General features: G+C 42.9%; 4 protein-coding genes, 2 long non-coding RNA genes, 1 other non-coding gene and 2 pseudogenes across 12 annotated transcripts; 6 read left to right on the top strand and 3 right to left on the bottom strand.

The window, feature by feature from the left end:
- Nucleotides 1-37,583: 37,583 nt before the first annotated feature.
- Nucleotides 37,584-238,155, bottom strand: STK10 (serine/threonine kinase 10). Of its 2 annotated transcripts, none has more exons than XM_077137647.1 (19): nucleotides 238,051-238,155; nucleotides 156,531-156,695; nucleotides 118,886-118,934; nucleotides 116,259-116,408; nucleotides 100,035-100,107; nucleotides 98,883-99,077; nucleotides 98,277-98,358; nucleotides 85,936-86,073; nucleotides 83,338-83,886; nucleotides 80,300-80,430; nucleotides 74,844-74,967; nucleotides 74,244-74,423; nucleotides 63,458-63,550; nucleotides 60,127-60,256; nucleotides 58,591-58,715; nucleotides 55,861-56,049; nucleotides 54,665-54,790; nucleotides 52,882-52,995; nucleotides 37,584-40,092 (listed from the first exon to the last, which is right to left on the bottom strand). In XM_077137647.1, the coding sequence occupies exons 1-19, from the start codon at nucleotides 238,054-238,056 to the stop codon at nucleotides 39,952-39,954; spliced, it is 2,760 nt and encodes a 919-aa protein (XP_076993762.1). In that variant the 5' UTR covers nucleotides 238,057-238,155; the 3' UTR covers nucleotides 37,584-39,951. The 2 variants fall into 2 exon arrangements, with proteins under 2 accessions (XP_076993762.1, XP_076993761.1); XM_077137646.1 differs by lacking the exon at nucleotides 238,051-238,155 and adding an exon at nucleotides 179,030-179,456.
- Nucleotides 137,766-150,071, top strand: LOC143664729 (ATM interactor pseudogene; annotated as a pseudogene).
- EFCAB9 (EF-hand calcium binding domain 9) lies at nucleotides 176,612-222,291 on the top strand. The gene is made up of 5 exons (XM_077137652.1): nucleotides 176,612-176,707; nucleotides 202,652-202,910; nucleotides 220,426-220,574; nucleotides 221,175-221,351; nucleotides 222,031-222,291. Exons 2-5 carry the CDS (start codon nucleotides 202,775-202,777, stop codon nucleotides 222,184-222,186), a joined length of 618 nt encoding a protein of 205 aa, XP_076993767.1. The 5' UTR covers nucleotides 176,612-176,707; nucleotides 202,652-202,774; the 3' UTR covers nucleotides 222,187-222,291.
- UBTD2 (ubiquitin domain containing 2) lies at nucleotides 238,051-313,334 on the bottom strand. 4 transcript variants are annotated; one of them, XM_077137650.1, is made up of 4 exons: nucleotides 312,838-312,984; nucleotides 257,721-257,957; nucleotides 239,894-240,178; nucleotides 238,051-238,153 (listed from the first exon to the last, which is right to left on the bottom strand). In XM_077137650.1, exons 1-4 carry the CDS (start codon nucleotides 312,905-312,907, stop codon nucleotides 238,137-238,139), a joined length of 609 nt encoding a protein of 202 aa, XP_076993765.1. In that variant the 5' UTR covers nucleotides 312,908-312,984; the 3' UTR covers nucleotides 238,051-238,136. The 4 variants fall into 4 exon arrangements, with proteins under 4 accessions (XP_076993765.1, XP_076993766.1, XP_076993764.1 ...); XM_077137651.1 differs by lacking the exon at nucleotides 238,051-238,153 and adding an exon at nucleotides 238,709-238,820; XM_077137649.1 differs by lacking the exons at nucleotides 238,051-238,153; nucleotides 312,838-312,984 and adding an exon at nucleotides 313,269-313,334 and having other exon boundaries at nucleotides 239,781-240,178.
- A 26,662-nt stretch (nucleotides 313,335-339,996) lies between these two features.
- On the top strand, nucleotides 339,997-340,684 carry LOC143664608 (uncharacterized). The gene is made up of 2 exons (XR_013166543.1): nucleotides 339,997-340,173; nucleotides 340,472-340,684. It is a non-coding gene; the product is annotated as an uncharacterized LOC143664608 (long non-coding RNA).
- Nucleotides 340,685-388,709: 48,025 nt separating this feature from the next.
- Nucleotides 388,710-493,873, bottom strand: SH3PXD2B (SH3 and PX domains 2B). Of its 2 annotated transcripts, XM_077137653.1 has the most exons (13): nucleotides 493,783-493,873; nucleotides 457,788-457,868; nucleotides 445,909-445,984; nucleotides 439,445-439,521; nucleotides 432,865-432,956; nucleotides 422,297-422,322; nucleotides 418,339-418,473; nucleotides 415,109-415,213; nucleotides 411,063-411,180; nucleotides 407,051-407,277; nucleotides 404,691-404,740; nucleotides 403,709-403,834; nucleotides 388,711-394,820 (listed from the first exon to the last, which is right to left on the bottom strand). In XM_077137653.1, exons 1-13 carry the CDS (start codon nucleotides 493,855-493,857, stop codon nucleotides 393,279-393,281), a joined length of 2,730 nt encoding a protein of 909 aa, XP_076993768.1. In that variant the 5' UTR covers nucleotides 493,858-493,873; the 3' UTR covers nucleotides 388,711-393,278. The 2 variants fall into 2 exon arrangements, with proteins under 2 accessions (XP_076993769.1, XP_076993768.1); XM_077137654.1 differs by lacking the exon at nucleotides 415,109-415,213 and having other exon boundaries at nucleotides 388,710-394,820.
- Nucleotides 395,156-399,998, top strand: LOC143664730 (V-type proton ATPase subunit E 1 pseudogene; annotated as a pseudogene).
- On the top strand, nucleotides 456,236-460,266 carry LOC143664113 (uncharacterized). Its single transcript, XR_013166321.1, has 3 exons — nucleotides 456,236-456,810; nucleotides 457,763-458,102; nucleotides 459,315-460,266. It is a non-coding gene; the product is annotated as an uncharacterized LOC143664113 (long non-coding RNA).
- A 39,112-nt stretch (nucleotides 493,874-532,985) lies between the features above and the next one.
- TRNAK-UUU (transfer RNA lysine (anticodon UUU)) lies at nucleotides 532,986-533,056 on the top strand. Its single transcript has one exon. It is a non-coding gene; the product is annotated as a tRNA-Lys (tRNA).
- The last annotated feature ends 43,660 nt before the right edge of the window (nucleotides 533,057-576,716 follow it).

Here is a 576,716-nt window from a genome sequence, read left to right on the forward strand (position 1 = left end):
GCTGTGGAAATGCCCAAATTAAGGCACATCCAAAGGCTGATGCCATTCAGAAAATCAGTGTTAGGTGGGAAGGCATGTGGCTGGCATCTGCTGGCCCTTGCTCTCTGTTTCATTGCTTCCAGCTTCTAATGCCAGTAGTTTCCTCCCTAAGCATCTGCGGGCCTTTACTTAGCTTCTCCAGGACATGGCTCTGAGTTCTGGCTTGCTTAACATCTGTTGAAGCTGGAGATTTCTTATCTTCGGGTTCTGGCTATTTCTGTGAGTCCTTGCTTAGCATCGGAGCTATGTCTCAATCTCCAAACATCTACATTGGCCCTGAGCTCTCTTCAAAATGTTTCCTCTTTTTTTTAAATTTTGATGCAATTTTATTGATATATATTGTATATTCACATACCACGTAATCATCCAAAGTGTACTATCAATGGTTCACAGTATCATCACATACCTGTGCATTGACCATCACAATTGACATTTTGTGTGCTGTGTGTGTGAAAAATAACCTATACACAAAAAAGCAATCAATTTCAAGGCACACTGCAACAATTAGTTGTAGAACAGATTTCAGAGCTTGGTATGGTTAATAATTTCACAATTTTAGGTTTTTACTATCAGTTGTTCCAAGACACAGGAGACTAAAAAAATATCAATATAATGATTCAACAATCATACTCATTTGTTAAACCCCACCTTCTCTGTATAACCCCACCATTTCCTTTGATCTTTCCTCCACCGTTTAGGGGTATTTGGGCTATGCTCATTTTAACTTTTCCATGTTGGAAGGGGTTATTGATAATATGGGGTAGGAGGATAGAACTGGTTGATGTTCTGGAGAGGCTGGGCCCTCTGCATTTCAGGACTTATCTGGTCCAGGGACCCATCTGGAGGCTGTAGTTTTCCGAAAAGTAACCCTAGTGGTTGGAACCTTTGTAGAATATCATATAACACCCTAGGTGTTCTTTAAGGTTGGCAGGAATGGTTTTGGTTGGGGGTTGGCAAATTATGATAGGTAGCAATGTCTAAAAAATGGTTCCTATTTTAAAGGACTCCAGTAAACTAATCAAGACCCATCTTGAATGGGTGGAGCCACATCTCCATCTAAACAAAAGGTCACACCCACAACTGGGCATGCCACATCACTGTAGAGATGAGCTAATCATAAATTTCCACCCTACAATATTGAATCAGGATGAAAAGAAATGGCTGCCCCCACAAGATTGGATCAGGATTAAAACATGGCTTTTCTGGGGTACAAAATAGCTTCAAATCGGCACACCATCCCTCCACCCTCCCTCCCCAACTCTTTAATTTTGAAACTCAGAGGATGCCAGGTCTGGGTGGAAGGTGCTTTAAGCACAGAACAAAATCCTGAAGTGCCAAGTGCTTGCTACATAGCTTTCGAAAGTTGCCGTTATTATTCTAGAAGGGGTGGATGGGTCTTTGGGGAATGCTTGTTCTTTTCAGGCTCCTTAAGTTTACAGCCATTTTTATATTGATTCCTTTCTCATACCTTCCCACTGTTGTAGCCTGGCTCCAAATGAGCCAAGAAACTCACATAGCCTTCCCTCTCTTTACTCTTCTTTAGTTCTGCCGGTAGAGATTGAGTTTCCTTTTTGAAATACTATTTTCATTTTTGCTAGAATAAAATGGTACATTTATATTAAAAAGGAGTGTGTTGTTTAATATCCACATATTGTGAATTTTCAAGTTCTGCCTTTATCATGGATTTCTAGCTTCATTCCACTGAGGTCATAGAAGATACAATATTTTACGATATCAATGTTTCTCTTTAATTTATTGCGACTTTGTGATCTAACCTATAGTCTATCCTGGAGAATTACCCATGTGCACTAGAGAAGAATGCATATTTTGCCATTGTTGAGTGAAGGGATCTATATGTCTGTCAGGTCTAGTTGGTTTATAGTATCATTCAAATATTCTATCTCCTTACTGATCATCTGTCTAGATGTTCTATCCATTATGAAGATATTGTATTGAAGTCTCCTACTATTAATGTAGAACTATCTATTTCTCCAAAGAAATCTCTCAATATTTGTTTCATATATTTCAGGGATCTGCAGTTAGGTGCATACATATTATAATTATTATGTCTTCCTTTTGAATGGACTCCTTGATCAGTATATAATGTCCTTCTTTGTCCTTTTTAACAATTTGTGACTTAGGTATATTGGTTTAGCTACCCCAGCTCTCTTTTGGTTACTATTTGTGTGGAATATTTTTTTCCATCTGTTTTTCCTTCTTGGATTCCAAAGCAAATACCATGCAATGGGTTGGCTTAAACAACAGGAATTTATTGGCTCGCAGCTTTAAGACTAGAAGTCCAAAAATCAAGGCATAATAAAGGCAATGCTTTTCCCAGAAGACTGTGGCATTCTTGGGCTGGCTACCAGCTATCATTGGTTCTTGGCTTTTCTGTCACACGACGGGCAATACACGTGCTAGCTTCTCCTGATTGTTTGCAATTTTTATATCTTCTTTACATAAATATCTATTCAAATGCCTTTGTCCATTAGGTTGTTTGTCTTCTTCTTGTTGAGCTCTAGGAGTTCATTATATATTCTGGACAATAAATTCTCATCAGATAAATGGTCTTCAACTATTTTCTCCCATTCTGTAGGTTGTCTTAATGTCTTCTGATGCATAAAAGTTTTGAGTTTTGATGTGGTCCAATATATCTATTTTTGCTCTTATCACTCATGCTTTTGGTGGAGAATTTAAGACTCCATTGCCTAATACAAGTATCTGTACCCCAGAAAATCGTGTTGTTAAAGCTCATCCATTCTGTGGGTGTAAACCTATCATAAATAGGCCTTTTGGATGAGGTTACTTCAGCTAAGGCCCAAGGTGGATCTTAATCCTCTTACAGGGGTGCTTTATAAGAGAATGAAATTCAGGAAAAGAGAGAGAAAGCCACAGAAGCAAGAAGCTGAAAGCAACAAAACTCAGAAGAGAAGGGAATAATCAGTAGACACCACCCTGTACTTTGTCATGTGGTACAGGACCCAAGGATCACCAGCAACCAGTCTTTGGAAAAAAAGCATCATCTTCCCACAGCCTCAACTGTATGCTAATGTATTCCTATTGTTAAAAGCCAACCTATTTCATTGCATCTGCTTTCAGCAGCCTAGAAAACTGAAATAGTTTCTCTATGTTTTCTTGTATAGTACTGGCTCCTATATTTAGTTTGTTGTTCCATTTTTATATATGGTATAAGGTAGGGTTCCACTTCCCTTTTTTTCCTTAACTCATAAATAACATACCTCTTACTCCTCCCTCTCACTAACCACTAGTATTTCCATCCACCCAATTTATTTTAACTTTTGCCTCTCCCCATTACTTATTTTTATCCATATTTTTTACTCATCTGTCCATACCCTACATAAAAGGAGCATCAGAGGGCAGGCCATGGTGGCTCAGTAGGCTGAGTTCTTGCCTGCCATGCTGGAGACCCAGGTTCGATTCCCAGTGCCTGTCCATGCAAAAAAAAAAGAAGAAGAAGAAGGAGCATCAGACACAAGATACAAGGTTTTCACCATCACACAGTCACATTGTAAAAGCTATATCATTTGATGTTCTAGTTTGCTAGCGGCCAGAATGTGATATACCAGAAATGGAACAGCTTTTAAAAAGGGAAATTTACTAAGTTGCAAGTTTACAGTTCTAAGACTGGGTAATGTCTCAATTAAAGCAAGTCTAGAAAAACGTCCAAATTAAGGCACCAACAAGAGGTTACCTCCACTCAAGAAAGGCCGATGGAGTTCAGGGTTTCTCTTTCAACTGGAAAGCCATGTGGCAAACATAGCAACGTCTGCTAGCTTTCTCTCCAGGCTTCTTGTGTCACGAAGCTCTCCTGTGGCCATTTTCCTTCATCTCCAAAGGTCTCTAGCTGCATGGACTCTGTGGTTCTCATAGAAAGTTTTCTCCAAAATGTTTCCTCTTTTAAAGGATTCCACTAAACTAATCAAGACCCACGTGGAATAGGTGGAGTCACATCTCCCTCCAATCAAGGGTTAATACAGTCGGGCATGCCACATTTCCATGTGGATAATCTCATCAAGTTTCCAACCTACAGTGCTGAATAGGGATTAAAAGAAACTGCTGCCTCTACAAGGTGGATCAGGATTAAAACATGACTTTTTTTAAGGTATATAATCCCTTCAAACCAGTACCTTCTACAATTGTCTTTAAGAATCAAGGCTACTGGCACATAGAAGAACAGTTTCAGGTACTTCCCTCTAGCTACTCCAATACATCATAAACTAAAAAGGGGTAGCTATATAATGTGTAAGAATAACCTCCAGGATAACCTCTTGATTCTGAAATCTCTCAGCCACTGAAATTTTATTTTGTCTCATTCTCTCCTTCCCCTTTTGGTCAAGAAGCCTTTCTCAACCCCTTGATGCTGGGTCTTGGCTCATCCTGGGAGTTCTGTCCCATGTTTCTAGGGAGATTCACACTCCTAGGAATCATGCCCCACACAGGTGTGAGGGCAGTGAGTTCACTTGCTGCATCAGCTTAGAGAGAGGCCATATCTGAGCAACAAAAGAGGTTCTCTGGGGGTGACTCTTAGGCCTAATTTTAAGTAGATTTAGCTTATCCTTTGCAGGAATACGTTTAAGAGGGTAAACCCCAAAATCTAGGGCTCAGCCTATTGACTTGGTTGTCTCCAAGTCAATTCTGCTTGTGAGAATATCAGAAATTCTCCAAATGAGGAAGTTGAATATTTCCTCCTTTCTCCCCAGAGCCCCAAGGAAACCATGCAAATACTTCTTTATTCACTGCCCAAATTACTCTGGGATATATCAGGACATTATACTAACCTGGACAAACCAATAAAGTCTCACACATTATTCAAGATTCCATGTACTTATGGTGTTCAAAGAAACTGGCCATACAAGTTAAATTAGGAATGCACTACCCAAAATATAAACTTTGCACCAAATAAATATCACTCCCTTTAGTCTCACACAGAAGTTGAAGTTTTAAAATATGGGCAATATCATCCTTTACCCTGTATTCTCTTTTACCTTAGTCTTATCCAGACCAGCTTCATTCATACCTCTACCTGATCCTTTTCCAACTTTTAAAACAGTTCCTATATGGGTACTTCTGACTTTCATAGCTTAAGAGCTTTAACTCTGAGTCTCAGGTGTCACATAAATACCCACGGTTTCTGGAAACCACCAGGTTATAAACAAACAGCTCAGTATCTCAGAATTTAGAAATAACAGTTACAACTCGTGATGTATGTAACTGTTGTTAAGAGCTTACGATCTAGGACTTTTACAATAGGCCTGATTACCTGATAACCCAGTTGGTGAACTCAACTTCAGTTCACCAAGTCTTTATATTATGGTTAGTTCACATGAGTGAGGCATGACAATATTTGTCTTTTTTTTCTGACATGTCATTCAACACACAGCCCTTAAGATTCATTCACCTAGTTGCATGTCTCACAACTTCATTCTTTCTTTTTTTTTACATGGGCAGGCACTGGGAATCGAACCCGGATCCTCGGGCTTGGCAGGCAAATATTCTTACCTGCTGAGCCACCGTGGCCCACCCAATTCATTCCTTCTTGTAGCCACTCAGCCATCCATTGTATGTATTCACCATAGTTCCCCCTTCCATTCCTCAGTGTGGATCACGGACACTGCTGCCAGAAACACCGATGGGCAAATGTCCATTCATGTCCCCACACTCAGTTCCTCCAGGTATACACTAAGCAACAGGGTTTCAGGGTCATATGGCAACCCCATCCCTAGCCTACTGTGGAATCACCACACTGCCCTCCAAGGGGCTGCACCTCTCATTTCCCTACTGTCAGTGAATAGGTACATCTCTTTCTGCGTTTTCTCTAGCACTTATTTCTCTCTGTTCATTTTTAAAAATCTTCTTCTTTTTTTATTTATACAATAACGTACAAGCACATACACTCTTAACAGACAAACATTCCATACGTAGTGTACAATCAATGGCTCACAACATCAGCACACAGCTGTACATTCACCACCATGATCACCCCTAAATCTGTTCACTTTTAAACAGTTTTATTCACACATCGTACAAACCAGCCTAACAGTACAGACACACCTTCACCACTTTACTCTATCTGAAGACATTTTATTTTCCTCCACACAGGATCCATACCCCTTTCCCAATCCCTCTGCCCCACCCGTTGACATTTAGTTTTGGCACCATACCTTTGTTACATGCAGTGGAAGCATATTACAATGCTACTGTTGACTATAGACCCTAGCTTACATTGATTGTACTTTTTCCATATACAGTCTATTTTCAACACTTGTTACAGTTCATGAAAGAACATTTTTAGGTGGTAACTTTTAAAATCAGGAAATTTGAGGGACTCAAGACAATAACATAGGGAGTTCCAGGATCTAGTCTGTCCTCCAGCAACTGTCTGAAACAACCGTCATGCAGACTCCAGAGACTAGAGCACATCGTACACCAGCCGGGCATGACTGGAAGAAGCAGACTGATAAATTGCTATGAGTAGATCTTCCCACACTACCAGGGCTGGTGCCCGTCCTCCACTTGGGCGTCACTCCTGGGTGGAGATAGAAGCCCACGTTACTAGATCAGGGGAAGGGGGATTCAGCAAGGCACCAACTGTGGCTTTTGATTAGCGAACGTGGACGGCTGGATATCAGCTCTGAGCCCAGATAAATGTATAATTCACCCAAGAAAGAAAGAAGCCAGCAGGGTCTGTTTCAACCCTGCTCCCAGCAGTGAGGAAGAGGGCAGATAGAGAGACAGAGGCTTGTCGAGGTGGCAGTCTCGGTTTGCTGAAGGATGACTCTGCCCCAAGAAAAAGTGGCGTCAGCGCTGGGCACTGACTCCAGCTTTTGATTGGCAAACTCTAGGATGCTGGACTCCAGCTCTGAGAACAGCTACATCTTTTATGCCCGTTAAAGAAAGCAGCTGACAGTCTCTGTTTCAGTCCTGTCCCAGGCAGGGGTGGAAGCAGGGTTGACTGAGAGGCACAGTAACTTCTAAGTCAGCAGAGACAGGTTACTGAAGGGCAGCTATTCCTCAAGAAAAGGGGGAGGGCAGGACACAGCATAGGTGGTGGTTGCTATTTGTAAATTCAGATCCGAGGGGTTGGGATGCCAGCAATAGTTTTAACCTACAAAAAGTGGCGGGTAGCCTCTGTCTCAACCAAGTGGGTGGTAGCTGTTATTTAGAGAATTCAGATCCCAAGTGTTTGGATACCAGCAACAGTTTCAACCTGCAAAAGGTGGCAAACAGCTTCAGCGGCTATCCCCCACCTCCACCCCACAAGCTGGGGCAGACAGAGTTAGCTGAGAATTAAAGGCCCAGAATCACCTCGGGGCCATGGGAAGCAGGAGGCTGAAGCTTACCCTCTGCTGCGCAGGACAGGAAAAGCACAGAATCAGGAGATCTCATAGGAAAAATTGTCATCCTGCTAGGTCTCCTCCACAAGGAGCCTTGGTACTGATCTACACCTGCTTTGTGAGTCCTGGACCTCTCTTGTCTAGGAAAAACTGATTTGGGTAAGTTTGCTCCAGGGGGTCATTCTACCAGAATCAGCCCTTCAGGTAAAAGTAGCTAGAGACAATGAAAGGAGTATTTAAAAACATGTAGAAAAAAATAAATAAATAAATAAATAAAAAATAAAAACATGTAGAGGCAAAAACAAAAACAAAACAGAAGAAATCAACATTCCCAGAGGAGGAAGAGGGAAGAAAAAGCTTTTTCCTGGAGGTGAAACAATTGCACAAATAAGGCAATCTCAAAAATCATACCATATATTCAGGTCAAGTTTCAGGCAAATAAGAGCTGGAAAAACTCTGATCAGTTAAACATGAACTACTCTAGAGGTCTAGAATAAGTTGAACCAAGTGTCAAAAAACAGTTATACATTAGAGACACCCAAATCAATAGGCCAAGCCCTTGATCTTGAGGCTTGCTTTTGTGAAGCTTATGAATGTAGTGGAGAAGAATCAAATACCATGGAGGCAAGAAAGTAGTGGTATGGTATATTTTAGATACTGAAAGAGAAAAACTGCCAGCCAAGAAATCTACCTCTGGCAAATCCGTCCTTAAAAAATTATGGAGATTCTGCATTAATGTCAGCATTACCCCAAACAGCAACTGTTAAAAACACTGAAAAAAGAGTGATCAGACTTCAATTAGAGATATGAATGAAGCTGATCTGGCTAGGACTAAGGTAAATCAGACTAAAGGGTAAAGGATGATATTGACAGTATTTTAAAACTTCAACTTCTGTGTGAGACAAAAGAGATGATTATTTTTTCTTTCTTTTCTTTTCTTTTTTTGCATGGGTAGGTGCTGGGAATTGAATCCAGGTCTCCAACGTGGCAGGTGAGAATTCCGTACTGAGCCACCATAACACTGCCAAAGAAATGACTATTTGGTGCAATATTTATATTTGGAAGCACACTATCTAATTTAATTTGTTTAGTCAGCTTATTCAAACATCATGACTTCATGGAACCATGGATATGGAGTGAGATCTTGTTGGTTTTTACAGGTTGGTGTGATGCTGCTATATATTCCAGAGTAATCTGGTCAGAAGATTGAAAAGTATTTGCAAAATCCCCTTGAGGAACTGGGGAAAAAAGATGGAAATATTTAACTTCCCTACCTGGGGAAGAACTAATATGCTTGTAATCATTGGGAACTACCAATTTCATGCGCAAGGCCCTCAATCTTAGGGCTTGCTCTTATGAAACTTATTCCTGAAAAGGAGAAGCTGAGCCTATTTATGGTTATACCTGGGAGTCACCCCCAGAGAACCTCTTTTGTTGCTCAGATGTGGCCTCTCTCTCTCTAAGCCAACTCCGCAGGTGAACTCACTGCCCTCCCCAGGACATGAATCCCAGGGGTGTAAATCATCCTGGCAATGTAGGACATATCCTCTGAGGATGAGCCTGGCTCTGGCATCATGGGATTGTGAAATCATTCTTGACCAAAAGGGGAAAATGGGAAATGAAACAAAATAAAGTTTTAATGGCTACAAAACTTCAAATAGAGTATAGAGTTCATTCTGGAGGTTACTCTTATGCAGTATATAGATGCTCCTTTTCAGTTTGGGGGGCTTTGGTGTAGCTAGAGGAAAATACCTAAAACTGTTGAACTGTAATATAATAACCTTCATTCTTAAGATGACTGAATAACTATAGAGCCTTTAAGCTGAGTTTGTGTGACTGTGAAAACCTTGTGACTGACACTCCCTTTATCCAATGTATGGGCAGATGAGTAAAAAAAAAAAGACAAAGAAATAAATAAATAGTGGGGGGTATGGGATCTTTGGGTTATCCTTTTTTACTTTTATTCTTTTTTTTTGGAGTAATAAAAATGATCAAAACTTGGTTGTGATGATGAATGTACAGCCATATGATGATACTATAAACCACTGATTGTACAATTTGGATGATTATATGGTATGTGAATATACAGTATAGCTCAATAAAATTGCATTAAAAAGGAATTCTGTAGTATGGGAAAAAATGAAGGAGAGTTTAAAATATTCACAGATAGATAGAATCTGAGAGAGTTTGTTAAGAAGACATCTGCTGCTCTAATTTGCTAGCTGCCAGAATGCAATTACCAGAAATGGAATGATTTTTTTAAAAGGGGAGTTTAATAAGTTACAAGTTTACAGTTCTAAGGCCATGAAAATGTCCCAATTAAAGCAAGTCTATAAATGTCCAATCTAAGGCATCCAGGAAAAGATACCTTGGTTCAAGAAGGACGATGAAGTTCAGTGTTCCTCCCTCAAATGGAAAGGACATGGCAAACAGGGTCAGGATTTTTCTCTCATCTGGAAAATCACGTGGCAAACACAGCGTCATCTGCTAGCTTCCTCTCCAGGTCTTGCTTCATGAAGCTCTCCCTGGGGCATTCGTCTTCCTCTTCAAAGGTCTCTGGCTGGTGGGCTCTGCTCATGGCTCTCATCATTCTGTCATCCTTCTCTGCTCTCAGAATCTCCAAAGGTCTCTGGCTGGTGGGCTCTGCTCATGGCTCTCATCATTCTGTCATCCTTCTCTGCTCTCAGAATCTCCAAAGGTCTCTGGCTGGTGGGCTCTGCTCATGGCTCTCATCATTCTGTCATCCTTCTCTGCTCTCAGAATCTCCAAAGGTCTCTGGCTGGTGGGCTCCATGGTTCTCTTGGCCTCGGGGCTCTCTGCTCAGCTCTCATGTGGCTTTCTCATCATTCTCAAAAGGCCTTCTTTCCAAAAATGTCTCCTCTTTTATAGATCCCAGTAAACTAATCAAGACCCATGTAGAATAGGTGGAGACATGTCTCCATCGAATGAAGTCAATACCCGCAATTGATTGAGTCCCATCTCCATGGAGATAACCTAATCGAGTTTCCAATCTATGATACTGAATAGGGATTAGAAGAAACCATTGCTCTCACAAGACTGATCAGGATTAAAATATGGCTTTTCTAGGGTACATAAATCCTTTCAAACTGCCACAGGGAGTTTGGGACCATTATTTCTTCAAATATTTTTCCTGCCTTTTTCTCTTGGTTATCCTTTTGGGACTTCTATGATTTGTATATTCATATACTTAATGGTGTCCCACAGGTCTGTCAGGCTCTGTTCATTTTTCTTCATTCTCCTTTCTTTTTGCTGCTCACACTGGATAATTTCAATTTTCTTTTCTTCAAGTTCTCTGATCCTTTCTTTTGTCTTTTCAAATCTGCTGTTGAATTCCTCTAATAAGTTTTTCATTTAAATTATTGTACTTTTCAGTGCCAGAATTTCTGTTTGGTTCATTTTTATTATTTCAATCTCTTTATTTTGTTCAGACATTATCTATCTATCTATCTATCTATCTATCTATCTATTTATATATATATATATATATTAATGTTGTTTGCCCATGGTTTCCTTTAGCTCACTGGACAGTGGATTCAATGACAGTTCATTTAGTGTCTTTGAATAACAGTTACAAAGTACATGCTGCCTCAGGAATACTTCCTATCAAAACCTTTTTATCCTGTGAATGAGTGAGACTTTCCTGTTTCTTTAATTTTTCTTATTTAGAACCAGCCATTCTGAGTATTATGTTGTTGCAATGCTAGAAATATAATTCTCCCTTTTCGCTAGTATTTCTTATTTCTTGTCATACTGGAACCCTTAGATTGTGGTATTTCCACCATTTTTCTCCCAAGGCAGAAAGGTAAGGGAAAAAAGAAAAATATTAATAATGAAAAAGAAGTATTGCCTCTATAATGCTCTTTTCTTGTTTCTGCCTGAGTGAGGCTGAATTAAAGGACGTGGCTTTCCCGGTGTACACAGCACTTTCGAACTAGCACAGATAACTTACAAGTTTATAGTTCTGAGGCCATGAAAACGTCCTTTATCAAGGCATCATCAGGCAATGCTTTCTCCCTGAAGACTGGCTACCAGAGATCTGGAACTCCTGTCATGTGACCAGTGTCTTCTGGTTCTTATCTCCCAGGTTTTGGTGCTTTCAGCTTCTGGCTGCTTCTCTCTCAACTTCTCTGCATTTTTTTCTCTTGGCGTCTCTGTCTTTTCTCTCTCAGCTTCTCTGTTTTTTGTCTCTTATAAAAGACTCCAGTAAGAGGATTAAGACCCACCTGGGGCAGACTCAACTGAAATAACCTCATCAAAAGGTCCCATGTACAATAGGTTCACACCCACAGAAATGGATTAGTTTTAAGAGCATGCTCTTTTTTTGGGGGGTTGCGTACAGATTCAATCCATCACAATCGTCTTCTTCAACTTATTATTTGAACAATGTGTTTAATAATTAAAATGACAACTCAATCCAAAAGGATTTTTTGGCTAATATTTAGAGCTTAGGCTGATAGAAAATAAAATTATAGAATAACACACAGAAGAGAATTATTTTTAAGCATAAAAATACATTTCTTAGGATAGAATTCTTTGGGGAAAATGGAATGGATATATGAGTTGAGGGAAAACCGGAAAAAATTATATAAAATTCCCATCTCTTAGCAAATATCTTGTTTGTGTATATTTTAAATGGGTATGGTATAAAATTGCTATTAAGATTGCATTGCAAAGATTAGTAGGACAGTTTTATTTTTAATTGTCAATATTTACACTACACCGGATGTTTTATTTTTTTCAACCGTTAAATTTATGCTGCAACATTTGGAGGTCAACTTAAGAAATGAACAACTACATAATGTTTCAAAATTTTGTTTTTGGGTGTGCACAAGTCAAAAAAGGTAAAGATTATTATTCTAGAGCACTATGGTGACAGCACAAAGGGCCTGTGGTACCTCAACGGGCAAGAAGTTCCTAGTCTTGGAATCTGAAGTTTGAAATCTTGGACAAGATTAGACATCTGGCAAAAAAAATCCTTGGCCTAGATATGAAAGAACTGGATTTGGAAAATATTTGCCCTCAATAATAACCAAAGACATTTCAGTTAAAAATAACAAATAGATAGCCAATCCATTTGCACCACTTCTTATCCCTTGAATAGCTCCACTCTACCCATGAGTAGCACTGAAGAAGCTAATCATGTAACTCCAATACACCATTCTGACCACATTTCTCACTATTTTCTCCCACCTTGTATTCTGGCTCTACTTATTTCCTAATCCCACATAGCTCAATGCCTTTATGCTTGCCCGTCCCTCTCTCTTCACCCATGCTGGGAAACACGGAATGGGTACTTGACAGTGGAGTACAAAGTGAGAGGCTGGGCAGTGCAGAATTCAACCTTGGTGTGAACTTTCTTGCCACAGCCTATCTCAGGTCTTCTGGAGACTGCAAGAAGGTTGAATGTTTCCAAGTATTGAGAAACGTATGCAAGTCTGAGGACAGTCTAGTGGAGTACATGCAAAGAGGGATGATTTTATGTAGAGATTTCCTGATGAACTAGATTCTAGCTACTAGAAGGTAGAATTAATAAGGATTGAGGTTTCACATGTTTATCCCATTGAGTTTTGCTTATGTTTTCAGGGGTGGTCCCTTATTGATGACCTTATTCTGTTCCCTCCCACATGAATGGGAGAGTTGCTTCCCTGTCTTCTGTCTTTTTCTCTCTATTAGAGGCAGTTTATAACCACCAGGGACACAGATTTATTAAACATGGAGCAAAATATATGCACAAGTGAATCTTTTCTATATAAGATGTTAAAATGGGACCCTTTCTGTCTGAAGTTTCAGCCCTTACCCCAGTGCTGAAAACAATAGGCACTATTTTAATGTAAAGTATTAGATTAAAGTTTGGAGGACTTGAAAAGAAGGTTGTAAGAAACAAAACAAAACAACAACAGTTCTGCCAGTCTATTAGCCTATCCCCCACTTTGAATGTGTAAAGGAGAGGCTTGGCAGGTGATCAGCAGAGATGAGAGAAGGAGGATTTAGAGACTTCTTCCCTTCCCATAATGCCCAAGTACATTTCCAGGGGGCTTCAGGAAATCAGTCAGAGATATGGATATGTGTCCCCTGAAGTTTGAGATATGCAGGGACTTGTTCCTCATTCATGCCTGAAAAAGTCTGCAGGACAAAGGCAGCAGGCAGAAAAGACCTCTCTTGGGTAGGGCTCATGCTTTTACAGTTCTGAGGGGTAAAGATGCATGTTTTCTGTGGACCAGATGTAGATTCCATAAAAAGATTGTCTTGAAATAGTTGTTGGCAAAGAGGACCATTGGAGGGGCAAGGTGACCTCAACAGGAGAGATTTATGAAGAGTACACCACTGAAAGCCAGAGATTAAGAGGTGAAGGACATTTCAGGCAACCAACCAGAGGAGATCTCTCATATTAAGGAACAGTGGGAACCCTCAAAAACACTGCATTAGAGAAGGTACCAGCATTTGGCATGAAACACTGAGAAGGTGGAAGTGCCGGACTATAACTAGCCCAGTCAAGACGTTTTCTACCTTGTTGCTTGACGCTTTGCATAATTTGGCATTTGTGATATCTGGCTGATATATGCCTAAGAACGATCTTTAGAATGACCTCCAAACTCCATTTTAAATCTCTTAGCCATAGTATTTCTTTTAATGATACCCTGCTATATTATTTTGCTAGTGCTCCTGGAAAACAACATACCAGAAATGGAACAACTTTTAAAACTGCATTTAATAAGTTATAAGTTTGCAGTTCTAGTGCTTAGAAAATGTCCAGACTAACGCACCAAAAAAGGTTACCTTCAACTCAAAAAAGACTGATGCCATCCGGAGCACCTCTGTCAGCTAGGAAGTTATGTGCTGCCATCTGATGGTCCCTTGCTCCTGGGTTCCATTTGCTTTCACCCTCTGTTTCCTGTGAGGGTTCCTCACTTGGCATCTGTGAACCTTCACTTAGCTCCTCCAGGACACAACTCTGTGTTCTGCCTTGCTTAGCATCCCATGGGAAGGCACATGGCGATGTCTGCATATGCTCTGAGCTTTCTCCAAAATCTTTCGTCTTTAAAGAACTCCAGTAAATGAATCAAGACCTACCCTGAATGGGTGGAGTCACATCTCCATCTAGCCAAAAGGCCACACCCAAAATTGGGCATGCCACATCTTCGTGGCGGTAATCTCATCAAAACTCACCACCACAACTGGTAGCGCTACATCTCCACACAGATAATCTAATCAAAAAGCTTTCTGCCCTACAATATAGAATCAGGATTAAAGGACGTGGCTTTTCTGGGGTACATTACACTTTCAAACCAGCACACCTGCCTAACATTGGCTTTTCCAGAACTGGGCCTTAAGGTGAGATTCTGTACGAGTGATTTATTTAGAAGTTTCTTCAAGAGAAATCTGTAAGAGAGTGGGGAAAGCAAGAGAGAAAAAGGGATAGAGTCAGGCAACATTTTTTATTCTTTTATATTTTCATTGAGGAATCTTCACACCCATACAGTCCTACTATATTATACACCCATTGGCTCATATCATCACATAGTTGTGTGTTCATCACCAATCATTTTTAGAACATTTGCACCACTCCAGAAAAAGGAAGAAAAAGAAAAAACTCATATATCTCATGCCCCTTACCCTTCTCTCTCATTGACCACCAGTATTTCAATTTACCCCATTTTTTAATCCTTCATCCCCTCTATTATTTATCTAACTTTTACTCTTTTTTTTCTTTTACTCTTCTTTCCATACCCTAGATAAAAGGAGGATCAGACACAAGGTTTTCACAATCACACAGTCACATTGTAAAAGCTATATAATTATATACTTGTCTTCAAGAATCAATGTTCAGGAGCAGCTAGAAGGAAAAATCTGTGATGATAGTATCAGTTAGTAAACTCTGGGATCTGTCCTGTAACTACTGGTTGAAGGGTGCTTTGATAACTATTGCTCTTTTTTTTCTTCATATATTTGTTATATTATACAATTAAAAAAAGTTAAAAAAAAATCAAGACTACTGGAACCCCAACAGTTTCACATACTTCCCTCTAACCATCCAATACACAATAAACTAAAAAGGGATCTCTACATAATGCATAAGAATAACCTCCAGGATAACATCGTGACTCTGTTTGAAATCTCTCAGCCACTGAAATTTTATTTTGTCTTATTTCTCTCTTTCCTCTTTTGGTCAAGATTTTGTCAATCCAAGGATGCTGGGTCCTGGCTCATCCCTGGGATTCAGGTCCCACATTGCCAAGGAGATTTACACCCCTTGGAGTCATGTCCCACATGGCAGGGAGGACAGTGAATTCACCTGTGGAGTTGGCTTAGAGAGAGAGGTCAGATCTGAGCAACAAAAGAGGTACTCTAGGGGTGACTCTTAGGCATAATTAGAAGTAGGCTTAGCTTCTCCTTTGCAGGAATAAGCTTCACAGGGGCGAGTCTCATTTAGGTCAGGCAAGGTTTTGATCTCTGGCAAAGATAGTGGCTTCTACATGATCCTGCAAGGGTACTATGGAGTGTAAGCTACTCCTCAGAGTTTATCCTGACTTGAGACCAGGGATCTGGGCTTTTATACTCCTACACTTTCCTGCTCTCTGTGCCTTAAGGCAAACAGCTCTTCTCTGAAGGTGATTTTCCAAAAAGACTAGGTGTATTGGGCCATTAGAAACAAAAGCACATAAAATCAGGGGAGGGGATTAAAGAATTCATAAACACATTATGGCCACATTACACATGATTTGCAATGGATGGAGGTGGCCTAAGGGTACATTGACTGATGAACAGAAAGGAGAATCCTGGTGTATACATACATGGAATATTGAGTGGCTCCAGAAAGGAATGAAGTCATGAGGCATGTAGTTAGGTGAATGAATCTTGAGAACATTTTGTTGAGTGAAATAAGCCAGAAACAAAAGGACAAATAATGTATGGTCTCACTAATATAAACTAACTATAATGGCTAAACTCTGAGAATTGAATTTGAGTGCCTAGGTTATCTGGGGATAGTGGGCAGAGATTGGACAATTGATGATTATGGAGTACAGAATATTCAAATAAGTCTCATTGTAAAGGTTCCTAGACTGTAAGCTCCTTATAACATTCACATTTATTCCTGAATTTTAACTGTTATTTCTAAATTCTGAGATGATGTACTCTTTGCGCATAACCTGGAAGTGCCCTGGAACATTGGGTACCTGCGGGACACCTGAGACTCAGAGTTAGAGTTCTGCAGCTCTGAAAGTCAGCATTGCTCCAAACAGGGGGGGAGGGTGCATGAATTGAACCCGGGTCTCCCACATGAAAGGCAAGCATTCTAACCACTAAACTACCCATGCACCCTTCCACATAGCAATTTTTAAAGAAGCTGAAAAAGAGATCAGACTCCAATTAGACATATGAATGAAATGGACATGGCTAGGACTATGGTAAATATGAATACAGGGTAAAGGATACTATTGTCTATAGTTTTAAACTTCAACTTCTGTGTGAGTTCAAAGGAAGAGATGCTCATTTTGTCCAAAATTTAAATTTTCTGAGGCAGACCATCTAATTTGACCTGTCTAATCAGTTTAATTAAACAACCTAATTGTACGGAACCTAGAATAAAGAATGAGATCTTATTATTCTGTACAGGTTAATGTAACACCCAGATACGTTCCAGAGTATTTTGGGCATAAAATGTATAAGAACTTGGAACATGCCCTTGAGGGACTGGGGAAAAACGTGGAACTATTACATTTTCCCCGTGAGCAATTCCTGGTATTCTCTCAGGCATTAGGGACTCCCAATTTAATAAGCCAAGCCCTCAATCTTAAGGCTTGCCCTTATGAAACATATTTCAGCAATGGTGAAGCTAGGCTTGCATATAATTGTATATAAGAGTCACTCCCAAAGAACCTCTTTTGTTGCTCAGATGTGGCCTCTCTCTTTAAGTCAATTCTGTAAATAAATGCACTACCCTTCCCCCTACATGGGACATGACTCCCAAGGATGATCCTGCCCCTGGCATTGTGGGATTTAGAATGCTTTCCTGACCAAAAGGGGGAAAGTAAATGGAATAACATGAAGTTTCCATGGCTAAGAGATTTCAAATGGAGTCAAGAGGTCATTCTGGAGGTTACTCTTATGCAAACTTCAGCCTGATATTACAAATGGCCATGGTATGCCAAGCCCCAACCAACAGTATTCCTGAAAAACCCTAGGGAGTGCCCTGGGCACTATCTAAATCTCTATCAGTTTTTTGTTGGTTAGTTTATTTTTTCAGAAACTTAAGGCCTCCTGATTGATTCTATGCCAGATAAGCCAGGAAGCCCAGAGATACCAGTCTATCCAAGAACATCAGCCAGTTCCATTCCTTTGCCCCATAAGATCAGTACACTTTCCCAGCACAAATAAGTTAAAATAATAATTGCCCAGATATCCCTGATGATTGAGAGAAAGATCAAATGAGAGGGGGGAGGTGTAACTGAGAAATAAGGATTTCACAAACGACTGTGATTACTGACTCATTATATAGATATTTCCCTTTAATGTCTAGTGTTTTAAAGAATCCAGAAGGAAAAACCTGAATTTTTTGAACTGTAGTCCAGTAGCCCTGATCTTTAATAATGATTGTATAACTATATTGCAAAAAAAAAAGTCAGTTGCCCGTGATATATGTACATAGTGTATACATACATATATATATACATATACACATTGATGTATATCTGACAATACTACACTATCTTAGTTAACCCACCTCTATTTTAAGTCTTAAAATTGGGTAGAGTGCAATTCCAATGGTCAATAAGAGGGAGAGGTATGGGGTATGGGAATAATGCAAGTGTTCTAAAAATGACTGTGCTGAGGAATACACAACTATGTGATACTTTGGATGGATTGTATGGTGTGTGAATATATTATCAATAAAATCACCCTTGAGAAACAATTCATAAACCCAGATAAGCAGTGCCTGCTACAAATCATCCCAAGCATTGCTCAGATCTACTTGCATCTTACATTAAGTTTCACCCCATCCTGTCACAGCTTCTTCAAGATTGTGGTTGGTCGCAACTTCTAGGGGAAATTTTAGATGAATGAGGTACAGATCATGCTGCTAGAGCTTGTTCCAAGGCTTAAAGATATTTACCTTCCTCCTTTTTGCATGTTTTAGATTCCCCTCCCCCTAGACTAACACTTCTGCTGTTCTAGGTGGCTTGCCCTGTATGGTGTCTCAGAACTTTGTGCCTGATGGTTCTGAAGTTCTGGATACCCATGTGTGCTGGTTTGAAAGGATGTCCCTAGAAAAGCCATGTTTTAATCAAAATCCCATTTTGTAATGGCAGAGTAATCCCTATTCAATGCTGTATGTAATTAGATCATCTCCTTGGAGATGTAACCAAATCAAGAGTGGTTGTTAAGCTGGATTAGGTGATGACATGTCTCCACCCTTTTGGGTAGGTCTTGATTAGTTTCTGAAGTCCTATAAAAGAGGAAAAATTTTGGAGAATGAGAGATTCAGAGAGAGCAGAACAGAATGACATGGCCATGAGAAGCAGAGTCCATCAGCCAGAGACCTTTAGAGATGAAGAAAAATGCCTTCCGGGGAGCTTCATGAAACAGAAAGCCAGAAAAAGTTAGCAGATGACCCCGTGTTTGCCATGTGCCCTTCCAGATGAGAGAGGAACCCTGACCATGTTCACCATGTGCCCTTCCAGATGAGAAGCTCTGACTGTGTTTGCCATGTGCCCTTCCACTTGAGAAGAAACCCTGAACTTCATCAGCCTTCTTGAACCAAGGTATCTTTCCCTGGATGCCTTAGATTGGACACTTGTTTTAATTGGGACATTTTCTTGGCCTTACAACTGTAAACTAGCAACTTATTAAATTCCCCTCTTTAAAAGCCATTCTGTTTCTGGTATATTGCATCCCGGCAGCTAGCAAACTAGAACACCATGCCAGTATCAAGATGTGATTGCTGTAATAAGCCATTTACAACTACAATCTGGCATGGGAACACAAGGGTCCACTGAGACCAGTAGGGGAAAGGGTACATACAATTCCTCACTTCCCAAACACACTCATAGGGGAATGATACAGAGATCTACCCTAGCTCTTCTTTATAATGATATTTGCATCTACTTGGTCTCTCTCTAAAACCTGCTTCCATCTCTGTCTTATTTCCCTTCTGCCATCTCAGGGTCTATATTAGTTTCCTAGGGCTACCCTAACAAATTACCACCAAACTCTAAACAACAGAAATGTATTCTCTTGAAGTTCTGGAGGTCAGAAATTTGAAATCAAGATGTTGGCAGGGCCATATTTCCTTCAAAAGCTCTAGAGAGAATCCTTCCCTGTTTTTTCTAGCTCCTGGTGTTCCTTGGGTTGTAGCAGAATTGTTTCAGTCTCTACTTCTAGCTTCACATTACCTTCTTCTCTGTATCTGCATCTTACAAGGACCCTCACCTTTGGATTTAGGGCCCAAACTAATCCAAGATGATCTCATTTGGAGATCCTTACCTTACAATCTACAAAGATATTTATGCAAAATAAGGTGATTAGTTTTATTTCCTAGGCCGCTTAAACAAAGAATTTATTTACTTACAATTGAAGCGGGTTAAATGTCCAAATCAAGGTATCATCAAGGTCATGCATTCTTTCCAAAGACAGTTACTGGTGATCCTTGACTCCTTTGCCACATGACAAGGCACATGGCAGCATCTGCTTATCTCTCCCTTCTCTTTGGGGTTTTTTTTGCTTTCAGCCTCTTACTTCTGTGGCTTGCTTTATCTCTCTCTGTATTCATTCCATTTATAAAGGACTCCAGTAAGAGGGTTAATACCCAACCTGAATGAGGTGAGTCACACCTTAACTAGAGTAGCCTTCTCAATTACAATGGATCCTCACCCACAAGAATTGATTAGATTTAAGAATATGTTTTTCTGGGGTACATACAGGTTTAAATCATCACACTCCACCCTCTAGACCTCAAAAAGAGATGTTCTTTCAATATACAAAACACAATCATTTCATCACAATATCCCAAAAGCCTTGAGTCATTTTAGTAACAATGCTTAGTACAAAGTTTCATCAAAATCCGTTATAGGTGTACTCTGTCCTGGGGCACACTTCCACTCTGACTGTGAATGTGGGAAACTTAGAGAACCAATATACAAAGGAGGGACTGTGTGTCACATGGCAATGCATATGACAGCATTTACTGGTCTCTCCTTTCCCTGAGGTCTCATTGATTTCAGCTTCTTGCTTAAGTGGCTCATCTGAATTTCATTCTCTTATAAATGACTCCCTAAGAGGATTAAGACCCACCCTGGACCACTCTTTAGCAACAAAAGAGGCTCTCTGGGGGTGGCTTTTAGGCCTAATTTTTTTTTTTAATATTTTTATTGGTAAATCTTCACACACATATATTCCATACATGGTGTATAATCAATGGCCCACAATATCATCACATAGTTGTTGTAAATTCAACACCATGACCATTTTTAGAGCACTTGCATCACTCCAGAGAAAGAAATAAAAGAAAAAAATCATACATACCTATACTCCTCCCTCTGATTGACCACTAGTATTTCCATCTACTCAATTTATTTTACCCTTTATTCCCTCTATTATTTATTTATTCTTTATCCATTTTTTTTAACTCATCCATCCATACCCTGGATAAAAGGAACATCAGAAACAAGATTTTCTCAATTCTCAATATTGTAAAAATTATATCTTTATACAATTGTCTTCAAGCATCAAAAATTCTGGACTGAGTAAAGGATGATATCATCCATGTTTTAAAACTTCAACTTCTAAAAAAAAAAACTTCAACTTCTGTGTGAGACTATAAAGAGAGATGTTTATTTGATGCAAAATTTATATTTTGGGTAGTACACTTCCTAATTTAACATAACTTGTACGGTCAGTTTAGTTAACACCATAAATACATGGAATCTTGACTAAGGCATAAGATTTGATTGGTTTGTCAAGGTTAGTGTGATGCCCTGATAAATCCCAAAGAGATTTGGACAGTGAATAAGAAAGTATTTGCAAAGTCCCCTTGGGGGAATGGAGAGAAAGGGTGCAATACTCATCTTTCCCATTTGGAGAATTTCTGATATTCTAGCAAGTAGTAGGGATAACTAAATCGATAAGGTGAGCCTTTGATCTTGGAGTTTGCCCCTATGAAATTTATTCCTGCAAAAGATAGGCCAAGTCTACTTAAAATTAGGCCTAACAGTCACCCCCAGAGAACCGCTTTTGTTGCTAAAATGTGGCCTCTTTCTCTAAATTGACACAGCAATTGAACTCACTGCCCTCCTCCTCTACATGGGACATGACTCCCAGGGGTGTAAACCTCCCTGGCAACGTGGGACAGAAATCCCAGGATGAGACAGGACCTGGCATCAAAGGATTGAGAAAAACTTCTTGACCAAAAGGGGGAAGAGAGAAATGAAGTGTCAGTAGCTGAGAGATTTCGAACAGAGTTGAGAAGTTATCCTGGAGGTTATTTTTATGCATTAAATAAATATCCTGTTTTTAGTTTATGGTTTATTGGAGTGGCTGGAAGGAAGTACCTGAAACTATTGAGCTGTGTTCAGTAGCCTTGATTCTTGAAGATGATTGTATAAAGATATAATTTTTACAGTGTGACAATGTGATTGTGAAAACCTTGTGTCTGATGCTCCTTTTATCCAGGGTATGGACAGATGTTTAAAAAATAAACAAATAATGGGGGAACAAAGTTAAATTGGGTAGATGAAAATACTAATGGTCAATGAGAGGGAGAGGGAAGGGTATGGTATGTACGAATTTTTTCTTTTTTATTTCTTTTTCTGGAGTGATACAGATGTTCAAAAATGATCATGGTGATGAATACATAACTATGTGATGCTATTGTGAGCCATTAATTGTACACCATGTATGAAATGTCTGTATGTTAAGAATGTTTGTATGTTTGTATGTTGTTTTATTAGTAAAGGTATTTTTAAAAAAAGAATCAAGGCTTCTAGAACATAACTCAACAGTTTCAGATACTTCCCTCCAGCCACTACACTACACAATAAACTAAAAAGGAATATCTATATAATGCGTAAGAATAACCTCCAGGATAAGCTCTTGACTCCATTTAAAATCTCTCAGCCACTGAAACTTTACTTTACCTCATTTTTATCTTCCCCCTTTTGGTCAAGAAGCATTTCTCAATCTCTTGATGCTGGGTCCCAGCTCATCCCAGGGTTTCTGTTCCATATTGCCAGGGAGATTTTCACCCCTGGGAATCGTGACCCTCATAGTGGGGAGGGCAATGAGTTCACCTGCTGAGTTGGCTTACAGAAAGAGGCAACATCTGAGCAACAAAAGAGGTTCTATGGGGTTGACTCTTAGGCCTAATTTCCAGTTTGCTAGTTGCTGGAATGCAATACACCAGAAACAGAATGGCTTTTAAAAAGGAGAATTTAATAAGTTGCTCGTTTACAGTTCTAGGGCTGTAAAATTGTTCAAATCAAAACAAATCTATATGATTGTCCAATCTAAGGCATCCAGGGAAAGATACCTCGGTTTAAGGAGGCCAATAATGTTCAAGGTTTCTCTCTTGGCTGGAAAAGCACATGAAAAATCTGCGACCTTTCTCTCCTGGCTTCTTGTTTCATGAAGCTCCCTGGGAAGCGTTTTCCTTCTTCATCTCCAATAGTCGCTGGCTGGTGGGCTCTATGCTTCATGGATCTGCAGCATTTTGTCATTCTTCTCTGCTCTCTCAGACTCTCCAAAGGTCACTGACTGGTGGATTTTGTGATTCTCTCAGCCTTGTGTCTCTGTTCGGCTCTTCTGTGGCTTTCTCGTAGTTCTCAAAAGACTTTCTCTCCAAAAAATGTCTCCTTTTTTATAGGATCCCAATAAACTAATCAAGACTCATGTAGAATGGGTGGAGATATGTCTCCACCTGATCAAGCTTAATACCCATATTTGATTGAATCATATCTCTATGGAGATAAGCTAATCAAGGTTCCAACCTATAGTACTGAATAGGGATTAAAAAAAAAACCATTGCTCTCACAAGACTGAGTAGGATTAAAACATGGCTTTTCTAGGGTACACAAATCCTTTCAAATCAGCACATAACCCACGCTGTCAACTTCAGTTCGCCAAGATTTTATATTATAGTCCAGATAGTGAGGCATGATAATATATATCTTTTTGTTCCTGACATTGCATTCGACATACAGTCCTTAAGGTCCATGCACCTAGTTGTATGCTTCCCAAGTCATTCCTTCATGCAGCCACTCAGTTGTCCATTGTATGCTTACACCATAGTCCCTCCCCCCATTTCTCAGTCATTGCATTCTTACACCACCTCCATCCATTGTGAATCATGAACATTGCTGCCATAAACACCAGTGTGCAAATGTCCACTCATGTCCCCACACTCAGTTCCTCCAGGTATATACTGAGCAACGGGGTTTCAGGATCATATGGCATCTCCCCCTATCCTCCTGTGGAACCACCACATTGCCCTACAAGGGGCTGCACCTCTGTTTCCCTACCAACAGTGAATAGGTCCATGTCTTACTCCACATTTTCTCTACCACTTGTTTCTCCCTGTTCATTCTTAAATGGTTTTATTCATGCACCATACAATTCAACCTAAGTATGTAGACATCCTTCACCACCATAATCTATCTGAAGACATTTCCTTTTCTTCTACAAAGAATCCATTCCTCTCCCGCATGCTCCCCATCTATTGACATTTAATTTTGTCATAATGCTTTTGTTACACTCAGTGGAAGTATATTACAATGTTACTGTTGACTATAGAACTTTTTGTTTTGATTGTACTTTCTCCTGTATACCATCCATTTTCAACACCTTGAAATGTTGATGTTAATTTGTTCTCCCTTATGCAAAAATGTCCTTTTATTTGTACATTTAATCACCACTATTGTCCACTCTAGGCATTCCTAAATTATACTGTCTCAGTCTTTATCCTCTATCTTTCTTTCTGGTTTCATATGTACCCCCAGCCCTTCTCCCTCTATCATACTTATATTCAGCTACATTCAGTATTTATATTACTGTGCTACCATCAAGTAGAACTGTGCTATCCATTTCTGAATTTTTATAATCAGTCCTGTTGCACAATCAGTCCTGTTGCACAGTCTGTATTCCTTCAGCACCAATTACCCAATCTTTATTTCTATCTCCTGATAACCTGTGTTCTTAATTTCAGCTCTCAAAGTACACTCATTAATGTTAGTTTAAGTGAGACCATACAGTATTTGTCCTTTTGTTTCTGGCTAATTTCACTCAGTATAATGTCCTCAGGGTTCATCCACATTGTTACATGTTTCAAGACTGTATGCTGTCTTACAGCTGCATAATATTCCATTGTATGTATATATCATGACTTCTTTAGCCACTCATCCATTGGTGGACATTTGGGCTGTTTCCATCTCTTGGCAATTGTAAATAATGCTATAAACAATGGTAGGCAAATGTCTGTTTGTGTCCTTGCCTTCAGTTCCTATGAACATATACCTGGTAATAGGATTGCTGGATCATATGGCAATTCCATACTTAACTTCCTGAGGAACTGCCAAACTATCTTCCAGAGTGGTTGTATCATTTTACATTCCCACCAAAAGTGGATAAATGTGCCTCTTTCTCCACATCCTCTCCAGCACTTATCATTTTCCGCTTTTTTTTTTTTTTGGTAATGGCCATTCTAATGGGTATGAGGTGTTATATCTTGTGATTTTGATTTGCATTTTCCTAGCAGCCAATGAAGTTGAGCATCTTTTCATGTGCTATTTGTATTTCCTCTTCTGAAAAGTGTCTGTTCATATCTTTTGCCCATTTTTTAACTAGGCTGTTTTCTTTTTGTTGTTGAGTTGAAGAATCTCTTGATATATTCTGCATACTAGACCTTTATCTGATACATCATTTCCAAATATTGTCTCCCATTGTGTAGGCTGCCTTTTTTTTTTAATTATCTATTAATTAAAAAAAATTAAGAACAAACAAAAGCATTAACATATCATTCCATTCTACATATATAATCAGTAATTCTCAATATCATCACATAGTTTCTGATATTCATCATTTCTTAGAACATTTGCATCAATTCAGAAAAAGAAATAAAAAGACAACAGAAAAAGAAATAAAACAGTAACAGAGAAAAAAAAAAGATTATACATACCATATCCCTTATGGTATGTATAATACCATAAGGTATTATACATACCTTTCATTTCACTTGCATTTCTAACTAAATTTCATTTCACTTGCATTTCTCTCTAAATTTCATTTCACTTGCATTTCTAACTAAATTTATTTTAACATTTGTTCCCCCTATTCCTTATTTTTATTCCATATGTTCTACTCGACTGTTGACATGGTAGATAAAAGGAGCATCAGACACAAGGTTTTCACAATCACACAGTCACATTGTGAAAGCTACATCATTGTTCAATCATCATCAAGAAACATGGCTACTGGAACACAGCTCTACATTTTCAGGCAGTTCCCTCCAGCCTCTCCACTACATCTTGAATAACAAGGTGATATCTACTTAATGCATAAGAATAACCTCCAGGATAACCTCTCGACTCTGTTTGGAATCTCTCAGCCATTGACACTTTGTCTCATTTTACTCTTCCCCCTTTTGGTCAAGAAGGTTTTCTCAATCCCTTGATGCTGAGTCTCAGCTCACCTTAGGGTTTTTCTCAATCCCTGGATGCTGAGTCTCAGCTCATCCTAGGGTTTTTCTCAATCCCTGGATGCTGAGTCTCAGCTCATTCCAGGATTTCTGTCCCATGTTGCCAGGAAGGTCCACACCCCTGGGAGTCATGTCCCACGTAGACAGGGGGAGGGTGGTGAGTTTTCTTCTTGTGTTGGCTGGAGAGAGAGGGTAGGCTGCCTTTTTACTTTCCTGACAAAGGTCTTTGAGGCTCAAAAGTGTTTAATTTTGAGGAGATCCCATTTATCGATTTCTTTTTTCAATGTTTGTGCTTTGGGTGTAAGGTCTAGAAAACCACCTCCTATTACAAGATTTATAAGATATTTCCCTACATTTTCCTCTGAAAATTTTATGGTCTTAGCTCTAATGTCTAGGTCTTTGATCCATTTTGGGTTAATTTTTGTACAGAGCGTGAGATATGGGGCCTCTTTCATTCTTTTGCATGTGGATATCCTGTTTCCAGGAAGCATTTATTGAAGCGGCTGCTCTGTCCCAGATAGGTTGGCTTGACTGCCTCATCAAAAATCAATTGTCCACAGATGAGAGGGTCTATCTGGACATTCAATTTGATTCCATTGGTCAGTATATCTATCGTTATGCCAGTACCATGCTGTTTTGACCACTGTAGCTATGTAATGTGCATTAAAGTCAAGTAGTATGAGACCTCCCACTTCATTTTTCTTTCTCAAGATATTTTAGCTATTCAGGCCTCCCTGCTCTTCCAAATAAAGTTGGTTATTGGTTTTTCTATTTCTGCAAAGTAAGTTGTGGGATTTCAATTGGTATTGCATTGAATCTATAAATGAATTTATGTAAAATTGACATCTTAACTATACATAGTCTTCCAATCCATGACTTGGTATGCCCTTCCATTTATTTAGGTCTTCCATGACTTCTTTTAGCAATTTCTTGTAGTTTTCTGTGTATAGGTCTTTTGCATCCTTAGTTAAATTTATTCCGAAATATTTGATTATTTTGGTTAAATGGAATTTTTCTTGATTTCCTCCTCAGATTGCTTATTACTAGTGCATAGAAACAGTACTGATTTTGGGGTGTTGATCTTATACCTTGCCACTATGTTGTATTCATTAATTTGCTTTTATAGCTTTACTATATATTTTTCAGGATTTTCAACATATAGTATCATATCATCTGCAAACAGTGAGATTTTTACTTCTTCCTTTCCAACTTGGAAGCCTTTTATTTCTTTTTCTTGTCTAATTGCTCTGGCAATATTTGAGACAGTATCAGAGATTTCCCTGGTGGGTAAAACTTAATAGTTGCATATTTTTTAAAGTATTGGGGCTTTGCCAATACTTAATTGACTGCCCAGTATACTCTGGTACATATCTGGATATTACCTTAAGTAATAAAGAATTACAAGCCCTCATTCCCATTCTTGGCTCCATAAGTTTGAATTGTTGAAATGAGCTATCCAGACAGGTTGAGTTTGATTATATGCTACAGAAAATTTAGATTTTGGACAAAATAAACCCATCTTCCTTCGGTTTCATACAGCAGGTAAAGTTCTAAAATACCAAGTCATATGCCATCCTTACCCTGTATTCTGATTTACCTTAGTTCCAACGTGATTGGCTTTGCTCTTATTTCTAATTGAAGCCTGGTCTCTTTTTCAGTTTCTTTAACAGTTGTTGTATGTAGCAATGCAGGCTTTCAGAGCTGCAGAATGCCAACTCTGAGTCGGAGGTATCGTACAGGTAGCCAAAGTTCCAGGGAGATACCAGGTAATACATTTACAACAATTCAAAATTTAGAAATATCATTAGCAGCTTTGGACTAAATATGCCTGCTATAAGAACTTACAATCCAAGCCCCTATTTTCTTATAAGTGTTTTCTAAAAGAAACCATACAATATTTGCCCTTTTATTTCTAGCTTAATTTGTACCCCATACTGTCCCCAAGGTTCCTTCACCTTGTTCCCTGCCTTGCGACTTCATTCCTTTCTGTAGTTGTACAATATTCCATCATATGTATACACCGCAGTTCGCCATTCTGCTTCTCAGTCAATATATCCTTCAGCCACCTCCATCTATTGTGCATCATATATAATGTCTAAAGGATGACAGGTTTTTTTTTTTTTTAAGCTTCTAAAGAAGCCTTCAGATCTTCACACCTAGACTTCAATTGGTAACTGTCTCTGAGACTTTCATTTTCTCTCTTTAATGATTCAGCAGCATTCAGCAAAAACAAACTAATCTATAGTCCTTTAAATTATTAGTTCCTCTGTGCTGCACAAGCCAATGTAACTCGTTTCCTTTGTATCCAATTCCAACTTACCCCTGATGAATATTTTAGTAATTGCAATGCTACAGCATACCGGGTGCTGAGAGCACTACACTTACCATCAGCAATAAGGGTTATCATTGCCATCTGGCCAGCAAGTAATCAAACTCCAAAATCTCATCTTTAGAATCTATTACCTAAGACCTCCACCAGGTCCAGATGTCTTAAATAGGTTTCTTCAGAAGCAGACTCTGAAATGAGAATTTGTGTGGAGGTAATCTATCATGGAAATGCTTCCAGAAGAAGGGAAATGAGTAGGAGAGGAAAAAACCAAAGGAAGGGTGTGATTTTGAGCAAAGTCCCGAGAAGGGTAACTTGAACCTGATTCCACAGGGGAACTTTGAAATATAAATTATGCTTCAGAGTTCATCCTGAAGTGTTGCAAGGGAGCTGGGCTTTGATACGCCCACACCAGTCAGTCATTAACCGAAGCTAGGTGGATGTAAATCCCCAGGCGCTTTTGACTCTCTGTGTCTATGGACAAAGTGGCTCCATTTGCCCAAGAGCAGATATTTGAAGAGAATCTCAGGTGTGGGCTTTTCAAAGCAAAGGACATAGTACAGGGGTGCAACAAACAAGCGCCACTGAAGAGGAGCTGGGTGGAACACCAGCAGTTTCCACCCCATGCTCCTTGCTCCTGCTCTCCCTTCCTCCCATCTCATCTCTCTAATCCTGGAGGAGAAAGATCTCATCTAGTAATTAGGAAGGAGGAGAAGAGCAAAGTGACAGAAATGGTGAAGAAGCCATGAATAGGCCAGGTTATACTGTAGTAACCATAGTAACCAACAACCCCAAAGTCTTGACTGCTTATCACAATAAAGTTTAATGTTTGTTTATGCCTCATGTCCTGTGTGGACTGGCTGGGGATTCTGTTCCACACGGTCCCTAAGGGCTGAAGTTATTAGAGGAGCCACACACAGCCTACCCATCCACTCGAACAGGAAGGGAGAACTGGACACTCAAGCTCAGGCGTCCTACCCTGCTGCAACACAGATGTGACAATCACTTGTCACTGGGCAGGACAAGTCACGAGGCCTTACTGTAGGGGCACCCGAAACATGGGAGATCAAATAGCAGATTCTGTGAGCGATACCCCAACCATGCCTAAGCTTCTAAATTCAGATCAAGCTTGAGCTGCGTGGGAAAAAGTGTTAAGTCAAACGAGAGTAAAACTTGGTAACTTGACTAGACTGATTAACTTTGGAAGAACTATGAAACCTGCCAGATATTTTATCACCAAGGCATGGGAAAAGACTTTACCTAACACAAAGGGGGTAGGCAATGATGTGAAGGAATAATGTTCCACCTAAAAAGCTGCAAATAACCAGAATGCCCAACAATATGGTACTGGTTTAAGTAGATAACATGTATCTGTACGGTGGTAGGTTATTCTATTCAGCCATTTAAAGCTTTATTGCCAGAGAACTTTGGGTGACATTGTAAAATGCTCATAATATAATGGAAGTGGAAACAACCCAGGATGTAAAACCATAATTGAGAATTCTAATCTCTTGCCCAGATTTTTGTAAAATGCCCTTGTTCTTTCCCTCCCTCCAGTCTGTTTCCTACACTTGTCTACAACATAAAGCTGCTGTGGTACATCACCTTCAGGTTAAAATCCAAATTCTATTCCATGACTTACATACACCTTGCTCTCTGGTCATGCCTAGCTCTCTGTGCTATAAGGACCTTTAAATAGATAGATGCAGCAAAGTTGAGTGACCTCAGAGATGTACGAAAGAGAACTGATTAGCCCTCACAATTCCTAGAAAGGAGAGGGGGTGGCAGGGCCGTCAGTGTCACATGGGGAATCAGGCAGGAGTGTGGGCCCCATCAAGCAGGCGGGGAGCACGGCGACAATGAATGTGGGGACAGTGGACGTGGGGACGGTGCATTTATAATGTCACATGGTTGGAGCCCTAGGGGTTGGTCAAGCACAAGCAGGGATGGGGGAGTTTGTATTTGATATTGGCGTAGGCACAAACCCAGGGAGGATGCAGGGCAGGGAGGGAAAAGCTATTTATAAGCAGGTGGTCAGTGAAGGACCTCAGGGCAGGGACTGAGATGCTGGGGCATTCTGACAGTGCAAATGCCCTTCCATGTTACTAACAACAGAGGTAACAAGGTTGGGCAGGAGTTGCTGAGACAGCAGGATGGTGTGAAAAGCCTCTATTTTATTTTAATACACTACCCTCTTCAACTTCACTTTTCTCAACACCCACCTTATCCCCTAGTGTCAAATTTATATCCCAGCTAGCTATATCCTCTAAGTTCCAGACATTTGTAGGCACATGACATTCCTCCTTGGTTGCCTGCAGGCATCTCAGATTTAATGCATGCAAAATTAATATTTTATTGGAGCTCTCACTAGAAAAATTGAACTTCTGATTCCCTCTCTTCACCACACTGCTTTGTCCCATGCCAATCTTTTTTTATCTCAGTAAATGATGCCTCTATGTACCTGTATTAGTCAGGGTTCTCTAGGGAAATAGAACCAACAGAAGATACTTGTAAATATGAGATTTTATAAAAGTGTCTCGCACAGCTGTGGGAATGCAGGAGTCCAAATTCCAGAAGGCAGGCTGTGAGCTGACAACTCAGATGAAGGTCTTCAATGAATTCCCCAGGAATTCTCTCTTCAGGCTTCTCATTTAAAGTCTTCAACCGACTGAATTAAGTGTCTCTCACTGCTGAAGACACTCCCCTTAGTTGATTGTAGATGTAATCAGTCATAGATGCAATCAACTTACTGACGATTTAAATCCATGAAATGTCCTCACAGCAACAGATAAGTCAATGCTTACTTGACCAGACAACTGGGCACCACTATTTGGCCAGGCTGACACATGAACCTAACCATCACATCACCCACTCAGCAAAGTCAGAAATTTGGCAGTCACCCTTGAGTTGGAGCTCCTTCTTAACTTCAGCTTTGCCTCCTTGGTTCTTCAGGACTTTGTGATATTTCCATTTCTAATTGGCCTATTCTCTGATGACAACTTGGTTTAAATGACTAAGAGGGAGAATCTGGTTGATTTGGATTTTTTCCTACTGGTTTCTCCATGTTCTGAAGAGAGATTCCACTATCTTGTTGGTTGTACAGCTTCTTCAGTCTCTAGCATGTTCCCTGTCCTCATGAAATTGGTAAAGAAAATGAGTGCAAACTTTTTCAAAGTCTCATCATACCAGGCCAAATAAAAACTTATGGACAGGGCGGTGCAATGGTGGCTCAGTGGCCACCATTCTCGCCTGCCATGCCAGAGACCCAGTTCAAGTCCCAGAGCCTGCCCAGGCAAAAAGAAATGTCACGGACAGGTAGAGTTAGGAAATATCAAGCTCCAACTAATTTAATGTGGATGGAGGCTTCTGAGTATGTGTGTCAGTCTGTTGCTGTGCACACATCCAGTGAGGGCTTAACTTCAGCCATTTTTTTTTCACTTTTTGACTTTTCATTTGATTATTTTTTTAGAATAACTTTATTGAGATATAATTGAAATACCCTAAAATTCACCTACAATTCAGCAGGTTTTAGCATATTCAGAAATAAGCAACCTTCGCCACTATCTAATTTTATTTAAAATACTTGGTTCTTTCTAAAACTTTTGTTTTCAGCTCTCTGCTGAAATTTTCACATGTTCTTTATGTCCTTGAACATAGTAACTGTCATGATTTTGAAATCAGAGTTGGCTTACATCAGTATCTGGAGACCCTATGGGCCTGTTTCTTTTCCTTTTTAAATTTTTTTTATTGAGAAATAACCACACACGTACAGTCCAGCCATATTATACAATCAATGGCTCATTCCATGGTTGTGTATTCATCACCATGACCATTTTTAGAACATTTTGATCACTCCAGAAAAAGAAATGAAGAAGAAGAAAAAACTCATACATTCCACACCTCTTATCCCTCCCTCTCATTGACCCACTGTATTTCAATCTACCCAGTTTTCACCCTTTATCTCCTCCTATTATTTATTTATTTATTTTTACTCATCTGCCCACCTCCTGCATAAAAGGAGCATCAGACACAGGTTTTCACAATCACACAGTCATATTGTAAAAAGCTATATAGTTATACAGTCTTCTTCAAGTATCAGGGCTATTGGAACACAGTTCAACAGTTTCAAGTACTTCCCTCCAGCCAGTCCAATACAGTGTAAACTAAAAAAGTATATCCATTTAATGCATAAGAATAACCTCCAGCATAACCTCTCGACTCTGTTTGAAATCTCTCAGCCACTGAAGCTTTATTTTGTCTCATTTCTCTCTTCCCCATTTCAGTTAAGAAGACTTTCTCAATCCCTTGATGCTAGGTTCAGGCTCATCCCCAGGAATCCTGTCCCACGATGCTGGGGAGATTTACACCCCTGGGTTTAGGAGCAAGGGTGAAAACAAGATCTGCAGAATTTGCTGGGAGCAGCTGGTGTCAGGGTAGCAGCAGCAGTAAACTGTGGAGATTGTTATGTAGCACAGTCTGGGAGGAAGAGAATGTTTACCCCGAATGGTTATGTTAAGTATGAAGGAAGAGAGCACTGAAAGATAAGCACTCTGTTCCCTCAGGAAATGCATGCATGCCTTTTGTCACCCTGCAGTATATAGGCAGGATCTGGTTAAGAAGAAAGTTGTCTGTTGTCTGTTATGGCTGATCTTCAGACCCCCTGATCCCATCTGTCTCTTTCTCATCATTCTTTATATCCTTTGTGTTCCAGTCCCGTGAAAGCAACACCTGGGAGTCATGTTCTCTGGAGCAGGGGGGGCAGTGAGTTCACCTGCTGAGTTAGCTTAGCGAGAGATGCCTGTGGGCCTGTTTCTAATGTCCATTGATTTTGCTAGTTTTAGTTCATGTTATTTCGCTGTTTGCTAGTTATTTTTTAATCGTGTGCTGGACGTTTGTAAAACTGTTTGTAGGAATAATTGAAGCCTAAGATGGTGTTCTCTCCCTGCACAGAGGATTTACCCTCTCTCAGCACTCGCATTTCTGGATCACCCTGGTCCCCGTTTCAGAAATTGTGATTATTTGAAGCCCAGCTCCAGTCCCTATAAGGCCTGTTAACATCAGTTTTACTCTTACCCTTGGGGTCCCAGCCCAAAGAGCATGTTCGCCTGGTTCCCCACCTTCCTACCCTTGGCAGACTCTGGGTTCCCATCCCTGTGTTTTCAGCCTGGGAGACTGTCAGAAGCTCAGCTCAACATTTCTGTTACCCACCCTGGGATCAGCAAATGTTTTTGGAGTAAAACACCAAGATTGCCTCCCTTGGCCTCCATCCTTCCTTGAATCTTTACCTAGTGATTCTTTGCTATCTTAGAGTTCTCCTGTGCCTTCCAACAGATATATTTAAAGCTTCTGTTCAGAACTGGGCGGAATGGCCTAGACTGCCATCCCTGGAGGTGGAAGTTCTTTCTACTTGTGAATGAGACTCAGGGAACCCCTCTGGTACCACACAGGGTTACAATTCATCCATTCTGCAGCCTCCAGCCGCCCCCCTGGCTACACTCTAGATTCTAGGTGTTCAGGGGTCAGCTAAGTCTCACTCCTCGCCCTAGTGGAACCTGCAGTAACCCTTCTCCTCCTGAGGCCTCAACCCTTTGTGAGCTAATACTCCCATTCATCACTCTCTCCATCCTCAGCCTCCTGAATTGTTAAGGCCAGGATTTCCACTGTCCTCCCCGATTCCACTCTTTCCCAGCCTTCTCACTGCCCTCAGGGTAAAAGTCCGTCTCACAGAGGGATGGAAGCCATGGTGTATCCATACAATGGACTGCGAGGGATGGAAGCCATGGTGTATCCATACAATGGACTGCGAGGGATGGAAGCCATGGTGTATCCATACAATGGACTACTGAGCAGCGGCAGGAAGGAATGAAGCTGTGAGGCATGCAACTAGGTGAATGAACCTTAAAGACTGTATGTTTAATGAAATGGCAGAAACAAAAAGACAAATATTATCATGCCTCACTCATATGGATTTACATACAATATAAAAATGCGGTGAACCGAAGTGAACCATCGAGAGCATGGGTTATCAGGTTGGGACCTATTGTAAAGGGTCCCAGATCGTAAATGCTTACAGTGTGCACATATATTCAGAAGTTGTAACTGTTACTTCTAAATTCTGAAATACTGAGCTGTTTGTACATAACCTGGTGGTTTCCAGAAACTTCGGGTATTTTTGTGACACCTGAGACTCAGAGTTAGAGCTCTGAAGCTTTGAAAGTCAGCAGTACCCCATACAGGAACTGTTTAAAAAGTTGAAAAACTGATCATACTTCAACTAGAAATATAAATGAAGCTGATGTGGATAGGACTAAGTAAGGTAAATCACAATACAGGGTAAAGGATGATATGGTCCATATTTTAAAAATTCGACTTCTGTGTGAGACAAAGGAGGGATGTTTATTTGGTGGAAAATTTATATTTTTGGTAGTGCATCACCTAATTTTGACTTGTGTGGTCAGTTCAGTTGAACGCCATAAATACATGGAATTTTGAATAGGGCGTGAAATCTTGTTGGTTTGTATAGGTTAGTGTGATGCCCCGATATATTCCAGAGTAATTTGGGCAGAGAATAAAACATTATTTGCAAGGTTTCCTTGGGCACTGGGAAGAAAGAAGGAAATATTCAACTTCCTTATTTGGGGAATTCCTGATATTCTCCCAAGCAGTGGAGACAACTAATTCAATAGGTTGGGCCCTCATTCTTGGGGTTCACCTCTATGAAACTTATTCCTGCAAAAGAAAAGCTAAGCCTAATTATAATTATACCTGAGTCACCTCTGGAAAAAAAAACTGTTGTTGTTCAGGTGTGGCCTCTCTAAGCCAACTTGGCAGGTGAACTCACTTCCCTCCCCCCCGACATGAGAAATGAGACATGACTCCCAGGGGTGTAAATCTCCCTGGCAACGTGGGACAGAACTCCTGGAATGAGCATCAAGGGATTGAGAAAGCTTTCTTGACCAAAAAGGGGAAGAGATAAATGAGACAAAATGAAGTTTCAGTGGCTGAGAGATTTCAGAGTTGAGAGGTTATCCTGGAGGTTATTCTTATGCATTATATAGATATTTCTTTTTGGTTTATGGTGTACTAGAATGGCTGGAGGGAAGTTCCTGAAACTGTTAAGCTGCTTTCCAGTAGCCTTGATTCTTGAAGACGATTGTATAATGATAAAGCTCTTAAAATGTGACTGTGAAAACCTTGTGTCTGATGCTCCTTTTATCCAGGGTATGGACAGATGAATAAAAATAAATAAGGATAGAAAAATAAATAAATAATGGGGGGGGATAAAGGGCAAAAAATTGGGTAGATTGATATACTGGTGGTTAGTGAGAGGGAGGGGTATAGGGTATAGGTGTATGAGTTTTTTCTTTTTATTTCTTTTTCTGGAGTGATGCAACTATTCCAAAAATGGTCATGGTGATGAGTATACAACCATGTAATAATATTGTGAGCCACTGATTGTACACCATATATGGACTGTATGTGTGTGAAGATTTCTCAATTACCAAAAAAAAGTCAATCTTAGCCTGGTTTGCACAGCCTTGCCTGGTCTGGCCCTGTCAATCTATCCAGCCTCATCACCCATAAACTATATCCCAATCTCTGAATGCATGCTTTTTTACACATACTAGTTTCAAAATACAGCATCACTCACCTCCTCTGGGAAGTCTTTCCAGATTTTCCCAGGCTTTGTCAGCCTGAACTGAAACTCTGTTTCCCCATTAGGACTAGCATTTTGAAAGCAGTGTCACTGTCTTAGTCACCTCAGCAGCCCTAGTGCTTGGTACTGAATAGATGCCAATTAATGGGGGTGATCTCATATCCCATGTTCTATGTACCCCCTAACGCATTGTGTTTTTTTGCCACTGTCTCACGAATTCCTTTCCCCCGGAACCCCAGTCATTTTTCCAGCCCTTACTGGGAGGCATGCCAGCTGCTTATTCACCTGCATTCTTCCGACAGTAATCAATGCTGTATCCTCACTGACACGAGTACAGACTCGTGACCCTGTGACTGCAGACCGCCACCTGCTGGTGGGAAATTTTAACGCAGTGACAGCTCAGGGCTAGATACAGAGTAGGGAGGGGTTCTTAGTCTTTTTTTGTGTGCCATGGACTTATTTGGGGTTCCACGAAGAATCTGTTCCTCTCTTCAGAATTCATATTTTCAGATGCACAAAATAAAGCATATAGTAATACAAAGGAAACCAATCATAATGAAATACAGATTCCAGAATATTAGAAAACAATATATATAACCTATATGAATGATACACATCTCTATATAGTGATATCTACATATATACATATATCACATTAAATAACCAGATCTGCTGATAGGTCTAGTGAATGCCATAATTTCAAAGTGGCGATGAGCAAAAACATTAGGAGATGTCTGTACCAACCGCAATGTGATAGGAAATGCCTGTGGATTTCTATGGTAACAGCCACAGGAACTACTGATTTTATGAGTCTGCTCATTGCCTCCATAATCAAAGGAAATGCTTAACTTCCTTGAGAAGTTAGTGAAGCTAGAGACCAAATCTTTTGCCATCCAAGTACAAAGCCCCCCCTGAATTCTACCCATGGGTCCCTCGCCGGGGATTGGGGTGTGTGGACCCCAGGTTAAGAACCCGGAACGGCGTTCTAGAGGCATGGCACACAAACCTGCAAACAAGGCCCGGACTGCGGTGGCTCAGTGTCCGGGCGACTCCTGAGTAGCCTGACCGGGCAGCTGCCCGAGGGAGAGACCCTGTGGCGGAGAGCCTGACCCTGGAGGGTCTAAGCTTGAACCCCAGGCTGCTGATCACCAGTGACGTCTGCCTGACACTTCACCTTGCCCGCTGTCCATTCCCTCATCGATAAAATGGAAATCACAATGTCTTACTCTCAGGGTTGTTTAAAGGATTCAGTAAGTTAATACGTGAAAATTAGTATTTTATGTGAAATCACACTGATGTTAAATGTCTGTAGAAAATATTCACAATACACACACACACACACTCACGCATGCTCAGCCAAGTGCAACTTCTTTTAGAACAGACATCCTAAGGTCTGACTTGTTCAGAAGATAGGACATTGGCAAGAAGCAGGCAAGTGCTGTAAAGTCTGCCCTGCTTTTGTTTTTTTACCCCAAATCCCTAAAGAACACCCCAGAGTTCAAATAGTTTCTCATCTTGTTATTTTATTAGAAGCATATTTACATTCTTTGACGTTAACTTTGCAGAGAGCATTTTACAAAAGTTTGGTATAAAGTTTGGAAACTACATAAAAATAACTTCTATCCTTCATAAAGGGCACATATAAGTTAGTTATATTTACTCTGCTAAAAATGGACTGAAAATAAGAAACAGTTCTGCCTGTGCCGTACAGAGAACACATTAGCACGGGGCACAGGAAATACTGCGTGGCCTTCTGTGCAATGGGCATTGCATCCTGGCCCAAACATGAGGCTGGGAGAGCCGATCACACCCCACCCAGAAAGGCATAAGCAAGCGCTATTAGGGCACAGGAAACACTAAGCAGAGAAGCAGCAAACCTCTGGAGGGGATTCCAGTATGAATGACAAACCAACGAAGTGAATGATCGAAGACTTTTGCATGAACCGTGAAACTGGCATTTCACCTTAGACTCATTCGCACACCCCAGCTGCAAAAGGAAATATTGTAAACAAAACCCAAATCAGCCCTGCTGACCACTCTCCAGTGCTGGCCTTGCTCGGTGGAACTGGGTTTAGGTTTTGTAGTTACACGGCTGCTGGCTCACGTTTCCCCACCCGCCAGGCACCAGAGAATAAAAGGAGACAATTGTTTACCTGGTCTCATTTGCGTGAGGCCTGACAAGTGACCCACTTCGGTCACATACTGACCCAGGCAAGCTGAATGCTCAAGGACCTAAAAGAACCATCGTCCTGGCCACCCCACCAACCCCCAGAGCATATGGGCTGCAGAGTTAAGACTTTGGAACCCCAAGTCCCCAAATCACCTTTACCTGTTAAGTGGCAGCACGTCCCTTTCCAAGGACCCCGTCATGACCAGTGCCCTGAAAGCTGCCAGGGAACTGCTTTAGAAAAGCAAAGTAGTGAACCTTCATCTTTGAGAGGAGAAACAGTATCCAATTCAATATGCCCATATGACTCCTAAAAAACTCATCACTTTTATGTTTCTTTCCTCATCTTCCTTTTATTCTCTTTTTAAAGCAGGTATCTTCTGGAAGAAGCCAGACATTTTATATTTGTTTCAATAGAACAGACAGAAATCCATGTGAAAAAAAGTCCTCTAGGTAAATAAACTGAATGCTGGTATAAGCATGTCCTTTGATTGGGATATGCACATATACTCTGGGGCTGGTCGGCATCAGCATCTTGGCAGGGCCAGCTGAGCAGTCCGAAGGCCCAGGGGTCCACTTAAGATATAGAGAACCTGGGGTGCACGGGTGGTTCAGTGGTAGAATGCTTGCCTTCCATGCAGGAGACCTGGGTATGCTTCCTGGACCATGCATTTCCCCTCCCACCCCCAAGAAAAAAAAAGATAAAGAGAGTTGGACCTCTGCTGTGCTCCTGGCAGAAGTGTCTCCCTGGTGCTTTTTCTTCCTGAAGAGAAGTTCAAGTGATGGCCAGCCTCAGTCTGAAATGTAAGGTCACACTCCTCAACTACGAGGGGCCCAGGCCAAGAGGGGCAAAGCTTTCCTTCATCACTCATGGACAGGGTGGGCAAGCCCGAGAAGGGAGCAGCCTGTACTGGGAGAGGTTTGCATGGTGAAGAATTTATCCCTGAATGGAGGATCCTGGCTGGGGCCACAATGAACCACGGACTGGCAGGTCAGCCTGTGCTTCTGTGCTTCTCTCTACCATCTGCTGCACCTGATGGGCTCAGGAGCCCATGCTCCGGCAGCAAACCCATTCCAAACCACTGGGACACGAGGCCTGGGGGCTGGTCACTGCACGTGTTGGGTAGGGAGGGCACAAGACGGTACAAAACACACAGGGCCAGCAGAAGGAAAGGCTCATGCCTCCCTTCGCCCTCCCCTAAACTGTAGGCACGAGGGCAGCCCCTGGGCAGCTGGCTGCAGGGCAGACTCCATTGGGAACTGCAGTGGTTGTTCGGGGCTGTGATTCTTACCTGGCTTTGCAGGGAATCAATGACAAACCACCTAGAATTACAGTATAGACCAGCCCACGGTGACGTTAGGGGCAGCACTTTGTATTCACAGGAGGGGCCTCAAAGCCACGGAACACCCAATCCTCCTAGACCCTGAACCCGCACCAGCAGCTCAAATCACTTAGAGCTTGATGGGATCTGTGCTCAAAGAGAACCCTGCAGGGTCAGGTGACATAATAATAACCACCCTCCACTCCTGTTCCCCCAAGGAGCAAGCGAAACCTGTGGGGCACCAGATGGGGAGCACAGGGCAAAGGGCTGATTCAAGCTGGCACAGAAGCAAGAGGGAAGGTGGGTCCTGAGTTGCTTGTTCACAGAGAACGGGAGGGCTCCAGAGGCCCGCTGGCCTGCCAGCCGCAGCCCTGGGTGGCTGTTAGGAAGCATCCGCAGAGCTGTAGGGGAAGAACTTGGCGGCCTTGCTCGGGGTGGTGGGGTTCGGGCACTCTGCTTCCTCGCTCAGTTTGAAGAACATCTCCTGCTCCCACTTCTTCTGGTTCAGCTCTTCCTCTAGAGCCTAGGGCGGAGAGAGGACAGATAGAGCAGCGTGTGAGGGCAGATGGAGCACCGAGTGAGGGCGGATGGAGCACCATGTGAGGGCAGATGGAGCACCGAGTGAGGGCGGATGGAGCACCATGTGAGGGCGGACAGAGCACCATGTGAGGGCGGATGGAGCAGCACGTGAGGGCGAATGGAGCACCGTGTGAGGGCAGATGGAGCATTATGTGAGGGTGGATCGAGCATTGTGTAAGGGTGGATGGAGCACCGTGTGAGGGCAGACGGAGCAGTATGTGAGGGTGGACCGACCATTGTGTGAGGGCGAATGGAGCACAGGGTGAGGGTGGATGGAGCACCGTGTGAGGGCAGATGGAGCACCATCTGACCCCACAGGGCACAGGTCTCCCCATCACAAGACCCCCATCAGAACCCCATGACGGGCCTTCTCCTGACATTCCCCTCTCCGACCTTAGTACCGGGAGAACTCTGACTTCCCTGATTCCTTTCCCAGAGCCCAGCACCCAGGAAGTAAGTATTGCTTCCGCCTTCCTCCTGCCACACCTACATAGGAATTTCCTGTGTGCCAAGGGATAGAGTTTGGGAAAATGCCAGTCTAGATGGGGAGGGAAGAGAAATGAATGCACATCTCCCGGAAGGAAAACAGTCAAATGAGTCAAGGAAAACCGAGAAAATGAAGACGGTTTAACAGCGGAGATGTGAGAGTTGCACAGCGGGCCTCATCAAGGCACATCGTGCACAATCACCAGGGAAGTTCTTTTTTTATTTTCTTCCCTCCCCCTTCAAAATACAGGTACCTTTGCCCCATCCCCTGAGAGTCTGGTCCTGAAGATTTGTGGGAGGAATCAGGGGTCTCTATATTATAAAGGCTTAGGAGGTGACTCAAAGGGAAGCATCCAGTTGAGAAGCACTGCAGGAGCCCCCTTTGACATTTCATCTATATAAAATGGCTTCTGCCAGAAAAATGTCTTGAGGGATTTCCAATACTAAGCATTCAGTTAAGAAAGGAAGCTGAGGATAGTGGAGAGAACCCAGGCTTTCAGTCAGACAGACTCTGAGCTTTATTATAACCAATTGTGTGGCTTTTCCTCTAGGAATCTCACTTTCCCCATCTATAAAAGGCACCGTCACTACCTATCTTGCAGGGCTGTTGGGCAAATTGAGTTAAAAAATAATAGGTCGACAGCCCCTTCCAACATGAAAAAGTTACAATGGGCATAGCTCAAATATCCCTAAAGAGTGGAGAAAGATCCAAGGTGATGGTGGAGTTATACAGAGAAAGCAGGGTTTAACAAACGAGTATGATTATGAATCATACTGACATTTCTTTTAGTCTCCCATATCTTAGAGCAGCTAGAAGTAAAAACTCTGAATTGTGGAATTGGAACCCATACCAAACTCTGAAATCTGTTCTACAACTAATTGTAGTGATGTGCTTTGAAATTTATTGCTTTTTTTGTAGACGTATATTATTTTCACAAAAAAGAAAAAACAAACCAACTACAATTTGTTCTAAGTAAGCAGGGCAGGGGATCAGAAGGTCTGTGTAGGAGGACATAAGAGTTAGAAAGTACAAAACTTCCTTTTTAAAAATCCTTCTTCTAACTGTAAGGTTATAAACAGCCTGTTTATATCACTTTCTTAAAGAGAAATAGTAAAACACTGAGTAATTTTCCTTTGGCATTTAATAAAACAATGAATGTAAAAATACTGTGTAAATATGAATTACTCTGTAAAATACCCAAAACTGTTAATGATCTTCTTCAAAATATGCCCCTTCCAAAAGGCTTAAAAAAAGTGTTTCCATATTAAATCAAATTGACCTGCTGAGTCCAGAACAAACAGTAACTATTAAAACTAGCAGTCCCATTTTCATGGGTAAATTAGCTTCAAGAAAAAGCAAGCATTACACCAATATGAAAATATCTCCAAGACATACTCACTCTTTCTTTCTTAAAAATTTTTTTTTTCTAGACAAATACTCCCCTTCTCTATCCACTGGTAACCTCCAATCTATTTTCTGTCTCTGAGAATTTGTTATTTCTGATAATCTCTTATAATAGTCATATATACAATATTTATCATTAGGTGCTTTGGTTACTTCACTGAGCATAATGTTTTCAAGGTTTTTTCATGGTGTAGAATGTCTCATAACTTTATTCTTTTCCAAGAGCTATTAAGTGGAAGAAAAAAAACAAACTGCAAAACAGTGTATATATTGCCTTGTTCTTAAGAAATGTACATGGAAGTATTAAGTAATCACGGAACGTGATGTATACAGCCTACTCTCAAATGTTTTGAAAATAGATTAGACAGTGAGACAGACAGAGAGATGACAAATGTGGCAAAATGTTAAAAGTTGGTGTCTCTGGTTTTTTCTAGGTGGAGTATGTCGGAGCTCTCTGTATGGGATTTTGTATTATTTTTGCAACTGCCCTGTAAGTGTGAAATTATTTTAAAATAAAAAGTTAAAAAGGAAAAAAAAATAACAGGTTACAATTACTGAGCAGTTTCCACATGCCAGGAACTATTGTAAGTGCATGACATATTATTTACTCTTCACCCGATGAGGCAGATGCTGTTATCATCCCTATCTTATAGATAGTGGAACTGAGGCTCAGAGAGATTAGGTCACTTGCCCAGAGTCACTCAATGGTTGAGTCAAGGTGGGAACCAGGGTCTGTCCAAGCCCAGAATTCAAGCCCTGGAACACTACTATGCTCCACCCTCTCTCAGCCAGACTATACCTGCAAAGCCAGGTACATAGGAGGTGTCCCAAAGTGGCTTTCATTAAGAGGCATTTATTTGACCATCAGCCAGGGCCTAGAGAGCTCCTCATTTTCTCTATAGAAGTACCTGTTTTCACAGGATTTGACCAGCATTTTTGTTATGTCTCTCCACTTAAGACTATTCTTTAGATGCCCTGCAATAGTTTCAACAAAGAACTTAATTACCAACCCCAGCCCCACCACCCACCCCGTAAGATCCTATTCCCTCAATGTATGAAATTCTAGCAAGTTCTTTCTGCCTGTATTGAAAGACAGAGAAAGGCCATTTAATCACAATGGCAATTTTTCCAACCTGTTATAAACATCCATGTAAGGGAAGACAAGGTATTTGCAGTCATGCCTCCTTTTATTTGACTCAACTGATTTGAAAGTTATGGCAATTAACACATTCCTGGCTCAAATTCCCTCCTTTATTGGATGTATTATAAAGGTGGTTGTGGCAAGCAAACATTTGCATATAAACAAGATAAAAGCAGGACTGTTTAAGCCTATGTAACATGATTGCAAGAGCCAATGACTCTGCCACGCTTTGCCAACCCCCAACCCACATCATTCCTGTGAGCCCTGAACACCCCCAGGGGTCTATCTGAGACTGGATAAGTTTCACTCATTAAATTCATCTTCTAGAAACCTATAACCCCCAGCTGGTTCCTAGGCCAGGTAAGTCCTGACACCCACAGTTGCCAATCTCTCCAAGAACCTCAACCACTTCTACCCCCCTATCCTACACTATTGACACCCTTTTCAACAGGAAAAAAGTTAGAGTGGGCAAAATATCCCTAAAGATTGGAAGAAGGATCAAATGAGAAGGAGGGGATCTAACAGAGAAGTTACAATTTAACAAATGAGTCTGACTACTGAGTCATTATATTGATATTTCTTTTTTAGTCATTATATTGATATTTCTTTTTAGACTCCAGGGTCTTGGAGCAGCTAGAAAGAAATACCTGAAATGATGGAACTGTAACCCATACCAAGTCTTGAAATCTGTTCTATAAATACTTGTTAAAATGTACTTTGAAATAAAAAAAAAAAAAAGAGCCAATGCTTGTGAGAACAGGCCAGGAGGACTGAATGAGTGAAAAGAGCAGGGTGTGAGGCAATAGGGAGTGCTGGGGACTATGGTGAACTGAAGGGAATGTGCTCTGTCTGAAGGGGGCAGTTTCCTCTAAGCTCCAGCTGATGGCTGCCATGTGGTATGACAGACCTAGTGTTGTCACAGCCCTAGTGCTTTTAAAAGAAACTGGAAATCCAGATTTTTATATAGAATCCAATACTTAGAGATTGGCAAATTTCAAGGAAAATATAAATCACATGCTGTTGGCGAAATATAACATATCTGTAGGCCAATTCCAGCCAATAAGCCCTCAGTTTGTGACCTCGGCTCTAGCAATAATACCAATCTAATAATAACAGCTACCACTTTTGGAGTACGGAGAGGTTTTGGAGTAGAGGTAACGTGCACAAGTCTCCCGGCTAGTAATGGGGAGCTAGGACTTTATCCCACACCTCTCTGACTTCAAAGCCTGGGCTCTTAAACACTGTTCTACACCCATACTTTATTTCTCCATATAATCTTCAAAGGCAGAGAGTCAGCAATCTTTTCTCTGTAAAGGTCCAGAGAGCAAATATTTTTGGCTTTGTGGGTCAAAGAATCTCCGTCATAACTACTCAACACATAAGCAGATATAGATGATATGCAAATGAATGAGTCTAGCTGAGCTCAATAACATTTTGCTTACAAAAACAAGCAGAGGGCAAGCACTTGATCTTGAGACTTGCTCTTATAAAACATATCTGTAACAGAGATGCTAGGCCCACCTATAATCATGCCTAAGAGTTACTTCCAGAGAACCTCTTTTCTTGCCCAGATGTAGCCTCTCTCTCTCCTGAAGCCCAACTCTGTAAGTAAAATTATTACCCTCCCCCCTATGTGGGATGTGACATCCAGGGGTGAAAGTCTCCCTGGCAATGTGGGACATGACTCCCAGGGATGAGCCTGGCCCCGGTATTGTGTGACTGACAGTGCCTACCTGACCAAAAGGGGGCAAAGAAATATAACAAAATAAAGTATCGGTGGCTAAAGAGAGGTCAAACAGAATCGAGAATCTATTCTGGAGGTTACTTTTAGGAAAGTTTCAGCTAGGATTGCTATTTACTATGACTTGCCAAACCCCAACCAAAACCATTCCTGCCAGGGGGTGCAAGGGTGGTTCAGTGGTAGAATGCTCATCTTCCATGCAGGAAACCTGGGTTTGATTCCCAGACTATGCACCTAAGAAAAAACAAAAACAAAAACAACAAAACAAACCATTCCTGCCAACCCTAAAGAATATCCAGGGCTCTGAGACTCTTTAAAAGTTTCACTCTCTAAGTTTATTTTTCAGAAACCTATAACCCTCAGATGGTTCCTGGGCCAGATAAGCCCTGGAATCCAGTTACTAGTCTCTCCAGGAACACCAACCAGTTCCATCCCCCATCTTATAATGCTGACACCCCTTTTCAACATGAAGAAGTTAGAATGGTCATTGTCCAGATATCCCTAAATATTGGGAGAAGAATCAGAGGAGGAGGAGCTGTAACAGAGGAGAGAGAATTCAACAAATGAGCATGACTACTGAATCATTCTGTTACTATTTCTTCAGTTTCCAGTGTCTTAAGAGCAGCTAGAAGGAAATACTTGAAATGGTGAAACTGTAACTCATACGTTGAAATTTATTCTAAAACTACTTGTTAAATGTACTTTGAAATGTATTGCCTTGTTTGTACATATGCTATATTTCACTATAAAAATGCTGAAACAAACAAACAGGCAAAGGGCTGAAGTTTGCCAGCTCTAGTTTTAAGGAAAGAAACAGCATCTACATTTACAGCCCAAAACATGAAGGCTCAGGAAGAAGACACGACTTTCCTGAGGCCACACTGTGTGAACCAAAACCCAAGTAGCACTTCACTTACTCTACCAGATATTCTGTACTTACTTGAAAGAAAAAAATCTGAATTTTTCTAAAAATGCTCCACGAACATGCAATTCTCTCTCCACCCCCATATCCAGGAGGAGCTCGGGGAAAAAGCCAAGTGCAATGCAAACAGCGTAAAAACATATTTCAGAACGAAAATTTTTGTCTCTGGGTCAGTGTTCCAAACAGAAGAATTCTATAAAGAGGTGGCCCCTCCCAGGCAAAATCGACTGCCAGCTCCCCAAACACATTTCAGCATCTCCTCTGAACACACCACCCCTGGAAGCAATCTGGGAGACGAGATAGTTGCTAGAAGCAACCTGATCTTTGATTTTCAAAATCTCTCTGGACATATCAAGGGCATAGACCCTCCAGGTAAGAGAAACAGGTAAATGTTCATTTCCTGATGCCATCATCAACCCAACTGATGTCAGCAAAACATTATTGATCTGAATGCCGAGTATCGGAAGTCCCAGCAGGCTGTGGCTGCAGAAACTGATGACCATGGACCTGTAAACAGGAGGGTGTGGGAGCCTGGCCAGCTTTCAGCCAGAAAGCTCCATTAGCACGGGCTGAGGAGCCTCCATCCAAGGACTTCCAAGGCCATGACATAGCCAAGATGGGCAGCTGCCTCCTGTCCAGATCACAGTTACAGCAAGCAGAACTGGCATACGATGGCAGAACCAACCTCAGGACTCAGGACATGTGGGGCACATGGACAAGGAGAGTTGGGGCAGCTCTGCTCTCAGACAGCTTAAGGAAACGGAAGGAAATGAGTACACCTTTAGCCTGTACCATGGCTGTCAACTTTCTGCACAGCTTAGTACAATATTAATATCCCCACTTGACAGATGACTAACCTGAGGCCCAGAGGTGTAAATGCCTTGTCCAAGGTCCCAAAGCTTGTGGTCAGCAAGAACTTCTCAAGACCATCTAGGGAGGAGATGTAGGAGCTCTCCCCAACAGTATGGTCCCAACCTAGTCCAAGCCACCATTTCTGACCAATATGATTGTAATAGTTTCATTACTGGTCTTTCTCCTTCCACCATTGTCCCTCTAAAGCTCATACTCTATTCAGCAGCCAGAGGGAGCTCCTTTTAAAACATAAGCCAAAGCATATCCCTCCTCTGCTCACAATCTTCCAAAGCTCCCATCTCATGCAGAATAAAAGCCAGACTTTACATTGGTTCCTGCTACCCCTCAGACTTCATCTCTTACCACCCTACCTCACCTCAAAGACAGTCTTGCCTCAGAGCCTCTGCAGTTGCTCTTCCAACTGCTCAGAATGCTGTTCCTCCCGTTATCTGCATGGCTCCCACCCTCTTGTCCTTCAGGACTTTGCTCAGATGCCATCCTCCATGGCCTTCCAGCTACATTGCCTCATGTAGCCCCCCACTCCCAGCCCCAGACTGTCTCTTTTCTGCTGCTTTTCTTCTCCATAGCACACGGCACTTTATCTGATATATCTACTTGTATGTTCTCTGTCCGCCTCCTTTCATAAGAACCTCAGCTCCTGAGGGCAGGGACTTGTCTTTTTTGTTCAGTGCAATATGTCCAGTGCCTAAAACAGTATGGGGCATGTAGTATGTGCTCAAAAAATATTTGTTACATGAATCCATGAATGAATGAGTGAAAAAGGAATAAATGACTAATGATCAAACTAACTACAGAGACCAGTGGCACTACCAGAACAGGGAAGGGAGTTGTCAGATATCAGAGGAGGTACCTACCCAGTCAGCAAGGGGAGGGTTGCCACCCTTGAGTGGCACTTGCCCTGAGTCCTACAGACAAAAAGAAGCTAGTCAAGCAAAGGCTGGAGGGCACAGAATTCCTGTAGAGGGAGCAGCAGCCTAGGCAAAGGCCCAGCAGGGATGAGGGCAACACAGATGGTGGGGAGAGCTATTTGGGAATTGAAGTCTGTTTGGAGCATGAGTGGAAAGAGAGACTTGCAAGAGATGAGGCTAGAACAGTGATTCCCAAAGTGTGGTCCATGGACTCCTGGTGATGCCAAGACACTTTTGGGGGTGGGGGTGGGTGGTCAGCAAGTTCAAAACTATTTTCATAACAATATTAATATGTTGCTTGCCTTTTTCACTGGTTTGGCATCAAAATTAATGGAGGATAAAACTTCTGGAGACTTTGGAAGAATTAAGACAATGGCACTGTGCCAGTTTGAAAGTATTATGTACCCCAGAAAAGTCATATTTTAATCCTGATCCAATCTTGTGGGAGCAGCCATTTCTTTTAATCTTGATTCAACACTACAGGCTGTAAATTTTTGATTAGATTATCTCCATAGAGGCGTGACACACCCAATTATGGGTGTGACCTTTTGATTAGATGGAGATGAGACTCCACCCATTTCAGATGGGTCTTCATTAGTTTACTGGGATCCTTTAAAAGAGGAAACATCTTGGAGAGAGTTAGAAATGACAGAGCTGACACAGAGAGATGATACAGATGCCGACACTTGGAGAACAGAGACACAGATGTTTGGAGATACCTGGAGCCCAGGAGACATTGCCATGAGATGTTAAGCAAGTGTGAACCTGGAGACAGCCAAGGGAAGCGAAGAAATGAAAACCAGCCCTGGAGAAGCAAAGTGAGGAACCCCCACAGGGTCAGAGGCTGAAGGCAATGGAACCCAGGAGCAAGGGACCAACAGATGCCAGCCACGTGACTACCCAGCTGACAGAGGTGCTCCTAACCCATTGGCCTTTCTTGAGTGAAGGTAACCTCTTGTTAGTGCCTTAATTTGGATACTTCCACTTCCTTAGAACTGTAAATTTGTAGCATATTACATTCCTCTTTTTAAAAGCCATTCCAGTTCTGGTATATCGCATTCTGGCAGCCTGGAAACTAGAACAGTACCAAACTGTACAAATATTCTCTCCTGCCATTTAGGCATAGTAGAAAACTAAATATAGATAGATAGACAGACAGACAGACAGGAAGGAAGGAAGGAAGGAAATAAGGGAAAGGGAAAGGAAGAAACATCCTTTATGAAGCAGCACAAATGACTGATTTTATTAAATCTTGAGCCCCAAGGACATATATTTTAATATTACATGTGGTGAAAAGGGAAGCACACGACACTCCCTTCAGCTGAAGTCTAATGGTACAACAGCTGTCCAGAGGAAATGAACTTGTGCAGTTGTTTGAGATGTGAGATGAATTTCATTTTTACTTAAAAGAATGATGGACAGACCATGGATATTTGGCAGACATTTTCTTGAAAATCAATATAGCCTGCCACTTCAAGGGAAACGACTAACAATACTGACTGCCAAAGACAAAATTGAACTTCCAAGCAAAAATTAGAATTTTGGAAACCTTGTGCCCACCCCCATGAGCTTGACAGCTTCTCAGTATTTAGAGATTTTTTTTTAGATGAGACTGGTGACTATACTAATGGATGAGATTTATATTTTAATATGGTATAAAGAAAGGTGCCAATTTTGGGGAGATCGGTATAACTCAGTGAACCAATGTTTTCCAAATGACCAACGTGAGATGTTACAAGATCATGCAGGTATAAAAGAGCCAGTCGAAGTGCAAGACAGACCAGTGGATTTTTAAAAAAATTTTTAAATTTTTTGTGTGGGCAGGTACTGGGAATCGAACCTGGGTCTCTGGCATGACAGGCAGAAACTCTGCCTGCTGAGCCACGGTGGCCCACTCTGGACCAGTGGGTTTTTTAAAAAAATTAATTAATTAATTTATTAAACATAACCACATACAAACACAAACATTCTTACTATATCATTATTCCATTCTTGATATATAATTAATAACTCACAATATCATCACATAGTTATATCTTCATCACCATGATCAGTTCTTAGAACATTTGCATCAATTCAGAAAAAGAAATAAAAAGAAGACAGAAAAAAATTCATACAAACGATACCCTTACCCCTGGACCAGTGGATTTTAATATAAGAATATGAAAAGTTCATTGACATGGTTTCAAGTTTCACACTGCAGCTAACCTTTTAAGAAACTACCACTTGTTGAGTGTAATATATATAAAGAAAAATATCCACAATTATCTGAAAAGGCTATAGAATTACTCCTCCCTTTTCCAAATACGTACCTCTGTGAGACCACATAAACTTCAACTAAAATATCACAACTGACTGAATATTTAAAGAGATATGACAATCTAGCTCTCTTCTTTTTAGAGATTAGATTTGCTAAATGTAAAGCAATGTCCATCTTCTCACTCATTTTTTGTTTCCTTTGCAAAATGTAGTGATTTTTATGAAAATGTGTCATTTGTGTGAACATGTAATGGGTACATTATTTTCTCAGTTTAAATCCTTAATATGGTAAATATCCATAGATAAGACCTACATAGACAAAAGCTCTCTGGGGTTCTCAATAATTTTTTACTGTGTAAATAGGTCCCAAAGCCAAAAGCTGGAGAAACAATGGCCTGGAGAGTTAGCACGGTTGGGTACCAGAGGGCCATGGGGGGAGGGACACTGGTGGTGGGGAGGGCAGCGGAGCAGAAGCCTAGTTAGAAGGTGATTCAGGTCAGCTGGGGGAGACACAATGATGCCCAGTTAGGAAGAAATGGTATCAGTGAGGAGGGGAATGGACAGAACTAGGTGGCTACACGAGGTGGTGGGGAGAGAAGGCAGCTGAGAACGTCACTCAAGTTGGTTGCTTTAACATCCAGGTAAATGGAGGTGCCAAGGCACGGAAGATGGGAGAAGGGGCTGTGGGGGATGAGCTGAGTTTGGGAAATGACTGTGGAGCCAAAGAGACCTTTCTCCAGCATCTAGGAGACTGTTCAAATGGGCTGGATGGAAGGGTGTCCTGGGTGGGAGACTGAGAATTGTGAGGCTCAGTTTGGAGGCTGCGGATAAAGCCGTGGGAACAAGTGAGCTCAGGCAGGGAGCAAATTCAGAGGAAGCAGAGGACTGAGTACAGAGCTCTGGGCTCCAGAATTCATAAGGTGGGCCAGGAAGGAGGCTGCAGAGGGGTCAGCAACAGAGAAGGAAATGAGAGAGCAGGAGGTCAAAGGAGGTGAGGGAGGGAGTGATCGATAGTGTGGTTGCCGCTGGGCAGACAAGTCAGGTAAGTCTAAATGTAGCAATGGATCCAGCCACAGGCTGCTGTTAGTGACCTTGGCAGGAGCAGCTGCAGTGAACTGAAAAAGAAAAAGGTGAAAAAGTGAAATGGCGAGCATGAGCTACTCAAAACGCTTGGTCATGAAGGAGAAGAGAGAAGTAGGGCAATAAGGAAAGACACAGGACCAAAGGAGGACATATGTATATTTTTAATGTGAAAGTATGGTAGGCAGAACTCTAAAAATGACCCCCCATGATCCTCACCCTATAGAATTCTCTTCCCTTTGGGTAGGGCTATAAAACCTGTGACTATAGTGGGGGGACATCACTTGGGTGAGGCTAACCCAATCACACAAAGGCCTTAAAAGAGTTTTCTCCCAGGGGAAAAGAAGTGTAACAAATAAGGTATCAGTGGCTGGGAGACTTCAAATAGAGTGGAGAGGCTACTCTGGAGGTCACTCTTATGCGAGATTCAGTTAGACCTTGCTACCTACCATAATTTGCCAACCCCCAGCCAAAACCATTACAGTCAATTCTAAAGAACACCTAGGGTAATGTATAAGATTATACAAAGGTTCCATGTACTAGGGCAACTTTCCCTAGTGCATGGATCCTTTCCCTAGAAACCTACAACCTCCAGATGGGTTCCTGGACCAGAGAAGTCCTGAAATGTAAAGGGCCCAGCCTCTCCAGAATATCGGCTAGTTCCATCCCCCTATTCCATATTATTGACAGCCCCTTCCAACATGACAAAATTAGAACACGCATAGCCCAAATACCCCTAAAGAGTAGGAGAAAGATCAGTGAAGTTATACAGAGTTATACAGATGTAGGGTTTAACAAACAAGTATAATTGCTGAATCATTATACTGATATTTTTTAGTCTCCAGTATCTTAGAGCAGCTAGCAGGAAAAACCTAAAATGGTGGAATTGTAACCCATACCAAACTCTGAAATCTGTTCTACGACTAATTGTTGCAGTGTGCTTTGAAATTTATTGCTTTTTTTGTATATATGTTATTTTTCACAAAAGAGAAAAAAGTCAACTGTGATGATAAATGCACAGCTGTATGATGATATTGCAAACCACTATTGTACACTTTGGATGATTACATCGTATGTGAATATATAATAAATATCAATTAAAAAATAAATAATTAAAAAGAAAAGGAAAAAGTTTTTCCAGCAAGCAGTGCAGCCGGAGGTCAGAGGAATTCAAAGCATGAGGAAGACCTCCCTGTACCATGACTGTAAAGCTGGAAGGGGCCACGTGACAATGACTGGGGTCAGAGCAGCCCCTGGCTGACAGCCATCAAGGAAACGGGGACCTCAGACCTTCAGCTTGGGATCTGGAATCTGTCAATGACCTGAATAAGCTTGGAAGCAGATTTTCCCCCAGAGCCTCACATCAGAACCAGCCTGGCTGACATGTGATTGGGACCTTGTGAAGCCTTGAGCAGAGAACCCAGAATAGTCCAACCACACCTCTGACCTATAGAGCCACGGCATAAATAAATGGGCATTAGTTTAAGCCCTTAAGTCTAGAGGTAATGTATTATGCAGCAATAGCAAATTATTCCGAAAGTAGCTATCTGGTACTGGATTCTGACTTCTCAGGAATGACTTCCTCTAAGAGAAAATCCTCATCGGCTGGGCTTCTGGCCCTGTAGCATGGCTGACTGTTCCTGACCTCTGAGGTGACCGGGTAGTAGAGTCTTTCAGTCTGTGGGAGGGAGCTAAACAAAGGTGTTCAGACTAGGGCAGCAAGTAGGCTGTTACTGCAGCCGGCAGAAGCCACATGGCATTCAGCCATAAAGGCTTAGAAAGGTCTTCTCCCTGGGGACACATTTTATGGATGCCACAGAAGCAAGAGTCGACCAAAATGAGGAGACCCAAGATGTCCCAGGCAGACACCTGTGGCATGACATGGGGCCAATCCCCACGTCAGTCCAGACACGGTTACCTTTTTGCGTGGCCGAAGCTTGTCCCGCCATTCCTTCAGGGTCTGGCTATGGCTGTCATCCAAGGCTTTCAGCTTCTGCGTTTCATGCTCTACCAGGAGGTGACACTTTTCATTCTAGAACACATTCCAGGCGGAACGGGTGAGAAAATCAGAAGGCAGCGGTGCTGAGGGCTGACACATGCCTCAGGCTACAGCTGGGAAGGCGCCAGCCTCATTCATTACTTCTCCTTCACTTCAAACCCCATTTATATAAAGTGATACACATATAACTACAAATGCACTGAGAACTGCCTGGAGGAACGTTCTAGAATATTCATACTAATAGTGATTATTAAATGCGTGATGGTGTTTGCAGTAATTTGGACTTTTTCTGCGCTGTTTGCATTGTTTGACGTTTTCAAAATGAACATGTGTCATTTTAACAAAATCATAAGACTCTTAACAACAAGCTGGTGCAATTGTGCGTGCTCTGATTCCACTACACAGAGGCAACCACTATGGATATGCAGGTATGTTTCCTATTAAGCTCTGACCTATATATTGCTGCTTTTTAAATACCATTTAGCCCACTCTACATATACTATTCTGAAATCTGCTTTTTTACACACTTAACATAATAAACACTTCTCCAAAGCATTAACATTCTTCATAATCATCATTTTTTGATGTCTAACACTGTGCTGGACATCGGCACGTACACATATCTGCCGGCACTGTGCATCATCTCCCCAGTAAAGATTTCTGGCCAAGAACGAGGACCCACAGATATGGCTGAGGCTGTTCCAACCTCACTGCCCCATCTAAGTTCCCTGCTCCCCATCACTCTGGCACACAGACGTGACAAGTCCCTGTTGAGTCCTTGCAGGGAGCCAGCCTTGAGATTTATAAGGAGTAGGGGAAAGTGTCTTTACCCAGATATTATGGCCTTAGTTGGGTTGGAAGAGTAGAACCCCTTGGAGGATTTTTATTTTGGGCTTCAAGCTAAAGGGAGTTTAGGAATTGGGTTCATCGGGAATGATGCTCATGGCAGGCTGAGTGGCTGTGACCTGCCAGGAGCTGTGCTCCAAACCCTATAGGGGCTCTCAAGTAATCTTATGGCAACCCCTGGAGGCAGGGATGGGGGAACAGATGCAGAAGGCGAGGGACTGGGCATGGAAATCAAAGGGTGGTAAATGGCGAAACCTCTGCCTGACAGGCCTCAATACCTGTGAGGTTTCCTCCGTGGCTTCCTGCTGCATGGTTTCCAGAAGGGTCTGGCAGGCTGGGCAGCTTCCTCAGGTCCACAGAGGTGTGAGGAGACTGCCTCATTTCTCAGGTATGGCAATACCTAGCTCCACCACCAGGGGGTGCCAGGTACAAGCTTCTGGGTCTGGTTGTGGCACAAACCCAGGGAACTGGCAGAGGTCAGAGATCTCTCCTAAAAGCAGTCACCCGGGGGCTCAGTGATACCCTTTTCCAGAGACATAGGGATGACTGAGACATTCATGCCCACTGCCAAGCCCTGGACAAGGCACTTGCAGCTCTATCATCTCATTTAGAAATTCTCACCCCACTCCTACAAAATAGTCATTATTAGCCCACTCCCCATGCCTATTTTATGGATGTAGGAACTACAGCTTGGAAGGATGGTGTAAACTCACAAAGGTTATAGAGCCCAAAGGCTGGAACCAGTCCACCCTGGGCTTGTGTGATGGAAGTCCTTTTCCTGCATGAGGTATCTTCAGCCCCCTGAGAGCTGACTGCCTTGGGGAACTAAAGTAATCCAATAGTGACGGAGGGGTACCTGCAGCTGCTGCAGTTCACTCATGTTGCTCTCACACTGTGCAGCCATGTCCCGTGTCTGGTTCTCATGCTTTTGCTGCTGCTGTAGACGCTCCGATTTTTGCCTCTTCTCCTCTTGCTGGGAAAACTGCAACAGAGAGTGGGTGGGCGCTCAGGGGGCCATGGGCCCAGCTGGGCAGCAGATGGACGTCCCCATCAGAGGGGCTGTTTTGTGTACAGCCCCACTGTCCAGAATCACCAAAGGTTGGATCCCTGTTTGGAGTCCTTACCCTGAGCTGAGACCCAGCCCCTGCTCTGGGGGAGCCTCCAGGCTGGAGGCAGACAGGAACAAATGGCCTGTGCTAGGATAGCCGGATGCAGACACACGACTCACACCAGGGGTAAGAGGTTTACTAGCAGTGGAGGCTACATGTGGAAGGGAATGTAAAAGGGAATGGTGCATGAGAAAGCAAGGAGGTTGCTAAAAGGAACTCTGTTCTAAGTTGATCTTCAGTCCCTGGGTTACAAAATGACCCCTGGCGAAGGAGGGGCCTCGGCAATTAGACTCCAGGAAAGTGGGGCTTAGAGAAGATTTATAGGAAATAGGACAAGAGCAAGAGGCCTAAGCTTAGACCATTCGGTGCCAGTCAAGTTCCCTTCTGGATCAATGTTCTAATAAGCCCCTAGAACAGAACCTGCCTGACAACAGCAATTTCCTTTTTTTTTGTAATATAAATTACCAACGTCCCTTAATGCTTTGGAATATCTGCTTTTACTTGATGGTGCCCAATTCGCGGATTGTTACACTGTTAATAAAACTCTCTTCTTTCTATTTGTAGTAGCAGTAAGCTTCCTCCTTTATTCCCCAGGAGATGGATTCACCCTGAGGCGAATGAGGCTTTAGAGCCGGCTCACTTCTGATTTACAGGCCCCCTTCTCTTAGGTTCCCCCAACGGCATAAAGTTTAGACCCCCAGCAAAAATCTGGTCCACCCCACCTGCCGCGCCTCCGCACCTGCCCCGCCTTCCAATTTACCCCGCCTCCCAACTTGCCCCGCCTCCGCGCCTGCCCCACCTCCCCACCTGCCCCGCTCCGCACCTGCCCGGCCTCCCCCACCTGCCCGGCCTCCGCACCTGCCCGGCCTCCGCACCTGCCCGGCCTCCGCACCTGCCCCGCCTCCGCACCTGCCCGGCTTCCCCACTTGCCCCACCTCCCCACCTGCTTGATCTTCTCGCGCTGCTCGGCGGCGCTGCCCCCGCCGTTGATGTGGAGACTCTTCTTGTACATGGCCATACGCGTCTTGCCCTCGCTCCGCTGGATCTTGGGTAGCCGCGCCCTCTCCTGCTGCTGCCGCACCTTCAGCTGCTCCATCATGCGCTGGTTGTAGCGCTGCATCTGCTCTCGCTCCTGCGGGAAAGCGCCACGCGGGGCTGGGGCCGGCTGTGCACTGGATGCAGCGCGGTGGTCGGAAGCCCGAGGCCCAGCTCCACTCGCGACCCCCGAGGCTCGGCGGAGCCAGGCGCGCGGTATTCTACTGCCACTCGCCCTGCATTTTCTGCTTTGTTCGCATTTGAAGGACGATCGTTAAAACGGATTGAATACCTCCTCATCCAACAGAGGCGACCCTTACCTAGTATCTCAAGGCTAAAATTTACACTAAGGGAACGGTTTGTCATTACTGATGCCGGCTATAAACTCATATATATACGATTAAGCAGATTTTATTTATTTTGAAATTTTTTCCCCTTGTGGAGCTTATTTTTTAAAAAAATTTCAATAATATAAATTTTTGTAATATAACATATATGCAAAGCAAAGAAGGAAAAAAGCAGTAGTTTTCAAAGTACTCTTCAACAAGCAGTCACAGAACAGATCCCAGAGTTTGTCATAGGCTTTATGATCCGCTCAGATTTTTCCTTCTAGCTGCTCCAGAATATAGGAGGCTAGAAGGAATAAATATTTTTTTATCATCACAATCGACTTTTTTTCTTTTTTGTGAAAAATAACATGTACACAAAAAAGTAATAAATTTTAAAACACAGCACAACAATTAAAATTGTAGAACAGATGTCAGAGTTTGACATGGGTTACAATTCCACAATTTCGGTTTTTACTTCTAGTTGCTCTGAGATACTGGAGATGAAAAGAAATGTCGATGTAATAATTCAGCAATGTAATCGTCTGTTAAATCCTACCCTCTCTTATAACTCCATAATCACCTTTCCTCTTTCTATCCCACTCTTTCGGGTATTTGGGCTATGGTCATTCTAACTTTTTCATTTTGGAAGGGTGTATCAATAATATGGAGTAGGGAGATGGAACTAGCTGATGTTCTGGATAGGCTGAGCCCTCCAGGTTTCAGGACTTATCTAGTCCAGGGACCCATCTGGAGGTTTTTAATGCTTTTTTAATTGCAAAATATAACATATATAAAAAAGCAAAGAAAGAAAAAAGCAATGATTTTCAAGCATACTTCAACCAATAGTTACAGATCCCAGAGTTTGTCATGGGCTACCATTCCACAAACTCAGAATTTTCCTTCTAGCTGGTCCAAAACATTGGAATATTAGGAATTAGCAACAGAAGGGCTATTAATATAGCAAACCTATATATAAAAAGTCTTATACATTCAAAGTTTTTTTCCTTCCCCTGACACCTACGTGTATCTCAAAATGCAGCACCGGCATCATCTCCTCCAAGAAGCCTCCCCTGACTTCCTAGCTGGGTTGAGCACCCTTATTGTGAGTCCCCACAGCCCTCAGCACAAGCCCAGCAGAGCTCCTGGCTTAGGAGCTGTAATGAGCCACACCTGCCAGTGTCCAGACCTCAATTTACCCACCACCGTTCCCACTATTGGAATGGAAGCGAGAGAGATGATTACCACAGATGTACAGAGAGCTCTGGCCACACAGAGCAGGGGTCCCTGCCAGGCCTGGGGGGTTAGGGAAGGTTTCCCGACAGAGGGGGCATTTAAGTTGAGACCTAAAAGTACCATAAAGGAATGAATAGAGAAGAGGAAAATAAAGAGAATGGAAAGAAAGAGAGGACAAAAAGAAATAGTGAAAAAGAAAAAGATATGAGACACACAGACACACACACATTGGCGTCAGAGTCAATGAGGCAGCCTGCATCCTGCCATGGCTTCCCTAACTCCTGGCTTCCCTGTTAGAAATAGTGACGGGGTCCAGCTCCAGGCCAAAACCACATGTGTGCTCATTCGGGCCTGACCATAGGCAATCTCAGCTTTGCGTGGCAGGCCTCATGGCAGAAGCTGCTCTCCTCACACCAGACTCGGTGCGCTGCACTTTCCTGGAGGGAGGTGCAGTTACAGACTCAGCCCCTCACCCTGCACCTCTGCATTCCTTCTGCAGACGCCTCCTTACTGGGGAGGGGAAGCCTCAACTCAGGCACTGCCCAGGCTAGCCCACTGAGCTCACCTTCTCGGGGGGCTTGGCTGAGGCACTGCTCTCCTCTCTAACTCAGGACTCTTCCACCCCTGGCCCTGGGCCCTCTCCCTCCTCTGTGTCCCCCCCCCCCCCCCCCCCCCCCCCCCCCCCCCCCCCCCCCGTCCAGAAGGCAGGTCTGTTCTGTGCGGGGCACCTCGGGATCAAAACAGTTCTCCCAGGTCTGCACTGTGCATCCTCTGACCCTCACCCGGTGCCGTTCCCTGGGGGAAAATGGAACACCGGGGACCTGGGGCCTCTCCTTGCCTCCTGCTTGGGCTGTTCCAGTAAGGGAATAAAGTCTTGGCTGTTACTTTCAGTCTAGCTTGCTGTCCTAATTGACTACCCCGCGACCTGGCAGTTTGACAGGTAGGACATCCCTGGGAGGGTCTCACCTGGGAGGTCTCATCGTGGCCATAGACAGTACAAAGAGGTGCCTCATCACAGCCCTCCCAGACTTAGCGGCAGCAGGCCCCGCTGTCCCACCGGGCCCAGGGAGCCGTACCTTCTCGTGCTTGCGCAGCAGCTCGTGCCGCTGCAGGAAGTACTGGTCTTTGAGCTGCTGCTTCACCAGCTGGTGTCTCTCCTGCAGCTGGTGCTCCTCCATCTCCCACAGGGCCGCCTCCCGGCCTGTGGAGGACAGGCCACCTGGTCAGGTGCTGACAGGCCCTCCCCGCACTGGGGGCTCCTCTCCACTAGGCCCCGTCATGCTGCAGCTGATAACTAACCCGCCGAGCACAGAGGAATGGCACACACCTGCTACCTCATTAGACTACTTTGCTCATTGGACCGAGACAACTCCTGGAAGCTTCCTTGAGACCTAAGGGGACAATAGCTCCCAGAGCACGGCACGGCAGAAAGTGTTCATAGCCAGGAGCTCTGCAGAGAAACCCGAGGCCTGGGCTGGAATCCACCTCCTCACTGTGATTTGGGATGCTGAAAATCCTCCCCAGGCCTCAGCTTCCAATTCTGTCAAATGGGCACAAGGCTACCACGCAGGGAGAAATGTCCTTAGGAGCTTTAAGTTTGAGCTTCTTCTTTTTCCATGAGGCAGGTGAAAATGACTCATGGTGAAGAAAACAGGGTGGATCTTGTCACTATTTCCCTGGAGGAACCTGCACGTGCCATCAGAACAATGACATTAACCCCTGTTAATCAACCCTGGTGTGCAGGGTAGGCAGAGAACCCCAAGCCCTGCAAGGTGCACAGATGAGGTTGTGCTTACTCCCCCCCCCACTGCGCTGTTCATTTCATTGTATTCCTGTTCTGTGAACACCGGACTTGATCGAGAGTACATCAGAAAAGTGATTCTGTTTTCCAAGCCAATGGTTCTTGTCAGTGGATATTATGGGATGGACAAATGGCCACCAGGGCTTTCTGAAACATCTGTGCTGTATCTAGAATATCGGAACATGGAGGATCCAATTTTACTGATCCACACCAAATGATGGAGGGTTTACGTTGCCTAACTGCACCGGCCACCAAAGTGCCGAACAGCTTCAAGGTGAAATCTGTATTCAGCTCTACCGCTCCTTAACTGTGCAGCCACAGCCAAAGAATGCTAACTCTCCAAGGCTCAGTTTCCCCATCTATGAAATGGGGATATCGGTGGACCCTGCCTTCGAGGGTCTGGGTGAGGAAAATTGCTGAGATTAAGGTATGTTCGTTGACTGCCCCCTGCCCAGCACAGCAGTTGCTCCCTCTCTGATGCTGTGTGGTGGGCTCTCAGCACTGCCCACCAGCCTGCTAATCCAGCTCACTTATTTACAATTTTCCTCTGCTTTTTTTTTTCTGGCCTCACTGGATTGACTAAATCATCTGGAATTATATCAAAGAGCATTGGGGATAACAGGCATCCTTGCCTCCTTTCTGACTTCAGAAGTTTTTCTAATGGCTCACCATTAAGGCTAATATTTAATATTTAGTCTTTAGGATGGAGAGGACCTAGCCATTTTGTCCCCCTCCCCCTGCGCTTCCCAGGGCTGGGATTGTCTTTGAAGGGATCTGGGGCCCGGGTGCTTGGCCACTCCGGGGCACCTACTGCGGAGGAGGTCCTGCTTCCTCTTGAGACACTCGCGCTCCTTATCGCAGATCTCGTGCCTGTTCTCGGCCGTGAGCTTCTTCATGGTCAGTTCCAGGTCCTCCTTCTGCCTGCTGAGAAAGTCCCGGTCCTGCGGGCGGGGGCAGGACGCAGCTTTACCCGGGGCCCGGGTCGGCGCCTCAGCTCTAGTCTTATTACAGTAGAAAAGTCATCGTCACCGGTAAAGAAAGTTTAGAGAAAGAAAATCTACGGAGAGGAAATTTAAGACACTTAGGGACGCGTCAGCTGACAGACACATGTGGGCCTTATCTGTGGATGGATCCTGATTCAAACCATGTGTTGTAAAAATGTAAATAAATCAAGTGTGACATTCACGAGGCAACTGGAAACCTGAATGGCGACTTGACTGTGAAGATGAACTTATTAAGCAATTGTTGTTAAATTGTTAAAATTTTTAAGTATGTTTATGACATTGCGCTGATTCTCTTTTAGAGATACATACTGAAATGTTTATGGATGAAAGATTACAATGCCTGGGATTTGCTTCAAAATATTATGGTGACAGTGAATAAAAAAGCATTTGCAAAATCCCCTTTGGGGAATGTTGAGAGAGGGGGAAAATTCAACTTCCCCAAGTTGAATTCTTGATATTCTCACAAGCAGTGCAGACAATCATAGCTATAGGCTGAGCCATCAATCTTGGGGTTTGTTCATATGAAACTTAACCCCACAAAGGATAGGTCAAGCCTACTTAGAATTAGGCCTAAGAGTCACCCCAAGAGAACCTCTTTTGTTGCTCAGATGTGGCCTCTCTCTCCAGCCAACACAACAAGCAAACTCACCACCCTCCCCCTGTCTACGTGGGGCACGACTCCCAGGGATGTGGACCTTCCTGGCAATGTGGGACAGAAATCCTATACTGAGCTGGGACTCAGCATCAAGGGATTGAGGAAACCTTCTCAACCAAAAGGGGGAAGAGTGAAATGAGACAAAATAAAGTGTCAATGGCTGAGAGATTCCAGAGTCAAGAGGTTATCCTGGAGGTTATTCTTACGCATTAAGTAGATATCATCTTGTTAGTCAAGATGTAATGGAGAGGCTGGAGGGAACGGCCTGAAAATGTAGAGCTGTGTTCCAGTAGCCATGTTTCTTGAAGATGACTGTATAATGATATAGCTTTCACAATGTGACTGTGTGATTGTGAAAACCTTGTGTCTGATGCTCCTTTTAGCTACCTTATCAACAGACAAGTAAAACATATGGAATAAAGATGAATAATAGGGGGAACAAATGTTAAAATAAATTTAGAGTGAAATGCTGGTGATCGGTGAGGGGAAGGGGGGTATGGTATGCATGAATTTTTTTCTGTTTTCTTTTTATTTTTTTTCTGAATAGATGCAAATGTTCCAAGAAATGATCATGATGATGAATATGCAACTATGTGATGACATTGTGAATATACTGATTATATATGTAGAACAGGAATGATCAAAAGTTACGAATGTTTGTGTTTGTTTGGTGTTTTTTGGTATTTAAAAAAAATTTTAAAATTAATAAAAAAAATTATGGTGAGGAGGGGAAGGAATGAATGACATAGAGTTGATAATGGTATATGGTCACCAGGTGATGGTACATGGAGGTTCATTATACTATTATATTTATCTGTCTGTTTTTAATTTTCTACAATAAAGAGTAAGAAAGAAAGACTAAAATTAAGAAATACAGAAATATATAAGAAAAAAATTAAGTCCCTAATAATCTTATATAATCCAGGGCTAGTCAGCTGTTTGTGGTAGGGGTATGTCAATATCTGTGTGTTACTGGTGTTTCATAAAATATATTTAAACTTCCTTTCCATATTATAATGCAATCTTCGATCGCGGGAGCTATTCCATGGTAGGACAGACCCTAATTTATTTACCAAACAAATAATAGTTTGTCTCTAGGTTTCCACTGTTTTAGATGGCACTGCCCTTGACATTCTGATAGTTCCACGTGTGTTAAATCCCTGTGATTTACTTCCTCAGGATTAGTAAATGAGAAGCAGAAAATGATGTGTACATTTTTGAGGCTCTTGATAAAATGATGATCACCTTCTTAAAGGGTCATCCAATCTGCATACCCCGTTTCCCCCACCCTCACCACCCCTGCACTCTTTTTCTAATTACAGCATCAAGGGACAGGTGTAGGGAAGTATCATGGCATCTGCACAGAGTGTGAGGTCTGGACTCATACTGAGTTAGAATCCTTGGCCTCCCACCATGAGCTCTGCAATGGCAATTTTCTGAGCCTCTGTTTCCTCCTCTGTAAATGGGCAAACAAACAGCACCTTTGAAAGCCATGACTGCTTAATTAGATCATGTACAAAAACGCATTTGTAAGTGTGGACTCTAATATTCTCTGTATTCAGAGGCAGAGGAAGCAGAATGAGCAAAGGCCCTGTAGTGGGAGAAAGGTGCTGACAAAGGACAAAAAGAAGGCTGGGGCAGAGGGCACAGAGACAAGTCTGGAGAGGAAGGCAGGGGCCAGACCATAAGGTCTTGTACGGTAAGGAGGCTGGTTTTTATCTTCTTGACAAAAAGAAGAGCCACCAAAGTGTTTTGAGACCCAGGGCACAAGGGGGAGGGTGACTTGATCAGATCTGCAATTTGTACACACCTGCTGGTGTGAGAGAGAGAATTGCAGGAGCAAGAGAGAGAGAGCAGGGAGAAGAGTGGGAGGCTACTGCAGCCATCCAAGCAAAAGGTGACATGGTTTGAACACGGAGTTGTTGACAGGTTGATAGATCAGGAGATACTTGGGAGATAAAAAATATCAGGTTTCAGAAGGTGCTGAAGGACTGGAGGGATGGGAAGGTGCCAGGAATGACAAGGTTTCTGGCCTGACAACTGAATGGAGGATGGTGCCCCCTCGAGAATAGGACCAGGTCTAGGAGATCTCAGGTTTGATGTCTTTGAGATGCCAAGTGATACCAAATGGGCAGATGGATATATTGGGCTGTCAAGGAGATGAGATGTACAAACAAATGACCCTAAAAGCAGGAGGTACTCAGGGTTTTGTTGGGAGATAAACATAAAGAACCAGGATGTGCAGACAGGAGAGCTCACTTCCAACCAGCCTGACGGCAATCAGGGAAGGCAGCATAGGGGAGGTGGCAACAAAGGGCCATGAAGGATAGGTAGGGTTAAGGCATACAGAAGAAGATATGGGTACTCCAGACAGAGAGGGGGCAGCTTTGAGCTGTTAGGGGCCTGGTCACCATGTAGGGTCTCAAACCTGGGACCTCCTAGCTCCTACTCTCCCAGGTGGTGGGCTCAGGTGGTGAACTTACAAGAAGCTGCTTTTTCTGCGTGTGCTCCTCCAGCTTCTGCTTCAGACTTTCCTTTCGCTGCTGCCGGGGAAGCTTCTCCACCTCATTCTTCACCTGCAGAGAGAGCAGAGAAGCTGGGTCAGGGGACTGCCCCATATTTCCTAAAAGTAAGTCTTTAATTCCAGAACCCCTGGGCCAGGCAGACACAGACAATGGTTCAGCTCTCCAGGCCCTGTCCCTCCACACCTTCCTCCATTTTCTACCAAGCTGCTCTGGCAAGTGGCACATACTGGTCTCCTTCTTTCTGCTGCTGAGTCCAGTTCCCAATTACCCTGGAATGAACAAGGACTATTTTGGGCTGCTTGGTATCCACTCCCCTTCTGGTAGCAGAACCCCAGTTTCCTTTAGAAACATGTTCCTTAATCTTTGGTTCATTACTGCCCCCTTAGAAAGCGCTTTTAGATATTTTTTTCCTGTGTATGCCATCCCCTATGAAATATCAACTCCACAGATACACTGTATGTCTTTTCATGTGCTGTGGCCCTGTAGAAGGACACAGGCCATTGTAATAGCTATGACACAATTCATGCCCAGTGAGACCATATGCTTTAGAGAAACATCTCCCTGGGGTTCAGGTAGGAAGGTACCTTCCAGCTCCATCTCCAGCTCCAAGCTGGGCATATATATATATAATCAAGGCTGGTCAATCTATGTGGCCTCATGATTGGCTCAGAGATGAGCTTGTGATCCTCCCTGGGCCAGCAGGCGCATCAGGATGCTTGCAGGAACTCCACAGATAGGACTCTCTTTCCTCTAGGATTGCTAAGCTAGGAGAAGCTGGGCCAAGAGCTGGAAAGGGCCACCCTCTCATCCCTTGGAGGAGGGCTGCCTGAGATGGAATCAACACAGGGAAGCAATGTTAGGAGATGAGAAAGATGGATCCTGGTGACACTGCTGCCCCCCTGGTTAGATTCAACAAGTTTTCTTTCCTCCTCAAGCCAGTTGAACTTAGGTGTCTGCCTTATAATAGCAACACTGATCAAAACTGGTAGACTGTAATTTTTCTGGTTTTATGGATGGGAGACTTGAGACTCAGAGAGGTAGAGTGACTAATTCTAGGTTGCACAGCTGGTAAGAAGCACAGCCAAAATTCTAAACGAGGCCATCTGACTCTGAAGCTGTGCCCTGCTCACCTTCCTAAGGGACTGAGGGCTGGGGTGGGGGGCACGTTCCAGCAGCCCTCAGTTGCAGGCCTGGTTTCCTGCTTCAGCAGCACTGAACAGCTAGAGCCTCTAAAGTCTGGGCAGGGCCACTGACCCACTCTGAGCTAAGCTTTTGAGCACCTATCCCAGGGGTAGACTGCAGGAGCAGGGAGGTAAGGAAAGAGCTAAGCAGCTCTTTGCCCTTGGTGAGGAGCAGGCCCAGGGCAGTTTTTCATCCTCCTTGGGCTCTCAGACACCTGAAAAGGCATCTATCTATAGGTGAAGTTCAGGCCAGCAGCACCTCTGGGGTGGGGGTGGGGCAGGCAACACACAGGCCCTTAAATTAGGGCTCTGTTCCCATCCCTGCTGGATAATCATGCACTGACTTAGATCAGTGGTTTCTGAATGGGGGTGGTCTGACCCCTTAGGGGACATCTGGCAATGTTGGGAGAAATTTTTGGTTATCACAGCTGCAGGATGGGGTGCTACTGGCGTCCAGCAGATAGAGGTGAGGGACATTGCCGAACATCCTACAATGCACAGGAGAGACCCCACGCCACAAAGGTCTAATCCAGCCCCAAAGTCTGTAGTACCAAGGCCGAGAAACCCTTCAGATGATGTCCTGTGGCCACGTCAGTTTTTAGCAAACAATGACTGAGCCTCAGGTGCTGCAGCGAGCAGCCAGGTGGGCAAAATTTTCTCTCTCCCATTTATTTGTCTTGTGGGAATTCAAGTTCATTCATCCAGGGTCTTGCACAAAGACAGTCAAGCCCTCTTAAGACCAGTGATTAAACTGGGCAATAAAAGTACAAACAGAGCCTCCATCCATGGCATCTTTCTTTTCCTTTCAGACCAACCACTCTAAGAGAAGCTTGTATAAAAATAGTGAGAAAGGACAACAGAGAGTTAGGAATACAGATACTACAAATACTTGCATGTATCTGTTAGTATAGACCAGGCACTGTTCCAGGGGCTTTACATGTAATAACTCACTTAGGTTTCACCACAACCCTCTGGGGTAGTTACTATTAGGAAATGGAGGCACACAAGGGTTAAACAGTAGCAAAGAAGATACAAGCATACTGGGGTCAAGGTCACCCAGCTAACTGGATGGGAAAAGGCCCACTGTTTGCCCCACTGCCCAGAGACTCCTGGGAATGGACAGGGTCCTACACGGTGAGAAAGGAGGTTCCTTTAGGAAAAAGTGACCATGAAAAGACCCATCTTGGGCCTTGGGCGGCAATTTTGATCTAGCATGAAGGGCTACAGGCATGCTGGGCTCCTGGCATTTTATTTAGAAACACAGAGCCCCTCAGGCAGTCCCCTTGGAGGAACACACAACTTCCCAGGGGCCTAACAACCCAAAACATGCACTGACTGATGGAAGGCACGCAGAAGCTGGCTCTAAGTGAGGGGCAAACTACTGCCTGTGATTTAAAAAAAAAAAGAGCATTCCAGAGGAGTTCTTGCATGGTGGGTAAGCTGATATAGCCCATCTCGTTAATTACAATGAAAAACTCTGGATAAGGTACAAAAAGCAACTACCTGAGGACTCTGAAAAGTAAACAAAAGCAGGTGACTATAAAAGGGGGTCGAAACTTGTAAAAGGGACAGGTACAGGGGTTAAGTTCTCCTTTTTTATTTCCTTCCTTTTTGCTCTTGTCCCTTTGCTCCCACGTGGGCCTGTACAGGAGGTGAGCAAAACAGAAGGCTGAAAAAGAAACCACCCCTTTCTGGCCAGAAAACTGGGGGAAGGTACCTGTGCAGGCCAGAGAGTGTGTGGAGAATTCTGGAGAGGAGAGAGAAGGAAAAGAAAAAATTCCTAACTCTCTGTATGAACCTCCACAAGCCTCAGATTCACCCCTGAGCTGTGGATGAGTAAGATCCAAAGCAGTATAGCAGAGGCCTTGAAAGCTTAACTAAGATTGGAACCACCCACAGAAGATAAGTGGTCTGAACCTAACAGGGTTGACTGCTGGCTAAAACCAAAAAAATTCAACATTCTCCAAAAGATTATAACAGGATCCAGAGTTTACAGAATATGACATTGAAAATGTCAAGGACATTATAACATCCACTGGCAAAGGAAAAAAAAAAAGAATCTCATCCATAAAAATTTACACAGAATGTATCATACATCCAAATGTAAAACCTAAAATGGTAAAACTTCTAGAAGAAAACATGTGACCTTAGGTTGGGCAAAGATTTCTTAGAAGTAACACCAAAACACAATTAGGTTGGACAAAGATTTCTTAGATATAACACCAAAGCACAATCACTAAAAGAAGAAAGAAGATAAGCTAGATTTCACCAAAATTAAGAGAGTCTACCCTATGCAAGATATTCTTAGGAGAATAAAAAGATAAGCCACACAGAGAGAGTTCAGATTGAGCCGAGAGGCTACTTTGGAGGTTGCTCTTATGCAAGCTTCAGGTAGACCTTGCTACCTATCATAACCTGCCAACCCCCAACCAGGACCATTCCAGCCAATCCTAAAGAACACCTAGGGCAATATATAAGATTCCACAAGGGTCTCAGGCACCAGATTAACTTTCCAGAAACCTACAACCTCTAGATGGGTCCCTGGTCCAGATAAGTCCTGAAACCTAGTCCATCCTCTCCAGGACATCAGATAGTCCATCTCCCTACCCCATATTAATGACAGACCCTTCCAATATAAAAAATTTAGATTTGCTATAGCCCAAACAACTCCAAAGAGAGGTATGGAAAGATCAAAGGTGATGGTGGAATTAAACATGGAAGATAGGACTTAACAAATGAATATGAATGCTGAATCATTAAATGGATATCTTTCAGTCTCCAATATTTTAGAGCAGCTAGAAGTAAAAACCTAAAATTGTAACCCATGTCAAAGTCTGAAATCTGTTCTACAACTAATTGTGGTGCTGTGCTTTTGAATTTATAGCTTTTTTGTATATATGTTATTGTTCACAAAAAAAGAAGGAAAAAAAAGTCGATTGTGATGATAAAAATGTATTTAAGCCCCGTAGCCTCCTATATTCTGGAGCCGCTAGAAGGAGGAATATGAAAGGATCATATGGTAGCCCATGACAAACGCTGGGATCTGTTCTGTAACTACTTGTTGAAGAGTGCTTTGAAAACTACTACTTTTTTATTTCTTTGCTTTGTATATATGTTATGCTATACAAAAATAAATAAATAAATAAAACAAAAAGATAAGCCACAGACAGGGGGTAAATGTCTGCAAAATAGATCTGAAATGTGGAAGAGAGGAGGTGCCTGGGATATGGGATGCCTAAGGGCATACAGGCTCTTCACCCTTTACCAAAAGCTCTTTCGGCCCTGAACCAAGGCGGAATATCTCATCATTAACAGGACTCCCACCAGCCTGCTGAATTCTGTGGCAGTGTGTGGGCTCTGGTACTTGGGGTTTGTGCAGCCTCCATCTCAGATTTTATACTTTCTCTTTCTGTGGATGTTTGTCATCAAAAAGTTTTCATGGCGCTAAAAAGCTTGATTTTGCTCTCCTAGCTTTTTGAGGAGGCGGCGGCCTCTGCCCGGTCTTCAAGGTGGATGTACCTATTTGCTCTGGGCCCTCGGGCTTGGCTGATGAAGACTGCTGTCTTTAATCTGCGTCCTGGTCGAGCCAGGCACGTTGTAGGCGTGGGTTTACCTTTGGTTTCCAGAACTACCTGTTGCTTCTGTTGGGCTTTTGTTCCTGAATTCATTAAGCACACAGTTTAGAGCTCCTGCTGTTTCCCAGGCCCTGTAGAAGGCAGTGATAAGCAAATCATACACAGCCCCGTCCTCAAATCTGCCACTGCTTAAGCGATTGTCAATATGGAAAAAGTGAAGTGGCTGTGGGGTGTTTGAGAACATCCTGCTGTGCAGAGGGCGTGAAAGGGGAAGCCGTCTCTTCAGCTTCTAGGGAGAGAAGCAAGCTGGGTCTTGCCCTCCTTTTAGGATGGCAGTGGGGTGGTGTGGTTGTGGGGACTCTGAAGTCAGAGAGGCTGGCCTGTGAATCCTCACTCTGAACTCGGGCAAGCGGCTTAAGTAAACTCACTGAGCCTCTGTATCTTTCTCTGTAAAAGCAGGTAATGACAAAATCTACCGTATGAGGCTGTTCTGTAGACCACGTGATGGAGGCAGGCAAAGCACCTGGAACACAGTGAGCACTCAGTATATGGCAGCACTTTCAGTTACTGTTATGACACATTATTATTGTTAATATGAGTTTGCAAAGTGAGGTCTAGGGATTCCAGTTGCAGGAAGCCAGCGAAGGGCTTTGCTTTGAGGTACCCCCAGAGCCCCGGAAGCCCACTGTCCTGCCACTGCCTACTCCACAATCCTGAACCATCATCCTTCTAGGAGCCCAAAGATCACCTCTGCAAGGGCTGTGGGATGCTAGGTGAAGCCCAGGTAGCAATGGGAGGCCTGGACAGGGACCACCTATCCACCACCCTTGGATGACTGGTCAGGAGGCACAAGCAGGACCTAAGGACCATGTGGGGAGAAGTGCGACCCCCAGACGAGAAGCTGCTGAACCACCGACAGATGCATTAGCAGCCCCACACTGTGTCAGACAGGTCTGCAGCATGGACGGTGGAAAGGAAGGGCACGCACAGACGCCATGTGGCTTTTTCCTTTGATTCAGCTCAGAGAAAAGAAGGGCTCACCCCATCTGCTTTCCTTCAACTCACTGACTGTGAGAAAGAATGTCCAGATCCAAATTCAGGCATGGAAAACACATACAGAAATAACAGAGGATAAAATTTCAGATGCCTCAAATTTTCAGGGCTATGGCAATGGTGTGGAATATTTATTGTGCCCTGACCTCCCTGCATTAAAGAGTTACACAGAGGAAAAACCATTCTTAATAAGCTAGCTGACTAGGAGCATATGTATTATTCATTGTCAGTTTCAAATAATTAAATCTCATAAAATGTGTACCTATATATGCATCTATAATAAATATATATACACCCTCATGATTCTATAAGAATGCATTCCTGTTTGGCTACTCAATTCCTATATATAGTCATATTTCACATTCATGGGAAACTTGCTTAACAATTACAGCTTATTTCTTAGATTACCTAAACTTGAAAATAAATTTAACTATTCTTGGAGGAAATCTTTTCAGAATTCTATTTTCCTACCTTCTTAGGCAAAATTCATTAAACATAATTGAACTACTTCTTAAATAGTTTACATCACTACACCACTGGAGAACTGTAGCCCTGGAAGGACCCCTAAGGAAATTTTAGTTGAAAGCCGGATAGTCTTTCCCCATTAGAAAATGTGAAACTCTGATAAATTCACTGACTTTTCTAAAGACATGTGCCAGGACTGGGATCCAGGTTTGCTGACGTGCAGTAGAGTGCAGTGTCCCTGCCTCTCTTTGCAGCTCTTGGCCAGAGCCCTCTGCAGGTACGCTGCTGTCTGCAGGGGTTACTGACCTATGTGAGTCCTTGTGCCCCTTTGCTAAGTCCCCACGTGACTGTACTTTTCTTTGTTCTTTGCCCCCTCCCTCCATTGTAACATGTCTTGCTGTTTTCCATGCCTTTAGCAGAAACCTCCAGATCCTGTTCTAAACGACTGCTTCTAATCTTCTGTCCTGGAAAACTAAATAAGCTCGTAAAGGGAAATCTCTCAGCTAATGAGGCCTTTAAATTGTATGATGCCACGAATGGCGCTGTCACAAGGCATTTTGGCAAACGCCACAGACCAATGCTGAATTAAAGTTATATGTCCTATCCGAGGCAGCCCTTTGATGTGGAACCAGAGATGGTACAAGTGAATTTCTGAGATATTTTATTAGGACTTTTATCTAAGACAGCAATTCTCAACCAGGGGCTATTTTACTTCTAGTCTGGAGACACCTGTGGTTATCACACCAGTGCGGCAGGGGCGGGGGTCATGGCTAGCATCTAGGGGGTAGAAGCCAGGGATGGATGACTCCCACGACAGAGAATTATCTAGTCCCCAAAGTGAAGAATGCCATGTGTCTGAGAAATCTTGATCTAACAGAGACCAGGAAAGCCAAAGAATCTGGGAACAAGATTCAGATGACGAACCTAATTCCATCAAAGAAACATTCAAGAAAGGGAAGAAGAGGCAGTTAAGAGTGCGATCTGGGACTCAGGGTAAGAGTGTATTTAATTTTATAAGGAATTGCCAAACTTTTCCAAAAAGGCTCTATTATTTTACATCCCCACAAGCATGTATGTGAATCCCTGTTGCCCCATATTCTCACCATCCTTGATACTGTTAGTTTTATTGTTTTATTTCTAATAGATGTGTTGTCTCACCTTACCATAGCTTTTTTAAAAATTTATTTTGTATTATCAAACCAAAACAACATACAGACACGAACATTCTTAACATATGAACATTCCATATTTGGTGTGCAATCAATGGCTCACAGTATCATCACATAGTTGTATATTCATCACCATGATTATTTTTTAGAACATTTGCATCACTCCAGAAAAAGAAATAAAAAGAAAAAACTCACACATGCCATAACCCTTACCTCTCCTTCTCATTGACCACTAGTATTTCCATCTATTCAATAGATTCACCATAGCTTTTAATTTGTATTTCTCTAATAACTAATGATATTGAGTACTTTTCCTGCATTTATTTGCTATCTATACATGCAGTATCTGTTCATATCTCTTGCCCATTTTTAAACTGGATGATGTGGTTTTTTAATAACTGAATTTTCATAGTTCTTTTTATATTGTGGCTATAGGTAGTGGGTCAAGGGCATTGGTATCCACTGAGCACTTATTCTGGGGCAGACACTAGATCTGACACTTAACGAACATCTACATGAGGCACTTATGTTTAATGACAGTTTATAAAACAACAGCCGCTGGCCATGGCTTACTGCACTTTAATATCCGGCCCTGTCTACCTGTCTAATTTCATTTTGTGTTCATCTCTCCTTCACTTCCTGTGTGCCAGCCACACTGATATTTTTCAACTCTTTCAATATTCCAGGCACTCCCCATACTTCAGAGCCTTTGCACATGCTTTGTGACCCTCCTGGAACGCTCCTGTCCTGGCAGCCTCTTTTTGGCCTCAGCTTCAATGTCACATACTGAGAGGCCTTTCCAGACCACTCCAAAGCCCTCTGTATTCTCTAGCTTACTAGCCTATTTGCACTTATGACACCTATGCAGCTAGTAGTTATTTTATCTATGATATTTTTCCTGGCTTCCTTAGAGATACACAGTTGCTAGAGAGTAAGAAGCTTGCCTATTTTGTTCATTGCAGAATCCCTGACACCTAGTAAAGTGTCACACAAATAAACACTCAATAACACCGGTGTTAGATAGCTCTCATTTTGACAAAAGCCAACTGGGATTCAGGGAAGCAGCTTGTCCAAGGCCAAATAGCTAGCGATCCTTAGAGCTAAGACTTGAAACCAGGCCTGCCCCCCAAGCCTGGAGGTGGGATGTGTTTGGCATCGGCTTCCTCAAACCCCCAGCCCATGTGTCCATCTTTCAGCACCAGGGTCAGGACTATGTGAGGCGCTCACCAAGGGTACAAAATTTAAGGGGACCCTAAAAACTGTAATATTTAAAAAAATAAAAATTAATACCAAAGATCTATGCTGAACAAAATACCAACATTTTAAGAAAAGATAGGATCCAGGCCTTTACTTGTGCACTTGGCCTCGTAGCCTCCCCCTAATCCTGCCCTGTCGGACTTTAAATCTCTAATATTCTGTTCATCGTGATTTTTTTTTTTGTATTAGTTTTGACTTTTAAATATTGCATTAAAATATTATCTATCCTTATTTTGAGAATACACAGTTTTGATAGTTAATCAAGTGGTATTTAAGATACTGTTAAATATTTAGAATTCAAGTAACTCTGATATCTGTATTTATAGATTTTTTTCCTTCCTTGCTTTAATTTTAAATTGGTTTATGAAACATATTGTACAAACAGGCTTTACGATTACTTTGATTTTTTTCTTTAATATGCCTATGGATAAGCTAATTTAGATATCCATTTTAGGTGGTTAAGATTTCCATATGTTAATTGTAAAAATATTTGTATCTTCACATTTTCCCAAAATCAGGGAAATATTTAGTAACATAGGTCATTACTATAGCAATTGAGATATTTGTAAGAACTCTCTACTTGGTATTTTGAGGACATTCACAGTTTTGACAGCTGATCAAATGGTATCTCAGTTAGTGTTTAATACTTAGAATTTAAGAACTTTGCTATCTGAATTGGTAGATTTTTCCTTGTTGCCTTAATTTTAAATTGGGTTTATGAAACTTACTGTATAAATACAGGCTTTACAATGATTATACGGATACTTTATTTAAATATGCCTATGGTTACGCTAAGATATCCACTGTTGGTGGTTCTAAGTGTATTGCTTGTTTTCTTAAACTAAAAAAAAAGTACCTATCTTTCAAAAATTTTTTAATTAATTAAAAATTTTTTTTTTAAAAATGACAAGAAACACAAACATTCTTAACATATGATCATTCTGTTCTACATATATAATCAGTAATTCACAATATCATCACATAGTTGCATATTCATCATCATGATCATTTCTTAGAATATTTGCATCAATTCAGAAAAAGAAATAAAAAAACAGAAAAAGAAATAAAACGAAAACAGAAAAAAAAATTATACATACCATACCCCTTACCCTTCCCTTTCATTGATCACTAGCATTTCAAACTAAATTTTTCCCCCTATTATTTATTAAAAAATTGTCTATCTTGATTAGTGAGTGATTTGACGGGCCCTTTAATTTCACACCTGAGGAGGTGAGCACCTCATTTGCCTTACCCTCACCTGGCCCTGGCTCCCACGGGGGTGGGCCGGGGGGTGTGCCCGAGGACTCCAGGAAGGACACAATGCCAGGCCCACTATGGTCAAGCCTGGTCGATGGGCTCTCACCGAGTCCACGAGCGCCACGACTCACCTCTGGAAGCTGTTCACAGCGCAAACAGCCTGACTGGCGCCCTGGTCTCCTTCCCGCCTTCTGAGAGCCTGGGAAGCAAAGCCTGGGCCAGCCTCCGGGTTTCTAGCTCGACTGAGGGGGACATGTTTTTGCGGACTCAGAAGCCCTTCCCCAAGGCAGGCTAAGAGACAGCGCCTCCCTCCCCTTGTCTCAGGACCATCTACCTTTTTGCATCTTCCAGCCAGGAGGGGAAAGAGGAAGGGGAGGCGCACGGGTCCAGCTAGGGGACTGCTGGTCTTGGAGAAGAGAGCACGGGGTGTGGAGGACCCACCGGCACCCGCTGGGCCCACAGGCCTTCCAGCTTCCCTGCTCTCCTCCAGCTGGGGTTGGTAAGCTGGGAGGGGAAGGAACTGCCTGAGGCCACGTGGCGAGGGCCTGCCTGTGAGCCAAGTCAACACGGAGAGCCCAAAACAGAGCGCAGAGGATGGAGAAGTGGCCCCTGAAGATGCATCTTGACCATCTGGAGCCTGCATGCCTGGACTTGAGCTTTTCAGTGGCAAGCACTCCCCAAAATACCCTCCTTTCCTAAGATGAGGTTGAGCTGGGGTTTCTACATGTAGAACCAAGAGAATCCTGATACTCCCAGACACCCCTGCCTCCCTCCAGCATGTATTCACCTCCTTCTTCATCAGTTTGAGCTGCTCCTGGAACCTGGCGTAGTCCCGTTCCTGCTCCAGGCGGATCCGCCTGGCCTCATCGCGGCGACGCATGCTGTGGTCTTGCTCCATCTTCTCCACCTGCTGCTTCTGCTGCCGCTCCAAGCTCTCCAGCTCTGTGTCAAAGAACTTCTTCTTGGCCTGAGAGGAATAAAAAGAGAAAAGCAGCAAAGTCACTTTATACCTGGGAAGGGGATGGGGAACAGGATGAGGCAAGGCCAGAGCCTGGGCTCTGACCTAGGTTTGGATCCAGTGTTTGCTGTGTGATATGAGACAAGTCATTCAACCTCTCTGAGTCTCTGTTTCCTCATTTGCAAAAGGCAGACCAGCCTGGCAGGGCTGTTGTCTGGTGATCAATAAAGGTTCTTTCCCCTCTAGAGATTTCCCTGTGTGATTCTGTTTACAAGGCAATGCCTAAATGAGATCATGAAACCAAAAGAACTGGAACTGGGCCATTGTCGCTAATTAATTTCCACTGCATAATCATTCCCACGCTGCAGCTTCCACTTACAGAAAACCTGGAGGCCAGAACCCACAGGGGCCCATCTTTTTCCCACTCACGTTGACTTCTTGTTCAAAACGTTTCTGCATCTGCTCTAGCTGCAGTTCATGCTTGCTGCTCAGCTGGGTCTGGTTCCGATGCTCTTCCTTCTGGAGCAGACGAAGCTCCCGAAGTTCCTGGCGCCTAAAGGGGTAAAGGATGCAGACAGTTCACAGCCAGGAAATGGTTCTGGGAGATCAGAGACCTCAGAGCTAGGAACCCTGAGGGGCGGAGCCAGGAGAGAGTCACAGGAGGCCAGGGCAGTGGCACAGCTATAACTCAGGCTTCATCTGATGTTTATGGATAGACAAAATGTTAAAATCTTAAATATATAAAGAGCATTTATAAATCAAGAAAAAGTGGAACATCTAATAAAAGAGTGGCATGAACATGAGCAGACATGAAACAAAAGGTGAAAAGAAATTTAAAAAAACCTATATGGATATGAAACGCAAGTTAAAAAAAAAGAAAAAATGTTCATTAGCTAAAGAGGCAAGAGTACAGCAGAAATTGATACTTTCATATACTCCAGAGAGATATAAATTGGTACCACATTTCTGGAGGACAGTTTGGCAATATGTTTATGGGCATGGTAGTTCCACTTCTGGATACTGACTCTAAAGAAATATTCACAGATGCACAAAACAACTGAATAAATATGTTCATAAACAAGGTTATTTATAATAGCAAAAAATTGGAAACAAACATCCATCGACATAGGTCTAATTAAATAAATTAAAATATAGCCATATGATGGAATTTACAAAATTTAAAAATCAAGACTTAGAGACATATTTAATTACATGTGGACCCATCTGTTAAAAATACAACTCTGTAGGAACAAATATGGAATGATCTCTAAGTGAAAAAACAAGATGCTTAAGAGTGTGCCTTTTATATTACCCTACCATCTTTGTTAAAAAAAGGCAGTACTCGTTATTCACAGTAGTTATGTCCTTTAAAATCCCAAAATACTAGACCTAGGGCAAATACAGAGTTAGGTTCCCACCAACCTCAGGCCATGACATTTCTGCCAAGTGATCTATACATAACCTTGTTTTATGTGTGTTTCTGCTTAAAGACTCCGTATTCATATATATTGTTGACTCATTAACACTGAACTCACTGCCAACAGCGACTACAACTCACGCCTGAACAAATCTTATCCCACACACGGATTTTCTCTGTAAGGTACATCCCGCCTCCTCTGAGGCTGAGGAACGCTGGTCAGAACTTCAGCCCTACGCCAGGTGCATTTAAACACACCAGAAGAAAGCACGAAAGACGTGCAACATGTGGCACTAAATGACACTTGTGCACAATGTAAGGCCTGGCCCGGTAGCCTCTGGCTGGAAGGCCCCCCACCTGAACTAAAACTAGTGCACATCCGGGCATACAGCTGTTCAAACTCAGCCAAGCAGGACCTGGCCTGACAAACAAAGGACCCTCACTGCACACAGCCCGTAGCTATGCCCACTGCACACGGCCCATAGTTATGCCCCGGCACCAAGGCCCGTAGCTATGCTCCCGGCCCTAAAGCGCACGAAACTCCTAACCTACCACAGGAGGCCCCGTAGGCGTCATCAGCACCCCCACTAGCTAGCCTATATCTAGCCCCACCACCCCCAGGGGGGCGCAACTTCCCCAGCCTGCACCCTGAGCACCTGGACCCGGGAACCTCGCTCCGGGACAATAAACTTTTTTTAAACACGGACTCAGTTCCTCTGATTTTTCAGTCGGCTACCGTTTAAAAACATATCACACAGGATGAGAGCTGAAGCAAGAAGGCCGAGCATTGCTTCATTCACCCGTAGCTGGGAACGCACATTCTGGGTTACTCCAAGTTTTCATCCCTCTGCCCACGTCCACAAATGACCATGAAAGTGTCAAGAATGTTGATTTGGGGCTTACACACAAATTTTAATGAGTAAGCAAATTCACAATCTACGTTAAGAATGAGGATTGACAATATATGTGTGTGCACATGTGTAGGTGTGTTTACTTTCACATTTAAGCACTGAGTATTTCTGGAAGGACACATACACACACAAAATATTAACACAGGGAGGAGAATTGTCTGGCTGGCAGAAAAATAAGGGAGCGAGATTTTTCTCTGTTTACCTTCCTCTGTTTCATCAATTTTGAGCCACGTTATTGTATTACCTGTTCAAAATATAAATACAATAGATATTTGACTTAAAGCACATAGTGTAACTTAATTGTATAACATGTTTATTGCCCATGGGTAGGCAAACACAAAAAACTGTCAAAATAAATCCCAAAGTGTTAACTGTGTTTTTCCCCTGGACCATTCCATTAGAGATCAATGTGTATTATTTACATAATCGGAAAAGAAAAGAAAAATAAATATGAACACTGCGGAGAGAACATGGGCCTCCTGACTGGTACTCAGGGCTCCCTGGTGACTCTGCGGGACAGGCTGACGAGACCTGCGCTTTAGTCTGGTTTCCAGGCTGCACCACGGGAACTCCGCTCTGAACCCAGTGGCCTTCTCCGTGGCCCTTCCCCAAGGCTGCCCTTGAACTTGCCCACATGAGGAGCAGCTGGTCCAGGCAGTGCTTCCGACCACTGAGTGCGGTTAGAGGGACTGACTCTTACTTAGCTCTGTCAACTTTCCAGGTGCGTGCCCTTGGGGAGTCCCTGATCTCTGTGGGCCTCCCTTTCCACATCGGTAAAATGTGGCAAAATAACCGTCTGGTTCTTTGAGGGTTAAGTGAGATGCTCAGGGCAGATGCTCAACACGTGGCCACTGCTGGAGGCTAACAAGGCAGAGGAACAGAGGGGTCACAGGCTGCCTGTGTCTCTGGGGAGGCAGGTTCTGCAGCCACATACAGGGGCTCCGCTCTGCCCCTCTTCTTTTCTGGGAAGTGAGAAGGCTGGGAGTGATTTTAGAGACTGTTAAAGAACTGGAAAGCCTGGTTCATTGTTTTCTAAGGTTTAGAAAACAATTGACAAATGGGCAAGCAAATAAAGGAATACTGAAAGAAGGAGGCGACCAGGTTCTAGTGTGACCTCCCTGACCTGTGAGTTCTCACAAGGGAGGCAGGGTGAGAGAGAGGGCTATTGGGGAGGAACCAGAAGGGGCAGGGGCTCAGACCCAGAAGCCCCCAATGGGGAGACCAATGGACGTTCTGTCACATGGTTCAAAGCCCTGAGGCGGGGCCAGCCCTCCGGAAATGCTGACCTCCAAGTCACCCCGGGCATGGACCAGTGGAGGGGCCGTGCAGCCTGGGGGCCTGGCCGGCTTTACAGAACCCCCGGACCCCAGACCACGGAGAGTGAGCAAATGAGGAAAGCCTTGTTCTTCGTGAGCGCCTCTCGCCTCTTCTCCACCTGGATCAGGTCTCCCCTCTGGAATCTGAGGGTGCACAGCTCCTCTGCCGAGGAGGAGGGGAGGCCCCCTGCCAGGGCCCAAGGGCAGCGATGCTCGATGAGATTCCAGCAACAAATGTGGAACTCCTATCCCTGGACCCTGCACTGCCCAGACGGGAGATGATGGGACCCAGCTCTTGAAGTCTGAAGCTTGAGGAGTTCTAGGTGTCTCCTGTGTGACCAGTAAACCCTCAGGTATAAGCCTGGAATCCATCTGCAAGTGCTCAGTAATTAGATCACCTCTAATTACATCATCTGGGGCCACTGTGCTCATTATCCTAAACTCTGCCCATCTTTTTCTCCAATAAAACTTATCAGAATTACTGAAGTTTGTGGAGACACGTTTTGGGCCGCTAGGCCATCTGCTCTCCTTCTATGCACCTAGTAATAAACTCTCTCTTTGGAAACAAACAAACAGAAAAACCCAAAAAACGTGTCACCCAGCAAGAACAACCCCCACCCTGGCCTCTCCAGCCCTCCCAGAAAAGGACACCAATGTGTGTGTGAGTGTGTGTATGTGAGTGTGTATTTGAGTGTGTGCATGAGTGTGTGCATATGCGTGCATGCACATGAACGCCAGCAACTAACAAAAAGTCTGCCCCTCATCCTCCTAGCTCCCAGTGGGGAAAGACACCCCCAGAGCATCCCAAATGCTTCCCTTTGGCTTTGGGATGTTTGCAGGGTTAAAAATAAGAACGTGCTTGAGGTTCTAGAAAACTGCTCCAAATCAATAATGAAAACACCCTGCAAAAACCCTGGCTCTGCAGGCGCTCCATGGCTCTGTGGCCTCTCTACCTGCCCCCGGCCCATAGATACACCTAGTCAGACCTCACTCTACCCCTCCCCAACTGGGTGTCCTGGGACAAGTCACTTCATGGCCACTCCCTCCCTTGCCCACAGAACTGCTGTGGCCCAAGCCCACAGCCCACCTGTCCTGGATGAGGCCTCCAGCGTCCAGTCTTGGCCCCACCACAGCCCAGACTTGGCCCAGCAGCCATTAGAGCTGGTCGTTCTCCAGCTGTTTTACCCCCTTTCTCCCAGGCCTCCAGGAGCTCCGCCTGCCCAGCCCACTGACCACGCCCCTGCCTCCTCCTTCTGGCCCGTCCACACCACATACTGCATTCCAGCCTCCTCCTTCCCATTCCTTAAATAAGCCAAGTGGCCTGCCTCAGGGGCTCAGCACCTGCAGCGCCCTCTGTCCTCCCTCAGGTCTGCTCATGGCCAGTCCAACCCTACCCCTGCCCTTCAGGCTCAGCTCTGAGAGCTTCAGGCACAGCAGCCTCCCTCCAGCCCAGGCACTCACTGTCCTATCACCCATTACTTCCTCCACAGTGTGTACCATGATGGGAAATCTTGCATACTCTGCTTTGTTGCATTAAACGTAAGTTCTACAAGGGCAATGGACTTATCTGTCTGGGTCACTATCATGACTCCCAATTCCAGCACAATGACTGTTCTGCCATGGGGTCAGTCAATGTTTATGTTTTGAGTGAAGGAACAGATGAATGGGTGGGTGGGTAGCTGGAAGGAGGGAGGGAAAGAGGGAAGGAGGGATGGATGGGTGGATGAATGGAGGGATAGATGGATGGGTGGATGAATGGAGGGATATGAATGGAGGGATAGATGGATGGGTGGATGAATGGAGGGATAGATGGATGTGTGGATGAATGGATGAGTAGCTGGATGAAGGGACGGTTAGAAGGAAGAAAGAGAGGGTGGCTAGATGAAAGAAAGAAGGATGGAAGAAGACAAATGGATGCATAGATGGGTGGAGGTATAGTTGGGTGGGCAGGTGAATGACTAGGCAGATGGGAGGGTGAGAGAGAGGAAGGAAGATGGAAGGGTGGGTGGGTAGCTACAAGGCAGGGGAACAGAAGGATAAAAGGATGGACAGAGGAAGATGATGGGTGGATGGATGGATGGGAGGATTGCAAGATCTCAATCAAAACCAGGTTCCTTTCGTCTCCTTGATCCCCCATTTCATGCTGAAGACAGAAAGATGACCCTCTAAAAGAAGCTTGTACCCACCCTGTTCACTGCAGCCCCACTCCGTCACCACCACCCATGGCCCTTCATGACTTGCCTGAGAAATCTCATCTCCTCGTCCTTCTTCTCGTCCTCGCTGATGATCTTGGAGGTGGTGATGCTCACCTCCACGCCATCCACCACAAACTTACGGGTCCGCTTGAGGGTTTTATTGTGCAGCCTGGAGTCCTGGCCAGGGAAAATCATTAGACAAGCTCAATGTTCCAGTGAGGATGCCACAGCACACAGAGGAGGGGTGGCCCAGAGGTTGACCATCATCCCCCTCTCACCTCTCAACCTGGGCATCTGGGTGTCTGAGTTTAAACCCTCTCCTTTCCCTGAACTCGGCCTTCACCCACAGCCCCAGCACCTCCCCCACTGCGGCTGGCACTGCCCCCCACAGTAGGATGTGCTGTCAGAAGAGCTGGGTTCCAACGCTGGCTCTAGGACCTTGAGCAAGCCCCTATCCTGCCTGAGCCTCGGTTCTGTCACCTGTCAAATGAGGATAATGACGGTACTCAGCCAAAGGGATGGTGCACGTGGGGCACACGGCATCTGCCTTATGCCAAGCACTCGATACTTGGGTATCTGTTTTCTAGCATGCATTATTACAGTGGACCCAATCCCTTGCCTGCCAAACCAAAATCCAAAGAGGCTCCCTGAAACCAAAGCTGTTTCATAACTGATCTGGCCGCCACGCCTGACCTGAATCCCACCAGAAGCCACACCTGCTGAGAACCCCCGTGCCTTTATCTCTCCCCATGCCTGGGCGAGCATTCCAGAGGCGGCTGCCTGCAGGCCTGGACCCTGCAGTCTGAAGACAATCTGGTCCCCTGAGAGCATCCTGAGCTCTGAGAGGGACGAGGGCCTGTAGTGTTGTCTTCAGGCATCCCCCCTTCCGCCCACTGCGAGTGGGCCCTCGGCTGGTGCCCACGGCCCTGCCTGGAGTGACCCATGTGTCCCCAGGCAGTAGGTCCCTGCCCTCTGAGTCTGCTCTGACCCCGCCGCTGTGGCCAGTAGAGAGCAGTCGGTGACGGTGCCTGTTTGCTGAGGGTTCCTGCTGCATCTCACCAGGGGCCCGGGCCGTCCCACCTAACCCTTATCTCCCTGTGATATGTGGCTCACAAGGTGGACCAATCCAGGACTGGTCAAACTCGCAGTGAGATGTGAAGGCTGGAGGAGAGAGTGGAGGGGAAGAAAAGAGGCCTAAGGTGGCCGTCCCAGGGCCTGTGCCTGGTCACTGGGCCTCTGGTCCCCTAGGTAATCTCCTACTGCATGCATGCCAAGGGGCACTGCCACAGCCAGCAGTTCTGTATCAGAACAGCCTGTGTTCCCCGGCTCACTTCCAGTCAGCTGGCAAAGGAATGTTCTCAACAGCCCCCGGACCAGGCACAGACCCTGCTGGCTCCCATCAAAGAAAAAAATTCCTTTTCTTTTTTCCTGCTTAGTATCTTTCTAAGAAGAGAAGGAATGGGACACCTGTCCCTGGGGCAATGCCGTGTCACACACACCCCCCCCCTCAACTGCTGCTGTCTAACCCACTCTCATGATGGAGCTTTCTTTCTGTTCCTGAAGCTAACCACTGGGCTATCTGGCTCCTTCTTCCGCTTTCTCTTCCTTTCATTTAGCAAATATGTTTTTGAGCATCTATTGTGTGTTTTCACTGACAAATTATCAGAGGAAAAAATAGAAAGATTCAGTTCTGTGCTGGTTTGAAATTATTATATACCCTAGAAGAGCCATGTTCTCTCTCTTTTTTTTTTACATGGACAGGTACTGGGAAATGAATCTGGGTCTCTGGCATGGCTCATTCTGTCACTGAGCCACAGAATCCTTCCACTGAGGCATGAGCCATGTTCTTTTAATCTCGATCCAATATTGTAGGGTGGGACTGCTTGATTAGGCTGTTTCTATGGAGATGTGACACGCCTGACTGTGGGTGTGACTTTCTGATTAGATGAAGATGTGACTCTGCCCTTTCAAAGTGGGTCTTAATTAGTTTACTGGAGTCTTTAAGAGAGCTCAGGGAGAGGGAAAGAGGTCAGAACCAACACAGACATAGACGTTTGGAGATGCTTGGAGAGCTGATATAGAAAGTCTCTGGAGCTGGAGGCAACGCAACCCAGGAGGAAAGGACCAGTAGATGCCAGCCATGTGCCTTCCCATCTCTTGGACATCGGCTTTTCTTCAGACTCAAGGGATCTTTCTCTGGATGCCTTAGTTTGGGCATTTTTGTGGGTTCAGAGCTATAAACTTGTAACTTAATAAATCCCCTTTATAAAAGCCAATTCATTTCTGGTATATTGTATTCTAGCAGCTTTAGCAAACCAACACAAGTTCCTTTCCTAAAATGAGCCTTGGTCAGGGGCAGTGGGAGGTAGGAGCTGTAAGGCCCCAGTGTGGCCATGGTCAGATATGTAAAGGTGAGAACATTCTGGGATTTATGAGAGTAGGCAGGGGAAGGAGAGGGAGGCCGTGCCTTCCACTGGGAAGGCAGAATGGCATATGGGGTTCAGAGCACAGAGAGTGGGGTCTCAACAGATCTGAAGCCCAGCTCTCCTTTTACCACCGACATGACCCTGGGCTGGCTCCCAGTTGGGAGCTGGGATGATGAAGGTGCTCCCTGGTATTTGGAAAGCACTCTGTGCAGTGTTCATGTCATGCTGGGCCCCCAGTCAGGATAGTTACTGTCCTCTGCAATGTCACCCACCTCCAGAAAGACCACCAAGCCAGGGAGGAGAGCCTGCGGCCTGCTTCCTCTCACTGAATCTCCCAGTTGGACCCTATGGCTGACCTAGCATGTGAGCCCCAAAAGCCCCAAGTAAGGGAACTGCCACTTCCAGAATTCTCTCTCCCAAATCTTACCAGGGAGTTTAACCAAATGTTGAAATTTAAACCAAAACCAATTGCTTGATGTTACCAAATTCCACACTGAACCCAGATATTCTGGACTATCAATCAAATTAAAGTAAAAAAACAATCCTCATGAACCACTACAAATAAGAGGCAGCTACTAAATGCTTCCTAAAACCAAAACAGAGCGGCAGACCATCCTGCAACCATCCTGCCCAAGTTTCTGGTGCAAGATGCAGTTACCTTGATGGACAGAGAGCCCGACTCTCTGTTCAGGGACAGGTCGGCCGAGAGGGAGGTACCGTAGTCCATGCTCTCGGACGTGGAGAGGCTGCCACAGTCTGAGTCCCTCTTGGAAGGGCCTGAGGCTGCCTGGGCAGGAGGCTCCAAGCTACCGTTGGCCAGCTTCTCGCCACCCAAGGTCTCCAGGGCGCTGCTGTTGGGCCGGCTCTGGCCTGCCTTTTGAGACCTGCTGGCTGCGGGGCTGATGTCCCCACCCTGGCCAATGACCCGCTTCTCCTCAGCAATCTGGATTCTGGCATCCATAGACACTGGCCGGATCTTTCGGAGGGGTGCAGGCACGGCTGGGCCATTCTCATTTCCAAGGACTGTGTCTGGGGGCCTGGTGGTTTTGGGGGATCTGTCCCCAGTTGGCTGGCTGCAGGGCCCATTTATGGTGTCCGGAGGCTGGCTGGGCAGCGGCAGGGTGGAAGGTGATTCCTTGGGAAGTTTGTCATCGTGGAGGCTCGGTTGACTCACCTCAGAAGATTCCTGAATGTGGTTCATCAGAGGCTTGAAAGAAAAAAAAAAAAATTAGTCACAGCCATACTTCTGCAAATCCAAGGCAAAAGTCAGTGATGCAGCAAGTTAGAAAGTCAGAAACCCAGAAGGTGAAGTGGGCTAGAGCCAGTGGAGCAGAGTAGGTATCTCTCTTCAGTAAGCCACAGTCCTCACCACTCCCTATTGCCTACCCAACAAGAAAATTACTGCTTGATTTAAGGAATAGGAATTTTCAATTGCCTCTCATCTTAACTTAATAGCTGTTACTCCTCCTAAGAGTGGAGATGATTATGTCCAGCTGGACAACTCATGCCCCTCCAAAGGGGGAAGCGGCTTCTCTGCTCCACCAGTTGCAAAGATGTGGGGAAATGAGTCCAGATCTTCCAAATTTTCAATATAAGCAGGAAATCTGGAGTTTTACAGGACATTTCCTGACGTTTAGATGAAAACTAATTCATATTTTCAAAAAATCACATAAAAACAAAACCAGTGCTTTGGGTTTTTGGGGGGAGGTGGAGAATACAGGAAACATCACTATTGGGAAATAGAACACTCACCTATGTGGTTAAAATATAAATGTCCAGTTTAATGAATAAAGCTTAATGAATAATGACCTCCAGGTCAGGAGGGGAACTCTGCCGTGCCCCAGGGACCTGAGCCCCGACCCCTCAGCCCAAGCCCCAACCCTGATAGAATCCCTGCCCTGGTATTTATGGTCACTCCCTCCTTGCGTGGCATCTGGGTTTTCTCTCTAAGTACTATAGGCTGGTTTTATTTGTTTGCAAACTTTATATAAATAGAATCACACTGCACGCATTCTTTTGGGTCGCTACTTTTGACCATGAAGTTGGCAGCTACAATCCATCTTCTATTGGCTGCCCAGAGAGATGGTCCTAAAATTCAGGTCTGATCCCCACCCCTAACACCTAGCCCCTGCCTGACCCGTCCAATGGCCCCATTGCCTCATGATGACCGACCTTCTGGCTGCAGAGAGCAAGGCCAGGTGTGACCTGCCCAGCCCCACGGCCCAGCTGCCTCCTTCTGACAGCAGGCCCCACACTGGCTGCCTCTCCCACTTCCACCATGGTTCCCCAACTTCCGCCCACACCCAGCTCTGTCTCCCATCAGCTCACTTCCAAGACTCTGTTTTCCCATCTATAAAATGGAGCGCTGGCTCCTCTCCGCCAGAATTGCTGCAGGGATCGGAAAAGCTGGAGATACAGGGCTGGCAGCGTGCCCAGGGTTCAGCAATGGTTGTTACCACACCAGTTCTGCTCGTCCTCCTCACAACTTTTATTTTCCTGGTGAGGATCTGCACCAGCCTCAGGTTTCTTCCGTGACTGAATTAAACTCGAGAAAGCCGTCTTATCGTGGGTGGCACAAGGATGTGGGGTGTCTGCATCCCCTGGTGGGCAAGTCCACCCCTGCTTCTCTGGATATGATGCAGACAGTGAAAGCCCGCCCCTCCCAAACAGCTGGACCAGAGGGTATTAAAACAACAGCTTCAAGACAGAATCTGGCCCACAGACATATCTTGCCTGGCTCAGATGTTTTTTACAAAGCATTTAAATTAGCTCAGAGCTTCTCAGCGAGTGCTGCAGCTTTAAGAGTCACAAACGTGCCCAGCCCTGGGTCCCCACGGCACTTTAGGACAGCCAGACAGGGGTCTGTGGTGGCCAGAGCCCCTTGGCTGGTCCCTTCTGTCCATCTACAGTCTCATTTATTTATCCCAAAGTTGTGGGGGGAAAATGCTCATGCTGTAGGTGAGTCAGCACGTGGAAAGGCTTTCGGAAGCACTGAATTAGCTGCCAACTGTTAAAAACTGAAATTCCTGAAAAACTGGATTCCTGGATTCTCCTGAAAACTTAGAGGATCTGGCCAGGTGCCCCACTGCCTCACCCTGGTCTGGGGGCCAGTCCTATGTAACCCGCAGAGTGGAAGTCTACAATCTCTGAGCTGGAGAGAAACAGAATGAATCCTTCTGGAGCCTCCCCTGAGCGGCCCTCCCACCCGGGGCGTGGCCTGCCGGGCCCTCCCCAGCCCCATTCCTCCCAGCCTTACAGCGGTGGCGGAGTCCACGGTGTCCTCCTCCTCCCCCTCCTCCCGGCCATCTTCAATCTCCTCCATCACTTCGGCCTTGGCCTCAGCCACCAGCTCCCGCAGAGCCTTGTTACTGGTGATGCTGCTGACAAACGGATGCTGAGGGGGCAAGACACAGCTGGATCAGAGCCACAGTGGGGTTGGGGGGTGGTGGAGGAGGGGGCAGGCAAAGGCTGGGGGAGGTGACCCTTTGGGCAGATAAAGCCGGAGACAGCCCTGAGCGAAATATGGACATGAACTTGGAAAGGGAGGCCCAGAGACAGCAGAGAAAAAGTCCTGTGTGCGGTGGAAAGAATGTGAATCCTGGCTCTGCCGCTCACCAGCTGTGTGACGCTGAGCAAGTCACTTAACCTCTCTGAGTTGCAGGCTCCTCCTCTGTAGTGGAGACAACAGTGCCAAATCCACAGGGAGAGTGTGAGGATTAAACGAGATGATGCACGTGAAAGCATGGAAGTGTTTAGCCAAAGAAGGAGAGCAAACAAATATTTGGGGGTTTGTTTGTGCATTGTTTTATTTTCCTTTTTAAAAGGTTTTAATGAGTTTTCTTTTTCTTTTAAATATACTACATATACATTTTATCGAGGTATCACACACAAAGTTCACAAACCCTAAGGATTCATGTTTTTTATTTATTTATTTTGATGACTTTTTACACATACATACACCTGGTATAACTACCATCCAGCTCAAGACACAGGATGTTTCCATCACCCGCAAAGTTCCCTCATATCCCCTTGCAGTCAATCCCACCCCTCATGGGTGCCTATCCCCAGAGACTGGTTTTGTCTGCTTTTTAACTTCCTATACACCTGATCATCGCAGCATGAAGTCTTTTGTGTTTGTGAGACTCACTTATGATGTGCGAATTGCTCATTTGTTCCTTTTTTATTTCTGTGCAGTACTCCACTAGATATGTCCCGGCACAGTTTGTACATTCATTCTACTGCTGATGGACCTTTGGGCTATCTTCTGTTTTGGGCAACTATAAATAAACCTGCTATAAATATTCTTGTCTTTCAATGGACATATGTGTTTGGTTTTAAGAAAGAAAACACTCACTGCCCTCTCCACTACATGGGACATGACTTCCAGGGCTGAGCCCAGAGCCAGCATCAGGGGACTGAGAAAGTCTTTTTGACCAAAAGGGGGAAGAAAAATGAAACAAAACAAAGTTTCAGTGGCTGAGAGATTTCAAACAGAGTTAAGAGGTCATTCTGGAGGTTATTCTTATGCATTACATAGATATCCTTTTTTCTTTTTTTTAAATTTTTCCAAAGCACATCGCAACAATTAGTTGTAGAACAGATTACCGAGTTTGATAATGGGTTACAATTCCACATTTTAGGTTTTTCCTTTTAGCTGCTCTAAGATACTGGAGACTAAAAGAAAGCAATATAATGACTCAGCAATCATATTCATATGTTAAATCCTAACTTCTCTGTATAACTCCACCATCACCTTTGCTCTTTCTCCCACTCTTTAGGGGTATTTGGGCTATGCCCATTCTAACTTTGTCATGCTGGCAGGGGCTGTCAATAACATGGGATAGGGGGATGGAACTAGTTGATGTTCTGGAAAGGCTGGCCCCTCTGCATTTCAGGACCTATCTGGTCCAAGGACCCATCAGAGGTTAAAGGCTTTTGGACAGATTTAGTTTATGGCGTACTGGAGTGGCTAGAGGGAAGTACCTGAAACTGCCAAACTGTATTCCAGTAGTCTTGATTCTTGAAGATGACTGTATAACTATATAGCTTTTATGTGCAACCCTGTGATTGTGAAAACCTTGTGGCTGACACTCCCTTTATCTGGTGTATGGGTAGATGAGTAATAAAATAAAGACCAAACATAAATAAATAATAGGGAGAGGATAAGGGGCATGGAGTGTTTGGGGTGTTCTTTTTTTAATTTTATTCTTATTTTTATTTTTGGAGTAATGAAAATGTTCAAATATTGATTGTGGTGATGAAGGCACAACTATATGATGCTGCTGTGAACCACTGGTTGTACAGTTTGGTTGATTTGGTATGTGAATGTATCAATAAAATTGCATTTAAAAAAAAGAAAGACAACACAAAACTGGAGACAGGGACATGTTCTATTCCCAGGCTTTTACAGAAATGTCACGTCTCTAAAAGTGAGCGCTCTTTTATGGATGGTACAAAACATCAAAGCTTCTAAGGCCTCCTTAATGTTAAACCAAGTGTGAGTGTGGCTCTGGGGAAAGTGTGTCCTCAGGCATCTTCTCCTGAACCGCCAGGGTGTGAGCCACACTCACCCAGGGCTGTTGGGAAAAGGAATGTTGGGGGCGGGGTGAGGATGTCATTAAGTTGGAATTAGGTGGTTTGAGATTTATAGGAAGACTCTTTGCTATCAGGAAATTTATCAGCAGACGAGAAGTATCAACAAGATTGTGGGGAAGTATTTAAATGGCTAAAGCGGATAAATTGTCCAGCATCTTGAAAACACATTAATCATTCTTATCTGTTTGTTCAAATAACGGTTGGTTTATGGAAGGCCACCAGGCAACGCCCTATTCACAGGTCTGGCTTGTAAGATAAGGCTTTCTCTCCGAGTCCAAGTTATTTTGTACACCTGAAAGCAGTAAACTTTACTTCTATTAAAAAAGCCTCATCATTCAGACTTTCTCAAACCAGCCTGACTTTCTTTCATTTTAAAAGATTTTAAAATTTTTCATTCCCTTTAGTTCTTTCCCACTTTCCCGTATATTAAATGATTCATTCTGCAGTCACATGCTGAGGAGCCCATATGCCAGGTGCTGAAACAAGGCCGAGCCAGGCAGATAAGGTCCCTGCCCTCAGGAGCTTATCATCCAGTGCAAGTGGCAATAATGCAACCAAATGATAAGCAGAATCATTCCAGAAGGTGTTAATGGGACCGCAGGAGCACAGCTCACCACTGAGGGCCACATGTAGGTGGTGCCAGAGGCTTCTCCACCTTAGCCCTGAGTGATATGAAGGAGTCAGTCAGGGGAAGATCTGGGCCCAGAGAATTTCAGGGAGAGGAGGCAGCAAGTACAAAGGCCCTGAGATAGGACTGAGCTTGATGTCCGGGAGGAAGGGCTAGAGGGCAGGGCAGCAGGAACATACGGAATGGAAGGAGAAGAGCCAGGAGAGAAAAGGCCATGGGTGGGGTGTGCATGCAGGGCCCTTGAGCCTTGGTGAGGAGCTGTGATTATTCTATGTATACTGGAGAGAAAAGGCCATGGGGTGGGGTGTGCATGCAGGGCCCTTGGGCTTTGGTGAGGAGCTTCCTAGGTATACTGGAAGCCACCAGAAGGCTGCAGAAGTTAACATTTACAATTACCCTTTAAAGATGTCACTCTGTGGTCCTAAAAGGTCTTGCATGGGGCATTGATAAGGCTTTTCTAATCATGAAAGGTAAGGTAGCATAGGATTTAGTAGTGCTAACTCTAGAGTCTCGAGCCAGGCTATCTAGGAGGAAATTAGTTTCTACCTTCAACTTGGGCAGCCAAACTTCTCTGAGCCTCAGTTTGTTAATCTCTATACTGGGAAGTGTAGTGTGGTTATTCTAAGCATTATAGTAAGTGCTCAAAATATGGTGGTTATCATCATCACCACTATCACCATCATCATCATCACTGCTACCACCAAACCCATCACCCCCACCATCATCACCATCACCCCCCCCACCATCATTATCACCATCAGAGAAGCCTTTAAGAAGCCAGTTTAGAGCTCACAGCCATTCCTATCTCCTCCTGTACCCCCAGAAAGCACAGCATTTTGAAACAGAGGGTGGAAATCAGACCCTGCAGGTACCTAAGCTTCACTGTGCAACCTCACACATGCGAACTTGAGCACAAAGCCCTGGGACATTTTGCTGCAGTTCCTGAAGCAGATGTGGCAGAAACAAATAATGCAGGCACAGACACTGGAAATACCAGGTTTTCATCAGGGCACACCACACATTGACCAAATTAGAGGAGCTTTTCACATGCCAGCAGTCCTGCTTTCTTGAGGCTGAATCATTTGCTCCATTGCCTCCCCTGAGCACTTCAGGGCCCTCAGGGGGTGGAGGGGAAAGCCCTGGGAAGAAAGATTTTGGTGAAAGGGCAGATGACTCGTCTGCAGGGGCAGTTCCCAGGGGATCCCGAGCTCCTTGAATCCTAGGGAGACTGGAATTGGTAGATGGTGCACCCCCTCCCATGGCTTCGATTAGACTCAGAATACTGTTTTTTAAACTGTTCTGGGACACAAAGCAAAGACTGCTTCCCCTGCTCCATCAGCCCCACTGCCTCCAGGAATGCAGTTAGGAGAGAATTTTCCTCCAACTTCTCAACTGCCAAGTCCCATTAAAGAGACAAAACCCTGGTTAAAATGCAAGTAAGTTTCAAAAACAAAAAACAGCAATAACAGAAAAAAAAAAAAGCAAGGAAGGGCACAAGACCTTCCCCAGGTGACCAAATGGACCATGTGCCTGCATGGGAGATAGACTGGCCCAGCAAAGGGGTCCCTAGATAGGTGCTTGGGTGCCCAATGGAAGGCCTGAATTAAAGGAGAACTCAATTGCCTGCTCCTTCAGGAAGAGTGACAGCTGTTCAGTGCCTTCTCTGCTGGGAGCCTTGAGATGCCCCGGCAGGCAGCATCATACAGCTTGCCAACTGGCCCAACTCTTGTGGTCCAAATAGACAACCTTTCCGAGAACTTAAGCCTATCTTTCCTAAGCGGTCTTCCTCAATGAGCTCCGAGTCCAACACTTGGAGACTGGCTTTAGAAAACACCTAATAGGCTTTCAGGTTTTCTTTCCTTCACTCTTCCTTCCGCCTTTCTTCTCCTTCTTTCCTTCTTTCTCTCCTTCATCATTTGTGGAGAGGCAGCTTGCCATAGTGGTTAAGAATACAGACATTGGAACCAGATGTCCAGGATTAGGATCCCAGATACATCACTGACAAGCTGGGTGACTTTGGGCAGCTCCTTAACCTCTCTGTGCTTAGTTTCACCATTGGTTTAATGAAGACCTGAAGAGTACACCCCCTTTGCATGGAGAAAGGATTACATAACAGTTTATTTAGTGAAAATAAGTAAACTAATTTATTAATTTATTTGTTGAAGTCCCACTATGGACCAAACACTGTTCCAGATGTTTGGGACACATCTGCGAACAAAAAAAAAGACAAAGACTGCTACCCTGAGGGAGCTGGCAGGCTACTGGGGGAAACAGGCAATAACTATAAGACACATGCAAATTGCAAAGTATGGAGTGCTACATGTTACGGAGAAATAGAAAGTGGAATGGGGCAAGGGGACTCAGTAGTGTGTGGGTTGCAGCAGGTTTGCAATATTAAATTGGGTGGCTGGGGGAGGCCTCACCGAGAAGCTGACATTTGAGAAGAGTCTTGAAGGAGGGAGTGACTCAGCCATGGAGGTATCTGGAGGAAGAGCATTGCAAGGGAGCAGACAGTCAGTGGAAAGGCCCTGAGGCAGGAATGTGCCAGCCTGTTTGAAGAACAATAAGGAGGTTGGGGTGGCTGGTACAGGGAGGGAGGCAGGACGGGGGAGAGGAGGACAGAAGACTGGGGTGCAGGTGGGTAGATCAGGCAGGACCCCAGAGGCCACTGAGCTTTGCTTTCAGCCCGAGTGAGATGGAAGCTGGTAGAGGGCTTTGGACAGTGGAGGGACATGGGGTGAGTTGTTTTAAAAGGATCCTTCTGGCTGCTGCATGAAGAACAGACGGAAAGAGGGCAGGGAGACCCACGGGGAGGCTGTGGCACAATCCAAGAGGGACGTGATGGTGGCTCAACCGGTGACTGCAATGGGGGGCCGTGAGAAGCGGTCAATTCTAGATGTGTCCTGAAGGCAGAGACGTCAGGGTTTCCTGAGAGAATGGGAGAGGAATCAAGGATGCTTGCAAGGGTCGGGGCTTGAGTCGCTGGAAGGAGTGGTCGAGTTCGGGGTACCGTAAACCAAGACTGGGAAAGTTGCTGGTGGAATTACTGGGGCAATGTTCAGGATCCTCAGTAAGGGACGGGTTAAGTTTGGCTGCCGACTGGACATGGAGTGGAGACAAAAAGTAAACAGCTGGTCCCGGGACAGGCCCGAGCTGGGGTATAAACAGGGGAAGTGGTGTAAACTGGATGAGATCATCGAGGCGAGTGTGGTAGAGGGGAACAGGTACCCCTGTGCGCTGATTAGTTGCAGAGAAGAGGAGCAAGTGAAGGTGGCTGAGAAGGAAAGGAGAGGGAGAAGGAAGGAGAATACGAGAGCGTGGAGACCTGGAAGCCGAGGGCTGACAGTAAGGCTAGAGGGTCTGCTGCAGCTTCTGCTGCTCGTGCAGCCAAGAAGTTAGGATTTAAGAAACGATTATGATTACTGAATTACTATACAGATATTTCTTTTTACGTTCTAGTACATTAGAATAGACAGAGGGAAATAACCTGAAATCTCGGAACTGTAATCCAGCTGCCTTGATCTCTGATAGTGATTGTATAACTATATAGCTTTTGTTTTGGGACTGTAAATATCTTGTGACTGACCCTCATTTGTACCCCCTTATCCTGTTTTTCAACTTCAGACTCTTACGATTACTAAAGACAGCCCCTCACATTTATAAATAAAGGGCCTTCAATCAGCCCAGAACTAACCCACTGCAATTCCAAAGCTATCCTGTTAGACGGAGCTGCATCTAACCAAAATGGGCCTGTCTGACGTGCGCAGTCGCTTAAACTTTAACCTCTACGTCTCCTACACCTCACAACAAAACTATAAATCATGCCCGTCATCATATTAAGGCTGCCACTTTCTTACCTATGTGCTGTGACTAAGCACGCACTCAATCTGCATATGCTCAATAATTAGATCATCGCTAACCTCATCTTGAGCCATTGGGCTCATTATCCTAAAATCTTCCCATCTTTTGATACTACAAAACATCAGATAAGATACGGCAGTTTGGAGAGAGAGGTTTTAAGGCCAATAGGTCATCTGATCTCCTGCTTTGTGCCTAGCAATAAACTCTTTCTGTGTTGGAAACCCCGGTGTCCAGGAATGGGCATTGAAATGCATTGGGCAGAGAACCCACCGCTTTTGATCAGTATTACTGGCGGGTCCAGGAAAACAGGCAGCAAGGCCCGGCCTGCCCTGCCCTGACCGTGATGTTCAATGCGGACGTTGCAGACGGTCTAGATAAGAACAGCTGTGATGGGGTGGGGTGGGTTTAGGAACAAATTCAACAGGTATGCTCTGGGCACCTAAGATGTGAAAGTGTCATCCACTCGCAGCAGCTGTACCTTACTGTCCACATTTTATAGATGAGGAAACCGAGGCAAAGAACAGGAATCACCTGAATTTCAGCGCAGGTCAGCCTATATACAGGGCCTAGGTTATTAACCACCACTTGATACTGTCCTATAGAATATCTGTGTGAGTAAATGAATGAATCTTAGACCAACAGGGACACGAATCAGCTTCCGGAACCAGGCAGATCCCAGGACCAGGGTGTGGGGCCTGAGCAGCTCTGGAGATGGGGTGCTAGGAAGCCCAGATCTGGGTCTACCTGTCACTCAAAGTGACGCGACCTTGAGTGAGTCACTTCCCGCTCCAAGCCTCGGTGCACTCATCCTTAGAGGGTAGTAACGCTCCTAACTCCCCAAACTGAAACATGAAAAGGCTCCCAGAAAAAGCTCACAGCAGCTCATGCCCTAGAAAGTGTTCTATCTTCAGACATCTCTCCTTTCTTCTGTAGCCCTGTTTGTCATACTCTTAAGAATCCTCTGGCAGGACATTGTTTCCAGCTATAGAACGGAAATTCCTGGCTGAGGCTAAGGCTCTGGGGCTGCTGAGCAGGATGGAGGACAGCTGGTCTCTCCCCGTGGAATGTCCTGGAGGCTGGATGTATGAGGGCAGGAGGTGCCTGCTTACAGGAAACAATCGGCTCCAAGCTCAGTGGAGCTTTTGCACCTGACAATGACAGCCGCCTGCCCCAGCTCACTATTCCCCTCCTCCATGCTGCCTGCCCACCAAACACAACACCCAGAAAATAAAGCCTTCCTGTACACTTCAGGCATCTGCTTTCAAATACACTGCAGAGATTTAAAAGGAACGCTCATGACTCCTCACCCCCACCCCAGCAGAAGGCCCCCATTTCACATCCTAGTTTCTTTTCATTTTTAAATAATCCTATTTGATGCATCAAACTGTCACTGAACACAGCACTTAACAGCATCTTCTCATTTAATTCTCACAATGCACCTAAAACGGGGCACTGTTATTCTCATCTCAGAGACACAAGAATCGAGAAACAGCCATTTCTCGATTCTTTTGTGCCAGGTGATAGCCAGGAAGTGGCAGAGCTGGGTTTTGAACCCAGGACTTTCCAACCCCACTCCATACTCTGAACTATCATGTTGCACATCCCGGATGCATGCAGAATTTCCACCATGGCTTGGCACCTGAAATCTTGTAGGTACTCAGGAGATGCCTGCTGACTGTAAAGAAAGAACCGTGCCTGCCAGGGCATCTTCCTGTCCTCCCACTGGGCATTAGGGATGTCACAATAGGACCAGAAGCGGACAGGGGGCTGGCGGCAGCCCCGTTCATCACCCAGGCCTGCTGTCTCCCTCTCCCATCCATAGGGTGGCATGGGGACAGCAAAGGGAAGATCTGAGCACAGTTGGGCAGGAGTGTGTGCAGCTTTCTGACCCCTGCCGCAAATACTTCAACACTCACCCCAACAGCCGCCAGTACGTGGATGCTGACGAGGGGCATCTGCCCTGGTGGAAGGTGGTGCACCAGCCACCTTTGGCCCTTATAAGAAGCTTTCCCATCCTAAGGCTGTATGGCCAGCTCATAAGACACTCGCTGAGCTTTGCCTGTCACCCAGGCTGATCTCTTTGATTCCAGAGGGCATCTCCCAAGACCCTACATCACCCCAGGCGCCCCATCTCACCTGGGGTAAAGCCTAAGTCCTGAGAACCGTTTGCAATGCCCCATGTGACGGGCCCTGTGTGCCGGAAACGGTGTTCACAGTAGGCCTGCCACCATCTTTTGAAAGGTCTTCTACAAGGTTGGCTCTTGGCTGGCAACTGGGACCCTGGAATTTAGAGGGGTTCCCTCCTATTAACTGGCCAAAGCAGCTCACTGCACCTAAACTGTCTCCACAAACAATACGGTTTATATTGAGCACATGCTTTCCTTCCGGGAGCCTGGAATCTGGGTCCATGCCAGGCAGAAGATGCCGATACGATCAGCCCTGCTATGAATAAGATTATGCCCCCCCAAAAAAGACATGTTGAAATCCTAACCCCAGGACCTTAGAACGTGACCTTGCTTGGAAACAGAGCCAGGCAAGTTCAAATGAAGTCACACTGGAGGAGGGTGGGCCCTTAACCCGGTATGACCGGGGTCCTTATGAGAAGGGGAGAGGAGGCCCAGACAGACGCGGGGAGAGAAGGTGGTCATGAGATGAGAAAGGCAGGGACTGAGATAGGCACAACCCAAGGAAGCCCAAGGACTGCCGGCCACCTCCAGAAGCCGGGAGAGTGGTGAGGCACAACTTGTTTCCTACAGACTTCAGAGAGGGCCCGGGCCCTGGTTTCAGACTTGTGACCTCCAGAACTGGGAGATGATACATCTCTGTTGGCCTAAATCATCCAGCTTGTGGCACTGTGTTACGGCAGCCCCGGGAAACTAAGACAGCCCCTGACAAACACCCAGGCTTCTAACCAGCTTCCCCGGCAGACAACAGCTCACGTGTGTTGTCGCAACTTGCTGCTGAAGGAATCAGGTATGTTGTGTGTGACGTCACTGGGAGAGGAGTGCTGAAAGCATGTGCCTGGTTTGCCCCCTGGAAGCACATGCCTTTTCCTTCAGCTGATTTCTCTCTGTATTCTTTCACTGAAATAAATCACAGCCATATGACTACACACTGAGTCCTGTGAGTGCTCCCAGAGTCACCAAACCTGAGCGGGGTCCTGCAGATGATGACACATTCCATATCTCGCCAGCCTCCCTCTCTTACCCTGTACTCCACTGCCCTGGCCTCCTGGTTTTTCCGGGATGTGCCAGACGTGCTCCTCTTCTCAGTCTTGCACTTGCTGTGCCCTTTGCCTCCTCCTCTGGGCCTGCCCAGCTGCATGACAGATACGGCATGCAAGAGTTTGGTTAAATAATGGAACCTTATGGGTTCACGGTGTTAGAGGCCAGAAGTCCAAATCAAGGTGTGTTGTTGAGAGCATGCTTTCTCCCGGGTCGGTAGTGCTCTGTGCTGGCAGAGGGGTTCCGGACAGCATCAGCCTTTCTTGAGTGAAGGTAACTTCACTTAACTTGAGTGAAGGTAACTCCTGTTGGTGCCTTAATTTAGACATGTTCATGGCCTTAGAACTGTAAACCTGCAACTTAATAAAATTCCCCTTTTTAAAAGTCATTCTGTTTCTGGTATATTGCATTCTGGCAGCTTTTACAAACGAAAACACCTTCCATCCTTGAGACCTTTGAGTTCTTAAAAAAGGGGGAATCAATTACTGCTTTATAATCATTGCTTGCTGAGGAGAAAATGTTTCACAAATTTGAGGTAGGGATGGGTGGAGCCAGAAATGAGAAAAGGTAGTCAAGAGGTTGATTCCCCTGCCCATATGTTTGCTTTTGTTGTTGTTGTTACATGCGCAGGCACCAGGAATTGAACATCCAGGTCTCCAGCACGGCAGATGAGAACTCTGCCTGCTGAGCCACCATGGCCTGCCCTGCCCATGTGTTTTACAGGGAGTTTTAATACCTCATGTGGTTTCTGACAATGGTGGTGGTGGTGGAACTTTCCTTGTGCTACGCACTCTACATGAGTAATCTCATTCAGTCTTCATTACCCAATGAGGCAGGTACGATGGTGGTCCGGATTTCACCAACCAGGAAACGCACGCCCAGGCAGGCTAAGTGACATGCTCAAGCTTACCAGCAAGCCCAGCACAGTTGGCCCTGAAGCACCTGCTCCACTGCTTCCCAACGACTGGGCTACAGGCATCATTTGTAAATGAATTACTAGGATAATAATTATTTCAGACCTTGGCTTCTCTTTGTCTGATCAGACCTGGCCTCCAAGACCAACGAAGCTCCAGCTGCTAAAATAAGTGAGGAGAGAGATCCATAATAGCTGCCTTGGTCCCTAACAGTTTTCCCTTCATTCCTTCAACAAACATTTATCTGTTCTAGCTTCAGTTCCCAAGAGGGCTGATGTGATGCTTCCAGGTTATTTTTAATACAGCCCTTTTCATATTTTCTACATACCCCTTCTGCCTGTGCAAGGCTACAGAGGTTTCTGGTCTTTGTACTCAATCATCCCATTAAAAAATATTTAATGAATACCCATATGTGCCAGGTACTCACTGGTACTTGTGGGAACCCATAGTCAAGGCGCTGGTCACTCAAATTTGGACCCACTAGAAGCCAGACTCACTGGCAAAGTCCAAGGCCAAGCCCAAGATCCCAGAACCCAGAGGATTTCTTAAGGCTTGACCTTGGATTAGTGCAGTGAACCCAGATCGGTGCATTGAAACTGAACCAGTGTATTCACCCTGGATCCAGGCACTGAACCTGGATAAGTATATCAACTCTGGACCAGCACATCAGACATGGACCAGTGCATCCACTCTAGACCAGTACATCAACTCTGGACCAGCACATCAGACATGGACCAGTGCATCCACTCTAGACCAGTACATCAACTCTGGACCAGCACATCAGACATGGACCAGTGCATCCACTCTAGACCAGTACATCAACTCTGGACCAGCACATCAGACATGGACCAGTGCATCCACTCTAAACCAGTACATCAACTCTGGATCAGTACATCAAACATGGACCAGTGCATCCACTCTAGACCAGTACATCAACTCTGGACCAGCACATCCAACATGGACCAGTGCATCCACTCTAGACCAGTACATCAACTCTGGACCAGCACATCAGACATGGACCAGTGCATCCAACTGAACCTGTATCAGTACATTGAACTTGGACCAGTGCATCAACCCTGGGCCAGTGCATCAACCTTGGATCAGTGCATCAACCCTGGACCAGTGCATCCACCCTAAATCAGTGCATAAACTCTTGACTGGTACATTGTACCTGAACCAGTGCACTGAACCTTGATCAGTAAATTAAACCTGGACGTGTGTCCAGTGTCACAGGGCTAGGTGAGGAATGCACTCAGTTTCCAGCCCACTGATGAGCTCATCTGTCTTCCACCCTCCAGGACCCTTCTACTTTTAAAGGAAGGGAAGGGTGGAGAGGAGCAGGTAGCCCACCCCCAAAAGAGGGGACCCCACTCACCTCCAGAAGCTGTGCGGCACTCGGCCGGGTCTCTGGGTTCTTATCCAGGGCTATCTTCAGAAAGTCTCGGAACTCCATGGACCTGGTTGTACAGGTGTTGGCGGTGAGCTCCAAGCAGGTGAGAGCTGGGAAAACACTCCCACATCCCAGACTCCACTCTCCCAGGGAGGGGTGCCCTTCCTAAGCATGACCCCCCAAAGGACAGAGAGAAGCTTCACAAGCTAAGACATTACCACTTTCAGGGTCTTCATGATGACCTTCTCTAACCCAAGGATTGTACAGACAGGGAAATGGAAAGCGGAGAGGGTGGGGGCGTGCCTGGGGTGGCACAGTGGGTTACGGCAATGCTGGCATCTAAACCAAAGTCCCCAACTCACTGCCCACATGGCTGCTGGGGCTCAGATTGGACTCTCACTCCCCTGACGGAATCCAGCTCATCGGGGTTACCCCACTTGCTTAGATGGGGATCCCCTGGTGAGAACACAGCGGGAGGGAAAAGGCAAGGAGGGCCCAGCAATCTCAGAAAGGCCAGAGAGCCCTCCCCCATCACCCCCTCCCGGCCCCAGACCCGCTGGCCCTCTGGCCCTGCTGCTTCTCACCACTCACCACTTGGAAGGCGTGAGCAGCGTGGGAGGGTCTGACTTGGCGATCTTGAGCAGGACCCGCATGGGGTTGAGCTCATGGTGTGGGGGCTCGATCTGGGCCATCTCGATCAGAGTGATCCCCAAGGACCAGATGTCGGCTTTGTAGTCGTAAGGGGTGTCCTTCATGGTCTCGCACATCACCACCTCGGGGGCCATCCTGAACCAAGCAAGGCACAACAGCAGGCTCAGAATCAGGGCTCCGCAGGCGCTGCTCGGAGAGCCAGCGTCAAGGACCTCCACGACGTCAGGGGTTGGCAGCATTCCCGAATCGTTTATTTGCATTACATTATATCCCATTGTGTTCCTCGGGGAGCGGCTCCTCACTCAGAAAAATGCCTTCAAAGCAGCTCCACCTCCAAGGCCTGCTGCAGTTCTCAATGACTACCACAAGATGGCAGTAACAATCCAGAATACAGGGTCCTGCGGAGGGGAAGGGTGGGGGGCGGAGGGGATGGAGAGAACACAGCAGCGCAGAGAGGGGTCGGGCGAGAGGAGGAGAAACAGGTAGAAAAGGGCAGAGAGAGAAAGAGTAAGTAATAAGCAAGCAAGGAGCCTACACTCTACAAAGAGAAGATGGAAGTAACGTACATAAAAAATTACAAGAACAAGACAAAACAGAAAGTGTTGGGGTGTGAAATTGAGAGAGGTGCTTTTTTTAAAAAAAAAAAAGCAGCAGTAGTTTTGCAAAAGGATGAAACGCTATGGACCAGAGAAGTAAGAGGGGACTACAAAGAAGGGTGGGAATTGAACTTGTATTGTTCCTCTTTACAATCCCCAGCCCCAGCCCACTGAACAAATACTTGTTGAATGAATGAAGAACTGAACCGTGTCTTAGGGCTTCCAGTTCAGTTATTATTAATGGAGCATTTTCTCTGGGCATCATCTCATTTAATCCCTGCAACAACCCAATAAAGTAGCTGCTATGATGTCCCTATTTTACAGACAAGGAAACTGAGGCATGGGAAAGCTAAGTAACTTGTCTAGGGTCACAGCACTGGTAGGTGAAGTCAGCTGGACTCAAACCCACCAGGCTGTCTCAGGATCCCATGCTCTTTGGGGGTGTGAGGTTTAACCTTCAGTCCACCATTCAATTTCCAGAAACCCTGTGACTCACCAGTAAGGCGTTCCTATGAAGGAATCTCGTTTCTGCAGAGTTTTCAGATTCTTGGCAGACACACCAAAGTCAGCTGCAAGACAAAAATCTCAGATGGAATATTTGATGGACATTCATTCCTCCACCCAAGGCCCTCAGCTAAAAGCCCGTGATTGGAAACTGAGGGTCATACATTCCAAATCCATGAACAGAGGCCGTTTTCAACCTAGCAAGTTAGTGATCATTGAAAATATAATATATGGGTGCATAGGCAGTTCAGTGATTCCTGGACCATGCACACCCCCACCCCTAAAATATATATATATAATACCTACTGCTATAAGGAGGCATGGAGATGAGCAATTCCTACCTACTAATGAGAATGCAAACCAGCAAGAACCTTTAGAAAAGCAGTTTATGGCAATATGTAGGAAGATCTTTAAAATGTCTATGCTTTTTTTTTAAACATTTTTTATTGTGAAACAACATAAAAAAACAATAAATTTCAAAATATATCGTATCAAGTAGTTATAGAATAGATTGCAGAGTTTGATATGGGGGAGCGGTTTACAGTTCCACAATTTCAGGTTTTTCTTTCTAGCTGCTCCAAGACACTGGAGACTAAAAAAATATCAATGTAATGATTCCACAGTCATACTCATTTGTTAAATCCTATCTTTTCTGTCACAACTCCTCCTTCTCCTTTGCTTTTTCTCCCAATCTTTAGGGGTATTTGGGTATGCCCATTCTACCTTCTTCCTGTTGGAAAAGGATGTCAATAATATGGGAGAGGGGGCTGGAACTAGTTGATGTTCCTGGAGCGGCTGGCCCCTCCAGGTTACAGGACTTATCTGGCCTAGAAACCATCTGGAGGTTGTAAGTTTCTGGAATGTAATCAAAATGCATAAAACTTTCATAGACTCTCAGATAGAGTCCTCAATGTTGGTTTTGGTTGGGGGTTGGCAAACCATGGTAAACAGCAGCATCTAACTGAAGCCTGAGTAAGAGCAGCCTCCAGAACAGGCTCTGGGCCATGTGAACCGCTCAGACACTACTGGTATCTTATTTTGTTGCATTTCTTTTCCACCTTTCGGTCAGGCAGGTGTTGTCAATCCCACGACAGGCTGGGGTCAACCCTGGGAGGCATAGCCCACAGTGCCATCCATGTTCTTTTGACCCAGTAATTCCAAATGCAGGAATCTACCCTAATGAAATATTCCTAAATACACTTGCAAAAAATGTATGCATAAATATGTTCCTCGGAGTGCCATTACGATAGGAAAAAATTTAAAAACCACCATAATTTTTACATATAATATATTGTACATCCTGCTTTTTCCAAAACAGATTTAAGATAGTGTATCAAAAAACACACACAGAGATAAATTAGGAGAGGTTAACACCAAACAAAAGCAATGGGTTCTCTGCTCGGTATGCATAACATTCAATGTATAACACTGGAGTTTCAAAGACAGAGAGTGTCTAAGGCAGTCAGGGTTTTGATGGATTCAAACAAGGAGAGATGGAGTTGCTACCATTAAAATAGTAAGCATACACAAGGCTGAGAGTAGGCTAGAATGACCATCACAAAAGTATAAACAAGGCTGAAACTAGTTGGGTTTCAGTAATTGCAGGCATTAACTTCTGCCTATTTTACCATATAGAAAGAAAACATCTATATAATGATTCAGTAATCATAATCCCTTGTCAATTCTTAATTTCTAGGTTACAAGATGAGAAAGATAACGTAAAGCGTGAATCAAATGAAAAGAATAATTAAGAAAAGTGTGATACACCCTCATATCACGGAATACTTTATAGTCATTAAAATTAGTTTTGAAGTATTTTAATAAATGCAAAATATTTTGCAGTTTTGAAGTATATTAATAAATGCAAAATATTTATTTTCTAAGGTTCAGTAGGGACACTGGGGGGATGCCCAGTTGAATATATTATATGGTCAGTAATATAGACAACTCCCATCCCCAGCAAATAAAATGGTAAAAATATATGTTGAACTGACTTGGAAGAAATACACCAAATGGCTTAAATGGTTGGTCTATGGGTGGTTAGACTAGGTGAGGATTTTCCAGCTTTTTTGAATTCCATAAGTTGGCTATGATGAATATGTGTTTTGGTTTGCTAATGCTGGTGGAATGCAATGTATCAGAAATGGATTGGCTTTTACCAAGTGATTTATTAGGTTACAAAGTTACAGTTCTAAGGCCATGAAAATGTCCAAATTAAGGCATCAACAAGAGGACACCTTCACTGAAAAAAGACTGATGGCATCCAAGGTTTCTGTGTCACTTGGGAAGGAACATGGTGATGTCTTTTGGCCCTTGCTCCTGGTTCCCTGCTTTCAGCTTCTGATTCCAATAGCTTCCTCCTCTAAGCATCTGTGGGTCCTTACTGACTTCTCTGGAGCAAACTGTGGATTTCATCTCTAAGCTTAGCATCTCCAAACCTCTGCTCCCTGTGTTAGCTCTTTGAAGGACTCCAGTAAACTAATAAGACCCACCTTGAATGGGCAGGGTCATACTTCCATGGAAATAATATAATCAAAAGGTCCCACCCACAGCAGGTCTGCTCTCACAAGACTGGATCAGAAGAACATAACTTCTCTGGGGTACACAACATTTTCAAACTAGCACAACATGCATATTCTACTTCGCAAGCTGCCAGAATGTGATATATTAGGAATGGAACAACTTTTAAAAAGGGGAATTTATTAAGTTGCAAGTTTACAGCTCTAAAGCTGTGAAAATATCCAAATTGAAGCAAGGCTATAGAAATGTCCAATCTAAGGCATCCAGGAAAAGAAACCTTGGTTCAAGAAGGCCGATGACGTTCAGGTTTCTCTCTCAACGTCCACTGCCTTTCTCTCCAGGGTTCTTGTTTCATGAAGCTTCCCCGGGGGTGTTTTCCTTCTTCATCTCCGAAGGTCTCTGGCTGCATGGGCTCTCATGGTTCTCATGGCTCTCCAGCTTTTTCCAAAATGGTTCCCTCTTTTAAAGGGCTCCAGTAAGTAACCCCACCTTGAATATATGGAGTCACAACTCCATGGAAGCCATCTAATCAAAAGTTACCACCCACAACTGGGTGGGTCACATCTCCATGGGAACAATCAAAAAGCTCCCAATCAGAATATTGAATGAGAATTAAAGGACATGGCTTTTCTGGGGTCCACCACAGATTCAAACCCGCACAATGTATTACGTTCAGGATCAGCAAAAAATAAATACAATTTATCGTTAAACACACACCCAACCCTACCAGCTTTGCTTCACATACCCAGTGCTACAAGAAGAGGCCAGTGCTGCAAAGAGAAATTTTCTCAGTGCTTCTGTCTTTAGGGGAAAAATTTCACCTTGATTAAAAAATAAATTTAGAAGGCAAGGACACCATGAGAGAACCAGTGATGCTTGCTTTGAAGCTAACAGAGCCTAGCTGCAAGACACTGCAAAGTTAAAACTGCTGGCCACTCTGGAAGCACAGGGTCCCGAAACGAGTTGGCTGGGATGGTCAGGCAGGCTGACAGCTTCACTCAGACTCAACATTTCCTGAGTAAGAGAGAACTTCCTGTCTTTGCTCTTCTGGTTCTTTGGTTGCTGCATGTATTCAGTATTCTTCAACTCCATCACTAGTGCCAGACAGGAAGGGATGCAGAGAACACAGTGGGGACAGAAAGGAAACCAAGTCCTTACCCTTAGGTAGTTCAAAGTTTACTGGAGGAAGTAGAGAAGAATTCAAAGGAACAAAATACCTAATCATAACCGTAAAGAGATGGAAAGATGGCAGTGTGGGGCTAGCAGAGTCTACAGGAGGGGACATGACCTCGAGAGAGTACTTGGGGAGGAAGGGCTGGCCAGGGAGATACAGTCAGGGCCTGTGAGCTAGTCATTCATTCAGCAAATATTAACTCAACAGCTATTATGTGCCAGGTGCTGAGAATATAGGAAGGAACCAGACAAAGTCCTCAAACCCAGGGAATAGGGAGTTAATGTTTAATGGGTACAGAGTTTCTGTTTGAGGTGATGGGAAAATCTTGGTCATGGATGGCGGTGGTGGTAGCATAATACTATAAATGCATTTAATACCACTGAATTGTATACTTGAAAGTGGTTAAAATGGAAAATTTTAGGTTGAATACATTACCAGAACAATACTTAGAAAAAATATAAACTATGGACTAAGCTAATCACTTAATAATTTTTAATCCATCAATTGTAACAAAGGCTAATGCAAAGTGTTAACAACAGCTTTTCTTTTTTCCACAATGGGTTTGCCGTCAGAACGCAGGTCTCATGAAAACCATTGCTGTATCTTAAGCCAAAATGGGAATGAGAAAGACTCATTTCAACATTGTCACCAGTGGACAGGGACATTTGGGCAAGTCCACCTGAACTACAAACGTCATGAAATCGACAGAAGAGCCATTGAACAATATGAGAAAGAGGCTGCTGAGATGGGGAAAGGCTCCTTCCAGTATGCCTGGGTCTTGGATTAAACTGAAAGCTGAACGTGAGTGTGGAATCACCATTGATGTCTTCTGGGGACATTCGAGACGGGCAAGTATCAGGTGTCATCACAGATACCGCAGGACACAGGCTTTATCAAAAACATGATTAAGGCACACTCCAGGCTGTGCTGTCCTGACTGTGGCTGCAGGTGATGGTGAATTTGAAGCCGGTGTCCCTAAGAACAGACAGACTCGTGAGCATGCCCTTTGGGATTACACACTGGGTGTGAAACAACTAATCACGGATGTTCACACGCTGGAGTACACTAGGCCACCTCATCTCTCTTTTGACTGGAAGAGAGTTGAGGAAATGATTAAGGAAATCAGCTCCTACATTAAAAATGTTAGTGCCAATCCCGACACAGTAGCACTTGCGCCCATTTCTGGTTGGAAGAGAGACAATGTGCCAGAGCCAAGCCTTAGTCCAAAGATGGAAAGTCACCCGTAAAGATGGCAACGGTGGTGGAACCATGCTGTTGGCAGCTCTGGATCGCATCCTGCCACCTACTCGTCCAGCTGACGAGCCTTTGTGTCAGTCCCTTTGGGATGTCTACAAAATCGGTGGTATTGGTCTGGTTCCTGGGGACTGAGTGGAGACAAGTGGTCTCAAGCCAGGCTGGTGGCCACCTCTGCTCCTGTGAATGTGACAGTCTGTTGAAACGCACCATGAAGCTTTGAGTGAAACTCTCTCTGGGGATAAGTGAGCTTCCGTGTTAAGAATGTTTCTATAATTTCTAATACTCTCACAAGCAGCAGGGACAACCAAATCAATAGGCCGAGCCCTCAATCTTGGAGTTCGCCCCTATGAAACTTATCTCTGCAAAGGACAGGCTAAGCCTACTTAAAATTAGGTTGAAGAGTCACCCCCAGAGAATTAATTTTGTTGCTCAGATGTGGCCTTGCTCTCTAAGCCAACTCAGCATGTGAACTCACTGCCTTCCCTCATACGTGGGACATGACTCCCAGGGGCGTGTATCTTCCTGGCAATGTGGGACAGAAAGCCTGGGATAAGCCAGGACCCGGTATCAAGAGATTGAGAAAGACTTCTTGACTGAAAGGGGGAAGAGAGACATGAGATTAATAAAGTTTCAGTGGCTGAGAGATTTCAAACAGAGTTGAGAGGTTATTCTGGAGGTTATTCTTATGCATTACATAGATATCCCTTTTTAGTTTATGGTGTATTGGAGTGGTTGGAGGGAAGTACCTGGAATGGCTGAGCTGTGTTCGAGTAGCCTTAATTCTTGGAGATGACTGTATAAAGATACAACTTTTAAATGTGACTGTGATTTTGAGAACCTTATGTCTGATGCTGCTTATATCCAGGGTATGAACAGATGAGTAAAAAAATATAGATATAAATAAATAAACAGGGTGACAAACGAGAAAGAGGGGTAAGGTGTATCATATGTATGAGTTTTTTCTTTTTCTTTTTTTTTTCTGGAGTGATGCATATGGTCTAAAAAATGATCATGGTGATGAATACACAACTTTGTGAGCCATTAATTGTGCACTATGTATAGAAAGTATGTGTGTGAAGATTTCTCAATAAAAAAAATGTTTCTATAAAAAGTGTTTGCCGTGACAACGTGGCTGGTGCCAACAGACATGAGCCCCTATGGTAGCAGCTGAAGCATCCTGAGCTGCCAGGCCCCATCAGTGCAGGCTAGGCCCCTGCAGGCTGCCTGCAAGGCTGCTGAGCAGAAGACTGATTGCCATGCAGACAAGAAGCTGGACCACGGCCCAAGATTCTTGAAATCTGATGCTGCTGCCATCGTTGGTATGGCTCCCAGCAAGCCCATGTGAACTGAGAGCTTCTCTGACTCTCTCCCTCTGCGGCATTCTGTTGTTTGTGAGATGAGACAGACTGGTCGTGAGTGCCATCTAGGCAGTGGACAAGAAGCTGCTGGATCTGACTAGGTGGCCAACTCTGCCCAGAAAGCACCAAAGGTGCGATGAATATTCTCCATGACACTTGCCGCCCCAGACTTCATGAGTGGTGGAAGAATGGGCTCAGAACTGTTTGTCTCCACTGGCCATTTATGTTTAATAGTTGTGCTGGTTTGGATCTTCTATGCACCCCAGAAAATACTGTGTTCTTTTTTTTTAATTGTTTTTTTTTATTAATTAAAAGAAAATTAACTAACACAACATTTAGAAATCATTCCAAGACTGTGTTCTTTTAATCGGCTCTTGTAGGTGCAGACTTATTGTGGGTGGGACCTTTTGGTTAGGCTATTTTCATTGAGATGTGACCCAGCCCATTCAAGGTGGATTTTAGTCCCTTACTGGAATCCTTTGTGACGAGAATAAAAGACAGTAAAAGTCCAGAGAGTTTAGAGAAAAATGTCTCAGGAGAAACAAGCAAGGACCCACAGGAGCCGAGGGAGAGAGCCAGTGAAACCAAAACCCAGAAGGACCAGGAGACTTTGCCATATGTCTTTCCACGTGACAGAGGAACCCCAGATGCCAGCAGCCTTTCCTCAGAGAAGGTATCTTCCTTCTGATGCCTTACTTTGGACATTTTTCATGGTCTTAAAATTAAATTTGTAAACTATTAATCCCCACTGAAAAATCCAACCCATTTCTTGTATATTGTATTCTGGCAGCTTTAGCAAATGAAACAGCAGTGGACAAAAAGCTGCTGGAGCTGGCCAGGTCACCAAGTCTGCCCAGAAAGCTCCGAAGGTTCAATGAATATTCTCCATGACCTGTCACCCCAGTGTTCATCAGTGGTGGAAAAATAGTCTCAGAACTGTTTGTTTCAATCGACCAATTAACTTTAATAGTCAAGGGATTGTTTAATAGTAACAACACATTATGAAACCTTCAGAAGAAAAGGGGTATTTTGTGAACCATTTGTTTATTTTGTGCAGCAGTTTTAAGTTATTATTTTTTTAAATGAGTACTTTTTAAAAGGAAAGAACTTGGCCAAAAATCTGTCATGGAATTTTGGGAGCTGTTAAAACAAAGTTTAATGAGAAAACTGTGTCTTCTTTTGAAAGGTCAACCCTGAATTGCTTAAGTGAAAGACTTAAAAGTTGCCCGTAATCTATTTCTGGTGTTCCACCTGCCGAACTATGAGAAGAATTTGACAGTTCAGAGTTGAATAATTTTTTTTAGGGCAGGAATTGACGTGTTGTACGTATTTGTTTGAATCATGGCTAAGGGGAGGGATCATCACTTAAGTTGATTCACAAAGTAAAAAGCTTATGCGAAGCTGGGGCCCTGCATCGTGGGATTGAGAAAGGCTTCTGACCAAAAGGGGGAAAAGAAATGAAAGAAAATAAAGTTTCAGTGGCTGAAAGATTTCAAGGAGTTGAGAAGTCATTCTGGAGGTTATTCTTATGCATTATATAGATACCCTTTTTAGTTTTTAGTGTATTAGAATAGCTAGAATGAAATACCTGAAACTATTGAACTGTACTCCAGGAGTCTTGATTGTTGAAGACAGTGGTATAACTATACAGCTTTTACAGTGTGACTGTGAAAACCTCGTGGCTGACACTCCCTTTATCCAGTGTATGGACATACGAGTAAAAAACTAAGGACAATAAATAAATAAATAATGGGGGGATAAGGGATAGGGGATGTTCTGGGTATTCTCATTTTAATTTTTATTCTCACGTATTTTTTTGAGTAATGAAAATGTTCAAGAATCGGTTGTGGTGATGAGTGCAGAACTGAAGATGATACTGTGAACCACTGATTGCACACTCTGGATGATTATATGGTATGTGGATGTAACTCAATCAAATCGCATTTAAAAAAAAAAACTTATGCAAGTAGGTTATTGGTTGCAAAGCTTGCCTGGAACAGAAAAGTAAAGAGTAACTTGTACTGTTCATAAGCGACCTTAAAAGAAGGCCATGTTCTTTTTTTTTTCAATATTTTTCAAATACAGAATTTGAATTTGTGTAGTTAAAGCAATACTGAATAAATCCGAGAATTAATTTTTGTATCTAGGGTCAAGGGAAAATAAAGGTACTGGAAGCTGAAAAACATGCTTATAATAAGGAAAACTGTGTGGGGGTGATATGGGGAATTCTATACTTTCTGCATGATTTTTCTGTGAACATTTAAATGCTCTAATTTTAGAAAAAAAGTAATTGAAAAAAAGTCCTCATTTCAAGTGGCTTAGAGTCTAGTGGGAATGGCAGGCACTCAATGAACACATTCAAAAACAAGACAATTCCTAGTCGAGTGGGCCAATGATAGGTAAGGCAGGTGGGGAGTTGGGGTGGGGGTGGGGGTGAGAGGAGGCTATTTCAGTCACGAGACCAGGAGCTGGGGAAGTTTCCACAGGCAGCGGAAATGGCCAGCATAGTAAGAGGCCCTGAGTTGGGACTGAGCTGGCTGGAGGCTGCCAACGTGGCTGGAGGGAGGGGGTTAGGAAGAGATAAGGCAGGAGGCAAGCAGGGGCTAGAAGAGTTGTAAACATCTCTGACCCTCACTTTTCCCATCTGTGACATGGGGGAAATGACACAGTAGAGCCATTTCAGAGGGTGGTTGGGAGCACTTGGCTCCAAGCCTGGCTCTTGGCAAAGGCTGGAAAACAGGGGAATGGTGCAATTCCATGGGGCATGTGAGCCAGCCCAGCCTCCATGGGGCAAGGCACACCCTCCTGGAGAGGTCAGGAAAGCTGGTCTCTGCACCCCAGGCAGTGCCAACTGGACAGTGGTTGCTCTATTAGCTGATAAAACCCTGCAGGAGCAGATGAGTGAGCACAGCAGGGGGTCCCTCGGCTCTCTTAAGTGAGATGGGAGGCTGGGCTGAGCCCCTTTCCTGCTGGGTCAGCCTGGGCCCCAGGGGGGCTCCCTCGCAAACACTGACAGCACCTCCCAGGAAACCTTCTGGGAAGAGCAACTGCTCTGCAGACCGGTTCAGAGAGAAGCAGAAGTTCGCCACTCCCTCCCTGCCCCACCCAACCCCATTCCCTGCCCACAGGCCCTGCTAATAGATAGGAAAAGTGAGGGGACAGAAACCACCAACTTTCACGACATGTAGGTGGTCCCGGAGCCCTTCCTGAGGCAAGCCCTGAGCTGGCTTTTTGGATAGCTGCTACTTCCCCTCCCACCCCACAAGATCAGCCCAGCCAGGAGGGTAGAGCTGCCTCTCCCACCGCCTGGGTTCCAGGCAGCCCAAGGGCCACAGCTTTTTCTGGCCATGGGGCAGGGGTGGCTCTGAGCCTGTTAGCTTCCTTCAGGGGGTGTAGGAAGGGTTTCCTTGGCTGGGTGGGCTGCTGTCCTTGGACAATTCAAAAGGCATTTTCATCAGGCAGGCTATTCTTATGAAGAGCCATTTAAAAACAAGAATCAGGGACAATGCCAGTGGGGACACAGGAAATTTCCCTCTACAGACTGTAATGCCATAAGGGCAGAGCCCATTTCTGCTCTGTCCATGCTGTCACCCTGGAGCCTGCATCAGCTAACACACATTTATTGAGTGAATGGATGAATAGCTGAACAAACTTCACTGGAATGCCTTTACTCTATACATGTTTAGAAGAAAAAGAACAAAACCAGTTTTTTGGGTTTTTTTTTGGGGGGGGTGCATGATCCAGGAATCGAACCCAGGTCTCCCGCATGGAAGGCAAGCATTCTACCACTGAACCACCTGTGCACCCTCAAAATCAAGTTTTAAAAAATATGTCTGACAGTATATTTCTGTAATAGAAACACCCTCCCCCAAATACTGCCCCCAAGTAGATTTGTACTCTATATATGGATGGCTATAAAAGCAATATTTGAAAGAGTAAAAAATTGGGAAAAACTTAAATTGTTGCTGGAGTCTAGTTGGTAAGTGGTTTGATAAATTATAGCTCATCCCAGCTATGGAATAAAATGCAGCCCTGAAAAAGAACGAGGTTGCACCTGTATCTATTAACTTGAGGCTGTCCATGACCTGTTGCGGATTGATGAATATTACAGAATGCATAGTATAATTCCAGTTGTAAACCCAGAAAATGCATGTAAACACAGAAAAGGGTACGGAAGCTGGCACATCAGACTGACACTCAACCTCTCCCTGGAAGTGGGATTTTGGCAAAGCATTGGACAAACGGGGCCTTACATTTTTTTCATTGATTTTTGCTTGAGATGCTTTTCTTCTTTAAAATGTTTTAAAATAAAGAGTATGCACTGCTTTTGTGGTTTAAGAAAACTAAATGCCTATGGCAACTCTATTGGCTTTAGTGGGTTTTTTTTTCCCTTTTCTAGGTAAAACCCAGAAGTGGAATGGAAGTGGTGAAAGAAAACCTTGCACCCTGTGGGCAGGAGTGCCAACTGGGGCAGCCAGCCTGAAGGGCACACAGGCCACAAGTGTTTACAGAACCCTTAGCCATGGTACATCCCAACAATTCCACTTCTGAGAACTCCTCTTAACAGTCGGGTCTGATCACAGACAAAGCGCCAAAGGTCCGTGAACACACACTCATCACTGCATTATTTATTGAGGGAACACTCACGAGAAACCTAAACATCCAACTTGTGGGGCTTCATAAAGAAGGTCAATCATGGCTTGTGTATGTGATGGAATACCAAAAAATATTAAATTAATCATGTCTTTGAAGAATATTTATACATATGACATATATATGTACATATACGCATGCACATACTTATAATTTGTATATATTTGCTACTTTAGAAACTGAAATCAGACCAAACATACTATTTTGCAACTGATTTTCCCCCTTCACAGTCTGTATTGTACATCTTTACAAGACAGCTTACATTTCCTACAACTTAATTTCCAACAGCTGAAAAGGGTTCCACTATATGACCACATCACATTAAAAACCTCTACTGGAGTACACTAGGGTCTGATTTTTTGCTAATACAAACATTGTTGCAATGACTATCTCCAAGCATATCTTTGTATATGTGTAAAAATATCATGTATTACATGATCAGAAAATATCATTAATCAGAAAATATCAGTAATCAGGAAATCAATCCCATACACAGTGTAAAATGCACTGCACATTATACACATACCCAGTGAATGTATGAAGATGCACAAGAAATTCTCTCATTTGTCCCCTTCACTGTAGACAACTAGCCAGAAGAATCCAAGGTTGTCCCGGACAATTTCAGGCAAATTAAAGCCAAATCACCATCCAACCGCAGCTCTCTCTCTTCCTTTCCTGGCTTGCCTCAGAATGCTAGGCCTGACAGACAGGTGATCCTCCCCCAGGGGGCTGCCGGTGTCCCGTGACAAGCAGGTGGGCTGGTTGGCAAAACCAATGGGGAGAGAGCAGCTGGCAGCAGTGGGAGCCAGGGATGCTGGACACTGAAAACTGTCCCGCCCAAAATGCCAACAATGCTCCAAAAATAAACGCGAGCCAGGCTCCTCCTGATACAGGTCGGGAAGCTGAGGTCGAGAGACCGCATGGGACCTGCTCTCACTGGAATGGGGAGAGGAGAAAGGAAGGCCTTGTCCCGACCTGCCGTGGAGTCCCAGCGGCCTCCTTGGGCAGGATGACAGCAGCCAGCAGCACAAGGGTCTCTTGGCTCATTAAAGGCGAGCTTCTCAGGAGGACCCAAGTGGCTTCTCTTTATTAATAGGTGGCTCTGCCTTCAGGGGCAAGAGTGTCCTGGAAACAGTAGCTGGCAGGGAAGTGAGAAGATTCTATTGTCATCTTAGACAAAAATTGCTTCATCTTTCTAAGCCTCAGCTTCCTTGTCTGCTAAATGGGATCATAGTATGAGGCAAATGTGAGCCCGGAACAACTAATCGACCACTGGGAGATCTCAATTTTAATTTTCTTTCGACTTTCAGGCAACTGAGAATGTGAGCCCGGAACAACTGATCGACCACTGGGAGATTTCAATTTTAATTTTCTTTCGATTTTCAGGCAACTGAGAAAGCCTTTGTTTTCCCATTCATTCTCCTTCATCTTTGGCCCCCTACTCCCACTGCCTTTGGTTTCCCTCTTCCTTCTCCCCACATGACCCTGCCTTTTTCTGGCACTTTCCCTCAACCTCCACCACAAATACAGTCCTTTGTTCTCGCTTCCCAGCCCTCATCATTTCTGCCTCACTTATCCCCCACCCCCCCTCTGCTGGGCCTATATTATTCCCATCAGCTCTGCCAGTCCACGCTGGGCAACAATTTGTTTTTCTGGCCGGCCCCAAACCCCCCTTACGGAAACCTCCTCTCCCGTCCCAACCACACTGTACCGGAGGGGTGAGGAGGTGGGGGAGAGAAAGGGTCTTCCACATTGTTACATGACCCCACCCTTCTTGTCACAGGCTGGGCCTACCAGAGAACCCCTTGTTACTGAGCCTCAGTTGATTGGCCCAGGGATCAGCACCTGACTCAAGCTGGGCCAATCGGAGCCCTTCATTGGGATTATTGACTCTTGAGACCTGAAACGGTGAGTTCCTGTTCTTTCTGCAGGTGATGGCGGGAAATGTGGAACTTGACCTTTCCCGAAGCTTTGCGAAGAGGACTGTCTGAGTCTAACCAAGAAAGGGGGAGGTGACAAAGATGGAGTCTTGGCAGCATCTGTGTACCAGGTTCTAAGTACCCCTGAGGCCCAGCTGTGTGTACCTCCCTTCCGTCATGTGAGACAGGTGTTTATCCTGCACACCCAGAGGAGTCTGAAAGAGGGTAGCAGTTAAGCAGGTGGGCTCTGGAGCCAGGGGCCTTGATTTGAATCCAGCTGTGTGAATCTTGGTCCCAAATCCCATCTCTTTAAAATGTTATGGGTGATATCTGAGGATTAAAGGAGTTGATGTATACCAAACATTGGCTTGGTGCATGGTAGCTAAAGAGTCAGGACCCTAGTCCTCTGAGCAGGAAGCAGGATTGCTAGGTTGGAGTGGGGGATGAGATGAGGGTGGCTGGTTCCTCCTTGTTGTCTGCCAGGCTTCTCATTGGGGAGCATCTTGGAATTAGGGTTCCTGAGATAATCATAGATGGAAGCAGTCCCGATAATGCCGGAAGCTACTATTGAGTAGCTACTACATTCCAGGCTCTATGCTGCACACTTTGATTTTTAAGCCAGTTCAGAGCTCTGCTTGGAACTTGAAGGACTCCCAAGTTGTGAAATTTGCCTTCTATCTTCAGGGAAGGGTCTCTGGAGACCTTTGGAGTAGGGGGGATGGACCTTCTTGGTAGTGGCTGCTCTGAATCATTCCTCACCCAGGGAAGGAAACTTAGCATTTGCTGAGCTTTACAAATAACAGACTGTGCACCTCTGAGATACTCTGCATGCATTCGCTCATTAAATTGTCATACCAATTCTGTGTGGTGGGACCTGTCACCCCAACTTGGACTTTGAGGTCACTGAGGCTCAAAAAGGTTAAGTGACTTGTCCAGGTTCACTGAGTTGGTAGATCCAGCAGGAAAACACAGATATCCACATCCCATTTAACAGCCCAGCAGCTCAGGGGGGTTGGGGCTCTCCTTTTCCCTTCCTGCACAGAAGGATTCCTGCTGGGCAAAGGAGAATTGCTTCACACCCACTGGGAAATGGAACTTGTGCTTTATTTTGAAACTATCAGATGAAATCTCAAAGGAAGTCTGAAATCCTAGGCAGAAGTAAACATTTAATGCAAGAAAGAGGCAAAATGGCTGGTAACAGAGAAAGATGGAGCCCTAAGCACTTTGTATTTGATTTATTCACCCAAATTAGCCCAAAAGTCCTGTGAGAAGGCACTGTCATTATCTTCATAGTATAGAAGGAAGAGCTGAGGAGGGTTGACTGGTTAAATACATTTCTCCAGATCATTCCGCTTAGATTGGCAGAGCAAGCATTTGAACCAGGCCTGCTGCATCCACATGCCACCCTGCGCTTGGCTCACCCTACTGCTTCTCATTTTAGTCCTCTCTGCTTGGCCTGGGAGAAAGACCTGCTAAAGCAATTCTCAACTGCACCCCTGAGTTGCATAAGGACATGGGAGGTGTCCCCAGGGGCCCAAAACAGTCCCAGGAGGATAGAAAGAGGCAGACAGACTGTCATCCAGTCTCCTAGGCCTCCCCCACTTGACACCAGGCCACACATTCAGGGCCCCAGCGGGGAAGAGGATTTTTCAAAACAGAACAGGCCTCGGCAGGCATCCACACCGCAGCTCCCGGGCCCAATGGTGATTGTGTAAATACAAATATGCACACTCCACTCCCTGTGAGTTTTTCTTCCTCCTTAATTGGCTTCCTGGTTTTCTCAACTGGACCTGCCAAGTCATTTTGAAATCTGATGCACCCATCTGCATCTGTCCTATTCTCTGCTGGGTCTAAGTGTAATTCTGGAGCCTGCTGAGTATGTCAGTGCCCTCCAGATTCTGGGTGTGTGAAGAGGAGAGCAGCCTCACTGGGTATGTCTCAGCCCACAGTCCCTGGGGACCATCCTCATCCCTGTCCATCTCTGGGTTTCCCTGCTCTGTCCAGCCTGTGGGCTGGTCCTAACTTAGGTTTCTGTGTTCTGCCTCTTCCATTTGATAAGTTCTTGAAGACCAAGCTGAAGTTTCCCTTGGATATGCTCAGAGCCTGAACTCAAAGCTCTCCCCGCATCAGCTCCTCTTTGGCTACCTTCCCCTTTGACCAAACCCTCTACCCACAAATGAGGGAGCTGTGGGGCCAGAAGACACAAGTCCCAATTCTGCTACTTCTCCTCCCTCCTGGAATGGTCTTGGGCATCTCATTTCACCTCTCTGAACCTCACTGTTCTCAACTGTAAATTGGATGTGATCCCCACCCCCAGAGTGGCCCTGGAATGACGGTTAAATGAAGTGATGGATAGAGAAGGCCTTGTCCAACATGTGACACCCAGTGGGTACATCCTACACCTGGTATGTGGGCGCTGTTATTTTTGTCATCCCTCCCTCCCCCCACTCCCATTCACCCAAGATGCCATGTTTTCAAACATTTCCAAGCCTCTGCCCATGAGGCTCCCCCTTTCTGGACTGCGCTGCCCGGCCTTGTTTACCTGACACATACGTACCCCACTTTCAAATCTCAGCTCACACTTCCTCTCCCAGGTAGCCTCTTCCAAGTTGCCACCTCCCTCGTCCAGGTGGACAGACCGCCCCTCCGTGTATACTCACAACCCCGGCACACGTGGACCCCAGTGCCCCAATGCTTCCACATGCCCCCCACTAGCCTGGGAATTCTGTGGGGGGAGGGCTGGGGTCTCATTCACCTCCCTGTCCCGCAAGCCCAGTGCAAAGCTCAGCACCCAGCAGACACTTGGTGAAGCAGCGGGAATCACGGCAGGCCCTTCCGGAATGCTCACTGCAGGGCCCACAACGCAGGAGGCACTCCACTTATGCTAACACTCCAAGAGAGGCGGGGATTATCATCTCGGCATTACAGGTAAAGAAACTGAAGGGCAGTGGGACACAGTCACTTATCCAAAGCTTACACTGGGGTTTCCGTACCTTGGCACTATTGACATTTTGGGCCGGACGTTATTTGTTGTGGAGGAGCTGTCCTGGGTACTGCAGGATGCTGCAGAGCATCTCTGTTCCTCCCCCACCACCGCTAAGTGCCAGTGGTATCCCCCACCGCAAGTTGTGAAAACCCAGATCACCTCCAACCAGTTGTCAGATGTCCCTGGGGACCCAGTGGCCCCTCAGTTGAGAACTGCTGAGGCAATGAACACGGCCTTGGCCGAGGGCGGGAGGTGGTGAAGCTCCTCTCTACCCACTGAAGCCCCCAGGCAGGCGCCCTGCGGCTGCACCTTCCCCACCAGGGGCCCTCCTCCCACAGCCTCCCCTTACCCAGCCGGATGTCTCCCTCGAGGGTCATCAGCACGTTGCCAGCTTTCAGATCCCGGTGGATGATCCTCTTACCATGGAGAAAGTGGAGGGCTTCCAGCATCTGGCGGCAAATGACCTGAATCTGGGGCTCGGTGAGACCCCTGTCCAGCTCTAGAAAGAAGACAAGACAGTTAGATGTCGTGGATTCAGCAGACACTCCCTACAGCCAACTGAGTGTCGGGCCCATACCAGGTATGAGAAGTAGCAGAAGCTGCCACCATTGCTGAACACTTCCTGTGTGCCAGGCTGCCCGGGAGCCTTTACGCTTACTGACCCATTCCACCCTAACAACATCCCTTGGAAGCAGGCACGATCGCCACCCCCATTTTACAGTTGGGGAAGTTGAGGCTCAAGAATTTGCTCAGGGTCACACAGGAGAGAAATCAGAGTGCTGAGATTCAAACCAGACAGTCTGGCTGCAGAGCTGTAGTTCATAATGACAGTCCAACTGGGGTTCAGAGATTTGTCTGTCAGCAGGTACAGAGTGGGTGCTTTTGTGTGCCAGGCTCCCCACCTGGGGGACAGATGCAAGGACAGACCTGAGAACGGTGACTAAAGCCTGGAATTGGAGGGAGGTCAGGATAGGTGATGTTATATGGATTGAATCATGTCCTCCACAGAGATAAATTCAAGTCCTGACTCCTGGGGGATATGGATATGAGGCCATCTGAAAATAGGATCTTTGAAGGTATTACCAGTTAAGGTGAGACTAATGAAACTGAATAAGGGTGGGCCTTACTCCAATCTGACAGGAGTCCTTACATGCAGAGGACACTGGACACAGAGAGGACGAAACAGATGGGGAGAGAGACGACTTTGTGATGGAGGCAGAGATTGAGTTGTGATCCATGACAAGCCAGCACCAGAAAGCTACAGTCTTCAGAGAAAGCATCGCCCAGGACACCTTGACTTTGGACATTGAGCCTCCCAAACCATGGGACAATAAACTCCTGTTGTTACGCCAACGAGGCGGAGATACTTGGTATAGCAACCCTGACAAACTAAGTCAGGGAGCAGTTCCCTCTACTTGGGGGAACTGGGAGGGCCTCCTGGAAAAGGACATTCGAGCTGTGTCTGGAAGAAAGGAAAGGGGTTTAAGAGGAGTAAAAGGAGGGACAGGGGCATTCCAGACCAAGGAGCCAGCAGAAGCAAAGACATGGAAGCTAGAAAGAGCTGGTGTTGAAGAAATAGTGAGGTGCCTGGCAGTGGTGGTAGCCAGGAGATGTGGAAAGGTGGAATGGCTGGGGAGGCCAGACAGGCCAGTTGCCCAGGGCCTAGCTGGGGAGAGAAGCTCACTCGGGCTTCCCACATTTCGGCCCCTGCTCCGAGATGGTGGGCTCATCTTCCCAGAGGCAGTGGCACTGAGCTGAGAATGAGCAGATGGGACTGGAAGAAAGAGGATTCCACGTGGGGGAACAGCATATGTAAAGGACCATGGCGTGGCTGCCGGAAAAGGATGAGGGGAAAGAGAGTGGAGGTTAGGGCTGGACACAGCCTGAATCAGCAGGCCGCAGAGAGAAGGCTGAATTTTATTTGAAATACAATGGGCAGTCCGTGAGAGGTTCTGAGCAAAACAGAGACACAAACTGATTTATGTCCTAAAAAAAAAAATCCATCTAGTGGAGTGGAGAGACGGCCAGGGAGTAAAAGCAGGGCCAGCAGAGGCTGTCCCTGGACCGGGAAGGTGGCTGCATCAGGCCACAGGGAGGGGAAGGTGACAAGGAAGGGCTCCCAACCCGATGGGTTAAGGAGGTAGAAATGGTAGAATGTGAGACCATCAGATGTGATGGTGGAAGGGGTTGAGAAGTCAAGGTGACCTTCTTGTGCTCAAGCATCCCACCTGGTCATTCATGATTAGTTATTTTGGCTCCCTGAGACCCATGTGCAGAGGTGGGCTCTGGCCCCCTTCACCTCCCTCCAGCTAGAACAACACTCCAAGGGAGCAGCTAAGAGCAGGAGGGGAGCCAGCCCTTGACGTCCCTGGCTGTAGGACCTTGGGCAGGCTCCTTTACCGCCCAGGTGTCTTCCTGGTCACAGATAAAACCAAGACTCTCTTTCTGATTTTATAAGTGAGGGTTAAATGAAAATACGTCTCTGAAAGCAGCTACCGAATCCCTGGCATCCAGTGGCCACTCACAGAGGAGTGAGGATAACTAATAGGTGTTTTGTTATGGGTCAAGCGCACTGAGGACATCAAGACCCAAAAATATCCCCGCTGAGTTCTTACAGAGGGGTTGGGTATATCCCCTACTTTCCAAAGAACCTCCCTCGATCATCTCATTTTAACCTCCTAACAGAGGTGTAGGGCAAAAGCTAGTTGAACCCATTTTATAGCTGCAGAGGTTTGAGAGGGTCCACGACCAGCTCAACGGCACCGGCTTTCTGGAAGGGAAAGGGTTTGCCTTCCAACAAGGGTCTTGCGTTCTCTCCAAGATCTCCCCTCCCCCGCCATGAAGGACACCCAGCAGTGGGGTGCTCACACAGACCACGGGTGCCACCGGAGTGGGGGAGTGAAGGACGCCGGTGCTAGACACACTGTCCAGGGTGCAGACGGAGGACTCGGGTGTGTCCAATCAAGGAAGACTCACCCAGCATGATAGCATCCACAGCTCCCCCGGGACAGAACTCGATCATGATCTACGGAAGATACAAGGCATAGTTAACAATGAGTGGGGTGTCCACGAGGTGGGAGACCTGCGGGGTCCCCTCCAACTAAGGTGGTGCCCCCCAGTCCTGATGCCCCCTGCTGCGCCATCTCGCGGCCTCTCCCTCCTCTTGCCTCAGGGGGTCTGTCCTTTCGGGCCCCATCCCCCACCCCCACCCCGCAATCTGGCCCCAACCCTCACAAGAGCCTCTAACACCCAGATGAGTTGTGTGGGTGCACCCTTTTGCAGCAAAAGAAAATCCAGGTTGCCATGGAAACCCAATGCTGCAGAGAGCAGCCTTTTAGCCAGAGCCCTGTCCTGTCCCCGGGCTGCCGCACTCTGCACCGCCTGCCAGCTGCCCTCGTTTCCTCCGCTCCCCAGCCAAGAGCCTCAGAGGACACCTCTCCTGGCCCCACAAGCCCGCTAAGGCCTCGTGGATCCCAGCACTCATCTCTTGCCATGCTCCACCTTCCGGAGCCTGGGCCCCTCGCTGGGTGAGAACCTCAGAACCTCAGGGCCTTCAAACTCAGCTCACCTAACGTCCTCAGTTGACAGATGGAGAAACTGAGCCCCAGAGAAGAGCTGTGAATGACCAAAGCCACACAGATCATACAGTGGCAGGTCCTGGTACAGAGGGCAGGTTTCCTCCCTCCTGGGTCATTTGGGCATTCATTCATTCATTCATTCATTCATTCAACCTGCACCTACTCTACACTCAGTAGGTAGCATGCCCTGGGAGAACAACCATACCTGGCCCCTCAAGGGGCTCCAAGGCAAGCCCAGGAGATGGAGAAGGACACCATTATGGCACAAATGCCGTGGGTGCCGACACAGGGCCCTCCTTCCCTGGTTTAACTTCACTTCACTCCTCCTGGCCCACTCTGGGCTCTTATCTATGTGCACAAATGCTTTCTGTTTTTTTCTTAGAGTAGGCTCCAGCTGGGTGGGGAAGGAGGAAAGTCTCCCAAACTTCAAGGCACACTCCCAGAATCCCCTCCCAGCCTCCTGCTCCTGGTCCATGTGTGCTGTAAGGTCCCTCCAGTAAAACTCAGCAGAGGCCCAGACGCTGCCTGGGGGCATTCAAGAATACACCTTACCCCACTAAGCAGGAAAGAAAACCTCAGCCACCTCAGCCCTCCCAGGGGCTTCCTGGTGATGTAAATGTGAAGATGCGGGTAGACGCATGACTTTTTTTTTTTTAATTTATTTTATTTATTAAATGTACCAACATACAAACACAAACATTCTTACTATATGATTATTCCATTCTATGTGTATAATCAGCAATTCACAATATCATCACATAGTTGTATATTCATCATCGTGATCATTTCTTAGAACATTTGCATCAATTCAGAAAAGAAATAAAAAGAAAACAGAAAAAAATTCATACATACCATACCCCTTACTCCTCCCTTTCATTGCTCACTAGCATTTCAATCTACTAAATTTATTATTTTAATATTTGTTCCCCTATTATTTATTTATTTTTTAATCCATATGTTTTACTCATCTGTCCATAAGGTAGATAAAAAAAAGTATCAGACACAAGGTTTTCACACAGTCACATTGCGAAAGCTGTATCATTATACGATTGTCTTCAAGAAACATGGCTACTGGAACACAGCTCTACATTTTCAGGCAGTTCCTTCCAGCCTCTCTGTTACACCTTAACTAAAAAGGTGATATCTATATAATGTGTAAGAATAATCTCTAGGATAACCTTTTGACTCTGCAATCTCTCAGCCGCTGACACTTTACTTTGTCTCATTCTTCTCTTCCCCCTTTCTGTTGAGAAGGTTTTCTCAATCCCTTGGTGCTGAGTCCTAGCTCATTCTAGGATTTCTGTCCCATGTTGCCAGGAAGGTCCACACCCCTGGGAGTCATGTCCCACGTGGAGAGGGGGAGGGCAGTACGTTTGCTTGTCGTGTTGGCTGAGAGAGAGAGGCCACATCTGAGCAACAAAAGAGGTTCTCTTGGGGGGTGACTCTTAGGCCTAATTTTTTTTTCAATCTACTAAATTTATTTTAACATTTGTTCCTATTATTTATTTACTTTTAATCCATATGTTTTGCTTTCTGTCCATAAGGTAGATAAAAGGAGCATCAGACACAAGGTTTTCACAATCACACAGTCACATTGTGAAAGCTAAGTCATTATACAAGCATCTTCAAGAAACACGGCTGCTGGAACACAGCTCTGCATTTTCAGGCAGTTCCCTTCAGCCTCTCTGTTACTCCTTAACTAAAAAACTGTTATCTATCTAATGAGACTTTTGAAGGCAGCCATTCCCAGCTCACCACCTCACTAAGGCTCTGCGGCCTTGAATGAGTCACTTCAACTGTCTGAGCAGTTTCCGCTGCTGCAAAATAAGGCTGAGCTGCCGATTTTTTTGAAGGGCTGGGGTCCTAGCGCTGGGCTATGTTTCGGGGACAAGCTAACGCTTGGATGCAAGAAGGCACCACAAATCAAACGGGGGCTTGAAGCCAGGCCAGGAACACTCGAGGTCCTAGGGACGCCAAGGTTGAAGGCCACATACAGTGGAAGGTGGAGGACCACGGGAAAGAGCTGTGCAAGAGGTGTCCTCCAGCTCGCATGTGGGAGCCCACCCTGGGAGGGAAGGATAGGCCTCTGAGGCTTCTCCAGGCTCTCCAGCCCTGCCTGGCAATCAGAGCAGGAGGCCTGACCCCAGCTTCCCCAAGACTTCTCTCTAACAACACAACGGCCTATTATCCTCCAGTAAGTCATGAGAGACAGTTAATATCTTGCCAATCCAGAACACTGAGGAAGAGGCTCTTCGTCCTTTCATTCAATCACTCATTCATTCACTCACTTTTTTCACCAACTGCTAACCAGCTAGGCTTTGTTCCCAAGGGTTAAGGGAGGAAAAGGAAGTGACAACATAGGCACTTGATTTCTCGAAGCACAGCAGAGTTTCGGCCTCTTAGTAACTCTCAGCTCCACAAAAGAGGACAGACAGAATCCCAAAGCCTATTAAATGCTAGAAAAAAACCCTAGCCACAAGAGGCAATGGTAGAAAAGAAGTAACGTGTCCTTCCTGCCAGGCTGCTTGCTGAGTGAGCTGTCAGGTGAGGCCAACACACACCCATGCCTCAAAGGAACAGGCCCTACACCTGGTGGGCCCAGTCCATAGGCGCTGCTACTATGATTCCTATCTCAAGCTCTGTGGTTGAAATTTTTGTTTTTGTTTTGTTCTTTGAGACTCCCTGAAAGCACCTGTGCTGGTTTGAAATGATGTATGTACCCTAGAAAAGCCATGTTTTAATCCTAATCCCATTTTGTAAAGGCAGCTGTTTCTTCTAATCCCTATTCAGTATTGTATGTTTGAAACTGTAATCAGATCATCTCCCTGCAGATGTGATTTAATCAACAGTGATTGTTAAACTGGATTAGGTGGAGGCGTGTCTCTACCCATTTGGGTGGGTCTTGATTAGTTTCTGGAGTCCTATAAAAGAGGAAACATTTTGGAGAATGAAAGAGATTCGAAGACAGTACAGAATGCTGCAGCAGCACCATGAAGCAAAGAGTCCACAGCCAGTGACCTTTGGAGATGAAGAAGGAAAATGCCTCCTGGGGAACTGCATGAAACAGGAAACCAGGAGAGAAAGCTAGCAGATGACGCTGTATTCACCATGTGCCCTTCCAGATGAGAGAGGCACCCTGACTGTGTTCACCATGTGCCTTCTCACTTGAGAGAGAAGCCCTGAACTTCATCGGCCTTCTTGAACCACAGTATCTTTCCCTGGATGCCTTAGATTGGACATTTCTATAGACTTGTTCTAACTGGGACATTTTCTCGGCCTTAGAACTGTAAATGAGCAACTTACTAAATTCCCTTTTTTAAAAGCCATTCTGTTCCTGGTATATTGCATTCCAGCAGCTAGCAAGCTAGAACAGCACTCTTCCTTCTCCCACTCAGAAAAATGTAAATACAAAGAAACGTTTCCATTGACTCTTGCACGTGCAAGTCCCATCACCAAAAGCAGGTGAGACACCGCTGCTTAGCTTTTCCACCACTCACCATCAGTGTAGCCATGGGCACTGACTTATGCTCTCTGTAAAATGAGATAATACCACATACTTCCTAAAATTACTGTAAGGATTGGATAAATGGCATTCGTGTTTATAGAACAACAGGCCTAGGCCTGATGTATAATGACTACTCAACAGATGTAGACACCTTCCTCTTCTCTAATGGAGTGTATGGGGAAAGGAAAAGGTGGTAGATATTGGGTTCCAGTCCTGGCTCTGCCACTTCATTGGCTCTATGACCATGAGTAAGCTACATAATCTCCCTGAGCCTCCTTGCCCTCATCTGTAAAATGGCACTCACAATCTCCACCTCCGATGTTGGTCAAGATAGCAAATGAGGTTCCCAGTATGAAAGCAGCCAGTAGTCACACCGACTGACAAGCATTTGTTGAATCCCTATCAAATGAAATCACCAGAAAGCTCAGGCTTAGATGGTGTTGTTATTTAAGTTTCCTAAAAAATATATTTCTTCCCGGAACTACAGTTTATCAACATGACCTCAGCTGTTATCAAGAGTTAGCATGAGATGTGGCCAGTCTAGGCGGTGCCTGTGTCTTTCAGTAACACTGTCCCTTACACAACACCCCTTACACAAGGACCGTGACACATCCTTCCAGGGGTCAGTACCAGGAAAGTTCATGCATTCTGAAAATATGGTTGACTTCCCCTTCTGCAGTTCAAGACCCCTTATGGCCCCTTGTACTTTGCTTTTATTACTTTTCTTTTTTTTTGTCTTGGTTACTAGGAAGCTCTGAATTAAGTAACCTTCCATGGCCTTGACTTTATTCTCAAGCCCAAGCTGTCCCTTCCATTACATGGTTCTTACAGGGGTTCATACACAGGTCTCAAGCTTTCACCTTCAGCTTGTCAGTGGGAAGGTTTCAGAGGGATTGGATTATAAACTTCTCAGGACTTTTACAGAAAAACATGGGGTGTAAGTAATAAAATAATAAATCTCATGCCTTAGAAAGTTACTAGAAAGGAGAATGGAAGCACATATGTCAATATGTGTATTTTCCATATTCGATTTGAAGACTTTGGGTTATAAACCATCTTTATTGGCCGGAGCTGCTATGACAAATACTTCACAATGGGTTGGGTTAAACAAGCATTTACTGTCTCAGGCTTTGCAGGCTGGAAATCAGCATGCAGACGGCAGCAAGGCCACCTTTCTCCCAGGGTGAGAAACATTCTGGTGATATCTGTCGTCTGTCCTGCGGCTGGGTCTCTCTTCTCTTGGGCTTCTTCTGATTTCGGGCTTCCACTGACTGGCCGCATCCACAGTTTCCCCTTTTTATAAGGCCTAGTCAGATGGATCAAGACCCATCCTCAATTTGGCCCCACCTTCACCAATATTATTAACCTCTTCAAAAGGTCCTATTTATGAATGGATTCATAGCCTCAGGAATGGATTAGGGTCTGAACATGTCTTTTGTGGGGGACATAATTCAATACCCAATATAATCTTTTAGAAATAAACGTGTTTTTTTTTTTCCCTTGAAATATCTGGTCTAAAATAACTCATGGCTGTACATGCATTATCTGTGACTTCCTCTGATGAAGGCCTTAGCATGCTGTCCCCACAGCTTCCTGGGGTAAAGGGCAGCTCCTCGGGATGGAAGGCTCTTGGGTGCAAAGCTGAAGCCTCTGAGACCTTGTCAACCCCCGAATCTGATGGCTCTGAGTGCCCAGCACTAAATTTTTGAACCTTCTAGCAACCTGCCCATCATGCTTCCTCACGAGGCTAGCAAGCATCTTCGGTCTTGCAGGTAGCTCAGGGTTTTCCCAGTTCTTAGAGAAGCAAGGTGTGATCTGCTTAATCTATCAATAGGTATCAACTGAAGGTCTACCATGGACTCCATGCAGATATCAACTGAGGGTCCACTGCAGGCCTCACATGGCTAAGCCCAGTAGGGGGGCACAAAAGTAGAATCCGGTCAACAAACGCCATCTGAATTCCTAGTCTGTGCCAAACCTGAGGACTTGGGACCCAGGATGTATCAGACAAGTCCCTGCCCCAAGTGTGCCAGGGAAGGCAAATGCAGAAAAGAGTGGGATGGGCACAGCTTGAACTATGTTCCCCCAAAGCTTGTGGACTCAGTGATTCGTCTGGGCTATCCCAGAGGGCTTCCCAGAGGAGATGACATGATCTAGGTGCGTCTTTGAAGGACAAGTTTGCCAGGTGGAGAAGTGCAAGGGTAGTCCAGGCAGAACAAAGCAAATATGAAGGCAGGGAGGCAGGGAAGAGTGTGGATGGGGAAGAAATGCAGAGTGTTCCAGTAGGTTCAGAAAGGTGAGGATCAGATCAGGCTGGAAAGGTGACATGGGACTAGAATCCTTTTAATCTCCAGTATCTTAAAGCACTTAGGAGTAAAAATCTAAAACGGTAGAATTGTAACCCAAGCCAAACTCTGAAATCTGTTCTACAACTAATTGTTGCGACGTCCTTTGAACTGTATTACTTTTTGGTATATATGTTAATTTTTCACAAAAAAGAAAAAAAAAGTTTATTGTGATAAATGCATAGCTATATGATGATACTGTGAACTATGGATTGTGCGCTTTGAATGACTGTGTGGCATGTGAATATATAATATAGATCAATAAAAAAATAAATAATTTTTTAAAATGGGGCTAGAATTTGAGCATCTCAAAGTATGAGCCTTTTCTAGTTGACTGGACCCCAACCCCAGGTTCGGATTCAGTAGGTCTAGTGTGGCGCCTGACAATATGCTTTTCTAACAAGTGCCCAGATGCTGCTACTGGGGGTGCCCGGATCACACTCTGGTGCTGCTGCTGGTGCTAGAACCACTGCTCTACAGGGATTCGCAGAATAGCAAGAGGCCCACGGCACCATGTCTCTCCTCCTAATAAAAATGCAACGTGAGGGTGGGCCATGGTGGCTCAGTGGCAGAGTTCTTGCCTGCCATGCCAGAGACCTAGGTTCGATTCCTGGTGCCTGCCCATGCAAAAACAAAACAAAACAAACAAACAAAAATGCAATGTGAGACTTCAGTAGAGAAATCTTGGGACAAACTGGCAGAGTTAGCATCTCTTTTATGCTCCTCTCTACCCTGAGTTTCATTGTCAGTGTCCCTTTTTCCTCCGTTTTTAACCAATGAGGTAGGGGCTTTGGTAGACTGTGAGTTCATCCTGGTGAGCCTTTTACCAGGCGAGGTTTGAAGGGACTAGGTAGTCTAAAAGAAATTTTAGAGGTTTGTATCACTAAAGATGGTACAGAATCAGTTTCATGAGAATTTTCAAACAAACAAATAAATATAATCATTCAACTATCTTCCAATCTTTAAAAAAAGCTTTGAAGGCATCTTCTTTAAAAAAAGCTTTGAAGGTGCCTGAGTATGTGTCAAGGAGGCTCCTAGGGGCTAGTAAAGATAAGATGAGTAGATATGACACCCAAAGCACAGCAAACAAAAAGAAAAAAAATGATTAAATGGACTTCATCAACACTGAAAACTTTAGTGTGTCAAAGGACCCTATTAAGAAAGTGAAAAGACAACCCACATTACAGGAGAAAATATTTGCATATAATATATCTGATAAGGGACTAGTATCTAGACTATATAAAGAGCTCTTATAATGCAATGATAAAAGATAAAAAAGAAAACAATTTTTAAATGGGCAAAGGCTCTGAATAGCATGTTGCTGAGAAAGATAAATAGCCAATAAGGACATGAAAAGGTGTTCAATGTCATTATTCATTAGGAAAATCTAACCAAATCAAAACCATGAGATGCCACTTTACACCCACTAGGATGGGAAAAATAAAAAAGATGGACAACAAGTGTTGGGGAGAATGTGGAAAAACCGGAACCCTCATATACCACTGGCATGAAGGGAAAATGAGGCAGGCACTTGGCAAAACAGTCTGGCAGTTCCTCAAAATGTTAAAGTTAGAGCTACCATATGACCCAGCAATTCCACAGATATATATCCAAAAGAAGTAAAAACAGATGTCCACACAAAAGCTTGTACATAGCAGCACTATTTACAATAGCCCAAAGGTAGAAACACCCCAAAGCCCATCGACAGATGAACTGAACAAAATGCGGTATATGTATGCAATGGAATATTATTCAGCCATAAAAAGGAATGACATTCTGATATATGTAACAACATCGATGAACCTCGAAATCACTGTGTTAAGTAAAGAAGCCAGACACAAGAGACCACATACTGGATGACTCCATTTATGTGAAATGTCCAGAATATGCAAAGCCATAGAGATAGAAAGCAGATTAGTGGTGCTGGGGGCTAGTGGGTGTGGGGACAGGCACTGGTCCAATTGGAACACTCTGAGAAAGCCTCAGGGGACAGAAGCAGAGGCTCACAGAAACCTGGGCTTTTATAATGTGAGCCAACTTGTCTCCAGCTCAGAAGCTACTGAGAGCTTACCATGTGCCCAGCTCAGACCTAAAGCTCTTTATTCAGGGGCTGTTTGATTCTCACAACAGTCCTGGAAGGTAAATTCTCTTGTTATCCCTATTTTACAGATGAAGGTTGGCAAATTTCTTCTGTAAAAGAACAGATAGTAAATATTTTCAGCTTTGTGAACCACACACTCCGTCTTAAATTCCCAGCTCTGCCATCATAGCACAAAAGCATTCACGGACAATATGTGAATGAATGGGCATGACTGTGTTCCAATAAAATTTTATTTACAAATATATAGGTGGCAGCTTGCGAACCCTGTTTTAAATAAAAAAACTGAAGTTCAGAGAGATTCGCCTAACTTGCTGAGGGTCCCCAACAAATAAGTGAGGGCAGGATTTGAACCCAAGCACTGACTGGAGAGTTCACATTCAATCCTGTGCTCTTACTTCTTCTCTAGCCATCTGGAAGGTCTTACAAAGTGTAAGCCACCATTCCTACTGGCACCAGAACATCTTTAACATGAGCTTTCAATTCAACCTGTAAGGCAGGAATTGCTCCCCATTTGAGAGAAGAGGAAACTGAGGGTCAGAGAGGACCTACAGCTGTGCAGGCAGAGCTGGGCTCTGAATCCAGGTCTGGGTGTGCCACAAGACCAGTGTACCCTCTGTTAAGAAGGCAGGCTGCTTGTGCAATCTCCTGGTTTCCCTCATGACCTCGGCCCATACACACACTCCTACTGGATGGGGGACTGTTGGTACCCATTAGTTGCTGGATTTCTTCTGTGGCTAGAGGCCAAAGGAAACTGAAGAACTACCTCAATTCCCAAATCAGTTTAGGTGAAGCAGCTGTCATGATGCAAATAAGAGTCAGGGCTTTACATTGGCCTCTGCCACCTGCTCTGTGATCCTGGGAAGTAACACCAGATCTTGGGGACTCTGTTTCTTCATCCATCTATTCATTCATCCATCCATCCATCCATTCACTCATCGTAGCAAGAATGTATGGACACCTAACATGAATCAAGTACTCTATTTTAGCCACTTGGAATAGAGCCATGAAAAAGCAGTTCCTGTACGCTGGAGCTGGCAATTATGGGGCTAAACTACTAGTCCCATGTGGCAGGAGGCCTGATGATTCACCGAGACGGCACACAGTGCACCCCAGCTCCAGCCCCAACCCAGCCTCTGCTCCACACAGGCTTGATTCAAGAAGTAGTTCTCTTCCTGATCACCCCAGTTTTCTCAGCCCTCCCTCCTCAGAGGCTCAGGGATGAGCATTATTTTGAGACTGGTTATTATATAAACTTTTGAGCTATGCAAATTCATATAAATGGAATCATCCAATATGTGGTTGTGCTGGCTTGAAACTATGTACCCTAGAAAAGCCATGTTCTTTTAATCCAATCTTATGAGGGCAGACCTATAGTTGGGTGAGACTGTTTGTTTAGATTGTTTCCGTGGAGATGCGACCCTGCCTATTTAAGGTGGGTCTTAAGCTGCTTGCTGGAGTCTTTAAGAGGGACACATTTTGGAGAAACCACAGACTGTTAGAGAGAGACATGCCACCGAAAAGCTAGGAGGGGACCCACAGAGGCTTGGAGACAGAAAATGCCCTAGGAGATGCTAAGCTGAAATGAAATCCAGAGCTTTTTCTTGGAGAAGCTGAGAGGATCCTGGAATCAGAAGCTGAAAGCAACGAACCAGGAGCAAGGACCAGGAGACACCAGCCATGTGCCTTCCCAGCTGACAGAGGTGTTCCAGATGCTGGCAGCCTTTCTTCAGAGTCCAGGTATCATCTTGTTGAGGCCTTAATTCAGACATTTTCATGGCCTCAGAACTGTGAATTTGTAACCTAATCAACCCCTTTGTAAAAAAGCCAATCCATTTCTGGCATATAGCATTCTGGCAGCTTTAGCAAAGCGAAACAATGGTCTTTTGTGTCTGGCTTCTTTCTCTTAGCTTACTATTTCCGAGGTCCATTCATGTGGTCACATATATCAGAACATCATTCATAAAATTTTATGGTTGAATAACATTTCCTTGTATGCATAGAACACATTTTGTTCATCCAGTCATCTATTGATGGACATTTGGATTGTTTCTAGCTTTAGGCTACTGTGATACTGCTTAGGAAGTGAAAGAGCCCAAATTTAAAATCTCCCTTCATGATTGAGCACTGATACCAGGGTGCTGCGGGGCCAGGCTCATTTCTGCTTTTTAAAGTAATACACAGGAAGAAAATCTATTTTGTACAGATGTTTCACTTACTGGTCTCACTCCACGTCCTCAACCTCCCCACAATGTTGGCAATTGGTAGGTATAGCCAGATAAGTTAACCAGGGTGAGCCTCAGTTTCCACATCCATGACAGCTAACATGGATTAGAGTTTACTACATGCCAGCCCCTTTGCCTATCACTTTGCATGGATTATTTGAAAAGTGCTCTGTGAGGTCAGTACCCTAAAAAATTCTTCCATGTCCTGGGAGTTATTGGATAATAGGATAATATATGCCAGGCAGGTCATAGTATCTTACCTGGAGTCTGGTAAATAAATCCTCAATAAATGTTACCAGTTGTTATCAGCATTAGGTGATATGTTCATTCCCATTTTATATATGGGGAAATTGAGGCTCAGAGAGATTAAGGACTTGAATTGGGATCTCTCTGGGTGCTAAGTCTGAGCTCTGTTCTCTCCCTGATGGAAGAGACCTAGATGAAAATCCCCCTCGCCGCCCCCTTCCTCATGCCTCAAGGAGGAAGCAGCAGAAATCTCGAGACAGAGTCCCAGGGTGAGTGGGAGAAAGGGCCCCTCTATCTCCTTATTCAAGCCCTCTATGGGTCCCAGTTGTCAGCACACAAATACCAAGTGAGCTTGCTCACCCTGAGATAGGGAGCTGGGAGGCCTCAGCCCACCTGAGAGCTGGGCTGCGACCACCACAGGGTTTAGGCATTATAAGCTATTTTTGTTTTGCTTTGCTTTGGTTTTTTGTTTTGTTTGTTTGCTTATTTGTTTGTTTGGAAAGTGCACGGGCCGGGAATTGAACCCGGGTCTCCTGCGTGGCAGGTGAGAATTATACTACTGCAGGCCCACACTATCAGCTTTTATAGCCCACAGGCTGCAGGGTCATGGAGAAGAACAGGTCGGCACTGCCACATCCCTGGTCACCGTGAAGAAACAAGCGAGGCACGTTCACACCAGAAAGGAGCAGGGTTGGAGGTAAGGCATCACCACCACCCTCTCATCACCTAAAGCTCTGGACCAGGGGTGCTCTCACCTCCCTGGCCTTCCCACAACTGGGCATGTCACATCTCCGTGGAGATGACCTGATCAAGTTTCCAACCTAGAGTACTGAATCCACAGGATGGGTCAGGCGTAAAACATGGCTTTTCTAGGGTACATAAACCTTTCAAACTGGCACAATAATATACATATTTATGGTCATTATTATTCTCAATAAACTGATTCCTTTATCATTAAAAAAAAAAGAGATAAGCCACAAACAGGAGGTCTAGACAAAGCTCAGATCCACCACTGTCTTCCTTTGGGGTGGGCCTAACCCTTTTTCCGCCTTGCTTTTAGCATGTCATTTCCAGCATTGATATTTTAAGATCAGGGCAAGTGAAGTCACTTTATCATTGAATAAGCAGTTTATATCAGTGAAAGTCCATTCCCATCACCCATGATCCAGAGCCCGCCATACACAATAAGTGTTGAATGAATGAATGAACAAGCAAAAAAATGAATGACTCTGAATGAAACATTTCGGGGGCCTTAGGGTACCCAGAAATGAGGACAAAATAGCCCAAAGTGACAGCTGGATTCTAAAATCAAAACCTAGACAAACCCAAGCCAGTCTCCTTTTTATGCAAAACGAGACAATAGAGATGCTGCTGCCATCACTGAGCACCTACTGCATATCTGGCCCTGTACTTAGTGTTCTACAAGCATCTCTTCACTTAGTCCTGTGAGCAACCCTAGGAGGCAGATACAATATTTATCCCTTTCTTACAGATGGGGAAACTGAGGTTTGGTGGGGAAGTGGCTTGCCCAAAGCCAATGGCTTTGGACAAAGCCCTGGCAGAACCAGGGTTCAAACCTAGGTCCATCTGACGTCAAGAAACAAAACTAGTGGGCTATGTGGCCATGTGCCAGTCCCTTTCCCTCCTGGGCCTGTTTCTTCCTGTGGAAGGAGGAGTCAGTTCTGCCTTCAGCCCCCAGACCTCCCTGCACTGAGATGCCCTGTCTCCAGGGCCCGGGCTGGAGACCCCTCCCAACAGCCTGCCCCAAACACATTCAGTACAGAAGACAGAAGTTTCCGGTCACTCATCAAGGCCTGTAGAAGGAAGCCCATGGACGCAGCCACCTAAACCCACAAAAGTCAACACAAAAACGTCCCCAGCTTATCAGCAGCCTGTCCCTGTAGGTGGAATCCCAGGACCTCTCCACCTCAGAGCTCCAGGCCAAACAATAGGGTTATTGAGTGGGGCAGTCCCACACCCACCAGGCCTCCCAGAAACACTGGACCTTGTTCCTCCACCCCCAGCCCCACCCACCACGTTCACAGAAACCTTGGGGAAGGAATTCTGGCATCTCCTTGAGAGTCCTAAGGTTGCTAAGGGAGCGGGGCAGAGAGGATGACCTCAGGGCTCCTAAGTAGGAGGGGGAGGGTGATCTTGGAGTCCCCGAGTGGGGGGAGGGCAAGGAGAATGACCTTGGGACTCCTAAATAGGGAGGGGAGCACAGAGGATGATCTTGGGCTCCCTTAATGGGAGGTAAGGTAACCCCAGAGTCCCTAAGTTGGTAGGGGGGCAGTGAAGGAGGATGATGTTGGGATCCCTAAGTGTATATGTGGGGGGGAAGAGGATGACCTTGGGGTCTCTAAGGGCATGAGGGGGAGGATAACCTCAGGGTCCCTAAGGGGGTGTGGGCAGTTCTGCCAAGGCAAAAAGGTTAGAACTATGAATAAAGTGAGCCCCTGCTAAGTCTGTCTAGAACATTCTACAGTCCCTTCATCACAATCGCCAGAGTGGGGTCCACTTAGCCCCCCATTTCACAGATGAGGAGACTGAGGTGGCTCCCGATCACATGCGCCTACCAAGTCACACGGTATCTGGGAACTGTAACTGAGGTGATTAAAATGAAGGAAGGCCTAACCGTTTGGGGTACCATCTAGCCCAGAGGTCTGGAGTACTGGCTTCAGGGTCAAAGTTCCCTGAACCTGAGTCTAGATACTGCCACTGGGTGACTGTGGGCCATGCACTTAATCTCTTTGAGCTCCACTTCCTTGTCTGTAAAATGGGGAAAACATTTTCTACCCTGGTGGGAGTCTTGGGAGATTAAATGAGTTGACATGTGTAAAAACAACATGCATGGCACCTGGCACCTAGTAAGAATTGACAAATATTAGTCACTGTCATCATCATCATCATCATCTTCTTCACCATCATCATCATCATCACCATCATCTTCACCATCTTCACCATCATCATCATCACCATCATCTTCACCATCATCATCACCATCATCACCATCACCACTGTCTTCACCATCATCACCATCGTCTTCACCATCGTCATCATCACCGTCTTTACAATCATCATTGTCTTCACCATCATCATCATCACCATCATCTTCACCATCATCACCATCATCTTCACCATCATCATCATCACCACCATCATCATCACCACCATCATCACCATCATCTTCACCATCATCATCACCATTGTCATCATCATCATGATCACCATCATCTTCACCATCATCATCATCATCATCACCATTGTCTTCACCATCATCATCATCATCACCATCATTACCTTCACCATCATCATCACCATCATCACCATTGTCTTCACCATCATCATCACCATCATCTTCACCATCATCATAATCACCATTGTCTTCACCATCATCATCATCATCACTATCATCTTCACCATCATCATCACCATTGTCTTCACCATCATCATTACCACCATCTTCACCATCAGCACTGTCTTCACCATCATCATTACCACCATCCTCACCATCAGCACTGTCTTCACCATCATCTTCACCATCATCATCTTCACCATCATTATAATCACCATTGTCTTCACCATCATCATCATCATCACCATCATCTTCACCATCATCATTACCACCATCCTCACCATCAGCACTGTCTTCACCATCATCATCATCACCATCATCTTCACTATCATCATCATCACCATCATCTTCACCATCATCATCACCATTGTCTTCACCATCATCATCACCATCTTCACCATCATCACTGTCTTCATCATCATCATTACCATCATCTTCACCATCATCACCATCATCTTCACCATCATCACCATTGTCTTCACCATCATCTTCATCATCACCGTCTTCACCATCATCATCACCATCATCTTCACCATCATCATCATCACCATGTCTTTACCATCATCACTGTCTTCACCATCATCACCATCTTCACCATCATCACCATCATCATTATCATCACCACCATCTTCACCATCATCATCATCACCATCATCTTCACCATCATCACCATCTTCACCATCATCATCATCACCATCATCTTCACCATCATCATCATTACCATCATTACCTTCACCATCATCATCATCACCATCACCATTGTCTTCACCATCATCATCATCACCATCATCACCATTGTCTTCACCATCACCATCATCTTCACCATCACCATCATCTTCACCATCATCATCATCTTCATCATCATCATCACCATCGTCTTCACCATCATCATCATCGTCTTCACCATCATCATCATCACCATCATCTTCACCATCATCACCATTGTCTTCACGAGCATCATCATCACCACCGTCTTCACCATCATCATCATCACCATCGTCTTCACCATCATCACTACACACTGCCTTCCAGGAAAGACCAAGGTTGGGAACAGGTCTGGGCATACTCTGGTCAGATGCAAACTGGACTTTCAGCCCCAGCGAAGAACCAAAGGCAGGTCTGGGCCATACAGACATTTTGTACCATTTTGGCCATCTCTCCATCCACCATTCCCTAAAGCCAGCTCTGCCAGGCCTGGTGCCAGACACAGAGATGAATGAGTTGGGGCGATGTCTCTGTCCTGGGGAAAGGAACCCTAGAGGAGGGGGGCAGGAGATTCTATCCCCAAAGCAGGATTCCAGGCAAAACCCCAGCTCAGCCCAGTCTGCCACCCTCAGTTTCACTGCCTACCTGCTCCTGGACAGGGACCACCACAGAGTCAGGGGACAGGTCTCCCACACCCAGGGAAGGAGCTGGATGCAGCCCCTGGCCACATGCTCCTCACCACCAGGTACTGACACAGAATGTTCTGCTGGATGATGTACTCCTGAAGGAGAATGGGGTCACACAGACTATATGTCCTTTTAACTCTTCCCAATGGTGCCCATGGGCCTTGGACCCAGAGAGGAGCATTACAGAGCAGAGTAGAGCAGAGGAGTTTCTGCAGCCAGGCGGACATGGGTAGGAGCTGGGCTGGGAGGCCTGGGACAAGTCACTCTGCCTCTCTGACCCTTGGTCTTCATGCCTCTAAAACAGGGCTGATGACATCTCAGTCTTAAAGAGCTGTGAGGATTCAGGGAGGAAATCATGAAAGGCTACAGCACAGGCTGAGCACCAAAAAAGTTTCCAGCAGAGATTAGATACTCTTTATAATTTATTTTTTGGATTAGATAACAGAAGCATTTTATTATTATTATTATTTGTGGTAACACATACATAATATAAATATGTATTTACCAAATGTATACATTACATTTGGTAAAAACAACAAATGTAATGTAAAATTTTCCATTTTAATCATAGTTAAGTATATAATGTACTGACACTGATTAGTTTCCCAACATGGGGTTCCCATCATCACATCCATTACTAACCCTTTTTCATGACCCCAAAAGAAACTGTACACATTAAGCAATAACTCCCAGTACCTTCTAATTTATTTTCTGGCTCTATGAATTTGCTTATTCTAGGTGTTTCATATAATTGGAATCATAATATTTGTCCTTTTGTGTCTGGATTCTTTCATTTAGCATACTGCTTTCGAGGTCCATCCATGTTGCGGCATGTATTGGAGCTGAATAATATTCCACTGTACGTATAAACCACATGTAATTTTATCCATTCATCTGTTGATGAACATCTGGGTTGCTTCCAACTTTTGGCAATTGTGAATAATGTTGCTATGAATACTAGCGTACAAGTATGTTTGAGTCTAGGTTTTCAATTCCTTTGGGTTATACACCTAGGAGGGGGATAACTGAACCATATGACAATTCTAGGTGTAACTGTTTGGGGAAGACTAGCTGTTCTTATCACTTTGCTCATTCCTCCCTCTCATCTCCACCTCTGCACTAAACCAAGAAGCCTTGAGCTTCTTCACCTGCTTTTCCTCCCTGAGACTTGGGTGTCCCACTATGAAACAGGGATGGCAACGACACCCCTTAAAGGCCCAAGAAGCTCATGCAGAGCTTAAAGTGCTTCACAAAGTGCTATTTTGGAAACATGCATGTTTGCATCCCAATGACTAGGCCCAATCCAGAGGGAGAGCAGGGGTTGGGGGATGCCAGGGGGCTCCGGGAAAATCAGGACCCCTGAGCTGCCTGGGAGGGCTGCCACACACTGTCCAGCTGACCAAAGATCAGGAATTCAGGCGTTTAGAGATGTATGGCCCAGGACAAAATGAGTCATCTCAGGTTGTGAGACCTTCTTGAGATCAGCCCTTCCAAGCTCCTTGCGTTATGATTATGGTTCAGGAAGCAGAGGTCCAGAGAAGGGAAGGTGGCTGCCTAGGGTCACACAGCAAGTTGTCCCAGATCTGGGTAGAACCAGGTCTTCTGACTTTAGTGCTTCTGCCCAACAGAGCAATTTTCCAGATACACATAGCAGTGTTAGCTACTTCTGAGTGTCACATTCTCTTTGAAGTTTTGGCTTTTTATCTTTCCCCATCTCCTCCCAATGCATTCTGAATGAAGATCATTTCTCTGAGTTGTTTATTTCAGCATCTTTTCTTAGTCATGCATCTATAGGTTAACTTTAAACAGTCCTTTGCAATAGTAATTAAATCCATTAATTATCTTTTGGTGCTTTTTTGAAGGTAGTTATGCAATCTCTGCCAGTGCCCAGGGATTGACAGCTTGGCCCAAGATGACAAGCAGTGGAAACCCTGGCAGTTATGTGGCCTTGTGCCAGCACCACCAGGTCACATGTGGACAGAGGGCCCCTTCCACCATGTACTGCTCTGCAACCCTGGAACATGCATTTCCTATTTCCAAAATATTCACTTTCTGACAAGAAGCCACACTCTGCAGGCCTGAGGTCACTCCTTCATGGCGAGCACAGCCCCAGCCAACGTCTTCATCAGAATGTCTGCAAGAGCGTTCTCGGACTGGGCTGCCCCAAAGAGGGCCTTGGAGACCCTGAAAGGCCAGGTGTCTGCCCTTCCAGGGGTAAGCGCTCATCACCCTGCCTCCTTTCGCTTCCTCGGCACATCTACCGTGCACATATTTGATGCCAGGTCCTGTGCCGAGGGCCACAGCAACCAAAAGTAAAGGATACTCAAGAAGTTAAACACAGAATTGTCATATGACCCAGCAATATTCCTAGGTACACACCCAAAGGACCTGAAAACAGAGACTCAAAAAGATATTGTATTCCAATGCTCATAGTGGCATTATTCACCAAAGCTAAAAGGTAGAAACAACCCAAGTGTCCATCGACAGATAAATAGATAAACAGCATGTGGTCTGCCCATTCGATGGAATATTATTCAGCCATGAAAAAGGAATGATGTTTCTGATACATGCTACAACATGGATGAACACTGAGAATATCATGCTGAAAGAAGGCAGACACAAAAAGATACATATTATATGACTCCACTTACATAAAATATCTAAAATGAGCAAATTCATAGAGACAGGAAGTAGATGTCAGGCTTACAGAAAGAAGAAGAGTGGTAGGAATAGGGGTTACTGCTTAATGGGAAGGGAGTTTCTGTTTGGGGTGATGAAAAAGTGTTAGTAATGAATGGATAGCGGTGACGGCAGCACCACGTTGTGAATGTAATTACCGCCACTGAATTTTACATTTTAAAATGACTACTATGGCAAATTTTATGTTTATATACACACAAACATATATATATATACCATATATATTTATTATATATATCTTTATACATACGTTACCGTGATAGAAGTTTACAAAAGCCCTGCTGCCGTGCGGGAGCCACGGAGGCCTCTGAGGCAGCGGCAGCTGAGCCTGCAGCTCTGTGCTTCAGTGCCCCAGCCGTCCCGGGGGCCATGAGGGGAGCCAACGCTGCCTCGGGCCTGTGGGATCCCCCGGGATGGCTGAGGCGCAGCCGGCCGCGGTCCACAGCTCTGGTGCCGCCTGCCCGGGAGGTGATGTAGCCGTGGTGAGGGAGCTGTCCCAGGCTATGCACAGCCGCGTCCTGTGTGCCATGAGCAGCTGCCCAACAGCCCCGCACTCAGCACGCACCTGCCCAACAGCCCCGCGCTCAGCACGCACCTGCCCAACAGCCCTGCGCTCAGCATGCACCTGCTTGCAGGATGGCATAGTAAGTCCAACTATAAGGAAAGACTTGAAAACTGTACTGAATTTCTCCTGTTGTCCAACTGAAGGAGGCCCTAGAGGCCCCGACAGACCATTTTCTCAATTCTCTCTTGTAAAACATCATTTTGTGAAAATGTATGCTGAAAAGAAGCATAAATGTAGCATTTTCTTATGGTCCTGAATGGGATGTGAATAGATGTGCAGAGAGGATTGTGGCAAGACGTTCTGGCGTACCTGTGACTGTCCTCACGCCAGCAGAACTGCCCTGCAGTTACACATCAACTGAGCTGGCCATGAGACCCTGCTCAGCAGGGCCCTCTACCTAGTGAGAAAAGGAAAAGGGAGAACTCGGTGAACAACCAGAAGTTGTTAAAAAGACCACTGAATCGATGCTCAATAAACCAACCTATAGACCAGACGTCCAAGAATAAGAAACATCAGAAATAAAGCCAGTAGCTTCCTCTGAAGACTCCTGAGCTCTAATGCCAGAAAAAGACTCTTACAACACCTCCTCAGAAGTTACTTTACTTTTACCAAAGCCCAAAGTGGCCCAGCCTGTGGCTGATCGCCAGGGCTCTGCCACGGGCACCATTCACTGACTTTTCTTGTCCATAGGAACCCTGGTCCTCGGCCTACATTCAGAGGCTTGCTCTGTTAGGGAGAGCCCGCCTCGCTCAAAAATTGTGAGTGCCATTGCTGCTGAGCCAACTAGCTCAGGTGCTCAGGTGAACTTGAGTAAAAGTCCACCTACTACTTTCCAACAACTAGGGAACACGTATCAGAAGCACAGCATTTCTTCCATCAATGTGCAGACAGATCTGTCTTAAGCCTCACCCAACTTCATGCCTTCTGCACAGTGGGCTTCCCCAGACTCCTCTGTATTGCCTTGTTCTCAAACTGATTTGACCTTTGGTTCTCAAGTTTCACTTCCCATTCGTGTTCATACTCAAACACTGTTACCCAGTTCTAAAGTAACTTCATCTATAGCTGCTTAGACTAATGCTTTTAAAGATGCTTGCTTCCAGTCAGGTGGTGTCTCATGAGATACTCAAACCAGGGGAGTGTAAAGTCACCCAGATGACCCACTGCACATGGGCCAAGCGGTAATGTGTGGAGACATTTTTGAGACCATCCATTCATCATACAATGTTATAGGCAATATTATAAGCAACAGTTTGGTAGCAGAGACTATGACTCATGGTTTGTTCCCTCAGAATGATCCTAAGACTCAATCAAGATACTGAGAAATCTGCACCAATATAAACTTCAGTGTGCAGAACACTATGTTTCGTCACCAAACATGACAGATAACCAGACCCAAACCACAGATTTATTAAGCGAATTAGAAAACATTGTGTCAATGAACCTGCCAGATCAGACATTAGATAACCGCAGTCTTTTGTCTGACACGAACACTAGACCTGACACCCAGCTCCCATCTGGCCCAAGCAAGAATCCTGGGATAGATTTTGATATTGAAAAGTTCTTTTCAGCCTTCAATCTCTAAACTCAAATGGAAGAAAGGGAACTCTGCAATATGAACACTGAACCAGTCTTGGAATCCCTGGACAAAGAGACCCAAACAGACTTTTTTTATTTGCAGATACCTCTGTTCAGTCCTACAGTTGTAGGGGAAATGCTCACTTGTTGGGCCTTGAAATGTTGGATACACAGACACAGACAGACTTAAACTTCTTTTTAGATGGTAGTTCTCATCTGCCTCTGGGCAGTATACTGAAACACTCCAGCTTTTCCATGAGCACTGATTCATCTGACACAGAAACCCAAACAGAAGGGATTTCCACTAAAAACCTACCTGCTCTAGAAAGCAAAGTTCTGTTAAACAGAACAGAAACACAGACCATGAATTCTGGTTTTGAAACCCTGGGTAGTTTTTTTTTGTTTTTTTTTTTAATGATAAAAATCCTTCACATTTATTTTGCATTTACATTTTTTAAATTTTTTTTATTAATTAAAAAAAGAATTAACAAAACAATTAGAAATCATTCCATTCTACATGTACAATCAGTAATTCTTAATAACATCACATAGTTGCATATTCATCATTTCTTAGTACATTTGCATCGATTTAGAAAAAGAAATAAAGACAACAGAATAAGAATTAAAACATTAATAGAAAGAAAAAAAAAAACAAAAAACCTATACCTCACATGCAGCTTCATTCAGTGTTTTAACATAATTGCATTACAATTGGGTAGTATTGTGCTGTCCATTTCTGAGTTTTTATATCCAGTCCCGTTGTACAGTCTGTATCCCTTCAGCTCCAATTACCCCTTCTCTTTTTTTTTTTTTTTTTTACAATTAACGGAAAAAAAAGAAATTAACCCAACATTTAGAAATCATACCATTCTACATATGCAATCAGTAATTCTTAACATCATCACATAGATGCATGATCATCATTTCTTAGTACATTTGCATCGGTTTAGAAAAACTAGCAACATAACCGAAAAAGATATAGAATGTTAATATAGAGACAAAAATAAAAGTAATAATAGTAAAGTCAAAACAAAACAAAACAAAACAAAATAAAAACCTATAGCTCAGATGCAGCTTCATTCAGTGTTTTAACAAGATTACTTTACAATTAGGTATTATTGTGTTGTCCATTTTTGAGTTTTTGTATCTAGTCCTGTTGCACAGTCTGTATCCCTTCAACTCCAATTGCCCATTATCTTACCCTGTTTCTAACTCCTGCTGGACTCTGTTACCAATGACATATTCCAAATTTATTCTCGAATGTCTGTTCACATCAGTGGGACCATACAGTATTTGTCCTTTAGTTTTTGGCTAGACTCAATCAGCATAATGTTCTCTAGGTCCATCCATGTTATTACATGCTTCATAAGTTTATCCTGTCTTAAAGCTGCATAGTATTCCATCGTATGTATATACCACAGTTTGTTTAGCCACTCTTCTGTTGATGGAGATTTCGGCTGTTTCCATCTCTTTGCAATTGTAAATAACGCTGCTATAAACATTGGTGTGCAAATGTCCGTTTGTGTCTTTGCCCTTAAGTCCTTTGAGTAGATACCCAGCAATGGTATTGCTGGGTCGTATGGCAATTCTATATTCAGCTTTTTGAGGAACCGCCAAACTGCCTTCCACAGTGGTTGCACCATTTGACATTCCCACCAACAGTGGATAAGTGTGCCTCTTTCTCCGCATCCTCTCCAGCACTTGTCATTTTCTGTTTTGTTGATAATGGCCATTCTGGTGGGTGTGAGATGATATCTCATTGTGGTTTTGATTTGCATTTCTCTAATGGCCAGGGACATTGAGCATCTCTTCATGTGCCTTTTGGCCATTTGTATTTCCTCTTCTGAGAGGTGTCTGTTCAAGTCTTTTTCCCATTTTGTAATTGGGTTGGCTGTCTTTTTGTTGTTGAGATGAACAATCTCTTTATAAATTCTGGATACTAGACCTTTATCTGATATATCATTTCCAAATATTGTCTCCCATTGTGTAGGCTGTCTTTCTACTTTCTTGATGAAGTTCTTTGATGCACAAAAGTGTTTAATTTTGAGGAGCTCCCATTTATTTATTTCCTTCTTCAGTGTTCTTGCTTTAGGTTTAAGGTCCATAAAACCGCCTCCAGTTGTAAGATCCATAAGATATCTCCCAACATTTTCCTCTAACTGTTTTATGGTCTTAGACCTAATGTTTAGATCTTTGATCCATTTTGAGTTAACTTTTGTATAGGGTGTGAGAGATGGGTCTTCTTTCATTCTTTTGCATATGGATATCCAGTTCTCTAGGCACCATTTATTGAAGAGACTGTTCTGTCCCAGGTGAGTTGGCTTGACTGCCTTATCAAAGATCAAATGTCCATAGATGAGAGGGTCTATATCTGAGCACTCTATTCGATTCCATTGGTCGATATATCTATCTTTATGCCAATACCATACTCTTTTGACCACTGTGGCTTCATAATATGCCTTAAAGTCAGGTAGTGCAAGACCTCCAGCTTCGTTTTTTTTCCTCAAGATGTTTTTAGCAATTCGGGGCACCCTGCCCTTCCAGATAAATTTGCTTATTGGTTTTTCTATTTCTGAAAAATAAGTTGTAGGGATTTTGATTGGTATTGCATTGAATCTGTAAATCAATTTAGGTAGGATTGACATCTTAACTATATTTAGTCTTCCAATCCATGAACACGGTATGCCCTTCCATCTATTTGGTCTTCTGTGATTTCTTTTAACAGTTTTTTGTAGTTTTCTTTGTATAGGTTTTTTGTCTCTTTAGTTAAATTTATTCCTAGGTATTTTATTCTTTTAGTTGCAATTGTAAATGGGATTCGTTTCTTGATTTCCCCCTCAGCTTGTTCATTACTAGTGTATAGAAATGCTACAGATTTTTGAATGTTGATCTTGTAACCTGCTACTTTGCTGTACTCATTTATTAGCTCTAGTAGTTTTGTTGTGGATTTTTCCGGGTTTTCGACGTATAGTATCATATCATCTGCAGACAGTGATAGTTTTACTTCTTCCTTTCCAATTTTGATGCCTTGTATTTCTTTTTCTTGTCTAATTGCTCTGGCTAGAACCTCCAACACAATGTTGAATAATAGTGGTGATAGTGGAAATCCTTGTCTTGTTCCTGATCTTAGGGGGAAAGTTTTCAATTTTTCCCCATTGAGGATGATATTAGCTGTGGGTTTTTCATATATTCCCTCTATCATTTTAAGGAAGTTCCCTTGTATTCCTATCTTTTGAAGTGTTTTCAACAGGAAAGAATGTTGAATCTTGTCAAATGCCTTCTCTGCATCAATTGAGATGATCATGTGATTTTTCTGCTTTGATTTGTTGATATGGTGTATTACATTAATTGATTTTCTTATGTTGAACCATCCTTGCATACCTGGGATGAATCCTACTTGGTCATGATGTATAATTCTTTTAATGTGTTGTTGGATACGATTTGTTAGAATTTTATTGAGGATTTTTGCATCTATATTCATTAGAGAGATTGGTCTGTAGTTTTCTTTTTTTGTAATATCTTTGCCTGGTTTTGGTATGAGGGTGATGTTGGCTTCATAGAATGAATTAGGTAGTTTTCCCTCCACTTCGATTTTTTTGAAGAGTTTGAGGAGAATTGGTATTAATTCTTTCTGGAACGTTTGGTAGAATTCACATGTGAAGCCATCTGGTCCTGGACTTTTCTTTTTAGGAAGCTTTTGAATGACTAATTCAATTTCTTTACTTGTGATTGGTTTGTTGAGGTCATCTATGTCTTCTTGAGTCAAAGTTGGTTGTTCATGTCTTTTCAGGAACCCGTCCATTTCATCTAAATTGCTGTATTTATTAGCGTAAAGTTGTTCATAGTATCCTGTTATTACCTCCTTTATTTCTGTGAGGTCAGTAGTTATGTCTCCTCTTCCATTTCTGATCTTATTTATCTGCATCCTCTCTCTTCTTCTTTTTGTCAATCTTGATAAGGGCCCATCAATCTTATTGATTTTCTCATAGAACCAACTTCTGGTCTTATTGATTCTCTCTATTGTTTTCATGTTTTCAATTTCATTTATTTCTGCTCTGATCTTTGTTATTTCTTTCCTTTTGCTTGCTTTGGGATTAGTTTGCTGTTCTTTCTCCAGTTCTTCCAAGTGGACAGTTAATTCCCGAATTTTTGCCCTCTCTTCTTTTCTGATATAGGCATTTAGGGCAATAAATTTCCCTCTTAGCACTGCCTTTGCTGCATCCCATAAGTTTTGATATGTTGTGTTCTCATTTTCATTTGCCTCGAGGTATTTACTAATTTCTCTTGCAATTTCTTCTTTGACCCACTCGTTGTTTAAGAGTGTGTTGTTGAGCCTCCACGTATTTGTGAATTTTCTGGCATTCCGCCTATTATTGATTTCCAACTTCATTCCTTTATGATCCGAGAAAGTGTTGTGTATGATTTCAATCTTTTTAAATTTGTTAAGACTTGCTTTGTGTCCCAGCATATGGTCTATCTTTGAGAATGATCCATGAGCACTTGAGAAAAAGGTGTATCCTGCTGTTGTGGGATTTAATGTCCTATAAATGTCTGTTAAGTCTAGCTCCTTTATAGTAATATTCAGATTCTCTATTTCTTTATTGATCCTCTGTCTAGATGTTCTGTCCATTGATGAGAGTGGGGAATTTAAGTCTCCAACTATTATGGTATTTGTGTCTATTTCCTTTCTCAGTGTTTGCAGTGTATTCCTCATGTATTTTGGGGCATTCTGGTTCGGTGCGTAAATATTTATGATTGTTATGTCTTCTTGTTTAATTGTTCCTTTTATTAGTATATAGTGTCCTTCTTTGTCTCTTTTAACTGTTTTACATTTGAAGTCTAACTTGTTGGATATTAGTATAGCCACTCCTGCTATTTTCTGGTTGTTATTTGCATGAAATATCTTTTCCCAACCTTTCACTTTCAACCTATGTTTATCTTTGGGTCTAAGATGTGTTTCTTGTAGACAGCATATAGAAGGATCCTGTTTTTTAATCCATTCTGCCATTCTATGTCTTTTGATTGGGGAATTCAGTCCATTAACATTTAGTGTTATTATTGTTTGGATAATATTTTCCTCTACCATTTTGCCTTTTGTATTATATATATCATATCTGACTTTCCTTCTTTCTACACTCTTCTCCATACCTCTCTCTTCTGTCTTTTCGGTTCTGACTCTAGTGCTCCCTTTAGTATTTCTTGCAGAGCTGGTCTCTTGGTCACAAATTCTCTCAGTGACTTTTTGTCTGAGAATGTTTTAATTTCTCCCTCATTTTTGAAGGACAATTTTGTTGGATATAGGAGTCTTGGTTGGCAGTTTTTCTCTTTTAGTAATTTAAATATATCATCCCACTGTCTTCTAGCCTCCATGGTTTCTGCTGAGAAATCTACACATAGTCTTATTGGGTTTCCCTTGTATGTGATGGATTGTTTTTCTCTTGCTGCTTTCAAGATCCTCTCTTTCTCTTTGACCTCTGACATTCTAACTAGTAAGTGTCTTGGAGAACGCCTATTTGGGTCTAATCTCTTTGGGGTGCGCTGCACTTCTTGGATCTGTAATTTTAGGTCTTTCATAAGAGTTGGGAAATTTTCAGTGAAAATTTCTTCCATTAGTTTTTCTCCTCCTTTTCCCTTCTCTTCTCCTTCTGGGACACCCACAACACGTATATTTGTGCGGTTCATATTGTCCTTGAGTTCCCTGATACCCTGTTCAAATTTTTCCATTCTCTTCCCGATAGTTTCTGTTTGTTTTTGGAATTCAGATGTTCCATCCTCCAAATCACTAATTCTATCTTCTGTCTCTTTGAATCTATCATTGTAGGTATCCATTGTTTTTTCTATCTTTTCTACTTTGTCCTTCACTTCCATAAGTTCTGTGATTTGATTTTTCAGTTTTCTATTTCATCTTTATGTTCAGCCCATGTCTTCTTCATGTCCTCCCTCAATTTATCGATTTCGTTTTTAAAGAGGTTTTCCATTTCTGTTCGTATATTCAGCATTAGTTGTCTCAGCTCCTGTATCTCATTTGAACTATTGGTTTGTTCCTTTGTCTGGGCCATATTTTCAATTATTTGAGCGTGATCCGTTATCTTCTGTTGGTGTCTGCGCATTTAGACAGATTTCCCTGGGTATTGGATCCAAAAGTTTGGAAGATTTTTCTGTGAAATCTCTGGTTTCTGTTTTTCTTATCCTGCGCAGTAGGTGGCGCTCGTGGCACACGTTTGTCTGCGGGTCCCACCAGTAAAAGGTGCTGTGGGACCTTTAACTTTGGAAAACTCTCGCCGTCTGGGAGGTTCGCTAGCCGAAGTGGCTTGGAAGGGTTCGAGCCGGCCCGGGGTCCGAATGCGGGGAGGGTTGCTGGCCGCCGCAGCCCAGGAAAGCGCCCGTCTGAATTTCCTAGTCGCCCGGGCGACAAGCGTGGCGGGAGGGCGCCAGCGGCAGCGGCCCGCCCGGGAGCGCGCTCGTTCCCGGGGAGTCACGGGTTTGGAAGGGGCCTCCCCCACCCATCACCATTCTCCGCGGCCTGGGGATTTCCGATCCAATTCTCTCAGTTGGTCCGGGGGGCCGCGCGTGGTGTGGGCGCCAGCCGCCGCGGTTTCAGGGGACCGCCTCTCCAATTCTCCCAGCTGGCCTGGGAAGGGGGAAGGGAGTGACTCTGGCCGCTTGCCGCCCCGCCCGGTGAAGCCCGCGCGCCTCGGCGATCTCACCCGAGCAGCTTCTCTCAGCCAGCCAGCCGTTCCAAGATGGGGTACGCTGTCTTTTTTATCTCTGTTGTGGCTTTGGGCGCTGTTCTGTATCGTTTCTACTCCCCTAGTAGCTGTCCTGGAGAAGAAACTAAGATCCGCACGTCTTACTAAGCCGCCATCTTCTCCGGAACTGGGTAGTTTGTTTTTCACCAGCAATGAAACTCAAACAACCAGAGATGATTTCCTTCTGGCTGATTTGGCCTGGAACATGATGGAACCTCAGTTCAGTTCGGTGGAAACCCAGATGTGTGCAGAACTACACACGGTGTCCACCTTCTAGAAGGGAGGCCCACGTGCAGGTCGGCATTTACAGTTTTCTTCTGGACTTAGAAAATGGGGATCGGGGATAACAGTATTAACTACTGAATGTAGTTGTCTAGATTCTTTGCGGTTCTTTGCCTTTTGTACTTGTAAACATGAAATTTATGTATAAATGTGAGTGTTTTATAAAGTATGGCGCTGATCTAAAAAAAAATAAAAACAGAAAAGTGGAGGCATGAATATGACAGCTGACATTTACTGAAGGTTGTCTATGTACCAAGCCCTGCTCTAAAACTTTTCTATTTTTTAACCAGTATTAGCTCATTTATTTCTACAAATACAACTGCTCAGATCCTCATTCTACAGATGAGAAAACCAAGGCACAGGAGGTGTGGCAAATGCCCAGTTTTCCACGGTTAGTAAAGGGCAAGAGGAATTTTGAACCAACAGTCTTTACAGTTGAAAGCAAAATTCCAAGACCATTTTGAGTCCCCACCACTTACCCTGACCGCACACCTCCTGTACACATGCGTGACTTGGCATACAATTTCTGCAAGTTCACAGATCCCTCAGAAGCCTATTTTTGGACTCCCAAGATCCAGGAATCCTGGTTTAAATGCTCACCTGGTCAGGGTGGCTAATTTATAGGGGTGAAACAGGCTGGGCATATGAAAAAAATGTCTTCTCATATACTTCTCTGGGATCCAACTCCCCTCAGTTTTGACAGAGGCATGGGGTGGCCAATATTTCACTTCCCTCTCAACTCTACAATAAGGGAAACAGTGGTACATGCCAATGAGAGCCCTCAGCCTCGGTACTGGGGATTGTTGTGAGCTGTGAAGTCAGAGGCTACCCGGAGATCACCTCCCCGCCCAAGGGACAACCTCAGATTCTCCAAGAAAAGCTGGAAGGCCAGAATTTTACATAAAATCTTCTGACAATATGGCAGCAATAAATTTTTCCAAACACCATGCACACCAAACAAAACACGTCTGCGGGCCCCACCTGGCCTGGGATCACTAGTTTGCAGTCTCTGCTCCAAGGGGATCATACACTGTTAGGCCCATGGCTCAGCCTGTCTGGTAGGGAGGACACCCTCCCACCCCCAGCAGCAAGAAGTAAATCTCCATGAATGGAGCAGGGGAAACCCATGGTTTTCAACTTGGGGGCGATTCTGTCCCCCAATCCCCAGGGGACATCTGGCAATGTCTAGAGACATTTCTGGTTGGGAAAGGGTAGTAGGAATTGGGGTTGGGGAGGCAGGAGAACCCAGGGATGCTGCTAAACAATCCTCTAAAGTTCAGGCCAATCCCTACAACAGAGAATTATGTCAAAATGCCAATAGTGCCGAAGGCTGAGAAACCCTGATATAGACCAAACTGAACCCAGAAGGTGGAGCTGCTATGCTAGGAGCCACTGCAGGAGTGGGGCTTGGGGGAAGACCAGCCATTCCAAGTTAGGGCAACTGCTGTTTTCTGTTTTCCACAAGAATTTCTATGAAGATTTCAACAGAAGAGGACTTCATGTCTAAATGTTTTAGAAATACTCAGGTATAGACAGTGAGAGTTGAGCGGTGAGCTGGGGGTGGGAGGCAAGACCTCCCTCAAGGTGAGCTGTGGGTCCAAGCTGTCCGTCCCCCACTGAGTGACCTGCCGTCTCTCAGCCTCCCGCCTCATCCCGCCAAAGGACCATCCCCAACCACTGGCCAGGCCACGTGTCACATCCAAGACAGTCCACTCGGCACGGCCCTTGGGGGAGGCCTTGAAATGAGGGGTGAGGGGCGGAAGGGATTGTCTTCCTCGATTCTCACTCATCTCTCCAAGCCCCAGTTGGGTACTAATGTGCTAATGAGTTGGGTGTGTGTGTGTGGGGGGACGGTGTGTGTGTGTGTGGGAGGGTGGGTGGGTGCATGCACCTCTCATTTGTGATAATTTCCCTTTTCATCAGGGAAGAGCAGTGCCCAGGCTGAAACCTTTGACAGGCAATCCAGTATTTAAGATTTAGGATCAAGCCAGTATTTAGCAGAACTGATGAGTTTTCATTTATTTCTATTTACAGCAAGTGGATCCCAGCTTTCCATTTAGGGATAGTGACACAAAGGTTTCTTTGTAATTAAATGTATTTAATGCGTGAAAAGTGAGCCGCCTTAAAAACAGATTAACCATTTAAGGCTGCAGAACCACGAACAAGGTCTGGGACAGGCAGCCCCAGCCAAGTGTGTCTTATAAAGCACATTGTTATTGCCGATATTTAGTTGTGAGAACAAGAAGTTCATACCAAGAGGAAAAAGTCCAGGAAGGCTCCAAGATTAGAGGAGGGCTTTCGGTGCCAAGCGACGGAGTCAGTTCTTTGTTTGATAGTCAGTGGGGAGATTCCTGGGCAGATGAACTTGCTGCAAAAACACCTTTCTGACTAGAGGAAACCCTGTGCCCACTTGTCTAAGGCAGGCCCGGGACAGCGAAGCCTGCTGTGTGCACGTCAGGCTGTTCCTAGCTCTGAGCTGATGCCTTCAGCCAGCCTGATGTCACTTTTCTTCCTGTTTGGGGGTGACACGATCACAGAGAAGGCTTGGAAAGGTTCACTGGGTGGAAGGCAGAGAAGCCATGGATATTCGTTTCCTGGGGCTGCTGTAGTACCATAAACACCATGGTTTAAAACCACACACAGTTATGGCCTTACCACCTGAAATCAGCCTCCCTGGGCTAAAGTCGGGGTGCTGGCAAAGCCAGTACTTTCTGGAGGCTCTATGGGAGAAACTGTTTCTGCTTTTTCCAGCTCTGAGAGGCTACCCACATTCCTTGGCTCATGGCTGCATCACCCCATCCCCTGCTTCTGTTGTCACATCATCTTCTCCCTGGCTCTGCCTCTCTTGCCCTTTCTCTCACAAGGACCCCTAGGATTTTGCTGGGCCTGCTCAGATAATCTGGCACAATGTCCCCATCTCAAGATCTTAACTTACTCACATCTGCAAAGTCCCCCTGGCCCTGGAAGGCGACATACTCACAGGTTCTGGGGGTTAGGCTGTGGATATCTTCAGGGACCGTTATTCTGCCCATGTCACTAGGAGAAAGGGGTTGCTGAGAGGGACTCTGGGAGGTCAGAGAGGGTAGTGGGAAGGAAGAGAAAGAGCCATGGCATTTTCTAATCACCTACTCAACACCAGACACTGCTAGTCATACCCAACCCAGAGGCCTCAGGTAGTCCTTCTGATGATGCTGTTTTTTCATCATCATCCCCATTTTAGAGACGAAGAAATAGAGACTCTGAGGCCTCTATGTGGCACCAATTGATACCAAGGCCCAGGACTGGACCCAGTTCTTCCATTCCAGGGCAGGGAAGAGGAGAACAGACGCATGAGAGAGGCATAAAGAAAGAATCAAAGGGGCTTGGCCAAGGGAGAGGGCAGACCCTGCCCTGCTTCCCATCCCCTACAGTAACATCCAAACTTCCACCTTCTCGACTCAGGCCTATTGTCCTCCTCTCCTCCCCAACCAGCCACACTGGCCTCCCGGCCCTGCGAACGCAGTCAGTGCCCGCTCGCCTCAGGCCTACGTGCTCGCCATGTGCTCTGAGCTTCCTTGGACTGGCTCCTTCCCACACGTCACCTCCTCAGAGAAGCCCTCCTCCCTAAGAACCAGAGGTGGCTCTCCAGTGCCCAGGCCACACCTCCCATTTTGAAACCCATCGCAGTCATTGTCATTAGTTAAATTATGCATTCACGAGTTTACTGTCTCCCTACCAGAATGGAAACTCCATGAGGGCCGGGATGGTGTCTCTCCTGTTCACTGCTTATTTTCTTGTCCCTAGAAGGGACCAGCACAAAGGTGCTCGGCAATGGAAGCTCAAGACCATGGGGCATTCTGGCCTCATTTCATATTACTCTCTGCCTCTCTCCTTTTGACATTACCAGACAAAGCAGCTTTAGTTTGTCCTCCACTGGCTATACTGCTCCTGCCTCAGGGCCTTTGCACCTCCTGTTCGCTGTGCCTGGCTCTTGCTGCCTCCAAATATTTGCAGGACTGGCACCGCCTTGTGTTTTGGGTCCATCTTACCTAAAGCACCTGCCCCTGACCAGGAAGATCTATTATATTTCACAATTTTTCATATTTCACTGTTTTTCTTCCACAAAATTATTATTTGCTGGAGTCCCCTCATTTATTTCTTTATTTGCTTTCTTCATATTTGTTTCTCCCATGAGTTTTTGAGGTCGGTGAGGTCAGGGTCTTTGCCTGCCCTGGTTATTTCTGTATCCCTGTCCTAGGCCAAGGGTTGCAACAAAGGAAGGCATCCACAGGTACATGCTTAAATGAATAAAAAGAATGGTCTGTCAGAGCTGCAGGCTCAAATCCCCTAAGGTTACCCAAGCTTCCAAGAGACAAGGGGCTCAGGTTCTGGGGTGAAGAGACAACAGATCGAGTCCTCAGGATTTACTGGGATCCGTGGACAGGCAGAGGCAGGTCAGCAGTGGGGAACCGCTCCCAATGGGTTTCCCAATGGCTCCCTGCAGAGAAGTGAGCACTCTCCGTCCCCTTCCTGTTGACTAACTGGAGCAGGAGAACCACCTCTGTCAGGGGAAAGGTTCTGTGGGCTGCGGGTCACTCCCTGGCTTCAGGCTCCCCAGGGCAGGGGTGGACCCAAACAGCCTCGGCCGCCCTCCAGGAACCCACCTGCACCTATATTCCTTCCCTTGAGCATCTGTCCAGGACCAGACTGTGGGCGAGGACTCAGGCCCTCGAGTAACACCTGTCTAGCAGTGATCTGAGATGCCAAGCATGGTAATTACTCTAAACCATTACCGGCAGAGAAAACAAATAGGGATGAGAGTGCTGGGAAGGTCTCAGCAGATGGCAGACCAGGAAGGTCTTGAGTACCAGGCTGATAGATTTGGAATATTATTCTGAGGGCACTGGAGAGCCGCAGAAGGGCTTGTCAGAGGGGAGCATGACACAAGTAGGGTCTCTCATCCATGGTCTTTGAGGATACTTTCATGTCTGGCCTTGAGACTAATTGGCTGTGTGACCTTGGGTGAATCCCAGCCCCTCTCTGGTCCACATACTCATGCTTCAGATGAATGGGCTGGCTGCATGACATCCAGGTGTAGCATTCTATAGTTTAGTCAACCCTTCTCTGGTCTGGCTCTAGTGCTGTGATGGAGCCGATCATTACATTTTCAGGAATTTCGTGAGCCGGTGGTTAAATACAACCATTATTAAATATTACATCAGTCTGACAACTTGAAAAATTATATTAAAAACAAATATATGAAAAACTCAAAACTCATCATTTTCCTAATTATTTTACCAGATTTTACTGTTATCTGCTCTTGAGGTTGCTGAAATCTATTGCATCTGACAGCAGAAATACTATAGAATGGTGTGCTACTGCCCTCCTTTTCTTTTGCATTAGGGACATAGTGTGGATTGTTTGAAGTCAATCATAGTGGGGAAATTTGACTCGATGGAAAGTAGCAAATGCTCGAAACCAGGGCTCTTCTTCCCAGTGCACTAACTTTTAAACATTTACCAGCATATCACTCTCTGATGTGCTTGTTCATATGTGCTGGAAAAGAGACCCAGTGCTTGAAAGACTTTCTCAGAGACTAAAATCTGGCTCAAGGTTGGGAGGTGGGGGGCAGTTCTAAAGAAAGGAAAATCCATGAGGTCAGCCACCCAGGGCTTTCTGCATTCTTGCATTTTGGGGGCCTGGCTGTATGTCCAGACTGGCTCTGTTTGCGCTGTCCAGTCCAGCAGCTGCTACCCTCATGAGGCTATTGAGCACTGATATGTGTTTATGGTAACAACTGAGGTACCACATTTACTTTGCTTTCCCAATCTGACATTTTTTTGTTTTATTAATTTTTAATCTTTTTTTAAATACCAGAAAACACCAAATGCAAACATTCTTAACTTTTTGATCATTCCGTTCTACATATATAATCAGTAATTCACAATATCATCACATAGTTGCATATTTATCATGATCATTTCTTAGAATATTTGCATCTATTCAGAAAAAGAAAACAGAAAAGAATTCATACACATCTTACCCCCCACCCCTCCCTCTCATTGATCATAAGCATTTCAATCTAAATTTATTTTAACATTTGTTCCCCCTATTATTTATTTTTATTCCCCATATGTTTTACTTGTCCATTGATAAGGCAGATAAAAGAAGCATCAGACACAAGGTTTTCACAGTCACACAGTCACACTGTGAAAGCTACATCACTATACAATCATCTCCAAGAAACATGGCTACTGGAACACAGCTCTACATTTTCAAGCAGTTCCCTCCAGCCTCTCCATTACATTTTGACTAACAAGGTGATAACTATTTAATGTGTAAGAATAACCTCTAGCATAACTTCTCCACTCTGTTTGGAATCTCTCAGCCATTGACACTTTATTTTGTCTCATTTTGCTCTTCCCCCATTTGGTCAAGAAGGTTTTCTCAATCCCTTGATGCTGAGTCTCAGCTCATTCTAGGATTTCTGTCCCATGTTGCCAGGAAGGTCCACACCCCTGGGAGTCATGTCCCACGTAGACAGGGGGAGGACCACATTTACTTTTAATTAATATAAATTTAAAATTTTATCCTTCAGTTATTCAATTATTGGAAAATCTTCAAATGTTCTCAGAATGACTTGGGAATGTGACTCTGCTTTAAAAGATCAAGTGTAAACTTTCACCTTGGCAATCAAGGCTCTCTGCAACATGGCCTCCACCTAATTCACTGCCCACATCTTTCACAATGCGTGCTACTCCAATCCTACTCTAGCCAGTACCCGAACATGCCATACCTTCCAGGCCTTCATACCTTAGCCCATCCTGGAATTCCTACTTGAAATTCCATCCCATCTTTATCCACTAAATTCCTTCGGAACCAACTGTAGTGCCATCTTCCCTGATCTGACAATGTCTCAAAGCCAAATCCTCAAAAATGAGAAGATGGCATCTTTAAGGACCTCTAAAATAACAAACCCATGCTGTAGGGGTGGCTATAAAACAGGAGGGTGAACAATAATTTTGGGCAGAGCAGCATGCATGGACAAGCATGTACCAGCTAAAGTGACACTTTAGGATCGAAAATTCTGTTTCTAGTTAAACATCCTCATGGCAGTCACAATCCAGTTAAAGCACTGCTCTGCCATTTTCTGTGTGACCTAGGGGCAAGCTACCTAGCCTCTGTGTTTCTAATTTTCTTCTCTCAAATGGGATAAAGCAACAAACCTCATAGAATGAAGATCAAACAATCATAATGCAAGTAAAATGTGTAGTAAGGGGTCTAACTCACAGTAAGCCCTTAGTCAACACTGACCATAGAAACGCTGGCACAGAAAAGTCTGGAAAAATATACTCCAAATGTTATCAGTAGTGATCTCTGGTAGTGAAAATGTGGATAACTGTCATCTTTTTCCATCTTAAAAAAAAAAGCTCTATGTGCACATTTTTCTCTGATGATCCTATATATAATTTTTGTGTAGTTTCTTAAAAGCAGAATAGCCTGCTTTAAAAGGCTTAAAATGGGCGGGCCACGGTGGCTCAGCAGGCAGAGTTTTCGCCTGCCATGCTGGAGACCTGGGTTCAATTCCTATGCCTGCCCGTGCAAAAAAAAGGCTTAAAAGCAGCTTCATGAATTATGACAAAGGAAATGTGTACTCTCGCTGCATTGTCCTTGGCTGTGTGACCACAAGTAAGGGACCTGCTGTCTCTGGGCCTCTATTTCTTCCTCTGGAAAAGCGTGATCACTATCCCTCCCCTGCTTAACCCGCAAGGTTCCTGTAGAGAGCAGAGAAGGAGGACTTTGCAATATGAAGCTGACAGCCAGGTGGTGGTGGTATTAGTCCCTTCACTGCTGTCTACGAGGCTTCCCAAGGAGATGCTCACACAAGCAGAGGAGGGCAGGCCTCCATCTGGGAGGGCTGGGGTGGGGGAGTGGGCAGTCAGGTTCAGTGCACAGAGCTCTGGGCAGGGGTGGGAGGGCCAAGGTCTCACCCCCCTTCAGCCCCCGGCTTTTCTGCTCTGTACTTCCAGTCTGTGAAATGAGAAAGACAAACTTTGAACCGAGGGTTCTAAACTTTCCTTTACTTTTACGCATCAGGATCCTTTTCTCAAATGAAACACAGACATCAGCAGTTCTGTTCCTAAAAATCAGGTGATCTGTGCAAAAACAGCCAACCAGGAGTCTATTTCCCATTATCTTAAGTGGGAAAAATGATAAAACATCACATGTCAACTCTAATCCCCCCTCTTTAATTTCAGAAAATAAAACCACAACATAGTGAAACTCTCTTTATACATGAGAGACTGTCATAGTAGGATGTGTAATCCTTAAAACATCCCTTCCCGGTTGCTAAATAATTATTCAGGTTGTTAACAGGCTGTTGCTGTGCATAGCAACATGACTCTGGAGAGGCTCTCCTGGCTCCAGGGACATCTGCCAGGCTCAGGCCCTGCTGACCCTCAGCTCCCTTTTCAAAATGTCTCCATGTGATTCTCATATTCTTCCAAGCCATCTACAATGAATGTGAGGCTTTTCTGTGCATCATTTTGTTAAAAGTGTTGTACAGAGTTTGGGGGACAAAGGTATATATGTTTTCTACAGGAAACATTAGCTGAAAAAAAAAACTTTAGAGAGCTATTTATGTCCTAGGAGGCTTGGGTTTTATAGAGTGAGAAGCATTCATGCTAGGAGAACACTGATGGAGGTTTGTCCTGTGAAAACCAGGGGGCACCCCAGAATCTTTTTATAGGAGTTGAGGGGTGATACTGAGGTTGGAAAGTGGGGCTTGAAGCTGCGTCAGCATTATGCAATCAAAGGATGAGATTGCTGACAGAAGATGGGAGAATGTTAGAGGGCCCCTTCTTTACTGCTGTTATTGAACCTCTAGGAAGCAGCTGCAGCAGTGGTAGTGGAGAGGCAGTGATAAAATAGCCAGCACTTTAATAAGCTCTTATTTGTTCTAGGTACTGTTCTTTTTTGGGGGTGGGTGGTGGTGGTGGTGGTGCATGGTCCAAGAATAGAATGCGGGTTTCCCACATGGCAGGCAGGTATTCTACCACTGAACCATCCATGCTCCCCACCAGGCACTGTTCTAAGTACTAAACACGAATTAACTCATTTAATTCCCAGAAAAACTCTATGAGCTAGGTGCTGTCATCATCACTGTCTTATAGATGGAGAAACCAAGGCACAGAGACGTTAAGAGCTTATTGGGTGGATTGAATCACGCCCCCAACAAATGACATGTTCATAATCTTAATCCACACTGCTGTGGGTGTGAACCCATTTATAATTAGGACCCTTTGAAGGCATCATCACCAGGTAAGGTGTGGACCCATTTGTGCACGGGGTCCTCTAAAATCCCATTTAGGTGTGGCCCAACCGAATCAGGGTGAGCCTAAATCCGTATTACTGGAGGCCTTACAGAGAGAAGCCAGAAACCAGAGAAAGCCACAAAAGGAAGCCAGAAATGAACCAAAACAGGAATAGCAGAAGCAGAGAGAGAGAGAGAGAGCTCTCTGGGTGATGGGAGGCCCAGGTACAAGGCAAGGGACCCCAAGGAAGGCAGCAAGCCAGCACCAAAGTGCTACAGATGCTGGCGAGAAAGCATGGCCCTGCCGATGCCTTGATTTTGGACCTCTAGCCTCTGAAACCATAAGACAATAAATGCTTGTTGTTTAAGCATTTATTTAAGCACACCACCCACCGTGTGATATTTGTTATAGTGGCCATGGCAAACTAAGACACTTGCCCACAGTCATCCAGCTTGTAAGTATCAGAGCTGGCGTTTGGGTCCAGGTGGCAGAGCTTTGGAGTTCCTGCTCGGAGCCACTGCCCCGATCCCGAAGGCCGAGGAGCCTCTGGGGATAAGACAGAGTGTCAGAACCCCACCGACTTCACCTTCTCCCCACCTCAAAGCAGACGCTGAGGAACCTCGAATTGGAGAGCCTAATTGATGACCAGGCTTGGGGACCTCCAGACCCCCACGCTGAGGGGGCAGAGGGGAGGCAACAGGGTGGCACCCTTACCCACAGCTTCCCGTCATAGAAGTAGGCTCCCAGGAGCTTCACGATGTAGGGGTGGTCGCAGGTGGCCAGTATCTCAATCTCCACAATGTAGTCTTCCAGCTCTTCCTCACTCTTGGTCTCAATCACTTTGGCTGCGGCCAGGGCACCAGTCTCCTTGTTCTTGGCCTGCAAAGCGGAGACACGGAAGGTCAACCAGACACGTCTGCAAGGAAACTGGCCCTCGGAAGCTAGCCTGGAGAGCCAGGCATGAGACAACCGGGTGTGAAAATGGAGGTGTCACGTGCTGGACAAGGCTGGAGAAGTTGAATGAGGAGCGACATGTTCCCGACAAAGGCCAGTGCTGCACATCCTACCAGCACAGGGATACATGCATGACAAACACTGCTCTGTTATGGGAAAAGACAAAGAACTATGCTGCATCCGGACTATGGAATAAAAAAATATAATTGCTCCTAGGCATACATCCTGAAGGACTGAAAGCAGGGTCTCAAACAGATACGTGTACCCCAGTGTTCCCAGCAACACTGTTCACGATAGCCAAAAGATGGAAACAACCCAAGTGCCCATCAACAGACGCATGGATGAGCAGTGGCCTATCTGCACAATGGAGCATCATTCTGTCATAAAACAGACATGAAGTTCTGATGCACGTGACAATGCAAACCTTCAAGACATCATGTTGAATGACATAAGCCAGATACAAAAGAACAAATATTATGCAATTCTACTTATATGAAATAACGAAAAATAGGCAAATTCATAGAGATTGTAAGTAGATTAGAAGTTATCAGGAGCTGGGGGAGGGGTAACAGGAGTTACTGCCTAATGGGTACAGGGTTTCCTTTCCGGGTGATGAGAAAGTTTTGGTAAGGGATGGTGGTGATGGTGGTACAAAATGGTAAATGTAATTAATACTGCTGAAGGATTCACTTAAAAATGGTTAAAATGGTAAGCTTTATGTTATATATATGTATGCTACCACAATACATTTTTTTAAAGCAGATAATCAAGAAAGCATTTCTAAAAGATGGAATTCTTTCATGAGAACATGAATATCTCTTTCACGCAGACAAAACAGCCAGTAATTCACTTAAGAAAAAAAAAGGACAATCTCCACCATATCATTTCCAATCTAACGAAATTAACAATAATAAGAGTAGAATAGCTCTAGAAACACCAACACGGAAAGACCATTGAGTTATTGAGTAAAAACTCAAGTCACTGAACAATAAACGTGGTAGGATATTTCTTGCATAAAAAATGGAAAACTCTACTTTCCTAAATACACACGTGTGTATGTAAAAGCACGGAAAAATCCTGGAAAGATACACCCGCATCCTGACAGCAGACTGGGCTGGACCAGAAGTGGGGAGGGGGAGTTAAAGGGCATTTTCACTGTTTTGCTTTAAAAAAATTTTAATAGGAATGTTTTCATGCATTTATTTGCATCATTTCATATACATTAAAAGCGAAATGAAAAAGGGTTTTAAGGAAGCACACACTGATTACAGAGGGCTTACTTCCTAAATGCATTTCACCTGGCGAAGCAACTGTTTCCTGTTTGATGAAAGAGAGAAACCCGTGTAAAGGCGGCAACTTCCACCCCTCCGGGTGTCCAGGACGTGGGAGTGGAGAACCCACCGTTCCCTGGGATGGTCCCGCGAGCCCGGGGGCGGGGGCGGTCCTGCCTGTGAGAACGGCTCGGGATTCCAGTATGTAAAAGGAACACGTGTCCCTCAACGTGGCCCCCAAAGTGAGCTGCTGCTTCTGGAGCCTTGACACAGCAGGCAACTGAAGCCGGGCTGCGCAGGGCTTACGGAGAACGGGGTCTCCGAGGCAGCACCTTCCTAAGGGCTTTCAGGCTGATACTGGTCACGCTCCACCCACACCTGCCTGACAGGCTGGGACCCGCCTCCACGGGACATGCCCGATGGTGGAATTACTGCCACGTTCGGGGCCCCAGGGATGACAAAGGATTCTCACACTAGGTGTGATCATCACGGGACCTGCACCTCCCCGCTACCCCCACTCGGCAGAGAAGGAAGTCAAGGTTTAAAGGGGAAGGGGGGCAGCGTCCCAGTCCGCACACTCAGCAGCCACATTCTTCCCCCATGAAAGTCCCCTTGGGGCCCCAGGGGAGCATGACGTCAGGATTTGAATCTGAGCCCTCTAACTTCAAAGGTTCTTTCCACTCCGGTACAAAGTCTCCTCCCTGCCATCTCAGAACCGAGCAGCCTCTGAGATTAGATGAGTCGCAGACATGCACTCAGGGGCGCTGCTGGGCTGACCCGGCCCAAGGCACCCACGACACAGGGACAAGGAGACCCTCTGCCTGGCCCCACAGAGTTCATGGTCTATTCGGACAGTCAGACGATGATGAGGCAGCGGGGGTTTCTGACAGGGGGGCTGGGCAGCTGACACCAAAACGCCACAGGGAGCCTTCCAGGAAGGAAGTGATGCTGGGGCGTGATGCAAATGGGCAATTTTTATGTTCATTTCCTTTTTGTAAATTTATTCTCATTTTAGGTAAATGTTTCTGTTAAGTGAGCTGCCACATCTCTAGGGTCCCCCTGCAGTGATAACCAGCAATGTTTACCAAGGGCTCCCCCAGTACTGGGACTGGTCTACACTTCTTCCGTGTGCTAACACCTCTGGCTTCTCAACCGCCCTGCGAAGTAGGTCCCGTTATGGTTTGGGGGACAGATGAGGCTGAGGCAGAGTCACCAAGCAAGTGAGGGGCAGAGCTGGGCAGGGAACGCAGGCCGCCTGGCCCCCGGGTCTGCACACTCAGCAGACACATCCTCCCCCGCCAGCCGAGAGCCTGTGCGGCCTCCCACATCCGGTCAAGTTGCCAAGCTCAGGGAAGGGAATTTCAGGAGGGACCATTCCCTGGGGTCAGTTCTTGTCCCAGAATTCACCCCGTTTACTCAGCCCTACCTCCAGGGGTTCCTCCCACTAAACTCAGTTTCAAAAGCTTGTTCAGAATACCCTAGAAACCCATCAATTTATCAGTCAGGGTCTGCCTGCCTCTCTCTCTCTCTCTTTCTCTCTCCACACACACATTTAACTTATTACGTAACTATTATGATTTTTTTACTGATCCCACCAAAGGAACATCAAAGATAAAGTATCCTTATATACCCCAAAGAATTGAAAGCAGGGTCTCAAGCAGAAAAGTGTACACAGCTTGCAGCAGCAGTATTCACAATAGCCAAATGGTGGAAACAACTCAAGTGTCTACCAACAGATAAGTGGATAAGCAAAACATCATACATACACCCAGTGGAATATTATTCAGCCCTAAAAAGAAATGCAGCTGATCCATGCTGCAATATGGATGAACCTTGAGCACATTATTCTGAGTGAAATAAGCCAGACACAAAGGGACAAATATTGTATGATTCTACGTATATGACACATCCAGAATAAGCAAATGCACAGGGACAGAAAGTAGAATAGAGATTACCAGGGGTGGGGGTGGCAGAAATGGGCAGTAATCGCTTAACAGGTTAGAGATTCTGTTGGGGAAGATGAAAAAGTTTTGGTAATGGATGATGGTGATGGTAGTGCCACACTGTAAAAGTAATTAATGCCACTGAACTGTACTTAAAAATGGTTAAATTGGCAAATTTTATGTTCCATATATGTACCCCAGCAGGAAAAATAAAAGATAAAATAAAGCATCCTTTCACATGTGTACTCCACCCACCTCCTCACAGCTCCTCCTTCTCCTCTCCCAACTCAGAAGAGAAGTTACAGCCCCTCCACTTCTTTAAGGAGAAGGAAGGTGTGAAGGATGGAAGGGGCCAGGGTGAGGGGCGAGGGTAGGTTACCAAGGCAACCATCTTGCCCATGATCTCCCCAGCCACCACCAAGAGCGAGTGGCAAGGCGCAAGAGCTGAGCTGGACAAAGCCCACCCTTTCCCTTTTGCTCCGGAGAGCTGGTGAAGGAGGCTGCATGTCACCTCTTCCTGGTTTTCCTGGATAGGAATGTTCTCGCCTGGAGGCGGGGGAGGTCCAGGCAGACACAGTTTTCCAGGACTACACAAAACCTGCCTTGCTGTGCTACCCTGAAAGGCGGCGTTGAGCACAGGGCCAGGCCTCCAGCCGGGCGCCAGCTTCCCGCCAGTGTCAATACTGAGGAACTCCCACTGCCCAGTGCCAGAAAGGGATTAGTAGAAAACATGGCCCATAAAGTGACTTGGCCAAACTCAAATTCTTTAAAAGCCCAGTTAAGGCAGCGATCCATGACTCGAGGCCGGAGAGGATGTAATAATCGCTGATGATAAAAACAGCTAACAAAGACTGGGCACACACCCTGTGTCAGGGCAGGCCTTCAACTGGATTTCTTCTTTCAACCTCAATCCAGCCCTCAAAGACAGGTGTCATCATTCCCAATTTACAGATTAGGAATCTGAGAGTCAGAGAGGCAAGGCACGTTGGCCTCAGGCCACAAAGCCAGTGGGTTTTGAAGGCTGGATCCAAATGCAAGCCTGTCTGGCTCAGAAAGCCTAAGCTTGAAATCCTTTCCCAAGGGACCTTTCTTGGAGAGTGCCATATTCACCTCCCTTTGCTAAAGATAAGGACAACCAAACCAAAAGCAACCACTCATGTTGTAACCGAGAAATTAAGAATTAACAAATGATTGTGTTTACTGAATTATTATATGGATGTCTTTCTTTCGATATTGTAGAATAGGCAGAATACTTGAAATTATTGAAACTCAAGCAGTCTCAGCCCTGTGTATACTTACTATGGTAATGGTTATTCTAGCTTAGTCTCGGTCCTGTTTATATTAGATATTGTAATGGTAACAACTTCATCTCCCCTTGCTCGAATCTATAAAAACCCTGAATTCCTTAGACTCAGGAAGGCAGATTTCGGGCTCACAGGCCATCTGATCTCCTGCTTCATGCATAGCAATAAACTATTTTTCTCTTTTAAACCTGGGGTGCCATATTGGCTCCTATGTGCATGGGCAGAGAACCCCGTATTTGTTTGGTAACAACCCTGGTAGAGCACTTGGCAGCTGCAGGGCGGCTCAGGCTGGTCCACAAGCCATTAAGGCAGGTGTATCCATTATGCTCATTTCCCAAACGAGGACACTGAGGCTCAGAGAGGTAACAGGACCCACCCAGGACTGCGAGCTGTAGTGGGGTCTCCAGACTCCCAGCCCAGTGTTCTCTTCACTAGCTAGGCTCCAGGAATCCTCACCCGCTCACTCATTATTTACTGAGCCCATATTATATGTGAAGCACTTTCCTAGTGAACTAGACAAACAGCTTTTGTTTAGAGACAGAATATGCACGTGGGACCCATCACCCTCCAGTAACATAATGCACCCTTTCCTGATTCTTCTTCAGGGGAGCCAACCTCCCTCCTTTTCGGGTCCTTGAAGGCAAAGGAGCTGACTCCAACGAATCTAGAAGGGAGTGGTGGGCTCATCCTGGCCAATCAGGCCACTGCATTTTCTCTGGCTACAGTGATTGGCTCAGGGATAGGCAAGTGATCAAGTCAGCCAATAAAACGCAACCTCAATACAGCCGCCTCGCAGACTGCTGACACCGCACAAGTCTTCTTTCGCTGCTGGGTTGGAAGGTGAGGCTGCTGGCCTGGACCTGCCTGCCTCTACTGTGCCTCCAAGTAGGCAGTAGAGTAGAGAGAGGGAGTAAGAGGACACTCTGATCCCCTCAACTGATTTCTACAACTCTGTGAGGGAAGTACTATGAAAAGTCCCATTATACATATAAGAAAACTTGCTCAGAGAGGTTAATTCACTTGCTCAAGGTCACACAGCAGATAAATAACAGGGCTGGGATTTGAATTCGGACTTGTGTGGCTTTAAAGTCCATGTACCTGATGGCTTTCCCAGAAGGTGCTTGTAAAGTCTGCAAAGGCCCAGTCTGGGCCCCTCCTCTATATGGCAGGAGGGTGGGAAAATGATACTCCAGCTCTCTCCATGCTCTATGTGAGGGCGTCTTGGGGAAGGGGGTGGGTCTGGGAAAGCTAAGGGTGGTCTGAGTAGATAGGGCACTCTGGGGCAAGTGGGAGTTCACAAGCAAGGCTGTCATAAAGAACAAGTGGCTGTCTGTGGCCTCTGACGTCCGTCTCTCCCACAAGCCTAGGCGAGGATGGGGTCCAGTGAGGGGTTGGGGGAGCACCGCCTGGCCCTCTACCGCTGGCCGGCAGTGACTAACGCCTCAACCCACACCCTCGAGAGCACACACACAGTGGCTACTTGTGTTTTTTGGCACAGGCACCTCTGTGGGAACAATCCTCCCCCTTGTGCCCACACGCATGCAGGGCCCAGCCCGAGGAGGTGGGGACAATCTCCTGACTGGAGTCCTGCCCCACCCAAGGGGCCCAGTTGGTAGCCAACAGGGAACAGCCCCCAGACCCTCCTCTCTCCTCCCAGCTCCCAGCTGATGTCTGTATCCTTCCCTCCTCCTCCTCCTGGGAAATGGGTGAAAAACACAGAAATTTAGGAATGAGAAAGAACTTTGGCCATTGCCCCTAAACCTGGACTCCCCAATCCTTACTCTGCAGATGAGAAAACTGAGTCCAAAGAGAGGAGGGCAGGCCCAAGGGTTCATCTGTAAAACAGAAGAACAAGAGTAAATGAGGACACAAGGGCCAAAGGGTCTGGAGGGGCCTGTTCAGTGTGGCACTGCCCACTTCCACCTGGGAGCAGATGGAGCTGCCTGGAAGGAATCCTGATGGGGGTGGGGGGAGGGGGAAGGGAGGCACCTGGCTGGCATCCATTCCTCCTTGCGGACTCAAAACTCTGGGTTTCTTTTGGGAACCACCTCTTCCTCACTCCTACTCCAAGGAATTCAAGAGGAGTTGACCCGCTATATCTACAGGCCCACAGCTCAGGCCCTGCCAATCAGCATACTGATGCCCTCAGTCAGTCACTGGCTGGGGTGCATGTGACCCAAACCAGGCCCACGGGGTTATACATGGGTGTTTGGTCAGTCAGTTTTTTGTTTTCTTTTGAATTTTGCTAAGGTTATTGTGAAAGAATTTTTTTCCCCCTCTGGGTTGCTCAACCAGTAGACTGATCTTGTAATCTGTCTTTTCTCATCTTTGGAGAGCCCGCCTGAGATTGAGGCCATGACAGAGGGAAGCAGGGCCCACAAGGAGGAGGGCAGAGTGCTGAAGAGTCTGTGGAGCACTGGAACTAGCCATTCCTGAAAGCAGAACTACCCTTAAACATTTTGGTTACGCAAGCTAGTAAATTCCCTTGTATATGTCTGTCACTTGTCACCAATAGCAGCCTAATATAAAAGGAAATGAGTTCCCTGTTTCTGGGGATGGTTGAGCAGAGAACAGATATTTATGGACGTGCTTTACCATGCAACCATGTTAATGAAGGCCAGTCTCACCACATACAATCTCCCCACAACCTACAAAGGGATGCTGAGGCCTCACAGTGGGCCTGGCTTAGTATTTAAGATCTGGGGAACTTAGGTGGGAAATGTGGCTAAGAGGCCACAGGCCAACAGAAAGCATGGGATTCTTCTAACAAAAGAATTGTCCTCAAAAAAAAAAAAAAAAAGCAGAATCATGTTACACTTATTAAATTAGCAGAAAAACAAAGAATAATGATAACCCCCAGTGCTGGTGACAAGGTGGTAAAATGAAGGTGAGGCCGCTGGCCTGGACTGCCTGCCTCTACTGTGCCTCCAAGGGGAGCCTGACAGTGAAACCGCTCAGAGGCCAGAGAGCAATAGTAAGCAGTAGGGTAGAGAGGGGGAGTAAGTGGACACTCTGATCCCCTCAACTGATTTCTATAACTCTGGGAGGGAAGTACCATGAAAAGTCCCATTTTATATATAAGAAAACCAATTCAATTTAAATTGATTCAACCATTTAGAGATTTAAAAAATATATACACAGGGCAGGCCGCAGTGGCTCAGTGGCAGAGTTCTTGCCTGCCATGAGGGAGACTTGGGTTCGATTCCCAGTGCCTGCCATGTTTAAAAAACAAAACAAAAATATATACATAAAATGTATACACACACATATTTTAAGAGCCTTGAAAACAGTTGACCTTTTAAGCCAATTATCCCTTTATTCCTCGGTATTGAGGACCAGGAAATAATTCAACAGAAACAACAAAAGATATTTGCTAGATGATGGTCCTGTAAGTCTATAATGAAAAAAGGTTAACTTAATACGTTAGTACGTAATCCCTAAAAACGATAAATAGGAAGATAGAGTGATTAGAAAAAAATTTTTAACCATAATAGTAAGGCAGGATAATAAAATTGTAGCTAAGTGATAGCTTTGGGAAACCTGTGTGCATCTACGGACAGAGATGAACATGGCAAGAAGGCAGATGGTTAATAAGGGTTATTTTTACCCCCAACAACTTCTAGCAAATTATCCGCAGGATTCCCAGGGAGGACAGATGGGATGGGTGCAAAGGAAGTTCCAGCACAGAAAGGAACTGCTTCGTCCTGAAGTTTGTCTTAAATGTTTCCACAGATGGGCTCCCTTGACCTCTCAGGACCCACTTGAGCCACTAACCACATGTGGCTGTTTTAAGTAATTGAAATTAAATTATATTTTTAGTTCCTCAGTTGCATTAGCCACATTCCAAGTGCTTAATAACTACATTCAGCTAGTGGCTACCAGACTGAACAGAACAGAGAGAGAGAGCATTTCCTGCACCGCAGGAACTTCTGAGCATCACTGAGCTGTAGGAGTTATATTCCAGCCCTCCCCGACAGAAAATGCCTCCTCACAAAGGTGAGGGACTATCTAAAACACCCTGGTGTCCCAGGAGCAGTCTTAGAAATATCTATTTCTTTGGCTGGGAACGAAAACACGGAGTGGGCTGCGGAACTCACAGGCCATCATTTGCTAATGAGGTCTCCCAGCAACCGGGCTGGGCAGCAGGGCTTGAGGGAGGGCTCCCAGCTGACCTGTCAAATGAATAGCCGAGTTCCGTGGGTCAGTGCCAAAGAATGGAGAAGTCAAGGCTAAAGGTTTCTATTTTTCTCATGCTCTTTCTTTTGGATGGCTGTGCCAGGCATGTGTCAGATAATAGTTCAGGCCACTGGAATCCAGGAGGGGCTTGGTCTGTTTCCCACAGAATATACAGCGGTGGTAGCCCTGCCTGAAACCATTTCATCTTTGCATGGTGACAGCGGTTGCCAATTGCAGGAAAGGCTTCTGACTCTACTAGGGAGAGAGGAAATCTGGCCCCAGAGGGAGCCAGGGTCTCAGCAGAACTGGTTACATACCAGGGAAGGGCCCTGCACGAATTCCAGGTGGGTGGGCTGAGGGCAGCATACATGGGGCCAGGATGGGCAGCCAAGGGGGCTTGGGGTCGGACCTTGCTAACCACCCTGGCTGAGAGGCATGAGTTAGTCCAGAAGAGAAGTCATAAGTACCACAAGCCCTGTTCCAGATGCCATAAACTTGTGGGCCTTGGGGAGAAGGAGAAGCTGAGACCCAGGCAGCAGAGGAAAGGATAGGCTGTGGGTTGTGCTGCACAAGTCCATGAGAAAATGAAGGCCCAGGCAGGGAAAGTGGCTTGTCCAAGGTCACACAGCTAGGAAGCGGCAGTCAGGACTCAAAACTCAGGTCTGGCTCTCTGCCCAGGGCCTTTTTCCCACAGCAGCCCACCCAGGTAAACATCTCCAAGGGTCTTCCACCCAGTGTTCTTGGTGCCAGTCCTTCTTCCCCACTCCTCCCCACTGTCTTCAACCAGAAACACTCTTACGGCAAACCTTCAATGGCTCCCTACTGTGGATGAAATAAAGAAGTCCCTGGCCCAGCATTCACAGCCCTCATGCCTTGCTCCCTGTCACTCCCTCTACCCATTCCGTGCTCCAAACAGCCACTCCACCCACGCACCCCACCTCCAGGCTCCTTCTCCACCTGGAGACCTTCCCCACACCTATATTTAACCAACCCACAAAGTCCATGAAGACTTCCCCAAAGCCCCATCCGCCCTCCTCCCCTACTAGAAGTTTTTCACACCTTAATAGGGATTTCAGCACAGCCTGCTTGATGCCACAATCATCTGTTCTCACAGCTTCTCTCTCTGACCAGGCTGTGAGCTTGGAAAGGCTAAGCCCACGTCTGATTCATCATGGTCTGCTCCACGGAGCCTGGCACAGAGCAGCCCGTGAATGAATGGGAGGGTGGGAAGGTAGGAGAGTGCACGGGTGAGGAGGAGGATGAATCAGCAGGGTGGATGGAAGGATGAGTGGACGGATGGAAGACGGGTGTGTGGCTGGTGGATGGACAGGGATGGATGGGAGGGGGGTGGCTGAGCAGATAGGTGACAGACCGAATGGGAGAGTGGGTGGATGGGTGAACGGGAAAATGAAAGGGTAGATGGCTGTAAGGATGGCTGGGAGAGTGGGTAAGTTGAAGGATGGGTGGGTGGATGTGAGAGAGGGATAAAGGAATGAAAGATATATTTATTCAGAGAACAATCATCAAGCCTTCCTCTTTTCCAAAAGACACTTGAACCAACCTTGTTGCTGGGTTCTAGAACACCAGCTCCTCTCCTCCCCACAATACAACAGCCAGAAGTTTATGTTTACAGTTACCTACCCCATAACAGCCAATGTCCCTACCTTAGCAAATTTAGAAATGGAAAAATCTCTATTGAGCAATCTGTGGAATGGAAATAGCACAGAATCTTAAATTAAAGAATCTAAGTTCAAGTCCTGATTCTACCACTTACCCACTAAGTGCCCTTGGGGAAGCCAGGAAACCAGGCCTTAGTTTCCGAGTGGAAATACAGACAGTTCTTGTGGCACATGAGAAAGTGTATAAAGCCTTGTGTATTTGTCTGTTGACTCCTGGGTACTACTACTCTCTCTTGGGATTGTGTATTTTTGTTTTGCTCTGTTTTCAAAAGTCTAAAACCATGCTTATCTTTTCACCAATGTATCTTATTCTTCTGTCTGGTCATAGAATATACTCAATACTATTTAAAAATAATGGAGGGACGAATGAATTGGTGTTTGTTCCTCTCTGTAAACAGAGATGTGAGCCACTCCACATAAGAGGAGAGAGAAAAGTCCATTTTCTCCCCAACATAACTTAGATTTCTGAATCTCTAGCTTACGTTTTGGAAGATAGCACCTCTTCAACTTGAAGAAGGCAAAGCTTTTTGGCTGGGGACAGGAGGGACACAGTTAATGAGCCCTGCTAAGTGGAGAGAAATCTCTTCCAGATCAATGATGGCCATGCCAAGTTTCAGCCCCGCGACAAATGAGACGGCTGAGTTTCAGAACAAGTGACACTTAAGGATGGCGAAGATTATGGAGCACAAAAGCAGAGGAGCGACATTCCCTCTAAAGACATGCACTCAATACTCTCACCCTTGGGGAGGAGAAGCTTGGCAAGCTCTCCTGGCAGAGCAGGGAAAGGCTGAACCTCCAAAGTCCTCCTGGGTCAGCAAATGAAAATCGGAAACCGGAATGGGACTGGCCCCAAAGATGCCAAGTCGTGGCACTGGCCAAAAACCCCGGCAGCTTGTCCAACTTGGCAAGGGATGTGGGAGACTTCAGCTCTCGACTCTTCAAAAGTGATGGGGAATCCAGTCCATGTATCACTGATAAAGAATAGTGGAAAGATGCAGGTGGGCTCCGCTTCTGTGACGCTGCTGCTCTGAGCTTTCCCAGGCCTCCTCAGACCCCAGAGAGGTGTCTGAATTATGGGGGAGTCTATTGTCAACAAGATGCATCAGGGACCCTGAGCACAGGGGAGGGCCTTCTATGGCCCCCACACCATATTATGGCACCTTTTCAGCTTTATCTCACATATCCTTCATCACAGACTTGGGAGAAGCAGCCTGTTATCAACCGTGTTTTCCAAAAGTCCCAAAGCTCAAAGGGGTTAAGGTAGCCCCGTGTTTTGGTAAACAGTACTTCTGGTGTTTTTTTAAATTATTGTTTTAAAAGTAACACACACGCATCACAAGGAATCTTAAAAACATAATGGCATGAAGAAGAAAATTAAAACCACTGGTAATCCAGAGATAATCACCTTTGGCACTCTGGAGCACGTTCCCCTAGTATTTTACAACATGATTTGCACCTACATTTGGCCATCCTGGCTCTAACACTTCCCAGCTGAATGACCCTGGGTGGGGGCACTTATATGACTTCCCTGTCCCTCAGTTTCCTCATTTGTACAATATAAATGCTAACAGTTCCCGCCTCCTGGGGCTGTTATGAGCCTTTAAAATAGTTAATACCCGAAAAGTGTTTAGAATAGGGCTGGACTCAGTAAGGGCAAGGCAAATATTTGTTCATTATTACTGTCTCTGTCCCAACAAAGATATTCTTCTCTACTTTATAAAATCGGGATTAAACTGCACATATTGATTTGTCATTTTTATTCTCATTTAACAATATGTCATAGATAGCCTTTTGGGTCACAAAGCACTGTTCAATGTCATTTCTAACCACCACTAACTCTTCCATTGGACAGCGGAACCATCATTTATTTGACCCTTTTATGCTTTTGTCTGGCCACTCAGCACTGGGCACATGGAACTGCATCCAGAGCCTAAGGCTTGATTTACATGTTGCAAACCAACCTCCCGATGGCTGAGCCAATTTACACCCTCCCCGGCTACGCCCCACACCAAGCCGGGCTTGGGTCAGTTCTGGCTGTGTGTCCTTGGCACTGATTTCCAGACACTGCAGGTGTGAAGGCACCTTGTGTCCCACCAGTGAGAGGTGCTATTATTCCCATTTTGCAGACCAGGAAACGGAGGCTCAGAGGAATGATGTCACTTGCCCAAGGTCACACAGCAAGGCCAGTGACTGAGTGGGATTTTGGGGGTGAACAGCATCCCCAGGTCAGGACCTCCACGGTGGGGGAGGTGGGGGCGCTTCACCTTTGGGCATGACTTGCGGGCCCACTACGGACAGTCACACAGTCAGGTCAGGGGGCTAGGGGCAGAGGCCAACACTGGCACCCGGAGCTCCAGCTCCTCATTCCCAGAGGTGCACCGCTCACCACTCGTCAGCTCCAGGGGTGGGTTTCTCGTTACCTTAAAGGGAGGAGCAGGGGTGAAGGAGCTCGAGGGAGCAGAAGGAGGCTTGCACCCGCCAAAATGCAAAACAGGGGCAGGAAGACTCTCAGGATTGAAGACAAAGGCGTGCCAGCTCCATGGGGGCCCTGCCTCAGCATGCCAACCACTGCGGAGGGCCGGAGGGCCAGGAATTGGGCCTGGGCTTCCAGACAAGAAAGGGTAGATCTTTCCAGTAAGGAGGGCAAAGGGGAGCAGGGCAAAGGGGAGTAGGGCACCAGCCTGGGTGTCTCCTTCAAGGGCATGGAGGTTGCTCTTCCAGCCGCCTGCGGCACCCTCGGCTACCCTTGACTGACCCTGACCTTGAGCAGGCACAGAGCTGGGGCTTGACATACCCAAGTTCAACATACCCCTGGACCTCACTGCCCTTCCTGGACAGCAAACTCCTTGAAGGCTGGGATGGAACCTTCATCTTCATCAAATTGTGCTTACCTTCCTAAAACAGCAACGTAGCCATATATTTCAGGATGATCCCTAGGGACTTGGCACATCTATCTAGACGCATCCTCCACTGTAATAAGCCAGGGGAGGAGGATCGGGGGCCTGAAGGGAATCTGCCTCCATCCATGCCAGATAATCTAGTCAATCATCAGAAATCATAACAATCACAGTAACAATAGGTCACACTTACTGCTTGCTTCCTCCATGTTAGGCAAGATGCTAAGGGTTTTCTCACATTTCAAACTTCATACAACTCTCTAAGATATGTACTATTTTGATCCTCATTTTACAGCTTCAGAACTAGGCTCAGAGAGGTGAGGTGCTTGGCCAAGGTCACACAGCAGGCAGCGGGGAACTGAGGAGAAAGCTCAGAACTGATTCCGGGCACCTGTACTCATAACCACAGTGTTGAGCCTGCCTAGAGAGAGGGAAGAAGTTGGGTCTATCATTTACTCATTCATTTGTTCATTCGTTCATTCATTCATTCAGCAGATATTAACTGAGAATCTATTATGAGCAGGAGCAGGCCCTATTCCAGGCCCTGGGGACCCTAAAGATGGGTAACTCCCTGCCCTCAGGGACCCTACAAATGCTAAGGAAGACAGAAAGTAAACAAGAAAAAATAAGAGAATCCCAGTTTGTGACAAGAGGTCTAAAGGAAATCAACAGGGAGCTGTTGTTGAGACCAGAGAGGGGTGGTCAGGGCAGGCCTCACAGAGGAGGGAAAGGAACCTCTGCGTCCCAGCCTGCCTCTGCAAAGAGTCAGAGGAAGAGGGAGCTGCAAGTGCAAAGGTCCTGAGAGAGAAAAAGGCTATGCTTCCTTCAATTTCTCTGTGGCCTTGGCCTTCCCCACCACCAAACAGAGACTTACCAGGTTAACTCTTTGGTCACTAGTATACCGACCAACCCCTCCCCAACTCCCCCAACCCCAGTCTCCCCCAAGTCCTACAGTCTCAATTCTGACTCTGTTATAGCCTGTTAGTAAGCTAAACAAGAAGGAAGAGAAAAATAATGCAACAAAGTGGAAAGTAAAGAGAAAGGGGAAGAGGGAAAAGAGTAAGTGGCGTGGAGGGTGAGTACAGGGGAGGGCGGGAGTCTGGGGGAGGAGAAAGGGGAAGGGAGGTGGCTTTTTGGGTACATGTCCTTCCCTGCCCCTTGCACCCTCAGACAAAGTGGTGCCTAAAGCCCAACACCCACCAGGGCCCCAGAAGGGGGCCCCAGGAGCACCCAGCTTCCCCGCCCTGACGCCTGCCCCTTTCCCTCGCCACTTCCTCTGCTAGCCTTGCCTGCCTCTGTCACCACTTCCTCTGCATGAGAGGCCACGATTGCCTTCCCCAGGCTCAAGCCCGCTGAGGCAAGCCTGGGTAAAAGTGACATATTCCTGAACACAGAAAGGCCAAGACAGCAGAGAGATGCTATTTGAAGTGACCCAGACCTTCTCCAAGCTCCTTTGTCTTTCCCTCCATGCCGTGCAGTGGAAAAGGCACAGGGTCCTGGCCAGAGACATTGGATTCAAGTCCTGCCTAGCCATGGACAAGCTGTGTGTCCTTGAGCAAGCCCCTGTACCTCTCTGGGCTGCTGCTTCATCAGACATTGAGCAGGAATACCAACCTCTGCCTTCATGGGGATAACAGAACAATAAATGATGGAGAGATTTTTCAGAACTGAACAAAAGTCATTTCCATGCTCATTTATTTTGCTCACCTGGGAACCCACAGTGCCAGGCATACAGTAGGTGCTCAATAATTATTCTAATGGCTAACATTTATCTGAGCTTATCCAGTGTGCTAGATTAAGTGCATTGCATGGGTTATCTCTTTTCAACCACTGACAATCCTATGAGGTAGTACCATTACTAACATCATTTTTCAGCTAAAGAAACTGAGGCCCAAATAAAGCCATTTCCCTCAAATCATACAGCCTGCAAGGTGTAGAACTAGGCTTGAACTCCAGGAACTCAGCCAGGATCCTGTGCCACCGTTATCTCTGGCAATCATGAGTATTCATTCCCATCTCATCTCTGCTCTCTCTCCTCTCTCCAGCCCTCCCATTCCCACATAAGACATGTCCTTCTAAGGTTGATTGCCTGCCATTCATCGGCCGCCCTCCCTGGGTTCTAACGGGGACCTGCTCTCGCACACTGCCAGCTCCAGCAACCAGGGTGGGACTGCTCTGACCTAGATTTTAGTTATAGTGTCACCTTGAGCCTGGACAGCCAGGAAACCTTGCTCAGGCATCCCCCAATTTGTGGCCTTGGGCAAACTGCTCCCCTCTCTGGTCACAGCCTCTTCTCTTCCCCCATCCAAAGATGCCCCCCCCACACTCTACCACTACATGAAGCTGATCTGGCCAGGCCCTGGCGGCTTGGGCGCACAGAGACATTAGCTGAGGTCAGAACTGTCAAGTCCAATTTCCAGACCATCTTGACTTGGTCCCCAAATACTATTCTAGATCCGCCCATATCCTGGCCAGCCCCCCAGACCAAGCACAGCTCCCAAACCCTCCAAATACAGGGCGTGCAGAGGTAATACAAACGGGTAGAGTGGACTGGTGGGGGCGGGATGGGGTGGGGCAGATAACAATAGGATGGCAGCAAACAGCAGAGGCCAGACCTACCCTGTCCAATGTAGGAGCCACTAGCTACAAGGGCTACTGAGCACTTGAAATGCAGCTAGTCCAAACAGGGAAGCACTATGAGTGTAAAACACACACCAAAGACTTACTATGAAGAAAAAGAATATAAATGATCTCTACATCCATATGGATTACATGCTGAAATGACAATATTTTGGATATCCTGCATTAAATTAGATCTACTACTAATTTCCACCGCTTAGCTTTTCCTTCTTTGTAATGAGGCTACTAGAAAATTTAAAATCCCATATGTGGCTCACATCACATTTCTACAGGACGGCAGGCAGTGGTATTGGCTTATCTGATGTTTGCAAAGACAGGAAGCTAAGCTTTTACGTGAAATCACCTAATTTCAAAATACTGACAATTCAAATTCGGTTCAATCACTGTGGGAGCCCCGCAAACCTGTTGATGGTTCATGGCTCAAGAGCCTCTAGCCAGTCCCCTTGGTCTCACTGCCCAGACCCTCTCCTGGCCCCGACTTCCTTCTCTCCCATCATCCTATGGCCACAGCACCTGCCCAGCCAGGCAAAAGTCCTCGCCTCTCTCTGTCAAGGGACCTGTCTCTGCCCCTCCATTGATGCCACTACAATCCTGTCATCTGGAGTTTGTGCTTTCCCCTTTCCTTCCCCGTGCCTCACTGGAAGTGGCAAGAGAGAACGCTGGCTGATCCTGAGCACATACCAAAGACCACCTGCTAAGCTTTTTGGGTGAGTTGCTCAACTAATTCTCAGAGCAGCTCTGTGGGGTAGATCTGAGTATCAGCCCAATCATACACATGGGGAAACTGAGGCTCAGAAACAAGCCAGTCGCCCAACATGACATAGCCTTTAGCGAGTCAGCCAGGATTTGAACCCTAATCTATCTGGCTGCCTGGCCCAAGTCTTTCATCACACGCCTAGAGCCTCGACAAGCAGTAGGAACACAAATACTGTTTGCTGATCTGAACTAAAGCCCGTTCATCTGTGGGAACACAGATGCTAGGGCACATCTGGCAACGTCTGAGATATTTTTAGTTGTCACAACTGGAGGGCTGAGTGGGTGGGTAGCTGCTACTGGCATCTACCCTGGGTGGAGGCCAGGGATGCTGCTAAACATCCCACACTGCACAGGACGGCCCCACAATCAATAATTATCCAGCCCAAAATGTCAATAGTGCCAAGGTTGAGACTCACTGGGAGGAAGGATGAGCTACAAACACTGAAGTATTTCCATCTTGTCCTGAGTTGTCATGGTAACTGGCCAGGATGGCTCCTGTGTGTCACCTACAGCATCAGTAATAACACACGCTTCTCATTTCCTGAGCACTTCCGGGGTGGGGAGCAGATGCTAAAGGCATCCCCTCCTATTACCTCCATTTCACAGACAAGAGCCTGTGGTTCCAGGAAGCCATCTGCGTGGACTCCAAATGGCAGGCCCAGGATTGGGACCCCAAGCCTACTGACCCCAAGTCGTCACCCCTCAACTACCCTGATCTACTCCCCTCAGCAGCAGGCCCAGGAGCCACCATCCTGGGCTGTTCTGGGGAGTTGTGGGGTGGGAGCGCCTCGGGATCTCCCCTAGTCTGGGTAACCTCGGGTGGCCTAGGAATCTGAGAGGTCTGGGATGGGGCTGGGGACTGAGAAGGCTGATGTTTTTTAGCTCACTTCACCCTGGCTTCTATGGGGCCAGCTGGAGACCTCCTTAGTGGACTAGCACCAAATTCCTGGGTCAGCCCTGCAGGCCCCAGTGCCTCCCAAGGGCCTCCCCAGCCCGGCTCGGGCCACCCTGGTTTTAGAGCCAAGCCAGGAACCCACTTACAATAGCAAGGACTTCAGTTTAAAAATATTTGACTGAGAGGAAATAAGGTTACTGCCTGGGGGCAGAGCTCTTTCCGGAGGAGGAGGGGAGCGCACCAGGAGTGAGGAAGTGGAAACCAGGCAGGAGAGGAGGTGAAAGGAGATGTCCCCTGAGTGGGTACCCCGAGGGGCCAGGGAGGCCCTCAGGCTGCCCCTGAGGCCGGCAGCACTCACACCTCACTTAACCTCTGCTTTGTCTAAAGTCGGGTCCGGGCAGGGGGGTGGGGAGAGGAAAGAGAGCAGGATGTGGAAGGATGGGGGTGACAGTCTCTCTGCAAGGCCAGCACAGGCTGGAAGACAGTGAGGTCTCCGGAAGCAGCCTCCAGAGGGTTCAGGGACCAAGTCTGCATGGGCTTCTGGAGGTCTAACTTTAAAAAAAAATGGTTTAAAATACAGAAAGAACTTTCTGAACTGAGCTGTCCATCAGCGTCGGCTCTTGGGCAGATTAGCGGAAGATTTGAGCATCACCTTAATTTCGCATTTGCTCATGTGCAGTTTTGTTTACAGGGAAACTTGAGGTGAGAAGCTGTATCCAGCTGCAAATGCACACAGCATGCACCTCAAAGGTCTCTCAGCCACCTGTGTGCCACCCAGCTTTGCACCTGGCAGCAAAAGTTTTCCACCCACTTTCTGATAACCCTTCTCCTACCACTTCACGATTAACTCACCTACTGCAGCCCTTCAGGCCTGCAGGTCCACAAACAAACTTCAGGTCTTATTCACAGGAAGGTACCACATTTATTGTAGTATCTGTGCATTTCTTATCCATGTAACATGATAAAACTGTTTGCTGCTGTTTTTATTATGTTCTTCTTCTTCTTTTTTTTTTTTTTAATGTGTTACTGATGGAAGATTTTGAGTGTGGTGCCCCATTTTCCCTGTAAGCCCTCAGGTTTTTATCGCATGATTTGGCATAGCTGGGTGATTCTGAGGAATAGTAGAAATGACTTACATATCCGTAAGATCAGAATAAGGGGGCAGAAAGGTAGAAGTGAGACATCCAGAAAGTACATGTGAAGTATTTAGAATACAGGAAAAGGCCTTCGGAATGAACAGTGGCAAAAAGATATAGATATATATGATTACAATTCCTTTTTTTTTTTAATTTGCCATAACTCCTATAAAATTCTAGAAGGCTAAATGCCAAAATGTTAATAGGAATTAGTGGGACTTAGGGCCTTTCTCTCTCTCTCTCTCTCTCTCTCTATATATATATATATATATATATATATATATACTATTAGGGACTTTCTCTTTATATATATATACATATATATACACACACATACATACTGTTTTGGCACACTCCCCATTTTAAATCTGTGAGTAGATGATGTTTTCAAACTGGCAAAATAATAAACGTTTTAATGATTAAAAACAACATAAGATCAAAACCAAAGCAAATTTCAAGAAGAAAAATAATCACAGCCTGCTAACCCAGATCTTCATTTCTGCACAGAAATGTCAGTGTCTGGCCGGTGAGTATCTGTTTCACCTGGCTGCTGTGACAGCACACATGGCCTACTGAAGACGCTTTTGCCCACTGAACGTGACATGAAATACTTCTCCCATTTCTAGTTCATCTTCAGAATAAAGATGGCTTTTCATGGTAAAAATCTTGAAACCATGTAATGAGCTTTACTTTGTATCTAGAAAGAGACTGGAAATGACTTTCTTTTTTAACAATGTGCATAGGGTAAGAATGGGCTTGACTTTTAACCCCATCCACCTCTTTTTCTCCTGAGGCAGACAGATGAAGGCTTATCAAGGAGAAGAGGGAAGCAGCTCTGTATCTTCAGAAAGCTAATGTTTGGGCTCTGAACTCCTCCATAACTCTCATCAGTCAATCTGGAGTCACAGAGTCTTCTCCTGACAAGAAGGCTTTATAGGCTTGGGAAGTCCTCAAGAAGGGCTTCCCCACCTAGGTGGCCAGAAGAAAACTTCAGAATTCTAGGACAGAGACAGGAGATGGTGCTAGCTATCACTCGCCCACCTCAGAGCCAGCTGCTTCTCCAGGTGCCAGGTCAAACCAGCAGTGCTGGTCTCAGCCATAAGAACAAGATGGAATGTCCAGCCTGTGCTGCCACGGAAACCACACAAGAGGCCCACGATGTGGGCAGGCCTCATGGTTCCTGGTCAGAGGTCCTTCAGGAAAAGCAATGCCTGCTTCAATTTCAGATATAAGGGGCATGGTAAGCAGCACTTTTCCAGGACAGGCAGCCTGGGTGACAAAGGGATCATTAATCCAGGATGGATGTTCCCTAGCAGGAAACTGAGGGAAAAGTGTTAAACGGAAGCCAGAGCATTTGTTCTAGTTCCTTCCCTTCTCTGAGCCTCAGGATCCTCATACACAACCTGAGGTTAGTTTAGCTTGGCGCATCACACACTAAGGTCAGGCAGGTAATATGATAAATGGCCCAGGCTTATCAACCATCACACAGCTCTCTTGGTCTAGCTTTGTTCTTCTTGATTATCAGAAAAGCATGGGTTTGGAGGTGGAGGGAAGACAGCCTTGATGGAGCCTAGCTCACGGCTTTGAAAACTGGACTCAAATTTAAAAGGGCCCATGTCTTAAGGGGACCTAGGAGGAGACAAAATTGCTAAGCACATGAGCAACTTTGTAAGAAACTCCCAGAGTGGCAGGGGAGAAGCCGACGGAAATGACAAGTGAAACGGACCTGGGGACCTCTTGCAAGTGCAAAAGCAAAGTTCTGCATTTAGGTGTGAAAAAAAATGAACCAGAGGAAGCCAGGATAAATTAGGGGAGGGGGAGAGACAGTAGTTTGAAAGCCCCTAATAGAGAAAAAAACATTAGCGAGAACCAATGGCATCACACTAAAAACACCAGCTGAATGTTCTGGAGAAGGCAGAGGATGTAGTGAGCAGAGGAAAGGTTCAGTTGCCTCAGGGTGGCACGTAAGGAGAAGGAGGCTCTATCCTGGGCAGGCAAGGATACGTGGCAGTATGCCCAGGGGGAGCTGTGAGGCCAAGGACTCTTCATGTCACTAGGTAGAAAGGTGCAGCTGTGAAAAGGGTAAAGAAGAGATGTACAGGCTGGAACCCTCAGGTAAAGAAGGACAGTAAATCAAGGCAGCCTGAAGGCCATGAGAGTGACAGTGAGGCCCGCCTCTCCAATCACAGGACCTTTGCTCCTGTGGAGGTTCCGCCCTGTAACAGGAAGTGTTGACTCAGAAGGGAGGTGGTACTGTAACAAAAGAGGTACCCAGATGAAGCTACCCCCACTCTAAGTCTCTAGAGCAGTGCTGCTCAAACATCAATGTGTTTAGGAATCACCTGGGAATCTTATTAAAATGAAGATTCTCATTCAGTAGGTCTAGGGTGAAACCTGGACTTCTGCATTTCTAACAATCTCCCAGATAACACTGATGATGCTGGTCCAGGCACCATACTTGAAGAAACCTAGATCTAGACCACTCTCAAGTCAAAGAGACCAAGTCCTCACCGGGTGGGCTTGGAGAGGATTTTCTGTAGTCCAGTTTCCTGAAAGAGCAATCCTGGGGTCAGAATGTCCTCCAAGCTACAGGATCCCCAGGGGGTGAGGACTGATTTAGGAAGGAAGCATTGTCCAGGAGGTAAACACCAGTTTAACATATGGAATTCTCATAATATAAGGTTTTCCCTAGAGACAGAAGATCCCAGAAAGTCAAGCTGTGGGTGTCTGGTCCCCCCATACAGCCCAGCAACTCAGAATGGAGTTGCAGGAGCAGAAACCAAGCAAAGTCCTGCTGCAAATGTGTCTAGATTTAATCAGTTCTGCCCCACCCCTCCACAAGAGCTCCTGGCCCGCCTGTATTGCTGTAGGGTAGAGGTGACTGTACACTGGGAAGACTCCCCAACTGTGACTCAGATATAGAGTCAAATCTGCTCCCTGCAGCTCAACATTCTTGAGGCTCTGACCTCCAACCACCCCCCCACTCCCATCTCCTACGCAGCCCCAGTCCACCCTTCTCAGCCTTTCTCTCTCTATAGGTCACACCTTGTCCTTCCCCCTCCCTGTCCTTGTTTGGCTCATCTTCAGGTGTGCCTTCTCCCCGACCCAAGCTCCTAATCCCAACGCTCCAAGGCACAGTGAAGCTTCTCTGACTCCATCGCCTCGGTATTTCCACAGATTCTCCGTGGTTTCCTTTAAAAAGCATGTCTCTATTAGTTTTACTGTGGGGTGACCTTCTCGGATGCTGGGGTCCTGTGAGCTACCCTCTGTCTCCCCCTGCGTTGCCCAGCACAGTGCCGGCAGCACGGAAGTTATTCAGAAACTGAGCTCTGAGGGCAGCGGCCGTGCCCAGAGAGGGCGCACAGAAACTCAGCCGGGCTGAGTGAGGTTGCCCACAGAACAAGGGTCACTGGAACTGGACCCCGGGCCCCCGAGTTCAGGGCAGGGGCTTCCCCCTGCACCCTCCCGAGTCGTGAGCGGAGCAGACCATGCTGGATCCCGTTCCTTCCGGAGCCGCTCCACGCGCCCCGGGCGCTCGCCCATCCGCCTCCAGCGCCCTCACCTTGTAAACCTTGCCGAAGGCGCCGTCGCCCAACTCGCCCACGATCTCCCACACCTCGTTGGGGTCCAGGTCCCGGCGGACATGCTCATATTCCCGGGACTTTCTCTTCTCGAAGGTGGACAGACGTAGGATGCGGCGGAAATTGGCGAAAGCCATGGTTGCGGACGCTCGAGCCCGGGCTGGAGCTGGCGCCGGCTCCGGCTGTGCTCGGGCGGCCGCGAGGAGGAGGGGCTGGAGGACGCCGCGGCGCTGGGGGCTCTCCCCAGACCCGCCCTTCCCGCAGCCCGACCCTGGTCAAGTGCACCCTGGGCTGCGCAGCGGTTGGAGCTCCCGGAACCGCGCAGGCGGCCGCGGACCCCGCCCCCGTTCGGTCCGGCCCCTGGGGCCTCCTCCAGAGCACCAAGCACTGGACGCGTTCCCAGGATCCGACCCGGTGCCCGCCCACCGGTCCCGGCTCCACCTGCCGCTCCCCGGCAGGGTCTCCGGACCCCCTAATTGGCCGCGGGATTTCCCCGGCTCCGCCCGTCGCCGCAGGGCACTCTGGAAACTGTAGTCCCCGCGTGCCTCGCGCCCTCGAGCCTCGAGCTGGCTTTTGGAGAGTCTAGGGAACCCCTCGGGACCGTCCCAGATCTGAGAGGCCGGCAGCGCCTCACTGCGCGCAGGGCTCCCAGAACTGTGGTGGGTGACAGAGGAAGCGAATTGGCCTTTCGCGAGCAACCACTGAATGCTGTCAATGCCAACAAGCAAACAGACATTAGCGTAGCTCATTGAATCAGCTCTGTAACTGAAACTGCTCTCCCCCACTTTTCCGACGAGCGCATCGAGGCCGCGGGCGAAAGCACTTTCCCCAAAGTACACAGCCTGGCTAAGGATCCGATGCGGGTTCCACGGCGCGGTGCTGCCTCCTAGTGCGCGAAATGCAGCGCTGTTGCAGCCTCGGTCAATCCTAGGAAGCCCGGGTTTCCAGGCTCCTTTCCTGCTTTCCAGGAACTCCCCTCCCTCCCCGCACCCCACCCCCAATCCTGTCAGGATTACAGTGCTGGGAGAGAGAGCTGCTTTGGCACATATCAGGCTTTATGAAGGAGCTTCAGACATATAAGCATATTAAGTAAAAACGTTTTACTCAATTTTCCCAATTGTTTTTTAAATAGAGAAGGTTTACAGAAAAATCATGCAGAAAACAGAGTTCCAATACCCCCCCACACGCAGTTTTTCCTAATAACAGTAGTGTGGTACTTATGAATTAGATTAAAATATTCCAATAAAATGCTAGCAAGATAATAGAGATGAATAAATCATTTTTAGCAATGTTAACACCTTATGAAAAGAATGAGGCTTTCATTCTTCCTGTTATGTTTCTTTCCCGTTGCATTAATGTCTCTTATCTTTGTTGCTCCCTCTTACTTTTGGGAGAATTTATTTTACTATTCTTTCTAGTTTCTTGAGATGAGTGCTTAACTCATTAATTTCAGCTTTTCTCTTTTTTTCTAATATTCAAATTTAGGACTACACATTTCCCTTTAAATATAGCTTTAGCTGCATTCTGTTTTTGCTACATGGCGTTTTTATCATTTAGTTTTCAGTATTTTCTAATTTCCATAATGATTTCCTCTTGATCCATGGGTTATATAGAAGTACATTTCTAAATGTTCAAACATGAGGCTTTCTAATTATCTTCTGTTACTGATGTCTAGTTTAATTGTATTGTGGCCAGAGAATGTGTACTGTACAATTTCATTTTTTGTACATTTGTCCACACTTGCTTTCTGCCTTAGTATATGTTGAATTTCTGTATATGTTCTGTGCTGATTTGAAAGGATGTATGTCCCCTAGAAAAGCCATGTTTTAATCAAAATCCTATTTTATAAAGGCAGAATAATCCCTGTTCAATACTGTATGTTTGAAACTGTAATCCTTGGAGATGTGATTTAATCAAGAGTGGTTGTTAAACTGGATTAGGTGACGACATGTCTCCACCTATTTGGGTGGATAAGTTTCTGGACTCCTATAAAAAAGGAAACATTTTGGAGAATGAAGGAGGTTCAGAGAGAGCAGAGCAGAATGACATAGCCATGAGAAGCAGAGTCTGCCAGCCAGTGACCTTTGGAGATGAAGAAGGAAAATGCCTCCTAAGGAGCTTCATGAAACAGGAAGCTAGGAGAAGAAGCTGGCAGATGACTCCTGTTCACCGTGTGCCTTTCCAGATGAGAGAGAAACTCTGACTGTGCTCGCCATGTGCCCTTCCACTTGAGAGAGAAACCCTGAACTTCATCGGCCTTCTTGAACCAAGGTATCTTTCCCCGGATGCCTTAGATTGGACGTTTCTATAGACTTGTTTTAATTGGGACATTTTCTCGGCCTTAGAACTGTAAATTAGCAACTTATTAAATTCCCCCTTTTAAAAGCCATTCTACTTCTGGTATATTGCATTCCAGCAGCTAGCAAACTAGAACATGTTCCATAAGTTATTGAAAATATTTATGTTCTACAAGTTGTTGCATGCAGTTTTGTATATGTGTCCATTGGGTCAAATATACATCTTATTCAAATATCCTAACTCTTTATTGGTTTTTCTCTGTTTAATCTATCAATTATTGAGCAATGAGGTGGGAATTATTTGTACTTTCTTTTGGTCTTATATACTTTCTTTTATCTTGTTCCATTCTTTTACTTTTAACCTTATTGTATCATTGGATTTTAGATGTGTTTTTTGTAAACATAGTTTGTTTTTCAACTTCTATAATCATTGCTTTTCACTGGAGTCATTTACATTTAATATAAATGCACATGTATGGGTTAAATATTTCATCTTATTTCTTGCTTTCTATTGGTCACACATTTTCTTCTTTCCTTGCCTTCTTTGGGATTGATGTTGCTGTTGTCATTACACCACTATCGTACTAAATTTAGAACTTTATATTCTATTTCTGTTCTTTTAGTGGTTATTCTAGAAAATATAAATTAATTTATAGAGTTCAAGTATATACTTTTAACTTCCTCCTAAATAATAAACATTTTAATCTCATTTTCCTTGACTCCACCTTATATCATAGTTGTAACATAAATTTTATCTTGTTAAAAACTCCATATGACATTATTATTATTGTTTTACCCCATCAATGTTTATTTGGTTTTATCCACGTATTTTTATCACTTTGTTGTTCTTTATTCCTTCATGCATCTTGCATTTTTCTCTCTGGGATCATTTTCTGAATACTGGAAATTTATCACTTAGAATTTTGGGAAGAAAGGAATGTTGGCAATAACTCTTAGCTGTTTTTAAATTTTTTTTACTTACAATACCTTTATTTCATCTAAACTTTTCTTTTCCTTTTTCTTTTTACTTTAGAAAATTACAAACCTATTTAAAATAATGTACCCATTACTTAGTTTCTATAATTATCATTCACAACAAATTCTGCTCTCTGTACACTACAACTCTCAGGCCTGGATTATTTTGAAGCAACTTCCCATCATATCATTTTATATTGAAAAACAACAACCATCTTCATTATAGTCAGTGTTCCTATTTCTCCAATGTCTTAAGCTTTTTTGTAAGTTGTCTGCTTTTATGTACTTTTTTTAGTAAGTTAATACTTTTTCAATCATATTTTCAGATGCAAAAATGACAGGCAATACACCCATAGTACTGTTTAAAATGCAATGTAACTTTAGAATAAGTGTTAAATAAAATACATTATAAGATCATCATGAACTTTAAAAAGCTACAAATCTGCCTATCTTAATGCCAAACAATATCCAATGGCAATGAACATTCTAATTTCTATATACTAAATTAACAGGAATCTTTGATGAGATTAGAGGCATTTTCCTTTACCAGTCTTTCATTTTGTGTGCTGTTATCAACAAATAACCAAGATTGCTTGCATATGATGAATAAAATCAAAGGTATCAGGGTTTGTTTTTTTAACACAAAAAACTTTTTTGATGAAAATATTTTCTAAAACTGGGTTTGTCTTATTTGGTTCCAAATATGTATTAGAATATCATTATCTGCCTTCATGGGCTATTGTTGAGTTGTATGATTTCTGTATGTATATAGGACATGAAACCTTAATCTCATGTGTGATTTCCAAATATTTTCTCCCACTGAGTTGGCTGCCTCTTCACCTGTTTGACAAAAGTCTTTTGAGATGCAGAAACATTTGATTTTGAGGAGTTCGCATTTACCTATTTTTTCTTTTGTTGCTTGTGCTTTGGGTGTAAAGTTTAGGAAGCTACCTCCTATTGCTACATCTTGAAGATGTTACCTTAAATTTTCTTCTAGGAGCTTTGTGGTACTGGTTCTTATATTTAGGTGTCTGATCCACTTTGAATTAATTTTTATATAGGGTGTAAGGTAAGGGTCCTCCTTCATTCTTTCGGCTATTGATATCAGTTCTCCCATGCCCATGTATTGAAAAGACTTTTTTGTCCCAGTTCAATGGATATGGAAGCCTTGTTGAAGATCAGTTGACCATAGATTTGGTGGTCTATTTCTGCACTCTCGATTCTATTCCATTGCTCAAAACTTCTATCTCTGTGCCAGTAGCATGTTGTTTTGATTACTGTGGCTTTATAATAAGCTTTAAATTCAGAAAGTGTTAATCGTCCCACTTCATTCTTCTTTTTTTTAGGATGCTTTTAGCTATTCAAGGTCTCTTTCCCTTCCAGATGAATTTGATAACTAGCTTTTCCAAGTCTTCAGAGTAGGTTGTTGGAATTTTTATTGGTACTGCATTGAATCTGTAGATCAGTTTGGGTAGAACTGACATCTTAATTATATTTAACCTTTCAATCCATGAGCAGGGAATGTCTTTCCACTTACTTAGATCTTCTTTAATTTCTTTTAGCAATGTTATGTAGTTTTCTGTGTAAAAGTCCTTTATATCTCTGGTTAAGTTCATTCCTAGGGAGTTGATTCTTTTAATTGCTAATTTGAATGGAGTTTTTTCCTTAATTGACTCCTCAGGTCATTGCTTGTATATAGAAACATTACTGGGTTTTGCACATTAATTTTATATCCCACCACCTGCTGAATTTGATTATTAGCTCAAGTAACTTTGTTGTAGACTTCTCAGGATTTTCCAAGTATAGTATCATGTCATCTGCAAATAGTGAAAGTTTTACTTCTTCCCTTCCAATTTGGATGCCCTTTGTTTCTTTTTCCTGCCTGATTGCACTAGCTAAAACTTCTAGTACAATGTTGAATAACAGTGGTGACAGAGGGCATCCTTGTCTCATTCCTGATCTTAGGGGGAAAGCTTTAAGTCTCTCTCCATTGAGTATGATGCTGGCTATGGGTTTTTCATATATTCCCTTTATCATATTGAGAAAGTTACCTTTGATTTCTACCTTTTGAAGTGTTTTTATCATAAAAAGATATTGAATTTTGTTGAATGCTTTTTCAGCATCAATCAAGACGATCATGTGATTTTTCCCTTTCATTTTGTTAATGTGCTATAATACATTAATTGATTTTCTTGTATTGAACCATTCTTGCATTCCTGGTATAAATCCCACTTGGTTGTGGTATATAATTCTTTTAATGTGCTGTTGGATTCTATTTGCTAGTATTTTTTGAGGATTTTTGCATAGATGATCATTAGGGAGATTGGTCTATAGTTTTCGTTTCTTATAGCATGCTTACCCAGTTTTGGTATTGAGTGATGTTAGCTGCATGAAATGAGTTAGGTAGTGTTCCTTTTCCCTCAATTTTTTTGAAAAGTTTGAGCAGGATTGGTGTTAGTTCTTTTTGGAATGTGTGAAGCCATCTGTCACTGGGCTTTTCTCTGTAGGAAGATTTTTGATAACTGATTGAATCTCTTTACTTGGGATTGGTTTGTTGAAATCTTCTATTTCTTCTTAAGTCAGTGTAGCTTGTTCATGTGTTTCCAGGAATTTGTCTATATCATCTAAGTCGTCTAGTTTGTTGGCATGTCACTATTCATAGTATCCTCTTCTGATTTTTTTTTATTTCTTCAGGGTCTCTGGTAATGAATCCTCTCTCGTTTCTGATTTCATTTATTTGTATCTTCTCTCTCTCTCTCTCTCTCTCTCTCAGCCGTCCTAGTGGTCCATTGATTTTCCCAAAGAACCAACTTTTGGTTTTATTGATTATTTCTATTGTTCTCCCATTCATTTAACTGTTTTAATCTTTGTTCTTTCTCTTCTATTTGCTTTGGGGTTAGTTTGCTGTTCTTTCTCACGTTCCTCCAGGTGAGCAGTTAAATCCTCAATTTTGGCTCTTTCTTGTTTTTTAATATAGGCATTTAGGGCAATAAATTTCCCTCTCAGAATAGTCTTTGCTGCATCCCATAAGGTCTATTCTCATTTTCATTCACCTCCACATAGCTATCGATTTCTCTATCAATTTCTTTTTCGACCCATTGGTTGTTTAAGAGTGTGTTATTTAATTTCCATATATTTGTGGATGTTCTCATTCTTTGCTGGTTATTGATTTCCAGCTTCATTCCATTGCGATCAGAGAAAGTGCTTTGAATAATTTCAATGTTTTTAAACTTATAAAGATCAGTTTTGTATCCCAACATATGATCTATTCTGGGGAATGTTTCATGAGTACTAGAGAAGAATGTATATCCAGATGTTTTGGGGTGTAATGACCTATATATATGTCTGTTAGGTCTAATTCATTTATCAAATCATTTAAGTTCTCTATTTCCTGGCTGGTCCTCTGTCTGGTTGTTCTATCTATAGAGAACAGTGGTGTATTGAAGTCTCATACTATTATTGTTGAATGTCTATTGCTCCCTTCAGTTTTACCAATGTTGGTCTCATGTACTTTGGAGCTCCTTAATTGGGAACATAAGCATTTATGATTGCTATTTGTTCTTGGTGAAGTGCCCCTTTTATTAATATAGTGTTCTTCTTTGTCTCTTATGATGCCTTTACATTTGAGTCTATTTTGTCTGATATTAGTATAGCTACTCCTGCTTTCTCTTGGTTTCAGCTTGTGTGGAACATCTTTTTCCATCCTTTCACTTTCCATCTATTTGTATCCCTTTGTTTAAGATGAATCTCTTGTAAGCAGCGTATAGCTGGATTATATTTCTTAACCCATTCTGCCAATCTCTATCTTTTAATCAGTAAGTTTAGTCCGTTAACATTCAAAGTTATTACTGTAAAGTTGTTTCTTGAATCCTCCATCTTATCCTTTGGATTTTGTCAGATCTATATATTCTTTCCCCTCTTTCTCTTTTTACCTGTTAAGTTACCCTTACTAGTACTTTTCAATTCTGTGCCCTCTCCTAGTCTTTTTTTTTTTTTTTTGGCCAGCAAAGCTCCCTTTGGTATTTCTTGTAGGGCCAGTCTCTTGTTGACAAATTCTTTCAGCATTTGTTTGTGTGTGAAAATTTTAATCTTTCCCTCAGGTTTGAAGGACAATTTGGCTGGGAACAGAATCCTTGGCTGAAAGTCTTTCTCTTTCAGGATCTTAAATAGATCACACTGCTGCCTTCTTGCCTCCATTGTCTGTGGAGTAGTCTGAACTCAGTCTTATGTGGTTTCCCTTGTATGAAGTAGATTGTTCTAGTCTTGCCGCTCTCAGAATTTTCTGCTTCTCTTCAACATTTCACAGACTGATTAGTATGTGTCTTGGGGATGCCTATTTGGAATTATTCTATTTGGAGTTCATTGGGCTTCTTTGATTTGTGTATTTCTGTCGTTTATAGGATTGGGAAGTTCACCCATTGTATCCTCAACTAATATTCCTAGCCCTTGTCTCTTCTCCTCTCCTTCTGGGACACCCATGAGTCTTATATTTGTGTTCCTTGTGTCATCCATCATTTCTCTGAGATTCAATATAATTTTTCCATCTTTTTTTCCAGTTGCTCTTTTGTATGTTTAAAATCAGTTGCCCTGTCCTCTAGTTCACTTATTCTTTCTTCTGCCTCCAAATCTGCTGTTGTGTGTCTCTAGTATATTTTTTATTTGGTCTACTGCATGCTTAATCTCTGTGATATCTAATATTTTTCTATTTAGTTTCAAATTCCTCCTTATGCTCTTTTAGTGTCTTTTTTTAACCTCCTTTATGTCATTAGGCATCCCATTGATTTTATTTAGTATAGTTATATGAACATTTTTGATTAGTTGTTCTAAAGCCTATCTCCTCCAGTGTTTTAATTTGGTCATTAGACTGGGTGGGCTGTATCTGTCTGCATCATGATATGCTTAGTGATCTTCTGTTGCCTTCAAGGCATGTAAATATCTTGATAGGGTTACTTTGGAGGTCGATTTCCTTCGGTAGCCTAAAGCTTTGTATTTGTGGGTTGGATGTGGAACAGGATGTGGGGCACAACAGTGCACTGACAGGTTGCAGTGCAGGTATAGGCATGGGTCAGGGATGCTACGTTAGCACTGGTGAGCTTGGAGTGCTGAGCCTGGTATGTGGGGCATGGGGTTGTGGAGGTGCAGTGCAGGGGCCATGGGGGTGGGGTACACCTCGGCAGGCCTTGCAGTACAGGAGTAGGGTGCGGTGACAGACACAGAGGTAGGGCTCAGTGGGAAGTAGGTGGGGGATGATCAAATGCACGGGGGCTGGTGTGCAGGGGATGTGGCTGGGCGTGTGGATCATGGTGGTTGTAGGTGTCAGGGTGTGGGGTAGGTGACACAGAGGTCAGGGCACAGGAGAGCAGGGCGTGGATGTGTTCATCCCAGGTTCAGGGGGCCCGGGATGCAGATGTGCAAGTGTGTAGCAGTGGGGTACAGTTTGTGGGGGTTGCGGGACATGGGTCAGAGGTGGGTAATATCAGGTGGAAGTGTGCACAGGTGTGTGTGCGAGGTTGGGGCAGGAGTGCACATGTCTGTAGGTGGCTATGTAGTATATATGCACATGTGAGCACCTGCCAGGTGTGGGAGCAGGGCGCTTGTGCCATGGGGTGGGGCAAGGGAGTGCACGTGTGAAGGGTAGGGGGTTGGGATGCAGGGGTCAAGAGGTCAGTGCACAAATGTGTGGGCACCCAGCAGGGAGGATGTGGCTGTGAGCATGTGTGGGTCTGTGGGACAGAGGCCTGGTATACATGGGGCTAGAGGGCAGGACCCTGATGTGTGTGCATGTACAGAGCTCAGGGAGAGTGAGTGGGCCAGGGTTGTTGTGTTGGCTGGGGGGCAGGTGTGACCCAGATGCATAGGCCAGTGCTTGCCCAGAGCTGGGGGGCGTGGCAAGGGTGTGCACACGCGCACATCTGGAAGGGCCTTACACTGATGTACACTTGTGCAGAGCTGGGGATGGGGGGGTGGGCAGGGCGGAGTTTCACAACTATATGGGCTGGGGACAAGTGTGGCCCAGGTGAGAAGGGGAGCACCCACAGCCTGGATGCAGGGAGCAGGGAGGAGGAGGGGCTGTTGAGAGGCTGGGCACAGGTGTATGGGTCTCAGGAGGAGTAGGGTGAAACCGTGGGTTTACACAGGAGAGGTGGTCGTGCTGGAGTGGGTGTGGGGACACGAGGTGGGGAGGTTAGGGTGGGGGAGGTTAGGGTGGGAGAGTGTGGAGCCCAGTAGGGGGGTGGGTGATGGGGTTCAGGTGCATTGGGTGTGAGGGGAGTCACAAGGCAGAGGTGGCGCGGGTGAGGGTAGCGCGTTCAAGTGGCTCACTTCCTATTCCTGTCTCCCTGCTCGTGCACTTATGAAGGCTCCAGGCTTCCATTTTGAAAGAGGCACATTAGGCTATTTGCACTAGCTGGATGGTCTTTGGTTCTCTGCATCTCAAGTCTTCAGATTTTGCAATCAGGGCCTCCCTATGTCGTGTAGAAGATCTTCCAGGGTCACTTACACCCTGGAATCTCCGTCCCAAGTGCCTTCCTGTCCTTCCTTAGTTGTTCCTTGAGGCAGGGTGAATTCGACCTATTCTATTCCACCATTTTCCCAGAACTCCCTGATTTTAGGGGCTATTAAAAACACGATGTATTTAAATAAACAGTCAAAGTAGGTGCATATATTGGAATTAGTAAAGATATAAAAGAGTCTTATGTTGCATATTTTTATTGAAGAAATGGTGTTATTCTCCTTTGGGTGGGTGGTGTTCCACAGCCTGGGCTTTGCTGACTGCATCACTGGAGTGTCATTTAACATGTACCTTTGCTGTTCTCTGTAATATTTTAATTTATATTTTTCTTTTTTTTTTTAAAAAAAGTCACAAACATAAAATTAACTATTTAAAAGTATACATTTCAGTTGTGTCAATGTGTGCAACCATTAATTCTATCCAGCACCAAAACATTTCATCACACCACTGAAAACCCCATTCCCATTAAAGTCACCCCCATTTTTCCTTCCCCCTAGATTTTTAAAAAAACTTTTTATTGTATAGTATAGCATATATACAAAGCAAAGAAATAAAAAAGCAATAGTTTTCAAAGCACTCTTCAACAAGTAGTTACAGGACAAATAATCAGACTTCATCATGGGCTACCATATCATTATCTCAGATTTCTCCTTCTAGTTACTCCAGAACATAGAAGGCTAGGAGGCTTAAATATATTTTTCTTATCATCGCAATCAACTCTCTTCTTCTTTTTTTGTGAAAAATAACATATACAAAAAAAGCAACAAATTTCAAAGCACAGCACCACAAATAGTTGTACAACATATTTCAGAGTTTGACATGGCTTATGGTTCCACAATTTTAGGTTTTTACTTCTAGCTGCTCTAAGATACTGAAGACTAAAAGAAATATCAATTTAATGATTCAGCATTCACATTTATTTGTTAAATCCTCTCTTCACTGTATAACTACGTCATTACCTTTGATCTTTCCATATCTCTCTTTAGGGGTGTTTGGGCTATGGCCATTCTAACTTTTTCATATTGGAAATATCTGACACTAATACCGGATAGGGAGATGGAAGTATCTGATGTTCTGAAGAGGATGGTCCCTCTAGGTTTCAGGACTTATATGGACCAGGGACCCATCTGGAGGTTGTAGGTTTCTGGAAAGTTATTCTAGTGCATGGAACCCTTGTGGAATCTTAAATATTGCCCTAGATGTTCTTTAGGATTGGCTAGAATGGTCCTGGTTGGGGTTTGGCAGGTTATGATAGGTAGCAAGGTCTAACTGCAGCTTGTGTAAGAGTGACCTCCAGAGTAGCCTCTTGACTCTATTTGAACTCTCTCAGCCACTGATACTTTATTACACTTCTTTTCCCCCTTTTGGTTAGGATGGAATTGTTGATTCCATGGTGCCAGGGCCAGACTCATCCCTGGGAGTCAACTCCCACATCACAAGGGAGACTTTCACCCCTGGATGTTATGTTCCATGTTGGGGGGAAGACAATAATTTCACTTGCACAGTTGGGCTTAGGGAGACTGAGGCCGCATCTGAGCAACAGAGGTCCTCCAGAAGTAACTCTTAGGCATGCCTATAGGTAGTCTAAGCTCCTCCACTACCTACATAAACTTCACAAGAGTAAGCCTCAGGTTCGAGGGCATGGCCTATTGATTTGGGTGTCCCTAAAGTTTGACACAGTATCAGGGGATTCCCTGATAGTAAGGTTTAATAGTTTCATATTCTTTCTCCCATCCCTCAAGGGACTTTGCCAATACTTTTTGATTATCTGCTTAATATACTCTAGGATGTATTCAAGTATTATAAGAATCTTTACAGGATTAAAGGACCTCTTTTTTATTCTGGTCTCCCTGTTTTTCAGTTGTTCAGATGAGCTATACACATAGGTTGAGTTAGATTATGCACTACAGAAAGTTTCAGCTCCAGACCACATAAAGCTTCCTTCCTTTGGTCTCAAAGAGTACGTGTGGTTCTAAAATACAGACACTGTCTTCTTTACCCCTGGGGTTAAATTACTTCAAACCCAACCTGATTGGCTTCATTCTTATCTCTAAATATCAGGATATATATATATAACAGCCTCTTGAAATCCAGAAATAATAAACACTACTTTGGACTTAATGTGTCTTCTATAAAAGCTTACACTCTAGGCCCCTGTTTTCTTATAAGCATTTTCTAAAGGAGACCATACCATTGTTGTTCTTTTGTTTCTGGCTTATTTTGCCTCACCAAATGTCTCACATGTTCATTCACATCCTTGCATACCTCGTGACTTTTTTCCTTTATGAGGCAGCACAACTTTTGTTCAGAAGTATACACCATCGTTAGCCAATCTACTTCTCAGTCAGTGCATCCTTCAGTCACTTGCACTCATCAGGCATTATGTATAATGCCCAAAGTCCAGAGCCCATCAACACTCTCAATTTTAGAAAATTTCATTGTTTCCAAGAGAAAGATAACCAATAAACACACCCTCACCAAACAGGAAATCTAAAACTCCTTAACTCTTGTCCCTCCCGCCATCATTTACCTCTGCTGTTGCTGTGGTAGTGCTGGTATTTTCCTTTTGAACACAACCCATAGCAAGCAATAGCAGTTTTCCCCCTGTACCCTGAACTTAAACACTCTTTGTACATGAATCATATCTTTGAAGTAATTCTTGCTAGAATGAATTCATATTTCTAGTGTTAATCAGTGGGACACATAGGTCAATAGAACCCCTTTCAATCTTGTTCATCCTCAGTATGGTAATATTACTACTAGACGACCACTTCACTTCTATCTATTCCCTTACATTGGGGTTCCACCTCATTAGCTAACTGCTCACCCATCTCTAGCTTCTATGTATCTCTAAGTTCCCTATATTCTGTATTATAAGTCTCTGTTTTACCTTTACCATGGTCATAAACGTGGAATCATACAGTATCCTTTTGTGTCTGGCTTATTTCACTCAGCATTATGCCCTCAAAGTTCATTCATCTTGTCATGTGTTTCAGGACATCATTTCATCTTACTGCTGCATAATATTCCATTGTATGTATATACCACATTTTGTTGATTCACTCGTCTGCTGATAGGCATTTGGTTTGTTTCCATCTTTTCGGCAACTGCAAATAAAGCTGCTATGAACACCAGTGTGCAAATCTCTGTTTATGTCAGTGCTTTCAGTTCTGGGTATATACCAAGTACTGCTATTGCTGGATCATAGGGCAACTTGATATTTAGTTTCCTAAGGAAGCACCAAACTGTCTTCCATAGTGGTTGTACCATCACACATTCCCACCAGCAGTGCATAAGTGTCCCAATTTCTCCATATCCTCTCCAACATTTATAGTTTCCTGTTTGTTTAATAGCAGCCATTCTTATAGGTGTGAGGTGGTATCTCACTGTAGTCTTAATCTGCATTTCCCTTACAGCCAATGAAAATGAGCATCTCATGTGCTTTTGAGCCATCTGTATTTGCTCTTCAGAAAAATGCCTATTCATATCTTTAGCCCATTTATAATTGGGTTGTTTGTTCTTTTGTTGTTGAGTTGTAACATTTCTTTGTGTATACAGGATATCAAACCTTAGTTCGATATGTGATTTCCAAATATTTTCTCCCATTGGGTTGGCTGCTTCTTTACCTTTTTGACAAAGTCTTTTGAGATGCAGATGCATTTGATTTTGAGGAGTTTCCATTTATCTATTTTTCCTTTCGTTGCTTGTGCTTTGGGTGTAAAGTTTAGGAAGCTACCTCCTATTACTAGGTCTTGAGGATGTTTCCCTACATTTTCTTCTAGAAACCTTATGGTGCTAGTTCTTATATTTAGGTGTTTGATCCACTTTGAGTTAGCTTTTGTGTTAGGTATAAGATAGGGGTCTTCTTTCCTTCTTTTGGCTATAGATATCCAGTTCTTCCATGCCCAATTATTAAAAAGACTATTTTGTGCCAGTTCAGTGGATTTGGGGGCCTTGTCAAAAATCAGTTGATCTTAGATTTGGTGGTTTATTTCTGCACTTTTGATTCAATTCCATTGGTCAATGCTTCTATCTTAAGCCAGTGCCATGTCGTTCCTCCCCCTAAATAAAACAACCACTAATCTGCTTTCTGTTTCTATGGGTTGACCTATTCTGGATATTTCATATAAATGAAATGATACAATATGTGACTTTTGTATTTGGCTTATTTCACTTGCTATAATGTTTCCAAAGTTCATCCATGTTGTAGCATTCATCAGTTCTTCATTCCTTTTTATGTCTGTATGTACATACCATTTTATCTATTCATCTTCTGATGAACATTTGGAGTGTTTCCACCTTTTGGTTATTGTAAATTATGCTACTAGGAACATTCACTTAAAAGTTTTGTTCAGGTACCTATTTTCAATTCTGTGGGGTATATGTATCCTAGAAATAGAAAGGCAGGTTACATGTTAATTCTACTTTAAAATTTTTGAGGAATGTCCCCCTCATTCTTGAAACATAATTTTACTGAGTACATAATTCTAGTTTGGCTGTGATTTAAAAAAAATATATATTGAGATATTATTCCATTATATTTTAGTTTCCATACTGGGGTGAAGTTGGTTGTCAGTTTGACCATCATCCTTTTGAGATAATCTTTCTTCTCTGGCTGCCTTTAAAATCTTCTCTTTGTCATCAGTAGTCTACAGTTTCACTCTGATGTTTATAGGTATGTATTTCTCCTTATTTAAACTGCTTAGGAGCTCAGGCTTCTGAGAGGCAGAGTAGCACAGTGACTGAAACAACAAAACAGTGGTTGTTGCCAAAATACTAGGTTCACATCCTGATTCCACTACTAATTAGCTTTGTAACTTTGGGAACCTTGGTTTCCAAATCTGGGACTCCATTTCCTAATCTGTAAAATAGGAATAATAGTCTCTACCTTGTAGGGCTGTTGTGAAGACTAAATGAGTTAATATACTGATGTATTTAGAATAGTGCCTGGCACAAAGCTATATATCTGTTACTTGATGATAATGATGGTGATGAATCAATCTGTGGATTGATGTCTGTTCTAATTTGCTAGCTGCTGGAATGCAATATACCAGAAACAGAATGGCTTTTAAAAAGGGGAATTTAATAAGTTGCTAATTTACAAGTCTAAGGCCGAGAAAACAAGTCCCAATTAAAACAAGTCTATAGACGTCCAATCCAAGGCATCCAGGGAAAGATACCTTGGTTCAAGAAGGCCAATGAAGTTCAGGGTTTCTCTCTAGTGAGAAGGCACATAGCGAACACAGTCATGGTTTCTCTCTCGGCTGGAAAGGCACATGGCGAACACAGCGTCATCTGCTAGCTTCTTCTCCTGGCTTCCTGTTTCATGAAACTCCCCAGAAGACATTTTTCTTCTTCATCTCCAAAGGTCGCTGGCTGGTGGACTTCTGTTTCTCATGGCTATGTCTTTCTGCTCTGCTCTCTCTAAATCTCTCTCACTCTCCAAAATGTTTCCTTTTTAATAGGACTTCAGAAACTAGACCCACCCAAATGGGTGGAGACATGTCATCACCTAATCCAGCTTAACAACCACTCTTGATTAAATCACATCTCCAGGGAGATGATCTGATTACAGTTTCAAACATACAGAATTGAATAGGGATTATTCTACCTTTATGAAATGGGATTTTGATTAAAACATGGCTTTTCTAGGGCACATACGTCCTTTCAAGCCAGCATAACATCTTTCATTGATTGTGGAAACTGCTCAGCTATTATATAATCACATTTTATACTACTCTTGTTAACTTTTTCATCTCTCTCTGGATCTCCAAGTATATATAGGTTTCTCACTCTATTCTTCATGCTTTTATCCCCCCATATCTTTTCTCTTGTATTCCATCTCAGTTTCCTCTGATCGCTGTACTGGTTCATTTCATTCTTTGTCTAATTTTTTGTTATACCCATTCATTGATTTTTTTTCAATTATTGCATTCTTCATTTCTATAAATGAAATTTTGTTTTTTTCTGGTCTTCTTTCAACTCTTTTAGTTAAATTTTTATAGATTCCTATTCCCTGAAATTATTTTAAAGAAAATCTTTGTTACTTTAAATACAGCAGGTGCACTTTTGCATGCCTCATGACTTCATCCCTTTGTGTAGCAGCACAATATTCGATTATATGTATACACCATTATTCGTCAATCTACTTCTCAGTCAGTGCTTCCTTCAGTCACTTGCTTTCACTAGGCATCATGTATAATGCCCAAAGTCCACAGCCCATCAATGCCCTCAATTTTAGATAATTTCATTATTCCAAAGAGAAAGATAACCAATAAACACACCCTCACCAATTAGGAAATCTAAAACTCCCCTTAACTCTTGTCCCTCCCCCCATTATTTACCCCTGGTTTTTGCTGTGGTACTGATGTTTTCCTGTTAAACATAGCCCTGCTATGTGCATCCCTGAGAGCAGAGGATGCACAGTAGATTGGCGAACGATGGTGTACACATATGATCAATTATTGTGCTGCTACAAAAGGGAATGAAGTCATGAGGCAAAACAAGCCAGAAATGAAAGAACAATTATTGTATGGTTTCTTTTAGAAAATGCTTATTAGAAAATAGGGGCCTAGATTGTAAGCTCTTATAGCAGACACATTTAGTTCTGAGTGGTAATTATTATTTCTGGATTTTGAGAGGCTGTTTTATATATCTATAACCTGGTATTTAGAGATAAGAATCGAGCTGGTCAAGTCAGGATTAAGGTAATTCAGATAAAGGAAGATACTGTCTATATTTGAGAACCACATCTACTCTTTGAGACCAAAGGAAGAAAGGTTTATTTGTCCGGAACCTAAATTTTCAGTAGCACATAATCTACCTCAACTTATCTGGATAGCTCATTTGAACAATCAAAACACAGGGAGCCCAGAATGAAAATGAGGGCCTTTAATCCTGTATAGCTTTATGTAATCCATGGATATATGCTAGACTATATTAAGCAGTTAATCAAAAGTATTGGCAAAGTTCCTTGAGTGATGGGAGAAAAGACATGGAACTATTAAACTTTACCACCAGAGAAACCCCTGAAACTGTGTCAAACATTAGGGACACCCAAATCAGTAGGCCAAGCCCTTGATCTTGAGGCTTACTCTTGTGAAATTTATGTACGTAGAGGAGAAACTTAGCCTACCTATAGGTATGCCTAAGAGTTATTTCTAGAGGACCTCTTTTGTTGCTCAGATGTGGCCTCATTCTCTCGAAGCCCAAGTCTTCAAGTGAAATTATTGTCTTCCCCCCTACATGGGACATGACATCCAGGGGTGAAAGTCTCCCTGGCAGCATGGGAGATGACTCCCAGGGATGAGTCTGGTCCTGGCACCATGGGATCAACAATTCCATTCTGACCAAAAGAGGGGGAAAAGTGTAGCTAAAAAGGTATCAGTGGCTGAGAGAGTTCAAATAGAGTCAAGAGGCTACTCTGGAGGCCACAGTTACGCAACCTTCAGTTACACATTGCTACCTATCATAACTTGCCAAACTCCAGCCAAAACCATTCCAACCAATCCTTAAGAACACCTAGGGCAATATATAAGATTCTACAAAGGTTCCATGCACTAGAGTAACTTTCCAGAAACTTACAACCTTCAGATTGGTCCCTGGACCAGATAAGTCCTGAAATCTAGAGGGGCCAGCCTCTCCAGAACATCAGCTGGTTCCATCTCCCTATCCCATATTACTGACAGCCCCTTCCAATATGAAAAAGGTAGAATGGCTATAGCCCAAATACCTCTAAAGAGTGGATGGAAAGATCAAAGGTGATGGTGGAGTTATACAGGGAAGGTAGGATTTAACAAGCAAATATGATTGCTGAATCATTAAATTGATATTTCTTTTAGTCTCTCGTATCTTAGAGCAGCTAGAAGTAAAAACCTAAAATTATGGAATTGTAACTCATGCCAAACCCTGAAATCTGTTCTACAACTAATTGCTGTGCGGTGCTTTGAAATTTATTACTTTTTTGTATACATGCTATTTTTCACAAAGAAGAAAAAAAAAACTTGGTTGTGATAATTAAAAATATATATATTCCTCCTAGCTCATTTGTCCTGAGGCAGCTAGGATGAAAAGTCTGAGATAATGATATGGTAGCCCATGACAAACTCTGGGATCTGTCCTGTAACTACTTCTTGAAGAGTGCTTTGAAAACTGTTGCTTTTTTCTTTCTTTGCTTTGTATATATATTACATAATTAAAAAAAAGTTAAAAAAGTAGTAAGCAATTTATTTCATAATTGTAGTCTGGTAATTCCAGTATCTTTCGTTTTTACCATTCTGGTTCTGCTGTATGCTGATACTGCTTCTCATCCATTGTGAACTGTTTCCTTGGAACATTAATTCTGGGACTTCACTAATGCCTTAAGTAAAATTGTGATCCTACAGAATTTGCTTTGCTAGGTACCTGGGGATAATATCAGTGCAAATCCACTTCAATTTATATTCCAGGCTTGAGGTTTCTTGGACCATTCACATGATGTGAATCTGGACTGCTCACATGAACAAGGGCTAGCTCTGGTTATGACTTCCCAGGGGTTGTTTTCCCTTGCTGTTCTGCTCAATACCATGGCTAGTTTTCTTGTAGTCTCTTGGTGTAGTGGTAAAGAGGGTTACTTTGGTTTATGCTTACAAACAAGAGTATAGCCCCCTGGGGTCTCAATTCTTTAAATAATTTCCCATTTTAGTGGCCATTAGGCATACTTTTGCTCCCCATGCAATGAAAACAAAAGTTATATCTTTGGGTTCCTGTTTGATTCTTTCTTCGGCTCTTCAATGGTGCAGATGATTTTATCCCTAGAATTGTTACTTGTTTAATAAAGGAATTCATGTATACAACCTAGCCTATCATAGTACTAAAATCAGAATTGCTTTGAAACAGAACATCTTTGAAACCATTTGTCCCTTAATTGGTTGAAGAAACTTCCCCATAAAACCATCTGAGCCAATATATTAATATATTTTATAATATACAATATTTTAAAATTTTATTATACATATATTTATATTTATATATATGTATAATATTAACATTCTTTCTAGCCTCAGATGTTCTGGAGCAGCTAGAAGGAAAACCTAAGATAATGGTATGATAGCCCATAACAAAGTCTGAGATCTGTCCTGTAACTACAAAGAGTGCTTTGAAAACTATTGCTTTTTTCTCTCTTTGTTTTGTAATATGTTGTAAATACAACATATTAAAAAAAGTAAAAAACAAAAACATCTGAGCCAATAACTTGTCTTAGTGTTAGATCATTGACAACCTTTTTTCTCCTTCCTCTAGATCACTGGCTAAGCTGGGATTTTTAATTCATTCTTAAGCAATCTTCCTAGGAAAATATTCTATTCATCTAGATCTATGTTGTCCAATATTATTAGCCACTAGCACAGATGGCTATTAAGCACTTGAAATGTATCTGGTCTGATTTGAGATGTCCCACAATTGTAAAATACACACTGGATTTCCAAGTTATAAAAAAAGAATGGAAAATATATCATGAAAAATATTAACTACAAATTGAAATGATAATATTTTGGATACATTGGGCTAAATAAAGTATATTATTAAAATTAATTTCACTTCTTTTCACTTTTATTTACTTTTTATTTTGAAATAATTTCAAACTTACAGGGGAGTCGCAAAAATAATACAAACTCCATACAGAGAATTCCAACATGTATCTCCCTCCCAAATATTCAAATCCACCAATTTTAATATTTTGCCACTTTTGTCCTTTCTTCCTCCCTCCCTCCCACCCTTTCTCCCTTCCATCTACCTACCTACTTACCTACTACCTATCTGATATCTATATATCTATTTATCTCTCTTTGGAACATTTGAGAGCAAGCTGCACACAACATATTCCTTGAACATACTACTTCCATATACATTTCCTATGAACAAGGAAGGTTCAGTTATATAACCACCTTAAGTAAAATTATCAAATTCAAGAAATTCAACATTGATACAAAGTTTGCACTCTATATTCCAATTTTTTTATGTCCCAATAAAGTCCTTTTGAGCCTTTCCTCCTCCATTCTTAGATTCATCCAGTATCATGTATTGCGTTTGTCATTACCTCTTTAGTTTCCTTCTGTTTTTTAAGTTGTGAAAACATGCATACAACAAAAATCTTCCCAACCCAAACCCTCCCAAGCATACCATTCAGTGCGATTAACCACATTCAGAATGTAGCAGGATATTCACCACCATCCATTACTAGAACTTTCCCTTCACTCCAAATGGAAACCCTATACTCATTTTGCATTAACTCCCCATTGTTCCCACCCCCACTCCTGGTAATGTGTATTCTACTTTCTGTTTCTATGAGTTTGCATATCTCTGTTATTTTCTTTGTGGTTATCATGGGGCTTAAACTTAACATCCTAAGTCTATAACAATCTTGTTTGCTTTGGTATCAAGTTAATTTCAAAAGTATACAACAAAAGCTTATAATCCTCCATCACCCTCACCTTTTTGTAGTTCTTGTAACAATTACGTTTATTCACTATGGATCCAAAACAATTGATTCATGTATAATTTTTACGCATTTGCCTTTTAGATTCTGTAGGAAGTGAAAAGTGGAGTTACAAATCAAAAGTACAATTGTACTGGTATTTATATTTACTGATTTATTATCTTTACTGGAGATATTTATTCCTTCATGTGGCTTCAATCTATGTCTATTGTCCTTTGTTTTAACCTCCAGAAATCCCTGTGGCATTTCTTATAGGGCTGATCTACTGGTGGCAAAGTCTCTGAGCTTTTGTTTTTCTGGGAAGGTCTTAATCACTCTCTCATTTTTGAAAGTCAGTTTTGCCCAATATAGAATTCTTGGTTGGCAATTTTTTGTTTTCAGGACTTAAGATATGTCTTTCCACTGCCTTCTTGCCTCGATGGTTTCTGATAAGAAATTGGCACTTAATCTTATTAAAGGTCTCTTGTTATATGAGACATTGCTTCTCACAGCATTCAGAATTTTATCTTTATTATTGGCATTTGACAGTTTGGTTACAAAAAGGTGCGGTATGGGTCTATTTGGGTTTATCCTGTTTGGAATTCATTGAGTATCTCACATATGTACATTAACGTCTTATGCTAAACTCGGGAATTTTTCAGCCATTATTTCTTCAAATTCTCTCTTTCTTCTTCTGAGACTCCCATAATGTGTAAACTAGTACACTTGATTGTCCCGCAGGTTCCTCAGGCTCTGCTCACTTTTCTTCATTCTTTCCTCTTTGTGCTTCTCAGATTGAATGATTTCAATGATTTTATCTTCAAGTTCACTGATTCTTTCTTCTGCCAGCGAAACCATCTAGGAATTTTTTTACTTTTGTTACTGTGGTCTTCAGTTAAGCTTCATTTCTTTCCATAATTTCCATCTCTTTATTACTATTCTCCTTGTGTTCATTTATTATCTTCCAATTTCTTCGTCCATATTTTTCCTTTAGCTCTTTGAAAATATTTACGACATTTTAAAAAAAGAATTTGTCTGGATTTTTGATCCTCCTCATTGATGATTTATGATGCTTTAAACTTCTCCTCTGTCTGGATCATCATTTCCTGTTTCTTTGTATATTTTGTAATCTTTGATTTTTTATTTTAATATGTGATTGCTGGAATTTAGATTCTGAGGCATCTGTTGCTTAAGTACGTATCTACCTAGTTAATGATGGAGCTTTCCTTGAATGCCAGAAGCTAACAAAAATGAATAAAAGGAGAAAAAGTGAACACCTCCTCCAGTCTTTGAAGATTGACTTTGCAAGTATTCTCCTTCAGAGCTTATCCATACAATGAGATTAGAGAATAGCCACAGGCCAAAGCATAGGGTCTCCTTGGTCCTTTCTGTGTGTGCCGCAAGCATCTTGTCTTGGGAATGCATATATGGCCCTAGGAATTCCATTTACACAGATAAGAATGACTAACCCCTTTCCAAGAAAAGTTTTCCCATGGCCCTAGGCATGGCACTGCCTGCCTTACAGCCAGCAATACCTTACCCCAGGCAGTATGACTTGACTGTTCTCCATAGCTTTCTATAGGAGAGCTCTGTGAGTCACTTTCTGTATGCAAGGCAAATTTTGAAACAGTGAGGCCCTTGGGCCACTACCAAACAGATTGGTCTGGACATACAAGCTTCCAGTATGTGCACAGGCTTATTCTGCTCTCTCCAGAACTGAGACTATAATCTACACTGGGAGCATGGGTTGGCTCTGTACAGGTGAAGGGTAGAAGAGGGACCAGCCAGGACACCAGGAATTTCTACCACTTTTAAGTAGGCTTTTTATTGATTTGGTGGTTGCTCTGTACCTATAGTTCTTTAACTGTTTTCTAGAGCTTTGAAAGAGATATTTCTGCCAATTCTTGCTATTCATTCAAAGCTTCTGTAGGAGGACAGAGCATCTCATTCTATCATCTTGATTGGGGCAGGCCTTTTTCTACCTTTTGTTAAAAATGTGGCTACTGGAAAATTTAAAGTTATATATGTAGATATGCGAATGCTGTATTTTAGGCATGATTTTTCTGTAAACCCACAACATCTAATAAAAAATTTACGTACGTGGCTTACATTTGTAGCTCACCATTATAAAACTAATGGGCAGAGCTAATTTTGGTTTTCAAATTTATTGGTATAGGGTTTTCCATTAGGTTCTTGCACTTATTTTAAGCTCTTACATATCAATAGTTGTTTTCTTTCGCATTCCTAATCTTCAAAATCATTTTCTCTCCTCATTATACTTGTCAAAATTTGTCTGTTTTCATTGGTCTTTTCCTAAAACCAGTTTAACTCTAGATCCAACTACTTTATAGGGAAAACAGAAGAGGAACAAACTAACAGGTTGTGGATACATTTTGCAAAAAAACAGAATGCATCTCATTATATGACAATGTGGATTCTTAAACAGATAAATTGTAAAAAGAGAAAGCAAGAAAGGTGGAATCTAAGGAGATTTAAGACAGTCTAAATAAAATGTGTAGATCTATTTTGGTTCCTGATTTGGACAGTTTGGACAATTCATCTCTAAAAAAAATTGAGAAGCAATTAGGTAAGGTTGAACACCGTCTAGATATTTGATAACACTAAGGAATGGTTGCTTTTTTGGTTATTGTTCTGATGTGATCATGGTAAGTGGCTGTGGTTTTTAAAAAGTCACTCTTTTTGAAATCTGTATTTAAAGATTTACAGATGAGATGTTATGTCTGGGATTTGCTTCACATAATCTGGGAATAGTGATGGTAGTAGAAGAAACAAGATTAGCCCTAATTAGTACATTAAGATTTATACTAATCTTCCTACTTTAGGTTCTTTTATGAATCAATAATAGGTATAAATAAGGTATCCTAGTCATCTACTCATCTTGACCTCAGAGCTATAAATATCATTTGTGAATAAAGTGTTTTCTGTAAAGATTTTCAAGAGTCCATTTGATCTTTAAAAAATATATTTGAAATATTCTGTGTAGATAAAATGCTCTGGTTCACTGATCTGTACTTTGATCTTTAAAAAACTTCCCTTTTCTTTGATTTTATTTTACTCTACTTTTTCTAAGTTTTTTTTAAAATACTTTTTCAATTTTCTGATAGGTGAATTTAGGCTACATATGCTCCTCTGAGAATCACTTAAACCGTGTGGCACAGGTTTTCATATGTAGTATACTCATTCATTTCTAAACAGTCTGTGATTTCAGTTAAGAACTTGTTATATTTTAGTGACAGAGATATAATAAAGTTAACAAGAGATTGAACAATAAATATCTATAGCCAGGCTGTAGATTTGGGAGGAAGCAATGTTAACTTTTTAATTGACTGTTTCTTCTTCTTCTTAGGTGAAAAAAACCTAGGGAGACTATCATTGTCAGTGATACACAGATACTCTATCCAACAATCTGGTTCTGAGGCAGAATTCTGTATTCTATTCCAAGTTGCCAGACTTCAAGTTAAGTACCAAGATGAAACTCAAAGAAGGATCATTTTTGTGGTACCTCTATCTGGACAAAATATACTGCTTATTATCTGTGAGAAATGTGAAGGCCTTGGTGGACTATTTTCATCTTCTCGATGTACACCGCAGGAACACCTTGAATGGTCAGTGCCTTCTGAAATGTTTCCATAACCAGAAACCATTTAGTTAACAAATATTTATTTTATCTTCTAGATGAAGCATAGAGAGAAACTGTTAACTGAGTGTTTAGACTGGTAGCTGTTCATTGAGGAGGATAAAATTACAGGTTCTGGATCAGACTGCCTAGGTTTGAATCCTGAATAATTTCATCCATTATTCCTTGGTGACTTGGAGAACATGTCATCATATTCTCAAGGTTTCCTTTTCCTCATCTGTAAAATGAGATTTCTAATAATGGAGTCAAACTCATATAGATAGCTAAAAATGATAATTAAATGAGACAATGCATTGAAATAGTAAAGTGTCTGGCATACCCTAAGGACATAATAAATGTTCGTTATTGTAATTATTATTCCTGAAGGTTGAGTCCCATTCAGTCATTAACCTTCAGGACCCTCAGCAAGACTTTATTTCTCATCTGTCAAATAAGAGGTTTGGATCACATGATTTGCAAGATCCCTTCTAATTCTTGGTACTGGTCAGTCACCAAAAAATGTTAAAGATCTAGACCCTGTTTGAGTCCACAAACTAATAGAAGACTAATTACAATAACTTCAAATTCTTTAGGTTCTTTTATGAATCAATAATAGGTATAAATAAGGTATCCTAGTCATCTACTCATCTTGACTTTAGAGTTATAAATATCATTTGTGAATAAAGTTTTCAAGAGTCCATTCAATCTTAAAAAAAAAAAAATTAAAATGAGGATACCTTTTTCTTATAATGAGATGCCTCAGGTTTTTTCTTTACAAAGAGATTTATACCAAATCTTCCCAAAAACCCTGTTCTACACAAGGAAACTGCAAGGAACTTATCTGTAAATAGCAAAGCCAAAAATGAAGTGTAGGGCTTTCTGATTCCAAAATCCACACTTAATCTCAGTGAACATTTGCTGAAGAGTCTTATCTCCCCAGTACCTAAATCAGCCCCTTATGATGCAAAGTGAAGTCATGTTCTTGTCTTCTAATCACCAAAGGACTGGATGGGGACCTGCAAGAGGAAAGCTTCCACCTTAAGGTTTGCCTTGCTGGGAGTGGGCCAAAGCTAGCTGGTTTAAAGCAGTATGTACAAATCTGTAATGTATGGTTCTTAAAAATAACTATTCTTGATGTCTATGTGCGTGTGTGTGGCATATAAATTTGAAATGTGACTGTTTAAAGTTTTTTCTAATTTGCGTCTCAACAGTGTTTAGGGCTTTCAGATGCCTTCTTCTAGGGTAAACAGAAAAAGTCCTTATTTTATGTGGTTAATGCTTTGATGTGTCATGTAAGGAGTAGCTTGTAGAAAATGGTGGCACAATTTTAACTTTTTAGTGGCTTGTGACAAATGTTCTGGGCAAGTCCTAATATTTCAAATGCCTTTGGATATTCCTGCTATAAAGGCAACACCTTCTGCATTAGGACTTATTACTCATTTGCCTATTGTGATTAAAATAGTCCATAACTGAGCATGGCTTCCATTTATAAATGTTATAGAAATAGGGAAGAATAATACATTTGTGAATTGTGGTTTTGTTTATGCCTCTTTAGGCAACATTGATCATTTTATTTATGGCTGCTAATACCAGCACATATTCACTGCATCTGGCCTCTTAGTATCTGTGCTGGTTTGAAAGGATGTATGTCCTCTAGAAAAGCCATGTTTTAATCTAAATCCCATTTCATAAAGGCAGAATAATCCCTATTCAATACTGTATATTGAAACTGTAATCAGATCATCTCCCTGGAGATGTGATTTAATCAAGAGTGGTTGTTAAACTGGATTAGGTGATGACATGTCTCCACCCATTTGGGTGGGTCTTGATAAGTTTCTGGAATCCTATAAAAGAGGAAATATTTTGGAGAATGAGAGATTGAGAGAGCAGAGCATAACGACATAGCTATGAGAAGCAGAGTCCACCAGCCAGCAACCTTTGGAGATGAAGAAGGAAAATGTCTCCCGGAGAGCTTCATGAAACAGGAAGCCAAGAGAAGAAGTTAGCAGATAATGCTGTGTTCACCATGTACCCTTCCAGATGGGAGAGGAACCCTGATTGTGTTCACCATGTGCCTTTCTAGATGAGAGAGAAACTCTGACTGTGTTTGCCATGTACCTTCACACTTGAGAGAGAAACCCTGAACTTCATCGGCCTTCTTGAACCAAAGTATCTTTCCCTGGATGCCTTAGATTGGACATTTCTATAGACTTGTTTTAATTGGGACATTTTCTTGGCCTTAGAACTGTAAATTAGAAACTCATTAAATTCCCCTTTTTAAAAGTCATTCCACTTCTGGTATATTGCATTCTGGCAGTTAGCAAACTAGAACAGTATTAATTAAAATCAAATTTTACAAAGTACACTTTTTTGTAATTTAAAAGTAGGTGAGTTATCAGTTGGGTTTGGTTTTGGAGCTGAAAGCTCCAGTCAAGGGAGAACTTTGTGTTTTAAGATTTTCAATGACACAAGGGTTAAGAGAACCACAATTCATTCATTTCTTTATTCTTGTCCCTAACTCTGAATTTTAGGATAAATACACTTGTACTACTGACAGAAAATATTTTGACATTCATACCTGCAACTATAGTGTTAGTTTTAAAATGATTCTGTGTTTAAAGTTTCTGGCTTAAGTATTCAACGGTACAGATTTTTTAATTTGTAAAAATAAAATTTCTTTTAAAAAACAAAACTTGCTCTAGTTTTGTGACCTTGTATACTTTTGAAATAAAGTCAAGAAAGCAGTTTTCTGCCTTGCAAAAAAAAGAAAAAAAGCAATATGTATTACATAGCTACTAAGTCCCACTTCAAAACATTTCTAGTAGTTCTAGCAAATTACATACATGACTATGCATATGGCATGCTGTCTCCAAGTGCATGGAGAAGGAATGCCAAGAGATCATCAGAACCCCCCAGATCATGGTGCTGTGACCATTTGTTCACTGTGCTCTTAGCTGTTTCCAGCTGAAACTCCAAATTTCATAGATAAATTTTAAATATTTAGTGGAGCTACATCTTCTCCAGGTGATAGCTTAAATAGTCAATGAGTAAGTGGAAATCACATACAGAAAAAGTTATATTTGACAATCCCTTAAATTATACATACTTTTGTATATATATGTGTACACTGACATACCAATGTATTAATACATCGGCATGTCTGTTTCTTCCATCTTACACTCACTGAGAAATAAGATTAGTGAGCAGAATGTGGCAAAAACCTTACCTGATCTTTAAATTACAATATTTTTTTCTCTGAATGTATATAATTGAATATGCATTAACTAATGAGCAAAAGATGTGGCTTCATCATGGAAAGAAAGATGCTTTGCAATTGGACTTACATATGAATCCCAACTCTGCCACTTATATGTCAGGAAGACATATACCACTCAAAAGTTTGGTCCACTGACCAGTGGAAATCTGCACCACACAGGAGCTTGTTAGAAATGTAGAATCTCAGTCCACGCTACATCAGATTTCCTGAATCAGAATCAGTATTTTTGGGTAGAGGGCAAAATGGCAGCTTAGTGAGGTGTGGAATTTAGTTCATCCTCCAGAGCAGCTAGTAAATAACCAGAACAGTACAGAACAACTGTTAGGGCTACATCAGTGACCAGACACACATGGTATAGAGCAGTCTGGACCAGGTGGACCAGCTAAGACTCTACACAGAACTGTAAGTCACTCAAGCTGCAGAGGCGAGCACCCTTTCCCTACAGGCCCTGCAGGCTGGTTCCCCAAGGGGAAAGGAAACAGACTTTACCAGCAGCAAGGACTTAGCTCAACCAAGCTTCAACTGAAGAATTAAATAACAAATTCTGACTACTGAAAATAGGAATAAGCACTAAAGATATTAGGAGTTTTTGCCCTGGCAGAGAAGGGGCAGGGCTAATGGGGGAAAAAAGAAGCTTTTTGAGTTGGAGAGCACAAAATACTGCAAAAGGGCTGGAAACCAAGAAAAGGGGATATGTACGAGCATGGTGATACATACAGCCACAAACTAACTTAAGCTCTTGATTGATGGACCCGAGGAGGGGGGTCCAGCTCTGAAAAGGCTTTTTTTTGCTTTTTGCTTTTTTTTTTCCTATTCCTTAATAACTCAATAGATAGAACCAGAAGACTTCTGAGGCTCTAGCAGTGCCCCAGGCAAGGGGAATTAAGCTTGTATGAGAGAAAAAGTAACTAGTCAGGTGAAAGGAGTTGATTTCCTAAAGGATGTTTCTTCCCCAAGAGAAAGTAGGAGCCCAGCACAACTAGAATTCTTCTGTCAAGGAATTCAGGCTTCAGGGACTAAAAAACAAACAATTAATGCCATTATATACCCTCACCTCTCCTTCAACCAAGCCCAGGGCAAAGAGAGTCTGCTAAAATTAAAGGCACCACATCACTTTACGCTGGTGGGAAGCCACAGTCAGACAAACACCACACGCTGGGCAAGATATGAAAAGCACAGAGTCTAAGAGACTTCATAGGAAAGTTGGACAAACTGCTGGGTCTCACCCTTAGGGAAAACTGATGTGCTGATGAATCTTTCCTCCTGAGTGGTGGGCCTATCAGTGGTCTGGGAAAATCTGACTGGAGTCTACAATAGCTGAGAAGATCTTCCTCCTCCTCAAAAATAAATAAATAAATAAAAAATAAAAAGCTCCATATAGGCAGGTCAAGGAAAAAAACAAGAACTGAAAAATTCTGATCAGTTAAACAAAAACTATGCTAGAGGTCTAGAATAAGTGTAACTGAATGTTAAAGAACAGATGGAGAACAAGCCATACACCAAGAAAATCCTAGGTAAAAGAGTGCCTTAGCTAGGTTAACAAAAAAAGAGAGAGAAAAGATGCGAATAAAAAGAATCAGAAATGGAAGAGGAGACATAACCACTGACACCACAGAAATAAAGAAGATAATGACAGGATACTATGAGCACCTATATTCAAATAAACTAGACAACATAGATGAAATGGACAACTTCCTAGAAAGGTATTGTTTAGTTTGCTAACTGCCAGAATGTGATATACCAGAACTACAATGGCTTTTAAAAAGGGGAATTTAATAAGTTGGTAGTTTACAGTTCTAAGGCCAAGAAAATCTCCCAATAAAGCAAGTCTATAAAATGTCCAAATTAAGGCACCAACAAGAAGTTACTTTCACTCAAGAAAGGTCGATGAAGTTCAGGGTTTCTCTCTCAACTGGAAAGGCTTGTGCTGAACATGGCAACGTAACGAGCTTCCTCTCCAGGCCTCTTGCTTCATGAAGCTCCCCAGGGGCATTCTCCTTCTTCATCTCCAAAGGTCAGTGATTGATGGACTCTGTAGTTCTCTCATCATTCTGAAGCTTTCTCCAAAATGTTTCCTCTTTTAAAGTATTTCAGTAAACCAATCCAGACCCACATGGATTGGGAGAAGAGGCATCTCCCTCTATTCAAAAGTTAATACCCTAAATTGGGTAAGTCACACCTCCATGGAGATGATCTAATCAAGTTCTCAGCATACAGCGCTAAATAGGGTTTAAAAGAAATGGTACCTCTCACACGATTGGATTAGGATTAAGGAATGGCCTATTCTAGGGTGCATAATTCTTTCAAACCAGCACAGGCATGAACAATCAACACTGAGTCAGGAAAAAATAGACAACCTCAAAAAATCAGTCACAAGTAAAGAGATTGAATCAGTAATGAAGAAGCTCCCCCAAAAGAAAGTCCAGGACCACATGGCTTCACATGTGAACTCTAACAAATATTCAAGAAAGAATAAGCAACAATCCTGCTCAAATTCTTCAAAAAAATTGAAGAGGGGGGACAGCTACTTAACTTATTCTATGAATCCAACATTACCCTAATGCCCAAAACCGATAAAGATACTACAAGAAAAGAAAATAAAGACCAATCTCTCTAATGAATATAGATGCAAAAATCCCCAACAAAATACTTGCAAATTTTATCCAGCAACACATTAAAAGAATTAAACACCCTGACCAATAAGGACTTACTGCAGGTATGCAAGGACAGTTCAATATAAGAAAACTGATTAATGTAATACACCATATTAAGAAGTCAAATCAGAAACATCACGTGATTATCTTGATTGAGGCAGAAAAGGCATTTGACAAAAATCAACATCCCTTTTTGATGAAAACACTTTAAAGGATAGGAATAGAACTTCATCAACATGGTAAAGGGGATATATGAAAAACCCATAGCTAACATCATCCTCAAAATGGGGAAAGACTGAAAGATTTCCCTCTAAGATCAGGAACAAAACTATGATGCCCACTGTCACCACTGTTATTCAACATTGTGCTGGAAGTTCTAGCCAGAGCAATCAGACAAGAAAAAGAAATGCAAGGAATCAAAATTGGAAATGAAGAAGTAAAACTGTTTGCAGATGATATGTCAAAAATCCTGAAAAATCTACAGCAAAGCTATTACAGCTAATAAATGAGTACAGCAAAGTGGCAGGGTACAAGACCAATACCCCCAAATCAGTAGTGTTTCTATACACTAGTAATGAGCAATCTGAGGAGGAAATCAAGAAAAAAATTCCATTTACAATTGCAACTAAAAAGAATGAAATATTTAGGAATAAATTAACCAAGGATACAAAAGACCTATACACAGAAAACTAAAAGAAATTGCTAAAAGAAATCATAGAAGACCTAAATAAATGGAAGGACATACCATGTTCATGGATTGGAAACCTAAATAACATTAAGATGTCAATTCTATGCAAATTGATTTATAGATTCAATGCAATACCAATCGAAATCCCAAAAACTTACCTTGTAAAAATAGAAAAACCAATAACCAAATTTACTTGAAAGGGAAGGATGCCCTAAATAGCTAAAAATATCTTGAAAAAGAAAAATGAAGTGCGAGATCTCACACTACCTGACTTTAACGTATATTACGATGCTACCGTGGCCAAAACAGCATGATACTGGCATAAAGATAGATATACTGACCACTGGAATTGAATAGAGTATTCTGATATAGACCCTCTCATCAACAGACAATTGATCTTTGATAAGGTGGTCAAGTTAATCCACCTGAGACAGAGCAACCTCCTTAATAAATGTGCTTGGAGAATTGGATATCCATACGTAAAAGAATGAAAGAGGATCCATATCACACACCCTATACAAAAATAACTCAAAATGGATCAAAGACCTAAACATTAGAACTAAGACCATAAAACTTTTAGAAGTAAATGTAGGGTAATATCTTATAAAACTTGTAATAGGATATGGTTTCCTAGACCTTACACCCAAATCATGAGCATTGAAGAAAGACACAGATAAATGGGAACTCCTCAAAATTAAACACTTTTGTACATCAAAGAAATTTATCAAGAAAGTAAAAAGGCAGCCTACACAATGGAAGACAATATTTGGAAACCACAACATATCAGATAAGGGTTTAGTATCCAGAATATATAAAGAGATTCTTCAACTTAACAACAAAAAGACAAACAACCCAATTAAAACATAGCAAAAAACATGAACAGACACTTCTCAGAAGAGGAAATGCTAAAAGGCATATGAAAAAATGTTCAACTTCCCTGGCTATTAGTAAAATGCAAATCAAAACCACAATGCGATATCATCTGACACCTACTAGAATGGCCATTATAAAAAAACTGGAAAATGACAAGTGCTGGAGAAGATGTGGAGAAAAAGGCACACTTATCTACTGTTGGTGGGAATGTAAAATGGTACAACCATTCTGGAAGGCAGTTAGCAATTCCTGAGGATGCCAAGCATTGAATTGTCATATGATCCAGCAATCCCATACTACGTATATATTCAGAGGACCTGAGGGCAAGGAAACAGATGAACATTTGCACACCAATGGTTACAGCAGCATTATTTATGACTGCCAAGAAATGGAAATAGTCCAAACGTCCATCAACGGATGAATGGCTAAACAAGCTGTGGTATATACACAGGACAGAATATTGTGTAGCTGTAAGACAGAATAAAGTCATGATGCATGTAACAGTGTGGATGAACCTTCAGGACATTATGCTGAGAGAAATTAGCCAGAAACGAAAGGACAAATACCATATAGTCTCACTAATATGAACTAACACTAATGAGCAAAGTTGGAGAACTGAAATTAAGAACACAGGTTATCAGAGATAGAAATAGGTTAGAGATTGGGCAATTGGTGCTGAAGGACTATAGATTGTGCATTAGGACTGACAGTAAAAATTCTGAAATGGATAGCATAATATTACCCGATTATAGCACAATAATATGTACAGAATGAAGGTGAGTGTGAGTATGATAGAAGTATAAGGGCTGGGGGCACATATGAAACCAGAAAGAGAGGATAAAGACTAGATGGCATAAATTAGGAATGCCTAGAGTAGACAATGATGGTGATTAAATGGACAAATGAAAAGATCAGTTTTGCATGAGAGAGAACAAATGAATGTCAATATTGCAGGGTGTTGAAAACAGACAGTATATGGTAAAAAGTACAATTAATACAAGCTAGGGTCTATAGTCAACAGTAACATTGTAATATCCTTCCACTGAATATAACAAAGGCAGTACGCTAAAACTAAATGTCAGCAGGCAGGGGCCATAGGGAAGGAAACAAAAGAAATGTTTTCAGATAAATTATGATGGGTAAGGCATGTCTATACATTTAGGTTGGACTGTATAACATGAATAAAACTGTTCAAAAATGAACAGAGAGAAACAATCGCTAGAGAAAATGCAGAGAAAGACATGTACCTATTCACTGTTGGTAGGTAAACTGAGAGGTGCAGCCCCTTGGAGGGCTGTGTGGTGGTTCCAGAGAAGGCTAGGGGTGGGGCGGCCATACAATCATGACACCCCATTGCTCAGTATAAACATGGAACAACTGAGTTTGGAGACAGGAATGGACATTTGCGCACTGATGTCTCTGGCAGCATGTTCGCAATCCATAATGGATGGAGGCAGCCTAAGGATACAATGACCAAAGAATGGAAGGGGGAACTACTGTGTATATGTACAACAGTCTACTGAGTGGCTGTAAGAAGGAATGAAGTTGTAAGGCATGCAAATAGGGGAAAGAAACGTAAGGACTGCATGCTGAATGAAATGTCAAAAACAAAGACAAATATTATCATGCCTCACTAATGTGGATTAACTATAAAAATTCGGTAAACTGAAGTCAAGAGCAGGGGACATCAGGGTCCTATTGTAAAGTGTCCTAGAATTTAAGCTGTTACAGCAGTCACATATATTCACGAGCTGTAACTGTTATTTCTAAATTCTGAGAAGCTGAGCTGTTTGTATATAACCAAGTTGTTCCCAGAAACTTCGTGTATTTATGTGACACCTGAGACTCAGAGTTAGGACTCTGAAGCTAGGAAAGTGAGCACTACACCATACAGGAACTATTTAAAAAGTTGAAGAAAGGATCTGACTTCGAGTAGAGATATGAATGGAGCTGACATGGATAGGACTAAGGTAAATCAGGATACAGGGTAAAGGGTGTTATCGTTCCCATTTTAAATCTTCAATTTCTGTTTGAGGCCAAAGGTAGAGATGTTTATTTGGTGCAAAATTTCTATTTTGGGCAGTAAATAAAGAAGTTTTTGCGAAGTCCCCTTGGGGCACTAGGGAGAAAGGAGGAAATATTCAACTTTCCCATTTGGAGAACTTCTGATATTCTCACAAGCAATGTAGACAACTAAATGAACAGGTCCAGCCCCTAATCTTGGGGTTCACTCCTATGAAACTTATTCCTACAAAGGACAGGCTAAGCCTACTCAAAATTAGGCCTAAGAGTTACCCTCAGGGAACTTCTTTTCTTCCTCAGATCTCTTTCTTTCTTTCTTTTTCTCTGCATATAACTTAGTTCAAAAGTTTTGACCTTTCAGCCATGTAAATATTTTACATGTATATAAAACAAAATTTTAAAAATATTTTTATTAATTAAAAAAAAGAAATTAACACAACATTTAGAAATCATTCCATTCTACATATGCAATCAGTAATTCTTAATATCATCACATAGATGTATGATCATCATTTCTTAGTACATTTGCATCGATTTAGGAAAAGAAATAGCAAAACAACAGAAAGATATAGAATGTTAATATAGAGAAAAAATAACAAAAATAATAATAAAAAATAAAATATATATATATAAAAAAAGGAAAAAGCAAAAAAAACAAAAGACACAAACAAACAAAAACTATAGCTCAGATGCAGCTTCATTCAGTGTTTTAACATATTTACATTACAATTAGGTATTATTGTGCTGTCCATTTTTGAGTTTTTGTATCTAGTCCTGTTGCACAGTCTGTATCCCTTCAGCTCCAATTACCCATTATCTTACCCTGTTTCTAACTCCTGCTGGTCTCTGTTACCAATGACATATTCCAAATTTATTCTCGAATGTCGGTTCACATCAGTGGGACCATACAGTATTTGTCCTTTAGTTTTTGGCTAGACTCACTCAGCATAATGTTCTCTAGGTTCATCCATGTTATTACATGCTTCATAAGTTTATTCTGTCTTAAAGCTGCATAGTATTCCATCGTATGTATATACCACAGTTTGTTTAGCCACTTGTCTGTTGATGGACATTTTGGCTGTTTCCATTGCTTTGCAATTGTAAATAATGCTGTTATAAACATTGGTGTGCAAATGTCCGTTTGTGTCTTTGCCCTTAAGTCCTCTGAGTAGATACCTAGCAATGGTATTGCTGGGTCGTATGGCAATTCTATATTCAATTTTTTGAGGAACCGCCAAACTGCCTTCCACAGTGGTTGCACCATTTGACATTCCCACCAACAGTGGATAAGTGTGCCTCTTTCTCCGCATCCTCTCCAGCACTTGTCATTTTCTGTTTTGTTGATAATGGCCATTCTGGTGGGTGTGAGATGATATCTCATTGTGGTTTTGATTCGCATTTCTTTAATGGTCAGGGACATTGAGCATCTCTTCATGTGCGTTTTGGCCATTTGTATTTCCTCTTCTGAGAGGTGTCTGTTCAAGTCTTTTTCCCATTTTGTAATTGGGTTGGCTGTCTTTTTGTTGTTGAGTTGAACAATCTCTTTATAAATTCTGGATACTAGACCTTTAGTGATATGTCGTTTCCAAATATTGTCTCCCATTGTGTAGGCTGTCTTTCTACTTTCTTGATGAAGTTTTTTGATGCACAAAAGTGTTTAATTTTGAGGAGCTCCCATTTCTTTCTTTCTTTCTTCAGTGCTCTTGCTTTAGGTTTAAGGTCCATAAAACCGCCTCCAATTGTAAGTTTCATAAGATATTTTCCTACATTTTCCTCTAACTGTTTTATGGTTTTAGATCTAATGTTTAGATCTTTGATCCATTTTGAGTTAACTTTTGTATAGGGTGTGAGATACGGGTCCTCTTTCATTCTTTTGCATATGGATATCCAGTTCTCTAGGCACCATTTATTGAAGAGACTGTTCTGTCCCAGGTGAGTTGGCTTGACTGCCTTATCAAAGATCAAATGTCCATAGATAAGAGGGTCTATATCTGAGCACTCTATTCGATTCCATTGGTCGATATATCTATCTTTATGCCAATACCATGCTGTTTTGACCAGTGTGGCTTCATAATATGCCTTAAAGTCAGGCAGTGTGAGACCTCCAGCTTCGTTTTTTTTCCTCAAGATACTTTTAGCAATTCGGGGCACCCTGCCCTTCCAGATAAATTTGCTTATTGGTTTTTCTATTTCTGAAAAATAAGTTGTTGGGATTTTGATTGGTATTGCACTGAATCTGTAAATCAATTTAGGTAGGATTGACATCTTAACTACATTTAGTCTTCCAATCCATGAACATGGTATGCCCTTCCATCTATTTAGGTCTTCTGTGATTTCTTTTAACAGCTTTTTGTAGTTTTCTTTGTATAGGTTTTTTGTCTCTTTAGTTAAATTTATTCCTAAGTATTTTATTCTTTTAGTTGTAATTGTAAATGGATTTCGTTTCTTGATGTCCCCCTCAGCTTGTTCATTGCTCGTGTATAGAAATGCTACAGATTTTTGAATGTTGATCTTGTAACCTGCTACTTTGCTGTACTCATTTATTAGCTCTAGTAGTTTTGTTGTGGATTTTTCCGAGTTTTTGACGTATAGTATCATATCGTCTGCAAACAGTGATAGTTTTACTTCTTCCTTTCCAATTTTGATACCTTGTATTTCTTTTTCTTGTCTAATTGCTCTGGCTAGAACCTCCAACACGATGTTGAATAATAGTGGTGATAATGGACATCCTTGTCTTGTTCCTGATCTTAGGGGGAAAGTTTTCAATTTTTCCCCATTGAGGATGATATTAGCTGTGGGTTTTTAATATATTCCTTCTATCATTTTAAGGAAGTTCCCTTGTATTCCTATCTTTTGAAGTGTTTTCAACAGGAAAGGATGTTGAATCTTGTCAAATGCCTTCTCTGCATCAATTGAGATGATCATGTGATTTTTCTGCTTTGATTTGTTGATATGGTGTATTACATTAATTGATTTTCTTATGTTGAACCATCCTTGCATACCTGGGATGAATCCTACTTGGTTATGATGTATAATTCTTTCAATGTGTTGTTGGATTTGATTTGCTAGAATTTTGTTGAGGATTTTTGCATCTACATTCATTAGAGAGATTGGTCTGTAGTTTTCTTTTTTTGTAATATCTTTGCCTGGTTTTGGTATGAGGGTGATGTTGGCTTCATAGAATGAATTAGGTAGCTTTCCCTCCACTTCGATTTTTTTGAAAAGTTTGAGGAGAGTTGGTACTAATTCTTTCTGGAATGTTTGATAGAATTCACATGTGAAGCCATCTGGTCCTGGACTTTTCTTTTTAGGAAGCTTTTGAATGACTAATTCAATTTCTTTACTTGTGATTGGTTTGTTGAGGTCATCTATGTCTTCTTGAGTCAAAGTTGGTTGTTCATGCCTTTCCAGGAACCCATCCATTTCATCTAAATTGTTGTATGTATTAGCGTAAAGTTGTTCATAGTATCCTGTTATTACGTCCTTTATTTCTGTGAGGTCAGTGGTTATGTCTCCTCTTCCATTTCTGATCTTATTTATTTGCATCCTCTCTCTTCTTTTTGTCAGTCTTGCTAAGGCCCCATCAATCTTATTGATTTTCTCATAGAACCATCTTCTGGTCTTATTGATTTTCTCTATTGTTTTCATGTTTTCAATTTCATTTATTTCTGCTCTAATCTTTGTTATTTCTTTCCCTTGCTTGCTTTGAGGTTAGTTTGCTGTTCTTTCTCCAGTTCTTCCAAGTGGACAGTTAATTCCTGCATTTTTGCCTTTTCTTCTTTTCTGATATAGGCATTTAGGGCAATAAATTTCCCTCTTAGCACTGCCTTTGCTGCATCCCATAGGTTTTGATATGTTGTGTTTTCGTTTTCATTCGCCTCGAGGTATTTACTAATTTCTCTTGCAATTTCTTCCTTGACCCACTCGTTGTTTAAGAGTGTGTTGTTGAGCCTCCACGTATTTGTGAATTTTCTGGCACTCCGCCTATTATTGATTTCCAACTTCATTCCTTTATGATCCGAGAAAGTGTTGTGTATGATTTCAATCTTTTTAAATTTGTTGAGACTTGCTTTGTGACCCACCATATGGTCTATCTTTGAGAATGATCCATGAGCACTTGAGTAAAAGGTGTATCCTGCTGTTGTGGGATGTAATGTCCTATAAATGTCTGTTAAGTCTAGCTCATTTATTGTAATATTCAAATTCTCTATTTCTTTATTGATCCTCTGTCTAGATGTTCTGTCCATTGATGAGAGTGGTGAATTGAAGTCTCCAACTATTATGGTATATGTGTCTATTTCCCTTTTCAGTGTTTGCAGTGTATTCCTCACGTATTTTGGGGTATTCTGGTTCGGTGCATAAATATTTATGATTGTTATGTCTTTTTGTTGAATTGTTCCTTTTATTAGTAGATAGTGTCCTTCTTTGTCTCTTTTAACTGTTTTACATTTGAAGTCTAATTTGTTGGATATTAGTATAGCTACTCCTGCTCTTTTCTGGTTGTTATTTGCATGAAATATCTTTTCTCAACCTTTCACTTTCAACCTATGTTTATCTTTGGGTCTAAGATGTGTTTCCTGTAGACAGCATATAGAAGGATCCTGTTTTTTAATCCATTCTGCCAGTCTATGTCTTTTGATTGGGGAATTCAGTCCATTAACATTTAGTGTTTTAACTGTTTGGGTAGTACTTTCCTCTACCATTTTGCCTTTTGTATTTTATATGTCATATCTGATTTTCCTTCTTTCTACACTCTTCTCCATACTTCTCTCTTCTGTCTTTTCATATCTGACTCTAGTGCTCCCTTTAGTATTTCTTGCAGAGCCGGTCTCTTGGTCACAAATTCTCTCAATGACTTTTTGTCTAAATATATTTTAATTTCTCCCTCATTTTTGAAGGACAATTTTGCTGGATATAGTAGTCTTGGTTGGCGGTTTTTCTCTTTTAGTAATTTAAATATATCATCCCACTGTCTTCTAGCTTCCATGGTTTCTGCTGAGAAATCTACACATAGTCTTATTGGGTTTCCCTTGTATGTGATGGATTGTTTTCCTCTTGCTGCTTTCAAGATCCTCTCTTTCTCTTTGACCTGTGACATTCTAACTAGTAAGTGTCTTGGAGAACGCCTATTTGGGTCTATTCTCTTTGGGGTGTGCTGCACTTCTTGAATCTGTAATTTTAAGTCTTTCATAAGAGTTGGGAAATTATCAGTGATAATTTCTTCCATTAGTTTTTCTCCTCCTTTTCCCTTCTCTTTTCCTTCTGGGACACCCACAACACATATATTTGTGCGCTTCATATTGTCATTCAGTTCCCTGATCCCCTGCTCAAATTTTTCCATTCTTTTCCCTATAGTTTCTGTTTCTTTTTGGAATTCAGATGTTCCATCCTCCAGTTCACTAATTCTAGCTTCTGTCTCTTTAAATCTATCATTGTAGGTATCCATTGTTTTTTCCATCTTTTCTACTTTGTCCTTCACTCCCATAAGTTCTGTGATTTGCTTTTTCAGATTTTCTATTTCTTCTTTTTGTTCAGCCCATGTCTTCTTCATGCCCTCCTTCAATTTATTGATTTGGTTTTTGAAGAGGTTTTCCATTTCTGTTCGTATATTCAGCATTAGTTGTCTCAGCTCCTGTATCTCATTTGAACTATTGGTTTGTTCCTTTGACTGGGCCATATCTTCAATTTTCCGAGCGTGATCTGTTATTTTCTGTTGGCGTCTGGGCATTTAATCAGATTTCCCTGGGTGTGGAACCCAGCAGGTTGAAAGATTTTTCTGTGAAATCTCTGGGCTCTCTCTTATCCTGCCCAGTAGGTGGCACTCGTCTGTCTGAGGGTCCCACCAGTAAAAGATGCTGTGGCTCCTTTAACTTTGGAAAACTCTCGCTGTGGGGGAGGGTCACCAGCCGAAGCGGCCTGGGCGAGTGCCGATCCGGATCTCCTAGCCCGCCTGGGAATCCGCGCGTGAGGGGGGGCGCCGGCCGCCGCGGCTTGGGGGAGTGCCGATCCAAATCTCCCAGCCAGTCTGGGAATCCGCGCGTGGGGGGTGGGCACTGGCCTCTGCGGCTTGGGGGAGTGCCGGTCCAAATCTCCCAGCCGGCCCGGGACGCCAAGCGTGGTGGGGGGGCGCCGGCCGCCGCAGCTTGGGGGAGTGCCTATCCAACATTCCCAGCCGGACCGGGAAGCCATGTGTGTGGAAGGGACCCCGGTCGCTGGTCTCCGCGGCTTGGGGGACCTCCGATCCAATTCTCCCAGCCGGTCCGGGGGGCCGCGCATGGGGGGTGGGCGCCAGCCACCGCGGCTTGAGGAGACCGCCTGTCCAATTCTCCCAGCTGGCCCGGGAAGGAGGGAGGGAGGGACTCCGGCCACCAGCCGCCCCGGCACGGGGAAGCGCACGCCCCTCAGTGATCTACCGCTGCAGATTCTCCCTGCCGGTTTAGCCGTTCCAGAATGGGGTACGCTGTCTTTTTGGTCTCTGTCGTGGCTCCGGGAGCTGTTCTGTACCGTTTCTATTTCTTTAGTAGCTGTTCTGGAGGAGGAACTAAGACCCGCGTGTCTTACTAAGCCGCCATCTTCTCCAGAAGTCCCTCAGATCTTTTTCTAAGCCAACACTGCAAGTGAATTCACTGCCATCCCTACCCCACCCACCCCCCGACATGGGACATGACTCTCCAGGGATGAGCCACGACTTGGCATCAAGGGATTGAGAAAACCTTCTTGACCAAAAGGGGGAAGGGAGAAATAAGACAAAATAAAGTTCCAGTGGCTGAGAGATTTCAAACAGATTCAAAAGGTTATCCTGGAGGTTATTTTTATGCATTATATAGATATCCCTTTTTAGTTCATGGTATATTAGAGTAGCTAGAGAGAAGTACCTGAAACTGTAGAATTGTGTTCCAGTAGCCATGTTTCTTAAAGATGTTTGTGTAATGATATGGTTTTTGCAATGTGACTGTGTGACTGTGAAAACCTTGGGTCTGATGCTCCTTTTATCTACAGTATGGATAGATGAGTAAAAAATATGGATAAAAATAAACAAATAAAGGGGACAAAGTTTAAAATACATTGGCAGTTGGAAATACTAGTGGTCAATGAGAGGGAGGGATAAGGGGTATGGTATGTATGAGTTTTTTCTTTTTTATTTCTTTTTCTGGAGTGATGGAAATGTTCTAAAAAATGATCATTGTGATAAATACACAACTATGGGATTATATTGTGAGCCATGGATGGAATACCATGTATAGAATGTTTGTGTGGTAAAATTCATCAATAAAAATATATTTTTTAAAATCACTATTTTTACAAGATCCTCCAGTGGTCAGTAGGCTCATTATGGATTGTGAAGCACTGATAGAGATTATCAAAGGGATGTGATACCATGTTCCCTGGAGAGTTGTTCAGGTCAATGAGACACATTTAAGTTACTAACATATACTGTGCTCAATAAGGTTAGATCCTTTTCCCGATAGCCAAATGCATTTACTTTACACTTAATGAGGTATAATACTTTTATTATTTTTTATTTCTCTTAAGTTTTAATGACCTCCTTCAAGGGAAAGGCCCAAATAAAATGTCAACTTCTCCAAGTAAGTTTCTTAGTTCTCAGTGAGAATTTAGCTCTCCTTTCCATACACAAGGAGCACTTTGTGTCTGTTTTGTTTGTTAGGTCTTGCTCTGCATTACTTATGCATGCACATCAATCTGCTCCATTGAGCATGTGAGTTGGGGTCAAGAACCATGCCCATCCACAGTTTTGTCCTGCACAGCACCTGGCACAATGCTTTTCCACATAACTCAAGAGCAAGTAAGGTTCGAGAAAGCTGTGAGATTTGCTTGGAATCATGCAAGGCAGAGTAGCGAAGCAAAAACAAAAGCCCTTAATCTCAGGTCCATGAGCTTTCAAAATCAGTGCCATTTATATGGCTTCCCATTGTTTAGCATTTCAGGAATGTTTCAAAATAATCATCTCCATACTTTTCTACCTTAACAGATGTGCTGTTCTTTCACTTCCTTCAACATGTGACTAACTTGAGCCGAACACAGATCATGATTGTGTTTGACATGCTGGACTGGAATGCTATTGGCGAGATAGGTTTTGACCAGTTCTACATGTTGGTTTGCATACTGCTAGCACATGAGGCAAGTAACAAGTGAGGATTTGGAGCAGAGGAGGCAGAACAGTGATAAAGGTAGCACTGAATTTAAAAATGGGGGAGAAGAACTAATTCTGGTTCCAAATGGTATATCCATAACCTGCCCTTCTTTACCTGGTCTATGTGGTGATTCTGTAAGAGAAATCTCAAGTGCCTCTCTCCCTCAATGACTCCTTTTCGTAGAGGAATCTCTGATGTCGGTGATGATGGAGATCAGAAACACTCTCCTTTCAGTTCCCACCATAACTTGTACATACTTTCAGTGGTCTATTTTTCTAATTCTCACCCCTTGAAGACAATAACCTTGTGTGGCACAATGTTTCACAAGTAGATTTTCACTGAATTTAAGGAAATACATTATAGTTCTGTCTAGCAGAATTACTTCAGTGGCAGTAAATTTTCCTTGAATGCAGATGCGAAAGTAGAACTTGAGGCATTGATGGCAGAATCCTTCAACCCTCAGCTTCTGTTATTTTGCCTTTTAGCTCTCTATGCAATAGACTAGTCAACGTAGATTCTTGATATAATACGATTAGAGGATGGCATCAACACCCGTTACATATCTTACATATTTCTCTCAAAACAGAACCATTTGGAACATCAATTTATCTATCGCCATTCCCGGCCTGTCTTTGAGCTACTTGATGTGGATGGGGACATGAAAATTGGCCCAGACAACTTCCAAATGTATAGCTTTCTCTTCAATATTAAAAAACAGGAACTTAAAGAACTCTACCATGACTTCGATATCACAGGTGACCGTGTAAGTGCAGATCCCAAAAGTGTGTAACGGCAGATTCTTTAGCCAAAAGCAGAGGGCAGTGTCCTAATACAGTAGAGATGAGTGAGAAGGAAGGTGTGAAAACCTAATCAAATAAGTATACTGAGTGATGCTAAGAGCAGAAAAAAAATGAAGACATTTGTAGGTTCATGGAAGAGAGGATTGGACAACTAAATGCTACATTATGTAGTATGAATACCAAAATAGAAGTTTAGAGAAGGAAATATATTAACTAACAGTAGTTGGCATTGGGGAAAGGTTTATAAAATCAAGTCTAGAGACTTGAGTAAGTTAAAAGGAAGGAGTTATACGGTGGGAACACATGAGCAAAATCCTAAGAGAAAATGGCTATGATAAAGAAGGTGAATTCTTTTATTTAAACGGGAAGTCCAAGTTGGGGAAATAAATGGGAGCTAAGGTTGAAAAAGATGGATCATATTGTGAATAATCTGGACTTCACACAGATGTAACCCTTGGTTTCCTTAGAGTCTACAATACTTCTCTATTTCTGGGTAATAGATGACAATTAGAAGACTCTTATATTCTAATTACTGAGCATCTTTGAGTTTCCAAGTTTTTAAGTGAGAAATGATTATAAGCTTGCTGTCATGTGAAATAAAGTATCATATCATTTCTAAAATATTCTTCTTTTTTCTCCAAGTGTCTTAATTACAAGGAATTTAAGCTGTTTACTATCTTTTCTATCGACAAACACCAAGAGAAGCAGAAAGCAGAGAAAGAGAAAGAAGAGAGATCTTTGCTCAAAAAGAAACTGTCACAACAGATTCGGATGAGCCATAGAGAGAGCCTCCTTTAAAAAAACAAAACAAAACATAAAAGTAGAGATTAAATGATTAAATTAAAACTGTTACCATGTCTAACAATAAATCTAGAATATCAAAGTGGATATCTTTACAATGACTTTTACATATAAAGGGTCCAAATAAGTGCTCCTTAATCAGTAGCTTCTTAAATTTTAATTATCTACTGATCTCACACAGAACTCACAATAGTATAATGTAAAGTCTACTTTCTCTTTGACAACATGTCCCAATTCTGCTGCAGCTTTTCTTATCAACCCTGTTCAATAGGTCCCTGTGTACTCAAATAATTACCAACACTTGTGGGACCTAAGCAGCTGAAAGGTGAAGATTTCCTGATATCTGTCATCAGTGGTCTATTATTCTCAAAATTCTTTCTATTCTCCCACTTCTTAGGCTAAGACCACCTTGAGAAGAAACTTAAGATTTGCCATTGGTGAAATGCCTCCAACCATAAAGGAAACTGAATTTTAAGGATATGGGGGGGCTATATTCGTCTTAGCAACTATATTATTCTCTGATGACTTAGGTGCTTAACCAACTGTACTTACCTATTAGGGTAAAAGAATTATTACATGCTGAAGTATCATTTTAATTTTTAAATAATCAATTCTTTAAATAATTTTAATTTATCTTGGCACAGGAATCTTGACTCCTCCTTACCTAATGTATCGTGATGTTATTCAGCACTGGTTATGGGATAGGCAGGTGCTTTGGATGCATGACTTTATTTATCCTTATAACCCTGTGAATTAGGTGTTATTATCCTCAAATTACAGATAAAGAAATTGAGGCCTCGAGAGATTAAGAGCCTTAGCCAACAACATATGGCTCACTGGTGGTACAGCCAGGATTCAAATTCAATATAATTAGATACCTAACCTTTCACCTATCCCAATCAGCAGATTTTGTATAGGTTTTAAACTGGTATTTCACCGTATGATGCTCATGACTATATTTCTTTCTACCATAAGTTTCTGAGGAACAAGTTTGGGGGTTGAAATATACCTCATGCAACATAAACCAAGTATTTCTTAAGGGTACATAAGGTAATAATAACTGGTCTTATGGCATTCGGTGAGTTCCAGAGTACCTAATATCACCAGAAATCAAATTTGATTTGAATACTGTTTATCTAAGATTGTCATTCTTATTAAGTCAAAGTTGTAGTAATAGAAGAGTTTGCAATTATGTTAGTTATTACAAATGCCTCTCTTATTCTAGGAGAAATATAATTCTGGTAACACACTTATGAGCATGAGTAATGTGTTTAGCAGCCCAAAAGTCTAAAAGTAACTTCTAGAGAGAAGTTACTTCTCTCTTCCCTAGAGTAGTAACACAAAAATGAATGGAGGCAATCTCTTTAGCAACTGCCTGTAATGCATCACATATTGGTTTAATTCTTATTCAATAATAAAATTGTTTTTCACTCTCTTAAAAAATAAAAACCACACAACTGAATGGAGTTCAGTTCTCTTTGATCTGTTGCTCTCTGGGTTCCATATGGGGATAATGTTATCTGCCTTATGAAACTGTGAAGACTAAAAGATGCAAGGCGTCTGTCACTTAGAACAGTTTTTCCCTTAATCTGTTTGGTGAAGATTAACAGTAGTTGGCATTGGGGAAAGGTTTATAAAGTCAAGTCTAGAGACTTGAGTAAGTTAAAAGGAAGGAGTTATATGGTGGGAACACATGAGCAAAATCCTAAGAGAAAATGGCTATGATAAGGAAGGTGAATTCTTTTATTTGAAGGGGAAGTTCAAGTTGGGACTTTGCTCTGGGGAGAAATTTACCTTATGCCAAACAATTACGGACACCACTACTCTTACACCAAGTACTGCACTGAGACACTGGTATTACTTAACTGGAAAACAACAGCTAGAGATTGAACTTAGTTCCAAAATCCTCTCCAATAAACTCATGTTGGTGTGGGCATCAGTTTCTTTTGGGAACTCAGATGGCTCTGAATACTGATTGCGTTAGGATCTACGCATGGTTTTGGAAGGAGGAACTATGACAAGATTATAGGAATGCTTCTCTCCTGTGTTCCAAGGGGGAATGCTCCTGAGGTATATTAAGGGAAACCATCTTTCCATGAAGATGGTGGAAATGGACAGGCTGAATTCAACCCTGCTCCAAGGAACAGCTAGAAAAGTAACAGAAAAATGATGGGGACAGTGGTTCCAGGCTGTGACTGAACTGAGAGGGTCTTTTACATTTCATAAGGGAGGTTCTGAATGGAGAAGCTGAGGCATAGAGACAGAGAACCAGAGTGGGCTCCACTGGGACTCCATCTGAGACAATAGCTACATCAGCCCTCTACCTTCCACAGCCTGGAGCTCCCTTGGGGAACCTGGAAGCCTGTCCCTGCTCAAAGAGACCATTGAGCTAGTGCACAGAGCCTACAGCACCCCTTTGAATTCAGAGGCGAGGGGCCCTGAGGAACGTATGAAAAGGGAGGCGGGCACCAGGAAGAAAGCCATGTCAAAACTGCCCATGCCTACATAAGCCCCCATGCACCTAGCAACCTGATCCCAGAAACCTGCCCCCCACCCCCACATGCCATAGGATCCCAAACCCCGCCCTCCCACGCCCACCCAGAATCCTACCTACACACATGCAACTGCATCCTATGCCTCATACATGTGCACCCACCCTCTCATGCCCCAACACCCCACGACTTGCCCTGTCTCTGTGTTACTTGCACTGTGCCCTACCACCTCACCCAGTGGCCTGGCTGCACCACACCCCACACCCACCACACCGCCCCCTGCAACCCAGTATCCCACACCCAAGTAGCACCATAACCCTCACCTAGCCCTGCACCATGACCTGCCACTGTGTTCCGCCATGCGCCCCACTCTACCCCGCAGCCCCACACACTTCACCCAGTACCACAACCTGCACCAATGCTCCATGCCATGCCTAGCCAGCAGGCCATTTCCAGCTTCGCTGTGGATAGGGACAACTGACATACCCTGTCCTATAATCCAAGGACATTCCAAGAGGGAGCCTGGGGGCCACCAGCCCCATCAGGTCCTCAAGCAGAATGCTGCTGAGATGTCCACTGCCCACTCCACAGCCCCAGCACGACAGCACTGAGGTTTGTAGATTTCAGCATACACCAGGACCAGTGGACCTGGAAGAACTGGACTGGGTCTCCATCCAGCTCACTGGGCTGCTGTAGTCTCAGAGAGGTAGGCCTGAGGGGAATAGGAAGTCCAAGAGGGCCATCTGTTAAGAAGAAATGGACAGTGCAATCTGGCAAACAGCCTACTGTTTAATTTCAAACAGATCCTTGAGTAAAGTTGCATCCCCTCTGTGGGGTCTGAGCCTTGGTTTGGTGGGGGGTTACTGATGAATCAAGAGCAAAGGACACCTTCGATATAAATCCAAGTAAATACCAAATGTTTGATGAGAGAAATCAAGGGAAATAAACTTGCAAAATAACCCTATCAAGGTAATCAAATGCCTGAAAGCCAAAAGAAAATCATAAAGCATATGAAGATGCAGGCAGATATAATCCAACCAAATGACCAAATTAAAACACCAGAGGTGATACAGACTTTGGAATAACTATTCAAAGATCTTCATACAACTCTCTTAAATAAATTCAATGAGTTGTCTAATGACATGAGGATATAAGAAGACACTAGAAAAGCATAAAGAAGAATTTCACAAAATAAGTAGAAAAATAGCAGATCACAGATGAACGATATTGTAGAACAAATTAAAAATATACCAGAGACACAACAGCAAATTTGAACGGACAGAAGAAAAATAAGCAAACAAGAGGACAGAACAATTGAATTCAAATGCACAAAAGAATAAATGGCAAAAAAGTTGGAAAATTTTGAATTGGATCTCAGAGAGATGATGGGCCCAGGAAGTATATAAATATAAGAACAATCGATGTCCCAAAAGGAGAAGAGAAAAGGGCTATGAAAATCAGTTGAGGAGATAATGGGGAAAAACTTCTCAACCCTACTAAAAGACATAAATACGCAAATCCAAAATGCCCAACAATCCAAAAATAAAATAAATCCAAATAGGCCTACTCTAAGACACAAAGTAATCTGTCTGTCAAATGTTGAAGAGAAGCAGAAAGTCCTGGAAGATGCAAAAGAAAAACAACTCACCACACACACGGGAAACCACATAAGACTGAGTTTGGACTACTCCACAGGCACCATGGAGGTGATTAAGGTAGTGGTATGATACAGTTAAGATACTGAAAGAGAAAGACTTTCAGTTAAGAATTCTGTATCCAGGCAAATAGCACTTCAAAAGTGAGGGAGAGATTAAAATTTTCACAGACAGACAAAGATTGAGAGAATTTGTCAACCAGAGACGGGCCATACAAGAAATATTAAAGGGAGTTCTGTAGGTTGAGAAAAAAAAAGACAGGAGAGGGAGATCTGCATCTGCAGGAGGGCACAAAATTGAAGAGTACCAGTAAGGGCAACTTACAGGGTAAAAAGAGAAAGGTAGAAAAGAACATGTAGATTTGACAAATAAAAACCAAAGGATAAGATGGTAGGTTCAATAAATGCCTTTACATTAATAACTTTGAATGTTAATGAACTAAACTCATCAAATAAAAGATACAGATTGGCAGAAAGGATTAAGAAATATGATCCATCTATATGTTTCCTACAAGAGACTCATCATGTACCCAAAAGAATACAAATAGAATGAAGGTGAAAGGACGGAAAAAGATGTTCCATGCAAGTTGTAACCAAAAGAAAACAGGAGTAGCTGCACTAATAGCAGACAAAATAGACTTTAAACGCACAGATATCATAAGAGACAAGGAAGGATACTACATATTAATAAAAGGGGCAATTCACCAAAAAAACCTACTAACAACCATAAATGTGTATGCTCCCAATCAAGGAGCTCCAAAGTATATGAGGCAAACAATGGCAAAACTGAAGACAGCAACAGATGTTTCAAAAATAATAATGAGAGATCAGGTCCAAAATGGCGGCTTAGTCAGATATGGAATTTAGTTCGTCCTTCAGAGCAGCTAGTAAATAGCCAGGAACAGCACAAAACAACTCTTGGGACCACACCAGTGACCAGACACACAGTGTACACCAGTCTGAACAAGCTGGACCAGCTGCAATCCCACCTAGAACTTTGAGTCCCCATAACCACAGAGGCAGGTGCCCCTCCCCCACAGGTTGCTTCCCAGAGGGGAAAAGAAAGAGACTTTACTAACAGCAAGGGGCTGAGCTAAACCAAGCTCCAATTGTGGAATTAATTAACAAATTCTTACTACTAAATATAGATCCCCAGCTCAGCTGAACCTCGAGTAAAAGCTGAGGATGCTGGTTTTTGCCCCATCAGAGGAAGCAGGGCTTACAGAAAAAGACAAGAAAAACAACAACAACAACAAAAAAAAAACAGTTTTTTATGGATCAGACAGCATAAATACTTGAAAAGGTCTGGGCCCTGAAGGAAAGGAGGGAGCACAAAGGACCTGGAGATACACAGAGAAACATACCAACTTAAGCTCTTGATTGGCAAACCTGAGGAATGGGGATCCTGCTCTGAACAGGACTTTTTTTCTTTTCTTTTGTGCAACTGTGTTTCTATGGCTTGACTGGTCTTTGTATAAAACTGCAAGGCTTCTCAAGCTCCATCTACCCCAGGCAAGGGCGGAATTAAGCTTGTCTGAGAGGCAGAGACCAGTCAGGGTGAAGGAAGAAATTTCCTGAAGGCTGTGCCTTCCCCAGGAGAGGGGTGGGGCCCAGCTCAGATGGAATCCCTCCCTCAAAGAATTCAGACCAGAGGGTCTGGAAAACTGAAATGATCAAAGCCAGTCCACAACCTCTCCTCTGTTTCAACCATGCCCCAGCAGGGAGAGTCTGCTGAAGTTAAAGGTACCACATCACTTTATGCTAGTGGGGCCCACAGGCAGATAAGCCCCACATACTAGGGAGGAGAGAAAAAACACAGAGTCTAGAGGCTTCATAGGAAAGTCTTTCAACCTGCTGGGTCTCATCTTCACGGAATATTGATGCAGGTGACTCTGCCCTCCTGAGAGGAGGCCAGTCTGGTTTGGGAAAATCTGACTGGAGTCTACCATACCTAAGTAGAGCCTCCTAAGGAAAAAAAAAAAGCACCATACAGGCAGGGCAAGAAACAAGAAAACAAGAACTGAAAAATTTTGATCTGTTAAACAAAACCTAAGCTAGAGGTCTAGAATCAGCTGAACTGAATGTCAAAAAACAGATAGTCAACAAAGTCATCCAGAAAGAAAATCCTAGGTAAAAAAGTGAAAACAACCCCCGAATAAACTAATTAAGGAAATTAAATGTCTAGATGGCTGCAAAAAATAACGAATCATACTAGAAAAACTGAAGACATGGCCCAGTTAAAGGAACAAACCAACAATTCAAATGAGATACAGGAATTGAAACAATTAATTCAGGATGTTCAGACAGACATGGAAAATCTCATCAAAAATCAAATCAGTGAATTGAGGAGGGAGGATATAAAGAAAGCAAGGGGCAAACAAAAAGAATAAATCAAAAGTCTGAAAAACCAAATCACAGAACTTATGGGAATGAAAGGCACAGTAGAAGAGATGAAAAAAACAATGGAAACCTACAATGTTAGAGTTCAAGAGGCAGAAGATAGACTAGTGAACTAGAGGATGAGAAATCTGAAATCTGACAAGCGGAAGAAAATGAAGGGAAAAGAATGAGAAAATATGAGCATGGTCTCAGGGAACTGAATGACAACATGAAGCACATGAATATACATGTTGTGGGTTTCCAAGAAGGAGAAGAGAAGGGAAAAGGAGGAGGAAAACAAATGGAGGAAATTATCACCAAAAATTTCCCAACTCTTATGAAAGACTTAAAATTACAGATCCAAGTACTACAGTAAACCCCAAACAGAATAGATTCATATGGACGTACTCCAAGACACTTACTAATCAAATGTCAACTGTCAAAGAGAAAGAAGAATTTTGAAAGCAGCAAAAGAAAAGCAATCCATAACATACTAGGGAAGCCCAATAAGAATGCGTAGAATTCTCAGCAGAAACAATGGAGGCGAGAAGACAGTGGGAGGATATATTTAAGATACTAAAAGAGAAAAACTGCCAACCAAGAATTCTATATCCAGAAAAACTGTCGTTCAAAAATGAGGGGGAAATGAAAACATTTTCAGACACAAAAATCACTGAGAGAATTTGTGATCAAGAGACTGGCTCTGTAAGAAATACTAAAGGGAACACTATAGACATAGGAAAAGACAGCAGAAAGAGGTGTGGAGAAGAGTGTAGAAATGAAGATTATCAGTAAAGATAAAAAGAAGAAAAATTATATATAACATATAAAATCCAAAAGGCAAAATGGTAGAAGAAAGTACTGCCCCTTCAGTAATAATAACACTGAATGTTAATGGATTAAACTCCCCAATCAAAAGACATAGACTGGCAGAATGGATTAAAAAACAGGACCCATCTATACGCTGTCAACAGGAGACACTTTTTAGATCCAAGGATAAACACAGGTTGAAAGTGAAAGGTTGGGAAAAGATATTTCATGCAAAGAACAATCAGAAAAGAGCAGGAGTGGCTATGCCAATATCCAACAAATTAGACTTTAAATGTAAAATGATTAAAAGAGGCAAAGAAGGACACTATGTATTAATAAAAGGAACAATTCAACAAGAAGACATCACAATCATAAATATTTATGCATCGAGCCAGAGTGCTCCAAAATACATGAGGCAAACACTGACAACACTGAAGGGAGAAATAGACACCGCTACCATAATAGTTAGAGACTTCAATTGCCTGTTCTCATCAATGGACAGAACATCTACACAGAGGGTCAATAAAGAAACAGAGAAGTTGAATAATACAATAAATGAGCTAGACTTAACAGACATTTATAGAACATCATATCCCAAAACAGCAGGATACACCTTCTTCTCAAGTGCTCATGGATCATTCTCAAGGACAGACTATATGCTGGGTTACAAAGCAGGTCTCAATACAGAAAGACTGAAATCATACAAAACACTTTCTCAACTCATAAAGGAATGAAGTTGGAAATCAATAATAGGCAGAAGGCCAGAAAATTCACAAATAGATAAGGCTCAACAACACACTCTTAAACAACCTGTGGGTCAAGGAAGAGTTTACAAGAGAAATCAGTAAATATCTCAAGGCAAATGAAAATGAAAACACAGTATATTAAAATTTATGTGATGCAGCAAAGGCACTGCTAAGAGGGAAATTTATTGCCCTAAATGCCTATATCAAAAAAAGAAAAAAAAGCAAAAGTCAAGGAATTAACTGTTCACTTGGAAGAACTAGAGAAAGAACAGCAAACTAACCCCAAAGCAAGCAAAAGGAAAGAAATAAAGAAGATTAGAGCAGAAATAAATGAGAACATGAAAACAATCGAGAAAATTAACAAAACCAGAAGCTGTTTCTATGAGAAAATCACTAAGATTGATGGACCCTGAGCAAGGTTGACAAAAAGAAGAAGAGAACGGATGCGAATAAAATTAAAAATGGAACAGGAGACAAAATCACTGACCCTACAGAAATAAAGGAGATAATGAGAGGATACAATGAACAACTTTATGCTAATAAACTAGACAATGTAGATGAAATGGACAACTTCCTGGAAAGACATGACAACCAACACTGACTCGAGAAGAAATAGACAACCTCAACAAATCAATCACAAGTAAAGAAACTGAATTAGTCATTAAGAAGCTCCCAAAGCAGAAAAGTCCAGGACCAGATGGCTTCATATATGAATTCTAACAAACATTCAAGAACTAATACCAATCCTGCTCAAACTCTTCAAAAAAATTGAAGAGGAGGGAAGGCTACCTAACTCATTCTATGAAGCCAACATCATCCTCATACCAAAGCCAGACAAAGATACTACAAAGCCTAACTCATTCTACGAAGCCAACATCACTCTCATACCAAAGCCAGACAAAAGAAAATTACAGACCAATCTCTCTAATGAATATAAATGCAATCTCAACAAAATTCTTGCAAATCGAATCCAGCAACACATTAAAAGAACTGTACACCATGACCAAGAGGGATTCATCCCAGGTATGCAAGGATGGTTCAACATACAAAAATCAATTAATGTACTACACCATATCAACAAATCAAAACAGAAAAATGACATGATCATCTCGATTGATGCATAAAAGGCATTTTACAAAATTCAATATCCTTTCTTGTTGAAAACACTTCAAAGGATAGGAATAAGGGAACTTCCTCAACATGATAAAGGGGATATATGGAAAACCCACAAGTAACATCATCTTAAATGGGGAAAAACTGAAAACTTTCTCCCTAAGATCAAGAACAAGACAAGGATGTCCACTCTCACCACTGTTATTCAACATTGTGTTGGAAGTTCTAGCCAGAGCAATTAGACAAGAAAAGGAAATATAAGGCATCAAAATCGGAAAGGAAGAAGTAAAACTCTCACTGTTTGCAGATGATATGATACCATCTGTTGAAAACCCAAAAAAATCCACAGCAAAACTACTAGAGCTAATAACTGCAGCACAGTGGCAGGATACAAGACCAACACTCAAAAAATCTGTAGTGTTTCTATTCACTGGTAATGAACAATCTGAGGGGGAAATCAAGAAAGAAAATTCCATTTACAATTGCAACCAAAAGAATAAAATATTTAGGAATAAATTTAACTAAAGATACAAAAGACCTATACAAAGAAAAGTACAAGAAATTGTTAAAAGAAATCATAGAAGACCTAAATAAATGGAAGGGTATACCCTGTTCATGGATTGGAAAACTAAATTTAGTTAAGATGTCAATTCTACCTAAATTGATTTGTAGATTCAATGCAGTACCAATTAAAATTCCAAAAACTTACTTTTCAGAAATAGAAAAACCAATACCAAATTTATCTGGAAGGGCAGGGTGCCCCAAATAGCTAAAAATATCTTGAGAAAGAAAAATGAAGTCGGAGGTCTTACACTACCACTTTAAGGCGTATTACAAAGCTACAGTTGTATGGTACTAACATAAAGATAGATATACTGACCAATGGAATTGAACAGAATGTTCAGATATAGACCCTCTCATCTGTAGACAATTGATCTTTGATAAGGCAGTCAAGCCAACTCACCTGGGACAGAACAGTCTCTTCAATAAATGGTGCCTAGAGAACTGGATATCCACATGCAAAAGAATGAAAGAGCATCCATATCTCATACCCTATACAAAAATGAACTCAAAATGGATCAAAGATCTAAACATTAGATCTAAGACCATAAAACTTTTAGAAGAAAATGTAGGGAAATTCCTTATCAATCCTATAATAGGAGTTGGTTTCCTAGATCTTACACTCAAAGCATGAGCAATGAGGAAATAAATAAATAAATGGGAACTCCTCAAAATTAAACACTTTTGTGTATCAAAGAACTTTGCCAAGAAAATAAAAAGACAGCGTACACAATGGGAGACAATATTTGGAAACAATATATCAGATACAGGTCTAGTATTCAGAATATATCAGGAGATTGTTCAACTCAACAACAAAAAGACAGACAACCCAATTACAAAATGGACAAAAGACCCGAACAGACACTTCTCAGAAGAGGAAATACAAATGGCCAAAAGGCGCAGAAAAAGATGCTCAACTTCCCTGTCTATTAGGGAAATGCAAATCAAAACCAGAATGAGATATCATCTCACACCCACCAAAATGGCCATTATCAATAAAACAGAAAACAACAAGTGCTGGAGAGGATGTGGAGAAAGAGGCACACTTATCCACTGTTGGTGAGAATGTCAAATGATACAACTGCTGTGGAAGGCAGTTTGGCGGTTCCTCAGGAAGCTAAGTACAGAATTGTCATAAGACAAGCTAAGTATAGAATTGCCAATGGCAATACCATTGCTAGGTATCTACTCAGAGGACATGAGGGCAAGGACACAAATGGACATTTGCACACCAATATTTATAGCAGCATTATTTACAAATGCCAAGAGATGGAAACAGCCAAAATGTCCATCAACAGATGAGTGACTAAACAAGTTGTGGTATATACCTACGATGAAAAATTATGCAGCTATAAGACAGAATAAAGTTATGAAGTATGTAACAACATGGATGGACCTTAAGGCATTATGCTGAGTGAGATCAGCCCGAAACAAAAGGACTGATCTCACTGACATGAACTGAATGAACTTGGAGAATTTCAGTTGGTAACAGAGATCATTAGGAGATAGAAATAGGGTAGATACTGGGTAATTCGAGCTGAAGGGATATAGATTGTGCAACAGGACTGATTGCAAAAATTCAGAAATGGATAGCACAATACTACCTAACTATAATACAATGTTAGTACACTGAATGAAGCTGAATGTGAAAATTACAGAGGGAAGAGGCCTGGGGGTACAAATGAAATTAGAAGGAAAGATAGACAATAAAGACTGAGATGGTATAATCTAGGAATGCCTAGACTGTATAATGATAGTGACTAAATATACAAATTTAAAAATGATTTTGCATGAGAAAGAACAAAGGAATGTCAACACTGCAAGGTGGTGAAAATAGATGGTAATTAATATTTTAAAACTTTAACTTTTGTGTGAGACTAAAGCAAGAAATGTTTATTTGATACAAAATTTATATTTTAACTAGTGCATTTCCTAATATAACTTATGTGGACAGCTTAATTGAACACCATAGTACATGGAACCTTGAGTAGGACATGAGATTTTGTAGGTTTGTCCAGAGCAATACCCCGATAAATCCCAGAATGATTTGAACAGTGAATAAAAAAGTATTTGCAAAGTCCCTTTGGGGGAATGGTGAGAAAGGGGGAAAATTCAACTTCCCCAAGTAGAGAATTCTTGATATTCTCACAAGCAGTGGGGACAATCTAAGCAATAGGCTGAGCCCCCAATCTTGAGGTTTATTTACATGAAACTCAATCCTGCAAAGGATAGGCTAAACCTACTTAAAATTAGGCCTAAGAGTCACCTCCAGAGAACCTCTTTTCTTGCTCAGATGTGGCCTCTCTCTCTCAGTCAACATGACAAGCAAACTCTCTGCCCACCCCCCACCCCCACCCCACGTGGGACATGATCCCAAGAGTGTGGACCTCCCTGGCAACATGGGACAGAAATTCTAGAATGAGCTGAGACTCAGCATCAAGGGATTGAGAAAACCTTCTCGACCAAATGGGGGAACAGAGAAATGAGACAAAATAAAGTGTGAACAGCTGAAAGATTCCAAACAGAGTCGAGAGATTATCCTGGATGTTATTCTTACGCATTAAATAGATATCACCTTTTTAGTTAAGGTGTAATGGTGAGGCTAGGGGGAATGGTGCCTGAAAATGTAGAACTGTGTTCCAGTAGCCACGTTTCTTGAAGATGACTGTATAACGATATAGCTTTTGCGATGTGACTGTGTGGTTGTGAAAACCTTGTGTCTGATGCTCCTTTTATCTACCTTATGGACAGATGAGTAAAACATATAGATTAAAAATAAATAAATAATAAGGGGGACAAATGTTAAAATAAATTTAGTAGATTGAAATGCTAGTGATCAAGGAAAGGGAGGGGCAAGGGGTATGATACATGAGATTTTTTTTCTGTTTTTTTTTTATTTCTTTTTCTGAATTGATGCAAATGATCATGATGATGAATATGAAAAAAAATACTTAAGCCCTCTAGCCTCCTATATTCTGGAGCTGCTAGAAGGAAAAATATGAGAGGATTATACGGTAGCCCATGACAAACTCTGGGATCTGTCCTGTAACTACTTGTTGAAGAGGGCTTTGAAAACTATTGCTTTTTTATTTCTTTGCTTTGTATATATGTTATACTATACAATAAAAAAAGTTAAAAGAGAAAAAAAAATACAATAAAGACAGACAGTAGATAATAGGTTGCCAGGGGCTGGAATGGGGTTAGGGTTCAGAGTTTCCATTTAAGATGATGAAAAAGTTAGGGTAATGAATGTTGGTGATGGTAGCACAATTTTGTGAAGATAATGATATCACTGAATTGTACACTTGAAAGTGGTTAAAATGGGACATTCTGAGTTCCATATATGAGACTACAATAAAAACTTAAAAAAAAAAAAGTGAGTCGTTCTAAGATGGAATCTGGAAACTGAGCATTAGCTCTAATGGGTCCAAACCCTAAAATTCAATTATACCAGTAAAGTGATACTACTTCAGGACTAAAAGTACAACAAAAGAAAACACTCTGTAGGTGTTACTTTAGTACTTCTTTTTTCAATCACATTTCGTGGCTTACCGATTTTTTATAAATGTGTTTATAGTTATTCACGTAGATCCTTCTATTTAAGCTTCATTATTTCCACAATGAGTTAATCTGGTGGTTTTTAAGTATACAGTTTAGACTATATACATACAATTCTTGGATGGTAGTAAGACTATATTATTTCTATGTCATAATTACATAGAATTTCTGGGTAAAGAAAGTATATATTTTTGTTAGGTTCAAGGCACCTAAGCACTGGGTAGAGAGGAGCAGTACTTGCAGGATTAGATGAATGGCAGGACTGACTGAAGAGATGAATTACCCTGCTATAGTTCCAGCCCAGAACCAGACAAGTTCCTCTGCAAACTATAAAAGTTACAAAGAAGAAAGAATTTGGGAGGAAGCTAGTTTAGTAAAGTGAAATCATTTCTCTTCCACCAGTCTTTAGTTCTCATTACTGTCATTACCTTAAGCCTCATGCCAAAGACAAACACTAGAAAAGATCAAGTCGACCGGCTGATACTGGCAGTCCCTAGAGACCCAAAAAGAAATCAGAAGAAATTGGCAATAGCAAGGGATGTCACCAGTTGCACTTTTCCTTTCTTCATGAGCAAAAACTCTACATCACAATATCTGAAAATTGGAGGTAACAGAAAGGTATATCTGCTAATTTGTCAAACTAATAAAAAAGAACCCTTTCAAAGAGTACATCATCAAATGAGAAGTTTAAATGTACAGTGTTCCTATTTGGAATGATGGAAATATTTTGGTAACGGATGGTGATAATGGTAGCATAACATTGTGAATGTAATTCACAGCACTGAAATATGTATCTGAATGTGATTAAAAGGGGAAATGTTAGATTGTATCTGTGGTGACAGAATAATTTTTTTTTCAATCCTGTGGAACTACACTACATAGTGAACCCTAAGTCATATAATGAAAAAAGCCACAAAATTCACAGAAAAAAATGTAAACAGTCTTTAAATACACAGCATAATGTTAGACTTCACTCTGGAGAAAAATACAAAGTTAAACCACAAGATAAAGTTTTCATCTATCAGACTGTCAAAGGTCAAAAAGATGGCAAAGGTATAGAGAAATAATATTATAATGCTGTAGTTTGAGTATAAATTGGTAAAATCTATTTGGAGGGCAAATCAGAACCCACTCTAAATACAAGCACTCTTTGATCTAGCAAGCCTCCCTCTAAGTATGCATTCTATAAATATATAAAGACACAAAGATGTATGTATATAAAAGGACATTCATTGCAGTATAAGACTGGAAACAATCTAACTGATTAGAATTAATAATATAAAATAGCTGGTTATTTTACAATTGAATACTACTGCAGCTTTAAGAGGAATGAACCAGCTCTAGATCTACTTATATGAACCAATATCCAAGATTCACCACGTAGAAAAAACCCAATGCGGCAGAATAATACAACTATTTTTGGGAAAAAAGGGGAAGGAATGGGTGTATGTAACTCATATACTCATATATGCTAGAGCAGTGGTTTTCAAAGAAAGGACCTGGGTATAGCAGCAGTAGCAGCATCACTAGGGAACTTAATAGAAAAGCAAATTACTGGGCCCCATCCATATCTACTGAATACTGAAAACTCTGTGGGGGGAGTTCAGCAAAGCGTGTTTTAATAAGACAGGTGATTCTGATACATGCCCAAGCTTGAGAAACACTGTGATAGAGTATCTTTAAGAATAGCCAGCTAAATGGTAAAAGGGAGAAGAAATAGGAGACGAGGGACAGGAGTGGAGGGGAGACTCTCTTTTTACTTTGGTATGTTGGAACTTTTTTTTTTAATCATGCATATGTATCACCAATTTTGAATAAAATTTAAAAAGTTAAAAAGCCTTCCACTCTGATCCAAAATGAGTAATAAATGAGCTCAGTGCTTCCAAAAAAATGAGTTTGGTATATAGTACAATCCTTAAAGAGAATAAACCACCACCTATTTCAGTCCAAGATTTAATTACAGCATTATCTATAAATGATCTTGTGCAACTTGGCACAGCAGAGCCTAAGTCTTGTGATAATGAACTTGTTATTTATTGAGCTGAAGTTTTAAAATGGAGGAAAACCTTCAAACTTTTCACTAGAATGAGGCAGATTACCATTATATAGAAAGTAACAGCAACTAAGAATCCGGAATAAAGACAAAGACAAAGAGAAAAATTGAACTTTTTTTTTAAAAAGCACAAAAATCCTACATACTAAAATTATACACATCAAGTATTGGTCCAATCTTATATCAATCTATTTACAATTAAACAGCACCATAGTTTTCTCACCTATGTTAGTTAAACATGCCCAGAGAATTGTTATTCAAAGTATATGTCCCTTTGCCCTTTAAAAGAAAAGAAAATAAACTCTGAAGAGAGCTCAAACCATCAGCAAACCATAGACTATGGAGAGCATCACTAAATTTACTTAAGAAAAACAGGTGTGAACATTTTTGTTCCCCAGTTGACAAACTTTGAGAGATGCTGTTGTTCAATGTGACCCACAAATGAACAAAGAAATTTTTTAATGACAGGAGTATTAAACTGAAATAACCTCATACCTCCATCTCCAAATATAAAAATTCTCCTTTGGAATTAATGTTGCTGTCTTCTCTTGGATTCAGATTCCATCGTCAGCATATCTAAGTCAGATACCGCCACAATCTTAAAAACGATTGCATAAAAAAAGGAAGTAGTTAAAGCTCTTAGAAACAGGATATGTTACAGTTATAGATATGATATCCAATCAGGCTATAAGAATTTAATACCACTTTAAACATGACATTTAAACTAATTAGCAGTTTAATTTGCCATCAAAATTAATAATGATGCTTTATATCCACATAGCTATGGTAGTATGATATTTCCCAAGTGAGAACATAAGTGCCTTCTTGCCTTCACTCTTCCATCTCATGGATCGTCAGGGGGCACAAGGATCATGTGTTAGTTCCTGCTCACTTATGGAACCAACTTCTAAAATCTCCAAATTAAATATAATCCTTGTCAGCTTTACTACAGTCATAGTTCAGAAGAATTAGGTTATTTCACAGGGTTTTTAAGTCCCCTAACCTCATTTGTGGATGGTTCTTAATTTACCTCTTTGTTAGTAAAGATGAGGGAGGAGAACTGTCATCAACCACGAGTAGTAGTAACAGTGAACTGGAAAGCACTAAGGCATAAAGCAATGTTTCATCATTTGGTCTCACTGCTGATGTTTGATGTCAGTAAACCTTTCACACTTGTAAATTATGAGCTTAAATGTTCTCTAAAAGACCAAAATCAGGCACAATTCTCCCAGGCACAGATAGAATGGGTTTTCCTTATACCCTTCCTGCAAATTGGGAAAGAAGAGATAAATACTTTATTATCCTGTAGTGGGAATAGCTGTACTAGATTCATTATGTTCCCTGACCCAGAACCTATGCATTTGGGGGCAGAGTGGATTAAGAAAACATCCAAGCAGAGCAGAAAGATCAATGAAGGTATTATATAGTAGTGACCTTCTATCCTAACCTTGGATATGATAACAGCTTCGTTATATAGACATTTCAAAATACCTATGCAGCAAGAGGATAAGAGATGTTCCAACTGAGTATCAGTTGACACTCAAAGATCTGACTGCATTGACTAAATTATTGCCTAGTGTTCCAGAAGGGTGCCTGCCACTAACGTGATGGAAGGCACCAACGTGGAGTGTGAACGTAAATAAGGAGCTCAACCAATAGGGATGGGGAAAGCAACAGTGAAACACAATTTGCCAGTCTCTACTCCTTTCTGGCTAAATATTGATTGGGAAATAATTAAAATCAGAACAGAATCAAATCTTAAATATTGCTCTTAGAGTTTTCATTTAAAAAAAAAAAGCTTAAGTTTTGTAACTGCCACTGATGATTTCTGGAAATTGAACAATTTGATTTATTAAAAAAAATTTCTATATTCTAAAGGTTCCAGGTGCTGTTCATCATGGATGCAATGTTCCATTTACAGGTCCAAATCATTTAATTACTGCTATTATATAATTGCTAGGTGTTTTAATATAAATGATTATCTATTTCTTAACTGCCTCTCAAATTAGAAATTGTAATTACATGAGTCTCAAAGCCTGGCTCTTTGTGTTTTATTAATTATTTTTGTTGGTCTCCATCACAGATGGAATTTTTCACTGGTCATTCCTCAGAACTAAATCCATTCACAGGAAATTTAGAGCAGTGAAAATAAATTTCACGCCATAGTGTAGGAAATACCAATAATAAAAAGGAGCAGGAGGGATCAGGACCAGCCAATAATCAGTTCAGTTATCAACTGGTGTTGGGTTTTGCAAAGGTTGGCTCACTATAACCTGTACAACATAGTCCTTTGGGATCTTCAGTTCTTCCAACTTCATTTTGTCGGTGAGAGGCCTACCAGAAAAAAACCAACGTTGACTACTCGGTTCCACTCCTTCTGCTGCATGTAAGCGCCTCTTCATGTGGTATACTGTGTCTGTACTGCGGACCACAAGTTTGATATCTTTACCAGTGGAAAGGCGCAAACGGAGCTGACATTCATATCCAGAATTGAGAGGTGGCTCGGGAATATCCAGAGTCTCTATGTCACTCTTTTCTTCTATCATGTTGATTGGTGGTGCCAAACAATAGACTGGAAGCTGGTATCTGTTTCCCAGTTCATCATAGCACTCTGTAAGTGCACCTTCAGAAAGGAAAAGATTTAAGTAAAAGTTTAACTAAATGAATGCAAAATGCTTAAGCCACTCTTACTACCACGTCGTTGTAGAAAAAATCTATAATGTGAGTATGCCAATCAATGATGGTCATCAAGGCCTAGGCCCAATTATTTGAGTGTTTATCTGATTTTAAATTAACCAATTCTGGCTTCTTACCCCTACCTCTTCTAAGTCATTTCATACCTAACTCACACTTTTATTCAAAGATAATCCAAAGAAGTAAAAGCTCTCAAAATTCAAATTTACAGATATATTAATGCTTAAATTCAAACAAAGGGGAAATTCCAACTGCATTGCCACATCTTTTTAAGATGCCACTGCTACCATGGGGGGAAAAAGGCCAAAAAAAAAAGGATTCCTAAACCTAATTCATCACAACGATGTGATAACTGGATGTCCTAGATTGAAGTACTCTGGCCAGGAGCTCTTAGTTCAAAAAGACCACAAAGTAGAGAAGCTATGACATTTTAATATTTTTGGAAAAGTTAATTTGTTTTGTATTTATTCTGGAGTTTTCTGGTTTGTCTACTCTCTTGCTCAATTAACTTCTGCCTGAATTATAAATATGGTCTAGTTTTAAACAAAAAACTAAACAGGATGAAAATCCAGAGCATGAAGTCAAATGATTCGATTTGATTTTAAAGTTAGGGTTTTATGGGTTATGCACTCCCCAAATTAAATAAAAGTATCAATAAAAATAATTTTGTTTACAATGTAGTCCATTGTCAAATATTCTTCCAGAATTATATATTCCAAACAGATTGGCTCCTCTGTAGTTCAGACCCTTTAGAATAATATACTCCCAAGACTCTACTATTTAATGGCCCCAAATCCTTTTACTAAAGGCAAAACTACTCTTCTTGTAGTGATCTCTATAACATTTTATTTAGCATTTTCATAATAATCGCTAGAAAACAATTCTTTCATTCCACAAAGTCACTGCATAAGCATTTATTAAGAACAGAAAAGTAACTAGAGTTAGTAGAGCCAACAACAAGAAACTATAGAAATGGTGTGGTCTGAGTATGAGGGCATTCCAAGAAAGAGGAATGATATGGAAACAAGAATAAGTACAAGGTAAGCAGGGAACAGCAAGTGGCTTTGCTGAGGTAGAATGCAGAGTTAATGATTTCACATCACTAAACTGTAGCAACAGTGAAACACCTGGAGAATGGTTTAGTACTTTAGACAATACAAAAGGAAAGTACTAGAGCTAGCTAACACAGACATGAGACAATCATTCAACAACTTCTGAGTACCTGCTATATGCCAAGCAATGGTCTAAGTACCAGAGTTAGGCTGGTGAACAAGATAAAGCATGCAGATTATTTCTTACCAAGAGGTAAAGTCTATTATACACACTTTACAGATAAAAAAATTAAAGCAAAGTGAAGTAACTTGTCCAGAGTTAAATATGACAGTGTAAAAATAACTGAATTCCTGAAAAAGTATATATATAACATACAGCTAAGATTGCAGGGCTCAGTTGCCAAAGTTAAAGATACGGTTAATGGAAAGGATTATAAGAGCTTAGCAGGGAAAAAATAGGTGAAAGGCAAACAGAAGAAGGATGAAAAGCCAGAAATGAAATCACAAGGTATGAAAAGCTGATGGTGCCAAATACATTCCAACAACATATCTGCCAAGGATGTTAACCACAGGTCAAGAAGGAAACAGATGATGAGGCCCTGCAGTCAGACAAAAGGACATGGGGATCTGACAGGTCTCAGTGGTATGAGGCTGGCTTATTTAGTGGCAAACAGACATATTACTATTTCTGTCTTATCAACATTTGAGAGGGATGTGAGAGAAATGAGGCAATGGTTAGAAGATGGAGAAGTTCACTTAAATAAATCCAATGTGTTTAAACAAGGTAAGGGATCACTCTAAAAGTTGATAATGTAGGGACTTTTATACCTTGCCAATATCACTTTTACCCATAGTTTGTATCTTTCAACATATAAAAGGTTGTAATGACCACCCATCAGCCACTGAGGGTGCAGTTCATTTAGCAATTTTTGATTAGTTCTAAACAGGCTCCTAGCCAGGTGTGGTGGTTAGATTCAGTTGTCAACTTGGCCAGGTGAAGACACCTAGTTCTGCTGCTGTGAACATGAGCCAATGGTACATGAACCTCATCTGTTGCTCATTACATCTGCAGTCCACTAGGAGGCGTATCTGCTGCAATGCATGATGTTTGATTTAATTGGTTGGTGCTTAAATGAGAGAGCGCAATGTAGCACAGCCCAAGCAGCTCAGCATACATCATCTCAGCACTCACAGCTCAGCCCAGGGCTTTGGAGGTGCAAAAAGAAATCACCCCAGGGAAAGTTGTTGGAACCCAGAGGCCTGGAGAGAAGGCCGGCAGAGACCACCCTGTGCCTTCCCATGTAAGAAAGAACCTCAGTTGAAAGCTGCTTTTCCTCTGAAGAACTAATGAAATAAATTCCCTTTTATTAAAAGCTAATCTGTCTCTGGTGTGTTGCATTCCGGTAGCTAGCAAACTAGAACACCAGGCTTGCTTACATTGCTAACCTAACATCCTCCGTGGAAGGATCCTCTTGCCCTTTTTTTCCTTCTTCTTCCTCTCAAAAACCCACTGTAGGCCTCTAGTCCTAGCATAGATAGATACCCACTAGGATAAATGATGGCAAGGGAGTCATTTCTCCAGGTCAGGAAGCCCTAAAAGCTTCCCACAGCAGGAAAAATGCTGCCAAGTCTCCACCTTCCATTCTGATATCATACATAATTTCCTGAAGTTATTTTTATCTTTTACTTAGATGACTGGACCAGACATTCTGTTTTCCCTGGTCAAATGTTTTCTATGGCTGTTTTTAATTAGAAAAACTATAAACATAAAACTAAATTAGATGCCAAGTAATAAAAATGCCACTAAGTCTAACAGTACTATTCCTAGCAGTCTTTCTGGTTGAAAAGAGAAACATGATTTCAAACATCCAAAGGCCTCACTCCTTAATCCTTTCTGCTTTCACTCCCATAAGATCACCATGTGAGACTTGCTATATGAATAGGCTTATAAAAGTTAAAAAGACATTTAAAAAATTATCCTTAATATGTTCAAGGAGAAAAAGGAAAACACAGAGAAAGAACTAAAGGATATCAGGGAAACAATGAATGGACAATATGAGTATCTCAATTAAGAGACAGAAACTTTAATAAACACCAAACTGAAATCCTGGAATGAAGATCACAATAACTGAAATGAAAAATTCCCTAAGAGGTGTCAACAGTAGACTGGATCTAGCAGAAGAAAGAATCAGTAACTTAAAGACAAGGCAACTGAAATGATTCAGGCTGAGGAACAGGAAGAAAAGAGAAAAACAGTGTGTTGTATACAAAGGAGTCCTAAGATTAAATGCTGATTTCTCATCAAAAACCATGGAAGCAAGAAGGAAGTGGGAAGAAATATTAAGATGTTGAAAGAAAATTGCCAAACAACAAATTTGTATCTGGAAACACTGTCTTTCAAAAATGAAAGAGAGATTAAGACATTCCCAGAAAAACAAAAGTTTAGGGAGTTCACCAACAAAAGGCCTGGCCAACAACCAATGCTAAACCAATTTTTTAGGACTGAAAGGAAAGGACACCAGAGAGTGGATTGGAGTGGCATGAAGAAACAACCTCTGGTAAAGGTTACCATATACATAATTATAAATGCCAGTACTAACATATTATAATTTTTAGTATGTAACGTCACTTTTTACTTTGTAAGGTTCTAAAATGCAAATGCCCAGAAAGTTACGATAAACCTATAGTTTCAGACATATAATGAATAAAGACATAACAAAGAGTTATAGTAACAACTACAACAAAAAGCTGAGGTGACAGAGGGGTATAGGAACAATGGGTATGTATACTATCGAAATTAAGTTGGCACCAAATCAAATGTGATTATTTCAGATTTAGGATGTTAAATTTTAACTCCATGGTAACCACGAAGAAAATACATATAGCAAGAAATGAGAAGGGACTGGGACAAAACAAAAAATTAAATAACTATGTAAGTAAGCAGTAACGGAAGAATTGAAGACTTAAAAGGTATGGCTTATGAAGATTGAACAGCAAAATGGCAGAAGAAAGTAATAAACTATCAATGTTACTTCAAATATAAGTGGATTAAACTCTCCAGTCAAAATATGAAATGGACAAATTTCTAGAAACACACACACTACCTACACTGACTCAAGAGACAGAAGATCTCAACAGACCAATAACAAGCAGAGATTGAATCAGTCATTAAAAAGCTCCCAACAAAGAAAAGCCCAGAAATCTCTGCAGCTGAGTTTTATCCATCATTCCAAGAGGGATTAACCACGAATCTTCTTCAATTCTTCCAAAAATTTGAAGAGAAGGGATCATGATGTTCTGAAGAGGACTACATCACCCTAATACTAAAGACAAATAAAGATACTACAAGAAAAGAAAATTACAGATCACTATCTCTTATGGATATACAACAACATGGAGGAATCTTGAAGACTTCACACTGAGTAATATAAGCCAGACACAAAAGGACAAATAATGTATGATCTCACTTATATGAGATACTTAGAATCAGCAAATTTATAGTCAGAAACTAGAATACAGATTTTAGCAGGGACCAAGGGATGGCTGTGGTGTCGGGGAAAGGAATGCAGAATTAATGCTTCATTAGTGAAGAATTTTTATCTTGGTTGATGGAAAGGGTTTCATAATGCATGGTGGTGATGGCAGCATAACATTATTAAAATGACTGAGAATATTAAATTATATATTTGAATGTGGTTAAAAGGGGAAAGATTAAGTTATACATATATTACCAGAAAAAAAAAAACATTTGACTATACAACCCAAACAGTGAACCCAAATGTAAACTATTGACTATAATTAATAGTACAGTTATAATAATATTCTTTCATCAATTTTAACCAAAATACCACACCAATGCAAAATGTTAATGTGCTGGTTTGAAAGTGTTGTGTACCCCAGAAGAGCCATATCCTTTAATCCTCAGTCAATACTGTAGGGTGGAAAACTTTGATAAGATTGTTTCCATGGAAACTGACCCACTCAATTATGGGTGTGACCTTTTGATTAGATGGAGATGTGACTCTGACCACTCAAAATGGGTCTGATTAGTTTACTGGAGTCCTTTAAAAGGGGAAACATTCTGGAGAAAACAGTTGCTTCAGACTGACAGAGAAAACAGGTGCCTAGAAATGGATGTTTGGAGACACAGAGCTATGCAGATGTTGCCATGTGCCTTTCCACAAGATGCTAAGTAAGCCAGAACCCAGAGTTGTTTCCTGAAGGAGCTAAATGAAGGCCTACAAATGCTTAGAGAAGAAATCACTGGTGTCAAAAGCTGGAAGCAATGGGACTGGGAACAAAAAAGGACCAGCAGACACTGGCCATGTGCCTTACCATGTGACAGACATCGACCTTCCTTGAGTCAAGGTATCTTTCTCTGAATGCCTTAGTTTGGACATTTTTATGTCCTTAGAATTTTTAAACTTATAACTTAATAGATTCTCTTCTTAAAGATCATTCCATTTCTGTTATATAGCATTCCAGCAGCATTTAACAAACTAAAAGTTAATCATAGTAGTTATTTGGGAGCTCTGTACTTTCTGTTTTTTTTTCTGTAAATCTAAAACTTCCCTAATAAAAAGAAATTATTAAAAAAAGGAAGAAAGATAATAATACAAGGGAATTTAGATGATTATCTATGGTCTAAAGAGACTACAGAAAAACACTAATTTTAAAAACTGGAGAAAAATAAATTTATAAACACAGCAACCAAAAGAAAAATATAGATACAAAATTAAGACCTATATCTCAATAGATCATGAAACTTTTTAATATGTGTTTCTAATAAAGAAGGAAACCAAATAGGAGTATGTGTGGGCATCCAGAATATCCCTGGAAATATCCAAAGCTTAAGGAGATCAGCAGTCATATTTTTAAGCAAAAAAAGAGAGGTATCTCATAATGCTCAGGACTACCACATAAAAAATAATTCAATAGAATTCTCGACTGCCATGCAGGAAACCCGAGTTTTATTTCCAGTCCATGCACTTCCCAAACAAAGAAACCAATAAAACAAACAAAAAATTCAACAAAATGTTGCTGCAATAACGGGATATTCACAAAGAAAAAGAATGAAAGGTGACCCCACCATACAGCATACAAAAAAAACAAACAAAAAACTGTCCTTAAAAACACATGAGATGCAATGGACAGCAATGGATGAGACCACTGGATGGAAAACTGACAGGATGTTAAAGAGGAGCGAGAGGGCCTTTGTCACCTAGACCCACTGAGCATTTGCCAACAGTGGGGCTGGACACAGGGCCACAAGAAACACATAGCTTTGCCCATGTAATGTCTGGCAAAAAAAAGAAATATATATATATATATATACATGATAAATAATATGGGGAGATAAAGGATAAAAATTGGGTAGACTGAAACACTGTGGGTCAATGAGTGGGAGGGATAATAGGTATAAGATGTATGAATTCATTTTTTTTCTTTTTATTTCTTCTTCTCGAGTGATGCAAATGTTCTTAAAATGATCGTGGTGAATAACACATAACTATGTGATGGTACTATGAGCCAGTGATTATATAATGTGGTTGGACTGTACATGTGTGGCTATTTCTCAATAAAAACACTTTTAAAAAGAAAAAAAACATGTGAGAAGCTCAAATTATGGTCGATCCATACAACGGAATATTGAGCAGCTTCAAGAAGGAATGAAGTCATGAGGCATGCAATCTGGTAAATGAACCTTGAGGACATTATGTTAAATGAAATAAGTCATAAACAAAAGGACAAAAATTGTAAGGGCTTACTAATATAAACTAATTATAATAAGCAAATACTGAGAATTGAAATCGAGAGCATATGTTATCAGGAGATAGAACAGGTGCAGAGATTGGGCAATTGATGATTAAGGAGTATAGAATGTTCAATAAGTCTTATTCCAAAGGTTCCTAGATTATAAACTCTTATAGCAGTCACATCTATTCCTGTGTTTTAACTGTTATTTCTAAACTCTGAGATGCTGAGCTCTTTCTGTATAATCTAGTAGTTCCTTGGAACTTTGGGTATCTGTGTGACATCTGAGACTCAGAATTAGACTTCTGCAGCTCTGAAAGTCAGCATTACTCCATACAGCAACTGTTAAAGAAGCTAAAAATGAGATCAGACTTCAGTTAGAAATATAAATGAAATTGACTTGGGAAGGACTAACGTAAATCAGAATATGGGGTGATGGATGATACTGACTATAGTTTAAAACTTCAACTTCTATGTGAGACCAAAGGAAGATGTTTACTTGATATAAAATTTATATATTCTGTAGCACAGTACTTAATTTAACCTGTATTGTCAGTTTTACATGCAACCTAGAATAAGGGATGAGATCTTGTTATTTTGTACAGGTTAATGTAATACTCCGATACTTCCCAGACTATTTTGTCCAGAAAATAAAAAAGTATTTTGCAAAGGCCCCTGGAGGAACTGGGGGAAAATGTGGAAATATTAAACTTCCCCATCTCAGGAATATCTGATATTTTTGCAAGCATTAAGGACTATCAATTTGTAAGTCAAGCACTTTATCCAGGGGCCTGCCTTTACAAAAGTGATTCCTGCAAAGGAGAAGCTAAGCCCAGTGTGCCAGTTTGAAGCTATTATAAAACCCAGAAAAGCCATGTCCTCTAATCTTCACTCAATATTGCTGGATGGGATCTTTTTTACTGTTTCCATGGGGATGTGACTCACCCAATTGTGGGTGGTAACTTTTGATTAGATGGTTTCCATGCAGATGTGTCTCCACTCATTCAAGGTGGGGTTGCTTACTAGAGCCCTTTAAGAGTGAACCACTTTGGAAAAATCTTTAGAGTCAACAGAGCCAAATAGCTGGAGATCTTTGGAAATGCAGCAGCAGAACACCCCTGGGGGGTGAGAAACCAGGAGAGAAAGCTAGCAGATGTCACCATGTGCCTTTCCAGCTGACAGAGGTGTTCTGGACCCATTGCCCTTTCTTAAATCAAGGTTATCTTTCCCTGGATGCCTTAGTTTGGACATTTTCACAGCCTTAGAACCATAAACTTTCAACCTAATACATTCCTGTTTTTAAAAGCTGTTCCATTTCTGGTTTATCACAATCTGTCAGCTTTTGCAAATAAAACACCCACTTAAATTATGCTGAAGAGTCACCCCCAGAGAACTTCCTTTGTTGCTCAGATAGAACCTATTTCTCTCTCAGCCAACTGCAAATAAATTCACTACTGTCCCCCAATGTGGGACATGACTTCCAGGGGTGTAAGTCTCCCTTGAAACGTGAGACATGACTCCCTGAGATGAGCCAAAGCCTGGAATCATGGGATTGAGAATGCCTTCTTGACCAAAACAGGAAAAAGAAATTAAACAAAACAAATTTCAGTGACTAAGAGATTTCAAATAAGGTTAAGAGGCCATTCTGGAGGATATTCTTATGCATTACATAGATATTCTTTTTTATTTTTTAGTGCATTAGAATAGCTAAAAGAAAATACCTGAAACTTCTGAACAGTAAATTCAGTAACCTTGATTCCTAAAGACAACTGTATAACTATTTGGCTCTTATAGTGTGACGTTGTGACTAACATTCCTTTTGTCCACTGTATTGGCAGATGAATACTAAAATAAAGATAATAAATAAATAAAGGGGGGGGCGAATAAGGGTTATGGGATGATTTTGTGTGTTCTTTTTTATTTTTATTTATTTTTCTTGAAGTACTGACAATGTTCTAAAATTGACCGTGGTATTGAAGGCACAACTATATGATGATACTGTGAGCTACTGATTGTATACTTTGGATGAATTATTTGATGTGTGAATATACCTCAATAAAATTCCATTAAAAACAAAACAGAGAGGCGGCTTAGGAATGTGCGCGTTTTAGTTCGTCCTCCAGAACAACTACGAAATAACTAGAAACAGTACAGAAAGCACCCGGAGCCACGATAGTGACCGGACACAGAGTGTACCCCAGTCTGGACCAGCTGGACTCGCTGTGAGTCTCCGGAACAGTGAGTTTCCCAAGCCACGGTCGCCGCCGGCCGGCGCCCCTCCCCGACAGGTGGCTTCCCCGAGGGAAAGGAAAGAGACTCTAACAGTAGCAGGGACTGAGTCCAACCAAACACCAATTGTGGCATTAATAAACAAATTCTGATTACTAAAAATAGGCCCCCAGCTAAGGCAAAACTGGTCAAGGCGGAGGTCGCTTAATGGGCTAACTGAAAAAAAATGGAAAGGGGATGAAACAGGTTTTTGTGGCTGTTTCTATGGAGGCTTGGCTGCCTCTGGATTCAGTGGTGGGACTACTCGGGCTGCAACTGCCCCAGGAAGAGGCAGAAACAGACTGCTTTCAGGGCTATCTCCCACGTGTGCCTTCCCCAGGGGAGGGGTGAAGCCCAACTTAGGTGGAATCCCTCTCTCAAGGAATTCAGACCCCAGGGCTTGGCAATTTGAAGCCATTAAAACCAGCCTACACTCTTTCTCCGCCGGCCCGCCGTGCGGCGCCCACACCCCGCAGCAGCCGACCCGCCCGCCCTCCTTCTCCCCTCTCTTTCTCCGACGGCCAGCCGCGCGGCGCCCACGCCCCGCAGCAGCCGACCCGCCCGCCCTCCTTCTCCCCTCTCCTCCCCCTCCTGCTCCGGCTGCTCTCCAACCACCACAGTGCCCTCTTCCCCCGCCTTCACCGGCTCCTCCACCACCAGCCTCTACAGCCTTGCCGCCCTCACCTTTCCTCCTCCAGAACAGCTACTGGGGGAGTGGAGATAATACAGAGCAGCTCCCGGAGCCACGAGGCAGATCAAAGGGACGGCGTACCCCATCCTGGAACGGCTGACTATCTGGGAGAACCAGCTCCGGTGAGATCACCAAGGGGCACGGGCTTTCCTGGGTGGGACGGCAAGCAACCGGAGTCCCTCCCTTCCACCTTCCCAGGTCAGCTGGTAGAATAGGACAGGTGGTCCCCTTAGACCGCGGCGGCTGGTGCCCCCACCACACGAGGCCCCCCGGAACAACTGAGATAGTTGGGTCGGAAATCCCCAGACTGCGGAGAACAGTGACCGGGGGATCCCTTCCAAACACGTGACTCCCCCGTCGGCTGGGAATAGTGCACTCTCCCGGGCTGCGACAGCTGGCGCCCTCCCGCCACGCTTGGTGCCCCGGGCCGACTAGCTAATTCGGCTGGACGCTCTCCCGTGCTGCGGCGGCCGGCGACCCTCCCCGCATTCGGAACCCCAGGCCGGCTGGCATTCTTCCAAGACGCTTCGGCTGCCGAACCTCCCCTACGTCGAGAATTTTCCAGAGTTAAAGGACCCACAGCAACTTTCACTGGTGGAACCCGTAGACAAACGTGCGCCACGAGCGCCACCTACTGGGCAGGATAAGAAAAACAGAACCCAGAGATTGCACAGAAAAATCTTTCAACCTGTGGGGTTGAACACCCAGGGAAATCTGACTAAATGCCCAGACGCCAGCAGAAGATAATGGATCACGCTCAGAAAATTGAACATATGGCCCAGTCAAACGAACAAACCAATAGTTCAAATGAGATACAGGAGCTGAAACAACTAATGCTGAATATACGAACAGAAATGGAAAACCTCTTCAAAAACGAAATCGATAAATTGAGGGAGGACATGAAGAAGACATGGGCTGAACAGAAAGAAGAAATAGAAAAACTGAAAAAACAAATCACAGAACTTATGGAAGTGAAGGATAAAGTAGAAAAGATGGAAAAAACAATGGATACCTACAACGACAGATTTAAAGAAACAGAAGATAGAATTAGTGATTTGGAGGATGAAACATCTGAATTCCAAAAAGAAACAGAAACTATCAGGAAAAGAATGGAAAAATTTGAACAAGGTATCAGGGAACTCAAGGACAATGTGAACCGTACAAATATACGTGTAGTGGGTATCCCAGAAGGAGAAGAGAAGGGAAAAGGAGGAGAAAAACTAATGGAAGAAATTATCACTGAAAATTTCCCAACTCTTATGAAAGACCTAAAATTACAGATCCAAGAAGTGCAGCGCACCCCAAAGAGATTAAACACAAATAGCCGTTCCCCAAGACACTTACTAGTTAGAATGTCAGAAGTCAAAGAGAAAGAGAGGATCTTGAAAGCAGCGAGAGAAAAACAATCCATCACATACAAGGGAAACCCAATAAGACTATGTGTAGATTTCTCAGCAGAAACCATGGAAGCTAGAAGACAGTGGGATGATATATTTAAGTTACTAAAAGAGAAAAACTGCCAGCCAAGACTCCTATATCCAGCAAAATTGTCCTTCAAAAATGAGGGAGAAATTAAAACATTCTCAGACAAAAAGTCACTAAGAGAATTTGTGACCAAGAGACCAGCTCTGCAAGAAATACTAAAGGAAGCACTAGAGTCAGATACAAAAAGACAGAAGAGAGAGACATGGAGAAAAGTGTAGAAAGAAGGAAAGTCAGATATGATATATATAATACAAAAGGCAAAATGGTAGAGGAAAATATTATCCAAACAGTAATAACTCTAAATGTCAATAGACTGAATTCCCCAATTAAAAGACATAGACTGGCAGAATGGATTAAAAAACAGGATCCTTCTATATGCTGTCTACAGGAAACACATCTTAGACCCAAAGATAAATATAGGTTGAAAGTGAAAGGTTGGGAAAAGATATTTCATGCAAATAACAACCAGAAAAGAGCAGGAGTGGCTATACTAATATCCAACAAGTTAGACTTCAAATGTAAAACAGTTAAAAGAGACAAAGAAGGACACTATATACTATTAAAAGGAACAATTAAGCAAGAAGACATAACAATCATAAATATTTACGCACCGAACCAGAATGCCCCAAAATACGTGAGGAATACACTGCAAACACTGAAAAGGGAAATAGACACATATACCATAATAGTTGGAGACTTCAATTCACCACTCTCATCAATGGACAGAACATCTAGACAGAGGATCAATAAAGAAATAGAGAACCTGAATATTACTATAAATAAGCTTGACTTAACAGACATTTATAGGACATTACATCCCACAACAGCAGGATACACCTTTTTTTCAAGTGCTCATGGATCATTCTCAAAGATAGACCATATGCTGGGTCACAAAGCAAGTCTCAACAAATTTAAAAAGATTGAAATCATACACAACACTTTCTCGGATCATAAAGGAATGAAGTTGGAAATCAATAATAGGCGGAGTGCCAGAAAATTCATAAATGTGTGGAGGCTCAACAACACACTCTTAAACAACAAGTGGGTCAAAGAAGAAATTGCAAGAGAAATTAGTAAATACCTAGAGGCAAATGAAAATGAAGACACAACATATCAAAACTTATGGGACGCAGCAAAGGCAGTGCTAAGAGGGAAATTTATTGCCCTAAATACCTTTATCAGAAAAGAAGAAAAGGCAAAAATGCAGGAATTAACTGTCCACTTGGAAGAACTGGAGAAAGAACAGCAAACTAATCCCAAAGCAAGCAAAAGGAAAGAAATAACAAAGATTAGAGCAGAAATAAATGAAATTGAAAACATGAAAACAATAGAGAAAATCAATAAGACCAGAAGTTGGTTCTATGAGAAAATCAACAAGATTGATGGGCCCTTAGCAAGACTGACAAAAAGAAGAAGAGAGAGGATGCAAATAAATAAGATTAGAAATGAAAGAGGAGACATAACTACTGACCTCACAGAAATAAAGGAGGTAATAACAGGATACTATGAACAACTTTACTCTAATAAATACAACAATTTAGAAGAAATGGACAGGTTCCTGGAAAGACATGAACAACCAACTTTGACTCAAGAAGAAATAGACGACCTCAACGAACCAATCACAAGTAAAGAGATTGAATTAGTTATTCAAAAGGTCCCTAAAAAGAAAAGTCCAGGACCAGACGGCTTCACATGTGAATTCTATCAAACATTCCAGAAAGAATTAGTACCTACTCTCCTCAAACTGTTCAACATAATCGAAGTGGAGGGAAAACTACCTAATTCATTCTATGAAGCCAACATCACCCTCATACCAAAACCAGGCAAAGATATTACAAAAAAAGAAAACTACAGACCAATCTCTCTAATGAATACAGATGCAAAAATTCTCAATAAAATTCTAGCAAATCGTATACAACAACACATTAAAAGAATTATACATCATGACCAAGTAGGATTCATCCCAGGTATGCAAGGATGGTTCAACATAAGAAAATCAATTAATGTAATACACCATATCAACAAATCAAAGCAGAAAAATCACATGATCATCTCAATTGATGCAGAGAAGGCATTTGACAAGATTCAACATCCTTTCCTGCTGAAAACATTTCAAAAGATAGGAATACAAGGGAACTTCCTTGAAATGATAGAGGGAATATATGAAAAACCCACAGCTAATATCATCCTCAATGGGGAAAAATTGAAAACTTTCCCCCTAAGATCAGGAACAAGACAAGGATGTCCACTATCACCACTGTTATTCAACATTGTGTTGGAAGTTCTAGCCAGAGCAATTAGACAAGAAAAAGAAATACAAGGCATCAAAATTGGAAAGGAAGAAGTAAAACTATCACTGTTTGCAGACGATATGATACTATATGTAGAAAACCCAGAAAAATCCACAACAAAATTACTAGAGCTAATAAATGAGTACAGCAAAGTAGCAGGCTACAAGATCAGCATTCAAAAATCTGTAGCTTTTCTATACACTAGTAATGAACAAGCTGAGGCGGAAATCAAGAAACGAATCCCATTTACAATCACAACTAAAAGAATAAAATACCTAGGAATAAATTTAACCAAAGAGACAAAAAACCTATATAAAGAAAACTACAAAAAACTGTTAAAAGAAATCACAGAAGACCTAAATAGATGGAAGGGCATACCGTGTTCATGGATTGGAAGACTAAATATAGTTAAGATGTCAATCCTACCTAAATTGATTTACAGATTCAATGCAATACCAATCAAAATCCCAACAACTTATTTTTCAGAAATAGAAAAACCAATAAGCAAATTTATCTGGAAGGGCAGGGTGCCCCAAATTGCTAAAAACATCTTGAGGAAAAAAAACGAAGCTGGAGGTCTCGCGCTGCCTGACTTTAAGGCATATTATGAAGCCACAGTGGTCAAAACAGCATGGTATTGGCATAAAGATAGATATATCGACCAATGGAATCGAATAGAGTGCTCAGATATAGACCCTCTCATCTATGGACATTTGATCTTTGATAAGGCAGTCAAGCCAACTCACCTGGGACAGAACAGTCTCTTCAATAAATGGTGCCTAGAGAACTGGATATCCATATGCAAAAGAATGAAAGAAGACCCATATCTCACACCCTATACAAAAGTTAACTCAAAATGGACCAAAGATCTAAACATTAGGTCTAAGACCATAAAACAGTTAGAGGAAAATGTTGGGAGATATCTTATGGATCTTACAACTGGAGGTGGTTTTATGGACCTTAAACCTAAAGCAAGAGCACTGAAGAAGGAAATAAATAAATGGGAGCTCCTCAAAATTAAACACTTCTGTGCATCAAAGAACTTCATCAAAAAAGTAGAAAGACAGCCTACACAATGGGAGACAATATTTGGAAACAACATATCAGATAAAGGTCTAGTATCCAGAATTTATAAAGAGATTGTTCAACTCAACAACAAAAAGACAGCCAACCCAATTACAAAATGGGAAAAAGACTTAAACAGACACCTACCAGAAGAAGAAATACGGAGAGCCAAGAGGCACATAAAGAGATGCTCAATGTCCCTGGCCATTAGAGAAATGCAAATCAAAACCACAATGAGATATCATCTCACACCCACCAGAATGGCCATTATCAACAAAGCAGAAAATGACAAGTGCTGGAGAGGATGCGGAGAAAGAGGCACACTTATCCACTGTTGGTGGGAATGTCAAAGGGTGCAACCACTGTGGAAGGCAGTTTGGCGGTTCCTCAAAAAGCTGAAGATAGAATTGCCATGACCCAGCAATACCACTGCTAGGTATCTACTCACAGGACTTAAGGGCAAAGACACAAATGGACATTTGCACGCCAATGTTTATAACAGCATTATTTACAATTGCAAGGAGATGGAAACAGCCAAAATGTCCATCAACAGACGAGTGGCTAAACAAACTGTGGTATATACATACGATGGAATATTATGCAGCTCTAAGACAGCATAAACTTATGAAGTATGTAACAACATGGATGGATCTTGAGAACATTATGCTGAGTGAGACTAGCCAAAAACTAAAGGACAAATACTGTATGGTCTCACTGATATGAACCGACATTAGTGAATAAACTTGGAATATGTCGTTGGTAACAGAGACCATCAGGGGATAGAAATAGGGTAAGATAGTGGGTAATTGGAGCTGAAGGGATACAAACTGTGCAACAGGACTGGATACAAAAACTCAGAAATCGACAGCAGAATACTACCTAACAGTAATGTAATTATGTTAAAACACTGAATGAAGCTGCATGTGACAATGATAGAGGGAGAAGGGATGGGGACATAAATGAAATCAGAAAGAAAGATAGATGTTAAATATCGAGATGGTATAATCTAGGAATGCCTAGAGTGTATAATAATAGTGAAATGTACAATGCACAAATTTTAAAAATGTTTTGGCATGAGGAAGAACAAAGGAATGTCATTATTGCTGGATGCTGAAAAATAGATGATAATTAATACTTTAAAATGTCACCTTGTGTGAGACTAAAGCAAAAAATGTTTATTTGTTACAAAATTCAGATTTTGACTAGAGCATTTCCTAATATAACTCATGTAGATAGTTTGATTGAATGTCATAAGTACTTGGAATCTCAGGTAGCACATGAGATTTTGCTGGTTTTTCCAGAGTGATCCCCCGATGAATCCCAGAATGATTTGATCAGTGACTGGAAACGTATTTGCAAGCCCCCTTCGGGGAATGGTAAGAGTGGGGAGAAATTCAACTTCCCCAAGTTGAATTCTTGATATTCTCACAAGCAGTGTGGACAACCAAAGCTATAGGCTGAGCCCTCAGTTTTGGGGTTTGTTCACATGAAACTTAACCCCACAAAGGATAGGTCAAGTCTACTTATAATTTAGGCCTAAGAGTCACCCCCAAGAGAGCCTCTTTTGTTGCTCAGATGTGGCCCCTCTCTCCAGCCAACACGACGAACAGTCTCACCACCCTCCCCCTCTCTGCGTGGGACATGACTCCCAGGGGTGTGGACCTTCCTGGCAACGTGGGACAGAGATCCTGGAATGAGCTGAGACTCAGCATCAAGGGACTGAGAAAAACCCTAGAATGAGCTGAGAATTAACATCAAGGGATTGAGAGAAACTTCTCGACCAAAAGGGGGAAGAGTAAAATAAGACAGAGTGTCAATGGCTGAGAGATTCCAAACAGAGTCAAGAGGTTATCCTGGAGGTTATTCTTACGCATTAAGTAGATATCACCTTGTTGTTCAAGATGTAGTGGAGAGGCTGGAGGGAATTGCCTGAAAATGTAGTGCTGTGTTCCAGTAGCCATGTTTCTTGATGATGATTGAACAATGATATAGCTTTCACAATGAGACTCTGTGAATGTGAAAACCTTATGTCTGATGCTCCCTTTAGCTACTATATCAACAGAAGAGTAGAACATATGGAATAAAAATAAATAATAGGGGGAACAAATGTTAAAATAAATTCAGTTTGAAATAGTGGTAAATGAAAGCGAGGGGTAAGGGGTATGGTATGTATAGTCTTTTTTTTCTCTATTATCATTTTGTTTCTTTTTCTGTTGTCTTTTTATTTCTTTTTCTAAATCGATGCAAATGTACTAAGAATGATGAATATGCAACTATGTGATGATATTAAGAATTACTGATTGTATATGTAGAATGGAATGATATCTAAATGTTTTGTTTGTTAATTTTTTTTATTAATAAAAAAAGTTAAAAAAACAAACAAACAAAAAAAAACATGTGAGGCTCCTAAGTTTAGGCTTGCTCATTTATGCTAAAAATAGCCTCGATGAGAAAGTATAATGATCAAAGGAGCATCTACTGACTCTCCATGGCTTCTAAGATCTAAATTGAGACCACCCACTGGTGCTGTAGGCAATCAAGATACAGAAGCTCCAATAGAGTAGCTGGGGAAAAAGATGGAGAACTAGGTTACGTGGAAACTAGAAAACACAAGGTGTTCAAGTGTTCCTTCTCCTAGATTAATAATTATTAAAATAATAAAAAATCTATAAGCCTACAACATTAACCTGTTGGCCAGCTGAAAGATAAATAAAAAGAAGCAAAGAAGAAAGCTACTCCCAGCTACGTTTTTTTCAAAAGTTAGGGTAACGTATAAGAAGAAAAACAAAAGCTTTCCTTTTGCTTTCTTACTATTAGAAACAAACCCAGTGTGCTCCTTTTGTCTTTGAGGAACATTAAACCTACCATGTGGTAAAGTTATGTTTGCACCATCAATGATTGCTTGTGCCAGTTCATGATCATTGCTCTCAAAAGCATGTGCTGCAGCCTTCAAGGCATCCCAAATCTCTTTGCGACCTTCAAAAGCTGGTGCGGTATCCCAAAATTCATCTCTCTTGCTGCGTAATTGCCCATCTGTCATGGGATAATCACTTTTCCATTTTGGCTTCTCCTTTTTCAAAGGCTGGTTACGGCCTAAAGCAACTGAAAAAGAACAATAAAAGACATTAATACCAAAATTCATAAAAGATGTACCAAAAATGATCAGGTCATCTCTCTTTTGATTCTTTCATCAAAATTATGGCTAGGTGTTTGCCCGTTAGCTAATTTGTTAGTTCTGGAACTTTCCTATTTTAAACTACAAGAACAAATAGAAACATAAGAGAGCTCTATTAAAACTTCCCATGACAAGTTAGTAGCTTTTGTCCACTTAGTATGTCCTGTCCCCCAAGTATGGTTAAAGAAATGACCTAGAGAAAACAGTAATCAGAGTGTTTCATGAGACTATAATGACAAGATATAAAAAATAGTGAAGAGATGCCCAAAATCAGGTGAGATATGTAGGAAAAATCAAGCGGCAATGGCAGTTTGACTCTCAGGACTTTTAGGCAGAAGATGACATGAAATGTAGTAATTTGACTCTCAGGACTTATGGGCATATGAAGCCATGAAATAGGAAATGAGAAATACCCACAAGGAAAAGGCTGCTTTGTGGTGTGCATAAGAAGAAAAGCCTAACCATCAATCCATGATTCCTCTAGCATTCCCCTCTAGAGGACTGTAAAAGCCTTTCTCTGAAACTCAAGCAGACACTAATTTAAAAGGCGAGGGTGGGGGGTAGAGATGGATAGAATCAGTGCTTCACTCTTTGAAGGAACCAGGATAGGAACAGATGATCTCTGATCTTTTTTTCTTTTCTTTTCTTTTTTTTGCATGAGCAGGCACCAGGAATCGAACCGGTCTCCAGCATGGCAGGCCTGCTGAGCCACTGTGGCCTGCCCTGATCTTTTTTAATCAAAAAGCAGAACTTCAATACCCTACTTTAGTTTAAATCCAAGAGAAAAAGAAAAAAGAGCAAGAGTACATTCCTTTTTGCCCTAAGTGGTAGCATCTTTATTACTGAGTGTTACACAGTAGTAGTGTTAGAACAATTCTGATTCAGCTTCTTTGTACTCAGATACTTGCCTGGCATATGATTATTGTCATGGGTCATGTTGACATAGAGCATTCATTCTTATCTATGGCTCTGTAGAGTTGCATGGAGCCATAGATAAGAAATAGTTTGATAGATGGAAGAATAGGTAAAAAGAAAATTGAAGCTTGATGAAAAGAAAAGAGTACTGGGTAAGAGTAGGTGGAAAATAAATGACAGAAAGGTGGGAAGGAGAGAAGGTGTACGTCAAATTTAATGTTCTATATTTAATTGCAGGTAAAAATGCTAATTTAAGAGAAATTACTCTCAAATTACTTCTCAAGGACTTATGAAATTAACCACTGCGTCACGCGGGTCCAAAGCCAAATAAAGTAAGGGCTATGCATAACAGCTAAGACAGTCTGCAGGCAATTTCTACACCCTATGCCAGGTTATATCCGTATGACAGGACCAAACATACAGCAAAGTGTATTTGGTTCAACATTTAGATTAAACCATACTCTTCCCCACTTTGATCACTCTATTTCAATGGCAGCAGACAGCAAGTCTCTTCATTTCTCTCCTCTTCAGGGTAGCACCCCACCATCAGCTGTTTTCCTCTTAAAGTACTCTATGTTTTGACTCACTGCTATTCTTGACCCTCTAACTTATCCTAGTGAAATCCAAACCAGTTAGATTCTAAAAGGGTATGGACAGCACAGTACAGTAGAAAACACTCTATTTAGTAACAGAGCTGGAAATACACAACTTTTTAATCAACAAATATTTACTGAGTGTCTACAAAGGATAACTATTACAGATATGCTCATCAGGCTTGATCCAAACATGAAACACAATCTATACTGATGACTTTTGTTTGTGTCTGTTAAATAAATACCCAAAAAACTGAAGTATATGAAATGAGAAATATTTAAACATTTTAACAAAAATATATAGACTAAGTCTTTTAATAATTTCTGAACAGAAACTGCCTTAGAATTTAGTTTTAATAAATTAATAGATAAAAGAAATCAAACCTGTTCCTTAATTTTAAAAGGAATTGCCTTATGACTGCCATTTTCTTCCTATACATTCATATTTCTAGGAATTTGCTCACTAAATCTTGTTTTGATTTCAGGTGGTATCACAACTGCATTTCTGAAAATGCTTGGGCACAAAACACAGCTCAGCAGCTGTGTTTACACCAAGTCAACCATTTTCAATTTGAAGAAATAAGAAGTGAAACACATATACAAAATTGGATTACATTTCATCCTCATGAATTTTCAGATTTATCTATTCGTGTCATCTTCTGCCTCTTGCTACCAAGCGAGAGATGTTCAGTATCGTTCACAGTATCTGAGACTAAGTACTATGCTCCAACTATGAAAGAACTTAAAGACAAGAAACATTCCTCCTTTATTCCCCAATCTGTTTCTAAAATGTTTTAATTACAAAAAACCAATAATCTTCAATTTTCTTCCATGGATTAACATAAAAGAAACAAACGGTAATAAAGCAATCTAATTTTTAAAAAATAAAGCGCAATTTATGTAATTTCAGAAAATAAGTTCACTGCATAGTTCTTAGGTTGTCCAGGAGTTGATACCCTTCTTTACTGTTTACTACTTTTTCAAAAACTTTTCCCAGACTCACCTTTTCTCAAAAGCCTCTTAATCATATTCATCTACTCTTTATCTTATCTTTCCTTGTAACCTATTAACGCTTCTTCCCACACTGTGACAAATAAAGAGTTCCAACACCTGAAAATCTAAGTAAGGCTTGCTTTTCAGATCTGAATAGCAGATAATCTTAACTATTTTTAATCCATTTTACCAAATGCATTTTGCCAAAAGCTCATTTTGATATTTTACCGATAAGAAACAATGATCTACAAAAATGAAATATGACTGTAATTGTCTGCCTGCTTTTGGTTCCTCTTTGAAAACTCTGATTTAACGCAGGGACACTTCAACTAAAGAAAGGAGAGGTATGAATGAAGATGTTTGCATTGTCAAAAAAAAAAAAAAGAAAGAAAGGAGAGGTGCATAATGCATATATCAAGTAAATATCAACATATGACTTCGGCAATAAAAGCTTTAACAGATTGAACACTGGAAGCATCAGCTTCCTTAATATAACAGCCTGAGGAAAAAACTGAATATTTAAAGAGATCACGATCAAAGACAAAATATCATTTCAAAGACCTCTGGAGAGACCAAAGCAGCAAGTTACAACTGGGATAATGCTCTTTTAATTAGATTGATTACAGAGTCTTGAGATCATGAAGATGGAGGGAAATTTTTTGTCACTAAACGGTTAAGAATAGATCATTAAGAACCCTTCCATAACAGATTGCACTATAAAAGCATACTCACAAAATATTTTATTCTCACAAAATACAGAATGTACTTTATACACACATACATATGTACATATGTTGAAGCAACTGAAGCAACTAACTGCCAAGTAAAAGCATATATGGCAATTAAAATATCTAAAATAAGAACATCAACATGCCAATAGGTCAATACTTTACCCATATCTTCTTTACTGTCTGAGTATTTAGAGATGAAAGAAACCCTAGATTATGCAATCCAGCCTTGTTATTTGACAGATGGGAAACTAAGACCAAAAGAGGAAAAATAAGTTGCTCAATATGAAAAAAAAAGCCAATACTAGCACTAAGATGCCTAGATTCAAAGTCCAGAACTCTGTTTCTATTATACGATTCCAAATCTTACCTGGACTAAGAAAAATGCTGTATTTTACATACCAAATCAAATACAAAGATTCACAATGAAACAGTTGTGTTCAGCTGTTTTCTAGCAGTATCAATACCATCTTTCTTGGGCTTCATTACGGTCAATGGATATTTAGTCTACAACTGAACAAAAGAAAAGCGAACAGCAGTGCCAGCTCCTGAGCCCAATTCAAACCACTATTAAATCATTTCTTTGAAAGACTCATGTTTATCAAAAAAAAAAGAAGCATACTACAAGGAGAAAGAGATTTGGTTTTCTAGTCTATCAACTTCAACTTATCACTACTTATCTATAATGCATAAGGCACAAAAGATCATATGTATCTATGTAGGTAAGCTACATATCCCATTTTAATGCTATTATTTTATAATAAATAAAATGAGAACTTTTACTATGCTCATATCCTAAAGCTTAAGTTAATCAATTAAATCATAATTTTATAGATATATATAAAATTCCTAATGTTGTCCAAGATTTGATAATTCAGAAAAAAAACCAAATCAACAAAATGACCTCATAACTACCTCCTTCAATTTATAAAAAGTCCATTTACCAATGACTTCGACATACAAACAGGCAACAGGAAAACCTATCTGCAACATAATGGGTGACTCTTATTATAAGTGCTACAAAAGCACACAATTAAATCCCACTTCAAAAAAACCAAAATTTTATTGAGAAGGATAAAATAATGTAAAATTGAGACTATGAATATGTGTACTTAACAACAGATCACTTCAACTTTTAAGAACTACATTCAACTCTCAGAGGACTCATTCTACTGGGTGGAGGTGATGGCATTACTGAGAATCACATTCTGTGGAATGCAGGAACCTTTTCTTTAATTCATGGATAGAGCTGAGGGGTACAAGTCAAGATCTATCTATCTCCACTACTATTTATACTGTACTGAAGGTGCTAGCCTGAACAATCAGACATTACAAAACAATGAAAAGTGTAAGAACCAGAAAGGAGGGAGTTAAACTATTTCTAACTGTAAGAAAATCAATGTGAAAATTAAATAAGAAAATTCAAATAGCAGCAAGATATAAAATATGAGCCTTCTTATATACACAAAATAACCAGCTAGAAGACATAATGGATGACAAGGTCCCATTTACAATGGCAACAGAAGAGAGAAAATATTTGGAAGAAACCTAAGAAATATACAACACATATATTAGGAAAATATTCTAAAACTCCTGAAAGACAAAAGGAAACTTGGATAAAATGAAGGTATCTCATGTTCTTGGACTGGATGATTTAATATCATAAAGATTTCTATCCACCCCATGTCATTATCTACAACTAACTTGATTCAAGTAAAATTTTAAAATATTTCCTGAAGTCAAATGACTAGATTACGAAATTCATATAGAAAAACAAAGAAGCAAGAATAATTAAGAAAACCAGCTTGGCACAAGGCTGCCCAAACTCCCAGTGTGGATCCCTGGTCCCAGTTCTAGAGGGACTGGAGTAAGTCAGCACATATTGGGACCATGTATGTATAGAACAATCAGTCAGGTAATGGCCCAAGGAACCTGCCCTGTATATAGAAGGCAGTACACAGAGTTCTCCTACAGAATACAGTCAACTGGCTGCCTAGGGCAAGGGATTGCTGGCTGGGGAACATATAGAGCAATAGCCGGGACTGTGAGGAAACTATTTCCTAGGGAAGAGGAACCATTTGTAGCTATGTAAATGGATGAATTCCATTGGCCACATGCATATGAACGAGGCCAGATTCACACACAGAAAGGATCAGGGAAGCCTCTATGCTTTGGCCTGGAGCTGTTCTATAAACTCTTTATATGGTAAGTCCTAAAGGAGAGCACTTGTGAGGCCAATCTGCAAAGACTGGGAAAGGTGTTTTCTTTTTGTTCCTTCTTTTATTTTTTTTGTTAGCTTTTGGCATTCAAGGAAACTTCAGTCATGACACTGGCCACATATAACTTTAAGATGCATCAGAGTCTAAATTCCAACAATCACACATTAAAATATCAAAACATCCAGGTTTTGGCAAAAGAGCACAAAGCATACAAAGAAATTGTAAGTGATGGCTCAGACAAAAAATTAAAGCATCAGAAACCATCAATGAAGAGGATCAGACCAAGGAACATTCCAGACAAAGACTTATAATAAATGGTCCTAAATATGATAGAAGAGCTAAGGGAAAATATGAACAAAGAACTAAAGGAAATCAAGAAAACCACAGATAAACATAAAGAGAAAAGCAACAGAGAGATGGAAATTATGAAAAGGAACCAAACAGTGCTGCTGAAGACCACAATAATGCAATTAAAAATTTCCTAGAAGTGTTCAATAGCAGATTGGAACTTGCAGAAGAATCAGTAAACCTGAACATAAGACAACTGAAATCATCCAGTCTGAGTAACAGAAAGTAGAAAAAATAAAATGTGAACAGAGCCTACGGAACCTCTGAGACACCATCAAGTATACCAATACACAGCACCGTGGAAGTTCTAGAAAAAGAAGAGAGAGAGAAATGAGCAGAGAGAACATTCAAATAATAGTTGAAAACTTTCTAAACTTAACTCAAGTTATGAATAAACATATTCAAGATGTTCAACAAACCCCAAACAAGATAAACCCAATTGGAACCACAGTGAACCATGTTATAATCAAACTGTCAACTACCAAAGGTAAGGAGAGAATTCTGAAAGCTGCAATAAAGAAGCAACTTATCACATACAAAAATGCCTCAATAAGAGTAACTGAAGATTTCTCATTGGAAACCATGAAGGCAAAAAGGTAGTAGGAAGACTATTATTAAATTGTTGAAAGCAAAAGAAGGCCAAGAATTCTTTTTAACCAAGAATTCTATATATGGTAACGTATTTCAAAAATGAGGGAGAGATTAAAACATTCACAGAAAACAAAAGCTGAGAAACTTCATCGCCACTAGACTGGCCCTACAAGAAATTCTAAAGGGAGTTCTGCAGGTTGGAAGAAAAAGACATGACAAGTGACTCAAGTCACATGAAGAAATAAAGATCTATGGTAAAGACAGACAATGGCATGGGTAAATATAAACACCAGCACTAGCGTAATACCACTTTTTACTTCTTACAGATTCTAAAATGCAAACACATAATAAGTCATGCTAAATCTATGGTTTGGGACACAATGCATAAAGATATAATTTGTAATGAGCATGAAAAAATGTGGGACTGGGGCTGCAGAGGGGTATAGGAATAGAGTATGTGTATACTTCTGAAGTTGCTGGTTTCAAAGCAAGTGATACTTTGTAGATCTAAGATATTAAACTTGAGCCCCATGGTAACCACAAAGACAGTATCAGAGGACATGCAAGATCATAGAGACAGAAGGTAGAGTACAGGTTACCAGGGGTGTGGTGCAGGGGCAATGGGGAGTTAATGCGAAATGATCCAGTTTTGGTTATCCAGGTAACTTTGGAATTGGGGAGGGTTAGTTCTGGGCTGACCCAAGGTCTTTCATTAATAAACATTAGGGGCTGTTTTTAGTGATTTTAAGACACCAAAGTTGAAAAACCAGATAAAATGGGTACAAGTGAGGGTTAGTCACAAGGTCTTTAAAAATTACATGGGTACAAGATAAACTAAATGGACCCACCTGACACGCACAATAACTTAGATTTTAACCTGTAAGTGACTTGTACCGCATTGTAATACTAATTAAGTCATGCCCATCAATATATTACAGCTTCCATTTTCTTACATATGTTCTGTGACTAAGCCTGTAATCAATCTACACATGTTCAATAATTAGATCACTTCTAATTATATCATCTGGGGCCATTGTGCTTGTTATCCTAAAACCTGCCCATCTTTTTTTTTTTTTTTTTTGGCATGGGCAGGCGCCGAGAATCAAACCCAGATCTCCAGCATGGCAGGCGAGAATTCTGCCACTGACCCACTGTTGTACCACCCTACCCATCTTTTAGTACTATAAAACCACCCATCTTTTAGTACTATAAAAGTTGAAACCAGCAACTTTAATATCTTAGATCTACAAAGTATCACTTGCTTTGAAACCAGTACTATAAAACTACTGCAGTTTGGTGAGACAAATTTTGGGGCCAATAGGCTACCTGATCTCCTTTTTACAATCAAGCAATAAGTTCTTTCTCTCGTTGAAACCCTGGTGTCTCAGGAATTGGTCACTGAGCATCACCTTTGTCTGGTAAAAATTTGGAAACTCCCAGAGCAGATGCTACCCAAGGCTCTGGAACTCTTGCAGGAAAAGGGAAGTGTGGTAACAGAGCCTTTTGTGGCCACTGGACTTTAGTCTGTTTCCCTGTTCTGCGGCACTGCAGACCCTTTTGGCATCTTAAAGAGCTTCAAAAAGAGAAACCATTTCCAGTTCCAAGTCCAAACATTTGAATGGGTGAGTGGGTCATCAGTATAAAAATGGACCAAGAGATTTAAAAAAAAAAAAAAAAAATTAAAAAATTAAAAAAAAAAATGGATCAAGAAGTTCGGTGGTTAGAATCACCTAGACCTAGGCTTGAAGGCCTGGGTCTTGCTTCCAGAACAGATCTCTCCTTGCTCTGATCTCTACTCTACATCTTTCTGGCTTTCTGGATATGATTCTGTACAGGTTTTGAGGCCATGACCTGAGTTTGTCTGTTGACTATACCCATGGAAAATAAGTAATCCAACAGTTAACTGGTGTTCAATGAAATTAAGTATGCTTGTTTAACTGTTAACTGGTGTGTTATGTAGGTATATTTAGGGTTTAATAGTTGTTTAATTGATAACTGGTATGTTACATAGAAGTGTTTATGCCAATTTGTTAACTGGTGTGTGCGGTCTAGTTATTAACGGGTGTGTTATTTAAACATATAGGAAGTGTTAAATGTCTTAAAGTTTGTTAGTTAATTGCTTACTGCATTTTTATTGGTCAAGTGTTTCTAACTGGTTACTGATTATGGAAGTTCTTTAAAATTGGAATCTCTGGGCTATATTGAAAAATTGGAAAGATTTTAATTTTGAATTTATGAAAAAAGGGTTATTTCTGCAACACAATCTGGCCTCAATGTTCACAATCAGCAGAGAAATGGTCTGAGAATGGCTCTAAGATTATTCTGCAAAAGAGCAGCAATGATAAATAATGTATAGTCAATTCTTTATTTGTCCCTCTCAAAAGTATTTCTGTTTCTATTTCCTGTGACTAACTTTCTATTTGTGTCTGTCTGCCTGTTCATTGCACATTCTCATAAGTCCAGAAGGTAAAAACAAATTTACAAATGATTCTCAAAGAGCTCTATTCAAATTGCTTAAAGATAAATAAGAACGTTTTAATATAAATTAGTACTCCTGAAGTCCCAGAAGGGGGAAAAAAAAAAAAAAGGGCAGCAGGATTCAAAGCCTTAGTTTTTGTAATTACAGTAAACAAACCTGGATATTAGAAAGAAACTGCCCCTGGAATTCTAAGGCAGCAGAAGGCTGCCAGAGGGCTGCCTCTAGAAAAGGCAAAGACCTTTTCCAATTGTTTGAGCCACAGCTTTAAGTGAAATAGATCTAATAACTGGGAATAATTAAAAGAAGAGCATAGGAACTCTCATATCCCAGTGCCCTCACCTGTAAGGAGAAACTATGACAAGATTTCTAGGAAGGCTTCTCTCCTGTGTTCCAAGGGGGAATGTTCCTGAGATATCTTAAGGGAAACCACGATTCAGGGAAGACGGCAGAATAAGATAGGTCGAGTTCACCCCTGCTCCAAGGGACAGTGAGAGAACTGACAGAAAAATGACCGAGACAGTGATTCCAGGGTGGAAGTGACTTGAGAAGGACTTTCACAACACAGGACCTTGGTTGAAAAAGCTGACGAATTGAGACGCAGAGAACTAAAGACAATCTAGCTAGTGCAAACAGTCTAACCCTCCCCTCTCCACACTGAGGTCCAGAGCCCTCAGGAGTGCACAGATAGGGGGATGGGGTCTAGGAAGTAAGCCAAGTTGCATTCCTTGAATGACTCATACCCATGTGTGTCGCCTGCCTCCCATAATCCACAACCTCCCATCCTGCACCCCACCTACAACACATGACCCACACCCCCCATATGCCAAGCTCCTAAGCCCTGTCCCCCGACACCCAAATCCCCCCTGCAATATAGCCCCACCCTGTGGCTCACCCCCAGCCACCACCCACGCCCTGGGCACATGCACATCCATGCCCCATGCCTTCCATAACTGTACATGTACACCATGGCCACCCCCACAAGAAACAATGTGTGTGCCCAGCCCCCCATGAGCTGCACCTCACCCCTAAATGTATGCCTACATCCGCATGCTGTCCACAATCCCCACAAGTGCTCAAGTGTGCACCTGTGCCACATCCCCCACCCCCCAGCCCTGCGCACATGCACACCTGCCCCCACCCCAGCCCCCAGACCTGTGCATGCACACACTCGGGCTCAAACCCCAGGACCCATGCACATTAGTACTGCACCTCTCCCTACACCCCAAACTCCAAACCCCTGTACCCACAACCCAAACCCTCCAGGCGTACACTGGTACCCTGCCTGCATAGCTGCCTCCTGTGAACTGGCAGTCCTGGGAACAATCTCCCACTTCACCCTGGCTCTGTGTTCCTAGGCTGCACGCTAGCAGTATACTCTGAAACCTGTGCGAGCTGCATCCTGCCCCCACAGCCCACGCACCAATCCCCCAAAGTCAAACAGCCAGTACTGCACATTCCAAGACACCAGAAGAGTACCCCACCAACGCCTACCCCTGCATCTCAATCCACCACTGCACCGCATCTTACAAATATAAAATTTTAGACCACTTAAGGAAATCAACTTCCAAAGTAAAACTACCAAGATAATTACATGCCTCAAAGTCAAAAGAAAATTATGAAGCATATGAGGATGCCAACAGATATAGCCCAGCCTAATGACCAAATTAAAACACCAGAGGAGAGACACTTTGGAAAAACTCATCAAGGATGTTCAGACAAATCTACTAAATAAGTTCAACAGGTGACTAATGACATAAAGAACATTAAGAAGACAGTACAAGAGCATAAAGAAGAGTCTGAAAGGATAAACAGAAGATGGGGCAAGATGGTGGTTTAGTAAGGTATAGAATTTAGTTCATCCTCCAGAGCAGCTAGTAAATAGGCAGGAACAGTACAGAACAACTGCTGTGGCTACATCAGCAATTGGACACACAGCGTACACCAGTCTGGGCAAACTGGACCAGCTGAGACCCCACACAGAATGGTAAGTCCCCCAGGCCATGGAGGCCAATACCCCTCCCCCATGGGCATGACAGCCTAATTCCCAAGGGGAAACAAAACACACTTTTTAGCAGCAAGGGCATAGTTCAACCGAGCTCCAATTGTAGAATTAATTAACAAATTTTGACAACTGAAAACAGAACCTCAACACAGAGAAACCTGGAATAAGCATTAAATGTAGTAGGAGTTTTTGCCCCAGCAGAGAGGGTATGGGGCTAACCAAAAGTAAAAAAACAAAAAAAACAAACGAGGCATTTTCAGTTGGACAGCGCATAATACTGCAAAAGGACTGGACACAGGATTACAGGAAGATAATGGAATAGGAGGTTCATGGGAAGATGGAAGAATAGGATAGGTTGAGTTTACCCCTGCTCCAAGGGAACAGCCAAATTGAGATGGCGATTCCAGGGTGTATGTGGCCCGGAAGGGCCTTCTACATCACATAGGGAGGTCCTGGTTACAAAAACTGAAGAACGGTGAGATGCAGAGAACTGGAGACCATCCAGCTGGTGCAAACAGACTAAAGCATCCCTTTCTAAACAAGAGCCTGGAGCTCTCAGGAGAGTAAAGACAGGAAGACCAGGACTAGGAACGCCCCACCTCTGTGTCTCCTAGTTGGCACTCTGCTCCTGCGCACCAAGGTCTGCCTGAGCTGCACCACATACCCCTGCACCATGCCTCTACAACCCTGCAACCTGCTGAAAAGCACCAGCAGAGCATCTCCAACCTGTGCCTATCCCTGTGGTGAAACACAACACCGCACTGTTGTGCTCCCCCTGAGCCCTGCATCCTGCTCCACATCCATCCCACAAATTCAAAGCTTTAGACTACCAAAGGAAATCAATTTACAAAGTGAACAAATCAAAATATTTATATGCTGCGAAGACAAGACAAAATCACTAAGCATATCAAGACGCAGACACATACATCCCAGTCTAACGACCAAATTAAAACACTGGAGGAGACAGACTTTGGAACAACTAATCAAAGATGTTCATATAACTTTATTAAATAAAATAAATGGGATGGCTAATGGCATAAAGGAGATCAAGAAGACACTAGAGGGTATAAAAAGGAATTTGAAAAAATAAATAGAAAAATAGATATCACAGATACTAAAGATGCTGTAGACAAAATCAAAAGTAGAGACACACAACAGAAGATTTGAAGACACAGAAGAAAGTATAAGTGAACTAGACGGCATGACAACTGATTTTGAACACTCAAAACAGCAAAAAAGGTGGAAAAATTTGAATTGGATCTTAGGGAAATGATGGCTAAAACAAAGTGCACAAATATAAGAATCATCGATGCCCCAGAAGGAGAAGAGAATAGTAAAGGGCTAGGAAGACAAGTTTAGGATATAATATGGGAAAACTTCCCAACCCTTATAAAGGACATAAATATGCAAATCAAAGAAGCCCAACTAACTCCAAATAGAATAAATCCAAATAGGCCTTCCCCAAGACACATACTAATCAGTCTGTCAAATGCTGAAGAGAAGAAGAAAAACCTGAAAACGACAGGAACAAAACAATCTATTACATACAAAGGAAACCACATAAGACTGAGTTTACACTACTCAACTGGTACTATGGAGGTGAGAAGGCAGTGGTGTGATATATTTAAGATCCCGAAAGAGAAAGACTTCCAGACAAGAATTCTGTACGCAACCAAATTGCCCTTCAAAACTGGGGAAGAGATTAAAATTTTCACAGACAAATAAATCCTGAAAGTATTTGTTTGTCAACAAGAGACTGGACCTACAAGAAATAAAAAAGGGAGTTCTGCCAGTTGAAAAAAAAAAAGACAAGAGAGGGAGGTCTGGTGGAGGGCACAGAATTGAAGAGTACCAGTAACGGTAACTTCAAGGATAAAAAGAGATAGAAGGAAAATATACAGATCTGACAAACAAAATCCAAAGGATAAGATGGTAGATTCATGCCGAGAGAACTGGATATCCATATGCAAAAGAATGAAAGAAGACCCATATCTCACACCCTATACAAAAGTTAACTCAAAATGGATCAAAGATCTAAACATTAGGTCTAAGACCATAAAACAGTTAGAGGAAAATGTTGGGAGATATCTTATGAAACTTACAATTGGAGGTGGTTTTATGGACCTTAAACCTAAAGCAAGAGCACTGAAGAAGGAAATAAATAAATGGGAGCTCCTCAAAATTAAACACTTTTGTGCATCAAAGAACTTCATCAAGAAAGTAGAAAGACAGCCTACACAATGGGAGACAATATTTGGAAATGACATATCAGATAAAGGTCTAGTATCTAGAATTTATAAGAGATTGTTCAACTCAACAACAAAAAGACAGCCAATCCAATTACAAAATGGGAAAAAGACTTGAACAGACACCTCTCAGAAGAGGAAATACAAATGGCCAAAAGGCACATGAAGAGATGCTCAATGTCCCTGGCCATTAGAGAAATGCAAATCAAAACCACAATGAGATATCATCTCACACCCACCAGAATGGCCATTATCAACAAAACAGAAAATGACAAGTGCTGGAGAGGATGCGGAGAAAGAGGCACACTTATCCACTGTTGGTGGGAATGTCAAATGGTGCAACCACTGTGGAAGGCAGTTTGGCGGTTCCTCAAAAAGCTGAATATAGAATTGCCATACGACCCAGCAATACCATTGCTGGGAATCTACTCAAAGGACTTAAGGGCAAAGAGACAAACGGACATTTGCACACCAATGTTTATAGCAGCGTTATTTACAATTGCAAAGAGATGGAAACAGCCAAAATGTCCATCAACAGACGAGTGGCTAAACAAACTGTGGTATATACATACGATGGAATATTATGCAGCTTTAAGACAGGATAAACTTATGAAGCATGTAATAACATGGATGGACCTAGAGAACATTATGCTGAGTGAGTCTAGCCAAAAACTAAAGGACAAAAACTGTATGGTCCCACTGATGTGAACCGACATTCGAGAATAAACTTGGAATATGTCATTGGTAACAGAGTCCAGCAGAAATTAGAAACAGGGTAAGATAATGGGCAACTGGAGCTGAAGGGATACAGACTGTGCAACAGGACTAGATACAAAAACTCAAAAATGGACAGCACAATAATACCTAATTGTAAAGTAATCATGTTAAAACACTGAATGAAGCTGCATCTGAGCTATAGGTTTTTGGTTTTTTTTGTTTGTTTTTTGTTTTTTTGTTGTTGTTGTTTTTTTTTGTCTGTCTGGTTGTTTGTCTTTTTTTTTTACTACTGTTATTACTTTTATTTTTTTTCTCTATATTAACATTCTATATCTTTTTCTGTTGTGTTGCTAGTTCTTCTAAACCGATGCAAATGTACTAAGAAACGATGATCATGCATCTATGTGATGATGTTAAGAATTACTGATTGCATATGTAGAATGGTATGATTTCTAAATGTTGGGTTAATTTCTTTTTTTTTCTTTTTTTCCGTTAATAAAAAAAAATAATAAAAAAAAAGATGGTAGATTCAAGAAACACCTTTACAGTAATAACTTTGAATGTTCATGGACTAAACTTACCAATTAAAAGACACAGATGGAAGAATGGATTAAGAAATATAATCCAGCATATGCTGTTTACAAGAGACTCATCTTAGACACAAGGATACAGATTGACTGAAAGTGAAAGGATGGAAAAAGATTTTCCATGCAAGTTGAACCAAAGGAAAGCAGGAGTAGCTATACAAATATAGGACTAAATAGACTTTAAATGTAAAGACATCATAAGAGAAAAGAAGGGCACTACATATTAACAGAAGGGACAATTCACCAAGAAGAAATAACAATCATAAATGCTTATGCTATCTATCAATGAGCTCCAAAGTACAAGACAGATATTGGCAAAGCTGAAGAGAGAGATAGATGTTGCAACAATAATAGTAGGAGACTTCAATACACCACTCTGCTTTATAGCTAGAAGAACCAGATATAATGTCAATAAGGAAATAGAGAAGTTAACTTGATAAATAAATTAGACTTAACAGACATATATAGGTCATTACGCCCCAAAACACCAGGATATACATTCTTCTCCAGTGCTCATGGAACATTCTCCAGGATAGATCATATGCTGGGGCACAAAACAGGTCTTTATAAATTTAAAACATTGAAATTATTCAAAGCACTTTCTCTGATCACAATGGCATGAAGCTGGATCTCAATAACCACCAAAGAACAAGAACTTTCACAATTTATGGAGATTAAATACACATTCTTAAAAAAAACAGTAGGTCAAAGAAGAAATTGCCAGAGAAATCAGTAGCTATCTGGAGATGAATGAAAATGGAAACACAACATATCAGAATTTATGGGATGTAGCAAGGCTGTGCTGAGAGGGAAATTTATTGGCCTAAATGCCTATATTAAAAAACAAGAAAGAGCAAAATATCAGGGACATTTATTGCTCACCTGGAGGAACTTGAGAAAGAACAGCAAACTAAGCCCAAAGCAAATAGATGAGAAATAACAAAGATTAAAGCAGAGTTAAATGAATGGGAGAACAAAAGAACAATAGAAAGAATCTATTCTTTCTATTTTTTGTCTGTTCTCAAAGAACAGACAAAAGTCTGTTCTTTGAGAAAACCAATAAAATTGATGGGTTACTAGCAAGGCTGACAAAGAAAAAAAAGAGAGAGGATACAAATAAACAAAACCAGAAATGGGAAGGAGTATGTTATCACAAACCCTGAAGAAATAAAAGAAATCATAAGAGGATATTATGAACAGCGATACATCAACAAACTAGACAACTTAGATGAAATGAACAAATTCCTGGGAACACATAAACAAACTACACTGACTTAGAAAGAAGTAGCAATCTCAATATAACAATCACAAGTAAAGAGATTCAATCAGTTATCAAAAATCTTCCTACAAAGAAAAGCCCACAGCCAGATGGCTTCACAGGGGAATTTTATCACACATTCCAAAAAGAACTAACACGAGTCCTGATAAAACTTTTCCAAAAAATCGAGGAAAAAGGAACACTAACTCATTTGATGAAGCTAAATATCACTTTAATACCCAAATCAGGTAAAGATGCTATAAGAAAGGAAAACTACAGGCCGATCTCCGTAAGGAACATAGATGCAAAAATTCTCAACAAAATACTACAAAATCGAATCCAACAACACATTAAAAGAATTATACACCACAACCAAGTGGGTTTATACCAGGAACAAAAGGATGGTTCAACACAAGAAAATCAAGTAACATAATACAGCATGTTAACAAATCAAAAAGGAAAAATCACATGATCGTCTCGATTGATGCTGAAAAAGCATTCAACAAAATTCAATAACCTTTTCCGATAGAAACACTTCAAAAGATAGGAATCAAAGGTAACTTCTTCAATATTATAAAGGGCATGTATGAAAAATGGATAGCCAGCATTGTACTCAATGGAGAGAGACTGAAAGCTTTCCCCCTAAGATCAGGAATGAGCAAAGGATGCCCCCTGTCACCACTATTATCCAACATTGTACTAGAAGTTCTAGCTAGAGCAATAAGGCAGGACAAAGAAATAAAAGGCATCCAAAGCAGAAAGGAAGAAGTAAAACTTTCATTATTTGCAGATGACATGATACTATACTTGGAAAATCCTAAGAAATCTACATCAAAACTACTTGAGCTAATAAACTCAGCAAGGTGGTGGGATATAAAATTAGTGTGCAAAAATCAGTAAGGTTTCTAAACACAAGCAACGACCAAACTGAGGGGTCATTTAAGGAAAAAAAATCCCATTCAAAATAACAACTAAAAGAATCAAGTACCTAGGAACGAACTTAACTAGGGACATAAAGGATTTGTACACAAAAAATACGTAACATTGCTGAAATAAATCAAAGAAGATCTAAATTGGTAGAAAGACATTCCCTGCTCATGGATATGAAGGTTAAATATAGTTAAGATGTCAACTCTACCCAAATTGATCTACAGATTCAACACAGTACCAATCAAAATTCCAACTACCTGAATTGAAGACTTGGAAAACTAGTTACCAAATTCATCTGGAAGGGAAAGAGACCCTGAATAGCTAAAAGCATCCTTAAAAAAAGAAGAACAAAGTGGGAGAATTAACACTTCCTAACTTTAAATTTATAAAGTAACAGTGGTCAAAACAGCATGGTACTGGTACAAAGATAGAAGCATTGGCCAATGGAATCTAATTGAGAGCATGGAAATAGACACCAAATCTATGGTCAACTGATTTTTGACAAGGCCCCCAAATCCACTGAACCGGGACATAATAGTCTTTCCAATAAATGGGCATGGGAGGACTTGGATATCATTAGCTAAAAGAATGAAAGAGGACCCTTACCTTACACCCTATACAAAAATTAACTCAAAGGGGATCAAACACCTAAATATAAGAACTAGCACCATAAAGCTCCTAGAAGAAAATGAAGGGAAGCATCTTTAAGACCTAGTAATAAGAAGTAACTTCCTAAACCATACATTCAAAGCATAAGCAACAAAAGAAAAAATAGATAAATGGGAACTCCTCAAAATCAAATGCTTTAGTACCTCAAAAGACTGTCAAAAAGGTGAAGAGGCAGCCAACTCAATGGGAGAAAATATTTGGAGATAAGACATCAGACAAAGGTTTGATACCCTATATACATAAAGAAATCATACAGATCCAGGTTCCAAGGTGACAGGTAGCGAGGTGTGGAAATTAGTTTGTCCTCCAGAGCAGCTAGTATATGGCCAGGAACAGTCACATCAGTGACTGGACACACAGCGTACATCAGTCTGGACAAGCTGGACTGGCTGTGATCACACACAGAACGAGCCATGGAGGCTGGCAGCCCTCCCTCATGGGAAGCGCAGCCTGGTTCCCAGAGGGGAAAGGAAAGAGATTTTACTAGCAGCAGGGGCTGAGCTCAACTAAGCTTCAATTGCGGAATTAATTAACAAATTCTGAAAATAGGCCCCCAGTTCAGACAAACTAAAGGTTCTAGGAGTCTTTGCGCTGGCACAGAGGGGGAAGGGCCAATGCGGGAAAGACAAAATAAAACAAACAAACAAAACAGAGGTTTTCTGGACTGAACCCTCAAAAAAGTGGGGGTGGGCACACAGTGCCTGGCAATACACAGAGCAACCTACCAACTTAAGGTTTTGATTAATAAAACCAAGGAACCTGGGTCTTTTTTTTTTTTTTTTTGCTTTGTTTCTACTACCTAACACCTCATTGCCCCAGGCAAGGGTGGAATTAAGCCTGACTGAGAGACAGTGGCTGGTCAGGTGAAAGGAGTTAATTCCCTGGAGGCTGTGCCTTCCCCAAGAGTGGGATGGGGCCCAGCTTCAGATGGAATCCCTCCTTCAAGAAACTCAGACCCAGGGAATGGAAAACTGAAGCAAGTAAAGCCAGCTTACAACCTCTCCCCTGTCTCAACCACACCCCCAGCAGGAAGAATCTGCTGAAGTTAAAGGCACAGCATCACTTTATGCTGGTGGGAAGCCACAGGCAGACAAGCATCGCATACCAGGAAGGATAGGAAAAATGCAGAGTCCAGAGGCTTCACAGAAAAATCTGTCAAGCTGTTGGCTGTCACCCTCAGGGAAAACTGATGCAGGTTACACTTTTCTCCTGAGAGGAGGCCATACAGTCCGAGAAAATCTCACTGGGGTCTATAATATCTAAGCCGACCCTCCTAAAAAGAAAAAAGCTTCCATATAGGCAGGGCAAGAAACAGAAAAACAAGAACTGAAAAAATCTGATCTGTTAAACAAAACCGATGCTAGAGGTCTAAAAGAAGCTGAACTGAATATCAGAGAACAGTTAGAGACCAAAGCCATCAACAAGAAAATACTAGCTAAAAGAGTGAAAACAATCTCCAGAATAAACTAATTAAAGAAGTCAAATGCCTAGACGCCAGCAAATAAATAAGTCATACTAGGGAAAACTGAAGATATGGCCCAGTCAAAGGAACAAACAATTCAAATGAGATACAGGAGTTGAAACAACTAATTCAGGATGTTCAAACAGACCTGGAAAGTTTCATCAAAAATCAACGAGTTGAGGGAGGATATAAAGAAGGCAATGGGCAAACAAAAAAGAAAAAATAAAAGGACTGAAAAAACAAATCACAGAACTTAAGGGAAAGAAATGAATAGGAGAAGAGATGAAAAAAACAATGGAAACCTACAGCAATAGATCTGAAGAGGCAGAAGACAGGATTAGTGAACTAGAGGACGGGACATGTGAGATCTGACAAGCAAAAGAATATATAGGGTAAAGAATGAAAAAATATGAGCAGGGTCTCAGGGAACTGAATGACAACATGAAGCACACAAATATACGTGTTCTGGGTGTTCCAGAAGGAGAAGAGAAGGGAAAAGGAGGAGAAAGAATAATGGAGGAAATTATTACTGAAAATTTCCCAACTCTTATGAAAGACATAAAATTACAGATCCAAGAAGTACAGCGTACCCCAAAGACAATAAATCCAAATAGACATAATACAAGACACTAACTAATCAGACTGTCAGATGTCAAAGAGAGAGAGAGAATTTTGAAAGCAGCAAGAGAAAAGCAATCCATCACATACAAGGGAAGACCAATAAGACTATAGGTGGATTTCTCAGCAGAAACCATGGAGGTGAGAAGACAGGGGTATGATATATTTAAGATTCTAAAAGAGAAAAACTGCCAACCAAGAATTCTATATCCAGCAAAACTGTCCTTCAAAAATGAGGGAGAAATTAAAACATTTTCAGACAAATAATCACCGAGAAAATCTGTGATCAAGAGACCAGCTCTACAAGAAATACTAAAGGGAATCTAGAGGCAGATAGGAAAAGACAGGAAAGAGAGGTATAGAAAAAGTGTAGAAAATGAAGACTATCAGTAAAGGTAAAAAGAGGAAAAAAATGAGATATGACATATAAAATCCAAAAAGCAAAATGGAAGAAGAAAGTACTGCCATTTACAATAATAACACCAAATGTTAATGGATTAAACTTTCCCAAACAAAAGAAACAGACTGGCAGAATGGATTGAAAAACAGTATCCATCTATATGCTGTCTACAAGAGACTCATTTTAGAGCCAAGGACAAACATAGGGTGAAAGTGAAAGTGTGGGAAAAGGTATTTCATGTAAACCACAATCAGAAAAGAGCAGGAGTAGCTATACCAATATATGACAAATTAAACTTCAAATGTAAGACAATTAAAAGAGTCAAAGAAGGATACTATGTATTAATAAAAGGAACCATTCAACAAGAAGACATAACAATCATAAATATTTATGCACCTAGCCAGAGTGCTCCAAATTACATGAAGCAAACACTGAAAATAAAAATAGACACCTCTACCATAATAGTTGGAGACTTGAATTCTCCACTCTCATCAATGGATAGAAGAACTGGACAAAGGATCAACAAAGAAACAGAGAATTTGATTAACACAATAAACAAACTAGACTTAACAGACATTTATACACCATTACACCCCACAACAGTAAGACACATCTTTTTCTCAAGGGCTCATGGATCATTCTCAAGAATAGACCATATGCTGGGTCATAAAGCAAGTCTCAATGAATTTAAAAAGATTGAAATCATACAAACCACTTTCTCAGATCATAAAGGAATAATTATTGGAAATCAATAATAGGCAGAGGGCCAGAAAATTCACAAATATATGGGGGCTCAACAACACACTCTTAAACAAGCGGGTCAAGGAAAAAATTACAAGAGAAATCAGCAAATATCTCTAGGCAAATGAAAATGAAAACACAATATATCAAAATTCATGGGATGCAGCTGCAGACTTCCAGGAAGATGGCTGAACAGAGTAGCTCCAGATTAGCCCTGCTCCACGGAAAAGTTAGAGAAGGGACAGTAGGGTGACTGAGGCAGCAATTCAGGAGTGCAGCCAACCTGGGAGAGCCTTGTGCACCACATGGGGCAGCCCTGGTTGCAAAGGCGAAGGAACTGAGAAGCAGAAAGCTGGAGCCTGGTGTGCAGCTGGTGGGAGTGCATGGAAGGGAACCCGGGACTAGGAAGTAAGCCAGGCCAAATTCCTTGGGTGCACTACCCTCACCAGTCCAGCCCTGTGACCGGTGACTCACCCTACACCCCAAGCACCTGAACTCTTGTCACCCATTCCCATTCCTCATGCTTCAGGCGCCCCCACCCCACCAGCCCCCAGTCCACATACCTGTGCTCCACCTCCACCCCAAATGCAGCCCAACTCCTCTCTCCTGCACCCCTCCTGAGCACTACCTTCCCCTCCCTGTTCCCTGCAGACTGTTGCCAGCGCATAAAGGCTGCAGGCACTAACCTTCATACCTATGCTACCACTGCCCCCACCACCACCACAAACAGTGTCACACCGCCTCACTCCATCCTGCCTGAGTTCTTTTCATCCGTTTATGGAACTCCCAGGCCCATACATGCACATGGGCCCCCAAACATGTCATTCAGCTCTGGGAAAAACACTTTACAGCAGTCCTAGAACCACACATGCGCACGGCCCTCAGCCACACTTCCCAGTTCTGAGAAAGTGCTGACCTGAACAACCAGGTCACATCTGCCCCTAATCCACAAAGGCATAACGCCAACCTGCTGCCACAGCTCTACACATGTGCACTAAGGGCCCCATGCCTTAGACCAGCGCAAACCAGAATTACGCCCTCTAGACTGGTGCACCCACACAACTACATCCTCTCTGGCCGCTTGGTGCCCACATTCACAAGCATCAGTGTAACGTTCCAAACCTACACCTATACCTGCCCTGAAACAAATCACTGCACTGAGTGCCCCACCCTGTGCCCTGCTCTTTGCTGTACAACCACCCTCAAACACAAGGCCTTAGACTACTGAAAGAAATCAACTTCCAAAGTAAATCAATCAAGATATTTACATGCCACGAAGACAGCAGCAGATCACTAAGCATATCACAATACAGACAGATATAGCCCTGCCTAATGACCAAATTAAAACACCAGAGGAGACACACATGTTGGAACAACTAATCAAAGATATTCATACAACCCAACTTAATAAAATAAGGGGGATAGCAAATGACATAAAGGAGATCAAGAAGACAGTAGAAGAGCATAAAGAGGAATTTGAAAAAAAAATAGAAAAATAGTGGATATCACAGAGATTAAAGACTCTGTTGACCAACTCAATTACAAAACATACTAGAGGCACACAACACCAGATTTGAAGAGACAGAAGAAAGAATAAGTGATAGAGGACAATTAACTTCAAAGACTCAAAACAGTAAATGGCAAAAAGGATGGAAACAATTGAATGGTAACTCAGGGAAATGACAGACAAAACAAAGTGTACAAATATAAGAAGTACTGGTATCCCAGAAGGAGAAGAGAGGAGTAAAGGGCTAGGAAGAGTAGTTGAGGATATAATGGGGGAAATTTTCCCAACCCTCATAAAGGACATAAATATTCAAGTCGAAGCCCAACAAACTTCAAACAGAATAAATTCAAATAGGTCTTCCCCAAGGCACATACTAATCAGTTTGTCAAATGTTAAAGAGAAGCAGAAAATCCTGAAAGTGACAAGAGGAAAACAACCTACTACATACAAGGGAAATCAAATAAGACTGAGTTCAGACTACTCAACTAGCACCCTTGAGGCAAGAAGGCAGTGGCATAATATATTCAAGATTCTGAAAGAGAAAGACTTCCCGCCAAGAATTCTGTACCCAGCCAAACTGTCTTTCAAAACTGAGGGAGAGATTAAAGTTTTCACAGACAAAGAAGTCCTGAAAGAATCTGTCAACAAGAGAATGGCCCTACAAGAAATACCAAAAGGAGTTCTGCCGAGTGAAAAAAAAAAAAAGACAGGAGAGGGAAGTCTGGAGGAGGGTACAGAACTGAAGACTACCACTAAGGGTAATTTAAAGAATACAAAGAGAAAGAGGGAAAAGAATATATAGATCTGAAAAATAAAATAAAAAAGATAAGATTGTGGAATCAAGAAATGCATTTTCACTAATAACTTTGTTAACAGGCTAAATTTACCAATTAAAAGATACAGATTGGCAGAATGGATTAAGAAACATGATCCAGCTACATGCTGCTTACCAGAGACTCATCTTAGACACGAGGATACAAATAGATTGAAAGTGAAAGGATGGAAAAAGATTTTCCAAGCAAGTTATAACCAAAAGAAAGCAGGAGTAGCTATACTAATATTGGACAAAATAGACTTCAAATGTAAAGATATCATAAGAGATAAAGAAGGACACTACATACTAATTAAAGGGTCAATTCACCAAGAAGATGTAACAATCATAAATGTTTATGCTCCCAATCAAGGAGTTCCCTTCAGACACTGGCAAAACTGAAGGGAGCAATAGATGTTTCAACAATTAAAAAAAAAAAAGAAAAGAAAAGAAAATTCATAGAATGAAGCAAAGGCAGTGCTAATAGGGAAATTTATTGCCTTAAATGCCTATTTCAAAAAAGAAAGAGCAAAAATTGAGGAATTAACTGTTCACTTGGAATAACTAGAGAAAGAACAAGAAAGTAACCTCAAAGTAAGCAAAAGGAAAGAAATAACAAAGATTAGAGCAGAAACAAATGAAACTGAGAACATGAAAACAACTGAGAAAATCAACAAAACTAGAAGTTGGTTCTTTTAGAAAACTGATGGACCCTTAGCAAGGGTACAAAAAGAAAAAGAGAGGGTGCAAATAAGTAAAATCAGAAATGGAAGAGGAGACATTACCACTGACCAAACAAATAGAGGAGGTAATGAGAGGACTTCATGCTAATAAACTAGACAAAACTAGACAATGTAGATGAAATCAACAACTTTCTAGAAAGGCATGAACAAACAACACTGACTCAAAAAGAAACAGACGACCTCAACAAACCAATCACAAGTAAAGAGATAGAATTAGTCATCAAGAAGCTCCCAAAAAAGAAAAGTCCAGGACGAGAAGAATTCACATGTGAATTCTACCAGGCATTCAAGAAAGAATTAGTACCAATCCTGCACGGACTTCAAAAAAACTGAAGAGGAGGGAAACCTACCTAATTCATTCTATGAAGTCAACATTACCCCCATACCAAAGTCAGACATAGATATACAAGATAAAAAAATTACAGACCAATCTCTCTAATGAATATTGATGCAAAAATCCTCAACAAAATTCTTGCAAATCAAATGCAGTAGCACATTAAAAGAATTATATACCATGACCAAGTGGGATTTATTTCAGGTATGCAAGGATGGTTCAATGTAAGAAAATCAATTAATGCAATACACCATATCAATAAATCAAAGCAGAAAAACTACATGATCATTTCAATTGATGCAGAAAAGGCAAATATTTGACAAAATTCAACAACCTTTCTTGATGAAAACACTTCAAAGGATAGAAACAGAAGGGAACTTTCTAAACATGATAAATGGAATATATGAAAAACCCACAGCTAACATGATCCTCTATGGGGAAAGACTGAGAGTTTTCCCCCTAAGGTCAGAACAAGATAAGGATATCCACTGTTACCACTGTTACTCAACATTGTGTTGGAAGTTCTAGCCAGAAAAAAAAAACAATAGAAGGCATCAAAATTGGAAAGGAAGGGGTGGGCCACGGTGGCTCAGCAGGCAGAGTTCTTGCCTGCCAGGCCAGAAACCTGGGTTCGATTCCTGGTGCCTGCCCATGGGGAAAAAAAAAAAAAAAATTGGAAAGGAAGTAGTAAAACTCTCACTGTTTGCAGATGATAAGATACTACATGTTGAAAACCCCCCAAAAATCCACAGCAAAGCTATGAGAGCTGATAAATGAGTACAGCAATGCGTCAGGGTGCAAAATCAACACTCAAAATCAGTAGTGTTTCTATACACTACTAATGAGCAATCTAAGGAGAAAATCAAGGAAAAAATTCCATTTACAATTGCAACCAAAAGAATAAAATATTTAGGAATAAATTTAACTAAGGATACAAAAGACCTGTACACAGAAAACTACAAGAATTTGCTAAAGGAAATCACAGAAGACCTAAATAAACGGAAGGGCACACCGTGTTCATGGGCTGGAAGACCAATATAGTTAAGACGCCAATTCTACCTATATTGATTTACAGATTTAATGCAAACCAATTAAAATCCCAAAAACATACTTTTCAGAAATAGAAAAAACAATAACCAGATTTATTTGGAAGGGCAGGGTGCCCTGAATGGCTAAAAATAACTTGAGAAACAAAAATGAAGTCGGAGTTTTCATACTACCTGAGACATATTATAAAACTGCAGTGGTCAAAACAGCATGGTGATGGCATAAAGATAGATATACTGACCACTGGAATCAAACAGTGTTCAGATACAGACCCTCTCATCTATGGACAATTTATCTTTGATAAAGCAGTCAAGCCAAATCACCTGGGTCAGAGTATCTCTTCAATATAGGTGCGTGGAGAACTGGATATCCATATGCAAAAGAATGAGAGAGGATCCATATCACACACCTTATACAAAAATTAACTCAAAATGGATCAAAGACCTAAACATTAGAGCTAGACCATAAAATTTTTAGAAGAAAATGTAGTGAAATATCTCATAAAACTTGTTATAGGAGGTGGATTCCTAGATTTTACACCCAAAGCACGAGCACTGAAGAAAAAAATAGACATATGGGAATTCCTCAAAATTAAACACTTTTGTACATCAAAGAACTATGTCAAGAAAGTAGAAAGTCAGTCTATGCAATGGTAGACAACATTTAGAAACCACGTATCAGATAAGGGTTTAGTAGCCAGAACATATAATAAAGATTTAGCATTCAGAATATATAAAGAGATTCTTCAACTCAACAACAAAAAGACAAAGAACCCAATTAAAAATGGGCAAAAGACATGAACAGATGCTTCTCAGAAGAAGAAATAAAAATGGCTAAAAGACACATGAAAAGATACTCAATTTCACTGGCTATTAGGGAAATGCATATCAAAACCACCATGAGATATCATCTCACACCCACCAGAATGGCCATTATCAACAAAACAGAAAATGACAAGTGCTGGAGAGGATGCGGAGAAAGAGGCACACTTATCCACTGTTGGTGGGAATGTCAAAGGGTGCAACCACTGTGGAAGGCAGTTTGGCGGTTCCTCAAAAAGCTGAATATAGAATTGCCATACGACCCAGCAATACCATTGCTGGGTATCTATTCAAAGGACTTAAGGGCAAAGACACAAACGGACATTTGCACACCAATGTTTATAGCAGCGTTATTTACAATTGCAAAGAGTTGGAAACAGCCAAAATCTCCATCAACAGAAGAGTGGCTAAACAAACTGTGGTATATACATACGATGGAATATTATGCAGCTTTAAGACAAGATAAACTTATGAACCATGTAATAACATGGATGGACCTAGAGAATATTATGCTGAGTGAATCCAGCCAAAAACTAAAGGACAAATACTGTATGGTCCCACTGATGTGAACGGACATTCGAGAATAAACTTGAAATATGTCATTGGTAACAGAGTTCAGCAGGAGTTAGAAACAGGGTAAGACAATGGGTAATTGAAGCTGAAGGGATACAGACTGTGCAACAGGACTAGATACAAAAACTCAAAAATGGACAGCACAATAATACCTAATTGTAAAGTAATCATGTTAAAACACTGAATGAAGCTGCATCTGAGCTATAGGGTTTTTTTGTTTTTGTTTGCTTGTTGGTTTGTTTGTTGTTGTTGTTTTTTACTATTATTACTACTTTTATTTCTTTTCTTTATATTGGCGTTTTATATCTTTTTCTGTTGTGTTGCTAGTTCCTCTAAACCGATGCAAATGTACTGAGAAACGATGATCATCCATCTATGTGATGATGTTAAGAATTGCTGAGTGCATATGTAGAACGATATGATTTCTAAATGTTGTGTTAATTTCTTTTCTTTTTTTTTCTTTCCGTTAATAAAAAAATAAAAAATAAAAAAATTAAAAAAATGGGCAAAAGACATGAACAGATGCTTCTAAGAAATAAAAATGGCTAAAAGACACATGAAAAGATACTCAATTTCACTGGCTATTAGGGAAATGCATATCAAAACCACAATGAGATATCATCTCACACCCAAAAGAATGGCAATTATCAATAAGACAGAAAACGATAAATGCTGGAGAGGATTATGGAGAAAGACGCACACTTAATTCACTGTTGGTGGGAATGTAAAATGGTACAACTGCCATGGAAAGCCATTTGGCAGTTCCTCAGGAAGCTAAGTATATAACTGCTGTATTATCCAGCAATTCCACTGCTACATATCTATGCTAGGGCATGAGGGCATACAGACATTTGCACAACAATGTTTATAGCAACATTATTTATAATTTCCAAGAGATGGAAACAACCCAAAATGTCCATCAACAGATGAGCGGCTAAACAAGCTGTGGTATACACGATGGAAAAATACACAGCTGTAAGACAGAATAAAGTAATGAAGTATGTAACAACATGGATGGATCTTGACGACATTATGCTGAGTGAAATTAGCCAAAAAAGAAAAGGACAAATATCTGATAGTAGCACAATAATGTAAGTATACTCAATGAAGTTCAATGCAAGAATGATAGAGGGAGAAGGGCTGGAGGCACGTATGAAACTAGAAGGAAAGATAGACAATAAAGACTGAGATGGTATAATTTAGGAAAGCCTAGAGTACACAATGATAGTGACTAAATGTACAAATTAAAAAATACTTTTGTATGAGAAAGAACAAAGGAATGTCTGATTGTAGGGTGTTGAAAATAGATGGTCATTCATACTTTAAAACTTCAAATCTGTGTGAGTTTAAAGGGAGAAATGTTTACTTGGTGCAAAATCTGTATTTTGACTACTGCATTTCCGAATTTAACCTCAATGGTCTATTTTAATGGAACACCATAAATACATGGAACCTTGAATACGGAATGAGATTTTGTGGGTTTGCCAGGTTAGTGTGATGTCCTGATAAATCCCAGAGTGATCTGAACAGTGAATAAAGAAATCTTTGCAAAGTCCCCTTGGGGGAGTGGGGAGAAAATTTCCCCATTTGGAAAATTCCAGATCTTCTTGCAAGCACTGGATTCAGCCAAATGAAAAGTTGAACTCTCAATCTTGATGTTCACCCTTACAAAACTTTTTCTGCAAATAACAGACTAAGCCAACCTAAAACAGGCTGAGGAGGGACCCCCATAGAACGTCTTTTGTTGCTCAGGTGTGGCCACTCTCTAAGCCAGCTTAGCAGGTGAACTCATTGCCCTCCCCTCTAGGTGGGACATTACTCTCAGGGGTGTAAATCTCCCTGGCAATTTGGGACAGAACTCCCAAGATGAGCCTGGACCTAGCATCAAGGGATTGAGAAAGCCTTCTTGACCAAAAGGGGGAAGAGAGAAATGAGACAAAATAAAGTTTCAGTGGCTGAGATTTCAGTCAAAAGGTTATCCTGGAAGTTATTTTTATGCATCATACAAATATCCCTTTTTAGTTTATGGTGTATTGGAATGACTACAGGAAAGTACCTGAAACTGTTGAGCTGTGTTCAGTAGCCTTGATTTTTGAAGACAATTGCTACTTGATTCTTGGAGACAATTGTATAAAGACTTTTGCAATGTGACTATGGGATTCTGAAAACCTTGTATATGATGCTCCTTTTATGTGTGGTATGGACAGATGAGTAAAAAAAATATGGATAAAAATAAATAGTAGGGGGGACAAAGGGCAAAATAAATTGGGTAGATGGAATTATTTAGTGGTCAGTGAGAGTAGGGGTAAGAAGTATGGTATGTGTGCTAGTTTGCAAGTTGCCTGAAAGTGATATACCAGAAATGGAACAGTTTTTAAACAGGGGAATTTATTAAGTTGCAAGTTTACAGTTCTAAGGTTGTGAAAATGTCCAAATTAAAGCAAGGTTATAGAAATGTCTAATCTAAGGTATCCAGTGATACTTTAGTTCAAGAAGCCAACGATGTTCAAGTTTTCTCTTTCAACTGGAAAGGCATATGGCGAACATCACAACATCTGCTAGCTTTCTCTCCAGGCTTCTTGTTTCATGAAGCTCGCCAGAGGTATATTCCATTTTCATCTCCAAAGGTCTCTGGCTGCATGGGCTATGTGGTTCCATTCTTCAATCGCTTACCCTTAGGTCACCTCCATTCTTTGTGAATCAGGAACACTGCTGCCAGAAACACCAGTGTGCAAATGTCCATTTGTATCCCCTCACTCAGTTCTTTCAGGTACATAATGAACAACAGGATCATATAGCAAACTGAACCCTACTCTCCTGTGGAACCACCACAGTGCCCTCCAAGGCACTACACCTCTCATTTCCCTACTGACAGTGAATAAGTACATCTCTTTCTCTACATTTTCTCTAGCACTTGTCTCTCTTTGTTGATTTTTAAATACTTTTTGTCACACATCATACGATCCAGCCTAAGTGTAAAGACATGCTTTCACCACCATACTCTATCTGGAGACATTTCCTTTTCTTCCACAAGAATCCATACCCCTTTCCCAGTACCCCCGCCTGCTGACATATAGTTTTGACATAATGCTATTGTTATATTCAGTGGAAGCATATTACAATATGCAATACTGACATTCCTTTGTTCTTCCTCATGCAAAAACATTTTTAATTTGTATATTTAATCACCATCATTGTACACTCTAGGCATTTCTGAATTATACTGACTCAGTCTTTATCCTCTATCTTATCTTCCAGTTTCATACATGTCCCCAGCCCTTATCCCTCTATCATACTCACGTTCAGCTTCGTTCAGTGTTCTTACTGTGCCACAAAGAGATAGAATTGTACTAGCTCCACTAACTTTCATGCACTTCTTTAAGTGAAAAACTGCATTTTGCAGGGTGTTGAAAATAGATGGTATATGGGAAAAAATACAATCAATGTAAGTGAGGGTCCATAGTCAACAGTAACATAGATAGGGTAGAGACTGGGTAATTAGTGCTGAAGAATACAGATTGTGCATCAGGACTGATTAGCCAGGATTCATGGGTCCAGGAATCAGAGGGTAGAAATGGGAATGGCACCACTCACTATCACCCCTAGTGAGCCACTACAAAAATTTTTGCTTCCTATACCTGCAACCTTAAGCTCTGCTGGTCTACAGGTCTTAGTTCCATAAGGAGTGCTCCCACCAGGAGACACAGCAATGATTCCAGTGAACTGGAAATTAAGACTCCCAATTGGTCACTTTGGGTTTCTCATGCCACTGTATCAACAGGTATGAAAGGGGATACTGTTCTGTCTGGAATTATAGATCCTGTCTATCAAGGGGGAATAGAACTGCAACTACACAATGGAGGTAAAGAAGTTTTCCTGGAATACATGAGATTCCCTAGGGTCCGTAAGTATTACCACGTCCTGTGATTAAAGTCAATGGAAAACCGCAACAACTCAATCCAGGCAGGACTACCAATGGCCCAGAAACTTCAGGAATGAAGGTCTGGGTCACCCAATCTGGCAAAGAACCACAGCTAGCTGAAGTGCTTGCTGAAGGTAAAGGGAACATTGAATGCATAGTAGAAAAAGGTAGTAATAAATATGAACTATGACCACATGAGCAGTTACAGAAATGAGGATTGTGACTGTATGACTATTTCCTCCCTGTTTTGTTGAGTATGTTTGCCTTTGTATATAAGCAAATACCTTGTTTTCTTCTTACTATATGACATAAGTTGTATTTTTCATGCTATAGTATTTAAGTCTTAGGGTATGAAGTTTAAGAGTGAATGTTGCCTAAGGACTTGTACCTTATTCTGAAGAGATGTAGTATGTTTCTGTGTACACAGGAGAGTTGAGTATTGTCAGGCAAAACACATGTACGTTATTGTTCTCTTTCGAAATTCACAGGGTGAACTGTGATGGTTAAGTTCTGGTATCAGCTTGGCCAAATAACTATGCCCAGTTGTCTGATCAGGCAAGCACTGGGTTGACCGTTGCTGCAAGGATATTCTGTGGCTGGTTAATAAACTAGAAAGCTGGTGTAATAAGCCATCAGACAGTTGATTGCATCTGTGGCTAATTACATCTGTGATCAACTAAGGCATGTCTCCCACAATAAGATAATCCAAAGAGCTATGAAGGCTTTTAAGGAAGAAGAGAGCCACTTTTACTGTTTTGTTCAGACAGCGAGCCTCTCCTATGGAGTTTGTCCAGATCCTTCATCGGAACCTCCAGCTTCACAGACTGCCCTACAGACGGTGGACTCTTTCATTCCCATGGTTGCATGAGACACCTTTATAAATTTCATATTTAAGGTCTCTCCTGTTGGTTCTGTTTCTCTAGAGAACCCTAACCCAAAGGGTATAGGTGAAAAACTACTATTGCATGATATGGTCTGTATTTAATAGGAAGACATCAACAGCACCACAATAATAACAGGCGTGAAATACTGAGAGAGAAGGACAAGCATCAAGGAGAGTTTTGGATTTTCTATTTGGTGTGGGTGTGTTTATCGGTTACTTTTCACTTTGGAGCAATGAAAATTGTCTAAAATTGAGAGTGTTGATAATTGTACAGCTAAATGAAGATAATATGAGACACAGATTATTGACTTTGGACATTATACTTGATGCCCAAAGGATGAAGGTGACTGAGAAGTAGAATGGTGAACTGTGGTATATACATATGACAGAATATTGTGCAGCTACAGAAAGGAACAATGTCATGAGGCATGCAAGAGGTGAATGAACCTTGAGTACATTATGTTGTGCACGATAAACCAGAAACAAAAGGACAAATATCATATGAGCTCTTTTAGAAGATATTTATAAGAGAATTCAGGCCTAGAATTGTAAGCTCTTATAACAGTAATATTTCTTCTCAACTTTTAAGTGTTATTTTTAGATTCTGAGATCCTTGACTATATATATATGTATGTATGTATGTATGTATGTATACAAAACCTAGTATCTCCTTAGAACTTTAGGTCCTTGTGTGACACCTAAGACTCAGAGCTGGAGTTCTATAGCTGTGAAAATCAGCATTGCTACATACAACAATTGTGTAAAAAAAAAAACTGAAAAATAGATCAGGCTTCAATTAGAGATAAGAACAAAGCTGACATAGTTGGGACTGAGGTAAATGAGAATACTGGGTAAAGGGTGATACTGTCTGTATTTTAGAACTTTACCTACTTTGGTATGAGACCTAAGGAAAAGAGCTTTATCTTATTCAAAACCTAAAGTATCCATAGCACACAATCTCACTCAACCTGTATGGATAACTAACCCAAACACATGGAGTCCAAAGTGGGAATGAGGACTTGTAATTCTGAATAGCTTAAAATATACCCAGATAGATCACAGAGTACGTTGGGCAGATAATTTTAAAGTACTGGCAAAGTCCCTTGAAGGACTGGAGAAAAAACATGGAATTATTAAACTTTTCCACCTGGGAAAGCTTGGATACTCTTTCAAATACTAGGGATTCTCAAGTCAATAGGCCAAGCTTTTGACTTTTGAGGCTTGTTCTTATAAAATTTATTTCTGTAGTGGAGAAGCTAAGCCTACGTATAATTCTGCCTAAGAGTTACTTCCAGAAAACTTCTTTTGTTGCTCAGATGTGTCCTCTCTCTCTCTCTAAACCCAACTTTGCAAGTAAAATCATTACCTTATCCCCTATGCGGGCCATGATGTCCAGGGGTGTGAGTCTTCCTGGCAATGTAGGACATGAATCCCAGGGATGGCCTGGCCCTGGCACCATGGGATCAACAATGCCCTCCTGACCAAAAGGGGGAAAAGAAATATAACAAAATAAGGTATCTGTAGCTAAGAGATTTCAAATAGAGTTGAGAAGCCATCCTGGAGGCTACTCTTATACAAGCTTCAGCTAGATACTGCTAATTGTCAAGGTTTTCCAAACTCCAATCAGCATCATTTCTGTTAAACCTAACACTTAAGTCTCTATCTGTGATGTAACCTAAGTTGTACACAATAAGTTTACTTTTAGAAACCTAAAACATTCAGAGAGTTTGTAGACCAGGTAAGTCCTGAAACTCTCTCCAAGGACATCAACCAGTTCCATCCCCCAATCCCACACTGTCCACACCTCTTTCCAACATGAAAAAAAAAATAGAAATGAGTATAACCCAAATATTCCTAATGACTGGAAGAAGAATCAAAGGAGAAGAAGGAGTTAGAGAACTTAGGAATTAACAAATGGGTGTGACTACTGAATCATCATATTGATATTTAGTTTCCAGTGTCTTGAAGCAGCTAGAAGGAAAAACCTGAAATTGAGGAACTTGAACCCATATCAAACTTTGAAATCTGTTGCTTTTTTGCATATTTGCTATATTTCACAGTAAAAAAAATGTTAAAAAGGGTACACAGGTAGTTCAGTGGTTAGAATGCCTGCCTTTCATGTGGGAGACCTGGGTTTGATTCCCAGACCATGCACCCCCCCCCCCCCAAAAAAAACGGTCTCGATAAAGACTGAGATGGTATAATCTAGGAATGCCTAAAGTGCATAATGATAGTGGCCAAACATACAAATTTAAAAATGTTTTTGCATGACAAAGAACAAAGGAATGTGAATACTGCAGGGTACTGAAAACAGATGGTAATTAATATTTTAAAACGTTAACTTCTGTGTGAGACTAAAGCAAAAAATGTTTATTTGGTACAAAATTTATATTTTGACTAGTGCATTTCCTAATATAACTTATGTGGACAGCTTAATTGAATACCATAGTACATGGAGCCTTGAGTAGGGCATGAGATTTTGTAGGTTTGTCCAGAGTGATGCCCCGATAAATCCCACAGTGATTTGAACAGTGAATAAAAAAGTATCTCCAAAGTCCCCTTGGGGGAATGGTGAGAAAGGGGAAAATTCAACTTCCTCAAGTGGATAATTTTTGATATTCTCTCAGGCAGTGGTGACAACCAAAACAATAGGCCGAGACCCCAATCTTGGGGTTGTACATATGAAACCTAATCCCACAAAGGATAGGCTAAGCCTACTTAAAATTAGGCCTAAGAATCACCCCCAAGAGAATCTCTTTTGTTGCTCAGATATGGCCTCTCTCTCAGCCAACATGACAAGAAAACTCACTGCCTTCCCCTTCTCTAGGTGGGACATGACTTCCAGGGGGGTGGACCTTCCTGGCAATGTGGGACAGAAATTTTTGAATGAGCTGGATCTCAGCATCAAAGGACTGAGAAAACCTTCTCAACCAAAAGGGGGACGAGCAAAATGAGACAAAATAAAGTGTTAATGGCTGAGAGATTCCAAACAGAGTCAAGAGGTTATGCTGGAGATTATTCTTACACATTATATAGATATCACCTTTTTAGTTAAGGCGTAATGGAGAGGCTGGAGAAAACTGCCTGAAAATGTAGAGTTGTGTTCCAGTAGCCATGTTTCTTGAAGATGATTGTATAACGATATAGCTTTCGCAATGTGACTATGTGATTGTGTAAACCCTGTGTCTAATGCTCCTTTTATTCACCTTATCGACAGATGAGTAAAACATAGATTAAAAATAAATAAATAATAGGGGAATAAATGTTAAAATACATTTAGTAGATTGAAATGTTAGTGATCAATGAAAGGGAGAGTTAAGGGGTATGGTATGTGTGGTAGTTAGATTCAGTTGTCAATTTGGCCAGGTGAAGGTACCTAGTTCTGTCGCTGTGGACATGAGCCAATGGTACATGAACCTCATCTGTCGCTCATTACATCTGCAGTCAGCTAAGAGATGTGCCTGCTGCAATGAATGATATTTAACTGGATGGTGCTTAAATGAGCGAGTTCAACGTAGTACAGCCCAAGCAGCTCAGCATACCTCATCTCAGCACTCGTAGCTCAGCCCAGGTCTTTGGAGATTCAGAAAGAAATCACCCCAGGGAAAGTTGCTGGAACCCAGAGGCCTGGAGAGAAGACCAGCAGAGATCACCCTGTGCCTTCCCAAGTAAGAAAGAATCTCAGCTGAAAGTTAGCAGCCTTTCCTCTGAAGAACTAATGAAATAAATCCCCTTTTATTAAAAGCCAGTCTGTCTCTGGTGTGTTGCATTCTGGCAGCTAGCAAACTAGAACAGTATGTATGATTTTTTTTCTGATTTCTCTTTCTGAACTGAAGCAAACGTTCGAAGAAATGATCATGATGATGAATATACAACTATGTGATGATACTGTGAGTTACTGATTATATCAAGAATGGAATAACCGTATGGTAAGAATGTTTGTGTTTGTATATTGTTATGTTTATTAAAAAAGAAAAGTCTCTCCTAGATTTCAAGTTAGTAAAAGCTAAGAAACTCTAATTGTTGTTTAAACAGGGAAAGATTCTATATCGATTACATTCAGTAATCAAAGAGTATTGTCTAACATCTTGTATGCTCCATTGTATAAAGAACCTAAAAATAAATGGTTACTATTCTTTGGGAACTCAAAACTTTTTAGTTCAGATCTATTTGGTGCCTACATAAAAGAACAAAAATATCATTCAAATATCTGCACAGATGTAGACAGAAAAGTACTTCATACAAGGGAAAGAAACCTCACTTCAACCAAGGATTCTAAGAGATACTCAATACCTTATAGCATATAAAAAGTTAATTTAAATGAGGTATAACTATAAGGTAATGTGATTTTCTACCAAATGTCACATCAAAAACCAGTAATATATAATATGTAAGAATTTAGACTGACGTATCCTAGGTGTAGGTACAGGATAATGAGGTATCCTATGGTCAAGGAATACAATGCAGGATATAATGAACCTGCTGGAGACCCAAATTCTCATTATTCAAAAGAGGTCCTGCAATTAAGAAAAAAAAACAAAAGTTATATATCAGCTCATTTATACAAAAAGAATCAGAAGGATAAAGCAGAAACCAATGACTCTAGTTATTTACAGAGGGCTCCTTATAGATGGTGGATGGGAACAGAGTAGAAAGGACGGTAGAGATGTAGAAAGGAATTGGGTTGACACTTCCTTGAGTATACCTTTTTGCCTATTTCTAACTTTTAGAACTATGTTAAAAATTTCACATGCTCACATAAATAAATAAATTCAACAAGGAAGACAGGGGAAATCTCAAAATGAAAAAAAAGAGAGAAACAAAGGTATTTTAAATGAAATGCAACTTACACTGAAGGAGTACAGAACTAAACCAACTTTTGAACACGATAATTTTGATAGTAATTTCACCCTGAGGCTATAGACAAAAAGAACTGTGCTGGTTTGAAAGGAAGTATGCCCCCTTAGAAAAGCCATATTTTAATATAAATCCTATTTCATAAAGGTAGAATAATCCCTATTCAATACTGTATGTTTGAAACTGTAATCAGATCATCTCCCTGGATGATGTGATTTGGTCAGGAGTGGTTGTTAAATTGGATTAGGGGATGACATGTCTCCACCCATTTGGGTGGGTCTTGATTGGTTTATTGGAGTCCTATGAAAGAGGAAATATTTTGGACAATGAGAAATTCAGAGAGAGCAACACTACGAAGCAGAGTCCACCAGCCAGCGACCTTTGAAGAGGGAAAACACCTCCCGGGGAGCTTCAAGAAACTGGAAGCCAGGAGAGAAAGCTAGCAGATGATGACGTATTTGCCATGTACCCGTTCAGCTGAGAGAGAAGCCCTGACTGTGTTCACCATGTGCCTTCTCACTTGAGAGAGAAACCCTGAACTTCATCGGCCTTCTTGAACCAAGGTATCTTTCCCTGGGTGCCTTTGATTGGACATTTCTATAGACTTGTTTTAATTGGGACATTTTCTCAGCCTTAGAACTGTAAACTAGCAACTCATTAAATTCCCCTTTTAAAAAGCCATTCCGTTTCTGGTATATTGCATTCTGGCAGCTAGCAAACTAGAACAAGAACTGTCAACACATATTGAACTACTAGTAGGTTTGTTTGTCACAGTATGAATCAGCAATTCCAAAACTTCTTTACATGCATTCTTGGATTGAGCAAGTAACTAAATAAACCATGAATAATGGGAACCAGGTTTCCCACTGTTAGAGAAAGGAACTATAAATATGGATAGAGGAAGGCTAGAATGAACCCTGTAGTGTTGGACTCATTACTTGTAATATGTAAAAAGATATATAGAACCAGATGTAGATGTATGTTGTACACAAGTATATCTGTCTATTTATCTTCTAGCTCTTTCCACTGACAGGAGCTAGAGGCAATGACACTTGAGTAACATTAAACATACCCAGAGTCTCCACTAAAACGAACCTGAGATCCCTGGCTGATTCCAGGATGGGACAGGTAAAGCATAAGATGAGCCCACAATATCTTATGCCAAAAAACAAGGAAGTATTAAAAAAACAAAACAAAACAAGGACATGTCAAAAAAACACAAAACAAAGGGCCAGCATGGATGGGATCGTACTGGCCAATACTGTACAACTGAAACATCAAAATAAATTACAGTATTAAGAAAGTATATCCCACTGAATAAAACAGAAAACGATGAGTCCCTGCTAATATAAATGAATGAGGTAAACAAAAATCTTTGTTTACATTAAAATACCAATTAACAAATTCAAGAAATGATAGAATTACAAAATCACCATAAAACAATAAAAACTGTTTCAGGCAGGAATCATCAATAGATGCTAAAACTAGTGCCAGTTTGATAATAAACAACGCACTTAGACAAATCTTTCCACAAGATGCATATTATTTGCACAGGGAAAAACAGTAACTTAATAGTAGAGAAACCTGGCAGACATCATAAGTCATCGAAGTTAATACCACCGATAATGGGTCAAACAGGTATTATGTATCTACTCAAATGAAGCACTGAGAAAGACACAATCTTACTTCTACGGCATTCCTGTCAAAATGAGTCATTGATGAATACTCTGCAAACTAAATGGCCTTACTTCTCAATATGTCAAGGTCATAAAAGACAAAGTCTCAGGAATGGTTGTAGGTTAAAGAGATAATGAAACTAAACTCAATGCATGATCCTGGATAATTTTCTTTGAATATTAGTGGAAACCATGGAAAATTTGAAAAAGGTCTGCAGATTAGATATAATTAGATATTAGCATTATACTAATATTCCTTTCCTGACTTTGACAGCTGTATTGGATTTATGTAATAGAATATCCTTATTCTTAGGAAATACACACTAAAGTATTTATGAATAAAGGTGTTTTCTGTCTGTAACTTAATCAAATGGTTCAAGACAATATCTATATTTACACACATGTGCATATACAAAGAAAGAGTATGATAAGGCATATGTGATAAAATATTAACATTTGGGGAAATCTTGGTGGAGGGTTTACAGAAATTCTTTGTACTATCTTGCAATAGTACAAAGAACTTTAGTTTTAAATAAAGGGGAAAAAAACCCAAAAATCCTATGACCCTCTGATTGTCCCTAGGACACAGATGTGGTTTTGGGAGAACTATACTAACCTAGCTCTCACTCGACTCCAAAGACCTAGGACACCATAAGAGCGGTAACTCAGTCTGAGCAGAATTAGACAATTTAATACTTACCTCAATCAACTCAAAATTCTTGAAGAATATGCAATAAGCCTTTAAAGTACAGAACTCCTATAAACATTTACAAGACCCTTCAAGGAAAGTACTAGTGGTTCATCACAAAATGTTATTTTCTTTAGAAAATGCTAACAATAGCTGAGACTGTTTCCTATGGCCAGCTATTGTGTAAACTGCTATATACACATACACCACCCCAGTGAATCCTCACAATAATCCCAAAGGCTAAATAATCTCCATTTTAAGATGAAAAAACTTTTTCTGTTTATTTAGACTCCGCAGATTTTATTTAGATATATTCACACAGCATATATTCTATTCAAAATAAATGTCTCATAGTCGTTATTAGTTGTACAATCATCACTCTCAATTTTAGACAATCTTCATTGCTCCAGAGAAAAACAACAGGTAGACACACCCATACCAAAGAGAAGCCCCTCCCCACCAGCATAACTCTTATCTCCCCCCACTCAGTTATTTACCCCTAGTATTGTTCCGATACTAGTGAGGTATTCCTGTTAAATACAGTCCATAACATGCAGTAGGTAGTTTTGGGAACCTTTTAAGATGAGGAGTATGGGGGGGGGGGGCGGGGAATACGGATGGTAAGGAAGATGACAATAAAGTATCTAATTCATAGGATTGTTACAAGGATTTAATGGAGTAATACTTGTCAAACACTTAGAAGAGTGCCTGGCACTTAAAAAAATATATAAATGCTTGTTAAACAAAAATAAAATATTTCTGAAAGATCACATAGCTAAATGATACAACAGGGATTCAAATACAGACTGACTTCAAGGTTATATTCTTAAACACTATGACTATATTGTCTTTTGGCTTTACTATCTTAATGTTCAACATGTATCTGGACTTTCACTTATCTTCACTAAATGAAAATATATTATCAATTCATCTATATGGTCTTAGGACTCCACAGGGTTTCAAAGGTACGAACCAGTGGCTAGGGTGGCAGAGTGAGTTGGCACTGACCCTAATTGACCAAATGACCCACTGTTGCTCAGACAGGTACACACCATTTACCAAAAGCATATTGGTGCCTCTCCTGAGCCTGCTGCCAAAGCACCAAATGTACTTTCTGAGAGAGACACAAGCATCCATAAGACTCTTTATTTAAGGTGATGTTCCTCTTCAATCTGAAAATTTTCCTTCACTTGATAATTCTAATATTCTTTAAAGATTTGTTAAAATGTGGGCAAACATACTTTAATTGCATTCAACTGTCAAGTACTTCTCCTTTAATACTTTTCAAAGTGCAGTCAAAGCCCTCTTACTTTTAAGAATGGATAACAATCAAAGAGTAGGTGGAACAGAACCACAGAACTTACTGATATTTTAGCTTGTCCAAGACCTCACCACAAAATCCATAAAGCAAAACTGGCACTCAGACATCAAATTCTCTCTCCATCAAGTTATAAATAAAATGATATCTGATGCAAACAAAGTAACCTACAGTTTGATGCAAACAAAGAAATACTACAGATGTATCTTGGATGCCAGTTAATCCTTCTACTCTGCATCTACAGCTGTCATCATAATAGCTTTACTTTGACTTTATTTAACTGCACTGTTTAGAAAAAAATTACTGTCAATAACAGTAAGCAGTACTATATTCTTGTACACTTCTAGCCCTTCATTAGTTAAGTATTCTCTTTGCTCTAGTGTACACTGCATTTCCTCAGATTAAGTCCTGGAATGTTCACCTCTCACATCATTTTCATGTTAACACCAACTGTACTAATTTTAACTCAGAACAGATAGTAAGGTCAATTTTAGAAAAAAATGCTGACAAACCCTCCCAAAATGAAAAGCTAACAATGACAGTACCCTTAAGCAAGGGTAACAATGACATTCTGAGTAAAGGCAAATGGTAGAAGCCATACCGCAGGAAGAGTCATACACGTATAATGACTTCAATAAGCACGTAACATTTCTCTGGACACATAAACCCGTATTTGTTCTGTCTTTCAGTCCCTCTCTACCTTCTTTCATACCCTCTTTCTCTCTCTTTCTTACACATACACATACACAATCTGAAAGGATACATACCAAATGTTTACGTTAAGTTGCAGGATACATGTGATTTAGTTTCTCTTAAAATATGTTTTTTGGATACTTTTTCTGATTTTTCAGAAGAGTTTATAAAAGCTCTAAAAATGACTATAAATATTAAGAAAGGATTATTCCTAAACAAGTTCTCACGTAAAACAGTAAAGAGACTATAAAAATAATGAATATATATAGCATGTAAGAATCAAAAACTTTCTTCTCTTTTACCAAGAAGGCAAAACTGATCTTAGAAGTGCTCCAGTCTGAACTTCTAAGCAGACATTGATTAGCTTAGCAATGTTAGAATAAGCTTTTAGACTATATCAAGAGTAAATGCAGAGACAACATTAATCGATATTTTCCTATTCATTAAAATTGCATAACATTTTCCCCAAGATTGCATTACAAAAAAAAAATGCCAGTGTTTTATCTTTCCTACTCATTATTCAATCAAAACCATTTCTTAGTGACAACTAAGATATTATTCTACATCTTAATTCTTCCTTTACTCTCCCCTCAAGGTTTTATCTAAAAACTTCTTTCCCTCTCTCTCACTGATAAATGGTGACATAAGACTCTTCGTATTCATCCTCGTCCCTAACTGAAAAACCTACCTTTATTACTAATATTTATCATTTATTATTCCCTTCTTTAAAAGCTTAAAAATCTTATTACAGAAAAAGTTATTTTTTCCAGTCATTTGCTTGCCCAATTCAGGTTACCTTGTAATTTCTAGTTAGTATATTTAGTGTTCAGTTGGTACATAGGAAAATAAAATACAAACGTACACAAGAACCTGGTTTCTACCCCATACACAATCCAATGTAGAAAGACAGTCTCCTTTTGGCTTCCAAGAGAACTACATTTCATTCAATAACAGATAAAGTTATTTTTGCCATTTTCAGTGCTCCTATTACAGCTTAAGTGTATTATACAATGTTCATTCCAAAAGTATTGAGTAGCATTTTATTGTTCCCCAGGTTTCTTTTCACCATGACCTACTTGCTATTTGTAGTGGCACATATCTCAACCATTTACTTCAAAATTATGAGAACTTAAAGGGTTTACAGACTGCTCTGAGTCATTTAGGCAGAGAGTATACATGAAACACTGCGACCATCACAAATCCAGAAGATCAAAAACCGAATTCACAGAATTTGCTCAACAAGTCCTGTGTGTTAATTTGTAGCAACACAACAACGATCAAAGGCCCAAAGACTTTTTAATCACTAAAGTTCAAATTATTATTTTCAGCATAGCTGAAATCCAAGGCAGAAATTTATTGGTGACTGCCAGAAAAAGCATAGGCTATGACAAGTGAAAGTTTATATTGTAGGACCACTTCCCCCACAGTTCTAAGTGAGACACTTTAGGAGACAGCTGTTCCTTTTATCAGTTTTAAACAGGAGATGGTTCTAAATGTTCATATGTTGTTACAAATGCAGACATTTCTGGGTTCCAGCCCCACTCGTATTAACTGCTGGATATATCAGTCAGAGAAAACTTTGATGCAGTCTCCTTCAACTCACTCCTTGGGACAATTACCACTTTATAATTTGAGGCAGATATATCTCTCAATATTCCACTAAGGGTGATTTAGGAGCACAGGCCTAGAAAAGCTTTACATTTTCTTCAGATCAGACAAAGCCTTCCTTTCTTGCACCTTAAGGACTGCCAGGAACTTGTTCTCCCTACAATTCAACTGCTCCATTCAAATCAGGATTAAACAAATGGCAATTTTTTAAAAACAAATTTTGTATTGTGAAATATAACATATACAGAAAAGTGATAAATTTCAAAATACAGTTTAACAAGCAGTTGTAAAATAAATTTCAAAGTATGGCATAGGTTACAGTTCTTCAATTTCAAGTATTCTAATATACTAGAGACTAACAAGAAATATCAATACAGTGATTCAGTAGTCACTATCATTTGTTAAAACTTATCTTCTCTGTTACAACTCCTCCCTCTCATTTGATCCTTCTCCCAACCTTCAGGGATATTTGGATGATGACCATTCTAACTTCCTCATACAAACTGAGTTTTAAGCTGAAAATATTCACTCTGGGATAGAAGGCAGAGGTAACAATGAGAAAAATCATAACCAAGTAAAGGGGCACAAAGAGAGAGAAGCAAGAAATTATCACTTTTTTCTATTTGATCCAGTTAGACAATTAAGATCTTTAATTTTTAAGCTTTCTATCTTGCAAAATGCAATATAATTTGCTGATCAAGATTAAAGACAATTACCCACCTCATTTTTTTACTGTCATCTTCTCTTTTTGGAGTATAAGCACAAGAGTCCTTTAAAACCACATTGTATTAACTTTAACTCAATTGTCTTTACTGCCATGAAGAAAAACATACTTCTGCTGCAAGGAAAGAAAAGTCAACCAAAAATCCCTCACCATTTATGGAGAGAATATTGAATTAGAAACCAGAAAACAGAGTTTACAGTCTGAGATATCCTTTCTATTCCCTATTCAGATCAAAACTTTTCTGTGTCTCAGTTTCCTCTCTGTAAAATGGCAATACTAAAAAATAAGCCTTCCTTAAAGTCAAAAAGGACCTGGTAAGAATCAAGAAAATACATGTGAAAGTTCTTTAAAAACTGAAAAGACAACCAAAAAAGGTAGTATTGTAAATAAATAATCATAGCTCTAACATATTAATTATATTTGTGAACTTTCAACTATTACCTTAATGGTTTCAATAATATTAATACATTCAACAAATAATTGTTTTGTACCTATCACTTAGAAGCCACTGTGCTTAGACCCTGTTGTGATATCTACATGTAAGTTCAAGTATGTCACATAGGTATGTTCAATAAATGTTTGTTGTATAAATAAGTCAGAAAGGGAGACTTTAAAAATAACAACACTACAAAAAGTGTGAAAAATGTTACTAAATATCTCAAATAATACAAAGCATATGTTAAATAGCATGTTTATATATCATAAAGTTTAAACTATATATATATATAGTTAAATTCGCATCTTTGGATACATTTACCGACAAAAAGCAATGCTCTTTATAATTTTCATATGGAGAAATGTAATTTAGAAAAAAAAAAAAGATAAAGGACTGATCATTTTGACCTGAAGTGAAGTCGGTCTTTAGTTAAGTACTCAAAAGATACGTTCCAGTCAACTTGTCCCCAGACTCTTGCTCTTCCCCAGCATGCCTAACAATGTTTGCTTTCAAAAGACAATAAGGTTCAGAGAATTCTTAAAGGGTGTCTTCATCAGTCCGTTTACAGTTATTTCAGTATAAGCTGGGCATGAATCCTGCGTTTCTCCTTCATTCAACATAAGCACAAAAGCAGTTCAACAGTGGCATGACACAACTTTACTTGGATGGGTGGGCTAAAAATATAAGTAACCCTCTCTTCATATCAAAAGCAATTCAAATCACCACCAGGCTTTCTAAGGATGGCAGAATAAAATAATATATAAATAAACACTAGACAGATAAGTAGAGAGACCCCAACAAGTAATTTAGATTACTAAACTGACTCCTCCTTTTATCAAATGGGCAATAAGAATCTATACTAGAGGGCAGGCCACGGTGGCTCAGCAGGTAAGAGTGCTTGCTTGCCTGCCATGCCCAAGGACCCGGGGTTCGAATCCTGGTGCCTGCCCATGTAAAAAAAAAAAAAAGAATCTATACTAGAGCAAACTATTGTAACTAAAAATAATGGGCATCTGTACAATTAAGAAACTAGTTAGTAATACAATGATGTCACCAAAAACACAAATGAAATAATTAAAACCAAGTATGAAATCTTTTACTTTCCAAGTGATAAAGTAGTCCACACAACTGTCTATTCATTATTTCACTTATTTATTCATTCAACCAGCAACTACTCTGTATACTAGATACTGCTGATATAATGAAAAACAAATCAAGGTCCTTGCCATCACAGGGCTGACAATACTGTGGAGGAAAATAGGAAATAAACAATTAAAAAATAATTACTAAAAAGTTTTAAAAAAAAACAAACAAAACACTGGGGTGGATATGCTACTTTTAAGAACTATAGTAAAAAGTGCCATACATCAAATGTTTACATTCCAAGTAAAAGGAGTAAGGGTGAAGGCCCCACATTGGGAAGAAGCTAAACCTTATTCACTAAGTGGAAAGAAGAGCTTTCTTTGACATCCCTACATATTTCATCGTAATCTAGCCCATTTTCCACAAGCAATAGATTTTAATAAGCAGGGCAGACACCAGAACTCACTTATCAGGTCCTTCACAGCATATCATACGAAACCTGTCAACACAAGATCTCATCCACCAGACCCTTTTCCACCAGGTACTGTGTGTATGAACTTCCAAAACTTAAACATAAGTTTGCCTTACTTCAGGCAAAAAGCTTTTCTATTTTAGGCCAAGAGAGGAAGGAAAACAGTGAAGCTCATTCAGGAGGTAGGGAGAGGACTTTAACTGCACCAAGGTGCATTTCCATCTTCAAAGGGGCTGAGTGATAAAATTCACATCTTAAAATATGAAACAACCTCACTCACATAGTGAGACATGAAGACAGAAGTTAGAAGTTCTCTGGAAGAGGAAGACTACCCGACATCTAGACAAATGCATATCAATTGGGGCGAGAGGAGGTGAGTAAACAAGTTTCCCAGAATCTGTAGCCTGACTGCAGTTAGATACTATAGGCAAAGTCATTACCCACTGATTCCTTCTCTATTTTTAATGTTTCATCTTTCCTTTGTTTGATCTTAAACAGGTTTCTCAGCACCAAAATTAATTTGCATAGTATTTTGTTCCTCTAAGTTCTGTAAACTTCTTTATTAATATAGCACTAGTCTTTTCGTAATTCTGTGAAATTCTTAACAACTAACACAACGCCTGAAACAGTACACCTTTCCTCAGAGTTAAGAAAAATTGAGATTATGTATCAGGTCAAGACATTTCCTAGACTCTAGTCACATGATTTTTAAACTGGGTTCCAAAGAACCCAAGGGAACAAAACAAACACCTGCTTCAGAATTCCACAAACATGATCCAAATGACTTTGTAAAAAAAAAAAAATATATATATATATATATATATTATTTATTTATTTATTTATTTATTTTTTACATGGGCAGGCACCGGGAATCGAACCCAGGTCCTCTGGCATGGCAGGTGAGCATTCTTGCCTGCTGAGCCACCATGGCCCGCCCATATTTTTATTTTTAAGAGCTGTATTTAAAAGCACCCACACCAAATACCATATTTCAAACAAAGAGCACCACGAAACACATCAGCTTGCGCTACTACGTCAAATTTATTGTGAAGACACTGAAGTTTCTCTTGCCATGTCTACGCATACATGAAACTTAGAAAACTGCTTGTCAAAGTGCTGCTGTTGAGAAAATTGTAGCTTTCGATGGTATCTTTTGTTGATGTAGGCACATACACAGCTACGCGTGTAAAGTTGTACAAGTGAGCACACTACTACAGTACATGGATGTCTAGGCTCAATGAAACATCACAGTGAACTCCGATACATCTGCTCAGTAAGTGCTCTCATCATCACATAGGAACCAAACAACGCTCAGTGAAAATGTAACTGTCATAATACAGCACAACAGAGGATGTTATTGTTCACTTTAAGTTTTGGGTACAGCTGATAGTGTCGGTGATTTAAATCTTTGAAGAAACCTCCTACAGAGCTTTATGAGACTTTTAATCAATTTTATTTTTATTTGTGTGTGTGTGAATCAATGACCCTGTGCAACCAAAATAAAATAAAAGGAAATCAAATGCTGGAAGCTATGTTGGTATTTAATGTAAGTTACACCTAAAAAGAAAATTCAACTATTTAAAAAGTTTGAATCTATGGACCTCATCTGATATGCTCATTTTATGGATAAGAAAAAACTGTAAGAAGTGAGAAAGTGACCTATTTACTTTTAAGGTCACAGATAAAGAGAGGTAGATGTGAAACCAGAACTCCAGTATTCTGATTCCCAGATCTTTTCGTCACAGAATATAGTTATGTTTAACAAAATTCCTCTTCTAGAATTCAGTGAGCCTTCTATTAGGTGGATGTTATTCTCTCCCCAAGACCAATAAAAAAATCAAAGATGTGCACACACAAATGTTAACTAAGTCGAAAGCATTATGAGAGAACCAAGGTAAGATTCCACTTCAGGTTCAATGGAGCTTACTCTCTGAGAAGATAATTTACAAAAACAACTAGGTTAGAAGGCTAAAAAACAGAGAGTACAGGGAGTTAAGTACTATAACAATAGAACTGTGGAAGTTCAGAGGATGGCAGGATTAATTCTGGGTGAAAGAAAGAGAAAAAGGTTCAGAGTTGTTCAACAATGAAAGATTAGCCCAGGGTTGAGAGAGAGCAGAGAAGAACTGAGAAGAGTTTGTATCCACTATAACCTGGGAAATAAAGAATCATACTCTTTTAGAACTAGATCTACCTAATTTCCAGTTTTAAGGAAATACAGAGGAGAGAGGAACACATTACATGACACCACAGGGAATCAATCAGACAAATTCATAATGTGAGACATTCCATAAGATCCTTTCAAAAGTCAATGTAATGGAAAAGTGGTGGGGGTGGGGCTGTTCTAGGAGAACTAAAGTGACAAACACAGTGAGTAAATGCTAACTAGATCATATTTTGAAATTAAAAAAATTTTAAAAAGACATTGTAGGGACAATTGGGGGAATTAAATTATGAACTATGTTGTAGTTAGGTTCAGGTGTCAACTTGGCCAGGTGACTGCGCCTACTTCTGTTGCTGTGGACATGAGCCAATGGTACGTGAATCTCACCTGTTACTCATTACATCTGCAGCCAGCTAAAAGGTGTGCCTGCTGTAATGAATGTTTGATTTAATTGGCTGGTGCTTAAATGAGAGAGCTCAACATAGCACAGTACTCACAGCTCAGCCCAGGCCTTTGGAGATGCAGAAAGAAATCACCCCAGGGAAAGCTATTGGCACCCAGAGGCCTGGAGAGAAGGCCAGCAGAGATCACCCCGAGCCTTCCCATGTAAGAAAGAACCTCAGATGAAAGTTAGCTGCCTTTCCTCTGAAGAACTAATGAAATAAATCCCCTTTTATTAAAAGCCAATCTGTCTCTGGTGTGTTGCATTCCAGCAGCTAGCAAACTAGAACAAACTAGATCTCAGAGGACATTAGGGAATAACAATCTTTTTTAGGCATGATAATGGTATTATGGTTATGCAGAACAACTTTATTTCTAAGAGATGCAGGTTAAAGTATCATGATGTCTGTATCACTTTCAAACAGTTAAGAAAAAAGAAAAATATATATACACAAATACATAAAGCAAATATGACAAAATATTTAATCTAGGTGATGGTTATTGAAGTGCTTGTTGTAGTAGGTTTACAACTTCTCAATGTTTGAAAACTGTAATTTAAGAAGTTTGGAAAAAAGAATTAATTTAATCTTGGTAAAGATTATCTAATCCAATCCCCTCTTTAACAACGGAAGAAACTGAACCAAAGGTAACACAGCTAATGCGGGCCTCTTCTCAAAACAGATTAAAACCCAGGCAGGTCTGCAAAATCTTAGTCCAAACTTTCCAACCGTCACAAAACTGTGACCAAATTAAGAGATGCAGACCGATGTGGGACAAACACATGCATGGAAAAAAGTTAGACATACTTCTCATGCTTACTCTGTGACAGTACCATTAAATTATAAAATAATGGAACTCTTTCAGAGAGAATTTGTATAAAATGATCTTGCAGAAGGCAGCATTACGTGGAATTTCATTTGATCATCAGAAGAACAAAAAAACAAAAAATCTTTTTAAATAACTCAGCTAGTATCACTTATATTGTCTCAACTTTTTCTACTCGTTATGGAAATTTATGACCTTCTGAAATCTTACAAAATACATTAATAACTTCCTATTTCACCAATGCTCTCTACAGGCTTGCCAGTCCCCCAAAATACCATATTCTTTCTTATCTCTGTACAAGTAATTTCCTCTACAAACAGAATGCCTTTCTTCCCTTTCTTCATCTAAATTCTGGTCCCGCTTACCTTTTAAGACCAAACTTCTAATACCATCTCTTCAGTGAAGCTTTCTGACCCTGCTCCCCACAACTCCCCTTAAACTTCCATAATACTTTTTTTAATTGCTGTACAGACTTTTAATATTTTACCTAATTATTTAAGTGTTTGATTTCTCCACTAAACCATAAGCTACCTGACGTCACAAAGCAGGTCTTAGTTATTTCTATAATTATAGTTAGTTTCAAATGCTGGGGAGTTAGAAATAATGGAGGCCTATTTTTTAAAGTTTCAGGAAGAAGCATCTTAATTGACCTAAGAAATAAAGTATGTGGCCTTAGTTAAAGGTCATAGTTTTTCCTAAAACAGATTTATAACAAAATGAACTGGACTATTTGTTACTCTGCCTCTTTGATACTCTTATCACATAGCCCAGAGGCATGGAAACTCTCTTAACTGATGCAAAGTAATAGTCAGACCTTGCCATTTGCTACCTGGCTAAGAGCCAAATATAATAAATGCAAAAATTATCTAACAACTTCCTGTGAGGTTAAGAACTCAATCAGAAATGTCCAAAAAGTCACCAATTCATTACTTACTCAAGTCTTGAGCAAATATTTATCACTAAGAGCTCACATTCAAGTAAGTTCATTTAAAATGACTTTTACACATAAACATTTCCTTTTTCCTAGACATCTAACTTCAATAAAATTTCCATTTCTGAAACTAGAACTACAGTGGAAACTTTTAAAAGTGTTATTGCAAACACGCAAAACTATGACATCACAATACACCATGTACACTCAGCAATATTTCTCTCAGCTCAGTATTTGGATATATTAAAAAATGAACTTGATCCTTGCTGACTGCATATTGAAGTAGCTGATGCACAACGAATACATGCTGATTATTCTTGGCCAACAAACATGCATCTTCTAAGTACATACGCATTAGTAAAGTTTCAACCTATTATTTTTGAACTACCAGTGAATTATGAGGCACCTGCAGGTAGACTAGTACTGCCCAATAAGCAGAAGCAGAAAGCTGGGTAGGAATGACGAGGGGTGGCAGGAAGAAGCAGAAGCAGTGGTCCACCAAATGGAGATAAATTATTCAGGTGGTCTGCAGTATGGAAAAATGAGAGAATCACTAACCCAGCAACTTTATCATCATGCGCAATTAATTTGATCATGTTGCTAATTTGATCATGTTGCCTAACCTAATCCAACCTAATGCTTTCTTGCAACAAGAGTGTGTTTTGCCTAAGAGCCACAAGACATATATAATTAATTCATTAATTTAAAGACAGAAGTTCATTATTATGGTGAGATTAACACTCAATAACTATTCTCAATAGAAGACTCACCTGGTTATATTACTACAAGGTGCTGCCAAAGCAAGAAAATCAGATTTTAAAACAAAATACATCTTACAAAACTTGTTCAAAAGGAAGACAAATATTTTAGACTAGCGGCATCAAAAGTCAGAAGAATGAAGACTCCTATCATTTTCAATGAATTTAGATTTTAAAACAAAATTCATCTGTCAAAACCTGTCCAAAAAGAAGACAAGTGTTTTAGATAAGGGCTATCAAAAGTCAGAACAATGAAGATTCCTATCATTCTCAATGAATTAAAGCTTCCGTCCACAGTATACAGTGCTAATAATTGGTTCCTAAACTGAAAAAATAAACCTCAAAAGGGCTGTTGGTATATTCTGGGAATGGATGTTCACATAGTCAACCTTGTGTTAAGATGTGAGTAACAAATATAGCTGGAATTTCTGCAACCAACACAACTGAATGAAAAGTTGATGAACCAAATTATTTTCTGAAATTATAAATATGGCCAGTTCAAAAATCTATAAGTTTTACAGGCAGAGAATTCTCCTTACATTTCCCAATAACTCAATAAAATTCAGTGTTCTAAGCACCTATTAAGTGTCAGGCCATGGTTAAAAGTGATTTCTCTCATTATCTTTTGTGAAAAACTTATGACTCAATTCTTATTAGTTCTCTTTTCACTTACAGTGAAGTCATTCACTTTTATACCTTCAGTCAACCTCCCACAGGTGACTCCAAAATACACCCCATAATCCTAAACACCTAGGAGTTTTATATGTAAACTTCTGCACCACACTACACGAAGTTTCCACTTGAAAATTCTTCTGTCATCCAAACGTTAGCATACTGAAAGGTGAACTAAGGCTTTCCCCAAATATGCCTCTCTCATTTCCCATACCTGTCAAACCACCTCAATCTTCCTGGTCACCCAAGCTCACGAATAGGGAATTAGCTTTCTTCTCTTTCTCTTCTATATTCTTATACTCAATAAATCACCAACTCATGCCATTTTTTCCTCTTGACGGGTTCCTCACTTGTCTCTTCCGCTTTAAGCAATCATACATTAGACCAGTGCTTCTCAAGCTTTAATGTGCATAAGAATGACGTGAGACTTGTTAAAATGCAGATTCTCATTCAACAGGTCTGGGAAGGGTCTGAAAGGCTGTATTTCTAACATGCTCCAAGGTAATGCCAATGCTGCTGGTCCAGGACTCTAAGCAGCAAAGAGCTAGACTATAAATTCCCTGAGTCCACGGATATTTTATTCTTTGCTGTAATCCCAGTAACTAGAACACAATAGTGACTCAACAAAATATTTACTGAATGAATAAAGAACAATCAGCATTCTATTTCATGATTTCTTTTCATCAGATCATGAGCTCCTCCTCAAAGAGTTCGGGTAGCATCCTACTTACTACCTGTTCAGTCATTCCCTCATTTCCTACACACACTATCTTTCAGCTAAGGCAACCAGCCACCTTATTAACCACTACCCAATGCATGCATTATTTACAACCACTTTCAAGCCTTAGTGCATAAGCATTCCTCCACCTGGTATGTTCTACTAATCTATGAAGAATATAGCTTTTACTGATCACTTTCAAGGAGTTTTCTCTAATTAACCTGCTAAGATCGCTTTATTTTCCTTTATTTCTTCAGAACTTGCAGTTTATGCTATAGTATCATCCGTTTACATAGTGTTTTATAATTGTTTTATGTGTGCACATTGTGTTATGTTTTCCTAAAAAAAGGATTCTGACATGCTACTCATAGAGAGGACCATGATTCCTTTTTTGGGGGACCCACAACAGCAAATACAACATTTGGCATAATGTGAATACTCAATGCCTATTGTTTCTACAGAAAATACAACCATAATCTCTCGATTAAGAAGCTAAGAGGGTATATGAATTACATTTTCCAACTTTTTAAAAACTATTTCATTGCTAATCAACCTCTTAAAAGTCCATTTTTCTATTCACAGTTGAGAAAGTAAATCTTAGTTACGAGATTTGTGAATTACAGGTTACAGACCTATTCTCTTTCACCATCGGTGAAGAACTGGTTTTATATATAAAGAGACATACATACATATATATACATTTTAATGAAGCTAAAAGGAACAGGGAGGGAGAGAGAAAAAAGAGAGGGAAGGAGGGAGGAAAAATAAACCATCATTCTTTAATTATAGCTCTCCCTGGATTCAAGTTCTGACTCTGCCATAAATAAACTATGTGTGCTGAGCAAGTTATTTAATTTCTCTGGGTTTCAATATCTTTAACCATAAAATAGAGATATTACCCACCTCAAAGTTGTGAGGGCTAACTGAGATAACAATGACTTAATACAGTACCTGTTACATAATACATGCTAGATAAATGGTAGCTGTTATTCAAAAACCATTGCTAATCACTGAGTAGGTGGCTTTAAGTCTGCTATAAATGGATATCTAAAAAAACTCAATGATGTTCCCAAGACATTCTGAATGAAAACTTAGGAAATGAATGTCCAGCATTTACTTACTCCCCTGTAAACCTTGGAATTTGTGACCAGCAAAGTCAGTCCTCTTGGGATATCACCAAATGTATATAAGAGACACCCAGAAAGTCAGAGCAAATTTTTGTACATCACCCTTTTCATTAAATAAGTGGAAAAAAAGAGAAAATAAGCTGGTTAACTATATTCAATTATTTTAATTGAACAGGTTTTTCACATATTTTTCTTATTTTAAAAATCATAACAGACCGAATTCCTTAGCAAATGCCATGGTCTAATGCCCCACCTAGAGGTCCTGAGTGCCAACACCAGCATCACAATGCTATCATAATAAGGCAGAGAACCATACAGAATCTGTTGTGTGAAAATGTCAAAACTATCAGAAATCCTAGAAGCATGGATGCTTGGGGAGAGCTGTGAAATAATCTTAAAAACCTCCATGACATACCTTAAAATTAGATATTACAAATGGTCAAAGTAGCTGAAACTCAAAAACGAATTCTAGGCAAGGTATGCCCAATGAAGATACTAGATGATTCCAAAACCATAGGTAATACAAATCTTATAACGTGAATTAAGCCATTTCCATATATTAAGCCATTTCCATATTTTACAGTCTCTTGCAACAATTCCCCCAAATTCTTTTAAGACTAATAAGAACACTTTGCATGAAATATAAACAGTTATTTGCATACATAAAAGATTAGGTCTAGAGAGAAAGTACACTAACTCAACTGACCAAAAACGTTAGATTTTTTTCTTTTTTTTTTAACTAAAGCTGGTTGACATTCAGAAAGGATCAAGCCATTTCTAAAATAAGGTACATGATCAACACACAGGTAAGTATTGTAAAATCTTTACAATTTTAAATGTCATGAAAAGCATGTGAAATTTATATTTCACTCCATGTTGATAAAGGGATTTTCATAATCATATGTCCAAAATAAAATTATTAACCACCATTGTATGTTTGAAAAGTTAAGGATCTGTGCCAACATCCTTATGAAAAAGTCTCTCCCTTCCCAATAGAAACCGACTATAATAATCAAGAATTATTTAACACATTAATCTGAAACACTCACCTGAGCTAATTCCATTAACCCACAATTAACTCCTAACCATCACGACAATAATGGAGAATAAACGCTTTTATAATTAAATTCCAGAAATAATCCTTTTATCCCACACAGTCTCACCTGGCCAGTTACATTAGGGCCATGCCTCTCTTTGAAAGAAAACCAAGAAGGTTTTAGTGGTCTTTTTTCCTAAACTTCACTTGGGAAAACTATAGCATAACTTCCAGTCCCAAGAACTCAATACTGCAAGAACTGCTACTATAGCTATCTTACTGGATACCAGTGGTAATAAATTACCCAAAGCAAAGATATCATCCTTTAAAAGCCCACGTTAACAAAGGTTGACTGGTCTTAAGCCATACTACCGAAAGTCTTAAATAAACTGGTTCAATAACAAGAGGAGAAAACTTTGATTAGAATTTTTAAATTAGTGTGTGGAAAAGCCTTTTTTTTTTTATTAAAACAATACACAGCCTATAATAAGCACTAATATACTTCAGTATCATTAATGACCATTAATGTACGGACAGAGCAAAAGACTATTTAATTCAAGTAATGGCACAATTTATTGCACTACATACTACAACATCGACGGAATCAAAACACCTCTTCTCAACAAATTGCTATTTACAATAAAGTAGAAGTACTTCCCGTGTTAGAAAACTTTAAAAGTACTGATCCTTTAAAAGTATGAACTGACTGTCATGCATTTGTACTTTTATCCTACATATTTTCCTTTACGTAAGACAGACTGGAATTTGACTAGCCCACCCAGACCGTAAACTGGCCCAACACTCCCGTCCTGTAGCAAGAAGCCACGTTTTACTCGGGCAGATCGCTTCCCCACCCCTCCTTAAAATAATGCCTGTGGCCACTTGAGACTTCCCCAGCGGAGCTCCAGAAACTTGAAGGTTTAAATGGCCAAATTGGAACCAACCAGGGCAGCTGTCATCTGAAACTCGGGAAAGCTGAGACCAGCCAACTCTGCAGAACAAGGAAGGGTGCGGAGAGATGTGGCGGGGCCGGCCGGAGAGAATGCATTAGGCTCCCCGCTCCAACCCCCCCATCAATTCGCTTTTCTGCAACCCCAGCGCCGCCATCCTCTTCCTGAATAATTAAACGGGCTGGAGAGTGAGGTGGCCAGAAAAGCAGTTTCTGGCCCGAGTTTCCCCAGCCGAGACGAAGGTAGGTGAAACCCGGGGCTGCATCCCCGGCACGCAGAGGACTTTTCTCCCGGGTTGGAGAGGGACTGGGACAACCCCCGAGGCCGGCAAGCGGCCGGAAGCAGAGCGCGAGCAGTGACGTAGAGGAGGGGGATGACAAAGGGGCGCGGGGGCCCGGCCGCGCGGTCCACGGGCCCAAAGGGGACCGGGACAGGTGGCGGGGCCTGGCCAGGAACAATGGGGGGCCGAGACTGCCCCCTGGTGCTCACCTACCTCCGGTGCCCTCTGAGTTCTCGTTGAGGCTGCCCGAGGAGTCGTGCTGGGCGCCCACACACCCGCCCATGGGGGCCCCCGGCGCCGCGTCCGCCACCTCCGGTCGCTCGTCCAGGCCTGCCGCCGCCTCAGCCTCCTCAGGCACCGCCGCCGCCGCCGCCTAGCTCCGGACAAGCGCGCAGCTCCGCTCGCCGGCCGCGGCCCAGCCTCCGCCCCCCTCGCCGCTCCACCCACCGCCTTGACTCGGCCCCTTCCTCCGCGCCCACTTCTACCTCAGCCTCCCCGCCGCCCGCCCCACAGGCCTGGCCCGCGCACCGCCCTCGCCTCCGACTCGGCCCCGCCAGGCCGGGACTGGTCCATCCCGGGCAGGCCGCAGCGCCCGCCCTGCCCCCTCACCGCCCCGCACACCCACGTCCAGGCGAGCCCCGCACCGACGCCGCGCATCCGCCAGGCCCCATCGGCCCCCGCCCAGCGGCGACGCCCTCCCGCACCCGCCGCCTGGGCCCAGCCCGGCCCGCGCCGAACGGCCCGGGAGAGGCGGGGCCGCGGGAGGCGCGCGCTCTGATTGGCTGCGGGAGGGGCCACGATGGGCGGGGCATGAGGGGGAGCTGGAGGGAAAGAGGCGACTTGGGGGAACCGTCTGGGAAGAGAGGGAGGGAAGAGAGGCGAGAAGAGGGAGAGGGGGAAGACAGGAAGAAGACTGGGAAGGGGAGAAGGGAGAGATGACGGGAAAGGACGAACAAAAGTGAGGGAGGAGAAGTGGGAAGAGGAGAAATCGAGTTTCTGGTTCCTTCTCCAGCGTCTTCATCTTCTCGTCTTTCTGTAGAAGCGGGTCGGGACGGGGACTCAGGGAAGTAATCATCGAAGACTCGCGGGCAGGGACTGGGCGTTTCCCCGAGTAATTGGGAAGGACGGGGAGATTCCAGGCTGAACTTTGAGGTCCCAGTACCTTTTGGATTAGTGTAGAGCTCAGTGGGTTGATAACCTGGAGTCTGGGCTCCATCCACCCCACCTCCAAGCCACCTAAAATCACTGTGCCCTATTATTAGAGGTGGAGAGGGCGGCGGACGTTGTGGTTTCAGACTGGATTCAGATTACACAAGCGAGGCATCCCGTTAGGCAGAGATAAGCCCTGACTGTAGTTGAGGGGGCGTGGGTTTGTTTCATTTTCCCAAGCATGATTATTCAAACAATACTTCCCTAGATTCTGCCTTAAGATACCTTAAATCATCTTTACAACAACGTGGAGTATAAATACATCAAGTACCCTGCTTTTTTAAAAACTAGAATTTAGTATATTGACCCCGCCCTGCATTCTTAGCTGTTACTGTTCTAATCTGAACCAAATTGTTAACGGTCCCTTGAGAATTGTGCCGCTTGTTATGATGCCTTATATTTTTAATCTTCATGCTTAGGCCTCTCTAAAGTTTATAGCTTATTTGTGCCTAGGAGTTGTTTTAACTATCTGCTCCATTTTTGTTTCATACTTTCTTTTTTTAACATCCTGGGTCAGCTTTTGCTTAGCATCAAAAAAAAATTTTTAACTGAAGTACCTAAGAAAGAGACTCTGCAGCTTGGAATTTGCATTTAAATATATTCTCATACACTGCTGGTGGGAGTGTAAATTGGTTCAATCTTTTTTGCAAAGCAATTTGGCAATATGAATCAAGAGCCTTGAATATGTTCATACCCTTTGATTTGGGATTATTCCACCTCTGGGAAACTAGCTCACAGAAATAGTCCAAAATGCAAAGATTTCGGCCCTTGTATGCCTTTGATAATCAGATTAAAATAAGGGTTAAACAAACAGATGCGCAAACAGACACACAAAAGACCGATGCTTACGTTGAAGCACAGAAATATCTTGTGAGAAATAGAAATCTGCTATATCAAACTTATACTGAAGAATTAATATCATCCTCACTTGTGATCACGAACCTTCAAAAAGAGCTTACATACAATTGATGCTTTTATGACTTTCCAGGGGTCGCTCTGAGATTTGGAGTTGTGTCACAATGACTTCTGCCTGAACCTTCTAAGCTGTGTATTCATGTTAGCAGACAGCTGTCACTTCCCTGAAGGAGAGAGGCTGCATGCTGAATATTTTCAAAGAGATTGCTTTGTCCTGAATTTTGTTCTAGAAATTGTAGAAACCATAGTCGACTTCTACGCCGTCTATTAAACACATGGTAGGCAACCAAGTGGAGTGCTTTCTGATGAGCGCTGAGGAATTGGTACTAGGAAGAGAGCACGATCTCACCCATTTCACAGATTCTCAGCTGTAGATGTTCTCTACCCTGACTTGGAAACAAGAGACTTGTTCCTGGGAGGCACAGTAAGGTAGCAGTGAAAGGACGGGTTCTCGTATCAGACTACTTGGGTTGGGATCTGAGTTCCATGGTATATTAGCTTAAATTTCTGTAGAGCTCAGTTTTCTCACCTCTAAAATTGGGCCAATGATTCCAAGCTCTATGGGGGTTCTCTGTTAACTTTCCTCTTTACATCATGTCCAGCAACATCTATCGAAACTTCTCAGAATGGCCCAATCCACTTAAAACCCTCCATAGATCCAGTGCCACCTTTCATGTGTGTATATGCTTCTTTTTGTTGAGGTAGAACATAATCAATTCTACCTCATTTTCGTTAACCCAAAAAAGACACTCATTACCCAATAGCAGTCACTCCTCATTTCCCCCAACATCCCCCTCAACCCTAGGCAACCACTGATCTACTTTCTATCTCTATGTATTTACCTATTCTGGATATTTCATATAAATGAAATCATGTACTATATGGTATTTTATTACTGGCTTCTTTCACTTAGGATAATGTTTTCAAGGTTCATCCACAATCAGTATTTCATTCTTCTTTATAGCTAAAGATTTCATTGAATAGACATACTGTGTTTTGTTAGTCATTCATCAGTTGATAGACATTTGGGTTGTTTCCACTTTGGGACTATTATGAAGAAAGCTGCTATGAAAATTCATGTATAAGGTTTTGTGTAGAAAAATATTTCCAATTGTCTTGCGTAGATACCTAGGAGTGAAATTAAGAGGTGATATGATAACTCTGTTTACCCTTTTGAGAATCAGCCAGAGACTGTTTTCCAAAATAGCCACACTATTTTACATTCTCATCAGCAATGGAGGAGGGTTTGTATTTCTCCATATCCTTGCCAACACATGTTATTGCCCATCTTTTTGGTTATAGTCATCCTAGAGGATGTGAGGTGGCATCTCGTGGTTTTTATTTTGATTTCCCTAATGACTAATGATGTTGGGCAAATTTTCACGTGCTTTTTGGTCATTTTAATTTCTGTTCAGTCCTTTGTCCATTTTTAAAATTGGTTTGTGTTTTTATTATTGACTTTAATCATTTTTATATATTCTAGATGAAAGACCCCGATTAGATATAGGTTTTGCAAATATGTTCTATTATGAGTTGTTCTTTCACTTTCTTGGTAGTGTGCTTTGCAGCACAAGATTTTTTAATTTTTATGAAGTTCATTTTATCTAGTTGTTCTTTTTATCACATGTGCTTTTGAACTCGTATCTAAGAATAATGCAAGGTCCAACATTATTCAACTATTTTTTGAAATGATTATTCTTTCCCCACTGAATTAATGGTATTGGCACCCTTGTCGAAAGTCAGTCAACTATAAATATGAAGGTTTGTTTCTGGACTCTTGATTCTATTTCAGTGTCCTTTATGTCTATCTTTATGCCAGGAACACACAATATTGATTACTCTAGCTTTGTAGTTTTTAAAAAAAATTTTTATTGTATAGTATAACATATATACAAAGCAAAGAAATTAAAAAAGCAGTAGTTTTAAAAGTACTCTTCAACAACCAGTTACAGGATAGATTCCAGAGTTTGTCATGGGCTTCCATATCATCCTCTCAGATTTTTCCCTCTAGCTGCTCCAGAATATAGGATGCTATTGGACTTAAATACTTTTATCATCACAATCAACTTTTTTTTCCTTCTTTTTTTGTGGACAATAACATATATACAAAAACACTATAAATTTCCAAGCACAGCACCACAATTAGCTGTAGAACATATTTCAGACTTTGATGTGGGTTACAATTTCACAATTGTAGGTTTTTACTTCTAACTGCTCTAAAATACTAGAGACTAAAAGAGATATCAATTTGATGATTCAGCATTCATATTCATTTCTTAAGTCCTATCTTCTATGTATAATTTCACCATCACCTTTGATCTTTCCATACCTCTCTTTGGGGTTGTTTGGGCTAAGGCAATTCTAAATTTTTCATATTGGAAGGGTCTGTCACTAATATGGGGCAGGGAGATGGAACTATCTGATGTTCTGGAGAGGCTGGGCTAGGTTTCAGGACTTATTTGGACCAGGGACCCATCTAGAGGTTGCAGGTTTCTGGAAAGTTACTCTAGTGCCTGGAACCCTTGTGGAATCTTATATATGGCCCTAGGTGATCTTTAGGATTGGCTGGAATGGTCCTGGTTGGGGGTTGGCAGGTTATGACAGGTAGCAAGAACTAACTGAAGTTTGCATAAGAGCAACCTCCAGAGTAGCCTCTTGACTCTATTTGAACTCTCTCTGCCACTAATATATTATTAATTACACCTCTTTTCCCCCTTTTAGTCAGGATGGAATTGTTGATCCCACAGTGCCAGGTCTTTATTCATCCCTGGGAGTTATCACCCCCATCGCCAGGGAGAATTTCACCCCTGGATGTCATGTCCCACATAGGGGGGAGGGCAATGATTTCACTTGCAGAGTTGGGCTTAGAGAGACTGAGGCCACAGCCGAGCAACAACAGAGATCCTCCAGAAGTAACTCTTAGGCATGCCTATAGGTAGTCTAAGCTTCTCTGCTACCTACATAAACTTCACAAGAGTAAGCCTCGTGATCGAGGGCATGGCCTATTGATTTGGGTATCTCTAAAGTTTGACACAGTATTAGGGGATTCCCTGATGGTAAAGTTAAATAGTTCCATAGTCTTTCTCCCCTCCCTCAGGGGACTTTACCAATACTTTTTGATTATCTGCTTAATATACTCTAGGATGTTTCCAGGTGTTACAGTAATCTATACAGGATTAAAGGACCTCTTTCTTATTCTGTGCTTCCTGTTTTCAATTGTTCAAATGAGTTATATAGATAGGTTGAATTAGATTATGCACTACAGAAAATTTCAGTTCCAGATCAAATAAACCTTTCTTCCATTGGTCTCAAAGAGTGTGTGTGGTTCTAAAATATAAGCACTGTCTTCCTTACCTCTATGTTCTGAATTACTTAACCCCAACCTGTTCAGCTTCATTCTTATCTCTAAATACCACAGGTTATATATATATAAAACAGCCTCTCAAAATCCAGAAATAATAAGCACCACTCCAGACTTAATGTGTCTGTGCTAAAAGCTTACAATTTAGGCCCCTGTTTTCTTATAAGCATTTTCTAAAGGTGTCCATACCATTGTTGTTTTTCTGTTTCTGGCTTATTTTGTCTCACCAAATGTCCCACATGTTCATTCACATCGTTGCATGCCTCACGACATTGTTCCTTTTTGTAGCAGCACAACATTCATTCATAAGTATATACAATCGTTTGCCAATCTACTTCTCTGCCAGTGCATCCTTCAGGCACCTGCATTCATCGGGCATCATGTAGAGGGCCCAAAGTATATAATCCATCAACATTCTCAATTTTAGATAATTTCATTGTTCCCAAGAGACAGAAAACCAATAAACATACCCTCGCCAAATAGGAAATCTAAACCTCCTCCTAACTCTTGTCCCTCACCCCGTTATTTACCTCTGCTGTTGCTGTGGTAGTGCTGATGGTTTTCTTTCGAACATAGTTCATAGCATGCAATAGCGATTTTCCCCTGTACCCTGGACTTAAACACTATGTAAGAATCATATCTTTGAAGTAATTCTTACGAGAACTCGTTCATATTTCTAGTGTAAGTCAGTGGCACACGTAGGTCTGTACCACCCTTTTCAATCTTGTTCATCTTCAATATGGTAATATTACTTCTAGACCCACTAGAGAATCACCTTCGCTCCTATCTATTCCCTTACATTGGAGTTCAACCTCATTAGCTAACGGTTCACCCATCTCTAGCTTCTATGGATCTCTAAGTCCCCTATATTCTGTATTATAACCTCTGATTATACCTTTATGCTGGCCATAAAAGTGGACTCATACAGTATCTATCCTTTTGTGTCTGGCTAGCTTCACTCAGCATATGTCCCCAAGGCTCATCCATCTTGTCATGTGCATTAGGACATCATTTTGTCTTACTGCTGCATAATATTCCATTGTATGTATATACCACATTTTGTTGATCCACTTGTCTGTTGATGGGCATTTGGTTTGTTTCCATCTTTTGGCGATTGTGAATAATGCTGCTATGAACATCAGTGTGCAAATGTCTGTTGTGTCGTTGCTTTTAGCTCTTCTGGGTATATACCAAGTAGTGCTATTGCTGGGTCATAGGGCAACTTGTAGTAAGTTTGGAAATCAGGAAGTGTAAATTCTCAAACTTTGTTCTTTTCAAGATTGTTTTGACTATTCTGGGCCCCTTATATTCCATGTGAACTTTAGGATCAGCTTGACAATTTCTGAAAAAAAGGCAGCTGGGATTATGATGGGAATGTTTTGAACTGTAGGTCAATTTGGGGAGTATTGCCATCCTAACAATATTAAACCTTCCAATTCAGAAACAGGTTTGTTTCCCACATATTTATGCCTTCTTAAATAACCTCTGTAGTTTTTAGTGTACAACTTTTACTTCTTTCATTAAATTTATTATTGAGTATTTTATTCTTTTTTATTCCATTGTAAATAGACTTGTTAATTTCTTTTTCAGATTGTTTAAGTGATAAAATACAATTGATTTTTTAAAATTTTTTATTTTGAAATAATTTCAATTTCACAGGACAGTTACAAAAATAATACAAAACCCATGCTGAGAACTCCAATATATACTCCACCCAGATAACCAGATTCACCAACTTTTAACATTTTACTACATATGCCATATCTAGCTATCCATCATCTCTGTCCGTCTATCTATCAATCAGTCTATCTCAGTATCTAGATATCTAGCTATAGTAGCTAGATATATTTTCTAAATATTAGTACAATTAAGTTTTGTGTTTTGATCTTGGATCCTGCAATCTTGTGGAACTTCCTTATTAGCTCTAATAGTTTTTGCTTCATGTGTTTTGGAACTCTTTTTTATTATTATTAATTTAATTTTTTTAAATACCAAAAAACACCAAACAAATGCAAACATTCCTATTTTGATGATTCCGTTCTACATATATAATCAGTAATTCACAATATCATCACATAGTTGTATATTCATCATCTTGATCATTTCTTGGAACATTTGCATCTATACAGAAAAAGAAATAAAATGAAAACAGAAAAAAAATTTATACATACGATACCCCTTACCCCTCCCTTTCATTGATTGCTAGCATTTCAGACTATGGAACTCTGTTTTTAGGTGTACATATGTTTTATGTTACATTTCCTGTGCCGCCTTTACTGAGTTAATTCTCCCTGCCTCCAGAGAGAAATGGCAAGGGGGAAGGAGGAAGGAACAAAAAAAAAAAAGGAAGGGAGAATGAGGCAAAGTAGCTGTCAAAGTGTAGTATGAATTTCAGTCACCTAGAGAATTTGTTAAAACTGAATTTTCAGAGTATTTATTCAGCCGGTTGGGGTGGAGCCCAGGAACCACCATGTTTAACCTGCACATCAGGTCTTTGCTTATGCACTTGGGTCCACAGATGGAATTTCAAGGAACATGTGTCTCGGGAAAAACTTGATTCTCCATATCCCCACCCCCAACCGTTTTTTCTTCCTTGGGTCTTGTCCACAGATGACCCCGTGGTCCATCCAATTGCTCAAGCCAAAAGCCTAAGAGTTATCGGTGACTCCTCTATACTCCTCACCGCCTCCCCCCCCCATTTCCAAATCCACTAACATGTCCTCTTCATTCCACTTTTTCTTTCTTTGCTGCCACCAGCACCTCTTACCTCAGCTGCTGCAATAGTCCCCTAACTGGTTGTTCTGCATCCTCTTCTTGTTCCTCCTACAATACAGTCTACACCCAGCAGGCAGCATGTTTTTTTTAAATATACTTCGCTATGCATACTTAAAATGTACACTTATGTAAGTGTAACATATGTATACATATGTAAAACCATAACCAGAATCTAGATGAACATATCCATTGCCTTGTGGCCTTTTGTAATCTCTCCCTCGTGCAACTCCCCAGTCATCCACCTTCAGGCAACCACTGATCTCCCTTTGTCACTATAAATTACTTTGCATTTCCTAAAATTTTATAAAATTTTACAGTATGTTATCTTTTGTGTTTGGCCTCTTTTACTCATCCTAATTACTTAGAGAGGCAACCATGTTGTAGGATACATTCCTTTAATTGCTGGAACATTTCCCATTGGCTATACCAGTTTGTTGATTCACTTCTCATTGGACATTTAGGGTGTTTCCAATTTTGGTGATTACAAGTAAAGCTGCTGTGAACACTCATGCACAACACTATGTATGGGTCCATGCTTTTGTTTCTCTTGGCTAAATATAGTAGAATGAATGGACCATATGGTATTTGTATTTTTTTAAGAAACTTCCAAACTCTTTCCCAAAGTGGTTGTACCATTTACATTCCCACCAGCAGTGATGAAAACTCTAATTCTCCCACATACTCACCAATACTTAATATTAGCCATTTTAATGGATTGCGTAGTGGGAATCTCCTTTTGAAGGTTTTTTTTTCTTGAATTTCCCTAAGATTAAAGACCTTGTGCTTTTTATCATGTACTTGTTTGCCGTTCATATATCTTTAGTGAAGTGTCTGTTCAAATCTTTTGCCCATTTTTAACTGAGTTCATTGTTTTTATTGAATTTTGAGAATTCTTTACGTAATGTGGATAAAGCTCCTTTATCAGGTATATGATTTGCAAATATTGACATCCAGCCTGTAGCTTGTCTTTTATTCTCTTAATAGTGTCTTTTGAAAAGCAGAGATTTTTAAAATTTTATGTTCAATGTAGTACTCTTTTATGGATAGTGCTTTTGGTGTCATATATAAGAAATCTTTGCCAAATCCAAGGTCAGAAAGATTTTTTCCTATACTTTCCTTCTTGATTTTATAGTTTTAGGTTTTATATTTAGGTTTACTATCTATTTGGGATTAGTGTTTTATGCAGTGTGAAGTATGGCCAAAGTTCTTTTTTTTTTCTTGCATATAGATATATAATTGTTCTATGCCATTTTTTTTTTGAAGAGTCTATCCCTTCCCAACTGAACTGCCTCTGTACCTTTGTTAACAAACAATTGGCCATATACATGTGGGTCCATTTCTGGACTCTACCCTGTTCCATTGATCTATTTGTCTATATTGATTCCAATACATTGTCTTGATTACTGTAGTTTCATAATAAGTTGTGAAATCAGGTTACTATAAATCCTTCAACTTTGTTCTTCCTTTACAAGGTCGTGTTGGTTATTCTAGGTTCTTTGTATTTCCATATGAATTTTAGAAAACTCTAATTCTCAGTGAATTTTAGAACACTGTACCCAACAAAAAAAGAATACACCTTCTTCTCAAGTGCATGTGGATCATTTTTCAGGATAGACCATATGTTGGGTCATGAAACAAGTCTCAATAAATTCAAAATATATTGAAATCGTTTGATTTCTGGCCCATGCACATGCCCCCAAAAAGCACACACGTTGTGAACAAAATTCCCTATGATATAGATAACACATATCTGCCTCTGTGTGTATATGTATAAAGATAGAAATACATATATTAGGAGATATATATAGTCTCAGACCACAATGTAATAAAGTTAGAAATCAATAACAGAGAGCAAGGGAAAATTTAAAAATATGTGGAAATTAAACAACACACTCTTAAACAACCAATAGATGAAAGAGAAAATCACAAGCAAAACTAGGAAATAACATGAGGCAAATGAAAATACAATATACCAATACCTATAGGATGTGGCAAAGGCAGTGCGGAGAGGGAAATTATAGCTATAAATTGCTTACATTTAAAAAGAAGAAAAACTTCAAATCAGAGACCTAACCTTAAAACTGGAAGAACTAGGAAAACAAGAGTGAACTAAACCCAAAGGAAGCAGAAAGAAGGAAATAAAGATTAGAGCAGACAAAAATGGAATAGAAGAAAAAAATAGAAGCAACAAAACCAAAAGTTGGTTCTTTGTAAAGATTAATAAAATCAGTAAACCCTTAGCTAGACTGATAGAGGAGATAAAAATAATGAAAATCGTAAATAAAAAGGGTGACATTGCTATAGATCCCACTGAAGCAAAAAGTACTATAAGAGGATATTATGAACAACCAATAAATTAGATAACCTAAATGAAATGGACAAATTCTTAGAAACACACAAACTTGACTCTAGAAGAAACAGAAGATCTCAATAAACTACTTACCAGTAAAGAGATTGAATCAGTCATCAAAAATCTCGCAACAAAGAAAAGCCCAGGATCTGGGATTCCCTGGCTTCACGGGGGAATTCTACTAAACAATCCAAGAAGACTTAATTCCAATTGGATCAGGTCATCTGCAAATGAGAGTTTTACTTCTTTCTTTCCAATTTAGAGGTCAGTTCATATCAGTGAGACCATACAGCATTTGTCCTTTTGTTTCTGGCTAATCTCACTCAGCATAATGCCATAAGGTCCATCCATGTTGTTACATACTTCATAACTTTATTCTGTCTCACAGCTGCATAATATTCCATTGTATGTATATACCACAGTTTGTTTAATCACTTCTCTGTTGATGGACATTTTGGCTGTTTCCATCTCTTTGCAATTGTAAATAATGCTGCTATAAACACTGGTGTGCAAATGTCCATTTGTGTCCTTGCCCTCATGTCCTCTGAGTAGATACTTAGCAATGGTATTGCTGGGTCATATGGCAATTCTATATTTAGCTTTTTGAGGAACCTCCAAACTGCCTTCCACAGTGGTTGTACCATTTGACATTCCCACCAACAGTGGATAAGTGTGCCTCTTTCTCCACATCCTCTCCAGCACTTATCATTTTCTGTTTTATTGATAATGGCCATTCTGGTGGGTGTGAGATGATATCTCATTGTGGTTTTGATTTGCATTTCTCTAATAGCCAGGGAATTTGAGCATCTCTTCATGTGCCTTTTGGCCATTTGTATTTCCTCTTCTGAGAAGTGTCTGTTCAAGTCTTTTGCCCATTTTGTAATTGGGTTGACTGTCTTTTTGTTGTTGAGTTGAACAATCTCTTTATAAATTCTGAATACTAGACCTTTATCTGATATGTCGTTTCCAACTATTGTCTCCCATTGTGTAGGCTGTCTTTTTACTTTCTTGATGAAGTTCTTTGATGCACAAAAGGGTTTAATTTTGAGGAGTTCCCATTTATTTATTTATTTCTTCAATGCTCTTGCTTTGGGTGTAAGGTCTAAAAAACCGCCTTATAAGATTTATGAGATATTTCCCTACATTTTCTTCTAACAGTTTTATGGTCTTAGATCTAATGTTTAGGTCTTTGATCCATTTTGAGTTAACTTCTGTATAGGGTGTGAGATATGGGTCCTCTTTGATTCTTTTGCATATGGATATCCAATTCTCTAGGCACCATTTATTGAAGAGACTGTTCTGTCCCAGGTGAGTTGTCTTGACTGCCTTATCAAAGATCAATTGCCCATAGATGAGAGGGTCTATATCTGAACACACTATTCAATTCCATTGGTCAATATATCTATCTTTCTGGCAGTACCATGCTGTTTTGACCACTGTAGCTTCATAATACGCCTTAAAGTCAGGTAGCATAGTTCACTTATTCTTGCCTCTGCCTCTTCAAATCTGCTGTTGTGTGTCCCTAGTATAGTTTTAATTTGATCCATAGTATCTTTCATTTTAATAAGATCTGCAATTTTTCTGTTTATTCTTTCAGATTCTTCTTTATGCTCTTCTGGTATCTTCTTGATGTCCTTCATGTCATTAGCCAATCCATTAAAGTTATTTAGGAGATTTTATAAACATCTTTGATTAGTTGTTCCAAAGTCTGTGTCTCCTCTGGCTTTTTAATTTGTTCATTTGACTTGGCTATATTTTCTTGCATCTTCATAGTCTTAGGGTTTTTGGTTGCTTTCTAGGCATTTGATTATCTTGATAAGGTTATTTTGAAAGTTGATTTCCCTCACGCATCTAAGATTTTATAGTTGCTTGGGTTTACATGGAAGGTCTTCTTTTGCACTTAGTTTGTCAGTAATTCCCCATCAAGTCAAGTCTGGGTCCTCATACAGGGATGCAACTCTAACTGAAGATTTGTTATAGGCTGGGAAGAAAGGCAGTTTGCCAGAGTGCACTTTCCCTGTCTTCCCAGAAGATTGGGCCCTTGAGCCACTTCTTCCCCTCAGGCCTGCCTCTGCCCTCACTGCAGCAGCCGAGTGGATAGGATCCAGGGATGAAAATCCAGTCAAAACCACAGGTCTCCCTGTGTGCTGAAAGCCGCTGACCCCGGGTTAGGGAGTGGGTACTGTGCACCTTGGCAGAAAATCCACTTGTGGGCACAATGGGTCTGGCGAGTCCCAGGCTCCTATGTGGAATGACCTTGGGCCGTGGGGCAGAGAGTTTCAACTTCCCCTGCCCACAGCCAGCTAGGAAGTGTCTGACATTGCAGTGCAGAAACCTTCTTCATTCCCGCCTCTCCGCCTGTGTGTGCCATGAGTGCTGTGGGCCTCTGTATAGAAAAAATAGAGGTACCAGGACCCAGCATGTCTGTTTCACTGGCTAATTGTCAGATAAGTTCTTCTCTGTGTCCTCCCTTCCTCTCGAGAGGAGGGCCCCCCAGCCTTCCCAAAAACCAGGCATCCACAGCATCCTGCCTCAGGGGTGGAGGGTAGGCACTGCACACTGCAGCAAGGTCTCTGTGGGTGGGTAAATCAAGTCTGCTGTCTTCAGGGTTTCCACATGGAAGCTCCCAGCTGTAGAGCTGAGAGGGAGGATCTCCTTGGCTAGCTGCGGAGGTGGGAGTGCAAGAGTGACCCACTCCTTAGGCACCCACTCCAACCTGTGTGTAGCAGCCTGTCCCAAGTGTAGTCATGATTGAATAACTTCATCCCATCCTCTCTCTTTTAATTTCTCTGCCTTTCCATCCAGATCCTCCCTATATAATGAAGTCCCTCTCTACTCACTCGTACCTTGGAACCACTGTCCTCATCATTCTCTGTCTTTTCTCTCGTTGTTCCATGGTGTAAGCATGAACTTTGCCTATCCTGTTCTATTATCTTCCTGGATGTCCCCAACTGATTGAACAAGGTGGCAGACTACTCAATTTGGAAAGAATAGTCTCTTCAACAAGTGATGCTGGGAAAATTAGAAATTTCAAAAAAAGGAGGAGGATCCCTACCTCACACCTCTACAAATATCAACTCAGAATGGATTAAAGACCTAAATATAAGAGACAGAACTATCAAATTCCTAGAAGAAAGCATAGGGAAGCATCTTCAGGACCTTGTTGTTAGGCAATGATTTCTTAGACTTTACACCAAAAGCACAAGCAACAAAGAAAAAAATTGATAAATGAGACCTCATCAAAATTAAAATTTTTTTTGCCTCAAAAGGCTTTATCCTGGAAGTAAAATGAATTCTACACAGTGGGAAAAAATCTTTAGAAGCCACATATCTAATAAAGGGGTAATACCCAATATAAGTAAAGAAATATTTCAACTTAGCAGCAAAAGGACAAGTGGCCCAATTTTTAAAAATGGGCAAAAGGCTTAAAAAGACATCTTGCCAAAGAAGTTACACAAATGACCAGAAAACACATGAAAAGATGCTCAACATCATTGACCATCGGGGAAGTGCAAGTCAGAACCACAGTGAGATACCATTTCACATCTACTAGAATGGCTGCTGTTTAAAAAAAGAAAACAAGTGTTGGAGAGGATGTGTAGAAACTGGAACCCTCATTCATTGCTAGTGGTAATGAAAAATGGTGCAGCCACTGTGGAAGTAAGTTTGGCAGTTCCTCAGGCAGCTAAGTATAGAACTACCACACAACCCAGCAATCCCACTATTCAGTAGATAACCAAAAGAATAGAAAGCAGAGACTCAAACAGATATTTGCACACTGATGTCCATAGCAGCATTATTCACAATTGCCAAAATATAGGAGCAAAGCGTCCATCAACCAATTAATGAGTAAGCAAAATGTGATATATATATGCAATGGAATATTATTCAACCATAAAAAGGAATGAAGTCCTGATACATCTGACAATATAGATGAACCTGGAAGACATCATGTTGTATGAAATAACCCAGGCACAAAAGGAAAAATATCGTAAGATCCCACTGATTTGAAACAATTAGAATAAGCAAACTCATAGAGTCAGAATCTAGAATATAGGTTACCAGAGGATGGGGTACAGACAGAGAATAGTACATTAAATCTTAAAACATACCAAGTTCCAAGAATCTATAAGCAGATAATCAAAAAGTATTGGCAGGTGTGCCATGGTGGCTCAGTGGCAGAGTTTTCACCTGCCAGCCAAAGACCTGGGTTCAATTCCTGGTGCCTGCCAATGAAAAAAAAAAAAGAGTATTAGCAAAGTTCCTTGAGGAATGGGAGAAAAAATAAGGAATTCTTAAACTTTACCACTGGGGAAATCCCTGATACTCTGTCAAATATTAGGGATAACCCAAATCAATAGGCCAAGCCCTTGATTTTGAGGTTTGCTCTTGTGAAGCTTATGTATGTAGTGGAAAAGCTGAGACTACCTATAGGTGTGTCTAAGAGTCACCTCCGGAGGACCTCTTTTGTTGCTCAGATGTGACCTCTCTCTCTCTAAGCCCAACTCTTTGCCCTCCCCCCTACATAGGACATGGCATTCAGGGATGGAAGTCTCCCTGGCAGCATGGGAAATGACTCCCAGGAATGAGTCTGGCCCTAGCACCATGGGATCAGTGATGCCATCCTGATAAAAAAGGGGGAAAAGAAGTGTAACAAATAAGGCATAAGTGGCTGAGACAGTTCAAATAGAATCGAGAGGCTACTCTGGAAGTTATCCTTACACAAACTTCATTTAGACATTGCTACCTATCATATCTTGCCAAACCCCAACCAAAACCATTCCTGGCAATCCTAAAGAACACCTAGGCAACCTATAAGATTCTACAAAGGTTCCATGCACTAGGGTAACTTTCCAGAAACCTACAACCTCCAGATGGGTCCCTGGCCCAGATAAGTCCTGAAACCTAGAGAGGCCAGGCTCTCCAGAACATCAGCTACTTCCATCTCCTGACCCCTTATTACTGACAGCCCTTCCAACATGAAAAAGGTAGAATGGGCATAGCCCAAATACCCCTAAAGAGTGGGATAGAAAGATCAAAGTTGATGGTGGAATTATACAGAGAAGGTTAGGGTTTAACAAATGTGTATTATTGCTGAATCATTAAATTGATATCTCTTTTAGTCTCCAGTATCTTAGAGCAGCTCGCAGTAAAAACCTAAGATTGTGGAGTTGTAACCCATACCAAACTCTGAAATCTGTTTTACAACTAATTGTTGTGCTGTGCTTTGAAATTTATTGCTTTTTTGCATTTGTGTTATTTTTCACAAAAAAGAAAAAAGTGATAATAAAAAAATATATATATTTCTTCTAGCTTCCAATGTTCTGGAGCAGCTAGAAGGAAAAATCTGAGCTGATGATATGGGAGCTCATGGCAAACTCTGAGATCCATCCTGTAACTATTTTTTGAAGAGTGCCTTGAAAACTATTGCTTTTTTCTTTTTGCTTTGTATATATGTTATATTATACAATTAAAAAGTTTTTTAAAAATGAGGAAGAGATTCAGACATTCCCTGATAAACAAAAGCTGAGGGAGTTCATCCCCACTAGACCTGCCCTACAAGCAGAGGGACTTCTTCAGGCTGAAAGGAAAGGATGGTAGACAATGGTTCAAGGGGACATAAAAAAATAAAGACCTGTGGTATGGTAACCATTTGAGTAATTCTAAATACCGGTATTATTGTAGTGTTTTGTTTAGTATGTAATTCCACTTCTTATATCCTACAAGTGTGGTGGCTTGAAGCGGTTATGTACCTCAGAAAAGGCCATATTCATTTAATTCATTCCTGTGGGTGCAGGCGTCTTGTAAGTGGGACCTTTGGATTAGGTCATTTCCATTGAGATGTGACCCATCCCTTTCAAGGTGAGTCTTAATCCTTTTACTGGAGTCTTTATGAGAGGATAAAGCACATACAGAAGCAGAGATGAAACCAAGAGAAGTTCATAGAGAAAAGCCCCAGGGACGCTAAGACAGGAACTGCAGAAGCTCAGAGAGAGAAAACCACTGAAGCCAGAAGCTGAAAGCAGCAAAGCCTGGGAGTGAAGGACCAGCAGATGCCAGCCATGTCTTCAGAGTCCTTGTAATATCCTGTTGATGCCTCAAGCTGGACATTTTCACAGCCTAAGAACTGTAAAATGTAATAAATCTCCATTGTAAAAGTCGGAAAAATAAAAAAGTACCAGAATCCTATTTGAAATGATGGAAAGGTTTTGGTAATGGATAGTGGTGATGGCAACACAACATTGCAAATGCAATTAACAGCACCAAAATATGGTTAAAGGTGGGGGGAATGTTGGATAGTATATATGGTAACAGAATAAAACATTTTTAAAATCCTACACAGTGAACCCTAAGTTAAACCATGGATTTTAGTACAATTAGTTGAATATGCTATCATCAGTTGTAACAAATGTCCCACACAAATTCAAGGTGTTGGTGGTAGGGCGGTATATGGGAATCCTGTATTTTATGCATGAATGTAGTAGTTAGTTTCAGACGTCAGGTTGGCCAAGTGATAATGCCTGGTTGTACTGTTACTGTGGAATTAAAATATCAGCATGTGAAATTCATCTATGGCTGATAACACCTGTGGTCAGCTAAAAGGCGTGCCTTCTGCAATGGGTGATGTTTAATTCGAATAGCTGGAAGCTTAAAAGGAGAGTCAGAAGAGAGAGAAGGAGCTCAGCACAACTCCAAGTAGCTCAGTACAGCCCAGAACAATGCAGCACAGAGCTCAGAGATGCAGATGTTCAGAGATGTTTGGAGCTGCAGAAAGGAACTGCTCTGGGAAAAGCCATTTGGACCCAGAAGTTAGGAGAGAAGCCCAGCAGACATCACTTTGTGCCTTCCCATGTGTCAGAGGAACTCCGATGAAAGCTACCTGCCTTTCTTCCAAAGAACTATGAATTTGTAACTAAATAAATCCCCTTATTAAAAGCTGATCCGTTTCTGGTATGCTGCATTCCGTCAGCTTTAGCAAACTAAAACAATGCTTGTTCTGTAAAACCACAATTTCTCTAATAAAGAAAAAAAAAGAATGAGGGGAGAAAACACAAATATGCAGGAAAAGAAATGACTAATGGAAAATAGCTATTATTACAGAGGACACTACAGAGTCATACAAGACATCTTTGCACACCTTAATGGAAATAAATTTGAAAACCTAATGAAATAGATAATTTGTTGAGGGAAAAACAGTGTATCAAAATTGACCCCACTGAAGAAAAATGTAAACAAATCAGTTTCAAAGAAGAAATATAGAACATAAAGACGTATCAAAACATCAAACCCAGATGGTCTAACAAGAGAATTCTACTAAATCTTTAAAAACTAGATAGTCCCATGGCCAATCAGTTGTTTCAAAGCAAGGAATGGAAGGTAATAAACCTCTCAATTCTTCCTACGAAGCAGTTAACACTGATACCTTATACGAATATAGACAGTCACACAAGATCAAATTATAGACCAATATCACAATGAAGTCATGTTATCTATAATGAAGTTGGTTGAGGATACGGTATGAAGTAGAAGGAACATGGGGGAGAGTGGCCTTCTCTGAGAATACATTTTGGTATGTTTTTCTTTTGGAAGCATGCAGTTAAAAAAATAAGTCAACAAGAATGAGGAGACAAAATCTACCTAAAACTGAAAGCAAACTAAAACAAATGAACTCAGTGGTACTTCCAGTGAATAACATAACCACATTGAAGGAAAAAAAAAAGAACTAATACAAGTTGCCTTTGAGCACACTAGTTGTGTATATGCCCTTAGTTTTAGCCAGGGTTGAGGTTGAAGGTAAAACTGCAAACAAATCCTGAATTCTATTTTATTAGGCTTGATTTTTGTACTGATATAGGTATAACAATTTAGCAACTATCTTAGATATATTATAGGATTGAGCAAATGAGCATAGCTATGTTACTATCGTGGGAGCCAGGGCTCTCACTGGGGAAGAGGGAGTTTAATGAATTGGGGGAAGGCAAAGAAGAATCCTGCAGAGACTGACTGGTGAGGACATCTGTGTGACATCATGATTTCTATATGTAGGAATCATGTGTGCGTGTATATAAGTTTACCTATTTACATATACATATATTTAACATATATTTGTATGTGCATCTATTGTTATATATATATATGTATGTGTATAACATTATGTGTGTGAGTGCCTAGAAACAATCATTCCCCACTAAAAGGAACCAGGCTTCCTTGTAGAATGGCAGATTTCAGGACCAGAGGAAGTACAAAACAAGATGAGCCTGGAATGCCTTGTTATGGAATAAAATAAGGAAGTACTAAAAAAATGCTTGGGGACATGGCACAAGGACACAGGAATCAGTTTGAATGGGTTCTCAGTGACTAAATCTGGAGCAGTCTGAGCACCAAAATAATTAAGTAATGAATTATAAGCCGTTGAAAAAAATAGGAATGCATGAGTACCCAAAAATAATAAATAGATAAATAAATGGGAGAGAAGGGAGGGCTCTAGCTTCCAAAAAATTGTTGAGTGCTGACTGGTAGGTATGAAGGCATTGTCCGAGTTGGAAAATCATTATTTTTCAACAATCACAATAAAGAAAGGTTGAGACAAAAATCTTCAATTGGTTAAATATATGAAGGAATTTTTTTCTTTCTAAATATTTTTATTGAAAATCTTTCTACACATACATTCTATGGTGTACAATCAATGGCTCACAATATCATCACATAGATGTGTATTCATCACCATGATCATTAGAACATTTCCATTACTTCAGAAAAATAAATAAAAAGAAAGAAGAAAAAACTCATACATCCCATAACCCTTCCCCCTCCCTCTCATTGACCATTAGTACTTCCATCTACCCAATTAATTTTACCCCTTATCCCCCCTTGTATTTATTTATTTTTATCCATATTTTTTATACTCATCTGTCCATACCCTGGATAAAAGGAGTATCAGAATCACACTGTTACATTGTGAAAATTATATCTTTATACAATCATCTATAAGAATCAGGGCTACTGGAACACAGCTCAATGGTTTCAGGTACTTCCCTCCAGCCACTCCAATACACCATAAACTAAAAGGGATATCTATATAATGCATGAGAATAATCTCCAGTATATTTCAACTCTAATGGAAATCTCTCAGCCATTGATATTTTATTTTGTCTCATTTTTCTCTTACCCCTTTAGGTCAGGAAGCCTTTCTCAATTCCTTCATGTGGAGTCCTGGCTCATCCTGGGAGTCCTATCCCACATTGCCTGGGAGATTTATACCCCTGAGAGTCATGTCTCACATAGAGAGTAGGGCAGTGAGTTCATCTGCTAGTTCATCTCTCTAAGTCATCTGTTGACTTAGAGAGAGAGGCCACATCTGAACAACAAAAGAGATTCTCTGGGGGTGAGTCTGAGGTATAATTTTAAATAGGCTTAGCCTATCTTTTGCAAGAATAAGTTTCATAGGGGCAAATCCCAAGATCAATGGCTTCGCCTATTGATTTGGTTGTTCCCACTGCTTACAAGAATATCAGAAGTTCTCCAAATGGGAAGTTGAATACTTCCTCCTTCCCCCCACCCCATTCCCCAAGAGGAATTTGCAAATACTTCTTTATTCACTGTCCAGATTACTCTGGGATATATTGGGGCATCATATTAACCTGGACAAATCAACAAAATCTCATGCCGTATTCAAGATTCCATGTACTTATAGTGTTCAACTAAACTGACCATACAAGTCAAATTAGGTAATGGTCTATCCAAAATATAAAGTTTGCACCAAATAAACATTTGTCCCTTTGGTCTCACATAGAAATTGAAGTTTTAAAATATGGATGATATCATCCTTTACCCTGTATTCTGCTCTACCTTAGACCTATTCAGATCAGCTTCCTTCCTATCTCTACTCGTAGTCTGACCCCTTTTTCAACTTTTTAAACAGTTCCTGTATGGGGTACTGCTGACTTTCATAACTTCAGAGCATCTTACTCTGAGTCTCAGGTATCACATAAATACCCAAGGTTTCTGGGACCACCAGGTTATATACAAGCAGCTCAGTATCTCAGAATTTAGAAAACGGTTACAACTCCTGAATGTATGTGACTGCTGTAAGAGTTTACAATTAGCTCACAATCTGATTTGATGAACTAGATATTTATATTGTCTTAAAATATCTCCCCATAGATTGCTTATTTGTTGCAATGAGAAAAAATATACAGTAGAAAAAAATGGACAATCTTTTCTTGACCAAGTTTTCAAACTTATGTCACCAATGAGGGGCAAATAAATGGACACCATGTGCCTCCAAATGGAATTCCCTGAGAATGCCACAACTGCACTTACATAGTATTCTGACTAGGGAAGCATAGACTGAATATAATCGTGAGGAAGTATCAGTCAACAGAAATGGAGGGACATTCTATAATAAAAAGTGAGTAGGGATGTATTTTTTTTTTTAATGTCAATGTCATAAAAGTTAAAGAAGACCTGAGAAATTTCCAGATTACAAAGAGACATGACAAATAAATATGTGATGCCAGAGTGGATCCTGTATTGGAGGAAAACAGTTCTGTAAAGGACATTGTTGGATCAACAGATGAAACTGGAATATGGACAGTAAACTAGATGAAAAATATTTTATAAATACAAAATTTCTTGATGTTAATAATTGCTCTGTGACCATGAAAGAGAATGTCCTTACTCTTGGGAAAAACATGCTTATGTATTTGGAGCTAAAAGAGCATGATATGGATAACTTTCAAATATTTCTGAAAAATATATACATATATAAAGAGAGCAAATGATGAAGCAAATGAAGCAACATTCTTTTGGTTAAAGCAAGTCACATAGCCAAGTTCAAAGTCAAGACATGAGGAAGGATATTCTGTCCCTAGTGAGGGAAAATGCAAAGTCATGAGCAAAAGATGTGGCTATGGAGAGAGGTGACAAGTTGGGGTCAATCATACAACTACTATAGGTGGCCAACATGAATACTTGGTAGTTATTTAAAATATATATTGGTTAAATTAAGGTAGGCCAAGAAACCAAGTTTTGTAGGGATGAAAATATTTCCCTTTTCTCTGACCTTGCTTTGGAAAGGGCAGTGTTACACTCACAAGCAGCAAAGAGAGAGGCTGGTTCCTCCTGCTGGGCTTACTGAGACCTCATCTCCTCTTGCTGGGGAACCATGACAAGGAGGCTTTCCAAGTTCAAATACCTGGTTTTATCTTTTCATCAGGGGATGAGCACACTGTGGGAAACCACAAGGAATGGATATATATAGTGGAATGTTGTCATACTCATTTTTTATCAGGCAGGATAACTACTGAATCCTTGTCATTTATGCCAGGGCCCCTCTCCTGGTATGGCAGGTGGGACCTTTCAAGAGACCAAACTACATTTCAGAAGGTTGCTTGTTAAGCAAGTAATTTGAGCAAATGGAGTTGGATCTTCCTAAAGAACATTTCTTAACAAGATGTTACAAATCTTGTGCTTTATAAGTTTGCAAATAAGTAGATACTTTTCTCTGGGAATTGGAACCAGTTGTGAAAATCAGAAAAGTCTGTCCCCTGGAAAATGTTGAAGAGATGCTACAGAGCCTTGCCCTCCAATGCAGTTTTCTGGACTCTGTACAGAATTCTCTATTATGACCAGACAATGGGCTCCCTGCAACTGCTGAAAGTTGGTTATATTTTAATCCATGTTTGTGTCTGTTCAGCATTCATTCATCCTTCCTCTAGTAATAGTGACCTGGTCCCCTTTAAGGAACCTCCCACCCATGACTCTTAGTCCATGTGGTTCAGTGGGAGCTAATTCTATCCCCCTCCACACGCACATACTCGAGGGGTGGTCCCGAGACCCGGGCTTGAGCCAACCAGAGCATTCCAAATGGTCTGTTTAAGGATGGGCACGTGACCTGATATAGGCCAATAAAAGAGCTAGATTTTTTTTTTTTTTTAATTCTTGGGAAGAAAGAATCTCTTTTCTTCTGAATCTGAATCTGGGAGAGAGTAAACTTGGAGCACTTGTAGTTCCCATAAGGTGAAAAATTGGGACCACCAAAAGGGAAGAGCCTACCGAAGAGGAAAGTCAACACAGAAAACACAGCTGAGAAGGAAGAGGAAACCCAGCCTTGAAAATCATCTGAGCTGGATCCAGCTATACCTGAATCTACATCCAGGAATTTTCAGCTTCATTAGCCAATAAATTTAAATTTTATTCCCATTAAGCCTGTTTGAGTTGGTTCTCTCAGTTGGGAGTAAGTAGCAGGTTGTATATATCTTTGTCTCCCAAACACTTGGAACAATGCCCTACACACTTGCAAAGAACTTTCCTTGTGTACTAAGTTTAAGGGCTGAAACTTTCCCATGGGCCAGGATAAAGGGCTTTAAGCAGTCAAGGTACATGAATTTTGTGTATCGAGGATATAGGTGGGTAGAGCTTAGAGTTTGCTGCTTTCAAAAGTAGTGGAATACATGAAACCCTTACCTTATAGGCCCACCTAGCTGAACTTGCTCACCCTCTGACTACTGAGGGTGGATTGAGCAATAGCTGAGTTGTATGCTCCCTCTATAGGTAGGTAAAGGATAGAGCTTCTGTTTGACAATTCCTCAGAATGCCTGCCCCTCATGGTAGCTGTCCTGCTCTCAGAAGGAGACTCTTGGGCATCTGCAAAGCAGGCCTGCACACATTCAGAGCAGGCCATAAAGCACATTTCATCCTGCAAGGAAACATCAGGCATTCATTAAAGGAAGACAGTAGCTGTGGGTGATTAAAATCTAATTGACACAGGTATCCTGTGAATAGTTTGAGGACCATTGCCAGAACCCAGGCAAGAGAACCCTGTTAAATGCCTGCAAATTATTTTACTGTTAAAGCACCCAAACTCCCTTCTCTCCCAGAGAATAAGATGGCAGAATTGATCTTTATTTCCTGTTCTTCTATTGTACTCATAGTCTCTCAATTACAATTTGTATTATGATGCGACTGTAGAATTACTTTGTGGTCCCTTTTAGATGCTCACCTCGAGGACAAGGACAGTCTTTCATCTTTGTGTTTCCTGCACTCCCCACACACCTGCACAGGACCTCTTGTTGAACTGAACTGGTGAATCTCATAATCTCTAAGTAGATGAAACTCTCAGTCTCTAAATAAATACCTCCAAAATATTATTGAAGTTACACATACCCCCTGACTCCCTATGTGTATTAGGATTCTTTCTACAGCCGGTGATAGAAATTCAACTCAAACTGACATAAGCAAAAAATAAATATAAAAATAAATTCATGTTTCACCTCAGGCACAGCTAGATCTAGAGTTTCAAACAGTGTCACCCAGACTTTCTCTACATCGTGTGAATCTGCTTTCCTTTTGGTTGGACTTTATTCTCTGGCAAGTTTTGCCTATGAGATGACAAATATGGTCCCTACATGTACAAACTAAATTCTACCAGTTTAGCAAGCCCAGAAGAAAAGAACTGTTCCTCAAAATCTCCAGCAAACATCCCAGGATCCAGTCTCTTTGGCTTGGCTTGAGTCATGTGCCCATTACTGAGCCAACTGCTGCGGCCAGGAGACTGGGTAGCGTTGATTAGCCAGTTCCAAGTCCCCTGCCCATTCTTGGGACAAAGGAATCATATCAGCTTCAAATCACATCGATTGAGGGAGTGGGGAGTGGCTCCCCCCAAAAAAATCAGGGTGATAATACATGAAGAAAGGGAAATAGATTAGGAGCAGCTAAAACTCATAATGTCTGCTCTGTATAAATATTTAACTCATACATATATATCTCTCCTTAATATAGGTAATTACAGGCTAATTGTATACAAGCTAATTTTATGGTGTCAACAATAATGATAATGATAGCTACCACCAACAGAGTGTTTATTATGTGCTAGTGCTGTTCTCATCACTCAACACCTATTCATTGAATCCTTAGCTAGTGCTAGGAGGCAGCTGCTATTACCCTCACTTTACAGGCAAGAATTCACATCTAACTCAAAAGGCTATACTAATGACCACCCTGTCACAGTGTCTCATACAAAGAAAATGCGAATCAGAAGCCTACTAGGGCACCCGTATTTTTCCTTCCCCTCTCACCACCCTACCGGGTGGCCCATTCATACAGCAAACATGGCACTATACTCTGCTGAGCCTTCTACCAGACTCTCAGGAGAAAGCAGAAAGCAACACATGCTGACTACCTGGAGGGCACACAGTGTGGTGGGGAAGACGGACATAAACACACGACCACTCTGCAAAGCAGGAGGTGTTACAGCAACATTCTGTAGAAAGAATTCTCCCTTCTATTTCCTTCAATACAATGGGTTTTAAAAATCTTATCATTCAGTAGTGCTATGAAAAGAGGGTCAAAGAATTTCAATGAATATAAAAATGATTTCTACCATGGACTTCACTGAGCATTATTAGATCCAGAAAAGCATGGTCAAACAGGGGTCCTGTTTGAATTTCACTTGGCAATTATGTAAATACACTTAATGCTTCTCTGTGGCCAGCTCCCAGGGGCCAGGTCCACCCCTTCACATTCCCCCATCCCATTGCCTCTGTTCTGGTTCAATTGCCCGGTCCAGGGACCCCCAAGACCTAAGAAAAGATTAAAATTAATCCCGTATTTTTCAAAGTGTGGGAAAGGTGACTTGGGGTGGTATTTTCATAAGCATGAAATGACACCAAATTACACAGCGTGCAAGTTATTCCCATTTTCACTCCTCTTACGATTCTTTGGTTTAATAAACATAAAAATTTAAGTTTGCTGCTAACGTGTCTTTAACACTTCCTTAACACTAGTTAATCTCTGTTGACATAAAGCGAGGAGGCCTCAAAGTCAGAACTTTTAATGGGTAACTAACCATACCTAGCGGGGACTAAATGACACGGTTTTTCTTTCACTGTATTTACTTTTACGTCCATCTTCTATTTATGGAACATTCTACAGGATTGCCAATTATTGTAGAGATGAAAAGCTTCTTTTCAAAGAGACATACTTAACTTTTTAAAAAAATTTATTAATTAAAAAATAAAGAAACAAAATAAAACAACATACATAATCAGTAATTCACAATATCATCACTTAGTTGCATATTCATCATTTCTTAGAACATTTGCATTAATTCAGAAAGAGAAATAAAAAGACAATAGGAAAAGAAAGAAAATGAACACAGGAAAGAAAAAAAAAAGATTATACTTACCATACCCCTTACCCCTCGCTTTCATTGATCACTAGCATTTCAAACTAAACTTATTTTAGCATTTGTTCCCCCTATTATTTATTTTTATTCCGTATGTTCTACTCCTTTGTTGACAAGGTAGATAAAAGGAGCATCAGACACAAGGTTTTCACAATCACACAGTCACATTGTGACAGCTGTATCATTATTCATTCATCCTCAAGAAACATGGCTACTGGAACACAGCTCTACATTTTCAGGCAGTTCCCTCCAGCCTCTCCATTACATCTTGAATAACAAGGTGATATCTACTTGATGCATAAGAATAACCTCCAGGATAACCTCTAGACTCTGTTTGGAATCTCTCAGCCATTGACACTTTGTCTCATTTCCCTCTTCCCCCTTTTGGTCGAGAAGGTTTTCTCAATCCCTCGATGCTAAGTCTTAGCTCATTCTAGGGTTTTTCTCAATCCCTTGATGCTGAGTCTCCGTTCATTCCAAGATCTCTGTCCCATGTTGCCAGGAGGGTCCACACCCCTGGGAGTCATGTCCCACGTAGAGAGGGGTAGGGTGGTCTGACTGTTCGTTGTGTTGGCTGGAAAGAGAGGCCACATCTGAGCAAAAAAAGAGGCTCTCTTGGGGGTGACTATTAGGCCTAAATTTTAAGTAGACTTGACCTATCCTTTTTGGGGTTAAGTTTCATTGAACAAACCCCAAGACTGGGGGCTCAGCCTATAGCTTTGGTTGTCCACACTGCTTGTGAGAATATCAAGAATTCAACTTGGGGAAGTTGAATTTCTCCCCGTTCTCATCACTCTCTGAAGGGGGCTTTGCAGATACTTTTCTCCTCATTGATCGAATCACTCTGGAATTCATTGGGGCATCACTCTGGACAAACCAGCAAAATCTCATGTCCTACCTGAGATTCCAAGTACTTATGGCATTCAATCAAACTATCTACATAAGTTATATTAGGAAATGCACTAGTCAAAATATAAATTTTGTACCAAATAAACATTTTTTGCTTTAGTTTCACACAGAAGGTGATATTTTAAAATATTAATTACCATCTATTTTCAGTACCCTGCAATAATGACATTCCTTTGTTCTTCCTCATGCAACATACTTAACTTTTGAGTTAATCATTTTAAAATAAAATACTGAATAAATAATGAAACAGGTGGAATGTGGACATAACACTTGAACAAAGTGGTAAAACATTTCGGAAACACGGCCCTCATCTATTTGGATGCTATAATTTTGTCCTTTCTGTCAGCTCTTCATAGCCCCCATCCCCAGGCAGGTTTGTCCTTTCCCACTCTGTGTCCCTCAGACATCTCATGCAGACACTCCCAGGCAACAAACACTGCCCAGAGCAGCACATGGTTATTTGCAGGTCAGTCTTCCTGGTCAGACTATGGACTTCTCAAGCGACTCTTACTCATTTCTCTATACTCAGCTCCCAGCTGCAAGCCTGGCCCAGAGGAGGCTCTGGAAATAAATGTTGGCTGTTCCTGTGTTCTCATGCATGAAGGTGGGGATTTCAGCATTGTCCATACAGGCTCCAGATTCAGTTACCTTGTTCCAAGACAGGTCTGCTCCTTGGAAGTGTCTGTCATGGGTCTGCTGGAGTCAACGCAGATGGCAGAGGCAGGTGTCTGTGAAGGAGCCTCAGCAGAAAGGGCAGCACTGGATTCCTAATCAACGTGAGCGGCAAGGGGAACTCCAGCCCAGTGTGTGTTCTTGGCTGGTGTTACTGATCCAGCATTGGAGGTGAGAGGAGTGGATTGTGCCTCCAGCAGGGACACATGGCCCCCCTAGGCTGAAAGAGAACAATCTTCAAGGAGGGGGAGGGCAGCTCTCTCTTCTCTGCCCATGTTGGAGGAACATCCAGCTTGCAATGACGAGTGATAAGTGCAGAGGTGGGAGCCCTTATCCTGTTCATAGAGCTTGTGTATGTGTGTGGGCAGGGGGAGGCTGGTGGTGGTGGCAGTGATGGTACCTGAATGTTGAACCTTGGTCTTGTATGACTCCCCATTCCTACTTCTGAATATTTGTGTTGCATCTTCAGAATCCAGGAGCTTCCTGTCCTCCACGGCCAACCTCTGCATCTGTACCCCTCAGCTGGGGGACAACATAAAAACTTCCAAGTGTTAAAGAAAGGCAATTAAATACAGGCAAAACTTCATAGAGGTGCCTACTATCATGGGGCCAGAAGAGCTGAAAATTTCAAAAAGCAGGAGGTTCTCCTAAGTCTTTTATAAATAAACCCTCTCTGCCTACATTTATAGCATTAGCATGAGTGGTGTTTGAGGGCCTCTGTCTTCATGAGAATCTTTGTAGAGACAGCTCATCCCCAAGGGCATCTAGTTCTGATTGATGATAAGCACAGTAAGTAGACACACTTGGGAAGAGAAAATCTCCAACTGGCTTCACCTCACTAGCCAGTGGCAGGAATGGTTAACTGCTTGGTTTTTCAAACTTGACTTACTCAGGTTCCCTCAAGATGCTTGGGACCTGGAGCCCATGAAGCCAATGTTTCTTTGAAGTCTGCAGTTTTCTCTTAAAAAATTCAGGTGAGTTTTGTATTCTGCTGTATAACATATCTTTGTTTGCTTTCATATGAAAATGTATAAAATTACTTCCTGGTTAAGTTGCTTAACCCCCTACTCCTAAATTTCTTTCCCCATGCAAGTATTTGGGTATTGTATTAGTTAGGGTTCACTAGAGAAACAGAATCAACAGAGAACACTTGCAAATATAAAATTTATAAGTGTCTCACATGACCGTGGGAATGCAGAGTCCAAAATCTGCAGGGCAGGCTGTGAAGCCGAAAATTCCGATGGAGAGTCTGGACGAACTCCACAGGAGAGGCTCGCCAGCCGAAGCAGGAAGAGAGCCTTTCTTTTCTGAATCCTCCTTAAAAGTCTTCCCATGATTAGATTAAGCATCACTCATTGCAAAAGACACTCCCCTTTGGCTGATTACAAATGGAATCAGCTGTGGATGCAGCTGACGTGATCATGATCTAATTCTATGAAATGTCCTCATTGCAACAGACAGGCCAGCACTTGCCCAATCAAACAAACAGGTACCACCACTTGGCCAAGTTGACACATGAACCTGACCAGGACAGGTACCAAATGTAGTTCCAGGGGCAGGTCTTTATTTAGCTGTAGCTTTGGATTTCTCTGTGTGCCCTCTGCACATGAGCCTCAAGGTTAAAACTGAGTCCCTATGTGATCCTAGAAGGTTCCAGATACCTTCCAGAACCCTCACAGAGCTTCTATCCAGTTTCTGCCACATGTGGAGAGGTACTTTTAGGAAAGAGGGAGGCTTGGTGGCAAAAAGACTTCCAAATGAGAACATCTGTTTTGTTAAGGAGAAGGTTAGAATTAACTAGAAAACTGGTGTTTCTTGGCTTGAGTAGGCAATTTATCCATGAGAATGTTTAAATTTTCCATTTGATTATTTTTTTAAATGCAGTTTTATCGAGATATAGTCACACATACCGTACAAACCATCTGAAGTATACAATCACTGGCTCATAGTACCATCACATAGTTGTACATACACCCCCATGATCAATTTTAGAACATTTTTAGCACTCCAGAAAGAAAAAAAAATAAAAGATAAAAACCAAATACTCCCATACCCCTATTCCCCCTACTTTTAAAAAAAAATTTTTCCCATTTATTTATTTATTTTTAATTTTTTATTAATTAAAAAAAATTACAAGAAAGAAACACAAACATTCCCAACACATACACTCAGCAATTCACAATATCATCACATAGTTGCATATTCATCATCATGATCATTTTCCAGAACATTTGCATCAATTCAGAAAAAGAAATAAAAAGACAACAGAAAAATAAAACGAAAACAGAAAAAAAAAAATTTTACATACCATACCCCTTACCCCTCCCTTTCATTGTTCACTAGCATTTCAAACTAAATTTATTTTAACATTTGTTCCCCCTATTATTTATTTTTATTCCATATGTTCTACTCATCTGTTGACAAGGTAGATAAAAGGAGCATCAGACACAAGGTTTTCACAATCACATGTTCACATTGTGAAAGCTATATCGTTATACAATCATCATCAAGAAACATGGCTACTGGAACAAAGCTCTACATTTTCAGGCAGTTCCCTCCAGGTGCTATCTACTTAATTATTCCCCCTACTTTTGACCCATGGTATTGGTGTGGCACATTTGTTGCTGTTGATGAAAGAATATTAAAATATTACTAAGAATAGTCTGCAGATTGCAAAGGTGACTTTTCCCCATGCAACCCTCTATTATTATCTCCTTGTAATAGTGTCATGCTTTTGTTTCAGTTCATGAAAGAACTTTTTTATATTTATACTGTTAATCATGGACATTGTCCACCACAAGATTCACTGTGTTACATATTCCCATGTTTTAACCTACAACTTTCCTTCTGGTGACATACATGACTCTAAGCTTCCCCTTTCCACCATAGTCACATACCATTCAGCACTGTTAATTATTCTCTAATTATTAGAGAAGTTGTAAGTTTACAGAAAAAATATATGTAAAATTCAGGGTTCCCAAATACTACTCTGTTAATGACACCTTTTCCATTTAGTTTGGTATGTTTGTTACAATGTAATAAATGATGAAAGAACATTTTTATAATTATGCTTTTTTTTTTACATGGGCAGGCACCAGGAATCGTACCCGGGTCCTCTGGCATGGCAGGCAAGCATTCTTGCCTGCTAAGCCACCGTGGCCCACCCTATAATTATACTCTTAACTACAACCCATGGCTTATATTAGGGTTCACTGTGTTGTAGAGTCCTATGTTTTTTGGTGTATTTTGTTGTTGTTATTATTTAAAATTTTTTATTTTTAGTAACATAAATACAACCTAAAGTTTATCCTTTTAACCACAAATATATAATCCCGTGCTGCTAATTACATTCACAATATTGTGCTAATAATCACCGCCATCCATTACCAAAGCCATTTCATCATTGCAAACAGAAACTCTGTACAATTTAAGCATTAAACACCCCATCCCTTAACCTCCACCCTGCCCCTTAATAAACCATATTCTAGTTTCTGACTCTATGAATTTGCTTTTTCTAATTATTTCATCTCAGTGAGATCATACAATCCTTTGTGTCTGGCTTATTTCACTCATGATATCTTCAAAGTTCATCCATGTTGTCACATGCCTCAGAACTATGTTTGGTTTTATGGTTGAATAATATTCTGTTGTGTGCATAAACACATTTTGTTTATCCAGTCTTCTATTGAATTGTGAATAATGATGCTATGAATGTCAGTGTGCAAATATCTGTTTGAGTCCCTGCTTCCAATTCTTTTGGGTATACATCTAGTAGTCGGATTGCCAGGTCATATGGTAGTTCTATACTTAATTTTCTGAGGAACTGCCGAAGTTTTCCCCAAGGCTGTTCAATTTTACATTCCCACCAACAATGAATGAGGGTTCCTATTTCTCCACATCCTCTCCAACACTTGTAATTTTCTGTTGTTGTTTTTTTAAATAGTAGTCATTCCAGTGGGTGTGAAATGGTATCTCGTCGTGGGTTTGATTTGCATTTCCCTATTACCTAATGATGTTGAGCATCTTTTCATGTGCATAGTGGCCATTTGTATATAATCTTTGGAGAAATGTCTATTCAGGTCTTTTGCCCATTTTAAGATTGGTTTGTCTTTTTGTTGTTGAGTTGTAGGATTTCTTTATATATTTTGAATATTAAACAATTATTGGATATGTGATTTGGTAATATTTTCTCCCATTTTGTAGGCAGTCACCTTATTTTCATGATAAAGTCTTTTGAAGTGCGAAAGTTTTTAATTTTGATGAGGATCCATTCATTAATTTTTTCTTTTGTTGCTTGTGCTTTTAGTATAAATTATTTTGGTGTAAAGAAACCATTGCTCAACACAGGGTCCTGAAGATGCTTCCCTATGCTTTTTTCTAGGAGTTTGATAGTTCTCTCTCTTATATTTAGGTCTTTGAGCCATTTTTGAGTTTGTTCTTGTATTATGTGTGAGGTAGGGGTCTACCTTCATTCTTTTATATACGGATATGAAGTTTTCCCAGTACCATTTGTTGAAGAGACTATCTTTCCCAATTGTATGGACTTGGCATCTTTGTTGAATATCGGTTGGCCATAAATGTGAAGGCTGATTTATGAATTTTCAATTCAATTCCATTGGTCTATATGTCTGTCCTTGTGCCAGTATTATATGATGCTGTTTTATTTCCAAAGAGAGAAAAGGTTTATTACTAGGCACACAGTAGGAGAGCAGAGGGCTAATCAGCCCAAAATCTGTCTCCTTGAACTGCAGTAATTCTGATAGTTTTATTAGAGAAAAAAATGTGCAGGGTTTAGGATAATGAGTACAGTGCTGATAGTAATTAGAGGTGATCCAATTATTGAGCATGCGCAGACTAATTAAATGCTCAGTCACGTGAGATATAGATGACTTGTAGGTTAAAGTCTAAGCTATTGTGTATATCAATGGGGTCCACTTTGGTTAGTTCCAGTTTTGATCCAAAGAAAACTTTGGACTTGGGGTGGGTTAGTTCTGGACTGACACAAGATGCTTCCTTAATATACATTAGGGGCTGCCTTTAGTGATTACAAGACTCTAAAGTTGAAAAACTGTATAACTGGGTACAAATGAAGGTTAATCACAAGGTTTTTGCAATCACAGGGGCAGAAGATAAAAGCTATACAAGCATTATCAGATATAAAGGCAGCTGGATTACAGTTTAGAGATTTCAGGTATTTCCATTTGCCTACTTCAATATACCAGAAAGCAAAAAAAGACAAAAAACAAAAACAAAAACAAAAAAACACTATATAATGATTCAGTAATCAAAATTATCCCTTAAATCCTGATTTCTTGGTTGCGGTTAGTTCATTTCTATTTCCTTTTTTTATTGTGAAAAATAACTTATATGCAAAAAAGCAATAAATTTCAAAGCACACCATAACAATCAGTTATAGAACAGATTTCATAGTTTGGTATGGGTTATAGTTCCACAATTTTAAGTTTTTACTTCTGGCTTCTCCAAAACACTATCAATATAATTTAGCACTCATACTCATTTGATAAACCCTGTCTTCTCTGTTTAACTCCATCTTCTCCTTTGATCTTTCTCCCACTCTTTAGGGGTATTTGGACTATGCCCATTCTAGCTTTTTCATGTTGGAAGGGGCTGTCGATAATGTGGAATGGAGGATAGAACTAGTTGGTGTTCTGGAGAGGCTGACCTCTCTGGGTTTTAGGACTTATCTGGCCTAGGAACCCATCTAGAGGTTGTAGGTTTCTGGAAAGTAATCACAGCGTATGGAACCTTTGTAGAATTTCAGGTAAAGTCCTAGGTGCTCTTTAGGTTTTGTAGGAATGGTTTTGGTTGGGGGTTGGCAAATTATGATAAGTAGCAATGTTTAGCCGAAAATTGCATATGAGTAGCCTCCAGAGTAACCCCTTGACTCTATTTCAACTCTCTCAGCCACTGATACCCTACTTGTTGTTCTAGTCTACCAAAGCTGCCAGAATGCAACACACCAGAAATGGATTGACTTTTAATAAAAGGGGATTTATTTAGCTAAAAATGTATAGTTCTTCAGAGGAAAGGCAGCTAACTTTCAACTGAGGTTCTTTCTTACCTGAGAAGGCATGGGGTGATCTCTGCTGGCCTTCTTTCCAGGCCTTTGGGTTCCAACAACTTTCGCTGGGGTGATTCCTTTCCACATCTCCAAAGACCTGGGCTGAGCTGTGAGTGCTGAGATGAGGTATGCTGAGCTGCTTTTGCTGTGCTACATTGAGCTCTCTCATTTAAGCTTCCAGCCAATTAAATCAAACATCATTCATTACAGCAGGCACACGTCCTAGCCGACTGCAGATGTAATCAGCAACAGATGAGGCTCACATGCCATTGGCTCATGTCCACAGCAATAGAACTAGGCACCTTCACCTGGCCAAGTTGACACCTGAACCTAACTACCACACTTGTTATGATTATTTTCTCCCTTTTGGTCAGGAAGGCATTATCGATCCCATGGTGCCAGGTCCAGGTTCATCCCTGGAAGTCATATCCCACGTCGCCAGGGAGACTTTCACCCCTAGATGTCATGTTCCACGTAGCAGTGGTGGTGGTGGGGTAATGATTTTACTTACCGAGTTGGGCTTAGAGTTACCACATCTGAGTTGCAAAAGAGGTTCTTTGGAAGTAACTCTTAGGCATAACTATAGGTAAGCTAAGCTTCTCCACTACAGGAATAAGCTTGCCCTCAAGAGAAAAATACCTGATAAACACACCTTCACCAAAGAGAAAATCCAAACCTCCCCTTAACTCTTGTCCCTCCCCCCCCAATTATTTACCCCTGGTATTGCGATGGTATTGTTGATGTCTTCCTGATGAACACGCCAATAGCATGCAATAGCAGTTTTCTCCCTATACCCCAATATTATACATTTTTGTTCAAGATTCATACCTTTGAAGTAGTTCATGCAAGAACTTATTTATATTTGTAGTGTTAATCAGTGGGACACATGGGTCTATACAACCCCTTTCAATCATGTTCTCCTTCAATATGGTAATATTACTTATAGACCCACTAGAGAACCACCTTCACTTCTATCCATTCCCTTACATTTAAGTTCAACCTAATTAGCTAACCGCTCACCCATCTCTAGTTTCCATGTATCTCTAGGTACCCTATCTTCTGTATTATAAGCCTCTGAGTCTACGTTTACCATGGTCATAAAAACAGTATCTATTCTTTTGTGTTTGGCTTATTTCACTTAGCATTATGTCCTCAAGTTTCATCCATCTTGTCATGTGTGTGGAGGGCCAGGAGCAATTAATCAGGCCCAAGCAGCAGCAATCAATCAGGCCCAAGCAGGGAAAGTCCCCACACCTTTGGGGTGGAATGTCGCTGAGAGTTAAACAATAACCAATGCTAAGAAACTGTGGGAATGGGATAGGTTTTGGCAACGGCTAACGGCATTCTTCTGCTTCTATGAACCGCTTGCTTGCTAGCAACTGCAAAAAAACTGCAGCATGATTTTAACCTTTATAAGCATGCCTTGAAAACCTCTGGGGGCTGCTCTCTGAATCCTCTTTCTTGGAGGTTTCTGAGGCAGTCGCGGCCGGCTAATAAAGACTCCAAATTGGCTCGCAGTTTTGAATTGTGTGGTCTCTCCTTCGGTGCGCCCCACAACAGTGTGCTTCAGGACATCATTTTGTCTTACTACTGCATAATATTCCATCATATGTATATATCACATTTTGTTAATTAACCCGCTTGTAGATGGGGGCTTGGATTGTTTGATCTTTTGGTGACTGTGAATAATGCTGCTATGAAAATCGGGGTACAAATGTCTGTTTGTGTCACTATTTTCAGCTTTTCTGGGTATAAAAACCAAGTAGTGGTTCTGCCAGGTCATAGGGCAATTTGATATTTAGTTTTCTGAGGAACTGCCACACTGTCTTCCATAGTGGCTGTACCATTATACAGTCCCCCCAGCAGTGTATAAGTGTCCCAATTTGTCCACATCCTCTCCAATGTTTGTAGTTTCCTGTTTAATAATGGTCATTCTTCTAGGTGTGAGGTGGTATCTCCTTGTAGTCGTGATCTGCATCTCCCTTATAGCTAATGAAAATGAGCATATCTTCATGTGCTTTTTAGCTGTCCACATTTGCTCTACGAAAAAATGCCTATTCATATTTCTAGCCCATTTTATAATTGAGTTGTTTGTTCTTTTGTTGTTGAGTTGTATGATTTCTTTATGTATACAGGATATCAAATCTTTATCTGATACATGATTTCCAAATATTTTCGCTCATTGAGTTGGCTGCCTCTTCCCCTTTTTGACAGTCTTTTAAAAAATTATTTATTTTTATTGATATTCATTATAAATTCACATGCCAAGTAATCATCCAAAGTGTACAATCAATGATGCACAATATCATCATATAGCTGTGCATTTATCATCACAATTGACATTTTTTTCTTTTTTGGGAAAAAATAGCATATATACAAAAAAAGCAAATTTCAAAGCACATCATAACAATTAGTTGTAGAATCAGTTTTAGAGTTTGGTATGGGTTACAATTCCACAATTTTAGGTGTTTACTTCAAGCTGCTCTGAGATACTGGAGACGATAGAAATATCAATATAATGATTCATCAATTATACTCATTTGTTAAATGCTACCTTCTCTTTATAACTCTACCATTACCTTGACAAAGTCTTTTGAAGCACAAAACCATTTGATTTTGAGTTCCCATTTATCTATTTTTTTTCTTTCATTGCTTGTGCTTTGTATATAAAGTTTAGGAGACTACGTCCTATTTCTAGGTCTTGAAGATGTTTCCCTACATTTTCTTCTAGAAATTTTATGGTACTGGTTCTTATATTTAGGTCTTTGATCCACTTTGAGTTAAGTTTTGTATAGGATGTAAGGTAAGGGTTCACTTTAATTCTTTTGGCTATTGACATCCAATTCTCCCATGCTTGATTATTTTAGTTGGTATTTTGAATGAAATTTTCCCCTTAATTGCTTCCTCAGGTAGGAGTATAAGGAAACATTATTGATTTTTGCACATAAATCTTATATCCCACCACCTTGCTGAATTTGTTTATTAGCTCAAGTAACTTTGTCATAGATTTATCAGGATTTTCCAAGTATAGTATTATGTCATCTGCAAATAATGAAAGTTTTGCTTTCCAATTTGATTGCCTTTGTTTCTTTTTCCTGGGTGATACTTTGTACCTCACCTTTTGGGGCCTATTGGGACTTTAGTCTAGTTACAGGTCCGGAAGAAATGAGGGGTGGTAAGCAATCCCACCTTGAATGGGTGGGGACACAATTCCATGGAAACCATCTAATCAAAATTACCACCCACAATTGAGTAGGTCACATCTACATGAAAACAATAAAAAAGATCCCACCCAGCAATATTGAATGAGGATTAAAGGACATGGCTTTTCTGGGGTAAACCACAGATACAAACTGGTACAGTGGGTATCAGGGTGTGGGGTTCAGGACGCGGAGATCAGGGCGCAGGTGGGGCAGAGCATGGGTGCACACACGTGTTGGGGGTAGGGGATGGTGGTGCTGGGGTGGGGCAGGCAGGACACAGGTGTTGGAGGGTCGGGGTGTGGATGCATACGTGCCCATGTTGTAAGGTGGGTGGGGTCCTGGCGCTGGTGTGCAGATGTGGGGGATGGGGTGCAGGTGTGTGCATGCATGTAACATGTGGGGGTCAGGGAAGGGGTGTGTGGGGCGGAGACTGTGTGGCATGGATGCACATGTGAAAACCTGCAGGGTGGGGGCCAGAGCATGTGAGAAATGCAAGGGTGTGCATGTATGCAGGGCAGGTGGGGTGCAGGGGTGGAGGGGGCAGGTTGCAGATGCATGGGTGTCAGGGCAGTCAGGATGTGGTTGTGCGTGTGTGCAGTCTGGGGGGGGGGCATGGTGGTGGTGTGTGTATGTGCAGAGCTCAGGGGATGGCGGGGTGGGGGTATGCCCCTGTGTGAGCTGGGGAGTGTGTGACATGGATGCCTGGGTGATTGCCTGCAGGAGGTGGGGAAAGATGGGGGGCAAGAGGTGGGGCATGAGTGCGTGGATCCCGGGAAGGGGGGACAGGATGAAAGTTTGCGATTGTGCAGGCAAGGTGTGTGGGACTGGGGTGGGCATGTGTGTGTGCCGAGGGCAAGGGTGTGGGGTAAGGAAGACTGGTCCTGGCCTGGGCGGGGTGGGGTTGCTTGGAACGTAGTGGGGTGGGGGGTGAATTGCGCATTGCGGGAGCTGCGGTGGGGCTCGTGTAGGGGGCATGGGGGTTGGTCGAGGGCCATGGAGTGGGGGTGACACACATGGATGTGACATTCAAGGAACATGGCTTGGCTTACTTCCTAGTCTTTGTCTCCCTGTCCACGCACTCCTGGGGGTTACAGACCTCTATTTGGAAAGAGGCATGTTAGGCTTTTTCCTCGAGCTGTATGGTCTTGGGTTCTCTACATCTAAGTTCCTCAGCTTTTTCAACCAGGGCCCCCCTGTGTAGTGCTGAAGACCCTCTCAGGTCACTTACACCCTGGAATCACTGTCCCAGTCATTTTTCTGTTACTTCTCTAGCTGCTTCTTGGAGCAGGGGTGAACTTGCCTATCCTATTCTGCCATTTACCTGGAAGTCCTATCATGCTGTTTTGATACTTTGTTCTTTTTCAAGATGTCTTTGGCTATCTCGGGACCCTTACTCCTCCATATAAATTTGATGATTGGCTTATTCATTTCTGCAAAGAAGGTTGCTGAGATTTTGATTGGGATTGCATTGTATCTATAAATTATTTTGGATAGAATTGAGATCTTAGCAGTATTTAGTCTTCTAACTCATGAACACAAAATATCCCTTCATTTATTTATTCTTCACTTTCTTTTAGCAATGTTTTGTAGTGTTCTGTGCACACGTCCTTTACATCGTTGGTTAGATTTATTCATAGATATTTGGTTGTTTTAGTTGCTACTGTAAATGGAAATTTTTTTCTTGATTTCTTCTTCAGGTGATTCCATCTTTTCACTTTCAACCTACTTATGACCTTAAATTTAAGATGAGTCTCTTAACAGTGTTTGGTTGGTCATGCCTTTTTATCCATTCTGCCAATATCTGCCTTTTGGAGAGTTTAATCCATTTACAATTAAAGTAATTACTGATAATGCAGGACTTTCTTTCACTGTTTTGCTATTTTGTCTTTGTAAATCTTATGCTTTTTGATCCTCAATTCTTCTGTTAATGCCTGCTGCCATATTTATTATTTCTCTTGCTGTATTGTACGCTTTTGACTCCCTTCCCATTTCTTCCTGAATATATTTTTATGTATTATCTTGTAATTTGTTTCTTGTCATCTTGTAAAATGTTAAAATTTAACATTTTAAATCTATAATAATCATATTTGACTTAATATCAACTTATCTTCAATAGCATACACATACACTGTATGCCCTTCCATCCCTCTGCCATTTTTGCTATAAATTATAATTTGTATATTATTACAAGTTATATACAATCATACATATTGCATGTCCCAAACCATAGACTAATCATTACTTTTAATGTGTTGGTATTTTAGTACTTGTGAAGAGTAATAAGTAGCAGGCTTCCGGGAAGATGGTGGACCTGAGTGGAGTGAATTCGCTCCTGCTCGGTGAAACAAGATAGAAAACAGGGAGAAAATCTCCAGGGCTGCAAGTCCTGGGGTGTGAGTAGTCTAGGAGGGTCTTTAGGCAGTTGTGGCAGGGAGGAAGCTCAGGGAGAGTGAATGGGTTGGGTGACTGGGAGCCCCACCCAGCGGGCTGCAGTGCACCAGGAAGGTGAGATTGGAGGGAACTGACCCTACTCAGCTCCAGCTTGCACAGCTGCCCACTGGGGTAACCTCCCCACATGGTTAGGATGGGCAGCGTCCACAGGGAGCCTGAAGGCCGGTGATCATCCACAACTGGGTGAGCCTCCGGATGGGGGAGTGAACACCTGGTCAGGTGTGGGCATAGCCAGCCTGCAGGTGCAGTGTCTGGTAGGCCCACCAGCACTGCGGACCAGCGGATCAGCTTGCAGGGCCCCTGGCAGAGCAGCCCCCCTACCGAAAACCCTGAGCTCGAGGTGCTCCCTCCAGGAGGGGTGGGACTGAGGGAAAAGTATGGCCATCTGCTGGTTGGAGGCCTTAAGTGCAGGTTGGCTGCACCATACACAGAGGGGAGGGCTTGAGGGAGGAGGAGCCTTACGATGACCATCTGCTGGGAAGAAGAGGCTAGGAGTTCAAGTTGGGTCTTCTGCATGATAGTCAGCCATTCTGCCACTGCAGTACCCCTGCACCCTGGCCTACCTTATATGCAGACCCTTAAGTTGAACTGTAACCCCTACATGAGATCTGGACCTTGATTTGGCAGAGCATAACCAACAAACAAAGTGTAAAAGGAAACATTAAGCAAAAACTAAGTACAAAACTTTAGAAGAGTGAAGGAAACCAACTTGCATAATAACCATATCAAGATAAACAAATGCCCAGAACACAACAGAAAATCACAAAGCACACGAAGATCCAAGCAGAAATGGCCCAGCCAAATGGCCAAATAAAAATTCCAACTACTCAAGGATATTTACAAAGAAATAAAAGATATCAGGAAGATACTACAAGAGCATAAAGAAGAATTTGGGAGGTTAAATAAAAAAATGGCAGCTCTCACAGAAATTAAATATAATATAATATATTAATATATATTTATCATATATTATACATATATTATACATAATTATGCATTAAATATAATATAATATACTAATATCAGACAAAAATAGACTTTAAATGTAAAGATGTCATAAGAGACAAAGAGGGACACTACACATTAATAAAAGGGGCAATTCACTAGGGGAAAATAACAATCATGAATGTGTATGCTCCCAATTAAGGAGCTCCAACGTACATGAGGCACATACTGGAAAAACTGAAAGGAGCTATATACATATCAACAGTAATAGTGAGAGACTTCAAAACATCACTCCCCCTTATAGATAGAACAACCACACAGAGGACAACAAGGAAATAGAGAACCTAGACATAAGATAAATGAGTTAGATCTATAGGCATATGTAGATTATTACATCCCAAAACACCAGGATGCACATTCTTCTCTAGTGCACATGGAACGTTCTCCAGGATAGATCATATACTGGGACATAAACCGAGTCTCTATAAACTTCATAAGATTAACAGTATCCAAAGCACTTTCTCTGATCACAACGGAATAAAGTTGGCAATTAATAAACACCAAAGAACCAGAGCTTGTACAAACACATGGAGATTAAACAACACACTCTTAAATAATCAGTGGGTCAAGGAAGAAATTGCTAGAGAAATCAGTAATTATCTGGGGATGAAAGATAATGAGAATACAACACATCAAAACTTATGGGATGTGGCAAAGGCAGGGCTGAGAGGAAATTTATTGCCCTAAATGCCTATATTAAAAAACAAAAATGAGCAAACCATGAGGATTTAACTGCTCACCTGGAGAATTTAGAGAAAGAACAGCAAACTAACCCCAAAGTAAATAAATGAAGAGAAATAATAAAGACTAAAGCAGAAATAAACAGACTGGAGAACAATAAAAAAGTAGAAAGAATCAACAAAACTAAAAGTTGGTTCTTTGAGAAAATTGATGTCCCCTAGCTAGACTAACAAAGAAGAAAAGAGTGAGGACACAAATAAATAAAATCAGAAATGAGAGGGGGGTTGTTAAGACAGATCTTGAAGAAATTAAACAACTCATAAAAGAATATTATGAACTATATGCCAACAAACTATATAACTGAGATGAAATGGACAAATTCCTAGAAAAAGATGAATTACCGATTGTGCTGGTTTGAAAGGATGTATGTACCCTAGAAAAGCCATGTTTTAATCCTTACCCCATTTTGTAAAGGTAGCCTTTTCTTCTAATCCCTATTGAGTATTGTATGTTTGAAACTGTAATCAGTTCATCGCCCTGGAGATATGATTTAATCAAGAGTGGTTGTTAAGCCGAATTAGCTGGAGGCATGTCTCCACCCATTTGGGTGGGTCTTGATTAGTTTCTGAAGTCCTATAAAAGAGGAAACATTTTGGAAAATGAGAGAGATTCAGAGAGAGCAAAGAACGTTATAGTACCATGAAGCAGAGTCCACCAGCCAGTGGACCTTTGGAGATAAAGAAGGAAAATGCTTCCCAGGGATCTTCATGAAACTGGAAGCCAGGAGAGAAAGCTAGCAGATGATGCCATGTTCACCATGTGCCCTTCCAGCTGAAAGATAAACCCTGATTGTGTTTGCCAATTTGCCTTCTTACTTGAGAGAGAGAGACCCTGAACTTCATTGGCCTTCTTGAACCAAGGTATCTTTCTCTGGATGCCTTTGATTGGACATTTCTATAGACTTGTTTTAATCGGGACATTTTCTTGGCCTTAGAACTGTAAACTAGCAACATATTAAATTCGCCCTTTAAAAAGTCGTTCCATTCCCGATATATTGCATTCTGGCAGCCAGCAAACTAGAACACCTATACTGACTCGAGAAGAAATAGAAGATCTCAACAAACCAATTACTAGTAAAGAGATCCAATCAGTCATCAAGAATCTTCCCACAAAAAAAAAAAAAAACCCAGGACCTGACAGCTTCACAGGAGAATTTTATCAAACTTTTTTAAAAAAACTGTCACCAATCCTGCTCAAATTCTTCCAAACAACTGAAGAAAAAGGAATGCTATCAAGAAATCAGAGGAGATATAAATAGGTGGAAAGACATTCCCTGCTCATGGGTAAGAAGGCTAAATATAGTTAAGATGTCAAATCTCCCCCAATTGATCTACAGATCCAACACAGTACCAATCAAAGTTCCAACAACCTTCTTTGAAGATTTGGAAAAGCTAACTACCATATTTATTTGGAAGGGAAAGAGGCCCTGAATAGCTAAGAGCATCCTAAAAAACAAACAAACAAAAAAGTGTTTTGTTTTGTTTTGTTTTGTGGGAGGATTAACACTTCCTGACTTTAAACCTACTATAAAGCCACAGTGATCAAAACAGCATGGTACGGGCACAAAGATAGAAACATTGACAAGCGGAATCAAATTGAGAGTGCAGAAATAGACCACCAAATCTATGGTCAACTGATTTTTGACAAGGCCCCCTAATCTTGTGAACTGGGACAAAATAGTCTTTTCAATAATTGGGCATGGAAGAACTGGATATCAATAGCTAAAAGAGTGAAAGAGGACCCCTATCATACACCGTACACAGAAATTAACTCAAAGTGGATCAAACACCTAAATATAAGATCCAGCACAATAAAGTTTCTAGAAGAAAATGTAGGGAAACATCTTCAAGATCTGGTAATAGGAGGTAGCTTCCTAAATTTTACACCCAAAGCACAAGCAACAAAAGAAAAGATAGATAAATGGCAACTCCTCAAAATCAAATGCTTCTGCACCTCAAAAGTCTTTGTCAAAAAGGTGAAGAGGCAGCCAACTCAATGGGAGAAAATATTTGGAAATCACATATCAGACAAAAGTCTGATTTCCTGTATATACAAGGAAATCATACAACTCAACAACCAAAGAACAAACAACCCACTTATAAAATGGGCTAATGATATGAATAGGCATTTTTCTGACGAGCAAATACAGATGGCTCTAAAGCACATGAAGAGATACTCATTTTCATTGGCTGTAAGGGAAATGCAGATCAAGACTACAATGAGATACCACCTCACATCTATAAGAATGGCTGCTATTAAACAAACAAGAAACTCTAAATGTTGGAGAGGATGTGGAGAAACTGGGACACTTATGCACTGCTGGTGGGAATGTATAATGGTGCAGCCACTATGGAAGACAGTGTGGCAGTTCCTTAGGAAACTAAATATCGAGTTGCCCTATGATCCAGCAATAGCATTACTTGGTATATACCCAGAAGAGTTGAAAGCATTGACACAAACAGACATTTGCACACCAATGTTCATAGCATTATTCACAGTCACCAAAAGATGGAGACAAACCAAATGCCCATCAACAGATGAGTGGATCAACAAAATGTAGTACATACATACGATGGAATATTATGCAGCAGTAAGGCAAAAATGACATCCTGAAGCACGTGACAAGATGGATGAGACTTGAGGACATAATGTTGAGTCGAGTTACTCAGACATGGACAGATACTGTATGATTCCACTTTTGTGACTGGCATAAAGGTATAATCAGAGGCTTATATTACAGAATATAGGGGACTTAGAGGTACACAGAAGCTAGAGATGGGTTAACTGTTAACTAATGAGGTTGAACTCCAAAGTAAGGGAATAGACGAGTGAAGGATGTTCACTCATGGGCCTATAACTAATATTAACATATTAAGGATGAACAAGATTGAAAGGGGATGTATAGACCTACGTGTCCCACTGATTAATACTTAAAATATGAACTCTTGCAAGAATTACTTCAAAGATATGATTCTTTTATAAAGAGTGTTTAAGTCCAAGGTACAGGGGGAAAAACTGCTATTGGATGCTATGAGCTATGTTCAAAAGAAAACCATCAGCACTACCATAGCAACAGCAGAGGTAAATAACGGGGGGAGGGACAAGAGTTAAGAGGAGGTTTAGATTTCTATTTGGCGAGGGTGTGCTTATTGGTTTTCTTTCTCTTGGGAGAAATGAAACAATCTAAAATTGAGAATGTTGATGGACTGTGGACTTTGGGCCTCTACGTGATGTCCAATGAACGCAGGTGACTAAAGGATGCACTGACAGGGAGGTAGAGTGATGAACACTGGTGTATACTTATGAACGAAATTTGTGCTGCTACAAAAAGGAACAATATTGTGAAGCATGAAATGATGTGAATGAACATGTGGGACATTTGGCGAGACAAAATAAGCCAAAAACAAAAAACAACAATGGTATAGTCACCTTTAGAAAATGCATATAAGAAAACAGGGGCCTAGATTGCAAGTTTTTAGCACAGACACATTAAGTCTGGAGTAGTGATTATTATTTCTGGATTTTGAGAGGCTGTTTTATATATATAACCTGATATTTAGAGATGAGAATGAAGCCGAACAGGTTGGGGTTAAAGTAATTCAGAACATAGAGGTAAGGAAGACAGTGTCTATATTTTAGAACCACACATACTCTTTGAGACCAATGGAAGAAATGTTTATTTGATCTGAAACTGAAATTTTCTGTAGTACATAATCTAATTCAAACTACCTATATAGCTCACTTGAATGGTTGAAACACAGGAAGCACAGAATAAGAAAGAGGTCTTTTAATCTTGTAGAGATTATTGAAATGCCTGGAAACATCCTGGAGTATATTAAGCAGATAATCAAAAATATTGGCAAAGTCCCCTGAGGGAAGGAAGAAAAATATGGAAAAAAATATGGAATTATTAAACCTTACCATCAGGGAATCCCCTGATACTGTGTCAAACTTTAGGGACACCCAAATCAATAAGCCATGCCCTTGATCATATGGCTTACTCTTGTGAAGCTTATGTAGGTAGCGGAGAAGCTTAGACTACCTATAGGCATGCCTAAGCGTTACTTCTGGAGGACCTCTGTTGTTGCTCAGATGTGGCCTCAGTCTCTCTAAGCATGACTCTGCAAGTTGCCCTCCCCCTTATGTGGGACATGACATCCATGGGTGAAAATCTCCCTGGCGACATGGGAGAGGACTTCCAGGGATGAATATAGACCTGGCACTGTGGGATCAACAATTCCATCCTGACTAAAAGGGGTAAAAGAAGTGTAATTAATAAAATATCAGTGGCAGAGAGAGCTCAAATAGAGTCAAGAGGCTACTCTGGAGGTTGCTCTTATGCAGTTAGTTCTTGCTACCTATCAGGACCTGCCAATCCCCAACCAGGACCATTCCATCCAAACCTAAAGAATACCTAAGTCCATATATAAGATTCCATAAGGGTTTCAGGCACTAGAGTAACTTTCCGTTGGGTCCCCTGTCCAGATAAACCCTGAAACCTACCTAGCCCAGCCTCTCCAAAACATCAGCTAGTTCCATCTCCCTACCCCATATTAATGACAGACCCTTTAAATATGAGAAATTTAGAATTGCCATAGCCCAAACACCCATAAAGAGAGTAATGGAAAGATTAAAGGTGATGGTGGAGTTATGCAGAAAAGATAGGATTTAACAAATGAATATGAATGCTGAATCACTTAATAGAAATCTGTTGTAGTCTCCAATATTTTAGAACAGCTAGAAGTAAAAATTGTGAAATTGTAACCCATGTCAGAGTCTGATATATGTTCTACAACTAATTGTGGTGCTGTGTTTTGAAATTTATAGCTTTTTTGTATATATGTTATTGTTCACAAAAAAAAGAAAGAAAAAAGGCCAATTGTGATGCTTAAAAAAAAGCATTTAAGCCTGCTAGCATCCTATATTATGGAGCAGCTAGAAGAAAAAATATGAGAGGATTGTATGGTAGCCCAGAAACAGAGTGGTTTTTAAAAGGGGAATTTAATAAGTTGCTAGTTTACAGTTCTAAGGCCAAGAAAATGTTCCAATTAAAACAAGTCTATATAAATGTCCAATCAATGGCATCCAGGGAAAGATACCCTGGCTCAAGAAGGCTGATGAAGTTCAGGGTCTCTCTCTCAAGTGAGAAGGCACATGGCAAAAACAGTCATGGTTTTTCTCTCTCAGCTAGAAGGGCATATGGTGAAAACAGTCATGGTTTTTCTCTCTCAGCTAGAAGGGCACATGGTGAGCATGGCATCATCTGCTAGCTTTGTCTCCCAGCTTCCTGTTTCATGAAGCTCCCCAGGAGGAATTTTCCTTTTTCATCTCCAAAGCACTGGCTGATGGACGCTCTGCTTCGTGGTGCTGCAGCATTCTCTGCTCTCTCTGAATCTCCTTCATTCTCCAAAATGTTTCCTCTTTTATAGGACTCCAGAAACTTATCAAGACCCACCCAAATGGGTGGAGACATGTTCACGTAATCCAGTTTAACAACCACTCTTGATTAAATCACATCTCCAGGGAGATGATCTGATTACAGTTTCAAACATACAGTATTGAATAGGGATTATTCTACCTTTACAAAATGGGATTTAGATTAAAACATGGCATTTCTAGGGGACATACATCCTTTCAAACCAGCACATCCAGTATTTTAGAGCAGCTAGAAGTAAAAATTGTGAAGTTGTAACCCATGTCAGAGTCTGATATATGTTCTACAACTAATTGTGGTGCTGTGCTTTGAAATTTATAGCTTTTTTTCCTAAATGTTATTGTTCACAAGAAAAGAAGGAAAAAAGGCCTATTGTGATGATTTAAAAAAACCTTTAAGCCCGCTAGCTTCCTTTATTATGGAGCAGCTAGAAGGAAAAATTTGAGAGGATTGTATGGTAGCCCATGGCAAACTCTGGGATCTGTCCTGTAACTACTTGTTGAAGAGTTTTGAAAACTATTACTTTTTTATTTCTTTGTTTTGTAGCTATGTTATACTATACAATAACAAAAAGTTAAAAAATATTTAAGCCCCCTAGCCTCCTATATTCTGGATCAGCTAGAAAGAAAAAGATGAGAGGATTGTATGGTAGCCCATGACAAATTCTGGGTACTGTCCTGTAACTACTTGTTGAAGAGTGCTTTGAAAACTATCACTTTTTAATTTCTTTGCTTTGTATATACAATAAAAAAAGGTAAAAAAGAAGAAAAAAACCTCAAAAATAAATAAATAAAAAGCAAAAAAATAAATTAATAAATAAGAATGCTACTGAACTCATTTTATGAAGCTAACATCACTCTAATGACAAAATCGGATAAAGACAATCAAGAAAAGAAAACTAAAGATCAATCTCCCTAATGAACATAGATGCTAAAATTCTTAATGAAATGCTAGCAACTCATACCCAACACTACATTAAAATAATTATACATCATGATTAAGTGAAATTCATACCAGGAATGCAAGCATGGTTCAACATAAGAAAATCAATCAATGTAATACAGCACATTAACAAATCAAAAGGGAAAAACCACATGTGTACCAATTGATGCTGAAAAAGCATTCAACAAAATCCAGCATCCTTTCCTGATAAAAGCACTTCAAAAGTTAGGCATTGAAGGAAACTTTCTCAATATTATAAAGGGCAATACAAATGGCCAAAAGGCACATGAAGAGATGCTCAATGTCCCTGGCCATTAGAGAAATGCAAATCAAAACCACAATGAGATATCATCTCACACCCACCAGAATGGCCATTATCAACAAAACAGAAAATGACAAGTGCTGGAGAGGATGCGGAGAAAGAGGCACACTTATCCACTGTTGGTGGGAATGTCAAAGGGTGCAACCACTGTGGAAGGCAGTTTGGCGGTTCCTCAAAAAGCTGAATATAGAATTGCCATACGACCCAGCAATACCATTGCTGGGTATCTACTCAAAGGACTTAAGGGCAAAGACACAAACGGACATTTGCACACCAATGTTTATAGCAGCGTTATTTACAATTGCAAAGAGATGGAAACAGCCGAAATCTCCATCAACAGAAGAGTGGCTAAACAAACTGTGGTATATACATACGATGGAATACTATGCAGCTTTAAGACAGGATAAACTTATGAAGCATGCAATAACATGGATGGACCTAGAGAACATTATGCTGAGTGAGTCTAGCCAAAAACTAAAGGACAAATACTGTATGGTCCCACTGATGTGAACAGACATTCGAGAATAAATTTGGAATATGTCCTTGATAACAGAGTCCAGCAGGAGGTAGAAACAGGGTAAGATAATGGCCAATTGGAGTTGAAGGGATACAGACGGAGTAACAGGACTAGATACAAAAACTCAAAAATGGACAGCACAATAATACCTAATCGTAAAGTAATCATGTTAAAACACTGAATGAAGCTGCATCTGAGCTATAGGTTTTTGTTTTGTTTTGTTTTGATTTTACTATTATTACTTTTATTTTTTTCTCTATATTAACATTCTATATCTTTTTCGGTTATGTTGCTAGTTCTTCTAAACCAATGCATATGTACTAAGAAATGATGATCATGCATCTATGTGATGATGTTAAGAATTAATGATTGCATATGTAGAATGGTATGATCTCTAAATGTTGGGTTAATTTCTTTTTTTCCGTTAATTAAAAAAAAAAAGAGAGAGAGAAGGGATAATTGGAGCTGAAGGGATACAGACTGTACAACGGGACTGGATATAAAAACTCAGAAATGGACAGCACAATACTACCCAATTGCAATGCAATTATGTTAAAACACTGAATGAAGCTGCATGTGAGGTATAGGTTTTTTTTTTTTCTTTCTTTCTTTCTATTATTGTTTTAATTCTTATTCTGCTGTCTTTTTATTTCTTTTTCTAAATCGATGCAAATGTACTAAGAAATGATGAATATGCAACTATGTGATGTTATTAAGAATTACTGATTGTACATGTAGATTGGAATGATTTCTAATTGTTTTGTTAATTCTTTTTTTAATTAATAAAAAAAAAACCTAAAAAAAATATTATAAAGGGCATATATGAAAAACCCATAGCCACCATCATACTTAGTGGTGAGAAATTGCAGGCATTCCCTTTGAGATCAGGGATGAGACAAGGATGCCCATTGTGACCACTATTATTCAACATTGTATTAGAAGTACTAGCTGGAGCAATTAGACAAGAGAAAGAAATAAAAGGCAGACAAATAGGAAGGGAAGAAGTAAAACTTAGATGACATGATCCTATACTTAGAAACCTGTGAGAAATCTACAGTAGAATTACTTGAGCTAATAAATAAATTCAAAATAAATAAATAAATCCTGCAAAGTGGCAGGATACAAGATTAGTGTACAAAATCAGTAATGTTTCTACACAAATGTGCTGGTTTGAAAGGATTTATGTGCCCTAGAAAGCCATGGTTTAATCCTAATCAGTCTTGTGGGAGCAATGGTTTCTTCTAATCCTTATTCAGCAGTATAGGTTGGAAACTTAATAAGTTATCTCCATGAAGATGTGACTCAATCAATTGTGGGTATTAAACTTGACTAGATGGAGATGTCTCTAACCATTCTACATGAGTCTTGATTAGTTTACTAGGATCCTATAAAAGAGGAGACATTTTTTGGAGAGAATGCCTTTTGAGAATGATGAGAAAGCCACAGCAGAGCCAAGCAGAACCATGAGGCCAAGAGAACCATAGAATCCACCAGCCAATGCCCTTTGGAGATTCTGAGAGAACAGAGAAGGATGACAGAATGATGAGAGCCAAGAAGCAGAGTGCATCAGCCAGCGACCTTTGGAGATGAAAGAGAATGCCCCTGGAGAGCTTCATGAAACAACAAGCTGGAAGAGGAAGCTAGCAGACTTCTCCATGAGCCCTTCCAGCTGAGAGAGAGAAACCCTGAACATTATTTGCCTCTTAAACCAAGGTATCTTTCCCTGGATGCCTTAGTTTTGATATTTCTATAGACTTTCTTTAATTGGCCTTAAAACTATAAATTTGCAACTTATTAAATTCCCCTTTTCTGGTATATTGCATTCTGGCAGCTAGCAAAATAGAGCAACAAACAATGACCTATCTGAGGTGACAACTAAGGAAAAAATTCCACTCAGAATAGCAGCCAGAAGAATTAGGTATCTAGGAATAAGCCTAACCAGGGATGTCAAGGATTTATACACAGAAAATTACAAAACAATGGCTAAAAGAAATTAAAAATGACTTAAATAGATGGAAATACATTCCATGCTCATGGATAGGAAGGTTGAATATCATCAAGATGTCAATTCTACCCAAACTGATCTACAGATTCAATGCAATACCAATAAAAATCCCAACAACCTACTTTGAAGACTTGGAAAAATTGGTTATCAAATTTATATGGAAGGGAAAGAGACTTTGGATAGCTAAAGATATCCTAAAAAAAGAAGAGCGAACTGGGAGGTCTATCACTTTCTGACTTTAAATCTTATGACAAAGTCACAGTGCTCAAAACAGCATGGCATGGCACAAAGACAGAAGGATTGACCAGTGGAATAGAATCGAGAGTATAGAGTTGACCACCAAATTTATGGACATTTGATCTTTGATAAGGCCCCCAAATCCACTGAATTGGGACAGAATAAATGGGCATGGGAGAACTGGATTTCAATAGCCAAAAGAATGAAAGAGGATCCCTACCTTACACCTGAAATGGTCAGGTTCATGTGTCAACTTAACCAGGTGGTGGTGCCCATTTGTCTGGTTGGGCAAGTGCTGGCCTGTGTATTGCTATGAGGACATTTCATACAATTAAATCATGATCACGTCATGATCATGATTTAATTGTATGCATGCATACACAGCTGATTCCATTTGTAATCAGCCAAGAGGAGTACCTTCTGCAATGAGTGATGCTTAACCTAATCAGTGGAAACCTTTTAAGGAGGATGCATAAGAGACAGGTTCTCTTCCCTGTTTTGGCTGATAAGCCTCTCCAGTGGAGTTCATCCAGACCCTGCATTGAAGTCATCAGGTTCACAGCCTGCCCTACAGAGTTTGGACTCTACATCCAATGGTTACGTGAGGCACTTCTATAAATTTTATATCTACAGATATTTCCTGCTGATTTGGTTTCTCCAGAGAACCCTAGTAAATACAGCTTGGTACCAGGAGTGGTTCTTAAGAAAAAAAATCTTAAAAATTGGTTTTTATGATTGGTTTTCTACTCTGACTGGACTCAAGGCACCAAAGATTCTGATTCCTGTAATAAGAATGATGCTGCCAATCAATGGGGTGAGTTGGCAGAAGAGATAGTAAAAATATTACCATTTATACAAAAGACCTATGCAAAGAAAACTACAAGAAATTGCTTAAAAGAAATCACAGAAGACCTAAATAAATGGAAGAGCATGCTGTGTTCATAGATTAGAAAACTAAATATAGTTAAGATGTTGATTCTACCTAAATTGATTTATAGATTGAATACAATACCAGTTAAAATCCCAAAAACTTACTTTTCAGAAATAAAAAAAACAATAACCAAATTTGTCTGGAAGGGTAGGGTGCTCCAAATAGCTAAAAATATTCTGAGAAAGAAAAATGAAGTCGGAGGTCTTACACTACCTGACTTTAAGATATATTACGAAGCTACAGTGGTCAAAACAGCATGTTACTGGTATAAAGATAGATATACTGACCAGTGGAATTGAATAGAGCAATCAGATATAGACCCTCTCATCTACAGACAGTTGATCTTTGTTAAGGTAGTCAAGCCAACTCACCTGGGACAGAACAGTCTCTTCAATAAATGGTGCCTAGAGAACTGTATATCCACATGCGAAAGAATGAAAGAGGATCCATATCTCACACCCTAAATTAACTAAAAATTCAGCAAAGACCTAAACATTAGATCTAAGACCATAAAACTTTTAGATGACAATGTAGGGAAATATCTTATCAATCTTATAATAGGAGGCGGTTTCCTAGATCTTACATCCAAAGCATGAGCATTGAAGAAAGAAAGAAATGGGAACTCCTCAAAGTTAAACACTTTTGTGCATCAAAGAACTTTGTCAAGGAAGTAAAAAGAGAGCCTACACAATGGAAGACAACATTTAGAAATGATATATCAGATAAAGTTCTAGTATTCAGAATAAATAAGGAAATTGTTCAACTCAACAACAAAAAGACAAACAACCCTATGCTGGTCTGAAAGGATGTATGTCCCCTAGAAAAACCATGTTATAATCAAAATCCAATTTCATAAAGGTAGAATAATCCCTATTCAACACTGTATGCTTGAAAATGTAATCAGATCATCTCCCTGGGTGATGTGATTTAATCGAGAGTGGTTGTTAAACTGGATTAGGTGATGACATGTCTCCACCCATTTGGGTGGATCTTGATTGGTCTACCGAAGTCCTATAAAAGTGGAAACATTTTGGAGAATGAGAGATTCAGAGACAGCAGAGTAGAACGACAAAGCCACGAGAAGCAGAGTCCACCAGCCAGTGACCTTTGGAGATGAAGAAGGAAAATGCCTCCCAGGGAGCTTCATGAAATAGGAAGTGAAGAGAAGAAGGTAGCAGATGACACCATGTTCACCATGTGCCCTTGCAGATGAGAGAGGAACCCTGGCCATGTTCACCATGTGCCCTTCCACTTCAGAGAGAAACCCTGAACTTCATCAGCCTTCTTGAACCAAGGTATCTTTCCCTGGATGCCTTTGACTGGACATTTCTATAGACTTGTTTTAACTGGGACATTTTCTTGGCCTCAGAACTATAAACTAGCAACTTATTAAATTCCCCTCTTTAAAAGCCATTCCATTTCTGGTATATTGCATTCCAGCAGCTAGCAGACTAAAACAAACCCAATTACAAAATGGGCAAAAGACATGAATAGACACTTCTCAGAAGAGGAGATAGAAATGGCCAAAAGGCACATGAAGAGATGCTCAGCTTCCCTGACTCTTAGGGAAATGCAAATCAAAACCACAATGAGATATCATCTTACACCCACCAGAATGGCCATTATCAATAAAACAGAAAAGGACAAGTGCTGGAGAGGATGTGGAGAAAGAGGCACACTTAATCATGGTTGGTGGGAATGTCAACTAGTGCAACCACTCTGGAAGGCAGTTTGGCAGTTCCTCAGGAAGCTAAGTATAGAATTGCCATATGATCTGGCAATACCATTGCTAGGTATCTTCACAGAGGACATGAGGGCAAGGACACAAATGGACATTTGCACACCAATGTTTATAGCAGCATTATTTACAATTGACAAGAGATGGAAACAAAAATGTCCATCAACAGACGAATGGCTAAATAAGCTGTGGTATATATGTATGATGGAATATTATGCAGCTGTGAGACAGAATAAAGTTATGAAGTATGTAACAAAATGGAAAGACCTTGAGTACTTTATGCTGAATGAGATTAGCCAGAAGCAAAAGGACAAATACTATATGGTCTCACTGATAACATTAGTGAATGAACTTGGATAATTTCAGTTAAGAACAGAGGTCATCAGAAGGTAGAAATAGGGTAGATATTGGGTCATTGGAACTGAAGGGATACAGATTGTGCAACAGGACTGACTGTAAAAATTCAGAAATGGATAGCACAATATTACCTAACTGTAATACAATAATGTTAGAACACTGACTGAATGAAGCTCAATGTGAGAATGATAGAGGGAGGAGGAGGCCTGGTGGCACAAATGAAATCAGAAGGAAAGATAGACGATAAAGACTGAAATGGTATACTCTAGGAATGCCTAGAGTATACAATGATAGTGACTAAATGTAAAAATTTTTAAATGTTTTGCATGAGGAAGAACAAAGGAATGTCAATAATGCAGGGTGTTGAAAATAGATGGTAATTAATATTTTAAAACTTTAACTTATGTGTGAGACTAAAGCAAAAAATGTTTATTTGAAACAGAATTTATATTTTGACTAGTGCATTTCCTAATAAACTTATTTGAACAGCTTAATTGAACATCATAAGTACATGGAACCTTGAATAGGGCATGAGATTTTGTAGGTTTGTCCAGAGTGATGCCCTGATAAATCCCTGAAGGATTTGAATAGCGAATAAAAAAGTATTTGCAAAGTCCCCTTGGGGGGATGGTGAGAAAGGGGGGAAATTCAACTTCCCCAAGTGGAGAACTCTTGATATTCTCAGAAGCAGTGGGGACAACCAAAGCAATAGGCTGAGCTCCCAATCTTGGGATTTATTCATATGAACTTAATCCCGCAAAGGATAGGCTAAGCCTACTTAAAATTAGGCCTAGGAGTCACCCACAAGAGAACCTCTTTTGTTGCTCAGATGTGACCTCTCTCTCAGCCAACACAAGCAAACTCACTGCCCTCCCCCTCTCTACGTGTGACATGATTCCCAGGGGTGGGGACCTTCCTGGCAACATGGGACAGAAATCCTAGAATGAGCTGGGACTCAGCACCAAGGGATTGAGAAAACCTTCTCAACCAAAAGGGGGAAGAGAGAAATGAGACAAGATAAAGTGTCAATGGCTGAGAGATTCCAAACAGAGTCAAGAGGTTATCCTGGAGGTTATTCTTATGCATTAAATAGATATCACCTTTTTAGTTAAGATGTAACAGAGAGGCTGGAGGGAACTGCTGGAAAATGTGGAGCTGTGTTTCAGTAGCCATATTTCTTGAAGATGATTGCATAATGATATAGCTTTCACAATGTGACGGTATGATTGAAAAACCTTATGTCTGATGCTTCTTTTATTTACCTTATGGACAGATGAGTAAAACATATGGATTAAAAATAAGTAAATAATAGGGGATTCAAATGTTAAAATAAATTTAGTAAATTGAAATGCTAGTGATCAATGAAAGGGAGGGGTAAGGGATAAGTATGCATGAGTTTTTTTCTGTTTTCTTTTTATTTCTTTTTCTGAACTGATGCAAATGTTCTAAGACATTATCATGATGATGAATATACAACTATGTGATGAAAAAAAAGAATGTGGATGTTTATTGGTTTTATTTATAAAATTTTTTTAAAAAAACTAAAAAAAAGAAAAAGAAAGCCTAAGAGTCACCCCCAGAGAACCTCTTTTGTTGCTCAGTTGTGGCCTCTCTCTCAACCAACATGGCAAGCAAACTCACCGCCCTCCCCCTCTCTATGTGGGACATGACTCCCAGGGGTGTGGACCTTCCTGGCAGTGTGGGACAGAAATCCTAGAATGAGCTGGGATTCAGCAACCAACAGATTGAGAAAACCTTCTCAACCAAAAGGAAAAAGAGAGAAATGAGACAAAATGAAGTGTCAATGGCTGAAAGATTCCAAACAGAGTAAAGAGGTTATCCTGGGGGTTATTCTTACGCATTAGACAGATATCACCTCTTTAGTTAAGACGTAACAGAGAGGCTGGAGGGAACTGCCTGAAAATATAGAGCTGTGTTCCAGTAGCCATGTTTCTTGAAGATGACTGTATATTGATATAGCTTTTGCAACGTGACTGAGTGATTGTGAAAACCTTGTGTCTGATGCTTCTTTTATCTACCTTATGGACAAATGAATAAAACATATGGATTAAAAATAAATAAATAATAGGGGGAACAAATGTTAAAATAAATTTAGTAGATGGAAATACTAGTGATCAATGAAAGGGAGTGGTAAGGGGTATAGAAAAAAATAGGGCAAACAAAGCCTAAAATATATTGGGTTGATGGAAATACTAGCAGTCAATGAGAGGGAGGGATAAGGGGTATGGTATGTATGAGCTTTTTTTTTCTTTTTTCTTTTTATTTCTTTTTCTGAATTGATGCAAGTGTACTAAGAAATGATCATGGTGATGATATTCTGACTTTTTGATTATATACCAAAAATGGAATGATCATATGGTAAGAATGTTTGTGTTTGTATGTAGTTATGCTTAAAAAAATTTTTTTTTAAAATATCACCACTCGATTCTTCTAATGCTTCACACATATGAAGCCAATCTCTGGGGGATAATGTTTTTGACACCTTTACAGAGTTTTGTGGAAATAGTAGATATAGAGATGTTGGCTGGTTGTTGTTAGATACACTGTATACATTAATGACTGAAAGGGATGGGTTTTAGGCTTCAAATGAGAAGCTTAAGTGCCATCTGACAGATGTAAATTCTATGAGTGTCCTGAAGGAAAATCTTATTTCCTATAGACTCGAGATCTCAAAAAATAAGACTCAGAATCTCATTGTTAGAGTAGCAACTTTACAACATAAACTGAAATCTCAATCTTGCATGCTGTCTGCTGATAAAGTGAGGGCTTTGATTGGAAAGGAATGGGACCCTGAAAAATGGGATGGTGACATACAGATTGATAATGATGTGAGGGAGAGGTTGAAACTCTAGGTCATGCTGAGGCTTCTCTAGATAACCCTATAATAGTCTGCCCTGAGGACATAGCTGCCCCACCTCCAGCCTGCCCTGAGCAGCTGGCCATGAAACCTCCACTTGAAGGGATTAGCCCTAGAGTGATTAATCTTGTTTCACCAGATGAAACAGCAAATTAATGTCCTGAAGCAAAGGTAAATGGTTTGGAAGATACTTCTAATTCCTTTCATGACCCACCCCACCACCCCTCATTTCTTCCAGACCTATAACTAAAGTCCCAACAGGCCCCAAAAGGAGAGGTACAAAGTATTACCATGAGGGGGTACATTATATTCCAAAAGAGTTGTGTGAGTTTTCCAATTAATTAGACAGAAATCAGGGGAATATGTGTGGCAATGGATTATAAGGGTTTGGGATAATGGTGGGAGGAATATAAGGCTGGATCAGGCTGAATTTATTGATATGGGCCCACTAAGCAGGGATTCTGCATTCAATGTTATAGCTCAAAGGGTTAGAAAAGGCATTAACAGTTTGTTTGGATGTTTGGCTGAAACATGGATCAAAAGGTGGGCGACATTACCTGAGGTTGAAATGCCAGAACTGCCCTGGCATAATGTAGATGAGGGGCTTCAGAGGCTTAGAGAGATTGGAATGTTAGCATGGATTTATCATGCAAAGCCTGCTCTTATACCCCAGGAATGTCTGGAGGATGCACCTTTTACCAGAACTGTGAGAAATAAATTTGTGGGATTAGCGCCATCAACCCTGAAGAGCTCTGTAGTTGCACTTCTCTGTAGGTCATGGTTACTGTGGGAACTGCTGTCACTGAGTTGGAATCCTTAAACACGATAGGGATGACAAGATCCCAAGTTGGCAGAAGCCAGGTGGCAGCACTTAATCACCAAAGACAAGGTGGATGTGGCTATCAAAAGACAGCAGACTCAAAGCAGGAGTCAAAATAATCTGACATGCAGAGACTTTTGGAATTGGCTAGTAAATCATGGGGTACCCAGAAGTACAATAGATGGGTAGTCTACTAAACTCTCATTTGAGCTGTATAAACAAAAGAGTTCTAGGTCAAGTGAACAGAAGTCTAACTTGAATTACAAAAATGAAGAGTCATGGCCCCTTAATCAATTTCCAGACTTGAGACAGTTTACAGACCCAGAGCCTCTTGAATGAGAGGGAGGCCAGGTCCCTTTTGGGGAGGACCCTGTTACACTACCACAAATTTATACTGTTAATCTTCCTTCAAGCCTTCCCCAAGGAGACCGATGACCTTTTACCAGGATAACTGTGCACTGGGGAAAAGGAAATGTTTAGACATTTCAGAAATTATTAGATGCTGGTTCAGAAGTGACATTAATCCCAGGCTACCCAAAAGGTCACTCTGGTCCACCAATCAGAGTGGGGGCTTGTGGAGGTCAGGTGATTGATGGAGTTTTAGCTCAAGTCCATCTCACAGTGGATCCAGTGGGTCCCTGGACCCATTCTGTAGTTATTTCCCCAGTTCCAGAATGCATATTTGGAATGGACATACTGAGCAACTGGCAGAATCCCTACATTGGCTAACTTGTGCAGTGTGGTGGGAAAGGCCAAGTGGAAGCCACTAGAACTGCCCCTACCTAGCAAAATACAAATCAGAAGCAATACTAGATTCCTGGGGGGATTGCAGAGATTACTGCCACTCTTAAGGACTTGAAAGATGCAGGGATGGTGATTCCCACCACATCTCCATTCAACTCTCCTATTTGACCTATGCAGAAAACAAATGGGTCTTGGAGAATGACAGTGGGTTATTGTAAGCTCAATCAGGTGGTAACTCCAATTGCAGCTGCTGTTCCGGATGTGGTATCATTGCTTGAACAAATCAATACATCCCCTTGTACCTGGTATGCAGCTATTGATCTGGCAAATGCTTTTTTCTTAATAGCTGTTAGTAAGGACCACCAGAAACAGTTGGCTTTCAGCTGGCAAGGTTAGCAATATACTTTCACTGTCCTACCTCAAGGGTATATCAACTCTCCAGCCCATGTCATAATTTTGTCTGCAGGGAACTTGATCGTTTCTCCCTCCCACAAGACATCACATTGGTCCATTATATTGATGATATCATATTGATTGAACCTAGTGAGCAAGAAGTAGCAACTATCTAGACTTACTGGTAAGGCATTTGTGTGTCAGAGGATGGGAGACAAATCCAACAAAAATACAGGGCCTTCCACCTCAGTGAAATTTCTAGCTGTCCAGTGGTGTGGGGCATGTTGAGATGCCTTCTAAAGTGAAGGATAAGTTGCTGCATCTGGCCCCTCCTACAACAACCAAAAAAGATGTATAATACCTAGTTGGAATCTTTGGATTTTGGTGACAACATATTCCTCATTTGGGTGTACTACTCTGGCCCATTTATTGAGTGACCAGAAAAGCTGTTAATTTTGAGTGGGAACCTGAACAAGAGGAGGCTCTGTGACAGGTCCACGCTGCTGTATAAGCTGCTCTGCCACTTGGACCATATGATCCAGCAGATCCAATAGTGCTGGAAGTGTCAGTGGCAAATAGACATGCTCTTTGGAGCCTTTGGCAGGCCCCTATAGGAGAATCACAATGCAGACCCTTAGGATTTTGGAGCAAAGCCTTACTGTCTGCTGCAGATAACTATTCTCCTTTTGAGAAACCGCTATTGGCCTGTTACTGGGCCTTAGTAGAGACTGAACACTTAACCTTGGGCCACCAATTTACCATGAGACCTGATTTACCTATCATAAGCTGGGTGTTGTCTGACCTACCAAGCCATAAAGTTGGACATGCACAGCAGCACTCTATCGTAAAATGGAAATGGTATATACGAGATAGGCCAGAGCAGGTCCTGAAGGCAGAAGTAAGTTACATGAGGAAGTGGCCCTTCCAAATGCCCATGGTCTCCACTTCTGCCACATTACCTTCTTTTTCCCAGACCAGAGTATGGCCCCTTGGGAGGTTCCTTTCAGTGAATTGGCTGAGGAAGAGAAAACTCAAGCCTGGTTTACAGATGGTTCATCATGATATGCAGGTACCACCCAGAAGTGGACAGTTGCAGCACTCCAACCTCTTTCTGGGGTGTCCTTGAAGAACAGTAGTGAGGGGACATCCTCCCAGTGGGCAGAACTTCAAACAGTGTGCCTGGTTGTTTATTTTGCCTGGATGGAGAACTGGCCAGAGGTGCATTTGCATTCTGACTCATGGGCTGTTGCTAATTGTTTGACTGGATGGTCTGGAACTTGGAAAGATCATAATTGGAAAATTGGTGACAAAGAGGTGTGGGAAAGAGGTATGTGGATAGATCTTTCTGAGTGGCCTAAAAACACGAAGATATTTGTATCCCATGTGAATGTGCACCAGAGGGTGACTTCAGCAGAAGAAGGTTTTAATAATCAAGTGAATAAGATGACCCATTCTGTTGGTACAAGTCAGCCTCTTTCCCCAGAAACTCCTGTCATTGCCTAATGAACAAAATGGTCTCATGAACAAAATGGTCACGGTGGTAAGGATGGAGGTTATGCATGGGATCAGCAAGATGGACTTTCACACACCAAAGCTGACCTGGCTACAGCTACTGGCCCAGTCTGCCAGCAACAGAGACCCACACTCAGCCCCAGATATGGCACCATTCCCTGAGTGGTCAGCCATCTACATGGTGGCAAGTGGATTAAATTGGACCACTCCTTTCATGGAAGGGGCAGCAATTTGTTCTAACTGCAATCTACACATACTCTGGATATGGTTTCGCTCTCCCTGCATGCAATGCTTCTGCCAAAACTACCATCTGTGGACTTGCAGAATGCCTTATCCATTGTTATTGTATTCCACACAGCATTGTTTCTGATCAAGAAACACACTTCATGGCAAATGAAGTGCAGGAATAGGCACATACTCATGGAATTCTCTGATCTTACCATGTTCTCAATTATCCAGAGGCAGTTGGATTGATAGAACGGTGGAATGACCTTTTGAAAGCTCAATTACATTGCCAACTAGGGGGCAATACCTTGAAGGGCTGGGGTAATGTTCTCCAAGAAGCTGTGTACGCTCTGAATCAGCATCCACTGTATGGTACTTTTTCTCCCATAGAGATCCATGGGCCCAGGAACCAAGGGGTGAAAATGGGAGTGGCACCACTCACTATTACCCCTAGTGATCCACTAGGAAAATGTCTGCTTCCTGTTCCTGAGACCTTGAGCTCTGCTGATCTACAAGTTTTAATTCCAAAGGCAGGAGTGCTTCCACCAGGAGAAACAACAATGATTCCATTGAACTGGAATCTAAGACTGCCACCTGATCACTGGGCTACTCATGCCCCTGGATCAACAAGACAAGAAGGGATTACATTACAGGCTGGGATGATTGACCCTGACTATCAGGGAGAAATAAGACTGCAACTACGCAATGGAGGTAAAGAAGAGTTTTCCTGGAATAGAGGCAACCTCTTAGGGTGTCTACCATGCCCTGTGATAAAAATCAATGGAAAAATACAACAACCCAATCCAGGCAGGACTGCCAATGGCTCTGAAACTTCAGGAATGAAGGTTTGGGTCACCCCATTAGGCAAAGAACCACAGCCAGCTGAAGTGCTTGCTGAGGGTAAAGGGAACATGGAATTGGTAGTGGAAGAAGGTAGTGATAAATATGAACTTTGACCATGTGATCAGTTACAGAAACAAGGATTGCAGTGCTGTTTTGTTCATGTTGTAGTATTTAAGTTGTAAGATATCAAGTTTAAGAATGAATATTACACCAGGACTTGCACCCTATCCTGGGGAGATTTAATGTATTTCTGGTTATATGTAGGACAGTTGAGTATTGTTAGGGGAGGAAAAAATGTGTCTTTTATTGTTTTCTGTTTAGAAATTAAGTATGGTTTAAGGTGATATGCGTAGCTGCCAAGTTGACAAGGAGTGAACTGTTGTGGTGAGGTTCATGTGTCTACTTGGCCAGGTGGTGATGCCCTTTTGTCTGGTTGGGCAAGTGCTGTCCTGTCTGTTGCTATGAGGACATTTCACAGAATTAAATCATGATCATGTCAGCTGCATCCACAGCTGATTCCATTTGTAATCAGTCAAGGGGAGTGTCTTTTTGCAACGAGTAATGCTTAATCTAATCACCGGAAGCCTTTTAAGGAGGATTCGGAAGAGACAGGCTCTCTTCCTGCTTCAGCTGATGAGCCTCTCCTGTGAAGTTCATCCAGACCCTCCATCAGAATTGTCAGCTTCATAGCCTGCCCTACATATTTTGGACTGTACGTTCCCACAGTTATGTGAGACACTTTTATAAATTTTATATCTACAGATATTTCCTGCTGATTTGGTTTCTCTAGAGAACCCTAGCTAATATACACCCTATACAAAAATGAATTCAAAATAGATCAAAGACCTAAATGTAAGAGCCAGTACCATAAAACTTCTTGAAATAAATGTAAGGAAACATCTTCAAGATCTAGCAATAGGAGGTAGCTTCTTAAACTTTACACCTAAAGCACAAGCTATGAAAGAAAAAATAGACAAATGGGAGCTCCTTAAGGTCAAGAGCTTCTGTGCCTCAAAGGACTTTGTTAAAAAGGTGAAGGGGCAGCCAACTCAATGGGAGAAAATATTTGGAAACAACATATTGGATGAAACTTTCATATCCTGTGTACATAAAGAAATTATACAGTTCACCAACAAAGGAACAGACAACCCAATTATAAAATGGGCAGAGGAAATGAAAAGATACTTTTCTGAAGAGCAGATACTGATGGCTCAAAGCGTATGAAGAACTGCTCATCTCCACCAGCTATAAGAGCTGCAAATTAAGATGACAATGAGATATCACCTCGCACCTATAAAAATGGCTGCTATTAAACAAACAGGAAATTATAAATGTTGGAGAGGATGTGGAGAAATTGGAGCACTTATTCACTGTTAGTGGGAATGTAAAATGGTTCAGTCACTGTGAAAATCAGTTTGGTAATTCCTCAGAAAACTAAATAGAGTTGCCCTATGACCCCGCAATACCAATACTTGGTATACACCCAGAAGAGCTGAGGGCAGTGACACAAACAGACATTTGCAAACACTGATGTTCATAGTGGCAGTGTTCTAGTTTGCTAGCTGCCAGAACGCAATATACCAGAAACGGAAGGGCTTTTAAAAAGGGGAATTTAATAAGTTGCTACTTTACAGTTCTAAGGCCGAGAAAATGTCCCAATTAAAACAAGTCCATAGACATGTCCAATTTAAGGCATCCAGGGAAAGATACCTTGGTTCAAGAATGCCAACGACGTTCAACGTTTCTCTCTCAGCTGGAAGGGCACATGGTGAACATGGCAGCATCTGCTGGCTTTCACATGGCTCTACCAAAAAGGGAATGTTTCCAAAATGTTTCCTCTTTTAAAGGATTCCAGCAAGCAACTCCACCTTCAGTGGGTGGAGACACACCTCCATGGAAATCATCTAATCAAAAGTTACCACCCACAATTGGGTGGGTCACATCTTCATGGAAACAATCAAAATGCTCCCACTCAGCAATATTGAATGAGGATCAAAGGGCATGGCTTTTCTGGGGTCCACCACAGATTCAGACCAGCACAGGTATTATTCACAATTGCCAAGAGACGGAAACAATCCAAGTGCCATCAACAGATGAGTGGAGAAACAAAACGTGGTATAAACATACAATGGAATATTATGCAGCATTTAGACAAAATGATGTTCTGAAACATACGACAACATGGATGAACCTTGAGGACATAATGCTGAGTGAAATAAGTCAGACAAAAAAGGACAGATACTGTATGATTCCATTATTTTGACTCTGATAAAGCTGCCAGTGTTTTTGAGCAGAAGGAAAATTCTGAGTTGAGGGTATGGTAGTCCATTACAAACTTTGGGAACTGATCTGTAGCTGCTTGTTGAAGTGTACTTTGAAAATTATTGGGGTGGGCCATGGTGGCTTAGCAGGCAGAATTCTTTCCTGCCATGCCAGAGACCCAGATTTGATTCCTGGTGCCTGCTGATGTAAAAAAAAAAAAGAAAGAAAATTATTGCTTTATTTCTTTTTTTTCTTTGAATATATATATGTTATACTTTACAAGTGAAAAATGGTTAAAAAAAAAAAGTAATAAGTAGCCTTTCAGCTGGAACCACCATCTTACAGTAATTCACCAAAGTGATGCACACGAGGGGAAAGAGGAGAGGCTCACGCTGTGTTTTCTAGGCCTTTCAGAAAACATGGAGCTCGTTTCTCTGGCGACATACATGCAAATCTATAAGAAAGGCGATATGGTAGACATCAAGGGAATGGGTACTGTTCAGAGAGGAATGCCCCATGCATGTTACCGTGGCAAAACTGGAAGGGTCTACAGTGTTACTTGGCATGCTGTTGGCATTGTTGTAAACAAACAAGTGAAGGGCAAGATTCTTGCCAAGAAAATTAATGTGCATATTGTGCATATTAAGCACTCTAAGAGCTGAGATAGCTTTCTGAAGCATGTAAAGGAAAATGATCAGAAAAAAAGGAAGCCAAAGAAAAAGAAACTTGTGTTCAACTGAAGTGCCAGCCTGCTCCACCTAGAGAAGCACTCTTTGTGAGAATCAAATGGAAAGGAGCCCGAGCTCTGCAGCCTATTCCCTATGAGTTCATGGCATAAGAGGTGTAAAAAATAAAATACTTGTGGGTGGTGCAACAGTGGTTCAGTGGCAGAATTCTTGCCTGCCATGCTTGAGACCCAGGTTCAATTCCTGGAGCCTGCCCATGCCAAAAACAACAACAAAAAAACCAGAACAACCAACCAACCAAACAAACAAAAAAACCCCACAGTTTGTGGATTGTAAAAAACAAAAGTAATAATTGGAGTTACATCACATAAAATGCAATGCAATGGTTCTGACATTAACCATGTGGTTACCTTTACTGGAAGTCTTTGTTTATTTTGCTTTGATCCGCTGCCTAGTGTCATTCCCCTTCAGTCTAAAGAACGGTGGCATTGCTTATAGTGTAGTTGTAGAGGTAATAAACTCCCTACCTTTTGTTTATCTGAGAATGTTTTAATCTCTCCCTCGTTTTTGAAATAAAGTCTCGCCATATATAAAGTTCTTGGTTGGCAATTGTTTTCCTTCCGCACTTTAAATATTTCATAGCATTGCCTTCCTACCTCCACAGTTTCTGATGCTAAATCAACACATAATCTTCTTGGGATTCCTTTGTACATAATTCATTGCTTTTGTCTTACAGCTTTCAGAACCCTCTCCTTGTCCTTGGTATTGAGCAATTTGATGAGTGTTTGTCTAGGGGTAGATTTCTTTGAATTTATCCTGTTTGTTGTTCATTGGTCTTCTTGAATGTGCATATTCATATCTTTTGTTAAATTTGGGAAGTTTTCTGCCATTATTTCTTTGAATAGTCCTTTCCTTTTCTTTCTTCTCCTTTTGGGATTCCCACAATGCACGTATTAGTGTGTCTGATGGTGTCCGACAAGTCTCTTAAGCTCTGTTCAGTTCATTCTTTTAAATTCTTTATTCTTTGTGCTTCTCAGCCTGACTCATTTCATTTGTCTTTTCTTTGATATCACAGATTCTTTCTTCTACCACCTCTAATCTGCTGTTGAAACCCACTAGGGAATGTTTCATTTCAGTTTCAGTGTTCCTCAACTCCTATATTTCTCTTTGGTTCCTATTGAGAATCTCAATGAGGTGCCCATATTGCTCATTCATTGTTTTCCTCTTATACTTGAATTCTTTCTCTGTATTTCCTGTATCTCCTTAAGCATAGTGAGGATCACTTTTTTTAAAAGTCTTTGGTAAGTCCAAAGTCTGGTCTTCTTTGTTAATGGTTTCTGGATTTTTGTGTGTTCCTTGAATGGGCTGTCACTACCTGTTTGTCTTGTAATCTTTTGTTGCACACTGTACATTTTAATATTTTAGAGTGTTAACTCTGGGATTTAATTCCTGAACTGTCTGCTTCTTCATTTTGTACCCTGCTAGAGTTATGACAGATTTTATTGAATGCCGGTAGCTAATCAAAACTAGCAAACCAAAACAAAAACCCCTTTCGTGTCTTTGCAAATTGGCTCTGCTTTGACTAGTGTCTTCTTCAGAGCTTAGATCGCCTATCAAGAGATGAGTCTGATGCATATGGGAAGTGCAGGGTCTTTTCTGAATTATCTGATTCTGCCTGTAGCTGTGAATCCTGCTTCTTTTCCTGAGCTTATGCTAGACGTCTCAGGAATCCCCCATTACAGTTATAGGAGTTTAAGTGAACATCCCCTATACTTCCTTTCAAATAAACTTTCACCCTCTCCTCGGTGCGCTCTTGAGTGACTTAATACATGTCCTTTGCCCCAGGATGCGTCAACCTAGTTGTTTCTCACACTGTCCCTGCTGTCTGCAATCTGCTTTTCTGCCCTCGGGGCAAACTCTGTGAGGGCTAGCGGAAGACAAGTTCTCCAGCTCAGCCTCTCAGCCTTCTACTCAATAGCTGACTGTGACACACGTGCCCCCCAGCATGCACACAGGGGCCTCTCTGTTCCCTCTGGATCCACAACGAGAGTGCAAACTGGCTCCATCCTGCACTGTGGAGGGGGTTGGAGAGGGGTCTGCCAGGACATCAGGAGCTTCTCCTATGCTTGACTCAGCCCTTGGATGATTAAAGAAGCCCTTTAACTGTTTTCCATAGTTTTGAGTAAGGTTACTGCCTTTAGGATTCCTCTGCCACATTTGTCCCGGGGTGTTGGAATGACAGCTGCTCTCATAGCTGGCCCCCAGCAATTTTTTTTTGTAACTTTTTAATTGTACGGTATAACATGCATACAAAGCAAAGAAATAATAAAAAAAAAAAGCCATAGTTTTCAAAGCACTCTTCAAAAAGTGGTTACAGGACAGATCCCGGAGTTTGTCATGGGCTACCACACAATCCTCTCATATTTTTCCTTCTAGCTGCTCCAGAATATAGGAGGCTAGAGGGCTTAAATACTTTTTTATCATCACAATTGACTTTTTTCCTTCTTTTTTTTTGTGAAAAATAACATATATACAAAAAAGCTATAAATTTCAAAGCACAGCACCACAATTAGTTGTAGAACTTATTTCAGACTTTGACATGGGTTACGATTCCACAATTTTAGGTTTTTACTTGTAGCTGCTCTAAAATACTGGAGGCTAAAAGAGATATCAATTTAATGATTCAGCATTGTTAAGTCCTATTTTCTATATATAATTCCACCATCACCTTTGATCTTTCCATACCTTTCTTTGGGGTTGTTTGGGCTATGGCAATTCTAAATTTTTGATATTGGAAGGGTCTGTCACTAATATGGGGTAGGGAGATGGAACTATCGGAAGTTCTGGAGAGGGTGGGCTAGGTTTCAGGACTTATCTGGACCAGGGACCCATCTGGAGGTTGTAGGTTTCTGGAAAGTTACTCTAGTGCAGGGAAACCCTTGCGGAATCTTATATATTACCCTAGGTGTTCTTTGGGATTGGCTGGAATGGTCCTGGTTGGGGATTGGCAGGTTATGACAGGTAGCAAGGTCTACCTGAAGCTTGTGTAAGAGCAACCTCCAGAGTAGCCTCTTGACTATTTGAACTCTCTCTGCCATTGATACTTTATTAGTTATACTTCTTTTCCCTTTTATGGCCAGGATGTAATTGTTGATCCCACGGTGCTGGGTCTGGATTCATCCCTGGGAGTCATCTCCCACGTCGCCAGGGTGACTTTCAGCCCTGGATGTCATGTCCCATGTAGGGGGGAGGGCAGTGATTTCATTTGCAGAGTTGGGCTTAGAGAGACTGAGGCCACGTGTGAGCAACAACAGAGGTCCTCCAGAAGTAACTCTTAGGCATGCCTATAGGTAATCTGGCCCCCAGCAATTCGAAGTAGTTGATCAAAAGTAGTCTGCTATTAGACTACACACCCCTGTGGTTTGACAGACAAGGTCTTGTATGTCTCAGCCTGGCATCATCAAGCTGTGCCAGAGGCCAAGCTCCAGTCCCCTCTGCTGCCTGCCATGAGGCTGGGAGAACAGGGATGGTAGCACTGCAAGGAAGGTGAGACTCACTGGTATTCATCACAATTTATCAGCTTCTTTCTCCTGCTCCTCTTTCCATGCTGCACCGTGCTCCACTAGATTCTGGAATTTCAAAATAGTTGATTCAGGTAGTTTCTGCTAGTTACTTAGTTTTTTTTGTTTTTGTTTTTGGGGAGGGACTGATTCCCAGAGTTTCTTATTCTGCTATCATTCCCTAACTTTTTTCATATTTTTAAAATATATTTTTAAGTATTTTTAATAATATATTTGATAATATATTAATTATCCTGCCAGCAGGTTCATTGGGATCACAGGATAGTACTGCACATTTTGTGGGCTAGGGAGGAGAAGAACCAAGTTTTTTTTCCCCTCTTTTTTCTTTTTTCCCCCCATGGGCAGGCACCGGGAATCGTACCCGGGTCTCCGGCATGACAGGCAGCAACTCTGCCTGCTGAGCCACTGTGGCCCACCCAAAATGAACCAAGTTTGACTGAATATGTAATTGACGTATTTGTACCAAATGAGGACTAAATGACGTGATGTGCTGCTTTAACAAGAGTTTTCCCAATATTTCCATTAGAGGAAAATGATAGGGAAACTGAGTTAGGATGCAGAGAATATACAGGCAGATTGGTTCAAAAAACTCCACTTCAGTAAGATTGGCTCCATCCAGGTGCTATGAGCAGAGACACGAGTTATGACAAAACAACATCAGTTTTTCCCCTAATGCCATTAATATAAACTCTACTGATTTTGTAAATTGTGTGTTCAACCTCTAAAGCGTTCACTTCTCATTTCTATAACAGCTACAAAGAGAACATGTTTATGCCTAGTTTATGTAGATTTATATTTAGGTAACATAATTAAAGTCATTTACATTTAAACACTAGGGGTCTTTAAGAATTTTGTTACCTTTAATATGAGTGGGTGCAAACTCGGATTTGAAAGCCCATTTGTAAACATAAGGAGTGCCACCTCAAAAACGTGGTTCAGAAATTAGAAACAAACATACAACGAAAGTGGAAAGCACTTTATCAGATTCATGTGCCCAGCAGTAAGGAAATGACCTGGGCCTCAGATCTCCTCCAAGGACATGCAGCAGCTGCTACGGCTTCCCCAGGGTACACAAGGGTCTCGAGGCATCTTGACCTTCCAGAGGGACTTTCACAGAATTCTTCACCGGAACATGCTTAGGGTCCTGAGATAAGCGCAGGGAGAAATAGCAGCAAATCTGCAGTTATTTCGAGAGTGAAGACCGAGTTGGTAGAAGGTAACATATCCTACCCAAGTCAGATTTGTCCTATGCATGCATTATGAGGCATAAGCTCAGTTTAATATGGTGAAATTCTGAATAATGATTAAGTTCTAGAATCTTCAGCAGCACTTTCCAAATTGTGTTCTGTGGGATGTTTGTGTTACATGAGAGAGAGGATTCTGTTCTGAAATCCAATTTGGAAACACTGGATTAAAACGACTTTTAACTTCTTTAGGTTTCTTTGTTGCAGGATTTCTCAGAGCCTTTGAAGTGCCAGTGTGTGCTATGAATCTCCAAGGAGAGTAGAGTGGTGGGTACTCAGACAAATGTTTCATGATCATGTTCAAGGGTTGATGTTCCATAAACACATGACAAACTTTCATTTAAAGAAAAGTAACAATATGGAAGTTGAATATACAGGAGGCCGGGGGTCAGCCAAAACTGTAACACTTGGGCTTAATCCATTCAGTTGCCTGTTTTTGTTTTTTATAGTCTGTGAGCTAAGAATGGCTTTTACATTTGAAAACGATTACATTTTAAATAGTTATGTAAGAACGTCCATGATATTTTTGTTTTGCTTCTTGGCTTGCAAAGCCCAAAATATTTACTATCTGATTCTGTAAAAAAAAGTTTGGCAACTCCTATGCTAGGCAGTGAAAATAATATTTTGAAGATTGTTGATTTTGTTTTCTTTACTTTTCTTAGTTTGCCAAAGCTGCTATCACAAATACCACACACTGCTTTGGTGTGAACAGCAAGCATTTATTGGCTCAGGTTTCAGAAGCCAGATACCTAAATCCCAGCATTGGTAAAACCATCCTTTCTCCATGAGTCGGTGGCACTCTGGTGCTGGCTGCCAGCCATCCTTGGGGTTCCTTGGTTTATCCCTGCCTCCTGTCACCTGGAGATGTCCTTCCTTTCTGGATTCTGTGATTTCTGTGTCTTCTTTACAAGGCTTCCAGTAATCTGGATTAAGATCTACCCTCATTCTGTTGGGTGGTACCTTAAGTAAAAATAACGTCTTCACAAGGTCCTACTTATGATGGGTTCTCGCCCACGGGAATGCAGATTTAAGATTAAGAACGCATTTCTTCTGGGGCACATGACTCAATGTACCTTATCTTCATAAAAACAATAATCATGACTCTGTATTATTACAAGTCCCTACTGTGTGCTAGGTATGTAATAATCTTCACAACGCTGTGGTGAGAAAGGCATTATCGTTCCCATTTTGCAGATGAGGATACAGAGTAACAGAGAGGTAAAGTGCAGATCAAAACCAGAACTCAAACCTAGATCTGTCTGACTCCAAAATCCATAAAATTGTTCCATTATCAGAGGATTACAAGAAGGGGTTCCCTGCATCCCAAGGGGTGAGTGAAAGGTCACTGGAGTGCAGTGAAAACTTAGATCTTTTCATTTTATACATATCTCCTTCAGACATTTTTTTGTAAATGTGTTATTATAAAATATAATACTTATTGTACATAATAAATTGGCTAAAATTAGCATAATAAGGAGCCAATAATTAGTTTTTAGGGAGCCTAATAAATAGCATTGCCTTCTCTGTGCCTGAGTTCAGAGCTGATTGAGAGAGACAGAGGGGTCCGGGAGATGGAGAACAAAATATCAGTAGCATCTGGCGCAGCTGTGGCATGTGGCAGCCGTGGCTTCCTAATCCTGAAACCCAGAACGAAACCTGCTCATTGATCCCAGCCCAGGTCTCCTTTTCTGAGGGTCCTGCTGGGAGGGGCCAAGTCATAGGAGTTTCCCACCTAACAATAATGTGCATGAAATATTTATTTATTGGTGCATGTGATATGTGTGTGTGTGTGCTAAACATTTTATTGATGGTACACACAAAAAAGTGTTTGAATATTCTACACTATAGAATCAATGGAAGACTATTCTATATTATACTGTAGAAGTAGGTGGCCATGTTCCACACAGCTGCAAGGAAATCAGAGGACATGGTTTATTGTAGGATCTCCTGAGTCTTAGGATGAGCTGAATCTGGGCTTTATGAACTTGAATATGTATGCTTTGAATATTGCCACTAATTTACAGTTCTCTAAAGGAAAGCCTGTTTATGGTAAAAAACAAATTCTATTCTTAGCTGCTGCTTTGGGAACAGTTTTGGACATGTGGTGATCTCAATACGGGGAAATCCATTCAGACAGCTCCAAGGCATGTCTGTAGCAAACAGGGTATCTTTGAATTGAAAGGAGCAGCTCTCCACTCAAAGAAGTATTTTGTGCTCTTAATGCTTTTTAAATTTATTTTATTTTTAATTGTTTTCAATCTGCAGATTTTATTAAAATATATTTACATACCATATATTCTATTCAAAGTGTACCATCAGTGTGCCACAGTATCACATAGTTGTGCAATCATCATCCTACTCAATTTTATTTATTTATTTTGCCTGGGCAGGCACCAGGAATCGAACCTGGGTCTCCAGCATGGCAGGCGAGAACTCTGCCTGCTGAGCCATTGTGGCCCACCTATCATCCTACTCAATTTTAGCCACATTTTCATTGCTCCAAAGGGAAAAATAACAGAGACACACGGAAAAGGAAAACCCCAAACATCTCATATTCCTAATACATATATATTAACCCCTAGAATTGCTGTGATACACCTGTTCCTGTTGGTGAAAGACTATTAAGGTATTACTGTTAAATATAATCTGTAGCTTGCAACAGGTAATTTTTTCCCATTTACCACTCTATTAATGAGCCCCTTTGTACGAGTGTTGTACACTTGTGGTAGTGCATGCAGGAACTTATTTATATTTGCAGTGTTAATTGGTGACATACATGACTTTAATGAATCACTTTCAATCAAATTCACCTTCAGTATGGCATATAATCCCAATATCGAGCTGTCATCACCTCTATCCATTCCCAAACAGTTAAGTTCAACCTCGTTAACAATTCTGTACACTCCCCATTCTCTAGCATCATTGTATCTCTTGGTGACCTATATTCTACGTTTTAAGACTCTGTGTTTACATATTCTAGTTAGTTCATATTAGTGAAATCATACAATATCTGTCCTTTTGTGTCTGGCTTATTTCCCTCAGGTTTTTTTTTTTTTTTGTATGCAGTATGGCAGGGTCACATTTCATTATTTTTCCATGTGACTATCCCATTATTGCAGCACTATTTGTTGAATTTTTTTGTTTTGTTTTTCTATTGTTTATTGGGAAGTGCACAGGCCAGGAATCGAACCCAGGTGTCCTGCATGGCAGGCAAGAATTCTGTCACTGAACTACCCTTGCACCCCTGTGCTGGTTTGAAAGGAAGTATGCCCCCTAAGAAAAGCCATGTTTTAATATAAATCTCATTTCTTAAAGGTAGAATAATCCCTATTCAATACTGTATATTTGAAACTGTAATGAGATCATCTCCCTAGTTGATGTGATTTAGTTAAGAATGGTTGTTAAATTGGATTAGGGGATGACATGTCTCCACCCATTTGAGTGGGTCTTGATTAGTTTCTGAAGTCCTATAAAAGAGGAAACATTTTGGAGATTGAGAGAGATTCAGAGAGAGTGACACTACGAAGCAGAGAGTCCTTCAGCCAGAGATCTTTGGAGATGAAGAAGGAAGATGCCTCCCGGGGAGCTTCATGAAACAGGAAGCCAGGAGAGAAATCTAGCAGATGATGCCGTGTTCGCCATGTGCCCTTCCAGCTGAGAGAGAAGCCCTGACTGTGTTCGCCACGTGCCTTCTCACTTGAGAGAGAAACCCTGAACTTCATCGGCCTTCTTGAACCAAGGTATCTTTCCCTAGATGCCTTTGATTGGACATTTCTTTAGACTTGTTTTAATCGGGACATTTTCTAGGCCTTAGAACTGTAAACTCGTAACTTATTAAATTCCCCTTGTTAAAAGCCATTCCATTTCTGGTATATTGCATTCCAGCAGCTAGCAAACTAGAACAACCCCCCTTTCATTCAGCTTTACGTCCTTAAAGTTCATTCTGTCATATGCTTTGGGACCTCCTTCCTTCTTACGCTGCATAATATTCCATTGCATGTATATACCACATTTTGTTTATACACTCATCTGTTGGTGAACTCTTGTATTGTTTCCATCTTTTGGCAATTGGGAATCAAGCTGCTATGAACATCAGTGTACAAATATCTGTTTGTATCCCTGCTTTCATATATATATATCTGCTGGGTATACATTGAGTAGCGGGATTGCTGGGTCTTAGGGCAACTCAATATTTAGTTTTCAGAGGAACTGCCAAACTGTCTTCCACAGTGGCTGACCCATTTTACATTCCCACCAGCAGTAACTAAATGTTCCTATTTCTCCACAACCTCTCCAACATTTGTAGTTTCCTGTTTTTTAAATAGCGGATACTCTTATAGGTGTGAGATGAGATTTCACTGTGATTTTGGTTTGCATTTCCCTAATAGCTAATGAAGACGCACATCTTTTCACATGCTTTTTAGCTTTGCAGTGCTTTTAAGGTCAGCATTAAAGATGGGGTTGCAGTTACAGCTGGAATTAGGGTGCGGGATCAGCTTACAATTGGGTAAGGATTGTGGTTCAGGCGGAATTCAAGTTAGGGCTGAAATTTTAAATTTCACATATTCCAGAGTATTACATGAAACACTGCTCCTGCTAGATGCTCCATGAATGGTTTCATGGTCAAGCACATTTGAGGAATCCAATAGAAATAACCCCACTCTGGGACACTCACGCTGTGTGCTATTAATGTCAAAGGCTTCAGGAGGTCCTGCAATAAAGAAACTTTAATTTATCCCAGCATTTCCCAAACAGATGTGTCCACAGAATACTTATTTCAGAATACCCCTTGACCTTTTTTTCCCAGCAAACACATTTTAGGGTATGCTGCGTGGGAAGGTCTGGAGCTGGTTTATTAGGGTGAGGGGCTTTGGAATTAGATTTCCAAGTTCATCCTCTTATTCAGTGTGACAAATTCCTTGATTGTACGGACTCTCAGTCCTCATTTATAAAATGGGAATAGTAGTTCTTACCTACAACTGTAGCAAAGATTAAAAGAAAGAGCACTGGGCCACGGTGGCTCAGCAGGCAAGAACACTTGCCTGCCATGCCAGAGGACCCGGGTTCATTTCCCAGTGCCTGCCCATGTATTAAAAAAAAAAGAGCATCCATAAGGTACCTAGCTAATAGTACATCCTCAGCAAAAGCTACTCCTTAGTTACCGATTAGGTTTTTGAAAGGAGAAGTATTTCTTGACTATAATTTTTAATTTAAAATAATCAAATCAGGATAAGAGTCATGCTATAATTAGCACTTGAGTGGGGCTATAATATGGGATGAAAGTGCCAGATTTAGGACCATATAGGATCCTAATCGCCATATGGGTCAGTGGCTTCATTTTTCTGACTTTTGGTGCTTTCATATGTAAAATGCAGATATCTATGTCACGGGAAATGGTGAGAGTGAAATAAAACAGTGTATGTGAAGCGCCCTACAGGCCTGTAAATGCTCAGAAAAATAAGGATGTGAAAGATAATAGTAGTTCCGTGCACCATTTTTGAGCACTTAAGACTATGCCAGGTAAAGGTGCTGAGTCTGGCTGTTTCTGAAGCTGCAAAGCGAAGCTGCAAACCATCTTAGAATCACTGAGGGTGCTTGTTAAGGAAGCCGAGTCCTGCTGATTCTGATTTTTCATCGATGGAGCCCAACAATCTGTATTTTAACAAGCCCCATAAAATTGGAGAACAATTGGTTGGGAGGCATGGGTGGTTACAGGGTAAGAAATTTCACCAGGATGACATGGACACTGAATCAGAGAAGGAATGGACATTAAGGACCCCGGACTTGGAGAAAATCACAATGTGATTTTTGGACCCAGGAGCTTACCGGACTCTGTAGCAGAGAGGGAGTGGGTGTGTGAGAGGGCTGGGTCACCTTCAGCGGTGCATTTCCGAACCAGTCTAGATGGGAGTGGTGAGTGTGCCAGTTGTGAGACCTGAAGACGTGAGGTCATGAGGTAGAAATGTGGAGAAAGAGACCGTGCAGACCAGAGAGGTGAGGCCAGGCGGCTTGGTTCCTGACCCCTGCCCTGCTCTGTCCCATGAGGCTCAGGAACCCTTCCAAGCCTGCTCCGGGAAGCCTATGCAATTATCAGTTGGCATCCTTAGGACTCTTTGTCTGAAAGACTGGGGAGAAAATGGCTCCCAGAGAAGGAAGGCCAGAGCACAGAATTTTTCTTTCTTAATGGAAACAGAAATGACTAATGACCATTATTCCTAGGAAGTTTGCCAGGAGGTGATCGCATTCTTTTTTTTTTTTCTTTTTGAAGATGGGAATTTTACTTTTATGTAGTTGCTCAAATCCACTGTCCAAAATATATTCAAAAGGCGCTTTTAAAAATGTATTTAAAAATACAGTTTTCTGATAAGGTAATCACTTAAAATAAGCAAGTCACTAGATGTCTTTTAAACCATTCATGACACTATCATCTTACATAGTTTTTAAACTTGAAAAGACAGCAATCCCTGTGTAATATAACGCACTGCTTAGCAGTAAGGTTAGTTTCCCTGGAATAATATAATTCATACTGGTTATTAATTTGCAGGGCCCTGCAAAGTTATTTAAACTTAACTAATATAAACTGAATACTAGAGAGGTTCAACTCTAAAATTAGTTTTAGTTGGTTTCTCTAAAGAACATTTGTAAAATTTCTCATCTCAATCTGTGCTAAGATTTATATTTCAACTGTGACATATAAACATAAGCCATTTTTTTATCGAGGGGTTACATTTAGCATAAAATAAACCACAGGTTGTCCCAGATTTCTTAAATATATTTTTGTCACACCTGGTATAGAAGCAGAGAAACGAAGCAAATGAAGTTCTTTTGTTGATGAGAGAAGAGGGAATGGGGTGGAGAAGAGGTAGGGAATCCAAATATTCTTTTACTTCATTTAATAATCATTTACCTAGAATTAGTTTTAAAACTGTAGATTTTTAAGTGGAGCAAGTATTCTGAAAGCCAGCGGGCCTTATTCTTAGACAGACTTTTACTTTCAATCTCATAGGAAAACCTAAAGTTAGTAGGTATAAAAATACCAGGAAGGGATAGAAATTCTAATCACTAATAACAGCCTTAAATTAACTTTGTGAAAGCAGTATTAAGGATAGCTTATGAAGGAAATTAGGAAGGGTAATAAACACAGAGAAGCAGAAACTTGTGATTGCTGCGTTCTTTAAGGTGTTTTCTCTAAGGGACAATAACTATTGCATGCAAATCCCCTGTTCTGAAGTTCTGCTCAGGGATTCTGGTGGCTCTATTCCTCTCCCTTGGAAGGGGGCGGGAGGTGTCATGTGGTTTAAAGATTCACCTGGTGCTGAGGAGGCTCTGAGTTGGGGTTGATGTCCATCCATCCCTCCTCCGCTCCAATTCTTGCCCATTGGTAGGGATGCCAAGGAGAGGTGCAAGACTCATTGGACAACTGAGATTTTCCATCTGTAGGCACATGGCTGAGAACAGATATCCAGCAAATAAAGGAAAGATTTCTTATGGTTCTGGGACATTGTAATTAAAAAAATGAAGGTCCATGAGGGACCAGAGAGGGCTCTTTACCCCTAATTTTGGGCAACTGGCAAACATAGCTTGCATAGGTTTCTGTTCTCTGATCCCAAAAGACCCCAGACCAGGATATCAGGGCACAAAGCGATGTGCCATTTCTTCGGCCAAATAAAAATAATCCACAGACACCGCATCTTCACAGCGAAGCTTGAAACCAGTCAAGCACTTTTTTATTTAATAATAATAAAAAAAATGTCTAATGGTTTATCATCTATACATGCTAAGGCTAACTGTTCATCACCCCTCCCTCACATTGTATATACTCACATACGTATGTTTTTGTGTTAAAAAGGAAATAATAATAAAAAAAAACCCACCACAACTTGTCAGTTTTCCGAGAGGCTGTGAGGAGGGCTGAGATGTCCTGCATCAGCTTTTGAACTGGACACGAGGTTTGGGGACGACACTGTCACAGGCCCCACATTCCTGGAGGGACCCAAGAGATGGCCGAATTATATCTGGTGGCTCCCGAAGCAGGAAATGTGGGTGTAGTCAAGGTGACCAGTCTCTCATCTCCTCTTGAGGGAAAGGGGCACTGTCCCTAATTATGTTGCAATGAAAGCCTTAACAGGCCTAAACCGGGCAGATGGATAGCGATGCCTTCGTTGGATTAGAATTGCTTAGGGCTACAGTCAGCCTGGGTGGGGACACCTTCCTTGTCACATGTACAGAAGACCCGAAGGTGAAGGCTACTGGTGTGGTGCTGTGTTTGGCCCAAAGACAGCAGAGGTTTAAGCCCCTCATCCCTGGTTGGCTCTAAGGTCTACTTAGGAGCAGAGGTTAGAAATGGGGTGGGATGTGTAAATACAATGAGGGTGCTTGGCAGGGCAGCACCAGAAGCGAAACATCCCTCCAAGCTGGATGGGCAAGAATCCTCAGCGGGTGGTCCTGGCCAGCTGCCCAGCAGCAGACACAAAAGCCCTAAAGGATGGGTCTGGAAAGCGGGCTGGGGGGCAAGACTGCCGCACGCAGGCTTGGTCTGTTAGATGCCCATTTTCACAGTCTGAAGAAAGGGCAAGACTTCCCAGGGGGCAGCCCTGTCACAAGGACAGGACAGGGGCTCACAGCGAGGGATGTCCCTGATGATGTCACGTTGCCAGCCACTGGAGGGCAGGCAGTTTCTTTTCTCTCTATTCCACTCAGGGTTGGGTACCTGGTAAGGGACTGCGTTAACTATCAGACTACCCATTTCATATCTAAGGTCTTTCCCAACGCTGGAGAGGCCCAGCACCCGCCCTTTAACGTGGCAAGTTTGTTCAACCATGTTCCACCTGGTAATGAAATCCCAAGTGGGCTCAGAAATGTTCTAAGGCTGAGACCTTTGCCTTCAAAAGTGATTATGTGGAGAAGCCTCCCAGTGGAGTCTTAGAATTATTACTGCAAGTCTGAAACGAGCTCTACAAATTCCCCAGGAGGGGAGGGGCATTAAAAGTGGTTCCAGCTGAGCCCAGCCTGGGACAACGACATGAACTCATCACCTGGCAAGGAAAGAGGAGGCGTTGTTTCCCTGTTTGAGCCAAGGCCCTTTGTAGCCAATGGCAGTCCTAAAATTCAGAATTTCCAAAGATCTGGGTGGCACCACAAGGTATATTTTGACCCCAGGATGTGTCACAGGGTGATAAGCCAGGATGAGGCCAGAGAAAAATGTCACCTTGCTGACCCCTGGGGCTGACCTTCGGCCTGTGATTTTTTTTTTTTACAACTAACATGTATGACCTGGGGGCAGGGAATCTACATTCAGTGGGAGGGTCACCCGAATTCCTGGAAGTTCCATGCATGCTTCACAGCTGATGGCAAAGGGAAAGCCATGGGCCTTGGAGAGGACAAATCCCCTGGATTTGATTCCCAACTCTGTCACTATTTGGCTGAGTGGGTGACTTACCTCTCTGAGCCTCAATCTTCTCACTACAAAACGTGCTGATCATATCCACTTCACAGGGTGGTTGTGAGACTTAACTTAGAGGAGGGGGGCTCTCAAAGCACCGGTGACCTGCCAGGTGCTCGGAATGAGAGTTCTATTATCATGGACCTTTTCCACAGCCATAACTCCAGGGCAGTTTTGCATATGTCCCATCAATCAGAACAGGGACCGTGGTCCCGAATGGTATAAACATAAGTCCCCAGGCAAGGAGGAGCCGCTGGCTGTCAGGACCCACCGATTCCACATGGCTAGGGAAGTACCCACTGTGGCCAAAGGAGCTGGTTAAGGGAGTCCTCAGATCATAGTTTTGACCTGAATAAAGGACAGTGAACCGAGAGGAATGTGGCTTCAGCACCTTTAGGTCATGTCAGAATATTATTTTTTAAAAAAAGCAAATTCTTTCATTTGCAGAAAAACTTTCTGCCCAGAGACAGGCAGAGCCAGTTCATTCCCACCCTGCTGGCCCCTGGAAAGAGGGAATGAGGCAAAAGACCAACTACTTCGATGAAGTCAGTGGACAAAATCAAAGCTCTTCACAGCCAGGGATGGAGCTGCACCCAGGCTGGTCTTAACCAACACCGAGCACACAGTAGGTGCTCACAAAAATACTTGGAAAGGTAAAGGAAGGCAGAAAGCAAATTGGGGGGGAGAGGGAAGTGCTATGGGTCAGATGCCTCCCAAGTCTGGCATCAGGAGGGGATGTGCAGTGGGCGGCCCTCTACCAGCTCCCTTCTTTCCAGAAGGTTCTGGGCATGGGGCCGTGGACAGGCAGGCCTTACCAGAGGCACGTCAGGGCCCCGCTCTCAGAGGAGCTGGGAGATGGGCTTTGTAGGTTGATGCAGGAAGGGAATCAAGTTGCTGCTGTGGATCAGAGGAAGATTTTTCTCCTCCTAAAGTATCCAGAGAACCTGTGACAGCAGCAGGGTGGGCAAAAGAGGGGCCTTTGCACATCAATCTTTGGCACTGGAGGTGGACAGTGAGCGTCCACAGGGGGGCTGGCCTCTCAGTTCCAAAGATGTCACTGAGGATGTATGCTGGGATCCTTCCAGCGAGATGACAGACAGGGAGAGTGCAAGGGAAAAGAAAAAATGGACTCTACAAATGCCAGAGAGGGAGAGGCAGGTCCCTCTCTCCAGGTCTCTGGGTCCCTGTCTCCTTACGGCTGTGCTTGCTATACTCAGCATAATGGAGAGCCAGCTGCCAGTCCCCAAGCTTCCAGGGCTCCATGAGGCTGACATGAGAGACTACCTTAGCCTTCCCTCCATCCCCCTTTGATCCATAAGCTCCCTCCACTGGGGGTGGGGGATGGTACTAGCACAGGAGCAGGGAACAGGGTTCTGCGCTGATTATCAGGGTCCTGGGTATCCTCTGCCCACAGGAGCAGCTGTTGAGCGTGGGAAGCATGCTGCAATAAGTTGGAGGGTGGTAGGTGTGGAAGCAATCATAAACACCCTCTTCCCAGCACCACTCAGCACCCTGCCCCTAGCACCCAGCTGGCTTCTAGCTCTCCCCAGTCACGCCTGCCTTGGACAGGGAGAAGAGCACAAGCATGGAAGTCAGGCAGGCCCAGATTCAAATCCCCTCTCCTCCTCTTCACAGCCTGTGTGACTGCGAGTACCTTGAACCCTGAGCTTTCTCATCCATAAAATGGGTATAATACTCACGAGAGGGGTACTGCAAGGGTTAACACATGAATGCAAAGTGCTAAGCCCACTGGTACCAGCTACTCAGCAGAGGGGCTCTCAAAAAGGGGCAGGGCTTGGGAATGGCCCCCTTATTCAAACAAACTTTGAAACTCTTGCACTAGGTAGGTAGAAGTGGAGGAGATTGGTGTCCAAAAGTCCTGGGATGGACCTGAGCCTGCAGCAGGAAAGTGAGGTGTGCTCAGGTTGGAACCACCCCTCTATGACTGATCATGGCACTCAGAGAGAAGGGAGACAGGTCCGCGGGCCAAGTGGACCCCTAGGCCACCACGCCAGGGGCAGCTGCACCAGAGGTCACCCTCAGAGGTCCCCTGCCTGAGGCCTAGGAGGCAAGGGCGCTTTCCCTGGGACTGACCACGGTGTTGACTTCTACAGGATGAAGTGCTTGTGTGGTACCAGGCCTTTGGGGAATTGAATGAATCAAGCCACTAGGCTTTTAGAGACATGGAGAAGAAAGAGCAAGTCACTACGGACTGGGTGGGAGACCAGGGAGGGCTGTCCCTTATGATGCCTCAGCCATGTCCCCTCCTGGGAAAGTGACCCTTCCTGGGGTTTCTCCCGATGGTGGGCTCTGGTCCTGGGAGGACTTAGAGAGTCACGGTCCCACTGCTTGGAGAGCAGGGAAGCTGGATGCCAATGCCACTGGCCAGGAGATCTCTTAAGGTAGGGACGCTGATGTGGATAGAAAGCAAGGGGGGCGGCCTCTGAACCTCCACGGGCTATGACAGGATGGATCAGACCTGGTGATCCTGAGAACCTGGCATCTCATTCTCCACGCAGAATGCCTGCCATTCCCATGGAGGACGAGGGAAGATGCCCTAATACTCCGGGTCTGCCTTTCTTTGCAGCTGCATGGAGAATGATAAATTAGGAGGCGTATTAAATATATGAGTAGAGCCAGTGGGAAACAACGGGACCTCTAGGCAGGGTGGGAGGCGGCAGCTATGGCTTCTTCCTGAGATAGTTGGAAGGAATCCATCCTTCCCAGGAAGGGGCCCCGCTCAGGACCTGGCAGAACCACCAGCCGCTGCTGTTCTTTTCCCGGACTTCGAACACCGTCCCCTCCTGGAAGCTGCTGGTATCTTCATCGCCTTCGAAGTTGGCCACTGCCACGTAAAGAGAGTCCTTCGGGCCGTCGGCATTGGCGGACGGGGCTGCTGCTGGTCTCTCCCTGTTTTCTCCCATCTTTCCTGCCATCCGGGGGCCCGGCCCACCTTTGCCTCTCATGTCATCCTGGCCTCCTAAGGAGTTGCAGAGAAAAGGTTTGGCTTTCGGAGGGACGAGCAGGGCGCGGCCAGGGGCCGGGGTGGCCTTGACTTTGATGGCCTCTGGCTGAGGCCCTTTGACTTCCGGGAGGGGCTTGGGCGATGAAGAGCTTTTCTTGGGTGGTGGTGGTCTGCGGGGTGGGACCACCGGCCTCAGCTGGGGAGGCTCCTGCAGAGGGATGGGGACATTCTTGGGCACAGGATCTGCCGTCCTGGCTGGTCTTGGAGGGGCTCTGGAGGACATCTCCTTTGGGGCAAGGCCATCCTGTTTGCCCGTCCTCTCCTGGGCACGGCCAGGCCCCTCCCCAGGTAGAAAGCTGCGGCCAAAGACTGCATCTTGGCCTCCAACAGCCTGGTGGCTCTCCCCATCCAACGAGGATTTCTCTTGGGACTTGGCAGGCCTGAGCTTACTCCTGAGGTTGCAAATGTCCACTTGGTCTTCGCCCTGAGGTGGCTCTGTCCTGGGGGAAGGAGCTGGTTTGGGCCTAACCTGAGGTTTGGACTTCAAGAAGGGGTTCTGGGGAATGGTTTCTGGCTTCTCCTCTGGTGGGTCAGCTTTGGATTTGGAGACAGGCCGGAGGTTGGGTTTCTTTACTTCCTTGGCCAGTACCTTGTGGCCACACTCCAGCCCCATCTCATTTTTCAGTTGGAACAATTTGCTTTTGTCAGGCTTGGGCTCCTGCCTCCTGCTGTCCCGGGCTGGGGGGTTCTGTTTGGCTGGAATCATTGGCAAAATCATGCCAGGAGGTTTAGGCGAAGAGCCCCTGAAGTGCTCCAGCCTCTGGCGCTCCCTCTCCTGCAGCTCCCCTTCGGACTTAATGATGGATTCTTTCCGGGGAGGGAGGCTGGGCTTCTCCTCCAAGTCAGGATCTAAGATCTCTTCATAGCCTGCAGATGCAGACGTGTCTGAAGATGCCTTCCTCAGGACCTCCTTACTGCCCTTCCAGTCTTTGGACCACAGCATCACTGCATCCACCCCGCCATGCGGTGCATCAGGCAGGGGCCGGGAGGGGCCGACGGCCTCACAACCTGTGTAGTTTTCTGTTGCTGCTGCATCCCCAAGCCGGAGCTGGGTCACCTCATTGGGCAGTGGAGCCAGGAAGTTGGGTCTTGAGGCATTGCTGGTTTTCTTATACTTGTCAATGAAGGTTGCTGGGGCCCATCCTTCCTTTTCTTCAATCTGAATGTACCACCAGCCACTCAAGTTCTTCTCGATCACCTGCAATGGAAGGCAGACGGAAGCGGTGAGAAGGCGATGGTCCCACTGGGGAGAAATGTGGCCATATTAAACTTACCCACCTGGGGAATTCCTGATATTCTTGCAAGCACTGGGAACTAACGATTTAATAGGCCAAGCCTTTGGTCATGGGGCCTGCCCTTATGAAACTTACTCCTGCAGAGAAAAAGCTAGGCCTACATATAATTATGCCTAAGAATCATCCCCAGAGAAATTCTGTTGCTCTGATGTGGCCTCCTAAGCCAAGTCAGCAGGTGAACTCACTGCCCTGCCCCCACTGTGGGACATGACTCCCAGGAGGGTAAATCTCTCTGGCAATGTGGGACCTGACTCCTGAGGATAAGGCAGGACTCAGCATCGTGGGACTGAGTAAGGAGAATGCCTTCTTGACCAAAAAGAGGAAGAGAAATGAAACAAAATAGTTCCAGTGACTGAGAGATTTCAATAAGACTTGAGAGGTCATTTTGGTAGATATTCTTATGTATTATGTAGCTATCCCTTTTCAGTTTCTGGTCTGTTAGAATAGCTAGAAGGAACTAGCTGAAACTGTTGAACTGTAATCCAGTAGCCTTGATTCTTGAAGACGACTGTATAACTACATAGCTTTTACACTGTGACCACGTAATTATGAAAACCTTAGGCTGGCACTCTCTTTATCCAGTGCATAGACTGATGAGTAAGAGAATAAAGATAAATAAATAATGGGGGAGGGGGAGAAATAAGGAGTATGGGATGCTCTAGGTATTCTTTTTAATTGTTATTTATTTATTTATTTACTTTTGGTGCATGGTCTGGGAATCTAATCCAGTCTTTTTAATTTCTATTCTTGTTTTTTTTTGGAGTAATGAAAATGTTTAAAAATGGATTATGGTGATGACTGCACAACTATATGATAATACTGTGAACTACTGACTGTATACTTTGGATGATTACATGGTTGTGACTATATTGCAATAAAATTGCATTACAAAAAAAAAAGCAAAACAAAACAAAAAAGAAGGTTATGATCCCAGGGACAATGGTCCAAAATGGTGTGGAGGAACCTGGGTGGGGCTTAGCGTTCTAGAAGATACGACTTTGAACTAGGCAGATTTTCATAAAACATCTATGGTGAAGCATTTATGGAGAGTTTACCATGTATCAAAACCATCTCATATGGAGGCTGAATTGTGTCCCACCTAAAAGATATGTTGAACTCCTAACCTCCCCAGTACCTGAACATGTGAAGCTATTTGGAAATAAAGTTAATGCAGATATAATTAGGTAAGATGAGGTCACACTTGAGTAGAGTGGCCCTTCATCCAATATGACTGGTGTCCTTATAAGAAGAGAAGAATCAGAGACAAAAACAGAGGGAGAAAACAGCCATATGATGACAGAAACAGAGATTGGATTCACACAGTCACAAGCCAAGAAATGCCAAGGATTGCTGGCTTCCCCCAGAAGCTGAAAGAGGTAAGGAAGGATCCATTCCCTAGGGCCTTCAGAGGCAGCACAGCTCTAAGGACATCTTAATTTCAGACTTCTGGGCAAGTCATTTAAGCCTCAGATTCCATACCAGCAAGTGGGGATGATGAGAAGAACTAAAACATTTACTTGCAGGATTTTTATGACAACCAAATGAGCTAATGTATGCAACAGCCCTTGGAAAACTCTGGGAGGTAAATGTTACCTATCATTAAATTACAGGGGAGATCACTGAAAAAGCAGAATGCATTTAACAAGTCTCACTGGACTCTCTCCAGTAAAGGGTATCAATAAATGGAAGCACTTTATATGAGGGTGACCAGCATTTTATCAACCCCTTGGTAGCAGTGGTAACAATTAAAGGCAAGTCCAAGCACTAAGGCTTGGTCAGTACATCCATGAATTAAGATTCAACAACTCTAACAATAAGTATGCATGTGAGGAAATAAAAATAGGACAATAACCAAAATAAAATGCTCCCAAGGAATATTTACTAAGCTTTCTCAATATGCAAAGTATTACAGGAGAAGGTCTAAACATACATATTCTTAATCTTGATTTATGGGAGTTTTAGAAATTTCCTACAGAGAAGCCGAGAGCTATTATGAATAGAAGCAAAATGCAAGGGGAAAGAAAAGGGCTTTAAAAACAGAGACCTGGGTTCAAATCTCAGCTCTGCCACTTGGTACCTATGTTACTTTGGGCAATTCACTTAACTGTTCTGAGTCTCAGGTACTTTGTCTATAAAATGGGCTGATGATATCAACCGCTCATGACAAACCTGAGAAGATGAGCTGTCAAGAGTGTATAGCACCCAGCACATAAGAGGTGTCTACATTATCATTAGTACCATCATCCTTAGTAAAATATATCTTGAAGTCAGGGAATTAAAGTGTGCCTAGTGGCTCTGGGGCTAGGACACTGGCTCCATAATGGATTCCATAGGGCAAGATGATGTTGAAATGACCCAGAAGGCACATTGGAGAAGAAGAAAACAAGAGAACAGAGATTTTATCATGATGTTGAAATGACCCAGAAGGAACATTGGAGAAGAAGAAAACAGAGGATAGAGAATTTATCATAAGAAAAGAACACCTCGTTAAGCCAACAACACCAGTGGCAATTATTTCCCACAAAGTCCCTCAAGTTACCACTGGTGAATGTGGGCTGAACAATAATGTGGCAACATTTCAAGGAGGGTTCACATCTGCGCTTTCTGGAAACAAATGTTGGGTATGTGAGGTTTTTTTTTCAATTGGGTCAGCTTTGGCAAAAGTAGAGGACAAAGGCTGGAAAAACAAAAGAGGAATGGTTCTGGTTGATGTTGGGATGGGGTCCAGAAGGAGACTCTTCCAGAAAACCTCGGGAATCCATTCTGTCCCTGTTGCAGGAAGCACCAGCCCTCCACTTCACTACATTCCCCATGACATCCTGAGCTGCCCTGGGAAGATTTATGGACATTCTAGGCCAGGGAGCAGGGGCTGCTTAAGCAAATGAACACACTCGAATCATGGTGTGACATGTACAAAATGCTGAAAACTCACCATCAAAAGCTGAATCTTAAAGGAGAAGATTATAATTTTTTTTTTTTTAAACTCTGAGAAAGAAACCCCTTTACAACAGGCAAGCTGACTTCTGGTTTCAGGATGGGAGATGGTGCGAAAAGCAGTTTCCCCTTTAGTCACCAAGCCCAGAGAAATAAATAAATACAAAATCAAGCTCAGAAGGGAAGAAGGGACCAGAAATTATGGGGGGAATTATTGGCAGATGGAAGATGCAGAGGGAGGCTGTGGCCAGGACTGCTGCAGATGGTTTTTGCTGCAAAAGGTTAGAGTAAAACGGAGGCTTGCTCGATTTCAAGTTGGTAGAACGTAGGAATAGGGGATGCACAGGGGCAAATGGCAGGGGATGAAGTGGAGAACCATGACAGAAGCAGCCAGTCTGGGTAGCCCCTTTCTATGCCCTTTCTTCCATTCTTGCAGGGCAGGATGGAAGTAAATAAAGTGACTACTTATAGAAGGAATCACTATCTGTGGGAGCTTGGGTCGAAAAGACATAACACTTAGTGGCTGGTTCAGAAGTCCCTGATTTGGTGCTGAAACCAGGGGAAGCTGACCAGCATTGTACGTACAATTCCCAAATGGGATGTATAGCTGTCTGCTGCCTCTTTGCACAGCCCAAGACAAGAACTAACATGATGAAAAGAACTGAAATAAATGGTAAAACCACTGAAAAGAACTTACAAGTGAGGAAAAACAATTAACAAGAAGGGGACCCTGAATTAAACATATTTAATATCCTTGCAGAGATACAGAAGGGCATCAAATTCATGAAAGAACAAGCTATTATAAAACAAGAACAGGTAGCTATGAAAAAGAATTCATAAGAACTCTTGAAAATGAAAATTATAATTGTTGGAATAAAAAAACTGAGCAGGCTGAACCGCTAAAAACCAAATCGATGAGCTAGAAAATCAAGTAGCATGCTCCAGGAATGTGGCACAAAGGAATAAAGATAGAAAATATGAACAAAGTGTTAAAGAGACATGGAGAATAGAGCCAAAATTCCCATGCTTCTTTAATAATAGTTCCAGAAGGAAAGAATTAAGTGTGAAAGGAGTCAATATTTTAAGAAGTACAAGCGGCGAATTTTCTAGGAAGACCTGAATGCTGACACTGAAAAGGCAAACCACATGCAAAGCAGGATAAAATGAAACAAATTCACACACAGGCACCCTCTGATGAAATTTCAGCATTGTAAAGAAATGAAGAACTGCAAAGAGAAGCAGAGAAATGACAGATTATGCAGAGAGAACAAGAATCAAGTTGAGGGGTTTTCTTCTCTCATTCCTGCACAGCCTTTTCCAAACCTCAACTTGAGTCTCTTGACCACTCGCCAGCATCACTTTTGCCACAGCCCTCAGTGATGCTGACGTGCAAAAGCAGATTAAGCACACGATGGCTTTCATTGAACAAGAAGTTAAAGAGAAAGCAGAAGAAATAGATACAAAAGCAGAAGAAGGGTTCAATGCTGAGAAAGGTCCTCTTGTGCAAACCCAAAGACTGAAGTTTATGGAATACTATGAGAAGAAAGAAAGAAGATTGAATAGCTAAAGAAAATTTGGATGTTCAATCTGATGACTCAAGCAAAGCTCAAAGCCCTCAGAGCCAGAGATAACCTTATCACAGACCTACTAAACAAAGCAAAGCAGAGATTCAGCTGGGAATCTCTGGTGGGAAAAGATACAACCAGGTATCAAGTGCTGCTGGATGGATTGGTCCCCCAGGGTCTGTACCAGTTGCTGGAACCCCGAATGATTATTCATTGCAAGAAACAAGATTTCCCTCTAGTTAAGGCTACGGTGCAAAAAGCAATTCCGATGTACAAAACTGCCACCAAAAAAGATGTTGATGTTCAAACTGATCAGGAAGTCTACCTGCCTGAGGTTATAGCTGGTGGTGCTGAGATCTATAATGGAGATTGTACAATAAAGGCTCTAGAAAGCTGGTTGGATCTCATGGTCCAGCAGATGATGCCAGAAGTAGACGCCAGAAGTACGGGGAGCCTTGTTTGGTGCAAATGCCAACAGAAGGCTTTTGGACTAAACCCTTAGGACGTGGAATTCATTCCACTCTTCTGATGCTATGATATGGAAGTTTCTGATATTCAAAGAACCAAGATGATCTGTGTAACCTCCTCTTTGCAGTTCTAAAATTGTTCTGTACTTATTAGTAGAACACCCTTCGGTAGTGAATGCTCTTAACCTCATTGTCAACACTGGAGAAAATTTCAGTTAAAATGATCAGGAGCCTACCTTTTAGTTCATTTAAAAGTAATACAACTCTCAGTTCTGCAGCATGAAGATGAAGGAATTGGACAGTGGTTGCATGAACTTCCTCAAGTCTTCCGCTCTTTTCTAGCTCTTGTAATCTTGTCTAGAGAGTGATGTGTCTGGTGTTCTCTGTCTTTTATATTTAAAATGCATGTGGGGTGTGCATTCCTTCTAGCTGGAGTAACTTCACTGCTAACTCCTTTGAACCTAGACGTTTTCCTTATCTGTAAATCTGATTTAAAATCTAAGCCACAAAAATGCTTCGTTTATTAAAAAAAAGGTGTATGTGGGGAAAAAAAATCAAGTTGACAGTAGTTGTTTACTAGCAACACTAGACGTAAGAAGAGAACGGAATTATACATTTGAAGTGGTGAGGGGAAAATTACTTTGCACCTGGAATTCAATCCTCAAACAATCACTGAAGAATGAGGAAAAAATAATCTTCCATTCTCAATTTTTCAGGAAAGCATTAGGTAAAGAAGGGGTGGGGGCTGCCCTGTAATTAAGAGCTGAGACCTAGATGCTAAAACGGTGTGGTGGGAAAGGAAATCAGTGAAGGTTGGATCCATCAGGGGAGGCTTCCTGAAGAGGCAAAGATCTGAAGAGTGAGTTGGATTTTGATATGCCAAGTTCAACTCAACTTGAGTGCTTTCTGTGAAAAGGCAAAGCAAGGACATGGCCCTGGGTTAAAGTAAGGTCAGTCCCGGCAGAGACCACAAGTGAGGAAGGGAAGGTCTAACCTGACCGGCAGGGTACAGAGGAAAGCAGAGGGAAATGAGCCTACGCAAGGAGGCAGAAGGAATAACCCCTGACTGTGGAAAGACATTAGGATGCGACGCATACAACAGCAAGATGCGGGAATAGACTTTTAGCATAAGAAAGATGCTTTGTGAGTTCTCTCTGTGGATTATGAAGTCAGAAAGAACAGACTGGTATAAAACAGAAGGCGCTAGAGAAAAGGAGCAAATAAAAAGCTTTTTTAAACCTTAGGAGATATTTCTGCCTTCCTCTCAGCTTCTCTGCACGCATTAGGATTTGCATTTTATGAAAAATTAGTTTGAGACATTTCAAGCCAGGTTCTTTTAAACACCCTGCAGACAGCCGTCCTTTACTGGATAGCTAGAGGGCATTTGGCTTGAGGAGAAACTTCTGGAGCAGCCTGGCCAGAACGAGCGGTGGTGAGGCCAAGGATGCACCTTCAGGAAGCCACCTTCTCTCAAGCTCCCTGGACAGCTGCCCTGGGACCGGGGAAGAAGAGGGAGTGAAACAGAAAATATCACTTCCTGTCCTTCAATATTCACAGCTAGAGAAAAACAGTGGCTGCTTTGGAAGCCTGGAGGTTATTAAAGACCTTCAGGAAATTGTGGAATACTTTTGCACTGACTCAATAATCGTTTGTTCACTGCTTCTTTCCTTTCTCCTGCCAAATGTTCATTCACAAAGGAATCGTTTATTGAGCAGCTACTATGGACCAGCCCCTATGCTAGGCCTCCAAGCTAGAATGATGAAAATACTCCCTGCCTTCTAGGTGTTAAGTGGGAGGATAGTGGGGGGACAGATTTTCTTTCATTCAATAACATTTATTGCTATGTGGGGGACACAGAGGTAAAAAACAGACACAATCTCCACTTCTTCAAGTTCCCAAATGTCAAGCAGATAAATAATGACAGGATGGCAAACTCCCTGGATCAAATCTGTAAACAGACATGGATTCGAATCCTGCCACTGATTTTTAGCTGTGACTTTAGCAGCTCTGTAACTTTTCTGAGCCATAGCTTTTTCTCTGAAAAATGGGGGGAAAAATAATGCTATCTCATGAGGGTAAATGATAAAATGACTAAGTAAAATGGCAGATGTAAAGTACTTAGCATAATGCTTGACACCTGCCTAATCAGTGCTCAACAAATATTAGCAGTTATTAATATTGTTGTTTTGTTGGAAGTATCTACAAAATACAGAAGGAACCCCTAAACCAGGGAAAGCAGAGTTTGTACTAAAGACTTGAAGGATGAGAAGGAGTTAAATGGAGACAAATGGGCAACCTGGGAATTTTCTATGCTAGGCTCTATTCCAACAGCTCCGGCCTTCAAGGCGTTTACAAATCCTTGAATTGAAGGTCAGTTTATTTGTTTGACAAGTATTTATTGAGCATCTGCTACAGTCAGGCTCTGTGCTGGGGATACTGCTGCAAACATAAACTCCTTGGTCTCAAAGAGTTTACATTTTTAGTTGGAGAGACCGGACTTCATGTGAACCAACCAATCAATAAATTCAGACCAGAAAGAGGCAGAAATCTGGAGTTCTGGGAAGTCAGAGGAGGAAGAAAGCACTTACTCGCAAGGTTGACTGGGAAAGGCATCTTGCAGAGGAGGTGGGAGATGGGACGATAGAGGTGAAGGCAAGAGTCTGGGAACAGCAGACCCTGAGAGAAGGCCCCTCCGTGTGTCTTAGGGACCAAACAGGAAGCTGAATTAGAACCTGGACACCTGGGTTTGACCACCAGGTTTGCAAACGATGAGCTCTGGGAGTGCAGTATTTTACTTTGTCTCCATTTGTTCCTCTATAAAATGGGGGCAATACACTTCACCCGACTTGACAATGCTTAAGTGCAGGCCAAATGAGACCTTATGAGTATCGTAATTGTTGGAGATGAATAAATTAAAGCTCTGCCTACCAAGAAGGGGTGGGAGGGTCTGACTAGCTCTTCCTGAGGTTAGAGGGAGCATGATGATACTTTTGACGGGCTCGCCTGGTGTTGAAAACTGTTGCAAGAACCAACTTTGACATCTTTGCCGAAGGTTTATAGTCCCTGATCCCTGCCGCTATTCCATTAGGCTATTTACAGGATCTTTCCTGGAGGCGTGGGAAATACTGCATTGCTCTAACTCCAAGAAGAGAAGAAAACAGAAGTGAAAGAAGAGAAAGGATTTATCTTGGCCTTTATCCAGGGAACAGAGAAAGCAAGCCGAGGAGTGGGAAGAAAAGGAGAGAAGAGAAGAAGGGAAGTAGGAGGTGATAAAAAAAGAATACAAGCCAGTCACAAAAGACCACATATTGTATGATTCCATTTATATAAAATGCCCCAAATAGGCAAACCTGTAGATACAGATTACTGAATGGTTGCCTAGCCCTGGAGGAGTAGGGGTGGGGGACTTGAGGAAAAATGGAGAGAGCCTGCTAGTGGCTATGGGGTTTCTTTTTGGGATAATGAAAATAACCTAAAATTGGGCGGGCCATGGTGGCACAGTGGCAGAGTTCTCGCCTGCCATGCCAGAGACCCGGGTTCGATTCCGGGAGGATATGCTGGCCCATGCAACAAACAAACAAACAAAAAAAACAACAACAAATTATCCTAAAAATCGACTGTGGCGATGGTTGTACAACTCTGTGATTACACTAAACCATTAAATCATACACTTAAATGGTTGAATTATATATGTGAATTGCATCTCAATAAAACTGTTACTAAAAAAAAAGGAATGCAGAAGTAGAAGGTGAGAGGAGAGAAGCGGTAGGAGGTGAGACTAGAATCAAGAATCGCGGTAGGCAAAGGAACATCAGGGCCACCTACCTCGACCTTCAGGCCCGCCTGGAAGCTGATGCCGTCAGGGATGGTTGTCTGGAACTCGGCAATGGTGTAATATTCTTCCTCCACTTGGGGTGGGATGGGAGGCTGGGGGAGGTTCAGACCTCGAGGCTGGGACGATTAAACACAGCACTGACTCCTAGGTGAGGGCGGCACCGCGACGCCGGGGAGGCTGGGACCAGGGGCTGGGGCACGCCATCACCCTTGAGGTGATGCTGGGGGACCAATTTGGATTCCAAGGGACAAAACAGAGAGGACGGCTCAGATAGCCATCTCCTGCATGAGACACTGGCGCTTCAGCTTTAGGGTTACGAGAAGAAACGGGGGACATTTGGTGGCAATCGCGAAAACTGGGGGCGAGACATATTCTATGAACTTAAGAGGCAGTGAGGACTGTGGTAAGAACACAGGTTTACTGTCTGTGTGACGTTGGGCAAATCACTACACTTTTTGGAGCCTAAGTTTTACCTCCTCCGGGTGGGGCTGCTGCAAGTATTAAATAAATGAATGTAGTAAAAGCACCTTGCATTTTGCATAGCACCCAAAAGGTGCTCAATAAATGGTAGACATACAAAGAAAGCCTGTTTCCAAAAGTACTGGATTTCAAGGTGCTTTGCAAATCGGAAAACCGAGTATGAAAGGATATTGGAACGGTATCACAAATGATACTTGTGCTTCATCCAAGCCTGGTCCTCCAGCTGTCTCGTTTGGGAAGTCTGATCTAAGGCAGAGGAGCGGGCACCAGAAGTAGAGAGCACCTCCTAGGGCTTAGTTGTCCCCCACACTCTCTGGAACCAGGAGCAACCTGTCTAACCTTCCTGGACCTCCATCTTCCCAGCTGTCAGTGGGCCTAGCATGCAGACAGCCTGCTTGACAAGGAAAAAGAACCTTTTTGGTTCAGGGCAAGGTGAGTTTGAGGAGCCTCTGGGCATCCCAGCTGGCTCCCCAGGGACAAGAGTCCACTTACTATGGTCATATCCCGGCGAGGAGGGGGTCTCTGCCTCATCTTTGGTGACCCTACGGAGAAACAAGACCTTATTTCACACTTGTGCAGAGTATGCAGATCAAATTCCCCAGGTGGACACCGGGAAAGATGTACTTTCTCCTGCAGAAGGTGACGCATAAAGCTCTGCGTGAGACTTAGCATGAGGCTGCCACCCTTGCCTGGAGAAGAGCCCGAGTGAGAAGAGCTGTTCTTGCTGGGCTCAGGACTCTCTCAATACTTTTCTCAAACCATAGTTTTTTTCTTACAGGAATGAAAGGGGATGGTGCCGAGTCCTGGAATGATGGAAAACTTTCCAGGAATGGCAAAAGGCCTGGGCTGAAGAATAATACAGATGTGCATTCCAGCCCCAGCTCTGAGGCTTGTTAGCTCCAGCTCTGGGTATGTTATTTGAATTTTTGACCCACAGGCCCTCACCTGTGAAACGGGGGCAGTGTGTACATTCCAGGGGCATGTGGGGACCAGGAAAGCAAACAACCCCTGTGGAGCGCTTGGCATGCAATAAATGTTACTGCCCCTGGTTTTATGCTTTAGAACAAACCCAAATTCAACAAGGCATCAAAAAACAGAAACAAAAAACTTAGGCCAATGTCTTCAGGGGTTTTCACTCTGGAGACAGGCTGCCCTAGCTCTGGGTTTCAGAGGCAGAAGGAAGATGACTCTGCAGTGGCCCAGGGCTCTTGGCCGAAAGCAGAGCATTGAGGACGTCTCCCTGCAGGAGGGCAGAGCTGTCTCAGCGTGTGTGCCCACACAGGGGGCAAGCTTGGTGGTTACGGTGTGGAGGAGGGAGCCTGCTGATCCCTAAGTACCCATTTCCCCTGCCTTCCATTAGAATAAATAGCAGCAGAGGTTTGGTTGGACACCAGCTGGCTAGAAGAAAGACTGCATTTCCCAGACTCTCTTGCAGCTAGGTATGGCAATGTGACTAAGTTCTGGCCAATGGAATAAGAAAGTGGAAACTGTGGAGCTTCTGAGCTGTGTCCTCCACTTCTTCTCCTCCTCTCCTTTTTATTGGTTAGGATAGTGGTGAGCCATCCTGGGCCAGGTGGAAGAGGAAAGCTCTCTAGGGATGGCATCATAACAAGACACCGTGTAACAAGACTCAAGAATGTAGGGAATTGCCACATCAGCCCTGTTACATAAGAAATAAACATCTAAATGATTTAAGTCACCACTACCGTGCATGTATGTGTGTAGGGCGGGATGTCTTTGTTACAGCCTCTGAACCTATACCCTAAGAAAGACATGGGGTTTCAGGTTTTCATTTGCTCCTCTAGCCTTAATGGAAATCCTCCTATGCTCTTGGCCAGGACGGGTTAGAATGAAGGCAATTCAGGGCTGGCCAAACCCCTGCCATGGTACATGAGAAAACGGGGTCAGTGTTTTCCCAGGGCAGCTAAACAGAGAATCTGAGTTATAATTGAGAGACTCACGAAGTTCACTGACTTCTAACAGCCACTTGGCAAAAACAGCTGGGAGACTCCAGCCAGGGGCAAATGACCTCATCCCTGCAGGGAGGTGGAAGTCCTTTTCCTAAAGAGGGATTCCCGCTGCCCTGCAGACCAGTGAGGGATCATGGTCATAACACAGTCAGTAATAAATCTCTCTCAGGTGTCTATGGGGAGGCTTTGAATAGCAGGGTGGGTAAGGCACTGTTGTTAGAATAAACCCAATACACGGTCAACTTTGTCTTCCTCTGGCTCAGAAATGAGGCGATGCAGTGAAGTGGAGAGCACGTAGGCTCTGGGTCAGAAAGGCCTGGGTCCGTGTCCCCGCTCCACTGTTTACTAGCTGGGTGGCCTTGGACAAATCACCTCATTTCTCTGTTTCCTAATCTGGACAACAGACATACTAAATCCCTTGCAAACATGTTACAAGGAGTCAAAGAGACTAAAATTAACTGTAAGTTTTTGTGCATAGAAGGTGCTTGAAAACCGGGAGCAAAAAACACATTTCTGGGGTGGGAAGCAACCTTTGTCTTCCTGTGCATTACATCTTTTTTTTTTTTTTTAATTTTTAATTTTTTTTTACATGGGCAGGTACTAAAATCAAACCCGGGTCTCCGGCATGGCAGGCGAGAACTCTGCCTGCTGAGCCACTGTGGCCCACCCCCTGTACCTTACATCTTGACTCAGGTTCTTTCACTTGCTGCTTCAATGATCCTGAACAGGCTAGCTGGGATTCTAAGCCTGTGTTTCCTGACCTACAGGCTGGGTGGGCAGTGGGGCTACTGCAGGGGTAAAGGGCAATTGAGCAGCCCTGTGAGGTGAGTCTGGCCCCGCGTGGGTCCTCAGCCCCCGGGCGCCCAGGTGGGCGGCACTCACTCTGCTTAATGTCGCCGTCAGGGGCCAGGCGGCCTTCACACCGGCCGTCCCTCTGGTTGTTGAGCAGCTCCTTCTCCCTGCCCGCTGCGTTCTGCTGCCGGGAAACACCGTCCAGGTCGAGGGCGCCCGAGTGGGTGGACGAGCCGGGGCCCAGCTTTGGGGCTAAGGGCTCCCCACTGCTCTTCTTTAGGTAGGAGGCTGGGGCCCAGCCCTCTTTGCCCTGATGCCTGCGAGGAGGAGGAGGAGGAAGAGAAGGAGGAAGAGGAAGGATGCCGGTCAAGCTGGGCCCAGGGGAAGAAGCCACACTCCTACCACAAATCACTGCAGGTCCAAGCCCCAAGGCAGGAATGATGGGCTGGCATGTGCCCACGGCCTCCTGATGACTCCTAAGTGCTCAGCTTGGTGCTCAAGGCCTCTCCCAGCCTCCCCTGCCTCCTCTCCCACAGCAACCCCATGGCCCACCCACCTGCATGCCTTGCAGATCCCCAAATGCCCCACTCTTTCATCTCTCCATGCCCCTGCTTTGGGTGGCACTTCTGCCTGGAAAGTCCCTTCCCTTCTCCTCCCTGGTGAGAACCTGCTTCTTTCTCTGGCTTGGCTGTAAGTCCTTCCTTCTCTAAAGCTTTCTGATGCTCATGGAGAACGACCCCCCCTCCGTCCTGGGTGCACCCCACTTTCCCCTGCTCAGACCACCATCCCGGCACCTGCAATACACAATGGCACTTGGTTGCGGCTCTTCTTTCTGAACTTGGATTCCTGATTCATCTCTGTATGGCAAGGACCTCAGTGCCAGAGAGTTGAAAAAAATAAAAGAACAAGTGGACAGACAGCCAATGGGCCCAGCACAGGGTGACAGCTGTAAAGCTCTGCTATAGTCATCATCTTCTTACAGTCACTGCTGTGATGACTGCAGCAAGGACACTTACACCCGACACTTCCTGGGAAATTACCTTTTCACTACTGTCTTAAGCAGCATAGCTCCTGATGTATTCAATGCACCCCAGCCTGTGAGGCAGGTACTGCTGCCATCTCTGAAATTCAGTAAGTATTTAACTGCTTACTTAATTCTCAGCCAGACAGAACTTGGTTAACAGGAGAGACCAGATGGGTCAGTCTGCACCAGGGGTGTGCTGGACCCCAGCTGGCACCAGTTCATGAGAGCCAAGAATGCCCACTCTTCCCAACGCCACCTTCACTGACATCACTTGAAACTGGCCATGGTAGGGATATTTATAGGCAAATGCTGCAACTCAGAGCATTTTCTCCTGCCCTGGAGAGCTCTTTGTTAAACATTTATTAGCACTGTACTGGTCTGGACCCACAAAACAGGTGCCCATACCTTTGGGGAAAGCCAAATTGACCCACGTGGCTGGAGATGATATACGGCAAGCCCAACTCTCTTGTTGAGAATTCCTTTAAGAACTCATCAGCATCGTGTTTCAATGAAAATTGGGTCCTTTACAATTAGAAGCTTAGAAGTTATAAGGAGATAGAAATCTACAGAGTTTGGGGGTCTATTCATTAGAAAATACCCACCAAGGAAGGAGTAAACCTTTCGCCATTGGAAAATGTCAGACTACTTACAATCCATGGCTTCAGTTTGAGACAGTTAATCACTCTGGGGCACCAAGCTCCAAACAGGAGTCGACATGTGCAGCGGGAAGTGTGTGGGTTCTGGGGGGCAGTTCAAATCCTAGCTCTGCACTTTCTAGCTGGGGGATCTTGGGCAAACCATTCTGCTTCTCCCAGCTTTGTTTTTCTCATTTGTAAAATGGAGACAATAACACCTGTCTCATAGGCTGGTGCTGAGAATAAAAGGATATTATTTATGTGAAATTCCAGGCCTGGCAGATATTTAATGGCACCACCCTTTGCTCTTAGGGAGTAGTTGCCCAATCTCAAGGTGAGGGTACAGGGGAAGAGTGGCCTTAAGAACACAGTTGGTTTGCCGTAATGGCAAACACCATCCAAGACTGACTGATTCATGAGGATGTGCCTCTGGCCAGGTGGGCCCTGGCAGCCTCTGGCCTCATGGGGCCTGGCTTTCTAGCTCCTGCCCCAGAAGAGCTGCGGGGAGCCCGTCCAGGCACCCACCCTGGCAAGCAACTTCTTCAGGGCCTGAGGGACCTTGGAGTCCCAAGCAGTTGTGCTTGCTAACCAGCACTGAAGTGCTGAGGACAGAATGGGGTAGGACACACTGCTGCAGAGACAGGGAACCCAAACCGAGGAAGTACAGAGAGAAGAGAGGGAGAGGGAAAGGAACAGGTGGAGGTCCACAGAACGCCAGCAGGTGGACCAAGCGTTCCTTCCCACCCTGCAGGGGAGCATTCCAGGGTGGGGGTGGGGCTGGGCCACCTGGCCTTATGTGTTGGCTGCACCCCTTGCTAGGTGACCATGGGAAATGCAGTCATTCTGTGCCTCAGATTCCTTGTCCGTCAAATGAAGAGAAGAACGGTACTGACTTCATAGAGTGTGAGGATTTAGTTGGTACGAGGCACTCAATCCACGGTGAGATTCCTTGGCATTCCCCCCTTCAAGAGGTGCAGCCTAATGCCTCTCCCCTTGAACGAAGGCTAGACAAATGGAACAAAGCAGGAGTGATGGCGTGTGACTCTGGTCTGAAAGGCACTGTGGCTTCCTTGCTCGCACATACTCTTGGATCACCCACTCTGGGGGCAGCCAGCTGTCATGCCATGGGGACCTGAGGCCTCCTGCCAGCAGCCAGTGGATGAGCCATCCTGGAAGTGGCTCTTCCAGCCGCAGTCAAGCCTCTGACATCCTGACATCTCTCGTCAGAGAGCCTGAGCCCAAAAAAGCCAAGCCTAAATTCCTGACCCACAGAAACTGAGATAAATGAGTATGGTCTTAAGCCACTATGTTTTGGGATAATTTGTTATGCAGCAAGATAACAACTATACCCGATATATGTTAGCTACCACTACAAGTACTCCTCCTTCTTCAAATCTCAATTCTGAAGTCCTCTTCCTCGGGAAGACTTTCTGGCCTCCAAGCTGAGGAGCTCCTCTTCTGTGCTCCAAAGTTGCCCGGGTGTTCCTCCAACATACTGCTTGCCACCCTGCTCTGTAATTACTTACTGGTCTGTCTTCCACAGTTACTAGTGTGGACTACTGTGTCTCCCTCACTGTTGACTGTCCAGCTTCCAAAAGAGGGCTTGGTTCAAAAGAGATTCGTGGTATCTCTTTTGTTGAATGAATGAGTGAATGAAACAATGAATGAAGTACCATACACCCAACCCCATGTGTTTGCTGAATGAATGAGTGAAAGAAAAAAATGAAGTGCCCCATGTTTGTTGAATGAATGAATGAGTGAAAGAATGAGGTGCCCCAAGCTCAGCCCCTTGTGGGTGGTGTCAATGCTGTGCCACACATACATATCATGGCAGTGGACACCAGGCCGCAGGGACCTCAGGCTTCCCCTTTCACCCTCATTTCCTGCTGTCACAGCCTGCCTAATATACTGATCACTGCCAATACCAGGAAAGTACCAGGCAAACCAGAGCACGCTGGTCACCCCGACGGCCCATGAGGTTCTGATTTCATCATGTAGGCGAAAGAGCTGTCATGAAAGGTTGGAAAATGCAGGTCTCCTACTCTCACTGTCAGCTTCTGGGAGATGAAAGCAAAAGACCAGCCTGAGGATGAGTTGGAGGTGACGCGGTGCTGATGCATCCTATTCATCTCAGACTGGGGCTGGAGTGGGAAACCACTCACACAGTTTCAGGCTTCCAGTTAGTCGTTACGAGAAACATCTGGAGGTGGAGACCAGCCTTGCTTCACAGGGTCGCTGCTATCCGTGGTTCAGTGTGTTTGGAGAAGGTTTTGCTTATTATGGACTTTTGGGAAGGATATGGGTAGGGAGGGAAGCCAAAGGGCACAGAAAAGAGGCGTCCTTTGGCAGCTCACCCTGTCTGCAATCACTTACAGACCTCTGGGAAGCTGGAGCCCAGATGACCCAAAACCCATCCAGCTGCAGAGGGAGGCGGAGACGGTACCTGATCTTCCACCAGCCTTCTAGGTTTTTCTGGATGACCTCCACCATGGCCCCTCTCTCCAGGTTCATTTCGTCCTGGTCCCGGGCTGTGTATGGGTAGATGACTGTGTACTTCTCCTCTGCAGGGACAAAGGGATGCAGGGTTAAGAAAAGGACTGTGAGGGTCTTGGGATGCTGACGGCTCAAGTTGGGACCCATGAAATGCCCTTGGCCATCGGAGGGAGGCATTTTCTCCAGGAACTGCCGCACACCCACAGATTCCACTTAACCCTGGATGACTGTGCAAGCAGCAACAGGGCACGGGACAATGGGCAGGTCTCGAACCCTCTGAGATCCTTCAGCATCCCACCTTCATCCTTGCCTTCTTCAAATCTGTGCTGAATGGAGAATCTTTGACTATCTGATGTAATCCCCCAGCCCTAGGCACCTTCAGCCTCCTGACCCTGGTTTATTCCTCCCCCATACCAGGAGTCACCATAACACACTTTGTATATTATGTTTCATGTCTGTGTTTTCTGCTAGACTATGAATTCCAGACAGGCAAGGATTTACATGTGTCTTGTGTGTTCCTCTATCTCTAGCACCTGCATGGTGCCTGGAATGACTGGTAAACAATGAGTGAGAATCAGCCAATATTTAGCAAACAAACAAGTCCCGAGGGCCTGGCAGGAGCCACCTTGCTTGAGCCAAAGGCGGTGAAACCCTCCTGTGGCTGCTCCCAGTTCTCGCTGGTGGACAGTTCAGGGATGAGCTGAAGTTGGTTTGAGGCTAAAACCACCACCAAAGAGGAGACAGTAATTTTCATCAGTTGGCTGGAGAGGGGTTTTCATGAATTATTTTCAAGTCCCTGGATCTAACTCTGCTTGAAGCTGCAATTTTTATGAGTGTGTCTGGGTGCCAGGTTCGCCCCTACCTGAAGCTGTAGGACCATCCTCAGGGCTCTCCTCCTCCTAGAGAGCTGTCCCCAGCAGCCCTGTGAGTGTCCGGGCTCAGCTATGAGGGTTTGCGCATTGTCTGAGGGCTCCAGAGAGCAAGAAAGCACTTCCCATCCCCAAAACTGTCGCCCTGGCTACTCAAACCCAGAAAATGGATCTATGTCACAGGGGAGTCTGGCAAGCAGAGGAGAGGGGCTTCCTGTTTTGATTCCACATCAGCCCCCACGGGAGCAACACAGCCAGCTGCTGGCTAGTTTCAACGGCTGACACATTGGTGCTGACTCCACCTCTTTGGGAGAACACCACAGGCTGTTTGTGGCTTGCACCAGCTGGGAGAACACCACAGGGTGTTTATTTATTGATTGATCTAGCTTGCTGACCTGCCCCGCGGGGGGCCGAGCTGACTCGAGTTGCACAAATCCTGCTTATGGCCGAGTCAGCTGCTCCCCTCATCCACAGAAGCTGCAGGGTGGGGTGGGGATGCTGTGAGGCGGTGAAGGGGAGGATTCAGCTTCATGGATGCAGAGGAGTCTATTGTGGCCCAGGTGGGAAGGGGCACTGTCTGGGGCCCCATGCCCTTTGAATCCCATGGAGGGATTCTCAGTTCCCAGAAGCCCTCTCGGGGCTCTATGGTACAGTGTGTGATCCCAGATAAGCTCAGGGCTGAAGACTTTGTAAATTGTACAGTACATGCCTGCTGCCTGCCTGCCTGGAATCCACCTGGACTCCCTCTGGTGGTACTGCTACCCTTGGCCCACGTGGTTTGGGTGAGGCTGACCTCAACCACCTTCTGGAGGGAGGGGGTGGGTACAGGACCCTGGTCGGGCCACCATGTTGGGTCAAGGGCAGCATGTGACCCAAGTGGGTCCAGCGGTAACCATCATGGGATTTGTGTTGAAGGAGAAACACTTTCTTCAGCAGGGGAGGTCCCTGAAAGGTGCCTGGAACTACTGTCACCACGAGGAGAGGCTGCAGAGAATGTCACCAGTAGAGTGAAGAACAGAGCAGAAAGGTGGTAAAAGTGAGTCCCAAGTCTAAAGACATTTTCAAGCCCCTGGATCCAGCCATGCCTGAAGGTGATACCACCTTGGACTTTTCAGTGACATAAGCCAATACACTTCCCCTTTTTTTTCGTGAAGCCAGTTTGACATGGCTTTCCTTCCCTTGTAATCCGAAGGTCCCTGATGAAAGTAACAGGCCACTGGCTCAGCACTATAGATACCCCAGGCATTTTTTATTTTTATTTTCTTTTTCCAGGCATTATTTTTTAACTTGGGAAACTTCAGAGCTCCAAGGCTGAGAAATACCCCAGGGACCCTCCTCTTAAACCCACATGCCAACATACAGACAAGCTCACATGCAACAGGCACAGCAGGTCCAGGGCAGGGAGGCTCATGCACGTGCAGGGGACCCAGCGTCAAACACCCAGTGGGGAAGAAAACTCCGAGGCAGGCACCTTGACGCCAGCTGATGGCATACAAGTCCCCCAGAGTCCGGCGGCGGCCCATGGGCCGGGGCAACGACCAATACTTCCATGAGACTAGATAGGCAGCATGTGAAGGGAAGGGCAGAAAGCAGAGGTGAGAAGAGAGCTCTTTCAGTGACTCGAGGTAGAGGGGGAGCTAGGGACATGTTCCTACTTAGGAGTCCATTACTTCCGAGTCTCTTCCAAGCCCCGGGTATCTTAGAAAGACCAAGTTCTTGAGTATTAACCTTGAACTCGAGAGAAGTAGCATATGATAAAACATAACTGTACTCCTGTCATGATTATAAATAGGCACTAAGAGGAAAGGGGGAAGAAAGCTGTACAAACCCTTAGGAAAACGCAGCCTCTCTCTTTATCTTCTGGACAAGTCTCTCTACCTTTCTGAGCCTGAGTCCTCATCTGCTAAATGGGGATAACAATTACTCCCTTGCAGAGGCATGTCCTCAATGGGCCTCATTAATTACGTAAGGGAGTTCTAATTTCCATACAGAATACCACTATCCCTCACTTGTACCCCCAGTGCCAGCTTGGCCCAAGCACCCACAAACAGAAAATCAACAGAACTTTTACTTTGAGGGGTGTCAGTTCTAATAAAACTAAATGCAAAACCGTAATCAATTGTTTTGCTAACCTTTGAGCATAGAGCTACTCCCCTTCTCGTCACCCTCTTTTTCTGAGAAGTGTATCCTTCAAGTGGCTTTGTGCATTCTCAAAACAGCCAACTAAAATCCCCCAAAAATTCAACCCTAGGGAACCTCTAGCTGATATGGTCATGAGTGTTTCCGGTTATTTATTGTTCTAGATTCTTTACTGAATGCTTTGCATGAGAAATCTCTCTTTAAAAAATCCCATGATATAGACAGCACCATTTCTATTTTTTAGAAGAGAAGGCTGGGGCTTAGTGAGGGTAACTTATTAGCCCAAGATCACTCAGCAAATAAATGCTGCAGCGCAGTTTCAAATTCAGGTCTGTCTGACTCCAAAATCCCTTTGGTTATTTAGGAATGCTCCTAGGGGGAAAAGGGAGTTGTTTGGGTCTTAGTATTTCTGGCATGGCAGAGGATCATTCAGGACATCTGCAGGGAAGGGTTCTCTGGGAAAAGGATGTGGGGAAAAGTGTGTGAAGATGGGAAGGGTGGGGCTGAGAGGGTGAAGCTGGCCAGCCCTAATCCTGACACCTGGTCAGGGCCACTTATTTAAACCAACAGAGAAAGCAGGGGTCTTTAAACAGATATGTTCAAATGTCCTACAAATGAGCTGGGAGCAGCTCCAGCTTCTTGGCAGCTAGAATAATTCTAGGGAAGAATAGTGAGGGATTGACAGCCATGGAGCTGGGGCCTCCTGGGGTTCCAGGAAGGTGTAAGGGTCCCAGCTCTGGCCAGGCTCAGCTGGGTTGGCCTTCAATGGTCCCTAAGGTAGGATAGACCCGCCGTTTGGCCCTAAACCCATGCCTGGCTTCACGTGCAAGGTGCACGCAGCCTGCACCAGTGAGCTCCTGAGATGAAGGCAGAGGCTGCAGGGGAGAGGCTGGGTAAGGAGGTCACCCAGTATGGGCGATGGGCCCGGGAGGTGGGGGGGGAGGCACAGGTTTTCCCCAGCAAGCTGGAGGCTCAAGCTCCTTCCTACCTTCTTCAGGTTGTAGGGAAAATTCATCCTGCATACCATCCTGCCCCTCGAGGCAGGTTGCGGGGACCCAGCCTTGTTCTTCGGCGGTGCTGACGAACCACCAACCTGGGGAGAGCAGAGCGCAGACTGCTGTTAGCCGGGTCGAGCGAGAGGCTCTGGGAGTGAGAATGTAACAGCAGACTCAGCCACGGTATCAGTCAATGCTCAGGGGAAGGCTACAAAGTCACCATTTTACTGTGAGAACACAACTACCAACATTAGCTGACTGCTAACTGCTAGAGACGGGATGATGAGAAACTTGCTCCTGAGTCTGAGACAAGAAAGAGAAAGGGCATCCTAAATGATAAGAGTATGAAATATGGCTACAGTCATGAAGGTGTGCAGCCTGCTAATTTTATTTGCATTATTTCATATAATCTCACATTATCATCCCCATTGCACAGATGAGGAAACTGAGGCTGAAAAAAGTAAGCAGACTTGTCCAAGCTCATGCAGCTTGTTGAAGAGCTGCCATTTGCATCCAGGGTGCCTGACGTTGAATTTATGAGTTTGCATTTGTTCACGGCAAGGGAAATCTGGCTGTAGGCATTAACTGCCTCAGAGGCCTCTTATTATCCAGTCTTAGGCCTTCCCTGAAAAAAAAGGGGGCTGGCAGAGGACCTGGGGTGTGCAGAAAGCAGTCCTCCAAAGATATCTATGTTCTGAGTCCCAGCACCTGTGAATATATTAGGTGACATGGCAAAGGGGAATCACGATGGCCCAGATGGAATTCAGGTGGCTGATCAGCTGACCTCAAAACAGGGGGATCATCCTCAATTATCTGGATGGGCCCAATGTCATCACAAGGGCCCTTAGAAGTGGAAGAGAGAGAGAGAAGAGGAGACAGTCAGCAGGAGATTTAACAGTGGAAGAAAAACTCAGGGATGTGTGACATGGCTGGCTTTGAAGACAGGGGGACGAATCACAAGCCAAGGAAGGTGGGGTGGCCTCTGGAGGCTGAAAGGCAAGGAAAAGGGTTCTACAAAAAGGGGACCCTGTCAATGCCTTGATTTGAGCCTGGTGACCTCTATTGGGCTTCTGATCTATGGAACTAAAAGATGACAGATTTGTGTTTTCTAAGCCAGTGAATCTGGGGTAATTTTAACAGTAGTATTAGGAAAATAATAAAGGACCCAACTGGCTTGACACAATATAAACGGGAAAATGGCACTGGCTCCCCAAGATGGCAAACATCCCAGCCCTGGGGTGCCTGTGGGAGAAGATAAGGAAGGAGCAGGACTTACAGGGAGCTTTTGCTCTTGACCATCCTGAAAGAGAAGCCACCTCTGCTTTACTCGAATGGACTCTCCCAACCACACGTTATGGTGACTTGGAACTCGGCATGAGCACGAGTGGGAGACAATGAAGGGTTCATACCAAACTAAGAGAAAGGTTATCAGGAGGTTTGAAAGGGGGCTAGGGTTGAAGCTGATGAATGAAACCCATTTCACCTTTATTGCTAATATTTTAAGAAGAATGTGTCCACATATTATTCGAGTAACTAAAATATAATTTAAAATGTTGTCCATTTGTTGGCCACTTGAGGAGCTGACCATCTAGTTTTTCTTTTTAATGCTGCTCTCTGGACTTACCAGGCTTACCCCAATACCCTATCATGGTCACCTTCTTTCCAGCAACCCATTCTTGCTTTGCTCAAGCTGGCAGCTCCGACCCTGGGGAACGAGCATTTCCCTCCTTCAGGTCCTGGGGACGCATCCCAGCTACACCACACAATCTGCACCTACTCATTCCCAGAGCCTAGGCTCAGCTGGAATCAGTCTGGAATTCCAGCTTTGTACTCTGCAGTGAGCTCTGGAGCGAGTGACCGAGTCACTTGGAGTCTGTAAAGCAGGGCTCTTTCCTACACTGAGAAATAAGGGTATCTGATAGGCTAATGCTGGTTTTAGTCACTTGACTAACAGTAACATGATCCAGAAGATGCTGGGAACAGTCTTTCCCCACTTCCCCCTTTGTTGGACACTGAGTCATGCTCCCCACAAAAGGCATGTGCAGGTCCCAACCCCTAGTCTTGTGGGTATGAATTACTTTTAAAGAGGACCTTTGAAGATGTTGTTAGTCAAGGTGTGCCCAAACTAAATGAGGGTAGGCCTTCATCCAATGTGGCTGAAGTCCTTATAAACAAAGGAAATTGTCCCCCAAAGCCATGGGGAGCAGCCAGAAGCTGGAAGTCAATGGAACCCAGAAGAAAAAGGTGAAGAGGCTGCTACCGGTATTGCCATGTGATGAAAAGTCAAGGCACCCCAAGACTGATGGCTGGCTGGAAGTTACTGACCCTTCTAGCCTCTGAAAACCATGAGCCAATAAATTCCTGTAGTTAAGTCAACCCATTGTATGGTATTTGTCTCAGCAGCCAAGAAATCAAAACACCCCTTAACTAGCCACTGGAGTATCAGAAAGGTTGGCCAGCTGATGATATTTTTAGCTAACGTCACATTTTAGCCACAACAAACCCTGTAGGCTTATGCCACTGTTTTCTGGAGAGAATCTTCTGTTCTTTTTGCTCTTCACCTGCTTCCTGATCTTTGCCTTTAACAGGGGCTCACAGGCTGCTTTGTGACTAAGGATGACAAAAGGGAAGGAGATCCACATTTTTTGAGTACCTCCTATATGCCAAGCACAGGCACTCTCTCTATATATTATCTCATTTGTCCTCCCATCAGCTCTTTGTAGCTGAAGTTTTCTTCATTGTGCAGATGAGCAAATGGATAGTCAGAGAAAAAACAACCTGGATGATAATCAAATATGGGAAGTTCATATTTAAGCCCAGCTAAATGCCTCGGTCATGCAACACTCCGTCCTACACTCAGCCAGTGCATATAATCAGTGGTCTCTGCAATGGGCAGTGTGTCTGTCCCACCAGAGCCTACGGCTGAGGAAGCAAATCAACAGAAGCGAATTTCCTATGGGACGCTTGTCTCCATGCCTCCAACGGCTTGAAGATCAGAAGGAGCTTCATGAAATGTAAACCTGAGAACAAATTGTAAGTTCTGCCTCCACAGGATGTTGGTGAGTAGAGACCATGTGGGACATATGAGCACTGGTACAAAAAAAGGGGCAGCTTTCTAGAAGGTCATCTGTTGGACTGGGGGATAAGTATGTGGCCAGCTTGATTTATATCAAGGGGCTTGATGACAGTGTCAAGTGGGAAGGGAGGTGGGCCGGGCCCCTACCTGACTCATTCTTCTCGATGATGTCCACCACCTGCCCCACGCTGAGGCTGATCTCCGAGCTCTCCTGCTTTTGGTAGTTGGCCACCACCACATACTGCTCGAGGACCATGGGGTCTGCCGAGGTCAGGTCGCTCCCTGTGAAGAGGAAATGCTAGCAGACATCACATCAGGCCACCAGATCATGCCCAAAGATATAGGAACCAGCGGTGCAGGGGGTGGGTCAGGAGGTCACTCCAAATACAGAAGGTAATCAAAACAGGACTCATCTCACAGGTCAGCTTATTCTTTCATTCACTTGCTCATTCGAACACCAAATACTTACCAAGTGCCTATTCTGTGCAGGCACTGGGGGTCAGAGTTAAGTAAGATACAATATCTGCCTCAAGAAGCTGACAGCCTAGTAGGAAAGCCTTTTCATTCATATCTATCTATCCATCCATCCACCATTATCCATCCATCTATCCATGCATCCATAAGCCATTATCCATCATCCATCACCATCCAATCAAATAGCTCCCTATCGGTCAACCTTCCAGCCAACTATCCACCCATCATTCATCCAACATCACTCATCCATTAATTCACGAAGTCACCAGTAATGTTCCAGACACTCTATTAGGTGCTGGGGGTACAAAAGTGAATGAGACCAATATGATCACCAGTCTCAAGTAACTTAATCTAATCAGAGGGACAGGCCCATAAACAATATATATAATCAACAAGTATTATAATTATATAAGTATTCGTTTGTGATAAATGCATTGCTGGAAGCAATCAGGATGCCAAGAGAGAGAATGATGGGGAAGGGGGTGCTCTGTTAAATGGAGTGGTCAGCAAGCCCTGTCTAAGGAGGTGACATACCGAAACGTGAGAGGTGAGAAGAAGGCATGAGGATGGGGAAAGAACAGTGCAGACAGATCCTGATATGGGAGCCTGGAGCCTTCGAGGTGCTGGATGGAGACCAGGGTGTCTGCAGCCCAGTGAGCAAGGAGAGAATGGTACCTCTGAGGTCACACAGGTAGGCAGGGGTCAGATCACAAAAGGCCTTCTGGGTCAAAGTAAGAAGTCTGGATTTTTTTCTAACCCAAAGGGGAAAGTCACTGAGGGGCTTTAAGAAGGGAATAATGAGATCTGATTTACATCTTCAAAATGATAATCCTGGCTGCCATATGGTGAATGGATCAGAGGCTAGCATGAGAGAAAGTTGGACGCCAGATGGAGGTCCTGGAGTTGTTAGGCAGCAGCTGATGGTGTCTTGGACCAGGGCAGTGGCAGAGGGAAGAGAACAGAGTAGCCAGGTGCGCCAGGAGATGCTGTTTTCATGGGATGCAGTATGAAGGGGTACCCCCTGGAGTTGTGTAGCCTGGTTAAGCACTAAGACACATCTGATAAATAAATGAAGAAGATATCACTGAATATAGGTGAGTAAAACTAAAGGGACATGTGCGTTTCAGAGACTACAGGGAGAGCAGACCACCTGAGATTTCCAGATATTTTCAGTGTTAAGAGGGAATGAGGAAATATTTTGAATCAGGGCTTTCAGGAAACCAGGGCCTCATGGCCCCCTGTGTCAGGCTGTGCCTAAAATACAGCTAGTAGCAGAGTGGGATGTGCAAGTCAGCTCACACTGAGCAGATTTCACACTTCTGTTTCCAACTCTGCAAAGAGTGGCATCCCTGATAGTTCGAAATTGGCCATGGTGTTTACACCGTGGGATACACAAGGTATTTACCGCATGGAAACTGACAGATGCTGCAAATGAGCGTCTCCTCACACACACACTCCAGGAGCTGGGTGTTAAACATTTAAGAGCACACCACTGCACTCCAGCCTTTGGCATCCAGAAAAGCAGCTAAAGCCCTTTATTAGAACCATGCAGTAAAATGCAGAAAAATCAGGAACAAAGAGTCTCCTTAAATAATAAGATGGTCTGTTAGATTTTGGTGGGAAGATTTTTTTTTTTTTTTTTTGCAGGGTGAGCAGAATTTGAGACCACTTTCAACAAATTCTTTGCAGGAGCCAACTAGTCATGGCTGGAAAATGCTGTAGACAGATAAAAGCCCACTCCAACTCAGAGTTCTGGAACAGAAATCTCAGAGCTTTGGGCTGTCAGCCTTAAATCCCTTCAAAATTCAATCAAGGAGGCTGGTTCTAACATAAAGAAAGTGTTCAAAAGTCAGACAAAAAAATAAAGCCAATCCCGGCATGGGTTCTTGGTTTGAATGAAGAAAGATGCCATTTTCCACCCAGTTGTTCTATAAATAAATCATTCCCCCATCATTGCAGGTGAGTGATGGAATAGCGGTCACCACAAATTAGAGCTGCTTCTCTCTTTTCCAGAAAAGTACTCTCATCAAGCCTGTGCTGACCGGACACTTTTATTTTTACAAACCAGAGCCGACTTTTTCTTTCTTTCTCTCCCTCCCACTGGTTCCTTCCAGGAAACGAGTCTCAGCACACTCAAAATCAGAAACTGAGCAGCCCAAGAGCGAGAAGCATCTCTTCTACTCTCTTCTTTTCGAAGAGATGTATAATTATCCTGGAGACTCGACTATTTGTAGCTTTAGTAGAATATAAGGTTCCGGCCAGTACTTTTTATATCGGAAATAAAGCTGTAAACATACAGATTGGGAAAAGACTGGAATTCATTTCAGATGCCATACTTGGAGGCAATTAGATCCAATTCCTCTCCAGCCTTCCTTCCTTTGTCGCACTGAGGCTTATAAAGTTGACACAGGTCCTGTATACAGTAATGGGACCAGAGTTGTTGAGTTTGGAATTGCCACTGATTCTGGTCAGGGATACCCATGTGCTTTGACGTAATAGATGTAGTGGTGGTGATAATAAAAATAACAGTAAGCACGTATCACTGACAACATACCAGGCACTGTTCTAAGTGCTTTCCACCTAGAATAATCCTACATGGTAGGTTACTATTGATATCCCCATTTTACAGATGAGGAGACTGAGAACCATGAGATGAAGCATCTTTTTTGCACTTCTGGGATCTCTGCCTGTCCCCCTTTATCCTCATCAACCCCTGAAACTTCCTGGGGTCCTAGGAAATCCTAGAAGAATTTAGAACCCTGGTTGCTCTGAAGACCACGCTGGCTCCAGGTATGATATGTGCCAGGACCCTTGCAGAAGTGGGGGACAGTCGTGGGTCACAGGAAGAAAAAGTTGGGCTGCTGATCTGTACTCACAAACTCCAGGCCTGTGATTACCCAAGTCATTTCTTCGCATACTCACCTTCTCACTTCCTATTACTGCTCTTGACACAAGAGTTGGGTCGTCCATGCAAAGGAAAGATTGTTATTTTAGGTAAGATGGAAATGAGGATGGGAACCGCTTGAAATAGCATTTTTCACTGCCTGGAATAGCTGCCAGCTGAAGGAAGTACAGAGGCTGGGGCCTCGTACCGAGGATGTTCAATGTATTAGGCCCCAATCTGCTGCATACTTCCACTCCACTGCGCGCATGCTGTGCCCTCATCCCAGAATGCCCTTAGCCGTGTGGAAAGCTCCCGCTCATTTCTCAAGACTCAGGGCCTCCCCTTTTTGATCCCCTCTCAAGAAGAAAACTCTTAGCTTACACGTTGCTCTGTATAAAGCAGTACAAAGCCATTTAACACTCTATAGCATGGTTAGAAGGATGTCTGTCCTCCCCACTCCATTTTCCAGGGAAAGGCACCAGGTCTCATTTACGTTGCACCTTTCTTTTTTGTATAGGATGCAATAATAGCGCATCCTTTCTATTGGAAGCAGGATGGGAATGTGTTGCAGCAATCAATCAGTCAATCGATCAATCAAGCATCGATCCATTCATCCATCAATTAACTCACATCACTGCACTCCCCGTATGGCTCCCAGGGCCTGGTGCATAGTAGCTGCTCAGTAAGAGTATGCTGAAAGCTGACGAGTAATGGAAATGATGAGAAAATGGAAAACGTTATTCTTACCAGATTTCTTTTTCCCAATGTGCTCCCTGTAGAGGAAAGAAGGGGGGTGAGAAAGTGAGTGAGTACCTGCTTGCACTGACATGAGCTATTCTTTTAGAAATTAAAATTCTCCATCCCCCAACATCACTGGCAAATAAAATCTAGGCCAACCCCAAGGGCCCAGGCTCCTTAAGAAAGAAAGGATTCCTCTTAATTTTCTTTCTTTGCCCGAAAAGCACTCTGGTGCCCTGGGGACAAGGGACTCTATCTGTAGAGTGAAGGGCTCTGGGGAGAGGCTGAGGGTGGGTACATATTGGAAAACAGGTACTAGGCCCCATATTGCATCAAACCTGATGCCCACATCGCCAGGCACAGCAGAGACCTTGCCCCACGTCTTGGGGTCCTCTACACTGTAGGAATTCAATAAAAAATGCTTGGCAATAAGCAGGAAGGGGAACTCACTAAAGCTGGGTAGAAGTCTGGAGAATAGGGAGCACATAAATAACGGAGAGCATTATTGTGGGAGAGAATTCATAGGGAAAAATGACTCCCTTATATCTGTCAACCAGGCCAGAATTTATAAACATAGATTATATTACACATTTACTATTACAAACCAGAGTGCAAAGTGCTTTCAAGTAAATGATTTCATTAATTAAAAAAGGTTTCCGGTGTTATAAAGAAAAAGGGAGGTACTAGGATAGTTGATTTGGGTCAGATGTAAGACAACAGTGCCATTAGCTATCAATCACCAATGCTAATACCCTGTGCCAGTCCCCTCCTAGGCCCTTTAGTCCACTCAGTTAATACTCCCAATAACTCTAAGAAATATGTACTATTTTTTAGCCCTATTTCATAGATGAGGCATAGAGAGGTTAAGTAACTTGCCCCAGGCCACACAGCTAACAAGTTGCAGAGTCAGTATTAAACCCAGGTCTTCTTTTAATTTTTAATTGGTCTTTTTTATTTTTAATTGAGATAGAACTCACACACCATAAAACTTTTAATGTGTACGAGTCACTTTTTTTTTAGTATATTCAAAAAGTTGTGCAAACATCACCACCATGTAATTCCAGAACATTATTATTACTCTAAAAAGAAACACTTTATCCACTGGCAGTCAATTCCCATTTCCACCTTCCCAAGTCCCTGGCAATCACTGATCTACTTCCTGCCTCTATGGATTTGCCTATTCTGGGCCTTTCATATAAATAGAATCATACCATGTGTGGTCCTTTGGGTCTGGCTTCTTTCACTTAGTATGTCCTCAAGTTTCATCCATGTTGTAGTATGTATCAGTACTTCATTCCTTTTACAGCTAAATTAATAACCCATTGTATGGATATATCATATTTTGTCCATCCATTCTTTCATTCAGACATTTGAATTGTTTCACTTTTTGGCTACAATGAATAAAGCTACTATGAATATTTGTGTACAAGTTTTTGTGTGACTGTATTTTTCAGTTCTTTCAGGTATATATCTAGGAATGGAATTGCTGGGTCATATGACAATTCTGTTTACCCTTCTGAGGAACTGCCAGACCCTTTTCCAAAGAGACTGCGACATTTTCCATTCCCCCCAGCAATGCATAAGGGTCCCAATTTCTTCACATGCTCACCCACATCTGTTATTATCTGTCTTTTTAATTACAGCCATCCTGGTGGGTGTGAAGGACAGATTCCCTGTGGCTTTCACTTGTAATTCCTGGACAACCAATGATGTTGAGCATCTTTTCATGTGCTTATCGGACATTTGTGTACCTTCTTTGGAGAGATGTGTATTCACTGTCTGGGTGTAAAGTCTGAGTTTTTAACCACCTTATGTGCTAGGCTCCCTGTGCACCTGTCGGAGAAGAGGGCGCTAAGACAACCCCAGGGGACTTAGTCGTCCAGGAATTACAAGTCAAAACCACAATGAGTCTGCACTTCACACCCACCAGGATGCCTGTGTGTCTTGGAGGAGCAGCAGAGCCTGCCCCAGTGTGGGTCCTCGGACTGGGCCTTAGATCAGTAATGTATTATATCATAACCTCTGCGTGGGGAAGGGCAAGGGCACAAGGAATACCCTAGTTCACGATGACTGAACTGCGTATCAGATCCTGGTCAAAGGACTCCCTGAGTCCTCACCATAACTCTGCAAGGGCTCTCCATTCCACAGGTGGGAGAACTCAGGCCCAGGGTAGGGAAGAGGCTTGCCCAAAATTTGAACCCAGGAAATCTGGCTGCAGCCACTTCTCCAGACCTCCTGGACTGGACTTTGGGTGAAGCTCTCCTTTTGGGTGCCGGCTGCAAGACACACCAACAAAGGTCCTTCCAAGCTGCTGCTACCTTAACAACCCTCACCTACCAGGGTTGTCATCCAGGCCTGCAACCTGAACCATGGCCCACGCTATTTCAATTCCAGGGCTCCTGCTCTGCTATGTGCACCCACCAGTTAGCTGCTTCCACTGTTCCAGCTGGAGCAGGGGTATGAGGGGAGGGCAGAAGGAGGTGTCGAAGTTCATGCAGCAGCCACATGTGTGATCTTAGACAGGCACAATTGTCCTGTCTGTGTAATACACTTGGGATGTTTCCAAGTTTTCCTACATGCGGCAGCTAAAACTTTCTAAGAACACTGTTTGGAACCCATCATTTCCTTGCTAGAAACCAGCAAGGAGAGATCCCAATTTATATTTCAAGTTCTATCTCAGGCATAAACTTCAGGATCTTTGGCCACTGATCAATAGTGGTCACTCCTGCTGTTTCTGACTCCTTAAAGCAACAACAAGGGTCCAGCTGAGAGGGTCCTACTTCCTGCTTTGGCCCCAGAGCCACCACTCAACTTTCCCACCTTCCTTTCTGGATAGAACTGTCTCCTGGCTTAAAGAAAGGAAAGTGTTGTGAGGTAAGCACCTGCCATATACCAGACACAATTCTTTAGAGGCTGGATCCTCACAACCAAGATGTGAGTGAGGTTAGCGATGACCATTTTACAGATGAGGAAACAGAGGCTCAGAGAAGTCAAGTTACTTGCCCAAGGTCACACAGCTGGGAAAGGACAAAGAGGGATTTGAACCTTGCTCTTCTTTCCAGTAAGCCTTTTTGAAATCAGGTACTCCAGCAAGATGTTGGTTGGCTTCTCTTAGCTGTTACTTTGTGCTTTCTATGGAATTGTTTAGGTTATGTTTTTTTATTTTTAGTAAATGTCCTATTAGTGTGTGTGTGTGTGTGTGTGTGTGTGTGTACGTGTATGCATTTCTACATGTTCACGCAGCCTTTCCCAATAGTGCAGAAATATCCTGAAGGACATGGACAGCAAGTGACAATTAAACTTGCAGTGTGTTTTTTTAATTTTTTAATGATTGAAGCAATTAAGTGTTCTTCTAGCTGGTCAAGTGGTTCTAAACTTATAAAAAAAAATCAGATTCTCACCCCATGCCACACATCAAAACGAATTCTAAATGATTAAGAAATTCGTAAATATTAAAAGAAAAGAAAACCCAAAGCACAAGACAACTAGAAAAAAATTGATGTGAATATTTAGCTTGTATCTGAATGACAATGGCCCCTGGAAGCTTAAAACCACTGGGAGAAGTCATAAATGCAAAATGGTTACCAGATTTGACTTCATAAAACCATAAATCTTATGTACATCATTAAATTCATAAACAAAATAAAGATGTCAATGAAGACAGCTATATTTACCACAAATATAGGTGTCAATGAAGACATATTTACCACAAATATGGCAAAAGGTAATTTCCTTAATACGTAAAGAGACTATTTAAATCAATAATAAACCACGATAACCAACAGAAAAGTGACCAAAGAAATTTTTCCCTTTCAATTATGATTATTCTATAGTCAAGAATTTTTTACCCCCTACCTCACTTCATATGCAAAAATGAACTCAAAATGGAACAGCAACCTAAATATAAGTGCTCAAACTATACAACTCTTAGAAGAAAATACAGGAAAATATCTTCAAGACTTTGTATTAGACAATGGATTTTTTTAGATCTTATATCAAAAGCATGAAGAACAAAAGGAAAAATAGATAAACTGGACTTCATCAAAATTTTAAACTTTGTGCATTAAAAGATATTATCAAGCAAATGAAAAGACTATCTTAGAGAATGAGAGAAAATACTTAGAAACCCAAATGTTTGCTCTGAGGATTAATATCCAGAATAAATAAATAACTCCTATACCTCAACAACAAAAAGACATACAACCCAATTAAAAAATAAGTAAAGTACTTGAATAGACATTCTGCCACTGATATACAACTGACCAATAGGCACATGAAAAGATGCTCAACATTGAGGAAATGAAATCAAAATTACAAGGAGACGCTACTTCACACCCACTAAAACGGTTATTATTTTAAAAGTGGAAAATAACAAATGTTGGTGAGGATGAGGAGAAATAGGAACTTGTACATTGCTGGTGGGAATATAAAATGGTGCAGCTGCTGTGGAAAGCAGTTTGGAGGGGCCTCAAAAAGTTAAGCAATCCCACTTCTAGGTATATATCCCAAAGTACTGAAAGCAACAACTCAAACAGATACCAATGTTCATAGGAGCATTGATCATAATTGCCAAAAGGTGAAAACAATTCAAGAGTCCATCAAAGATGAAGAGATAAATAAAATACGGTATATACATGAATGAAATATTACTCAGCCATAAAAAGGACTGAAGTTCTGATACACGTGACAACAGAAAGGAACCTTGAAGACGGCATGTTGAGTGAAATAAGCTGAACATAAAAAGATAAACAGTGTATGATTTCATTTATATGAACTAACTAGAATATGCAAATTTACAGAGACAGGAAGTATATTACAGGTTACTAGGGGTTGGGGGGGGGGGAATTGGAGAGTCAATGCTTAATGGGTGCAGAGTTTCTCTCTGGGGTAATGGAAAAGTTTGGATGGTAATGGATGGTGACGATGGTAGCACAATATCATGAAAGTAATTAATACCACTGAATTGTATATTTGGAAGTTGTTAAAATGGGAAATTTTATGTTGTATATATGTTACCACAATAAAAATAAAAATACATTTAAAAAAGAACCTCTTGGGTGGGCCACGGTGGCTCAGCGGCAAGAACACTTGCCTGCCATGCCAGAGGACCCGGGTTTGATTCCCGGTGCCTGCCACGTAAAAAATAATAATAATAATAAATAAATAAATAAAAAAGAACCTCTCAGTCTGTAACTATAATGCCAAAGCAAGCTTGAATCAAGAAACTAGAAGGCAGGAACTGGGCTTGTTTCTCTCAGGCTCTGCAGCCCAGGTGGCAGTCACTGAGCACTGCATGGGGAATGGATTATTTGAATGAGCTGACCCTTTCAAATACTGTGGCCTTTGCCCACAGACTCGGGGGAAGGAAGAACCAACTTCCCTCCTCAGCCTTTTGAAAGCCTCAAGGAGAGACTCTGGTTTTCCCTCATGAGGAATAACATCGCTGTTCTAATACCCACCTCCTTCCAGGGACTTACAACAAATTGAACAAGCCAGTTATCTTCTCCATTACTGTCTTATTAAAGGTTGCATCAGGTTAGTGTGATTTGAACAGGGAATAAAGAAGTATTTGCAAAGTCCCCTTGGGGGAATAGGGAGAAAGGGCGGAAAGTTCAACTTCCCCATTTGGAGAATTCCTGATATTCTCACAAGCAGTGGGGACAACCCAATCAATAAGCTGAGCCCTCAATCTTGGGTTTCGCCCCTATGAAACTTATTCCTCAAAGGACAGGCTAAAGTTCACGCAGCTGGCCAGGGCCAGAGCCTGACTCCAGAGCCCCACGGGCATTTTAATCAAGGTCCAGGGAACAGGCCAGGGTGGATTAAGCCAAGTTTTGTCTGTGAGGAGTCAAAAGGTCCAAAACTGTGTATGGGCAGCCAAATAAATGTTTCCTTGAGAACAATGGTTAGAACGATGACTCTTTGCAGCCTTGGGAGGACCGGACTGGGGACTCCATTCATGCCTCTGTTCCCGGGACAGGGGGCTCTCAGATGCCCATGCCCTTCACTCGGCTAAACTGAACAGAGTGACCCCAGCTGTGCCCACATTCCACTCTTGATGGATGCGGTGATGCACTGAGTCAAATCATGGTGGGAGATCTGGCAGTGTCCATCTCCCAGTGGAGGGACTGGCAGGCAGCTGGGCCTGGGACTCGGAGTTTTCAAGACTTGTAATGGGAACTCTCAGGAATCAGCCATGCCCAGCTTGAGTCTTGGGTCCTGTGCTGGTTGGAATCTGTGGTGGACCCAGAAAAGCCAGGGCCTTTCAGTACTGCTGGCTGGGAGCTTTTGCACTGTTTCCATGGAGATGTGACTCACTCTATTGTGGGAATTAACTTTTGATTAGAGGGGGCTGTGACTCCACTCATTCCAAGTGAGTCTTAATCAGTTTGTTGGAGTCATTTAAAGGGGGAACATTTTGGAGAGAGTCCCATTTTAAAGCCACAAAAATGAAGCATGCCAGAGCCCACACCACCAAAGACCTTTAGAGCTGAAGAAGGAACTCATTCCTGGGGGAGCTTCACAAAACAAGAAGCCAGGAGAGAAAGCTGACAGACTTCGCCACATGCCCTTCCAGCTGAGAGAGAAACCCTGAACTTCATTGGCTTTTCTTGCGTGAAGGTAACCTCTTGTTGGTGCCTTAATTTGGACATTTTTATAGACTTGCTTTAACTGGGACATTTTCTCGGCCTTAGAACTGTAAACTTGCAACTTAATAAATTTCCCTTTTTAAAAAGCCAAAAAAAAAAAAAAAGAATTGGCTAAGTCTACTTAATATTAGGCCTAAGAGTCACCCCCAGAGAACCTCTTTTGTTGCTCAGATGGCCTCTCTTAGTCAGCTCACTGCCCTCCCCACTACATGGGACACGACTCTCAGGGGCGTAAAATCTTCCTGGCAATGTGGGACAGAAATCCTGGGATGAGCTGGGACTTGGCATCAAGGGATTGAGAAAATCTTCTTGACCAAAGAGGGGAAGAGAAAAATAAGACAAAATAAAGTGTCAGAAACCCAAGATTGAGGGCGGAGAGATTTCAAACAGAGTCGAGAGAGTATCCTGGAGGATTATACAAATATACGCATTATACAAATATCCCTTTTTTTAGTTTATGAGATATTAGAGTGGCTAGAGGGAAGTACCTGAAACTGTAGAGCTGTGTTCCAGTAGCCTTGTTTCTTGAAGATGTTTGTATAATGATACAGCTTTCGCGATGTGATTGTGTGATTGTGAAAACCTTGTGTCTGATGTGCCTTTTATCTATGGTTTGGACAAGTGAGTAAAAAATATGGATAAGAAATAATAAATAATAGGAGGAACAAAGGTTAAAATAAATTGAGTAGATTGAAATACTAGTGGTCAATGAGAGAGAGGGGTAAGGGGTATGGCATGTATGAGTTTTTCCTTTCTTTTGCTGGAGAGATGCAAATGTTCTAAAAATGATCATGGTGATGAATACACAACTATGTGATGATACTGTGAACCATCGACTGTAACCATGTCAAGAATGTTTGTATGTTTGTTCTTTACAATAAAAATATTAAAAAAAAAAAAAAAGATTGCAAATTCCATTTTGGACCTGACCGCAGGGGGAGGAGCTGTGAAAATGAATTTGCACTCCTACTGTGTGTCACTCATTGGGCTAAGTATTCCACACACATTGTATCCCAAACCTCACCACATCCTTGCAAAACAAGTACTATCATAATTATTCCTATATAAGAAATGAGGAAATGGACCCTCTTTAAAAGTAACAACAAAAACTCTAAGAACTCCAGGAAATTGGAGGGAAAAAAATCATCCTTTGAATCATCGCACACGATACCCAGGAGGGGGTCATCTGTGATTTCAGCGCCAAACTCCAGAAACACTGTGGATAGTGTCCTAATTTTCCCACCCGTTATTTTCTTCCAGTCTCTCAGTAACCCCATCACGGGAGTGAAGCAGGTGACATGATCTCATTTTACAGATGAGACAACTGAGGCAGAGAGGGAAGGATGTGATGCTCTGCCAAGTGGAGCAGCTGCCAGCCTCTCCCACCAGCTTCTGGTGAGCAAGGCCGCATCTGCCGTGTACTACCGCGCATACCCTGGGCTGCACGGATGAATGATGCAGGTCCTCCTGGCTGCCCAGAATCCAGAACTCCTGGTTCTGAGCCGTTTCTGCGAGCCCAGGTCAGCCAGCAAGCGGAGAAAGTATTGCCCCAGCCGCTAAAGAGAGGAAGCCAGAGAGTGACAAAGCCACCACGCAGCCTCCCCGTCTTTCCAGCTCCTCCTGAGAGCTGGCTCCCATCCTGTTGTCCTGAGAGCGTCCTTCCTTCCTGCATGATGATGACTGCACAGATTCTTCTAAGGCCCAGCTGGCCGCCCCCGGCTCTCGCACTCTCCCATCCATGGTGATGAGTTGGTTTGATTCTTGCCCAGAGTCTGGGAACCTGATTTCATCACTCTTGCCAGACCAAGACGCCAGAGACACCAGAGTACTAACATCTGAAAGGGATGCCTGGGCTGGAGTTCTTAACCTTAGGTTCACGGGTGGGATTCAGCACAACTGGGGACCTCTTAAAACTGGGGAAGAGGGAAGAAGGCTTGGATTCTCCAAGTGGTTCAAAGTTAAGATCTAAAACTCTATATACATTGAGATGAGGGAAAAAGAAATCTAGACACCACTGAACCCAGGAGCCCGAGAAACACACACACAAGGGCAGGTCCTCTCTCTGGTGGCTGGCGTTCCCCCTTCCTCCTACCTGTGGGCACTGAGCTGCATTTATTGAGCTCACCCCGAGTGCTTCTCCATGCATTTTCCTATTTGATCCCAAATAATGTGCAAGGGAGGTGTTCTTAGGTCATCATATAAAAAAGGAAATTGAGGCTCAGGGCAGAGAAGAAACCTGCTCACCCAGCTTAAAAGTGCCCAAGCAGGGGGGGTGCAAGGGTAGTTCAGTGGTAGAATTCTTGCCTGCCGGGCGGGAGACCCGGGTTCATTTCCTGGCCCATGCACTCCCCAAACAAGTAAGCAAAACAAAACAAATGAAAAAAAGAGAAACTAAGCAAGCAAACAAAAATGCAAGAAATGGTGCTGCAACAAGGGGATACTCATATGGAAAAAGAATGAAATGTGACCCCCGCCATATAGCATAAAAAAAAAAACAACAACAGTGCCCCAGCACTTCCCCCACTAAGCATATATATATTTATCAACTTGGGCCTCTTGATCAACCCAACTTCAAAAGGTTTACTGTCATCCGTTATGGAATGTCGTCTTTAATTTCACAGCCATGCTTCTGTGGGCTGCTTTGAAAAGCTGTACTCATTCTGGGCTCACCAGTGGAAGTGGTATTTATTGGAATATGTTAATTGTAGGAGGTAAAGTTTACTCATTTATGTGGTCCTTAAACCATTAGTTCTCAGGGATCAACTCCCTGTCCCTGACCTCAGATTGATTCTAGTCGCTGCCTGTGTACAGAGGAACAGCTTGACTTCACTTGCTAATCAGAAAGCATCAAAAACCCTTTGTCTTGGTTTTCTCCTTATGGGACTATTTTAAAAAAAGAAGCTGTGTGACTTTCACAGATTCATTTCCCAAAAGCAACATGAGTCTTTTTATCTCAACTTATGTAAAATGCTCAGCAGACCACCCAGCACATTGTACTTTGATTAGTGTTTCAGGAAGAAAGTAAGTTCAGAGCTAAGAAGCGTGGACTGCAATTCTCACGTAAGAAGGGAGCTTGGCTGGCACTTTTCAGCCCAAAATGGTTGCCAAACTCCTCCAGGATCTTGCTTCTGTGACCCCAGGGCAGTCCTAGCACCTGTGGGCTGACCTTCTCCTTTCTTTAATAGCCAGACCCCTTCTTTGTGCAAAGAAGGCATATGCCTTTTTCCCAAAAAGGGCTTTAAAAAAATGTAGCACGTGTGTTGGTGCTTCACGCTGGCTGGGCGGGTGGTATCAGCAACTCTCAGCATGTAAGTGCTGGTAGGCAGGCGGTGATGAGATTTTGTAGGGTGTGCAGTGTGCAGCTGGGGCCATGGGACAGGCAGCAGCAACAGGCGTCTTGGCTTGTTGCCTGTCTCCCGTAGGAAGGAAGAAGCGACCGGGAGGCAGAGGCTGCGGGGGGAAGTTTCAGAGCAGCTCTGGAGCCTGGCTGAGCAGGACCCAATCCTGGCCTGTAACACACTAGTGATGGGACTCTGAGCAAGTCATTCATTCATCTGCATCCTGAATGGTTGCTGAGCCATGTACACTTCTGCAGACGAGACATGGAGGTGAATGTCCAGCGCAGGTCCTGCCTCTAGGGGCTCACCACCTACTGAATTCTAACACACTTTGATATGTGCTGTGGAATAAGTGCAGGGGTTATGGGATTTCAGAGAGAGACAGTCAGTTTCTCTCACCTGCAGACCAGGAATGCTGTGACCCACTTCCAGTAATAGGGAAGACTAAATGAAAGGCCTGGTAGGGGCTTCACCAATGGTTTAGTTTAATTTTTACTTAGTTTCACTCCAGTTCCTCCTGGAGTTGGCTGAAATGGTCAGAAGGAGAGCTGTGAGGGCATGGTCTGGGGAAGTCTACCGACCAACTTACTCTTTGGGGGGATTCAGGTCCTCAGGTCTTGTCTCAAAGAACTGCAGCACCTCATCGCACTGAGAGATATAGGGAGGCAGTTGGATCAGGGCCTGCAAAAGACAGACATGAGGTGAACCCAAAGTCGGGGCAGGTGTGCGTATGTGTGGGTGCCAAGGAGGCTTGAAAGGCAGTGGTTCCCAAACATCAAAACCAAAATCACCCAGAGGACTCGTTAAAATGCAGATTGGTGGCTGCACCCCCGGATTTTCTAATTCAGTCAGTCTGGGGTGGGCCCAAGAGTTAATCTGCATTTCTAACAAGTTCCCTGGTGCTGCTGGTCCAGGGACCACACACCTACACCCACACTGTGTTGTATATATATTATAGATACAGATTTGGACAAAAGCAGACCATATCGCACATGCTATTTAGTAACCTGATGATTTCACTGAATACATTTTGAACTCCATGCCATGTCATCATTCTTCCACTATGACTATATTGTCTAGTCTACAGTCTAGCCATATCATACTTGCTTCAACTTGGTGCCCACTGTGAACATTTAGGTCATTTCCAGCTTTGTGATATTATACTCAAAGCTTGCACAGAGAGTTAAAGTGAAGGGGCTCTTCTGTGATTTTTTTTTTTAAACATGGGCAGGCACTGGGAATCGAACCCGGGTCCTCTGGCATGGCAGGCAAGCGTTCTTGCCTGCTGAGCCACTGTGGCCCACCCTCTTCTGTGATTTTTGCTAGAACTTAGAAGCCCCAGATGAATGAGGGGTTGAAATAGCCTGGTCCTCCGTGTTAATTGGCCACATCTGCTCACCGAATGGATGCGGGAGACCCAGCTGTCTCACCAATGGGCTGAACCGGGAGGTGGGTGGAGGGTGCAGGGGGAACTGAGACTATGTGCCAGTCTATCAACCAACAGGTATTCACTCAATGGCCACTGAATCTGTGTCAAATATGAGAGAAGTACAGGGCGTGTTCTGATCCTAACGGAATCCAAAGCTAAGACATGGCTCCATGAGGAACAAGCAGTGCAGCTCAACAAATTTTAGCCTAAGCCTCTTCTGGCCCAGGTCCTGGATGGGGGACGGGGTCTCGACGTGAGTACAGTAGAGTTTCACAAGCACATTTTATTACAAATGCCTGGGCAGGGAGAGCGCACTCGCCCATGCAGGAATTTAAACCGCACTGGTGACTCTGCCAACCAAGGCCACGCCACCAGCCCATACTCTGCAGGGTGCTGAAACTGCCCTTCCTTCAGTAGGCTTCAGTTCCCAGGGGCCGTGTGGAGTGTGGGTCCAGGGTTCTTAAAAGACCTGTTTTGTAGTAACAAGCCCCTGAAAGCTCCCCCACCGCCCCAAAGTTATGTTCCAATGCTGCTGGAGGACTGGGCAATGACGGCGTAATGGCACGACAGATGGAGGTCTCCAATGTGGCACCTTCTAGAGTTTCAGGGGTATTGAGGCTCCACACAATTCCTGAGCCTGGTTCTGACTTTAAGTCAAATTCCCCAATTCGGACTTGCCTTGGACCTAAAGTGGGAAAACACAACCTGGGCTGTGTGGATGAGTTTAGTTGGTACCTTCCCTGGCCCAAAGCCAAGGCACCCCCTCCCCGTTCACTGTTCCTTCTCCACCTCTGTGGGGGTGAAGGACGCTGACCTAAAGGGCATGGTATTTGTGGCTCATTGATTTTTAATTAGCCTTTTGGCTCCCTTCTACTCTGCAGCAACTCCCCAGGAACTGACCTTTTTCAGGTCCTAAGCAGAGAGCTCTGGAGAGAGAAGAGCAGGCATTCCCCCCAACTCTCCCATTTCTAAAATCTTTCTGGTTTGGAGCAGCAACGTTTATTCTCCTGCCCAGGATGAGCTGCTGTCTCAGGGTCTCTCTGTAAGCCTCTGAAATGCTACAGCTCTTGCAGTTGGAACCACACGATGACGGAAGGAGCGGATTCCATGTCGGGCCAGGGTGAGTCCTGGCTGCTTTGCGGGCCAAAGGCTTGTGGCTCCTACCAGACTGTGGTAACAGCATTCCCTTGCACAGCCTTAGCACTTGATGGCTTCCAGAATGCTTTCATCAGCATCACTTCTTGGGGTCCTGGAGGACTCGCCCATTTTACAGATGGGGAAATGGAGGCTTCGCTGAAGTGAGGGTGACTTCAGAACCCAGGATGCTGACTCTAACTGCTCTTATTCCCAATCCACAGAAGGCAGGGGGTTCTGCCCTCCCTTCATGTCTAGACTGTGCTGGGGAGCACCGCCAGACCTACTCAGAAAGTCTCTGTGGGGAAATGAGCAAGAGGAAGAAGCCCAGGACCAGGCTATGTGGCCCTGTTGGGGGAGAGCAGAGTGGGGGCATGAGTAGCTGAGGGGGTCATCACTTCCACTTGCAGGGGGTGTCCCAGTGCTCCCTGCTGAAATGGGCAGGGGTCTCGAATGGATCAGCAAGGGAGGGACGACGGGGATCACAAAAACCTCCCGAAAATGCCAAGTTTTCTTTGGGTTTTGAGCTATTTCTAGGAAGTAAAAGTCAAGCCAAACCCTATAAACCATAAAACAAAGCCAAGTCACTTTAATAAAGGGTGGTGCTGAATGTTTTGATCTTCGCCCCTTTCATTTTAGATGGGCAAGCTAGCAGCTGGAAAATGACCCAGAGGGCAGAGAAGTAATTTTGCTTCTGAAAAACTCCAGCCTTGTCCTGTGTTTGGTCGGTAGTGGCAGTCAAACACAGTTCGAGCAAAGTTTGGTTCTGTTCTGGAAGGAATTCTGGACTTCTGGACAGAAACAGCTGGCGGATGCAGGGGTGACAGGACAGGAGAGCAAAGCCTGCCTGCTAAAGGTCAGACGGCCTCCATGCTAGCTCTGTCATTTTCTGGCTGTGTGACTCTGGCCAAGTTCATCGCCTCTCTGAGCCTCAGTTTCCTCATCTGTAAAATGGAGATAACACCCATCTGGGAGGGTGGTGCTCAAGAATTAATGAGGAAGTGGCTGTCAGGCTCCTGGCACACTAACTGCATAAAAGAGCTAAACTAACGCCTTTGGTTCTCTGCATTTCACCAAATACAGTAATTATGGTGATTCCCAAAGGGAACAGTGGTTCAGCAAGATGATTACAGGGGTCACAGCATTAAATAGCAATGCCACAGCTACTGAGAACATTTGCTTATCTCAGTTCTCTTTCAATCCTCTTTAACTTCAAAAAGAAGGCCTTTGGCTGATGCTGGTGTGCATTCCACACCACTTTGTCTTGCCAATTTCACCAGAGAGCTGGATCTTCAGGATGGACAGAGTTCTAGATCGGTCCTGGGTCTAGCCTCTTCTGGAAGATTTTACTGTCAGGGTTAGGACTAGCTGACAGGGCCAATAGAACACTGCTGCCTCTGCCTCAGGGAACTTTTCACACAAAGCCGTATTAGGCAAAAGCATCTAGCTAGAATTAAAAACTGCTTTTCGTGTTTTCACTGCTTTAGTTTTTACCCTAACATTCTCTGATGACACTCGGTACGAGTTTTATATTATGATTGTAATATAAAGACTCCTCTAAAATGTTTAACCAATAAGTTTAAAAAGCGAGTTAAAAATCTTGACAGGAGGTCTCAAGCAGCTGGTCTCCAGTGAACTGCTGGTATATTGCCTATATAGATACTTCTGTACTTTATATAAACATATATTGCTGCATGTGTGTGTGCTGTGTTAGATTACAGTTGCACACTTAAATCTGGTGTTATTCTCTAAGGTACCTCCTTGAGAACGAGCACATTAGCAAGTGAGACACTCTCTAATCAGAAGTTTTGCTTCCGAAAAGGCTACTGCAGGGCTTCAGCAACATTCACCTCCGATCACTGCAGTCTTTATTCATTTGCCTAACAGTTATTAGTATCATTTTTTTAACTGGTGAAATGAGGGGCATTCTAGAAATATCTGCAGGCACTCTGGGTCTTATATTAGCAGAATCTGGTGAGCCTTATACCATATGCCCTTCAGCAGGTGCCCTGAACCTAGGATATTGGAGCAGTTCTGGGTTCAGCCTTTTCTTGGAGATTAGCTGATTCTGCCTCGAGTAACCTCTCATGCAAAGTGCTGTCAGACAGACAGCTGGTATTTCAATAAGCTAACCGAACAACACAAGGGGCTGTTTAAGAGCCTGCTGGATACTGAATGCTTGTACGCGTGGCAGGATTAGGGTATCTTGTTTTTGGTTTCTTCTTTTTTTTGGGGGGGGGGGCATGCATGGTCCGGGAATCGAACCTGGGTCTCCTGCAAGAAAGGCAAACATCCTTACCACTGAACCACCTGTGCACCCCTGGTTTATTCCTTTTGATGAACAGAGGACCTTAAATTCCAGGTAGTGAAATAAATTGATCTTTTTTTTATTAGTACTTTTTTTGCATCTTCAGAAACCCCTCTGTACCTAGCAATTATGATGATATTGTCCTATTTTCTCTTCTAAAATCTCTTATAGCATTACCTCTTAAATTTAGGTCTTTCACTCCCTTGGAAATAATTTTATGTATGGTGTGAGGTAGGGGTTAGTTATCTTTTTTTTCCCCACATGGACACCCATTTATTGATGAATCCAACCTTCCCTCAACAATCTGCAAAGCCGTCTTTGTCGTCATCCAAGTCAAATGCACATGGGTCTGTTTCTGGGTTCTCTATTTTGTTCCACTGGCTTGTCTGTCCTTGTGCCAACAGCACACTATATTAATTACTGTAAGTTTATAGTAAATCTGGTAGGGTAGAAAGTTCTCTCATTTTAATATACATCTGATAGCTAGATCTGGGGAGATACCCTTCAGCCTTTGAATCTAACTATTGGAAACTATCAATTTCGACTAAAATGAAGCTAACTGTGTTGAATTTAAGTCAGCTCACAGCATATCAATCACAGATACCGAAATGCTAGGTAAGAGCCCATGCAGGCTGTAAACGATTACACTGACCTCATCACAAAGGGAGAATTTCATTTCCTTCCAGGCTCCCTTGAAGCCGAGCCCTGGGAATCTGACCAACCAAAATCTAAAACATCTACTCCGTTTCTTATGATTCATCAACAGCAGGGGATGGTAACTTTCAGGCGGCTCATATCACATAAGCTGTTTCTTTCCTATGGCTAATCCAGAAAATTTCATGATCCCTTCTTATACCATGAGGACATGGGCCTGAAGCAAGCAGCTGCTGCTAACCCTTATCGTCCCAGGATGGAGATTTTCCATTTCAAAACCAAGCACCCAGGGGTTCAGGAAATTCTGACTCTGGAGAGAAGTAGGGTGGGCTGGGGAATAAGCAGGAGGATAGGATACTCTGCTCTGAGGGATAACAGTTTCTGGGGAAGGTACTAGCAGCAATTCCCAGCTGGGCAGGGTGACGCCAGGGCCCACAGTTCTTACCAGTAGGGCCTGGACCAAGGAAAGTCTCCAGAGTTGGAATTTCCATCTCTGGAGGTCTGGGGAGGGACAAAAAAAGGGTTGATCTGAACGTTCCTCTGAGAGCTATGCTGAATAATTATCCCTGTCCCAGCCCTTCCACCATCACTTTTAAAGATACTTAAGGAAGAGAAAAGTCCGAGTTTATCTGTCCCTGTATAATACAGCCTTGAACACTTCTGCCTCTCGCATTTTTACTTTCCTGGGGAGACTAGAAGTGGTATATGAGTGCTGAGGCCCAAAAGGCCTGGATTAAACTCTCATATCCTCCAGTGCTGTTATTGTGATTAACCTCTGATTGTGAGGTTATTTAGAGGACCTTCATTTCCTCATCTACAAAACGGAAATAATAAAACCTGCTTCTCAAGGTTGCTGGGGGGATGAGATGAGGTCATGTCTGTCAAGGGCTTAGTGCTGTGTCTCGCAAAGCCCAATGAGAAGTGCCTTCCTGTGATTTCCCAAAGTCTCTGGCCAGAAGGGTCATCTGTCCCGTGATGCTTCCTTTTAAGTCTTTAGTTTTACTGAGGTCTAACATACCTAAAATTCACTGGTTATAAGTGTACTAAAATTTAAATATTTAGTAAATGATAGAGTTGTACAACCATCCCCACATCCTAGTTTTAGATCTTTTCCGATACCTCAATTATTTCCCCCAACCCAATTTGTAATTAACCTCCACTTCTACCTCCCCAGAAAACCATGGCTCTGCTTTCTGTCTCTATAAATTTTCCTTTCCTGAACATTTCATATCAATGGAAGCATCTGGCTTCTTTCACTCAGCTTAGTGTGGTACTTATGGGATTCATCCACACTGAAGACAGTATCAGGATTTTATTGTTTTCTATTGTATGGAGAGTGCACATTTTCTTAATCCATTCACCAGCTGATAGAGATGTAGATTGCTTCTAGTTTGGGACTATCATGAATCAATGCGGCTGCAAACACTGGTGCACAAGTCTTTGTGTGGACATTAAAAATTCTTAATAGTTGTGGCTTCTGGATTGAGGGAATGGGTGATTTCTTTTTTCTAATTTTTTTTTTTTACATTTTTTTCAATTGTACACATTTTCGCATAATGAGTATGTTATAGCCAGAAAAGAAAAAAAAAAGTTAAAAAAAAAATACCACCTACACAGAGCAGTGTTAGCATCTCTCAGACTCACCTTACAGTATTCATCAATCGGTATCAGACGCTTGACAGCCACGTCCCGGATGTGACTTCTCCGGAAGAGGATTTTGCCTGCAGGAGGGGAGAGCACGCACAGCATCACCAGGGAGCAGCGAGGTCCTCGGCAGCTCTGAGACAGGTCTGAGCGGTACCAAACCTCCCGGCTGCATTCACCAGCCCCACGCTTGACTGTCACGGGCCCTGACAACCTCATGCACCGTCTTACAAAGCCCTGTCACCTAATCCAAGGACTTGTGGAACGGGACCCAGGTGAGGAAGTTTTGATGGGCTAAGCGAGATTGGAAACAATCTGTGGAAAGGTGATCTGAGATCCTCCCACCTGAAGATGATCTGAGACCCCTTCCAACTCTGGGATTCTCAGACCCAAGTGTGGAGCAGAGTGGACACTCAGATATGCCTTTCCTTCCCTTTCTTCATATACCTTCTGCTCTCATTTCCTCTTCCCCAAACACTCCACTATTTCACAGCTCGGTACCTTTCCCTGTGTCTGGAGTCTGCTTCCCATCCGACCAGACTCATCATCCCCAATTGCAAACTCTTACCCAGCTCTAATGGATTCAGATTTGCCAGTACCCTGTCTCTTTCTGATTAGACACTTCCCCTTATCTAGCTACAGGTCTGGTCTTCTTCTTTTTTTTTTTTTCACGTGTCTGAGCCGAGTCCCGGGCGCACGTCCCACACTGGTCTTCTTCTTTACTATCAGTCATGGGGCTCCGCACAAAGAATGAGCGACTGGGCCTAGTCAATTGTGCATCCTCACCACGCAGCACTAATGGTAAACATATGAATGTGGCTTCCACACCTACAAAGATGGCAATTCCCTCCAATTTCTTCCTCAAATAGTGTTTGTAACAGAAGCATTCCAGATATTAACTGAGAGTCCACTAGCTGCCAGTGGGAGCACTAGGGCATGTACCACAAGCAAACCGTATGGCCTACAGGCAGAGAATGTGGACCACAGGAGAGGAAAAGCATGTAAACGACACCACTGAGGGTCTCTGGAAATACCCAAGATGTTGACCTGTCTACAGGAGAGTTTGTTCAAAGCAAATCAGTGGATCCCTGAGAGTCTATAGATAGAAGAGCCTCTCAAGGGGAGATGGTGGTAAATGGCACACAGGGAATGAACAAAAGTCAGGAATAAGATATCAAGGGGGGCCAAAAGAGATGGGAGATGGAGATGAGCCTCTCCACAAAGCTTTCGCCGAGCAACCAGGAGGTCTCCAGGGGTAGGTCAAAGAGGAAGGCATGGGGAGATCACAGGTGGTCTAGAGAGCAGAGCATAGAGACCTACTAGGAGCTTCTATTCCAAGGAGATACACTGGTCAAGGAGAGGATTTGGGCCAAGAGCCTGGCAGGGAAAGGAGAAATTGAACCACTGGTCTAAGACTTCTGGTGACACCTGCTGTCTCTATAGATCAAGCTCTAGTGGGTAGGTGTGGGATAGTGGGAAAGGTCAGGAAATTTTCACAATAGGACTGAATTGAGCGACAATAAGAAACAATCTATTGACTTTTTTTTCCTACAAATTTTATTGAGATACATTCACATACCATACCACCTACTGACTTCTAAAGATTTGCAATGCAAGGTGGTTAAGGGAAAGTTGTATCGCCCAAACCATTTGGTCAAACCAACATTTTTAACAATCTGACAATTCGATCTTGTATAAAAGGGCACTATTAAGAAATTAGGTGTAAAAGGTCATAGCGGTGACTATGGGAATGTTATTTTTTTTTCTCATTTCCACCAAGTTAAAAGGAAAAAAGAATCCACAGTGAAAGGAAATAAATATTCCTTAATAATAAGGAATAGGCTTTCTTTTTTTAACAGTTATGGTTTTAATTTTGCTTATGAATTAACCAGATTTCAGATAAACTAATGCTTATTAGATAAAAAAAATCTAGAATACAATGCATCCCAGTGTTCAAATGCTTATCCCTGAGGGGTGGAAGACAGAATTTTCGTTTCCTTCTTTACACTTTTCCCAAAGTTTCTACCATTAACATTTACTGCTTCTAGAATCAGGAAATGTTCATGTAATTTAGAGCAAAAAAAAAAAAGAAGCAAATTATGCAGCAAATGGGAAAGGGGTTTACAACCTGGTTTCTCTGGAGCTGATCTTATTCTTTTATTCACTCAATAGGCACAGTTGCTATGTGGGCCTGCTCTGAGATAGCTCTTGGGGGATCAGCCTCTGGGCCCTCCTACCACTGGCTCTGAGCATTTCCCAACAGGGAGGGATCCGACTGACATTTGGGGTGAGGCAATCCTTCTGGGGAGGGACTACCCTCCACATGGCAGGATGTTGAGCTCCAGGACCCCAAACCAGACAAATGGGGTTGCCTTCCCAGCCCCGTCTACTCTCAGACATTGTGACAATCAAAGCATGCCCTTTCCCCATTTTCAAAGTCCCATCTGGGCGGGACAACCCCCAGTTTAAGCCCCGGGGGTGTGCTAAATCTTTAGGAAAAATAAGGTCTCCTGCACCAAAATGCTTCCTGCCTCTAATTTATTTCTATTTCTTAAAATGAGAGAGGAGTCCCTACTCAAAACATTTTTGGTCCCATTTTGGTAGTTTCCCCTTCTGTAAATCAGGGGCAGGACAGAGCACAGAGCGCACACTGGGATGGTGTGAGCAGGCTCGGCATTTTTACAACAGGCATGGTGCTAGCACTGGCCCAGCAGACCAGCTACGCAGGCCCATCTGGGACCACCCACGTGGACCGGATGCACCCGAGGCCGGCCTGCAGGGCTGAGGGAAGGATGGAGAAATCTGGAGCCCTCAGTATGTTCTGGTGGGAGGGAAGGGGTGTGTGAAACAATGAGCCTCAGTGGGACAGGAGTCTCTGGGGGGGAGGGGGATGCACATCTGGAGAGCAGGAAGCCTGGAAGCAGGCCTGCAGGGAAGGCCCCGGGCTCTGCAGTCAGCCAGGCCCTGGCTCCACCCCAGGGCTGCCTCTTGACTCTTCATCTGCAAAACTGGATGGCAGCCCCCATCTCTTAGGCCTGTGGCTAAAATCGGTGGAAATCTCCATGACGGACACAGCTCAGGACGTGACCCGTGGTTGGTGATCACTTGAGGGTGGGTACCACTTTAATTAGCAGTTGAGATGCCACTGCATTACATACACTTTGCAATTAAGAGGAGATGACCCGCGGGGCTGGCGGGGAGTTAGAGCTTAGGCCCCGGCCTCCCAGCAGAGCTGCGTGGCCAGCGGTTTATAGCACTGAGCCAGCACCTCCTTAGCCAGGGGCCCCCTGGGGGAGTGCTGCGGGTAAGCAGCCCCTGATTGGGGCCTGATCCTCAGTGTCTGGGGTGGGGGTGGGTCGTGGAGACAAGGAAGGGCGAGCCTACGTCCATTTCTCACCGCCTGCCAGCCTCCCCGGAGTGGAAAGGGTGTTCAGGGGACAGAACAGCCTTTGGTGGGAACGAGTGGGCTTTTGTTTTCCCCAGTGGAGGAAGGCCAAACTATAATTCTTATTTTTCGAGTCGCACTCTCTGCCAAGTTGGCTTCCCCAGCCCTTGCTAGGATGGAAAATTGCACAGGGCCACTTTCCCCTCCCCCGCCTCTGCGCTAACAGGAGACCTGCTTTTGTTCTGCTGACGTGGCAGTCTCGGCAAAACGCTGACCCCTGGGAGAGGGGGGCGCTTCTTGCCCTCAGCCTGCAGGACTTGCTAAGAGGTGTGCTGAGGACGGATGCTCCAGGGGTCCTGGGGCAGACCACAAGTGGGGTTCAATGGGCCCTCCTCAGGCTATGCCAGGAAAATGGGGCTGAGTCCCTGAGAAAGCATTTTCCTTAATTCCTGGGTGGAAAGGGATTACGTAACCATGAAAGCTTTTAAGGGCTTGGGAGAGGGTGGGCTCCAGTTCTTCTCTGTCCTGGGAAGTTTTTCCAGGGCTGGTTTTGTCTTTCATCCAGTAAAGAGCTATAACCAACTGCTTTCTTGTCTTCCCTCAAGAAAAAGCTACATTTAGTGGCTGGTTCAGCTTGAATATCCAGATGGATCATTGAAATTATGACTCCAACATATGAAACCAAGAAATTCCAATTGTTTCTGGAACCTTGTTTCTGCTTTTACTGAGTACCCTCTGTGTGCCAGAGATTGAAGCTCATGAAGCAGGGAGGCATCACTGTCCAACTTTACAGATGTGGAAACTGAGGCTCAGGAGGGAATGTTGCCTACTTGGGGTCACACAGCTGGTTCTGTTTGATTCCAGAGCACACAGGCAGGGGTACTGCCCAGCAGGAAAAAAAAATTCCAGTGTGATGTCCATTTTCCCAGTGGAGGAAAGCTATAAATGTGAGCTTTCTTAGGCAAATGATTCCCTCATTAGATAGGGGCCTGGCAAATGCATCTACCCTGTCTCTAAACCCACCAAATGATGACGCTATTTGGAAGAACTCAGTGGTGTGCTAAGTGCAAAACCTTCGAGTAAGAGGCGGGAGTCTGTGGGCCTCTCATCCCTTCTGTGAGGCTGTGAGACTCTCCCCGATATCTGGGCCTATTTTTCAGCAGAAAAGTGAAAAAGATCTAAAGAGCCCTTCCAGCTCTAAAATATCTGTGATTTAGGGTGATGGTCAGCTTGCTGACTACCTGTACATAAAAACAATAATAGTAAGTGCTTGACTGCTATAAGCTACGTGTCAGGCACTTACACAATCCTCATACCCATACCACTGCTATCTCCAATTTGTCAAAAAAAAAAAAAAAAAAAAAACTCAGTGCGGTTATCCAAGGTAACAGAGCTGGTGGGTGGGGGTGCTGGGATTTAAACCCAGGCCACCTGACTCCAGGCACGAATTTTGGAGCCACCCATGCCTGCGTCTGACTCCCAGTTCTGCCTCTTGTGCAAGAGATTAGAACTTCTCTGAACCTTGGTGTCCTCCTCTGTAAACGGATGGTCTACAGATTAGACTCTGAGGTCTAAATGAGGTGACGAATAGAAAGTACTTAGCCTGGGGACCATACTCCAGCAGCTACACGATGAGTACTAGCTATTACTACTTGAAACAGTACCATTGGCCTGAGCAACTTAAGTTTTGGGGCTGAGCCTTGATGCTATTTCTTTGGTAAGGGACTTTCTTGGGGTGGGAGGGGAAGGGCTGAAGGGACTCTGACTATCTCAAGAGCAGGGGTGGGACATTAGTGTGTTATATCCTCCATACTACCTGGGGCGGGGCCCGGCAAAAAAACCCCAGAAAAACCTGTTCTTAAATCTAATCCATTGATTTAATCGAATCCATTGTAAGTTGGGCCTTTTTGGAGAGGTTACTTCACTTAAGGTATGACCCACCTCAATGAGGATGGGCCTAACCCTATTTCTGGGGTCCTTTATAAGTGGAACGAATTCAGTCAAGAAGGAGAGAAAGTCAGAGGAAGCAGGAAGCTGAAATGGAACTGGGAAGAGAAGGGAGAGACCAGGAGACACCACTATGTACCTTGCCACATGACAGAGGAACCCAGGATCCCTGGCAGCCAGCCCCAGGACATGACAGTCTTAGGGGACATAGCATCGCCTTGATGACACCCTGATTTGGACATTCTCCTGGCCTCAAAACCGAGAGGAAATACATTCCCACTGTTTAAGCCGAACCGTCTCATGGGTTTTGCTTAAGCACCACAGGAAGCCAAAACATCCTGAGAACCTAGGAACATGATGAGATATCATCCGTCTTTTGATGGTTCCATAATATGACACAGTTCACCTTAAGAAAGGGGGTCTATCCATCCCGGTTGGCCCCACATAATCACATGAGCCCTTAAAAGCAGAAAGCTTTGTTCGACAGAAGGGAAAGCCAGAGAGATCTGAAGCACAATAAAAAGTCAATGTCTCATTGCTGGCTTGAAGATGGAGGAAAGGGGGCAGCTTCTGAAGCCGGGAGCCACCCCCAGCTAATCCCACACGACAGGGATCCCAGTCCTAGAGCTGCAAGGAACTGAATTTTGCCAACAACCTGAACAAGGCTGGATAAGGATTCTTCTCCCAGTCCTCCAGATAAAGAGCCCAGACTGGGCCTGCTTGGCCTTCTGACCAGCAGAACTGTGAGATAATAAAGTGGTGTTGTTTTCAGCTGCTAAGCTGTGATTACTTGCAGTAACAGAAAACTAATCCAACAGCCATAATAAAAGACACCACTTATTACAAAAACTTTATGAGCTGTGACTATTCACATTTTAGAGATCGGAGAAACTGAGGATCTAAGAGGTAAGGTGACTCAACCAAGGTCATCCAGTTAGCAAATGGTGTAGCTTCTAACTCCAAAGTCCATACCCTTAGCTACTTATTTCCATGAATGACTGAGACTCTGGTGGGGGTGGGGTGGGAGGTGAGACATGCCCCAAGGAGGAAGAGCTGAGAAACTGTCCTGGGAGACCTGGGACGTGTGCTGGAGCCCCCCCAAGTCCTGACAGAGTGTATGCCTCTCACCCACCTGGCAGAAAGGGAATGATCCGCTGTTTGGGGTCCTTCTGCCCTCCTTCCATTGGAAATTTATCCAACATCTGCATCTAAACAGGCGGGGAGAGAACCAAGAATGAAAACATTTAGTAGCACAATACATGCCTCTCTGACATTTTAAGGGAATGATATGAAATATGTGATTTGATATGCAAAAGCTCACTTTATTCAGCTTTTTAGAAACCCAAACCGATGGAGAAGGCAATTTCAGTTGGACCTAGGGCCCCCATGAAGACAATTTTTTTTAACCAGAGATGCCAGATTTGTGAATGCTCAGAGTTGGGAGGGGCCTTCTTAGTTTTCCCAGGAATGAAGCACTAAGACACAATTAACCTGGTTAGGTCTACGCCAGAGAGATCATTACATGCCCTGACCCACGATGAGCTCCCCGTGTTGGCTCAACAGGCAGCTTTGGGCCTGGCCTGATGCGTGGCATATGAGATACAGGGATGAAGATTTATGGTCTGGAGGCAAGTTTTAAAAATAAACCAGTAATTACAAGATGGTCTGAAAGCACCAAGAAAGAGGCAGACCTAGGCTGCTGGGGGTGTGTGGGTTGGGGGAAGAGCATCCAAAGCGAAACCTTTGATGTTGCAGTACATGCATCTCTAACCTTTTTAAAGAATGAACATCGCGATGTATGTGATTTGATATACAAAAGCTCAAGGATCTGCCGCTCTCTCCCTGGGCAGTCTTGGGAAGTGACATTACCTCTTTGGGCTTTGGTATTCTCATCTATAAATTAGCCATAATGGTACCAATTTGCAGGGTAACATATGGATTAAAGCTGGGCTGTGGTAGTCACTAATGCTATCACCAAAGAATTTCGGTTCTCCAAAGCTTAGAAGAAATTGAGATGTGGCCACTTAAATGTGAGAAGAGACGTGTCACTTTAGGGTGGAAGACATGATTCACTGCTCTCTACTTCCCTCTGTCCTGTGACTGGTAACACTCCAGATTGCGGCTTCTCTGTCAGCCTGGGTCCTGGAGTGAGGGCAAGAGTTCCCAATAACGTATGATGGACAGGGAGCCTGAGTGAGTTGTACAGTGAGATTATTTGTCATAGCAGCATATCCTGGCCTGGCCTGATTCGTACATGGGCAGAGGAGTCAAAGCAGAAAGGGTGGGGAAGCCTGAGCTTCCCAAAGTCATGGCTGGAATGTGAAAAGGCTGCCCATCATTTCATCTCATGGAGAAAGTCATCTTGGTACTCAAGACATGTTGCTCTGATAGAATGAAAGAAGTTTTGAACAGTCCCCAAGAGGCAAGGACAACTGCTGTGTACGCAGTTAGGGTGGGAGGGAGGAGGAGACCCGAAAAGGAAGGGAAGAGAAATGACGCACATTGATGAGCTGCCCCACATGCCAGGCACAGACTAGATTCTTTGAAACATTCTCTCGCTAAATCCTCAGAACAGTCTCTCAAGTGTGGACAGTATCATCCTGGAAACTTAAACCCAGAGAAATGAAGAAACCTCCCAAGGACCTGCAGCCAGCAAGTGGCCCGGACCAGAGATTTAAGTCCATATGCTCCTCTGCTGTCCCGTAACCCCACCTCTGAAGTGCTATGAAGACAAATAAAAAGGATTGCAGCTCAGAGCTCTGGGAAGAGGGCCATTGTCTCAGGCTGGAGAGCCTTGCCTGCTCAGCGCTGTTTTCTGAGACAGCCTGGGTGGGTAGGCCAGCTTCAGCTGAGCTGGGAGGCTGCTGTGGAGGCTGGTTTGAGACCTTATACCCTTGCCCACAGAGGCCAGGATTTCATTTATGGATTTCTGACTGGCATCTTATTCTGTCCCGAAAGCACTTGGTTCACAGTCACTCAACAACAGGCGAGGTCACTGTGGGCTTTGCTGGAAAAGGCAGGCTTTCTCTCTTTGAATCCAGGAGCTAGCTATTCAACGCTGGCACATAGTAGGTGCTCAATAAAAATGGTCTGAACCAATGAATGCAGTTGAGTGAACTCCTGACGTGGGGTTGGGGGGTGGCTTCAGGAGATGTTTAAGTAATACTGATTAATAATATTACTAACCTTAGATAATAATTAATAACCACTATTATCATTTATAGAGCAGAAGCCCTTCCATACACATGATTCTACTGACCTTCATAATGATCCCGAGAAATAAATGCTACGATTATCATTTCACAGAGGAGGAAGCTGGGGAGCGGAGGGGGGCCTGCCAAGGCTCCAAGGCCAAGAGGGGGTGCAGCCAGTCCTAGTACCCTCATCTGAATTCCATTCTCTTTTCCCTAAGACCACTACCTTTTAGGCAGCTTCAGTGTGTCCTGTGAACACGAAAATCCAGCCTGGGATGAAGCAAGTTTAATATTCTGTGCACCATGTGGACAGAACGTCTTCTTTTAAAGACAGAGTGATTAATCATTCTCAGCCAGAGTGCTTTAGAGATTTATAGATTTTGCCTAACACTATCTTCTTTTATTCCTTCTCCATTTTATTTGATAAGACAATGTTCTTATCAAATGTTTTTATAAGGGATTAAAGGGATTTTTTTTTTTCTTTTTAAAGAATGCCACCAGTAATCTGCCTATTCTCCTGGGCTCATCAGTTCCCATCTGGAATGTAAACACTGGCCAAAGGGTCACCCTTTAGCATCATATTTTCAGTCTTCTGTGGATTCTACACTGCTTGGCCTGAGGAGTTGCTCTCTCACCCACCCTTTTTCCTGGCTTGCTTTTAACGCTTCTAAGTGTAGCCCAAGTAGCTGAACTTTCTCCTTTAATACTAGTTTATTCATTTTTATTTGCAGCATGAGACCTGAGTTTAAATGCAGTGAAGTTCAACCACAGACACTACCCCTGGGCATCAGACAGGCCTAGGATTAAATCCTGAGACCCACCCCGCCTCCCCGCCATGCCATCTGTGTGTCCCTGGCCGGACACCTCAGCCTGCTGGCCTGTCCCCTCCCCACCCCGTGCAATGTGGAACTGGCCGGCCCTGCAGGTGGATGCGTAAATGAATGCCATAGCTGGACTCTTTGGGGACATGGTGGATTCTTAGAATTTTCCCCTCCCTGCTCTGTGCCCATATTGAGCATGTTAGTTGGTGAGCATATTTAGTAGTTTGTGAGTGTGTGTTTTAGGGTTTACAAAACCTCTCAGACTGCCCAGGGGTCCCCTGGTGGCTGGAGATGGACTGTCCAAAGAACTTTCTATGATGACGGAAATGTTCTGTGCCTGTACTATTCAGTATGGTAGGCCCTGGCCACACGGGGCTACTGAGCACTTCAAAGGTAGCTTCTGCCCCCAAGGAATGAAATTTTTATTTTATTTACTTTTAACTGATTAAAATATAGATTTAAATCGCCTCATGTAACTAGTATTGATGGTATCGGCCAGTGCCTATAATACGCATTACCCTCTTTCCAGCTCCCTTTAGTTATTTTTTATCACCATATCCACATTAAATCTCATCTCTTAGACTGTTGAGGGATCCGATGCCTGAGAGCTATTTGGCTTTTGGGTCTTAGTGTGTCTAGGTTCACAGGCCACAAGGAGCTTCTGTCCAGAGAACTGCCACACTCAGTACCCAAAGGCCTCACATCAGACAAAGGAAACACCCTGGTTGGGGGGGGGGGCCCACGTGGACCCCTAGTCCCGGACTGTCTATGGCTGCAGGAGCAGGGGCGTGACCCCAAAGTCTAACCATAGCTGTTTATCCTTAGAGGCTGGGAAACTACCACCCCCACCCATCCTCCCTGCCAAAATAAAAAAAATCATAAAAGGATTTGGTGTTCAGTGTGAGGAAGACTGGAAACCAAGGAAGAAAATGAGTCAGTGTGGGGGGCAGGGAGGTAGAGGGAGTCTCGTCAAGTGGCCACATCACAAGCTTCCAAGGGGAACGAGAGAACACTCCATCAGCAGTTTTTAAGACATCAGCCTGTGGTGGAGGGAAGGCGAGACATGCCGTCCAAGGAAAATACCATGGAAGCTGGCGTGGAGGCCCACACGTGGTTTGGGTTAACAGCATCAAGTCTGGACTTGAAGGGGGTTCAGTCCAGTCTGCGCAGAGCCAGGCCAGAATCAGGAAGTGGAGGGCTGGGGTGACCATCACATGTGGCTGCAGGCCGGCAGGGAGCTCGGTGGCCCCAGGAAGCGGGGGTTTCAGGGACCAAGGCACAACTGGGAATGTAGTGGGGCCTAAGCCACAACTCACGATTTGCTGTCTTTGGGAATTTTGCGCCGCAAGGACTTGGGTTGTCTAAATGCCAGCCTGCCCCTGGTGCCTGAATGATCACACCACAGGAGCCTGCTATCACCTCCTCTCTGTCCACCTCTCTCCATCCTTATTGCCTCTTCCTGTTCTCATCTGCCGTTTCTATGCTTCTACCTCCTCAGTGGTCCGGCTGCCCCCTGGCCTGCCTCACCTCCCTCCTCCTGCTACCTGGTAGGTACTTAGGATGTATTCACGGGAAGAAAGAAAGAAAGAATGAATGAATGACCAAATGAACAATGGGAAGAAAGAAAGAATGAATGAATGAATGACCAAATGAACAAAAAAGTGGTTAACAAGCTTGGTCAGCCGTTGGACAGGAAAGGAGAAATTTATGTTCCAGGTTGCAGCAACAGGTGCTAGAATTAGGTTTAGATGCAATCGACTAAATTCCTCTGGTTTCTTTCTATTTTAGAGATAAAGAATTGCTAACAGTATGGGAAAGGGCAGTACTGTATCTTCTCAACTATATACCATGGATAGTGTGATACCTTTTCAAGGGGAAGTAAGTCTACACAACATTTGGAAGACATATCCCAATTTCATAAGATCAATGTCTAGGGGGGGAAAGTGTGTCTGAGGACCAGACTAAGGAAGTATTTGGATAAACATGGTTGACAGAGTCATAGACCAAGCTCTTAGCCAGGAGAGCCTTGCCTGTGTGTAAGAACATCTTTGGGTCTGCTATTCCCCATACTGGCCCCCAAAAGATGAAAGAAAGCACCCCTTCCCTTTGGCCTCTGTGGTGAAGTATAGGGACTTCTGAATAGACGGTTCCCAGAACTCAAAAGTGTCCTTGAGGCCATCAGACTCCTGTGAGGGCAGAGGTGGGAGGACCACACTCTCCGAAGAGGGACAGGTCAGTCCTGTCTCAATTTAAATCAGCAACAAATGCTTTCCACAGTGTGACTCGGGACAGTCTCTCCCATCTCTGTGTATCAGTCCCTTCTCTGGGAAGATATGATCCAGATGCCACTACAATGTCTCCTTCAGCTCTGTCACTGGTGTGCCTAAAAAACAGCTCTGCCCTGAGGGCCCCCATGCCCAGACACAAACGTGTCCAAGGAGGAGAGAGGCTGGAAAGGCCTCTGTGTCCCCACATCATGGACTTTCCCAGCTAGGGAGCATCCCTGGGGTCTGTACATCTTCCGTGCAGGAATTCTGCAGGAGACCCAGCTAAAGCTCCAGCTCCCTCACGCCTCTGCACCTTCGCAGAAGTGACTTCCTCTGTGTGGAATACCCACCCCATCTTACTTACTGTCAAGACCTTGCTTAGATATCGCCTCTTCCAGGAAGCAAGCCCTGCCTGGGCTGTCTGGCTGGCAGAGAGCTCCCTCTCTGAACACCTGGATTTCCCTTTATCTGGAATAACTCATGGCTATTCCTGTTAGACTGAGGGTTTGTGAAAAGCCAGCCATGGTCCAGTTCAGCAAATGTTTAACTGTACCTTCTAGGAGGCAGAATGTGGAGTCAATGACGGTCAGAAGCCTTAACCTAGGGGCACATGAACCAGTGGGAAAACCCAGAGGATAAAGGTCACCCGGCAAGGTATAAAGTGGCCTCTTCCCACACCTGAGGTCTGTGTTCAGCGCAGCCCTCGGCAAGCCAGACTACCCCCATCATCTAGGGAGGGACCAAATGTACCATAAAAAAGGGCAGCTGCAGGCAGAAATATTTGTGGGCAAAGCTATCTTTGAAGAGACAGATTCAAAGGCCATCCTAGACTTCAAGGAGGTGGAAAGCAGCAGCAACTAGGGGCACAAGTTTCAGATTCAGACACACCTGGGTTTGAATCCCAGCCATGTTGCCTTCTGCGCATGGGAGTCTGTCTCGTTGAGCCTCAGTTTCCCCCATGTGTGAAATGGACACAATACTGACCTTCGACTTGTGAGGATTAAATGAGAAAGTGTATAAAATGGATGTCTGGCACATTCCAGTAAACAGTCATCAATATTATTACCATGTGGCTCAACAGAACCACACAGCCTCCAGGCTCAGCCCTGGGCCGCCTCAGCTCTGTGGACATTCTGGTCATCCCCAGTGCCCTGTTCAGATTCCACATTCAGGCAGACTGTCCAAAGCTAGGGCAGAAACGAGAGGTTCAGAGAGGCTGAAGTGGTTTGCCCCAGGTTGCAACATAGTTGGTAAGATAAAGGGCTGGAACTTGACACTGGGTCTTTCCATTCCAAGGCCCTGGCTGTATCCCTTCTACCCTTGCATAACGAGACACATGACCAGATGTTCATGCAGCCATGACTATCAGAGTTTGGCTTTCCCAAGACAAGCAAGTCAGGAAACCATGGTGGAAGGTGAGTCCTTATAAAGGGGACCGTCTTGCTGGTGCTTTGTCTGGGTCAGGTACCTTCTACCCCGGGTGGCCTCTCTGCAGGCTTTCCTCTGCCTGACTGACCCACCCCTGCCGGAGGGTTCATTTATTGCCTTCTGTCACCATTTCCCCTTCTTTAATAGCAGTTCCCTGATTTCTTCTAGGGAACACCCAAAACCGTCTATTAGTCTATACGCATCACTGGGACACTGATTCTACTTTCAGTTCCTGGGCTGGCCATGGTGGCCTGGCCATGCAACCCCAGGTGGGCCATGAGACTTTTGCTCAAAGTCTTGGGCTGTTGACTTTGTTCCTGAGGTCGCTGACCTGTTGGACACACTGAGACACCTTGTCTGGACATGAAGCAAGTTAAGAGATGGAGAAAGGAAGGTCCACGTTGACATTGTGGCCCCTAGATCCAACCATACCTGAAGTCAAATACTCTTAGACATCTCAGTTACATTGCTAATCAATGTTCTTTCGGAATAATCCATCTTGACTTGGGCTTCTGTCATGTGCAACTAAAACAAGATCTCACAGCCAGTAAGTGGCAGAATTTGGACCAAAGCCCAGCTCTGTCTCATTCCAAGGCCCAGGCTCCTAACCACTATATTAAACTGGCATAATCTCATCCTCTAATCTCTATGCCAATTTCTAGCAGCAACCCACACCCATCAATAATCCCAGCAGCTGACATTTGCTCAGTACTCAACAGCCCAGAAACTGCTCTCACACACATCATCACTTTTTTAAAAATTGAGATTTAATTCACATAAGGTAAAATGTACCCTTTTTAAAAAACGTGCAACTCAGTGTTTTTTAGTATAGGCACAAGGTTGTGCCACCGTCACCACCATCTAATTCCAGAACATTTTCATCACCCCAGAATGAAACCTCATACCCATTCAGTCACTCCTATTCCCTTCGCCCTGCAGCCCCTGGCAACCACTCATCTCCTTTCTGTCTCTGCAGATTTGCTTATTCTGGACTCACATCATCACTTCTAATTCCATGGCAGCCTTGTGAAGTACCCACTAGAGAGAGGAGCATTAGACAGCGGAGTGGCTGAGAGGTTGGACTCGTGTCCGCCAGCCCAGCTTCAAATCCAAGTTCGCTCATTCTGTGAACTTGGGCAAACAATCGAACCTTGCTGAGCCTGCATTTCTTCATCTGTATAATTTGATAAGCTTGCTCTGAGGGTTATGATATCTAGATGCCTTGTTGGGATGGGCCCAGAGTCAGGTTCCCTAAACGCCAGCTCTTTCCCTGTCATCAACCCAGGTCACCAACAAGGTGCCCAGGTGCAGAGGGGTTAAGGGGTGCACCCCAGGACACCCAGCTGGAGATGGCTGGGCCCCAGGTCTCCTGACCGAGCCCTCTGCTTTTTCCATTACACACTGGCCCAGCTGCCCCTCCAGAAGGCTTGGGCCTCCCCACACTCTTTGAGCCAAGTTACTTCTGAAAAAAATGAAGGCTCCTAGCCAGATAGGAGGGAGGGGTGGGTGGATCATGAAATCATCTAACTCTGGGGTGTCACGGCCCCACATGGCAGGCCTCCTTGCCTTGTCCTCAGCAACAGCTGACTTCAGCTGGACTGGTCTGCTCTAACCTCCTCCAGATTTCCACTCTGGGATGTGGGGTGGGGGTGGGGGGTGAGGCTGTCTCCAGGATGAGCAGGACCCTTCGGAATTCCGTGACTTTCCTCCTCCAGCTGCCCATCTGGGATGCTTTAAAGCCGGCTGGAGCCCTGCTTTTAAATGACTTTGTTACAGGGAGGGAAGTTTGAGGCCACTATTTATGTTATAGCAAAGTCCCAATTATTACCAATGATGTGGAGGGTGGAGGAAAGCCTTACTTTTAAGTTCTGGTTGAAATAACCAAGTTGAGTGGGAGCAAGAAAGTGGAGGAAGTATTGGCTTTGGGGTCAGGGAAACCAGAGACCAACCCTGGTTATGCATCCCCAAATGGTGTCAACCAGAACCAGACACACTACACAAAGGGATGGCAGATGACAGCTAAGGTCTACAGAGCCTGTGCCTCAGGTACGTCTGTTTAACTTCATGAGACACCTGTGAGGACGGTGTTTGCATTTCTGTTACACAGACGAGGAAACTGAGGCTCAGAAACATTAAGTCACCTGCCAGCGGTGACCCCAAGCTGAGACCTGAAAAGGTAAAGCTCAGATCTGAACTCATGTCTGCCTGAGCCCAGAAGCCAAGGCCTCAAGCTCTAGATTACCCTAGAACAGGGAATGCAGAAACACGTGTCAAGGTCTTGTGCATTGCTGGGACCCCGTGCTTCAAGATGGCAGTCAACTGATGCAATTAATATTGACACAAGTGCTTCCCTGGCCTCTTTCTCAGGAACCTTCTCCTCCAGATGCTGCTGTACCAATGGCCCCCACCTCCCCACGCACAGCCGACACGCTCGGGTCACCTCCTGGAACCTGAGGCAATCAGAAATTGGAGCCAATCTCTTGGACACTGGACCTGGCACGCAGAAACTCCAGCATGGTGAGCATAGGGAAGGACACATAACTCGGGGATGGAAGGTGCTGTTTGGGGGAAGCCTCTGGGGGAGTGCGGGCCAGTGGGCAGACGGAGGGAGGTGGGAAAATGAAGCAGGCTCAAGGAGAGATCCTGTGTCAGGGATGTGAGATGGATGGGGGACTGCTGGGCCTCCAGTTATTGGTTCTGGGCCCTCGCGAGGCCGGCTGCATCTCCCACTGTGGAGTTCCATGGGCATGCCTGCCTCCTGCCATACATCCACCCCTCTCACCATCCCTGAGTGAGCTGAGAAGGATTTTGCTCTGTGGATATAAGTTAACCCTACAGAGGATAACAGGCCTGGGCAGCTTTTCCCTAGACCCTCTGCTCCTTTTTGGAGCTGCCAGGTGGGCAAGAGGCCTTTGAAAACAAAATATAGGTCCCCCTCCCTATCCAGACTCTCACTCTGTGAAAAGCCAGCTTAGCAACTTGCAAAAATGTTTACCCAACATTCACTCTCCAAACTGAAGCCCCGCTGTGAAGAATCTGCATAAATCTGTGAGTCTGAGCAAGAGGATGTGGAGGACCCTTCTCGCTCACAGGTGGTTCTGATGCAGGACGGGGCTCCTGCGCACAAGCCGCCCTCCCTCCCTCCCCCCCCACCCCGGGTTCAGAGCCTTCACTGGCTCTGGGGCTTGCTCCGGCCAAGTCCATCTGAGACGGCATCTCAGCACCTTTTGCATCTTGCTTCCTTATTTACTTACATTCAGTACATGCTTCCTGCCAGCGGAAGAAAAGTATAATTTGTATATGATACCATGTGGTATTGTACACCAAACACAAACACATCACTTATGAGCTCATTACATTTTAAATAATGAGGTAATTAGCATCTCAAGTGCTTTACACTCCGCAAAAACTCTTGGCTCTCGGTGAAGTAGGCATCTGAGACTGCTTTAGCCATGTGTGAGGAAACCCCATTATTAGCCCCTTCTCCTTAGAAATGGATCAGGTACATATAACCCTAAAGATGGCTGTGGTTAATATCCCCCAACCCGCTGAGAGAATGTGCGAGGTGAAGAGACGCGGCAGTGTGCGGGGGCTAGGAGCTGTCCTCTGACTGCTTGGAAATGTCTACTCTTCCTTCAGCCAGTGGTTTGCGCTCAGGCCCCACCCCCTTGAAGCCCATTGGCCAACACGCTCACCAACCAGATTGATTGGCTTGGAGGGGCGCCTATGAAACACGAGGATAGGTTTGCTGGGACTTCTGGGAAGCGACTTTCAGTCTTCGTGGCTGAGGCCATTTTGCAACGACATGGGATCTGAAGAGAAAGCCAGCTACCAAAAAGCAGGAATGTGGAAGGAGAAGAAGCCGGGTCAGGTAACACCGTGAGAACCCTGGACTAAGCTGTGCCTGAGGCGTGGAAGGTTCTTCTGTAACGTGCAGTTACACCAGCTAGGACATTCCAGTTTGCTTAAGCCCACTGGAGTTGGGTGTCTGTCATGTTGCAACTATCCGGATCCGAACTGATACAGGGAGGAAGAGAAGAACTCCATCTCAGGATGGGGCCCTGCACGGCCTGAGAGGGGATGTGGCCCTTCACCCCAGGGCAGAGAGTACACATAAGTTCAGGAAGTTGGGCAATCCTCTCTCCTCCCAAGGCAGGCATTTTCTGAAGAACTTCACTATATCACATTATATCAAGGGGAACTGTGACTTTTCGTGCAGACATACCTCCTTCAGTTGCTTGCCTTTGGTGATGTCAAGATGAGGCTACTGACTGATGGATGAGTCACTGCACTGAGCCTTTTGCCTGGTTTTCTTAAGAGACTGGTGAGTTGTATGGTATTTATTGTTCGTTCATTCATTCGCTCGTGAAACAATGACTGAACACAGACTGTGTGCTAGGTTCATCATTCACTCCTTCATGAAACACTGAACAGACTGTATGCTAAGTTCATTCATTCATTCACTCAATGAAATACTGACTGAACAGACTGTACTCTAGGTTCATTCATTCATTCATTCCCTCCTTCCTGAGATGGAACACAGACTGTGTGCTAGGCCTTAAACACAACATTAAGGAGAGAGGGGATGAGGAAGAACGTGGTTCCTGCCCGTGAGAGCCACAGTCAAGAGGGTAAGTTAGACAAGCAGACAACCTCAATATATAGGACAGAGAGACACAAAGAGCTGTGACCCAGAAAAGGTACCCATCACTGGCAGGGGGATAGAGTCAGACAAGGTGTCCTGGAGGCTGGGGTTCCAGAAGTTAAGTAGGCATTCCCCAAGCCAACAAGGGGATTAGGAGGGTGCCGAGAGTGCGACCCAGGAAGGGCCCTCAGGGTACGGCACGTACTCCGGGAGCCCCACCTGGAGCCTGAGAGGGAGAGAGGAGGCCAAGGTAGGCCTGAGGCAAGAAATGCAGTTCTGTCTTCAGAGCTGAACAGTCCCAAGAGGTCTAAAGACACTCAACAAGCCGAGCTCACTGGCAAATATGGTAATTGTTCAAAGTACAAGTTTGAAATCTGTACTCCAGGGCCACGCAGAAATGATCTCTAGATCCCCCTCCTTTCTGGAACAGGCAACAAGTACACTTCTTATTTGGAAAATTTTGAATATCAAAGCAAAAGCAATAAAACACATTACTGTGTTTCCAAAGTAACAAGAGATCATTTTTTAGTCTGGGGGGGCGGGAATAAAAAGAACACTGCACATCCATTGTCAGTGAGGGTTTGGGCTCAAAATGGAAAGTAAGTCCAATAAACCATTTCCCACCCTGCAGCACAACAGAGACCACACATCCTTACCTGGAGGTCAAAGAACTTGCTGTAGCGCCGGTAAATGGCCTCGGTGGAGCCGCTGGACCACGTGACCCTGATGATATAGACCTGCAGGAGGGATGGAGGACACATGTGTTAACTCCCCAGGGGCGTTCTGTCTTTGGGATGCACGCACGGAGTTCCATGGACCAGAAAGACCTAGGTTTGAATCTCAGCTCTGCTAACTGCCCGGCTGCATGACTTTGGACAAGTTACTTGCTTTCTCCGAGCTCAGCTTCCTCCTCTATAAAATGAGTATCATAACCCCACCTCCAGTGGTGTGAAGGGATTAAATGAAATCAAGTAAGTAGAACTGTTAGCATAGCACTCAGCTCCCTACACATTGCTCCTTTCGACACTGTGAGTTCTTTGCTCCCACTCATGGCAGAGGGCTGCCAGGCTAAAGCCATTTTGCCAGAGTCACTCTTCAAACCTTGACTTTCATCATGAAAAGTCACTGAGACCTGTAGCTCTTAGCCCCTTCATATTTTCCATGTACTAAGCCGTCATGCCATTGCTACCAATTAGGACCCTGACCAAGCTAATTTTCTCTCTCAGTCCCAGTTTCTCCATCTGTGAATTGGATTTACAGCATTTGCTTCACCTACCTACCAGGACAGACGTGAGGATTTGATGGCATTAAGGATGAGTACTCTTTCTAAGCCACATGGCAGTGCTTCCAACGTTTGTCACAAGCCATGGCACATGGAGAAAATATGTTGATGGCAAATTCAGGCAAACTGATAGAGGTGCTAGAGGTCAGAGCTGCTTGGCTGGGGAAACCCAATGGAGCTATCCGCCACCTGGCCACCCAAGGGCTAAGGGATCAGCACACCTAGAACCTATTCCTAGCTTGCATACAAATGATTGTTGTAATGACTGGAGCAAGTGGTCTCCCACCCCTCCCAGCTCCGTTCATTTCTATCCAGAAACTACCTATGCAGACTGAGCCTCTGTGCAGCAGACAGAGTGGAACCCTTGACTGGGACCCTCTTCCTGGCTCCACTGTCAAGGCTGTGTGCCCCCTGGCTAAATAATTTCTCAGTTTAGTCACCTATAAAAGTGAACTGTCATAGTTCTACCTCTAGGATAGTTAAGACAATTTTTAAAAATATGCATGTGAAAAGTTCTCTGGAAAACTGAGAAATGTTAAATAAACATGATTTTGTCAGAGGTCACGAGACACAGACACAGGGCCATTGGCCCAGTGAGCGAAAGGTCAAGTTAGACAGACAACATGTACAGAATGAAGAGAGACTATGGATAATGAGCATCTTGTTATTTTCTACCCATTATTTTCCATCAGAACACTGACTTTCCTGGGAGAAAACTTCTTCCCTACCTTTAGCCCCACCCCTTAGGTACAGAGGCGGGAACCATTTACCATCCATGGTGATTGGTTGAGGGGTGAGCACATGACCTGAGTTGGGCCAATCAGAGCCAGTAGGAGCCAGTCCTAGGACTTTTGCTCCAACTCTTGAGAAACACAAGCTCTTTTTCCTCTGTGGTTGCTAGCTTCTTAGGATGTGGACATGGAGGTGCTGAGGCTATCTTATCATCATTTGGAAGGAGCCTGCTTGAGAATGAAGTCAACATAGAGGAACAGTGGATTCCTGATGTCAGGGTCCAATTCTGCTTAGAGCTAAACTACTCCTGGACTGTCCAGTTTTCTGAGCCAATAAATCTTGTGCTACACTCACCTTCCTTAATTTTTTTTAAGCCAGTTTAAGTTGGGTTCCTGACACGTGTAATCTAGTCCTGAATGACATAGGAAGGGAGGCAGGAGAGACAGCTCTAATTTTGGAGTCAATATGGTGTACCTTGCAGGACATGAAGGATTTAGACAGCAGGAGAGGAAGGAAGAGATAGTGGGTGGAGGGAGAATGACAGAATGGCTGAAGCAAAGACCACTTCCTGGGGTGATGGGTACAGAATCTGGCAGTGATTACCAAGGTGCTTTTCGCTAGTCTTTCTTCAAATGAGTTCTTGCTAGGTTGCCCACATTCACCACAGAAAAAGGAAGAGCAACTCGAGGAGGGTTGTGGGGGAGCAGCTACAAAAGCAGCCAGAACCTAGTGGGTAGCCCATGCACTTACAAGAGAAAGTTCTTCAGAGAAGAAGAAATAAGAAAGGGAAAGACCATGCAGGACAGCACGGGCGGTGGACCTGAATGCCAGGCTAAGGCGCTCACCAGGAATGACCTCTCCAAATCCAATATGGATTTTTTTTTTGCAGAGAGGAAGGAGCTTGGACTCTGGAGTCAAGAAGCTCTATGGGGGATTGTGGGAGCTCTGGGACTCAGTCCTTCCACCAGAACAATTATTAAACAGGCAGGAATAGTCTAAAGCAACTATTTTAAAACTCCAGAGGCCAGAACACTGTACAGCATCCAGGAAAGAGCAGGAGAAAGAGGCTGATAATTTATGGTAATAAATCGTACAGCAGCTACAAGCACCCGTCCCTCATTCTCACAGCAGGCAGGATCCAGTCCCTGCCTAGAAGCTGGTGATAGAAAGGGACATAAAAATTCTCTTCCCCAGGACGAGGGTGGTGGGCATGGCCAATCACTGGTTATGACCTTTGATTAGGAAATTTGGATAGCAGAGAGCCCGGTTTTGAGGGCAGCCATTGTTTCAACCTGTCCAGCAGGGGTGGCAGCAGTGGAGACATAAGGACATCACGCTTCCTTAGCTCAAGGGCTGCATTTGCTGGGCAGGCCAGGAAAGCTTAGCTCTGGGGAGCTGTGGGAGAAGCTCTTTACGCCCTTCTGATCTCCTCCCCAAGGCACTTTGGAACCAGGCCGTGCCCCCTTTGGGAGTCACTGGCCCTGTTTCAACTGGGGAAAGATAAAGTCTCTATGGCATGCTCCTCCTCCCATTATTTGCCCTCTAGGCAAAAGCAACTTGAGACAATGAGAGGAGTGTACAAAACTACAGAGACAGACATTCTGGGGAAAGGCTTGCTGCTTTCAAACACTCGGGAGAGGGAGGTCTGTCCCCTGGGGAACAGAGGGGACAACCAAACTCCTGTAAACAAGGGAACTCCAAAACAACTAACAAACAAAAGTCCAGGGCAAGACACAGGCCCAGAAAGAGGGAAAACACTGCATGCTGCATTCACCTTGGGTAGACCTTCGTGTTAGGAGGGCTGAAGCTCAAAATTGCTCTCTTCTAACCAGCTGCTTACAAAACCAAGAAACAGGCATCCCAAAGAATAAATCCCAGAGTTAACGTTTTGAAATATTAAAATGTATAGTATGCAAAAAAAGAGTACAAGATGAACAAACAAATAGGAAATGATGGCCCCTCCAAAGGAAGAAAATACAGACAAAGAAGATAATAATGTGGACATATGGAATAAAGTTTTTAAAAGTGATCTTTAAACTCTCAGGGGATAAAGGAAAATACAGAGAAGAACAATATCAGGTAAACAATGAATGAGCAATATGAGAATCTTAGTAAAGAGACAGAAATTTTAAAAAGGAGCAAACCAGAACTAGTGGAGTTAAAGACCACAATAACTGAAATGAAAAAGAAATGCCCAGGAGGATTTCAGGAGCAGACTGGAGCTAGCAGAAGAAAGAATCTGTGAATTTGAAGATAAGACACTTGAAATGAGTCAAACTGAGGACCAGAAAGAAAAAAAAGAATTACATAAAGCAAAAATAGCCTAACACACCTCGGACAACATCAAGCATATTATATATGCATTATGGGAGTCCCAGACGGAGGAGAAAGAGATAGGGGCAGAAGGAATGGCCAAAGAAATAGTGACAGGCAACTTCCCAAACTCAGCAAAAGACAAGAATATGTACCTCCAAGAAGCCCAGAGAAGAGCAAACAGGAAATATATAAAGAAAAATACACCCCATCATATACTGAGCATACTATTGAATGCAAAGGATAAGGAAAGGGATCTGAAAGTTGCAAAAGAAAACCAATTAAAAATGGTGAATATTACCAATATTGTATAATAGGACTGGGAAGACTCCCTCCTTTTTTGAAGAAAGAGAAATTAATAAAACAATTTTATAATTGTTTTTCATCAAATTTTAATATTTTTGTCAAATTTTTAGATATTTAACTTGTAAAACAGTTTGCTTTGCACTAGAATACAGAAAATAGTGTGCTGGTTTTAAACTTTTTGAAGCCAAATGATCAAGTACATTTATAATAAACGTCAATGAATCATAGCAGATGTGAGCTGAGTCTGAACCTGCCCATTGGGTGCTATGGGCACCTCACAGAGAAAGGGAAGGCTGCAGCCACTTTGAGAAAGTTGGAAATTTTACCAATAACTGTCTATATGAAAGCCAAATTATATTTCCTTTATACCAAATGAAACTGTGGCAAACTGAAAGTACATCGTATAAAATGTTTGTGTTTTGCATATCACCTATAGCAGTATTTATGTAACCAGTGCTTCCTGGAAAATGGTTGTGTTAATTTATTAACTCACTGTGCATTCTGTGTGATAATAGACAGATACTGTGTAATTAAAAAAAAAAGTCAATGGATCTGTAAAAAGAGAGAGAGAAAAGCAATGTGCTATATAGAAGGGAGTCCCACATAGATTAAGTTCTGATTTCTCATCAGAGACCATGAAGGCAAGAAGGTGGTGAGCTGAAATACTTAAAGTGTGGAAGAGAAACAACTGCCAGCCAGAAATTTTATATCCAATGATACTTCCTTTCAAAAAATGAGAGAGAGATTAAAGACATTCCCAAATATATAAAAGTTAAGGTAATTAATCACCAGTAGACATGCCCTAGAAGTAAGGCTAGTGGGAGTTGTTCAAATTTAAAGGAGAAGACAGTAGACAGTGGTTCAAAGTGGCATAAAGAAATAACACTTGTGGTAAAAATGGCCATTTGGGTAATTATAAATTCCAATATTATTATAGTGTATTGTTTGGTATGTAACGCCACTTCTTATTACCTATAAATGCTAAAATGCAAATAATAAAAGGTAATGATAAATCTATGGTTTTGGACGTACAGTGCTCAAAGATATAAGTGATAACAAGTATGAGAAAAAAGGGAGGGGAGACAGAGGGATACAGGAAAAGTAAGTGTTTATGCTATTGAAAATAAGTTGACACCAAACCAGATATGATTGTTATATATTTAGGTGTTAGATTTTAACCTCATAGTAACTACAAGGAAAACAGATGAAAAATACAACCAGATAGAAAGAAAAGGTACTCAACAGGTACAAAACAACAACAAAAAAAATCAAATAAATATAAAAGCAGGTGTTAATGGAAGAATGGAGGTACAAAAAAGACATAAGACATACAAAGGCTTTATTAGTAGTAACATTAAATATAAATGGATTAAATCTCCATTCAAAAAGCAGAGATTGGCAGAACGGCATGACCCAACTATATACTGTCTACAAGAGACTTATGTTAAATTCAAAGATAGAAGTAGGCTGAAAGTGAAAGGATGGAAAAAATTACATTATGCAAACAGAAACCAAAAGAGCACTAGGGTGGCTATCCTAATATCAGATAAGATAGATTGTAAGTAAAAAACTAAAAAGGGGTAAAGATTGTCATGTACTGATAAAGGGTACAATTCAACAAAAAGATGTAATAATTATAAATATATATGCACTTAATAGCAGAGCTGCCAAAATATGAATCAAATACTGACAGATTTGAAGAGATAAATTGATGGCTCTACATTAATAGTAGGAGACTTTAATATACTATTTTCAATAATGGATAGAACATCTATTCAGAAGATCAATAAAGAACTACGAGACTTGAATGATACTCTAAACTAACTAGACCTAACAGATTTACACCCAACACAAACAAAATATGCATTCTTCTCAATACACTTGGATCATTCTCTAGGATAGACCATATGTTAGGTCAAAAAACAAGACTTAATAAATTCAAAAATACTGAAATCATACAATATATATATTTCAGACCACAATGGAATGAACTAGAAATCAATTACATAGGGAGAACTGGAAAATTCACAGATATATGAAAATTAAACAACAATCTTAAACAGCCAATGAGTTAGAGGAAATCAGAGGCAAAGTCAGAAAATATCTTGAGGTGAATGAAAATGAAAATGCAGCATACCAAATCTTATGAGAGACTGCAATGAAGTGCTGAGATGGAAATTTATAGCTCTTAATGCTTATGTCAAAAAAGAAGAAAGATTTCAAATTGGAAACCTAACCACAAAATTGACAGAAAGGTAAACTAAACCCAAAGTAAGAGGAAGGAAAGAAATAACAAAGATTAGAGTGGAGATAAATGAAGTAGAAAAAAAAAAGGAAAAAGAAAAACAATAGAGGGACGAAACCAAAAGCTGATTCTTCAAAAAGATCAATAAAATTGACAAAACTTTAGATAGACTGAAAGAAACAAAACAGAGATAAAAATACAAAAATCAGAAGTAAAAAGGGGGTATTACCACCTAACTCACAGAAATAAGGATTATAAGGGAATATGATGAACAATTGTACACAAATAAATCAACCTAAATGAAATGGACAAAGTCTTAGAAACACACAAACTATCTACATTGACTCAAGAAGAAATAGAAGATCACAACAAACCAATTACTAGTAAAGAGATTGACTCAGTCATCAAAAACCTTCCAACAAAAAAAGCCTAGCATCAGATGGCTTCAGGGGAATTTCACCAAATAAGGGAATTTTACCAAGCATTCCAAGAAGAATCAACACCAATCCTAATCAAACTCACCAAAAAACTGAAGAGAAGGGAACACGCCTTAATTCATACTATGAGGCCAATATTACCCTCATTTCAAAGTCAAATAAAGAAACCACAAGAAAAGAAAATTACAGACCAATATCTTTTATGTATATGGGTGTAAAAATCCTCAACAAAATTCTAGCAACCTGAATCCAACCGCATATTAAAAGAATTACACACCATGATCAAGTGCAATTTATCCCTGATATTCAAGGTTGGTTCAACATAAGAAAATCAATTAATGTAATATACACTAACACAATAAAGGGAAAAGCCCACATGATCATCTCAATTGATTCAGAAAAGGCATATGAGAAAATCCACTCCTCCTTGTTAAAAATATTTAGAACACTAGGATAGAAGGAAACTTCCTCAACATGATAAAGGGCATGTATAAAAAGCCCACAGCTAATAGCATACTCAATGGTGAAAGACTGAAAGCTTTCCCTCTAAGATCAGGAACAAGACAAGGATGCCTACCATAACCAAGGTTATTCAACTTTGTACTGGAAGTTCTTGCTAGAGCAATTAGGCAAGAAAGAAAAGTAAAAGTCATTCAAATTGGAAAGGAAGAAGTAGAACATTCCCTATTTGCAGATGATATCATCCTATATACATCATGCTGAAAAAATCCACAGTAAAGCTCCTAGTGTTAATAAATGAATTCAGCAAAGTGGTGGGGTACAAGATTAATACCCCCAAACCATTAGTGTTTATATACATAAGCAAGGAACAGTCAGAGGAAGAAATCAAGAGAAAAAAACTCCATTAACAGGACTGGGTTCGTTTCCCAGTGCCTGCCCATGCAAAAAACAAAAAACAAACAAACAAAAAAACTCCATTAACAGTAGCAACTAAAAGAATCAACTATCTAAGAATAAATCTAAGGATAGAAAGAACTTTTGCATAGAAAACTACAAGACATCGCTAAAAGAAATCCATGAAGACCTAAATAAATGAAGGACATTCTGTGACAATATTTATATTGTTAATGTGTCAACCCTCACACCATATATAAAAACCAACTCAAAATTGATCAAAGACTTAAATAGAAGAGCCAGAACTATCAAACTTCTAGAAAAAAAATGTAGGGAAGCATCTATAGGACTCTGTGTTAGGCAATGGTTTCTGAAACTTATACCCAAAGCACAAGCAACAAAAGAATAGATAAATGGGACATCATCAAAATTATAAACTTTTATCATGAAAGTAAAGTGACAACCTTTACAATGGAAGAAAATATTTGGAAACCATATGTCTGATAAAGGTTTAATATCCAGAATATAAGAAGAAATCTATCAACTTAACAAAAAGACAAACAACCCAATTTAAAAATGGCAAAAGACTTGAATAGATATCTCTCCAAAGAAGATATATGAATGGCTAGGAAGCACATGAAAAAATGCTCAATATTATTAGCCATCAGGGAAATGCAAAATAAAACACAATAAGATACCAATTCATATCTATTAGAAAGGATGTTACTACAAAAAGAAAAACAAACAAATATTGGAGAGGATGAAGAGAAATAGGAACACTCATTCATTTCTGGTGGCAATGTAAAATGGTACAATTGCTGTGGAAGACAGTTTGGCACTTCCTCAGAAAGCTAAGTATAGAACTACTATATGACCTGGCAATCCCACTCCTATGTATAATATACTCAAAAGAATTTAAAGCAGGGACTCAGATATTTGCACACCAGTGTTCACAGTGGCATTATTCACAATTGTGAAAAGATGGAAGCAATCCAAGTGTCCTTCAACTGATGAATGGATAAGTAAAATGTGCATACAATGGAGTATTATACAGCCGTAAAAAGAAGGAAGTCCAGATATATGTGACAACTTGAATGAACCTTGAAGATATCATGTTGAGTGAAATAAGCCAGAAACAAAAGGACAACTATTCTATGATCTTACTGATTTGAAATAATTAGAATAGGCAAACTCAAAGAGTCAGAATCTAGCATATAGGTTACCAGGGGATGGGGTGGGGATGGCAAATGGCTTAAAATGTACAGGTTTCCTATTTGGAATGATGGAAATATTTTGGTAATGGACGGTGCTGATGGTAGCACAACATTGCTACCACTGGTACATATATCTGAATGTGATTAAAAGGGGAAATATCAGAGTATATATATGGTAACAGATTAAAAATAAAAATAAAAAAATCCATGGAACTACACTAAACAGTGAACCCTAATTAAATCATAAAGTGTAGTTAATAGTACAATTACAAAAACGTGCTATCAGTTGTAACAAATGTTCCACACCAATGCAAAGTGTTATATGGGTGGTATATGGGAATACTATATTTTATGTATAATTGTTCTGTAAACCCACAATTTCTCCAATGAAGAAGAGAAAAAAGAGCTCTGCTCGTGCACCATTTCCTAACTCCCTGAGTCTCAGCTTTCTTCTCTGTAAAATGGGGTCATCAAGCCCACCTTGCAAAGCTGTTGTGATGATTTATAGGAGATAAAGCTCTGAGCTAAGTGTCTGGCAGAGAAGAAAGGTTTAAGAAATCTTAGCACCCTGCCCTCTGATTTCCCAATACCTGCCCCCACCCTCCTCATAACAGCAGGCTATTTCAACAGCAAGGATCTGGGCAACCGGGCACACCCTCTCCTTTGTTTGGGCACCCTAAACTGAGGTACTTCACAGAGCCAGAGAACGGGCAAAGGCAGCTTTTAGGAGGCACAACCAGCTATCACCTCCGAAAGGCAATTTTCCTCCAAAAAAGGAAGTTGGATCTCCAAAGCCACCTGGACAGTTAGTCATGATTGGTTTTTATTAAAAAGAGGGCTTTAGATCTACTTCATCACGACTCCAGCATGGAGATCTGGAACGGTTCCCATTCATTCACTCATTCCACACCACTGATTATGCACCTATTGTGTGCCCAGCCCTTCTAATAGGTGCTGGGGATGCAATGGGGAGCAAAATAGATCCAGAGCCTACTCTCAGAGAGTGGGAAGGGAGGCAATAAACCAGCAAATCAGCATACAGTTATAAAATATAAAATAGTTTATGATTTAACTAGGGTTCACTGTGTGGTGTAGTTCCATGGATTTTTTTATTTTTATTTTTAATCTGTTACCATATATATAATCTAATATTTCCCCTTTTAATCACATTCAGATGCCAAGGAGAACCCCAAAGCCTGCTCAGAGAGAGCCTGCTGGGGGTAGGTGGGGGTTGACCTGCTTAGGTAGGGTGGCCATGGAAGGGAAGGTCTCTCTGGGGAAGTAGCTTTTGAACTGAGACCTGAGCAACACGATGATGGCTAGGAGAAGCGGTGAGAAAGGGTATTCCAGGCAGACAGAAAAGTGCAAACAAAGAGGAGGAGGCCAGAAAATGCTTGGCATGTCTGAGGAACAGGGAGACCATTATGGCAGGAGAACTGGTGGAGGGGGGAGGAAGTGAAGGTGGGGGAGGGGGAGACAGCTGCTGGATTATGTGGGACACAGTGAGGAGTTTGGATTCTATTCTGTTAAAGAGTTTTAAGGATCAGGGGAGATGTGTGATATGATCCAAGGTATGTTTTTTAAAAATATCCATGCAAATCCCTCTGCCTGCTGCATGGCAAACAATCTGAAGAGGGGCAGGGACACCATAAGAAAGGAAGCTTTTGCACCACTGTAAGGAAGTTAAGAGTTAAAAGCGATCACCGACTTTGGCTAATTCAGTGGCCTCATCTTCTAGACAAATAAACTGAGACCCAGAAAGGGAAATACTGTACCAAAAATTCCCATGGGGGTTGCTTAAGCAATGTTTGGAGGACTGTCAGTAAAGGACACTGTGAAACGGGAGTAAAAAAAAAAAACAAGAAAAGAAAAAGAATGGCCATCAGAGATTATATTTTTCCTTAAAACAGACAAAAAGCATACTCCCATAAATGGAAAGAAACATTCTGCTTACACAATTCATTCTTGATTGCTTGTTTACAATTTTGAAAGTTCTGTACGTACAGTGCAAGAATTCTGCAGTAAGCCTAATTGGTTTATTGGAATCAACCACTGAACAAAATTCTGATGTCTGCACTTTACTGATGTCAGCTCTAACTTTTTCATGATGACTGTGCTAGCACAGGTCTTTGGCCTTGTCCAGGATTTGGAGGCTGGTGAGAGAGTCTATGCTCTGGGTTCTACTGCCAGCTTGGCTGTTAGGTGAGACTTATCAGTTACTAATTTCTCTGGCTACAAAGTCCTTCTCTCTAAAGCAGGGACAATAACCTCCCTTGATGATTAATGACAATAACTAAGGTGGGAAGACATCAATTCCAGGAACACATTGGGTGTGCAAAGCTAGTTTTTCCCTCATTAGTCTGACGTGCTAGCCACCTGACGTGCTTGCTTGTCTGGTATCCCCCTTCCTTTCTATTGGTAATGGTGCCCTGATTTCCCCTGGAAAATCATCTTTCTTCCTCCCCTAGTCTTTGTAATGGAGTAGGCATGTGTACCAGGTCTGACCAATCAGAGCACCTCCTGTCTGGCCACAATGAATGGCTCAGGGCTGGGCACATGACCCAAGCCAGGCCACTGAAATCTATTCTGGGACTTTTGATGGCATTGACAGGGAAAAGACACTTTTTTCCCATGGTGGTGGCTAGCAGGGAAGAGAACTCTACACCAGAAGTTGTCATACAGAAGAAAGAAGAGGTGTGAGGGCGAGAGAAAACTGAGTCCTTGTGATGTCATTTGAACCTCTGGATCCAGCTAAAATCCTAGACAATCCACTTACATGAACCAAAATACTCCCTTTCTTGCTTAAGCCAGTTTGAATTAGTTTCTGTTGCTTGCAGCCAAGGCAATAGTAACATATCAGACCTTGGCTTTTAGATTATATTCCAAATCCAGGTAATGCTCAATGGCTTGGCATTAAAGAATTAAAAGAAGACTTACTGTAGAGATCTACCCCATGGCATGTTCACTGAGAATGACATAAAGGTTTCTCCATGGAGAAACCTCAAAACAGATGCTGCACACCTGACAAAGAATTTGAATCCAGAAGATATAAAGAATGCTCAAAACTCAACAGTAAGACAACAACCAATCCAATTTAAAAAAATGGACAAAAGACATGAGTAGTCATTTCATTAAAGAGGCTGATGGATGGCAAAGAAGCATGTGAATATATGTTCAACATCATTAGTCATTAGAGAAAGGCAAATTGAAACCACGATGAAATACCACAAGACATCTGTTAGAATGGCTAACATAAATACTGACAATAGCAAGTGCTGACGAAGATGTGGAACGGCTGGAACTCTTATAGTTTCCTGGTGGGAATACAAAATGGTACACTCACTCTGGGAGTGGTCAGTGGATACTGAACCACTGGGGGAAAGGTTGTTAGAGAATAGGATGCTCACACAGTGTCAAAGTATCACCCCATGGATTACTTTCCCCAGAAAAGGGAAAAAATTTCAATGGAGACACCTACCTGTCACAACCATAACCAGGTGACCAAACTTAGCATCACCAATAGAGGAAAACCAGACACTGTGTACCCCCTGATGTAATGCAATCTGAACTATACTGAATCATCCATCAAGAGTTATTACTGAAAATGTTTAAGCCAAATCTCAAGTTACTTGACCTAACTTCTAATTAACAAGTGGTAAGGGAAGAAGTTAAACATCACCATAAGAAGATAATCAGAAAAATCCAGATGTGTGACATTCTAAAAGTCAGCTAATTGGCAGGACCATGAGCCAGGAGGAGTTCTGCATTCAGTCTTCAAACTGTTCCTGAGTGTCTATGGGAGGTTAGGGAATTCAGTGGTTAAGATAAGACCTGGATATTTATGTGACAACTGAGACTCATTTGAGCTCTGAAGGTATGAAAGTCAGCAGTACCCCATACGGGAACTATTAAAAAAGTTCAAAAAGGGATTAGACTTCAACTAGAGATATGAAGGAAGCTGATCTGGACAGGACTAAGGTAGAATAGAATACAGGGTAAAGGATAGCATCAACTTCTGTGTGAGGTCAAAGGGAGAGATGGTCATTTGGTGCAAAATTTATATTTTGGGTAGTGCATTACCTAATGTAACTCATATGGTCAGTTTAGTGGAACATCTTAAGTACGTGGAATCTTGAACAGGGTGTGAGATTTTGTTGGTTTGTCCAGGTTAGTGTGATGCCCTGATATATCCCAGAGTAATTTGGGTAGTGAATAAAGCATTTGCAAAGTCCCCTTCAGGGACTGAGGACAAAGAAGGAAATTGATTCAACCTTCCCATTTGGAGAATTTCTGATATTCTTGCAAGCAATGGGGACAACCAAATCTATAGGCTGATTCCTCGATCTTGGGATTCTCCTCTATGAAAATTATTCCTGCAAAGGATAGGCTAAACTTGCTTAAAATTATGCCGAAGAGTTACCCCCCACCCCAGAGAACCTCTTTTGTTGCTCAGATGTAGCCTCTCTCTCTAAGCCAACTTGGCAAGTGAACTCACTGACCTCCTCTCTACATGGGAAATGACTCCCAGAGGTATAAATCTCCCTGGCAATGTGGGACAGGACTCCTGGGATGAGCCGGGACCTGGCATCAAAGGATTGAGAAAGCCTTCTTCACCAAAAGTGGAAGAGAGAAATGAGACAAAATAAAGTTTCAGTGGCTGGGAGATTTCAAACAGAGTCAAGAGCTTGTCTTGTGCATTATATAGATATCCCTTTTTAGTTTATGGTATATTGGAGTGGCTGGAGCGAAGTACCTGAAACTTGAGCTGTGTTCCAGTAGACTTGATTCTTGACGATGACTGTATAAAAATACAACTTTTACGGTGTGACTGTGTGATTGTGAAAACCTTGTGTCTGAAGCTCCTTTTATCCAGGGCATGGACAAATGAGTAAAAAAGTAAATAAATAATATGGGGAATTGGGAGTAAAATAAATGTAGTAGATGGAAATACTAGTGGTCTATGAGAGGGAGGGGTAAGGAGTATGGGGTGCATGAGCTTTTTCTTTCCTTTTTAAATTTCTTTTTCTGGAGTGATGCACATGTTCTAAAAACTGATCATAGTGATGAATTGCACACCTGTGTGAGCCAGCGACTGTACACCATGTACGGACTGTATGTGTGCAAAGATGTTTCAATAGAGATTAAAAAAAAAAAAGACCTGGAGCCACATCCTGCTTCCATCTCAACTAGCTGTGAGGGCTTCAATTAGCTGAGTGGCTTAACTTCTCTGTGACTTCGTTTCCTTGTCTATAAAAAATGGGGATTGTAAAAGTCCCTACCACAGAGCTGGGGTGAATACTGAAATGGGGCATGGAGATGCTTAGCAGGATGCCTAGCACATGACAAATGTCCACAAAGACAAGGAATTATCATCATGGCCATCATTTTGTGCTAAAAACGGGGACCAAGGGGAGCCCCTCCCACTGTCTTCTACCTATATCTCTCCCCCACCTCCCCAGGGCCTTGCGTTCCCCTCTTCTATTCTCAGGCCCCACAGGCAGGGGCGGGGGTGGGGCTGCAGAGAAACTGCCCCTGCGCCATCCAGGGAACAGGGCTCATCACTGCCTGATGAGTCAGGGCCCAGTCCCTTCCCCTGGGCGCCTGTGGCTCAGCCCTCAAAGCCCCTCCCCGATCTCAGTCTGAACAGAGGGAAATGGATGACTCAGAGACACCACAGTCTGGCCTCCATGCCCATCAGCACACATCCAGCAGACTGGAATCAGGGCCTCACTTGCCCGAAACCCAGATTTTCCATTTCTTCTTTGAGTCCCAGGTCAGCAGGACTCTCACCCTCCAGAGCTGCCATGCAAACGAGGAATTCATCTGCTTATACCCTTGTGACAGATATTTTACGATACCCCCTCTCTGAGAACCACTACGGCCCACTTTCCTCAAACTTGGGCTATATTAAAAGGCATGATTGAAAACAAAACAAAAAACCCAACAGATGCTGCAGAGTACATTAGTAGACGCCTAACTTGAGAAGTACCGCCTGCCCTACCTGTCCATGATTTCTGCTGATTGGCCCACGGCCAGTCACCTGACACAAGCCAGGCCAATCTGACCCTGTATCTCAGGAACCCGGAACTAGATCTGAGACCCGCAGCTCCACTGGGGCCAGGGAAGGGTGAAATGGGCGCCCTTTTCCACACGTTGTAATAGACGTGTGGTCTGCAAAGGGGGAGAGATGAAGGAGAGGTGCAGGGAGAAGAGATGCCGGGAGAGCCCTGCTCGGCTGCCAGCACTCTAGTGCCTGCTTCCAGAGCCCTAGGGCCTGTGGTTTCTATGACACACACCAGGGTCCTTGCAGTTAATACCATTTTTGGTGTGAAGATGGTTTTTGTGCGATCAAAAGAATTCTAATATATATATATATATATTAGGAAAGTTCAGGCTGTCTTAGGAAAAGATAAAAGGCTAAAACAACGTAATCCTAAACTCAAAATATATATATATACAAATGTATATTATATGTGTGTGTGTGTGTGTCTGCAGTGGTTTGCTCCAGGTTGGAGACTATGATAGGATGTTTTCATTCTGTTCTTTATGCTTTCTTGAAATGCCCAGATTTTCTACAATGTTTGTTGTTGTTGTTGTTTTAATACCTGTCGATGGAGCACTTTCTTGGCCCTAAGGTGGTCCAGGGTTTAAAGCCCAGGCCGGCATCTGCTCTGCTACCTTAGCTCAGACCCAGGATGTCCCAGAATCTGAATCTCACAGGAAGGAAACAGTTACAAATTGGGAGATGTGACCTTCGTTCCAAACTCATGTGAGTTGGGATAAATCCTTTCCCTCTTTGACTCTTTATGTTCTTTGAAAAAATAGGGATAAGGATGCACGCCCTTTCCCCTTCACAGGCTATTGTAAAAACTGCTTATGGCTGGGACTTTAAAACATGTACTGTTTTCCCTGAAGTTGGGTGTTGCCCAACTCCCACCCCTCCCCTCCCTTGGCACGTGCAATCCCGGCCCAACGGGATGGAGGCTCCCAGTGCTTTCACTTGCAGGAATTGAGGCCCCATTTCCAAGTGACAAGAAACAAAGGGTCAGTTCATCTGTGAATAAAGATTTAAGCCAGAATGAAACTTACAGGCTCTTGAGAAACACCAGGTGCTGTGACAGGGCAAGGCTAGATAGTTGGCCCGGAAACGGACCTAGATACCTCTGCAGACCCCTGGCAGTGCTGGTTTAACTGCAATGCCTTCTCTTGGCCGACCCACTGGCCCAGTTCTATCCCTGTTGAGAGCAGCTCTTGGAAAAGCCCCAGAACTCCATCAATATGCTGTCCCCAGGGCAGGATGATGTGAAACAGCTGTCGCCCCACCTCGGGAGTGCTGTGATCTCATATACTTTCATCACGTGTACTCTAAAACATGAGAAGGTGTTTTTACCCTATTAATAACATATCTGAGGCATGGAAGAATGTCCTCTAATCTGACTTTGCTTTGCAAACCTACTTAGTGGGTTTTCTAGGCTTGGCAAAGAACCAGGCAAGCTGAAATTCCGGGCTGATATTAATTAGAATGGGTGGAGCTGCTGCTGACAAAGTTACGTTCTGGTCCCAGGTTGCAGTGGCCAGAAGTTTGATTTTCAGGGGGGAGTAGGTGGGGGGAGGTCTGGTCCAAGGCCTTTCAAAGGGATAGTCTTAGCCTTAGATCAGTGTTTCCCAAGGTATGTAGGAGACTAGGGTGCACAAACTGGCTTTAGTTGACTTAGGGGACTCAGTATTGAACAATAGGAATCCAGTAGTGAGAAAGTCAGTTTCTTTGCAGTTCTTTTCTGTATGTGTTGACTGCCTCAGGAAGGTGGCACCCCTCCACCACTTGCTCCTCTCCCTTTTTAAGGAATGGACAGAAGATCTCAGTGGAGGCCACACTACCCAGGGGGAATTTAGTACATTTATTTTCTTTTTCCTTTGTGTTTAGTTTCCTTCTATTTCTAGCAAGTGATATTGTTTTCCACTTATGGTAGCTTGTTTCCCTTCAAAAGTAAGTTAGGGAGCAAAGTGAGTAAATCTGAAGAACAAGATTGGATTAATATATAGTAGAAGTGGTACATGGATGTGGCAAAGATTGTGGTGGTGTCACTTGGAGAAGGTTTGAGGACAGTGGAATTCCTTGCTACTCTCACTGTAGTTGGAGTTATTCTTTAGAGATCAACTGGCCTACAACATTTCTCAACTTAGAAGACCTTTCCCATCTCTTCAGTACTGTTGGGTGGCCTGGCATGACCTGGGAGACTAAAGAAAATACCTAAGAGAAAGCCCCAGTGGGGAAGGATAAGCTAGGCCAGAGGAGCCTGGGGCTGATTCCCTGCGGGGGTGGTTGAAAAAGGAGCATCAGCAAGACAGAGGTCTGTGATCCATTAGTAATGTCTACACAGGCACGGGTGGCATCAACAGGCTGCAAGCCACATATATTTGCACCCCTGACCTAGATCATTTTACAAATGGGAAGCGGAGGGGCTAAGAGGTACAGCAACTTACTTAGGGTTCCACTGTCAGCTGTAGACTCTTGTCACTTCCATGACAGTGCCCACATTTCCTTGTGAGTTCCCTCATAACCCTCTGTGCCTCCTTCACAATGACTTGCCCAGAGAACTTTAAATCTGGAGAGTTCTTAGAAATGCCTTAGACCAGCGGTGAAACTGGCTTCCAAGACGCTCCAGGATGCTGGGGAGGCCAAGTGGGTGGGCCTCTGGGCTCTCCATCCCAGTTTCCACTATAGTAGTGCCACTTTTAGCTGTTCTATATATGGCAGAGGGTGTAACCCAGCAGCAACCTACAGGCTAAATTGCCAGACATTATGGGTCCATGTTCCCACCAGGCAAAAATCCATGCAGCTTTTAGACAGGGCCTGGGCTCTGGTTTGCCAGAGTCCTTTGCCTGCTTCAGGCATTCAACAAAGGATTTTAAGACCTTAAAATATCTGAGAACTCTGCTCTAGTCCATCCCTTTCTTCATAGTTGGGGATAGGAGGCCAGAAAGGGAAAGGGACTTGCCCAAGGCCACACATGAGCAGGAAGAGCTGGAACCAGAACGCGGGCTTCTCTCAGGCAGCACTGAGGGTACAGAAGCTATGTTCCACAATGGTGTTTCTCATACCTAAAGAAATGACATAGCCCCTTCTAGATGGAGGGAGAAGCCTCGTCTTTCATCCAGCATGCGCAGAAGCCAGTTTCTGCACCAAGCCATTAGCTCCTAGTAACTAAAGCTATCCAGCTCCGCAGCCAAAGCAACCTTCAACTCCAAAGCACAGTAGTCTGAAATCAGGCAGGAGGGTTAGTTTCAAGATAAACCCATCAACGTTGAACCTCCCAGCAGAGAAGACCCTCTGAGAATATGTCCGAGGGAGCCCAGGAATCCACGGACCCCAGTTGAAGAAACCAACTCTAAAAGGTGGGTGTGGATCTCCCCCCAAGAAGCTCCCACGTTGCTTGGGTTTCCAGTTTGGCAGATCCCAGGAACAGCTTTGGCAATGACTGGCTGGGCTCCAGATCCACCTCTTCAGTAACATGCTGCCCTGGCAACACAGCCCAAGGTGGAGCAGCGTGGGTCAGAGGGAAGTGGGGAGGGAGGAGAAAGAGACATAAGAGGGAAGGAGAGGAAGAGAGCGAGAAGGGACGAAACTCTGTTAGACTAGCTCTGTGGGTTTAATTAATGGGAAACAGGATTCCACTGCTCCTCACAGAGACCACGAGTTCCTTTTGGTTCCGATCTGACTCTCCCCAGCCATCTGTCCAACATCTAGCCTATGTAGGTCAGTGCTCCCAGCCTCTTTTTGGAAGTGCAACACGCTACAGTTTGGTTTTCCAATATCCCAGCACGGCACTGCCACTGGAACTGCTGAAGGGCATGTATTTATCTTTTTTAAAGAAGGTAAATGAAACCGACTTCTGGAGTAAGGGTGCCTGGTGCCATAATGCCCTTTAGACCCAGGAGGGAAGCATGGGGTGTCAGAGCCAGGCAAGCCCCAGGCAACACTCCCTGGTAATGAGGGTGGGGGGCAACAATAAAATTGGCTACCATTTCGGGGAATGTGCCTGCTTTAGGTACACTGTGTCCAGTCCTCACACCATCCTGGCTAAGAGGGTGGTGGTGGCTTTTTTGTAAGAGATAAGGAAACTGGGGCACAGAGAGGTCAAGTGACATGACTAGAGTCATTTACCTGGGAGGTGGACTAGGCAATATTCGACTGCAGCCCCATCAACCTTTGCAGTCTCGCCTCCTTCTTCCAGCCTCCCTGAGGCCAGGCCTCGACTCTCCTGGCCCCACACCAGTGCTTTCCTCTCCCCAAGTCAGGAAGCACCAAGCTCAGGCACCTCAGCCAGCAAAACACTGGAAGTGGCTGTCTGCCAATTTTTTTTTTCCCCTGATCTTTTCAATTAAGCAAAGGCTTGGAATGGGGCCCAAGAACAAGTGCTTGTGGTGCTTAGTGTCAGATAGATGCTCTGAGTTTCGGGTCATTTTGTGGCTGTTCCTTGTCCAGATGGGTCACAATACTTGCCCGGGTGGACGATGGAGCCGAAAGCCTCTGATTATGCCTGTACAGAGGTGGGCTGGGCTGGGAAGGGGGGGTGGAGATGAGAGACAGATGGTCTCTCCCTTGCTTCAAGCATTTTTTTGTATTTACTGTATACCAGGCTTTGTTCAAGGGTTGGGGACATGGCCGTGAATGAGGAATATAGGAGCCCCAGCTCTCCTAGAGCTTTGGGACTTGTATGTTAAGGAGATTATGGGGTCTCTGCGATCTCTCCCCTGCTTCCCACTTTGGCCTGCTGTCCAGCTCCTGGGCATGCCATTTCCTCTGGCTGGAACACTTTCCTTTTGTCCACTTCACTCCTCTTCATGTTTCAGATGTCAGTTTACAGGTCACCTCCTCCAGGAAGCTTTCCTGGATATACCCCCAACCCAGGTCTGGCCCCCACTATCCATGTTCCCACAGATGCTAGGGGCTCTCAAGCACCTCTTGGTGTTCCAGTCTGTCTGTGTAACTGTCACTCCCCCGTCTCCTTGGGAGCCCTCAAGGGGCAGGGACCAGGTTTGTCTTGTTCATCGCAGCCCCCCTGCCCCACCCCCAAAGTCTGGGATCTCAGGAAATGTCTGGTGGAAGACAAGCAGGCAGACAGGCAAGAAGACAGACAAAAAAACAACACAGGGCCACACAGTCAAAAATCAAGGTGACCTCATTCGAGACACTCTGCATCTGGAGAATAACAATGCTCTTGAAATGGCTGAATGAATAGCCAAAGTGCCAAAGGGACCAGAAACAGAACCGGCTTTGTTACAGAGGAGGGCTACACTGGGGAGCCCGATCCTGGGGAGAAGTCCACATCTCACACCAGGGCTTCTCTGAATGGGCAGCAGAGAAGCAAATAATGTCAGAGGGGCCATTTGAACTCCATGGAGAAGCAGTCCCATTGCAGCTAAGAGGCAGGCCAGATGTGGGAGCCCCAGGTTTGACTCCTGGCTCGTGCACGTGTGTATACACACACACACACACACACACACACACACACACAAACACACACACACACACACAAACACACACACACACACACACACACACAGTGCTGCCTACCCTCTGAGCCCCTCTAAATGACAAAGTCTGTTCCAGAGGGGTGGGTAGCAAGAGGCCCCTCCAGGCCAGCCCAGGCGAGCTTCCAGACTGAGAAGCTAACTGGTGGAAAACGCTCACCAGTCCAGGTTGTACGGCTCCAGCCCGGGCCACTGGCTGCCAACTCACGTCCCACTTCTCACACACATCTGGCCCAAGGCGGCATGGGGAACGTTCCAATGGCAAGCAGAGGTGCCGGCAGCTGGAGCCCAGGCTCCGCCGAAACCAACCTGAAGGCCAGCTTTCTAGGAAAGCCTCCAGGGCAGGCACGTAGGGTTTGATGAGCTCGCCAAGACAGCCGGCCCAAGAGGAGCCCGCCGAGGGAAACAGAGCTGGGTTGAAGGGGTCCAGGCCCGGGGGTCTTTTCTTGTGTTGATAAGGCTGCCTGGGGAGACTTGAGCAGCCACCAGCAGCACCTACTATGTGGGAGGCATACAGGAAGAAGGGATAAAAACTCTCTTTTGGCTGAGACCTGTCCTCAAGGAGCATGCAACAATGCTGGCAAAATAGAAACTCAATATATTCTCCAAGTAATGAGTAAGAATTAAAAATGAGCCTTATTTATTGTACTTACTGGGTGCTGTGCTAGGTACTTCATTTATGCGATGCCACTGGATTGGGAGACTGAGAAAGGGTCACTGTCTTACCCAAAGTCACACAGCTGGCATGTGAAAGAGCCAGGATCTGTACCAGGCAGTGTGACATGGTGTAGGAAAAGCCTGGGCTGTGTGGGCTGATGGGTCTCAGTTCACACCTAAAGGGTTCAGCTCTGCAGTAGGTGCTGAACAGAGAAGATACTAGAATTGCCTCACAGCTACCTGAGGTGCTTTTCTTCTCTTCCTTCAGGTGGCCTGTGCTGGGTTAAATGGCGGTTCGCCAAAAGATATGCCCATGTCCAATACCCAGACCCTATGACTGTGTCCTTATTTGGAACAGGGTCCTTTTGGATGTAATTCAGCTAAGGACCTTGAGATGAGGTCATCCTGGTTACTCAGATGGGCCCTAAATCCCAATGACAAGGGTCCTTATAAGAGAAGGAGAAGGAGAAGACTCAGGAAAGAAGGCCATGTAAAAACGAAGGCAGGTTTGGAGACAGGAAACTAAAAGCTAAAGTCTGCCCAGGGTTGCCACAGCCACCATAAGTTAGCAGAGAGGCAGGGAATGGACTCTCCCACAGAGCCTCCAGAAAGAACCAACCTTACTGACACCTTGATTTCAGACTTCTGGTCTCTGGAACTGTGAGAGAAAAACTTCAATTGTTCGAAGCTACTCAGTTTGTGGTCATTTGTCATAGCAGCTCCAGGAAACTAAAACCCCTTAAGCCCTCTATAACTGCCAGGGCTACGTAGAAGGGATGTGGGCTAATTCTGCTGGTGGAGCCTGGGGAGGCCTATCCAGATAAGGAAACAACTGCTCTGGATCTTGAGGGATGAGTAGGAGTTCTACAGATGAGAACCAACACCTAAAAAATACTTGCTAAATCCCTAGCACTCTACTCTCATGGAAACCCCGTGGAATGGAGTACATTATCCAAACCATTTCACAGCAAAGAAAACTGAGTTCAGAGAGATTGGGTCGCTTCCCCCAAATTACACAGCTGGTTAGGGAGGGTGCTGGAACTTGAACCCAAGTCTGCCTGACTCCTAACCAATAGGATGAGATAGATGACAAATGAGTAATGTGGACCATAAGCAACTGCATTAGTTTCTCCTGGCTCCTGAGACTGGCAGGGCTGAGTTTAAATTCTGTCTCCCCAACTTAGCAGCCAGGTGACCTCGGGCAACTGTCTGTTGAGAGGAGTGACTGCGGCCACACATGTGCAGCTCTGTGCTAGCAAGTAATGGGTGCTCTATAATGGCCCGATCACACTTGTAGGCCCAGAGAGAGGTTCTCAAACCTGGCTGCTCAATACACTTGGGGTGCTCGTGAAAAACTGAAATTCTGATCCGGCCCAGCCCCTCATACCACCTGGGTTCACACCCTGGCCCAGTGACTTCCCAGCTGCGTGGTCTGGGCAAGTCCTGTCTCAGCCTTGTTTCTCCATCTGTAAAATGGGGGTGATAGTGGTGCCTACCTAATGGGGGTGGCAATAAGGATTAGATGGCATAGCATCTATAGATCAAAAAGGTCAAATACTGACCACTTCATATTAACCTAACAGCAGCCTAGGGGGTTAGAGGATACATCTGTGCCCATCAGGCTAGACTAAGAATATAATTACCTTTCACTCGAGTGTTTACTATGTGTCAGGCACTGTGGTGAGCCCCCATTTAGAGATGAAGGTACTGAGGTTCTGAGAAGTCAAGGAACCCACCCCAAACCACCCAGCTAGAAAGTGGCAAAACCAGGATTTGCACCCAGGTCTGGCTGCCTTGAGAGCTTGTGCCTTCACCACTACGACACACGGCTCAGCTGGGGCCAGCGGGGGGGATCATCACGTGGAGTCTGATCTTGTTTCAGCTCCCCAAAATGCCAGCAGTTGTTTCCCTAGTATCATGGGACCTTGGGAATGAGAAGGGCCAGGCAATTACAGCTTCGTTCTAGGAACTAGCAATAGGCTGGGCACCAATTCTGGGCCAAGCCCTGAACACGAAATAGGGGGTCACGCCCTGGACTAGGAGGAACTGAGGGCTTCCCAAGAGAGAATGAAAAGCAAACAAACAACTGGAGCCCAACGATGGGGTTGGTCCCCTGGGAGCCTGAGCATCAAACCCGGGTGCCTGGTGGGGTGACAGCCAGGGTTGCCCAGAAAGAGGACAACTAAGCTGGCCTAGGACCAGCTTCAAAACCCCTCCAACCAGCTCCAGCCTCATTCTCCCAACCCACTGAGCTTAGTGCATGGAGAAGAGCTACAAGAGATTGTGGAGGGAGGGAGCTCTCAGACCTTAAGGCAGCTACTTGTGGGTGTGTGGGGGACAGTGTCATAAGGGAATGGGGACTCCATGCACTGGATAAAGGAGGGGGGCTGCACATGTGGGTTTCAAACTTTGTAAAGCCAAGGAGCCTCTTTTCCCAAATGAAAGTACAGATGGTTCCTGATGATGAGGTTCTGTGGGTACCCTCGGCCATCCCTGCAGCACCCCCCCCACCAGGCTCCTATTATGGCAGAGGCTACTCCCTCTCAATGCCCCCAAATCGAGTCCTAGAATTTTCCGCCAGTTTCTCATGGTTCATTCACAAGTCTACAAGAGAGGAAGGAAAGGAGAAAGGGAGACACAGCACCCTCCTTTTCCCTCCCTCCAGAAGCCTTCCCGGACTGTCCTTTCCCCTCTAGAGAAAAACGTGCATCACACAGAACAATATACTACAATATAAAATATAATGTCATCCCTAACAATGATGGAGGGTCTAGAATGTGCTTCATATGCTTGAGCAGTGATGATCCTACGATGCTGGAGCAATTACAACTCTCAGTCTGCAGTGGATGAAAACAAAGGGTCAGGGGAGGCTCAGTGACCTTTCACCCCAGCTGGTAATAAGCAGTCTGACCACAGAGCCCGAGGTTAAAAACTGTCCACGTTTCTACCACCAGAGATAACGTATGGGAACATTTCTTCCCAGGACGTTTTTCTATACCTAGAAATATTTTTCAAAATTAAGATCACTCTGCATATATGCTTGTCTTTTTTGCTTAATTATACCCTAAGCATTTCCCCATTTCAGACAAATTCTTTGAACACACCATTTTTAATGGGTCCTTAACAGTCCATTGTAGGACTACATAACATTTATTTAATCATGCTGCCAGGGATAAATATTTAGGCTGTTTCCAACATTTTCTAAATTGCCACTGTGTTGAATACCCAAATATGTGAATCTTTGGGGAAAAGGGCTTTAACTCTTACAGGAGTGCATTCTGGTCTGGTTCATTTAGCGGATGAGCCTCAGCATGTGCTCATTACAGACTGCCTGTGTTGGATCTTTCTGGATTGCTTGTAAAAAATGCAGACCATGGTCAGGAAATGATGGTATGGTAAAAAAGGATGGTGATGCCAAGGATAATAATAATACGTAACAGCTTATTCAGATTTTCAGGTGCCAGGCACTGCTCTAAAAGCCTTTACATAAAATAATTCACAATAGGAACTACCCTTATCCTTAGTTTACAGATGAGGAAACTGAGGCACAGAGAGTTTTTATCTCTTGCTCAAGGTCACACAGCTAGGAAGTGGCACTGCCAGGGCAAACCTATGACTTCCAAGCCCAAACTCTGAAACTTCCATCAGAGGGCTTTAATCTTATTTGGAGACATAGAAATCTGATGAAAACCTATGGACCCTGCCTCAGAATAATTTAAAATAAATAAAAGAAAGCACAGAGGATTCTAAATGCAACTAATTCTACTGAAGTACAACTAGCACTAAAAACAAAAATTGTGACACGGTGATGCACGTACATATTAACTCAGTAAACAATGGAATCTAGAATTGGGTTTAATACCACAATTATGAAGTAGTAATAAATACAAATAATATCTTGGGATACGTGCAATAAATGTAAAGTGATGTGAAAATCCTGGTGATGTCACAGGTAGTACTGATATCACTGAGGGGTGCTGCCTTCATTTACACACTGGAAAGTAATCCTAATTTCATTTAGAGGTTAGTGAAAATAAAGGTGTAATTTTCCCCTTCCAAGTTCAAGGACCCTCTGAATTTTACACACGTTAAGAACCCTCCTGTATTTGGCCTTCCTGGTCCCACAGCGCCCAGCCCGTTTGGTCCCCAGTTCATAGTGCCCCTCTCTGTCCCAGCAGGGAATGGACATCCCAGGCCTCAAACCCTTGGCCTGTCTTCCTAGCACCGCCCGTCTCTGTCCCAGCTCTTATCCTATGGTGATCTCCACCAAACAGATGGTGACCTCTGCGAGGACAAAGGCTGTGCCTGGTCATCTCAGCCACTTTCCGGCTCTGAGCCAGGCCCGGCCTGGGGCAGAGGATAAACCCACATCTGTGAAACTGACCAGAAGCCAAGGGTGGCCCCAAGCCACAAAGCTGCTGATCCACACCTTGGCTGGAGGAGGAGGAAATGATGATGCCATGGTGAGATTTTCGAATTTTCTCTGCCAGTGTCCCTGGGTGGGGGTCGGTGGAAATTCTGCTTAATTAAGCAGAACAGAAGGTAACACCCATATGTGCATTAAGGCAAGTTTTTCCTTCAAGTCTGGGGGCCAAGTGGACTGCACCCTTATTTATAGTCAATAAGAGATAGTAAAGTCAAGGGTGATCCCAGCTGGGCAAATTACCTCACCTTTCGGAGCCTCAGTTTCCACATTTGTGAGATGGGCTAATAACCGTCCCCACAGAGTAGGCATTTCATTGTTTCTCCCTGTCCAGATCCCATGCCTCTTCTTCCAGCATCTCCTTCACTGACTACCCTGCCCCACCCCTTGCAGTTTCCATGGATTGTCAATCATGATATCCTGTCCTTGCCTGGCCATGGGCTGGACAAGTGATCTGGCTGGGCCAATGAGAGTCTCTCTCCCTGGAACAGGCCACTTGAATGGCCACAAGGACCAAAAATGGGTTGAATGACAGCTGTCTCTGGTGATGCCCTGATGCCCCTGACAGTTCCATGCTCTGGATGTCTCCGGCTACCCAGGTCCTTTCCAAGATCGGGGTGCTGAGCTTTCCCCTTCATTCTTTCAGCTCTATCTTTCCAGTACAATCGGTTTAGTTTAGCCAGAGTTGTTTCTGTCACTTGAGACCTCAGGATCCTGACTAATCATAGAGCATGCAAAGTTTTGAGCACATAATAGGCCCTCAGATAAACAACAGCTTTTAAATAATAATTATTATCACTATTATTATTGAGCCTTGAGAACAAAGTAAGTCTGGAGTCATTTAATCCTTCCCAAATTTCAGCTCTCCTCGAAGATTGCTTCCCCACCCTCAACTTCATCTCTGTTGTGCACACACAGCCCTTCACTGTGGACAGTGGCTCTCTCCCTCCAGCCTCTTTGTGCTTGTCTGTGTTCTGCCCGCAGCCCAGGGCTGGAAGCCTGCTCCTTCCCTCCTCTGGGGAAAGGCCTTCTTACCCACCCATCAGGCATGGGGAGTGTCCTTGAGTATTGGTTCTTCCCGACCACTTCCATCTTGGAATCCCTCTGATCTTGAGCCCCAGCTCCCCAGCCCACGTGGACTGGGGCCTTGGCTTTCCTGAGGGGTGGGGGCTGAGCTTTCTCTATCCTTCTGTGGTCCCGGTCCTGTCAGGAGCCCCCAGGTCCTACTGACCCTCAACTGCCCACCAGCTGCATCTCCAAATCACCCCTGCTTTTGTCAAACAAGCCATGTGCCATGGTTTCTACCTCTCTGCCTGAAATTCCTTTACCCTTCGCTTGGCAATACTCCATCTGTCCTTCGTGCTCAGCCACGGGTCACCTGTGCGATGCCACCTTCCCCAAGGTAAGCCCGAGCCCCTCTGAACCCAAGGGCATGAACCTCTGCTCCTTCCCCAGGTTCCAAATGAACCCTGAAATCACCCGCTTACCTGCCTGTCCTTCCCAGCACTCACCTCCCTGAGGTCTGACTCCTTGGCTCACTTATCTATATATTGTCCCTGTGCTTAAATGAAAAGCAATGGGGAACTGATGATGCATATAGTCTACTCTCAGATGTTTAGAAAGAGATAAGCATACAGAAAGACAGATAAAATGATTTGACAAACATGGAAAAATGTTAAAAGTTGGTGGATCTGGGTATCTGGGTGGGGGGGTAAGGTAGAATTCTCTGTTTGGGTTTTGTATTATTTTTGCAGTTGTCTTTAAGCTTGAAATTATTTCAAAATGAAAACTTAAAAAAGTATTGGAATTTCCACATGATGAGGCAGGATAATTTAAGGCACTTTTATTTACTGCTGTTCAACAACGTAATCATCAATGAGCATGTTATTCTGCAATAAAGAGTACATGGACTTTAGTATAAAAAACAGAATCCTGTTGAGTATTTTAGTGCAAATCGGTAAACAAAGAAACAAAGTACCTGGCACCTGGAAGGGCTTATATTTGTTCAGTAAATTCTCAAGAAACATTGTTGACATTACAAAATGAGAATGTCTCTTTTTTTTCTTTTTTTTTTTTAAAAAGTCATCATTCTGGCAGGGCTGCCAGATAAAATACAGGCTGTCCAGTAAAATCTGAATTTTGGAAAAATAACAAAATTATTTTTGGTATAAGTATGTCCCAAATATTACACATTTATCTGAAGTTCAAACTTAACTGGGCAGCCTGTATTTTTATTTGCTAAACCTGGCAACCCAAGCCCTGGGTCAGCCTGAGACAGGGCTGTACAAGGAGGGGGGAACCCCCCCCCCACACACACACACACAACAGACGCCAACTAGTCCTGGGCTTATTGTGAACGTTCACCTGCTCACAGGCTTGTGTCTGGGTTGTAAAGAAGGGGGTTGAAAGGTGTGCAGTCTGGAGAACGAGGAGAAATGACTGCTTGTGGCAAAGCTAGGGGCTGTGGGCTATGGGCAGAGGCAGGTCCCAGAGGGCTGAGCCACTCTCTCCCAACCCCCTACTGGGGACACCGGACCTGCTGGGTCTATCACGTTAGTTGGTCCTTGAGTCACACTGGGGGACAGAGAATGGCAGCTGCACCCACAGCCCGGCTGGCCCTACCGACAGGGCCATGTCCACAAAAGGGCTCCAGGAAAGGCACCCCAGAGCCTCATTTCTGGGCATTACCCAGGCCAGGAAACTCCAGAACAACCCTCACTGCATGGCCCTCTTCAAGCATGCTGCACAAAAGCTCTTCTGATCTCCTTAGCGAAACCACCCCCTTTTCCAGAGAAGGCCCAGGGCCAACAGCGAGTAAATGACAGAAGGAGGGTTAGATGCCAGCCTCTCAGACTGCAGAACCCATGTCCCCAACCATCCATCATCTTGTTCTTTGGCCAAGGGTGGGTGCTTATGACTCCCTTTCCTGCAGCTGTGGTGACACACAGTTGCCCTCATCTCCAAGGGAAAGGGGAAGATTGAGTCATGCATAGCAGAACCATTCCCCCTACCACAGCTCCTTCACCGAGGAAAAAAGTCTGTCCAGTTTGCAATCAGGATATGAGTGTCACAGAAGAATACAACCAAGCAGTGTGGCCCTTCTCATGCTCCTTTTTTGGTAGTGCAACAACGGCCCTGCTTAGCTAACTCGCATGCAGCCAAGTGGACGCATGAAATGTGCAGGGGAGTGGGGTGTGGATGAGTGTACCTCTAACCCAGATCCCTTTTCTGGGGACCCCACGAGTTTGGGGGTACCAATGGCACCTGATCTGTGGAACTCAGGCCTCCAATTCTTTCCAACCCTGCCCAACTGCAAGAGTTATGAAAGCCTGGCCCCATCAAAAAAGCACAGAGCATTTTAACTAGAAAAGCAGCAGCCCAGGCATTTCCACCTCTTCAGCTCATGGGCTGGGGAAAGTCACATTGAGAGCAACCTCCCTCTGCAGCAGACATGAGGCGACCTTCTCCAAGGCCAGCACCTACCTCAGGAGGCAGGCTCCCCAAGGAGGACACCACAGCCCGGCTGAGCCCAGAGAATCCCAGCACTTTGGGACTGGACCAGCGGCAGGATGTGGGAACCTTGCTGGAGCCACCACAGCTTGGCACTGCTGCTTCTTTTTCTTTTTTAAAATGAGCATTCGCTGTTCTTTATTTTACTAAAAAAAGGAATATGTGTTCACTACAGAACATTTGGAAGACAGAAAAAAGCACAGGCAAGTAAAAAAGGGGGGGGCACATATAATCATTTTAATTTCTCTGCTTACCTAGACATTTATTTTCATCCTTCGTTTTTAATCACATGGGGAAATCAGCCTGAGCATGTTGTTTTGCAACCAGCTCTTAATCGTTGAATAGTCCCATGACAAAAAACGAAATAGATTTTTACCATCGTGATGGTATTCTGGCATATGAATTTCGTATGTTTTATTTATCTTGTTCTCTATTGATGGGTATTTAAGTGGCTAGCATCTTTTTACTAGCATAAACACTACTGTGTCTGTACACTGTTAAAACAGCTACCAGTTACGGAGCCCTTATTCTATACAAAGCCCACTTAATCCTCCCAGTAGCCCTGTGAAATTAGAACGATTACGATCCCACTTTTATAGATGAGGAAACTGAGGCATGGGGAAGGCAAGTTACTCGTTGGTAAGCAACAGAGCAGGGCTGTGAACCCAGGCAGTTTGGCATACTCTCTCTGAATGATACAGATTCAGGAGTCTGAACTAAAGCATCATTTAAATAATTTTAAGCTATCACAGCTCCACCCACTCTGACCATGAGGTGATTACAGGAGTTCAGACTGTGAGTGAGGCTGGATGGGAAATCACCCATGGGAGATGACCCACCTGGCAAGGTGGGGCTCGGTGAGAGTCCTCCCTGGGCCCATGGGGCAGGGGAATGAGGACAGTGGGGCATGAGTGACAAGTTCCCTGGCAGGGCACCCCGCATGCCTCTCATGCAGCATAGCTCGCCTCTGGGATGGGCACACACTGTTTCTTAACCAGAAGGAAGCAATGACCATTTAAAACGACCTGGCCGAGGTACCCTCTAGGCCACTATAGATTCCTCACTCTGAGGCCACTCTGTGGGACATGGAGGCGGTGCAGGATAAGAAAGCACAGGGCTTGCCTCACTTCAGTTTCAGTAGGGTGCCCAAGTAGGGCAAGCCCTCCCCAGAGGCCTCCTGAATGAAAACTCCCAGGGGGCCTCGGGGCCAGAAAGAGACAAGGCAAGATGCACCAAGGCTCGTACGGTGGTGGTGATGATTTTTGATGACAACTATTTAAAAGGTAGGTATCGGGCTCAGGACTGTGTGACACAGGCAATTAACTTTCACAAGCGCCCCCTAACTTGTATGTAAGTACAATTATTACCCCACTTTACAGATTCCCCAGGCAGCATTTCTCCAAGGTCACCCAGCTCAGAAATGGTTGAAGAGAATCCAAAATCAGGTCTTTCCATTATGAAATTAACCGTGGTCGATAAGAAATGTGCTACTTAAAGCAGCAGGGATGGAGTACGGATGGGGTGTAAGAATCGACCTGAGAATCTTATCAGGAAGACACTGCACTCATTCTGCAGATGTAGAAATTAAGGCTTGGGGGTGGGTTAAATGAGTTGTGCAAGGCCAGGCACAACTTCAACCAAGATATGCCTGCCTTTAACATTCAAGTGTGCCACCCTGCTATGCCCGATTCCAGGAAAGGAGTGCCAAGGATGAGGGGCGGAAACCACTGGCGGCTGAGAAACAGAATGAAGCTGATCTGGGCAGCAGGCCCACACGGATTGTTCTAGACCACTGAGCCGGCCGGCCGGATATGCCCTCCACAACTGAAATGGGAATGCCCAGAGCCCATATTCATGGTGGGATCTACCCTGTGAAATTCAGCTAAGAACAGTGAGTTCTGGGTTCCTAGAACCTGGCACGTGCAGGAGGAGAGTCTCAATGTTGGCAGGGCACACTCAGCCCAGAGTTTTCTGGGAGCAAGAAGAAAGAACAAGAGCTGGCAGCGGCTTGCACTTGCAGAATGAATGAATCCAGGTGAGATGAGAGATTGGACCAGGATGGCAACTGAGCCCAGAAGCCGAAGTGGCCAACCTGAGATTGCTTGACCCACAGGCATCTCCTGGCTTAATCCCCATGCTGCTTAGTCCTTGCTGTGCGACCTCAGGCACATCCCTCCACCTCCCTGAGCCTCCGGGTCTCCTTACTGGTAACAGGGGAACACTAATGCGACCACCATAAGGATTAGTATCCTGAGTGCATTCTACACATCACTAGAAGGCAAACAACTCAATAGAAAAAGGGGCAAAGGGTAAAAATGAGGTATTTCACAGAAAAGGAAACTCAATGGCCAATAAGGGTATGAAAAAATGTTCAACCCTACTAGCAAGCAGGGTATGCAAACAAACATCACCATGAGATACTATTTTGCACCCACCAGATTGGCAGAAACGAAAAAGTCTGACAATACATTGTTAGCAAGGACAGAACAGGCACTGTTGCTGGGATTTGAATGCAAAGCTGCAAATGCACAGCTTTTCCCAGCCACTTCCCCTCTGGGTTTATGTACAAAGAGCATCTATAAGACAGTCAACTGCTGGAAACGTCCTCAACTCCCCAGTAGGAGCCTGGATAACTAGGCATATGCTTATAAATGGAATGCTAACAGCAGTTAAAATGAATTGGAACTACACATATTAACCAAAATCTCAAAAACCTTAATGTTTTTTATATAGTTTCAGAAGAGTCAAGATAATACAAGACTTCGGGAAGTGTCACAAAGGTAAATATATTAAAAGGTGCCTGAAGCTGGGGGTGGGAGAGGGAAGTGATTGCAAATGGGTACAAGGAATCTTTTGGGTGATGGAAATGCTATAAAACTGGATTGTGGTGATGGTTACACATTAAACTTCATTGAAGTGTGTACACTTACAACCAGTGAATTTTTTGGTAAGTGTATTACACCTCAATGAAGCTCTTAAAGAAAAAAAAATCCACATCTATTACTCTATTTGTAAAAAGCACACGGTAAACACAAATACAGGATACTGTTGGGAGATGTGTTGGGGAGGGTCCATAGGGGCTTTGCATTTGGAATGCTTCATTCCTTAAAAAATAAAAATGAAAAAGAATTGAAACAAATATGGCAAATGTAAAGATCTGACAGAGCTGGCTGGAGACAGATGGGTATTTATTGTATTGTCTCTCTCTGTATCAGTAAAGTTGAAATATTGTATTGGTGTAATAAAAACTGACTTCTTTTGAAGGGCTGGTCTGTGGATTAAATACACAGAAAGCTTAATTCAGAACCCGGCCTTAAGGCGACTTATCAAACTTTATCCATTATTATAATTATAATTACTGCTATTATAAAAGGAACCATCTTGTTCCTTTTTTAGTATTTAAAGAAAAAACCGAGCAAGCCAACATCTTCAGAGTCAAATGCTCCTGTGGATCCTATCCCAGTACAGGAAGTGGGGTGATCCAAACCAACCCCCCAAATCAACAATAAACACTTCCTCCTCTCCTGAAGTCAGAAGATAACCCAGCTGGGGAAAGTGTCCCCAGGATGCCACACTTGGAAGCCCCCTTTCCATTCATTCAGAACCCCCCTGGCTCTTGGGCAGGGAAGGTGGCAGACCCAAAAGTCTTCACCTCCCTGCCTGAAACAGAGGGTGGCAGCTCCAGCCCTCTCCAAACAAAAATAATATCACTGATATTATCATCAACAACACTTCCTTCCTAACTCTTGGGATTTGGGAGGCCCCGGGCGCGTCTGCCCCTGCATACCACGCCTGTGACATGCCCTGGGCCCACTGACCATGCCTCTGCCCACAGGTGAATGAGGGCCCTGGGGCTGGGGATGCAGAGGATGCTGCAGCAGGTGGAACAGGCAGCTGAGCCCTGAGCTCCAGCAGCTGATCCTCAATGAATTTTTTTTGCACATGGGCAGGCACTGGGAATCGAACCCAGGTCTATGGGATGACGGATGAGAATTCTGCCTGCTGAGCCACCGTGGCCCGCCCCAATCCTCAATGACTTCTACAGCACTTCTACAATCCCTCCGAGGAAAAATGAGTGGTGAACAGGTGGTGGCTAAGAAAGCTGCAAATGGGGAGAGAGGGCTGGTGGGCAGTTAGGGGGGCATGGTGCCTGGGACTCTCCATAACCGATCTGCATATCTTAGTTTAGTGGTTGGGAGAGGGAAGCAATCCTAGAGAATGTCTGAGACATTTTTGGTTGTCACAACTGGGTGGGAGATGCTCCTGGCATCTAGTGGGCAGAGGCCAGGGATGCTGTCCCACATCCTACAATGCACAGGACAGTCCACCCACCCCTTCACCCCTCTTACCCCCAAATAAGAATAATCGGGCTCAAAACGTCACCTGTGCTGAGGAGGAGAAACCTGCTTTAGACGGAAGTAGCTGTATTCACAATTTGCTGATTAAAGACACTGGAGTTCAGAGAGGTAAAGTGACCAGCCTGAGGTCACACAGCAGGAAGTGGCAGAGCCCAGGACTATCTACCTCCCCTGCTCATACTATCACTCCAGGGTGGCTGGCCATGTTTAAAAAGGGAGATAACAAATAGGGGTCAAAGTCCAGGCTCAGGCCACCGCAGCAGGGGGTTGGGGGGGGTGGGGGGTTAGCAATGCCAGCGCAGGAACTGGCAGCCTGTTTCTCTTGGATTCAGACACTACTGCATGGGACCAAATTTGTTCTGTTCTTGTGGTTGGCTCAGGCTTGAGTTCAACCCCTCGTCTTTCCTCAACTGACTAACCATAAGGCTGACTTGAAAGGAGATGGTGCCCTTGAATCATAGCAGTGACTAAAACTACATGCAGAAAAACAAATTCTTGATGAAATCCCTGCCCATGCAACTCTGGCATGTTCCCAGTAAGAATGACATGGACACTAGGGAGAAGAGAGCTAATGGTCCCCGAACTCCAAACCTGCCAGATACATTGTTTCTCCCCCTAAGAAGTAGTTACCATCATCCCCATTTTCCAGATGAAGAAACTGAGGTTCAGAGAGGCCACAGAGCCAGCAAGTTGTGAGGCCAAGATTGGAACCCCGGTTTATCTGACTCAAAGTCCTTGTTTTAATACTGAGAGACTTGTCTCAAAGGGGTCCCAGAAAAAAGGCTTAGAAAGCTGAAAGCTTGGAAAGCTGATCCTCATAGCAGCAGTGCAGAGCCTTCCAAAAAATATGGCAAGGAGGGATCTAATTAAGGAGAGAAGGAAGTGTCAGGAGGATCACAGATGATAGTAGATTTCCTGAGTTTTAAGGGGACTTTGCTTAGGGAAATAAGGGCGTGTGGACTTTAGAAAGCACAGTCATCTGGAAAAAGGATCACCATGTTTTGGGATCAACAGACCTGGACTTAGATGCCTGCTCTGCCTCTGGCTGTAACCTCGGGCTCAGGACCTCACTTTTCTGAGCCTTAGTTTCCCCATCTGTTAAATGGGTTTCAGGACCTCTGCCGAGTATGCATGTGCCAAGGACAGGAAAATGAATGGATGACAAAGCTCAATCCTTGGTGGCTCTATCTACTCTGGTTATTCCAGCTCAAATAAATGGTGAGAGGCAACGTGGTGAATTCCAGACTTCCTCCTGTTACCATATTGGTGAAAACTGTCTTCATACCAGAGTGGCAACTCAGTTATATATTCAACAGGCTCAAACAAGAAAAGAAACCAAGAGTTGGCAGCATTTGAAACAGTTAACCAAAAGAGAGAGAGAGAGAAAAAAAAAGAGAGAAGAAAAAGAAAAAGGGGCGAGGAGACAATTTAGTTTGGCTCTGGGAAACTTCACTCTATTTAAAGATGCCACAGGTCCAGGAAATAGCTTCCCACCGCCTCTAAGGGCTGAATAACTGGCTGCTCAGCCAATAACAATAGAGTCTTGTACGGCACACCCTTTCTGGTAGAGCATGGAGTGGAGTCCATCTATCTCTTTTCTGAATTTTACAGGTATTCATGACAGGCATGAAGATCTGCTTTATAACAATGAGACTCTTAAAAAAAAAAAAACAGATCCAAAACGCTATTGCCAGGGAGGCCAAGGAGCTGAATTTAGCCAGCCAACGCCCTTTTCTATTCATTGTTCTGCCCTTCTTTGTTAGAATTTTTTCCCTCCCTCCCTCTTACTCTTTTTCCCTTCCTGGTTAACTTCTCCGTAGCTAGGCTCCACCACTGCCCACTTCTCACCACCGGGGACACCACAGCCCCCTTCCTTCTCTACAGAGGCCTCTCTGGAGGCCTCAGCTGGGTACATCACCCCACATTCCCACCTTCCCTCCACCCAGAACCTCCTAGGTTGTTCCAGGGCCACCTGAACCCATGGACATAGCCCTTACCCTGCAATGGAAGCCACGTGCCATGCACAGGTCACCCTGCAGGCATACATTCCAGAGGCAGGGAATGCAACTCTGTTCTAGTACCAGCAACCTTTTTGAGCCTCAGCCTCCCCATCTGTAAGATCACCCCACTGGCCCATTTTCTCCAGTCCTTTCCAGCTCTTAATAAGATTCCCATTTCACAGGGAGGAAACTTGGGTACATTTCTAAACAGACACTACTGGAGAGTGGGGGCACGGATTGTTTTTTAACCTTCTAAAGATGCAAGCACTCAAATAATACATTCTTAGAGATTTCCTCCACCGCTTCGGCCTGGCTCCTCCAAAAGGGAGGAGGCAAACGCTGAGCTCCCTGGAGGGGCTACCTGTGGCCGGGGCCCCGCGGGTGTGAGCGCCTCTGGGCAGCGAGCAGGGCCAGGACGGACGGCCCCAGCACAGGCGCATTCTCTCTCCCCCTCTAGGTGTCCCTATCCCCTGCACTGGCTGGAGCCAGCCAGATCCCTCAGACGGGCAGGAACGGGGATGGGGGGACCAGGGGGTGATGGAAAGAGGAAGAGGAGCGGCAGAGAGACGAGGGTGGGGGGGAGGAGGGAGGAAGGGATGAGGAGGGGAACTGAGCAAAAGAGAGGAGGGGGAGGGGGAGAGGGGGAGGAGCTGGGAGAGACCCGGGCCGAGCCACGCCAGGGCGGAGGGAGCCGAGGAGGCAGAAGTTTTCAGAGTCGGGGGACCCACGAGCGGCCCCGGCGGCGCGCGGGGTCGAGGGGGCGTGGGGGCCGCGGCGCACTCACATAATGCTTGTTGGGCACCCGCCGCTTCTGCACGTCCAGCACCTTCACCTCCACGATGCTGCGCCGCGGCGGCATGGCCGCTGCTCCCGCCCGCCGCGGGGCCGAGCGCGGGTGCTGGGGGCGCGGGGTGCAGGGAGCGCGGGGCGCGCGCCGGCGGCCGGACACCGGGCGCGAGTCGAAGCTGAACCGAGGAGGAGCCGCCGCTGCCGCCGCCCTTCGCTCCGCGCGCCCTCCGGCCCGGCCCCGCCGCCGCCGCCGCCGCCGCCCGCCCCCCGGCCCGCCCTCCGCGCCGCTGGTCCACCCTCCTTAAAGGGCCCACCCTGGCCAAGCGCGCAGACCTCGCCGGCCCATGTCCGGCCTCGCCGGGCCTTTGTCCCGGCGCAGAGCCACGGCGCCCGGGGGCGGGGACGGCTTTTCACCCGTCGTCCGCTCATTGATTGATTGGCTCAGTGAGCCACAGTCCAACGCAGGATTTGACAGCCTTATTACTTGGGTTCAAATCCCGACTCTGACTCCTACCGACTTTGTGACCTTGGGCAAGTTTCTTAACCTCTCTGGGAGCAGCTTCTTCATCTATGCAAGGGATCGCGTATTACTGCCTACCAGCCAGGGTGTTCTCAGGATTAAATGCAGGCAAAGCCATCTGTAGTACCCGGCCTGTATAAATGTCGGCAGTTGTAAGCCTAGCTCCAAGCCCTGGGAACTCAGGAGGAGCATGAGGCCGCACCCTGTCCTTCTGGATTTATAGACTGAGATGGGGAGACAAGGAGAGAAAAACTGCCACAAATGCATGTACAATAAAGTTTAATGAAAGCATAAAATAGGGTAATTGGATTGTGCGTATACGTGAGAAGTTGGTGGGGAGGGGGCTGCTTGTTAACAGGACCAGTGCTCCCCAAACGTGGAGCATTTACTGCCTGCCAGGCTCTGTGCCATACGCTTTTCAGAAATGTTCTCTTTGGAGTCACAGGTTAGCTCTGGCAGGAGAAGTGACTAACTGCATTTTCCAGACAAAGCCCTAGAGAGAGTAGCCTGCACAGTCACAATGGGTGGATGGTACCCCAGAAGTTGAAACTCAGGGTGGCTGGTGCTGGCTGCCTGGCCTTCTGGCACTGGCTGGACCCTGAGCCACTTTCTGGAGTTAAGAGCTGAGCAACTGAATGAATGAATGCATCAGTGCATGAGCAAGACATCCAAATTACTGGCCAGTGTTCTCACCAAAAAATGAGTGCTACTCTTTCCAACAACCCCCTAGGTTCTCCTCTGGAATGGGGTTATCCAAGTGTGGACACTTCTCAGTGGCCCTGGCTGTGTTAAGTGCATAATGGGGTGTTGATTCACTTTGGATCTGCCCCTCCATTTGCCCCTCAGGTTTCCTTGCCAGGCTTTATCACCCAGCTCTGGCCTGGGAGACTGCTTGTATGGACTTCACTCACTGGCTTCCTGTCCTCTGGCTTCCTGTTGTGTGTGGCCAGTGGGAGCCCTGGCAGGAGATAGAGGGCAAGAGGAGAGAGGCCCAGGTGTGTATTCCTCCAGCTCCTTTCCTGCAGGGTTGTCCTTCTCAAAGACCACCTTCCCCATACAGTCTCTCTCTTGGTTCCGGTCACCACTTTTCTGCTCAGGGTGGGAACAGTTCTGATGTTTCAAGCCTTGGGGTACAGCCCCAATCCCTGTTGGTTCCCTAAGCCCTGCCCTCGCCTTTGTAAATTGTCCCTTTACTGAAATCCTCTCGCTGACCCAGTGTGAAGGGGGCATCTGTTTGGAGACAGGACCCTGACTGAGAGAAGTTCGGGACCCTTAACGTGTAAGGCTTGCTGTAAAGCACAGCTGCTAAGTTAAAGGGAACCAAGACTCACTGGGAATGTTCAGCTTGTTGAAGGTCTGGCTTGTGTGTCCCTTTCACCTTATCTGCTGCATGAGCCAAGCCTTCTCAATGAGGCAGAAACACAGAATGCAGAAGTTGCAGGAAATTGGTGACTCAGCCAGCTTCCTTGGTTTTTTGATGGTGACGACAGGCCCGGAGGGGGGCAGAGGCCCGCCCCTGCCTTGCTATGGTGGGCCTGGGGCAAACTTTCCCCCACTGCACTTGCCTGCAACAGGAGATGCTAGGACTGCCTCTTCCCAAGTTCTTCTCTTGCCTTCCTCTATCTGCCACTTATCTCTCTGCCACTCTGGGCTTTTCTTGTTTTTTTTTTTGGAGAAGAATTAAATTGTGGCCCATTAGTGTAGTTTAGGCTGGCCGTTCAGACTGGAAAGGTACATTTAGGTTCTGCTTGAGAGAACTGAGGATTATCTGCTAATAAAAATCCCAACCCAAATTGTCACTGTAGCCCATTGGCACTAGATTAGTTCCTTGTTCCTAGCACAAACACTTCTCCAAATTCAAGTTTCTAAGGGAGCTCTAAACCAAGAGAGAATTCTAATGGAAGAGAAATCCCACCTAGAATGCAATAACTCAGTAACTACTAACATATACTGAGGTTTGCTAATGAGCTTGTGTTGAAGATTGAATCATGTCCCCACAAAGATATGTTCAAATATGTTAACATAAATTAACTGAAAAAGGAAGCTTCTGAAGAATGTAAATGAATATGGGTTTATATATGCCTACAAAATTTATGGAGAGATGTATGAAAACGGATTTCTTCAGGGGAAAGAATGACTTCCTTGGAGAAGTTTTACTTTTCATTTTCTACATTCTATGCAGTTTAGATTTTTAATGATGAGTCTTTTTTATAATTAAACATTTAAAATATAGCAATAAGAAAAAAAGAAGACATGTTCAAGTCCTAAGCTCTGGTCCTGTGCATCCTCATTTGTAAACAGGACTCTTGAAGATCCTGTTTGCATGAGGCCAAATTGAATCAGGATGGGCCGTAATCCAGTATGACTGTTATCCTCATAAGTAAGGAAATTTGGACGCGGTCAGTTAGCAGAAGCCAGAGAAGAGGAGAAATTACCATGTGACAGAGCCAGGGATGCTTCTACAAACTAATGAACCCTAAGGATTGCTGCTGCCACTGTAACTGAAAAATGAAGATTTAAGGGATGATTATGACTGTTGAATCATGTAGATAATTTCTTTTTGTTTTCTCGTATATTGGGGTAGGCAGGGAAATACCTGAAATATTTGAACTATAATCTAGCTGCCTTGCTCTCTGATAATGAAATATAGACTTTATCTTGTGCCCTTGTGATTGTAAAAACCTTGTGACTAACCTTTTACTTGTAACCATTTATCCGGTTTTTTGACTTTAGAATCTTGTGATCCCTAAAGGCATCCCCTAGTATTTATTAATGAAGGGTCTTGGGTCAGCCCAGAACTAACCCACCCCACGTTAAATTCATGTTGCTAACTGAAGCTGGCTCTAACCAAAATGGGCCTACTACTACATATAAGCTACTGATATGTGCAGTAGCTTAGACTTCAACCTTGAATGACCTACACCTCATTATAATACCAAAAATCATGTCCATCATCATATTAAGGCCGCTGTTTTCTTACGTACGTTGTGCCTAAGCATGTAACCCATCTGCACATGCTAAATAATTAGATCACCTCTAATTACATCATCTAGAGCCATTGTACTTGTTAGCCTAAAACCTGCCCATCTTTTGATACAACAAAACTATCAGAAAGTACTGCAGTTTGGGGAGACAGATTCTTGGACCGATACGCCATCTGATCTCCTGCTTCACACCTAACAATAAGCTTTTTCTCTCTTTGAAACCCCAGTGTCTCAGGAATTGGTCATTTGAGTGCATCGGGCGAAAGAATCCACCAGCTTTGTCTGGTTACACCACCACCATCATAATGCTACAGACTCTAGTCCAGCCAGCTGATCCTTTGTTGTTGCACTTCAGACTACAAGCCAATCAATTCCTGGTGTTCAGCCGGCCAGTGTGTGTATTTGTCACGGCAGGGCTGGGGAAGGAAGACAGCTGGTATTGTGTGATGGGGCTTTATATACAGTGTCTTGCTTAAGTGTTCTACTAGATCTAAGAGTTAGTACTATACTTCCCATTTTGCTGACAGGAGAATTGAAGCTCAGTGAAATGAAAGGACTTGCCTAAGATCACAAAACTGGATTAGCAGGGATATTTGAAGCCAGTCTGACTCCAAGCATTGTGCTCAACCCTAAATCTGTATCCAACTACCAGCTTGGCCACTTACCAAGTGTGGGATCTTGGGCAAGTCAACCATTCTCTCTGAACCTCTGTTTCCTCATCTAGGAGGGGAATAAGAATAACCGCTGATGCTGTTTGCCTTGTGAGGTCCCAGTGAGAGTAGTCACGTAAAAGACATATATTTTTATTATTTTGCTACTAGCTAATCTTATACAACTAAACATTTCCCTTTAAACTGAATCCAAACCTCAAACCTAACATTAATCCTAACTCTGTTCCGAACTAATGGGGAGCTGATGTTACCTTATACAGAATTTCTACATAGGCTGATGGTAAAAGGTTTAGAAATGAATGGTGGCGATGGTGGCACTTTATTGCGAAGGCACTCAATAGCACTGCACCACATAGGTGAATGTGGTTAAAAGAGGAAACTTCAGCATGTGTTTGTCACTAGAATAAAAGTTAAAAGTTAAAGCACAGGACTGTGCAGCACAGTGAGCCCTGTGTAGATTTTGTACTATAGTCAACAGTACAAGTATAAGAATGTTCTTTCAGGGGTTAGAACAAATGTATGATACTAATGCAAGATGGCAATAGCAGAGTGGTATATAGGGAAAAATACACAAATGTAAATAATGGACGATAGATAGAAATATTTTAATAATCATTCATCAATTATAGCAAAGGTAATTACTGTTAAAAAAAACTACAATTGTGAAAAAAAAAAGGTGCTACCATTAATAGTAAGTAATAAATAAATGTTCCACATCAGTGCAAGTGTTGGTGTGGGTGGCATACAGGGATCCTGTATTTCATGCTTGATTGTTTTGTAAAGTCACAATTTCTCTAACTGAAAAAAAAAACACACACACACACTAATCCCAACCCTCTTTTTAGCTTCTGCCCACGTGTCCAGGCCCATGTCCCAGACGTTTCCTCCCTTTTATTTGGGTCCCAACAATGGAAATGAGTTATCATCTCCAGAAGAAAATATATTCTCTTATTTCCTGCATTTGTGACTGGGTGTAAGCTGTTCCTTTCCCCATCTTGTCTGCCGGCAACCTCTTATTCAACCTTCAAAACCCAACTTGGACGTCACTTCCTCCAGAAAGCCCAGGCTCCCAGGGATGAATCATCCCCTCCCTTAGCTCCCACTGTGCCCTGTTGCCCTCATCATTCTGCTCTGTAATCACCTTCCATATCTAATGCTTTCAGCAGACTCCAAATTCCTGAGAAGCCAGAAAGGGTCATATTTCTCTCAAATCTTCCAGCCCCCAGCTGCGGTCAGTGTAGAAAGGCCCCAGGGAAATGCCGGGTGGTAGTGGTGGTGGTGGGGGGGGGGGGGGGCGGCGAATGGCCACATTTCCATCTCCTTAACTCTAAACTGAGTCCTGGCAGCATCAACCAAGGTTCCAGGACTGGGCTTCCGTTTACCCTGACCCATTCACCAGAGGCTCGTCCCATCAAGTTTTACTAACCCCACACTGGCCTCTGGGGACTGGCATTTCCCCTTATGGAGGTATGGAGGGGAGAGGGTGGAGTAAAAGGTTATCCGCTACCTCCACTGACTTTATTCTGCTAAATTTCCTGTTTTAGAAAAGCATTTTGCAAGCTTAATATCTACATATCATAGTAAATCCTTGACATACAATTCCTGAGCAAATGGACCACAGAATCCCATATGGCAGGTTTTTTTAGGAGGAGGCCTACACATTTGAGGGGTGTTAGGCCAGCAATGTGAATTAAGTTCTGGTCTTTCTGTGATTTCCAGTATGTTCCTGGCAGACAGGCTGTCCTTCTCCCAAGCCCCATGTCCCCAGGACAGACAGTCAAGCCTGGGAAGCTGAGGCCTGCAACTTTTTGGCCTCTTTCCATCAACTACCTCTGAGGAGGAATCAGACTTCTTTCCAGAACAAAGCCTGGATACTTGGAAAGAAATTTGTTCCCTCAGAGACTCGATCTGATTGGTTGGCATCAAGGATGCTCATAATTAATACGGCTAGGCCGGCGAATGTGAAGTAGCCGGGTACTGGCGGTCCTGCAAGGGGTAAATCATGTAAGAGCTAAAAGAATGCATGCCTGGGGCAGGCCACGATGGCTCAGTGGCAGAATTCTCGCCTGCCATGCCAGAGACCCTGGTTTAATTCCCAGTGCCTGTCCATGCAAAAAAAAAAAAAAAAAAGAAAGAAAGAAAGAAAAGAAAAAAGAATGCATGCCTGAAAGCAGAATTCCAGGTGCCCAGGATGCCAGGCAGAGGGATGAGGGGAGGGGAACAAGCAATTTTACCTCTCCAGGGGCAGAGAGAAAGAGACCTCAGCTTCTTTCCTTCCATATTCTCCCTCTTTCCTAGCTGCCAAGTTTATCTTCCTAAAAGAAAGCTCTGTTTATGATCCTCTTCTGTTCAAAAACCCTCCCTGGCTCCTATGGCCCACAGATGAAGTTCATGTGCTTTAGGTTGGCATTCAAGGCCTCCGTGGCTGTTGCCTTCAGTATTCCTTCATCCGCGCCTACTTCGTGTCTATAAATTTTGCAAATGTCTGTCTCTCCCCTATTTTGTAAAGGGATGTGTGTGTGTTGTGATGCTATGGATAGTACCTGCCAGTTCATATCCATTTACCTCTCTAATTCACCCAATAAATCTGCAATGCAAATATCATTTTTCCCCATTCCCAAGTGAGAAGATCAAAGCTCAGAGATGTTATCCAGAGTCCTAGCACTGGAAAGTGCTGAAGCTGGGATTTGCACTCAGATCCGTCTACCTGCTCACCATGATCCTTCCTTTAAAGCAAGAGGCCCCTTGAGGGCAGGACTGGTGTCCTAATGTTTGCATTAAGTACCCCTCCAAGCCATTCACAGTCCCCAGCTGGAGGGGGGCTTTAGAAACTGCAAGTCAGATAATATGGCTCCCACCCCCACATCACCTTTGTTTAAAATGCTCTGGTGACTTCCCATTGCACTTAGGATAAAAGCAAAGTCCCCAAAGCCTAGCATGAGCTGGCCTCTGCTGACCTCTTGACCTTATCTCGTACCCCTCCTCATGACGCACTACCGTCCAACCACTCAGGCCTTTCGGTCATTCCTACAACATCATGACTTTGCATATGCTGTTCCCTCTTCCTGGAAGGCTTTTCCCTCTACTGGCCTATTCTCATCTTTCAGGCTTTGGCTCAAAGAGACATCATTTCACTTGACAGTCTTCCCTGTCTACTCTACGGGAGGTAGCTGATAGGGAGTGATAAGAACCTACCCTTATCACTCTCCTGTGTGGATTTCCTTCACAGCTCTTATCGCCATTGGTATCCTTTCCTTGTTTATCTTTCCACTAGAACATCAGCTCCATGAAGGCAGAATCCAATATGTCTCATGAGGTATTAACTCCTGATGCCAGCACAGTGCCAGCAGACTCTTTATATATAACTGTGGAAATAATGAATGGCTGTCTTTTCCAAAGAAGGGCAGGGACTCTTTTTCCCCAGAGTAGCTGAGCCCTGGTAACTGTGCAGCAAATATTTGTTGAATGAATTAAGAGATGGAATGAATGGATATGCAGAGTGTGCGAGAGATCATTTTGATAACAAAAAAGGTCTGGGTTTCATTTCAGGTCCAATCTTGTACGCAGAAGCTTGGAGAGACTTGCAGGAAGACCAAGGTTTCTTTTCTTTCATTTTAACATTTTTTTATTGTGAAAAATAACATATACAAAAAGCAATAAATTTAAAGGCACACTGCAACAAGTAGTTATAGAACAGATTTCAGAGTTGGTATGGGTTACAGTTCCACAATTTCAGGTTTTTCCTTCTAGTTTCTCCAAGACACTGGAGACTAAAATCAGCAGTCATACTCATTTGTTAAATCCTAACTTCTCTGTTATAACTTCTCCTTCTCCTTTGATCTTTCTCCCAATCTTTAGGGATGTTTGAGCTATGCCTGTTCTAACTTTTTTCATGTTGAAAGGGGTGTTGACAATATGGAATAGGGGAAAGGCCTGGATGGTGTTCTTAGAGAGATTGGGCACTTCTGAGTTCCAGGACTTATCTGGCCTAGGAAACATCTGGAGGTTGCAGGTTTCCAAAAACTAAACTTAGCATGTGAACTTTTGTAGGATCTCAGATAGAGTCCTGGGTTTTCTTTAGGGTTAAAAAGAATGGTGTTGGTTGGGTTTGGCAAACAGTGGCAATTATCAATATCTAGCTGAAGTTTGCATAAGAATAGCCTTCAGAATAGCTTCTCAACTCTGTTTGCACTCTTTTAGCCTCTGATATCTTATTTTATTGCATTTATTTTCCCCCTTTTGTTCAGGAAGATGTCAATCCCATGGTGCCAGGACCAGGCTCACCCCTGGGAGGCATGTCCCATGTTGCCAGGAGACTTTCACCCCTGAATGTCATGTACCATGTAGGGAGAGGGTCACTTGCAGAGTTGGGCTTAGAGAGAGAGGCCACATCTGAGCAACAAAAGAGGTTTTCTGGAAATAACTCTTAGGCATAACTATAGGTAGGCTTAGCTTCTCTGCTATAGAAATAAGCTTTATAAGAACAAGCCTCAAGATCAAGGGCTTGGCCTATGAGTTGAGAGTCCCTAGTGTTTGAGACAGTATCAGGAATCTCCCAGGTGGTTCCATATTTTTTCTCCAGTCCCTCAAGGAACATTGCCAATACTCTTTAATTATCTGCCCAACATACTCTGAGATGTATCCAGGCATTCTATTAAGCTAAACAGAAATACAGGCCCTCATTCCTATTCTGGGATTGTTTAAATCAACCATCCAGACAGGTTGAAATAGATGATGTGCTACAGAAAATTTAATTTGGACAAAATAAACCTCTCTTCCTTTGGTCTCAGACAGAGAGTGAAGTTCTAAAATACTGACAATGTCATCCTTTATCTTGTATTCTCATTTACCTTAGTCCCAATGGCATCAGCTTCATTCTTATCTCTAACTGAAGCCTGATCTCTTTTTTAGTTTCTTTAACAGTTGTTGTGTGTAGCAATGGTGACTTTCAGACTTGCAGAACTCCACCTCTGAGTCTTAGTTATCACACAGGTACTCAAAGTTCCAGGGAAATACCAGGTGACACACACATAGCGCGGCATCTCAGAATCTACAAGTTACACTTAAAGCTCAGGACTAAATGTTACTGCTATAAAAGCTTAGAATCTAGGCCCCATTTTTCTTATAAGTGTTTTCTAAAAGAGACCATACAATATTTGTCCTTTTGTTTCTGGCTTATTTTGCACAACATAATGTACTCAAGTTTCTTTCACTTTGTTGCAGGCCTCACAACTTTGTTCCTTTCTGTAGCCACACCATATTCCATTGTATGTAAATACCACAGGTCACCTTTCTGCTTCTCAGTCATTGCACCCTTCGGCCACCTCCATCCATTGGGCATGATGGATGATGTCCAAAATAAACAACCCGTGTCTCACAGTATCCTCACTTAGTTGTACAGTTATCATCATTCTCCCCAATTTTAGACAATTTCCATTGCTCCAAAGAGAAAAATAATAAACACACCCTCACCAAGGAGAAAATCCAAAACTCTCATACCTGCCCCCCCCCCCCCAGTTATTTATCCCTGGTATTCCTGTGGTACTGTTGATGTCTTCCTGTTAAACACAGTCCACAGCATGCCATAGCGTTTTCCCACCTATACTCCAAAATTATACACTCTGTGTACAAGATTCATACCTTTGAAGTAGTTCATGCACGAACTTATTTATATTTGTAGTGTTAATCGGTGGGACAGATGAGTCTATACAACCCCTTTCAATCATGGTCACCTTCAATATGGCGTTATTGCTTATAGTCCCACTAATGAACTTCCATCACTTCTATCCATTTCCATATATTTAAGTTCGACTTCGTTAGATAACCGTTCCTCCCATCTCTAGCATCTGTGTGTCTCTAGGTGCCCTATATTCTATGTTATAGGACTCTGAGCTGATCTTTACCAGGAAGACCAAGGGTTTTAAAAGGTGGAGGTCACCCACCCCTGGCAGTCACCCCAAGTCAGTCTGCATGCAGTTCCTGATGCAGCCACGAGATGGCAGCCTGTTGTGGCCACCAGGGCTCACCTCAAGGACCCACAATTATGGCTTAATTTCCCAGTGCTTTCTGCTCTCTTCTCAGGCTGGGTTGCCCTATAAAGTTGTTCCATTGGATATAAAGGTTAGAGTTCAGCCTTCCCTACCCAGATAAAGTATATTTGAGCATGACACAAGAGTGCAGGTGACCCTGAGAGCCCAGTTATGTATCCCCAAGTGCAATTAGTGCTTATAGAACACGTTCTATATGCCAGGTCCTAGGTGCCAGGGGCACAGTAGTGAACCAGCAGGTAAAGACACTTGCTCTTGAGGTGCTTACATTGTAGCAGGGAAGACAGGCCACAAGAAATACAACATCATAAATAAGGAAACTGGAGAGCAAATTAGAAGGTGGCCTTGTTATCACTGAACGGTGACGGAAGTCCTGACTCCTATGTCTTCTCCACTGACACCACCTGCGACATGGAAGGGCACCTGGTAACCGTCGGGCGGGAGGGCGACCAGGTTTCCCACACGGCCCCCTCTGACGCCACGGAGGGGGGCCTCGTTCTCGCCCCGCGTGGCCGAAGGTCCCGGCTTCCTACTTGGCCTCTCTGACCCCTCCAGTGGTATTGGTGGGGGACGGGGGACCTAGGCCCTTTGCTGGTATGGGTGGGGCCCCAGGTTTTACTGTGTGTTTTAAGTGTAGTAGAGCAGTTATTGTCTACAAGTTTCCTCTTGCCAAGCAAGACGTGGAGAATGAGAGGGAGCAGACAACTCCTGGAGATTTTTCGGTCAGAATCTATGGTCACTTCCAGGTTGCTGGCTTCTCCAAGGGCCAGTCTGGTCAATGATGTGGCTGCCCGAAGATAAAGTGAACACAGAAAAGGCAGGGCCATGCTTGGTCCTTTCTCTTTATTATCAATTTTTTGAAGAAACATGTTCTGATGTAAGATATGTATCATTAGGAATTCATGGCTTTTTATATTTGATATATTTAAATTAGTTACAGCCTTTTTTAAACTTTTTTATTCTGAAATAATTATAGCTTCACAAGAAGTGGCAAAGATTGGACACAAAAGTTCCTTGTTACCCCTTCTGCCAGTTTCCTCCAATGGTTACATCTTATGTAACTAGAGCACAAAATCAAAACCAGGAAATTGGCTTTGCTAATGTGTATAGTTCTGGTTAACCTTTTCACATGTATACATCCCTATAACCACCACTACATTCAGCATTTAGAACTTGTCCATCACCATAAAGACCTTCCCCCTGTTAGTTCTTTAGGGTCACACCCAGCCCCTCTCCCCCACCATCCTTAACCCCTAACCCTCTAATTTGTCATGTATGTTATTATGTTATATAAATGGAGTAATACAGTGTGTGGCCTTTTTTCCCCCCACATAGCATAATGATCTTGAGATCCATCCAAGTTGTTGTATAGTTCGTTCTTTTTTATTGCTGAGTAATATTCTACAGACTGCGTGTATTGCAGTGTGTTCATCCCTTCACCTACTGAGAGGCATCCTGATTGTTTCCAGTTTGGAGCTATTACAAATAAAGCAGTTGTAAACAAAACAAAAAGCAAACAAACAAAAGAGCCAGTCTGGGAGATGTGAAGCAAAATGGAAACTGTGGGACCTCACTGCTGGAGCCTGAGACCCCCGGCTGGCTGATCTTCTCCCCAGTTTTCCGAGTCTTCCTGTTTGTTTTATATATAATGTCCGGGGGGCCGGGGGTGGGGGTGCGTCGAGGGAGGAACAGGGAATATCGACTCCAACTTCCTGAAAGTGAAAGTTCTAGAACAAGATTATTTTCATTTTGTACCCGTTTAAACTCTCAAATGATTATTTCATTTGTTGGGGTCTTGAGACAATTTGAGAAGAGATATATAAAGTATATAGTAAATGGTAGGCATTCAAGTAAGGGGCAAGAGGAGAAAAAGAAGCCAGAGTTTTCTTGAAGGAAGGAAAATATTGCTGGTTTTATTGTTGTTGTTATTATTACTTATTTTGGAAGCACTAGCAGTAAATGCTCTCTTAGTCAGGCTACTGCTAGAGAGTGTTAGGTTTTAGATGTTGGATAAGAAATACTTTTTTTCTTCCCTGAAATAAACTTGCTTGAGCTCTCTGACTGACTCCCCTCCCTCCTCCCACCTTCTCCTGCAAATGACAGCCATTTTTTATTAAGCAATTTCTATGAACCAAGTGGATTGCTAAATCCTTTATTGATTTTACCTTTAATCTTCACAGAAACCCTTTAAGGTAGATTGTGGTATTTGTTGAGGCCATTCTAGGTAATGAAGGAAAGTAAAGGCAAATGTAATTTCTGAGATTAGGTTACAAAAAGACCGGTCTTGCTCTCTTGCTTGCTTATTCTGATGAAACCAGGTGCCTTGTTGCTGGCTGTCCCGTGGAGGTCTACAGGGTTAGGGCTGAGGGAGGTCTCTGGCCAACAGCTGTGGTGGCCTGAGGTGCTCAGTCCACAAACCTGTGAGTAACTGAATACTATCAACCATCCCGTGAGTGAACTTGGACATGAATCCTCTCCAAGTTGAGATTTCAGATGAGCCCACAGCACAGGCTAAACACCTGGAGCCAGAGAACCCAGCTCTGTCACGCCTGGATTCCTTGAAAGGATCTCCTTGAAAGGAGACGGTGGCAATGGACAGGTCTTGTGCATCCTCCCCCACAACCTCTATTTGCTGGTTTGAAGATGTTTTGGACCCCAGAAAAGGCCATGTTCTTTTTTTTTTAAATGCAATTTAATTGAGATACATTCACATACTCATAATCATCCAGAGTGTACAATCAGTGGTTCACAGTATTACCGTATGGTTGTGCATCAATTACCACCATCAATTTTTGAACATTTTCGTTACTCCAAAAAATGTATAATAACAAAATAAAAATAAAAATGAATACCCAAAACATCCCATAGCCCCCATCTTCCCTATTATTTATTTATTTATTTGTCCTTATTTTTTTGGTCATCTGCACATACATTGGTTAAAGAGAGTGTCAGAGGTAAGGTTTTCACAATTCACACAGTCACAGTGTAAAAGCCATATAGTTGAGCCTTCACAAGGGATTGCCTGCCTGTGGCTTGCTCTATGGATTTTGGACTCATGCACCCCCACGGTTGCATGAGACACTTTTATACATCTCATATTTACAAATATCTCCAGTTGGGTCTTTTTCTCTAGAGAGCCCTGACTCATACAGCTTGGTACCAGGAATGGTTCTTTACGAAACTGAATCTTAAAAATTATTTTTTACAATTGGTTTTCTACTCTGATTAGATTCAAAGACACTAATGGCTCTATTTTCAATAATCAAGATGACACTGACAGTCCATGATGTGAGTTGGCAATACAGATGCACAAAGTATCACCATTTGATTCTCCTAATCATGCTCTTATATGAGGCAAGGCTCCGGGTGGCAGTGGTTTGACACTTTAAGAGAGTTTTGTGGAGTTAAGAGGTATAGTGATGTTGGCTGGTTGTTCTTAGATACACTGTATACAGTTACGAGAGAAAGGGATGGGCTGAAGGCTTCAAACTTGCAACTTACCTGCTGTATGACGACGTAAAAGTTTCTATAAGACAAAAAAGTTTCTGTGTGTATTCTGAAAGATAATCCTGTTTTCTGTAGTCACAGACTTGAGATCTCAGAAAACCAAACCCATTGTGCAAAGAGCAGATTTACAATGTAAACTAAACTCTTAAATTTGCAGGGCGTCTGCGTTTAAAGTAAGGGCTTTGACAGGAAAAGAATGGGATCCTGAAACATGGGATGGGGACATGAGTTGATGATGATGGCAGTGGGGACAAAGAAACCCTGGATTCTGAGTCTTTGCTAGATAGATCTGTAATGGTCTGCTCTGAGGAAACAGCTTCCTGACCCCCAGCCTGCCTAGAGGAAGCAGCTTCCTGGCCTCCAGTCTGCCCTAAGGAGTCTTCAATCCAACTTCCACCTAAAATATTGGCCCTTCAGTGCCTGCTAAACCTGTAATCACATCCCCTGGGGAAACAGCCCTCACACTCTTCTGTCTGGAGTGACTAATCCTGTTTCACCAGATAAACTCAACGGAATGCCCTGAGGTAACTGGCCTGAAAGACACTTCTGTATCTTTTCATGACCCACCCCCACCACCATCTTTTCTTCAAGACCTGTAACTAGAGGTGACCCATGAGGAGGTACGCTATACTTCAAAAGAACTGCATGAGTTTTCCAATCTATACAGACAGAAATTAGGGGGGTAAGTGTGGGAATAACTATTAAGAGTGTGGGATAATGGTGGAAGGAATATAAAGTTGGATTAGGCAGAATTTAATGATATGGGGCCACTAAGCAGACATTCTGCATTCAGTGTTGAGGCTTGAGGGATTAGAAAGGGGTCTAACAGTTTGTTTGGGTGGTTGCCTGAAACATGGATCAAAAGCTGGCCAACATTACCTGAGGTTGAAATGCCAGAACTGCCCTGGCATAATGTAGATGAGGGGATCCAAAGGCTTGAAGAGGGAATGTCAGAAAGAGAAAACTCGGGCCTGGTTAATCAATCCCTGTCTTGAGATGGTTCACAGACCTAAAGCCCCTCAAATGAAGGTTGGGTCGGGTATTTTGGGGGAAGGACCCTGTTACACTGCCCAAAGTTTACATTGTTAGTCTTCCTCCTAGCCTTCCCTAAGGAGACCGATGGCCTCTTACAGGGTAACTGTGCTTTGGGGAAAAGGAAATGAGCAGATATGTTTGGGGATTATTAGACACTGGCTCAGAAGTGACACTAATTCCAGGAGACTCAAAGCATCACTCTGGTCAATGAGAGGGAGGGGTAAGGGGTATGGTATGTGTGATTTTTTTTCTTTTTATTTCTTTTTCTGGAGCGATGCAACTGTACTAAAAAATTATCATGGTGATGAATATACTACTATATGACAATATTGTGAGCCATTGACTGTACACCATACATGAAATGTTCGCATGTTAAGAATGCTTATGTTTGTATGCTTTGGTTTGATAATACAAAATAAATTAAATTAAAAAACAAAACAAAATAAAAACATTACTCTGGTTCACCAGTTAGAGTACAGGTCAGGTAATCAATCGAGTTTTAGCTCAGGTCCATCTCACAGTGGGTCCAATGGGTTCTCATATTCATTCTGTGGTTATTTCCCCAGTTCCAGAATGCATAATTGGGATCAACATACTCAGCAACTGGCAGAATCTCTACATTGGTTCCCTGACTCTGGAGTGAAGGCTATTATGGTAGAAAAGGCCAGAAACCACTAGAACTGCTACTACCTAGCAAAATAATAAATCAGAAATAATGCCAGATTCTTGGAAGGATTGCAGAGATTACTGCCACTCTTAAGGACTTGAAGGATGCAGAGGTGGTGATTCCCACCGTATCCCCATCCAACACTCCTATTTGGCCTGTGCAGAAAACAGATGGGTCTTGGTGGGTGCCTGGATTATTGTAAACTTAACCAGGTGGTGACTCCAATTGCAACTGCTGTTACAGATATGGTATCATTACTTAAGCAAATCAACACATTCCCTGGCACCTAGTATGCAGGTATTGATTTGGCAAATGCTTTTTTCTCAATAGCTGTTAGTAAGGACCACTAGAAACAGTTTGCTTTCAGCTGAAAAGGCCAGCAATATACCTTCACTCTCCTGCCTCAGAGGTATACCAACTCTCCAGCCCTATGTCACAATCTTGTCTGCAGGGATCTTGATAATTTCTCCCTCCCAGAATACATCACACTGGCCCATTATATTGATGATATCAGGCTAACTGGACCTAATGAGCAAAAAGTAGCAACTACTCCAGACTTATTGGTAAGGCATTTGCATGTCAGAGGATGGGAGATAAATCCAACAAAAATACAGAAGCCTTCCACCTCAGTGAAATTTCTAGGTGTCCAGTGGTATGGGGCATGTTGAGATATTCCTTCTAAAGTGAAGGATAAGTTGTTGCATCTGGACCCTCCTACAACCAAAAAATGGTACAATGCCTAGTTGTCCTTTGTAAATTTTGGAGACAACATATTCCTCATTTGGGTGTGTTACTTCAGCCCACTTATCAAGTGACCAGAAAATTCTAGTTTTGAGTGGGGACTGGAAGAAGAGGAGGTTCTACAACAGGTCCAGGCTGCTGTGTAAGCTGCTATGCCACTTGGGCAATATGAGCCAGCAGATCCAATAGTGCTAGAAGTGTCAGTGGCAAATAGGGATGTTGTCTGGAGACTCCGTCAGGACCCTATGGGAAAATCACAATGCAGGCCCTTAGGATTTTGGAGTAAAGCCTTATCATCCTCTGAAGATAACTACTCTGTTTTTGAGAAACATCTTTTGGCCTGCTACTGGGCCTTAGTAGAGACTGAACACTTAGCCATGGGCCACTAAGTTATCATGAGACCTAAGTTGCCTAAGTTTCCCAGCTACTCCTGTCATTGCCCACTGGGCTCATGAACAAAGTGGTCATGGTGGTAGGGATGGAGGTTATGCATGGGTTCAGCAACACGGACTTCCACTCACCAAGGCTGAGCTGGCTACAGCCACTGCTGAGTGCCCAATATGCCAGCAGCAGAGATCCACACTCAGTCCTCAATATGGCACCATTCCCCGAGGTGATCAGCCTGCTGCTTGGTGGGAGGTGGATTACATTGGACCATTTCCATCATGGAAGGTGTAGTCTTCTGTTCTAACTGGAATAGACACCTTGAATATGGGTTTGATTTCCCTACAGGCAAGGCTTCCACCAAAACTACCATCCTTGCACTTATGGAATGCTTTATCCACCATCATGGTATTCCATTCAGCTTTGCTTCTGATTGGGGAACCCACTTCACAACAAATGAAGTGTGGGAATGGGCACATGCTCATGGAATTCTCTGGTCTTACCACATTTCTCATCACCCAGAGGCAGCTGGAAAGAATGGTAGAATGGCCTTTTTTAAAAAAAGGTTTTTTTTTTAAATTGTGAGATATAACACATATATAAAAAGCAATAAATTTCCAAGTACATTTTAACAAGTAGCTATAGAACAGATTTTAAAGTCCGATATGGGTTACAGTTCCACAGTTTTTTGTTTTTTCTTCTAGCTGCTCCAATACACTGAAGAAATATCAATATAATCATTTAGTAGTCATACTCATTTGTTAAATCATATCTTTTCTGTTATACTTCTCCTTCTTTTTTTGTGAAAAATAACATATATACAAAAAACCCAATAAATTTCAAAGTACATTGTGTCAATTCATTGTAGAATAGATTTCAGAGTTTGGTGTGGGTTACAATTCCATGATTTTAGGTTTTTATTTCTAGCTGCTCTAAGGTACTGGAGACTATCAATATAATGATATAGCACTCATACTTATTTGTTAAACCCTACCTTCTCTGTATAATTCCACCATCACCTTTGATCTTCCTCTTACTCTGCAGAGGTATTTGACCTGTGCCCATTCTGACTTTTTCATGTTGGAAGGGGCTGCTGGTAGTATGGGATAGGGGGATGGAGCTAGCTGATGCTCTGGAGAGGCTGGCCCCTCTGCATTTCAGGACTTATCAGGTCTAGGGACCCATCTGGAGTTCATAGGTTTCTGGAAAGTTACTCTAGTAGATGGAAACTTTGTGGAATCATAAAGGCATGGAATGGCTTTTGAAGATTCAATTATGGTGCCAGCTAGGTAGCACAGTCCCTTGCAGGACTGGGACAGTGTTCCCCAGGAGACTGTGTGTTCTAAGTCAGTGTCTACTCTATGGGTACTGTTTCTCCCATAGCCAGGACTCGTGGGTCTAGGAATCATGGAAACGGGAGTGGCACAACTCACTATCACCCCTAGTGAGCCACTAGAAAAATGTTTGCCTCCTGTCCCTGCAATTTTAAGCTCTATAGGTTTACAGGTCATAGTTCCAAAAGGAGGAGTGCCCCTACCAGGAGACACAACAGAGATTCTACTGAACTGGAAGTTAAGACTGCCACCTGGCCACTTTGGGCTTCTCGTGCCTCTGAACCAACAGGCAGGGAAGGGGATTACTGTACTGGCTGGGGTGATTGATCCTGACTATCAAGGGAAAATAGGACACAACTACCCAATGAAGGTAAAGAAAAGTTTTACTGGAATGCAGGAGATCTCCTAGGGTGTCCTTTAGTCCGCCATGCCTTGTGATTGAAGTCAATGGAAAACTGCAACAACCCAATCCAGGCAGGAACACCAGTGGTTACATGAACTAAAATCACATGACCAGTTACAGAAATGAGGACTGTGATGGTATGAATATTTCCTCCCTGTTTTGTTATGAGTATGTTTCCATTTGTACATAAAGCAAATATTTTATATTCTTGTTATTGTATGACATAAATTGTAGAGTTCATATTATAGTATTTAAGTTATGGGATATCACGTTTTAAGAGTGAATGTTACCCAAGGACTTGCACCCTATTCTGGAGAGATTTAGTGTGTTGCCGGTTATACACAGAATAGTTGAGTATTGTTAGGTAAGATATATACGTATGTGTTCTATTTGAATTTAAGTGTAGTTTAAGATGATGTGTGTAGCTGCCAAGTTGGCAAGGGGTGGATTGTGCTTGCTAGGTTCTGATGTGAACTTGACCAGGCGATGGTGCCCAGTCGTCTGGTCAAGCAAGCACTGGCCTAACTGTTACTGCAAAGACATTTAATGGTTTTTGTGTTAGTAAGCATTCTCTAGAGAAACAGAACCAACAGGAGTGATCTGTAAATAAGAGATTTTTAAAGATATCTCACACAACCGTGGGAATGGAAGAGTCCAAAATCCCTAGGGCTAGGCTGAGAAGCTGGCAGCTCCGATGAAGGGCCTGGACGAACTCCACAGGAGAGGCTTGCTGACTGAAGAAGCAGCAAAAGAGTCTCTCTTCCTCTCTCAAAGCTTTCAATTGATTGGATTATCCCTGTAGCCGATTACATCTGCAGTCCACAATGAGAGCGTACAATCAGCTCAATTTAATCCAATCAGTTGAAGAATTTTGAGGAAGAAGAGAGAATTTTAGGGTTGGGGTTAAGGTTAGGGTGAGGGTTAGAATTTTCACCTCTTCTTCAGCCATCACACCTCTCTGGTGGAGTTCATCGACGACTTTCATCGTTGTTGCCAGCTTGTGACCTGCCCTACCGAGTTTTGATTCTTGCATTCCCACAGCTGTGTGCAATACTTTTATAAAATCTCACATTTACAGATATCTCCTATTGGCTCTATTTCTCTACAGAACCCTAACAAAGTATGTAAAAATGTATTTCTGGCATCCCCAGCTTGAGAGAGTTTCTGCCAACTGCTAATGGTAGGAATGGGGTGGGGAGGGAGAGGCGGCTGTTTTATAGAACCAAGTTTTAGAGAAGGGAAAATGTGATCCAAGATAACATGGTCAGCAAGGGGGAAACCAAGATTTCACAATTTATTTAGTTCCATTGAATTATTTTATGTTGAAAAAGAAGCACAATTAGCATTGATGGTACGAGCCATAGATCTCTATATGCTGAAAAATAATGCAGTGAAATTTACAAAGCACAGTAGAAAGAACCCGAAAAGGCTGTTAAAACACTCATCTCATTCTTCGTTAGTTTGAATAATCAAAACTAGGGTGGGCCCCGGTGGCTCAGCAGGCTGAGTTCTAGCCTGCCAGGTTCAATTCCTGGTGCCTGCCCATGCAAAATACTACTATTACTAATAATAAATAAATATGGATATGCAACAGTGGTTTTTGAGCTGTTTAAGGACAGAGATTCCTCTGTGAATTTAATTAGCACTCTGAACACTTGCCCAGAAAACTGCACATCTGCACATGCAATATTATGCATATAACTAGGGGGCTCATTGTATTCCAGGAGCTCCATGAATTTCCTGAGCCCCTGATATGAAGGATTTTAATCATCAACTAGCCCTGAGTTTAGGGATCAGCTTTGAATACCAGCACCATGCCTCTGGTGTGGTCTTAGAGAAGCTATGGAACCTCTATGAGCCTCAATTTCCTTATCCGTAGAATGAGGAATACAATAGATGTTTCTTGCAGCATCCTGGGAGATCAAATGAGAAAATTCATTGAAAGGGCTTAGCACAGCCTGGCACATGATAAGCCCTCAATGGATGGCAGCTTTTATTACCATTACTTATAGAATTATAAGAGGGAGTTAACAGACACACACTAAACTTTGTACCTTGCTGTGGTTGCCTGGAGTTATGTACCCCAGAAAATCATGTTCTTAACTCTAATCCACTCATGTGGGTGTGTGACCCCATTGTAAATGAGACCTATGAGGTTATTTCAGTTAAGGTGTGGTCCAACCGAATCAGAATGGGTCTTAGTCTTGTTCCTAGAGTCTTTTATAAGCAGAATGAAATTCAGACGCACAGAGAGAAAGCCACAGGGAGATGCCAGAAGCTGGAAGTCAATGGAACCTGGAAGAGAAAGGACGAGATGCCAACATATCACCAAAAAGCCAAGGACCGAGGATCTCCGGCAGCTAGTCCCAGAATGCCACGCTCTTCAGGGAACAAGCATAGCTTTGATGATGCCTTGATTTTGCACTTCTCCTAGCCCCCAACCATGAGCCAATGAATTCCTATTATTGAAGCCAACCCATTGCATGGCATTTGCTTTGGCATCCAGAATAAAACATTTGCAAACAGGGAGTACATCTTCTTTCTTGTACCCACAGACCATATACCAAAATGGATCTTATCTCAAGTCCCTAAGAACAGTTAAAAACAAAGTCCAGAAAGAGTATTGTCCATATCCTTTGACCACAGTACAGTAAAATCAAGACATGAATAAAACAAGTTTAAATTAAAATTAAAAACCCAATCTACTTAGAAATGGAAAACTAAACGAAAAGAAGAAACCAAAAGCCATTCTCTTAAGTAGCTCCTGGACCCAGGAAGAAATCAATAGCTGTGCTCTTATTGTGACTAAGAAGCTGTTGGCAGTGCTGCCTTGTGTCCCAGGGACCAGGGGCAACTTGGTTTCCACTTGGCCACTCTCAGGGCTGTCTGCTTTTCTCAGCAGAGTTAAGACCAAGCCACTGGAGGTTTCCACAGGCACTGAGAGGTGCAGAGGGATCCGGGGATAAAGGCCAGGGAGGAAGAGCCATCTAGAGTGGAGCCAGGACCTACAAATGACTTTGGCTGTGGCCATGAGCCCTCATTGTGAAGTGAATCAGAAGGAAAAGTGATCCAGGAAAACAGAGGCTTTACAAATGGATGCATTAAATGGAACTGGGGGAATCGGGAAGTGCCAAAGAAAAATGGAGACTGATATTTATCATTTTGAATCGAACGGGCCAGGAGCCCAGACAGTAGAATTGGGAAAAGAACCTCAAGATTCTGAATGGGAAGCAAGTAGAAATAATATGGAAAATGAAATGGGAAAACAAAGAATTCATATATTACAGAGTACGAAAGGAAAAGGAACAATCTAATTAGAGAAAGAGGAGTAATAAAGTTGCATTTAAAAGCCAGCCAGCACAGGAAGGGGCTGAAATAAATTGAATGCAGAGCTGGGGATGGATGGCTGAGAGTTAAAAGGTTGTAAGTAATGAAGGAGGAAGAACTGAAATGCACTCCTTGGATTTTTGCCCTGACAGAAAACATATGGCGGAAGGACATTTTTGTAAATTTCCTTCATGAATTAGTAGATTGAATGTGTGTGTGTGTGTGTATTGGGGGGAGGGGGACAAAAAGCACTGAACACGACCATAACAGGTGATTGAGATCAATTTGCACCCCAGGTCTGGGTAAAAGAGTTGGAGCAAGGGAGGACTTGCAAGAAGAAAAGATAAGACTGGTTCATGAACAGAGATAAATGGAATTTTGCAATAATGCTGCAATGGATGGAGTGAGACTTTTTGACCTTCATGAAAGAACCACAAGGTTTTATTTGAAACAAATAATTTGGGGGCACAGAGAACCACAGGGTGCCTTATATTTCCTAAAGAACTATGGAAAAACCTTGGTTGATGTGAAGATTGTAAGAGATGCCAAATTAAATATCTAGCACACAGGAGCTCTTGGCATATCCTGTTATTCAACAACCATTAACCAGGGCCCACCATTTGTCCAACACCATGGTGATAATAACACAAATAGTTTATGTTACTGTGCTGGTTTGAAACTCTTATGTACCCCCAGAAAAGCCACGTTCTTTTTCCTAATCCAGTCTTATGGGGGCAGACCACTGTTTAGGGTGGGACATTTTGAGTACGTTGTTACCGTGGAGATGTGACGGCCCATTCAAAGTGGGTCTTAATCTGCTTACTAGAGTCCTTTAAGAAGGAGCCATTTTGGAAAAAGCTCAGAGCCGACACAGACAGAGATGTTTGGAGATGCAGAAAGAAAATGCTCCCAGGGAAGCTGTTTGAAGCCAGAAGCTGAAAGACAAAGTCAGCAGATGTCTCCATGTGCTTTCCCAGATAACAGAGGATCCTGAATTCAATTGAACTTCTCCTCACAGTCAAGGTTTCTGTCTCTGGATGCCTTAGTTTGGACATTTATTAGAACTGTAAACTTGCAACTGAATAAATTCCTTTATGAAAGCCCATCCATTTCGAGTGTATTGCATTCCAGCAGCTTTAGCAAACCAAAACACTTACTTGATACCTGTTGGGCTCTGGCCTCTGGTCTAAGCTCTGTACATTTATTAGCTTATTTAATCCTCACAACAACTGTGTGAGGGAGGTGCTGTTTTTCTTCCCATTTTATAGATGAGCAAACTGAGATACACAGAAGGTAAATAATTGCCTAAGATAGGGCAGTGTGCTGGTTTGAAAGGATGTATGTTCCCGTAGAAAAGCCATGTTTTAATCAAAATCCCATTTCATAAAGGCAGAACAATCTCTATTCAATACTGTATGTTTGAAACTGTAATCAGATCATCTCCCTGGAGATGAGATTTAATCAAGAGTCGTTGTTAAGCTGGTTTAGATGATGACATGTCTCCACCCATTTGGGTGGATCTTGAGAAGTTTCTGGAGTCTTATAAAAGAGGAAACATTTTGGAGAATGAAAGCGATTCAGAGAGAGCAGAGAATGTAGCACCACGAAGCAGAGTCCATCAGCCAGCAACATTTGGAGATGAAGAAGGAAAACACCTCCCGGGAAGCTTCATGAAATAGGAAGCCAGGAGAAAAAGCTAGCAGATGATGCCTCGTTCGCCATGTGCCCTTCCAGCTGAGAGAGAAGCCCTGACTGTGTTCGCCATGTGCCTTCTCACTTGAGAGAGAAACCCTGAACTTCATCGGCCTTCTTGAACCAAGGTATCTTTCCCTGGATGGACGCCTTTGATTGGACATTTCTATAGACTTGTTTTAATTAGGACATTTTCTCAGCCTTAGAACTGTAAACTAGCAACTTATTAAATTCCCTTTTTTAAAAGTCATTCTGTTTCTGGTATATTGCGTTCCAGCAGCTAGCAAACTAGAACAGGCTGGGACTGGGGTGAGGAGAATGAGGAACTCTTCTCAGATGCAAGGTTTAAGAGGGGTGCCAAAAAATTCAGTAATTGAGATAAAGAATATATTAATGTGATATTAAAAGCTCTATGCAACAAAATCTACAATGAACAAACTAACTGAAATTTTAAATACAGATAAGATCAACAGGGACCCACATCTAGTAAACAGCAGAGATGGGATCTGAACCTGGGCACCTGGCTGCCGAGCTTGTGCTGTTCACCACACTATCCCGTTCTGAGTCCAGAAGTGACAGCAGGTCTCATCTGTCTTTTTCTACTCTATGCCCAGTGCCCAGCCCAGGACCTGGCACATAGTGGGTTCATAGTTAATGTTGCAAGAATGATGAATGAAAACATGGGCTCTGTCCTCAGCAACGTCGATCCTCACCCAGGATTGTGCTAAGGACTAGATGTGTCTATCAGACACCAAGAAGATGTTACATTTATTATTCTCTGTTATAAGGAATATATCAGGATAAAGTCTACAGTGAAGGATTAGCCACTGGCAGTAGGATCCCAGATGTAGTAGGAATGATCACTTTAGTTTTGCAACGCTGAGCCGTGCTGTAGGAGGAGGTGACAGTCCAGCCAGGCCTTAAAGGATGTTGTTTTAGTTTGCTAATGCTGCTGGAATGCAATATATCCAAAATGGATCAGATTTTTTTTAATGGGCATATTTTATTTACTTGTAAAATGTATAAACCAACCAGCTGAACTATTATATTACCATGAAGCAAAAACAAAACAGCTAGCTGGAGGCAGTTTTATGGACCTTACACCTAAAGCAAGAGCACTGAAGAAGGAAATAAATAAATGGGAGCTCCTCAAAATTAAACACTTTTGTGCATCAAAGAACTTCATCAAGAAAGTAGAAAGACAGCCTACACAATGGGAGACAATATTTGGAAATGACATATCAGATAAAGGTCTAGTATCCAGAATTTATAAAGAGATTGTCCAACTCAACAACAAAAAGACAGCCAACCCAATTACAAAATGGGAAAAAGACTTGAATAGACACCTCTCAGAGGAGGAAATACAAATGGCCAAAAGGCACATGAAGAGATGCTCAATGTCCCTGGCCATTAGAGAAATGCAAATCAAAACCACAATGAGATATCATCTCACACCCACCAGAATGGCCATTATCAACAAAACAGAAAATGACAAGTGCTGGAGAGGATGCGGTGAAAGAGGCACACTTATCCACTGTTGGTGGGAATGTCAAATGGTGCAACCACTGTGGAAGGCAGTTTGGCGGTTCCTCAAAAAGCTGAATATAGAATTGCCATACGACCCAGCAATACCATTGCTGGGAATCTACTCAAAGGAATTAAGAGCAAAAACTCAAATGGACATTTGCACACCAATGTTTATAGCAGCGTTATTTACAATTGCAAAGAGATGGAAACAGCCAAAATGTCCATCAACAGACGAGTGGCTAAACAAACTGTGGTATATACATACGATGGAATATTATGCAGCTTTAAGGCAGGATAAACTTATGAAGCATGTAATAGCATGGATGGACCTAGAGAACATTATGCTGAGTGAGTCTAGCCAAAAACTAAAAGACAAATACTGTATGGTCCCAATGATGTGAATCGACACTCGAGAATAAACTTGGGATATGTCATTGGTAACAGAGTTCAGCAGGAGTTAGAAACAGGGTAAGATAATGGGTAATTGGAGCTGATGGGATACAGACTGTGCAATAGGACTAGATACAAAAACTCAAAAATGGACAGCACAATAATACCTAATTGTAAAGTAATCATGTTAAAACACTGAATGAAGCTGCATCCGAGCTATAGGTTTTTGTTTTGTTTTGTTCTTACTATTATTACTTTTATTTTTTTCTCTATATTAACATTCTATATCTTTTTTGGTTGTATTGCTAGTGCTTCTAAACCAATGCAAATGTACTAAGAAACGATGATCATGCATCTATGTGATGATGTTAAGAATTACTGATTGCATATGTAGAATGGTATGATTTCTAAAAAAAAAAAAAAAATGGACAGCACAATACTACCTAATTGTAATGTAATTATGTTAAAACACTGAATGAAGCTGCATCTGAGCTATAGTGTTTTTTTCTTATATATTTTTGTATTTTTTATTTTTATTTTTTCTCTATATTATCATTTCATTTCTTTTTCTGTTGTCTTGCTATTTCTTTTTCTAAATCGATGCATATGTACTAAGAAATGATGATCATACATCTATGTGATGATATTAAGAATTACTGATTGCATATGTAGAATGGAATGATTTCTAAATGTTGTGTTAGTTAATTTTTTTAATTAATAAAAAAAATGTAAAAAAAAAAATGAATTACCTCCAGGATAACCCCTCAGCTCTGAAATCTCTCAGCCAGTGAAACTTTATTTTGTCTCATTTCTCTCTTCCCTCTTTTGGTCAACAGATCTTTCTCAGTCCCTTGATGCTTGGTCTCGACTCATCCCAGGATTTCTGTCCCACGTTGCAGGGAGATTTACACCCCTGGGAGTCATGTCCCAGGTAGACGGGAGGGCAGTGAGTTCACCTGCCAAGTTGGCTTAGAGTGAGAGGCCACATCTGAGTAACAAAAGAGATTCTCTAAGGGTGAGTTTTAGGCCTAATTTTAAGTAGGCTTAGCCTGCCCTTTGCAGGAATAATTTTCACAGGGGCAAACCCCAAACTTAAGGGCTTAGCCCATTGATTTGGTTGTTCCCACTGCTTGTGAGAATATCAGACATTCTCCAAATGGGGAAGTTGAATATTTCCTCCTTTTTCCCCAGTTCCCCAAAGGGACTTTGCAAAAACATCTTTCTTCACTATGCAAATTACTCTGGGATATATTGGATTAGTTTTTAAGAAGGGGATTTAAGTTACAATTTTACAGGTTTTACCAAGTCATCCAGAGAAAGATACCTTGACTCCAAAGAAAAGCCATTATCTGCCACATGGGAAGGCATATGTGGATGTCTGCTGACCTTTGCTCCCAGGTTGTGTTACTTCCAGCTCCTGGTTCCAGTGACCTCCTCTCTGAGCTTTTGTTTGTCTCCAAGCATCTTCAAATGTCATTTTGAGGGCTTTCTCCAAAATGTCCCTCTCTTAAAAGGACTCCAGCAAACTAATCAAGATCCACCTTGAATGGGAGGAGTCACATCTCCATCTAATCAAAAGGTCACACCCACAATTCAGTGTGTCACATCTCTGTGGGAACGACCTAATCAAGAGTTTCCATCCTACAATATTGGATTAGGATGAAAAGAACATGGCTTTTCTGGGGTACACAATAGTTTCAACCAGCACAGATGTGTAGGAGCTCCTCAGTGGGGAAAGTTGGGGATGCTATGTGGTGCATCCTGTGCTTCCTGATGCAAACTGTGCTGGTTTGAAAGGATGTATGTCCCCTTGAAAACCCATGTTTTAATCCCCTTGAAAAGCCATGTTTTAATCAAAATCCCATTTTGCAAAAGCAGAATAATCCTTATTCAATACTGTATGTAATTAGATCATCCCCCCCGAGATGTAATCCAATCAAGAGTGGTTGTTAAGATGGATTAGGGGAGGCGTGTCTCCACCCATTTGGGTGGGTCTTGATTGTTTTATTGGAATCCTATAAAACAGGAAACATTTTGGAGAAAGCTAGAGATTCAGAGAGAGCAGAGAAGAACGACATAGCCACGAGAAGCAGAGAGCCCACCAGTCAGTGACTTTTGGAGATGAAGAAGGAAAACGCCTCCCGGGGAGCTTCATGAAACCAGAAGCAGTTGAGAAAGCTAGCAGATGACGCTGTGTTTGCCATGTGCCCTTCCACATGAGAGAGAAACCCTGACTGTGTTCGCCATGTGCCTTCTCACTTGAGAAACCCTGAACTTCATCGGCCTTCTTGAACCAAGGTATCTTTCCCTGGATGGATGCCTTTGATTGGACATTTCTATAGTCTTGTTTTAATTGGGACATTTTCTCGGCCTTAGAACTTTAAATTAGCAACTTATTGAATTCCCCTTTTTAAAAGCCATTCCATTTCTGGTATGTTGCATTCTGGCAGCTAGCAAACTAAAACACCCGCCCGTTGTGGAGGAAAGGAAGACTTTCTGTAGGATAGTATTTATAATGCAACGGCATCTATGTAAAGAAATTTTCTACAATGCAAACTCAGGTATGTGCATGCATAGATATAGGGCTGGAAGGACAATCATCAAACGCTGGGAGTGTTGCAGGAGAGAGATGGGTAGAGGTGGTGAAAGAGGCCTTCAGCCTTCCATGAAATGTTCGACTTTTTAAAAACAAAAATAAGGACAGGCAATACTTGTATAATTAAAAAATCATTTAAAAAGTAGTTTGAGGAGGATTACTATGAACTGATACGGAATAGTTTCCAAGATGTATTGTTAGGTGAAAAAAAAAACCCAAAGTGCAACAAAATACATTACAGGGTGCAATCATTTTTTAAGAAATAAGAAGATATATGTTCGTATACATATTATATAATGTATATTTATATATATAAATTATACACACAATCAATATTAATATACATTATATACTTTCCTTTTTGTAAAAATGGAACATGGGAAGGATAACCCAGACAGAGTGAAAATAATTAATTAAGGGAGTAGGTGTGTGGGGCAGAAAGGATAGGGAGGGAAAGAAGAGTCGTTATCTTTTTACAGTTTTTGACTCTTGGGCTGTAAATTAATTCCTTAATAAAAAGAAACTGAATTAAATTAAATAGAAATGATGGGAAAAGCAACCCTAAAATTGAATACAAGTAGAAACAAATGAACCTGTCAAATGGATGGCAACCCCACAGCAGAAGAATCAATTTCAGTGACGCTGTGCATGGTGCTGTGGCCACACTCTTAGTGGGATATATATGATTTTTAATTGTGAATTATAACATATATATGTGTGTGTGTGTATGCAATACATTTCAAAGCACACAATCACAATTAGTTATAGAATGGGTTTCAGAATTTGGTTATGGATTGCAGTTCCACAATTTCAGGTTTTCCTTTCTAGCTGCTCCAAGATACTGGAGACTGAAAGAAATATCAATGCAATGATTCAGCAGTCATACTCATTTGTTAAATCCTACCTTCTCTATTATAATTCCACCTTCTCCTTTGATCCTTCTCCCAATCTCTAGAGGTATTTGGGATATGTCCATCTACCTTTTTTTATGTTGTGTCGACAGTATGGGATAGGAGGATGGAATGAACTGATGTTCTCGGGAGGCTGGCCCCTCTGGATTTCAGGATTTATCTGGCCTAGGACCGATCTGGAGATTGTAGATTTCTGGAAAGTAACCTTAGTGTGCGAAACTTTTGTAGAATCCCAGATAGAGCCCTAAGTGTTCTTTAGGGTTAATGGGAATGATGTTGCTTGGGGTTTACCAAACCATGGCAATTAGCAATATCTAACTGAAGCTTGCATAAGAGTAGCCTCCAGAATAGCCTCTCGACTCTCTTTGAACTCTCTCAGACACTGACGTCTTATTTTGTTACATTTCTTTTCCCTCTTTTGTTCAGGAAGGCATTGTTGGCCAGGTTCATCCTTGGGAGTCATATCCCACATTGCCAGGGAGACTTCCACCCCTGGATATCATGTTCCATGTAGTGGGGAGGATAATGATTTTCCTTGCAGAGTTGGGCTTAGAGAGAGAGGCCACAACTGAGCAACAAAAGAGCTTTTCTGTAAGTAACTCTTAGGCATAACTATAGGAAGGCTTAGCTTCTGTGCTACAGAAATAAGTTTCCTGAGAGCAAAAATCCCTCAAGATCAGGGACTTATCTTATTGACTTGAGAGTCCCTAGTGTTTGAGAGAATATAAGGGGTTTCCCCCATGGGAAAGCTTAATAGTTCCATATTTTTTCTCCAGTCCCTCAAGGATCTTTGCCAATTCTTTTAAATTATCTGCCCAACAGACTCTTGGATATATCCAGGTATTATATTAAACTAAATAGAATTACAAGCCCTCATTCTCATTCTGGGCTCTATGTGTTTGGGTTATTTAAATCAACCAGAAAGGTTGACTTAGATCATATACTACAGAAAACTTAAGTTTTGGACAAAATAAACCTCTCTTCCCTTGGTCTTATACAGTAAGGGAAGTTCCAAAATACTGACAATGTCTTCCTTACCTGTGTTCTGATTTACCTTAGTCCTGAACCATTTGGCTTCATTCTTATCTGTAATTGAAGGCTGATTTCTTTTTGGTTTCTTTAACAGTTGCTGCATGGAGCAATGCTGACTTTCAGAGCCGCAGAACTGCCACTCGGGGTCTTAGGTGTCATCCAGGTAGCCAAAGTTCCAGGGAAATAGCAGGTTATACACACATAGTACAGCATCTCAGCATCTCACAATCTAGAAATGACATTCCCAGCTCTGTGCTAAATGTGACTGCTAGAAGAGGTTGCAATCTAGGCCCCAACTTTCTCACAGTTATTTTCTAAAAGAGACCCTACAATATTTGTTCTTTTGTTTCTGGCTTATTTTGCACCACATAATGTTCCCAAGCTTCATTCACCTCGTTGCATGCCTCACGACTTCACTCCTTTCTGTAGCCGCACAATGTTCTATCCTATGTATGCACCACAGTTCACCTTTCTGCTTCTCAGTCAATGTGTCCTTCAGCCACCTCTGTCCATTGGGCATCATGGATAACGTCCAAAGCCAACAATCCATGTCTCACATTGTCCTCACTTAGTTGTACAATCATTGACACTCTGAATTTTAGACCCTTTACATTGCTCCAAAGAGAAAAATAACAGATAAACACACTCTCATCAAATCCATACCTCCCCTTAACTCTTATCCCTCCCCCCCTCAATTATTTACCACTGGTATTCTGTGGTGCTGGTGATGTCTTCCTGTTAAATATAGGCCATACATGCACTAGTAATTTTCCCTCTATACTCCTTTATTGTTGACTCTTTGTACAAGAGTCATACCTTTGAAGTAGTTCATGCGAGAACTTATTTATATTTGTAGGTTAACCGGTGGGATACATGCTCTATACAACCCCTTTCAATCATGTTCACTTTCAATATGGCAATATTACTTATAAACCCACTAATGAATTGTCTTCACATCTATCCATTCCCTTACATTTAAGTTCAACCTCATCAGCTAACCTTCACCCATCTCTAGCTTCTGTGTATCTCTATGTCCCCTATATTCTACATTATAAACCTCTGAGTTCAGCTTTACCAAGGTCATAATAGCAAAATCATACAGTATCTCTCCTTTTGTTTCTGGCTGATTTCACTCAGCATTATGTCCTCAAGGCTCACCCATGTTGTCATGTGCTTCAGGACCTCCTTTCATTTACTGCTGCATAATATTCCATCCTATGTATATATCACGTTTTGTTTATCCACTCATCTGTTGATGGGCACTTGGGTTATTTCCGTCTTTTGGCAATTGTGCATAGTGCCACTATGAACGTCGGTGTGCAAATGTCTGTTTGTGTCACTGCTTATTCAAAGTACCTTTCGACAAATAGTTTTAGAACAAATTTCAAAGTATGGTATGGGTTATAGTTCCACAATTTCCGGTGTTTTCTTCTAGCTATTTTAAGACACAGGAGACCAAACAGAAATATCAATATAATGATTCAATGGTCATAGTCATTTGTTAAATCCTAGCTTTTCTGATAGTGGGCTACACTGAAAGGATGAGAAGAATCCCAAGAAACCATGCACTTTCCTAAGGAGGTTTTTATTGTTGGTGGTGGCAGTGATGCTGATGGGATAAATCTGAGGCTCGTTCGTGTGCACTGTGGAATAGAACTGATATGTGGGTGTTATTGAGAGCCTGATTGCCACGTGGGAGAAGGGAGGTGCCAATACGGAAAGGGGGAGTGTGGAAGAAACCTGTGGGGCTCAATTCCCGTTGTAACTAACAAGATAAACTAACATTTAAAACTAAACGAGGGGGCGGGCCACGGTGGCTCAGCAGGCAAAGAATGCTTGCCTGGAATGCCAGAGGACCCGGGTTCGTTTCCTGGTGCCTGCCCATGTACATAAAAAAAAAACAAAAAACTAAACGAGGGCAGTGCGACAGTGGCTCAGTGGCAGAATTCTTGTCTGCCATGCCAGAGACCCAGGTTCGATTCCCAGTGCCTACCCATGCAAAACAGCAACAACAAAAAAACCCACAGAAAACTAAACGAAGCTGGCAATGCGCTCACCTAGCCCTCATAACTTCTAAATGCCATTCCTCACTAAAAGGAACTCCTTGGAGAAATGACTGATGCCAAGACTGGGACAGGGAAAGTGCAAAGGGGGTCTGGGGCACAGGGACGTGCTCAGAGTCATGGCAAAAGGACAAAATGTACACAGGTCACCTGATTGAAGGGGCTCCACTGGGCAACCCTGGGCAGTTTAAACATCAACTAGAATGGTGATGGCAATGGATTGTAATATAACAAATTAAAAGATTATTGAATTTATAGTGATTATAAAGAAGAGGGAAGGGAGTTCTTATTGATAAGAAATACCAACTAGCTCGTTTTAAAAAGATGCAAGAATTAGAAAATCACCATTTTGCAGGCAATAATTGATTTAGGCAAAACTCATCAGTGGATACTAAAACAAACAGGTGAATGGTTGTGGAGACCAGCATGCTTACCTGGTCAAACTGCCCCATGTATTACTGATTAATTACAAAAGGAATGGAGTACAATCTGGCGGGCATTATGTTAATCACGTGTGACAGCTGTCATAGCATCCTGCTTTGATTTCCCTTCAAGAGGACCTGCCTTGAGGATCGGATTTGACCGACAGCCTCAGCTGCCACACCTTTTGATCCACCATAACCCAGTGGGGTGCAACACCCGGGCCGTGCCTGCCCTCTGCAGGAATCCAGACTTGGGGGCTCCCCATTACCCTGGCCAGCAGCTTCTGCAGAAATGTGCTGCAGTCTGAGGCTCTTCCTACCTCATCCTTCCTTCCCACTCTCCTTTCACAGGTGTTAGACAAACATAACAATAGGCGAGCCCTCCCTGTCTCCTCCTGCCCCTCCCCCTTTACCCTTCACGGGCATTTCTACCAACACATCTCGTGTATCGCTAATCCTGTCTTGACATGTGCTTCTCGGAGAACCCAAGCTGCCACAACAAGTGATCAAACTCTGCATTCTCAATAATGCAGCGAGCTGTCATTATGTGCCTACTGATGGGAAGCCGTGTCAAGGACACATCATCTATATGTTATTTTTGCCCAATGTGTTTAACCTGAATCTAATTGTTTTGTTTAACCTGAATCTAATTGAGAGGAAATATCAGACAAATCTAGGCTGGGAGACGTTCTATAAGACAACTGACCTGAGCTCTTGAAATATATCAATGAAATGAAAGTCCAAAAAAAAAAAATTGTGGTGGGGGTTGGGTGGATCTGTTCTGGATTAATGAAGACCAAATAGACACAGTGACAAGTACAAAGCAGGTACCGGGCACCTTATGCATCCCTTCCGATTCTCTGAGTCTTGCCTATATGTACTCCAGGCCCTCTGGAATCTGCATTCCCCTGAGGCTCTGCACAGCATCTTGTAAGGACAAGCTCACAGTACTGTGACCTCTCACCCCTGCCTGGGGGCTTCTCTGTTGATGCTGTGGAACGGGACCCGGGAAGGCAGGGCAAACCCTTAAGCAATGGGAGATGGAAGCCCACAGGTACACGTTCCACCTTTCTCTCTCTGGAAGGTCGGTCCTGAGGTGCAGTTTCTTCGACTCCTCAGACAATCCTACAGGACCAAGCAGCCAGTGGCCCACTGGATTATGCATCTTTGTGAGTCTCTCCCTCACTCCCAGCCTTGCTATGCCATCCCTTGCTCCTGCTGCCTGGGATTTTACTTCTTAACCAAGATCTTGTATTAGAAGTCTTTGTCTCCAGCTCTGTTTTCTGGGGGAATCTAGGCTTAGAAAGCATCCGACCCCTCAGGTAAAAGTGGAAGGACAGAAATGTCCAGAAAAAGAAAATAGTTGATTGGGGGCTTTGAAACCTCAGAGCAGAAATAACAGTTTGAGAGGGAAACTTGAGAATAAAAAGCCAAAGAGGCTCTGTAGGGTCCAAGACAGCGGTTCTCCAAGTGCAGTCCCGAGCGATCCAGGTGTGGTCTCTGCATCAACATCACCTGGGAACTTAGTGATGCACATTCCCAGGTCCCACCTAGACCTACTGAATCAAAACCTGTGGGGGTGGGTCCAGCGCCCTAATTCAGACGCAAGCTGAAATATGAGAGCTGTCCAACCTGAGCATTAGCCCCCGATTAAGAGGAATGTGTGATCGGAGAGAATTTTCCCATTCTGGGAGAGATAAAAATTTCAAGAACCAAGGGGGATAGTGAAATCTGCTTAGCTAACACTCCTGAGGAAGGCTCTCTGTTCCTCTCCTGGCCAACGCAAGGGAACCTGGGAATGATTCTAGGGGGATTCCAGGGGAGCCAGCACGCCTCCGGGGAGAGCTCTGCGTGACGGGACCGAGGACGGACATCTGCACCATCAAGATTGGATTCTCACCTCGTGTCTGACACTTCCTTTATCCAGGGTATAGACAGAGGAGTTTTTTTTTTAAAAATTAAGGAAAAATAAATAAATAATAGGGGGGATAAGGAGTTTAAAAAAATGGGTAGATTGAAATACTAGTGGTTAATGAGAGGGAAGGGTAAAGAGTATGGGATGTATGAGCTTTTTCTTTTCTCTTTTGGTTTCTTTTTCTGGACTGATGCAAACGTTCTAAAAATGATCATGGTGATGAATACACAATTATGGGATGACATTGTGAGCCATTGACTGTATACTATGGATGGACTGTATGTGTGTGAAGATTTCTCAATAAAAATGTTAGAGGAGAAAAAAAGACTGATTTCTTGGCAACTCCCTGGAACTTAGACATGATGCTGGGAGAAAGGTGCAGTAGGTTTTGAATTAATGAGACTTTGTTTTGGCTATTGGTAACTGATTTAGAAGACTAAATGGAGGTTAATTGAGTAACTGAAAAGTGAAGACAGTAACCACAGTAGCGCATTTGAGTTTTGAGGGTTGTGCTGGTTTGAATCTGTGGTGGACCCCAGAAAAGCCATGTCCTTTAATCCTCACTCAGTATTGCTGGGTGGGAGCATTTTGATTGTTTCCATGGAGATGTGACCCACCCAATTGTGGGTGGTAACTTTTGATTAGATGATTTCCATAGAGGTGTGTCTCCACCCACTGAAGGTGGAGTTGCTTGCTGGAATCCTTTAAAAGAGGAAACATTTTGGAGAGAGTCCCTTTTTGATAGAGCCACAAGAAAGCCAGCAGACAGTGCCATGTTTGCCATCTGCCCTTCCAGCTGAGAGAGACATATTGAATGTCGTCGGCCTTCTTGAACCAAGGTGTCTTTCCCTAGATGCCTTTGATTGGACATTTCTATAGACTTGTTTTAATTGGGACATTTTCTTGGCCTTAGAACTGTAAACTAGCAACTTATTAAATTCCCCTTTTAAAAAGTCATTCTGTTTCTGGTATATTGCATTCCAGCAGCTAGCAAGCTAGAACACAGGTCATGACTATTCTCCATGACAGATTAATGACTGAGATGTGTACAAAATACTGAGTTAACATTGAGGCACGTGTGTGTTACTATTGATACGGTGGGAAAGAATCCTTCCTTGCCTCTCCCTAGCTCCTGTGACTCCCAGCCATTCTCAGGGTTCTTTGGCTGGGTGCTGGGTGTTACAGTGCTCCAATCTTTGCCACCATCATCACAGGTACTTCTGTGTGTGTGTGTGTGTGTGTGTGTGTGTGTGTCTAAATCTCCTGCTTCTTATAAGGATACCAGTCACTGGGTCAGGGCTGTCTACTCCCATATGACCTCATTTTAACTTGATTACATCTGCAAAATCCTATTTCCAAATAAGGTCTCATTTGCAGATGCAGGGGTTAGAACTGCAACACATCTTTTTAGGAGACACAATTCAACCCACTATACGTAGGTAACAGACATGAACCAGGCACAGTGCCTGCCACCCAAACCCTGTGGTCTGGGGGAGAGCCCCACAGGGAACTCCGGTGCAGCCTGTGGTCACTGCTGGACACTTGGTCCACATGGAATCGATGGGGAGGTTGGAGAAGGAGGGTTGTTCTAGTTTGCTAGCTGCTGGAATGCAATATACCAGAAATGGAAAGGCTTTTAAAAGGGGGAATTAATTAAGCTGCAAGTTTAGAGGTCTGAGGCCATGAAAATATCCCAAGTAAAGCAAGTCTATAAAAATGTCCAAATTAAGGAGCCTACAAGAGGTTACCTTCACTCAAGAAAGGCTGATGAAATTCAGGGTTGCTCTCTCAACTGGAAAGGCACATGGTGAACATGGCGACATCTGCTAGCTTTCTCTCCAGGCTTCTTGTTTCAGAAAGCTTCCCTGAGACGTTTTCCTTCTTCATCTCCAAAGGTCTCTGGCTATGTGAGCTCTGTGGTTCTCACGGCTCTCTGGTTGTTCTGAAGCTTTCTCCAAAATGCTTCCTCTTTTAAAGGATACCCAGTGAACTAATCAAGACCCACCTGGAATTGGTGGAATCACAACTCCCTCTAATTAATACCCACAATTGGGCAAGTCACTTCTTCATGGAGATGATTTAGTCAAGTTTCCAGCTTACAGTACTGAATAGGGATTAAAAGAAGCTGCCTCCACAAGATTGGATCAGGATTAAAATATGGCTTTCCTAGGGCACATAATCCTTTGAAACCAGCAGAAGGGTCATTCTAACGGGTGACAGCTGGGTGCTCTCTGGGCTGGCGTTTGATGTCGGCATGCACACACTCATACACACACACTCATATTCCCAGAGGAGCTGTCCTGGTGTAGCACAGCATTTCCCAAACTTAAGATATCTGTTTATCCCCATCATTATTTTTTATCATAGTCAAGTGTTAATTGCACTATTATTAACGGAATCATTTCATTGCTTTTATCTCCATGTATTTATTACTAATTAATTCATTTAAATTGTGGTTACATAGATATACGTATAATATAAAGTTGCCATTTTAATGATTTTTAAGTGTACAATTCAGTGGCATTAATTGCATTCACAAGGTTGTGCTGTCACCACTCTTCATTTTTAAACTTTTTTTATCATCCCAAATAGAAACTCTGTCCCCCTCAGAGTAAGCAATGACTCCCCTTTTTACTTTATTTAAACATGCTTAAGAATAAGCTAAGCTATCCATTTTTGATGGTTCTAAGTATATTGTTTGTTTCTTTAAATAAATATTTAAAAAAATGCTTCCCCTCTCCCAGCCCTTCATTACTCTCATTACTTTCTCTCTCTCTTTCTTTCTTTTTTTTGTCTTTGGCAGGCTCCAGGAAATCAACTTTCTATGTCCATGAATTTGCTTATTCTAGATATTTCTAAGTGAGATCACACAATGTTTGGCCTTTTGTGCGTGGCTTGGTTCACTTGACATGTTTTCAAGATGAAAAGAATGAAGCAGAAACGGATGAGAGGAATGAACATGAACAGTCCCTGAGAAAGAAGTGGAAGAGCTCGTAGGACAGTGAGGCGGGGCGCAAGCAAACAAGGGCAGCACCTGCACTTCTGTCATACATTCGTTCATTGAGGTGTCTCGGCTCAATGACCAGAACCGCTGCTCTCAGCTCCCTCCTAGCTGCGTGGTTTAGGGCAAGCTCATTCACACTTTCATTCCTTTTAATTCACTCAGGAGCAAGGGAGAAGCTTCTATGGGAGGCATGGTACTAGGACCTGGGAGTACAATGGTAGAAGAAGCAGATCCAGACTCGCCCCACCAAAGCTTACAGGCTGGGTGATAAGGGTTCTGTGGTAGCATACAATGGGTCAGCTCACCCATCCTTGGGGGTCAGAGAAGGCCTTCTGAAAGAAGGGCCATCTAACTTGAAACCTTAGAGATGTGGTGGCATTAGAAGCAAAAGGGTTGGGAAGGAGATAACAAGTAGAGGGGTGGCACGTTTGAAAACTTGCAGACTGGGGGAGAATGTCACACCAACCTTGGTGTGTACTTATAGTGTGCCAAGCGCTTTACATGCATTAGCTCACTTAATCCTTATAAGGAGATCCGCTATTATTCCCCTATTATAGCTGAATGAATTGATCTTTCAAGAGATTATTCAACTTGCTCAAGATTACAAAGTCATTGTATCAGTCAGGATAAGCTATGCTATGTTGCAGTAACAAATAGCCCATCGATCTCAGGACTTAACACAATGAGGATTCACTTTTCATTCAGATGAAGCCTGCTGCTGTGGGTCTCAGCAGCTGTCCAGGGCAACTCCTCTCCAGGTGAGGGCTCAGTGATTCCAGAAAATAGGAGCTTGTGGCTTTTTCATCCCCATGCAAGGCTTGTTTAGTGGTCATGGCAGAAAAGAGATCAGCGGAAGGAGGGCTTCACACTGCTTCAGCCTGAAAGCCATGTAGGATGGGCCACTGAGGCCCTCTGTGCAGGGCAGCGTAATTAGATTTATTTCTATGGCTGTGGAATGGAGAGTGGCTTAGAGTGGGGTGAAAGTGGAGAAAGGAAAGAATTTGCAGTTGCTCAGGCTGAGGATTACAGGATCTATTTAAGATATGGCCCAGGGTGATAGAAGCAAGGGAGAGGGGAGAGTCAATGTACGGGACTAATTTGGCTTCTCACCTGCCAACCTTGACATGGAGTGGGGAATCTCCTGACACCTTTTGAAGTGAGTAGAATTCAAGTGGAATTAGCAGGACTCGGTAAGGGCTCGGATGTGGGGGTGAGGGAACAGGAAGAGTCAAGAATGACACGTGAGCCCCCCCTGCCTGTTTATCCATCTGTAAAATGGGAGTAAGGGGGCGTGGCTCCGGGATCACTGACAGACACAGTAACCTTACATCCCGAGCCCCGCCCAGGTCTGAGCTGCTTAGATTCAGAGGCCCACTTGGCCATCGTGTGATCCTCGGTGGGCTACTTATCCTTCCTGCACCTGGTTTATTAATTGGGAACACTAATAGCACTGACTTGCACAGGGTTATTGTGGGATTGAATGAGTGGTTGAGAACAGCAGCATGGACAGAGGGCTCGATGCGCAAGGACCACTCTCGTCATGAGGAAGTCACGCTGCCTGGGACACGGTGATACTTGAGGAATGTGGCTTCATTCTTTCCTCTCTCCTTCCTCAGCAGGTAAACGGGGCTTAGGCTTTGGGACTCTCGGGCCAGGGTGGGTTCCTGGTTCTGCTACTCAATCACAGAGTGATGCTGGCCAGAGCCTGCCCAAGCTCTTGGTGTCTCAGTTTTTCTCTTCTGTGGAATGGGGTGGCGTGGAGGCAATGGCGAGGACTAAATGAGATGGCATGTGAAAAGAGCCTGGCACAAAGCACGTGCTCATGAAAGGTAACTTTTACCTGCTGTTATGTTAGCGTGGGGCCATTGTCACTCCTCCCACCTCTTTAAAAATTGGTACTTAATTCTTGACTTCCGCCAGACGGGGGCAGTCACCGTCTTCTTATACCCGGGACGGACCTCCCCAGCACAAGGCTGACTCACCACCAGAGGGCTTCGCCACCTCTTTTAAAAGCATCCTCTAGGGTGCATGGGTGGTTCAGTGGTAGAATGCTTGCCTTTTATGTGGGAGACCCGGGTTCGATTCCTGGACCATGCACCCCCCCCCCACAAAAAGCATCCTGTAATAGACAGAGACACAGAGTCCTCAACCATGCACCTCCACCCCAAAAAAGCATCCTCTAATAGACAGAGACACAGTCCTCAGATGACAGACAAATGCAGCAGAACTTCATTTGTTTCTTAACCTGTTGCTACATCATCTGAAAATGAGGGGTCTGAACAGCCCGTGGTTCTAAACTCCCCAAGGCTGGGACCGCTCTCCCACCTCTAGGCATCCTGCTGGGGACTGGAGAGAGAGAACATGTTCCAGGTGCACAGGTGAGCCCCTGCTGTATACTCTGTGTCAAAGGGCAGTCCTCCTGTTAGCCATGCAGGGCTTGGAGACGCTACACCGGCGATAGTTAGAGGGTGCGAGCCCCACACATTCCACAGAATTCTTGATCGTGGAGCCCCCACGGACGTGGAAGGAGCTGGGGATGATTTAGCTCTAGCCTTAAAACGTCAATTTTGCTCATTCAAAGTTTATGACGGTTTCACACTCAGAGCTGGATTGACGCCTAATGCTACTCATAGCAGGTATGGCACACTGAGACATGCAGCTAGGATGGGGCAGGCTGGATTTGAACTCAGGTTGTTGGTCTCCAAGAAACCATGATGCACCCCACCACACCATCCCCTGCTACCCCACTGTCCACCCCACTGCCATACACCCACACTGTCCCAAACTAGTAACCTTGGTTGGGTTGGGGCCGTATCCAGGCCTGTGCTGGGGCCTCTGGGAGAAGAGGGAGGTACAAAAATCATAGGATTGGGAGAGCTGCCAGCCTTGTTGGGAAGGTGGGACATATTTATTACTATTGTTATTTGTTACCACCCTCTGCCACCCTGATCCCAAAAGAAAGGGGCGCACAGGGAGGGAGGCTAGAGGAAGAGGAGCAGGTTTCTTTTTTTTCTTCTCCAAACTGGTGAATGAAAGAATTATATTTTTAAACTATTCCTTTTCAGTTGTTCAAACTAAATATTTCTTTCTGTAAATATTTACGCGGATTTTTGATTGTCATAATCTTTTCCCCCAAAGATGGTGGTATCGACAGAGTCTGAGTTCTGAAATCATGCTGACTTGGGTTTGAATTCTGACTCTGTTTCCAAGCAAGCTGCACGACCTTGGATGAGTCATTTAATCTCTCTGTTTGGTGTCATCTGGGAAGCAGGGAAATTAGAGTATCTTTCTCATAAGGTTCTTTGGAGAGCTCCTTAAATATCCTTTTTTGGGGGGTGGTGGTACATGGTCCGGGAATCAAATTCTGGTCTTTTGCATATGAGGCGAGTATTCTACCACTGAACCACCCGTGCACCCTAAATATCCTGTTTTTTAAAAATTATTATTATTACGTAAAGTTTCAAGCACAAATCCAAACAGAGTATTGCAATGAAATCCCACATTTCACCTTGCAGCTACAACAATCTTTGACTCCTGGCATCTCTGGTTTCATCTATTCTTTCACTCACAGCATCCCTTTCTCACTGGCTTCTTTTGAAGCAAATCTCTATCATTATGCCATTTTGTTTGTAAATATTGCAACCTGTATCTCTAAAAATTAAGAACACTCTTTTAAAATATAACATTGGTGCTGTTTTATGGCTCTTACTTTCTGTGTCTGGGATTTTTAATAACATTTGCCGGGTTTGATGAGAGCTCCTAAGTCCGGCCTTTACAGTTTTTAGCAATAGCCATTCTAAGTGCTTTTAATTATTGTTTGATTGCTGGATCATTTGAATGCAGGCACATGCAAGATGGGGCCATGAGGCTAGGCTGTCCTGTACTGGTTACAGTTATCCCGTAGGCCATTTGGGGGGGGGGGGCTAACTGTGGAAGGTAATGGACAATGTGTTTGTAACTGCTCTACGCAAGAATGAATGTCCATCTCTAGACAAGGAAAAAGAGACCTGAGGTGGTTGAGGATTTTCTCAGGTCGTTTCATGGTAAGTGACAGAACTTGGATTTGAACTTAAAGCTGGTTGACTTCAGAACTCATGCCCTTCATCTGGCCTGTGCTATTATCTTTGGAGCTCTCATTGGTCTCTCTGCCTAGATTACAAGTACTTCAAGGTAAGGGCCGTACGTTAGACTTCTGAATCCCACAGTCCCCAGTTGTTGCTTGATGGTCAATTGTCTGATGGACATTCCAGGGTGATCTCTGAATTGGTATGCAAGTAAAAGCTTATCGTCATCGTGATCATTATTTTTGGTTTGTGCAACCAACAAATGCTTGTTAAATGTCAGTGTACAGGACTGTGTTCACACCCCATGGGAAGCAAAAGATACAGTCACTGCCCTCAAAATTCCCTTTGCCATCTGCCAGAGTTCAATTCAGACTTAAAGGCAACAAGATGGAAAAATGGATGGGTAACTTATTGTGGAGTGGATGATTTCTTATCTGTCTGGGTGGATGTATAGAGAATATAAGGCAGTGGCCTTATATTCCACATGGAGACAAAGACCTGGGTATAAGCTGAGCCAATACGTTTTGTGCCCACTGTGTGCCACCAACAGTCCTAGGACCTGGGGATTTGTTAAGGAACAAGACAACGGGACAGTCAGACAATAATATAGACAGACAGAAAATACACAGCCAACAAAGAAATGCACAAGGTATTTAGAGGTAGCAGTATGTGCTAGAGGGACAAAACAGGGTGACAAAATAGAGGGTAACTGGGGACAGGGGAGCCCACTTTGGATGGGTGGTCAGGCAGACATTCCTGAGATGACATCTGAGCCCTGACTGAAGGCTGAGAGGCAGCCAAGTCAAGGGTCCCAGAAGGACAATTCCATGCAGAGGGAGCTACAGATGCAAAGGCCCTGAGTAGGAACAAAGTTAGCGTGTTCATGGAACAGTAAGAGAGCCGGTGTGACTACAGCTTGCTGGACAAGGTACAAGGTGAGGCTGGAGATGCTGGAAGGGTCGGACCATGTGGGGCTAGGGAAGAAATTGGGATTTCACTCACAGCATGATGGGAAACCACTGGATGAATTTTAGGCAGGGGGGGTGACATGATATGATCCAACCTTGCCACTTTATTTATTTATTTTTAAGATTTATTACATTTATTTCAATGTTTAGACAAATTTGCACTTCAGGAATAAATTCAATCATGTACTTTTCTTTTTTATGTCTATGGACTTAATTTATCAATATTTTCAGTTGGGTTTCTGTGTTTAAATTCATAAGAAATATTCAATGTTCAGTTCTTGCAATGCACTTCTGACATGGTATACCCAAGTTTTATGTTGGCTCATGTAATGAATTGGCCATGTTTCAGTTTTCTAGTATCTGGAAATATTGCCTTGCCACTTTTTAGCAAGCAAAATCCCTTCACAGAGGCTCTGGGAGTGGTGGGAGAGGAGATGGGGGGCTGCTGCAGCCAGCCAGGGGCCTTGGCGCTGCCCTGGCACTCACCCCTCCACAGGAAACCACCCTCTCGGTCTGGGACAGGTCCAGACATGAGGCAAAGCTGGCTCTCTTGCTGTGGTCCTGCCTCACTGCCTCCTTTCCAGCTGCCATGCTACCTCCATTAGGGTCCTTCCAAACTCCTAAACCATGTCCTTCCCAGTGGCTCCTATAACCCTCTGAAAAAAAGCCCAGTGACTTCAGTCTGACTGATTGGGCCCCCAGGACCCTGCCCCCTCACCCTCCAACATCACCTCTGCCACTCATTCCCATGTGACTCATGCTCCAGGAACCAAGGGGCTCTGGTCTTCCAGTCTCTGGGCCTTTGTCATAATCTTTCCACTATTTGGAATGCTTTTCTCCCTCTAGTTGACCTGATGAACTTCTAATCATTTATCAAGGTCCAACTTAAAGGTAATTCCTCTGAGAAGCTTGCCTTGATTTCCCAATGCTCAGTGAGGTGCCTGTGTCTGTCGTTATACTTCTGGCTATGCATAATCAAGTCATCAACTAAAAGAAGATTATGTATGAGAATTTTATCATTTCACCTGACAAGCAGTCTAAAGGCATGACAGTTCCAGATTTTGTTAATTCGGGCACAACCAGGTCATCACGAAGTTAGATTTTTCCTTTCTGCCATCTTGGATGCTGGCAATGATTTGCCTCATGGTTGCAATATAGCTGCCACAGCTCCAGACAAATATGCAGAATGACATCTAGAGAAAGTGGGGGTTTCCTTCCTGTAGTAGGGAGGAAAAAGTTTCTCAGGAACCCTTCTGCAAATGTTCCCCACAAGCCCCCCTAGGCCAAAATGGGGTTATCTGCACATTCTAAGGAATATGGAGTTACCTGATTAACTTGGACCAATCAGATTTCCTCCCTGGGGCTGGGGAGGGAGCCCCTGTTCACTAATGAGGTTGAATTAGCCATAAAGAAGGGGGAAGAGCCATTGGCTAGTGTGATAGCCTCCAAGATGGCCCCCAATGACTCCCACCTCTGAATACCCCATCTGTAGTCCCTTCCCCCAGGGGTCAGCCTGGACCAATTGCATAGGACAGAAGTGACTCCCCCAAAGAACCTCTTTTGTTGCTCAGATGTGGCCTATCTCTCTCTCTCTCTCAGCCAACATGGCAAACAAACTCACTGCCCTCCCCCTCTCTATGTGGGACATAACTCCCAGGGGTGTAAACCTCCCTGGCAATGTGGGACAGAAATCCTAGAATGAACTGGGACTCAGCATCAAGGGATTGAGAAAACCTTCTGTACTGAAAGGGGGTTAGAGAGAAATGAGACAAAATAAAGTGTCAGTGGCTGAGAGATTTCAAACAGAGTTGAGAGGTTACCCTGGAGGTTATTCTTATGCATTATATAGATATCCCCTTTTTAGTTTAAGATGTATTAGAGAGGCTAGAGGGAAGTACCTGAAACCATAGAGCTGTGTTCCAGTAGCTGTGTTTCTTGAAGATAGATTGTATAGTGAGACAGCTTTCACAATGTGACTGTGTGATTGTGAGAACATGTCTTATGCTCCTTTTATCTATGACATGGACAGATGAGTAAAAAATATGGATTTAAAAAATAAATAATATGGGGAACAAAGGTTAAAATAAATTTAGTAGGTTGAAATACTAGTGGTCAAGGAAAGGGAGTGTGGTAAGGGGTATGGCATGTAAGAGTTTTTCTTCTTTCTTTTGCTGGAGAGATGCAAATGTTCAAAAAATGATCATGGTGATGAATACACACCTAAGTGATGATATTGTGAGCCATTGATTGTAACCATGTCAAGAATGTTCGTATGTCAAGAATGACTTTATGTCAAGAATGTAGGTATGTTGTTCATTGTTGATAATAAAAATATTTAAAAAAAAAACACAAGGAAAAAAATAAACCATGGTTGTTAGAGGTTGGGGGTAAGGAGAAGAAACTGCAAGGGGATACACGGAAACTCTTTGGTTGATGGAAATGTTCTGTGTTTTGAGTGTCATGGTCAGAGATCATGTACATGTGTGAAAACTCATGGAACTCTATGCTTAAAAAGAATTAATTTTACTGTATGAAATTACACCTCAATAAACCTGTATTTTTTTTTAAAAGCCCTGACTTCCGCTTTTGTTGCTCTCTTGTCTCATGTGCTCTGTCTTTCTCTTGGGACACTTGCTCTGGGAGAATCAAGTTGTGAGCAGCCCCATATGCAAGGAACTGAAGCCTCCAGCCAACAGCCAGGCGAATACTCTTGGAAGCAAAACGCTAGTCCTTAGCTGACAGCAACCACCCAAGAGACCTTGAGCTAGTACTATCCAGAAAAACCACTCCCAGATTTCTTACCCGTAGAAATTGTCTGGGATCTTAAATCTCTCTTGTTTTGAGCTGCTAAATTTGGGGGATGATTTGTCCCCAGATGACAGAGCTAGGAAGTCCAGTGGCTGCCAGGGTGCCCCTCATAAGTGGTTCTCATACCACCCACTCTGAGTCACCATCAGGGCATGATTTCATTACCTGTTGATGTCTGCTCCTCTCCAAGAGGTTGTGAGTGCCTTATCTTTTCATTTGCTTTTATAGGGGGCCTAGCATGTGTGGGATGTACGTGTGTGTGTGCACAGTCAGGTCCACCCATCCTCTCTTTCAAAGCACCTTCCTGCTGGTTCTCCCTGGATTCCTCTGTATCTCTGGGACCTGGTCCTGGGCTTGGCACAGATTGGCTTCAGAGACTAGCGGGAATCATTGAAATGAATAGGATGCTGGGGCAGGCAAGAACCCACTTGGCTGTCATGGCAACTGTAGCATGGCGAACTCAGAGGAAACTGGGCCCTGCTGAGGAGCAGGGAGATTTTGCAGTGATTTTTATCCTTGAAGTGGCTTGGGGAGGCAGGAGGCAGTTTCCATTCTCACCATTTTGGAAAGAGAGCACCTACAGGCATAGGGATGAGATAGAGGCAATTGACAAGAGAGCTTGTCACTGCTCATTGTCTGCTCAGTGCTCCCAGGTACCAAGCCCTCCTGCTTACATGCCTTCAGTCTCACCTCACCTTAACACCTCCAAATCTGCCTTTTATTTCTTAAGGACCTACTATGTGCAAGTTTCTTGACCCAGCGCTTTCTGCCCAACTCTGGTCTGTAAGTCTCACAAGGACAGATGCAATGCCTGTCTAGTAAAAAGAAAAATAGTGTCTGGCACATAGTGGGTGTGTTATACATATTTTGTGAATAAATTGAATGAATGCGTAGAGTGAGCAAGCAACTGTCATTGACTCTTCATCTGAAAGATAAAAGGTCAGCCAAAAGGATACAAAGGCAAAGGGAGGGCAGCTTGAAAGGTGGGTAGGATGGAAGAATGCTCGATGTCCTGGAAACAGCATGTGCAAAGGTCCCGGGGCAGGAAGAGGCTTGTGATTGGAACCTGACCCTCCCTGGCTCCATAAATGGCTCTTTTACTATACTCCATGGTCCTCATGGGGCAAATCCTCTTGTTACCACCACTCTGAACATGAATCATCCTCCCCATCCCCTCCAAAAGGGTGGTGTATCAGGAGTGTATAGCATAGTGGTTTAGAGTACAGGCTGTCTGGACCTGGGCATAACTCTGCTGCAAGCAGCTGGGTTGACCTGGGGTGCTTGCTTTAGCCTCCTCATCCATCAAATGGGGATAATAGCAGAATCTGCCTCCTAGGGCTTTTGTGTAGCTAAAGGAGTTGATGGATGTGAAGTGCTTAGAACATGTCAGGTGCTGTCATTTTGTAGGGAACAAAGCTGTGCAGAGGCAAACCCAAATTGCATTCCTTGGGAAGGCAGCCCTCTTGGGGGATGGCCAGGCCAGGGAGAGAGTCTACCATCCCCTTCCTGGAGGTGGGAGCATGTGGTTAGCCCTGTTCGACCTTCCCTCTCCTGCCCAAGTCCCCCTCCCCTCTGCACCAACCAGAAAGGCCACCTGGTGCCAAGGATTTTTCTCCAAGTTCTGAGAGTTGGAGATGGTGTGCTTGGCCCATTGTCTCTGTTTTAGGACAGTTCCAGACAAAACCAAGCATGGCTGCTTCCAAGGAGCATGGGAGTGAGACAGAGCTACTATTTTTAAAGCAGCTGTGGGAGCTCCAAGGGGCCTTGTGAGTTCTCCTGTCACAAGCTGAATAGTAGCTGGAGCAAGCCTGGGAGGTGGAGGTGGAGCATCGGGGCAGGTGAAGGGGCTGGGCGGGGAGAGGAGGGGCCCTGGGCTGACTCACAGACACATTCCAGGAATACCTGGGAGGCAGACAGAAAAACTACCAGCGGCAACAAAGTGGGATCTACATGGATTCCGAAAATCATAGCCTGTGCACAAATGAGCCACCGACCGCAGAGATTATTTAGCCCAATGCTTCCATTTTACAGATGAGGAAACTGAGGCGCCAACAAATATGTGTTGGGGGAAAGGGGTAGTGGTGTTTTTTCTTTGTAAATTTGCAGAAGTTTTTTTTTTTTATCACCATATTAAATAGTTAAATAATGTAGGGTACCTCAATGTTAAAGTTCTTTGTATTATTTAAAAAGAACAAAAAAGATCTGCATGAAGCAGCTTAGCAAACTGAGGTTTGTTGAAAGAAAAGCTGCAGGAGAATATGGTAGAGCATGTGGCTACTTACCGAAAAACACAAAGCAAAACCAGGCTTACATGGTTCAGTAAGTCCATGTACGTATGTAAAAGTTGAAAAGTTCTGGAAGGATGCTCATTAACATGGCCATTTTTGCATGGGGCCTGTCTGGGATGTGGGACATAGAGAACTGCAACTTTCATCGAGAGTGTTTAAATTTTTAAGAAAATTTTTTCATTCATTACATTTGCCATTAAAACACAGAGCACAATATATTTTTAAGGAATAATTGTTGCCAAAGGCTTATTTGGCCCTGGGGTTGGATTTGATTAGAAAACATTTCTCTTCTGGATATCAGGCCCAATGAAAACCTGACTCCTCCTCTCTGAAGTCTAACCCCCATACCATATCTTCTAGTTTGCAAAATATAGAAAAAATGATGGAAATGTTAATTAAACGGCATGCACCCAAATTCCTTTGCCCAAAGGCCATGAGAAGATGTTTTTTTTTTTTTTCATTAGGCCTCAGACATCCAGGAAATTCCTGGGCCCTGAGAGCAAGATTGAGGAGGTGGGCGATGCATTCCTTGGACTTCCTTCTGGGACTCTGTGTCTGAACCCCTTCCTTTTTCAAGTGTTTTCTACTCTTTGCCTTGAGACAAGAAGTCAGGACTCTGGATACCCTCTTCCCAGATAAATGCACAGTTATCCTTATTTAATTACTTTCAACTATTTGATTTTTTTTTTCAAAATTAACTTTTAGGAACATAAATAAAATAAGAACACATTCTCCTTGGCGGGGGTGGGGAAAACACCACTGAAAAGACCTAAGCCCCTCTGAACAAACTTTTCCCCCAAGAGGTAACCTCTACTAACCATTTAAGGTGAGTCAGACCTTCCCTATGCATTTATATCTATGTAGATATATTCATAAAAATAGTTTGTGTTTTTGTGGTTGTTGTGTATGGAGGGTGTTAATCATGACAGAGCTGGCTGTACATATTGTGGAACCATTATGTTGATATCATGGCAGGAGGCCCTACTGCCTTTGTCCTGTTTATCCTGGTTTCCCTCTGGCTGGTGCCTGGTAGGTGTCAGCAAGGGCCCCTGGGCTGGCCGTGAGGCTGCAGTCTCCAGGCACTGCCTGTGTCTGGGCACTGGGTTGCCATATCAGGTGCCTGACCTTTGCTTCTGGGATGAGCAAGGATCTCTGTTCCTATTGGTGCCCCAACTGGTGCTTGTGGTGTCTGGAGGGGGGGTGGCCCTTCAAGCCCACTGTAGTGGGAGGGCGGCCCAGTGCATCAGAGGCTCTGCTGGTAGAGGCTGTCAGGAAAGAAGCCAGGAGGGAAGGGGCAGGTCCAGTGGGAAAAGCCAGATGGGGAGAGAGGGGAGCGGGACTCCTCAGAGCACTCTGGGGAAGAGGGACAAGCTTTGAGGTGGAGGTACAGGCCCCTAAGTGTCCTCAGGGGGAGGCCTGTGTTGGGGGATTCAGTCATGGCCACAGGGACGCTGCTAGTGCGTCCCAAAAGGAGGCCAGGGAATGTGCCTACTATGCTGAGAAAGGAGATCTGGAGGCCAATTTGGAGGCAGCTTTTGGGAGGGAGAAAGAGAACATCTCTAGACAGTAACAGGTCTCGACCAAAGGAAATAGAAAAATCCTCTTATCTTACTTCTGTGGAATTAATAAGCAGATCAACCTTGGCCTTCCATCCTGGCTCAGCGATGTCTCTGCTTTGCCTTTTAGGGTAAGTCATCTCTTGGAGCTTCACATTCCCTACATGACAATATCATGTCATGTTCCTGGCTCATAGTAGGGTCTCCACCAGCCTTGGGTTGTCTGCCCTCTAAACCAAAGTACCTCCCATGAGTAACATCTTGGTGCTGGACTCTGAAATAAGTTTCAATTTGATAAATGATCATCAACTGCCTGCTATATGCCATTATCAGTTAGGATTCTTTTGGTTGCAAGTGACAGAAAGAAATACAACTAAAGAGCCCAAGAGTATCTCACCTGGGGCTTAATCCAGGACTTCTTGGTTTATCTCCATCTATTTGTGAGTTGACTTCTTTGCTGGGCCTCCATTCGTAGGCAGACATTCTCTCTGGGGTGCTCAGATAGGGGGCAGCAAAATTGGAGTTACATCTTTCTTCATACCCATCAAGCAGGAAAGAATAAGCACATCTCTCTGGCATACCCAGCAAAAGCCTTGAGATTCATTCTGACAGCTGGTCTGGGGTCACAGACCCTCTCCCTTAAGGGGTCAGTTCAGCTAGGTCACACGACACTTCAAGTGGCCTGGCCAGTTACAGACCAGCCCTGGAGTGGGGTCAGTCAGCTTCCCTGACTCCCATGTGGTCTGAGAGTTGGTAAGGACCTTGGGTGGCAAAATCCCTGTGCTGTCGAGGTTACTGGAACACTGAGCCTTCACTCTGTGCCTGCGAGGTTGGGAGACGAAGTGAGTTTCCACAGGAGGTAGGTGAGAATGGACTAGGTTTCTGCAACCATACAGATGTTCAGAGCCAGAAGTAGAGATGTAACTTCTGGAGTGCTTGAAAAACCACTCTTGTGGGGATCAGAGCTTCCAGAACAACTGCAAACAACAAAGCCTGTGGTTTTATGGCCAAGAAGGCAAGAAAGTCATGACTTGCCCAAATCACACAGTAGTGCAGTAGCAGAGCTATTGGTAGGATTTAGGGTTTTGGATTCCCAGGTGAGTGCTCAGCTTAGAGGATCAGTCAGGGGTGTGATTTTAGTTGCAGCAACTATGGGGGAGAGGGAGTGAATGAATGCCCCTAAGTGGAAGTTTGTGGGGTGTGTGCCATTGGGTGAGGGGGTCACCCTGAGATGTCTCTCCATGTCCTGTCAGATGTGGCTGCAGGCCCTGTCCTGAGACTTTTGGTTACTCTCTTGGAGGAGCAATCCCAAGAGCTCTCTCTAAATTCTTGGTGTCATGGAAAGAACATAGACTGAGAGTCCGACGGGCCTGTCACTTATTCGCTGTGTGACTCTGAGCAGTTACTTCACCTCTCTGTTGCTCCTTATCTGTTAAATGAGCCCAACCACCCCTATTTTCCAGGAATGAGGATGGAGTAAGATGGGTGAAGTGCCCCCCAACACATGGTGCTCTCCAGGACAGCTTCAGCCTTAATTCAAAGGCTAGGGTTTCGGGATTCCTGGGAAGGAGGGGGGGCTCTGTCCAGGTGTCTGCAAGTGAGCTGGAATTGCTTCTAGGATGATCTGGGCCAGGCTGGGCTTGTCCCTCCCGGGGCCCTGTCTGCCCACTGGCCACCCACACTCTTGGGAGGAGGCTCTTTTCCCAGCCCTGCCGCCGAGGGCTCCAAGGAGGGGACTCCAGGGCCGCCCGCTGAGATGGGCTGTGGAGTGAAGACAGGGTGACTCATTCACAGAGAGGGAGGCCAAGTCAGGGGATCAAAACAAGACAGAGAAAGGCTTCTTTTTTTTTTTTTCCCCAAGGGATTATGAGACACTCCAAAAGGGACCCACGCATCATCCATTATTCACGGAGCCTGAAGGAACCAGCGCAGAGTCCAGCTGGGGAGGGGGATGGAGCAATGGGGGATGAGCAGAGAGATGCCTCACCCCGCAGCAGCGCCTCCCAGTCTGTTCCCACCCTGAGCATGGGATACGATAAGCTAAAGCATTCTGAGGTGATAACTGTCACCCCTTCCTAAAGGACTCGCATTAAAAGAGGGAGCAAGAGGAGGCAGGGCTGCTAAGCACCAGGGTTTCCCACAACCCTGGGAAATGCATGTGTGGCAGTCACAGCACACGGAGTCTAAGGGGTGATTAGCCCCATGGTATGGCTGGGAAAACTGAGGGAACAGAGAGAAGTGACTTGGCCAAGGTCACACTGCTAAGTGGCCAGACTGGAAATGACTGAAAGGGAATCACTCATTCCACAAACATTTGTTGAGTACCTATCACGTGCCAGGAGCTGTTCTGGGTGCTGGGGGCAGAGCAGTGAGCAAAGCTTCTGCCCTCCTGGGGCTTATATTTTACTTGTGAGGTGACATAGATGTGCCAAGTTATTTTGAGTAAGAATAGGTGCTATGAAGAAAAACAAATGGGGTGAGGGAAAAGGAGAGATCAAGAGGCAGGAAGACAGGAGGGACTGGCTACTATTTCAGATGGGGAGACCAGGGAAGGCCAGAATTGAGGTCAGAATGAAGTCAGGGGCTGAGCCCTGCAAAGATCTGGGCAATGTATTCCAGGTAGGGAAGAAGAGCAAGTGCAAAGGCCCTGAGGCCAGAGGGAACTGCGGTCTGAAGAGCTGCAAGGAGGTTGGCTGGCATTGGTGTAGGGGGGGTGCAGACTGGTAAGAGAGGGGGTCACAAAGGTAGCTGGGGCTAGAATGTGCGGGGTCTTGTATGAAAGGACTAGTAAAGAAGATCCTTCTGGAGGAAAACAAGCACCATGGCTCTTCAGTGTGCAAACTCACATGGCGCCTCCATATGTGGTCTCGTCCCCTTCTGTGTCAGGTCCACCCAGGTTGCCTGGCCACCTTTCCTTCCAATGGACAACTGAAGGAACTGAGAACACAGCCCGAAGAAGAAACGAATGAGGAGTTCACAAGTCTCTCTTTGCATGTCTGGATTGCTGCCACCACCATTGTCCTGTGCCTCATCCTTACCATTTCTTTAGCGAACTGACCTGTGCCAGGCCCTGGGAGATTATGCGTATTGTCTCATTTAATGTATATCTAACAGCAACCCTGGGATGGGGGGGTGGGGGTGACAGTGCAGCCGTGTCTACGCTACCGATAAGAAAACCGAGGTTCAGCAAAGGCAGGCTTAGAAAAGGCCACGCAGCTACAAGGGGAGCTGATTTGAGCCCAGACATCGGAGATGATGCTCTCACCCCATGGGGGCCTTTGACCTTTCCACTGCTGGGACCCTGCAGACCATGAGCCTCCTGGGCCTCTTTCTGCAGAGGCTGAGGCTTGATGCCCACACGGCCAACTTCCCTTGCTCAGGCTTCTCCCAGGGACCTCGGACAACCCGTCAAGTCGTTAGCATTATCAGTCTCTGATATAGAACCAGGCGCCCTGCTGACCAGGGAGCTACTGGCAAGAAAATCCACCCCAGAGCCTTTGTGACCTGCTACCAGCTAAGCAGCTGTGAGAATGGAAGGTGGGGGTTCTTTCAAAGTGAGAATGAAGTTGGAGCCATTTAAAAAGAGGTGTCAAAAATCTTAAAATGGTGTCTGATCCTTCGGACCACACAGCAATTCCACCTCTTGGAATTTATCCAGGGAAAATTGTGGATGTGTAGAAAAATAAGTTCTATGCAGGATTGATCCTTACAGGGACATACAAGGCAGCCAAACCAGCTGTGTGTGATCACTGTCCATTTCAGACCAGCTGGTGCCCAAGCCCAACCCATGCCAATTATTACATATTTTGAAAATCAGCTCTGCATATAAGGATGCCATTGCATCCCTAATGCCAGCAGGGAGAAACTGGAAGCAACCTAAATGTCCAACAAGAGGGAATGGGTTAAATAAGTTATGGCACATCCATTTAATAGACTGCTGTGTAGCAGTGAAAAACTATGTCCCTAAAGAATATATAAGGTGATGGGTAAGTAACTATAATCTCTTGTTAGGCGAAAAGAGGTTACAAAACGGCATCCTCCCAACCTCGAAAAAGCAATCTAAAGTTTTCTGGTTCTGGCAATGGGGCAGACTGAGCTGCCCCCACTCCTCCCTGCCCCTTCTTTGCTGCAAGTTCTGAATAAAGTAAAGCAAAAAGTGCTAAAACCAGGTGCCTGGGTTTAAGGAAAGGGAAATCACCACTGGAACAGGACATATGGCCTCGATGTGTTTGTGATGGGCAGGTAGAACTGAGATGCCAAAATACTGCAGGGACCTCAAAAAGGCCTTTTCCTTGTAGTCAGTGCCCATGGGGTTTGCCAAATATTTCCTGAGTATTGAAATGCCTGTGCAGGTTGTTCAGGTGGGAATGTTCAAGACGGTGGCTGGCCCTTCTCCCACAATGAGAGCACATGGAGCAGAGTTCTCAACTGACCCATACTACATGTGGAGCTTAAACAAGAAATAAACCTGTGCTGTATTAGGTCCCTGAGAGTTCGGGCTTGCTCATTATCACAGCATAACCTCATCTATTCTAACTGCTACTGCCCTCTGGGGAAGGGGAATTAGAGAAACCTCGCCTGAAATGTGGTCTCAGCTTGGGGCTCCGAGTGGAAATTTAAAAAGTACCCCTTGAAACTGCAAGCCTGCACCATGTGAATAAGTAGAGTTTTGAATTGACACTGTCCATCTAGTATGGCAGGTCCAAACCAAGCAAACATTATAAAAACTGGACCTGCTCAGATCTAAGATCAACTCATTTTTGACAAGGCCTCCAAATCCACTGAGCTGGGACAGAATAGTCTCTTCACCAAAAGGTGCTGAGAGAACTGGATATCCATATTCAAAGGAATGAAAGAGGACCCCTGCCTCACACTCTATACAAAAATGGACTCACAGTGGATCAAAGGCCTGACTATAAGAGCAATCACCATAAAACTCCCAGAAGAAAATATAGGGAAATATCTCCAAGACCTAGTGATAGGAGGTAGCTTCTTAGACCCTACACCCAAAGCACAAGCAATGAAAGAAAATACAGACAAATAGGAACTCCTCAAGACTGAATACTTCTGTGTTTCAAAGGACTCTGTCAAAGGGTGAAAAGATAACCAATTCAATGGGAGAAGATATTTGATAACCACATATCTGATAAGAGTTTGATATCCAATATATATAAAGAAATCCTACAACTCAACAATGAAAAGACAAGCAACCCCCATCATAAAATGGGCAAAAGACATGAATAGATATTTCTCCAAGGAGGAAATACAAATGGCTATAAAAGCATATGAAAAGATGCTCATCTTAATTAACTGTGTTAGTTAGTAAAAGCTGCTGGGATGTGATATACCTTCCTTTTGGTACAACACATTCGGTATAAAACGGAATGGCTTTTAAAAAGGGGAGTTTATTAAGTTGCAAGTTTACAGTTCTAAGGCCATGAAAATGTCCAGATTAAGGCAAGGTTATAAAAATGTCCAATCTAAGGCATCCAGGAAAAGATACCTTGGATCAAGAAGGCTAATGACGTTCAGGGTTTCTTTCTGAGCTGGAAAGGTACACAGTGATGTCTGCTAGCTTTTCCTTTACGCTTCTTCAATGACTTCCCCAGGGATTCTGTCTGTTCCGTTAGCTGTGTCAGTTCTAGTAGCTCTGAAGCTTTTCCCCAAATGGTTGCCTCTTAAAGAGCTCCAGTAAGCAGCCCCACCTTGAATGAGTGGAGACGCATCTCCATGGAAACCATCTAATCAAAAGTTACTACGCACAACTGGGTGGGTCATATCTTCACAGAAACAATAAAAAAGATTCCACCCAGCAATACTGAATGATGATTAAAGGACATGGCTTTTCTTGGGTACATAATAGCTTCAAACTAGCATACTAGCTGTTAGGGAAATGCAAATCAAAAGCACAATGAGGTATCGCCTCACATCTACGAACAGGATTCCTGCTTGTTTGATAGCTTCTCCAACACTACAAATGGATGTGGAGAAGTAGGAACACTTATGCACTGGGAATGTAAAATAGTACAGCCACTACGGAAGACATTTTGGAAGTGCCTCAGAAAGCTAAATATTGAGTTGCCCTACTACCCAGCAATTCCACTACACATTATATAGCAAGATCTGAAAGAAGGGACACATACAGACATTTACACACTGATGTTTATACCAGCATTATTCACAATTGCTCAAAGTTGGAAACAATCCAAGTGTTCTTCAACTGATGAATGGATAAACAAAATGTGGTGTATACATTGAATGGAATAATTTGCTGCAGTAAAAAGGAATGAGGTCCTGAACATGTGACAACATATAATATCTTAATATTCTTTCATTAATTACCATTAATGGCACATTTTTTACCATACCAATACTAGGGGCCAATAATGGTGGGGAGGGGATAAGGAATATGTGGCATTTGGGGTTTTCTCTTTTTTATGTTTGTTATTTTTCTTTTGGAGTAATGAAAATGTTATGAAAGCGATTGTGATGATGATTGCAGAATTAGGTGATGATACTATGAGTCACTGATTGTATATTTTGGATGGATTTTATGGTTTGTGCATTATCTCAATAAAATTTGCAGTTTAAGTAAACAAACCATAACAAAAAACTGATCCTGGATTCTGCCAGTAGGAGCAAATGCAAAGCTGGTTTTCAAAGACATTTCCCCAACGCAGGGTACATGGCCTCCCAGAGAAAACACAGGCCTTGGAAAAGATGAGATTCTGATAAAAAAAAAATTGTAAGCTACACAAAAGAAAGGATCAAACATAAGGGAGAGTCAGCCAATATAGAAGAAACCAAGGGGATGCATGCCTCAATTCGTGTGATAATAGGACAATCTGGAAGAGACTATAACATACATACATTTTAAATTATTAGAGGTAATGGTTTTAAGAATAGAAGAAAGAAGTAATTCAATGGTTAGAATGTGGTTCAAATGCCCGCTTCCCATGCAGGAGACCCAGGTTCAATTCCCAGACCATGCACCCGCACCCCGCCCCCCAAGAAAAAAGAATAGAAGAAAGAAAACTCTAGAAGACGAAACAAGATGCTCTGAAAATAGCACTACCCACATAAAGAAAAGATTGGAAGGCAATACATTCTAATTCCAATATTATTTTCTTTGTCATGGGAGAATGGGTGATTTTAACTTTATGTTTTTCTGTAAAGTTCAAAATTTCTACTATGATTTTGAATTATTTTATATTAGTTTGCACTAAAAATTAACATCGTTTAATCACACAGGTAATACATATATGTAATTTTTAAATGGTAATATGATTAAAGTTACAAATAGAGATAAGTAAAAAATATGTATTCTGTACTTAAGAAAAAACATATTTTTAAATCTAAGGTTGGACACTTAGCTTTCCACTGTCTGATGGGTAGATTGCATTTTTGGGGAGGGGAGTGATAGGTGTTCTCCTTGGCTTAAGTCAGCCTTGGGTTCCTAAACCAGGGACCTCCATCCATGTCTGGGGCACTCTGGAGAGTGTGCAGTTAGTAAGCCAAAGTGGGAAGATTGCCTGTAAAACCCCACACCTCTTGAAGTTTCCATTATCGAAGGATCTGGCAACCAACGATCACTTCAGAACACTTTTTAAGGGCTCCTTAACTTACTTATTAAAAAAAATCAAGTCATACAAGTTTATTGTAGAAAACATGGAAATTAACAAAAAATAAAAAGAAGACTGTGCTGGTTTGAAACTCTTGTGTACCCTAGTAAAGCCATGTTCTTTAATCTGTTTCAATATTGCGAGGTGGGATCCTTTTGATTAAGTTGTTTCCACGCAGATGTGACCTTTTGATTTGGTGGTTACCATGGAGATGTGTCTCCACACATTCAACCTGCAGTTGCTTACTGGAGTCCTTTAAGAGGGACCCATCCAGGAAAAAGGTTCAAAGCCAACGGGAGAGCCAGACTGTTTGAAGATAAAGAAAGAAAATGCCCCTGGGGAAGCTGTTTGAAATGAGAAGCCAAAGACCCCAGCAGATGCCAACTGACAGAGGTATTCTGGACCCATCAGCCTTCTTGAGCCAAAGTATCTTTTCCTGGATGCCTGAGTTTGGACATTTTTATAGCCTTAGAACTGTGAATTTGCAAGTTAATAAATTCCCTTTTTTAAAGCCTTTCCATTTCTGGTATATTGCATTCAAGCAGCATTGGCAAACCAAAACAAAGACACCAGTAACTGCTGATGGTCACAACATCCAGAGCTTGAGATTTGGTCAACTTTTCAAACATGGACCAGATGCCTTGTCCTATGCCAGGCACGAGGGAGATTTAAAAATGGAAGGACTCAAGATTCTGTCCTCAAGGATCTTACAATCCACCTAGGAGAACAGGGTGGGGGCTGCAGTGTTCTTCTGTTGCAAGCAATAGAAACAGGCTGTCCAACCTCAGCACAAAGAAATGTGCTGGAAGACTCCACAGAGAAGTACAGCACTTCAGAAAGGGCAGAGAGCTGGAGAGGATCTGGGTAGCAGGAACCAACAGGCAAATGAGATCCAATCTTTACCAGTGTGGGGTCCCTCTGCTGGAGGTGAGGGCGTGAGTGGCCAGTGGGGGGTGGGGCAGGGTGAGGTACCTTGATTGATAGTCCCACCAAGCTTCACCTGGTGGGGGAGGGGCCACTCCCCAGCAGAAACCAGGGTGAGGCCCCAGGAGGGGAGGGTCATAGGTGCAGAAAATGCCCAGGTGTGGTTTCCTGGGCCTGAGTTTAGGCTCTGGTAGCTGTCCGCCATGGGCACGCAGATTGCTCACACCTGTGGGTCTTCCATTTTCTTATCTCTAATAGGGTGTGAGGATACCTATTTGGAGGGAGGGTGGGGTGGAAGTGCCAAAACTATGGGGTTGAATTCCAGTTGTAGCTCTTTTTAAAATTAAACAAAACAGGTAATGAGCTCACCTATCCCTCAGATCTTGGCTTCTAACTACCATTCCACACTGAAAGAAACTCCTTGAAGAAATGGCTGATGCCAGGCCCAAGGCAGAGAAAGTACAAAGGGGCCTGGGGCACAGGGACGTGCTCAGAGTCATGGCAAAAGGACAAAATGGACACAGGTCACCTGCTTGAAGGGGCTCCACTGGGCAACCTCAGGGCAGTTTAAATATTAAGTAGAATGGTATTGGCAATTGATTATAACATAATGAATAAACAAAAAAATCCGTGACTTTATGATGATACTAAAGGAGGTTGTTCTGAGGATTCAGTGAGATATGGTTAAGGAGTCTGTGCCGTGAGTGGAACAGAAAAAGGGGTCAAGCATTGGTATCCCAGAGTTCATGAGGAAGAGGAACTATCAAAGCATCCTTAAATGAGCGACAAGTTCCTCCTAGGACCACAGGAGCCTCGCAGCTGGGCCCTTCTCAGCCGTGGGGGCTTGGACCAGTTACGCTCCCTCCATGGGCCTTAGTTACCACATCTAAAATGTGGCTCATGTCCATCCTGTCTGCTACGCACCGTGGCTCTAAGGAGCCAAAGAGAAAAAAAAGGCTTTGTGAAAGCTGCAGGTGGCGGTGGTTACATTAGGGTGAAGGAAGGAGAAGACCCTGCGCTGCATGGGTGCCAGCAGGAAGGGAGGTGTGGAGGGGACATCTGGGGAGTTCTACTATTCTGCTATCAATATCCATTCCTTGAGCTTCTCTTCTGTACCAGGCTTTGTTTGAAAGGCCACAGAGGTGACAGAAGGGACACAGAACCTGCCTGCGTGGAGTCCAGTGAGGGTGACAGGAACCCAAAAAATCAGAGAGCTACTCTGAAAAGGGCGGGAAGGGAACTCTTGGTTCTGCTGGAGCTAATTTATAAGGAGCTGAGCCGGTCTGAAGTCAGGGAGGGCTTCCTGGAGGAGGTGATCCTGAACTGAGAGCCGAGCAATAGGAAGGACACCCCGTGACTAGGCGGAAGAACAGAGGGGGACAGTTTTGCAAAAGCCCTTTGGCAGGAGGGAAAGGTGCTGGGGGAAATACTGTAGATTGGAAAAGTGCTCCTGGAAGAGCCCTCTCAGAAGCAGGGACGGTGCTGCTATCTCTGGACATTATCTTAAGCCCCTTGGACAAGCCAACGAGGTAGGGGTTCTTGCCCTCCTAGAAGCAATGGGACTCGGAATTTGAGCGTCTTGCCTGAGGGTTATTCAGCCAGCAGGACAGTCAGGGAGTGGGGGTAGGGGAGGGGGTAAATCCAGATTCAGAGGGATGTAGCTGAGAATGCACCTTGAGAACCATGGAGCAGAGACGGATGTGCTCCTCTTGGCCATAGGGAGCTACAGAAGTCTTAGAGCAGGGGAGGTTCCTGATGCACAAGTAATTAGCGCCAATGACAGGAGACTCAGGACAGCCACTGGGAACTGTCCTGCCACATGCCACACCACATGCCACGTTTGGGTCATGGCTGGCAGGAACTTTTAAAACCCATCTTGGCCCAACCCCAGTCTTTTTTCAAGGCAGTAAGTGACGACGGTGATGGAATCCGAATTTAATTGGAGGCTGTGTCTTTGGTAGTTTTGGCCTTTGGAGGAAGCGGGCCAATTCCTTCCTGTGGACTCTGTTCCTAGGTGGACTGGGGTGGGAGAGGAGAGCTGGTGTTTCTGAGCACTGACTCTGCCTCTGCCAAATCCTGGGCATCGGTTATGTGCCAGAGGCCTTTTAAAGGCGGTGACAAGATCCCCTGAGGGGACCAGGCCTGAGATAACCACAGCCACAGATCAGGAGTGAGAAAGCGCATCGCCATTCAATTCCCTTTCTGGCCATCGGATTCAGTCCGCCGGGCGGGCTGTGCGCGTGGGTCTTTACCGCCCATTCATCTGCAGCTGCGGAGCTTGGGTTCCACCGCATCGACGTTCACGCTTGCGTTCTATTCATGGAACATGTTCCCGGCTTTCTTTCTCGGTCCTTTTTTTTTATTGTGGGAAAATTCACATAACATAAAAGTCATGCTTTTGACCACTTTAAAGCATTCAATTCAGTAGCATTTAGTTCATTCACAATGTTGTGCAACCATCAACACTATCCCACATTTTCATCACCCCGAAAGGAAACCCCAAATCTTGTGAGCCATCCCTCCTCGTCCCCTCTCCCCCCCACCAGTCCCTGACAACCACTTGTCTCCTTTCTAACTCTACAGAGTTGCCTATTTGAATAGTTCATGTAAATGGAATCATGGAATATATGGCCTTTTGTGTTTGGCTTCTTTCACTTAGCATAATTTTTTTGGCTCATCTACATTGTAGCATGTATCAGTACTTCATTCCTTTCTATGGCCAAATAATATTCCATCGTGTGGGTAGAGCACAGTTTGTTGTGATTTTATGGTAGTGATAGGAAGCTCGCTTCTCTTTTCATTAAATATATTTAGGTATAAATGGTGGTCCAGTTAAAGAGAAAAAATATTGGTGAATAATAGAGGGAGATGTGGGTATGCTAAAAACCGTGACAGCAGACAGGAATGAGTGAGGTTTGGGAAGCATTATCTCCTGTGACCCTCAATATGGTTCTGGAATCAGGGCCACCATGCCCATTTTACACCTGGGAAAGCTGAGTTTCCCCTGACTAGCTTGGCCTCTACCCCACTGATAGCCAGAGATGAGTTAGACCTGGAACTTGGGTCTCTCTCTCTCCTGATTCAGCAGTGTCCGGGCTGAGGGGAGCCTTCCCTACCCCTCCGAGACATGCCTTGACAGTCACTACTCTCCTGCAGGCAGAGCTCTAATCCTGGCCCTACCACATGCTAACCTGTGGGCTCGGGCAGGTTTCTAACCTTCTCTGTGCCTTAGAACTCATCTGTAAAATGGGAATTATACTTACACCTAGAGGGCTGTTCAAGGAGTTAATGAGGTGACATCTGTTCTTATTCCCAACTTCAAAGTGAGACAATAGACATCCAGAGTAGGGAGGCCATGTCCCAATATCACCCAGGTGGAGAGAGGGGGTGCTAGACACAACTGCAGGCCCAGCAGCCTCCCACATCCCCTTTTCAGTGGCCCCATTGGTGTTGCCTCCCTTTTATCATAAACCACCTCTTCCCATTTTGGAAGCAGCTGAGCAGGTCCAGAGTGGATAAAAAAGATGCCTGAATGGCACGTTAGTGGGGAAGGGGCCCTGTTTGCTTTGGGCAGGAGCCCATGGACTCTGCCAAGATCCCCAAAAGCAGCGCAGGGTCAGTAGGGAGGAAGGACGCTTTCCTGTGGGAAAATGTGGGGCCTTTCCACTTTTAGCCTGGTAATTAGGCTCAGCCAAGGTCCATGGCTCAGATGATGTCATTCGCTCTCTGTGGCCTTTGGGGCTTAGGGAGCTGCTGGGGGAAGGAGGAGGAGGAAGGGCTAGAGGCCCAAGTATCTGGAAAGAATGCAGATAGAAACAGGAATTGGGTTCTGGGCAGGACACGTGGGGCCATGGCCAAGACAGTTTCAGAGCAGATATAGCAGGAGAGACCAAGGCCTGCGGGATCCGAGTCAGGGTGACTAGAATGAAGTACCAAGAGGCCGATGAATGAATAAGTGATGCTGGGGAAATGACAGCTTTAAGACAATGCCAAGGAGTAGAGATAGAATTCCTGGAAGGCATCTGAGTCCAGCGAAGGGGGGTGCATTTGGCCCTTGGACAGAGCTGAATTCAAACCCCAGTAGTCATGAATCAGCTGTGTGACTTTGGGCTAATGTCTCAATCTCTCTGAGCCTCTGTGTGGCACATAGTGTCCGTTCCCAACCCGATAGCCATTTCCTGAGTCACCCTTTCAAACAGAACCTGCTTCTATTCAGGGTGGCTGTTAGGGAAGTCACAGATATCTGTTGAGCAGCCATCACCCAGACCTCACCTACTGCCAGCTCCTTCTCTGGGGAAGTCACAAGCCCACCTTACATGGCCACCTTCCAGCATTCCACCCCCACTCCTACCTCCGTTTCTATCATGCACCATTCCACAACGTGGGGAATGAAAAGTCCAATGAAAAGGCCCTGCCAGAACAAGCACCCCAGATGCTAATCACATTAGGAATTCTCCGTGGCAGGGCCCCTCCTCCAGTATACATTGGTTTTTCTTCTCCAGATGGAGTTGCCAGCTATCAACCCCAGCCCGGAGCTGTTTACAGCTACCCCGAGAGACTAGCCAAGATGGGATTCTGCTCTTTTGGACTATGTAAGCGACAAGGAGATTTGCCCTTTTGGACTCTATTCTGTACAATAAAGGGCTCGTTTGCTGGAAGTTTCTCTGGCGCCCCGAACCTATGTTCCCATGACACCCTGCTGTAGTATCTGGCTCCACAGGGGCCATGCACTCAGCCCCAGGGGCCTCTGCATTCCCAGCCTCCCTTGCAGCTGGGAGAGGCCTCAGTCTCCTCATCCCCAAAGGAAAATGATTAAAACCTCTTTGCAGGGCTTAGGGGAAGATTTAAAGAGATACCACAGGCTAAGCACTGGGCCTGGCCCCAGGTACACACTCGAAGATTGCTGTCCTGGTGGTGAGTCCGAATTCTTGTCTCCAGCCTTCCCATCTCTAACTGCTCCCAGCCCCTATCTGGCTGTCCACATCATCCCCTCCAAGGCAACATGCCCAATCCAAACCCTCCACCTGAGCCATCGCACAGCTCTTTCCAGCCTGTCTGTGTTAGCCACGGCTGCTAGTCACCTCGAGGATCCGGAACCAGCTGTCTGGACTTGATATTCACTTCCCCGCTGCCAGCTGTGAGCCTGCAAATTCTTCCACCTGGGATGCTAGTAGTACCCACCTCCTATGATAACCGTGAGGGCTGACATCAGTAATTTATGCAAAGTGCTCAGCTCTCAGTGGTGGGGACCACCCCCCTCTCCAGCTTTGTCACTCGCTGGCCCCCTCTCGCGCTGCCTCTGTGCCTTTGCACTTGCTGTTCCCTACCTGAAATGTTCTTCTCTTCCCCACCTCCCTGCTCTCTTCACCTGGCTAATTCTGCTTTAATGTTTAAAGCACATTATTTTTGTCACCTTTTCCAAGAAGGTGCTCCTCCATCACCCTTCTCCCCCTAGGCTTCCATGGGCTCCTGTCTCCTCGGGTCAGAAACATCATGGCGAGAAGGTATTGTCCGTGTGTCTGTCTCTCATAGCCCGTTGAGGGTTAAGATCATAGGCTGATCATCCTTATTGCACAGGGCCTGACTCGGGGTGGCTCTGCAGGAACTGCTCTTACCCATCTTCTGATAACCAGAACATCCCACCCGGCCACAGTGGATAAAGCACACAGCTAACATTTACTTGGCATTGACTGCGGCATGTATGACATGCTGGGCCACGCCATTTTCTCACAACTAGCTCCCACGTGACTAGGCCCACCAGCCCATTTGCAGGTCGGGGAGCTGAGGCTCGGAGAAGGTAGGTCTCATGGAGAGAGACTTACACCAGCTCGGTGGCGGGGCCAACACTGGGACCCAGGCAGCCTCTCCAGAACCCGCACTCCTGCCCACCTGGCTGTTGCTGGTTCCAGGATCTTTTTGCCTCTTTCAGATGATCCTGGGTGCCTGGAGGCAGATACCTCAGCCAGGGTGCTGACCAGCGAACCAGCCCGTTACTATGAGGCAGGACGCTTTATTATTCTTCTTTCGACTGTATGTTCCAGTGAGACATGGTGAAGCTTCTCTAGGTGAGAGAAAGGAAGGAGAGGGGAAAGAAGGGAAGGGAAAGAAAAGAGATAAGAAGTGAGGATTCAAGTATGAGCCCTTCTTTCTACTTCCTGGCTGTGTGACCTTGGGTAAGTTCCTCCCCCTGTCTGGACCCCAGTTTCTACAACCTAAAATCCCATCAAAATGGTACCAGTTAGATAAATTATGATACCTTTAGACAATGGGGAAAAGTGAGGAGATTCACTGTGTTTTGATTTAGAAAGTTTTTCAAGATAAAATGTAATGTGTGAAAAGCAAAGTAGAAGACAGTGTGAAGTGTGTATTCCCTTCTGTGTCAAAAAAAGTTTAAGAATATATTCTTAATAAACTTTGGAAGGATACACCAGGAACCAAGAAAAATGACACCTTTGGTGTAGGGGGACTGGTGGACAGGCACAGAGATAGGAAGAGACTTTGCATGTGTACCTTTTATTTTTGAAGTATGTGAATAAATTATATGGTAAAAAAGAAATAATAGTGATTTTGAAGTGGGAATAATGATGGTACTTCCTTCAAAAAGTTGTAGTTAGAATTAAATTAGAAAACATGTATGAAATGCAAAGTACATAGTAGGCGTTCAAAAATGGTAGCTGGAATGGCACTGGTATAAAGACAGATATATTAGACAGTGAAATCAAACTGAGAGTTCAGAAATAGACCCTCAGATATATGGTCAGTTGATTTTTAACAAGACACCAAAATCTACTGAACTAGGACAAAATAGTCTCTTCAATAGATGAAGCTGGGAGAACTGGATATCCATATCCAAAGGAATGAAAGAGGACCCCTACCTCACATCCTATACAAAAATCCACTCAAAGTGGTTAAAAGACCTAAATATAAGAGCCAGTACCATTAAACTAGAAGAAAATGTATGGAAACATCTTCAAGATCTTAGTGATAGCAGGTAGCTTCTTTGACCTTATACCCAAAGCACAAGCAATGAAAGAAAAAAAATAGATAAATAGGAATTCCTCAGCTTCCACACTTCTGTGCTTCAAAGTATATTGTCACAATGGTGAAAAGGGAACCAACTCAATGGGAGAAAATATTTCGTAACCACAAATCTGATAAGGATTTGACATCCAGTATATAAAAAGAAATCTTACAACTCAACAATGAAAAGATAAACAACCCAGTTATAAAATGGGCAAAAGACATGAATAGACATTTTTTCAAAGAGGAAATACAAATGGCTAAAAAGCACATGAAAAAAAGTGCTCACTTTAGCTTTCCTTAGCTATAAGGGAGATGCAAATCAAAACCACAATGAGATATCATCTTACACTTAATAAACAAACAGATACCCACAAGTGTTGGAGAAGACATGGAAAATAGGAGCACTTGTAATTCAGGCAGAATGGTGGAAGTAACACAAGAATATCCTCTAGGCCCCTTTCAAAGACCATTTAAACTTGACCCAACCCTACTAGACAGGCAGAGGATGTAGTGTTATCTCCTCCCACTCCTTCACTTATTCATTCATTCATCCATTTATCCAGCCATGAGCATTTTAGTGAGAAGTAGTCCTTGCCAAGCCTTCTGCAGGGAATTAGGGACATGAAAATGAATGAGTCATGGTGCCTGCACCCAAGGAGCTCACAGACCAGCAAGAGAGAAGAACCCAGATACCAATGTAGACAATCACACGCTGAGATTGAGAATGAATGCAATGTAATAAGAGCCCAGTACTTAGAGGAGACGACGTGGGAGGGTGATAGTGGTCTTGGGACCTATATAGAAGTTTGCCATGTGTGGGGTGGGGTTCAAAGGGGCAGCATGTACAAAAGACCAAGGAGGAAGAAGATACAGTGAGTTTGGAGAACAGCTCAAAGTGGTTGAGGTGTGTGGTGGGTGGATGGGGAGGGGAGAGGACAAGGATGGAGAGATGGTGGTTTGGGAAAAGGTCAGATTCCTCTGCAACAGAGCTCAGACACCATCTTACAGGCGATGGAGTGTTAAGCAGACAGCAGAGCAGTCAGGCAGGTCTGGGCTTCGGAAAAATCACTCTCGGGGGCCTGGGAGGGAACAGAGACTTGAGCCAGGGGCTTTGGGTCCATCTTGCGGCATCACTCAGTGGCTCACTTTGTTCAGGGTCTCTCCTTTGCCACTTTTCTCCTTTCTATGACTGAAATTTTTGAGACTCACATGCAATTGCAATTATTTGTGGACAATTGCAGGCAGACTCACACGCAATTTTAAGAAACATTTCAGAGAGATCCTTTGGACATGGTTTCCATCCCTCCCCGATGGTAACATCTTACAAAACCATTCCTTTGATACTTTTGGAGTAGAGGATGGGTAATGTCATGGGGGCACCAGAATGTAAAAGGACAGATGCTCAGAGAATTCCGGTGACCTGTGCCTCCTTCCTCATGCCCTCCTTCCCTCACGAGTCCTCACCGTTTCATAGGTTGGTCATTGAATACGTTTGGGAAAACTTTTCATAGCAACTCACAAGTTCACCCTTACAAATCCCTTTTCTGTCTCCTCACGGACCATGCTACCTCCTAGGACTCGATGGCATGGCCTCCCCCCACACATGGTGGGTGTGGCTGAGATGGCCAGCTGAGCAGCAAAGCTTCACGCTCACCTTACACTGAATGGTGGTGGTGCTGGGAAGCACCTGCCCAGCCGGAGACTACATTTTCCAGCTCCCCTTGCTGACCATGGGACTAGCCCTGGCCAATGCAATGTGAGCAGAAGGGGTTGCATGATACTTTGGGTTGGGGTGTTAAGTAGTGAGGATGCCACCTTCTCTTTCTTCTCCCTGACTGCTGGATGGATGACTCCAGGATGACCTTGAGGCCACAAGATGGAAGGGGCTGGTGTCTTGGATCAACTACATGGGAGAGCTGCAAACCAGGAACACGAGCATTGAATTCTGCATGAGTGAGAACTAACACATACAAAAATCTTTCAAATATGCAAAAGAAGTAAAGAAAATGTAACAACCCTTTTAGCCACAATTTAGCTTCAAAAAGGATCAACATTTTGCCAATCTTCTTTCATTTACCACCCCCACCCACATTTTACATCGTCTGCTGGAGTACTTTAAACTAAATCCCTGACATCCTGCCACAAAACCAGACAAATGATCCCAACACCCTTTGTTGCGCCAGGCCACTGAGATGAGGGGCTGTTTGTCCCAGTGGTTAGTCAGCCCTGACCGATGCAGCAGATACTCAGTACCTAACTCTTGACTTGAATGTAACTGACCTGTTTTTCTAGGCTACGCAGCGCACAGAGGAATGCGTCTGGGCTGAAAGCAGCAAGAATGCCAAGGCTTCGGGCCCTCCTGGAAGCAGTTCTCTTTGTTCTCACTGGCCCAGCTGCACCCACCACACTGCTGGCCCTTGCCTCCTACATCCTCTGACTTCCAGGCCCTGGATTGCCCAGAGGAGCAGCGGACTCAAGGTGGGATCAGGAACAGAGTGTGTCCTGGGTAGGAGCCCTGCTTGGGCTGGGCTGGGTGGGTGTGGAAGGGTGAGGCTTTGCTGGCACAGAGGGAGCGGACAGAAGGGATGGACCTTGGAAACCCAGAGTGTGGAAGCAAGAGCTGGAGCCAGGGAGCAGAACCTTTTGTGCCTTTCAACTGGGTCTGTGTTCATACCCCTGAAGCTCAGAGGCAAGATGGATCTTTGAAAAAGAGCTTTGTAGTCCAGACCCTTGTGCAGACTTGGGTCTGTTTGAAACGTCCTTAATGGACATCCACCAACGGGGCAGACCAGGCCCAGGGGCTGGGGCACGCGCCGGTGGGCTGGGTCCTGGCCTAGCTGCGCCTGGGCACCAGGACCTCAGGCAGATTCTTACACTGCCCTGAGCCTCAGTCTCCCAATACTGAAAGTACGGACAGGAATGTCCACCTTACCAGGTCTGGGGAAATCAGCCACGATGCATGGAGAGACCCTGGCACCCAGTAGGCTCAAAATGATGCACAGCTTTTGCAATCTGTTAAGAGCACCCATACACCTGGAAGGACAGTGGGTACCCACCCTGGGAGCAGATCTGAGCTGCCAGCAGGATGCTGAGCCCCCCCCCCCACACACACACACATTTTCAGAGCAGGAGAAATGGAGAACGCAGGGAGCCAAAGGGCTTGGGAGTGGTCAAACCTCATTTTGCAAATCAGGGGAACAAGGGTGGAGGGAATCCTATAATTCAGGGGCTGTTTCCTGGAAGGGGCTGGATCAGTATCAAAAGACTCCTTCCCCTGAAAAATGGCCTCCCAGCTGGCAGGAAAAAACAGTTGTGTAGCTTCCCTTCAAAGAGGTGATGTGAGGTGAGCACAGGTCAAGAAAGGACAGAAAACAGGAACTCCCAGGCTGCTTCTCTAGGGGAAGATGGACTGGGCTCAACAGCTGGCTCTCCTGCTTGCTGGCTGTGTAACCTTGGGCCAGTCACTCCAGCTCTTTGAGCCTTAATTATACCACTCTTTAATGGGGATAATGCTGCTTATCTCACAATGTTATTGTGAGAAGAGCAAAAGATAATGTATCTAAAATGCATTGAACAGTGCCTGGCACCTGGGAACCACTTATTAAAGGGTCATGATAAATCATTCACCCCCTGGGGCTTACAATAAAACTCCTTTCTTCCCTCCAGCAACATCTAAATATTGGATGTCCTGTTGCCTTTTCTCTCTGCCTACACTGGTTCCCTGGACCGCTTGTCCACTTCCGCAGCTTCAAACCCCATTTCCATGAGATTCACTCTGCAGATGGCATCGGAAGCCATGGAGTTCTTGGCACGGTTGTTTCTAGATTCTGTCCCCTAAGTGACAACCCTCACTGCCAGCTTTCCAGTCCTGGGACGGGGCTTCTGTTCCCCTAGCTGCAAGAGCCTCCTTGATTATTCTCCCTTCCTCAGTGCCACGCCCAATCCCGCAGCACGTCTTGACAGCTCTACCTTCAGAATAGATCTCCAGTCGAACTGATCTTCCTCCCCACCCCACCCCTTAGTCCTCCCCTATTGTTGCTCCTGCCATGCCACATATCCTCCCTGTAGTGCTCCCTGCTTCCTCTTGCCCTCCTCCAGCCTGCTTTCCACCCAGCAGCCACAGTGATTTTTTTCAAAAATGTTTGGGCATAAATTCGAGACTTACAGAAAAATGACAAGAATAGTACAAAGACTTTCTGTACACCTTTCCCTGAGATCCCCTACATCTCCCTCTCTCTCTATGCGTATAAATACAAGCATATATATTTTTTCTGAAGCATTTGGAAGTACATTGCAGACACGGTGTCCCCTGACCTCTAAATACTTCCTCAAGTATTTCCTGTAAACAAGGACATTGTCTCACATAACCAGAGTCTGGAGATCAAAAGCAGTATTCTTGGTAGGGCACCGTTGGCTAATCTACAGGTCTTTTTCAGATTTGGCTTAGTGTCCCCCCAAAAAAACTCCAGATTGCACATCACATTCCATCGTCGTGTCCCCTTAGCCCCCTGTAACCCGGATCAGGTCCTGAGTGCTTTGTCGTTCACACGCTTGGCATTTTTAGGAAGGACAGTCCAGTTATGCTGTGGCATGCCCCCCCCCCCCCCACCCCCCGCAATTTGGGTTTGCCTGATATTTCCTCACATTGTGGACTCTGAAGAAGTGCAGACTGGGTCCTTACTCCCCCATGGCTGCCCATTGCCTTGGGGAAAATGCGAACTCCTTGCCAGGCTCTCCTCTGCCTGGTTGCTCTGTCTGCCTCCCCAGGGCTCTCCCTTTGCTCTCTCCACTCAAGCACTCTTGTGCCCTCCAAACCACGCTCATTCTTGTCCCACTACCCTCTATCCCCTTATCCTGCTTTGTTTCCTTTATAATAGCACTTGCCATTTGGTTGTAAATGGAGTGTCCTTCCACTAGAATGGAAGCCCCACCCCCCCACCCCAAGGGCAGGGATTGGCTTGTTTTGCCTGCTACTAGATATTAGTATTTGAGCAGTGCCTGGGTCCTGGAACTCTCCCCTGGATACTGCTTGGAAGGCCTAGGGGAGCCCTGTTTTCTCCCTTCTCACTGACCCTTGGCCCGAGTAGGTGCCCCTTTCTCCAATAAAACACCTTCCTTGACCCATGCCTTGTAATGTCATACAATTGACCCCAGGCCCTAATGCATGTTAGGGGAACCCCTTTGCATGATGCAGGTAGACTTGGGATCCAATCCCACCATGCTACTTCCTAGCTGTGTGGCCTTGGGCAAGTTACTTAACCTCTCTGAACTTCTATTTCCTCATTGGGAAAGAAGGGCTAGGAATACTTAGCTTGGAGGAATGTTGGATGAAGAACGGTTGTGATGATGAATACAGATGTACCTGGCACAAAACTGTTTTCTCCTTTCCTACCTCTCTCTCTCTTTCTCTCTCTCTCTCTCTCTCTCTCTCTCTTTCTCTCTCTCTCTCTCTCTCTCTCTCTCTCTCTCTCTCTCTCTCTCTCTCTCTCTCTCTCTCTCTCTCTCTCTCTCTCGAGGTGAAATGATAAGACCCATTCCATTTTGTGCGGAGGTTGGAAGGGGAGGAACCTTGGCAAAACAACAAATCAAACAGCCTTGCCCACGTGGAGCCCTTTCTGAATGGGACTGTCCACACTCAGGGTTGCATTCTCTCTTCACCATGGACAGAAAGGTAGGGAAGGTAGGGCAGATCCTGTTCCCCTGATGGGATAGGTGAGGCCCTCAGGACTGAGTAGGAAGCAACCCAGGTTGAAGACTCTTGAGCCAGAGCCCCCCACCCCCACCCCACATCCCCTCCCTTGGTAATCTCCTGGCATCTCCCTTTAAAGGGCAAATGTGAAGAACGGTGGGGAAACATGGACTGCTTGAAACTACGCAGAGTGGAGTTGCGATGCCAGCTCTTTCCAGGGGTTGTCTGGGGATGCCAGCTGCCAGCACCCAGGAATCTTGGGGACCTTGGGGACCACTAGGATGCTGCAGTGCCCCTGATGGAGGCAGAGGAGGGTAGCCACTGTGGGAGCAGGCGTGTCCCCAGTTAGCTCATTGTTCAGACAACATTCAGTAAGTTTCTGGGGTCCTTTTCAGACAGTTCTGCTCACTTCTCCAGTCTGTCTCCAAATCCATGCTGCTTCCGCCGCATCACACGTTTCCCTGGAGAACTTGGCATCCCTAGCCTGAATCCAACATTTGGCGGCCAGCTTCTGCCTTGGCTCAGTAATTTCTTTGACAACTCCAGGAAGCAGGTGCAGCAGCATGAAGCCCATTGCCACAGTCCCTTGGCGTGACCGGACGCCCAGGCTCAGGCAAACTCCCATTTAGACATGTCCCCAGAGTCTCTGCGGCATCCCAAAGGAAGACCCCAGAGTTCAGAACAAGCGGATTATGAGCCAAGGTGGAGCTCGAGATAACAATTCCTTGCAAGGTTCACTGCCTGACCTTTCTTTTCTGGGAAAAGCCACCTCCCGGTCACTCAAGTCAGTTGGGCCAGCGGGAGGGCTGATCCACCCACGCCAGCCTCACATGCTCCCCACCGGTCCCCCACCTCTGCCATGGCTAGCTCGGGGGCTGCTAATGAATTCCCCTGCAGTGCTGGCTCACTGGGCAGGAAGGAGAGAGCTGTGCTGGGAATAGCAGACCCCGGGGAGCCAGGACCTCAGGGAGGCACGTGGGGGAAGGAGCTGAGGCAACTGTTTCACACCCTGTCACAATGGAGGTAGCAGTTTCCTTTTTGGGGACTGGGAATGTGACCTACTTCCTTGGAACAAGGATGCTGCCTCAGCACTGAGATGGAAAATGCAGGTGAGAGATGTGTTCCTCCCCAGACTGAGTGAGGAAAGATATGGGCCCTGATTGGCTGCACACATTGTTGTCCCCCCCCCACCTAAGACAACCCTCCTTTGCTTTCCCGTCTAGGGAACCCCTCTTTGTGCTTTGTAAGCCAGCTGGAGGGCCCCCACCCCCAGCCCGGCAGCTTTTCCTGTTCTCTGTATGCTGAACTGCCCTTGCCGGGGTAAAGTTGTGACCTTCCGAGTTGGATGCTGGGCTGTATGAGCTAACTGAGAAGGGGACCACCTCTGCCCCGTGCTCAGAGGCTGGCGCACAGTCGGTGCTCACTAACATCCACTTATCATCTGTGGGATATGGGCAAGCGGATTCTCTTAGCCTCAGTTTCCTCATCTGAAAACAAGGTTCGTAAAAATAACCACCTTTTTGGAGCCCTTCGCACTGGCAAACTTATGAGGTGGATGCTATCACCAGTGTTGTGGAACAAAGACATAAAATAATTTGCCCGGGCTCACCCAGCCGGTAAGTGGTAGAGATAGGATTCCGAATCCAGTTACATCAGACTCTAGAGCCAGGTTTTCAATCAGTTCATGAAAACCTCCTTAACAGGGCTGTTTTGAGGATCAAATGTGCACACATATCATGGTTGACTGAAAGATGACCTGGAAAGACGTCTCCAGCCTAACTCCTGGAACCTGAGAATGTTACCTTCTATGGTAAAAGAGCTTTTGCAGGTGTGATTAAGTTAAGGATCTGGGAATGAGGAGATTATCCTGGATTATCTGGCTATGCCCAAAATGAGCTCGTAAGTGTCCACATAAACAGCTGCAGAGGGAGACTGAACTACACAGAAGATGAGAAGACAATCTAATGTTGGAGGCAGAAGTTGGAGAGATGCTTTGAAGTTGGAGGAAGGAGCCACAAGCCAAGGGATGCGGGGTGACACTGGAATATGAAAAAGGCAAGGAAATAGATCTTTCCCTTCAGTAGCCCTAGTGACACATAGACTTTAGCCTAGTGAAACAGATTTAGGGCTTTTTGGCCTCCAGAACTATAAGAGAATAAATCCGGGATGTTCTAAGTTACCAAGACTGTGGCAATTTGTTACAGGAGCCATTGGAAACATCTATCTATCTGTCTGTCTGTCTATCTATCTGTCTATCTATCTATCATCTATCTATCTATCTATCTATCTATCTATCTATCATCTATCATCTAGCTCTATCTGTCATTGTCATCATCTATTTCATTTAAATCAGAGCAGTGCCTGGCACATGGTAATTCACCACCCCAGGGGAGAGCTGTTTCTATTGATGACCACTACTAGCCACCACTGCTACCTGGAACAGCCCTCATCACACCATGTCATACAGTCCTTGCCAATTCCTCCCCTTTCTACAGGACAGCTCTAAGCACAGGCTTGTCCAGAAGAGGCCCTATTAAATGCTTAAGGGATGAATACAATGAATGAGGAGGTGACCCTAATCTTGTTTTGGCTCCTAGAACCAAAGACACAGATCCCAGGAAGTCTTACAGTCATTTCTATGAAAGGCCATTTTCACCAGTGGGCATTTCATTGCAATTGTTTCCGCAGTGTGCAGAGAATTTTCCACATTGGGATGTTATCTCAACCGATGCACCCACATAATTAATGAGACGTGCATGTACCTGTTTTACAGATAATATCGGCATCTATTTTTTTGAGGGATGTGGTACAAAGAAATTTTGGCTTCTTGATACCCAGTCTATGCTCTGTGACTTGCTCTCTGTGTGATCGGGATTGGTCACTTCTCCACTTGGAGAATTTTCTACATTAATAAAAATATTAGTTAATCCTATGTACCTCATAGGACTGGTGTGAAGCTTGCAGGAGGTACTGCACAGGGGGTTTCTGCTTCTGGGAATGGGGGACCAGAAAATTAGGACCAACTCTCCCATAGAGAACAATTTAAAAGCTGGATGGAATATAAAAAAAATCTTAAAGTTACTTCTGGAGGACCTCTGTTGTTGCTCAGATGTGGCCTCAGTCTCTCTAAGCCCAACTCTGCAAGTGAAATCATTGCCCTCCCCGCTACATGGGACATGACATCCAGGGCTGAAAGTCGCCCTGGCGACATGGGAGATTACTCCCAGGGATGAATCCAGACCTGGCATGGTAGGATCAACAATTCCATCCTGACCAAATGGGGGAGAAGAAATGTAATTAATAAAGTATCAGTGGCAGAGAGAGTTCAAATAGAGTCGAGAGGCTACTCTGGAGGTTGCTCTTACACAAGCTTCAGGTAGACCTTGCTACCTATTATAACCTGCCAACTCCCAACCAGGACCATTCCAGCCAATCTTAAAGAACAACTAGGGCCATATATAAGATTCCACAAGGGTTCCAGGCACTAGAGAAACTTTCCAGAAACCTACAACCTCCAGATGGGCTCCTGGTCAGATAAGTCCTGAAACCTAGCCCAGCCTATCCAGAACATCAGATAGTTTCATCTCCCTACCCCATATTAGTGACAGAACATTCCAATATTAAAAATTTAGAATTGCTGTAGCCCAAACAACCCCAAAGAGAGGTATGGAAAGATCAAAGATGATGGTGGATTTATACATAGAAGTTAGGATTTAACAAATGAATATGAGTGCTGAATCATTAAATTGATATCTCTTTTAATCTCCAGTATTTTGGAGCAGCTAGAAGTAAAAACCTAAAATTGTGAAATTGTAACCCAAGTCAAAGTCTGAAATATATTCTACAACTAATTGAGGTGCTGTGTTTTGAAATTTATAGCTTTTTTGTATATATGTTATTTTTCACAAAATAAAGAAGGAAAAAAAAGTCGATTGTGATGATAAAAAAATATTTAGGCCCTCTAACCTCCTATATCCTGGAGCAGCTAGAAGGAAAATCTGAGATGATGGTACGGTAGCCCATGGCAAACTCTGGGATCTATCCTGCAACCACTTGTTGAAGAGTGTTTTGAAAAGTATTGCTCTTTTATTTCTTTGCTTTGTATATATGTTATACTGTGCAATAAAAAAAGTTTAGAAAAAAATCTTAAAAGTATAAAAGAACTAATAAGAGAAGGAAGAATTAACTGACCAAAATCTAGTAAAAGATGAGAACCTAGAAAAGAAAGTCTAGTACCCCAAATTGTATTTTCCCAAGACATTTACATATCCAGAAGAACCAGCAGTGGTTTTGGTGGCCTCGAAACAAAATTCAAGATTCAGAGTCTGTCAGAACTGAGGACTTTGGTGAATGCTCCTCCCTCCTTCCTTTAAAATGGGATCCCAAATGGCTATCCTAAAAGCTATGATGAATTCACACGCACAGTAATTCTCTTATGGACTTTAAGATTCTTGTCACCTGGACAAGCCATGAGCTTCAAACTTGAACTTGGATTAAAGTGGTTCCAGGTTGGCATATATCTCAGATTCCTGGCAAAAAGGGAACAAAAGCCTCTCTGTCAAAAAGAAAACAATGATGCAAACAGAAATCCTACCATTATAGGTGGCAAGTCATTCTTACAAAAAATTTTCCAGATAGTGTCCAGTGCACTATGAAAAATAAAGCAGTCACTCAAGGAAATAAGAAACCTGAGTGAGAACCAGGAGAAACTACAGACAACATAAACGCATGCAAAAACTTGAGGTATTAGAATTATTAGACACAGACTATAAAGTAACAATGTTTACAATGTGTAAAGAAATATGAGACAAGAAACTCCAAAAAGTGACATTGCAGATTTGAGAAAGAGTAAAATAAACTTAAAAAAAAATTTATTGTGAAATATATATACAAAAAAGGAGTAAATTTCAAAGTATATTGTAACAAGTAGTTATAGAACAGATTTCAGAGTTTGGTATGGGTTATAGTTCCACAATTTCAGGTTTTTCCTTCTAGCTGCTCCAAGACACTGGAGACTGAAAGAAATATCAATGTAATGATTCAGCAGTCACACTCATTTGTTAAATCCTATCTTCTCTTTTATACCTCTTTCTCCTTTGATCCTTCTCCCAGTCCTTAGGGGTATATGGGCTCTGCCCATTCTAACTTTTTCATATTGGAAAGTGGTGTTGATAATATGGGATAGGGGGATGGAACTAGTTGATGTTCTTGGAGATGTTGGCCCCTCTGGATATAAGGACTTATCTGTCTTGGGAACACATCTGGAGATCGTAGGTTTCTGGAAAGTACTCTTAGTGCGTGAAACTTTTGTAGAATCTCAGATAAAGTCCTAGGTATTCTTTAGGGTTGACAGGAATGGGTTTGGTTGGAGTTTGGCAAACTGTGGTAATTAGAAATATCTATCTGAAGCTGATGTAAGAGTAGCCTCCAGAATAGCCTCCCAACTCTATTTGAACTCTCTTAGCCACCGATACTTTATTTTTGTATCCTTTTCCCCTTTTGATCAGGAAGGCATTATCGATCACATGGTGCCAGGTCCAGGCTCATCCCTGGGAGTCATGTCCCACGTTCCCAGTGAGACTTTCGCTCCTGGATGTCATGTCCCATGTAGTGGGGAGGGTAATGATTTTCCTTGCAGAACTGGGCTTAGAGAGAGAGAGGGCACATTTTTTTTTTTTTTTTTTTTTTTAGGGAGGAAGGGAAGGAAAGACAGAGAGAAGGAAGGAAGGAAGGAAGAAAGGGAAACATCTTTAAACATTTTCTTGTTTTATTGTATTTTGTTTGTTTGTTTGTTTTTTACATGGGCTGGGGCCGGGAATCGAACCGAGGTCCTCCGGCATGGCAGGCAAGCACTTTGCCCGCTGAGCCACCGCGGCCCGCCCCAAGAGAGAGGGCACATTTGAGAAACAAAAGAGGTTTTGTGGAAGCAACTGTTAGGCATCACTTTAGGTAGACTTAACTTCTCTGTTGCAGAAATAGACTCCACAAGAGCAAGTCTCAAGATCAAGGGCTTGGCCTAATGACTTGGGAGTGCCTAATTTTTGAGACAGTATCAGGGGTTTTCCCTGATGGTAAAGCTTAATAGTTTCATGTTTATTTCTCCTGTTCCTCAAGGGGCTTTGCCAATAATTTAAAATTATCTGCTCAACATACTCTGGGATGTATCCAGGTATTACATTAAGCTAAACAGAATTACAATCCCTCGTTCCCATGCTGGGCTCCATGTGTTTGGATTGTTTAAATGAGCTATCCAGACAGGTTGTGTTAGATTATGTACTACAGACAATTTAGGTTTTGGACAAAATAAACCTCTCTTCCTTTGATCCTATACAGTAGGTGAAGTTCTAAAATACTGACATGTCATCCTTACTCCTGTATTCTGATTTACCTTAGTCCCAACGCAATCAGTTTTGTTGTTATCTCTGATTGAAACCTGAACTCTTTTTTGGTTTCTTTAACAGTTGTTGTATGCAGCAATGCTGGCTTTCAGAACTTCAACTCTGAGTCCTGGGTGTCACACAGGCAGCCAAAGGTCCAGGGAAATAGCAGGTTATGCATATGTAGCACAGCATCTCAAAATTTAGAAATATTTACAGTTCTGGACTAAATGTGACTGTTACACACTGCTTACAATCTAAGCCCCAATTTTCTTATAAGTATTTCTGAAAGAGACCATACAATATTTGTTCTTTTGTTTCTGGTTTATTTTGCACAAAAGAATGTCTCCAAGATTCATTCACTTCATTTCATGCCTCATGACTTCGTTTCCTTCTGTAGCACACACAACATTCCATCATATGTATGCACCACAGTTCGCTATTCTACTTGTCAGTCAATATATCCTTCAGCCACTTCTGTCCATTGGGCATCATGGATAATGTCCAAAGTCAAAAATCCATGTCTCATATGATCCTCACGTAGTGTACAATCATCAATACTCTCAATTTTAGATACTTTTCATTGCTCCAAAGAGAAAAATAGCAGATAAACACACCCTCAACAAATAGAAAATCCAAACCTTCCCTTAATCTCTTATACCCTGCCCCCTGCCTAATTACATTGACTCTGATTCATACCTTTGAGGTAGTTCATGCAAGAATTTATTTATCTTTGTAGTGTTCATTGGTGGGACACAACACTTTTCAATCATGTTCACCTTCAATATGGCAATATTAGTTATAGAACCACTAATGAACTGCCTTAACTTCTGTTCATTACATTATATTTATGCTCAAATTCATTAGCTAACCATTCACCCATCTCTAGCTTCTGTGTATCTCTAGGTCCCTTATATTCTGTATTATAAGCCTCTTATTTTACTTTTACCAAGGTCATAATAATGAAATCATATAGCATCTATCCTTTTGTGATGTCTTATTTCACTCAACGCTATGACTTCAAAGTTCGCCCATGTTTTCATACGCTTCAGGACCTTATTTTGTCTGACTGCTTCAAAATATTCCATCATATATATATATATATATATAGACACCACATTTTGTCCATTCATCTGCTGATGGATATTTGGATTGTTTCCATCTTTTGGTAATTGTGAATAATGCTGCTATGAACACTGGTGTGCAAATGTCTGTTTGTGTCACTACTTTCAGCTCTTCTTAGTTGTATACCAAGTAGTGGTATTGCCAGGTCGTAAGGCAATTGGATATTTAGTTTCCTAAAGAACTGCCAAACTGTCTCCACTGTAGCAGTACCATGAATCATTCCTACCAGCAGTGTATAAGTGTTCCAATTTCTCCATATCCTCTCCAACATTTGTCATTTTCTGATTGTTTAATAGTAGCCACTCTTATAGGTGTGGGTGATATCTCATTGTAGTCTTGATCTACATTTCCTTTAAAATTGGTAATGAAAATGAGCATCTCTTCATGTGCTTTTTAGTCATTTGTATTTGTCCTTCAGAAAAGATGTCTATTTATATCTGTATTAGCTAGGGTTCTCTAGAGAAATAGAATCAGCAGGAAATATCTGCAGATATAAAATTTATACAAGTGTCTCATGTAGCCATGGGACCACAGAGTCCAAGGTCTGTAGGGGCAGGCTGTAAGCTGGTAACTTCGATTAAGTTCCTCGATGAACTCTCAGGAGACGCTGGCTGGACAAGTCTAGGAATGGAAGAGTCCAAAATCCGTAGAGCAGACTGTGAAGCTGACAACTTTGATGAAGGGTCTGGATGAATGCCACAGGAGAGGCTCGCTGGCTGAAGCAGGAGGAAGGGACTGTCTCTTCTGAATCCTCCTTAAAAACCTTCCAGTGATTAGATTAAGTGTCACTCATTGCAGAAGACACTCCCCTTGGCTGATTACAAATGCAATCAGCTGTGGATGCAGCCAATGTTATCATGATTTAACTCCATGAAATGTCCTCTATAGCAACAGATAGGCCAGCACTTTCCTGACCAGACAAACGGGCACCACCACCTGGCCAAGTTCACACATGAACCTCACCATGACACTATCTTTAACCCATTTTATAATTGGGTTGTTTGTTCTTTTGCTGTTGAGGTATATGATTCCTTTATGTATACAGGATATCAAACCCTTATCTGATACATGATTTCCAAATATTTTCTCCCATTGAGTTGACTACCTCTTCATCTTTCTGACAAAGCTTTTTGAGGCACAGAAGCATGTGATTGAGGAGTTCCCATTTATCCTTTTTTTTTTTTTTTTTGTAGCTTGTGCTTTGGGTGTAAAGTGTGGGAAACTATCACCTATTACTAGGTCTTAAAGATGTTTCCCTTTATTTTCTTCTAGGAGTTTTATGGTACTGGCTCTTATATTTAGGTCTTTGATCCACTTTGAATTAACTTTTGTGTAGGGTATAAGGTACAGGTTCTCTTTCATTCTTTTGGTTATTGATAACCAGTTCTCCCATGTCCATTTATTGAAAAGACTATTCTGTCCGAGTTCAGTGGATTTAGGGACCTTGTCGAAGATTCATTGACCATAGTTTGGTGGTCTATCTCCACACTCTTGATTTGATTCCATTGGTCAGTACTTCTGTCTCTGTGCCAGTACCATGCAGTTTTGACCACTGAGGGCTTGTAATAAGCTTTAAAGTCAAGAAGTGTTAATTCTCCCACTTTGTTCTTTTTTTAGGATATTTTTGAAAGTTCTGATTTTTTGGTGATTATTGACTTCTAGCTTCATTCCATCATCATCAGAGAAAGTGCTTTGAATAATTTCAATCGTTTAAAATTTATAAATAGCTATTTTGTGTCCCATTGTATGATCTATCCCAGAGAACACTCGATGAGCACTAGAAAAGAATGTATATCTTGTTGTTTTGTGGTATATTGATCTGTGTTTTTCTGTTAGGTCTAATTCACTTATCAAATTGTTTAAGTTCTCTATTTCCTTTTTGCTCCTCTGTTTTGTTGTTCTAGATTTAGAGAAGAATGGTGTTCAAAGTCTCCCACTATTATTGTCGAAACATCTATTACTCCCTTCAGTTTTGCTAATGTTTGCTTCATGTACTTGGGAGCTCCTTGTTTGGGAGCATAAGCATTTATGATTATTTCTTCTTGGTGAATTGTTCATTACATTAATATGTAGTGTCCTTCATTATCTCTCATGATATCTTTACATTTAAAGTCATCTTGTCTGATATTAGTATAGCTACTCTGCTTTCTTTTGCTTACAGGTTGTATGGAATATCTTTTTCCATCCTTTCACTTTCAATATATTTATAACCTTGGGTCTAATATGAATCTCTTGTAAACAACATACAGATGGGTCATGTTTCTTAGTCCATTCTGCCAAGCTGTATCTTTTAATTGGTGAGGTTAGTCCATTAACATTCAAAGTTATTACTGTAAAGGCATTCCTTGACTCTACCATCCTATCCTTTGGTTTTTATTTGTCAAATTTTTATACTCTTTTCCCTTTTTACCTTTTTCTCCTTTAAGTTATACTTACTGGCACTCTTCAATTCTGTGTCCTCCTCCAGACCTCCCTCTCCTGTCTTTTTTTCAGCTGACAGAACTTCTTTTAGTATTTCTTTCAGGGCCAATCTCTTGTTGAACAATTTTCTCATCCTTTGTCTTTCTGTGATAATTTTAATCTCTTCCTTGCTTTTTTTTTTTTTTCAGGCACTGGGAATTGAACTCGGGTCTCTGGCATTGCAAGTGAGAGCTCTGCCTTCTGAGTCACTGTGGCCCGCCCTCTCCCTCACTTTTGATGGACATATTGGCTGGATAAAGAATTATTGGCTGGAAGTCTTTCTCCTTCAGGATCTTAAATAGACGACTGCCTTCTTACCTCCATGGTGCCCCTTGACTAATCTGAACTCAGTCTTACGTGGTTTCCCTTGTATGTGGTGAGTTACTTTTCCCTTGCTGATTTCAGGACTTTCTGCTTCTCTTCATCACTAGACAGAGTGAGGAGTGTGTGTCCTGGACTAGTCCCATTTGGATTCCTTCTATTTGGGGTTCATTGGGATTCTCTGATTTGCATATTTATGTCTTTTATAGGAGTTGGGAAGTTTTCCCCCATTTTCTCCTTAGCTAATCTTCCTAGCCCTTTACTCTTCTTGTCTCCTTTTGGGACACCAATGATTCTTGTATTTGTGCACTTCCTGTGGTCCATTATTTCCCAGAGATCCAATTCCAATTTTCCCATTTTTTTTGTCATTTGTTATTTTGTGCATTTGAATTCAATTGTCCTGTCCTCTAGTTTGCTTATTCTTTATTCTGCCTCTTCAAATCTGCTGTTGTGTGTCCCCAGTGTATTTTTAATTTGGTCTACAACATCTTTCTGCTATTTTTCAACTTAATTTTTCAAATTCTTCTTTATGTTCTTCTAGTGTCTTCTTGATGTCCTTTATGCCATTAACCAACCCATTGAATTTGTTTAGGAGAATTGTATGAACATCTTTGATTAGTTGTTCCAGGGTTTTAGTTAGCTCATTTGGCTGTGTTATATCTGCCTTCATCTTCATATGCCTTGTGATTCTCTGCTGTCTATGAGGCATTTGATTATCTCAATAGGGTTATTTTAGAAGTTGATTTCTCTCAATCATCTAAGGTTTGAATTTGCTTGCATTTGTGTTGAAGGTCTCCTTTTGCACTTGGTTTATCAGTAATTCCTCACCAAACCAAAGCCCAGATCTCATGCAGGGGATACAAATCTACCTAAGGATCTGTTAGAAGCTAGACAGGCTGTCTGTGGGACTACATTTTTTGTTTCTTCCCAGCAGATGCCTCTCTTGGGGCTCCTTTTCCCCTCAGGCCCACCTCTCCCTGGCTGTGGCAGCTAGGTGAGCTAGATGAAGACCCTGTGCAGTTCCAGCCAGGTCTGCTGGTCCTGGCACACTGAAAGCCTTCTACTCAGGACTGCGGGGTGGGTAGGGGGCACCTCAGCAGAGATTTTGCTTGTGAGTCTGATGGAACTGGTGGCCCCTGGACTCTCACTTGTAATGACCTAGGGTTGTGGGACTGGATATATCAGCTGCCCTGTCTACAGCCCATTTGGAAATGTGTTCCAGCTAGGCATGGCATGGGATGTGGGGCATGGTGTGGGGTGAGGGCTATGGCACAAGGGCACAGGGTACAGCATGGGATGAGGAGCATGGTAGGTGTGGGATGTGGCACAAGAGTGGCATGCGGCCCAAGATGGGCTTGGGGCATGGGGGGTGCAAGGGCAGAACAGGGCGGGACCTGGTGTGGTGTGGAGGATGCACAGATAGGGGTGGTGTGGGATGTGGTGTGGTGTGGCATGGCACGGCACGGGGCTAGGCACAGTGCATACAGGGGTGGGGTGCAGCACATTGTGGGGTGCAAGGGCACAAAGCAGAGCATGGCATGATGAGGTGGAGGGGCTGGGTAGGGCATAGCATGGTGGTGGGGTGTGGGATGGGGCACAGTGCCAGGTTGCAGGGTGTGGTGTGGGGGCACAGGGCAGGGCATAGGGTGTATGTGAGGTGGGGGGTATGGGGGGGGCAGGATGCATATGCCCAGGGAGCAGGATGTGTGGGTGCACAGGGCTTGGAGGAGTGGCTGCTTGGTGTATGGGTGCTGTACAGGGTGGGGGTAGGGGGCAGCGCAAGGTTGGAGCTGGAGAGCAGAACACTGGGGGAGCTGATGGTTTGTGTGGGCTCCATAACATGGTGTGCAGGGGCTAGAGGCATTGCATGACTTACTTCCTTGTCCCCACCTCCCTGCCCATGCACTCTTGAGGGCTCTGGGCCTGGGTATGGAAAGGGGAGCGGCAGGCTCCATGTATTAGCTGAATGGTCTCTGTGCCAATTTGAAGCCCAGAAAAGCCAAAGAGAGGGAAAAAGACTTGAAACATAGTGAGGACACCTAATATATATATATAATTGGAGCAGAGTTCTAGAAGGAGAGACTGACATAAAGAGACTACGGTCGAAATTTTCCAGATCTTTTGAAAGACACCAACTCCCAAACACACCAATTCTAGAAGCCCATGTAGAATACGAACAAACAATCCATATGTGGATACATCGCGGTGAATCTGTAGAAAATTTAAAGACAAAGAAAAACATCTTAAAAGAAGCAAGAGTGAAGGGATATATTTAAAGGAGAGACAAAAGGACAGCTGGTTTCTCTCAACAGTAACAATGGAATCCAGACGCAAGTAAAATGATATCTTCAATGTACTGAAAGGACATACTTCAATTTAGTATTCAATACCCAGAGAAATATCTTTTAAGAATGGGGGTAAAATAAATATCTTTTTTTGACAAACAAAACTGGTGAATTGTTCACCAGCAGTGACTCAGTAAGGATGTTCTCTAGATAGACGAAGGTCAGAAATCAAGACGGAATGAATAAC

Source organism: Tamandua tetradactyla, chromosome 20 (assembly GCF_023851605.1).
Source record: "Tamandua tetradactyla isolate mTamTet1 chromosome 20, mTamTet1.pri, whole genome shotgun sequence".
Lineage (NCBI taxonomy): Eukaryota > Metazoa > Chordata > Mammalia > Pilosa > Myrmecophagidae > Tamandua > Tamandua tetradactyla.

What these genes read in the sequence shown, in the direction of transcription:
- STK10 (XM_077137646.1), bottom strand. Translation starts at nt 179,185, where the DNA reads ATGGCTTTCGCCAATTTCCGCCGCATCCTACGTCTGTCCACCTTCGAG. An exon ending in CTGCTCACGCCTTCCAAGTG is followed by an intron (nt 98,359 to 98,882) that starts GTGAGTGGTGAG and finishes CTGTACAACCAG; the next exon opens with GTCCATGGAGTTCCGAGACT. An exon ending in AGCGCGAGAAGATCAAGCAG is followed by an intron (nt 54,791 to 55,860) that starts GTGGGGAGGTGG and finishes TCTCTGTTGCAG; the next exon opens with TTTTCCCAGCAAGAGGAGAA.
- EFCAB9 (XM_077137652.1), top strand. Translation starts at nt 202,775, where the DNA reads ATGAAACTCAAAGAAGGATCATTTTTGTGGTACCTCTATCTGGACAAA. An exon ending in GCATACTGCTAGCACATGAG is followed by an intron (nt 220,575 to 221,174) that starts GCAAGTAACAAG and finishes CTCTCAAAACAG; the next exon opens with AACCATTTGGAACATCAATT. An exon ending in TCGATATCACAGGTGACCGT is followed by an intron (nt 221,352 to 222,030) that starts GTAAGTGCAGAT and finishes TTTTTCTCCAAG; the next exon opens with TGTCTTAATTACAAGGAATT.
- UBTD2 (XM_077137648.1), bottom strand. Translation starts at nt 312,907, where the DNA reads ATGGGCGGGTGTGTGGGCGCCCAGCACGACTCCTCGGGCAGCCTCAAC. An exon ending in GAACTCAGAGGGCACCGGAG is followed by an intron (nt 257,958 to 312,837) that starts GTAGGTGAGCAC and finishes GTTCTTTTTCAG; the next exon opens with TTGCTTTAGGCCGTAACCAG. An exon ending in AAACATAACTTTACCACATG is followed by an intron (nt 240,179 to 257,720) that starts GTAGGTTTAATG and finishes TCCTTTCTGAAG; the next exon opens with GTGCACTTACAGAGTGCTAT.
- SH3PXD2B (XM_077137653.1), bottom strand. Translation starts at nt 493,857, where the DNA reads ATGCCGCCGCGGCGCAGCATCGTGGAGGTGAAGGTGCTGGACGTGCAG. An exon ending in CTCGCCGGGATATGACCATA is followed by an intron (nt 403,835 to 404,690) that starts GTAAGTGGACTC and finishes TAATCGTCCCAG; the next exon opens with CCTCGAGGTCTGAACCTCCC. An exon ending in AGGCGGGCCTGAAGGTCGAG is followed by an intron (nt 394,821 to 403,708) that starts GTAGGTGGCCCT and finishes CTTCCATTGCAG; the next exon opens with GTGATCGAGAAGAACTTGAG.